Raw genomic sequence first — 479,660 nt, 5'->3', positions numbered from 1 at the left:
AATAATGGAAAGAATCCAAATGTCCATCAACTGATGAATAGGTAAGGAAGATGTGGTATATATATTCAATGGAATACTACTCAACCATCAAAAAAATGAAACTTTTCCATTTGCAATGATGTGGATGGAACTAGAGAGTATTATGCTAAGCAAAATGAGTCAGTCAGAGAAAGACAAATACCATATGATTTTACTCATATGAGGACTTAAAGAAACAAAAGAGCAAATGGGGAAAAGAAGAGAGAGAGAAGCACACCAAGAAACAGATTCTTGACTATAGAGAACAAACTGATGGTTACCATAGGGGAGGGGGTTGGGGAGATGGGTTAAATAGATGAGAATTAAGGAGTGCACTTGTGATGAACACTGGGTGTTGTATGGAAGTGTTGAATTACTATATTGTATACCTGAAACTAATGTTACACTATATGTTAACTAACAGGAATTTAAATAAAAACTTTAAAAAAGTTTATTCCTAGGTATTTTATTCTTTTTGGTATAATCATAAAAGAGATTGTTTTCTTAATTTCTCTTTCTGCTACTTCATTATTAGTATAAAGGAATGCAATAGATTTTTGTGTATTGATTTTTGTATCCTACAACTTCACTGAATTTATTAGTTCTAACAGTTTTTTAATGGAGTCTTAAGGGTTTTCTATATATAGTATCATGTCATCTGCAAATAGTGACAGTTTTGTTTCTTTTCCAGTTTGGATGACCTTTATTTATTTTTTATCAAATTTCTCTGGCTAGGACTTCCAATACTATGCTGAATAAAAGTAGTGAGAATGGACATCTTTGTCTTGTTTCTGATTTTAGAGGAAAAACTTTCAGCTTTTCACTACTGAGTATGAGGTTAGTTGTGGCCTGTCATATACGGCCTTTATTATGTTAAGGTATGTTCCTGCCTATACCCACTTTCCTTTTATCACAAATGGATGCTGAATTTTGTCAACTAGTTTTTCTATATCTGTTGAGATGATCATATGATTTTTATCCTTAATTGTGTCAATGTGGTGTATTACATTGACTGATATGCTGATGTTGAACCATCCTTACATCCCTGGAATAAATCTCACTTGATCATGGTGTAAGATCCTTTTAATGTATTGCTAAAATTCAGTTTGCTGATATTTTGTTGAAGATTTTTTCATCTATGTTCATTAGGGATATTGACCTATAATTTTGTTTGTAGTATCCTTGTCTGGTCTTGGTATTAGGGTTGGCCTAATGCTGGCCTCATAAAATGTGTTTGGAAGAGTTTCCCCCTCTTGCATTTTTTTTGAAGAGTTTGAAAATGAGTGGTATTAATTCTTTTTTGAATGCATTCTAGAATTTACCAGTGATGCTATCTGGTCCTGAATTTTACTTGTTGCACAGTTTTGGGTTTTTTAAAGATTTTATTTATTTATTTGACCGAGAGAGAAACAGAGAGAGGGAACACAAGCAGGGGAGTGGGAGAGAGAGAAGCAGGCTTCCCGCTGAGGAGGGAGCCTGATGTTGGGCTCAATCCCAGGACCCTGGGATCATGACCTGAGCCGAAGGCAGACGCTTAATGACTGAGCCACCCAGGCACCCTATTGAGCAGTTTTTGACTACTGATCAATCTCCTTTCTAGTTCAGATTTTCTATTTCATTATGATTCATTTTTGGTAGGCTATATGTTTCTAGGAATTTTTCCACTTCTAGGTTGTCCACCTTGTTGGCATATAATTGTTCATAGAAGTCTCTTAGGAGTCTTTGTATTTCTATGGTATCAGTTGTAGCATCTCTTTCATTTCTGATTATATTTATTTGAGTGCTCTCTTTTTTTTCTTGGTGAATGTAGCTAAAGGTTTGTTACCTTTGTTTATCTTTTCAAAGAATCAGCTCTTAGGTTCATCTGAAGGATTCAAGATGGTGACATAGAAAATCCTGAATTCATGTCCTCCCACAGACACACTGGGTCTAAAGCTACATATGGAACAATTTCCTCTCAAAATATCTAAAGTGGCTTAGTGGTGACTACACATTGGGCAAATGAGAAGAAAACCACATCAAAGCAGGTAAGGGAGCCTGGGATAAAATTTCACCATAAACCAGACCCTGGCACAACAACCCACAACTGGGCGTGTACTCAAAACCCAGAGCTTCTCCCTGAGGCATGAAGGGTTCAAACCTCACATCAGTCACTCCAACTTTTAAGACATACACTTGAGAGACAAGCCCACAAAACGTCTAATTCTGAAGGCCAATAGAGCTCACATCCTGAGACCCACAAGAAGGTAGTGATCTGAGAAATAGCTCTTATAGGGCCCATGCACTCAGACTCACCCACTCCAGGGCCTTGCTGAGGCATACAATTGTGTCCAGACTTAAAGTGAAGGGGGCTCATTGCTTACACTAAAACCTCGCTGGAGGGGCAGACATCTGATTTAACACACACACACACAGGAGCCTGCTAGAACACACTCCAGGCACAGAATTGGCAGGCATCATCTTCACACTTTCCCCTTGCCATACTCCAAAGCACCAGTATCTTCCAGAAGGGAGCCTTTATGTATGTCTGCTGCTCCGATTTTTGCAGCTTCACCTAAAAGATGCCTCTCGATGCCTGGCTCTGGAGGCTGGGGGGGCTTATGCTTGTGGCCCCTCAGGACTGTATATATTTTCATACTTTTAAAAGCTTCTACCTGGATATCTGGTTTCCAGCCGGCCTGAATCTAGGTGCTGAGATTCTCCCCTTCGGGATACTGACAGGTCTTGGTACATCCTCATCTACTGGGAACTATTAAAAATATAATAGGTTGGGGTGCCTGCATGGCTCAGATGGTTAAGCATCTGCCTTCAGCTCAGGTCATGATCCGAGGGTCCTGGGATCGAGCCCCACATCAGGCTCCTGGCTCAGCAGGGAGCCTACTTCTCCTTCTCCCTCTGCCTCTCCCCTTGCTCCTGCTTTCTCTCTCTGTATCTCTGTGTCTCAAATGAATAAATAAAATCTTTAAAAAATATATAATAGGTTGCTTGACAAGCACAAAGTTTTGAGAGATGACTAAGACCTGGAGTAGTGTTGAATTACAAATTTCATCTCTTACAGGAGGCCACTCCTTCAAGATTGGGAGAAGTGGTGGTTTCGTCTACTGTATAGAAACCAACACAGAGAATCAAACAAAATGAAAAAACAGAGGGATATGTTCTAACTGAAAGAACTAGATAAAACTTCAGAAAATAATGAAATGAAGATATCTTGCCTGATAATGAGTTCAAAATAATGGTCATAAATATGTTCACCAGACTGGCAAGAAGAATAGATGAATATAGTGAGGATTCAACAAAGGGATGGAAACTATAAGAAATATGAAATAGAAGTCACAGAAATGAAGAATATAATAATTAAACTGAAAAGTACACTGGAGGGGTTCAACAACAGCTTAGATGAAGCAGAAGAAAGGATCAGTCAACTATAAGCAAGGCAGTGGAACTCAACCAATCAGAGTAGTAAAAAGAAAAAATATGAAAAAAATGTGAAAATAGCTTAAGGGATTTATAGGATAACATCAAACAGATGAACATTCATATTATAGGGGTTCTAGCAGGAGAAGACAGAGAAAAGGGGGGCAGAAATCTTATTTGAAGAAATAATGGCTTAAAATCTCCCTAACCTGGGGAAAGAAACACACATACAGATACAAGAATTCCAGAGAGTTTCTAGTAAGAGGAACTCAAAAAGACTCACGTCAAGACACATTATAATTAAAATGTCAGAGTTAAGGACAAAGAGAGAATATCAAAAGAGTAAACAAGAGTAAAACAACTTGTTACAGACAGGAGGACCCCATAAGACCATGGCAGATTTTTTAGCAGAAACTTTGCAGGCCAGAGAGACTGGCATGATATATTCAAACTGCTGAAAGAGAAAACTTCCAACCAAGAATACTCTACCCAGCCAAGTTATCATTCAGAATTGAAGGAGAGATAAAGAGTTTTCCAGACACGCAAAAGCTAAAGAAGTTCATCACCACTAAATTGATCTTTTAAGAAATGTTAAAGGGACTTCTTCAAGCTGAAAGGAGAAAGGGTGCTAATTATTAGCAAGAACACTTATGAATGAATAAGTCTCTCAGGAAAAGTAAATATATAGTAAAGGTAGTGACTTAATTACTTATGAAGCTAGGATGGGGGCTCCTGTGTGGCTCAGTTTGTTGAGAGCTCAGACTCTTGATTTCAGCTCAGGTTATGGTCTCAGGATCGTGAGATCGAGCCCCACATCAGGCTTGAGATACTCTCTCCCTCTGGCCCTCCTTACCCCCTCGCACTCTCTCTCTCTCTCTCTCAAAAATAAATAATAAATAAATAATTTTAAAAATAAAGCTAGGATGAAGATTTAAAGACAAAGTAGTAAAAATAACTATGATTACAATAATTAGTTAAGAGATACACAAGATAAAAAGATGTACAATGTCACATCAAATACACAAAATGAGGGAGGGGAGACTAAAAATGTTTAGCTTTAGAATGGAATCAAACTTAAGTTGTTATCAACCTAAAATAGACTGTTACAGATATAAGTTGTTATATGTAAGCCTCATAGTAACCATGAAGCAAAAATCTAAATACACAAAAGATACCACTAAAGAGAGTCATGAAATCACAAATGAAGAGAGCAAGAGAAGAAAGGAACAGAGAGGAACTACAAAACAGCTAGAAAAACAATTAACAAAATGGCAATAAGCACATACCTATTGATAATTACTTTAAATATAAATGTAAATGGACCAATTCTCCAATCAAAAGACACAGATGGCTGAGTTGATTAAAAAAACAAACCCATCTATATGCTGCCTACAGGAGACACACTTTGGACACACACACATGGACTGAAAGTGAAGGGTTAAAGAAAGATACTCCATGCAAATGGAAACCAAAAGAAAGCTGGGGTAGCTATATTTCTATCAGACAAAAATGGATGTTAAAACAAAGACTGTATTGGGGGCTCCTGCGTGGCTCAGTGGTTAAGTGTCTGACTTCAGCTCAGGTCTTGATCCCAAGGTCCTGGGATTGAGCCCCTTGGGCTCCATGCTCAGTGGGGAGTCTGCTTGAGATTCTCTCTCTCCCTCTGTCCCTTCCCTCACTCGTGTTCTCTCTCTCTCTAATAAATAAATAAAATCTTAAAAAAAAGACAATTAAGAGACAAAGAAGTGATCAATCTAACAAGAGGATATAACATTTGTAAATATCTATGCCCCAAAGGAGCACCCAAGTACATAAAGCAAATATTAACAGATGTAAAGGAAGAAACAGACAGTAGTATAATAATAGGAGACCTTAACAGTCCACCTATATCAATGAATGGATCATCCAGGCAGAAAATCAATAAGGACACAATAGCCTTAAATAACACAGACCATATGGACTTAACAGATACATATAGAATATTCCACCCAAAAGCAACAGAACACATATTTTCCTCAAGTGCATATGGAACATTTTTTGATCATGTTAGGCCACAAAATGAGTTTTAATAAATTTAAGAGCACTGAAATCATATCAAGCATCTTTTCTGACCACCATGGTATAAAACGTACACAAAGAAAACTGGAAAATTCACAAATATGTGGAGATTAAACAACATGCTACTGAATAACCAGTGAATCAAAGAATAAATCCAAAGGGAAATCAAAAAATACCTCAAGACAAATGAAAACAGAAATGGAACATACCCAAATCAATGGGATGCAGCAAAATCAGATCTAAAAGGGAAATTCATAGCAGTAAATGTCTACCTCAAGAGACAAGAAAAGTCTCAAATAAACAACCTACCTTTACAGCTCAAGAAACTAGAAAAAGAAGAGCCAAGTTGACAGTTGGTGGAAGGAAGGAAATAACAAGACCAGAAGGGAAATAAGTGAAATAGAGACTAAAAGACCAAAAAAGATCAGTGAAACTAAGCTGGTTCTTGGATTGGTTTTGAAAGCAATCGACCTGAGCAGCAGAGATAACTAATGCGAAGTGATGGTGATATCTCAGAACAAAGCAAATGTCTTACAATTCATCTGCAATTCAAAGTTTGGTGTATAATACAGATAAAAGACAGTACTTAAAAACTGCAGTACATCAAAACCCACAAAGATTGCATTACATCTAGAGTTCAAATGAAAGGTGCCCGTAGGCCTTTTATGCTGTGAACCCTTCAGGACTGATTTAAGAAAATTACCCAAACTCCCTCTTGATGTTAGTAGGAGCGTTTAAAATGTAACCCCTCACAAGTTCTGTGTGGCCTCCGACCCAATTATGAAGAACTGATCTCCAGGAGAATTGACTATGCGTTAAGAATTTCTTTAATGTCATTAACAGCTCGTGTGGTCCTTATTAATGTCAAATAAAGCAGGAAGAAGAACAATTACACAGCCATTTACATGTACACATACACACACACACACACTAGTAAAAAAAAACCCTGTTCTTTATTTGTGACATGAAGGATGATCCACATTCGAACCTCAGGGTGCCCAAAGGGGAGAGCACACCCTGAGGGGACGGGCAAAGCTGGCTTGCCTTCTCCACACTCACCATATTAAAGTACATCCCCAAAGGTTATTTGGGTCTTACTTAGGACATTAGCCAGTGGCCACTGCTCCCTCTCTTTAATGAAGTGGGAAAGTTCTATCAAAGACCAGAAATGCCGCTTCCGCGGGGCTGCACGCCGCAGCCATTACCGTGCGGTGCCGTCCTCATCTTGGCAGCACCACCGGGGGCTCTGAGGACCGGAGGCCGAACTGCTGCTCCGTGCGCATGGCTCAACATAGTCCGTCCGTCCTGTTCCGAGCACCGCTGCCCCAGAGCTCCCTCTGCAGTCAGAATTCTGAAGTTCTAGGGAGGTCTCATCTTCACTGAACATCTTTGTTTTTCTGCATTATTCCAAAGCTCTGACCCTCTCTTTCAGAGTACATGGGTTTAGAGACATGCAGATGTGTAACTGAGCCAAACTAAACGTACTTAATTCTCACTAAGTCTTTCTTTATAAATGCCAGCTCCCACGTATGTAATTAGATTTGTGGCTCAGCTCTGAACCTTCTCCACCAGGGTTGGATCTTCCAAGTGCCAGGCTCCCCGAAACACGGCTGAGGGCCTGTGCCGCTGTTGTTGGCAGGCACTTACTATACCAAAAAATGGAGACCCATGCCTCCTCTCTTAACGCAGCAATTTGTATGGAGCTGGATCCACAGTAAATATACAATACTGTAGGGTTGTTGTTTTTTTTCACTTAATGCTACCTCATTTAACTTTTCCCATGCATGTAGGCAGTTGTTGAATTTACTATGTGATTGTTTGCATAATACTTCCTCAAGTAAACCATCAAGCTTTATGCTCTATTACACTTAGATATATAACATGTTTCTAGGGATTTTTTTTCTATTACAAATTATGTTGCCAGAAACAATTTTAACATATATTCCTTCTTTGAAGTTATTTACTTGGGCTAAATCTCCAGTCTAGAGGACTGTCTCAGTCTAATATATTTCATTAATATATTTCAAGGATAAAATGGAGCAGATGGGACATTGTTGTAAGGAAAATGATTATAGATATATTTATATTACCAGACTGATAAGGTAAAAGTTGTACTTAGAAAGTATTAGAACCATTAATTCCAAAATTCCAAGTTGGAAAGTCAAGTGTGATACACTTTTTACAAAATCTATATACATTAAAGAGATAATCTCACAAACCTGATAGCAAAAACAAAAACAAAAACAAAAAACACCAAAAAACCAAACAAAAACCCCAATCTAATTAAAAAAATAGGCAGAGGGGGGCACCTGGCTGGCTCAGTCGGTAGAGTATGCAACTCTTGATCTTGGGTTCATGAGTTGGATGTAGAGATTACTTTCAGAAAAAATCTAAAACCCCCAAAGAACAACATCCTCAGTAAAAAAATTAAAATTAAAAAAAATAGAGGATCTGAACAGATATTTTTCCAAAGAAGACACACAGATAGCCAACAGGTACATGAAAAGGTGCCCAACATCACTAATCATCAGGGAAATTCAGATCAAAGCCACCATGAGACATCACCTCACACCTGTTAGAATGGCAGCAAGTTAGGTTCCCCCTATGTTTATGCCCTGGGGACTGGGGGGTGGGCAGCAGTCCCAGTAGCTGTCCTGGAAGCCTGCTAGCGACTTCATTTCATCACCAGGGTGAGTCACCAGCCATCCTAACAGCAAGGCAATTTGGGAAGCTGAGTCTTTTAAGTAAACCATCACCCTCAATCAACTCAGAATTTTCTTGGGAAGGCAGAACAGGAGAGTGGGTATGGGCTAATGGTAGCTGTGTTCACTGAATTCCTCTACCCCGAGCTGGCTATTCATCAGAAATCCATCTCCACTTAACCTTTCAATTTAGAAAACCCGATGGGGAACAGCCTACATAGGACACAAAGTCATAATCCTCACTCAGAACATTTTCCCCAAGAAAACAGGACAGTTGTCCATACAAAATGCAGTTAGACAACTGTTCAAAATTTCTGATGTGTACACGTCACCTCTCATTATTCAGTTGGAAAACAAGACATCTAAATAAAGAAAAACTGCTTGAGGAGCCATAAAGTTTTGTTCTTTATATGAGATTTAAAGCCTACTTGTTGAAAACATATGTAACACTTTAACAGCAATTTCTTAGCAGTAATTTTGAAAAATGCATTTGGTTCCCAAACAATAAAATGTCGGAGCACAACTTCATCTTCAGGAGTCAAGCACCGGTGGAGTGAACAGGGAGAAAGCCTGGAGGCCTGAGCTGCCATCAGATTCCACAGGAAGTAGACACTGATGAGTAAACTACACCCGCAAAATCATAATCCTGCTTCTCTCGCCACCAGTCCTCTGCAGAGGTTTTTGTTGGCAGTATTCCGATTAGCTGCTTGGGAAGGAATGTTGGTGTAGCTGTTCTCATTCTACAGACAGGGAAATTCCAGAAGCGTCTGCTGACAGGGAGTGGGGAGGTGCTGAAACACCTGGCCATGGAGCAAAGGTTTTTCAAATGAGGGAGTTTGGCTTGGCAGGCACACCTTCCATTTCTGTGCCTGCACCCAGGGGTGGCATGCCTGGACTCACGGCTGCCTGGCTTTTGAAAGAAAGAAAAAGGCCAAGTGGCCCTCCCCAGCTTGAAGACCTCCGCAGCAGCTGAGGCGAGTTCTAGCTGGCCAGGGCCGGGAGATGCCTTCTGGCACACACTCGCCCTGAGGGGACCCGCTAGGACAGCTGTGGCATGTTTACCTTGCTTCTCAGCCAAGACCATCACCTTGGATGCAACAGGCCTCAACTTTCCGACGTTTTCATTTTGTGTAGCTTTACCATAGGGTCCTAAGGAAAGAAGCTTTTTATTTATTTTATTTTTATTTTTTTTTAATTTTATTATGTTATGTTAGTCACCATACAATACATCATTAGTTTTTGATGTGGTGATCCACGATCCATTGTTTTCGTATAACACCCAGTGCTCCATGCAGTACGTGCCCTCCTTAATACCCATCACCGGGCTAACCAATCCCCCCTCCCCGCTCCCCTCTAAAACCCTCAGTTTGTTTCTCAGAGTCCATAGTCTCTCATGGTTCATCTCTCCCTCCGATTCCCCCCCTTCATTTTTCCCTTTCTTCACCTAATGTCCTCCATGCTATCCCTTATGTTCCACAAATAAGTGAAACCATATGATAATTGACTTTCTCTGCTTGACTTATTTCACTTAGCATAATCTCCTCCAGTCCCATCCATGTTGATGCAAATGGTGGGTATTCATCCTTTCTGATGGCTAATATTCCATTGTATATATGGACCACATCTTCTTTATCCATTCATCTGTTGAAGGGCATCTTGGCTCTTTCCACAGTTCAACTATTGCAGACATTGCTGCTATGAACATTGGGGTGCATATGGCCCTTCTTTTCACTATATCTGTGTCTTTGGGGTAAATACCCAGGAGTGCAATTGCTGGGTCATAGGGTAGCTCTATTTTTAACTTTTTGAGGAACCTCCACAGTGTTAGACCAATGGAACAGAATAGAGAACCCAGATATGGACCCTCAACTCTATGGTCAAATAATCTTTGACAAAGCAGGAAAAAATATGCAATGGAAAAAAGACAGTCTCTTCAATAAATGGTGCTGGGAAAATTGGACAGCCACATGCAGAAGAATGAAACTCGACCATTCTCTAACACCATTCACAAAGATAAACTCAAAGTGGATGAAAGACCTCAATGTGAGACAGGAATCCATCAAAATCCTAGAGAACATAGGCAGTAACCTCTTTGACATCGCCCACAGCAACTTCTTTCAAGATACATCTCCAAAAGCTAGTGAAACAAAAGCAAAAATGAACTTTTGGGACTTCATCAAGATAAAAAGCTTCTGCACAGCAAAGGAAACAGTTAACAAAACAAAGAGGCAACCCACAGAATGGGAGAAGATATTTGCAAATGACACTACAGATAAAGGGCTGGTATCCAAGATCTATAAAGAAGTTCTCAAACTCAACACCCAAGAAACAAATAATCAAGTCAAAAAGTGGGCAGAAGATATGAAAAGACACTTTTCTGAAGAAGACATACAAATGGCTAACAGACACATGAAAAAATGTTCATCATCATTAGCCATCAGGGAAATTCAAATCAAAACCACATTGAGATACCACCTTACACCACTTAGAATGGCAAAAATGGACAGGGAAAGAAACAACAAATGTTGGAGAGGTTGTGGAGAAAGGGGAACCCTCTTACACTGTTGGTGGGAATGCAAGTTGGTGCAGCCACTTTAGAAAGAAGCTTTTTAAATACAACAGCACTGCCACCAAAGAAAACAAAAAACAAAACAAAGATCTCCTTTACTCTTGTTCTCTTCCGCAATAGTCTTTCCTCTATTTTGCTTTTATCGGGCTCTTCAGAATAGAAACGTACTCAGCATCTCAGAGGCTCATTTTTTTCTCACAAAAGATGTTCTAATTCAAGTCAGGTTATGTATTAAATGCCCATTATGTGCCTTGCAGAATTTCATTGCTAGCACACATCATTTATGTTTTCCAAAGTGCCTTTCCACCTGTTATTTTCTTCAACATTCACAGCAAGGGAGGCCAGGCATCATCATCCCTGTTAGGCCCAGGCAACTTAAGTGGCTTGCAACTTCACATGATTTCAGAGTGAAGCTGGTGAATTGACGGCAGGAAGCAGATGCCACGCTCAAGGTGGGTGATTGATGAAGGACTCGCTTACAAAGAGAGGAATGGGATCTAAGGAAACCAGAAGGGGCAGGGGAGGCAGCCGTTACCAGATCCTGGAGCCAGAGTGCACTGGCACAGGAGCAGCCAGACAGGGATTCCCCCGGCCTCAGGGACTCTGCAGGAAGGAGGGCAGCGATAAAGGCCCTCCCACCTCCTGAGGATGCTCCCTGCTGACCAAACTCAGCAGGAAGCCCACACTGCCCAGCCTCCCAGGCCCAGGGGAGGAGGCGTTAGCAGGGGCCAGGGCCCATCCAAGCCCTGCCACTACTGGCTGTGTGACCTTAGGGAGAGGTTAGATTTAACCTCTCTGTATCTTCATCTCTTCATCTATGTGGTAGGGATGGTACAAGGACTGAACTTGGACACTGTGCTCAAGATTGGAAAGGTCGTATCTGAAAAGGACTTGGCCCAGTTCCAGGTAAGGGCTCAGTAAACAGTGGATGTTCTGGTGGCTGATGTCCACCTCACCTCACGGACCCATAATGCAGTCACTGGCACTTCTTCCAGTTTGGTCTCCTCTCAGCTAGGGGCTACAGATTTGCTATGAGATGCTTCTAGAGCTTTGAAAAAATACATGTAGACCTTGTGATATGAACTATTATTTGGGCAAATTTCATGGATTTAAAGCTATCTCCTAACTTCCTCTACATACATCTAAAGCCTTCAGATTTGTGAAATGGAAGGGATTGGTTGAATCCACACTGAAATTAAATACAGGTTAGGGGTGCCTGTGTGGCTCAGTTGGTTGAGCATCCAACTCGGTTTCGGCTCAGGTCGTGATCTCAGGGTCACGAGATTCTCTCCCTCTGCCCCCTCCCTCTCTGAAAATAATTAATAAATCTTAAAAAAATACAGGTAAAAATAAAGAATGGAACTGAGCACAACTGAATTCAGTAACGAGTTCTAGCTTGATAAAGGCTCTTTCTTAGCCAAGTTCCAACTGCACCACCCTTGAACCCCAACCTCACATCTTTCAGCTCTCCAGGTCTGCACATGACTTGACTGCAGGGGACTGACATTCCTTTAGAGGCTCACATCACGGTGCCTGGCCAGGTCAGCTTAGGCATTCAAGAACTGAGGGAATAAGGAGGTTAGAAAGAGATGGCGAGAGGGGAAAGGAGGCCCGAGAAGAGAGGAACGTCATGTGGCATGTGGCATCAGAGGGGTAAGGAGGATGGCATGAGATGGAGGATGCGAGGGGACAGAGGAGGTTGGAGGAAGAGGTTCGGGGTTTCATCTCTGCTGACACAGCAGATGGGTCCACAATGGGGGGAAGGTTTGAATAGGTAAAGATAAGAGAGAGAGAAATAAAGCACATGGCTTTGACCAGCAACACCTTTCCAGGAGCTTCGCTTCTGAAGAATTCCCAACCCTGACAACACTTCACTGGCACAGGAAAGGATCTGAAATCAGTGTACATCCATCAGAGGGATGCCAACTCTGCATCTTGCACACATTCTGCTGCTATCCCGTGGGCCTGTGATGTCTCTGGGCACCAGTTACAGTGGTGAAAGTGACGGGCTCACTCTCATGCACTGTGCCACCTGCACGGCACTGCTTCCTGCCCACCCGGGGCTTTCCTTGCTTTTAATTTTCACAACAATCTTGTGAAATACCATCATTTCTCTCATTTTCTTTATTTAAACAAAACCTTTTGTGTGAATATAACACATGCACAAAAGTGCCCACCATGTAAATGCACAGGTTCATACATTATTATCAAGTGAATATCTGCATAACTGCCTCCCGTCATGAGATTGAACACTGCCCACCCCCAGAAGGCCTCCAATCACAAACCTCTCCCCAGCTGAGCAACCCACCCTCTATTTTCTAGACAAATAAACTGTGACTCAGAAATGATTGCTTGGGTGGCACCTGGGTGGCTGAGCATCCAACTCTTGGTTTCAGCTCAGGTCATGATCTCGGGGTCATGAGATCAATCCCAGAGTTGGGCTCTGTGCTCAGTCCTCTTGAGATTCTCTCTCTCCCTCTCCTCCCTCTCTGCCCCTCCCCTTGCTCACACTTGCCTTCTCTCTGTCAAATAAATGAATAAAATCTTTTAAAAAAAGAAATGATGCACTGGAACACTGAATGAGCCCTGAAGAGAAAACTTGTAAAGCTCTCCAAGAACAGAGAAGAAAAGGATAAAGAGAGGACAAAGATGAGAGGGAAAAAAAAGTTATGAAAAAATAGAGATCAGACCTAAAATATATAAATATTTCAAAACAAAAACAAACTAGAAAAACTGGAACAAGGGCGCCTGCATGGCTCAGTTGGTTAAGCATCTGCCTTCAACTCAGGTCATGATCCCGGGGTCCTGGGATGGAGCCCCACCTCAGGCTCTCTGTGCAGCGGGAGCCTGCTTCTCTCTCTTCCTGCTGCTCCCCCAGCCTGTACTCTCTCTCTGTCAAATAAATAAATAAAATCTTAAAAAAAAAAAGGAAAGAAAAACTGGAACAGAATAAAATAATCCAACATGATTAAGTATTCTGAGATAAAGTGGTAAAGAAAGATACAAATTTAAGTAATTACCATGTTTCAAACAAAATAAAGGGGCCCTGGATACACCATGAGTAAATTTCTAGGCTTAAATGCACGTGTACTACATTTTTCCACTACCTAAAGGAGCAAAATTCAAGCTGGCCATAACTTCCTACTACTTTTCACTACTAATATGAGACTTTGTGTTGTCTCTTTCTTGTTGATGACCAATCTTGTCAGAGATTTATTTTAGTCTTTCAAAACACCAGCTTTCAGTGTTGATCCTGTTTTATGGGCCCAGCACGCTTCCGCTGCGCAACTCTGATCCTGTTTTATATCCTTATTTTGTTATGTTGCTTTTTTATCTTTTCAATATTCCTTCCTTCCACTTTATTTATATTCACTTTTTGTTCTTGTTCTATCATCTCTTGATGTTTGGTTCACATATTTTCAGCCTTTTCTTTCTGATAATTCAATCCCACATTTCTGTGTAAAAATTACTTTAGTTAGCTGCATAAGGTTTGGTTAAGTGTCATATATATTAATTGTTTAAAGTATTTTCTAATTTGTGGTATGGTTTTGTCTTTGATCCTGTTATTTAAAAGAATGCTGTAAATGTATGAGTTTTTACATTATCTTTTTGTAACTGGCCTCTAATGATTGTACTGTGGTCAGAAAATGTGCTTTTTTAATACTGATCTCATTGAAACTTGACTTGATTTATGCCCTAATACATGGTTAATTGTTGGAAATGTTCTGTGTGCATGTAAAGAATGTGTATTGTTCAGTCAACATTCTATATATATTAGCTTATTGCCTTGTTCAAATTTTTCATATGCTTAGTACTTTTCATGACATGATTTATTGATTACTGAAAGAGATGTATGAAAGTCTCCACTTACGATAATGGACTTGTCTTATCTGTCTTTAAAAATTTTTACTATGTTTATGTTTTAAGCATGTATGTATACAACTGTGATATTCTCCTGGTGAACTAAAATTTTTATCACTAGATAATGACCTATTTCTGATTTTTAAAAATTATTTACACTTTGTATTTTAGAGTTGTACCATGTTTTTTTGGATAGGTCTTGTCCATATATCTTTTTTCTCCCACTGTTTTCACTCTTTCTGTGTCCTTATATTTTTAGAATGGCTCTTGAAAACAATTTATAGCTGGATTTTTTTAATCCACTCCAGTAATCATGGTGAGTTTAATCCATTTATATTGATTGTGACTACTGATATAATGGATTAACTTCTATCTTATTTGGTATATATTTCCCTTTTTTCCCTGCTAATTTTTTTCTTGCCTTCATTGGCAGAGTCCTCTACCTCTTTTATTAGTTTAGAAATTATTCTGTATTTAATCTTTTGGTGGTTTTTCTAGAAATTTTAACATCATGTTTAATTTAAAAGTCTGAATTACCCCACTAAGCAATATAGTACCTTAAAATATTTTAGCTCTAATTCTAACCACCTCATTCCTGAGTTCTTGTCCTGGATTTTAGTTCTTTTATAACCAAATTAAATATGGCTATTTCATAGAGTTGTTTTATTCACATATTTACCATTCTCTTTGCTATGTCATCTCACCTCTTCAATTTCCTAAGACCATTTTTGCTTCTTCCTAAAGTACATCCTTTAGAAATTCCCTTAAATGTAGTTTATTGGTAGTAAATATTTAATTTGCTTTCTCTGAAATATTTTTATCTTGCCCCTGTTCTTGAAAGATATTTTGATGACTAGGAAAACTCTAATTTGACAGCCTTGTTTTTCAGTACATTGAAAATATTCCACCATTTAATGGACCAGTTGTTGAAAGTCATTTTCAATCTATATTGCTCCTTTGAAATTAATGTCTTATCTCTGGTTGCTTTCAAATTTCTACTGTTTTTGGTGTTCTTGGTGTTCTTTCATCTTCTATCAATATGATGTTTTTAGATATGGATGTCTTTTTTTTTAAGATTTTATTTATTCATTTGACAGAGAGTGAGTACAAGCACGGGGAGCAGCAGAGGGAGGAGAAGCAGTCTCCCCACTGAGCAGGGAGCCCGATGTAGGGCTTGATCTCAGGACCCCGGGATCATGACCTGAGCTGAAGTCAGATGCTTAACAGACTGAGCCACCCAGGCACCCCAATATGGGTATCTTTTTATTTACCTTGCTTTTAATTCATTTGGATTCTTGAACCAGGGCACATATTTTTCATCAGTTCTCAATAATTTATTCTCAGTCATTATTTTTTCACATGCTATCTCTCCCCCATTCCCTCCTGGAACACATTTAATGTGTATATTAGATCTCCTTATGCTTTATCCTTCATGTAATATAATCTTTTAGATTTTTTCTTTTTTCTCTATGGGCATTCTGTGTAATTTCTACAGCCAATTTTCTTTTACATTTTTTAAATTTTTTATTGTTATGTTAATCACCATATATTACATCATTAGTTTTTGCAGCCAATTTTCTTTTAAACCATATCTTTTCTAATTTCGATATTTTCACTTCTAGAAATTACTCTTCAAAACTTGTCAATTATTAGTCTTGTTTCATTATATTTCTAATTACCTTATTTTTTTAAAACCACTGAACATAATTTATGTTGTATTATGGTATCTCAATTGTGAGATACCATAATTTTTGTTGTTTACAATTTTTGCTCTCACTTTGTGTGTGTGTGTGTGTGTGTGTTCATTGTGAACTCATGTTCCTTGGCACCTTATCTGAGGAAACTTCTAAGGTCTGGGATGCTTCTATCAGGCACCTGAAGGTAACCAGTCTGGAACTCATTTCAACCAGATTCTCTACTTAACTGTTTTGACTGTCAACATAGTGTGAATTCAAGTCCCATGTCCATGCACATGTGGACCAGTAGTTAGGAAATCCAGGAGAGATTTCTCCCCCAGAATCAAAGCTGAAACAGGCATTCCCACTTTCTCCCTCTGCAGAGTAGGGTTTTCCCTAATTCTATCACACAAGCATCCTGCAGGAGTCCTAACTTTGTGCAAGGATTAGTGTTCAATCTACCATCTTGATTGTTGCAAGGCTTTGCCTTCTGCCCCGTATGCCTACCCTGGCTACTAGGGATCAGCAGGTAACTGAGGGAAAACTACTGGGCTCCAGTCCTCAATTACCCTTCTGAGTTTATGTTTATCATTTCTGGCCTCCAAAGTTTTTAATTTTGCCTTCTGCTCAGGGTGTGTGTGTGGGTAATACACTCAATGTTCTTAGCTGTACTGCACCTGGAGGATAAGTGTAGTACACTACACCACTGAAAACAAAAATTTTTTATTTAACTTTACTTACTAGAAGTAATTACTTCTCTTAATCCAATAGATTTGGGTATTGAGAGAGAAGGAAAATGCATGGACTTGAGCCACAAGTATAATATGGGTAAAAATCTAGTACTGCAAATTCATTCTTATCCCCCTTCATGTAGCAGATTAAGCTCCAGTCACAGCAGTGATAGTGGCTTGATTCAGCTACTCAGGTCTCCCTGAGCCTGTTTCTTTTCCAATCTGTAAAATGGCAATGATTTTAACCCCTCTCAAAGTTCTTAGAAGGATTAAAAAAAAAGTTCTTAAAAGGATTAAATCATACATGTAAAAACTCAGCTCAGTGTCCAGTACTTAAAACACTTAACAAATACCAGCTATGGCTATTTTCAAAAGCTTCTCTCTCTGATCTTGCCTGGTTAATTGTCCAAATTAGCTTTAGAATGATTTTTTCAATTTCTAAAGAGAATTCTTTTGGAATTCTGACTGAAAATAATTTTGGTTGAAATAATGAATAATTTGGGGAGATCTGACATCCCAACAAAATCAAGTTTTTTCAGCCAGCAACATGATGTGTGTCTCCATTAAGTCTTCTTTGAGACCCTCAGCAAAGTTTGACAGTCCCTCGTTTAGGTTCTGAACATTTCTGTTATGTTTGTTTCTTATTTTATATAAGTTTAAGTTTATTATATATACTATTAAATATGTTAAGTAAAAATAATTTCTAATTAGTTATTGCTGGAATATGTAAAAGCTTTTGCTTTTTATATGTTTATTTTACAATTGGATATCTTGCTTAAGTTTTGTAAAAATCCTACAGTTTCTAGGTAAACACATCATCTGCACATGATCTTTTTTTTCTCCTTTCCCAAAGTTACACTTCCTCAGTGGACTCCTTTATTCCTCACCTTAAGCATGTATATAGTGCTTCATAGTAAATTTGTTATTGATTTCATATTCCTTTAAGCATACTGTAATAAGTTTTATCAGAGATGTAAATTGAATTATACCATTTTTAGGCATTTATTAAGATGACTGCATGGCTTTCCTCCTTTAACTCTAAAAATACAGTAAAATATATTTTTCTTTTTAAAAATTTTTTATTTAACATATACTGTATTATTAGTTTCAGAGGTAGAATTTAGTGATTAAATATATTTTTTCTACCAGAAAGCTAAACTTGTATTTCTAGAATGCATGCTAGCCTATGTGGTCATGGATTGTTCTGATGATGAATGGTTGGCATTGATTTGCCCAGAATTCTTTAGACTTTTCAATCTATTTAATTCTTTCTGACTTCCTTTGACAATTTTTGGTCCTGGGTTCACGCTAATTGTATAAAATGAGTTAGGATGATTTTTCTACATTCCGAGACAATTTACATGGCTTTAAATATTTCCTCCTTGAAATGGAAATTACAATTTGCCTGAAAAACACCTGGACTTGATGTCATTTTTAAAAAGAATTCATCCATAATTCATCAAAGACTTCAATGATTTTCTATTGCAGATTTCTTGGTAAGTTGTTTTCTAGAAAATAGTTCATTTCATCCAGATTTTCAAATTTATCAGCAGAGGGTAATACAGAATTTATAATTTAAAAACATACATTTATTTATTCTAATAAATATTTTTGTTCTTTACAAGTTTCTGGCTTTTATTTTTTGCTATGACTATATATTTTTTCTTCTTCAGTGTTCTGAGAATATTTATCCTGCCTTTAATTTTAATAGTGACCTTGACATTTTCCAAAAGCATTCCTTTATCCTTCATTTCTCTAATCGTCAAAGTTAATTTTGAAATGGAACATTTTGACTCTATTTCTGATGAAAATATACAAAATTTTACCTACTTGCTCCTCCATCTGTACCTCAATCTCAGGGCCCCATTCTCAGTTTTTAACATCAGTTAATACAGTTTACCCAAATACCACTAAATTATTGCTGTTCCCATTATTTATCCTTTTGAAGAATTTAACATTTCACTCCATTTTAGAGAGAGATTTACAACAATTATTTAAATTTATTTATGTTTAAGTGGTTTCAGTTTCACTACAGTCTTTCGGTATGAGGTGGATTTAATAAACCCAATTTCCTTTCATGTCTAAATTGGTCAGAATGATCTAAGTAGATTCTTTTCTCAAGAAGTGGTATAATTTCGGAACACTTACATATCTGAAAATGTCTTTCTTCCATTGTCTTCACCTGTGAAGGCATCTTCACTAGGTATAAATCTTGGATTAAAAATTTCCCTCTCCAAAATGCGAAGGGATGGTTTCCTATCAACTCTTGGCACGGCATGAGGCTGGCTTGTTTTTTCTTCTCTTGCAGGTTACTGGCTTTTGTTTGTTCTTGCCTTTATCCTCATAATTTAATACTTTAAATTATAATTTGTGTCTAAATTACAGGATGAGTCTAATTATAAGAATGCTTTTCTCAGTGATTTTTCTGGAACATGATGAGTTCTTTGAATCTCTACATGCAGATCTTTCTTTGGTCCCCCCAAATCTTTATTCAACTCTATCTTTGAACAATGCTTCTGCTCTACCTGTTCTGTTCCCTTTCACAAACATCAAACACCCCATGTTAAAGTGCCAACCTTTGTCCTACCATTGACTGTCCACTTGCTTGCTGGTACCATCTCTAGGCGCTCTGCATTCTGAGAGCTGCTTTGTGTGTGTGTGTGACACTGATTCTGTTTTCTGAAGTGTCTGATGTGCACTTTTGCTTCTGCATTCTTTAGTTCCTATAAGCGTGACCATACTCACCTTAGTCTGTTCTCTCTTTACAGTTTTCTGTTTCCGCTTCACAAATAGCATATTTTCTTATATTCTTTTGAAGAGACCAAAAGTTTCCTGAAAATTTCTCCCAGTTTCTGGAAATGAGATTATATACTGACAGAGCATAATTTTATAAGTGTTTAGGACAATGCTCCTTCTCTTTGTTTTGCAGTATTCTGCCCAAAGTCCCACCACCTCTACCTCACCCAGACTTGTGGCTACTTCACTCATCTTTGGCTGTAGCAAGAGATATCCCTGGGTGTTGGGACTAAGATATTTTTGCCTATTTTTCAGTTTTTTTTAAACTTTTGTTGTACATATATACTTTGGTGGTAATTATTTTGGAAAAAAATAAAAATAGAAAAAAATTCTTTCTTTAAAGTACTCTGTGAACAGCACAATAAAAAAATCAGTTTTTGTGAATCTAGGATCGATACAAAAGTTATGATATGAAGATGGCAAGTTAAAAGTTATGTACTTTTGCTTCTGAAAGGGGAAATTGCTAATATATTAAGAAAGAATGACAACATGAACTAATCCTCTCTCCCACACAAACACCAATTTTATTCCAAATAATCACATAATTTAAAAAATTTCCCTAAAAAACTCTTACAAAAAGTAACCCCACTGTCATTAATTCTGGAAATTTCATTTTGTACATTAGTAAGTACTACCTTAGTTGAACTGAAACAGTCCAAAAATTCCACAGCTTCTATAGATTTCATCTTAAAAGTTAAAAAAAAATCTACTTTTCATGATAAATGATGCTACTGATAACTTTACTTGGTGGATTTTTAGTTACTTTGGTAATTTTTACATCTTACAAATAAGCAACACACATTATTATTATAAAATAATAATAAGCCAGTCTAATGGCTTGCATTGGAGGTCAAGGAGTTGCATTTTGTCAAACCCAAATTGAACAGAGTTGAATTTAGATTAATACAGAGAAAGGCATGCTCTGGATGTGTTGTCCTTTGTAATTCTTGAAGCATCAGATGAATAGTAAAAAGTTCAAAGAGCTTCTTATTACTCCTGTAAGAGAACAAGTACATTAACTTAGTTGCACACTCTCAGGGAGTTTATCTGAAATGACAAGGAGAGATCATTTACTTGTAAATGTGGGCAAATGGCACCTGGTTTCAACATAGTGCAGAACATAGGTTAACTAAAGGATTAATATGCCAAGACAAACAAAACAGGCTTTAGGAGATAAGCTTAGCAGGAGGGGAAGAATGAAGGGGGGGAAATTGGAGGGGGAGATGAACCGTAAGAGACGATGGACTCTGAAAAACAAACTGAGGGTTCTAGAGGGGAGGGGGGTAGGCGGATGGGTTAGCCTGGTGATGGGTAATAAAGAGGGCACGTTCTACATGGAGCACTGGGTGTTATACGCAAACAATGAACCATGGAACACTACATCAAAAACTAATGATGTGATTTATGGTGATTAACATAACATAATAAAAAAATTAAAATTAAAATAAAGTGGAAAAGTATTCAAGGAAGACGAGAATATGCAGAATATGCTTTATAATATGAAAACTGCACCCTAGTCACCATTAAAATGCTTAAGAATATTTTTTTTCCTCACAGCTAGAAAAAAAAATACTTGCTCATCTTAAGTAGCAGAGGTTACCTTTGACTTAGCTCCAAAATACCTTTTCAGCCATCCTCCTTGTAATAATCAGTCAGTAATTTCATTTTCAATCATTTAGAATAATATCTGAAATATGTTTCTTATTTCCTTGTCTCCATGTATTTACCTCTTGAAAGAGATTATCGAATAACCTATGTAACCACCCACTTAATACAAAACGATTCATTCACATCTCTGTGGTTTTAAAGCTTTACTTTAAGACCTTCTTGCACATCAGCTATTCCCAGCCCCCCTGCTGGAGCTTTGTTCTAGCTCTCCATCTGAAATGAACGTAAGCTATAACACACATCAAGAATAGTAAAATGCTTTGGCTCAAGGGAGTACATAAAAAAAATCCCACAAATTAAGGGCTAAGACCCAATTAAACCTAAATAATGTTACTGCAGCTTTGTGGTACCACAGGTAAACTGGAATAGGTCTTCCCGAGAATTTACCGGATACAAATCAAGACAACCATGGTACAGTCTGCAAGTGAAGGAAGACAATGAATTGATAAGCTTAACTGATGCCAGTCCAAAACTCGCTGAGATGAGTATGAGGTTACAATTTGACAATAATTTACTGTGGTGTGGTATTGTGTGCTAGGCAGCAAGGAGAACATATGGACCCACTGTCACACACCTACAAACAATTTTAAGAGGTACTGATTATATTTACTATTCAAGTACACCGAGGTCTGGTAAAATACCTAAGTTCACTACCATGCAAATCACAGGTGAGGGGAAAGGGAAGGGGCAGAGGAGCTAAACCAAAACCAAAATTTTACTTTTATAAACATGAGATGAGACAGGTGTTTAATTTGTCTCAAAAGAAAACACTAGACACTACCAGAATCAGGAAAATAAAGCTTAAAAATCTATGTCCTTTATAATTTAATAACTGGTTATATCAATGTTTGCGTCAGCCGGAATGAAGAAGAAATGCAAAAGGAAAGCCCTTAGTTCTTACAATAAAATCCAAATTAGTGGCATAACAAGCCCATAATTATTTCCTAAAATAAACCAGTTAACAGTTATCATTTTAAATCTCTTCTGCCTGCTTCATTCTCAGTTCCTAAATTCATTTCAATACATCAACAGGATCTGCAGATAAACTTTTAATATCTTTTATTATTTTCACTTGTGGTATTACAGAGTATCAGTGTGCAGTAATTCACTCTAATACTACCACTTGGTTGCTAAAAACTGCTTTTAGTTTTGCATACTCTGTGGTACCTAAGGTTCATTTAGCAGAAATGAACTACGGAAACAAGACATTCCTAGATGAACGCTCTAATTCTCATCTGTCACTGAGTATGTATCTTAGACATGCATTAATACTTCATGAATCTCAAGATTCTACATTTATTGGAATCTGTGATTTAACAAAGTTGAACGAGTACAGGATTCAGAAAGGCCTAAATGATCACAATAAGAGATCTTTCAATAAAAAAATCTTAGAAATAAAAAAAATTCTTACTTGATTTTGGAAAGTTTCTGCAGAATAATACTGAGCTTTTCTAGTATTTGAAGATCAAGCTTAGGGGTTCGAAGCAGCACAGAGCAAGTACGAAAAAATAAAGTGTTGCTACAGGCTTCCAGGAAAGGCTGCAAGGATTCTGCAAAACAAATCACCAGTGCTTTACTGTTAGGGTATAGCTAAAAAGGAAATTAATAACAATTCATAAATATTAATTTGGATTTTCATTCTTTTCATACTTAAACTTTGGAGCAAAAATACCATCATTTGAAAAATTAAAATCTCCACTGGCTCTTGTTGAACAACACAAACCAAAGATAAGACTATTTTCCCTAATATCCAACTTCCACTAGGCAGTATTTAGCAGAAATCCCATGTTTGGAAGAATGGGGGAAGATCAGTTCTTCAAAAAGTTCATAGCAGTAGGCTGAGTTTAAATAATTAGCAATAAGAAATATTTTGGGGATAGCAAATTTTTAAAAAACCTACATTTAAGAATTTCGTTTGAGTGTTATGACAATTAACATAATCAATGGCTAGGGAATAACTTTTTAAGCACAAAAGTCGAAGGGTGAAAAGATTCATAAAAGTGAAAAATTTTACAAAATACAAAATTTTAATGTCTATGTAAAAAACAATTACAAAACTTAAAAGGCAAAAGCTCTGAAAGACAAAAGCAAAACAAAAGGGAAATGTCAAACTTGAAGCAGAGGCATTGGGAGGAAATCCCCTTGTAATATATTTGCTAGAAGACTGATACTGTTAAAAATAAAAGCTCTTATAATTCAGTAAGAAAAAGATGGACCTAATATTTTTAGTAATGAACAAAGGGCAAAGGAAATCACGATGGAATAAATATAATAAAATAAAAATAAATTAAAAATATTCATGAATAATAAATAAATATTCATTAAAAATATTCAACCTCAGTAGGAATAAAATAATTGGAATTTGGCAAATTTGTATCAAAAAACCTTATAAGTGGGTATATCCTTCGATTCAGCAATTCTGCCTCTAAAAAATGTGTCTCAATCAAATGTATGCAAAGGTTTGAGAATAAGGGCCACAGTAAAGTTTGCAATAGTGAAAACTAAAAGATCTGTTAAAGTGGTTATGAGTTGAACACAATAATGCATAAAAATGTTTTATAAGGTGTAAATCACTAGTATAGGTCATTAGGAAAGCCTGAAAAGAAACAAAAGTCATAGAAAAATAATAAATTATGGCTTTTAAAGTAGTTAAATTCCTATGTAAAAAGTCTCTGTAAAATTCGGAGGCTCCCACAGTGAATACAGGACTTTATTTCACACAGATAAGTAAGTCAGTAACTACAAAGGACACAGAAATATGATAGCTTTGTATTCATCACTCTTTCTGAATCCATAAGCACAGCTTAAAAGATTGTCTTTACTGGGTAAAATAAACTATTCAATAACGAAACCAACAAAATCCACACTAGAAAAGTCAGAGCAATGTTGTGATAACAGAAAGTGAAAGGTGCTACATGATAGCAGTGGACCACAAGGACAGTGGTCACTTGTCCTCTGCACATTACCACGTAGTAAAAAGTAGGAGGAAAAAACGTAATACTTTCCCCAGAGCAGTCTAACCCAAGTACAGACTACACTTAGTTCACCAAAAGTCATGTGCATGTTCGGGTGTCTATGTGCGTGTGCATGTGTGTGTGTGTGCGTGCACATGTATGTATCTCAGTTACAGGATCTTCTTAAAGAATGAAAATGTAGGTTACAAATATAGCACACATAATCTACAAAAAACATTTTTATTATTATTTTTTTAAGTAGGGTAGGCTCCATACCCTGCATGGAGCCCAACACAGGGCTTGAACTCACGACCCCGAGATCAAGACCTAAACTGAAATCAAGATTCAGAGGCTTAACCGACAGAGCCACCCAGGTGCCCCAATCTACAAATCATTAAAAATGCACTGACTGAAATTTCAAGCAGCTTCACTAAAAAACTGCACAGTTTTCTTATTTCAGATCCTGAGACATATGATTTATGTCAACTCTGAACAAGAAAGGTAACTATATTACATGGCTAACAAATTTTAAATCAATGGATAAAGAACAATCATGTAAGTCACTACCAGAAAGTCCACTGAGGTTTCTTAACCCCCCTACAGTCTACAATACCATCTACGACATGTTCTCAATTTAAAGCCTAAAAACCACATAAAAAAGTTATAATGGTTTTTTGTACAGTTGACCCTTGAAGAGCTCGAGTTTGAACTACACAGGGCCACATATACACAAATTTTTTTCAATAAATACAGTACAGTACCGGAAATGTATTTTCTCTTCCTTATGATGTTCTTTAGCTTACTCTGTTGTAAGAGTACAACATATAATACATATAACATACAAAATATGTGTTAATCTGGGGCGCCTGGGTGGCTCAGTCGTTAAGCATCTGCCTTCGGCTCAGGTCATGATCCCAGGGTCCTGGGATAGAGCCCCGCATCGGGCTCCCTGCTCCGCGGGAAGCCTGCTTCTCTCTCTCCCACTCCCCCAGCTTGTGTTCCATCTTTCACTGTGTCTCTCTCTGTCAAATAAATAAAATAAAATCTTAAAAAAAAAAAACAGAAAACCCCAAATGTGTTAATCAACGGTTCATGTTATCAGAAAGGCTTCAACAGCAGGCTGTCAGTAGTTGTTTTTGGGGAGTCAAAGGTTATATGCAGATTTTCCACTGCATGGGGGATGGGTGCCTGTATAAAGTGGCATGAAAGAGTGTATCTTCCTTTATTTTACTATAGTTTATATGTAAATCAAGTCTTGGAATGAACAAAGCACACACATTTAAGGGTTATTACCAAAAGCCCCAAGTAAGCATTGCCAAATAAAAGTGAACTTCCTTGTATGACCTCTATAATGGAAAAAAGCCAAGACCATCCAAAAACTTTAATATATCAGCATATTTAAAATGTGAAGCTTGTAAAGGTCTTTTAGAAGTAAAAGAAGTTCACTGGTTTGATTTCCAACCATTCTTTTAAATCTATGAGAAAGACATAAAAAGAAAGGAAATTCTGATATTCTTATATGCATTGCATTAGGTTTAACTCTAAGACTGAAACACTGCAGTTTTAACGTTTTTTCATTACTCCAGTGTTCAAATTCATTACATTTTTTAAGCTTAGAAGAACTTCAATTTGAATAAAAGTGGCTAGTACAAAAGTGGGGGAAAAAATTGAAGGCCCAATAAGCTAGGTGACTTGTCTTCTAAAATTCATGTAACACTGGATAAATTACTTAGCATGTCTTCACTGATTTATCTACATTAAAATGGAAAGATAAAAATGCTTGAGAGAATTTCTCTCCCCTAATACCTAGTCATAAGGATCAAAAATTTTAAGACAACCCCCCCCAAAACCTTTACCTACAACAACCAAAAAATGGGCAGAAGTCAAAGTCACAAAACTTAAAAAATGTTCTAGGATATAAACGTAAAATTCTGGAGTGGAGAAGAGTTAGAAGTGTGGCCAGGGTCCTAGCCCACCTTAACCACCCTTCTTCCATATCATATACTGGGGTTGACAAAACCTTGGGAATTCTTACTAATAACCCCCAGACCTGAGGAAGAACAAACAAAACAGCTGTTGTTACCTTTTCAATCTTCTGACTGGAAAACAGAGAAATGGATTGCAAGGGGGAGCGATCTGAAAATAACGTTCCTGAATACACACTGCACTGGGAAGCCAGTCTAAAGCCAAAAGAATTTCTCTATGGGAACAGGATACTCATCCCCCACTTCCCTAATTAGGTGAAATGAACCCAAACAAGATATTCAGTCAAATCTCAGAAGTAAGAACAGTCCTGAGAATCTAACAGAATGTTATCACTACACCCATGGGGCACAGAAAAAACATATATTAAGGACAATGGCTTTTAAACTGTAGCTCAGAAGGGAGAAGAGAAAACCGGACTTGGCTATAGTGGTAAGAAGAGGGTGCCCCATGCCTTCTATGAGGACACACAAAGTGTGGACAAGGAGGTCCAACTAAGAACAAGATTAGAAACAGCATGGCAACCTGGCATACGTATTACATCAATCAATCAATCAATCAATCAATCAATAAGGATTATAGCAATGTACAAGACAGTCAAATGTAAAAGAAAACACAATTCAAAAAACAAAACAGATTTCCATAAGAGTTTTGAAGTATATATTAACCTAGCAAAAACATGGCTAGTCAATAAAATAAGAAAAGATGATAAACAATAGGATTTTAAGAAGAGAGAATTTAAAAACCACTATTAAAAAACATATTTAGGGGGGCCTAGGTGGCTCAGTTGATTAAGTGTCCAATTTGATCTCAGGGTCATGAGTTCAAGCCCCACATTGGCTCCACACTGGGTATGGAGCCTACTTAAAAAAACAAACAAAAAAACCCTGATAAGTCACAAAACTGAAATGATATAGCTGAAAATTAGATTACTATCATAAAAATTTGAGATAATCATAAACAATACAAATGAAAATGATGCAAAGAAATAATTAGAAAAAAAAGAAATAATTAGAAAGAAATCAAGATATGGAAGACTACCAAAAAAAGATCCAAAATAAAGATAATTTGTATTCTTCATATCAGGTTAATAAAATAATATATATTATAGTTTACACTTGAACAACATAGGGTTTACAGGTGCTGACCCCCCGAACCCCATACAATCAAAAATCTGTGTATAGCTTCTGACTCTCCAGAACTTAACTACTAATGGCCTACTACTGAGCTGAAGTCTTACTAAAAACAAATAGCTGATTACCATATACTTTGTATGCTATATGTATCATATACTGTATTCTTACAATAAAGTAAGCTAGAGAAAAAAAGTTTAAGAAAATCATAAGGAATTAAAAGAATTATTCACCACAATCAAGTGGGATTTATTCCTGGGTTGCAGGGGTGGTCCAATATTCACAAATCAATGTGATACACTACATTAATAAAAAAAAGGGATAAGGACCATATGATCCTCTCAATAGATGCAGAAAAAGCATTTGATAAAATACAGCATCCATTCTTAATAAAAATCCTCAACAAAGTAGTTACAGATGGAACATACTTCAACATCATAAAGGCCACCTATGAAAGACCCACACCTAATATCATCCTCAATGGGGAAAAACAGAGCTTTTCCACTACAGTCAGGAACAAGACAGGGATGTCCACTCTCACCATTACCATTTAACTTGGTATTGGAAGTTTTAGCCTCAGCAATCAGACAACAAAAAGAAACAAAAGGCAACCAAATTGGCAAGAAGGAAGTCTTTCACTATTTGCAGACAACATGATACTCTATGTAGAAAACCCAAAAGACTCCACCAAAATATTGCTACAACTAATACACGAATTCACCAAAGCCACAGGATATAAAATCAATGTACAGAAATCTGTTGCCATTTCTATACAATAACGAAGCAGGAGAAAATGAAATCAAGAAATCAATCCCATTTACAATTGCACCAAAAACCATACGATACCTAGGAATAAACCTAACCAAAGAGATAAAAGATCTGTACTTTGAAAACTATAGAACACTTATGAAAGAAGCTGAAGAGGACACAAAGAAGTGGGAAAAAATTTCATGCTCCTGGATTGGAAGAACATTGTTAAAATGTCTATACAACCCAAAGCAATCCAGACATTTAATGCAATCCCTACCAAATACCACCAGCATTTTTTCACAGAGCTAGAACAAACAATCCTAAAATTTGTATGGAACCACAAAAGACCCTGAATAACCAAAGCAATCTTGAAAAAGAAAACCAAAGCTGGAGGCATCACGATTCCTGACTTCAAGCTGTATTGAAAAGCTGTTGTCATCAAGACGGTATGGTACTGGCACAAAAACAGGCACATAGATTAATGAAACAGAATACAGAACCCAGAAATGGGCCCACAACTATATGGCCAACTAATGTTCAGCAAAACAGGAAAGAATATCCAATGGAAAAAAGACAGTCTCTTCAACAAATGATGTTGAGAAAACTGGACAGCCACATGCAGAAGAATGAAACTGGACCACTTTCTTATACCATACACAAAAATAAATACAAAATGGATGAAAAACCTAAATGTGAGATAGGAAACCATCAAAATCCTAGAGGAGAACACAGGCAGCAACCTCTTTGACCTTGGCCCCAGGAACTTCTTACTAGACACGTCACTGTAGGCAAGGGAAACAAAAGCAAAAATGAACTATTGGGACTTTATCAAGATAAAAACCTTTTGCACAGTGAAGGAAACAATCAACAAAACTAAAAGGCAGCCTACGAATGGGAGAAGATATTTGCAGATGATATATCAGGTAAAGGGTTAGTATCCAAGATCTATAAAGAACTTATCAAACTCAATACCCCAAACACAAATAATCCAGTTAAGAAATGAGCAGAAGACATGAATAGACATTTTCCCAAAGAAGACATACAGATGGGCTAACAGACACATGAAAAGATGCTCAACATCACTCATCATCAGAGAAATAAAAATCAAAACCACAATGAGATACCTCACACCTGTCAGAATGGCTAAAATCAGCAACACAGGAAACAACAGATATTGGTGAGGATATGGAGAAAGGGGAACCCTCCTACACTGTTGGTGGAATGCAAACTGGTACAGCCACTCTGGAAAACAGTATGGAGGTTCCTCAAAAAGTTAAAAATAGAGCTACCCTATAACCCAGCAATTGCACTACTAGGTATTTACCCAAAGGATACAAAAATACAGATTCGAGGGGTACATGCACCCCAATGTTTATAGCAGCATTATCAATAACAGCCTATATATACATATAGGCTATATGTGCATATATCTATATCTATATATAGATATATATCTATCACAATGGAATATTACTCAGCCATCAACAAGAATGAATTCTTGCCATTTCCAATGATGTGGATGGAGCTAGCATGTATTATGCTAAGTGAAATCAGTCAGTCAGAGAAAGACAAATACCATATGATTTCACTCATATGTGGAATTTAAGAACAAAACAGATGAACATATGGGGGGTGAAGAGGGAGGGAAACAAACCATAAGAGACTCTTAATGAAAAATAACAAACTGAGGGTTGATGGAGGGGAGGTAGGTGGAGAATAGGCTAAACAGTGATGGATATTAAGGAGGGCACTTGTTGTGATGAGTACTGGGTGTTGTATGTAAGTGACGAATCACTAAATTCTACTCCTGAAACCAACATGTTAACTAACTAGAATTTAAATAAAAATCTGGAAAAAAAAAGAAAATCATAAGAAGAGAAAATACATCTACAGTACTATATTATATTTATCGAACAGAAATCCACATAGAAGTAGACAGGCACTGTTCAAACCTCTGTTGTTCAAAGGGTCAATTGTATATGTGAAATGCTAAATGAACAAAGAAGTGGGTCTGCAGATTGAAAAAGCACAACAGTGACCCAGGAAAACTTGCTTCAGAACATTCAACAACAAGACCTACCCTAAACTTCAAAGATAAAATAGTCATTAGCTCCCTAAGCAAAAGAATACGTTAACACTAACAGGGAAAAAATCAGATTGTCCTTTCACTTCTCTGCCACAGTAAAAGCACAGTTTACAAAGTTCTGAACAAAAGGGAAGGGAGCAATCAAGAGATTATTCAAAAATAAGAACACAGAAATGTAGAAGTTACAGTATAAGAACTATTCTTGAGCACTGAATATAACTGAATGTAAAACTAATATAAAGCAAAGTAGTAAGAAACCCAACATGAAGCACAATGTGCAAATTATGGTCACAAAACAGAATGAAAAATATAAACTGCAATAATGTAAAAAAAAATAACTAAAAAAGTCAGGAAGTGGAGGAAGGGGAGTTGAAAGTGCACTAGTGCTGCTATCTTCATCTTTCCTAGCTGGGAGCAAATACATTTCTAAAACTGAAAACAGTATTTAAGAGATAGGATACACTAAAATGACTAATATAGTAGGGATGCCTGGGTGGCCCAGATGGTTGAACGTCTGACTTGTGCTTTGGCTCAGGTCATGATCTCTTGGGTCATGGGATCAAGCCTCGCATCAGGCTCCATGCTCTGCATGGCGTCTGCTTGGGATTCTCTGCCTCTCTCTCCCTCTGCCCCTCCCCCCTGCTTGCTCACTCTCTAAATTAACTAATTTACTAGTTAATTAATTTTCAAAAATGACTAAGGTAAATTTTGTTATATTATTTTACAATTAAAAAAAAGAAAAAGAGGGGCGCCTGGGCGGCTCAGTTGGTTAAGTGTCTGCCTTTGGCTCAGGTCATGATCCCAGGGTCCTGGGATCAAGCCCTGCATCAGGCTCCTTACTCGGTGGGGAGCCTGTTTCTCCCTCTCCCTCTGCCTGTGCTCCTTCTCTTTCTCTGTCAAATAAATAAATAAAAATGTTTTTAAAAGAGAGACTCAATGTGTTTTACCTTTTCTTAACAGAAGGAATTTGTGATATAAAATACTTATAACTCAAATCCACTTCATTTTTCCTGTTAAATAGATTTCAGTATGCTAACTGAAATTTAAATAAACTTGAAAAAATAGATTTCATTAAGTACATGTATAACAAAACCCATTTCTATAAAAGTATTTTCATCTGTTTATCCATTCATCAATATTCTCATATGTACACAACTACAGAAAGGTATCTGAAATAACATTTAATGATGGTCATTTCTAAATGATAAAGTTTATGGTGATGTTTTAAAAAAAAACACGTTTTCTACATTTCTCCTTAGCCTCATGTTATTTAATTTCTAAGTTGTGGTTAAATATGCAAAAAACTTACATTTTAGCCATTTTTAAGTACACAGTTTGTTAGTATTAAGTACATTCACATTATTGTGCAACCATCCAACTCCAGAAATTTTCCATCTTCCCTAAAAAAAACTGTACCCATTAAACACTAACACCCACTTCCATCTGTCCCCCCAGCTCCAGGAAACCAACATTCTACTTTCTCTCTTTATAGATTTGACTATTCTAGGTATCTCATGTAAGTGGAATCATATAAAATTTGTCTTTTTGTGTCTGGCTTATTTCACTTAGCATAATGTCCTCCAGGTTCATCCGAGTTGTAGCAGGTGTCAAAATTTTCTTCCTTTTTATGGCTGAATAATATTCCATTTTATGTATATACCACATTTTCCCTTGCTGCTTTCAAGATTCTCTCTTTGATTTCTGACAGTTTAATTATCATGTGTCTTCACTGTGGGCTCTTTGGATTTTTCCTGAAGTTCAAGTTCACTGAGTTTTGGAATTCAGTGAGTTTCTTAGATTTGTAAAACTACATGTTTCCTCACATTTGATAAGTTTTCAGCTATTATTTCTTCCAACAGATTACTGAAGGGGCAGATTATTCTGCGCTTTTCCCTCTCTTCTTCTGGGACTACCATGATATGTATATTGATCGGTTTGATGATGTCCCATAAGTCCTTTAGGCTCTGCTCTGTTTCCCTTTTCTTCATTCTCTCTTCTTTTTGCTCCTCAGTCTCTATAACTTCAAATGCCCTGTCTTTAAGTTCACTGATTCTTTCTTGGGCTTGTTTAAATTCGTTGTTGAAACTCTCTAGTGTTTTTTCAGTTCAGTCACTGTATTTTTCAGCTCCAGAATTTCTATTTGGTTCCTTTTTATAAACTCTGGCTCTTTGTTGAAATTCTCACTTTTTCATACACAGTTTTCCTGATTTCATTTGGTTCTTTGTTGTTTTCTTTTAGCTCTTTGAGTATATTTAAGACAGTTGCTTTAAAGTCTTTCCTGAGTGAGTTTCTTTGCATGTTTCTTTGGGGATGTTTTCTCAAGATTTATTTTTTTTTGAGTAGGCTGTGTTCCCTGTTTCTTTGTATGCCTTGTGATTTTTTTGCTGAAAACTCACCATTTGAAAAACAGTCACCTTTCCTAGTCTTTGAAGACTAGTATGGAAGATCTTCTTCATTAATTAGCAGTCCCCTGGGCCCTTGGGAACAGTGCAGAGTATAGGCCTAAGGTCTTCTCGGGTCTTTTTTAGGCATCTGGGCCTATGAGTGTGCTTTTTCTTTTTTTAAAAGACTTTTATTTATTTGAGAACAAGAGAGAGAGTGAATGAGCATGAGTGGGGGGTGAAGCAGAGGGAAAAGGGAGAAGTAGATGCCACGCTGAGCATAGAGCCCAATGTGGGGTTCAATCCCAGGACCATGAGATCATGACCTGAGCCCAAATCAAGAGTCTGACATTTAACTGACTGAGCCACCCAGGCACCCTGAGTGAGCTTTTTCTTTTTCCAATTTCCCCTGGCTGCTTTTAAATGTCTTAATTTCCCAGTGTCTCATCCCAGCTTATTCTCAAAACCTTAGATGTTATACTGTACTCCTCTGTCCATAATTTCTTTTCCCGGCATTTACATGTCTACAGTCCCCTGTAGCTTTCAAGTGCCATGGTGCTTACCACTGCCTTTCTTAGCCTTCAGTCTGAGATCCAAGCTATTTGCAAATGTCCTTGTCCATGCTCTGAGTCAGGAAAGAGAGAACCCAATCCTTTGGACCACCCAGATAGGCCAAAATATTGCAAACTAGTTCACTCTGTCTTTTCTGTCTGAGGGAAAGAGCAACAAATTGAGCCACTTCCTCCCATCTGCCCGGTACCACACCCGGGGTGGGGTGGTGTAAAGGCAATAAAAAGGTAACAAAATTTCCTAATGTTTTGAATATGGCTTTTCTTGAATTTGCATTAGGTTGACTGCTACAGATCTTTGACTAGTTTTCAGAGCTCCTATAAAGTTAATTTAGTCAGTCTGTAGTTGTTAATTTGATGTTTTTGTAAAGGAAGGAGAGCCTGGAGCTTCCTACTCTACCATCTTGCTGATGTCTGTCTCTACTTGAATTTTAAAATGATAAACCTATACAATTTTACCTTCCAAAAAAAGACTTAAAAAAAAAAAACCCAGAAGCTTTAGAGGGTAAAATAAAACTGAAACAAAGTACATGGTGGTTCAGTTGGGTATGTAATAAAAAGTCCAACATATAGTAGCTTAATCAAACAGATTATTGTTTCTCTCTTAAGAGGTAGGCACTTTCTGGAACTGGTTTAGGTGCAGGACAATGCCATCAGAAACCCAAATTCTTCATTTCAGACTCTCTTTCTTCATGTGTAATTCATGGTCAAAAGGCTCTAGACAACAGGCAAAAAAAAGGTGTAGAGTAGAACAGTGCCAATCATCTGCTCCCTCTTACCAGCAAATCAAAACATAGTTTCCTAGAAACTCTCAGTGGACTTCTAACTTCCCCCTCACTGGCCACACGTGTGTCATGCAAGTGGCCATTCCTGCCAATGAGAGGGCTGAGAATAGGTGAAAGAGAAAGGGATGAGAATGGTGATGGGGCAGCCAGCCCATAATGTTTGCTGCAAAGGGCTAAATTACCTCTTGAAAACAAATTTTTTCAATGCTTTCTTGACTCACAATATTTTATGTAAATTTGTAGTTCATAAGCTTGGTGGAAGGTATTTAAATCTTCAGATTGAGAAAGGATTACCTGAAGACACAATCAATCTCAGGTTACTTTCAGTAGTAAGGGGAAAGTGGCATAAGAACTCCCTGTATCAACATTATACTAATATCTGACAAAATACTGTATTAGTGGGCAACTTAAGAAAATAAACATTCTTATTAATTTAAAAGTCAATCACTGAAATCTCACAAGAGAATTATTTATCTAAGATCTGCCATTTCAAAAGTGGTGGTTTGTTTCTAAAGAGTATGTGCTGTCAGCAATTCAGTACATTCTTTGGTAATGATTATGTTGTCTATGTTAGACATCAACCTTTTGGAAACCGACTAGAGTACTTTACGTAGGTTTTATGCTAAGAATCTAAGTCCCTATTTTCCAAATAGCAGCTATCTTAATCTTTCCAGAATTCTAAGGCAAAGCAGTAATCATAATAAAATTATTTTAAAAGCGAATTCCCAACTCTCAGATATACATATTAACATGCTATTACATGGGACAAAATATATAATTTTTGGTTAGTAAGGCTTTCTTATTTCTAGTTCTGAGAGTTCAAAAGTTATAACATGGCTGGGGCGCCTGGGTGGGTCAGCTGGTTAAGCATCCAGCTCTTGATTTTGGCTCAGGTCATGATCTCAGGGTCCTGAGATCGAGCCCTGCATGAGGCTCCATGCTCAGTGTGGAGTCTGCTTGGGATTCTTTCCCTCTTCCTCTCCCTCCCACTCTACTCCTCCCCCTACTTGCATACTCTCTCTCTAAAGTAAATAAATCAATCTTAAAAAAGTTATAACATGACAACATTCAATGTCAACCAAAAAACATCAGCTGCCCATCCTAGCACTGAATAAAGGTCAATTAATTCTTAAAAAGGAAACAAAAGCAACAGTAAGAAGGATATCCACAGGTAATCTTTTGAAAACACCCAACTTTACATAAATTCCCCTCTTTAGTTTTTTCCAAGTCTACCTTCATTCCTTTAGGGAACAAGGCAGGTTGTAAAACACACTGAAGATTTCCCATTTCTTGAAAGATGAGTGGGAGTTTGTCACGGGCCTGAGGTGGGAGAAGTGCTAGTCCAGGGACAAAGGCTCTCTTTGGAGCAGGACAAACCCAAAAAGTTCCTAGTCTGCTCAAATCCCTGTTCTTCCCTCTACTTCTTCATTCCTGAGAGAATTCTAAAGCTTCCCCCCACCATCCCCACCTTCCTTTATTAATCCCTGGGACACAGTAAGTGCTGCCACTACTTTCTACTCTGGAATCCCTCAATTCTGGGGTCCTAAGTCCAAGGGAATCTTCTCCCTTGTCTCTACCTTCTCTTTTTCTGAAAGACTAATTTATTCCTCATCACCACCCTGGCCATAGCCATGTGACATTAAACAAGTCACTTAATTTCTCAGAGTGCCAGGTAGCCATTTATCTACAGGCATACCATGTTTTATTCACTTCATTTATTTCACTGATATTGTGGGGGTTTTGGGTTTTGTTGTTGTTTTTTAGTAATTTAAGGTTTGCGGCAACCCTGTGTCAAGCAAGTCTATCGGTGCATCTTTCCAACAGCATTTGTTCACTTCATGTGTCTGTGTCCCATTTTGATAATTCTTGCAGTATTTCATTATGATTTTTGATGATTATTACATTTGTTATGTGATCAGTGATCTTTGATGTCACTATTTTAATTGTTTTGGGTGCCACAAACCACACCCATATATAAAGATGGTGAACTTAACTGATAAATGTTGTGTGTGCTCTGACTGCTCCACCAACCAGCCATTCCCCCTCTGTGTCCTCTCCTCAGGCCTTCCTAATCCCTCACACACAACACTACTGAAATTAAGCCAATTAATAACCCTACAATGCCCTCTACAGGCCCAAGTAAAAGAAGAGCTCGTTGAGAAGACATGTCGAAAGCCAAGATATGCCAAAAGCTAAGCATCTTGCACCAAACAGCTAAGCTGTGAATACAAAGGAAAAGTTCTTGAAGGAAATTAAAAGTGCTACTCCAGTGAGTACATGAATGATAAGAAAGCAAAACAGCCTTATTGTTGATATGGAGAAATACTGGTCTGGATAGAAGATCAAACCAGCCACAACATTCCCTTAAGTCAAAGTCTAAATCAGAGCAAGGACCTACCTCTTTTCAATTATATGCAGGCTAAGAGAGGTGAGGAAGCTGTAGAAGAAAAGTTTGAAGCTAGCAGAGGATGGTTTATGAGATTTAAGGAAAGAAACCATCTCCATAACATAAAAGTGCAAGATGAAGCAGCAGATGCTGATGTAGAAGCTGCAACAAATTATCCAGAAGGTCTAACTAAGATAATGAAGGTGGTTACACTAAATAAAAGATTTTCAATGTAGATGAAACGTCTTCTATTGGAAGAAGATGCCATCCAGGACTTTATAGCTAGAGAGAAGTCAATGCATGGCTTCAAAGCTTCAAAGGACAGGCTGACTGTCTTGTTAGGGGCTGATACAGCTGGTGACTTTAAGTTGAAGCCAATGCTCATTTAACATTCTGAAAATCCTAAGGCCTTTAAGAATTAAGCTAAATCTGGGCGCCTGGGTGGCTCAGATGGTTAAGCGTCTGCCTTCGGCTCAGGTCATGATCCCAGGGTCCTGGGATCGAGTCCCACATCAGGCTCCCTGCTCTTGGGAGCCTGCTTCTCCCTCTGCCTCTCTCTCTCTCTGTCTCTCATGAATAAATAAATAAAATCTTTTAAGAAAAAAAGAATTAAGCTAAATCTACTCTGCCTGTGCTCTGTCAGTGGAACAAAGCCTGGATGACAGCACATCTGTTGACAACGTGGTTCACTGAATATTTTAAGCCCACTATTGAGACCTACTGCTCGGAAAATTCCCTTCAAAATATTACTGGTCATTGACAATGCACCCGGTCACCCAACAGCTCTGATGGGAATATATAACAAGATTAATGCTATTTTCGTGCCTGCTAACACAACACCCATTCAGCAGCCATGTATCAAAGAGTAATTTTGACTTTCAAGTCTTATTACTTAAGAAATACATTTTGTAAGGCTATAGCTGCCACAGATGGTGATTCCTCTGATGGATCTGAGCAAAGTCAACTGAAAACCTTCTGGAAAGGATTCAGCATTCTAGATGCCATTAAGACCATTCATGATTCAAGGTAAGAGATCATGATACCACCATTAACAGGAATTTGGAAGTTGATTCCAATCCTCTTGGATGACTTTCAGGGAAGGGGTTCAGGATTTCAGTGGATGATATAACTGCAGATGTGGTGGAAATAGCAAGAGAACTAGAATTAGAAGTGGAATCTGAAGATGTGACTGAATTGCTGCGATCTCATGATAAAACTTGAACAGATGAGAAGTTGCTTCTTATGGATGAGCATAGAAGGTGGTTTCTTGATGGAATCTAGTCCTGGTGAAGATGCTGTAAAGACTGTTGAAATGACAACAAAAGATTTAGAGTATCACATAAACTTAGTTGACAAAGCAGCAGGGTTTGAGAGGATTGACTCCAATTTTGAAAGAAGTTCTACTGTGGTTAAAATGCTATCAAACAGTATCAAATGCTACAAAAGAAATTGTTCATGAAGGGAAGAGTCAATCGATGTAGCAAACTTGTCTTAAGACATCTGCCTCAGCCACCTCAACCTTCAGCAACTACCACTCTGATCAGTCAGCAGCCATCATCAACATGGAGCAAGACTCCTCCACCAGCAAAAATATTATAACCTACTGAAAGCTTAGATGATGGTTAGCATTTTTTAGCAACAAAGTATTTTTAATTAAGGTATGTACATTGGGCTTTTAAAGATATAATGCTATTGCACACTTAATAGATTACAGTATAGTGCAAACATAACTTTTATATGCACTGGGAAACCAAAAAATTCTTATGACTCTATTGCGATATTCACTTTACTGCAGTAGTCTGGAAGCCAGCCTACAATCTCTCTGAGGTATGCCTATATATGTAAAATAAGTAGCTGAACTAGAGGAGCAGTTCCTAACTCAATGACTCATGCCATCTTTTTATAAGAAAATATTTTATAAAATATTTTCAACATTTCCTTAAAACACAAAGAAAAAGAAAAAAGAAAATTAATTTATAATGAAGTATACTATTTCAATATGTCAGTGCTTGAAACTGTATTGGAAGACATAATAAAGTGGTCAGATGGTTGTATCTGTACAATGAATCACCATGAATGAAACAAGTATACATGCAAACTGGTACCAACCAAAGTCTCAAATTAATGACAGAAAAAAGGAAAGAACTACATGGCAGGCTGAATAACAGACCTTCAAAAGATGTCCACATCCTAACCACTAGCACTTGCAAATGTTATCTCATGGCAAAGGCTTTGCAGATGTGACTAAACTAAGGATCTTGAGATGGAGAGATTATCCTGGATCATCCAGGTGGGCCTAAACACAATCACAAGTGTCCTTATAAAAGGGAGACAGAAGGAGATTTCAGACAGCAGAAGAAAAGGCAGTGTTGTGTTAACCATGTGTTTTTGATGCTTTGATATCTGGGGCCTTGCTGACCCTGAAGGGATGGCCCCTCCCCAAGTTAGTCAATTCCTATAAATAGTAAATGATCTGCCTGTGCCAACCAACCAATCTAGAGCCTACGCCCCCCAATCACCTCTTGTGTGGTGCTCTCACACTCCAAGCTACTATCCAACTGCTCTAATCACTCCTGGGTCAGGTATAAGCCCCTGTGCCCCAATACCCACTGAAATGTTTCAAATTAGCCAAACCTAAGCCTGTTTATCTTGCCTTTCCCATACCTTCCCAAGGGAATCACAATAAAGGTTCCTGCTCTCAGTTCCCCCATTTCTCTCTGCCTGCTGACTGACTCTGGTGCTTCCCCCTGTGTGGCCCTGCAGCATGGCATGCCCCTTGCAGTTACAAACTGTAAGAATAAAGGATTTTTTGGAGCCCCTGGGTGGCTCAGTCATTAGCCATCTGCCTTTGGCTCAGGTCATGATCCCAGAGTCCTGGGATCGAGCCCTGCATCGGGCTCCCTGCTCAGTGGGAGGCCTGCTTCTCCTTCTCTCACACCCCCTGCTTGTGTTCCCTCTCTCTGTGTGTCTCTCTCTGTCAGATAAATAAATAAAATATTTTTTAAAAAAAGAATAAAGGATTTTTAATGGTAGTTACCTCCCGATCTGTTTGTTGGCCTCACCATACTTGAATAATAAAACCTACATTTTCAAAGTGACCTAGAAGGCAGAGATTAGAGTGATGTAGCCACAAGCCAAGGAATGCCAACAGCTATCAGAAGATGGAAGAGGCAAGGAGCAAACTGTCCCCTAGAGGTTCTGGAAGAAGCATGGCCCTGTCAGTGCCTTGATTCTGGCCCAGAGAAACTGATGTCAAACTTCTGGCTTTCAGAACTATAAGAGAACAAATTTCTGTTGTTTCAAACACCAGGTTTCTGGTAATTTGTTATAGCAGCTATAGAAAACTGATACAAATAGCAACATGTCCACATCCCAGGAAATATGTTAAGTTAATGGCACACATAAAGTCAAATGGAAAGGAATAAAACTGAGTATTTCAATTGTTACAGTAAGTGTAAATGCTAATATTCAGTCTAAGATTTTGAATGGGTAATCATAAGTGAGACTGGTTTATTATTTTCCTTCATGATGCAAACAAAAAAAATCAGCAGTACATTATAAGAAAAACATCCCCAGAGAGGAGGCAAGATGGCAGAAGAACAAGGGACCTCATTTATATGGTCCCTTGAATTTAGCTAGATAACTATCAAATCATTCTAAACACCTATGAATTCAACCTGAGATGTAAGAAAAGAATTGCTGGAATTCTACAAATAGAAAAGCAACCACATTTTGCAAGGTAGGAGTTGTGGAGAAGTCAATCTGAGGGGAGATACTGGAAGATAAACGGTGTGGGGAGCAAGCCTCTAAAAGCTGGCTACCAGAAAGTGATAAAAGCCCAGAAGGCAAAACCAGAACCTTTAGAAGTCTGCTCTAGTGAGAGATGCCCCTGACTGAAAGGTGGTCAGGTGGTGAAGCAGGGCAGAATCCTAGGTGGGACAGTGTGGTCTCAGGATCCCCGGGGTCATAGAAAGAAAGGGGATGCCTGAGCTGGCAGAGTTCCCAAGCACTGGAGGGGGGAAACCGGTTATGATCAGCGAGCCTGGAAGTGGGCTCTCAGCTCGGTTCACCATAAACCTCAAACCATGGCACAATCCGGCAACAGCTCTCTGTGAGGGCTCCCTGCAAAGGGCAAAAACACAGTGACCCTCCGTCTTCCTCTGGGAGGATCAGTGTGGGCACGCACCACAGAAATCTGCAGAGTTTGGCACACACAAAAGTGAAGATTGCTTATCCCTGAGGATTTACTGAAGAGAGGGGACCACGACCTTTCAGCTCTGGGGCTGGAGATGAGGCTCGGCCATTTCTATTTTCATCCTCTATAGAGGCACGGAAAGCCTTCAGGGAACAAAGGACACATAGAGCAACCAGTAGCAGCTCACACTGAACCCGGCCCCCTGGCAAGGGGCAGTACAACTCCACCCCAGCAAAGATACCTGAGAATCAGTGCAGCAGGCCCCACCCCTGTTCCAGAAGACCAGCTGGAACAACAGGTAAACACCAAGTTTACAGAGCACTAGGGGAAAATTGTATATAGAAGTTGAGATTTTTTTTCTCATGATTCGTTTATCTTTGTTTAAAATTTTCCTTTTTCTTTTGTCCTTTTCAACTAGTTTCTTATTTTATCAACTCTTTGTTTTTAAGTCTTTTTTTAACTTTCATTTTTTACATTTACATTTTTAGATACATTCTTAATTTTTGGCTTCCTTTCACTGTATTCAATTTTATCTTTTGTATATATGTAAGCTTTATTTTCTTTACAATATTGGGATTCAGTGCCTTCTAACAAAAAGACCAAAATACACCCAGGACCAAGTCATCACCCTGTTTGTTTTGTCCACTTGGGAGATTATAGTCTCTCCCCTCTCTTTTTCCTTTTTCTTTTCTTTTTTACTTTCTGACCTCTTTGGATTTGTCTACTGTGTATTTCACTTGGGTCATAGTTATTTTTGATTTTCTTCTCTCGTTCATCTATTCTTCTCTGGGCAAAATTACTAGAAGGAAGAATTCACACCAAAAGAAAGAACCAGAGATAATACTCTCTGCCACAGATGTAATCGATATGGATATAAGTAAAATGTCAGAGCTAGAATTCAGGATAACGATTAAAAAGTTACTAGCTGGGCTTAAAAAAAAGCATAAAAGATAGTAGAGAATCTCTCAGTGCAGAAATAAAATCTAACCAGGCTGAAGTTAAAAATGCTTTAACTGAGATGCAGTCTAAATTGAATGCTCTAACAGCTAGGACAAATGAGGCAAAAGAGAGAGTAAGTGACATAGATGACAACTTGATGGAAAGGACAAAATCTGAGGAAAAGACAGAAAAACAACTAATGGACCTTGAGGGGAGGCTTTGAGAAATCAGCAGTATCATAAAGCGAAACAATATTAGAATTACTGGGGTCCCTGAGAAAGAAGAAAGAGAGAGAGGGATAGAAAGTATACAAATCATAGCTGAGAGTTTGCCTAACCTGGGGAAGGAAACAGGCATTTAAATCAAAGAGGTAGAGAGAATGCCCTCCCAAAATCAATAAAAATAGATCAACATCATCAACAGATGGAAGGATAAAGATATGGACATATATACACAATGGAATATTACTCAGCCATCAGAAAGGATGAATACTTACCATTTACACTGATGTGAATGGAACTGGAGGGTATTATGCTGAGCGAAATAAGTCAATCAGAGAAAGACATATGGTTTTACTCATATGTGGAATATAAGAAACAGCACAAAGAATCATAGGGGAAGGGAGGGAAAACTGAATGGGAAGTCATCAGAGAGGGAGAAAAACCATGAGACTCTTAACTATAGGAAACAAACTGAGGGCTGCTGGAGGGGAGGTGGGTGGGGGGATGTGGGAACTGGGTGATGGGCATTAAGGAGGGCCCATGATGTGATGAGCACTGGGTGTTATATGCAACTGATGAATTATTAAACACTACATCTGAAACTAATGTTGTACTATATGTTGGCTAATTGTATTTAAATTAAAAAAAAGAAAAGCATGCCATGACCAAATGTAGTTTATTTTAGTAATCTAAAGATTATTATTCTTATTCCCTATATTAATCACATGATCCTTTTTTGGTATATCAAACTTCATAGATACAAAAAGTTCACTGACAAAATTCAACATCCACCTCTAAACATAACTGTATGGAATAGATGAATATTTTCTTAAAATGGTAAGACATATGTATCTCAACCCAAGCCAGCAACATTTTGCTTAATGAAACATTACAAGCATTCTCATTAAAATGAGGACTAGATGAAAATGTTTACTATCATTGCTATTATTTAGCATTGTACTAAAGGCGACACCCAAGTTTAATGAGATAAGGCAAAATAAAATTATAAAGATTGTTAAGGAAGAAATAATATTTACAGATAATATGATTGTGTATCTGGAAAACCCAAGAAAATGAAATGAAAAACCATTACAATCAATAAGAGAATGGAGAAAAACTTCAAATACTACCAAAAAAGAATTTCTAAACAAAGGGGGAAAGATAGTTTATTGAATAAAGGAAGGTAGCCATCTAGGAAAAGTTTAATCCATAACCTCACACCTTTCAGCAAGATAAACTGCAAATAAATCAGAGATCAATACATATGTATGTATCATGTAAGCATTGGAGGATAAAATGAGCAGAGTAAGGGGTATAAGGAGAGTGGATGGGGCTCAATTACACAGGATGGACAAAGAAGGACTCTCTAAGGATGTGATATTGGAGCAGGGACCCAAAGGAATGGAGGGAGCAAGCCTTGCTCACTATCTGGGAGAAAAGTATTACGGGTGGAAGGATCCAGTGCAAAGACCATGAGGCAGGACCAAGTTTGACATTTGGTGAAAACGCTAAGATGTGAGCTGAAAAAGGCAGCCAGAGGCCAGACCTTATAGGGCCTTGTGGGCCATTTTAAGAATATCACCTTCCACTCTGCAACAGAAAACCACTTTGGGAGTTCTGAGCAAGGGAGTGATGCACACTTTGGCGGAAGCACTGAGAATATAGTAGTAAGAGTGGCAAGGAGGGAAGCAAGGAAACCAGTAAAAAACTACTGCAAAAATACACATAAGATATGATAGTTTGGCCTTGGATATAGTAGTAAGAATCAGAAAAGTACCAGAAAAAAGCAAAAACACACAGGAGTTCATTCTAACTGCAGAACACAGAAAGCTTAGCCAAAATCTATAAAAGAACCGAAAACGTGACATGATTAATCAAGATTCAAAATAAGACTAACCTTTTTCCTTTCTTAATAATTTATCTTAAAAGATATAAAAGCAATCTCCAACTTTGACTTCCTAACAACAGGGACAAACACTGAAATGGTATTTCTGTTTCACATATCCAGGAATTAATCACCCTTTTCTCGATGATCAGCAGACTCAAATATCAAGTCTCTGAGGAGTGATAGACAAGGATACAAGGGGTGCTACTAGTACCATTTTGGACTCCTCAAGCAACTAAACTATGGTTTCTATAAAATTATGTTCTCTGGGTTTAAGTTAAGCTTATAAACAACTATTTTAAACTACAACAAATTCAGATGTTGAAAATACCTTGCATATTGCTTTGGTAGCTGAAACTGCTTTGGGGATAACCTAAACCAAGTTTTGATTGCTTTTTTCTTAGTGTTGTCTTAATCTCAGTACAATTTTTTTTCTCTTTAAATTTTTTCTTGTTATGTTAACCACCATACATTACATCATTAGTTTTTGATGTAGTGTTCCATGATTCATTGTTTGTGCATAACACCCAGTGCTCCATGCAGAACGTGCCCTCTTTAATACCCATCACCAGGCTAACCCATCCCCCCACCTCCCTCCCCTCTAGAACCCTCAGTTTGTTTTTCAGAGTCCATCGTCTCTCATGGTTCGTCTCCCCCTCCAGTTTCCCCCCCTTCATTCTTGTAATCTCAGTACAATTTCAAACACTGTTGTTCACGCTGATGAAAGACATACTATTTTAAAGACTCCCCTAAAAAATTTAAAACGGGCTCAAACAGGTATTTGTACACCCATGTTCATGACAGCATTATTCACAATAGCCAAAAGTGGAAGCAACCCAAATGTCCATCAATGGATAAGCTGATAAACAAAATGTAGTATATCCATACAATGGAATATTATTCAGTCTTTAAAAAGGAAGGAAATTCCGACACATGAGGACATTAAGCTTAAGTGAAATTAAGTCAATCACAAAAAGAAAAATACTGTATGACTCTACCTACATGGGGTACCTACAATAGTCAAATTCATACAGACAGAAAGTAAAATGGTGGGTGACCAGGGCTAGGGGGAGGGGTATCAGTAAAGATTATCAGTTGGGGTAGATGAAACAATTCTGAAGATGGATGGAGACGGATGGCTGCACAACAATGTGAATGTACTTAACACTATAAACTGTACACTTAAAAATGGTTATGATGGGGGCGCCTGGGTGGCTCAGTTGGTTAAGCAACTGCCTTCAGCTCAGTTCATGATCTCAGGGTCCTGGGATCGAGCCCCACATCAGGCTCCCTCTTCAGCGGGAAGCCTGCTTCTCTCTTTCCCACTCCCCCTGCTTGTGTTCCCTCTCTCGCTGTCTCTCTCTCTGTCAAATAAATAAAATCTTTTTAAAAAAATGGTTATGATGGTAAATTTTGTTGTATGTATTTTACCACAATGAAAAAAACTATTTCAAAGAAAATGAATAAAAACTAAAACTGACATGTAAATGGCATTTTGAAAATGCTTTAAAAAACAAACAAAATCTGCTTCTTACCTGTCCATGATTAAACTTCAAATAAGATGTCTACATAGGCAGTCTTCCACCTCCAAACATTACATCTAGAAGCCTCTGAACCACCTCTTGCACTTAGCCTGCTGTGCAACAACCACCAAGAAGCTCAGGCAGCAAAAGTTTCCATGTCAGCAGTGCTGCTGTCTTAGCTGGGCAACACATCTGTTCAATATACCATATACTGAGTACCAGGGAGATGGATTTAGGAGTGGGGAAAAGAGGAGCAAAGAGCTGGGTGGGAGGGAGGATGTAGTCACATACAGAAAAGGGTATGGGATGTTAAGAGCTGCCTGAATTATCCACATCACTATACCTGTCTATACTAGACTCAATTCCTGAGTCTCTGAACTATGAGCTATCAGAAAAAAGCATTTTGTAACACATAAACAAGGTAAACAATGAATTTTATAACCGTCTCTTTGCTCTGTGTGCTTTTCCTTTTGTTATTTTACCTAATTTTTACTCCATGTCATTCTCATAATCTGAGAATTTTTCTTTTGATCCAACAATTCTACTTCCTAGGTATCTATTCTTCCTTCTAGGTATCTATTCTACCAAATAAGCTCCTACATGTGCAAATTTGCTTTTGTGTAAGTTAGTTTGTATACAGAAGCACTGTTTGCCTTAGCAAAAGACTAGAAACAACCCAAATATCTGTGAAAATTAATAAAAGGAAATCTCATTTAGAAAGGAGTCAGAAAAGGACGCCTGGGTGGCTCAGTCGGTTAAGCAGGTGCCTTCGGCTCGGGTCATGATCCCAGGATGCTGGGATCGAGTCCCACAACGGGCTCCTTGCTCAGCGGGGAGCCTGCTTCTCCCTCTCTCTCCCTCTGCTTGTGCTCTGTCAAATAAATAAAATCTTAAAAAAAAAAAAAAAAAGAATGGAGTCAGAAGAAGGAGAGCCTGGGTGGCTCAGTCAGTTGAGCGTCCAACTCTTGATTTTAGCTAGGGTCGTGATCTCAGGGTGGTGGGATCAGGCCCCAAGTCGGGCTCCAAGCTCAGCAGGGAGTCTGCTTCTCTCCTTCTCTCTCTCCCCCTCTCCCTGCTCTCTCTCTCTCTCCCCGCTCTCTCTCTCCCTCTAAAATTAAGGCATTAAGGAGGGCATGTGATATAATGAGCACTAGGTGTTATATACAACTAATGAATCACTGAACTCTACCTCTGAAACTAATAATACACTATATGTTAACAAATTGAATTTAAATAAAATAAAATAAAAATTTTAAAAATAAATAAAATAAAATAAAAATAAAATAAATGGATAAATAAATCTTAAGAAAAAGAAAAAAAAGAATGGAGTCAGAAGGCCAGCATGGGGAACGTTCATGGCCTACCACTTGTGGTCAGTTGCAAACCCAACAGGAAGTGATGCACCCTGCACATGGATACTACTTTACTAAGCCAGCAGGAGGAAGAAAGGTTTTCTTCTTCCAGCAAAGCCCCACCCAATGAGAAATGGTCAAAACTCAGCCAATGAAAAGCCACTATACTTCCAACTCCCAGTTTACTCCAATGGGCTTTTTGTTTATAACAGCCCTCCCACCCATCCACCTTCCCAATACCCCAACCACCACTACCACTTTTGTATAAAAAGGCATTCCTCTCCTTTGTTCTCTGGTCTTGTCTGTGATTTTGTTGTAGCTTGCTTGTCCTGAATCGCAATCTCTGCTATATTGAATAAGCCCAGTTTCGAATACCTGGCAGTTTTACCGTTTAAGGTTAGCATATCCATCAATAGTCATCTTAAATGAATAAATTTTTGAAGAAACTATGTACTAATACAAGATCTCTAAGATCTATTTTTCATAACACATATAGCATGCTAACATTCTTTTGATAAAAATGAAAAAATAAGAATATGTGTGTGTACACAAACACAGTACACGTAGCAAAAGAACATGGAAAAAAAAAACTAGTGAAATTGCTTTCTCCGGGGAAGGGGAAACAGTGACTGAAAGAAGACTTTTTTTTTTTTTTGAATTTTCACTTTTGTATCTTTGAAATGATTAGCTATATGAACATGTTATCTTTTAAACAATAAACACAATTTAAAAAATTCAAGTTAAATACTCAGAGAACTCTTATTTTAAAAAAAATAGTATATTCATTATCTATACACTTAATTATTTGATTCCTCAGCTTTCTCTATCACACTAATTGGCAGGTGGGATTTTACTCCCTAACATACACCATGGTTTGTTTTGTTGTCAAAAAATACTGAAACAAGTTTCCTCAAGATAGACTATATAACACAAACCTAAAGCTTGACCAAAAATGGGTTCATATCATCTTGTGTTAATTAGAAAAGCCAGGCTTATATCTCAAAAAAAAAAACTCTATTACAGTGTCAGACAAGGGAATGCAGGCATCATTAAAGCAATTATGCAACTTATAATATAGCTATAAATTTGACAGCATTCAGAGACCACTACCAAATGCACAGTTACATGTGCACATCAAATGGCTCTTAAGTAGACTTCAAGAGATCATGCAAAGGATTGCTAGGTTAGTTCCCTGTGCCCCATATCCCTCAAGGGACTGACCACAAACTATTTGAAAGCTCTTTTATGCTGGGATGGAAGGCCAATGAATTCATTTTATCAAATTTCATACACACTTCCCACAAGAAATGTCTCAATAAATGGTAATAATAAATATTACATAAACATATAGTAATAATATTACATAAACATATGCATACAATGAAATATTAAGTATTAAGCAACAATTAAAAATAAGGGCTATGCAGAAATATGCAAAAAAAAGGTTCATAATATGACATTCAACAAAGGAGAACAGAAAGGGAAAGCTCAAGGAATTTTATTGAATAAAAGTCCCCAAGTCTTACTGTTGGGCAACAAGGCCCTTCTGAATGAGTGGCAGGCCCCATCTTCTGATTCTTCTACTACTCTGCCCACTCACTCTGCCTCAGCTACACTGGCTTCCCTGCTATGTCTTGAAAATACCACACCTAACAATTAATACTTGCCCTAACATCTTTGCTCTAGCGGTTCCTGATCCCTACAATAGTCTCCCAGACCTCTGCATGGCTAACTCCCTTACCACGTTTATAATTCTATGATATTTTTATTATCATACTCACTATTACAATAATTTGACAAAAGTCAATTAGACCATAAGCTCCATGTTGACAGGGGACCTAATCATCTTGCTCTCTGCTGTACCCCTAGTGTCTCACTGAGTGCCAGGGATAAATGTACAGTCTATAGATAGATATTTGTTGAATGAAATAAAGTTGTATTTTCTAGTTTTTCAATAATGAATATGCATTTCTTATACAACAAAGTATGCATATTATGATTGCAACTATGTAAAAAAATAAATATATCAGCCAATACGCAAACTATGTCTTATTAAGGTGGTAGAATTAAGAGGGGTGTCAACTTCTTAGACTTAAAAAATATTATCATATATTCTTCAGTTATTAAAAATAAATCTTCCCATGGTGTTTCCTTAGAGAACATTCTTTCATTTGAAAGCTTTTAACTGAGAAAACAGGTTATACATATGTAGGATTCATGACTAGAAAAGAAACATGGGTGTGTACATACTACGTTGGTACATTTTTGGAAATATGGCATTTGTCATTTCATTGAAATTATCCTTGCTTTAGAAAGGGGAACCCTCCTACACTGTTGGTGGCAATGCAAGCTGGTGCAACCACTCTGGAAAACAGTATGGAGGTTCCTCAAACAGTTGAAAATAGAGCTACCATCCAATCCAGCAATTGCACTACTGGGTATTTACCCCAAAGATACAAATGTAGGGATCCGAAGGGGTACATGCACCCCAATGTTTATAGCAGCAATGTCCACAATAGCCAAACTGTGGAAAGAGCCGAGATGTCCATCGACAGATGAATGGATAAAGAAGATGTGGTATATATACCCGATGGAATATTATGCAGTCATCAAAAGGAATGAGATCTTGCCATTTGCAACGACGTGGATGGAACTGGAGGGTGTTATGCTGAGTGAAATAAGTCAATCAGAGAAAGACATGTATCATATGACCTCACTGATATGAGGAATTCTTAATCTCAGGAAACAAACTGAGGGTTGCTGGAGTGGTGGGGGGTGGGAGGGATGGGGTGGCTGGGTGATAGACATTGGGGAGGGTATGTGCTATGGTGAGCGCTGTGAATTGTACAAGACTGATGAATCACGGATCTGTACTTCTGAAACAAATAATGCAATATATGTTAAGAAAAAAAAAAGAAGAAGATAGCAGGAGGGGAAGAATGAAGGGGAGTAAGTCGGAGGGGGAGACGGACCATTAGAGACGATGGACTCTGAAAAACAAACTGAGGGTTCTAGAGGGGAGGGGGGTGGGGAGATGGGTTAGCCTGGTGATGGGTATTAAAGAGGGCACATTCTGTGTGGAGCACTGGGTGTTATGCACAAACAATGAATCATGGAACACTACATCAAAAACTAATGATGTAATGTATGGTGATTAACATAACAATAAAAATTATTTTAAAAAATTACCCTTGCTTTGATCTCCTTAATAATAAAAACATAATAGAATGACAGAAAAAATTAAATAGCAAGAAGGGAAGAAATAATGTTGCTCAAATCAAGAAAAATTAACTGCCAATGAAAAAGAGCACCAAACTAAGAAATACAAATATGTTCACAAATAACTTCTAGATCCATATAACAAATTTAATGCATGTAGCATAAAGCATTTGATAATTCTTTGCTAGCTTTAATTGTATTATAATGTATAATACATTTTACCCATATTCATAATTTAAAAAGAACTCAGGTATATATCTTTGCAAAGTATCCTAATATTTTCTTGTATTTTGATATTTTAGACAGATAAACATAGACTGATGCAACTACATGTACATTAAAACCTAACCATGTTAAACAACAACAAAAAAAGAAACACCCAACATCATGAAAATTATTCATGGAAAAAAGAGAGTAATGTACGTATGAAGTAAATATACATTATCTTTGGATAGTAAGACTTTTTTACAGTTTGTAGCTTTCCAAATTTCTATTATTTTTATAATACAAATAAAAAGTGTCTGCAAAATGTGCTCGAATACATTATTGCCATCAAGTGTTAAATGGCAGCATGTTACCTTAGACGGGCAGTTTTTAGGCTGCAAAATAGAATGAACTAAATAATACAAATACAAACTTAAATCCCTCTATTTAAACTAAGTCTAACAAGAAAAGGAAAGTACTATTTGAAATAAAATAAGACTCAAGTTCTTACACAGCTAAACCCAGATAAGTAAGTAATAGCTTTTAACCACTGACAGGAAAAAGAGAAAGAAACCACAAAATAATTTTCTAAAATCAACACTACTAAGTTATTATATGATATATACTCACACCCAAAAGAGGTATTATCAGAAGCCCTCAATCTAAAAAAAAATGTGCTCATAATATATATGTTGAGGTAAATCAATGTATAGATCTTAATTTACACTCAAAGAAATGCATTTTAAAGTAAAATATATCTAGATCATTTAAAAAAAAAGAAATGCATTTTAGCAGCTTTCAAAAAACAGTAAATACCTATGCAGCTAATAACATTTCTCATCTGAAAAGACGAATCTGGGGGAAGAGCACAAGAGGGACAAGAGAAAAACCACTCTGTAGCAGTACGAACTACAACACAGCTTAACATGAAGTATACAGTGGAGATGGAGTATCCTATTGCTCCTCAAACTACTGTAAGAACTGGTCTGAGATTTCCAATCCAGCATAGAGAATGCAACAGACTTTAACAAAATACTGTTTAAAATAGTTTAACAAAGAGGCTATTAGACTGGGGAGCTCTCATGCCTTCAGCAGGGTATCCTAACTAAACAAATCAAATTCTAAAGCAGTCAGTGCACTTGAATCTAAGAAAACAAAACTCAAGAAAAACTAATCATCAATAGCCAAGCAGATTTCCTTGAATTGGAGAAAATGAACCTCAAGTAAAACTATTATAACCACCAAATAACTAAATTTTCCCCAACAAGGCAAACATTTATGTTATAGCCAATTAAATAATTTCTTTGCTCTGCTTCCCTGTCTTTTCTATAAAAACCTCTGCCCTAGGACCCACCTACAGAGCCACCCCTAACCATTTTCAGATTTGGTGCTATCCCACTGGAATCGCTGTTTGTTCGAATAAACTTCTCAAAATTTATCATTTTACAATACCATTAAAAAACACTAGAAAATGGGGCCCCTGGGTGGCTCAGTTGGTTGCCTTCGGCTCAGGTCATGATCCCAAGGTCCTGGGATCAAGCCCCACATCGGGCTCCTTGCTCAGCAGGGAGCCTGCTTCTCCCCTGCCTGCCACTCCCCCTGCTTGTGCTTGCTCTCTCCTTCTCTGTGTGTCAAAAAAATAAAATCTTTTAAAAAAAATTAAAAAAAAAACACTGGAAATGAAATAAAACAAACATACAAAATACAAGTCCAAATGTTTTTAATTATTATTGAACTTGATAAAATTAGTAATTTGATGACTACTATACAAGTTTTAAACACTGTTTCTATACTGACTTGTGTTAGAGAACCAATAAGCAAGCATTTTGAGTACTCCCAGGCTAGAGTCTGGCCCACTGACACCTTCCTCTAGCCTCTTGCTCCAAAGCCCTAAATGGACATTCAGAGGAAGCCCCAAGGCTCAGGGAAGCACTGCAAACACAATGCTTGAAACATGTCACCTCATGCATGGCTGACCACCAAGGCCCATTAGTTGTGTGAGATAAGCCATCTGCAAATCCATTCTATCAAGATTTCTCTTCTACTAACTTTTTCCTATTAACTTAAAAAAAATGGCATGTGGAAATTATGTACTTGGTGAAATGAGTTTCTCATCTCAAATCTAGAAAAAACAGAACATAAAACCAACAGCTGGATAAGTATTTGCTACATTTTGATCTAGCATTCATTTAACCCCTTCAACATATTTCTTTGGTTAACATCAGGTACTGGATTTATATTAAAAGTAGAAAAATATATCAAGCAAATAAATATGCTTCAGTCAGAAATCATCAATGATTCACCCATTTCTAATCTTCCAAAAGTTTTCCATCACTAAAAATGATATGGCTTTCTAGGAATCCACATTAGAAATTGCTTTATTTACTCAATTTGAACAAGAAAGGATAACCTTGGATTTGAGCATAATCTGAACAAAGGTGAACAAGTGTGAAGGAACTGAACACCTGTTGACTTTATCTACTATTATTTCTCCAAATGTGAATGTTATGGTGCTACAAAGTCATTTCACCCAAGTAGGTCCACTATTTCATAAAATTATATTTAGTTTTCCTTTGGCTATAAGATTTCATCTCTGTCAGAAATATTCAGACAGATTTGTTTCTAATGAATAGACATTAGCATCTGGTAAAATTTCTGTTTTCCTCATTAAGAAAAATCCTGGGTGGTTCAGTCAGTTAATTGTCCAACTCTTGATTTCCACTCTCGGGGTTGTGAGATTGAGCCTTGCATCAGGCCCATGTGGGGCTCTGTATTCAGCAGAGAGTCTGCTTGAGATTCTCTTTCTCCCTCTCCCTCTGCCTCTCCCCCCAGCTCTCTCTCTCAAATAAATAGATAAATCTTTAAAAAGAAAGAGGGACGCCTGAAAGAAAGAAAGAAAGAAAGAGGGTGGCTCAGTTGGTTAAGCGTCTGTCTTGCCATGGACAAGTTACCGGATTTTTCTAGGCCTCAGTTTTTCTATTCAGGCCCTTCACAGGGATGTTGTAAAAGAAAAACGAGAAAGCATATAAAATGAATTAGAAATGTGAAGCCATACACTGAAGGTACCTGGTTAGAAATATAACTATGCTTTACACCCAGCTATTAGGGATTCACCCACAAGCAGCACCAAGTACCACAGATTGCTTACTACCACACTGAGAAATGACTTTCCAATTTTAGTTTCCATCTTCTGGAAGGCATAAACATTTCATTTTTAGAAGTGCCGTAGAAGGAAGAGGGAAGAGGGAAGAGGAAAAGCCACAAGTGAAAAAAAATTACTGAGGCAAAATGGTTGCCTGTTACAAGTCAAGGGGTTACTTGAGGTTCAAAGAGCAATACCAACCAAAACAAATGAAAATATTTATGTGCAACATCTCCATACATATCTGGGCTAAATTAGGAACCATCAATAGCAATTTAAAAGAACTTGCTAAAAAAAAAAAAAAAAAAAAAAAAAGAACTTGCTACACCAATATAAAAACCAAAAAGAAAAAATAAGGCCAGAGACTACAAAATATTACAAATATGCATGAAAAAAAGTAGCCACATATACACCTGAGTGCTCCTCCCACCCCCGAACCCTCCAACAAAACGGTAAGGTTGAGGAGGAAACAACAGGAATATGGCTTTGTCATATTCTCCCTTTAGATGGAGACACACTTGAACATCTCCTTCTAAGCAAGCAGGGAATACAGGATTAGATCTGTCAGAATGATGAGACGGAAGAACAGACAAAGAAGCTTGAAAACATGACTAAAAATGCAGAGTATATGCACATAACTGAGATGAGGTGAGTACTGGCAATTGTGCTACGTTAATGGACATTTAGACATACAACTTTTAATGATGTTATTAATGACTCTATTACACTGCTGTCAAAAATACATTTTAACCATTTCTATTATATAATACAATATGTCTGACATGTAGTTATACATTGAGAAAATAAAATCATCTACTGTCATTACTTTGTGTATCTAAAGACTTTAAAACTTACTAGATTCCACTGTCATCTGAAGCAAACTATCAATGACATTAGAGAGGAGTCCTTTACTGGATATTCGGAGATGATTTAGTATTACTGGAAGAGCTTGATACTCCAAAAACAAGACTTTTCCTTCATCTGCCTTCAAGTCCAAACAGAGAGAATCAAATGCCTGAGCCAGGTAGTCAGCTGAAAAACAGTACGTTAAATCAACTGCCATTATCAGTAATAGCTGGAAAGAAAAAAGGAAAGGAAAGGAAAAAGAAAGGAAAGGAAGAAAGAAAGAAAAAGAAAAAGAAATGAAAGGAAGGAAGGAAGGAAGGAAGGAAGGAAGGAAGAGAAAGAAGAAAGAAAGAAAGAAAGAGAAAGAAAGAAAGAAAGAAAGAAAGAAAGAAAGAAAGAAAGAAAGAAAGAAAGAAAGAAAGAAAGAGGGAGAGGGAGAGAGAGAGAGAGGGAGAGAGAGAGAGAGAGAGAGAGAAAGAAAGAAAGAAAGAAAGAAAGAAAGAAAGAAAGAAAGAAAGAAAGAAAAAAGAAAGAGAGAGGAAAGAAAGAAAGAAAGAAAGAAAGAAAGAAAGAAAGAAAGAAAGAAAGAAAGAAAGAAAGAAAGAAAAGAAAGAAAGAAAGAAAAGAAAGAGAGGGAGAGAGAGAGAAAGAAAGAAAGAAAGAGAGAAAGAAAGAAAGAAAAGGAAAGAAAGAACAAACCATCACTTAAATTTAAAAGGGAAACAAAAATTAAATGACCAGGGAGATCACTGGCTAAATTTAGAATCTGTTAGAACCCAAATGCTTGAAACGAGGAGAGAAGAGAAATTACACCATGATGGGGTAAATTTCGTTCATATTTTAACACCAAAATAACAATAAATTCCATTTCTTTTTTATTACAAGAAAACAGTTGATGTTTAATATAAAGACCATAGTAATATTTATTTTTCATATTTGATAACTACCATATGCTTCCAAAAGTGTTTTTATCTTTACCCAGCTTTTGAGATATTTTTTGTTACTAAGTGTTTACCTACTTCAAAATGTAACTTTATGCAAACTTTTAAAGGAGGATTTTTGTCTCTTAATAAAGATCAAACAGCCATTCAAAGACAACTTCAGAGGACTAGATGTGCTCTAGTGTTACCTTTTGTGATATATCTGCCATTAACACAGCATGGTTTTGCCAAGGCCAATGTTATGATGGCACTGACTAGATCAGAATCCCTGGAGCTTTTTGAGTTAGTGTTTTAGGTTCCTTTGGATAATACCCAGAAGTGGAATTGTTGTATCACCTGATAGTTTTATTTTTAATTTTTGTTGAACTCCACACTGTTTTCCATAGTGGCTCCATTTTCATTTCAATAGTTTTACCTTAGCCTAGACATGGAAACATGTATCTGTTACCTAAGTATATATTGATGGATGAATGGATAAATAAAATGTGGTATATATATTTAAAAAAAAGAATCCCTCGAACTTTCTTTTTTTTTTTCATATGGTAGTTCTATTTTTAATTTTTGGAAGAACCCCATCCTGTTTTCCATAGCAGCTATACCAATTTACATTCCCACCAATAGGGCATGAGGGTTCCCTTTTCTCCACATCTTTGCCTGGGACTTTCTTAAAGATGTTCCACAGATGACTGGAGAGCCTGTAAAACCAGGATTGAGAAGCACTAATTTAACCAGAATCAATGCAAATGAAATATTAAGATACTTATATCGTTACACTTCAATACACCAAACAACCCAAATCAGTACTCTTATAATTTTACATTGTGCTTTTAATTGTACAAGAATACTCCAGTTTCCTAAACTCTTTCAATATACTATTGAAAGGAATAAAAAAAAACTGTGCTGTTCAAACTAGTGAGTTAATTTTTCTTCTGAGATTTCTGTTTAAAGAAGGCTCGAAGGTACTTTGAAATACACTGAAAATATGACACAGAATCACCTCCATTAAAATTTACTATCTTCTGGCTGATGTGTTGCATTTCATCTTTGTTGTTTTAGCTTACATAAACTAAAGAAGTAATTTAAAAACTTAATTATTAAGAATAAGAAGCTGAGGATAACCTGTGTGAAATACCTATGAAAGAACTGAAATACATAAATATATATTAAAATATCTATGAAAGAATTTTGAGAAATTAAAATCTGTGCCTCAATCAATTTATAGTACATTCTATTCTTACTTTTGGTAGAATTTAGTTCAAAGAACACTGCCATTATTGTACTTAATATCTGTAATTAAATAAAACACTGCAAATAAATGTGTATTTAGGTTAAGCAAAGTTGCTAGATTCTGTTCAAGTTTGCCTTATTTGGAAACCCATGTTTATTTAGCAAACACTCAGTAGAAAAGTATAGATGAATCCTAAATTCAATTCTCCACAGAAACAAACGTTTTTATCAGTAGTGCCACCTACTGTATTTGGCACAGATTACTTCACTTCTCATTAATACATCATCTGAGATTAAACAGGCTAAATGCTACATGATACAGCAAATCTGTGAACTTAAAAAACTGTCCTTTATTAATTTGGGGAAGGGGAGATGGTATTTGGTGATTTTTAAGTTGCTTTACCTTTTAGGGAGAAATAAAAAAATTATATCATTATTTTAATTTCCCTAACAGTGAAGATTTTCTAAAATCAATACCAATTTAACTTCTAAGAGAATATTTTAAGAAATTTTAGTTATTAATTGTACCAAAACTGCTTGTTGTTTTAAGCAACAAGTGTTTGGTGGTTTATTATGAAGCAATACAAATCTAATGTATTTTTATGAGATCTAGCAGATCTCAATTCTTTTTTTTGCAGCTTCATGGTGGTTTTGGCCAAACTTCTTATTTAGTATTCCATAGTTGCTTAACACACACTTAAATGGTCTTATTGGGGGAGGGGAAAGAGGAGGTTCTTGTAGATTCCCAAGGAAATGTCAGAAAGGTAGCAGATCTCAATTCTGATCTCAAGTAAAACCAACTCTTAGAAGTTAAATAATACTAAATGTTTATGGTAATGTTAGCAGCTACCGCTTACTATAATGCCACACTCTTTGCTAAACCTTCACATTAATTCTCACTTAATCTTCAAAAAAAAATTGTGGTGAAACACAGAAAAGGGACCTGCCCAATGTCACATAGCTGGTGATGGGACTGAGACTCATCCTTAGTTATCTGACTGCAAAACTGAAGTTCTTAATCCTACATTGTTCCTGTTATTTGAGAATGGCAATAATTCCTACATTTCTTTAGGACTGAAGTATAAGTACATAATTTACAAAAATATATATCTGGATAAGTTGGGGGCCAAGTGTTGAGAGGGGCAGGACAACAGAACTAGCTCTGATGTACACAACTAAAAAGGAGAGAGAGTATATGTAATTAGACAAGAAATTTGTCCCTGAAACAATACTATCAGGGTAAGATTCTTACCTTTCAGTTCTCCTATCTTTACATAGATCAGACTAGTATGTACATACTGAAGGTTTTATTAATTAAAATGTTTTCACATTGACGGCCACATCTACATACTTAAAATTGTTAATGACATATAACATTCCATTGTCCTCATGATGATACTGTTAAAGGCCTGATTATTTAGGGTCAAGAAAAGATCTGAGTCCCTTACAAATGCCTGACCCTCAGTTTGCTCTTCTGTAAAAATGACAACACCATCTAAAGTTACTGTGGGGAATAAATTTGAAAAAAACAAATGAATGATTAGAAAAATGCCAACACTGCAAGAACTTATTTCCTTCTCTATTCCAATTGCAGGTCTGTCAATTATTTATCATTTATCATTAGACAGCACAAATCTTTTTTTTAAAGATTTTATTTATTTATTTGACAGAGAGTGAGACAGGAGAGAGGGAACATAAGCAGGGGGAGTGGGAGAGGGAGAAGCAGTTTTCCCCCTGAGCAGGGAGCTGGATGTGGGGCTCAATCCCAGGACCCTGGGATCATGACCTGAGCTGAAGGCAGACCCTTAACGACTGAACCACCCAGGCGCCCCAACATAATAAATCTTATTAAAGGTTATGATACATTTTGGTGTCTCCTGTAAGCAGAATGTATTTCAAAAATGGTAAGCTACAATAAAAATTGTACCCTTTTTGACTCTTAACTATAGAGAACAAAGTGACGGTTACCTGAGGGGAGGTGGGTGGGGATAAGAGTGAAATAGGTGATGGGGATTAAGGAGTGCAGTTGTCGAGATGAGCACTATCTATTCAATGGAAACCAAGTATTATATATATTTGGGTTATTAAGTATTTAGTATTATGTATATTACCTAACACATTTATCTATTTTCTCTTTACTTTTTATACTAAATTTATCAATCTTATAATGGATAACTTTCTTTTATAAAGAGGAAATATCTTCTTACCAGAGTTAAGGCAAGTCTGTTATTCTGATTTAAGATTTTTTCTTACGTGTAAATTTTTAGTTCTCCCAAATTTGCTACAGCACATAAGACAGTGTATCTTTTATTTTTCTCTATACTCATAATCATTTTTCCTAACTGTACTTAATGGATGTCTTTTTCCTTTTCTGGTTCTTTTACTTGGCTTACTTCGCTCTACCCCAAGATTATATAATGAGATCCACCACCTGCCTTTCAACCCTCAGCCTACTGAACCTCTAGGTACCTGATAATGAAGGAAGAAAACACAAGGCCAGGAAGGAATCAGTTCATCAGCTCTAGAATTTGATACCAATGTGAATTTCACCTTTTAGCCACTCACCTTTTTTAACATTAATTTTCTCTCCCTGAAAGTGTTCCTCAGGGTATTATGAACCTTCATAAGGTATTACAATGGCGCTTCATAAACTGTAAGATAGCATTTCCCAAATTGTTCTTCTCAGAAAATTAGTGCTATATATCACTCTTCTGAAAAGGATCTCAAGTTAAATAAGTTTGGGAAATGTTGCATATACTGTATTCTAGTTTTATAGATTCATAAAGCCCACTAGTAACGAAATTAAAGTATTGATGTTATTAAACTTTAGTTACTCCCAAATTTCTCAAATATTTTTAACTAAAGACCACAATAGTGAATTGAATGAAAACTAATCACAGATGTGTTTGTCATAAATGGAAAACTAGGGATGGTTTTACAACTTTAGAGAACCATATTGTTGCTTTATGTGCTTTGTTAATCAAAATTAGGAGAGGATCATGGGTGGTAATTTTTATACACCTTAAGACAATATGTAGCTTATTTTAAACACATTTTAATATTTTAAAAATGTATTGTTTAGATTTTTAATAACATAACATTAATCATACTCATTCTGCCTGTTTGGTAATGATTTAACTAATTTTTAAATTTTGATTCCAGCTCTCAAAGTTTGTCTGAGGTCAAATTAGACCTAAAAGATCATTTTCTTTTTTTAAAAAATTTATTTATTTATTTTTAGAGAGAGAGAAAGCAGGGTGAGGGGCAGAGAGAGAGGGAGAATCTCAGACTCCCTGCTGAGCTTGGAGCCTGAAACAGGGCTCCATCTCATGACCCTGATATCAGGACCTGAGCCAAAACCAAGAGTCAGACACTCAACTGAATTAGCCACCCAGGTGCCCCGAGACCTAAGAGATTATTTTCAATCACCAATTTATGCACAAATACCTCTGGAATCTCCTATAGGATTTTTAAAAATAGTTTTAAGATATATTTCTAAATGAATTCTGAGTGGTTTCTCAGTTATTTCTTTTAAAAACTTTTAAAATTATTTCACAATCAGAAAAAGCACCTAAACAAATAATTTTTTTAAAATTACAGGAAGAGCATCAATTATGTAGTCACGTATTTAGACAAAAGATAATAAACTTAAAGGTTTCTTAGAGTTTCTTAAAATAAATTAATGGGGAATATAGTCTAATTTTTCAACTTCCATTTTATGTACTAAAGTTATGATTCTACTTAAAAATATATACACTGTTCAGAAGTCATTTACTTCAGAAGTTATTTGCTTAGAAATTGGACAAAATTCATAACAAAAACAAATAAGACAGTTATGAAGTGACTAGGATGGGCAAGAGATACCACAATGTGAATTCTGGTTAGAAATTTTATTACCAATTATCACAAAGAGCTTAAAAATTCATTATTGTCAGTATAGAATGAATTGCAAACACACTATTAACTGACAACAGTTAAGTTGTAGAAAAACATGGTATGATGGGGGCACCTGGGTGGCTCAGAAGGTTAAGCATCTGACTCTTGATTTTGGCTCTGGTCATGATCTCAGGGTCATGGGATGGAGCCCTGTGTTAGGCTCCGAGCTCAGCAGGGAGTATGCTTGAGATTCTTCCTCTCCCTCTGCCCCTCTCCCTTGGCTTGCTCTCTTTTTCTCTCTAAAATAAAATAAATCTTTACCAAAAAAACGTTATAATTTGTATGTTTTTAAAAAAAGATCGAAAGTAATGCTGTCTTTTGAGAAGTTGATATAACACCATTTGAAGAGCAGCTGTGACCCCACCACATGTTTTCCTGTTGAATAACTCACTGGTCTTCTTGCATGCCATGCTCTTCCACAATTCCAAACTTTGGCTCATACTGTTCCCTCAGGAATGGCCTTCTTTATTTTCGCCTATGAAATCCTACACATTCCTGACAGTCCAGCTCACATGCTAACTCCTTATACTAAATCCTCTCCTGATCCCCTAAATCATAACCACCAGAACTAATTTATCATCTCTCTTAAACAGAAGCACATTATTTAAACTTCTGTGTGGATAATTATAAGATGAAGCAGAAAGAAATATTTACAGTCTACTTACCCACCAGACTCTAAGGACTTTAAAAGCAGGTACTGTCTTATAATTCTTTCTACTTTCTTAAAAAAGTGACTTGCACAAGGAAGCAACCAAATTTACTAATTCACTATGTATAAATGAAGTGCAAATTGGACATTTCTGGACTTACTAGTCCTATTGCCCTATTTGATGTTTTAAAATTACTCATTATTATTATTATATATCATGATTGTTTCATTTTAACTTTAAAATTTTATTTTTTATTTTTTTAAACTAAAATACAGTTGATGTATAATGTTACAATAGTTTCAGGTGTACAAAACAGTTATTTGACATTTAAATACACTACAAAATGCTCAAGACAATACATTTAGATACCATCTGTCACCATACAAAGTCATTACAATATTACGGACTGTATTCCCTATGCTGTACTTTACATATGACTGACTGACTCCATTCATTCATTCATTCATTCACTCACTCACTCATTCACTCATTCATTCATTCCAGTAGGCTCCACACCCAGGCCTAGCGTGTGGCTTGACTCATGACCCTGAGATCAAGACCTGACCTGAGATCAAGAGTAAGATACTTAACCGACTGAGTGACCCAGGTGCCCTAGATTTCATTGTTTTCTTTTTTTATGGCTGAGTGATATTCCTTTGTGTGTGTGTGTGCACCACATCTTTTTTAAAATTTTTTATTGTTATGTTAATCACCATACATTACATCATTAGTTCTTTTTTTTATTTTTTATTGTTATGTTAATCACCATATATTACATCATTAGTTTTTGGTGCAGTGCTCCATGATTCATTGTTTGTTCATAACACCCAGTGCTCCATGCAGAACGTGCCCTCCTCAATACCCATCACCAGGCTAACCCATCCCCCTACCCCCCTCCCCTCTAGAACCCTCAGTTTGTTTTTCAGAGTCCATCATCTCTCATGGTTCGTCTCCCCCTCTGACATACTCCCCTTTTCTTCCTCTCCTGTTATCTTCTTTTTCTTTTTTCTTAAAATATGTTGCGTTATTTGTTTCAGAAGTACAGAACTGTGATTCAACAGTCTTGCACAATTCACAGCGCTCACCGTAGCACATACCCTCCCCAATGTCTATCACCCAGCCACCCCATCCCTCCCACCCCCAACCACTCCAGTAACACTCAGTTTCTTTCCTGAGATTAAGAATTCCTCATATCAGTGAGGTCATGTGATACATGTCTTTCTCTGATTGACTTATTTCACTCAGCATAACACCCTCCAGTTCCATCCACGTCGTTGCAAATGGCAAGATCTCATTCCTTTTGATGGCTGCATAATATTCCATTGTGTATATATACCACCTCTTCTTTATCCATTCATCTGTCGATGGGCATCTTGGCTCTTTCCACAGTTTGGCTATGGTGGACATTGCTGCTATAAACATTGGGGTAGACGTACCCCTTCGGGTCCCTACATTTGTATCTTTGGGGTAAATACCCAGTAGTGCAATTGCTGGATCGAACGGTAGCTCTAATTTCAACTGTTTGAGGAACCTCCATACTGTTTTCCAGAGGGGTTGCACCAGCTTGCATTCCCACCAACAGTGTAGGAGGGTTCCCCTTTCTCCACATCCCCGCCAACATCTGTCGTTCCCTGACTTGTTAATTTTAGCCATTCTGACGGGTGTGAGGTGGTATCTCATTGAGGTTTTGATTTGGATTTCCCTGATGCCGAGCGATGTTGAGCACTTTTTCATGTGCCTGTTGGCCATTTGGATGTCTTCTTTGGAGAAATGTCTGTTCATGTCTTCTGCCCATTTCTTGATTGGATTATTTGTTCTCTGGGTGTTGAGTTTGATAAGTTCTTTATAGATTTTGGATACTAGCCCTTTATCTGATATGTCATTTGCAAATATTTTCTCCCATTCTGTCGGTTGTCTTTTGGTTTTGTGGACTGTTTCTTTTGCTGTGCAAAAGCTTTTGATCTTGATGAAATCCCAATAGTTCATTTTTGCCCTGGCTTCCCGTGCCTTTGGCGATGTTTCTAAGAAGAAGTTGCTGCGGCTAAGGTCGAAAAGGTTGCTACCTGTGTTCTCCTTTAGGATTTGGATGGACTCCTGTCTCACGTTTAGGTCTTTCAACCATTTGGAGTCTATTTTTGTGTGTGGTGTAAGGAAATGGTCCAGTTTCATTCTTCTGCATGTGGCTGTCCAATTTTCCCAACACCATTTGTTGAAGAGACTGTCTCTTTTCCATTAGACATTCTTTCCTGCTTTGTCAAAGATAAGTTGACCATAGAGTTGAGGGTCCATTTCTGGGCTCTCGATTCTGTTCCATTGATCGATGTGTCTGTTTTTGTGCCAGTACCATACTGTCTTGATGATGACAGCTTTGTAATAGAGCTGGAAGTCCGGAATTGTGATGCCGCCAGCTTTGCTTTTCTTTTTCAGTATTCCTCTGGCTATTCTGGGTCTCTTCTGGTTCCATACAAATTTTAGGATTATTGGTTCCATTTCTTTGAAAAAAGTGGATGGTATTTTGATGGGGATTGCATTGAATGTGTAGATTGCTCTAGGTAGCACTGACATCTTCACAATGTTGATTCTCCCAATCCATGAGCATGGAACGTTTTTCCATTTCTTTGTGTCTTCTTCAATTTCTTTCCTGAGTATTCTATAGTTTTCTGAGTACAGATCCTTTGCCTCTTTGGTTAGATTTATTCCTAGGTATCTAATGGTTTTGGGTGCAATTGTAAATGGGATCGACTCCTTGATTTGTCTCTCTTCTGTCTTGTTGTTGGTGTATAGGAATGCCACTGATTTCTGTGCATTGATTTTATACATCATTAGTTTTTGATGTAGTGTTCCATGATTCATTGCTTGTGCATAACACCCAGTGCTCCACGCAGAACGTGCCCTCTTTAATACCCATCACCAGGCTAACCCATCCCCCCAGCCCCCTCCCCTCTAGAACCCTCAGTTTGTTTTTCAGAGTCCATCGTCTCTCAAGGTTCGTCTCCCCCTCCGACTTACTCCCCTTCATTCTTCCCCTCCTGCTATCTTCTTTTTTTTTTCTCTTAACATATATTGCATTATTTGTTTCAGAAGTACAGATCTGTGATTCAACAGTCTTGCACAATTCACAGCGCTCACCATAGCACATACCCTCCCCAATGTCTATCACCCAGCCACCCAATCCCTCCCACCCCCCACCACTCCAGCAACCCTGTTTGTTTCCTGAGGTTAAAAATTCCTCATATCAGTGAGGTCATATGATACATGTCTTTCTCTGATTGACTTATTTCACTCAGCATAACACCCTCCAGTTCCATCCACATCGTTGCCAATGGCAAGATCTCATTCCTTTTCATGGCTGCATAATATTCCATTGTGTATATATACCACCTCTTCTTTATCCATTCATCTGTCGATGGACATCTTGGCTCTTTCCACAGTTTGGCTATTGTGGACATTGCTGCTATAAACATCGGGGTGCACGTACCCCTTGGGATCCCTACATTTGTATCTTTGGGGTAAATACCCAGTAGTGCAATTGCTGGATCGTATGGTAGCTCTATTTTCAACTGTTTGAGGAACCTCCATACTGTTTTCCAGAGTGGTTGCACCAGCTTGCATTGCCACCAACAGTGTAGGAGGGTTCCCCTAAAAATATGGAACGCTTCACGAATTTGCGTGTCATCCTTGCGCAGGGGCCATGCTAATCTTCTCTGTATCGTTCCAATTTTTGTATATGTGCTGCCGAAGCGAGCACGCGCACCACATCGTCTCTATCCACTCAGGTAACAATGGACACTTTATTCTTTATCTTGGTTACTGTAAATAATGCTGCAGTGAGTAAACAACAGGGGTGCATATATGTTTTCAAACTACTGTTTTTGTTTTTTCAAGTAAATACCTAGTAGTGGAATTACTGGATCATATGGTAATTCTATTTTTAATTTTTTGAGGAACCTCCATACTGTTTTCCACAGTGGCTGCACCAATTTACATCACACCAACAGCACACTGGGCTTGCCTTTTCTCCACATCCTTCCCAACACTTATTATTTCTTGTTTTTTTTTGGTAACAGACATTTTGATTGGTGTGAGGTGTTACCTCACTATGGTTTTTTCTTTTTAATTTAATTTTATTATGTAATGTTAGTCACCATACAACACATCATTAGTTTTTGAGGTAGTGATCCACAATTCATTGTTTTTCTATAATACCCAGTGCTCCATGCAGTACGTGCCCTCCTTAATATCCATCACTGGGCTAACTCATCCTCCCTCCCCACTGCCCTCTAAAACCCTGTTTGTTTCTCAGAGTCCACAGTCTCTCATGGTTCATCTCTCCCTCCGATTCCCCCCCCCGCTTCATTTTTCCATTCCTTCTCCTAGTGTCCTCCATGCTATCCCTTATGTTCCACAAATAAGTGAAACCATATGATAATTGACTTTCTCTGCTTGACTTATTTCACTTAGCATAATCTCCTCAGTCCCATCCATGTTGATGTAAAAGTTGGGTATTCGTCCTTTCTGATGGCTGAGTAATATTCTGTTGTATACATGGACCACATCTTCTTTATCCATTCATCTGTTGAAGGGCATCTCGACTCTTTCCACAGTTTGGCTATTGCAGACATTGCTGCTATGAACACTGCGGTGCATATGGCCCTTCTGTTCACTACATCTGTGTCTTTGGGGTAAATACCCAGAAGTGCAATTGTTGGGTCATAGGGTAGCTCTATTTTTAATTTTTTGAGGCACCTCCACACTGTTTTCCGAAGTGGCTGTAACAACTTTACATTCCCACCAACAGTGTAAGAGGGTTCCCCTTCTCCACAACCTCTCCAACATTTGTTGTTTCTTGCCTTGCCAATTTTTGCCATTCTCAAATATCTCAATGTGGTTTTGATTTGAATTTCCCTGATGGCTAATGATGATGAACATTTTTTTCATGTGTCTGTTAGCCATTTGTATGTCTTCTTCAGAGAAGCGTCTGTTCACATCTTCTGTCCATTTTTTGATTTGATTATTTGGTTTTTTTTGGGTGTTGAGTTTGAGAAGTTCTTTATAGATCTTGGATACCAGCCCTTTATCTGTAGTGTCATTTGCAAATATCTTCTCCCATTCTGTGGGCTGCCTCTTTCTTTTGTTGACTGTTTCCTTTGCTGTGCAGAAGCTTTCTATCTTGATGAAGTCCCAAAAGTTCATTTTTGCTTTTGTTTCACTAGCTTTTGGAGATGTATCTTGAAAGGAGTTGCTGTGGCCGATGTCAAAGAGGTTACTGCCTATGTTCTCTTCTAGGATTTTGATGGATTCCTGTCTCACATTGAGGTCTTTCATCCATTTTGAGTTTATCTCTGTGTATAGTGTTAGAGAATGGTCTAGTTCCATTTGCACATGGCTGTCCAATTTTCCCAGCACCATTTATTGAAGAGACTGTCTTTTTTCCATTGCATATTTTTTCTTGCTTTGTTGAAGATTATTTGATCATAGAGTTGAGGGTCCATATCTGGGTTCTCTATTCTGTTCCACTGGTCTATATGTCTGTTTATGTGCCAGTACCATGCTGTGTTGGTGATCACTGCTTTGTAATATAGCTTGAAACCGGGCAATGTGATGCCCCCAGCTTTTTCTTTTTCAACATTTCCTTGGCGATTTGGGGTGTTTTCTGATTCCATACAAATTTTAGGATCGTTTGTTCCAACACTTTGAAAAATGTCATTGGAATTTGGATCGGGATGGTGTTGAAGGTATAGATTGCTCTGGGTAGCACAGACATTTTAACAATGTTTATTCTTCTGATCTAAGAGCATGGAATATTTTTCATCTTTTTGTGTCTTATTCAATTTCTTTCATGAGTGTTCTCTAGTTCCTAGAATATAGATCCTTTACCTCTTTGGTTAGGTTTATTCCGAGGTTATCTTATGGTTTTTGGTGCTATAGCAAATGGAATCATTTTTTAATTTCTCTTTCTACAGTTGCATTGTTAGTGTATAAGAAGGCAATTTATTTCTGTACATTGATTTTTGTATCCTGCCACATTACTGAATTGTTGTATGAGTTCTAGTAATTTTGGGGTGGAGTCTTTTGGGTTTTCCACATAAAGTATCATGTCATCTGCAAAAAAAGAGAGTTTGACTTCTTCTTTGCCAATCTGAATACCTTTTATTTTTTTCTGTTGTCTGATTATTGTTGCTAGGACTTCTAGTACTATGGTGAACAATAAGGGCGAGAGTGGGCATCCTTGATGTGTTCCTGATCTTAAGGGAAAGGCTCTCAGCTTTTCCCCATTGAGGATGATATTCCCTGTGTGTTTTTCATAGATGAATTTTATGAACTTGAGGAATGTTCCCTCTATCCCTACACCCTGAAGAGTTTTAATCAGGAAAGGATGCTGTATTTTGTCAAATGCTTTGTCTGCATCAATTGAGAGGACCATATGGTTCTTCTCTCTCCTCTTATTAATGTACTCTATCACACTGATTGATTTGCGAATGTTGAACCACCCTTGCATCCCGGGGATAAGTCCCACTTGGTCGTGGTGGATGATCCTTTTAATGTATTGTTGGATCCTATTAGCTAGGATTTTGTTGAGCATTTTGGAATCCATATTCATCAGGGATATCGGTCTGAAATTCTCCTTTTTGATGGGGTCTTTGCCTGCTTTGGGGATTAAGATAATGCTGGCCTCACAGAATGAGTCTGGAAGCTTTCCTTCTGTTTCTATTTTTTGAAACAGCTTCAGTAGAATAGGTATTATTTCTTCTTTGAATGTGGCCCTCCAGGCTACACTGTCTCTGTTTCTGTCTGTGCTGCTATATACTGCAGCATCCTGGGTTGTGTGCCCCTCAGCAGCGCTCCCAGTCCTTGCCTCCAGGTGGGGGCACATCTCTACCCTTTGTGCTTCTAAAACCACCAGCCGCCCCCAGTTCGCACACATGGCCCTGCCGCTCAGAGTTTCAGTCCCAGGGGCTGCCCTAAAGTCCTTTTCCTGCCACTACGGGTCTGCGAATCTGTGCCCAGTCCTAGCGCTGGAGGCTATCGCTCATGGCAGTATAGGATCCCGATAGCCGGGCTCCCTCCCCCTTCTGTTTATCCTCTGATATCTGCCCACGGAATCACGGCTCCCCACTTCATACCTTGAAACCAACCACCTGCGCTATTCTGTTTGTAGATATCCAGATCTATCTTTTTACATCTCAGGCTGATATCGTGGGTGTTCAGAGTGGTCTGGTAGATATCCAGCTCAATTCTGGGGACCAGTTGGAATAGGGTCCCCTACTCCTCCGCCATCTTTTACCCTCTACCTCACTATGGTTTTGATTTGCATTTCCCTGATTAGTGATGTTGACCATCTATATGTCTTCTTTAGAGAAATGTCTGTTCACATTCTCTGTCCACTTTCTAATCAGATTTTCTTTTCAGTGTTTCACTGTATTAAGTCCTATATATATTTTAGAAATTAATCCCTTATCAGGTATATCATTTGCAAATATCTTCTCCAATTCAGTAGGTTGTCTTTTCATTGTGTGGATGTTTTCTTTCACTGTGCAAAGGCTTTTTAGTTTGATGTAGGCTCAATTGTTCATTTTTGCTTTTGCTGCCCTTGCCTGAGGAGGCAGACCCAAAAACATATTGCTCAGACCAATGTCCAGTTTACTGCCTATGTTCTCTTTTACTTTTATGATTTCAGGTCTTACATTTAGGTCTTTAATACATTCTAAGTTTATTTTTTATATGGTATAGTAAAGTGGTCCAGTTTTCCCAGCACCATTCATTAAAGAGACTCTTTTCCACCATTGTATATTCTTGCCTCCTTTGTCATAGATTAATTGACCAGGTAACGTGTGGGTTTATTTCTGGGATCTCTATTCTGTTCTACTGATCTGTGTGTCTATCTTTGTGCCAATACCACTGTGTTTTGATAATAGCTTCGTAGTCAGGTTTGAAATCTTTTCAGAGGACAAGACTTTCCCCTTTTTAAGTTTATTCCTAGTTTATTTGCACCAAAAAGGTGCAATTGCAAATAGGACTGTTTTCTTAATTTTACTTTCTGCTGCTTAACAGTGTTCTTGATCTCTGACTGGTTCATCTTTATCTTTGTGTTGAGTCTCACTGATGTCCTCCACTCTTCTTTCTTTTTGTTTTTACCTACACTCTTTTCTCAAGTTCAGTGAGTATCTTTATGAACAGTACTTTAAATTCTCTATCAGGCGTATAACTTACATCCATTTCACTTCGGTCTCTTGCTGCGGTTTAGTCCTGTTCTCTCATTTAGGACATATTATCTGACTCCTCATTTTGTCTAACTCTCTGTGCCTATTTCTTTGTGTTAGGACAGTCAGCTACTTCTCTTGCTCTTAATGATAATAGCCTTATAAAGAAGAGGTCCTACAGTGCCCTGCAGGGCCATGTCCCCTGGCACTCAGGGAGTGTTTCCTATGTGTGTTGCATGTGCTCTCTTGTTGAGTGTTAAGCTCTTTCCCGCCCTCCCCCTCAGTCCAGTTGTCTGCAAAGGTTCTCTGCCAATTGTGGGTAGTGTTTGGTCCCAGCAGGGGTGGGGAGCATTTTAACAAGGTGTGCAGTGGTCTGCTCAAGAAATGAGACTTGCCCCTGCCACCACTGGAACTGAGGTCCCCCAAATGTATGGGTTGGATGTGCTGGCAGGGTTTGCCCTAGTCCTTTGGGGGATGGGTCCTGCAATGCTGGAACTAAGGCAAGTGTGACTGGGAGGGGTGGATCTGCCGAAGCACAGGGTGAGAGGCTTGGTGTAAGCAAATTGGGTAATGGAGTGTCAGTGTCATGCTGGCTGTTGTTTATGCAGGGACAGGAGAGGGAAATGGTGCCTGCCAGCTCCTTTGCTCCTGGAGAGGTCTCCCCATGATCCCTGTCTTTCCAAGCCATGCTCTGAGATGAGCAAATCACTCTCCCTCCCATCTACCCCCAGAGTTTTTCAAACTGATGGTTCTATGCTATATATGTATGGGCTGTTTATCCTGCTGTCACTTTAAGGGTGGGGACTCTACTTCCAAACACCCTTGGAGCTCCCCCAGAGCCGAGCCTCCCAATTTTGAAAATTCCAGGCATTCTCACTGGTTATAAAAACTCATGAAGTTTGGCCCCTCTCGCTTTCAAAGGCAAATGTTATGGGGATTCATCCTTCCCATTCATGGGCTCCCCAGTGTGAAAGTCTGTTTTCACCCTTCTCTGCACCACTGGCTCTCTACCCAACATGGACAGCCATGGTCTGTTTCACTTCCAGACCCTGCCTTTGCCCTTCCTACCTTCCTTGATGTAGCCTCTTAACTACCTTTAGTTCGTGGAGTCTGTTCTGCCAGTCTTCTGATCATTTCATGGGTTATTTATGCTGCTATGAGTATATCTAGTTGTATCCATGGAACAAGGCAAGCTTACTCCCCCTACTCTACCACCATCTTCCTAGTCAATTCTCTAATTTTTGACATTTTAATTATTATGCTTCTTGGTGTGGACCTCTTTGGGTTCATCTTATTTGAGGTTCTCTGTATTTCCTGGATGTGTTTCCTGCCCCAGGTTAGGGAATTTTTTAGCTTATTTCTTCAACTAAGTTCTCTACCCCTTTCTCCTTCTCTCTTCTTCTTCTGAACCCCTATAATGCAATTATTAGTATGCTTCATGTTGTCCTAGAGGTCCACTATCTCACCTTTTTATAGTCTTTTTTCTTTTTGCCATTCAGCTTGGATGATTTCCACTACCCTGTCTTCCTAATTGCTGAGCTGTTCTGCATCCTCTCATCTATGGTTGACTCCTCTAGTGTTTCTCCTCCTAAGTTAAGGAATCATCGATCACTACTTTGAATCATATCAGGTAGACTATCTCTGTTTGGTTTAGATCTTTTTCTGAGATTTCTGTCTTGCTCTTTCATTTGAAACAGACTCCTCTGTCTCATTTTGTCTGACTTTCTCTGTTTCTATGTATTAGATAAGTTAGTACATGCCCTGGTCTTGAAAGTAGTGGCTTTATGTAGAAAACATCCAGTGGGGTCCAGAATCACAATGCACCCTGGTCACCAGAACCCAACCCCCAAGGGCTACATACACATTCCTATCGTGACGGCTGCAACTGCTATGCCAACTGGTGGGCTGAGGTGACTGCTGGACCAGCTGCCTCCAATGCCCAGCCACGAGTACTATGGGTGCACTGGTGGGAGGATCTGGCCCTGGCACAACTGGATGAGAGGCCCAGCTGCAACTGCTGCAGCTGGGCTGGTTGGTGGGGGTCAAACACCAGTGTGAAATGGCTGCTGATGCCTATCTTTGACTGTTGCAGGCATGGTGGACAGCGGGAGGTGCTTTAGAAATGTGCCTGCCAGGGCAAGTACTTTGGGAGGGAATGTCCACAGGGGAATGCTGATACAGGGAAAGCGGTGCCATCAAGATAGATGGAGAGTGTCAACTGGCATGGCAGCATCATGCCAGCTAGGCTGAAGGAGGGCAAGAAAAATTGCACCTGCCAGCACTCTGTTCCTAGAGAAAGTTCCTACAGATCCCTACCCTCCAGCACATGCCCTAAAATTAGTCAATAAATCTCCTTCACTTATGGCCCAGGTGCTTTTCAAAGAGCTGCCCTGTGCTGTCTGAGTGAGACTGTGCATGAGCCCTTTAAGAGGAGAGTCTCCATTTCCCTCTAGACCTCCCAGAGTTATGGCCTGCTATTTTTCAAATCCAGACATTATGTGGGCTTCTCTTCCTAGTGCAGATTTTTGGGGTGGGGGTGAAAAATGTAGGGTTTGAACTCCTCACTCCTCAGGCAGGTCTCTTCACCTGTGATGGCCTTCCTGATTCTCGATTACCACACCACGTGTCAGGTTCCTAACCAGACCATGTCTCTTCCCTTCCTACCCTTCTTGATGTGGCTTTTTCCTTGTATCTTTGGCTGGAACAGCTGTTCTCCTAGTCTTCAGGTCAACTGCACAAAGAGTTGCTCTATATGTAGTTGCATATATTTGCTGTATCCATGGGAGGAGGTGAGCTCAGGATCTTTCTAATTTGCCTTCTTCTTTGACTCTATACAGTTGTTTTAAAATCTGCTAAGGCAAGCCACTACCCATGTTGCTGTTTTACTTGTTTTAAGTTATTACATTCATTGCAAGTATTATTTCAAACTTTCCTACCACTTTCTCAACTTACATACACTTATACTTGAATTTTCATTGGTATTTTTACATGACGTGACTTGGAGTATCTTATAATTTTTAATATATTTGTTAGGAAGAATAAAAGTCCTTTATTTCTGGGGTACCTGGGTAGCTCAGTTGGTTAAGCATCTTACTCTTGATTTTGGCTCAGGTCATGATCTCAGGTTGTGAGATCAAGCCTTGCATGAGATTCTCTCTCTCCCTCTGCCCCTCCCCCACTCTAAAAGAAAAAGTCCTTTATTTCTGCCATTTAATGTCAGCAATAATCTTTTTTAAAATTTTTTTATTTATTCATTTGAGAAAGAGAGATCAAGAGACAGAGAACACGAGCAGGGGCGGGGGGAGGGGCAGAGCGAGAAGCAGACTCACCGCTGGCAGGCAGCCCAATGTGGGTCTCAATCCCAAGATCCTGGGATCGTGACCTGAGCCGAAGGCAGATGCTTAACCAACTGAGCCATCCAGGCACCCAGCAATAATCTTTATTATCCTGTCCACTCATCTATTACTTACCCATATCCTTTTTTAAAGATTTATTTTTAGAGAGAGTACGCATAGGCATGCAAGTGGGCATGCAAGTGGGGGGAGGCGCAGAGTGAGAGGGAGACTCTCAAGCAGACTCCCTCCTGAGCTCAGAGCCTGATTCAGGGCTTGATGCCACAACCCTGGGATCATAACCTGAGCGAAAACCAAGAGGCAGACGCTCAACGGACTGAGCCACCCAGGTGCCCCACCCATATCTTTATTATATTTCACAAAGGATGAAGTTTACAAACACCAAATTAGATTTATATCCAAATTTTATACTTTTTGGTTTTTTATATTCGCAAGATTTCTTTTTTATATGTTATTGCTGTTTGTTAGTGATATTCATAGTAGTCATACTGTACAGCCATAGATAGTCATAGATAGTAATGATAGTACTGAAAGTCAACAGACTTTGTGAATTTCCTCTGAAGCTCATTTTCTAAAACACGAATTCTATCAGACTGCTATAACAAACACCAGAGACTGTATAGTTTATACACAACAGGAATTTTACCGCTCACAGTTCTGGAGGTGGAGAAGTTGAAGACAAAGTTGCCAGTATAGTCGCCAGTATGGTGAAGGTTCACAACCTGAACCTTCATTCTCACTGTGTCCTCACAAGGTGTAAGGGCTAGAGATCTCAGTGGAGATTCTTTTATAAGGGCACTAATCCCATTTATGAGGGCTCCACACTCACTAAGCACCTCCTAAAGGCCCCAAATACTAATACCATCATCTCTAGGGGTTAGCATTTTACCACATGAATCTTGTGGGGTCACAAATATTCAGAACACAGCACATTATATTCAATAAATTTCTTAGCTAGTTTCATTGAATGTCCTCAATTTATACAGAGTATCCACGAATGAACAGTTTCCTTTCCAATATTCATCTTTCTTTTTTTTTAATGGCTCATTGAAAATGGTCAGCATGTCCAATACTATACTGCACAGAATGGTGAGAGAAAGCACCTAATTCTATCTTTTGTTTTATTTCTCTATTGCATTAGTTTTATCAGTAATGCATATTATATTTTATCAAATGATGTTATAATGCATGTTGATATGCGGTGAACCTTATTTTGGACTAATATACCCTTCTCATAAATGATGTTTCAAACAGTTATCACTCAATCTGTTTAACTATGAGAACGATAAACAGAAGGAAAAAACTAAGAAGGCAAGTTATAGTATCGTTTTTTGTTATTGTTGTTGTAAAATTCCATAATCAGGTGTAACTAAACAGTACACACTTCAGAGAAAGTGGTAAAATTAAATTATTGCCATCTCCCACTAAAAAAAATTCAACCACACTGAGTTATATAATTTAACAAACAGGAAAGATAAAAAGATTTCACTATTTTCGTATGACTTTAACAAAAATTCTATTTAGTGATCCAAAAACATAACTCGTTGTAGCTGTATATCAAAACTGTATTAAAAACGGTCAACTTTGATTGAAACATTTTTAATTCATTCATTCCCTTATTCACTATTGTAAATGTTAAACACTATGCTAGTTGCAGGGGGATACAACAGTAAAGAAGGCAATATTTTTCTTCAGTCAACTTACAAACTAGTGTAGGAACTGATAAAATTTTTCTGTAAAGGGCCACATCATAATATAGGCTTCTAGGAGGCCATATAGTCTCTGTTGCCAACTACTCAGCTCTGTCGTAAGGCAAAAACAGTTATTAGACAACAGGTAAAATATGAGCATGCAAGTGTTTAAATAAAACTTTATTTACAAAACAGGTGGTGGGCCAGATCTGGTCAGTGGGCTACAGGTTGCCAACATCTGCTCCAGTAAAAATTAACGAATTAGGAATTTCAACACTATATGGTAAATGTAATGATAGTGGGAAGCACAGGTTATTGTGGGAACATGATCTAAGGAATCAATAAAGCCTTCTGGGAGGAGACAACAATCCAACAGACTACTCCACTTTCTCACATTCAGCAAATAAAAGTAGTTTATTGTAATGTGTCACCATTATAAGATCTCATTCTAAAATGGAAAACATATTTGACTATGCAAGAATTATTTCACATTATAGTATTCTCTTCTGTTTATGAAAAAATATGCCATAAGCACAAGTAAAAGCTTACCTTGAGTGACTGTTTTGAGAACAATTAAAGTTGATAAAAATCTCAATGGTAAATTGGAGCTCTTAAAGAAAGCAGCTGTCTTTGGTTTACTGTCCACTGAATGTTCTAAAGAATTATCTTGAATTCCCTTTGTTACTACTCCTTTGAATATGTCTTCACCCAGTCTCCTCAATGTTGATGTCATGGTTGAATGCTGTTAAAAATATGTACCATCTTAGTATATTTATTTATGTCCATGATATATTTCAAATACTACAATCAAATACAGAAACTAAAAATAAGTCAATTTTTTTCTAATTAAAAAATGGGTTAGAAATATGTAAAATTAAAAAGAAGTAATTTTATAATCAACTTTTTAAAATTATTTATGACTTTTTCTAAAAGAAATGAGCAGTCTACTAAGAAAAAATTAGGAGAACCGAGACAAGATTCAATTTGAAAATGTTTAAGAACATCAGATCATGATATGTTTCTGGCACAGAGAAATCAAAGGAACAGAAAAGTAGACACTATAGGTTCTTCACTCCTTCACCATTACTGACAAATGGTTTCTTGGGTGTATCTTACAGTGTTAGCTTACAAAGTGATTATCTAGGGCCTCACTGCTTTACAGCTTACTATGATCATAACCATCACAGTGATTTTAATAACTTTTAACAACTGCAGAAGAATAAAATATTGGGTTAGATTCATGGATAATTCTGGAGCGCCTGGGTGGCTCAGCTGGTTAAGCATCTGCCTTCTGCTCAGGTCATGATTCCGGAGTCCTGGGATCGAGCCCCGCATTGGGCTCCCTGCTCCTCCCTCTCCCTCTTCCCTTCTCCTCCCTCTCCCTCTTCCCTTCTCCCTGCTTGTGCTCTCTCTCTCTCAAATAAATAAAATCTTAAAAAAAAATTTTAGAATCATGGATAATTCTCATGGTGAATAAACTAAAACAAGACAATGGGCAAAACAGAAATACTGACATGTAAATATTTCTAAAATAATATAAGCTTTTATGATATTCCACATATATTTTAAGAACCAAATAAAGGAAAACCATTTTACACTGCTACAGATGAGAGTGCATGAGCCAGACTTAGAAGTAACTTAAATATAGGTAACAAGTATTTGCCTTAGAATTTCAGCATATTAAAATTAGAGAGATATGGGTGCTTGGGTGTCTCAGTCAGTTAAGTGTCCAACTCTTGATCTCAGCTCAGGTCATGATCTCAGGGTTGTGAGATCAAGCCCTGCGTCAGGCTCCACTCTGGGTGTTGAGCCTGCCTGAGATTCTCTCTCACCCTCTGCCCCTCCCCCACTCTCTAAAAAAATAATTAAAAAAATAAAATTAGAGAGATATATTGAGATTTTATGGGGATCAAAAGGCACAATGATTGGGTGGTGAGTGGCATAACAAATGCAATCTAATTTAAATATATGGTCTATAAATCTTAAATCTGAAAAAGGAAGCCTCATACATTATTGGTAGGAATGTAAACTGGTATAGCCATTGTGGAAAACAGTATGGAGGTTTCTCAAAAAATTAAAAAAGAAATACAATACAATCCAGTAATTCCACTATTAGTTATTTACTCAAAGAAAACAAAAACATTAATTTAAAAAGATATATAGACTCATATGGTGATTAACACAATAAAAAATTATTAAAAAAAAGATATATAGACTCCTATGTTTATTGCAGCATTATTTACAATAACCATGATATGGAAGCAACCTAAATGTTCATCAACAGGTGACTGGATAAGGTGTGTGTGTGTGGGGTGTGTGTGTGTGTGTGTGTGTGTGTGTGTGTGTACACACACATACATACACAGTGGACTATTATGCAGCCAAAAAAACAGATGAGATTTTGCCATTTTTGACAACATGGATGGACCTAGAGGATATTATGTTAAGTGAAATACATCAGACTGAGAAAGATAAACACCATATGATTTCATTCATATATGGAATCTAAAAAAAAATGAATAAACAAACAAAAAGTGGAATCAACCTTTAAATACAAAGAACAAACTGATGGTTGCTAGAGGGAAGGGGGGGTGAGAAGAAGGGCAAGATGGGTGAAGGGGAGAGGGAGATACAAGCTTCCCGTCATGGAAGGAATAAGTCACAGGAATAAAGGCACAGCACAGGGAATATAGTCAATGATATTATAATAGTGCTATATGGTGACATTTGGTACCTACACTTGTAATGAGCAAAGCCTAAGTATAGAAAAGCTGAATCAGTATGTTGTATACTTGAAATTAATTTAACACTGTGTGTCAACTATACTCAAATAAAAATTTAAATAAGTTTTTAATATTAGGAAAAGATAATATGTATGTTTTTTTAAAACCATGGTATAAAAATAGGAGAAAATACTAGAAATTCTATAAGTTTCCTGATGCCTATTTCTCAGGCTTGAAGCTGAAAAGGCTGGCAACCTGGAAACTACAGACAAAAAAGCCCCAACAGTAGTCTGCTCTCTCTAGCCAAAAGTCTAAGAAAAGAGCAGCCTTGCAAGACAAAAAACTTCCATTTTTTAATTTTAGTTTTGGGGGGGCAGAGGGAAAAAGAGAATCTTAAGCTGGCTTCATGCCTAGCACAGAGCCTGATGTGGAGCTCGATCTCACAATGCTGAAATCATGACCTGATCTGAAGTCAAGAGTCAGGTACTTAACCAACTGAGCCACTGAGGTGCCCCAAGACAAAAAACTTTTAGACAAAACCACAATCCAACCAAACACCATAGAAAGATCTGTGGTCCAACATCTACCTAGATGAGCAAAATTCCAAGGACAGCCTACACTTGTACCCTCAACCAGGCAGTAACAAGGTGTCCATGAATGCAATGTGAGGGGTAATGAGGCACTCCCATCCCTCTCAGTTAGGGAGATATCAGTGGAGGCCTAGTGGGAAACCAGAACTCCCCCACCTCCCCCAGATAGCAATAGAAGCCTGGTGGGGAACCTGGACTTCTACATAACAAGGCAATAAAGAGAGCCATCCTGTATTTCCTCTGCAAGAGCAATGTCAAAAGAAAGCCAGATAAAAAAGATACCCAGAGCCTTATAATATCAAAATGTCCAGTTTTCAATAAAAAATCACTAATCACACAAAAACCTGGAAGATCTCAAACTGAACGAAAATCAGTAACTGCCAACACCAATGGCACAAAGATGTTAGAATTATCTGACAAAGATTTTAAAGCAGCCATGATAAAATTTATAATTATGCATTTTTTAAAAATGTAAAATAGAAAATTCAATCAAAGAAATAGAAAGTCTTACCAAAGAAAATATAAAGAACCAAATGGAAATTTTATAACTGAAAATAGAGTAACCAAAATTAAAAACAGATAGGTTCACTAGCTAACTGAATCCAACGGTACATTAAAGGGATTTTTCACCACAATCAAATGGGATTTATTCCTGGGCTGCAGGGTGATTCAATATCCGCAAAACAATCAACATGATATATCACATTAATAAAAGAAAGGATAAGAACCATATGATCCTCTCAATAGATGCAGAAAGCATTTGACAAAATACAGCATCCTTTCTTGATAAAAGGCCTCAAGAAAGAAGGGATAGAAGGAACATACCTCAACATCATAAAGGCCATATACAAAAGACCCACAGCAAATACCCTCAATAGGGAAAAACTGAGAGCTTTTCCCCTAATGTCAGGAATATGACAGGGATGCTCACTCTTACCATTATTGTTCAACACAGTACTGAAGTCCTAGCTTCAGCAATCAGACAACAAAAAGAAATAAAAGGCATCCAAGTCAGCAAGGAAAAAGTCTAACTTTCACTCTTCCCAGATGACCTGATACTTTATATAGAAAACCCAAAAGACTCCACCCCAAAATTGCTACCATACATGAATTCAGCAAATTTGCAGAATATAAAATCAATGCACAGAAATCTGTTGCATTTCTATTCACTGATAATGAAGCAGCAGAAAGAGAAATAAAGGAATCGATCCCATTTACAACTGCACCCAAAACCATAAGATACGTAGGAATAAACCTAACCAAAGAGATAACAGGATCTGTACTCTGAAGACTATAGAACACTGGTGAAAGAAACTGAAGACAACACAAACATTCCATGCTCATGGATCAGAAGAATATTGTTAAAATGTCTATACTACTCAAAGCAATCTACACATTCACAATGCAATCCCTATCAAAATAACACCAGTATTTTTCATGGGCCTAGAAAAAGAATTCTAAAATTTGTATGGAACCAGAAAGGACCCGAATAACCAAAACAATCCTGAAAAAGAAAACCAAAGTGGGAAGCATCACAGTCCCAGACTTCAAGCTGTATTACAAAGCTATAATCATCAGGGTAGTATGGTACTGGCACAGAAACAGACACATCGAATAATGAAACAGAATAAAGAACCCAGATTTGGACCCACAACTATATGGTCAACTAATCTTCAACAAAACAGGAAAGAATATCCAACGGAAAAAAGACAGTCTCTTCAACAAATGGTGTTGAGAAAACTGGACAGCCACATGCAGAAGAATGAAACGGGACTACTTTTTTTTTTTTAAAGATTTTATTTATTTATTTGACAGAGAGAGACACAGTGAGAGAGGGAACACAAGCAGGGGGAGTGGGAGAGGGAGAAGCAGGCCTCCCACAGAGCAGGGAGCCTGATGCAGGGCTCAATCCCAGGGATCCCAAACCTGGGATCATGACCCGAGCTGAAGGCAGACACTTAACGACTGAGCCACCCAGGTGCCCCGAAACTGGACTACTTTCTTATACCATAAACAAAAATAAATTCAAAATGGATGAAAAACCTAAATGTGAGACAGGAAGCCATCAAAATCCTAGAGGAGAACACAGGCAGCAACCTTTGTGACCTCAGCCCCAACAACTTATTACTAGACACATCGCTGGAGACAAGGGAAACAAAAGCAAAAATGAACTAGGACTTCATCAAAATAAAAAGCTTCTGCACAGCAAAGGAAACAGCTAACAAAACTAAAAGGCAGGGTGCCTGGTGGCTCAGTTGGTTGGGCGACTGCCTTCGGCTCAGGTCATGATCCCGGAGTCCTGGGATCAAGTCCCACATCGGGCTCCCAGCTCAGCGGGGAGCCTGCTTCTCCCTCTGACTTTCTCCCCTCTCATGCTGTTTCTCTCTCTCTCTCAAATAAATAAATAAAATCTTAAAAAAAAAAAAAACTAAAAGGCAGCCTACAGACTGGGAGAAGATATTTGCAAATGATATACTTGATAAAAGGACAGTATCCAGAATCTATAAAGAACTCATAAAATTAACACCCCAAAAATAAATAATCCAGTTAAGAAATGGGCAGAAGATATGAACAGACATTTCTCCAAAGAAGACATACAAATGGCCAACAGACACATGAAAAAATGCTCAACATCACTCATCATCAGGGAACTACAAATCAAAACCACGAGATACCACCTCACACCAGTCAGAATGGCTAAACTGAACAACATCGGAAACAACGACGTTGGTGAGGATGCAGAGAAAGGTGAATCCTTTTACACTGCTGGTGGGAATGCAAGCTGGTGCAGCCACTCTGGAAAATGGTATGGACATCCTCAAAAAGTTAAAAATATAACTAGCCTGGGGCGCCTGGGTGGCTCAGTCGTTAACTGTCTGCCTTCAGCTCAGGTCATGATCCCAGGGTCCTGGGATTGAGCCCTGCATCAGGCTCCCTGCTCCGCGGGAAGCCTACTTCTCCCTCTCCCACTCCCCTGCTTGTGTTCCCTCTCTCGCTGTGTCTCTGTCAAATAAATAAGTAAAATCTTTAAAAAAATAAAAATAAAATAAATAAAATAAAAATATAACTACCCTATGACCCAGCAATTGCACTACTAGACATTTATCCAAAGGATACAAAAGTGCTGAAACGAAAGGGGCTCATACACCCCAATGTTTATAACAGCCCTATTGACAATTGCCAAATTATGGAAAGAGCACAAGTGTCGACTGACTGATGAACAGATAAAGAAGATGTGGTGTATATATATGTGTATACACACACACACACACACACAAACACACACACACACACAATGGAATATTACTTGATCATCAAAAGGAATGAAATCTTGTAACAAGGTGGATGGAGCTAGAATGTATTATGCTAAGTGAAAAAAGTCAGTCAGAGAGATACATATCATATGATTTCACTCATTTGTGTAATTTAAGAAACAAAACTGATGAACATAGGGCACAGGAAGGAAAAATAAGATAAAAACAGAGGGAGGCAAACCATAAGAGACTGTTAGGAGAATTGAGGGTTGCTGGAGGGGAGGTAAGTGGGGGATGGGCTAAATGGCTGATAGGTATTAAAGAGGACACTTGTTGGGATGAGCACTAGGTGTTATACGTAAGTGATGAATCATTAAATTCTACTCCTGAAACCAATACTACACTATATGTTTACTAACCTGAATTTAAATTAAAAAAGAAAAACTACACAAACAAAAAAATGGATAGGTTCAACAGCAAAATGGAGGACACAAGGAAATAACTGGTTAACTGGAATTTAAAACAACAGAATTTACCCAATCTGAACATTGAACTGGAAAAAAACAAAACAAAACAAAAACCACGGAGGGGAAATTAGAGATTCCAGGAACTGAAGAACTATAACAAAAAATTTAGTAACCCTGTCAATCAGTATCCTGGAAGGAAAAGAAACATGAGGTAGCACTGAAAAAATACTTGAAGAAATAATGGCTGAAAGCTTCCCAGATTGGCTAAATAAATAAATCTAGAGACTGAAGAAATTGACCAAACCCCAGAAAGGATAAATCCAAAGTGATCAACAATATATATCATAACCAACTTATGAAACCTAAAGAAAAAAGAAAACAACTGAAAGCAGTAACAGAGAAATTAACATACATGAAGCAAGCAATTCAAGCAACAGTGGATTCCTTATCATAAGCCATGGAAGTTGTCTAGAAGAAATTAGTACAACATTTTTCAAGTATTTTAAGAAAAGAACTATCATCTCAGAATCCTATACTCAGTGAAATTATCCTTCAGGAATATAGAGGAAACTAGGACACTCGAAGATGAAGTGAAACTAAAACAGTTTGTCATCAGCAGACCTATTCCAAAAGGCTACCTAAGAGAAGTTCTCTATGTTTAAATGAAATAATAAAAGAAGGAACCTTGGAATATCTGGAAGGAAGGAAGAACTCAGTAAGCAAAATATAGGCAAATACAACAGACTTTCCTTCTCCTTCTGAGTTTTATGTTTGACAGTTATGCAAAAATTTTAACACTGTCTAATGTGATTCTAAATATATAGAGAAGATATTAATATTATATATATTAAGATATTAATATTCATTAATATTAATGAAGGGATAAAAAGGCAAGGTTTCTTTAAGATTTTTTATTTGTCAGAGAGAGAGACAGAGAGAGCACAAGCAGGGAGAGCAGCAGACAGAGGGAGAAGCAGGCTCCCCACTGAGCAAGGAGCCCGATGTGGGACTTTGATCCCAGGACCCTGGGATCATAACCTCAGCTGAAGGCAGCCACTTAACCGACTGAGCCACCCAGGTGTCCCAAAAGGCAAGGTGTCTATACTTCAGTTCAATTAGCAAAATAAAAACACCAGTAGACTGTGGTAAGTTATCTATATATAATCTGATACCTAGAAGGACTAATATAAAAACTATAAAAAGAGAAATAGTCAAAGCTATAAATAAACCAAAATGGAGTTTTAAAAAATGTTCAAGTAACCCACAGCAAAGCAGGGGAAAAGAAAACCCAGAGAAATGAAAAAGATACACAAAAACAAACAATAAACAAAAAATAAAATAATAAACTTAAGCCCTAACATATCAATAACTACATTAAATACAAATGGCCTAAATATACGAATTAAAACACAGAACTTGATAAAGTTGATTAAAAAACAAAATCTAGCTACATGCTATCTACAAAAACTCATTTCAAATATAACAATGCAAACAGGCCAAAATTAAAAGAATGGAAAAGGACATCATGAATCTAAGGACAGCAGAGTGCTTATATTAATATCAGAGATCTCAGAGCAAAGAAAATTACCAAGTATACTGAGAGATATTACATAATCATAAACAGTTAATCCACTAAAAACATATAACAATCCTAAGTTTATATGCACAAAGCAACAGAATTGCAAAACATAGGCAAAAATGATAAACAGGAGAAATATATAAATTCACAATTATAGCTAAAGACTTCTCTGAACACTAGATACAACTAGACAGAATAGTAACAAGGATATAAACTAACTAAAAAATGCCATCAATGAGCTGGATCTAATCCACATTTATAGAACACTCACACAAGAGCAGAATACACATCCTCAGCCAAATAATGTCAACAATACAACCAAACCAGAAAAACAGAAAGGTAGAAGAAAGATCTAAAACAAACTTATAAATAATTCATGGTCAAAGAGGAAGTCTCAAGGGAAATTTTTAAAATACATTAAATTGGGGCGCCTGGGTGGCTCAGTTGGTTAAGCGACTGCCTTCAGCTCAGGTCATGATCCTGGAGTCCCGGGATCGAGTCCCGCATCGGGCTCCCTGCTCGGCGAGGAGTCTGCTTCTCCCTCTGACCCTCCCCCCTCTCATGTGCTCTCTTTCATTCTGTCTCAAATAAATAAATAAAATCTTTAAAAAAAATACATTAAATTGGAAGAAATGAAAATGTAACATATCAAAATTTGTGGGACACAGTTAAAGAAGTGCTGACAGAAAAACAGCACCAAAAATAGCACTATGTTAGAAAAAAAGTAAGTCTCAAATGAATAATCTAAGTTTTTACCTAGTAACCTAAAAAAAGAACAAAATAAATCCAAAGCAAACAAAAGGAAGGAAATAATAAAGAGATAAAAATGAAAACTATAAAATAATGAAACAAAAAGATAGTTCTTTTTAAAAAATCAACAAAACAAACTTCTGGCAAGAAAGACAAAAAAAAATTACACAATTTATCAATACTAGGAATGAAGCAGAAGGTATTACTACAAACACTGAGGATATCAAAAGGATATTAAGAGAATACTATGAAAAAGTTTACACATATATATTGTATATATTGAACAGCTTAGACAAAATGGTTCATTCCATTCCCTGAAAAGCACAAACTTCTACAAATCACTTATATGAATTAATAATATCCCTATAACTATTAAAGAACTTGAATTCATAATTTAAAATCTCCCCAGGGCGCCTGGGTGGCTCAGTCAATTAAGTGTCTGCCTTTGGCTCAAATCATGATCCCAGAGTCCTGGGATCAAGCCCCACATCAGGCTCCCTGCTCAGTGGGGAGCCTGCTTCTCCCTCTGCCTGCTGCTCCTCCTGTTTGTGCTGTCTCTCTCTCTGTCAAATAAATACATACAATCTTTTTAAAAAAATTAAACAATTTAAAAAAAATCTCCCCAAAAGACATCTCTAGGCTGACAGTTTCATGGAAGAATTCTACCAAAAGTCTAAAGAAGAATTAACACTAAATCTAATTTCTTTCAGAAAAAAAGGATGGAAAACTTACCAATTAATTTGACAAACACAGTACTACCTTGATACAAAACCAGACAAAGATAGTATAAAAGAATAGAAAACTGCAGATCAATATCCCTAATGAATATATAGACTCTCTAACAAAATATTAGCAAACAGAATTCAGCAAATATAAAAAGAACTATACAACACGGCCAAGTGGGGTTTATTTCAGGAAAACATGGTTAATTCAGTATTTGAAAGCCAATCAGTAATGCACCACATTATCAGTTTAAAGAAAAAAAAATCACACGGTCATATCAATAAATGCAAAAAATTATTTTTGCTTCAACGTTCATTCATGATAAAAAAAATACTCAGAAAAATAGGAATAAAGGGGAACTAAACTTGATAAAAAGCATCTACAAAACTATAGCTAATACTATAATTAATAGCGAAGGACTCACTGTGTTCCCCCCTAAGATCAAGAACAAGCCAATGACGTCCATTATCATTCATATTTACCATAGTCCTAAATATTGTATCCAATGCAAAAGAAAAATTAAAGGCATACATGTCAAAAGAAAAAAAAGGAAAACAAAAAACTTTCCTTATTTGCAGATCCATGACTATGTAGAAAATTCCAAAGAATCTTGAAGACAAATCCTAAAACAAGTAAGAGCACGGTCAAAGGATACAGAATGAACAGAGTACCAACATGGACACCAAAATTTGAAAAATACCAACTGCAATCACTCAAAAACATTAAATATGCAGCTGAAAATCTAACAAGTAATGTACAGGAATTTTATGCTTAACACCACATATCATGGATGAAAGAAATCAAATTTCTAAATAAAATGGAGAAGCATATCATATTCCTGAACTGGAAGACTCAACACAGTAAAGATGTCAATTTTTCTCAAATTTATATACAGGTTAATGCAATTCCTATCAAAATCCCTGTAAGATATTTTGTGGATAGAGAAGATTATTCTAAAATTTATAAGGAAAGTCAAAGGAACTATTATAGTTAAAATATTTTTGAAAAATAGTAATAAAATGGGAGATCAATATACCCAACTTCAAAACATATTATAGAGGTACAGGAATCAACAGTATGGAACTGGCAAAGGAACAGACACACAGATACATGGAACATAACAGAGAACACAGAAAGAGACCCACAGAATTATTCCCAACTGACAAAGGTACAGAGGAAGGAAAGGCTTTACAATAAATGGTGCTGGAACAATTGGACATTTATTAACCTTGATCTAAATCTCATACGTTATACAAAACTAACTCAAACTGTACATGGACTTACATGTAAAATGCAAAAGTGTAAAACTTTAAGAAAAAAAAAAAAGAAAATCTTCACAATCTAGGATTAGGCAACAAATTCTTACACTTAACCCCAAAAGCAACATCCACAAAAGGAAAAACTGACTGGAAATCATTAAAATTTAAAAGCTCTGCAAAAGACCCTGTTAAGGGTGGGGGGATGGGTTAGCCTGATGATGGGTATTAAAGAGGGCACATTCTGCGTGGAGCACTGGGTGTTATGCACAAACAATGAATCATGGAACACTACATCAAAAACTAATGATGTAATGTATGGTGATTAACATAACAATAAAAAATTAAAAAAAAAAGACCCTGTTAAGAGGATGAAAATACAAGAAAGAAAAAAAATATTTCCAAATGACATACCCAACAAAGGACTAGTATCTAAAATATATAAAGAACTCTTAAAACTCAACAATGGAAAACAAAGAGTCCAATTAAATAATGGGCAAAAGACACAAATAGACTGAAGAAGATACACCTGTGGAAAGCAAACACATGGAAAGATATGTTTAGCCACTGGGAGACACAAATTAAAACTCCAATGAAAAAACAATACTATTAAGAATGGTGAAAATAAAAAAGAGTAACAACACTAAATGCTGGTGAGGCCATGGAGAAACTAGATCACTCAGATATTGCTAGTGAGAGGGTAAATTAATAAAATCACCCTTAAAATTTGGCAGTTTACTAAAAAATTAAACATGCAGCTACCATATAACAACCATATTCTTGGACATTTATCCCAGAAGAATAACACTTATTTATACACAAAAACCAGCACATCAATATGTACAGCATTTATAATAGCCAAAAATTAGTTTCCTTTAACCAATGAATGGTTAAAATGTGGTACATTCCTATCATGGAATCAATAAAAAATAATGCAGCAACTTAAATAGATCTCCAGCAAATTATGCTAAGTGGAAAAAAGCCAATTTCAAGGGGTTACACACTGCATAGTCCATTCAAATAACATTTGTGATTTGACAAAATTATAGAAATGGAAAAAAGAAGTTAGTGGTTAGAGGAGTTAAAGAAGGGGTAGGGCAGGAGGAAAGTGGGTACTGTTATAAAAGGTAACATGAGGACTTCTGATTTCCTGTCAGGTGGGTAAGGGGTTTGGAATTTGTCACTCCATCCTAACAACAAGTAAAAAACCGAACAACTGAAAAATTGACAGCTTTCTTAGATCTAATAGAAGTGAGATCACAGGGCAAAACCCACAATTTGGAGAGACAGGAGAATCCAGAGAATTACAACTTACTATGGCAGAGACCCATGAGCTGAAACCTCTGCAGGAACTGGTACCAGCACAGGAAAATCGGAGCTATAACTGAAAATTGCTGGGGGCCCAATGTGAACAAGTTTGAGAGTTAAAAATGCCAGCTGGGGCCAGTCACAAGTGAGTTCCCAAATTTTATTGGTTTTAGCTCCAGGAGCTCTCACAGTTCTCACAGTGAAGGCTAGAGAAAAAACCCCTCATGCTTCAGCTAGAGGGAGTGAAAAAGTGACACAATTTTGTTCTTGTTATAACAAGACTGGTCCTCAAGAAAACTACTTTACCAGAGCTTAATCTACTGGCGTTTTATCAGAGTCTAACAGATTTAGGGACTTAGGGGAAAGGAACCAGCAAAACCCAGCCTGCTCTAGCAATCCTGCCCCACTTCAGGGGTAGAAAAACTTATGAAGTTCACAGCCCAGGGACACAAGCTCACCAAAAGACTGAGATTGAATCATACAACTACAGAACTTCTTCCTGCACATCTTGGATGTATTAAAGGTCCATTTATATGGTACTTTTACATGGTACATCATGTCCAGAAAACAAGAAAAAAATCACAAGGCATGATAAAAGGCAAAAATCCACAGTTTGAAAAGACAGAGCAAGCATCAGATTCAGACTCAAATATGGTAGGAATGTTGGAATAATCAGACAGAATTTAAAACTATGATTAATATTCTAAGATTCTCATGAAAAAAGTACACAACACACAAGAACTGATGAGTAATGTAAGCAGAGAGATGGAAATTCTAAGAAAGAATCAAAAAGAAATACTAGAGATCAGAAACACTGTGAATGAAGAATGTCTTTGTTGGGCCCATTAGTAGACTAGACAGGGATGAAGAAATAATCTCTAAATCTAAAGGTACATCATTAGAAACTTCAAAAACTGGAATACAAAGAGAAAAACACAGACTGGATAAAGTGGAACAGAATATCCAAAAATTATGGGACAATTACAAAAGGTGTAATACAGGTAATAGAAATACCAGAAGGAAAAGAAAAGAAAGGAATAAAAGAAATATTTGAAACAGTAATGACAGAGTTTCCTCCAAATTAACATAGGAAACAAAACCAGGAAGCTCAGAGAACACCAAGAAGGATAAATACCAACCCCCCAAAAAACCTACACCAAAGCATATGCAGAAAATAAAAACTTTTTAAAAAAATCTTGATAGAAGCCAGAGGAATAAACAGCTTATTAACAGAGAAGCAAAGATAAGAATTATATCCAATTTCTCCTCAAAAACCATGTAGGCACAAAGAAAGTAGAATGAAATACTTAAAATGTTGAGAAAAAAACTCCACCGACCTAGAATTCTATATACTGTGAAATTATCCATCAAAGATAAATATTTTCTCAGATCAACAAAAATTGAAGGAATCTGTTACCAGTAGACCAGCCCTGAAAGTAATATTAATAAAAGTTCTTTAGAGAGAAGGAAAATCATATAGCTTAGAAACCTGGATGTGCATAAAGAAAGAAAGAGCATTAGAGAAGGAATAAGTGTACATAAAGACTTTTATCTTTTATTAACTGATCTAACAGATAAGTTTGTTGAAAACAATAGCAACAGTGTGTTTGATTATGAATGCCTGTGTGTGTGCATGTGCATGTGTGTACATATGCATGCTTATGTGTGCTTATGTGTAAGTGAAATGAAGGACAGGAATGATACCAGGGAATACAGGACAGGAGGAAGAAATCAGGAGCATTTTGTTACAGTAGTCTCCGCTTATCTGGGGGGCATGTGTTCCAAGACCCCCAGGGGGGATACCTGAAACAATTGACAGCACCAAATTTTATATACTATGTCTTTTCCTATACATACATACCTATGATAAAGTTTAATTTATAAGTTAGGCACAGTAAAAGATTAACAACAATAACAATAAAATAGATTATAACAATATAATAAAAGTTATGTGAATGTGGTCTCTCTCTCTCTCAAAATATCTTATTGCACTGTACTCATCCTTCTTATGATGATGATGTAAGATGGTAAAATGTCTACAGGATGAGATGAAGGGAGTGAATGAAACAGGCATTGTGACCTTATTTAGCGTTAGGCTAATAAGGACCTTCTGACAGTAGTTCAGAAGGAGGGTCATCTGCCTCCAGCCTGTGGTTAACTGTGGGTAACTGAAACCAGAGAAAGTGAAACCACAGATAAGGTGGGTGTACTGTATTATAAGATACACTACACATAAAGCTGTATAATTTGAAAATGGATTTAGTTGTAAATTCATATTGCAAACTGTAGGGCAACCACTAAAAAAATTAAAAAAGAAATACAACTGATATGCTAAGAAAGAAGGGAAAGTAGAAGCATATAAAATGTCCAATTAAAACCACAAAAGGCGGGGGGGCGGAGCAAGATGGCGGAGGAGTAGGAGACCTAGATTTCGTCTGGTCTCAGGAATTCAGCTGAATAGGGATCAAACCATTCTGAACACCTACGAACTCAACAGGAGATCGAACAGGAGAGCAGCAACAACTCTCTGAACAGAGAAGCGACCACTTACTGGAAGGTAGGACGTGCGGAGAAGTGAATCCGAGGCGATATTCGGGAGGATAGACGGCGGGGGAGGGGGCCTCCGTCGGCCGCTTCTGGCAAGTGATAGAGCCACGGAGCACAAAATCGGACCTTTTAGAAGTTGGCTCGGCAGAGGGACGTCGCTGCAGTGGCTAAGCGGGGGGGTGGAATCCTCCCGGGACAGTGTGGTCTCAAGACCCTTGGGGTCACAGAGAGACCGGGGGTGCCTGAGTGCGCCAGAGCTCCCAGGTATCAGAGCGGGGAAGCCGGCTGCAGATACGGAGCAGAGTCGCGGGCTCTCAGCTCGGGGTTGCCATAAACTGTGATCTGCGGCCCAGTCAGGGCATGGCTCCCCCAGCAGGGACCCAACAAGCAGCAGATCCGGGGAGACTCCCCTTCCTTCCCGGGGAGGAGCGGTGCGGGAACGCACTGGAAGGATCTGCTGGGTTTGGAGACTCCGCGCGGGGTCGGGTGCCAGAGATAGCAACGCTCGATCACAGGCCGGATGAGCACGGAGTGCGGCCGGAGACCGGGGACACGGGAGTGACTGCTTTTCTCTGGGGGCACACTGAGGAGCGGGGCCCCGAGTTCTCAGCTCCTCCGAGTGGAGATTGGGAGGCCACCATTTCTGCCCTGGTCCTCCAAAGCTGTACCGAGAGCTTGCAGGGAACAAAAGCTCCTGAGAGCAAACCGGAGCAGCTTGCTTAGCCCGGACCGACAAGGGTGGGGCAATTCCGCCTCCGGCAAAGACATTTGGAAACCACAGCAACAGGCCCCTCCCCCAGAAGATCAACACAAACAGCCACCAAGCCAAGACCAAGTTGATCGATCAAGGAGAATAGGAGAACTCCAGCGCTAGGGGAATACTGCACATAGATTCATGGCTTTTTTTTTTTTTTTTTTACCATGATTCATTATTTCATCAAAGTTAATTTTTGTTGACTGTTTTTTTTATTTTTCTTTTTCCCTTTTTCAACCAACATCTTATAAATCCCTTTTTAAAAAAAAAAAAAAAACATTTTTTATTTTTCATTTTTAGAGTCATATTTTATCCCTTCATAGTAGTTACCCTTATTTTTGGCATATATATATAAGTTGTTCTCTCTTTAAAATTTTGAGGTACAGTTTCTTCTAACAGATCAAAATATACCCTAAATCACTAGTGTATGGCTTTGTTCTAGTCTCCTGCCTGATCACATTCTCTCCCTTTTTCCTTTTTTTTTTTTCTTAAATCTTCTTTCTTTTTTCAAACAACTTATCTTACCAAGTCCTTTTATAAAATCTTTTATAATTTTCATCTTTACAGTCATCTTCCATCCCTTCATTGTATCAACCCTTATTTTGTACATATATGTCTTTCTTCCTTTAAAATTTTAGGAGGCACTTTATTCTAACAGACCAAAATACGCCCAAAATCTAGTGTGTGGCACTGATCTATGCACTAGCCTGATCATATTTGATCATATTCTGCCTTTTTTGTATTGTTTTGTTTTTGTTTTTATCTTTTTTTTTTTCTTTTTCTTTTTCTTTTTCTCTTTCTTTTTTCTTTCTTTCCCTTTCTTTTCCCCTGGTTTCAGGTCTTTTCTGATTTGCATACAGTATATTTGCTGGGGACGTTGTAAACCTGTTAGCATTTTGTTCTCTCATTCATCTATTCTCCTCTGGACAAAATGACAAGACGAAAGAAATCACCTCAGCAAAAAGAACAAGAGGTAGTACCGTCAGCCAGGGACCTACTCAATACGGACATTAGTACGATGTCGGACCTAGAGTTCAGAATCATGACTTTAAAGATACTAGCTGGGCTTGAAAAAAGCGTGGAAGTTATTAGAGAAACCCTTTCTGGAGAAATAAAACAACTAAAATCTAACCAAATCGAAATCAAAAAGGCTATTGATGAGGTGCAATCAAAAATGGGGGCACTAAATGCTAGGATAAATGAGGCAGAAGAGAGAATCAGCGATATAGAAGACCAAATGATGGAAAATAAAGAGGCTGAGAAAAAGAGAGAGAAACAACTACAGGATCACGAGGGCAGAATTCGAGAGATAAGTGATATGATAAGACGAAACAACATTAGAATAATTGGGATCCCAGAAGAAGAAGAGAGAGAGAGAGGGGCAGAAGGTATATTGGAGCAAATTATAGCAGAGAACTTCCCTAATGTGAGGAAGGAAACAGGCATTAAAATCCAGGAGGCACAGAGAACCCCTCTCAAAATCAATAATAATAGGTCAACACCCCGACATCTAATAGTAAAACTTACGAGTCTCAGAGACAAAGAGAAAATCCTGAAAGCAGCTCGGGAGAAGAGATATGTAACCTACAATGGTAGAAACATTAGATTGGCAACAGACCTATCCACAGAGACCTGGCAGGCCAGAAAGGACTGGCAAGATATCTTCAGAGCACTAAACGAGAAAAATATGCAGCCAAGAATACTATATCCAGCTAGGCTATCATTGAAAATAGAAGGAGAGATAAAAAGCTTCCAGAACAAACAAAAACTAAAGGAATTTGCAAACACAAAACCAGCCCTCCAAGAAATATTGAGAGGGGTCCTCTAAGCAAAGAGAGAACCTAAAAGCAGCAAAGAGCAGAAATGAACACAGACAACAGACAGTTAACAGTCACCTTACAGGTAATACAATGGCACTAAATTCATACCTTTCAATAGTTACCCTGAATGTAAATGGGCTAAATGCCCCAATCAAAAGACACAGGCTATCAGATTGGATTAAAAACAAGACCCATCAATATGCTGTCTGCAAGAGACTCATTTTAGACCCAAAGACACCCCCACATTGAAAGTGAGGGGGTGGAAAACCATTTACCATGCTAATGGACACCAAAAGAAAGCTGGGGTGGCAATCCTTATATCAGACAAAATAGATTTTAAAACAAAGACTGTAATAAGAGATGAGGAAGGCCACTATATCCTACTTAAAGGGTCTATCCAACAAGAAGATCTAACAATTGTAAATATCTATGCCCCGAACATGGGAGCAGCCAATTATATAAGGCAATTAATAACAAAAGTGAAGAAACACATTGACAACAATACAATAATAGTGGGGGACTTTAACACCCCCCTGACTGAAATGGACAGATCATCTAAGCAAAAGATCAACAAGGAAATAAAGACTTTAAATGAAACACTGGACCAAATGGACTTCACAGACATATTCAGAACATTCCATCCCAAAGCAAAGGAATACACATTCTTCTCTAGTGCCCATGGAACATTCTCCAGAATTGATCACATCCTAGGTCACAAATCAGGTCTCGAACGGTACCAAAAGATTGGGATCATTCCCTGCATATTTTCAGACCACAATGCTTTGAAACTAGAACTCAACCACAAGAGGAAAGTCAGAAAGAACTCAAATACATGGAGGCTAAAGACCATCCTACTAAAGAATGAATGGGTCAACCAGGAAATTAAAGAAGAATTAAAAAAATTCATGGAAACCAATGAAAATGAAAACACAACTGTTCAAAATCTTTGAGATACAGCAAAGGCAGTCCTGAGAGGAAAGTATATAGCAATACAAGCCTTTCTCAAGAAACAAGAAAGGTCTCAAATACACAACCTAACCCTACACCTAAAGGAGCTGGAGAAAGAACAGCAAATAAAGCCTAAACCCAGCAGGAGAAGAGAAATCATAGAGATCAGAGCAGAAATCAATGAACTAGAAACCAAAAGAACAGTAGAACAGATCAACGAAACTAGGAGCTGGTTCTTTGAAAGAATTAACAAGATTGATAAACCCCTGGCCAGACTGATCAAAAAGAAAAGAGAAATGACCCAAATCAACAAAATCATGAATGAAAGAGGAGAGATCACAACACCAAAGAAATACAAACAATTATAAGAACATATTATGAGCAACTCTATGCCAGCAAATTAGATAACCTGGAAGAAATGGGTGCATTCCTAGAGATGTATCAACTACCAAAATTGAACCAGGAAGAAATAGAAAACCTGAACAGACCTATAACCACTAAGGAAATTGAAACAGTCATCAAAAATCTCCCAAGAAACAAAAGCCCAGGGCCAGATGGCTTCCCAGGGGAATTCTATCACACATTTCAAGAAGAATTAATACCTATTCTCCTGAAACTGTTCCAAAAAATAGAAATGGAAGGGAAACTTCCAAACTCATTTTATGAGGCCAGCATTACCTTGATCCCAAAACCAGACAAAGACCCCACCAAAAAAGAGAATTACAGACCAATATCCTTGATGAACATGGATGCAAAAATTCTCACCAAAATACTAGCCAATAGGATCCAACAGTACATTAAAAGGATTATTCACCACGACCAAGTGGGATTTATCCCTGGGCTGCAAGGCTGGTTCAACATCCGCAAATCAATCAACGTGATACAATACATTAACAAAAGAAAGAGCAAGAATCATATGATCCTCTCAATAGATGCAGAAAAAGCATTTGACAAAGTACAGCATCCTTTCTTGATCAAAACTCTTCAGAGTATAGGGATAGAGGGTACATACCTCAATATCATAAAAGCCATCTATGAAAAACCTACAGCGAATATCATTCTCAATGGGGAAAGGCTGAGAGCTTTTCCCCTAAGGTCAGGAACGTGGCAGGGATGTCCACTCTCACCACTGCTATTTAACATAGTATTAGAAGTCCTAGCCACAGCAATCAGACAACAAAAAGAAATCAAAGGCATCCAAATCGGCAAAGAGGAAGTCAAACTCTCACTCTTTGCAGATGATATGATACTGTATGTGGAAAACCCAAAAGACTCCACCCCAAAACTGCTAGAACTCATACAGGAATTCAGTCAAGTAGCAGGATATAAAATCAATGCACAGAAATCAGTGGCATTCCTATACACCAACAACAAGACAGAAGAGAGACAAATCAAGGAGTCGATCCCATTTACAATTGCACCCAAAACCATTAGATACCTAGGAATAAATCTAACCAAAGAGGCAAAGGATCTGTACTCAGAAAACTATAAAATACTCATGAAAGAAATTGAAGAAGACACAAAGAAATGGAAAAACGTTCCATGCTCATGGATTGGGAGAATCAACATTGTGAAGATGTCAATGCTACCTAGAGCAATCTACACATTCAATGCAATCCCCATCAAAATACCATCCACTTTTTTCAAAGAAATGGAACCAATAATCCTAAAATTTGTATGGAACCAGAAGAGACCCAGAATAGCCAGAGGAATACTGAAAAAGAAAAGCAAAGCTGGCGGCATCACAATTCCAGACTTCCAGCTCTATTACAAAGCTGTCATCATCAAGACAGTATGGTACTGGCACAAAAACAGACACATCGATCAATGGAACAGAATCGAGAGCCCAGAAATGGACCCTCAACTCTATGGTCAACTTATCTTTGACAAAGCAGGAAAGAATGTCCAATGGAAAAGAGACAGTCTCTTCAACAAATGGTGTTGGGAAAATTGGACAGCCACATGCAGAAGAATGAAACTGGACCATTTCCTTACACCACACACAAAAATAGACTCCAAATGGTTGAAAGACCTAAACGTGAGACAGGAGTCCATCAAAATCCTAAAGGAGAACACAGGTAGCAACCTTTTCGACCTTAGCCGCAGCAACTTCTTCCTAGAAACATCGCCAAAGGCACGGGAAGCCAGGGCAAAAATGAACTATTGGGATTTCATCAAGATAAAAAGCTTTTGCACAGCAAAAGAAACAGTCCACAAAACCAAAAGACAACCGACAGAATGGGAGAAAATATTTGCAAATGACATATCAGATAAAGGGCTAGTATCCAAAATCTATAAAGAACTTATCAAACTCAACACCCAAAGAACAAATAATCCAATCAAGAAATGGGCAGAAGACATGAACAGACATTTCTCCAAAGAAGACATCCAAATGGCCAACAGGCACATGAAAAAGTGCTCAACATCGCTCGGCATCAGGGAAATCCAAATCAAAACCTCAATGAGATACCACCTCACACCCGTCAGAATGGCTAAAATTAACAAGTCAGGGAACGACAGATGTTGGCGGGGATGTGGAGAAAGGGGAACCCTCCTACACTGTTGGTGGGAATGCAAGCTGGTGCAACCCCTCTGGAAAACAGTATGGAGGTTCCTCAAACAGTTGAAATTAGAGCTACCGTTCGATCCAGCAATTGCACTACTGGGTATTTACCCCAAAGATACAAATGTAGGGACCCGAAGGGGTACGTCTACCCCAATGTTTATAGCAGCAATGTCCACCATAGCCAAACTGTGGAAAGAGCCAAGATGCCCATCGACAGATGAATGGATAAAGAAGAGGTGGTATATATACACAATGGAATATTATGCAGCCATCAAAAGGAATGAGATCTTGCCATTTGCAACGACGTGGATGGAACTGGAGGGTGTTATGCTGAGTGAAATAAGTCAATCAGAGAAAGACATGTATCACATGACCTCACTGATATGAGGAATTCTTAATCTCAGGAAAGAAACTGAGTGTTACTGGAGTGGTTGGGGGTGGGAGGGATGGGGTGGCTGGGTGATAGACATTGGGGAGGGTATGTGCTACGGTGAGCGCTGTGAATTGTGCAAGACTGTTGAATCACAGTTCTGTACTTCTGAAACAAATAACGCAACATATTTTAAGAAAAAAGAAAAAGAAGAAGATAACAGGAGAGGAAGAAAAGGGGAGTATGTCAGAGGGGGAGACGAACCATGAGAGATGATGGACTCTGAAAAACAAACTGAGGGTTCTAGAGGGGAGGGGGGTAGGGGGATGGGTTAGCCTGGTGATGGGTATTGAGGAGGGCACGTTCTGCATGGAGCACTGGGTGTTATGAACAAACAATGAATCATGGAACACTGCACCAAAAACTAATGATGTAATATATGGTGATTAACATAACAATAAAAAAAATAAAAAAAAAAACACAAAAGGCAGAAAAAGAACAAAACAGGAGCAAAGAATTGTCGATGAATAAAAAATAGTAAAAACTATGGTAGATATTAATCAAACAATACCAATAATCACTTTCAACATCAATAGTCAAAATACACCAATTAAAAGAGACTATTAGAGTGAATCAAAAGAAAAGACCCAATATACACTGTCTATAAGGAACCCATTTTAAATATAAACACAGATTAAAAGTAAATGGATAGAAACCCACTTTTTTTTTTTAAGATTTTATTTATTTATCTGACAGAGAGAGACAGTGAGAGAGGGAACACAAGCAGGGGGAGTGGGAGAGGGAGAAGCAGGCTTCCCACTGAGCGGAGAGCCTAATGTGGGGCTCAATCCTGGGATTCTGGGATCATGACCTGAGCCCAAGGCAGATGCCCAATGACTGAGCCACCCAGGTGCCCCAGAAACCCACTTTAAATATAAAGGCAAATACAGATTAAAAGTAAATGGATAGAAAGATATACTATGCTAACACTAATCAAAAGAAAGCCAGAATAACTTTATTAATTTCAGACAAAACAGACTTCAGAGCAAGGAAAGTTACCAGGGAAAGAGGGCACTACATAATGATAAAGAGTCAATTCTCCAAGAATATACAATACCTTGGATACAGTAAATAATTTTTAGATATAACACCAAAGGCATGATCCACAAAAAATAACTGAGAAGCTGGACTTCATTAAAATTAAAAACTACTCTGTCAAAGGAATGAGAAACCACAGATTGGGAGAAAATATTTACAAAGACACATTTGATAAAGAACTGTGATCCAAAATAGAGAAAGAATTCTAAAAACAACCCAATTAAAAAATGGGCAAAGAACCTGGAAACCTCACCAAAGAAAATATACAGATGGAAAATAGGCATATGAAAAGATGCTCAACGGTATGTCATTAGAGAATTACAAATTTAAACAACCAGATTTGACTATACACCAATAGAATAGCCAAAACACAAAACACTGACAACAAAAATGTTGATGAGGATGTGGAGCAACAGAAATTCTCATTTACTGCTGCTGAAAATGTAAAATGGTGTAGCCACTTTGGAAGGCAGCTTATAGTTTTTCAAAGAACTAAATGTACTCTTACCATATCTATCCAACAACTGTGCTCCTAGGTATTTACCCAAAGGAGTTGAGAACTAATGTCCATATAAAAACCTGCAGATGGATGTTTACATCATCTTTATTCATACTTGCCAAAACTTGGAAGCAATCAAAATGTCCTTCAGTAGGTGAATGGACAGATAAACTGTGGTACATCTAGACGATGGAAAATTATTCAGCACTGAAAAGAAATGAGCTATCAAGTCATGAAAAGACATGGAGGAATCTTAAATGCATATTGCTAAGTGAAAGAAGCCAATCTGAAAAGGCTAAATCTAAGCTATATGATACTCTGTAAAAAGAAAAGCTATCATATTATGTAAAAGGCAAAGAATAAAAGGATTAGTGGTTTGTGGGAGTTAGGGGTGAGGGAAGCATGACTAGGCAGGCACAGAGGATTTTTAGGGCAAACTATTTTTAATAACAAATTTTTCCATAAGATACTATATTTGGCCGTTACACACCATTATATTTTTGTCAAAACTCAGAGAATGTAAAACACCAAGAGTGAATCCTAATGTATGTAAACTATGGACTTGGAGTGAAATGACGTATCAATGTAGGTTCACCAATTGTAACAAACTGTAACAATTTATAACAAATTCTGGTGCAAGAAGCTGATAGCGTGGGAGGCAGTATATATGTGGGATCAGGGAGTATATGGGAAATCTCTGTGTTCAATTTTGTTGTGAACCTAAATTTGCTCTAAAAAATAAAAGTCTGTATACATAAAAAAAGCAACATGAGGCATCTGGGTGATTGAATTGTTATTTTGATTATATCAATGTCAATATTGTGGTTGTGATACTGTACTAGTTTTGTAAGATGTTACCACTGGGGGAAAGTGGGTTAGGGACACAAGTGATTTCTCTGTATTAGTTCTTATTACTACAAGCCAATTATCTCAAAATAAAAAGCTTAATTTTAAAAAGTACATGCAATCAGACAATTATTAAAACTAAAATACTGGGGCGCCTGGGTGGCTCAGTTGGTTAAGCGACTGCCTTCGGCTCAGGTCATGATCCTGGAGTTCCCGGATCGAGTCCCGCATCGGGCTCCCTGCTCAGCAGGGAGTCTGCTTCTCCCTCTGACCCTCCCCCTCTCATGTGCTCTCTTTCTCATTCTCTCTCTCTCAAATAAAAAAAAAAAAATCTTTAAAACTAAAATACTAAAATCCATCTATAAATGTTGCATAAACAAATGGGACAGTGGCAAGAATGCTACTTTTCAGTAGAAATGCAGATGCAGGCTGGCAGTACTGTCTAGAATAGCACACAGAGTAGGGTACAGAGTATATATTTATAGATAAAAATAAATGATAAATTATCTAAAGGAAAATGATAAGAATAGTTGGAAGGAAGATAGAAAATTTCGCTCAATTTCTGAGCCTAGCCTTTTGTGGCTGAGAGCAAGCATTCAGCCGACCATTTTCAGAAACCATAATACAAATAGCAAAATCAAATTGTAAAAAGAAGATAGCAACATTACAGGACCTAATAATCCATATAACTTTGTTTAGTGAAACACATAGTTAGGACCAATAAATTAAAAGTTACACTTGGGGGGGTACATGCACATGTGTGCATACATGCTCATGTACTTACTTATGCACCACAGAAGCAAAATACTTCAGATACAACCTAAGGAAATAAATTTTTCCTTAACCTTAACCATCACACTACATAATAATCACATGACTCAATTAATACTACTTAATCACATGACTCAGTTAATACTACTTAATCATCAGTAATTCACTAAGTGGTTTAGCTGTGTGCTTCCCAAATTCCACAGGACCAAGATTACACTACCCAAGCACAAATTTGTTTCTCTCAGTTAAGTAAATGAAAGCTATACCAGAATTATCAATATTAACTAGGGAAATAAAATTTTACAAAACTACTACAGCTCATAGCACAAATGATTACATATGCATGACATTAAATTTAAATTGAATGAACCTTATATGAATAGGTAACATGTATGGTTCACTTTATAAGATGCTGGAATAATTTTTCTGCTTTGATTAGGCTATTGTAAAAATCACTGTCTAATTTACCTTAGTGTACATTTACTGGCATTAACACAAGAAATCTTTAATTTCTATTATCTTCAGTAATATATGAAAAATTGTAAGTTAAATAAGGGGAGGGACAGTGGTTTTAACAATAACCTAACAGAGTGATACTTATATAATTTTGAAACTCAAAAAACAATGTTACATATTAAATCAAACCTAGGGTACAGAGAAATAATATTTATAAAAGGAGAAAGTAGTAAATAAAGCAAAGAAGGCAGGAAGTCCTGAAATATAAACAGAACAAAGAAAAAAAACCTGTAAAAGAACAAGATCAAGAGAAATAATACTAAACAGAGTATCACTTAAAGATAGACTCCTATTAATCAATTACCTGTGTTCCTGCATCTAGCTGTCTTAGAGACCAATATATAAATTTTACAAAAGGCTCATGAAGTTTCATATTCACAAATGGCATCCACTGTAGCTGCTCTGTCATCACAGGCAAAAGCTAAAGATAAAATGATGGAAGTTATAAATGCACAGTAGTGTTAGATGGCAAAACTCAATTACCACAATTTCCCAAAAATTTCTTTTTTCAAAAGAAAAAAGTTCTGTAACAAAAATCCTCACTTTGAAACCATATGCAACACAATACAGAAATAGGTATTTGAAATTTTAAATACATCCTTTAACCCAGCAGTAGCACATCTAAGATTTTAAGGAGATGAACCTGTATGAACATATTCTCTGGACTTCAAATGGTTAAATAAATTTATAATACATATATAACCATTAAAAATAATAGAATCTGTATTTAGATGATAAAAGCAGGTTACCAAAGAGCAAAGTGTAATCAGATCCCATTTATATAAAATATCTATATGAATTTATATTGAAAGAGATATACGAAAGAATGTTTATTAAAAATATTAACAGTAGGGGCACCTAGGTGGCTCAGTCAGTTAAGCATCTGATTCTTGGTTTTGGTTCAGGTTATGATGTCAGAGTCGTGAGACTGAGCCCCATGTGGGGCTCTGCCCTCAACTCAAAGTCTGCTTGAGAGTCTCTCTTCCTCTCCCTCTGCCCCTCCCCCCCACCCTCACCCCCACTCACAAAGGTAGGTGCACTTGCACTCTGTCTAAAATGAATAAAAAATAAAAATAAAAATATTAATAGTAAAATTTTAGCAATTAAGGTAATATTTTCCTCTTAATATGTCTGTCTTGCATAAATATCTTAAAGTCAATTTGTAAAAATAATCAACTGTTTAAAAAAGATGTCTATGAACACTGCTTCAAAAGTATATCATTTTGCTAGAAGGTTTCAAGACCATAAAGATATTCTAAGCCTTTGATGGAATAATACTACTTCTGGTATATTAGCCTAAGAAAAACACCTAAAATACACCCCTCCAAAAGCACATGTACAAAACTATTTATTGTTACACTGTTTGCAAGAACAAAAATGCAGAGGTAACTTAATTACCTAGCAATAGGGAAATCATTAAGTCAAGTATATATCCACTCAGGGAACTAAAGATTATGAACAAGAAAAATATTAATGATAAATTAAGTAAAAACAATAAAAGTTAGGATACAAAATCTATGTAATTAGACCACAGATTAAACGATAGGTATGGAAATAAACATACGAGTTTGGAAGGACATATTTGACCTTTCATAGAACCATCTACAGACTACTGACCACTTCCTCCTTTTGAAATACTGATTGGCTTCTGTGACAACAATTTCTCCTAGTTTTCCTTCTACTTCTCTAATCACTATCAGTCTCTTTGGTTGGTTCACTGTCACTCACCTGGTCATTAAATGTTGGGATTCCTCAAATTCAGTATTAGCCCATAGAGACTAATAATGACTCTCATATTTATATATCTCTATGCATATCTCTACATATCTCTTTACTTAATCTCTCTCTGCTGAGCTCTGGTCCCTTATATCAAAACCTAACAGACACATCCATTTTGGTATCTCAAACTCAGCTTGTCTAGAATTTATCAGATTAAGGAGGCTCAAACCCAGATCTACTCCAGTATTTCTTATTTTGAGTGAATGCTACTTACATTCATCCAGTTACAAAAGCCAAAAATCTGGGAGCCAAACTGGACACAACTTATATACTAGATCCATTACCAAGTCTCATCTATTTTACCTCAACAGTCTACTTCTAATTCCATAACCACAATTCTAACACAAATTACTATCTTATTTCACCTGAACTACTTAAGAGTTTAACTGTTCAGCATCTGCTCTGGCACCTTCAAACCTATTTCCATGTTGCAGCCAACAGGATCCTTTTAAAGCATAAACCTGATGCTATTTTCTCCTTAAAGGTCTTCACTGGTTTCCTGCTACTTAGTTATCATTTTCTGGAATGAAATTTCAAGCAAAATGGAAAAATTACAGGCACCTCAAGTTGAAAAATGTCTAAACTGTACTTTTGTGGGTGAGTGGAACTTAGTAACTACCTACTCTCTCTTAAGGCCGTAATTCCAGTAAAATCTTATATACTTAATCCCTCTCACCCTGTATTTTAATATGAGGTTCAAAACTGGTGAAGAGGGTGCCTGGGTGGCTCAGTCTGTTAAGCATCTGCCTTCAGCTCAGGTCATGATCCCAGGGTCTTGGGAGAAGGGGAGGAGGAGGAGGAGAGGGAGGAGGAGGAGAATTCTGTCATACAAGTTACATAACACTAAAGGGAAGCATGCAGAAAAATTAACAAAGTATATTCGGGGCGCCTGGGTGGCTCAGACGGTTAAGTGTCTGCCTTCAGCTCAGGTCATGATCCCAGGATCCTGGGATCGGGCCCCCTTATCGGGCTCCCTGCTGAGTGGGGAGCCTTCTTCTCCCTCTCCCTCTGCCTGCCACTCCACCTGCTTGTACTCTCTGTCACATAAAAAATCTTAAAAAAAAAAAAAAGAATGTGAGATACTCAATTGAGCTTGACTCTTCAACAAGTTATTAGCATAAAAAATGGGAGGCAAGGAGGATGGTGGAAGAAGTGAAGTATCCTAAGTTTAAAGAGACTTAGGAGACACTAAGACCAAGAGAACTACGAGGGGCTGGTTATATTTTCTGTTTCTGTTGTGGTGGTGGTGGTGAATTTTTTGTTAATAATTTTATAATTCACATATCATAAAATTCACCTATTTAAAGTGTACAATTACATGATTTTTAGTATATTCACACAGTTGTGAAATCATCACAATCAGAACATTTTCATCACCTACTCCCCAAAACCCCTAACATTAGCAGTAGCCTCAATATTTTGCCCCAACTACTCCAGCCTAAGGCAACCACTGATCTGCCTTCTCTTCTCTATACAGGTTTTCTGGATTTTTCTTATAAATGGAATCATACAATATGTGGTCTTTTGTGACTTGTTTCTTTCACTTTCAATATTTTCAAAGTTCATTCATGCTGTAGCATGCATCAAATACATCATTCCTTTTTACCACCAAATAATATTCCACTGTATATACACAGACCATTTTATTTATCCATTTGTCCATTGATAGACATTTGGGTTGTTTCCACTATTTGGCTATTATGAATCTGCTGCTATGAACATTCATATGTACAAATTTCTGTGTGCACATATGCCTTCATTTCTCCTACACATACCTAGGAGTGGAACTGCTGACTCACATAGTAAATTGGAAGTGCTAGACTATTTTCTAAAGGTGCTACATGGTTTTACATTTTCTGCATTTTTTACATTTTCACCAGCAGTGTATGAGTTTCAATTTCTTCATTCACATTTTGACCACAATTAAGATTATCTGTTTGTTTGTTTTTTTATCTTAGCCATCCTAGTTGGGTAGGATGTGATGTATCAACATGATTTTGATTTGCATTTCCCAAATTAGTAATGTTGAAAATAATTTCATGTGCTAATTAACCATTTGTATATGATTTTCAGAGAAATGTCTGATCAGATCCATAGTGCATTTTTAATTGGGCTTTCTTTTTATTACTGAGTTGTAAGGCTTTTTAAAAAAATATTTCAGATGGAAGTCCCTTATCAGATATATGATTTGAAAAATATTTTCTCCTTTTCAGTAGAGTTGTCTTTTGACTTTCATGATAGTAACCTCTGAAGCATAAAAGTTAAAAAAAAAAAAAGTGTCTCAGATTTCATTTTTTATTAGTTAGAATTTTCTCAACAATGGAGGTTTGTCTGTCTTCTGGTTTGGTCTCAATGACAATCAACATTTATTGGACATGTGTTTTTATCAAGGCACTGTAAGGGGCTAGGGCTGCAGAGGTGTAGAAGTCAAACTGGTTGGCAAGGCCCCCAAAGATCACCATGCTTCAACCCTGCTTTTTCCTCTCTGCCCATTTCTCTGTTCACATCTGGTACTCTAGCCATCCAGACCTTTTGTAAACAATTAAAATACACTGCTCTTTTCCCAATTCCATGGTTTCTCACATGTTATTCCCACACTCCCCCATTACTAAAATGACTGACAAAATTGAATATATCTAAGGTGTACAATGTGATTTCTTAATATACACATGCATCGTGAAATGACTACCAAAACCAAGCTAATTAACATATCCACACTTTCTTTTTTCCATTGTGTGGGGTTAAGAATACTTGAGATCTATTAGGTGTAAGGTGAGATCTCACAGTTTTGTTTTGATCTGTACTTCTTGGATTATCAGTGATACTGATTTTTTCATATACCTATTGGCCATGTATATGTCTTCTTTGGAAAAATGTCTATTCGTGGGGTACTGGGTGGCTCAGTCGGTTGAGCACCTGACTCCTGATTTCAGCTCACGGAATGATCTCAGGGTCATAGGATCAAGCCCTACATCAGGCTCCATGTTCAGCAGGGAGGCTGCTTGAGATTCTCTCTCTCCCTCTCCCCCTCCCCCATGTGCATGTGCTGTCTCTCTCTAAAATAAATAAATCTTTTTAAAAAATGTCTATTCAGGTCTTTTACCCATTTTTTAATCAGTTAAGTTTTAAATTTTGATAAAGTTCAATTTATCTTTTTTCTTTGATTCCTTGTGCTTTCTGTGTCATATTTAAGAAAACACTACCAAATCCAATGGCACAATTTACTTGTATGTTTTTTTCAAAAAGTTTTGTACTTTTTACCTCTTATGTGTAGGCCTTGGATGCACTGTGAGGGTTCATTTCTAGATTCTCAATTCTATTCCCTTGATCTGTGTATCTATCCTTATGCAAACATCACATTCTATTCATTACTGTATCTTTGCAGGAAAACTTAAAATCAGAAGTGTGTGTCTGACTCCAACTCTGTCCTTTTTCAACCTTGTTTTGGATAGTCCCCATCCCTGGCATTTCCATATGAATTTCAGGATGAGGTTATTAATTTCTGCCAAGAAGCCAGCTGGGATTTTATAATAAGGGTTGCACTGAATATGTAGATTGGTTTAGGAAGTATTAGCATGCTAAGTCTTCCAATCCGTGAATAAGGATGTCATTCGATTTTAATTAGACCTTTTAAACTTTTCAACAGTATTTTACAGTTTTCAGAGCATGAGTTTTACATTTCTTTTGAAAACCTGATTCCTAAGTATTTTATTCTTTTTGGTGTCACCAAAAATGGAATTGTTTTCTTAAATTCATTTTCAAATTGTTCATTGCTGGTGATTATTTATAATACTGATTATTTATATACTGATTTATTTATATTGATATAAACAACTGATTTTTTTGAATACTGAACTTGTATCCTTTAACCTTAATTTGTGTATTAGTTTTAGTAGTTTTTTAGTATATTTCTTAGGTTTTTATATAAACAAAATCATGTCATCTGCAAATAGTTTTACTTTCTTTCTACTCTGGATGCCTTTATTTCATTTTCTTGACTAACTGCCCTGGTTACAACCTCCAGCACAATGCTGAATAGAAGAGATGAGAGTAAGCATTCTCTTGTTCCTAATTTCAGAGAGAAAGCATACAGTTTTTCAGCATTAAGTAAGATGTTAGCTGTGAAGGTTTTATAGATATGTTTTATCAGGTTAAGGAAGTTCCCTTTTATCTCTAGCATTTCACTGCTTTTATCATAAAGTATATTGGATTGTCAAATGCTTTTTCTGTATCAACTGAGAAAATCATGTGATTTTTGTCTTTATTCTACTGATATCATGTATTACATGAGTTGATTTCTGGAGGTTAAGTCAACCTTACATTCCTGGGATAAAATACACTCGGTTGTGGTATATAATTCTTTTTATATGTGGCTGGATTCAATTTGCTTGTATTGGATTGAGGATTTTTGTGTCAGAAATCAAAAGAGATTGGTTTCTAGTGTTCTTGTGATGTATTTGCCTGGTTTTGGTATCATGGTAATACTGGCCTCATAAAATGAGTTGGTGAGTGTGGAACCCTTCTCTATTTTTGAGAAGAGTTTGTGAAGAATTTTTATTAATTTTTTAAATGTCTGGTACAATTCACCAGTGAAGCCATTTCACCAAAGAAGGCCTTTTCTTTGTAGGTAGTCTTTTGATTAATTTAATCTCCTTACTTGTTACAGATCAATTTAACATTTCTTTTTCTTCTTGAGTCATTTTTTTTAAAGATTTTATTTATTTATTTGACAGAGAAGGAGAGAGAGAGCACACAAGCAGAGGCAGAGGGAGAAGCAGACTCCCCACCGAGCAGGGAGCCTGATGTGGGACTCAATCCCAGGACCCTGGGATCATGACCTGAACTGAAGGCAGACACTTAATGACTGAGCCACCCCGGTGCCCCTTCTTGAGTCATTTTTGATAGTTTCTGTCTCTCTAGGAATCTGTTACTTATCTATATTTTATTAGCCTATGATTATTCATAGTATTTCCTTATAAACCTTTTTATAGGCTGATAATGTCTCCACTTTTATTCCCAATTTTAGTAATCTTGGTTTGGTCTCTCTTCACTTGGCCAATCTAGCTAAAGGTTTGTCAAGTTTCAAAACCTTTGCAAGGAACCAACTTTCAGTTCTGTTGATTTTCTCTACTGGTTTTCTGCTCTATATTTCACTAACTTCTGCTCTACTCTTTAGTACTTCTTTCCTGCTGGCTTTAGGATTAGTTTGTTCAACTATTCCAGTGTCTACTGGTAGAGATTACATTACTGAGAATGTTCATCTTTTCTAAGGTAAGCATTTGTAGCTACACATTTCCCTCAAAGTATTGTTCTAGCTGTATCCCACGCATTCTGGTACATGTGTTTTTTTTTTATTTTTTCATCTTGCTTTCTATTTCCCTTGTGATTACTTCATTGGCCAGTTGTTTATTAAGGCATATATTATATTTAGTTTCCATACATTTGTGATTTTCTCAAATTTTGTTCTGTTACTGATTTCTAATTTCATCCCACTGTGGTCAGAAAACATACTTTTTATAATTTATGAAGGTTTGTTTTATGGCCTGGCAAATGTGCTAGGCTGGAAAACGTTCCAGGTGCACTTGAGAGGAATGTATATATTCTGCAATTGCTGAATGGAGGGTTCTATGGATATCTGCCTTGTTAGATTCTAATTTGAAACTAAATATAAAAAAATATTTGGGGGCCACCTATGGAAATCTGTATATGGACCAGTTATTAAATATTTTAGTAAGACCTCTAAACTGCAATTTTTTGCTGATTATTGAATTCCAAATATTTACAACAGAAATTATTACTTCAAATTTTGTATTTTAATAGGCTAGAAATTCTAGGTTACTTTTCTTCTGGAATCAATACATAAAGGGAAACAGTAGTAAAAGCTTCATTTTGGGTCTCTAACAGCTTCCCAAAACATCAACGAACTTTAAAAGTATAGAATCAAGGGGCGCCTGGGTGGCTCGGTCAGTTGGGCATCTGCTTTCGGCTCAGGTCATGAACCCATGGGATTGAGTCTCCTGGGATTGAGTCCCGCATCGGGCTCCCTGTGGAGCGGGGAGCCTGCTTTTCCCTCTGCCTCTGCCTCTCTCTCTGTCTCTCATGAATAAATAAAATTTTAAAAAATTAAAGTATAGAATCAAGATGCAGTTATTTTTAAATATACAAGTCAATTAAGCATTCAAGAAATATGTAGAAATTAGATAATAGCTAGTGCACAGAAAATACATGGTAATGAAAGACCTGACAGGAAATCTATTGATACCAAATGTGTCATTCCTAAAGAGAGCTCAGTAATTCTTGTAATAATTTTTTTGCATGACAACCTTCAGCCTTTCAACATGGAGAAAATATCCACATTTATCGTATATTAAAAATAATAGGAATTTAATAGATATTTGTGAGGTAAAGTGAAAGTGATAAAATAGTTGACCCTCTAATGGACGGATGAATGAATGCATACAGATGGAGAGATATGCCTTTCCCAGGGACTTGTACTTATGACAATCTTGGCTACCATATAAGTTTCAAAGCTATTTTATCTTGTTTACATATTTCTAAAAGATTTTATTTATTTATTAGAGAGCAAAAGAGAGACAGAAAGAGAGTGAGAGAGAACACACGCACAAGCGAGGGAGGAACAGAAGGAGAGGGAGAAGCAGACTCCCCACTGAGCCGGAAGCCCTGACACGGGGCTAGATCCTGGGACCCCGGATCATGACCTGAGCCCAAGGCAGACACTTAACTGACTGAGCCACCTGGATGCCCCTTCAAAGCTATTTTAAACAATTATTTCATATTCTATTACTATTTTAACTGTGAAGTCTAGAATAGACTTTTGTACATCACTGAAACTTGAATTTTAATATTGAGTAAGGGACAGGTGGGGCTAGGTAAGGAGAGATAGATAGGGGGCTATGTGATCGGGCTCACAGAAATCCGAAAAATGTGGAGGTGTGGGAAAACCAGAGATAAGGGAACAAACTGGACCACGCTACCCTAGGATCACCCTGCCCTAGGCATGGGGGATGGGTGTCTTTTTCTTTTTTATGATAATCACCTGTGACCAACAAAGAATAACCAGACCCTAAAAATGAAGTAAGCCATTGAAGGTGTTATCACTAGTCCTTGTCAATGGTTATCAATAGAGATGTTTAAAGGATTTAAGTTCCCTGGTTAGCTTTCTATAAAAGAGCAACCCTAAAGGCCCTTGTTGGCAACCCTATCAGGACCCCCTCTCACTCTTGAGAGCTTTTTGTGTATCTCACTTAATAAACTATTGCTTTACTCACTCTCCATTGGCCACGAGATTCATTCTTCGACTCTGTGAGACAAGAACCTAGCTCTCCCACTTCAATATCTTAGTAGATAAGTTCTATCAACTTTAAAGAAAATTCTGATTGACAAAGGCAATAAAGGATGAGTAGCTAACTACTCATGGAAAACTACTGATGCTTATACCCTTTATAAAGACTTATTTCAATTTTGTTTTTCATCATGGATTATTAGAGACAAGATAGTAAAAAGTATATATGCACTAAATTCTAAATCTGCCATTTCCTCCTAGCCATGTAAAATAATAAAATCTCAAAACTCTCTTAATACTGCTTGTGAAACTGGCATTATAGCTGCACTGATTATCTCACAACAACTGCTTTGAGGTTTACACGAAAAAATATATGTGGAAGGATTTTTAAAACTATGAATAAGTAGGTAATCCATTGGAAGATGGTAGAGTAGGAGCATCCTGAGCTTACCTTGTCCCACCCACACCAAAGTAACAGCTGTACCTATGCAACTCACTATGCAAACAGCCTGAAAACTGGAAGAATAGACCTTCCACAGTTAACTGTACAGGTAACTTCAAAACTGGTAGGAGAGGCAGGGATGTGGTTGGAAACCAAACCCCTAGTAAGACTAACCACAAATGGGAGGGACACCACAAGCACGGAGAAGCGAGATGATCAGACTCCAGAGCAGGCACCCCAGGCACTGGGGACTCACACTGGGAAGACTGGGAAGAGGAGTCCCTGTAACATCTGGCTTTTGAAAACCAATGGGGCTTAACTTTGGGAGCTTTTGAAATCAGCAGGCTTAACTCCAGGTATTTTAAAAAATCAGCAGGCCAGGCTTAACTCTGGGAGAGCCAGCAGGCAACAGAAAACTGAGTCCCCACCCTTAAAGAGCCAGCATAATAAATAATTCCAGCTCCAAGACACAGCACAGAAGCAGCAATTTGAAAAGCACCTGGGGCTTATGTAAAGATTTATTTACTTATGTCACAAGGTGTAGTGAAGAGGCAGGGATCTTCAGATTCCTCTAAGAACAGAAGTGCCAGCAGGCACCATTCTTCTTTCCCTCCCCCAGACTAGATAGCCATACACTTGCAGGAGCCAGGGCTAAAACTCTCCATCTATCTTGCTAACATTGCATGCCTCATGCCAGCCCAGTGATCCCCTACAAACCTACCCCATCCAACACACCCTCCTCACCAGGCATCTATCCAAAGCTGCTCCAGCCCTACCACACCCGGCAAGCAGCCCTGGCAGGGATGGGCACCATTCCAAAATGACTCTTGCCCTGGGGAGGAGAGATAACCCCACACACCAGCTCGCCCACAGTTCCAGCAGCTGAGTCTTTTAGTTGGTTGCACGGGGAGAAAGTCCTGCCATTGGGTGCCCTGGCATCTATGGTAGAGAGGCTTAAGTGCAGAATCTAGTCTAACTGCCAGCTCCACACACCAAGGAAAGCCTCTTAGTTAGCCCTGCTGGGACAAAGTAATACTGCTCAGTGCCCTGCAAGTGCAGCTGAGTGGCTAACTGTAGACAGCTAGCCTGACTGCTGGCACCACCCACCTACAAGCCCATAGCCTGAATGGCATAAAAACCAAATCCTGCCCAGTATGCCAACAGCAGGCAAAGCAGGATCACTGCAGCCAAATGGGCTGAAGGCTCAGACACAACAGAAGGGCACAAGCAGCCCACATAGGAGACACACCTGGAGCACCTGGTTCTGGCGACCGGGGGCACAGTGCTACAGGGCACCACAGGACCTCTTCTACACAAGGCCACCATTTTCAAGATAAAGTGACAGTGCTGACCTACCTAATACATAGAAAAAACACAGGGAGTTAGATGAAATGAGGAGACAAAGAAATACATCCCAACAGAAAGAATAGGACAAAGCCACAGCAAAAGAGCAAAGGGGAACTGAGATAAATAATTCAAAGTAATGACCAAAAAGATACTCATTGCACTTGAGAAAAGAGTGTATAAGTCCGTGAGAACTTCAACATACATAGAAGATATTAAAAAAAAAAAAAACAGTTTAAGAGATGAAGAATTCAATAACTGAAATAAAAAATACATGAGAGATAATCAGTAGTAGGTTACAGGAGGCAGAAAAGATCACTAATCTAAAAGAGTAATGGGGGCGCCTGGGTGGCTCAGTCGTTGGGCGTCTGCCTTCGGCTCCCGGGGTCCTGGCATCGGGCCCCGCATCAGGCTCCCTGCTCCAGGGGAAGCTTGCTTCTCCCTCTCCCCCTGCTTGTGTTCCCTCTCTCGCTGTCTCTCTCTCTGTCAAATAAATAAAAATTCTAAAAAATCTTTAAAAAAAATAAGAGTAATGAAAAGCAACCAGACTGAACAGCAAATAATAATAATAAATGAGAAGAGATTTAGAAAACCAGTGATATCAAGCATATTAATATTTGCATTACAGGGATCCCAGAAGGAGAAGGGGGGGGGGCAGAAAACTTCTTTGAAGAAATAATAACTGAAGACTTCCCGAATGTGGGGAAGAAAACAGACATCCAAATCCAGGAAGCAAGGAGAGCCCCTATCAAGATTAAGACAAAAAGATCCACACCAAGGGGCACCTGGGTGGCTCAGTCGTTGGGCGTCTGCCTTCGGCTCAGGTCATGGTCTCGGGGTCCTGGGACTGAGCCCCGCATCGGGCTCCTTGCTCTGCAGGGAAGCCTGTTTCTCCCTCTCCCACTCCCCCCTGCTTGTGTTCCCTCTCTCACTCTGTCTCTCTCTGTTAAATAAATAAAATCTTAAAAAAAAAAAAAGATCTACACCAAGACACATATTAAAGTGGCAAAATGTGGTGATAGAGAGAAATCTTTCAAAAGCAGCAAGAGAAAAGAGTTACATACTCAGGAAGCCCCATAAGTCTATCAGTGGATTTTTCAGCAGAAACTCTGTAGGCCAGAGAAGAGTGGCATGCTATATTCAAAGCATTGAAAGGAAAAAACCTGCAATCAAGAATACTCAGGGAAAGATAAAGAGTTTCCCAGGCAAACAAAAGCAAAAGGAGCTCATCACCATGAAATCAACCTTACAAGAAATACTAAAAGGAATTCTTTAGTGTAAAGAAAAGGCCACAGAAGAAAATTATGAAAGTAAAAAATTTCACAGATAACAGCAAACATTTAGTAGAGATAGTAAATTAATCACTTGTAAAGCCAATATGGAGGTTAAAACACAAATTAGTAAAATCAATTATATCTATAAAAATCAGTGAAAGGATACATAAAATAGAAAGTTGTAAAATATAATTATCATATACATAAAACGTGGAGAGGAGGTAAAAATTTAGTGCTTTCAGGATGTGTTTGAACTTAACCAACTACCAACTTAATATAGACTACAAACACTTAAGATGTTATATATAAACCTAACAGTAACCACAAATCAAAAGCCTGTAATAGATACACAAAAAAATAAAGAGAAAGGAATCCCAGCATAATACTAAAGAAAGCCATCAAGTTACAAAGGAAGAGATCAAGAGAAGAAAAAAAGGAAAAGAAAAGAACTACAAAACAACCAGAAAACAATTTAAAAAATGCCAAATTAAGTACATACCTATCAGTAATTACTTTAAATGTAAATGAACTCAATGCTCCAATAAAAAGACATAGGGTGTCTGAATGGATAAAGAAACAAGACTCAGCCTGCCTACAAGAGACTCACTTCAAACCTAAAGATACGTATAGAGTAAAAGTGAAGGGCTAGAGAAACCATGCAAATAGAAGAGAAAGAAAAGCTGGAGTAGCAATATTTGTATCAAACAAAATAGGCATTAAAACAAAGACTGTAACAAAAGGCAAAGGAGGGTACTACATAATGATAAAAGGAACAATCCAACAAGGAGGATATAAAATTGCACATATCAATATACCCAACATAGGAGCAACCAAATAGAGGAAGCAATTATTAACAGACATAAAGGGAGAAATTGACAGTAATAAAATAATAGCAGGAAAATTTAACAGCCAACTTAGAAAATGGACAGATCAACCACACAGAAAATCAACAAGTAAACAGTGGCTTTGAATCACACGTTAGACAGATGGACCTAATATATATAGACAGATAACATTCCATTCAAAAACAGCAGAATATACATTCTTTTCAAGTACATATATAACAATCTCCAGGGCAGATCACATGTTGGGCCATAAAACAAGTCTCAATAAATTTAAGAAGACTGAAATTATATCAAGCATCTTTTCTAACCACAATGGTAGGAAACTAGAAATCAATTACAAGAAAAAATCTGGAAGGAACACAAAAACAGGCAGGCAAAATAACATGCTAATAAACAATAAATGAGTGAACCAAGAAATCAAAGAGGAAATAAAAACTACATGGAGACAAATAAAAATGAGAACACAACAGTCAAAAATCTTTAGAATGCAGCAAAAGTGGTTCTAAGAGGGAAGTTAATACCAATACAGGCTTACCTCGAAAAGAAAAAAAAAATCCCCAATAAACAACTTAACTTTAGACCTAAAAGAGCTAGAAAGAAAAGTAACAAACCCAAAGCTAGTAGGAGGGAGGAAATGATAAAAATCAGAGCAAAAATAAATAAAATAGACACTAAAACAAATTAAAAAGATCAATGAAACCAGGAGCTGGTTTTTTGAAAAAATAAACAGAATTGATAAACCTTTAGCCAGACTCATCAAGAAAAAGTTCAGAGAACTCAAATAACAGAACAAAAAAGTAGAAATAAAACAAACATGACAGGATTATAAGAGATTATGAAAAATTATATGCCAACAAATTAGACAATCTACAAGAAATGGATAAATTCCCAGAAATATATAACTTTCCAAATCTGAATCAGGAAGAAATAGAAAATTTGAACAGATGGATTACAAGTAATAAAATTGAATCAGGAATCAAAAAACTACCAACAAACAAAAGTCCAGAACCAGATAATTTCACAGGCAAATTCTACCAAACATTTAAAGAAGTTAATACCTATTCTTCTCAAACGATTACAAAAAAAAAAAAAGAGGAAAAACTTCATTCCACAAGACCAGCATTATCCTGATACAAAAACTGGACAAAAACACTACACAAAAAAAGTACAGGTCAATATCTTTGATAAATATAGATGCAAATATCCTCAATAAAATACTAGCAAACCGGGATGCCTAGGTGGCTCAGTCGGTTAAGCATCTGCCTTCGGCTCAGGTCATGATCCCAGGGTCCTAGGGATTGAGGCCCGCATTGGGCTCCTTGCTAAGCAGGGAGCCCGCTTCTCCCTCTGCCTGCCGCTCTCCCTGCTTATGCACACGCTCTCTTTCTCTCTCTAATAAATAAAATCTTTAAAAAAAGAATACTAGAGCAAACCAAATTCAGCAATGCAATAGATCATTTACCACAATTAAGTAGGATTTATTCCAGGAATGCAAAAGTTGTTCAATATTTGCAAACCAATCAATGTGATACACCACACTAACAAGAGGAAGGATAAAAAACATATGACTGTCTCCACAGACTCAGAAAAGACATTTGACAAAATCTAACATACATTCATGATAAAACCTCTCAACACAGTGAGTTTATAGGAACATGCCTCCCAACATAATAAAGGCAATATATGACAAATCCAAAGCTAACATGCTCAATGTGAAAAACTGAAAGCCTTTCCTTTAAGATCAGGAACAAAAATAGGATGTACTCTCACCACTTTTATTCAACATAGTACTAGAAATGCTACTTGCAATAATCAAACAAGAAACAGAGGGCATCCAAATTGGTCAGGAAGAAATTAAACTGCCACTAAAGGTTCCATCAAAACCTATTACAACTGATAAATGAATTCAGTAAAGTGGCAGGATACAAAATTAATATATAGAAATCAACTGCATTTCTATAAACTAATAATGAAGAAGTGGAAAGAGAGATTAAGAAAATAATCCCATTTAAAATTGAACCAAAAAGAAAAAATACCTAGGAATAAACTTAATCAAGGAGGTTAAAGACCTGTACTCTGAAAATTATAAAACAAGATGAAAGAAACTGAAGACTACACAAATGGAAAGATATTCTGTGCTCATTTACTGTTAGAATTAAATATTGTTAAAATGTCCATACAATCCAAGGCAATCTAAACATTTAATGCAATCCCTATCAAAATACCAACAGCACTTTTCACAGAACTAGAACAAATAATCCTAAAATTTGTATGGAACCACAAAAGACTCCAAATAGCAAAAACAATCTTGAGAAAGAACAAAACTGAAGGTATCACAAACCCAGATTTTAAGATATACTATGAAGTTGTAGTAATCAAAACCGTATGATAGAGCCACAAAAATAGACATAAAGATCAATTCAACAGACTAGAGAGCCCAGAACCCATGCTTATGTGATCAAAATAATCTATAAAAATGGAGGAAAGAATATACAATGGGGAAAAGACAGTCTTTTCAATTAATGGTGTTGGGAAAACTGGACAGCTACATGCAAAAGAATGAAACTGGACCACATCGTTACACCATACGCAAAAATTAACTCAAAATGGATCGAAGACCTAAATGTGAAATTGAAGACCTGAAATCATAAAATTCCTAGAAGAAAACAATGGCAATACTCCCTTGGACATCAGTCTTAGCAACATTTTTCTAGATATGTCTCCTCAGGCAAGGGCAGCAAAAGCAAAAATAAACTATTGGGACGACGCCAAAATAAAAAGCTTTTGTATAACAAAGGAAACCATCCACAAAACAAAAGGCAACCTAATGAAAGGAAGAAGATATGTTTAAATGATATATCTGATAAAGGGTTAATATCCACAATATACGTAGAACTTACATAACCCAACACCAAAAAAACCCAAATAATCTGATTAAAATGGGAAGTGAACTTCAAGAGATATTTTTCCAAAGAAGACATACTGATGGCCAACAGAAGACAACAGGCCAACTGATGAAAAAATGCTCTACTTCATTAATCATCAGGGAAATGCAAATTAAAACCACAATGAGGTAATAACCTCATACCTGTTAGGATGGCTATTATCAAAGACAAGAAATAAGTGTTGGCAAGGTGTGAAGAAGAGGGAAACTTCATATACTGTTGACAGGGATGTACAGTCACTATGGAAAACAGTATGGAGGTTCCTCAAAAACTCAAAAATAGAATTACCATATGATCCAATAATTCCACTACTAGGTGTTTCCCAAAGAAAATAAAGCATACACTCAAAAGATAGGTGCACCCTGTGTTTACTGCAGCATTATCTATCATAGCCAACATATGGAAGAAACCCAAGTGCCCATCGATAGAGGAATGAATAAAGAACAACATATGGTTATGTTAATATACAATGGAATATTACCCAGCCAAAAAAAAGAATGAGATCTTGTTATTTGCAGCAACATGGATGGACCCTGAGGTGTCCATTTCTTTTTTATGATTTCATTTGTATGTGGAATCCAAAAAATAAACTAATAAAGGAATAAACGAATGAACGAATGGACAGACACTTATATACAGACAACAAACTGGTGATTGCCAGAAAGGAGGCGGGTTGGGGAATGGGTGAAATAAATAAAAGTGATTAAGTAGTATAAACTTTCACTTAGAAAATAAGTAAGTCACAGAGATGAAAACACAGTTTAGGGAATATAGTCAATAATATTGTAATAAAATATGGTGACAGAGGGTGACTACGCTAAATGGTGAGCCTGAGTAATGTATAGAACTGTTTGGTCAATATGCTGCACACCTAAAACTAATAACATTGTATGTTAGTTATACTTTAAAAATATGAGCATCTATATAATCTATTTTAACACAAAAAAGAATTTTCTATACACAAAAAAGAATTTTCAAAACCCCCCCTAAATGTTCAATTCACAGAAAAGTTATTTGAGCTCCTAAAACCTACAAAGGAAAACTGAGGTCATGGAGAGGGAGTTAAGATAATATCCCCTGTCTCTGAGAATCTTCCAGCTTAGTACAAAGAGGAAAAAAACGAAAGGAACAGGGGCGCCTGGGTGGCTCAGTCGTTAAGCGTCTGCCTTCAGCTCAGGTCATGATCCCAGGGTCCTGGGATCGAGCCCCACATCGGGCTCCCTACTCAGGGGGAAGCCTGCTTCTCCCTCTCTCACTCCCCCTGCTTGTGTTCCCTCTCTCGCTGTGTCTCTCTCAGTCAAATAAATAAATAAGATCTTAAAAAAAAAAAGAAAGGAACATAGAGAACTATTACCTAGAGTCTAATTTTGTATAAGAAAAAACCCTGATTTATAAAAAACCAATCATATTTTATTGTGAAACCCTTCAAAAGTGGAGCTATTAGAGGCAGGTCAAGACAGGGATGCTATCTACTATCACCTCTATTATTTACCTTATTCTGGAAGGACTATGTAAAGCAAACAGAAAAATCCTGTCTTTTATATAGATCAACTTGCAAAATTGATGAGAAATGGAATAAAATATTTAACATTTCAGCAGACAATATTTTCATTAATTCTAAATAATGTGATCACTTAACTAGAAAACACAAGAAAAACATTTTTTTTTAACTATCAGAACACTAATGATTTCTGTCCAGTTGCTAAAAATATAAAAATCTTCCAAATACTATCAAATATCCAATTTTAGAGAATGGAAAAAAATCATATTCATAATACCAAAAAAATTTCCAAAACTGTAAAATAAATGAAAAAGGAAACATGCAAAATACACATGCATAAAATTAAAAACTTCATTTAAGAACATAAAAAACTAATTATATAAAAGGAAGGATGGGAAAACTTATTATAAAGATATCAATTCTTAATCAATCCAGAAATTAAGTGTAGTAACAATAAAACATAAAAAGCCTTTAAAAATTATATTAAAATGAGTATTTTAGACAATTAAAAACTTCTTGTAAGAGTAACAGAAAATTCCTGGCTGTGTATAATCATATATTAAAGTCTGAATTAATCAGAACACTGCAGTAGTATTACAGGAACATACAGATCAATGGAACAGAGTAGTGACTATAAAAATAGACCCCACCTCATAAATACATTTCATATACAATATATATTTCACATACATTTCAAATCAATGGATAAAATAGGAGTTACTCCACAAGGACAACTTGTTTACCATTTAAAAAATGAAAGTGTATCTCTACTGTATTATTTACATCAAAATATATCATAGATGAATTAAATATTTTGAAGTTAACCATGAAAAAATAAAAAGCCTGGAAACAAAAAATACAAAGTTAAAGATTTCCAAATGTTGGGGCAAGAGAAGTCTATTTTAACACTGATGCAGTGGTAGAAATAAAAGGATATGAGTTTAACTACATAAAAATGTAAAACTTTTATATAACATAGAATACTACTATGGACTCTACAGGCACAGTGAATGGACCAAAAAAAAAAAAAATCTTGAAAACGAACAAAGTTGAAAGTCTCACACTTCCTGATTTCAAACTTGTTACAAAGCTACCATATTTAAAATATTATGGTATTCGCATAAAGAGAGGTATATAGACCAATGGGATAGAAAGCTCAGAAATAAGATGTCACATACATGGTGAAATGATGTTTGTCAAGGGTGCCAGTTATAGCTCAATGGGGAAAAAGATGGTCTCTTCAAAAAATGGTGCTGGGAAAACCGGCATATCCACATGTGAAAAATGAAGTTAGACCCTTACCCTGTACCAGAGACAAAAAAACTGAAAACTAAAATGAAGCAAAGACTTAAATATAACTAAAACTAAAGTAATTTCTAGAAGCATGACTTGGCTTATGGACCTTTTTCTCCATCTTCAAAGCCAGCAAGCATGGGCTGAGTCTCTGACCTGCTTTTCTGCTCCTCTGTCTGGTTAAAAGCTCACAGGATTACTGGGCCTACCCAGACAATCCCGGTCAATCTCTAGTGGAAGGTCACTTCTACCATGGAACATAACATATGGGCATTAGGATATGAAAATCTGGAAGGCCATTATTCTGCCAAGCAGAAAAGGCATTTAGAAGAAATATTTTAGGTAAGGATGAAAACTGGAAATAATTTTCTAAAATGGAACCCTGGCCAATATTCAACAATTATGAAATTACTTCTGAAAACATTAAACCAAACAACTTTAAATGTCTACTCTTCAAAGTTTTAAATATATTTCTTATAGAATATAATTGTCAACCTCTAATGACCACATATACTAACTAGAAATCATGAATACCAATATCCAAATTAACGTCTGTAACTTAAGAAAATGGTCACTTATTTTTGTTAATGAGAAGCCCCTTACAAATAGACTTTTTATCCCTTCATGACAAAAAAAATTATTTTAGTGGAATTTGAATCCAAAATGATGTGTTTTCAGGACTTATTCATATCACTGATCATTTACGTAACTAGTATAAAATTTTGCCATTTTTAGAGTAAGTTCTTAATTTGTAGTCTCTATTTTTAAAAAGAAATTCCCATATGTTAAGAAAAGTAAAAGTATGAATTAATTTTAATTAAGTCGGGAATGAATCTTTTTAGAACTACTGGTATGGTCAATTTTCTATCAAAAATAGTTTCAATCTTTTTTTCTCTTGTAACACATACCACAGGCTTCCCAGTTTTAACCTTCATGAGTCATATATATCAAACCAAAAAACAAACCTTTATACACTTCCCCTGAATATCATTTCTATGAGAAGCAAATTTGAGTAGCGGCTTTTCACCATGCATTCCAGATTCTTCACTTTTTATTTTACTAAGGTGATGATCTGAAATCCAGTCCATGAAGACAGTTAAAAGTTCATATACTTGTGTATTAAGTGGTACCTATAGATAAAAAATTAAATCATTTATTTCCATTCACAGTCTCATAAAATTTCAAGAGCAAGCTTTAAATTGGGGGATTATAGAATAATTTACCTAAAGGTCACTAAAATATGTACAAATGAAAAAGCTTCCCCAAAGGAAATTTTAAGTCAAACATCACCAATTAACATAAGAAACATGTTAAATGATGGCTAAGAGAAGGAGAGAAAACCCATCTTAAGAAGGAAATTGAGGAATGACTGGGTGGCTCAGTCGGTTAGGCATCCGACTCTTGGTATCATCTCAGGTCTTGATCCTCAGATTCGTGAGTTCAAGCCCCACACTGCACTCCATCCAGAGCGTGGAGGCTACTTAAAAAAAAAAAAAAAAAAAGGAAACTGAGGGATGCTTGGGTGGCTGAGTCCATTAAGCGTCTGCCTTCAGCTCAGGTCATGATCCCCAGGGTCTTGGGATCAAGCCCCACACTGGGCTCCCTGCTCAGCGGAGAGCCTGCTTCTCCCTCTGTCTGCCACACCCCCTGCTTGTGCTCTACCTAACAAAAAAATAAAATTAAAAAAAAAAAGAGGAAATTCAAAAAACTGAGCCTTATTACCAAAAAAAAATTTTTTTTCATAAAAATTTTTTATCCAAGTTTGATTACATAGAAAAGTAAAATTGGCCTTAACTCAGGAGCATAAACCACCATAACTAAAAGATTTTAACAAGTTTAAAGGTTTAGAAAGTTAAACAATTTCTACCATGGAACTTCGTATTTTCTTCTTCCCAAAAAAAGTTTTTCTTTCTTTTTCTTTATAACATTCTATAAACAGAATATGAAACTTTTCCCAGAAATCCTGTTCTCACAGTCTATCAAAAAATGGGAGGTGAAGAATAAGAAAAAATGCCATAAAAATGTATAAATTCAATTACACTGATTTTAGTATTCCTTCAAATAACTTTTAGTCAATTTCATTCTACATTTATCACACATCTATCTTAAACCGGGAACTATGCTAGACTTAGTTTCTAAGAAATCTGAAGACAGAACTATAAAAGCAAATAAACAAAAGGTAACATTAGGCAGACAGCAATCCACAAAATCACAATCAAATGATTAAAAACACAGTTGCATTATTCTGAACAAAGGATAATTTTTTAAATTTATAATTTAACTTCAATTTAATGAATATATACTATATTATTAGTTTCAGAGGTAGAATTCAGGGATTCATCAGTTGTTTACATGACCTAGCTGTAAACACCCAGTTACTTCAAGTGCCCTCCTTTAATGCCTATCACCCAGTCACCCCAACCCACCACCCACCTCCTCTCCAGCAACCCTCAGTTTGTTCTCTATACTTACGAGTCTTTTATGGTTTGCCTCCCTCTGTTTTCTTATTTTACTTTCCTTCCCTTCGCCTATGTTTATCTGTTTTGTCTCTTAAATTCCACCTATGAGTGAAAGTGTACGGTGTTTGTCTTCCTCCGACTTGACTTATTTTGCTTAGCATACTACCCTCTAGTTCCATCCATGTAATTGCACAAGGCAAGATTTCATTCTTTTTGATGTCTGAGTAATACTCCATTGTGTGTATATACATATATACACGCACACCATATATACCACATCTTCTTTATCCGTTCATCTATTGATGGACATCTAGACTCTTTCCCTAGTTTGGCTTTGTGGACATTGCTGCTATAAACATTGGGGAGCATGATATCACTAATTTTTCATCCTTTAGATAAATACCTAACAGTGCAACTGCTGGGTCATAGGGTAGCTCTATTTTTAACTTTATGAGGAACCTCCATACTGTTTTCCAGAGTGGCTGCACCAGCTTGCATTCCCACCAATAGTGCAAGAGGGTTCCCCTTTCTCTGCATCCTCACCAACATCCGTTGTTTCCTGACTTGTCCATTTTAGCCATCGTGATTGGCGTGAGGTTGAATTTCATTGTGGTTTTGATTTGTATTTCCCTGATGCCGAGTAATGTTGAGCCATTTTTCATGTGTCCGATGGCCATTTCTATGTCATCTTTGGAGAAATATCAGTTCATGTCTTCTGCCCATTTCTTTTTTTTTTTTAAGATTTTATTTATTTGACAGAGAGAGACACAGCGAGAGAGGGAACACAAGCAGGGGGAGTGGGAGAGAGAGAAGCAGGCTTCCCGCAGAGCAGGGAGCCTGATGCGGGGCTCAATCCCAGGACCCTGGGATCATGACCTGAGCTGAAAGCAGACGCTTAATGACTGAGCCACCCAGGCGCCCCTCTTCTGTCCATTTCTTGACTGGATTATTTGTGTTTTGGGTGTTGAAATTCATAAGTTCTTTATAGATTTTAGACACCAGCCCTTTATCTGATATGCCATTTGCAAATATCTTCTCCCATTCCGTAGACTGACTTTTAGTTTTGTTGACTGTTTCCTTTGCTGTGGAGAAGCTTTTTATCTTGATAAAGTCCCAATAGCTCATTTTTTATTTTCATTCTCTTGCCTTTGGAGACGTGTGTAGCAAGAAGTTGCTGCAGCAAAGGTCGAAGAGGTTACTGCCTGTGTTCTCCTCTAGGATTTTGATGGATTCCTATCTCACATTTAGGTCTTTCATCCATTTTGAGTTTATTTTTGTGTATGGTGTAAGAAAGTGGGGCAGTTTCATTCTTCTGCAAGTGGCTGTCCAATTTTCCCAAGACCATTTGTTGAAGAGACTGTCTTTTCTCCACTGGATATTCTTTCCTGCTTTGTGATGATTTGCTGACCATAGAGTTGAGGGTCCATTTCTGGGTTCTCTATTCTGTTCCACTGATCTATGTCTCTGTTTTTATGCCAGTACCATACTGTCTTGATGATTACACCTTTGTAATACAGCTTGAAGTCTGGAATTGTGATGCCTCCAGCTTTGGTTTTCTTTTTCCACATTCCTTTGGCCATTCAGGTTTTCTGGTTCCATACAAATTTTAGGACTGTTCTGCACAGGAGTAATTTTAATGTATTCTTTTAAATAGAAAACCCATTTTTTGACTTGTTTTTTTGGGTGGTGAGTTTGAGAATTTCTTTATAGATCTTGGATACCAGCCCTTTATCTGTAGGGTCATTTGCAAATATCTTCTCCCGTTCTGTGGGTTGCCTCTTTGTTTTATTGACTGTTTCCTTTGCTGTGCAGAAGCTTTTTATCTTGATGAAGTCCCAAAAATTCATTTTTGCTTTTGTTTCACTTGCTTTTGGAGATGTATCTTAAAAGAAGTTGCTGTGGCCAATGTCAAAGAGGTTACTGCCCATGTTCTCTTCTAGGATTTTGATGGATTCCTGTCTCACATTGAGGTCTTTCATCCATTTTGTTCATGGTGTTAGAGAATGGTCGAGTTTCTTTCTTCTGTATATAGCTGTCCAACTTTCCCAGCACCATTTATTGAAGGGACTGTTTTTCTTCCCTTGCATGTTTTTTCCTGCTTTGTCAAAGATTATTTGACCATAGAGTTGAGGGTCCATGTCTGGGCTCTCTATTCTGTTCCATTGGTCTATATGTCTCTTTATGTGCCAGTACCATGCTGTGTTGGTGATCACCGCTTTGTAATATAGCTTGAAATTGGGCAATGTGATGCCCCCAGCTTTGTTTTTCTTTTTCAACATTTCCTTGGCGATTTGGGGTGTTTTCTGATTCCATACAAATTTTAGAATCGTTTGTTCCAGCACTTTGAAAAATGTCATTGGAATTTGGATCGGGATGGTGTTGAAGGTATAGATTGCTCTCGGTAGCACAGACATTTTAACAATGTTTATTCTTCCAATCCATGAGCATGGAATGTTTTTCCATCTCTTTGTGTCTTCTTCAATTTCTTTCATGAGTGTTCTGTAGTTCCTAGAGTATAGATCCTTTACCTCTTTGGTTACGTTCATTCCGAGGTTATCTTATGGTTTTTGGTGCTATAGTAAATGGAATCGTTTCTCTAATTTCTCTTTCTACAGTTGCATTGTTAGTGTATAAGAAAGCAACTGATTTCTGCACATTGATTTTGTATCCTGCCACATAACTGAATTGCTGTATGAGTTCTAGTAATTTGGGGGTGGAGTCTTTTGGATTTTCCACATAAAGTATCATGCCATCTGTGAAGAGAGAGAGTTTGACTTCTTCTTTGCCAATTTGAATACCTTTTATTTCTTTTTGTTTTCTGATTGCTGTTGCTAGGACTATTAGTACTATGTTGAACAACAATGGCAAGAGTGGGCATCCTTGTCATGTTCCTGATCTTAAGGGAAAAGCTTTTCCCCACTGAGGATGATAGTTGCTGTGGGTTTTTCATAGATGGATTTTGTGAACTGGAGGAATGTTCCCTCTATCCCTATACTCTGAAGAGTTTTAATCAGGAAAGGATGCTGTATTTTGTCAAATGCTTTGTCTGCATCAATTGAGAGGACCATATGGTTCTTCTCTCTCCTCTTATTAATGTACTCTATCACACTGATTGATTTGCGAATGTTGAACCACCCTTGCATCCCGGGGAAAAAACCCATTTGGTTGTGGTGGATGATCCTTTTAATGTATTGTTGGATCCTATTAGCTAGGATTTTGTTGAGCATTTTGGAATCCATATTCATCAGGGATATCAGTCTGAAATTCTTTTTGTTGGGGTCTTTGCCTGGTTTGGGGATTAAGATAATGCTGGCCTCACAGAATGAGTCTGGAAGCTTTCCTTCTGTTTCTATTTTTTGAAACAGCTTCAGTAGAATAGGTATTATTTCTTCTTTGAATGTTTGGTAGAATTCCCCAGGGAATCCATCAGGCCCTGGACTCTTGTTTCTTGGGAGGTTTTTGATCACTGCTTCAATCTTGTTACTCGTTACCGGCCTATTCAGGTTGTTAATTTCTTATTGTATCAGTTTTGGGAGTTTATTATAGATTTCCAGGAAGGCATCCATATCTCCCAGGTTGCTTAATTTATTGGCATATAGTTGTTGATAATAATTTCTATTAATTGTTTCTATTTCCTTGGTGTTAGTCATGGTATCTCCCCTTTCATTCATAATTTTATTAATTTGGGTCCTTTCTCTTTTCTTTTGGGTAAGTCTGGCCAGTGGTTTATTGACCTTATTAATTCTTTCAAAGAACCAGCTTCCAGTTTCGTTGATATGATCTACTGTGTTTCTGGTTTCTAATTCATTGATCTCTGCTCTAATCTTAATTATTTCTCTTCTAATGCATGGCTCAGGCATCGTTTGTTGCTTTTTCTCTAGTTCTTTAAGGTGTAGAGTTAGTTGGTGAATTTGGAATTTTTCTATTTTTTTGAGTGAGGCTTGGATGGCTATGTATTTCCCCCTTAGGACCTGCCTTTGCAATATCCCATAGGTTTTGGACTGATGTGCTTTCATTCTCACTGGTTTCCATGAATTGTTTAAGTTCTTCTTTGATTTCCTGGTTGACCCAAACATTCTTGAGCAGAGTGGTCTTTAGCTTCCAAGTGTTTGAATTTCTGCCAATTTTTTTCTTGTGATTGAGTTCCAGTTTAAAAGCATTATGGTCTTTTATGGTCTGAGGAGTAGGGGACCCTATTCCAACCAGTCCCTGGAATTGAGCTGGATATCTACCGGACCACCTGAACACCCACGAAATCAGCCTGAGATGAACAAAGATAGATCTGGATCTCTATAAACAGAATATCGCAGGTGTGTGGTTTCAAGGTATGAAGCGGGGAGTTGTGATTCTGCGGGAAGATATCAGAGGATAAACGGATGGGGGAGGGAGCCGAGCTGTCGGGATCCTACACCGCTGGTGAGCGATAGCCTCCCACGTTGGGGACAGGGCACAGACTCACAGATCGGTAGCGGCGGGGAAAGGACTTTAGGGAGCCCCCTGGACTGAAACCAGTGGGGTCCCACATGCGAACTGGGGGCAGCTAGCGGTTTTAGAAGCACAAAGGGCAGAGACATGCCCCAATCTGAAGCGAGGACTGGGAGCGCTGCTGAGGGGCACACAACCCAGCACCTGAAGTTTAAAGCAGCACAGACAGAAACAGAGATAGTGTGGCCTGGAGAGCTCACTGAAGAACAGACTATGATCTCTCCGTTCTGAGGCAGAGGGTTGGAAACGATCTCTTCTGGTCTGACTCTCAGAAGAGATGCGGAAAGCCACCAAGGAAGCCACCAGAGAACAAAAGCCCCCAAAAAACTGGTTTTCACTGAGCCCATCCCCCACCACAGGGGGCAGGGCAACTCTGCCCAAACAGGGATCCCTGAGTAACAGCGCGGCAGGCCCCTCCCTCAGAAGGCAGGCTGGGCGAACAAGAGGCCAGCAACCCTAACGTCCCTATAAAACAGGTGCATTTTGCTTGGGTTATGGTCAATAATTTGGACTCTATACATTCCCTCAACCACCCATCAACAGAATGACTAGGAGGAGGAACCCCAAAATAGGAAAGACTCAGAGATTATGATTTATGCCACAGATTTACAAATGGATACAGATATAACCAAGATGTTGGAGATGGAATTCAGGCTAGCAATTGTGAAGACAATAGCTAGAATGGAGAAATCAATTAATGGCAACATAAGAGTCTCTAAGGGCAGAAATGAAAGCTGAATTGGCAGAATTTAAAAATGCTATCAAGATCCAATCTAACCGCTATGGTAAGTGAGGCAGAAGAACAGATTAGTGATCTAGAAGACCAATTAACAGACAAGAAGGAAAAAGAGGAGGCCAGGGAAAAATAACTCAGAATCCATGAAAATAGAATCAGAGAAATAAGTGACATCATGAAATGTTCCAATGTCAGAATTTTTGGGATCCCTCAGGGGGTGGAGAAAGAAAGGACTAGAAGATATATTTGGGCAAATCATAGCAGAGAACTTCCCTAATCTGGGGAATGAAACAAACATTCGTGTCCTAGAGGCAGAGAGGACTCCTCCCAAGATCAAGGAAAACAGGCCAACACCCTGGCATGTAAGAGTAAAACTCGCAAATCTTAGAACCAAGGAAATCATCTTAAGGGCAGTTAGGGGGAAGAGATTCCTTACGTACAGAGGGAGAAACATCAGAATAACGTCAGACCTATCCACAGAGACCTGGCAAGCCAGAAAGGCCTGGCAAGACATATTCAGGGTACTAAACGAGAAGAACATGCAGCCAAGAATACTTTATCAGGCAAAGCTGTCATTTAGAATGGATGGAGAGATGTAGAGGTCCCAAGACCGGCAGAAACTGAAAGAATCACTAAGCTGGCCCTGCAAGAAATATTAAGGGGGGGGTTCTATAAAAGGAGAAAGACCCCAAGAGTGATATAGCACAGAAATTTACAGAGGCAATCTATAGAAACAAGGACTTCACAGGCAACAGGATGACAATAAATTCATATCTTTCAATAATCACTCTCAACGCGAACGGCCTAAATGCTCCCATAAAATGGAACAGGGTTGCAGATTGGATTAAAAGACAGGATCCAACCATATGCTGTCTACAAGAGACTCATTCTGAACCTAAAGATACATCCAGACTCAAAGTGAAGGAATGGCAATCCATCTTCCATGCCAATGAACCTCAAAAGAAAGCTGGGGTAGCAATTCTTTTATCAGACAAATTAGATTTTAAGCTAAAGGATGTGGTTAGAGACACAGAAGGACACTATATCATTCTTAAAGGGTCTATCCAACAAGAAGATCTAACAATTGTAAATATCTACACCCCCAACCTGGGAGCAGCCATCTACATAAGCCACCTGTTAACCAAAATAAAGAGTCATATTGATAACAATAAGTTAATTGTAGGAGACCTCAATACTCCACTCTCAGCAACAGACAGATCATCTAAGCAGAAAATCAACAAAGAAACAAGAGCTTTGAATGACACACTGGACCAAATGGACCTCATAGATATATACAGAACATTCCACCCTAAAACAACAGAATACTCATTCTTCTCAAGCACACACGGAACTTTCTCCAGAATAGACCACATACTTGATCACGAATCAGGTCTCAATCGATACCAAAAGACTGAGATTATTCCCTGCATATTCTCTGCACAGCAATCTTTTGTTGAATTTGGTCCTGCTGATCCATGATATCTTCATCACAGGCCAGCCAGACAGTTAACACCTTCAGATTCACACTGCCCATTGGTGGCTTCTGATTTTGTAACTGAGATTCCTCCACAGCTATCTTTAAATGATGTTGTATTCCCACTTTATGAAAAGAACGAGAGGATTTATCAAAATTATTAACAGCCCACAGTGAAATATCACTAGCCACCCACTGAAAAGGTCAAAATGAAAAAGTGTGAAAACCCCAAATGCTGGCATAGTCTGGAGTAACCACAACATTCAAACCTTGCTAGTAGGAGTATAAAATGGTATAACTGCTTCGGAAAACTGGCAGTTTCACAAAAAGTCAAATATCTATGACCCAGAAATTCCAGTCTTGCTTGTATTTCCAAGGGGAATGAAAACATCTGTCCACTAAAAGCCTTGTACACAAACATTCTTAGCAGCTTTATTCATAATAGACAAAAAGTAGAAATCGCCCAAGTGTCTATTAAAAGAAGAATGGATAAACAAATTGTGATATATTCATACAGTAGAATACTACTGAGCAATACAATACAGAGGAACAAACTATTGATACACTCAATGTTATGATAAGCAAAATAAGCCTTACCCAGATGAGAGCATACTATACAACCCCACTGACTGAAGTTCTAAAATAGGCAAAATTAATTCATGGTGATAGAAATCAGATTAACAGCTACTTCTTGCAGGGACGAACTGAGAAGGGACATAAGGGAACTTTCTAGGATGATGGAAATGTTCTATATCTAGTTGCAGGTTACATGAGTATAGGCATTTGTCAAAACTACTAAGCTATATACTTAACGATCTCTGCATTACATTACTGTATGTAATTTACACCTCAAAGTAAAAAATTCCTTAGGAAAAAATAAATAAATAAAGCCCTTTCAGGCATGGATTGCAGTCTTGACAGAAAACACTGAAAGCTTGTGGAATCTTAAAACACAATGAATAATAAAGCTCTTATTAAGCTTAAGGTCTGTGCCTGAAACACTGCTGAAATATTTTGTTTTGCTTTTGTAAATAAAAGCATATTAGAAATATTATACAGATATTTCTCTGTAAAGGAATTATTATAGTGAATACTTTCATACCAAAATGACATTTGCCAAAAACAGATTCAAGAACAAAGAAAAAATGTCTTTATTTTCTATTGGAGAAATTTTCAATCATATCATACCTTGTGAGTTTTTGAGACTGGTACTTTATCCTGTTTTAAACTTTTCATTTCATTAGCAGCATGCGAATTTCCTTTCAATCTCTGTATTGTCATAAACTCATACTTCCTCTGCAACAGTACATATCCATGAATTAAAATACAATTGCATTAAAGGTGGGAAAATCCAAAGGCAATCATTTAAAATTCACTTGTGTCATGGTGCCTGGGTGGCTCAGTCATTAGGCATCTGCCTTCAGCTCAGGTCATGATCCCAGGGTCCTGGGATCCAGTCCTACATCAGGCTCCCTGCTCAGCGGGAGGCCTGCTTCTCCCTCTCCCACTCCCTCTGCTTGTGTTCCCTCTCTCGTGTTCTCTCTGTCAAATAAATAAATAAAATCTTTAAAAAAAAAAATCCCTTGTGTCAAAAGAGCAGACAACTTACCTGTAAATTATCTAAACGAGCTTGAACTCTCTTAGCCTGAATCTCCATCTTCTTGTTTTCTTCACTTACTTCATTTAACTAAAATCAGAAAACATTAAATATTTCAATATAAAACTTAAGCTGATTTCATACTAAAGATTTTGTAAAGACCTTATCTAGTCTGTATAACCAATGTAACAAAACAGAGGTAGCATTCATAATTAAAGAAGATCATCGCTTATGGTAATTAGACTTACCATGGAAATCATTTTGAAATGTATAAAAATAGTGAATCACTATGATATACACCTGAAACTAATAGGATATTGTACGTCAATTATACTTCAATAAAAAAATAAAAAATTTAATTAAAAAAAATCATAGCTAAAATCATTTGTCCCTAAAGTACTAATAGTATCTAAGTTTACTTCAGTCTATAAAAAATTTGCAAGTCTCCTGAGATCTTACAAGTATATGCTTTAATGGAAAATGTCTTTTAATCGAACTTTTTATGTATGTACATGAAAGTGTACAAATCATTAAGGATGCAGTGTAATGAATTATTGAAATTGGATTAAATATATAAATTTGGGAAGAACTGACATGTTTACAAATATTGAGTCTTCATATCTATGAACATAACATAGCCTTCAAATTATTTAGGTCTTATTTATTTTCTTTTAATAATGTTTTGTACTTTTCAGTGTATGTGTTATATACATCTTTCTTTTAAATTTATTCCTGGATAGCTAATGCTTTTTGATGCTATTATCTGTGGGATCTTTCAATAAATAACACTATTTGATTACAGCTGGTATATAAAAATACACTTGATTTTTGTATATTGAACTTACATCCAAGGATTTGCCTACATTTGCTTTATTCTACTAACTTGTCTGTATATCCATTTGGATACCTGTATATACAGTTACATAATCATGTTATCAGTAGATAATTCTTATTTCTTCCTTTCCAATCCTTATTTTCTATTTTTTTTCCCTATCGCACTGACTAGGACTCTCAGTACAGAGTTCAAGAGAAACAGTTAAGAGTGAGCACCCTTCTTTCTTCTGATTTCAGAGGGAAAACAATAACCTAAATATGATTTTGTTGTTGGGTTATTTTTGTAGATACCTTATCAAAATTAAGTTCTCTTTTATTACTACTATCATAAGTTAGTGCTGAATTTTATTAACAATAGAAATAATATGATTTTTCTCCATTTATCAGATGTTTTCAAATGATAAACCATAATTTTCAAATGATAAACCATAACTTCCAAATGATAAACTTTGTAATTCCTGTACTAAATCCACTTAGCTATATTATTTTTATGTATTGCTAGATTCAATTTATTAATATTTAAATTTTTTGCACCTATATTCATGCAACTGATTTGAATTTTTCTTTTCTTATAAAAATCTTGACACTTTTAGTTTCAAGGTTATGCTGGCTTCATACAACAAGAAGGAGGGTTTTTTTCACTTTTTCTATTTATATTTAAGGTACATGATGTTTCCTCCTTAAAAGATAGTCATAAGTCTTACTGCTCCTTCTTTGAAAGTAAAGTGTCTTATTTTTCTCTGATCACTTTAAAAATTTTATCTTTATCTAATGTTTTCAGCAGTCTTAAAACAATGTTCCTATGTTTGGTTTTCCTTAACATTTATCATGTTTAGGCTTAACATAGTTTCTTGAATCTATAAGTTGGCATACTGTTTTTACAAGTTTTGGATAATACGTGGCCATTTCTCTTCAAATATTTTGTTTTTGCCCTATGATCTCTTTTTGAACTCCCATGTTAAAAATTTTAACGAAACGTATCTCTTTCATAAATTTGTTTATTCTTTCTCTACTCAATGTTTTTATCTCAAAACCTTTTAGGAAATCATCTTCCAGTTCATTAATCCTGTCTTCTGCTGCATCTCATCTGCTATTAAACCCATTCACTGGAGTTCTGAAATTCAATTCGTGTATTTTTTAGTTTCAGAATTTCATTTTAATTCCTTTTTATAAATTTTGCTTCTCTAATGAAGTTCTCAATCTTTTTTTCTACTTTTTTGAACACATTAATCATTATTTTAAAATCACTGCCTACTAGCTCCAATATCTGGATCACTGCCAGGTATATTCACACTGTCTGGGGCATTTTTGTTCTCTTTATATTAAGTTATATGATTCTGTCTTTTTATAATTTTTATTTAAATTCTAGTTAATTAACATACAGTGCAATATTGGTTTCATGAGTAGAATTCAGTGATCCATGTGATTCTGTCTTTTAATATAATGATTAATTTTGTATAGAATGACAAAGAAAATGTATAAATTTTATACACATTTTCTTTCAGAGAGGGCTCATTCTTTCCTTTGCTAGATACTCAAAATGGAGACTGATCGCCTTATTCTAAACAGGAACTAATATCAGTTAAGACCACATTTCAGTTTGAGGAGGATTTCATATATCTCTAATTTGCCTCCTCCTAGGGTGCAACCCTGATCCTTTCAAATGAGAGCCTACGGTATTCACAGGGACTCTCTAGCCTGATGAATCCTGAATATTAATCCTTGACTCCTCAGGATGGCAAGACTTAGTGGGAATTGTTTTATTATTATAATAATATTGCAGACTTATTTATATCCAATGCTACCATAAATTACCATGCCAGTCAGTCACAGAAATAAGTTACCTTTTTATTTACCAATTTTGAAACACAGTTGAGCTTTGAACCATGCAGGGGTGATAGTCACCAACCCCTGGGTAATAAAAAATCCACAAAGAACTTTTGATTCCCCAAAACACATTACTAGTAGCTTACTGTTGACAAGGAGCCTTAATGATAATATAAACAGCCAATTAATACATATTTTTTAATGTTGTATGTATCATACACAACGTTCTTATAATAAAGTAGGCTAGAGAAAACAAAATGTTATTAGGAAAGTTGTAAGGACAGACACTCCAAGATGGGAGAGGAATAGGAGACCATAGTTTTGTCTGGTCCCAGGAATTCAGCTAGAGAGCTATCAAACCATTCTGAACTTCTGTGAACTGAACCAGAGCTCTAAGAAAGAATTGCTGCAATTCTACAAATAGAAAAGCAAGCACTCTCTGCAAGGTAGGAGGTGTGAACTGAATCCTAAGCAACATATTGGAAGATAAGCCATGAGAGTAGGGAGCCACAGAAAGCCGGCTACCAGAAAGTAATATAGTAGTAGAGCGAAAAATCAGAACTTCTAGAAGTCTGCTCTGGTATGGGATGTCCCTGCCTGAAAGGTACTCAGGTGGCCAAGCAGGGAAGAATCCTAGGTGGGACAGTGTGCTCTCAAGATCCCAGGGGTCACGGAAAGAACAGGGGTACCTGAGTGCATGAGAGTTCCCAGGCATTGGAGCAGGAAAGCCGGCTGCCATCAGCAAGCCCAGGAGTGGGCTTTCAGAACAGTGTTGCCGTAAAACACAAACCGCAGAAGGGATGGGCAACCACTTTCTGAGCAGGGAACCAGCAAATGGCAAAACCGCGGTCAAACAACCCTCCCTCCTGGGAAGGAACGGTGCGGGTGCGCACCACAGGAGTCTGCAGGCTTTGGAGACTCCAAGCAGGGTCACATGACTGAATAGAAATGCTCAGTCATGGGCTAGGTGAGCACAGAGTTCAGATGGAGACCACGGACACAGGAATGACTGACTGCTTTTCCCCAAGGGCACAATGAGGAGTGGGGGCGGGGTGGGGCACAGGCTTTTAGTTCCAGGGCTGGAGATTGGGAGGCCGCCATTGCCATTCTCAATCTCTAAAGCCGCGTGGAAAGCCTTCAGGGAACAAAAGCCATATAGAGCAATCTGGGACCAATTACATAGCCTGACCCCTGCCATGGGGTGGTGCAGTTCCTCCTGGGGCAAAGACACCTGAGAATCAGTGCAACAGTCCCCTCCCCAAGAAGATCAGCAAGAACATCCAACTAAGACCAACTTTACCAACCACAAAGAACTGCAAAACTCCAGCACTAGAGAAAACAGTATATAGAATTCATGTTTTTTTCCTCATGATTAGTCTTCCAAATTTACTATTTCTTTTCTCTTTCCTTTTCAACCAATTTCTTATTTTATCAACTCTTTAAGTCTTTTTTAATTTTCATTTTTACAGTTACATTCTATCCTTTCATTGTATTTAATTTTACTTTTGTATATACATAAGTTTTCCTTTTTTTACAATTTTGGGCCCTAGTTTTTTTTTTTTTTAAGACTTTACTTATTTATTTGTCAGAGAGGGAGAGAGAGGGAAAGAAGGAGAGAAAGAAGACAAGCAGGGGGAGCAGCAAGCAGAGAAGCAGCAGGATCCTCGCTGAACAAGGAGCCCGATGGGGGACTTGATCCCAGGACTCTGGGATCATGACCTGAGCCAAAGGCAGATGCTTAACCAACTAAGACACCCAGGTGTTCCAGGATCTAGTCTTCCAACAAACAGACCAAAATACACACAGGATCCAATGAATTGCCCTGTTCTGTTCACCTGTCTGATTATATTCTCTCTCATTTTTTTTATTTTTTATTTTTTCTTAAATTTTTTTGTTTTTTCGGTTCTGGGGCTATTCTCATTTGCTTAGTGTATATTTATCTGGGGTCACTGTTAACATTTTAGTATTTTGTTCTCTCATTCATCTATTCTTCTCTGGACAAAATAAGAAGACGGAAAAACTCAACTCAAAAGAACAAGAGGAAGTTCTGACTGCCAGCGACCTAATCAGTATGGATATATGATACTGGAACTAGAGTTCAGAATAACGATTATAAATATACTAGCTGACCTTGAAAAAAGCATAGAAAAGACGAGAAAATCCCTGTCAGGAGAAATAAAAGAACTAAAATCTAAACAAGTTGAAATCAAAAAGGCTATTAATGAGATGTAATCAAAAATGGAGTCTTTAGGGATACCTGGATGGCTCAGTCTGTTAGCATCTGCCTTCAGCTCAGGTCATGATCCCAGGATCCTGGGATCGAGCCCCAAATTGGGTTCCTTGCTCAGAGGGGAGACTGCTTCTCCCTCTGACTGCTGTTCCCCCTGCTTGTACTGTTGTTCTATCTCTCGGTCTCTGACAAATAAATAAATAAAATCTTTAAAAAAAAATGGAGGCTCTAACTGCTAGGATGAATGACTCAGAAGAGAGAATTAGTAATATAGAAGACAAAATGATGGAGAATAAAGAAGCTGAGAAAAAGAGGGACAAACAACTACTGGATCACCAGGGGAGAATTCAAGAGATCAGTGATACCATAGCACAAAACAATATTAGAATTGAAATCACAGAAAAAGGAAAGGGGAAGGGGAAGAAGATATACTTGAGCAAATTATGCCTGAGAACTACCCTAATCTGGGAAAGGAAACAGGCAATCAAGTCCAGGAGGCACAGAGAACCCCCCTCAAAATCATGAAAAATAGGTCAGCACCTCAAAATAATAGTGAAGCTTGCAAATTCAGAGACAAAGAGAAAATCCTGAAAGCAGCTCAGGACAAGAGGTCAGTAACCTACAAGGGTAGAAACATTAGATTGATAGCAGACCTATCCACAGAGACCTGGCAAGCCAAAAAGGACTGGCAAGACATATTCAGGGTGCTAAATGAGAAAAATATGCAGCCAAGAATAGTTTACTAGCAAGGCTGTCATTCAAAAGAGAAGAGATAAAAAGCTTTCAGGACAAACAGAAACTAAAAGAATTTGTGATCACTAAACCAGCTCTGCAAGAAATATTAAAGGGGATCCTTGAAGCAAAGAGAGAGCCCAAAAGTAACAGACCAGAAAGGACCAAGACAATATACAGAAACAGGTGACTTTATAGGTAATAAAATAGAACTAAATCCAAATCTTTCAGTAGTTACTCTGAATGTAAATGGGCTAAATGTCCCAATCAAAAGACATAAGGTGTCAGATTGGATAAAAAAGCAAGACCAGGGAGCCTGGGTGGCTCAGTTGGGTGAGCATCTGCCTTCAGCTCAGGTCATCATCCTGGGACCCTGAGATCAAGCCCTGCATCAGGCTCCCCGCTCAGTGGGGAGCCTGCTTCTCTTTCTCCTGCCTGCCACTCCCCCTGCTTGTGTTGTCACATAAATATAAAATCTTTTTCTAAAAAATATTTTTTTATTTATTTATTTGAGAGAGAGAATGAGATAGAGAGAGCCTGAGAAGGGGGAGGTTCAGAGGGAGAAGCAGACTCCCTGCTCAGCAGGGAGCCCGACACGGGACTCGATCCCAGGACTCCAGGATCATGACCTGAGTCGAAGACAGTCGCTTAACCAACTGAGCCACCCAGGCACCCTGTCAAATAAATATAAAATCTTAAAAAAAAAATCTTTAAAAAGCAAGACCCATCGATATGCTATCTGCAAGAGACTCATTTCAGATCCAAGGACACCTCCAGATTGAAAATGAGGGGGTGAAGAACCATTTATTATGCTAATGGATCAAAAGAAAGCTGGGGTAGCAATCTTTATATCAGACAAATTAGAATTTAAAACAAAGACTGTAATAAAAGGTTAAGAGGGACACTATATCAAAATTAAAGGGTCTATCCAACAAGAAGATCTAACAACTGTAAATACTTATGCTGCTAACTTGGGAACAGCCAAATATATAAACCAGTTAATAACAAAATTAAAGAAACAAATTGATAATAATACAATAATAGTTGGGGACGTTAGCACTTCCCTCATTGCAATGGACAGATCATAAAAGCAGAAGATCAACAAGGAAACAAGGGCTTTGAATGACACACTGGACCAGATGGACTTAACAGATATATTCAGATCATTCCATCCTAAAGCAACAGAATACATATTCTTCTCTCTAGTGCACATGGAACATTCCCCAGAAGAGATCACATTTGGAGTCACAAATCAGGTCTCAACCAGTATGAAAAGACTGGGATTATTCCCTGCATATTTTTAGACCACAATGCTTTGAAACTTGAACTCAATCACGAGAGAAAATTTGGAAAAAATTCAAATACATGGAGGTTAAAGAGCATCCTACTAAAGAATGAATGGGTCAACCAGGAAATTAAAGAATTAAAATTCATGGAAACAAATGAAATGAAAACACAACTGTTCAAAACGTTTGGGAGGCAGCAAAGGTAGTCCTAAGAAGTGGTCCTAAGAGGGAAGTACATAGCAATACAAGCCATTCTCAAGAAACGAAAAGTCTCAAATACACAACCTAACCTTACACCTAAGGAACAGAAGAAAGAAAAGCAAAGAAAGCCTAAATGCAGCAGGAGAAGTGAATTAATAATGATTAGAGGGGAAATCAATGAAATAGAAACCAAAAGAACACTAGAACAGAGCAATGAAACTAGGAACTGGTTCTTCAAAAGAATTAATAAGATCAATAAACCCCTGGTCAGATTCATCAAAAAGAAAAGTAAAGGACCCAAATAAGTAAAATAATGAATGAAAGGAAAGATCACAACCAACACCAAAGAAACACAAAAAATTATAAGAACATAGTATGAGCAACTATATGCCAACAAATTAGACAATCTGGAAGAAATGGATGCATTCCTAGAAATGTATAAACTACCAAAACTGAAACAGGAAGAAATAGAAAACCTGAACAGACCCATAACCAGCAAGGAAATTGAGGCAGTAATCAAAAATCTCCCAAAACACAAGCATCCAGGGCCAGATGGCTTTCCAGGGGAATTCTACCAAACATTTAAAGAAGAATTTATATCTATGCTTCTGAAGCTGTTTCAAAAAATAGAAACGGAAGGAATACTTCCAAGCTCGTTCTGAGACCAGCATTACCCTGATCTCAAAACCAGACAAAGACCCCACCAAAAAGAATTACAGGCCAATATCCCTGATGAACATGGATGCCAAAATTCCCCCAAGATAACAGCCAACAAGGTCCAACAGTACATTAAAAGGATTATTCACCATCCAGGTGGGATTTATTCCTGGGCTACAAGGGTGGTTGTTCAATGTCTGCAAATCAATGTGATACACGATATTAATAAAAGAAAGGACAACAACCATATGATCCTCTCAACAGATGGAGAAAAAGCATTTGAAAAAGTACAGCATCCTCTCTTGATTAAAACTCTCCACAGTGTACTGACAGAAGGAACATACCTCAATATCATAAAAGCCATCTACAAAAAGCCCACAGCCAATATCATTCTCAATGGGGAAAAACAGAGAGCTTTTCCCCTCAGGTCAGGAACACAGTAGGGATGTCCACCACTGTTGTTCAACATAGTACTTGAAGTCCTAGCCTCAGCAATCAAACAAAAAGAAATAAAAGGCATCCAAATCGGCAAAGAAGTCAAACTCTCACTCTTCACAGATGATGTTATACTCTACGTGGAAAAGCCAAAAGAGTCCACCCAAGATTGTTAGAACTCATACAAGAATTCAAAAATGTGGCAGGTATAAAATCAATGTACAGAAGTCAGTTGCATTTCTATAAACTAACATTGAGACAGAAGAAAGAGAAATTAAGGAGTCAATCCCACTTACAATTGCACCAAAAACCGTAAGATACCTAGGAATAAATCTAACCAAAGAGGAAAAGGATCTGTACTCAGAAAACTATAGAACACTTATGAAAGAAATTGAGGCCAACATAAAGAAATGGAAAAATGTTCCATGCTCATGGATTGGAAGAACAAATATTGTTAAAATGTCTATGATACCTATAGAAATCTACACATTCAATGCAATCCCTATCAAAATACCATCAACTTTTTTCACAGAGGTGAAACAAAAAATCCTACAATTTGTATGGAACCAGAAAAGACCCCAAACAGCCAAAGGAATAATGAAAAAGAAAACCAAAGCTGGTGGCATCCCAATTCCAGACCTCAAGCTACATTACAAAGTTGCAATTATCATCAGTATGATACTGGCATAAAAACAGACACACAAATCAATGGAACAGAATAGAGAACCCAGAAATGGACCCTCAACTCGTAGTCAACTAATTTTTGACAAAGCAGGAAGGAATATCCAATGGAGAAGACAGCCCCTTCAACAAATGAATGACACACTGGACCAGTGTGTTGGGAAAATTGGACAGCCACATACAGAAGAATGAAACTGAACCACTTTCTTACAGCATACACAAAAATAAACTCAAAATGGATGAAAGACCTAAAAATGTAAGACAGGAATCCATCAAAATCCTAGGGGAGAACACAGGCAATAACCTTTTTGACCTTGGCCACAGCAACTTCTTGCTAGACACATCTCCAAAGGCAAGGGAAACAAAGGAAAAATGAACTCCTGGAATTTCATAAAGATAAAAAAGCCTTTGCATAGCAAAGGAAATAGTCAACAAAACCAAAAGACAACTGACAGAATGGGAGAAGACATTTGCAAATGGCATTATCAGATAAAGGGCTAGTATCCAAGATCTAGAAAGAACTTACCAAACTCAACACCCAAAAAACAAATAATCCAGTCAAAAATGGGCAGAAGACATGAACCGACATTTCTCCAAAGACGACATATAAATGGCCATCAGACACATGAAAAAATGGCTCAACATTACTCGGCATCAGGGAAATACAAATCAAAACCACAATGAGATACCAACCCATGCCAGTCAGAATGGCTAAAAAGAACAAGTCAGGAAACAACGGATATTGGTGAGGATGCAGAGAAAGGGGACCCCTCTTCACTGCTGGTGGGAATGCAAGCTAGTGCAGCCACTCTGGAAAACAGTATGGAGGTTCCTCAAAAAGTTAAAAATAGAGCTACCCTACCACCCAGCAATTGCACCACCAACTATTTACCCCAAAGATACAAAATGTAGTGATCTGAAGGGGCACCTGCACCCCAATGTTTATAGCAGCAGTGTCCACAATAGGCAAACTATGGAAATAGCCCAGATGTCCACTGACAGATGAATGGATAGAGAAGATGTGGTATAATGGAATATTATGCAGCCATCGGAAAGGATGAAATCTTATCATTTACATTGACGTGGATGGAACTGGAGGGTATTATGCTGAGTGAATAAGTTAATCAGAAAAAGACAATTATCATATGATCTCACTCATATGTAATTTTTTTTTTAAAGTAGAGAGTTCTTTTTTTTTTTAAGATTTTATTTATTTATTTCAGAGAGAGAGAGAATGAGAGATAGAAAGCACGAGAGGGAAGAGGGTCAGAGGGAGAAGCAGACTCCCTGCTGAGCAGGAAGCCCGATGTGGGACTCGATCCCGGGACTCCAGGATCATGACCTGAGCCGAAGGCAGTGGCTTAACCAACTGAGCCACCCAGGCACCCTCACTCATACGTAATTTAAGAAACAAAACAGAGGATCATAGCAGAAGAAGGGAAAAATAAACCAAGATGAAACCTGAGAGGGAGACAAACGATGAGACTCTTAATCATAGGAAACTGAGGGTTGCTGGAAGGGGAGGGGTGGGGCAATGAGGTAACTGGGTGATAGACATTAAAGAAGGTACATGATATAATGAGCACTGGGTATTATATGAGACTGATTAATCACTGAACTCTACCTCTGAAACTAATAATGTGAATTAAATGAATTTAAATCTAAAAAGAGAGAGAGAGAGGAAAGAAAAAAAAAAAATGAACTCCAGAAAAGAAAAACAATGAAGAGGGGTGGATGCCGAGGAGGGGAGGAGGAAGGGTACAAAGTGACCCAGATCAGCAGAAAATACTCTTGAGAAGCGATGGGAAAATTTAATTCCCAGCTGGATCTTTGTCATATCCAGGATTACTATAGGAGAATAATTTTCCTGAATATATGAGAAAAAAATATAAAAGATGATAGACTCTGACATGAAAAAGAAAATCGTAAGAGAGAATACCTTTATAACATGGTACCACATCTAACGAAAAAAAAAATCTTCATATAAGTGGAACACAGTTCAAACCCATGGTGTTTAAGAGTCAACTGTATATATACATCATTCATCATGCCAAAAGTTGGCCAACTATAGCCCATGGACCAAATCTGAACACTGTTTACTGCTATAAATAACATCTTATTAGAATACAGCCATGCTCATTCACTTACTTATTGCCTGTAGCTACTTTTGCATTATGTCCGAGTTGAGTCATGACAGACTGCATGGCTCACAGAGCCCAAAATATTTACTATTTCATCCTTAAAGAAAAAAATTGCTGACTCCTCATCTACACTAAACAGAGTAACCATAAAAAAGCATTCTCCCAACTGGTACCAAAGGATTTCTCCCAAGCTCTTTCAGTTTGGTCACACTAGATCAAAAATCCAATTATCAATAGGTCAATCACTTAATAATTCACATATCCACTCCACTCACCATACACCCATACAAACACATACAAAATAATTAAGAAATACATAACCTTAAGAGATAGGTATGGGCAACAGTGTTCTTTGGCTAGCAGTTAAAGAAACCCTTCTCAAAAAAAGAGTGCTACAGGGCACCTGGGTGGCTTAGTCATTAAGCATCTGTCTTTGGCTTAGGTTGTGATCCCGGGTTCCTAGGACTGAGCCCCGCATCAGGCTCCCCGCTTGGCAGGAGGCCTGCTTCTTCCTCTCCTATTCCCCCTGTTTGTGTTCCTTCTCTCGCTGTGTCTCTCTCTGTCAAATAAAATCTTTAAAAAAAAAAAAAGAGTGCTAGAGTTGTATGGTGACAGATAGTACCTACACTTGTGCTGAGCACAGTATACCATATAACATTGTCAAATCATTATCGTACATCTGAAACTAGTATGTTTTGTGTCAACCAACTATACTTCAGTTAAAAAGAGAGAGGGGGCGTCTGGTGGCTCAGTGGGTTAAGCGGCTGCCTTCAGCTCAGGTCATGATCCCAGGGTCCTGGGATCGAGTTCCACATCGGGCTCCCTGCTCAGTGGGGAGTCTGCTCCTCCTTCTCCCTCTGTCCCTCCCCTGGCTTGTGCTCTCTCCTCTCTTGATCACTCTCTCTCTCAAATAAATAAAATCTTAAAAAAGAGGAGAGAGCGAGAGCACACTAGATTGAGAGTGTGATGGGAAAAAGTAATCTCTCCAGGGATAAAGCAGGCTTCCAGACAACAGTAAGTGAAGGCCATCCATACTCCTACTGTGGGAGGCCATAAATGAATTAATTCAGGGAAGCCAAAGAACTTAGATCAAATGAGAAATGTTTTAGCTAGTTGTCACTGCCAATGAGAAAGGTTGTAACAAGCAGTGACTACAGAACATCAAAAACAGAAACTGAAGACATATAGCTAGCTAAAGAATTCCAGGATGCATATTATCTCTGAGAGTCTGAGCTTAGTTACATTTTAGAATCCATGAAGTCTTCCAGCCCAAAGCTTTCATTTTTGAAGTGACTGGGTTTACCCCAATTTCTGCTCATCTACTTCTCCTTACACAAATACAAACATAATCATTCTCCTGTCTCTCTTGAACTATTCTTTCTCATCTTTCAGTCAAAAACTGGCAAAAGTTAAAAAAAAAAGATACACAACTCAAAAATATTTGCTTTACAACTTCAGTATTATTAAGCAGTAACCTAGATTACATCACTTATGTAATCACAGTACAATATGATAGCCCTCTGTATGATAGCACTCTATATTCACGCTAGTACAGTGCCTAGCATATAATAGATGTCCAGAAAATAAATGAATGTTAAATAAGCAGTGGTGTAAAACAGCAGTTAAAAGAAGTATTAGCTAAAATCAATGCGTAAAAATCTCCACATTATCATGTGGTGTTTCTTTTTTTGCTCATTTAAATCTAGTAATTGCTCTTATATTTTAAAAATTCTAAACTGCAAAAACATATTCTCAGCTGGATGCTAAAACAGATGATGAGAGATCAAAAGCTTAAGAATACCATATTTATATTTGGAAGTATTATAGGAAATCAAGTTAATCAAAATTTTCTCTAGCTAGAATATATTCTAAGACTTCGATATATAATTTGTTAAATATAGATGATATGTTTTAAAAATCTTATAATCTAGTATTTATTAAAATAGGTCTTACCTGCTTTTTTAAGTTATCATTCAATTCTTTCAATGCATCGAAAGAGGACCTTAGCCTCTTGCTTTCTTTATTTTTTTCCTTAAGAACTTCAGTTAAGTGTTCAATTTCTGCATTGTGTTGCTAGAAGGGAAAAAAGATCTGATCTAAAAATTAGGTAAGGATTCCATCCTTGAATCAGGACTTTAGCCAGTGCATTTAAGCATACATGACTAATACTGCAAATAGTTTATAAAAACTGTATCATCAACCAACATAATAACTAAGCATTAAAAGCATTTGTTAAGTTCCTATTAAAACAACTATTTTCTGCTTCAAAAAGATCCACTGAATGCACTGAAATAATTTCTTTCATATCATGGAATGATAAAACAATGAAGGGTTTCTGATCTTCTTCAAGAGACTAGTTAGTTATTCACAGCTTTATAAATTAAAATTTAAGATTTAAGTTACCCTTGAAAAGAAATAGCCATAGATAGAACTAATTTCTTGTTCTCATTAAGTAGCTAAAATTGTTTACATCTCAAAAAATTTAAAAACATAACAAAATTTCTGAGTCTCAAACTATTTGACTCTCCTTAATCAGTTTTATAAATAATTCAAATCATTTAACTCTCTGATTACATTTAAATGAGATAACACATTTTGATTTAAAGTGCAAATATGTATAGTTTACTTCACATTTTATTCTCAATTTATTTATAATGTATTAAAACAAGCAAGTTTCTATAGGAAATCAAGAAACTGAATTAATTTCTTTCTTCCAAGTAATCATATAGGTACCATTAAAATAAGGCTGTTATCTTTACAGTTAGTAAGAATAACAGACAGACAAATCTCAAGAGAAAAAAATTCAAGAATAAATCAAGGAGGGAAACCTCTTGAGAATCCAAGCATTTCTTTTTCTGCCCTTTTAAAAATCCAATCGTGAAAACATTAGCTTTATGTAATTTTATTATTACATTAAATGATTGTTTAAATAACTTAGTATATAGTCACAAATATAGTTATTTCAAACCTTAGGTTAATATTCTCATTCTCCAAATTTTTCCAAATCCTAAAAATATAGGATATGAGTTCCATTTCCAGAATGGCAAAATTAGCCCACTACACTCTAGTTCTGTTACTGATTACAACTAAAAATCTTAGACAAAACACAAAAAGTGACTACCCTAAAGGACTGTAAAAAATAAAGAGAAGCAGGGAATTGTAGAGTGAAAATGTGGAGAAGCAACCCTCAAGAGGGTGAAGTTTCCAGGGTTTTTGTTTTTCCTTTTCTCTAGTAGTCTTGCCCCAACACAGGCCTCTGGCTACTGAAGTGCAGCTGAAGTATAGGCTGCTAAAACTCTGAGAGAAACTCCACCTTTCCACCCAGGGAAGCCAGGAAAACGCCCCTGTGAGCCAAGGAATGTGGGGAGTATCTCAGAGAAGAGAGAATAGACTCAGAAAGAACATGTTTTCATTCTGGTGTACATAAACTCATAGAAATCTGGCTAAATCCTAAACCGCCTAAGCACAGCAGACAAAAGCAGCAGAGCAAACATGGAGAGATCAGAGCTCAGTTTAAAAATACTACCCAAGTCTCAGACTAACCCCCCAATTCTGTAAGTACGGGAAAGACAGAGAGCACCATAATACAGGTCTTGAGAACTGAACTAAGATTTATGTCACTGCCTGAGTATCAGACTAACCTAAGTGGCACATGCACAAGACATCTATGAAGCAACATCATAAAAGCTCTGAAAACTGAACTGAGAAGGTGAGAAAGAATTTTAGCCTATACCTAATTAGGATGGAGTAGGGAAAATGGAGTAGGAAGGTCCTGACCTCACCTCTTCCTGTGAACACACCAAGGCTGCAACTAATGGAGAACAATCCCCTCTGAGAATAACCTGAAGGCTAGCAGAACAGCTCTTCCACAGGTAAAGATACAAAGAAACAGGGACATCAAGAAGGATGGGAGAGGCAGAAATACAATCTGGTCAGGAAACAAACCCTGGTACAGCAACCCACAAGCAGGAGGGATAGCACAGATATGGAGGTCCTAAGGAGTGTTGGGGTTCAAGCCCCATATGAGGCATACTCCCACCCTTGCCCTGGGGATCTGCACTAGGAAGACAAGTCCCCATAACATCTGGCTTTGAAAATCAGCAGGGCATAAATCCAGGAGCATTGAAAAATCAGTATGACTTAATTCCTGGAGAGCTGCAAGCTAGTAAGAAACCAAAACTCCACACTGAAAGGGTCTGTACACAATCTCACTCACTTCAAGACCCACCATACAGGCAGCAGTGTGAAAAGTGCCTGCACCATATATAAGGGATATCTACTAATTTTAGCATATGTGCCAGAGGAGCAGGGATCTACAGGAAATTTCTCTAGGAGAAAAAGCCATGGGGTGCCATTTTCGGGCCCTCCTTCAGCCTAGCTGTTCCAACGCCAGTGGATGCCAGTTTCAACACCCTGTCTACCTTGCTAGCACTGCTCACCTCACGCTGGCATTCCCCTTTAGATCCACCCCACCCTTCCCACCCAACCAAGCAGGCAACTCTCCTGACCCACTACACCTGGCAGGCAATCTCAGCAGCACCCACCCCGACACACCCAGTGGGCATCCTTAGTCAGGATGGGCAACCGTTCAAAGAAACTCTTGTCCCAGGGAGGGGGAGCTAGGGTCACAAGTCACCCCCACAGGCAGCAATCATAGGAGGGACTCTCAGCCAGCACGCTGACCACCCCCAACCACCAATGCAACTGCAGTAGTCATGGCCAGGCACTGTAGCCAGATGCTGGCCCAGGGCACAGCCCCGTCCTCAACTGTACCAGCAGGAATTGTACCCCAATCACAAGTGGAGGGCACACACACAGGGGACAGCCCTGGAGTACTTGGCTTTGGTGACCAGGGGATTGTACTTCTGGGCCCCACATATCACCTTCTACTGAAGGCCCATACTTTCAATGCAAGGAGACGTAGCTGTTTTACCTAATACACAAAAACAGAAAGTCATACAAAATGAGAAGACAGAGGAGTATGTTATGAACAAAAGAACGAGAAAAAAATCTCAGGAAAAGAACTAAATGAAACAGAAATAAACAATCAACCTGATAAAGAATTCAAAGTAATGGTCATAAAGTTATTCTACTTTGGGGAGAAAAATGGATGAACTCAGTGAGAACCTCAACAGAGACAGAAAATATAAAAAAGAACCAATAAAGGATGAAGAATATAATAACTGAACTAAAAAATACACTAAAGATAATCAACAGCAGATTAGAGGATGCAGAAGAACAGAGATCAGCAATCTGGAAGACAGGATAGTGGAAATCATCCAAATTTAACAGCAAAGAATATGAAAATAGGTTAAGGGACCTCTAGAACAACATCAAGTATACTAACAACTGCATTATAAGGGTACATAAGGAGAAGAGAGAAAGAAATAGGTAGAAAAATTATTTGAAGAACAGTTAAAAACTACTCTAACCTAGGGAAGGAAACAGACATCCAGGTCCAGGAAGTAGAGAGAGCCCAAAACAAGATGAACCCAAAGAGGTCCATAGCAAGAATCATAATAATTAAAATATCAAAAATTAAAGTTAAAAAGATAATCTTAAAAGAAGCAAGAAAAAAGCAACTAGTTATATGAAAGGGAACACTTAGGGGCACCTGGGTGGCTCAGTGAGTTGGGCGTCCGACTCTTGATTTCAGCCCAGGTCATGAATTCAGGGTCGTGGGATCAAGCCCCATGTTGGGCTCTGGACTCAGCAGGGAGTCTGCTTGAGATTCTCTCTTCCTCTCCCTCCACTCCTCCCCCAACACATATGCGTGCACATTCTCTCTTAAATAAATAAATAAATAAATAAATAAATAAATAAATAAGAAAGGGAACACTTATAAGACTATCAGCTGATTTTTCACAGGCTGGAAGGGAGGGACATGATATATTCAAAGTGCTTAAATTAAAAAAACCTTCATGGTTGTAAACAAGAATACCCTACCCCACAAGGTTATTACTAAGGTTAATATTATAAGACTATTACTCAGAACTGAAGAAGAGATAGGGTTTCCAAAACAAACAAAAGTTAAAGGAGTTCATCACCACTAAACAAACCCCACAAGAAATGTTAAAGCAATTTCCTTAAATGGAAATAAAGGAGCCATAACTAGAAGTAAAAAAAATTATTAAAACATTTCATTGGAAAAAGGAAACATATAGTAAAGGTAGTATATCAGTTATAAAGCTAGTATGAAGGTAAAAAACAAAAGTATTAAAATCAACTATAGTTACAGTATTTAGTTAAAGGATACACAAAATTAAAACATCAAATACATACAATGTGGATGGGAGGGAGTAAAATGTATTGCTTTTAGAATGTGTTCAAATCTAAGTGACTGTCAATTTAAAATAGAGTGCTATATACATAGGGTGTTATATTTGAACCTCATGATAACTACCAAAAAAAACCTGTAATAGATATACAAAAAATAAAGAGAAAGGAAGCCAAATATAACACTAAGGAAAGTTATCCAACTACAAAGGAAGAGAACAAGAGAATAAAGGTAGAGAGAAACACTATAAAAACAAACAGAAAACAACAAAACTGCAATAAGTACATACCTGTAAATGTACTCAATGCTCCAATAAAAAGACAAGGTGAGTGAATGGATTAAAAAACAAAACCCAGTCAAGAGACTAACTTCAGAACTAAAGACACATACAGACAAAGTGAAGAGATGTAAGAAGATATTCCATATGAATGGAAATGAAAAAAAAAAGCTGGGGTAGTAATACTACATCAGACAAAACAGACTTTAAAACAAAGACTGTAACAGACAAAAAAGGGCACTACATAGTGATAAAGGGATCAATCCAACTCGAGGAAATAACAATTGTAAATACCTATTCCCCCAACATAGGAGTACCTAAAGACATTAAGGGAATTTGACAGAAATATAATAACAGCTGGGGACTTTGTCACCCCACTTACATCAATGGATAGATCATTGAGACAGAACGTCAGTAAGAAAACAGTGATTCTGAACAACACATTAGATCAGATGGACTTAACAGATATATACAGAGCACTCTATCCAAAAACAGCAGAAGACACATTCTTTTCAGGTGCACATGGAAACATACTTTTGCAACCATAGTGGCATGAAACTAGAGATCAATTACAAGAAAAATGGAAAAAACACAAACACATGGAGGTTTAACAACATATTACTAAATAACCAGTGGATCAACAAAGAAACAGAGGAAATCAAAAAATACCTGAGACAAACGAATATGGAAACACATCATTCCAAAATCTTTGGGACACAGCAAAAGAAGTTTTAAGAGGGAGATTTACAGTATTACAGGCCGACCTCAAGAAACAAGAAAAATCTCAAACAATCTAACCTCACTCCTAAAGGAACTAGAAAAAGAACAACAAACAAAGCCTAAGGTCACAGAAGGAAAGAACAAATAAATATCAGAGCAGAAATAAATGAAACAGACTTTAAAAACCGGTAGAAAATAGAATTAGAATAGAAAAAATGAACAAAATTATGAGGTTATTTAAAAAGAACAAAAACCTACAGCCAAGTACACCAAGAAAAAAAGTGAGGACTCAAAAAAATAAAGTCCAAAATTAAAGAGAAGTTTCAACTGACACAACAGAAATACAAAGACTCATAAGAGACTATTAGTAAAAATTATATGCTAAAAACTTGTATGACCTAGAAGAAATGGATAAATTCCTAGAAATATACACTCTTCCAAGACTGAATCAGGAAGAAACAGAAAATCTGAACAGATCAAATACTAGAAATGAAATTGAATTAGTAATCAAAAATGCCCAACAAACAGATGTCTTCAGAGGTGAATTCTACCAAACATTCAAAGAAGAGTTCATACCTATCCTTCTCCCAACTATTACAAAATTATTTAAGAGGAAGGACAAATGGGGCACCTGGGTGGCTCAGTTGGTTAAGCGACTGCCTTTGGCTCAGGGCATGATCCTGGAGTCCCACGATCGAGTCCCACATCAGGCTCCCTGCTCAGCGGGAGTCTGCTTCTCCCACTGACACTCCCCCCTCTCATGCTCTCTCTGTCTCATTCTTTCTCTCTCAAATAAATAAAATCTTTAAAAAAAAAAAAAAAAGAGGAAGGACAAATTCATTCTGTGAGGTGAGGCCAGCATGACCCTGATATATTCCAGGGATGCAAGAATGGTTCAATATTCGCAAATCAATGTGATACGGCACATTAACAAAATGAAGGATAAAAATCATATGACCATCTCAACAGATGCAGAAAAAACGTTTGTCAAAAGGCAACATCCATTCATGATTAAAACTATTAACAAAGTGAGTATAGAGGGAACATACTTCAACATAAGAAAGGCCATATATGAGAAAGCTACAGCTAACATCATATTCAATGGTGAAATGCTGAAAGCTTTTATTCTAAGATTAGAAACAAGACTAGAATGCCTACTTTCACCACTTTTATTCAACATAGCATTGGAAGACCTAACCAAAGCAGGTTAGAGAGGAAAAAGAAAAGGCATCCAAGTTGGGAAGGAAGAAGTAAAACTTGTCACTATTTGCAAATGACAACATATTATATATAGTCAACCCTAAAGAATTCACCAAAAACTATTAGAACTAATACATGAATTCGTAAAGTTACAGGATACAAAATTAATATACAGAAATCAGTTGTTTCTATACTAACACCAAAGTAGCAGAAAGAGAAATTAAGAAAACAATCTCATTTACAATTGCATTAAAACCAATAAAAATACCTAGGAAGTAATTTAACCATGGAGGTGAAACACCTGTATTCTGAAAACTATAAAGCATTAATGAAAGAAATTGAAGATGTCACAAATAAATGGGAAGATATACCATGCTCATGGATTAGAACAAATAATACTGTTAAAATTTCCATACTACCTGAAGTAATCTACAGATTCAATGCAATCCTTACCAAAAATGCCAACAGCATTTTTCACTTAATTAGAACAAATAATACTAAAATTTGTTTGAACCACAAAAGACCCCAAATAGCCAAAGCAACCTTGAGAAAGAAGAACAAACCTGGAGGTATTATACTCCCAGATTTCCAACTTAACCACAAAGCTATAGTTATCAAAACAGTATAGTGCTGGCACAAAAACTGACATGGAGATCAACAGAACAGAACAGAGAGCCCAGAAATAAACTCATGCTTATACGGTAAAGTAATCTACTACAAAGGGGGAAACAATATACAATGGGGAAAAGACAGTCTCTTTAATAAACGGTGCTAAAAAAACTGAACAGCTACATACTAAAGAAACTGGACCACTTTCTCATACTATATACAAAAATAAACTCAGAATGAATTAAATACCTAAATGTAAGACCTAAAACCATAAAACTCCTAAAATAAAACAATGGTAAAAAACTCCTGGACATCAGTCTTAGAAATATATTTTTGGACTGTCTCTTCAGGAAGGACAACAAAACCAAAAATAAACAATTGGAGAAAGAAACCACAATTCGATCTACATCAAACTAAAAAGTTTTTGCACAGTGAAGGAAACCATCAATAAAGCAAAAAAGCAGCCTACTGAATAGGAGAAAATATTTGCAAATGATATATCCAAAATATATTTGGATACCAGTTAATATTCAAAATATATAAAGAACTCATACAACCAACAACAAAATAAACAATCCAATTAAAAAATGGGAAGTGCACCGGAACAGATATTTTTCCAAGGAAGATATACGGATGGCCAAAAGGTACATGAAAAATTGCTCAACTTCACTAATCATCAGGGAAATGCAAATCAAAACCACGAGCTATCACTTTACAACAGTCAGAATGGCTTGTATCAAAAACACAAGAAATAACAAGTGTTGGCAAGGATGTGGAGAAAGGGAAACCTCATGCACTGTTGGTGGGAATATAAATTGGTGCAGCCACTCTGGAAAACACATGGAGGTTTCTCAAAAAATTAAAAATAGAACTACCATATGATCCTGCAATTCCACTTCTGGGTATTTACCTAAAGAAAATGAAAACACAAATTCCAAAAGATATATGCACACCTATGTTCACTGTAGCATTATTCACAACACCCAAGATATGGAGGAAACCGAGGTGTCCACTGACAGATAAATGGATAAAGATGTGGTACGAACACACAGTGAAATATTACTCAGACATAAAAGAGAATGAAATTTTGCCATTTGTGACAACATGAAGGAATATTGAGGGTATTATGCTAAGTGAAATAAGTCAGAGAAAGACAATCACTGCTGACTTCACTTTTACGGGAAATCTAAAAACAAAACAAATGAACACACAAAACAGAAACAGACTCATAAAAGAAAGAACTGGTGTAGCTGCCACCATGGGAGGGAGGTGGGTGGTGGTGGGCAGAACAGGTGAAGGTGGTCAAAAGGTACAAATTTCCAGTTAAAAAATAAGTCAGGGATGTAAAGTATAGCACAGAGAACATAGTCAATAATATTGTAATAGCAGGGCGCCTGGGTGGCTCAGTCGGTTAAGCGTCTGCCTTTGGCTCAGGTCATGATCCCAGGGTCCTGGGATGGAGCCTCACGTCGGGCTCCCTGCTCGGTGGGAAGCCTGCTTCTCCCTCTCCCACTCCCCCTGCTTGTGTTCCCTCTCTCGCTGTGTCTCTCTCTGTCAAATAAATAAAAAAATCTTTAAAAAAAAAATATTGTAATAGCATTATACAGTGACAGATGGTAACTAGTTTAACATGGTGAGCATTTCATAATGCATATAAATGTCAAATCACTATGTTGTACATCTGAAACTAACATAATATATGTCAACTATAATTTATAAGTAAACAACTCAACTGGGCTGACTACTTAAAAAAATAGTCTCCAGAGGATTATAACCAGATCCAGAATCTGTACAATATCCAAAAGGTCCCAAATACAATCCAAAAGTCACTGAATATACAAAGAACCAGAAAAATGTGACTAAGTCTCAAGAGAAATGCCAATCCTTACATGATCCAGATGCTGAATTTTTATGTATGTTCCCTGAGGTAAATACAAATGAATGCAAACGGAAAGATAAAATTCTCATAAGGAAAATTAAACATAATTTTTAAAAGAATATAATTAGCAATTTTAGAACATTAAAATATGAGAAATAAAAAATTCACTAGATGATCCCAGTAGCAACATGGAAATGAAAGAAGAAACAATGAACGTAATGGTAGATAATAGACATTATCAGATCTGAAGAACACAGAAGAAACAGATAAGGAAAAAGGAGCAAAGCCTCAGCAGTCTGTGGTATAACAGCAAAAGACCTAACATATGAATCACTGGAGACACAGTAGGAGGAGAAAGCACTGAAACATAAAAAATAAGTGAAGAAATATTAGTTGAAAACTTCCCAAATTTGGTGAAAGACATTATTTTACAAAGCCAAGATGTTCAGTGAACCCCAAACAGGATAAACTCAAAGAAAAGCATGTGGAGATACCTCATAATTAAATGGCTACTGAAAATCACAGACAAAAAAAAAAATCATGATTCTATTTACATGACATTCTGGGAAAAGGCAGAAGTACAGGGACAGAAAATAGGTCAGTGGTTACTAGCAGCGGGCGGGGGTACTAGGGGCAAGGAGGGATAACTACAAATGAGTATAAGGTAACTTTTGGGGTGCTAAAATTATTCTTTATTGGGATCATGGTGATGATTATAAGACTATATGCGTTTTTCAAAACAGAATGAAATTTACTCTATGTAAGTTACACATATAGTAATGTATCTGTTGATATGAAACAAAGTATACCCTACCACCTAGATAATGTCCTTGATAAAAATATTCAACCTGAAAAAATCCTTAGGAAACAATCAAGCAAATCCAGAACATGACATACTCCATAAAACTGCTGGCCTGGAATCTTCAAAGAAAAGTCTCACAAAAAATGGCTGACTGCACTAGATTCAAAGAAACCAAAAAGATATAAAAATCAAGTACAATGCATGAATTCTATCTAGTTACTTGATCAGAAAATAAAACAAGCAATAAAAGATTTCAGGACAATGGGGCACCTGGGTGGCTCAGTCGGTTAAGAATCTGACTCTCAGTTTCAGCTCAATTGCTACAGCGGGCTCCATGCTCAGCGGAGAGTCAGCTTGAGAGTCTCTGCCTCTCCCTCGCCCACTCACACTTGCACGCACACTTTCTCTCTCTCAAATAAATAAATAAAATCTTAAAATCTTAAGACCCAATTGGGAAAGTGAATGCAGACAGTATATTAAGTTAAATTATTCAATTAGCATTAATTTCCTAATATGATAATGATGTGGCAAATATCCTTATGCTTAGGAGACACAAAGTCCTAAACTTAAGCATTGATAATACTAAAGAAGTATTTAGGGGTGCTGAGTCATGATTTTTGCCAAGTTAGTTTCAAATGGTCCAGGTAAAACTATGTGGGGGGAAAGGGGAGTAGAGAAGAAGAAAAGCAAGTGTGGCAAAATGCTAATAACTAGTTAATCTAAATTAAGAAAAACAGAAATCACATTACTCTGAAATCAAAAGCTATATAGTTACCTCCTTTATAATCTGAAATCTTGTAAGAACCTCTTCTTCGACACCTTTAATTTTACTCAAAGCAGTTTCATGTCTGAAAAGTAGTTGTTCTCTTTCAACTAAAAAACGTTCCCGCTTTTGAAGTTCTTCAGCAAACTCCTGTTGTGCTGCAGTTTCACACTGTATTAAAATGTCAGATTCAAGTGTTTTTAGAAAGTACATTCACAAATTCTACAAATTACATTTAATTTACTGAGGTTATAGCTTAATCAAACGGTGTTTAGGACTACATGTGTATCAGTAAAACCTGGATTACAGTAACAGCTAGACTACCACAGCAAGTATGCTTGCACAGAAATTCTATCTTGTTGCAAAATGACGTCACACCATAGTGAGATTCCACTACGAGGACTCTAGAGAATTTGGGGTCCGAAATGCATCTGTACTATATGGAATAATCTCCTATCCAGTTTCAATTCCATGCTCCACTTCAACTTCACCGTCTGTTCTTTTCCCTATACTCTCCCCCCACCCTTCTTGTCCTTCACTTGGGCTAAAAGACCCTAGCCCTGCATTATTAGCACTAACCCCAATGCCACACTGCTTGATACCAATGGAGAAAACACACACCAGAAGAAGTTGTACTATTGTAAATTCAGGGAACCTCTACCAGATTCTCAGTGCAGTCCAGAAAGTGTTTTTTATTTTCATGGTTGGTTCTATCTCCTACTCTCCACAGTGCCTATATTTCAAACCTTCCCCATTCTTTATTTTGAACACCTCACCTCCTACATGATTCTGTGCAGACAGACTCATCTCTAACTTCACAGGAAAAATAGAAGACAGCAGAAGGAAACACCAACCTCCTGCCCTCAAGACACACAGGTTTCTCCTTCCCTCCCATTACAAAGGCAGACTCAGGATCTCATTGCCTTCTGCCTTCTTTGGACACTGCTGTGCTGAAATCCCTCTAATATTTTTAAAATCTCCAATCGCATCTGAAATGGAGTTGCTCTTGACCACACCCACTAAGTGCCTCCCTTTCGTAAAATTCTTTTAACACTTTGTCTACATCTGCTGAGCCCTCTTTATTTCCCAATCACTCCTCAATTTACTTCTATCTGGCCTCCGCCAGCATTCCCCTACTACATCTGAAAGTCACTTTCAGTCCTAATTTTATTGAGTCTCTCAACAGCATTTTATACGATAGGCCCTTTCTTCCAACTTAAAATAATCTTTCATTGGACTCCATGACACCACATTCTTTTGGTTTTCCACCTCACTCTCTGGCCACAGCTTCTCAGCATCCTTTGCGGGCTCTGCTTCCTTTACTGTCATTTAACTACTAATGTTCCTCAGGATTTGGGCTTAAGTCACGTCCCTTCACATCTTCTCATTCTCTCTGCTTACTTCCCTCCACTCAACGGCTAAATTACCATGTATATGCTAACTCCTCCCAACCTACAATTGCTCAGCTCTTTCTCCTAAGCTCCAAACTCAAGTCCAAACTTACTACTGAATATCCTCACCTGTATGCTTTCAGCTAGCACAAAATAAACATGTCCAAACAATTCAACTAGCCATCAGGGACATGCAAGTCAAAACCACAATGAGGTGTCACTTCACACCCACTAGGATGGCAAGAATCAAAAAGACAGACAACAAATGTTGTCAGTGATGTGAAGGAACTGGAACCCTTGTACACTATTGGTGGGAATGTAAAATGGTGCAGTCATATTGGAAAATGGTCTTAAAAATTTCTCAAAGTTAAACAAAGAGCTACCATATGACCCAGCAATTCCACTCCTTCATATACACCAAAAAGAAAGTATATATCCAAACAAAATTAAACATGAGTGTTCATAGCAGCATTAGTCATAATAGCCAAAAAGTGGAAAACCACATGTCCATCAACTGATGGAAAAAAAGGAAAATGTGGTATATCTATATAATGGAGTATTCAGTTATAAAAAGGAATAAAATTCTGATACATGCTGCAACATGGATGAACCTTGAAAATATCATGCTAAGTGAGAGAAGCCAGACACTTCACACACACTACATATGATTCTATTTATATGAAAAGTCCAGAATAAGCTAATCTATAGCCAGAAAATAGACTGATAGTTGCCTAGGGCTGAGGGGAGATAGGTGGGGTGGGAGGTTAATGAGGAGAGGTATCTAATGAGTAGGGGTTTCTTATTGGGATAATGAAAATACTCTAAAATTGGCTGTGATGATGGTAGCATCACTCTTCAAATATTCTAAAAATAATTGTACACTTTAAAAAAATTAAAAAGAGGCCCTTCCAACATTGAGGACACAGTTCTGTCTATGAACCAGAAAGAACCTCTTCTTGTAAGAACCTCTTCTTCCCAATAGACAATGAATCTGCCAGAGCCTTGATCCTGCACCCAATAGACAATGAATCTGCCAGAGCCTTGATCCTGCACTTCCCTTTTTTGGAGATGGTTCAAGATGTATGAAAGTGTTGAATCACTATATTGTACACCTGAAACTAATATAACACGATGTTAACTAACTGGAATTAAAATAAAAACCTAAAAAAAAAGAAAAGATTCAGCAGACCTTTCTTCTGACCATCATTTCTGAATGTGGAAGCTTTCTGTATGAGACCAAACCTCTACTCTGAAAAAGCAGCAAGACACCTGCCTTCACTGGTCTCAGTGCCAGCAGTTCCTGAGGCAGATATACTAGCCTTGAAAGAAATGAATTCTAATGCAATCATTAACAGATTCCCCACCACTGGTCAACTGTTAACAAAAACTTGCTGGAATTCTCTTATCTCAGCATATATAATGAAAGCCAGAAAGTTCTACTATCATGCTTATATTGTTTAACAAAGAACCCTAGAATTCTAGAGAATTGAAACTTAACTCCTGGACACAGGGTTGTCATCTCATATACTTTCAACATTCAGATTTGATATAAAAGAAACTGGTCTGTTTGCTCAAAGTCTTGGGTATGCACCTATAGATTACTATCCTGGTTCGCTTAAAAATATGGTCTTATCATTACTGTCTAAACTCAGAATCATCTTAATGGATTTAACATTCAAAGGCAAAAAATGCAAACTACAACATCAGTGAGATAGCTATCATATTATGGGGGAAAGACAACTCCAGGATGTTGCTGATGGGAACATAAATAGACACAGTAACTCTGGACAATAATTTGGTAGCAACCTGCTACTACTACTTCTTATAGGTTAAGGACACTTAAACAGAGCTGTTTGTAAAATATAAACTCCATCTTGTATATTTATATAGAAATAAATAAATAAGGATGCCTGGGTGGCTCAGTCAGTTAAGAGTCTGCTTTCAGCTCAAGTCATGATCCCAGGGTCCTGGGATCAAGCCCTGTATCAGGCTCCCTGCTGAGGGAGAATGCTTCTCCCTCCCCCTCTGCCCTCCCACCCCTGTCATGCACTCTCTCTCTCTCAAATAAATAAATAAAATCCAAAAAAAGAGAAAGAAATGGTGGTTTATTTAGAGGTTAGAATGCTACATGGAAGTAAAAATGAATGAACTAGAACTACATTTTCCAAACACATAAATCTCAAAAATATAACAATGAAGCAAGGAAGTTGCAAAAAGAAATTCACAGTATGTCATTACTTATGTAACATTTTAAAACATTCAAAACAATACATATATATCAATATATAAAAGTGTTAAAACAGGACATAATGGATCCACACTAATTTCAAGGGAGTGCTGAATCCTTGGAAAAAGGAAGAGGTTATGGGATGGAGAAAGGCTGTTTCAACTCTAACTGAAACATTTCCTTTAAAAATATCAAACAGAATTACTAATAAAATGTTAGCATTACAAAATATTGGCAATGGGTATATAGTTGATATTATAATATTACCTATGTTTTTCCGTATGTCATAAATATTTTATAAACTTTTAAAAACCAAAACAGTGTTGCCTAGAAAAATACTGCAAATGAAAAGATAATATTCATGATAAAGGAATTATTTCCTACACAAAAATTAAAGTTATAAATTTCAAAAAAACAATCTTCTCTCCCTCCAGTTTTGTTCCCTATCTCAGCAAAAAGTAGAATCATTTATCCAACAGCCAAAAGAATAAACCTGCATTTCATCTTTGAGTAAAACCCTACTGTACACCTCCCACATCAAAACAATCTCCAAGACCTACTGGATCCATTTCTTAAAAATGTTTAGAATCCATCCACTTCTCTTTATCCCTAAGGCCCTTATCCTAACCCAAGACACCATCAGGATACCACATCTCTTCACACTCTGCCCTCTCTCTAGATCTCACCTACTGGTGACAGCTTTAAATATCTATATGTAAATGATTCCCAATTTAGATGCCCATCCAAGACGTATGTTCTAAATGCCAAGCTGATACATTTACTTACATTAGGTCTCCATTAAAGTTCTCAAACCTAATCCATTCCAAACTAAAATCTTGATCTTTCTCCCCTATATTCATTCTTCCAAGTTGTACAAACCAGAAATGTGGAAATTATCCTAGACACCTATTCTCCTTATACCACATCGAACTCATCACACCAAGCCTAGCCCATTTTACCTCCAAAAGCAATCTCAAATCTATTCAATTCCACTTCTCTGCCACCACCCAGTCCAAGTTACCATCACCTCTCACCTGCACTATTACAGTAGGATATCCTACCCGGTCTCCCAACTTCCACACCTATGTCCCTCCAACCCACTGATTTAAACATACATTAGATTGGGGCACCTGGATGGCTCAGTCTGCCTTCGGCTCAGTCATGATCCCAGGGTCCTGGGATTGAGCCCCACACATCAGGCTCCCTGCTGCACGGGAAGCCTGCTTTTCCCTCTCCCATTCCCCCTCTGCTTGTGTTCCTGCTCTTGCTGTCTGTCAAATAAATAAATAAATGAATAAATAAATAAATAAAATCTTAAAAAAAAAAAAAAAGGCATACATTAGATTAAGCAACTCCCCTGCTCTAAAAATCCTCATTTACTTACTACATTTTCCTTGAATGAATATATCATCATGCTTCTGGGGCTTCTCTAACTAGACCATCACAGTCTAGTAGGGCTAATCCCCTACTCTTCCTCCAGGGTATAAGTTAAATGATACTTTCTCAGAAAACCTTACCAATCTATCCTAATCAGGTTTCATATTATACCTGAATTATTCACTTAAATTTATAAAATTGTAACTATATGGGTACTCACAATTGATTCTAATAAGCTATGTGTGGCAAGAACCACATATATTTTATCTACTTCTATATATTCAACATTAAGCATGCAAAGGCATATTAACAAGTGTTCAAACATATGCTGAATGAAATTGCAAAATTTGACAAAATGTATATACTTAATGATGACCAACACAATAGAAGACTGAAAAAAATTTTTTTAAGTTAGATTTGACTACAGATTAAACAAGATTAATCCACTGCACTTCATTTTCAAAAAAATATTTGTCTTTATTGTGTTTGCAGTAAATGATATATCTTTACAACTTTGCTTATTCTTTTTTATCTCATAAAGTATTAGCAAAGAAATCTTCCCAATGCACTATTACTTTTCACTCATTTGCTTAAAAACCTGTAGTAGCCAGCCTGAGTGTTCTTTCCCCAGGCTGGTTAAGTTCAGTCTGACAAATCACTCCTTTCCAAAGACCTCCCACCCCCAACTCTTGCCACCTGGAATGCCCTTCCACTCCTCTTCTCTTTAAATTTTACCCCAGTCAAGTACCAAGTTATGTCTCTTCCTGAACTGTTCTCCAGTGATTTTAGGCCAAAATAATCTTTTTCTGAAATGCTATGGTAATTATAATCTGAATTATTCAGACAAAATGAGATATTGGAGGTTTTTTTAAGATATTGGTTTTTAAAAAATGTTTATTTCCTAGTACAAATATAGCAGAATTCCAACTAGAACAATTTTGGTCTGGAACTGGGTATTACACATACCTTTGCTCCCTTCTGTACTCCCACTTAGTGGACACTTGATAAATACATGAAGTACATCCTTTAGAAACAAAAAAATCCCAAAGAAGATAAAGACCAATGTTCTGAATCAAACTTTGGTGATAATTGACAAGAGAACATCTTACGTATACGTATTTAAAACAATGAATCAGGAACACTACTTCAAAAAGCACAATTTAAGGGCACTTGGCTGGCTGAGTTGGAGGAGAATGTGACTCAGAGTTGTGAGTTTGAGCCCCATGTTGGGCGAAGAGATTACTAAAAAAACAAACTTAAAAAAAAAAAAGTACACTTTACCAGCAGATTGTTTTAGTTCTTAAGCAAGGATGGGATAGAAATAAACACAAAACACAAAACAGTCTGAAATCTAAGAAATATGCCTGTACCTAAAAATACCATTTATTTTTTCCATCAGCTATAAATTTTTCCCTTCAATAACTGTAATAAATTTGTGTTTGTTCCCTTTTGACTTTATCTCGACATGCTTAGCTAAAATAATTAAAATGAAATACTCTGTATTCAAATTTTATATATGTTTGGTGCTTAGAACATAAATATATCTGAATTCTCAATTCAGTTTTTAGTTCTTACCCGCAGTTTCTGATGTATTTGAAACAATTCATCATAGATCTGATTAATCTGATGTGGAAGTATTCTCTGCTTGTTTGGTGCTTTAGATGTCGAACAGCGGACACATCTCAGAGGGGAGTCACTTGCATTACTACAACATTCAGTCCAATTTCTTGAATTTGATGTCACATTAGTTGGCTGGGCAACTGCTACAAAAGAAATTTAATTATAAATGATTACAGTTTTAAGTATTCTCAGACAGAGTACTCTTCAGGAAGTTACTTTAAATATGAATTAAAAGTATTGTTAAAAGTATCCAGTATTAAAAACAGTATGGAGGTTCCTCAAAAAGTTAAAAATAGAATTACCCTATGACCCAGCAACTGCACTACTAGGTATTTATCCAAAGGATACAAAAATAGTGATTCAAAGGGACACATATACCTCAATGTTTACAGGCGCAATGTCCACAATAGCGAAAATGTGGAAAGAGCCCAGATGTCCATCTACAGATGAGTGGATAAAGAAGATGTGGTATATAAATACAGTGGAATATTACTCAGCCAACAAAAAGAATGAAATCTTGCCATTTGCAATGAAATGGATGGAACTATAGGGTATTATGCTAAGTGAAATAAGCCAGTCAAAAACAAATACCATATGATTTCACTCTTATGTGGAATTTAAGAAACAAAACAGGTGAACATATGGGAAGGAAAGGAAAAATAAAGATAAAAACAGAGGGAGGCAAACCATAAGAGACTCTTAACTCTAGGTAACAAACTGAGGGTTGCTGGAGGGGATGTGGGTGAGGGAAAGGGATAACTGAATGATGAGCATTAAGGAGGGCACTTGATGTATTGAGCATTGGGTGTTACAGGCAACCAATGAATCACTAAATTCTACCCCTGAAACTAGTAATACACTATATGTTAACTAAACTGAATTTAAATAAAAAATTTTTTAAAAAGTCATCAGTATTATATGCAGAAACAATTACATAGCAAATGTGGTAAAATGTTAAAATTTAGAAAATCTGTGTGAAGGCCTTACAGAAATTCTCTATGCTCTTACGGCAATTCTTCTGTAAGTCTGAAATTATTTCAAAATGGATTTTAAAGATTTTTATTTTTATTTATTTGACAGAGAGACAGTGAGAGAGGGAACACAAGCAGGGGCAGAAGGAGAGGGAGAAGCAGGCTTCCCGCTGAGCAGGGAGCCCAACGCGAGGCTCGATCCCAGGACCCTGGGATCACGACCTGAGCCGAAGGCAGACGCTTAACAACTGAGCCACACAGGTGCTCCTCAAAATGGATTTAAAAGTGCATGAAAACACTCATGTATTAACTGCCTAGACCAAGAAATAAATGTAAAGTTACCTCAGAAACCCGATTAGATTCCCTTCTCTCCTCTAAACCAAATTAACCACTAACCCAAATATAGCATTAATCATTGCTTTATTTTTTTAAAGTTTTTAGTATCTGGGTAAAAAAAAAAAATTTAAGACCTTGTTTTGCCTGGTTTTAAACCTTATATAATGTCTGTAATTTATATAATGATGTAATTATGTAATTTCTATAACCTCCTTTAAATATGTTCCTGTATTAATGACAGAATCAGGTTCATAGATCTTCACTACTTTATCCTATTTTATATTTTTATAAGCCAACATTCTACTACAGGTGGGTATTTGAGCTCTTTGTCTACACAGGTGCTCCACAGTCTTGCATGTGGCTGCTGGTACACATGTTCAAGAGTTTCTCCAGGGTATATGACTAACAGCAACATTGCTGGATCATAAGGGACATGTGCAGGTTCAACTGTGCCAGTGATATCAAACTGCTTGCCCAAGTGGTCATATTAATTTACTCTCCCAAAAGCAATGGATGAGCAAGTTCCTCTTGCTTCACTATATTACCAGAATTTATTTTCTGTTGGTACTGAAAGTGGTTTTAACTTGCATTAACCTTCCTGGGAACCCTAGCTTTAAGAAAAGGGTCTCCTATTGTATTCCCCATCTTGGACAGACCTTAGGGAGCCGAAATAAAAAATAACACGAATTTTTAACAAAGAAGAAAGTTTTAGGGTGCCTGGGTGGCTCAGTCTGTTAAGCAACAACTCTTTATTTCAGCATAGATCATGATCTCAGAGTAGTGAGATCAAGCCCCATGTGCGGCTCTGCACTCCACAGGGAGTCAACTTCGGATTCTTTCTCCCTCTCCCTCTGTTTCCCCTTCCCCAAATGTGCATGCAAGCAGGCGCACTCTCTCTCTAATAAACGAATAAATCTTTAAAAAAAAAAAAATTTCACTTCACTCAGTTCAGCAAATCCCCTTAAAGTGAAAGACAGTTTCATTTTTTAGAAAATTTTATTTCTTTATTTCTTTATTTAATTTATTGTGTGCAGGAGGGGGAGGAGGGGCAGAGGGAGAGGGAGAGGGAGAGGGAGAAAGAATCCCAGGTGACTCCAGTGGAGCACAGAGCCCTATACTGGGCTTAATCCCAGGACCCTGAGATCATAACCCTAGCTAAAATTAAAAGTCAGATGCCCAATGGACTGAGCCACCCAGGTGCCCCTAAAGTGAAAGACACTTTCACTGCTTTGCTTGCCTCTCTAGGTTCCCATCTCACAATCCGTAGCTTAAATATTCCTTAATTATGTCAACTCTTAAATACATTCAACTTTTTTTTTTTACATTATCCTGTATTTTCAATTGTTTTTCAGTGGGAAAATCCACCATGTAGCCAGAAACACAAGTCCAGGAAGAATTTCTTTTCACTTTCCTCAAATGCTGAGATGACTAGGAAAAGGATGAAGGAGAGTGGGAAGGGAGAAATGAGCGTGTGTTGTGTGTGGACAATGTATGCCCAGAAGAGATGCACAAAGGCTATCCAAGGGGCAACACTGTTCTCAAAGTCTTGCAGCCAAGAGGAAGCCATTTCTGGTTGCCTCTTTCCTTGAAATGCTGACAAAACTATGACATGCAGCCACACGCAAAGAAAGTAATTAAAGAAGTGCCTGAAGAAGCTACACCTTAAGTAATCTGGAGTACTGTCTTAAAATATTAAAGGATTACTCAAATCTACCACAGTATTTAGTGACTTGCTAAACAAATACTGATATGAAAAAATATGCAGAAATTATAAAAAGTATTCAATTGATTACTAACTTATTTTGATAATTTTGAGAGCACAGGAATACTACTGGAAAATAATGAAGTCTATTTTCTCTTCTCCTTTAGTCAATAATAAGCACAGTTACTCTCTCATGGCTCACAAAAATGCAGAACACAGAAATACACAGACACCTGAGGGCCAGTGTTATTACTATAGGATAAGCTTTATGTGCTCTACTTGACAAAGCTACTTAAAAAAAAAAAGATTTTATTTTTAAGTAATCTCTACACCCAATGTGGGGCTCAAACTTATAACCCTGAGATCAAGAGTCATGTGCTCTACCTACTGAGCCAGCCAGATGCCCTGAAACAAAGCATCTTTTTAAGTAACTATTCTAAAATGATTCTCTTTTACCTTTTTCTATGTCTTTAAAAGACTGTTTGGTTATTTTGGAGGTACTAATTCTATGATCATTCTCAATTAACTCTTCTTGTTTTTCTTGTTGCTTCAAATCTTGAAAAGAATCCAGTTCATCATCTAGGCTTTAAAAAAAAAAAAAAAACCTATCACAGCATTCTGGAAGTTTTCTACAGCATTTTAAAAAGATAAAACTGCTTTTCAAATATTAACAGCATAACAATTGAAAAAAATTTAACAAGTAAACATTTTAGAAAATGGAAAACAAAATGTGAAAAGTAAGTCACTGATCATAAAAAGTCACCACAGGTACCTTTCTACATAATCCAATGGTCTTAATTTAAAATGACATATACCTGTATAATGCTCTACAACTGCCAAACTCTTTCTTTTGATTCCTAATACTTCTGTGAGGTAGATATAACAGGTCCTGTTAGCTATAATTTTAGTTAAAAGAACTAACATTTAACAGGAAGAAAGTGAAACCTAAAGAATTTAAATAACTGACACATGACATTAACTAGTAAAAAGTAAAGCAGAACTAGAATCTCAGGTGTTCTCTCCAAAAAGATGATCTCAAAGTTGAAATTTCTAGAGCAGTGCTGCTCAAAGGAATATAATTCAAGAGACATAAGGCAATTTAAAATTCTCTAGTAGCTGTATTAAAAACATAAAGACACAAAATTTTAACGTTAAATATTTTAACAATATTTAACCCAGTATATCTAAAAGATTACTTTAATATATAATCAGCATTAAAAAATTAAGATATTTTGCATTCTTTTATCCATCTTTGAAATCCAGCATATTATTTCTTACTTATATTTCACGTACTCAATAGCCTCCTGTGCCCTGTGGCTACTATGCCGGACTAGATCATTAACTAGAGATCATGAAAAAAACTGCCTAATGTTACAAAAACTTTCATAGTTCAAAAGCTTCAAGTTATAATTTGAAATTATACCCCGATCATTTATAACAAAAAATGATAAAACTATTAGTTAAATATAAGAAAATAATTTCCAGAAATTCATAATTATCTCAAAACAACTTTTACTTTCCTTACTCTATATTCAAACTACCTCATGTCCAAATCTTAAATCCATATCAACAAAGCTACTTTGTGAATGCCAAATGAAATAGTATAACAATGATAATAGCACATTTGAATGCTTTTCTATGTATTAAGCACTGTTCTAAGTGCTTACATGAATTAAATCATTTAAGTAGAAAATGAAGCAATTATATAAAAAATTCAAGCTCCCACATATCAATTACATTAATAATTTACATATATTTTTGGCACAGTTATCTTTTCTTCTCCCCATGATTATCTCAACATTTCATTTTGTATATGTATACATCTTTATCGTTTAACATTATTTCAAAACGTTTACCCTTCTTGATACCCATAGCACCTCCTTCTGCCACATATTTATGGCATTTAATTGTATCTAATTCAGAACTTTATTTCACCTTAGCTTCCACTGTTTTTATATTGGTTTCACCCACTCACAGCCCAGCACTCTGCACATTTGTAGTTAGCATCTCCCTAGACTGATTTCTTCAATCTCTCTCTCTCTGCCTAAAATATAGCTTACCACACTCGGAGACACACAATGGATACTGAGTTAAATATCACTGTCTAACAAACCTGCATTCATTTGTATCCTAGCTCCTTAAAAAAAAGGGGGGGGGAGCAGGGTCTTCATTTGGGTCCTGGATGAATAACCATAAAAATAACTGTTCATCTTTCATACTGTGAAAATAACTTTCCATTATACGACCAAACATAATGCTAGGTTTATGCTTTTATCACAGAGAGTCTCAGTAAAAATTAATAAATCAGTCTCTTCAACCATTCAGCAGGCTCCAGACTGCTTGTACTTTGTCTCAGAAAAAAGCAGACATAAACAATCCACCCTTTAATCTCAGTTTTTGTAGATACCCAAGGGAGAGCAATACTAAGGATTCAAGGTACTTTACCAATTCACATTTAAGTGTTTGAATGAACTACAAAGTGGTGTTGTGCAATGCTTTCTTTCATCAGAATAACATCTTAATGATGAACCCACTTTATCTCCAGATGAGAAGATATCCAAATCATCTGTTAACAAAAAAGAAAATAGCAGATTACTAAAATCAGATACTAATTTCATTCTAGGCTTCTAAAGGTAAGGCAGCAAAGTTACCTAATGATTTCTTATCTGTCTCTGTAATGCAAACTTCAAAAACAGGCATCAAATCTTGTATTTATATACCACTTTACTGATTTCAAAATGCTCTTTCATTTATTTCCTTATTTAATCTTAGCAACAACTAGCTTACTATGAAGTAAGTAGAATAGGTGCCTTTAACCCTATTCTAATGATGTGAAGTCTAAGGACCAGAGAAGTTATATGAAGTTATCCAAGTAACAGAACCAGCAAATGGAAAGATTAAAATTCAGAATCCAGGCTTATTCCTACCTAATCATTATATTTCATCAGTCCACATTTATTTTATAATTTTAAACACTAAACTTTTTTTTATTAGATAGAGAGAGAGAGCACAAATGGGAGGGGCAGAGAGAAAGGGAGAGAGAGAATCTCAAGCAGACTCTGCACTAAGCATGGGAGCCCAACACAGGGCTTGATCTCACAACCCTGAGATCCCGACCTGAACCCAGACACTTAACTGAATGCAACACCCAGGCGACCCTAAACACTAAACATTTAACAGACTATTAGCCTATATCTAAATTGAATAAAAGGCAGAGAGCTTCTCTGATAAGAAATTTAGAAATATTTTTTAAAACTTTTTTGGAATTATCTGATTTTTTAAAAATTAGTTTCAGAGGTAGAATTTAGTGATTTGTCAGTTGCATATAACACTCAGTGCTCATTACATCAAGTGCCCTCCTTAATGCCCATCACCAAATTATACCTTCCCCCCATTCACCTCCCCTCCAGCAACCCTCAGTTTGTTCCCCAGAACTAAGAGTCTCTGGTTTGTCTCCCTCTCTGATTTCATCTTATTTTTCCTTTCTTTCTCCTATGTTCATTTGTTTTGTTTCTTAAATTCCACATATGAGTGAAATCATATGGTATTTGTTTTTGACTGGCTTATTTCGCTTAGCATAATACCCTATAGTTCCATCCATGTCATTGAAATGTACGCACCCTTGTCTAACATGCATTTTTACCCCATCAGAAATTAAATGAGCTATACTTTTTAGTTATATTTTAAAAAGTTGGAAATTTTAGGGCAAATTTCAAAACTAAAATATAATTTTAAGATATTTTTAAGATACCAGACTCAGTAATAACTGGGTTTTTTTTCATACTGAAGGAATGTTTCGGAAGAGTGTTTACAAAATTTCAAAATGAAATAAACTTGGAAAAGAAATGAAATTCCCTAATCTACCATCTGATAAACTTTTAAAGATACGGTTTCTGCTGTCACCCCAAAATCCGATGAGTATACTTACTAGTAAAAACATCACTAAAGAAGTACCAACAAATCAAAAGACTAATGGTTAATTAGCTATATATGTTAGTTCCAGATTACCACATAATGTTCCTACCCACCCAAACTCACAATATAATTATCTTTACCAAGTACATTTGATAAATTCTTCCAGTGCAACAATTTATTACCCCTGTAACTTGGAAAAGTTTATGCCTTAAAAAAATAGCAGTTTTCCTTACCTCATATACTGTTTAATTTTTAACATTTTTAAAGGCAAAAATGCTCTAACTGAAACACCAAAAAATTCAATCTGATTTTAAAGACATCTTACACATTTACTGCCCCCAAAATCTTGATTACTATTAGTTCATTACCCAAATGAAAAAAGCTTAGTATCACAAGATATATGCACTTAGTCTTAAGCCTAACATTTTTTTAAAATGTTTTTTCTCAAATTAAATTTGTTAAAACCCCCAAATATAGAAAATACTCCATCAGCTTACCTGGGGAGGTTAGCAATCTTCTCTTCCATTTAGCCTGATCAAAACTTGAAAAATCATACTTAAAAAAAAAAGACATATTTAATTTATATATTAATAATCAACCTAGTCTCAAAAGAGTTCCCCACAAATTATGTATTAAGTACAAGGGATAATTACAAAGTTTAGAGTGGACAAATCTGACAGACACTACCTTAACCAAGTAGTCAAAAGTTAAAAGCACCAATAATGGGACAAAGCAACATCACAGGTCTCCTAATGAACAGGAGCAACGCATACATCACTCCTGCCAAAAATGGAAAAAACCAGTACCGATCTAATCATGAGGTGTATTCACCAGAGAAACTCAGCTGTTCCTATAGTCTTCAAAAATATCAACATTATAGAAGGCAAAGACTTAAGAACCTGTTCCAGAAAAAACAGAAGCGAAAACCAAATGCAATGCTCATTTTTAGATTGTATCTGCACCAGGAAAAAAAATTTTACAAAGGACATTATTGAGATAATTGGTGAAATTTGAAAATGAACTATACATTACATATTATTGTATAAATGGTAAGTCTCCTTAATTTATTACTGGGGGTATATAAGAGAATATGCTTATTCCTAGAAAATACACTAAAGTATTTATATTTGGGGGTAGTATCACAGTGCCTGCAAGTTACCCTTCAATAGTTCAGGGGGACAATGTGTGTATGGAAAGTCAAAACTAGGAAGATAATAGTAACGCAAATGTGGCAAAATGTTAACAACTGGTGAGTCCAAACGAACTATTCAAGAGTTTTGTATTATTCTTGCAACTTTAAGTTTGGAATTGTTTCCAAATAGGAAGGTTTTTAAAGGAATTAAAATTGCTTTTTGAACTCCACACGAGTCACTGTAAATTAAAGTACCATACCACCATGTCTGATACATCATAAACCTTCAAAGAGTTTATGGTGAAGGAATTTTTCTGATAGAAAATTTGTTTTTCCCACATAGGGAGCATCTGCGGCCACAAATGACTTCTCCTCCGGCTACCTTTCACTAACCCTGTTGCCGGCCGAGCGGCTCGAGGCCCAGAGAGCGGCTCCCCGCCCGAGTGCCCTGCGCACCCCGGCTCCGAGGGTTTGGGCGCAGCTGCCGGGCGGGCTGCTTCACACCTGCAGGAACCCGCCCGCGGACACAGGGACGGGTCGAGGTGAAGGGCGAGGCCTCACCTCGGCGAAGCGGCTACCCCCTAGTCCGTAGCGGCTTTTGAGACGTTCCACTACCAAATCCTGCCCGGGAGGCTTCACTAGCCTCGGCTCCATAGCGCGCCGAGGCCACCGTTGTCACCCTGTGAACAGCTTTCAAACACACGGCGACGGGGACGCAGGAGCGGAGCTCGCACAACGGAACGGCGACGTGACGCACGGCACGCCCCGTCCCGCCCCTCGGGGTCGAGAGCGACACCGAAGCGCAAGGAGGCCGAGCCTAACCGGGAGGCGGGGGCGGGGCCGCTTAAGTGGAGCCCGGGAGCAGCCAGAGGCGGAGGCAAGGGAGAAGCGCGCCAAGGTGCGAGTCCCTCAGTTTCCCATTCTCTCTACTGTTAAAAACTTCGTGTTACAAACGTTTTTCCTGCCGAACGATTTAATGACTAATTCCTTTACTACTGTGTTATTTGGACTGATAAATGGCGTTTTATCTTTGTCTTAAAAAATTTTTGCTACTTGTTTCCCTCAGTCGTGTCCAAGGCGCCGAAAAGTACAATCGTCCACAGCAGTTACACCTTGGCAGGCGTGGCCCCTCACGGGAGGACGCTCAGCCGTAGCCTCAGGCACCCCCACCGCTTCACGGGAAAACACCACCTTCACCGTAACCTGTGTGCCTCACCGGCAAGTGGGAATGCGCACACGCTACGTCCACAAACATGGTCACGAGGATGGTCCAAACTGGTGGCAACCCCCCCTTGCCTCTAATACAGCTTACGTGTATTATATACACGTAAAATACAGTGCTCTTTAATCGGAATGGTCTTTGCTAACTGTAAAAACAGGCAAAAATCAAGAATATATCGTACTGCAAAGCACAGTATTCTCGAAAAGGATTACTCCACTTCCCCTGCCATTAGCCTGGGTTCCGTATGTATATTAAAAAGCAGTATTAGAATGTAAGTTCCCTATACGAATGTAATGAATGTAAAAGCATGTACTTTTTAATAGCTTTTCCCAATACCTAGAAAAGGGCCAGGCATTTGTAGTTGCTCAATATTTACTGGGATGGTATACCAACCTAAATCCACTATTAAACCAAGACTAATTGAAAGGAATAACTTAATAACCACTTAGTTTCTCCCATTTAGACAATTACACTGGTGTAATCCTTTACTTTTCTAAATTGTGAATGTTCAACAGCATGTCTGAATAAATCCTAGATTGTCTGGAATATCTTTCAAATTCTTCAAATACCAGTTTTAGAAGATCATTTTAATAAAGTAGTTATCTGAAAATTATAGCAATATTCTTTGCCATCAAATATTAGTGTACGAATAATTCTTTATACTCTAAACAGATTTCTAATTAGACAATATAAAGTGGAGTCAGTTGGGGGGGAAAGTACACGTCATTGTGGATTTATACTACATTAACAAATAACAAAGAGAAATCACAAAGTCCTTTCCTGAAATGTGACACAAAGTCTTCGTCACTAACGCCCCAAGCCATCTCTTAAGCATCTTTGGAATACTAATACTGGAAAAGTTTACATGTCATTTAATCAAATTTTTGGTCCAAGCATTAGCTTTTTTTTTTCTTAATGCTTTAGGACAGCATAGAAGACAGTGTAAACTGATTTCTCTAAAAAATATAAGGCACACTTGCCTTTACTTGGAATTTATTCTAAAATTATGACAAAGGCATCAGTTAGTTGTCCCAGCTGAAAAACTACAGCACACTTTATATCAACTTATATTACATAGGTCTCCAAAGAAGCCAATTCTTAATATTAAATGTGCATATATGTAGTCCATGGTTCTCTCTGTAAGGTTCAGGTAATTTCAAATGAGACACTGCAATAGGCTTATTTCAGTTACCTGGCTTTGTGGCCAAGTGGATTTAGTGATAGTATTCCACCACTCATTACTCACACACCCCACACATGACATCCCTCTATCTGGTGGTTGAACAGGTACTACATGATAACCTATTTCCAAATCCCCAAACAACGGAATAAACGCCACTGCCTTTCACTAAACAAAATGAGATGATTTCATTGGGAAGAACACAGGAGGGTAGAAGGCAGTCACTGTTGGTAACGAGAATACACAAAAATTTGTGCTCTAGATTCTTTGTAGTTGTACTGAATAGGCTGATGAGAACATCTCCCCTCTCTCCCCCACTCTGCCGCCTTTTTAGCACTTTGCCTAACTTTTGATACTAGTCATTTCCAAATAAATGTTCAGTGTGTATGTATCAAACTTGAAAAGAAGTCACTTTCTGGGAGCTTTGGAAATTATGTGGCAGTCTGATTTACAGAACTTTAATTGTCCTTACTTTGGCTCTAGAATGAACAAAAAACTAGATGCACAAGTAATAAATTTTTAAATGTCATGGCTGTTAACAATTGTCACTTTATTTTTGCTACAAAATTCACCAGAAAAAGGTACTGCAACAATCTAGTATAAAGCAAATCTTTAACCAAAGAACATGGTATAGACCTTTTTAAAATAGTCATACTTTATCACAATAACTGCAAGGAAAAATTCAAGTTCCATCAGAACCAAGCTGCAGTTTGAGGTAGTAGAAACAGATGACAGAAAAGTTAAAACAAAAACAAAAACAAAACTAAGGAAATACTTGTTTAAAATGTAAAAATTAATTTAATACCTTTGAAAGGGCACAGGAAACTACATATCATTTTAAGAAAAGAAAGGTACTCTACTTAAAAGTTAATTTAACCATACAGGAGGTGCAAGGATTATAGAAGAGCACTTTGGTTAAGTCTCTACCCTCTGTGGCTCTACCCATTCATAAGTGAGTCTCTATGCATAAATGAGCACACCAATAGTTAAAATTACCAAATATATTTCAAATGTAAAATAAAAATTATCCAAGTTGTGGTCCCTTTATTCAAATGGTAAGTTTATCCATGCAGGAAGTCCAATATCTTAAAAGGTAAAATTAAATTGCATATATCATATTCCTTCAATAGTTTGAGAAGGTCTATTGCTTTTAACAAGATTAGTATTATTCCATTTTAATACAGATATGTCAGGAGTACATAAACACAAGTACACCTGATTTACACCAGTGTTTAAACTTTTATTTCATACCATGCAAGGTCAATTATAACACATTAAAAAGTGACAACAGCTATAAGCTGCAATTTTACATTTATACACTGGAAACGTCCATTTTCAAAAGCTGAACATAATTACCATATTGTCACAATAGCTAAGCTTCAATTCAACTGTTTATACAAGGTAAAATTTACTATGAAAAACAATGATTTTATATCTGTCCACATTCTGTGATACTAATTCTTCGACTAACAGACCCTTTAGGAGAGCCAAATGATTCAATCTTTTTCACAGTATCCATGCCATCCTTAACAAACCCAAATACTACATGCTTAAAGTCCAAACATTCTGCTTTTTTCAGTGTTATAAAAAACTGAGAATTATTGGTATCCCGGCCTCGATTGGCCATTGATAATAAGCCAGGACCAGTATGTTTCACATCAAAATTTTCATCTTCAAATTTATCTCCATAGATAGACTGTCCTCCTGTTCCATCATGTTTGGTGACATCTCCCCCCTGAAAGAAGATTTCAATTAATAGGAATTCTGAATAAAATAATAAAATACACACAGATCTACCACTACACATTAAGTCCTAAAAACTCAGCTTCCTTGAGAATGTGGTTTGAAAACTAAGAAATACCCATTTCTGAAAGACAAAAATGAAAAGGTCTTTTCCCCCTCAATTTCTAGTAGGTTTCAAGGTATTAGAAATTTAAACCATTTTTAGGTTAAAAGTTTTTTGTGGGGACAAGAAGGAAGTTGGGTGCTGACACCAACTAATATACAGAAAAGCTAAAGAAATCTTAAGAAAATTCCAGGCAAAGAGAAACACTCAAATTTCTCAAGTTAGCGTGGTTCACTTTTCTAGACTTCAACTGTGATATACAATTAAATACTTACTTGGCAAACAAAATCTGGAATTACTCTGTGAAAAATGGAGTTCTTGAAGCCAAAGCCTTTCTCTCCAGTGCAGAGTGCTCTGAAGTTCTCGGCAGTCAGAGGAACAATGTTTGAAAATAATTCCATGGTTATACGTCCTAGAGGTTCATCATCTGCGCAAACATCAAAAAACACCACAGGATTTGTCTCCTTCGATAACTCTGCTGTCAGTGATACTTGTCCTTTCTGGAGTTTCAATAAATTCTGTTGACATTCTTCAAATTTTTTTTTAAAACAATCAGCCATTTCTTTGGTTTTAAACCTCACTGCAAGCTGTTCCACTTTGGCTTCTCCATCTGTTAAACAACAAAACAACACAGGGACGGACCTTAATATTAAAATAAATGTTATAAACTGTCATATATTTGTTATGGATTTTAGAAAAGTCCAAAAAAGTGAAAAGTAGCATCTGAATGTAGAACTCACCAGCATAATCTGAGGCAGTCCAAACTAAAGCATTGTTCGAAACATTCAAGGGTTTTAATTCCATTGTTTTAGTGATAACATGGTTTGCACACACTTTAAAAACCTGGTCTCTTCTCATTAGGATCCGGTAGTAATTCTTCATTGTATGCCAAAGAATCTTTATGTCTCCTACACCACGCTCCTTCCACTGACTGACCTCTCGATCCCATCTATAGAGTTTGGCTCTCTCTTTAAATAAAATTTCTTCATCTTCTTCTCCAGATTTTACTTCTACCTATGACAGTAGATAAAATTGTAAGCTGCTGCTTTTAACATGACAAATTCCAAAGATCCAAATTCCTCGTATTGTTTTGCAATGACAATAACAGAATTTCAACTATAGTATCAAGATAAATGGTAATATCCAAGGGCTAGAAATACATCCGATTTGGATGAAGCAGTAAAGACCTGGTTTGTCTTGAAATATTTCTCTTATGTAGTATTCTGCCTCCTTTTGGAATGTAAATACATTCCTTTTTTTATATTATTTGTATTTATAAATACAATCTACTATTGATTGTAGTTGAAAAGTGACAAAGTAATTTGCCTAAAATAACATTCTTGTCCAGAAAATGTAGTTTACTTTTTATTGAAAGGATTTCAGTAAGTATGAGATTGGATACTTTTTTACTCCCAGAATTACGTTATGAAAACAAGATATTCTAAAAACATGAAAAAACTTAGTTCTTCCCAATAAGTTCACGTAGAATTTATATACATATAAAATAATAAAAAGCTTCCATTTGAAAGGGTAAATATTCTGAAAGAAATGCAAACGAAGTCCTGCAAGTCAAGCCTATGTCAAGTTTTAAACTTAAAATGTGAAGTTATTAAGAGTTCCATTCTTTAATAGTTACCTCAGGTAATGACACTATTGGCTCAAAATGGATATCTTCATTGTGAACTACTTCTTCATCACTACCATCTTCATCTTCACCAACTTTACTGGTTGACTGTGTTCCAAACACAGCTGCTCCAGTATTTGCCCACTGGAAATTTTTATCTGATGAATAAATTGGGATATTTAAACAGTGGTATCTAATTTTATATGCTTTTAATCCCCCTGTTACTTTCTTTAGGCCTGTAATTTCCAATGATATATACTTTTAGTAAAAATGCTTAAAATTATATTACTCTGACAAGTTGAACTCATATAGTGAGCACACAGTACATTTAATATTGTTTATGCTCTGAGCTACAAAGATCAGATCATCTGAGCCTTAGGCAAATTTCATGATACTAAACTACCCAAGAACTTCCAGTAATGAAGCACGTTCTTAAAAATACATACCCTGGAACTCTGAACAATTAGCTCAGCTCCAAAGGTAATTTACTTTATTTTATCATGTGTGAAAAATAACTTATGAACCTAAAAATGTCCTCTCAAAGAGGCCACACCTGCTACTTCCAAAGTAGTCAAAGCAGCCTAAACACATGTAGATTTTCTACCTCTACTTCTTCCTGAAGTAACTAGCATTACAGCTTAGATTTCTTGGCCAGCTGGGAGATAGTAGCGCTGGGAGCTCACTGACTCCCAACTATCCTCAAGGGATACTAGGCTCTTGGAACTGAAGACTCCCTGTTCCCATGCAGAGAAACAAAGAACTTACACCTTGGAGAAGATGAAAATTAGTTCCTTCTTCATCCCCATCTCAAATGAGATGGCCCAGCCTGCTAATAATACATTCCTCACTATCTTAGAGGAAAGAAACGCCTCTTAACTTTTCATCACTTGTTAATGAATCACTACCTTAGAAAATTCTACATCCAGTGCTAAAAACTCTTAAGAAGGCAAAAATATCACAGATCATTTAAAAAGTAACTCAGCACCTTGAAGAAAGCACAAAATGAGTTATCTATTAACAGTAACTCCCTCTAACCCAGATTTAGTGGTGAGGAAAAAAAAGAACTTTAAAAAGAGAAGACAAAAATTCTTAGGAAGATATTGCAAAAGAGGGGTGCCTGGTGGCTCAGTTAGTTAAGCAACCGACTCTTGATTTTGGCTCAGGTCATGATCTTAGCGTTGTGAGATGGCGCCCCACAACGGATTCGGCACTGGGCGTGAAGCCTGCTTAAGATTCTCCCCCTCTCACTCTGTCATTTACCAATGCTCTTGCATGTACAGGCACGCTCTCTCTCTCTCCCTCTCCTGTCTCTCTTAAAAACAAAAAACAGGGAGCCTGGGTGGCTCAGTTGGTTGAGCAACTGCCTTCGGCTCAGGTCATGATCCTGGAGTCCCAGGAGCCAGTCCTGCATCGGGCTCCCTGCTTGGTGGGGAGTCTGCTTCTCCCTCTGACCCTCCCTCCTCTCATTCTCTTTCTCTCAAATAAATCTTTAAATCAAAATAAAACAAAAAAACAGAAAACAAAACTGGTTCAGGAACTCCCAAGCAGAGAAAAATTTTTAATTACCCCCAAAGACCCTTGAGAGGTATGGCAGAAAATTCCAAAATGTCTCAGTGGTTCTTAATGCTGGGTGAATTATTAGAATCACACAGGAACTTTTGTAAGATATCAATGCCTGGGCTACCATGCCCAGAGAGCCCAATATAATAGGTGTTTAAAAAAAAAAAAAAAACAACAAAAAACCTCCCAGGAAATTCTAATATGAAGCCAAGGGTTTTTTGAAAGCCACTGATTTGAAGGGACCAGGAGGAAGAATTTTACAGTAAAAATGTAAAGATACACATGTCAATAATCAATATCCATTTCACAGTAAGAGTTCTACGTAATAGTACATAAGGAGACTTCCAATATGTGTCCAGGTTTAATGAAAAGATTACAAAATCTGAAGAAAATATGATAAAATAGTGATTACTGACAAAGGCAGGTGATCTCTGAACAGGAATTCCCTTATTATTCTCTTAGTTTCTATATTAAATATTACACAACAGATGTGGAAAGATTGACAGACCTATATGAATAGAACTTACGAAGAAAATGAATTTTTTAAAGAAACAAAATCACAACAAAAAATGAACAGATTTTAAAAAAAAGAATCACCACAGAATATGCAAATAAGAGAAAAAAAAGATTCCTCTGAACATAAAAAAAACCAACAAAACAGAAAGTTTAAAATCAGAAAGGTCCATGCAATGCCAGAAACAAGTTATAAAAAAATAAAGGAAAGAAAAAAAAAAGAAGAAAGAAAGATACCCAAATTCTGGTGAAATTTATGACCTCTTAAAAAAAAAACTAAAGAAAAGCAATGAAAAAATCTAAAAATAAATCAAAACACAAACAAAAGAACTGAAAAAAACCAAAAAAGGTATTTCTTTGAAAAGACAGCACAAATTCCTGTCAGATCTAAGAACAAAACAAAGTGAGAAATGTAGTTGAACAAAGAGCTTGGTGAATCATCTCACTGAAAAATGACCAGTGGTGGTGAGGAGTAAATTATCATGAGGTTTGAGTCTAGCCTATTTTACACTTTACTGCACAGTACGGATAGAGTACTTTGAAAAGGTTACACTGAGTAACAAGCAACCTAACTCAACTTTTATTTGGTAATTTTTTGTTTTGTGTGGGTAACTATATCCACTATAGGGCTTTTATTATCCTCTGACTTCAGGCTACTATACATTAAAACGAAAATAAGCAACTTGGGCGCCTGGGTGGCATAGTCGGTTAAGCGGCTGCTTTCGCCTCAGGTCGTGATCCCCGGGTCCTGGGATCGAGTCCCACATCCGGCTCCCTGCTCAGCAGGGAGTCTGCTTCTCCCTCTGATCCTCCTCCCTCTCATGCTCTAATAAATAAATAAAATCTTTATTAAAAAAATAAAGCAACTTGACATCAATGAAGTTATGAATTCCAGCATAACAAAAAATACCTGAAGGTAATTTCTGAAAGTTTTACATGTGCTTCTGGAAGAGGCAGGTGCTGTGAAAGAAGTGTAAGCATATGGGAGGGAATAACACTATTCGGATTTAATTCGGAATTAGATAAATCATGTAAGTATGTATCTTCAATAAAATTTATTCCATAAATCAAGCAACTTAGGTGCTTTCATATATCAGATATATGAAAGTCATTATAAGAATGAGAAAGTAATATGCCAATAAACTTGAAACAATCAAGTAATGTATTATTTTCTACAAATGATACAAAATGCACTAAAAACAGAAAACCACTAAAAAAGATGGGAAACCTCACCAACCATAAATTTATCATGATAAATTAGCACAACCCTTATGTTCAAACTCGATCAAGGAAACTAGAAAAATAGAAAACTATAAAATCCCCTTAAAAAATGCAGATGCACAAATCTTGAAATATTAACAAAAACCAAATCCAAAAACATAATTAAAAGAACAATGCACCAAAATCAAGGTAATTCCAAAACTGGAAAGGTGGTTCTATATTTCAGGATGAGGAAGACTACCAACAGGATTTATAGTGAATTAAGAGAAAATTCTTATGGTTTATATTAATAAATGTCAAAAATAATAGTAAAATATAGAAGCCCTTCCTTATTAAAACCCTAAACAAAATGGAAGGTGGAGATGAGGAAAGAAATGTCCAACTTAGTTCAATACTGTGGCAAAGGACTAATTCTTTCAGTTGTGCTTCATTCTGTAACATCATTAAACTCTCTCCTCCTGATCTTACCTTTAGAACCAAAAGCAAAATCCCCAGAATTTCTGCAAGCCAAGTCTGCAAATGACAGTCCTGTGCTACTTCCAAATCCAAATGAAACTGTTTTGCTTTCCACTGGCAAAAGGAAAAGAGTAATTTAATATTTCATTTAATATATACTGAACATCAAAGGACCCAGAGAGAATGGGGGTGGGACATTCTATACTATACCAAAGGGGTTGGGTGTGTGGTGTGCATTATTTGTCTCCTGGTTATTTCTCTAAAGAAAAGTTACAAAATACACCCAATTTTGAACTTCTTCAGTATTAAGTGTACAGGTACTATTCTCATGGAAAACTACACCAAAAGATTACCAAAAATCTTTTTTAAAAATGAGATATAGATCTATACTGAGCCTGATAATAGAGCTATACACTTTCTGCTTTACAGAGTCTTCTATAATCTAAAACTATCACTCATTTACAGGTAGGGTTTTAGGAAAGATCTGCATAAAGAATTTTTCTATTCTCTATTCTAAATAAGCTCACAAAAAATGAACGTCTTACTTATCTTTGGTCACCAGGTGTTTGGGGGTCTTAATTCTGACAATGTGTAGCTACATGATCTCTTAGAGTCCTAAGCCTTACTTTCATCATCTGAAAACATATGAGATTTTAGGTCTGAAATTACTTCCTCTTCTAACATATGAAGACTCTCAAGTACCTATAAATGATGTAGTAATTGTGCATCATTCAAGACTACTTCTGAAACAAATTAGGTAATACAGACAAGCAATTATAAAGGAATATAATTATAAAAGATTCCCCCTCTTCTAATATCAACTGAAATGAAAAAACAAGGAGGAAAGCATATCAGATCTTACTGTAACTGATTAATTTAATGAAGCAGGTAGAGAAAAAGACATTGTAGTATCATAAAAATTTAACCACCTTATTGTAATATCTATAATTACTTCATATACAAATTTTAATATACTTCAATGATAATTCAAATATGCAAATGGCACCATTTTCACAAAGAAAATCTCCGCATAAGCAAAACTACTGTCATTTATTCTCAGGTAAAAAGGTCAGAGTCACAATGCTTCATATTCCTTAATAACTACAATTCTAACAATAAAAATACATGTTTAATTATCTTTGTTGACAAGGCAGTATGATTTTCTGGTTATTACAAATATCTCATGCCCCTTTATAAATTTCAAAATGTGTTTTAAAGGGAAAGGAGTTTTTAAAATTCACATTTGAGTCTATTTTCTCAAACATACAAGTAGGTATACCTTATGTAATGTATGCCTAGAAGGTTTTTGGAAAGATATCAAGTTTTACCTTGGCTCGTAGAATCTGCATCATCTTCCTTCCTAGTAGACAAATCTACAGGTTTGTCCACAGTTCCAGAAGAAATAGGTGGTGAACTAATAGATTTGGTAATAAAATCAGGTTCTTCAGATTTACATAAAAATGGTACAGTCACTTTAGTCCCACCTGTATACACACTGTCAGTCGTGTTAGTTATTTCCTCATTCTGGGATTTCTGCAAAGAGGAAGTAACATATAACTATGCTATTAAATACTGATTGACAAAAAGGATCACATACCCTATTTTAAAAGAAATTGAGGACTTGGGCATTCTGGACAAAATGCAATAAGCACACTTCACCCTCTCTCTCCCATTCCACGCTCCATCCTATCTTGCCCAATACCTACAACTCAACTGGACTGAAACAGAAAAAACAAGTATAAAAAGCCTTTGAAAGGTAGATGAAAGCAGGAGGATTAAGAACCCCAAGACTTAAGGTATAATTTGGTGTTAAGAACCTTCCAGGGTTTTTCCTTCCCTGCCAACCTATATTCCAGCCTGGGTGCTAGAGCAGCTCCAAAACTGAAGCTGCCAATGACAAAGATGGAACAAAGTCCCAAGAAAAGCCACTCTCCTTGACCAAGGGATGGGGGATGTCATGAAATGATCCATGTGTTGAATGATCAGAAAAAAACTTTAAGGAAGCGATTCTAGCAATGTTCCAGGATATAAGGACACATATTCTTTAAAACAAAAGAAAAGTTCTCAGCAAAAAAATTTAAGGTAGGGACGCCTGGGTGGCTCAGTCGTAAGCGTCTGCCTTCCACTCAGGTCATGATCCCATCCCAGGGTCCTGGGATCGAGCCCCGCATTGGACTCCCTGCTCCACGGGAAGCCTGCTTCTCCCTCTCCCACTCCCCCTGCTTGTGTTCCCTCTCTCGCTGTGTCTCTGTCAAATAAAGAAATAAAATCTTTAAAAAAAAAAAAAAAAGGTATAAAAAGAGTCAAGTGGGAATTTTACAACTGAAAAATACAATAACAGAAAGCTCACATGAACATTTACCCCAAAAAGACCACATTCTGGCCCATAAAACGCACCTCAACAAATTCTAAAGAACAGAAATCATACAAAGTGTATACTCAGTCCACAAAGGAATTAAACTAGAAATCATTACCAGAAAGATAGCTGGAGAAATCCCAAATATTTAGAGATTAAATAACACACTGTTTTTAAAATAATACATGTTTCCGAAGGTCTCTAGATAAGCTAAAAATATATTTAAATAAATATGAAACTACAACTTATCAAAACTTATAAAATGCAACAAAAGCGAGGAAGGGAAACCTCTATAGTGCTGAATGCATATATTAAGAAGAAGATCAATGGGGCGCCTGGGTGGCTCAGTCGGTTAAGCAGACCGAGCCTTTGGCTCGGGTCATGATCACAGGGATCCTAGATCGAAATCTGCTTCTCTCTCTCCCTCTCTTTCTCAAATAAAATCTTCAAGAAAAAAAAAAAAGATCTAAAGTCAATAAACTTCCACCTTAAACTAGAGAAAGAAAAGCAATATACAGTTAAAAATATTTATTTTCTGGAGATATTCTTTTGATAAATGCATTAGATAATATGCTGCTCCCAAATATTTGGTGATATTCCAAATATTGTTACTGATTTCTAGTTTGATTCCGCTATTGTCTGTGAACATATTTTGAGTAATTTTTCTTATAGGCTTAATGAAGGCTGTCTTGGTAAAGCAAGAAGAGAAGAAAAAATGAAAAGTATAGCAGAAATCAATAAAGCAGGAAATTAGGGGCGCCTGGTAGCTCAGTCATTAAGCATCTGCCTTCGGCTCAGGTCATGGTCCCACGGTCCTGGGATCGAGCCCCACATCGGGCTCTCTGCTTGGCGGGAAGCCTGCTTCTCCCTCTCCCCCTGCTTGTGTTCCCTCTCTCGCTGTGTCTCTCTCTGTCAAATAAATAAAATCTTTAAAACATAAAAAATAAATCAAATATAAAGCAGGAAATAGAGAAAAAAATCAAAATCAAAAGCTGATTTTTTGAAAAGGTCAATAAAAACTGATAAACCTCTAGCAGCAAAAACAAGAAAGAAGATGCAAATTATTAATATTAGAAATGAAACAAGGGGCGCCTGAGTGGCTCAGTCGGTTAAGCGTCTGCCTTTGGTTCAGGTCATGATCCTGGGGTCCTGGAATTGAGCCCCTCTTGCAGCTCCCTGCTCAGTGGGGAGTCTGTTTCTCCCTCTCCCTCTGCCCCCCCCGCCCCCATTCATGATCTCTCTCTCAAATAAATAAAAGAAATGAAACAAGAGCCATCACTATTACTTTTAATTGATGGATATTAAAAGGGTAATAAATTTTAATGAATTTCATGAACACAGTTATACCCACAAATTTGGTAACATAGATGAAATGGACCAATTCCTTGAAAGACACACCTACCAAAACTCAAAGAAGAAGAAATAGATAATCTGAATAGGCCTACATCTATTAAAGAAAATATATCATCAATCAATTAATATCCTTCCAGGACCAAATGGTTTCAGTAGTGAGTTCAGTGGAGGTTTCAGTAGAAAACAGAAGCGGAGGGAATACTTTCTAACTAAGTACATTAACCAAAAATTAATAGGAGAAACAGACAAATCTACAATTATGCCTAGCAACAGTCTTCTCAGTAATAAAAAGAACAAGGAAACAAAAAATTAGTCAAAGATATATTGAGATTTGGACAACGCAGCATCAACTAGTTTGACCTAAATAACAGAACACTACCCCAAAAGAGCAGACTACACATTCCTCTCAAGTGCACAACAATCACCAAGACAGCTTTCATTAAGCCTGTAAGAACTGAAATTACTCAAAATATGTTCACAGACAATAACAGAATCAAACTAGAAATCAATTAACAGAATATTTTGGAATATCACCAAATATTTGGGAACAACATACTATCTAATGCATGTATCAAAAGAATACCTGAAGAAAATAAATATTTTTAACTGAATGAAAATGAAAAATAGAACATAGTAAAAGTTTTGGGATGGAGCTGAACAGTTCCTAGAAAGAAACTTACAGCATTAAATATACCAGAAATGAAGAATGGTCTTAAATCAGTAATTTAAGGTTCCACTTTAACTAGAAAAAGAGCAAAATAAATTGAAAACGACCTTCCACGGATCAATGAACAAACTGAAGTATATCCACACAATGGAATACTACTTAGGGATAGACAGGAACAAACTATTACTACACACAATAACTTGGGACAAATCTCAAGGGCATTATGCTAAGTGAAAAATGCCATGTTCAAAGATTATATACTGTAGAATTTCATTTATATGTTAGTCTGGAAAAGGCAAAAATACAGAAACAGAAAACAGATCAGCAGTTGCTAAAAGATATGGGTAGGGGAGGATCTGAATACAAAAGGACAATATGAAGGAAATCTGGGGGGGTTGGAATTATTCTATATCCTGTCTGTCGTGGGAATTACAAGAATTCAGGCATGTGTAAGAACTCAGAGAAAGCAGAGACACATACACATACACAAAAAAAGTGAATTTTATTTCTATAAATAAAAAAAATTAGTACAAATGAAACAAGTCCTTAACATACCTGAAACACAAGGAAAAGAAAATTCACTCTATGTTTGTGTCAAATGTTTTATGCTATCATAGCAGTATTATTCCTAATAGCCAAAAAGTAAAACCAACCCAAATGGCCATCAACAGATGAATGGATAAATAAAATGTGGTATATCCATACAAATGAATATTATTTAGCCATAAAAACCAATAAATGCATATATGCTACAATGTAGATATACTTGAAAACATTAAGTTAAAGAAGCCAGACACAAAAGGCCATATTCATCTTGAGTTATTTATATGAAATGTCCACAACAGGCAAACTTATAGAGATAGTCCATCAGTGGTTTCTAGGGCTGGAGGAGCTGGGGGGAAATGGGGAAGGGTGGTGACTGTTAAGAGATTTTCTTGGGGTGATGAAACTGTTCAAAATTGACTGTGTAACGGCTGCACAACCATGTGAATATACTGAAAACGACTGAATTGTATACTTTAAAATGGGTGAATTGTATGGTATGTGAATTATATCACAATAAATGTTACCCCCAAAAAGTAGGCAGATTGCTTGGGTGAGGGGAAGGGTTTCAATTCAGCTCCTAACGTATCCTCGCCTTAGAGTCCTTGAATGGAAAACTCAATACAGACATATCAAATTACTTCCATTTTGTTCAATACTATATCCCCCCCCAATTGTCAGCATAGCGCTAGCTCACAGTAAACACTTATAAACAGAGTACACTTACGCATTTTATGCAACGGATATCATATTCAAAATTAATTAAACTGAGTGTAGAGCAGGAACAACGCATTCAGAGAGAGTGTAAATCTACATCTCTTAGAGCATATTTTAGCTTTAATGGTTTTTGGTTTTCTATTTCATCTCTGTGTATCAAAGGGTACTTGCTCTCCTGCAAAATGTATACTTTACTGTGGCATTTTTTTCCAACCTTTATAGAGATTTATCATATTTAACTTTGGTACCAAAAGTATTTTTGGATAGCCACTACTACCACTATTTAATGAACACTGTCATACTGTTACAGGATATTTTAATTTATAACAATGACAAATATTTTAAAATAACACAATTGTCACCTCAAATAAGATATTTCAACTCCTGTAAACAGCGTGGTTCACAAAATACTGACAAAATATACCAAGTCCTTGTGTGACAGCTAAAGTGGCACCACGAGGTAGAAAAAGAATGATGTATAATTCAATCTGTGCATCAGTACCAAAAGTGTTTTTCAGTTTTAAAGTTTTAAAGTAAGTAAATTTTAAATCAATAACTAATAAGTGTTGCACATAAGAGGCCATTTTTAAATCACTGTTTAAATTTGTATAGTTCAAATTTTTATTAATAAGACTATACTGTACTTGTTGAATGAATAGCTACATGATAAAGCCTCTAGCAGCTAGGAATCAGAGTAACAGCCATTAAATACTTCCAATGAGTCCAGGGAAACTGTTAAGTGATTTAAAATACACTTCAGATTGAACATAGGCCATTGCTGCAAAAACTTCCGATTTCCACAAATAAATCTATTTGGTTATAAATGAGAAAGTGGTATCGTTACATCAGCTGAGGGCCATTAATTGTATGTGTACTGATGAATTAAGTTTAAACCTACACATTCTAGGTGACCAGCTAGACTCCTCAGACTATGAAGGACAATAAATTTCTTAAGAGTCAGACCATGTGTTACACCACATCTCTTTCTAGCCACATGTCCTTTAAATAAACCACTACATTTGTAACTAATTCTAGAACTCTATTTCATTTTAACCATCTCTCAAACAAACAAACAAACAAACAGTATTACTTGAGGGGGCAGGAACATTCTGAATACATGCCAATATTAGATTGTAAACAATTACTAGACAGGGACCTTGTCTTCTATTTTCTGTGGAATACAAACTAAGATAACCAAGGTGTTGATAGCTATTAAAAATATCACCATAGTTGAGCTAAGAATCAAATCATGAAATTGACAAAGCAAGGTATAAGCCAAAGGAACTAGGTCTCAAATGTTACTTCCTATCCACTCTGCCCACCACAGAATAAACTAACTTGTATGAAAAATGAATTACTTAATATCATTCTTAGTTGTGAAGTAAACACTCCTAGGGATATCTGCTCAGTCCATCTCTCCAATCCCTACAAAAATCCAACATACACATAGGGGTGAACTTTCACAGTCCTCGACGTAGAACAAAATTCCTCCTCCTCTGGTCAAAGCTGATTGGTAGATGCCTAATCCATTTTCTCGCCACATTATTACCATTTGGTAAGAACATTCTAGTCCACTGCATCAACAAAGGCAACTGAACCAGAAAAAAAATAATGCAGATTCTCTTACTTGAGAGTCCTGAACTTTTTGAAATTCTGACTGAAAGTCTTCCCCATTTCCATTGTCCTCATCAGTATCACTGCAGACTCCACAAAAAAATGTAGGTGGAAGCTTTAATGTATCTGCTTTTGCCTTCTCTTCAGTTGTTGGTTTCTTTTCCCAAACAATAACACATTCTTTTTCATTATCTGAAAAGCCCACAGAACCCAAGCAAAAGAAAGTTACAAGAAGTCCAACTACTCTCCAAGAATGGTTCTCAATATAATATACAGATTACAGACCAGGATAGCAATACTTATGAGGGGTAATGGAGAACAAGAATCACCAAGAAAACAATGTTTTACACTTCATATTATTTTCAAATATTTTAAACACGAGAGGAATAGTACATAGGTAAAACTGATAATTATAAAAATGATCAGATTAAAAGATTCCTTTTAAATAGAAGATTTTTTAAAAACACTGTAACTAGTGGGGCACCTGAGTGGCTCAGTTAAGTGTCTGATTCTTGATTTCAGTTCAGGTCATGATCTCAGAGTTCTGAGATTGAGACCCGCATCAGGCTCCGCATTGGGCATGGAGCCTGCTTAAAATTTTCTCTCTCCCTCTGCTCCTCCCCCTCCCTATCTCTCTCCCCCGCGAATGAACGAATGAATAAAATTTATAAAAGCATTATAATTAGTAATTTTAACATACCTGTTAGCTTTTCTTCTAATGGTCTATATTTTTCTGAGTCATCCAGATATAGTTTTCCATTAAGTTTCTTGACAGCTGTTTCGAAATCTTCATCTTAAAGTATAATTGATTTTATTAAACAAAAGGAATTTCTAGTAAGTTTCAGGAAGTTTTCTAGCCAGAAATCTAGGAATTATCCTTCAACTTCATACTTTCCCTTACTCCCCACATTGAAAGAACATCCAGTTTTGCCAATTCCATATTCCTAATGCCTCTCCTGTCATTACAGAAATTTCATTCAGGCTCTCCTCTTGTTTGAGCTACTGTACTGTATCATTTTAGTTCATCTTCCTATCTCCATGTTCCACAACCCAATCCTCTACTCCACTAAACTCAACTGGTCCTACTAAAACTTTTCTGAGCATGGAACACCCCTGCTAAAAGACTCTGATCTGGCTCACCAAGTTTTCCATCATCAAACACCCATCTGCCTCATTACTCTCCCATCCCTCTAAGTCAACAGGGAAATTAGGATCGCTTTCAATTCTCAAAATGCCTGTTCAACTTTTAGTAGCCATCCACAAAATCCTCACTTAATAAATGCAGTTGTTTCAATCATTACATCCACTGACTATGTGCAACACATACATTGAGGAAAAACATCTTACCTACAAGGACAGCAGTGATGGGTTCCAAGAGGCAGGCTTAAAATAATTTAACCATACCCCCCGCGCCCCCCCCCCCCGCCAATTACTAAGATTAGCATAAAAAGAATGTGTTTAAAATAACAAAAGATTTACCATCCTCTTCTTCTTCACTAATATAATCCGGATTATTCTTATAGCAGAAGAAAGTTGGAGGAAGTTTAAGTTTGCTTGCAAGAGCTTTTTGCTCAGGGGTGGGTGTTAACTCATATACAATGAGAACTTCATCATCTGAGGGAGGATCTTCAGGTTTTTCCTTCTCTTTTGCTATAAAGCAAGTCCAAAAAATTATAAAGATATTAAATAGGTATTAACATCAATATCCTAGCTGAAAATAAAACCGTAGAACTTATCTTTAGGTTAAAATAGCATAGTGATGAAAACACAAACTTTGATGTGGACAGAGCTCTGTAAATAATTAGAAACCTGGTTTAACGTTCTGTCAAAACCTTAGTGAACAGAGAATCTATTTAAAACCAAAAAAATATTGCATTTACTCAATGATCATTGAAAAAAACTACAATTAATGGCTATAATTGTAAAAGGTATTTAAATAGTGCTGCCGTAACGATATTTGGCATACTAAACAATAGTTTAGCAAAATATCCATGCATTTGCAACTGAAAAAACTTACAGAAATTATGAGCAAAGATTAGTATAAATATAAAACTAATGCAAAGCTAACCTTGATTAGTTCCTACAAGGAAAGTTAACAATTGCCAAGGATGGTGGGTGATGAGAGTTACATCCAGTTTTGCCTATTTCCAAGCATGGTAACATATAAAACTAAATTAAAACCACTGTTATCCTAGGGGTAAGTAATGCTGTAAGAATCTAAGATGATTTTTATAGCTGAAAAACAGCAACAGAAAAAGCAAAACACAAAGAAAAAAGGGACTCTTCATACAATACACTGCGGTCTATAAAGAGGAGTATCTGGCAAAAGGAACAGATAAAACAAATCATGTACCAACTGGTGCTGTCCAAGATGGTATTTAGCCACATGTGGCTATTAAGCACTTGAAATGTGGCTAGTCCAAACTGAGTCCTGCTCCAAGTATAAAAATACACACTGGGGGCACCTGAGTGGCTCAGCTGGTTAACTGCCCAACTCTTGATTTGGGCTCAGGTCTTGATCTTGGGATCATGAGATTGAACCCTGTGTCGGGCTCCACACTCAGTGAGGAGCCAGCTGAGATTCTCACTCTTTCCGCCTCTCTCTCTCTGCCGCTCCCATTTGTGAGCACATTCTTGCTGGCTCTCTCTCCCCCCTCTTAAAAAAAAAATACAGTGGACTTTGAAGACTTTGTATAAAAAAAAAAAAACCACCCAGAATATGAAGTTTCTCATTATTTTTTATACTGATTAGAACTTGAAATGGTATTTCAGATATAATGTAACAGAATAGATTAAAATTAATTTCATCTGCTTTTTTTCACCTGTTTCTTTTTATTCTATTTTTTAATGTGGCTATTAGAAAATTCTAAATTATATACACAGGTCATATTTGATGTGATCTAGAGAACTAGAGCCCTTTTACAATGTTAAACTTGCCTTTTACTCTCCTTAATCAGAAAACCATAGTATCAATTGCAATACTGAAAGATATAGACACTTATTCCAATTCTGCTATTAGCTGGTAAAGACAACTTGGGCATTTCAGATAGCCTGGCCAAGCCTCAGTTTCCTCATGTCTGAAACCTCCATCTCTAAGGTCCTTTGGGACCACGACATTCTTGGACTTGAAACAGAATAAAGCTCTTTGTCCTACAGTAGTATACTGATAAATCTGCTCTTAGGCTAGGGATTCTTAAGCTAGGGTCCCAGAATGTACATGCAAGTGTATGTCATTTACAGGAAAAAGTCCACACTTTTCACATAATTTCCCAAAGAATACATCCTTAAGAATGAGGGTTAAAGGCTTCTTTAGCAATCAAGGATTGTCATTTTATCATTGAACATAGCTCAAGATACGTTATTAAATACTAATAGTTTTATTTCCCTAACCTTGATCTTGAAGGTCCTCAACAGAACCCCCACTTCCTATTATTCCACTCTAATACCAATTTACTTTTATAACATACCAAGTATATAATGGTGGCTGTTAAAAATGGCATCGACTTTCAAATAGGATATCTTTCTAAACCCTGTCCAAAAGGATAACCTTAAAGGGAAACTCTGTTCCATGTGTATACATGCTAGCAGACATTACTGGCTAAAGACAAATGTTAGAAAAAACACAGGTCAAAAAAAGAAAAAAGAAAAAACACAGGTCTTCATTAAGCAGAGTTGAAAATAATAGAATAATGAAGTACAAAGCAGCGAAAGGTAAAGACCACATGGATCTACCTCAAAATAATGTACAATAGTGAGAAAACATGTCATCCAATTAAAAAAAAAAAACAGCATTAAAGGGTGTTATACACCACCAATCAAAAAAAGTACCTGTTTAAACAGACATTCTTTTAACATGCACACTTTAGTGTTAAGTACTTAATTTCATACAGCCAGTTACTTTGCTAAGTACTACCAGCTGCTAAAAAAAAAAAACTGACGTCATCTCATACTGAGAATACTAGCTCTATACCTTTGTTCTCAGGCTGTGAGGAAGGGATGTTCGTCCAAAAAGCCATTGGATTAGATTTAAAAAGGCTAAAATTAAATCCTAGAAAATAAAGAGTATTTAATTTTTGAACATTTTGAGAATCAAAGTGAATGTGATTTTAAAATATAAAAAGCCAGAGTCCTTCAATTTATACCAATTTGGCTGTCTTACATCTTCATTTATCCTGGAAGTTTCATTCTTTGCTCATTTAATAAATAGTGGCAAGACTACCTTATATAACATACAAACACCTCAGTACCATGTTTTTTGAGTGACAAGAGAATAATACATTGAAGAATGAACACTTAAAAAAAAATCAAACGAGCTAACGCTCATGATTCAATCAAGTACTACATGAGGCACTAAACTTTGGTACTGTATTAGGTTCTTGTTCTCTGCAAGAAACATGATACAATATCTTCGTTAGTCAGATCTCCTAAATAACTTACACACACATTATCTGTTGCTGTTTTAAACAGTGACAGGGAAACAGATTTAGGGAGAAAAACAATCTGTACCATTATTTTTTTTACTGTTGACAAAGCACTGTTTATGACCCAACCTCTACTAAAACATTAGTATCCTACAAAGAATATATGCATTAAGCAAAATATTTACAAATCAATGGACGAAAAATTCTGCTTATACTAAAAACTAAGTGCTTACCCTTTTCCGGTGTTTTGAATGTGTAATTAGTTGAGGACTCTTCCTTTGGAAAAGCAAAAAGATTTTTGACTTTGCCATCTGAAGATTGTTGGCTATTGGAATTCTTCGACTCTTCACAATTAGGTTCCACTCTTCTTTCAGATCCACTCTTGACTACTGAACTAATTTCACTACTATTTTTCAAAGGTGCATTAAAACTAAATCCAAACAAAGACCCAGTGGCTGAACTGTTGCCAAATGCAAATGGTTTTGATTTTTCACTACTAAAAATACTTTTAACGGACTCTGAACCAAATACAAACTTTGGAGGAGAAACCACTGCTTTTGTTGTTGCTTCAGATGTGCTAGATGCTTCTCCAACTTCTGAAGTTGCATCTGCTGTGTCATCACCCTGAATTAAATCGGTCCTCTCTCTTGTGGTTTCTTCTAATACAGCTACAGCAATTTTGCCACATGGTGACTCTCTGGGAGTGGTTGAATGAGAAACCTGAGGTGTTATCAAAGAATCTTTTTCTTGGGCAATTTTTGCTTCATCAAATATTTTCTTAAATGAGTCTGCAACATCCTGTAGTTTAAAACGGACAGCTAAATGTTCTACTTTTCTTTCTCCATCTGCAAAATCACAAGCAGTCCACACCCACACTCGTTCTGTCCCTTTCATATTTTGCAAAGTCATGTCTGGAGTTATTCTGTGATTGGCACAAAGTTTTAATACCTGGTCCCTTCTCATCACTATGCGAACTTGCTTATTATCATAATTCTGTAAAATCTTTATATCACCAATGCCTCTTTCTTTCCACTGACCAACATCTTTATCATACCTATAGAGTTTTGCTCTGTGACTAAAAACAACTTGTTCATTTTCCTCACCACTGGACACTTCCACTAGATCAGGTAAAGGTACAACAGGTTCAAAGTACTGTCCATCTCTCTCTTCTTCCTGAGTAACATCAGATTCTTCATCAGTGCCAACTGAGGTCCCACTCTGATTCAACTTGGCAGGAGACTTAGATGGACTCAGAGCAGATTTAAAACTGAAGTTAAATCCTGTTGTTGACTCACCAAAGCGGAAGAGATTTTTCCTCACAGGGCTACTTGCCAATGGAGAAGCATGTACTGAGCTACTACTCACACTATCATCCAAAGCATCTTCCCTTAAGTCATAGTTGTCCCACTCCAGTGTGGGCCCCGTGTTTTCAGGGTTTGGCTTGCTGGTTGTATCAGAGGCACTGGCAGCACCTGCATCAGAGCTTTCACTCTCTCCATCAGTGACTTTTGTTTGATCATTTGTCAAAAACGTTTTGAAATCTTTTAATCCACTCTTCATTTCTTCCGCTCTCTGGATTAACTTGGCAGCTCTGCCAGTGTCTACAAGTTTATGAGGAGTCTGAAGTGGTATATCTAATAGAAGTCGCTGGCATTCCTCAAATTTCTGCTTGAATTCTTCAGCCAGCTCTGGTGTTTTAAATTTTGCTGCCAGCTGCTCTAGTTTGGCATCACCATCAGAAAAATCACTCGCTAACCACATCCATGCTCTATCGGACCCAGAGAGAGGCTTCAGGTTCATCGTAGTTGTTATCCAATGATTAGCACACACTTTTAGTACCTGTTCTCTTCGCATCAGCATTCGCAGTTTGCCATTGACTTCATTCTTGAGAATTTTTAAGTTCCCCAGACCCCTTTCTTTCCACTGACTTATCTCAGCATCAAATCTAAATAATTTTACCCGCTGTGAATAAAGAACTTTTTCATCTTCTTCTCCTGTTACAAGTTCCACTTTTTCAGGCATCTGAACTACTGGTTCAAAATGTATGTCATCACTGTCCTCAGTCCGATAGGCGTCATCATCTTTCTCAAGGTCAGCAGAAATGTCGGCTTTATCAGCCATTTTACCACTTTGTGATGAGAATAATTTTTCTCCCGCACCTGAAAATCCCTTGAAATTAGGGTCTTTTTTGCCAAACTGAAATCCTTCTCCTGAAGTTGATTTTGCAAGATCTGCAAAGGTAAAAGTGCTACCACTTTGACCAAAAATCACACCACTACCATTCTTCTGACCACTGATATCCTGAGCCTGAACACTAGTGTCATTTTCTAGGGGCTTTTCACTTTTCTTCTCTTGATGTCCAGGCTCCTGAATGCCAAATTTAAATCCATCAGCAGACACAGGGACAGAAAAACTAAATCCTTCTTTTGTTGACTTAGAATCTGTATTAGAAGAACCCTGAAACGTAAATGAAGGTGTACTTTCTTGATCCACATGCCCAAATTTAAACCCTTGTTCTGCTGTACCAAATTTAAAAGCTTTTTCAGAAAAGTTACTTTTAAATCCTGTTCCAACCTGACTTCCAGAAGAGTCATTTAACTTAGTTTTTGAGCCCAATGTGAAAGCTGAAGGAGCTTCTGCACTAGGTTTATGAGTTGGTTTAGAGGCACCACAAGCCACACATTTTAAGGAAGAACTCTCATTTTGCACAAGACAAATGCTACAATCCCACTGCCCTTCCTTCTTGGTGAACATTCCTTCAAATCCACCCTTTGGGGCCTTGCATGTATCTGAGGCCGGAGGTAGAACAGCAGAAGTAGGCTGACTTTGTTTACTTGGATTCTGGCAAGCAACACAGGTGGCAGCACTTGCTTCATTTCGCACTAAGCAAATACTACAGTCCCACTGTCCTTCCTTCTTGGTGAACATGCCTTCGAATCCACTCTTTGGAGTTTTGCTTGTCTCTGAAGTACTAAACTTAAAAGAGGCAGATGCTGGAACAGCAGAGGTGGGTAGACTCAGTTTACCTGGATTCTGACAAGCAACACATATTGTAGCACCTGCTTCATTTCGTAACGAGCAGCAACTGCAATCCCACTGTCCTTCCTTCTTAGCAAACATGTCCTCAAATCCACTCTTTGGGGTTTTACTTATGTCTGAAGTACCAAACTTAAAAGAAGCAGGTGCTGAAACAGAAGAAGTAGGTAAATTCTGTTTTCTTGGATTCTGACAAGCAGCACACTTTGTAGAACTTCCTTCATTTTGTACAAGGCATTCACTGCAATCCCACTGTTCTTCCTTCGTAGAAAAAACAGATCTGAAATCACTGTTAACAGACTTAGGAAGATCTCCCTGGCCAAATTTAAAGGAAGCTTGCTGAACAAATGAAGATCCACTTTTGTTAGTAGCCTTTGCATTCTGGCATGCACTGCACCTAGATACAGTAGGTTCATTTCTTACTAAGCAAATACTACAATCCCAGTGACCTTCTTTCTTTGGAGTCACTGACGCAAATCTATCTGGAGTATTTTCTGGGCCAGTTTTAAGAGCAGACACAGTTTCAACTAATGGTGGGCCAAGGAGTTCTTTCTTGTTTGGGTTTAGATTCTGGCATGATACACACTTCTTAGCAGTTGCAGCATTCTTTAATGAGCAGCTGCTACAATGCCACCAAGACCCTTCTTTCTTTGCAATTTGAAATTCAAAATTGATGTTTCCAGCATCAGATTTGCAAGTATCTTTGTTATCATGACTTGTGGGTTCTTTTACAATTCTCATAGCCTGATTTGTTGTTGTGGCTACATTTGCTCCTAAGGCTTTTAAAATGTTCTGGGCCTCTTCAAACTTGCACTTAAAAAGTGCTGCTTCCTCGGGAGTTTTGAATCTAATAGCAAGTTGTTCTGGTTTGGGCAACTCATCTGCATAATCAAGAGCATGCCATACAAAAGATCTGTCAGAGCCAGCGTTTGGTGTCAATTTCATATCTGGACTGATGTAATGATTTGCACAGATTTTCAATACTTGCTCTCGTCTCATGAGAAGGCGAATTTTACCAGATGTTTTATGCCTTAGGATTTTTACATTGCCAATTCCACGTTCCTTCCATTCTTTGGATTCTGCATCAAAACGAAACAATTTTGCACGATTGCAAAAGAATTCTTCTTCATCTTCCTCACCAGTTTTTACTTCAATCTTATCAGGAAGAGGTACCACAGGCTCAAAGTGAGGGCCGTCATCATCGTCATCACCATGGGCACTGCCTCCATCTGTTTCATGACTCTTGCTGGCCAGCTCTGGTGTGGGTATTCCAAATACTGATTTCCCTGGACCGTGGAAAGTAAACATGTCATCACTTCGACGAAAACCAGAATTCTTTTGCTGATTTGGACCCATGTTTTCAGTAAATGAAATTCCAGGCACATTTTTGCTTCCAAAACTGAATGTATTTCGAGGTCCAATGGTTTGACTAGCTTTTGGTCCACTGTAGCCATCTCCCTGCAAAGGTTTATCTGAAGTTAAGAGACCTAAAAGGCTTTCATTATTATTGTAAGCTGTAGAAGGGGGCTGTGCCACAATCTGCGGTGAAGAAAAGGTAAAGTCACCATCATTTGACTTGAAATTTGAATTAAATTTAAAAGGAGTTGGCTGCGTTGTATGTGCAGGTGCTGTCAAAGATGGTCTTATTCCTTCACCTGGCACAGGCTGAACAAAATTAGTTTTTCCAAATTCAATAACCTTAGATTCTGCAGATCTTGAAGCATGAGTTGCAACTGGGGGTTTTGTGAAATAACCTGGCTCTGGCAAAGGTGGATTTGTGCTTGTCTGTTGAACATTGTAATTAAAGTAATCATCACCCCTGGGTGATAGAATTCCTGTTGCAGGAGACTCAAAACGCAATGGAGGACCATACATCTCTTGAGAGAACATACAAGCAGATGAGCTTTGGACTGGTGGTGTGTGCATCTGTTGGGAATAGGCATATATATGTTGTTGAGGTGGAAGCCTATTCATGCCATAAACTGGACCCTAAAAGAAAAAAAAAGTTAAAATTTTTGGTAGGTTGTCTACAAAACTGCAGATAACTAGATACAAACCAATTCTCACAAACCACAAATATGAGCATTATAAGGTAAAGATATCATTAAGGTATGTACCACAGCATTAAGAGAAGACATTACTTAAAAAGATACTTACAGTTATACTCCTTTCTTGGCATATAACGAAAACTGCCTTAACTAATAACAGTTAAAAATCCAATTCTACAATAAACGCATAGAAAAAATTTCTTCTTCATTCCTAAATAACGTGTCAAATGATGTTAACAATAATGATGATGATGATGGAGACTAACATTTATCGAGCATTTACTAATGTGCCAACCGGGCACTGTTCTAAGCACTTTACATAATATCTCATTTTAATATCCTCAAAAACCCTATGAATTAAAGGATTATTATCCTCATTTTACATATGAGGCAACTAATGCATAGAGAGATTAAGAAACTTGCCCAAGGTCATAGCGAGCAGAAGAGCCAGGGTCTAAATTCACCCAAGCCATCTGTCTTCAAAGCTTCATAATTCAACTATGGTTGTGATTAATGGTTGTTAATAGACTCCTACATAGCCACTTTGGCCTGAAGTACTTACCACATAGTGGTTCAGCAAGGCCATTCTAGTCCTATTTCGCCAAAACAAAATGATGAAGGACCCATCACCACCACCACCACCCCCCATTTAGAAAACATTCTAAATGTTCACACTTATTTTAACATAAAAATAAGATGAATAAGAAGCATAACTTCTTTATCTGGAAAGAAATTTAAAATATCTGTATCTTATGGGACATAAAAGTTTAATGCTGAACTACTACTTGAATTTCTTTGAAGGAAGCCTGAACAATTAAAAAGGAGATATTTATAAAGGTATAAATTATTCCTTTGTTACCTTTGTGGGAGTAACATTAGCTGCTGGTCTGAGAAGATACTGGGAATTATATGCTGGTGACTGACTATAATATACTGAAGGGCCAGTAGTTGCAACTAAAAAAAAAAAAAAAGAAAAAAAAAGAAAAGAAAGAAAACAGTTAAAAAAGTCTATACTACAGTTAAGACTATCTAGGCAAGAACTATAAATTACAAAAGCAATAGAAATCAAAGAAAGATTTAACTATAGATTTTTTTTTTAATTTCTATACATCAAATATACCATAAAGAAGATTATCAAATGACAAACTAGGAAAAACCCCTAAATATGACACATGAGGAATAAGAGAGCAGCACCACAGTGGTCAACAAGAACAAGCGCCTCACAACAAGTATCAAAAAAGGAGCCAAGAAGAAAGCGTTTGGTCCATTCTCTAAGAAAGATTGGTATGATATGAAAGCACAGTCTATGTTCAACATCAGAAATACTGGGAATACACTAGTCACAGGAAGGACTTAAAGAACCAACAAAATGCATCTGATTGGCCTCAGGGTAATGTTTTTAAAATGAGCCTTAAAAATCTGCGGAAAGGCTGCATTTTATAAACTCAAGCTGAAAATGTTCCATTCAAAAATCACCTGGTAAATTCATGCAAAGAATCTCACGGGTAACACAAAATGTGTTCCTTGGCTTTTAAAAAAAAAGGGCACATCATGACTGACACTCAATGTTGATGTCCAAACTATTTGTTCCATCAGTTTTGTATGAGTTTCACCAGGAAACTAACAACTAGAAGACACTCATGTTCATGGCAAAGCTTAATTTGTTTTCTGAAAGTTTTATCAGAAAACAAAACAACTTAAAGACCATTTATGCCGTGACATGGAAGAAATGGAAATTGTGACCCAAGAGGTGCTAAACAATTGATTCTAGAAAGCCCTGAAAAAGACCTAGAAAAGACTAGTCAGTCTATTTATGTTCTCTTTACAGTGACTAGAAAAGTAAAAATTGCTAAAGAAGCCCAAGTTTGAATTTGGAAAACTAATGGAACTGCCTGGTAAAGATGGTTATTTTGGAAACATTCTGGGGAGAAAAAAGGAACAGAACACAGAACAAGCTGATGGATATGAGCCAAGAATCATAAAGTCTGAAAATTTAACTAGTGACTTTATCATGACTAGTGACTCTTAATGGTGAAAAAAAATTAAAGAGTTCTTATAAACCTATTAAAAATAATCTACTAGGAAAAAAGTACCAAATAAACAGATAACTCAGGAAATATAAAAGATTATAAAGTGTTGAACACGCCCAGTATAAAAAATAAAAACTGATACCATTTTTGTTTTTAAAAATTGGTGAAGGTTTTTAGAAACCGATAATCGGTAACACTAAGCAAGAATGCAATGAGATGGGCACTATCAGATAATGGTGGTAAAAAAGTGTAAACTGGCATAGCTTTTCTGGAAAGCAATTTTCCAGCCTAAAAGAATTTTTTAAATACCCTAACAATCCTAAGAATGTGTCCACAGCATTATTTATAACAGCAAACTGGAAATAATAAGGAAATAAAATTTGCAGTACTTCTACATGATGCAAAAACCTGTATTCATTAACCGTGTTTTTTAAAAATATTTAAGAAAAATGCTCAGAACTCTAATATTTAAAAAACAGACTACTCATCTATATACAACATAACAATGATAAAAATCTCACTAAAAATTCTTTACATATACAAAGGGAAAGGACCAGAAGGAAATGCTCCAAAAATGTTAATAGCACTCTATGTGGTACAGTTTTTAGTTTACTAGTACTTCTGAATATTTCCTGTAAGCTTATTAATCATTGTTTTTAATCATCTTCTTTTAAAAAGACAAGGAACATCTTGGTATACTTTTACTTTCATTAAGAAAAATAAATCTGTGAGCACAGGAATGCAAAACAGGGGACTTGAGCTCTCTATCTTTCAGGGCCACAAAGCTGCTTTGCGACCTTGTCAATCAGCTGTTTGGGGTCTCCGTTTTTCTCAATTGTAAAATGAGGATGTGCTGCTTCTATACATTTCATAGGGTAATTGCAAGAATAAAATGAGACAATGTGAATGTTATATGTTTAACAACCAGAAGACCTTTTATGTCTATACACAGAAGAAATGGAAATTGTGACTCAAAAGGTGCCAAATGATCAATTCCACACAGCACTCAAAAAGCCCTAGAAAAGGCTAGCCAGTTTACTTATCTTCTCTATGCCAGGCTCTATATAGTGCACAGGGTTTTTTTTAAGTGAGCAATGTGTGAACTCTTGACACATCTCATATATTTATCCATGACTCATGACATTTAATAAGTCTGACTTTACGAAGATTTCCTATTATTTTGCCTACATTAGAAGACACTGTCAAAAGAGGATAGTGAGGCTGCTTTCAGTACAGCCCGATGGACCATCACATAAATGCACTCATCTAAACTGGAACATACTACTCTAAATCTTCCCCGGGTTAAAACCAGTTAGAAAAAAAAAAGCATATTACTACCATTTCTGGAATCTATCTCATGTCAAGGAAACCTGTTTGTATCATCACTTCTGGCTGCCTGTGGGCAATATATCGTAAGACCACTGAAGTCTGAACCCCGGCTCTACCAATAATTAGCTATACAATAATGGATAAATTACATAACTTTTCTAAACCCATTTCCTCATCTATAAAAACAGAACTCATGGGGCACCTGGGTGGTGCAGTTGGTTAAGCGTCTGCCTTCAGCTCAGGTCAGGATCCCAGGGTCCTGGGATCAGGCCCTGTGTTTAGGCTCCCTGTTCAGTGAAGAGTCTGCTTGTTTCTCCCTCTCCCTCTCCCCTCCCTGCTCATGCTCTCCTCTCAAATAAATAAAAAATCTTAAAAAAAAAAAATTCATAATGGTATCTACCATTCTGGGTTACCATGATTAAAGAAAATTACATGCACAAAGTACTTTTGCACACAGACAACCCACAGGACACCCTTGGTTCATTAAGTGTTTACTACACACTCTAACACACCTACACATACACAAATGCTCACAATAATGAGAGGCAAGTTTTATCTCATTTCAAACACACAAACTGACTCAAGAGGTCACTATGTACTAGAAAGCACAACTTCAAATTCCAATATGGCCCAGCTCCAACTCCTTCCTTCTTTGTATGACCATGGTATTTCAAAATGAATGTCATACCTTAAGTATATCATCAAAATAAATCCTGAGAAGGTTTTATTTAGCCATCTCTTAATGCACAACAATATCAGGTAACATTTTCAAAAGTCAGGAATAGTTCTACCTCAGCCTCAGCTTCTCTGACATATGTATTAAAGGATCAGATAAAGCTTGTTTTGTTTCTGCTTAGAGCTATAAAAATCTCAGTAATACCAAGCACAGCTTAAGAAACATATAAGCAGACATGTATAAACATGTATATAAACAAATATATATAGACAAGGTGAGTTCACAAGTTATCTGTGTAAAGGAGGAGGAAGTACAGTGATTTTACTAAAATCTGGAATTATCTAGTTTCAAACTAACCTGTTAGTGGAGCCCCATGAAAAGTCTGTGATCCCTGATATCCATCAGGCACTGAATCTGGTCCATAATTCTCTGCAGGCCAACGATGAGGGGACCCCGAGTTACTACTATGTAGTTTCAACTCCTGCATTTCTTTCTGTTGGAAGGAAGAAAACAACTGTAAGCAACTGTACCATGCCAGAAACAGTGCCAGAGCAAACAAATATGTTAAATTTAAATACTTTAAATACTTGATGATGTGTTTTTAGAGATTCGGTATTCCAGTAAGATCTGTGTATCAGGTGCTCATTTAAGAAAATGATCCTTAGTTTGTTAAAACCAATTTATTTCCTCCCATTCTTTCATTCCTTAGTATATTACCTAATTCATTCTAGAGTTAGCTATCACCTAAACTGATAACCTCCTAGATGGCTTCATCTCCATTTCCACTCCATACTTGCCTAAATTAATCTTCCCAAAGTTGAGGGTTTTTTTTTTTTTTAAGATTTTATGTATTTATTTATTTATTTGAGAAAGGGGGGAGCGAGAGACAGCAAGTGAAGGGGCAGAGGAAGAGGGAGAAGCAGACTCCTCACTGAGCAGGAAGCCCGGGGGGGGGGGGGACCTCGATCCCAGGACCCTGGGATTCTGACCTGAGCCAAAGGCAGACACTTAACCAAATGAACCACCCAGGTGCCCCTAAAGCTGAGTTCTAGCCAAGACACCTCCCTGTTCAAAAACACAAGTACCTACAAATTAAACTTCTCTGATATTCTTGGTCCTCAGAAGTATTGCCCCAAACACCCTTTGGGCACCTCCTTTCATCACTGCTTTCCTCTCCAGTCCATCTAGGCTACTCAATGTTCCAAATTACCTCCCAATACTAGCCTTCCACCTACACACAACTGATGTAACAAAACACTACAAATCCTTCAATGCTCTAATGATCCACTAGGAAAGGGAAAATAACTGATACCTCAGAATATATTATGTATATAATAATATAGTCCAGGCATTTTACTTAAATTCTCAATCCTTACACACATAAGCAGTATTAACTCACATTTTAAGGGAAAAAAAAGATGCAGGAAATAGCACAGCTGGAATTCAAACCAGATTTTACTCCAAATATGTTTTCATAATACCATTATGCCGCCAACACAGAGGACACACTGCTTTCTAATGGTAACTATGTGGCTACTTACCAGATCTCTGTTGTTTCACAGACAACTAAATGACAACACCCTCCCCAACCCCAGAAATTACAAAATGTCCCTTACAAAACAGGCACTTATCTTTTTCCAAAGAAACTACAGTGGTATCAGTCAACAGTCATTTTTGAAAACAGTATCAAATATCTGTATATGGGTCCAGGGACCCAATCAGCTATAAGTGACGTCACAGACACATACAGCATGTCTGCTTTCTCCTTCTAAAAGTGGTTCCAAATAGGTATTTCCCAAAAGCCATAAATACTGAGATCAAAGCTATCTTGAATTTTCAAGTTAAATAAATTATTCCCCATTCATCCATCTACCGTATTTAGCCCAGAGGCTACACATCCAAAAAAATAAGAAACTGATGGAATCACCTGGAAAAACTGAGTAGTCACTATAGTTCTAAACATGCAATTAATGCTATAACCATAATCTTAAAAATTCAAACAACTAGGGGCGCCTGGGTGGCTCAGTTGGTTAAGCAACTGCCTTCGGCTCAGGTCATGATCCTGGAGTCCCGGGATCGAGTCCCACATCGGGCTCCCTGCTCAGCAGGGAGTCTGCTTCTCCCTCTGACCCTCTTCCCTCTCGTGCTCTATCTCATTCTCTCTCTCAAATAAATAAATAAAATCTTAAAAAAAAAAAAATTCAAACAACTAGAAAATGTGTTCAGAACTGGTTTCAACAAGTCCCACATTTCAAATGAGAAGCCAAGTAAACAGAAAAGTAAAGAAGTGCCTGGCTCAAGAGCATTAATTAGTGACAGTTAGTACTAAAACCCAGTTTTTCAGAAACACAGAGTAATGTTCCACTACACTTCCAAAGAATACAACGCTGGGTGCCTAAACCCGTAAGGTAAGCCAAGATGATATGTAATATTAATAGGCCACGGTTATACAAAATTAACATACAATATCTTTGTACAAATTCAAAATTTTGTTCCCCTCCAAACAGCACTTTTGTTAAGTCTCACACATTGCTGATAACACTATAATAACTGCACACATCACGATATCCTTGCTGTAACTTCAAAAGTATAGGTGCTTTAGTTCTTGCCCAATGAGCATAAAACAACCTATATGTATTTCCAAATCCAAAGAAGTAAATAAAGCTCCCTTGAGCCTAACAGTTAAGATTACTTTCATACAGCTAAAATAAGCTCATGAATACATAACCGTTTCCTTACATATTAAGTTAAATTCTTATGAAAGTACTAAAAAAATAGACTTTTTGAAACTGAGACCACATATCAATACCTAGCTATAAAAAATGACACACACAACCAATCAGTCTGAGAAATGAACTCCTAGACCAACGTATGATTAGTTTTATTTCACTAGTTCAATTCAATCACTGGGGAACCACCTCTATGTCAGGAATGCTCCTATGTTTTGGATTAAAGAGTCTTTCCCTTTGAAGGATTCACACCTGGTAGAGGAAACAGAAACAAGTAATTTCAAAAATATGGTTAAGGCCTAAAGACACATGAAGATGCTCAACATCACAGAAATGCAATTCAAAACCACAATGAGATATCACCTCACATCTGTCAGAATGGCTGAAATCAAAAACACAGGAAACAGTTAAGTGTTGGCAAGGATGTGGAGAAAAAGGAATCTTCATACACTGTTGGTGGAAATGCAAACTGGTGCAGCCACTGTGGAAGACAGTTTGGAGGTTGCTCAAAAATTAAAAACAGAACTACCAGTAATCACACTACTGGGTATTTACCCAAAGAATACAAAAACACTAATTCGAAGAGATATATGCACCCCTATGTTTACTGCAGCACTACTTACAGTAGCCAAGATATGGAAGCAGCACAGTGTCCAATGATAGATGAATGGATTAAAAAAAAGACGTGGTACATATATACAATGGAATATTATTCAGTCATAAAAAGAACGAAATCCTACCATTTGCAACAATGTGGATGGATCTAGAGAGTATATACTAAGCGAAATAAGCCAGAGAAAAATACCATACGATTTCACTCGTATGTAGAATTTAAAGAAACAAGGGGGGGGAGGGGGGGACAAAAACACAGACTCAACTATAGAGAACAGATGGTTACCGAAGGGAAGGTGGGTGAAGGAATGGATGAAAGAGGTGACAGGGATTAAGACTACATTTATCTTGGTGGGTGGGAATGCAAACCAGTGCAGCCACTCTGAAAAATATTATGGAGGTTCCTCAAAAAGTTAAAAATATATCTACTCTACAACCCAGCAACTGTACTACTATGTAGTTACCCAAAGGATACAAACATAGTGATTCAAAGGGACACATGCACCCCAATGTTTACAGCAACGATGTCCACAATAGCCGAACTATGGAAAGAGCCCAGGTGTCTATCAATAAATGAATGGATAAAGAAGATATATGTGATAAGAACATATTATGAGCAACTCTATGCCAGCAAATTAGATAACCTGGAAGAAATGGGTGCATTCCTAGAGATGTATCAACTACCAAAACTGAACCAGGAAGAAATAGAAAACCTGAACAGACCTATAACCACTAAGGAAATTGAAGGAGTCATCAAAAATCTCCCAATAAACAAAAGCCCAGGGCCAGATGGCTTCCCAGGGGAATTCTATCAGACATTTAAAGAAGAATTAATACCTATTCTCCTGAAACTGTTCCAAAAAATAGAAACGGAAGGAAAACTTCCAAATTCATTTTATGAGGCCACCATTACCTTGATCCCAAAACCAGACAAAGATCCCATCAAAAAGGAGAATTACAGACCACTATCCTTGATGAACATGGATGCAAAAATTCTCACCAAAATACTAGCCAATAGGATCCAACAGTACATTAAAAGGATTATTCACCACGACCAAGTGGGATTTATCCCTGGGCTGCAAGGCTGGTTCAACATCCGCAAATCAATCAACGTGATACAATACATTAACAAAAGAAAGAACAAGAATCATATGATCCTGTCAATAGATGCAGAAAAAGCATTTGACAAAGTACAGCATCCTTTCTTGATCAAAACTCTTCAGAGTATAGGGATAGAGGGTACATACCTCAATATCATAAAAGCCATCTATGAAAAACCTACAGCGAATATCATTCTCAATGGGGAAAAGCTGAGAGCTTTTCCCCTAAGGTCAGGAACGCGGCAGGGATGTCCACTCTCACCACTGCTATTCAACATAGTATTAGAAGTCCTAGCCACAGCAATCAGACAACAAAAAGAAATCAAAGGCATCCAAATCGGCAAAGAGGAAGTCAAACTCTCACTCTTTGCAGATGATATGATACTTTATGTGGAAAACCCAAAAGACTCCACCCCAAAACTGCTAGAACTCATACAGGAATTCAGTCAAGTAGCAGGCTATAAAATCAATGCACAGAAATCAGTGGCATTCCTATACACCAACAACAAGACAGAAGAGAGACAAATCAAGGAGTCGATCCCATTCACAACTGCATCCAAAACCATAAGATACCCAGGAATAAATTTAACCAAAGAGGCAAAGGAACTGTACTCAGAAAACTATAAAATACTCAGGAAAGAAATTGAAGAAGACACAAATGGAAAAACGTTCCATGCTCATGGATTGGAAGAACCAACATTGTGAAGATGTCAATGCTACCTAGAGCAATCTACACATTCAATGCAATCCCCATCAAAATACCATCCACTTTTTTCAAAGAAATGGAACAAATCATCCTAAAATTTGTATGGAACCAGAAGAGACCCCGAATAGCCAGAGGAATGTGGAAAAAGAAAAGCAAAGCTGGCGGCATCACAATTCCAGACTTCCAGCTCTATTACAAAGCTGTCATCATCAAGACAGTACGGTACTGGCACAAAAACAGACACATCGATCAATGGAACAGAATCGAGAGCCCAGAAATGGACCCTCAACTCTATGGTCAACTTATCTTTGACAAAGCAGGAAAGAATGTCCAGTGGAAAAAAGACAGTCTCTTCAACAAATGGTGTTGGGAAAATTGGACAGCCACATGCAGAAGAATGAAACTGGACCATTTCCTTATGCCACACACAAAAAGAGACTCCAAATGGTTGAAAGACCTAAACATGAGACAGGAGTCCATCCAAATCCTAAAGGAGAACACAGGTAGCAACCTCTTCGACCTCAGCCGCAGCAACTTCTTCCTAGAAACATCACCAAAGGCACGGGAAGCCAAGGCAAAAATGAACTATTGGGATTTCATCAAGATAAAAAGCTTTTGCACAGCAAAAGAAACAGTCCACAAAACCAAAAGACAACCGAGAGAATGGGAGAAAATATTTGCAAATGACGTATCAGATAAAGGGCTAGTATCCAAAATCTATAAAGAACTTATCCAACTCAACACCCAAAGAACAAATAATCCAATCAAGAAATGGGCAGAAGACATGAACAGACATTTCTCCAAGAAGACATCCAACTGGCCAACAGGCACATGAAAAAGTGCTCAACATCGCTCGGCATCAGGGAAATCCAAATCAAAACCTCAATGAGATACCACCTCACACCAGTCAGAATGGCTAAAATTAACAAGTCAGGGAACGACAGATGATGGCGGGGATGTGGAGAAAGGGGAACCCTCCTACACTGTTGGTGGGAATGCAAGCTGGTGCAACCCCTCTGGAAAACAGTATGGAGGTTCCTCAAACAGTTGAAATTAGAGCTACCATTCGATCCAGCAATTGCACTACTGGGTATTTACCCCAAAGATACAAATGTAGGGACCCGAAGGGGTACGTGCACCCCAATGTTTATAGCAGCAATGTCCACCATAGCCAAACTGTGGAAAGAGCCAAGATGTCCATCGACAGATGAATGGATAAAGAAGATGTGGTATATATACACAATGGAATATTATGCAGCCATCAAAAGGAATGAGATCTTGCCATTTGCAACGACGTGGATGTATCTGGAGGGTGTTATGCTGAGTGAAATAAGTCAATCAGAGAAAGACATGTATCATATGACCTCACTGATATGAGGAATTCTTAATCTCAGGAACAAACTGAGGGCTGCTGGAGTGGTCGGGGGTGGGAGGGATGGGGTGGCTGGGTGATGGACATTGGGGAAGATAAGTGCTACGGTGAGCGCTGTGAATTGTGTAAGACTGCTGAATCACAGATCTGTACTTCTGAAACAAATAACACAACATATTTTAAGAAAAAAGAAAAAGAAGAAGATAGCAGGAGAGGAAGAATGAAGGGGAGTAACTCAGAGGGGGAGACGAACCAGGAGAGATGATGGACTCTGAAAAACAAACAGGTTTCTGGAGGGGAGGAGGGTGGGGGGATGGGTTAGCCTGGTGATGGGTATTGAGGAGGGCACATTCTGCATGGAGCACTGGGTGTTATGAACAAACAATGAATCATGGAACACTACACCAAAACAAATTATGTAATATATGGTGATTAATATAATAAAAAAATTAGAAAGAAAAAGAAGATATATGCGGTATATAATAATGAAATATTACTGAGCCATCGAAAAGAATGAAATCTTCCCATGTACAATGACGTGGATGGAACTAGAGGGTATTATGCTAAGTGAAATATAAGTCAAAGACAAATACATGATTTCACTCTTGTGAAATTTAAGAAACAAAACAGATGAACATATGGGAAGGAAAGTAAAAATAAAACGGGGGGAGGCAAACCATTAGAGATTCTTAACTACAGGGAACAAACTAAGGGTTGCTGGGGGGGTGGGGAGGGACAACTGAGTGATGGGCATTAAGAAGGGCACTTGATGTAATGAGCACTGGGTATTATATGCAACCGATGAATCCCTAAATTCTACCCCTAAAACTAATAATATACTATATGGTAACTGAATTCAAATAAAAAATTGAAAAAAATAAAAAATACATTTATCTTCAGAAGCACTGAGGAACATACAGAATTGCTGAGTCACTATATTGTACACCTGAAACTAATGTAACGCTATGTTAACTACACTGGAATTAAAGTTTAAAAAATTGAAATTAAAAAATGGGAGAAATAATATGGTTAAGTGTCAAGGTAAACTATACAAAACAGTTTGACTCTATGGTAGCATGGCAAAGGGACATTTTGAACAGCTTTACAAGGAAGTGAGGGCGTGGTCAAGGAAGAAATCTTGGAATAAGAGGCAGTTTAGAGATATTAAGTGATTTACCATTGGGAGAAATAATATGGTTAAGTGTCAAGGCAAGCTATACAAAACAGTTTGACTCTGTGGTAGCATGGCAAAGGGACATTTTGAACAGCTTTACAAGGAAGTGAGGGAGTGGTCAAGGAAGAAATCTTGGAAAAAGAGAGGCAGTTTAGAGATATTAAGTGACTTACCTTAATGGCCTCTACTTGTTGGCAGATCATTTTCAATAAAGAATTTTGATCTTCTGCCCATCGAGGTGGTGTTTTGGGAGAATACTAAAAAAAAATAACAAAAAAAAGTATTTAAAACATTTAGAACAGAAACATTCTGCACTGGACTGATTCATTTTCTTTCTACTTACCTTGTAACTTTTACTTGGTGACAGAGAATATATGCTGGGAGATGGTGTAGAATGTTTTATTTCTGAATCTGCATTTCGCAAAGAACCATTTTTATAAAGAAGACCTTCACTATAGTCCTCAAGTTCCTGCATGACCAAATTAAGCATCTCTTTTACAGACTCCAGTGGCACAGGCAACTAAAAACAAAAGGCATGAATCAAAGGCTTTAGTTTTGCAAAAATAAACTAACAACTCAAATAAATACAAAGACTTTATCTTATTAATTTACTTTTATGTTCTCACTTTTGTCTAATAAGCACTTTATACTTTACATAGGAACACACATGAAACTGTTGTGTAATCTAAAGTCTTCTAACGCTAAAGTCTTTGATGTTCCTGTCCCTTCTGTTAACCATAATAATGGTAGAGGAATGTTAACTTGGGAAGTTTTTCCACATGAACAAAATAAGCTACTGATTTTTATTAATTTTGAGTGGGAGAGAAACATAGATGCTAGAATGTACCAGATAATAACAATCCTAACATAAGAGCAGCAACATGACTTAATCAACAAAATACTTGGAAGGTTGAACATAACTAAAGTTAATACCATCATGACAGTCTCGAACTGCTGACAGTTAGAAAAAAGATAACCCATTACCAAATAGTAAAGATGAGAAGAAACTCGGTGTCAGCAACTACTTTCAATTTCAGTGAAATGTTTAACTGCCAAATTCATTAACAACCAGTCCTTAGGCTGCAATATTTGCTTTGATTGCATTGCCAAGATAACAAAAATAAATATTCTGCTTAGAAACCTTTTCTAAATTCCCTAACAAGTATTTTTACAGAAAAGTTAGATTCCCAAGTTTAAGAAAAGAAACACCAAACCTAAGATACAATGCAATGCTAATATTTATACACCGTTTCTGTGCAATAAGTATTACTGTTTTTGAAATTATCAAAATATAAAACCAAAGTAAAAATACTTACCATCCAGTCAGCAATAGTAAGAAAGTACAAAGAGCCTGTAGCTTACCTTCTTGGCCACTGAAAGATTGGAATCACTGTCATCTAAAATCTTTATTAGGTAGTCCCTGGCCTTTCTCAGGTAATTTTTGCACTCTTCTTGTTCTTCAGGAGAAAGGGCATCATTTTCAATGTCTTCTGCTTTCCTGTGAAAAATCTATACAAAGAATGCTTTTATGAAACAGTTAGGTTTTTAAAATAAAAAACTTTTAATTCACGTACAACATCTACTTACCAGTGCAAGATTCCAGTAAGAAACAACGTTTTTTATAGATTCAAAAGCAGTCATAGCATCTTCTATATTTCCATTAACTACATCCAATATAGCAAATGTTATGTGTGCTTCCTCCTCGTATTCACCAACTTCAGATGCCTAAACACATTTAGTAATTTTTAGTCCAACTGCCTCTCCCCAGAATATCAAACCCAAGTGATTTCCCAAAGATTTCACATGATCTAATTAACAGCTCTGTCTTCTTTTCTGCCATGTTTTGTGACAGCTAGTGGATTTTGAAAACAAGACAAGGGTCAAAGAGCCAGGCAATTAATTTAAGCAGTTTATACTTCTATTTCTTTGTTTATAAACTGGAAATCCACATCTCCAGTTCATTCACAAAGGGATCCTCCATTACCTGAATGTCTGCACTATGAAAATGTTTAAACAGAGGGTCCGTAGGTTCAGGAATACTGCTCTTCTTTTTGATTGTCTTCAACATTGGCAAAACTTTTTTCCAATAATGAACACTTCTGCCTATGTATTCCCGTTGATCATAAAAAGAATTAAGACCGCTGCCCTAAAATAGAAAGTTAGAAGCACACAACCTAAGGAACACAAATAAAAGAATCTAAAAATTCCTTTATAAATGGTCTGAACTGGTTAAAATTTCAAATCAAGGCAAAACAGAATCTCAAAAGTCACAGATCTCACTTTCCAAATGTTGGAATAAACAACCACCTTAATACCAGTGATCATTCTAGACCCAACTTTTAAAACACTTTCAATGATACTACCTAATGAGGCAGCCCTGTTTTTTAAATGTTGCCATTTAACATAGCCCAAACCTGCCACTTTCTAAGTGTCACAGTTTGGTGGCAGAGTTAAACATCCACACCTAACCTTGCCATAGAATAGACCTCAAATATTTATAAAGATCTATAATGCCCTTAACCTACAGGACCTTCTGCTATCGACATGTAAGAAAAATTTTGAGGCTGGATAATAATTATCATAACTTAGTTATTAAGTAATAATAACAGCTAATACTTATGTAACATTTACTGTGCTAGGCACTGTTCTAAATGCTTATATATTAACTATTAACTATTTTGTGGCAAGATTAAAAAAATACATTTCACCTGGCATAATGCAAATAAGCTGATACTACTTGAACTAAAAGGCTCAGTGAAAAGTCTGATTTTTAAAAGTTAGGTAATGTTCTTAAAAATTCCTATGCTTTAATGAACTCACCGTTTTCTGAAGGCATTTTGCCCAATGTACAAGCAGGGCAGGGTGAAGGCCATGTTTTTCCTGGCTCCTTAGTGTGTTTATGTCATGCTGAACTAGAAGTCGCAATTTTGCTGTGGTTCCAGGTCTAAAAAAAAGTTGAATAAAACTGATGTATAAACACACAGTTCAAAACTTACATGTATGTTAATCATCACATGACAAACTCAATCTTCACATGAGAGTTAGATACCTAGGCAGTAAGTTTTTAAATAGGTTTTTAAGTTAAAAACTTAGGCAATAAGTTAAAGGAATATTTTTATTTTACTACTTACACTGTTTTTCTGTGAATTAGATTACAAACTGCATCCCACCAAGATTTCTGTCTTTCTGTACAAAGCTGTTTACACACAGGAAGTGGCAAGCATAGTGGCTGATAGAAGCTATAGTGAGAACTACATTTCTCCTTTAATTGTAAGTGGCTGGTATATATTACTCCAAGTAGAAATACCTATTTAAAGAAAAATCAATTTAAGTTAGAAAAAAATTAAACAAAATTCAAAATATTTAATTTGTTAAAATCCTCGCTTACTTCAAGATCTAAAATACATATTGATTCGGGTGCATTTGTTTCAAGTCTCGAGGTTTCCTGGGGCAAATGATGAAACAGCTGCTTTAGCCATTTTCGAATCGCAGGTAAGGCAGACAACGAATTCCACTGTAAGCCAAGCCAGGTAAGGTGCTGAAGACTACCATTATGTGCTCGAATGGCACCTGAAATAAAGAGCAAAAACTGGCTTGAGGTTTTGGAAATCTTGTTTGTGCCATCAGTTTTGCCAATTACTCACAATAAATGCATCTTAATTTTATAATTGCTTTTCTGTATCAGAGCTGGGCAAGTTTTATGCTAAGCAGTCTCATGTTCTTACTAAAGGTAGTCACACTTCATGCTTAGGAATTTTAATAACAACAGTTATGATGAAAAAAGCTCCTTTCAAGTCCATCTAAGAAAAAAAAGGTTATCACCAGAGCTCAATAAAACACTGTAGTGACAGAAGCCACCCAGTATGAAATCCTGAAACAATGGATTTTCCTTTCAGTAGAGTGTCATTAAAACAATGGAATACCACTACATTAATCCCTTGGGATAGTAAACAGATCTTTTCTTCCACAAGAAATTTAATACCGAAAAGGTTATGGGCTTTTGAAAGCATAGAGGTACAACCTTTCTGGCAATATGACAATTTGCAAGAGACTTAAAGGTGTTCATCAACTTTACTTCAGTAATTCTGGTTTTAGAAAACTCTATGGAAAAATCTGAAATAGAGCTACTTTATTTTTCACAGTGAAAAAACTGAAAACATCTTAGATGCCAAACAGCAAAAAGTGGCAAGCAAATTATGGCTAATTCATATAACAAATTATACTGCCAATAAAGTATTTACAGAAACAGATAAACAGGGAGAGAATTCATGAAAGAAGACAATCACATGTACAGTATAAACAACTATTTAGAGAAAAACATTCCACCACTACCATCCTAACCCCTCACACCACCCTACCCACCCCCATAAAAATACCTCAAAGGAATACAGGTAAATATTAAGTCATTATTTCTGGGTAATAAGATTATGAGATTATTTCTCTTTTTGCTTTTATTCTCCTAAAACAAAAGGATTAAGATACAAAATGTTTACTTTAGAAGATACAACTTACCAACATCGTATCTAGCCAAATCATCAGGCTCTGGTGCTTGTACATCAATGTTTCCAATATCATCATTACCAAGAAAAGATCTATCCTTAGGTGACTGACTAGAAAACAGAGCATCATACAAAGCAGACTGCCCACTTTTATTGGCGAAGGATTCTACAACCTCTTTTAAAAAATCTTGCTTGTCACGACTTAAGTTTAGCAGCATGTGTCCTGAAAAACAAATTATTTCCATCATTTAAAAACCAGATTATTTTTACTCACATCTCTCAATAGTTTCATTCATATACCCTAAGGAGAAAAAACATGATTAGCTCAGAGCTAACCCTCCAACCCAGCAACCACAACTGAACAAAAAGGGTGCTTATGCAAAAAATGAACACAGACTACAGGTTTAACAGTTATCTTTTATCTACATGCGAGAGTGAAAGGAAGGAGAAGACCAAAGTATGTCTGAAAAATGCCAAAAGTACTTAAGGTATTTACATTTTAGATGGAAAGTGTGTCATTTAAGTGGCCACAGGAGAGCAGAGCCAAGCTCAAATTCTCTAATCTGATAAACTGATTTTTAAACCTAGCTGGGAAGAATCATCCTTGAAAAAGCTCTTAAAAAAAAAATAATTATTTTCATGCTGCACTTCCTAGAGATTGATTCCACAGGTTTGGGGTGAGGAATCTATTTTTAAAACACTCCTTTGGGGGCACCTGGGTGGCTCAGTCGTTAAGCATCTGCCTTCGGCTCAGGTCATGATCCCAGGGTCCTGGGATCAAGTCCCACGTCGGGCTCCCTGCTCAGTAGGAAGCCTGCTTCTCCCTCTCCCGCTCCCCCTGCCTGTGTTCCCTTTCTCACTGTCTCTCTCAAATAAATAAAAAAATCTTTAAGAAAATAAATAAAAATAAAAAATCTTTACAACCTTTAAAAAAATAAATTAAAAAAAATACTCCCTTGGATGAAGTTCTACATGCTAGAACATGGCTGCACCCTGAAAACACTATGGTTAAGTAGAAGTGTCAGTCACAAAAGGAAAGACCACGTGTCATGCAATTCAATTTATATAAGATGTCCAGAATAAGGAAATCAAAAGAGATAAGAGTATTAGTGGTTGCCTAGGACTAGAGGGTTTGGGGGAAAATGGGGAGTGACTGCTAATGGCTATGAGGTTTCATTAGGTGATGAAAATGTTCTAAAATTCATTGCAGTGATGGTTGCACAATTCTGTGAACACACTAAAAACCACTGAGTTGCACACTTATATAAATTATATGATGAATTATATACAGTATGAATTTCATCTCAATTAAGCTGTTTAAGGAAAAAAAACGCTCTTTGGAATAATTCTGCTGGTCAGTCAGATCACACTTAGCTCTCCGAAAATTTGCAGACAAGTTTAGGAACGTCCAGATCAAAGACATTAAAACACAGTTCATTTTACTGACACTATGCAAAAACATTTATGACAGCCTTGAAAAGGAAGACTAGACACATAAGGAAAAAAAATGCAGTCACTTCTACAAGGACTGGAAGTCCACCTCCCACAAAAAAACAAGCTGTGGGATAGAGGAGCAATATATGCTCTGATCAGTAGCCTAACTACAGACAGAGCTTAGAGTAAATTTACTACTACTTGCTCTATACAAAGTTCATTCAATTTTATATCAACACTGTTTCTTACATACAGCATTATGTTTCTTTGGTTCATTGCTTGATTTGCTAGCTACACAATGAAGTTTCTGCCTCAGCAAAACCAGATTATATGCAATAGACCTTTAGGATCCATCTCAAATAGTTAAAACTGGGAATAAATTTACAAATTCCAAAAGCCTAACACTATGTAAGTATATATCTTCCATCTTCTTTACTATGTTGTCAGTTTCACAAGAAATCCATGACTTCTTCCTCTTTATATCCCCCATAGCAGTTATCTTATAAGTTACTGATGCTAAATGGCTGGCAATCAGTTGATTATTCTTAGTTCATGAAGTGCTTTAAAATATTGAGGAGGAGGCTCTAGCATAGATAAAGGAGAGGTTAAAGAGTTTCTCCTTCCAGGAGCAAAAAGTATCAAACATCTGTTACCTTCTGGAGACATTTCTTCTAATTCTATTATCTCTTGCCCTCATCCAATATGGTAAAGAGAAATAAGTGATTATGACAAATTATCTACTGAACAGACAGATTATCATAAGAAGTGCTCTAACAGAAATTTTCCTTTTTTCTTTTTAAAATAAAACATTACTATTACCTGATTGGCTCAGACGATCATAGGCCATCATTTCCACCAGATTTTGTCCAACTTCTCCTTTTATTAATTTAATCTTTGGTCTTGGAACCTGGTAATTTTAGAACCAAAAGTCTTAATTTAGTGATACCCACATTTCCAATAGTAAGATGTTCCTTCCTACTACACTGTGCTTTTTTGATGAACAGTTAGCCAATGGTTAAAGTGAGTTGGGATTGCAGTTTTCCAAGTGGAAAAAACTGGGAATCAAGGAATTCAGATAATATGTAAAAGGTGCCTACAAAAACTAACTTCTGAGAAATTACTTTCTACTATAAAAGCACCTTCAAATGCCATACTTTAGACAGCCCATTTTCAAAGAGTATGGATAATGTGGGATACCACTAGGATAAAGTGGGACAGCGAAGAGTGCAAAAGGACTCCAAGCCAAATCTTATGAAGAACTGGAAAAATGATGAATGAATAGAATGGTGAAGAGAAAACAAAATAGCTTCCTTCAGATATTAAGAAAATTCTCATAAAAAGACGAGTTCAGTGTTTTAAATAGCACCAAAAAACCCCCCAAAAACAAAACAAAAAAAACACCAATAGGTAGCAAGCTGAAAAATGCTATTTTACTCCACATAAAGAAGCATAAAGACCCAAACTATCAAAAATGTAATAGGCTATCTTGAAACGTAGTGAAAGTTCATCACTGAAAATAGTCACAGGCAAGGGTCACTTGCTGGAGATATCCTAAAAGTAATGCAGAGTTGGCTGGAGTAAGTGCTATTAAATTTCAATGACTTTCTTAATTGGTAGTGGGAGAGTAGTTTGGTACAATTTCTGTGAGGTTGGAAAATTAGCAAAAATTCTAGATTATAAATGCACAGATACACTATGATTCTTCTTTCAAGAATTTATTTTACCCATAAATTTAAACATGTGAAATGTCACAAGTTATTCATTAAAGAATTATCTGAAGGGCACGTGAGTGGCTCAGTCAGTTAAGCGTCTGCCTTAGGCTGAGGTCATACCGGGGTCCTGGGATCAAACCCCATGTTAGGCTCCCTGCTCCACGGGGAGCCCGCTTCTCCCTCTCCCCTCTGCCAACTCTCTCTGCTTGCGCTCTCTCTCTCAAATAAATAAAATCTTAAAAAAAAAAAAAAGATTTGAGGTAGCATATCAAAAAAAGTAAAAGTAACCTAATGTCTTGGCTTCAGGAAACTGGTTAAAAACAAAACAAAAACAAAAACAAAAACTATGGTATATCCATACACTGGAATGATACGAAACCATCAAAATAAATGAGGATACAATACTCATGCTATCCTTTCTATACTGACATGAAAATATCACCAACATTTATTTCATGAAAATAAGCAAAGGAAATAGAATGTACAGAATGTTTCTATCTGGATCTTTTTAAGGGAAATGGGAGGACAGTGTGTGCTTATCTATTTGCTTGTATATGCATAATATTTACACTCCCTTGAAGAACTCACAAGAAATTAATATCATTAATTCCTCCAGGAAAGAGAAGTAAATGACTGAAAGAACAGAAGTAGGAAAGAGTTTTCACAGTATACTCTTACACACTACTGAAAGTTTAAACCATGATACACTTTTTCAAAGACATTGATTTTTCAAAGGAAATATATTGAATCTAAAAATTTCCGATTTTGAATTTTAGAAACATTAGTTTGACCTATGCTTTTATCCACATTTTCTAAACATGATGGCAAACTCTGTCTCTGAAGATGCTGAAGAGCACACAAAATGAGAAACAAAATGTGACATTATTTTGATTTCAAACTGACCTCCATTCATAAAACTGGCCCCTTTTACAGCTCTCATTTGTGACTAATTAGTTATAAATCCACTCAGTCACATCATCCCAAGTCAACATTTCCTCAACAGAATTAAACGGTTTCAAGACAAACTTTAATGCCTAGCTGAAACGCAGATACACTAATACCACAGCATTCCCTTGAGCAAGAGTCTGAAAATCCATTAAAGAAGCTGGCCTAACATGTTTTTTTTAGGACCTCTATGCCAGTCCATGCTTCCCCTGTAAGCTTATAATCATTTGATAATTAAGCTTTACAAACACATAATATAAAATTCAAGCATCCTAGAGATTTCCATTATTTATCCATTCAATGGAAATGTGTGGTAAGTAAAAGAATGAGGTAGATGTCTATATGCTGAAACGGGACAATGGAAAAAACAATGAAAAAAGATATTAGCAGATAAAGCATACCTTCACTCAGGTAAAAGAGTTTTTAAAAGTAAAGAAAGGGTGTATTTTATGCTTGCATATGCAGAAAAACTTCTAAATAGTCAAAAAAACTGGTGACAGTCACTGTTAGAAAAGATATGAGTGAATGGTAGAAAAGATATGAGTGAATGGTTTAAGAAGGAAATTTAGTTTTTACTATTAAAAAGGGCCAAAGTTTAAAATAGTTGTATTAACTTTAAAAATCATACATATTTAAAAAAATTTTATAGATTCCAGTTTCCATTAAAAATAACTCACCTACTTGAAGATTCTTTAAAATATTAATCATAAGAATCTTTTAGTGCCTACATAAATTAGCAAACGTCATTAACTTCACTAATTTTCACTAATACATATATTTTTCATGAACCTAAATGCTTCTGCTGAGCAAATAGGAACACTTAACATTGTGAGCTGAATATCAAATGTTTTTAAAAAGATCAATATGAACTAGAAGGAGGAGCCTTCTCTAAAAGTAATTCTACAGTGAATTCTTTCTTCTTTCCCTCAAGCAAAAGACAGTTCTCTGAAACTACCAATAATTTTTATAAGCCAGGGTGTTGGCAGACTGTTTATTTCTTCTCATTTCACAATTAACACAAGCTCACTAAAGAAAATATTAAAACTACAAAAATGGATTGGGAAGGGATAATAGCCAGCATCTCAACATCTAAAACTAATCGTTCACATTTTGGCATATTTCCTTCATGTCATGTTCTATGTATATAGAATGGAATCATGTTTTCAAAGATAAATATATTATTATGTTATATATATCGTTAATGTTATATACATATTAACATACGTATTTCAATTAACATATTGAAGTGCCTGTGGTAAACACATTCTTCTATCATAGCTTATGTAAACCATCTCCCAAAATTTACTTACTTAGGTTTCCATCCAAGTCATGCATGCGCATCTTTTGAATCAAATTTTACCCATATTTGAGATCATTTCCTTATTACAGATTTCCAGAAATGGCACAGCAAAAAGATCAAACTCTTCAAAGCGGTCTTCCAGTGAAGTCATAGCAATACAGACTGCTACCAACAATGCATCAACGTTATCTATTTCACCTCACCAATACTGTATATATCTTATTTTTCAGCTATCAAATTATTTCATTTTGATTTCAAGTCTACAGATTTATTCATATTTTTACTATTTATCAGGACACACCTCCATGTGAAATACAACAATCTCAGTGAAATGTCAACTGCACCCAAAACTAGAAAAAGCTTACCTGAAATGCTATAAGATAGCACAATGTAGCCAGCTCAGAGAGAGCTCGCCATTGCACTTCACTATGCTGACCCATCTTCAGAAGCAGAGAACCAGCATGCATGTAGAAATGTCCTTTTACTTCTAAGAAAGTAGTTGAGAGTTCATCATTTCCACCCACACAAGATTTCACAGACTGAAGAACACTATCAAAACTGCAATATTAAATTGTTAAACAGGTATTAAACCTATTGCATTCTGAATAATCATGGTTTCATGTGTTAATTAAAAATTAAATCAACAAAGGAATTTATTCCAAACTTCATTTTCCACAAACTAATAATCCTTATTCTCTACTTTATAAATTATGAATCTAATGTTTATTTTTATTCCACATACTTCCTATACTTCAAGCTTAATTAACCTCTAGAAGGTCTTATTCCAGTTATTTCCAGCCCTCCAGTCACAAAAAAGATACAAATCAAATGACAAGATTACAGACTATAATTTTTCATAACTGACCAAAAACTTGAAAACTAAAATATTTTCTAGTTTCTTCTTGATCACATGGTTGTTATTTAATTCAAAGTTGGAATTTCTCAAATTAGACACGTCATTTTCAAATTATAAGTAAATAACTGATAAGATATTAAGGTTATCAATAACATAACTGCTCTTCTTACTATATAGATAACTACAGGCCTAAATTGTATTCCTCACTATTATTTGTAAATGTACTAATTAGTGCTTCTAAATCTAAATGGTACTCAAAACTTCATTTTGTAAGAAAAGCAACATTTAATAGAAATGTGAAGCATGATTTCTATCTAAGTAGGTTTATAGGAGGTGAGTTCCAGGAACTCCTAGAGTTTCTCAAGACCCCTTCAGGGGATCCATGATGTTTAAATTATTTTTATAGTACTACTAAGAAATTGTCTGTTCCACCCTCATTTGCTCATGTAACCAAAAATGTTTGCGTATATAAGTCATACAAAAGAAAACATCCTAAATATTTTCTAAAATCATCTGAAAGTTAAAATGGTTCTGGGTGCTACCCTTACCCTACTATCTTTGGACGCTAAGAAATTCTTCAAGAAAACTACCCTACCCCCAACACCAGATGGGGAACAAGAATTACTTTTCAAACAAATGGACAGTCTAAACCAGGGATTGATAAACTATTTCTATAGGGCCACATACTAATCTGGCTGCAGGCACACAACATCACAGCTGCTCAACTCCACCATTGTAGTATATGAGCAGCTATAGATAATACAAAACAAGAGGCACAGCTGTGTTCCACTGAAAGTGTATTTACAAAATCAGGCAGTGAGCCATATCTGGCCTACAAGCTCTAGTCAACCCCTGCTCTAAACTAACATTCTTATACAAATCCAAATGATGTTTCTGTTCAATGAAATTTATCTTAATAAAGTGGAAGATATAGTCCTCGAAATCAAAATTTAGGAAAACAGAAAAATCATACATTATAGTTATCTTGTTTCTAAGCTAAAACATCGAGTTTTCTGAAATACTAGGGATGCTAACTACTTCTACTACAACACCTGACAGATGGAAGTCTATTTTGATTTTCACTCAAGATAGTTTTTGAAATAAAAAATGAAATAGTAGTTAGAACATTTTCAGGATTGACTTTATTAAGCATGCCAAAATTGGATACATAACTATAATAATTTAATCAAGTCTGAATAACAGTTTTCTAAAAATCAAAGTCATACAAAACCAATTATAATATCCCCACAAAAGAAATAAGATTCAAGTGGTTTATCGTATTAACTATTACCCCTGGGTATGTTACAGAAATAGCGATACAGTAAAGATGTTTACACCAATGAACTGAATCACTACAAAAAGAAAATCTATAACTGACACTGAAATACTCTCCTTAAGTCAACATACCTTTCCAATAATTCTCTACTTTCTTGCACATCTCTAGTGGAGAGCGTAAGATGCATAAGGTTAGCATAAGCCAGAAGTAAGTCTTTATTGGTAGTTTGCCAGTTACTTTTATCAGACTCCAAACACTGGAAAGATGCCAGATATTCCTATTTTGTAGAAAAAACAATTATAAAATTTTATCAAGCATTACCAAGTTAGTTTTATGCCTATAAACTTTGCCCATCCCTATACTTGTAAAACTCTATTAATGTTTACATCAGCCTACGAAAACACCAAAAGTGTATTAGTTTAATTTCTCTCTAACCTACCCATCATAAAACTGAGAACATCCTAGTAAAAAGTTCATTTCACAGTTGCTATACATAAATGAAAGAAATTTAAGTCTTAGAAAGCACTGCTTAAATACAAAGGGATGTATATTATCTATATAGAAGTGTAGAGATCGAAGAGTTTTAACTGTCTATATAGAAGTGTAGAGATCCAAGAGTTTTTACCTACCTTAAGGGTCTGTACAACACATGAATTCCATTCTAAACTTGAACGCAGAGCTATGTTCTTCTCTGCCTCATGGCAGTGGCCCACAGCATCCTTCAATCTTTTATTTGAGCGATACAGTTCTACTAGTCGGATGTTCACATAGACATCATCAGGTCTTGCATAAAGTTCTGACTGAATCAAGTCAAAAAGCTTATTCCATCCATCTTCACCTTTGCAATCTAAAAGCTGTTCCTATTAAAAAAGCATCATTCAGAGAAATACCAGTGCAAGTTTAAACACATCATGGTTCCTATGAGCACCATTCCACCATGTCTACCTTTAGTAAATTACCACCAGAAGTACCATCTTATATACCCCAACTCTCATAAAAGAGAGCAGCTCCCAGCCCAGAAACTAAACCTCAAGAAATTTATGTGGAGAGAAACATCTGGGATTATATAGTAGCAACAGTTACCCATATACACCTCACAGACTGCAAGGACTATTGCCACACATTCCTGTACACCCCAGTCACCACCAAAAGCCTAGGCCTCCCCAGTCAATCCTCATACTAGGGTCCTTCTGCACCTCCTAAATTTGACTCAATCCCCTACCCCCTCTGCTTGCACTTTAAAGCTTCCACTGTTTTTGCTATCTTAAGAGTCTTCACCATCCAGCCTTAACTAAATGGAGTATTATCTTGAGATAAGCCCCGTTACTTCTCTGCCACAGTGGTCTTTTCTCTGCTAGCCTATATACAAGTAGAGAAGTGGGGTTAGTAAACTGCTCACCTCCAAATCATATGTCCCCACACACACCTACTTATAATCCTTATAATTCCAAAGGACATGCTATCCAGCTTTTCCATTCATTCCTCATGAGCAAATGGAATAAAACACTCCCTTCCTAACAGCCCTCGCTAGTATTAGCAATTGAAAGATGTACAAAGATAGGGGCGCCTGGGTGGCTCAGTTGGTTAAGCGACTGCCTTCGGCTCAGGTCATGATCCTGGAGTCCCAGGATCGAGTCCCATATCGGGCTCCCTGCTCAGCGGGGAGTCTGCTTCTCCCTCTGACCCTCTTCCCTCTCATGCTCTCTATCTCTCATTCTCTCTCTCTCAAATAAATAAAATCTTTAAAAAAAAAAAAAAGATGTACAAAGATATACAATAGCCTGGCTACTCGGTTTGTTAATTACCTCATCTTCATGGCTTTGCTCTATACTCCAGTCTCAGCCATCCATTTAGCATTGACTTGGGTCTTCAAAATCTGTCTTTTGGTCATACTACTTAGATCATTATACCTCTCTTATTCTTTCACCTCACTGTGGGCACACATGCCCTCACTGCCACATATATTTGTCTCTACCACATGGAAAGAAAGCTTCTGTCAAGGGGCGCCTGTGTGGCTCAGTCGTTAAGCATCTGCTTTCAGCTCGGGTTATGGTCCCAGGGTCCTGGGATCAAGCCTCACATCGGGCTCCCTGCTCAGCGGGAAGCCAGCTTCTCCCTCTCCCACTCCCCCTGCTTGTGTTCCCTCTCTCTCTCTCTCTCTCTCTCTCTGTCAAATAAATAAATAAATAAATCTTTAAAAAAAAAGCTGCTGTCAATATACTGATATCAGCAGGTTTTAATTTTCCATAAAACACATATTTTCCTTCGCTGTCAAGCTAAAATATCCTAATTCCTAATATCCACAATTACTGCTTGCTTACTAATCCCCTCAATTAATTCCCTCTACCTTACCTTAGAAAAACCCTACCAACTGCTTTCTCTGTGGCTATCTATACACTAACAGTTGAGCAATAGGGGGTAGGGCAATCGGGAATTTGGGGAGATCACAACCAGGCTAACTAACTTTCATAATCTCAAGTCTCCAAACTGGTAATGCCTAGAACAAAATTATACATGATCTCTATCTATATAGATTCAAATTCTCCATTCCCTGAAAAGGTTACTTCATACTCCTCCTCTTTCCTCACATTTCCCACTTCAACACTTTCAACTTATAATCACAATTCACTCTTCACTGAGAAAAATGAAGCCATCATTCCACTTTACCTTATCAACTTGTACTCACCTTTTCACTGCTCCCTCCCCACAGCAAAGACCAAGCTCTCCATTAGTGCTGTTTCACTGCCCTCTCCTTCACCAATCTCTCTCCTTCTTTTACATCATTTCCATAAACTTACACTTGGCCTTTCTAGATCTTCAAAAAAACTTAAGACTTTACTTGTAAGTTTAAAAATTTGTGGGTCGCCTAGGTGGCTCAGTTGGTTGAGCATCTGACTCTTGGTTTCAGATCAGGTCAAGATCTCAAGAGTCATGAGACTGAGGCCCGTGACAGGCTCCGCACTCAGCAGGGAGTCTGCTGGAGTCTCTCTCTCTCCCTCCCTCTGCCCCTACCCTTACTGGCACACTCATGCTTTCTCTAAAACAAATATTCCAAAAAAATTTGTACATAAAAGAGCAACACCTTCATGGGTGCTTTTCAAAAACTCTACTCTCATATTTAAGGGAAAAGCCCTCTCACCAATATTTCCATTCATTAAAACAAATACCAAAAAACTATTTACCTTAAGTAAGTCTTAACTTTAGGAGAAATAGAATTATTCTACTTAACAGTTATGAGTCTCATGCATTTCAATTTCAAGAAATGGGGGCAAAATCTAATATAAGGAAGGTTTAGCTTTAGACAACAGTGTATTTTTTTTTTAAGTTTTTATTTAAGTAATCTCTACACCCAACACTGGGTTCAAACTCGCAACCCCAAGATCAAGAGTTGCAGGCTCCGAATGAGCCAGCTAGGCACTCCTAGACACCAGTGTCTTTAAAGTTACCAAAGAGGGGCGCCTAGGTGGCTCAGTTAAGCGTCTGCCTTCAGCTAGGGTTATGATCCCGGAGTCCCAGGATGGAGCCCTGCATCTAGCTCCCTGCTCAGCAGGAAGTCTGCTTCTCCCTCTGCCACTCCCTCTGCTCATGCTCTCAGGCGTGCACGTTCTCTCTCAAATAAACAAATAAAATCTTTAAAAATAAATAATAAACTTACTAAAGAAAATCAACATCCTTCAGAAGCAGCTATTTTACAAGAAAAATAAACTCCTATCAATATATATGTTCCTTAATGTCCCTGTCATCAAATGAATTGGATTGTCGAGGCCAGTAATGAAATTATGTCTGAGGCTAACACAAATCTATATACTTAGACCTGACATTTTAGATTAATATTTAAAACCCAGCTGCTTATTACAGAAACAAGAAAACTTGATGTTACTGGTATTTATCTCTAGGGTTTTTAAAAATATTTCAGATTTTAAAATCTGTGCACAATTGTTCATATGAGATTTATAACAGCCAAAAACAACCAAAATGGAAACAACCAAAACGTCCATCAAAAGTAAACGGTTAAACTGTGGAAATACTACTCAGCAATAAAAGGAATAAACTACTGATACACCCAACTTGGATTGATCTCAAAGGCATTACGCTGAATGAAAAAAAGCTAACATCAAAAGGCCACATATTGCATGATTCCATTTATATAACATTTTGAAATTACAAAATTGTAAATATGGAGAATTAGTAGTTCCTAGAGGTTAAGAATGATGGGAAGAAGGGTAGGTAGGACTATAAAAGAGGTAGCATGAAGGGAGATATTTGTGATGCTGGAACAGTTTTGTACTTCAATTGCAGTGGTGGTTACACCAATCTATACATACGATAAAATGAAAAATTATACACACACATTATACCAATGTCAAATTACTGACTTTGATATTGTACTATAGTTATGTAACATGCAGCCACTGGGGAAAGCTGGGTGACATATACACAGAACTTCTCTGTACAATCTTTGCAAATTCTTGTGAAAACAAGAATTGAAAAATTATTTCAAAATAAATTTTACTGTGGTGCCTGGGTGGCTCAGTCGGTTAAATGTCTAACTTCAGCTCAGGTCATGATCTCGGGGTCCTGGGATTGAACCCTAAATCAGGCTCCACACTGAGAAGCTGAGTCGGCTTGCCTCTCTCCCTCTGCCCCTCCCCCACTCATGCTCACTCACTCTATCTCAAATAAAATTTAAAACAAAATAAAAAATTCTTATATGTATATGTACACAAACATGTATAATGGGGGTGGGGGAGTCATTTTAAAAAACAATATACAGTTGACCCTTGAACAATATAGGTTTGAAATGCAGTTCTACATTTTTGTAGAATTTTTTTCAACAAATATAGTACAGTACTGTAAATATATTTTCTCTTCATAATTTTAACATGTTTTCTCTAATTTAAGTGTAGAAATACAGTCTATAATACATACAGCATACAAAACAAGTGTTGACTGTTTATGTTATCAGTAAGGCTTCCAGTCAACAGCAGATTATTAATGAAGTTCTTGGGGAGTTAAAACTTCTATGCAGGGGCTCCTGGCGCTCAGTCCGTAGAGTACATGACTCTTGATCTTGGGATTTTGAGTTTGGGCCCCACACTGAGTGTAGAGATTACTTAAAAAAATAAAGTCTTAAAAAAAATTATATGAGTATTTTCAACCGCACAGGGGGTCATGGCGCCAGACCCCAAGGGTCAACTACACACTTAAAATTGTTTGCTTAGAAAATTTGGAAAAGACTTTCTCCAAAAGAGTTACTTAAGTAAACTGTATTTTACTCAGTAAAAAATAACCATTAGAATTAGTCATTGGTCAAAAATTAGCAAAAACTTCCTATTATTTAGTAATTATCTATAACATACTGGACAAACTATTATCTTTTACTTGAAAACTTCACTGTCCCCTAACACAATACTTTCCATATTTTTTCTTAGAATGATTTTATTTTTAAGTAATCTCTACACCCAACGTGGGGCTCAAACTCACAACCTGGAGATCAAGAGTCACATGCTCTACAGACTGAGCCAGCAAGGCATCCCAATGCTTTTTTAGATAACAGTTCTTAAAAACCTGTATAATAACCCTAAATTGTCATCCTTTTCATCCAATGAAGCAAAAATTTTGTATCAGACAGAGCTCAATTTAAATCCTAACTCTAGGGGCACCTGGGTGGCTCAGGTCATAATCCTGGGGTCCTGGAATCAAGCCCGGCATCGGGCTCCTTGCTCTGTGGGAAGCCTGATTCTCCCCTCTCCCACTCCCCCTGCTTGTGTTCTTTCTCTCACTGGGTCTCTCTCTGTTAAATAAATAAATAAAATCTTAAATAAATAATAAATAAATCCTAATTCTACCATCTAGCTACAAAACTGTAAAATCCCTATATTAATCATTTCATAAGGGTAAATGCGATACTATATATAAAACATAATAGTGCCTAATAAAACGGCATATGCTCAGAAAGGTTCTGAGGAAAAAATTTTGTTCTGCCATTTTTTATAGATAAAATTGACATATAACATTGTGTTATTTAAGGCATACAACATAATGATTTAAGATATGTATATAGTGACATGATTTCCACAGTAAGTTTAATATCCATCATTTCACATGGTTATAAATTATTCTTTTCTTGGGGTGCCTGGGTGACTTAGCTGGTTAAGTGTCTGCCTTCGGCTCAGGTCATGATCCCAGGGTCCTGGGATCAAGCCCCACGTCAGGGTCCCTGCTCAGAGGGTAGCCTGCTTCTCCCTCTCCCTCTGCCCTCAGCAGGGAGTCTGCTTGTCCCTCTGCCTCTGCCCCTCCCCCCAACTCATGAGTGAGCACAGACACACACTGTCTCGAATAAAATCTTCAAAAAAATTTTTTTTCTTGTGATAAGAACTTTTAAGATCTACTTGTTCTCTCCACAACTTTCAAATATACAACACAGTACGGTTAACAAGTCACTATACATCATATCCCCAGAATTTATTTTATACACAGAAGTTTGTACCTTTTGACCACCTTCACCCATTTCCCACCAACTCCCAAACATACTGGTTTAAGGTTTGCTAGTGAAAAGTCATTTAAATTCCAAATATTAGAAATGGTTGTGTCTTAAGTTTTCCTGTTTTTGCTATGCTTTGTTCTGTTTTTACCTTTAGTTTATAAATTGCAGGACTTCCTGGGAAAAGTTTAGCTGCTCTTTCAACCCAATATTTTGCTCTTCCATCAGTAACATCATTTTTACAAAGCAATTCTGCAATCTTCAAAACAAGATCTTTTTGTGTTGGGTTTAATTCCACTGAACGCTGAAACCAGAAAATAATAAATTAGGATTCCTAAAGTACCTATGCTCACATATAAATAAAAGTTAAAAATTCATCACTGTCCACATTAAAAACTTTTCCAAATGACAACATGGTATTTCAAAGTTGTTTAAATCAAAGTGTCTCGGAATTTTTTTTTGCCGATTAAATAAAAATTGTTTTTATTAGGTAAGTGCTCCCTAAAAAGAAAACCACTTATAAGAAAGCATTTCAAACCATGTTAGTCTTAGAATTTATAGGTGTTAATCTTCTTTTACAAGTGCTAACTTAATGATTAAATTACAGTGTACTTTGGGCCAAATAAAGATCTATTCTAATCCATGTTGCTTAATAGTATCATACCAAGGCTTATTTTTATGACATTAATAAAATATATTTAAATTATTTATTATATAAATTACTCTGGGCATCATATGTGTGGCTATGCAAAGGCTATATTTTAATCTTAAACAGTTTACCTTGTAACATTCAACAGCTCTGTCTGTATTTTCCTCCACTTCATGAAGAAGACCAAGAAATCTGTGAGCTTTAGGATCTCTTTCTTGCACATTAATATATGCAGATATGTATCTTAAAAATAATACAAAAATAATCTTTAAATTATCACATTCAGAACCGTATTTAATCCCAACCTGAAGAGTACATCTTAAACCAAAGCAACCACTAAACTAATCCATACTGTTATTCTAAGTACTGACTACCACTGTTTAAACTAGAAGATGCAGAAAACTAAAAAGCATCCATAAAAGAATAAACACATACATACAAAATTGACAATATACTTATTTTACCATTAAATACTACTTACCAAATGTTTTTCTAATGCTACCCATACATAAGAAATGAACGCATAAATTACTTTTTCCTGATTATATTTTGATAAAGCACTAGCGTTTTACATAGAAATTAAAAAAAGGGTATAGTAAATATTTACCTTTTTTATTGTACTATTCACTTTTTAAACAAGAAAATAATTATTTAATAATAGTACTGTTCCCAGCTAAAACAGAGGAAAAATTACTAAAAAACTAACAAATGTAGGTAATTTCCACTTCTTAAATCAAGTTAACAGCTAGAAAGTAAGCACCTCCTAGGCTCAATAAATATTATAAATAAACATGTAAATATATATTTCAACCAAAGACCAAACTGGAAGAAAAGGGGTCATATTACAAAGGAACAAGGTTGTTGGCACGCCTGGGTGGTGGAGATGGTTAAGCTTCTGCCTTCGGCTCAGGTCATCCCAGGGTCCTGGGATCGAGCCCCACATCGGGCTCCTGGCTCGACAGGGAGCCTGTTTCTCCCTCTCCCTCTCTTCCCTGCTCGTGCTCTATCTCTGTGTCTCAAATGAATAAATAAAAATCTTAAAAAAAATAAGGAACAAGATTGACAGCCCCACTGCTGCTAGTTAAATAAAGGTGTTACAATTTCCTTGCCTATCAGCATTTCCATCTTCCCATAAATGCCTTTAACCTACCTGCCTGCCTGCCTGCCTGCCTCCCTCCCTCCTAATATCCTACTTTAAGCCACTCTAAATCAGGAAATCAGACCACCAACCTTCTTGGCCTTAGAGGTGTTACCTATTGAGTCAGTTAAAGATCTTTTACACAAGCTATTCTCCTGCCCAGAAATCACAGTTTAATTTTGTATTCATTGGTATTTTTCCAGCTGATTAAAGTACCAGGTATCTAACCAGGAAGAAATTAAAAATAAGCATGGTTCTCTCTTATTCCTTAGAAGTGTTTTAAGCCAAATGATTTCTTGCCCTAAGTATAAACAAGCAGCAGGCAGGCAGAAAATACTCATTCTAGGCTCAACCTCCATGGAATTGAGGCTAGTCTTTATATCAGTCTGAAGTGATATAATACCTTATTTCCAGGACATACTTAGGAAGAACTGCTAAAAAACATAATATTTTCTCACCCATTTCAAGTAAGAATATGAGGGGGGGGAATGAGTTTAGAAAACTAAAGCATGTTTACAGTTTGGTACTTACTTTTTAGCAAGATCATATTCTTTAACTTCATAGTATAGCTTTGCAAAATAGAATCCTTTCATTGACTTCTAAAAAAAAAATTAGAGTTCTTTTAACTTTTCATATTTTGAATTCTGTAAAATTTTCACAGAACTAAAAATTTGCCCTAATAAGGTTAGTATTAACATACTTGATTTTTGTTCACCTAAAAGGTAGGAAAAAAACTGCCTGCAGAAATGCATGTATGTTGTAAAAGTCATGATTCCATGTTTTATAATTCTCATCATAAAACTAAAAATAAATTTAAGAACAGCAAGACATCAAAAATTAAAAAATTTGTATCAGCAGATCATGACAGACTACGAACTCTGAGAAACAAACTGAGGGTTTTAGAGGGAAGGGGGGTTGGGGGGATAGGTTAGCCCGGTGATGGGTATTAAGCAGGGCACGTATTGCATGAAGCACTGGGTGTTCTATGCAAACAATGAATCATGGAACACTAATCGAAAACTAATGATGTAATGTATGGTGACTAACATAATAAAATTAATTTAAAAAAAAATTAGGGGCGCCTAGGTGGCTCAGTCGGTTAAGCATCTGCCTTTGGCACAGGTCATGATCTCAGGGTCCTGGGATCGAGCCCCACATCAGGCTCCCTGCTCAGCGGGAAGCCTGCTTCTCCCTCTCCCACTCCCCCTGCTTGTGTTCCCTCTCTCGCTGTCTCTCTGTCAAATAAATAAATAAAATCTTCAAAAAAAAAAAGAATTTGTATCAGCGGCACGCCTGGGTGGCTCAGTCAGTTAAGCATCTGCCTTCAGCTCAGGTCATGATCTTAGGATCCTGGGATCGAGTCCCGCGTCGGACTCCCTGCTCAGCGGGGAGCCTGCTTCTCCCTCGCCCTCTGCCCTGCTCATGCTCTCCCTAAGTAAAATCTTACAAAAAAAAAATTTATTATCAGCATAAAAGCTGAAAAAACACATAGTGCCACTCTCTCACTTTACAGATAACTAAACAGACAGAAACCTGCTTTCTTAGGGGAGGTGAGGTATACTAAAAATTTCTCTTCTCTTGCCATATTCAAGTCTTTATGGGCAAGTACTTCCAACCCATTAAAGCATGGGGGACTCTCTGGTCCAGGTACAGTTTGCTGTTCTCTCTACAGATCAGTATTTTACACTCAAGGAATTAAAAAGGCAGAAATAAAAGTTGAATTCTTCCAGTAATAAACCAAGTCCACACCCTGGCCTTTTATTTCCGTGAGTTCCAAAGTTTAAGATTCTGGGACACATCAGATGTTATACACACATGGTAAGAGTACACAGCCATCAAACATCTAATTTTTGAAAACTATACAAGGACACAGAAAAAAAACAACATATTAAGTGAAAAAAGAAGTCTACAAAGCAGTATGTTTTCATTTATTCATTTTATTTCTAAAAAAATGCAGATTTAGGATTTGTTCATTGTGCCTACAATAGGCAGTGGGAAACCAGTACACACAAAAAAATGTCTTCAAGAAGCCTGTATAGAGGAGCAGAAAAGAGTGCTACTTTATAGTATTTCGTCAATTATTTACAGTACACATTTTAACAAAGCTAAAATCTGTATTCATCTCACAAATCAGAGGAATCCTAACATTGTTGCCTGTTTAGTTGGCAGTGTTTCTTCTTTCTTAGCTGGTAATAGTGTGGTAGGGCACAAACAATGGCATCATGTTTTATAAAATAAGAGTTGTCAGGAAAGCTCTTACTACTAAGGGGATATTTGATCAGATACCTAATAAGGTGAAGAAGTAATTATCTAGGGTAGACTAGACAGCAGATAGACTATAATAATTTAATCCCCACTGTTTAGTGTTTCAATTTTTCCTTTTTAATCAAACCTACAGAAAATACTCTTAATCACACTTCAGAGATAACTATGCTCTCTAGTTTAACTTCTACCTTAGTGGCCATTCCTTCTCAGGCTCTTCCTCACACTGAATTCCCCAGGAGTCAGTTCTAATTCCTCTCCTCTCTCAGAAGTCCTCTGTGACAAATACTCTATCTCATGTATGACTACTGACAGTACTTTGACTCTCAAATATGTATTTTTGGCTCTAATTTTTCCTATGTTCTAAACTTATGTGCAAAATATCATCACCAAAATCTGTCAGTTCTACCTTCTACCTTCTCAGTCCACCCATTTTTCTACATCTCTGTTACTATTACCAAAGTCCAAGCCTGCTATGATCTCCCTCTAGGACTTCTGAAAAGGCTAATTCCTTCCTGTTTCCCTCTATATATTTTTCCTCTTTTTAATTTGGTGTAGCATTTAAAACATAACACAAACCATGTTATGCCTTTGCTTAAAATTTAAAATCCTTCCATGGCTTCCACTATGCATTGAAAATACCCAAATTTCCCACCAAAGACTAGCATGACATGGGACCTGCCTAGCTCTCCAACTTTACTTCATCTGGCCCCTGCATGCTATAGTTTAGCCAGTGACTAAAACCAGAATGCATTTCTCCAACTGGGGCAGCCCGGAGGAATCTGTTCTAAACAAAGTCCAACAGCCGGTATTGATATGCTATTTCTATCCAGCGCTTTCAATGTCAGAGTGAGAAATTCAATGAATGTACGTAAATGAAAGAGAAACTACGGTTCCCTTAAACAAATGCCTCATCATCTAGAGACACACGTGAATGAACGAACAAGATTCTCACTATCCTAGTGAAACCACAACTAAGGGGCAATCAGTTTGAGAGAATCACCTGACCAAAACAAAACAAAAAAACCCTTACTGAGCAAGACTCTAGTCTGGCACAATGAAACAGTTAAGTGTAGAATAAGTGGAAGGCTCCCATGCCCCTCAACTCCCTCTCACCTCCCCTCCACACCTTGGGGAGGCAGGGTTGGGTCCAGTATATCTGTTAAAAACATAACACAGGTATTCTAAGTGAGTAAAGAGAGAAAACTCCAGTGAAGCAAAAGGGGGGAAAAATCTACGTTTTCAGTAGGAATACAGACCCAGAAAAATTGGGGTCTCCCAATCCTATTTTTAAGTTTTGAGCAGATGTCAGAAAGTTACCATACTGACTTTGGGCAGTCAAGTCCTCAGAAACCTCACTTTTTGGTCTTTGATGTCACTTCATCCCATCTTTGTGAAGCAGAATTCATCTATCACTGAATTTGTTCACACACTAATAGAGCTAGGTTTACTTAGATCTTTACCCCATATGAGCTGGGTTTAGACCTTCATGAGACAAGCGGATTTTACTTTGATAATGGGTTGATCTCCATAATAATCCTGCTCAGTACAGGAGAAACCACAGTTCAAACATCGACTGCCTATGTGAGTTTGCCTGATGAGCAATTAAGTCAAAGCTAACATCAGGGATGTTCTAACCACTTAAAGAATCCCATCTAGGCAGGACAATGCAATAGCACAGTGGTGTTTCAGATGGTTCTGAATAGCATTCTCCCGCTACCTTCCCTGACTGAAGTACACCTTCATTATTTCTCACAAAATCCTATTTCCTTCACTGAATTTATACAGGTCATAAGTATTTTTGTTTGTATAGATGTCTATCCCTCGAAACCCTATGGCCCCCTAGGGTAAGTCCCCTGTGGCTTGTCCACCATGATGGAACCAGGAACATTAACTGGCAGATGTTACATATTCACTGTTTATTGAAATACACATAAATTTGTGTACCACTGATTATTTCCTAATAAATTCCTAGAAACTAAATAACTAGTTCAAAGAATATAAATATCTGAACCGTTTGCTATATTGCCAATTCTCCATAAAGTTTATAGCAATCTACTTCCCCACTCAGTATTTTAATGACCAAGTCAGAGTATATTCTTCAAAATTAATTTTTCCCATTTCTTCAATCATTGCTAATTTGGTAAGCAGAAGATCCATGATCACTAAGTCATCCTGGCATTTCTCTGATTGATAACACCAGTTTTTAATATTCACACTGAAATATTTATCATATAAATTCTCTACTAGTATACTATCGCCATTCCCAACTTTGAAAGGGCACTGAAAAGATTCTCTTGCTAGTTTTTAAGGGTTCTTAACCATACTGACACTTGAGAGCTTTTTTTTTTTCCTAAGATTTTTATCCATTTATGCGGGGGGAGGAGAACAGGAGCATACACAGAGGAGGAGCAGAGGGAGAGACTCTAAAGCAGGCTCCCTGCTGAGCACAGAGCTCCATGCGGGGTTCGATCCCAGGACCCATGAGATCATAACCTGAGGTGAAACCAAGAATCAGATGCCCAACCACCTGCACCACCCAGGCGCCGCTGAGGGCTTTCTGCAGCTTTCCCTAATTGTCAGTTATCTGTGTTTGATGTGTTTGTGAGATAAAGCTCCAATTTTTATGCAGTAGAAACTATCTTTACTGTTTTTTTTTTCAGATTATATAGTAAAAAAAGGTCTTTTTCATTTGAGATGAATACTCATCTATATTCTCTTTCAGTTTCTCTAAAATTACCTTTTAAGTATGAAACTTATTTTGGTAAATAATGTAGGCTAGAGCCCTATTTTTAAAAATCATTAAACCAAAAAAATTAAACAAATGTCAATTGTTCAATCAACATCTACTGAATAATCCGTATTTTCTCCATTGCTTTGGAATGTCACTTTGCAATGCCACCACATAAATCTATGTTATGGCATCTTAACTTAAAACCCCTTTCTCCTACTACACTTCTTACTCCTCACCAAAGAAAATGTTAAATAAGCAGATATGTTTTAAGTCATAAAAGTCCGGGGCACCTGGGTGGCTCAGATGGTTAAGCGTCTGCCTTCAGCTCAGGTCATGATCCCGGGGTCCTGGTATCAAGTCCTGCATCGGGCTCCCTGCTCCTTGGGAGCCTGCTTCTCCCTCTGCCTCTCTCTCTTTCTCTCTCGCTCTCTCATGAATAAATAAATAAAATGTTTAAAAAAAAAAAAAGTCCGTATGAAGATTAAAAACTTTAATTTAAAATTATAGAAAAGTTGGGGCACCTGAGTGGCTCAGTTGTTAAGCAGCTGCCTTCAGCTCAGGTCATGATCCCAGGGTCCTGGGATCAAGTCCCCTGTCAGGCTCCCTGCTCTGCAGGGAGCCTGCTTCTCCCTCTCCCTCTGCCTGCCACTCCCCTTGCTTGTGTGCTCTTTCTTTCAAATAAATAAATAAAATCTTAAAAAAATAAAAATAAAATTATAGAAAAGTTGGGGCACCTGGGTGGCTCGGTCATTAAGCAGCTGCCTTCGGCTCAGGTCATGATCCCAGGGTCCTGAGATCAAGCTCCACATCAGACTTCCTGCTCAGCAGGGAATCTGCTTCACCCTCCCACTCCCCCTGCTTGTGTTCCCTCTCTCGCTGTGTCTCAAATAAATAAATAAAATCCTTAAAAAAATAATAAGTTATAGAAAAGCATAAAGTTGACAAGACACACACACAAATCTTCTGTTTGTATATCACACCATTTCCTCTCTTAAGGAACCAATACTGCTAAATAATTTTCACAAGTCCTGATTCACAAAGTGAGGGAAGAAATAGGGCAATGATGGGACATGGATGTGGACAGTTATTGAGGCCAAACAAGAGCATGACTGTGTTTTTAGGCTAAGGAAAAACAGCCAGTTGAGGAGAATCTGAAAGAAAAGGGGGAAATAAGGGCTCAGGAAACTGAAAGGGATGAGAACAAGAAAAGATGTCAGCCAGGTACCTTGAAAAGGAAATATACAGATGACAAAAGAATGAATAGGGCCTGGTGGTTCACTGCCAACAGTCCAGTTTACCAATGAAGAAGTGAGGTAGTTTGCTGAGTAAACGTGAAAAATTTGAGGTGGACAGTGAAGTTCTAAAACAGCGACTGAAGTGATCAAGGGCAGGTGCATGGCCCACAAATAAATGCTCACATATATGGTCACATAATCTCCAACAAGAGTGCTAACAACACTCAATAGAGAAAAAAAAAGTTTACAACAAATGGTGCTGTGAAACCTGGACATCCACATGCAAAAGAGTAAAGCTGGAGCCTTACTCTATACCATCTACAAAAATTAACCCCAAATGAATTAAAGATGTAAAACTAAGATCCAAAACTATAAAACTCCTAGAAGAAAACATAGGGGAAAAGCTGTATGACATTTAATTAAGCAATGGATTTCTTGGGATTGACACCAAACACATGGGAAACAAAAGTAAAAATAGACAAAAAGGAGTACATCAAACTTAAAAACTTTTGTGTATCAAAGGACACAATCAACAGGATAAAAAGTCAACCTACAGAACGGGAGAAAATATGTGCAAACCATACAGGTGATAAAGAATTAATATCTAGGAAATATACACACACAAAAAAAAACTCCCACAATTCAATAAAAAATCAAATAACCCAACTAGAAAATAACCAAAAAAAATTATAATTGATATTACTCCAAAAATGATATATGAATGTCCTAAAAACACATAAAAAGATGCTCAGCATCACCAATCAAGGAAATGGAAATCAAAATCACCATGGGATACACCACTTTATATCCATCAGAATGGCTACTATCCAAAAAGAAAAAAAGTGAAAACAAGTGTTGGTGGTGATATGAAAAACTTGGAACCCCTGTGTACTGTTAGTGGAAATGTAAAATGGTGCAATCGTTATGGAAACAATATGGTGGTTCGTCACAAAATTAAAATTTAAACTACTGTATGATCCAGCAATCCAACTTCTGAGTATATAACCATAAGAAGTGAAAGCAAGGTCTTGAAAAGAAATCTGCATACTCACATTCATAATAGCACTATGCACAACAGCCAAGGGTTGTAAGCAACCCTTGTCCATCAAAAGATGAATGAATAAAATGTAGTATATACAATATAAACGACAGAATGTTATTCAGCCTTAAAAAGGAAGTAAATTCTATGACAACCTACAACAGGGATGAACTTTGACAACATTATACTAAGTGAAATAAACCAGTCAGAAAAACAAAAACTTTATGAACTCACTTATACAAGGTATCTAAAGTAGTAAATTCATAGAAACAAAGTCAAATGGAGGTGGCTAGGGGAAGGGAAAAATGGTTTCAGTTGTTCAATGGGTGCAGAGCTTCAGTTTGGCAAGATGGAAAAATTCCACAGCTCTATTGCACGATAATGTGCACTAACACTAATGAACTGCACAATTAAAAATGGTTAAGATGGCAAATTGTACATATTTTTTGCCACAATTTATGGGAGGTGGGGAAAAGGACAGGCAAATGGACTGCAGAATACTGAAGACCCAGGTGAAGTTGGAAATCTGAGATTTATAGTGACACCAATCTAGAAATGCAATTTAGAAGAGCAAAGATAAAACCAGTCACCCAAAAAGAGCTTTAGAAGCAGTATTTTCATTTTTATATCACAAAAGCTAATAGGAAAAAACTTAACTAGATAAAAGAATAGCTATTTAAATAGTCATATCACAATAAAAAAAAAAAAGAAAAACACTAAAATTGACTCTAGACATCCAGCTTCCAGTCTGGCATGTAAGGAGCTTAGAAGTAGCCACTCTGTCCTAACAAAAGTAAAAATTTGAACAAACTAAAAAAAAAAATACAACTCATTTTAGATCCATGAGAGAAGTTAAGGTCACTAACTGCCCCTCAAAACTGGAGACAAATTCAGAGAATCAAACCTCACCAGAGGAGAAACCTCCACAGGAGCCAGTGCCAGGGTAGGAAAACCTAAACTGTAACTGACAATTGTTGGAAACTCAGGGTGGACAAGTCTGATATAAAAACCCCATCACGTTACTCAAATTCTACCAAGCACATCATGCCCATCTGTAAGAAAAAAAAATGACAAGGCTACTAAAAGGCAAAAAACAGTTTAAAGAGAGAGAGCAAGAAGCACCTGTGTGGCTCAGTCAGTTAAGCGTCCAACTCTTGATTTCGGCTCAGGTCATGATCTCAGGGTCATGGGATTGAGCCCTGCATCCCACTCCACGCTCGGTGAGGAGTCTGCTTCTCCTCCCTCTCTCTCCCTCTATCCCTCGCCCTGCTCACACGTGCGCTCTAAAATAAATAAATCTTTAAAAATAAATAAAAATTAAAATATAGAGCAAGCATCAGAATGAGACTCAGATATGCAAGAGATGCTGGAATTATCAAACTAAGAATTAAAATATGTTTAATACACTAAGGACTCCAATGGATAAAGTAGAACAAATGAGCAATGTAAGCAGAGAGAAAAATTGTAAGCACAAAAAGAAATGCTAGAGAAAAAACATTAGCATAGAAATGAAGAAAAGCCTTTTGATGGACTTACTAATAACCTGAACATGGCTAAGAATCTCCAAACTTAAGGCTCTCTCCAAAAAAATCTACAAAACTGAAAAGCAAAGAGGAAAAAAAAAAAAAAGACAAACAAAATATCCAAAAATTGTGGAACTACAAAAGGAATAACATCCATGAAATAAGACTACAGGAAAGAAAAAAGATGAAAAACAGAAGAAATATCTGAAACAATAATTACTATGGAATTCCCCCAACTTAATGTTACACAAAAAAAACGCACAAATCCAGAAAGCTCAAATCCAGCATGCTCAGAGAACATCAAGCAGAATAAATGCCAATAATAGTAATAAAACCTATGCGTATCATATTCAAACTACTGAAAATAAAAGACAAATGACATTTAAGCTAGAGAAGACCTCACCTATGAAAGGAGCAAAAGAAAGAATGACATTTAACTTCTCAAAAACTATGCAAGGAAGAAGAGTGGAGTGAAATATTTCAAGTTGAGAGAAAAAACAACCAACCTAGAGTACAGTACTCCATGAAATTTTTCTTCATAAGAAATGGAAGAAATATTTCCTCACACAAAATTGAAGGAATTTGTTACCAGTACATCAGCCTTACAAAAGATGCTGGTAACACTTATTTAGAGGGAAAAAAAATGATACAGCTAAAAAATTCACATCTACATTAAAAAAAATAGGAAAAGTGAAGATAAAATAAAAACTTCTATTTTTCTTTTTTTAATTGATCTAACATATACCAGCTGTTCAAAACAATACCAACATGTATTTCCATTATGTAGGAAAAATGTATATAAAATTTGTGTTTATATATATGCTCACGTATTTTATAAAAAAGTAAAATATATGATGGCAATGACAAAAAGAAAAGGAAAATTTAAGATTATTTTGTTATTATGAGGTACTCACATTACCCATGAAATAATGTAGTGTTATTTGAAAGTAGACTTGGATTAGTTGTATATGTATACTGCAAACTCTAAGGCAGCTACCAAACAAGTAAAAAAAAGTTTAACTGACATGCTAAAAAAGGAGCAAAATTGGAGTCACAAAAAATGCTAAGTGAAAACAACAAAACGCAGATTAAGAAAGGAAGACAAAAAAATAAGAACAAAGAACAAGGACAACAAACAGAAAATAGCAATAAATATGATAGCTCTTAACCCAACCATATCAATATTAATTAGAACGTCAATGGTCTAAGTCTACCAATAGAAAGATAATTTTTAATCCACTCTGACAATGTCTAAGATTCAACTATATGTTGTCTACAAGAAATCCCAATTAAATATAAAAACCCATATAGATTAAAGGTAAATGGCTGAAGAAAAAAAAAAAAAACACTAACTCACAAAGATATATGCATCCCCATGTTCACTGTAGCATTACTTACAATTGCCAAGACATGAAAACAACCTAAGTGTCCAATGACAGATGAATAAAGAAAATGTGGTACATATATACAATGGAATATATTCTAACCATAAAAAAATGAAATCTTGCCATTTGCAATAAGATGAATGGATTTCAAGGGCATTATGCTAAGTGAAGTAAGTCAGAGAATGACAAATACAATATGATTTCACTTATATATGTGGAATTTCAAAAACCAAAACAAAGACTCAAGATCATAGGTACAGAGAAAAGACTGGTGGTTGCCAGAGTTGGCAGGGTGGGCAAAATGGGTTAAGGGAGTCAAAATGTACAAACTTCCAGTTACAAAATAAATGAGCCAAAGGGGATATAATATACAGCATGGTGAATATAGTTAATAACACTGTATTGCTTATTTGAAATTTACTAACAGAGTAAATCTTTAAAGTTCTCATCACAAGAAAAAAATTCTGCGACCATATACACTGACAGATGCTAACTACACTTATTGTGGTGACCATTTCACTATATGAGTATCAAATCGTTACGTTGTATGCCTGAAACTAATACAATAAATACATAAACAAGTAAAAGTAAGTGGTCTGAAAAAGATACACCAATCTCACATTAATCAAAAGAAAGCAAGAGTAGCTATATTGATTCTAAGCAGAAGACTTCAGGGCAAAATTATCCAGGATCAAGAGGAAGCATTACATTTTGATAAGGAGGTCAATTCCCCTACAAGACAAAGAAGTTCTTAACATGGTATGTCCTTAAACACAGCAAAATACATAAGGCAAAAACTGACAGAACTGCAAGGAGAAATAGATGAATCCACTTTTACATATAGTTGAGCTATTTCACTTTCCCTCTATCAGAAATAGATCCAGCAGGCAGAATCAGTAAGGACAATAAATGAACTAAACAATATCATCTATCAACTAGACATAATTGACATCTATAGAATACACATCCAACAACAGAATACACATTCTTCTCAAGCTCACATCATTCACCAAAACATTATGAGCCATGAAACACACCTGAGCAAATTTAAAATAGAAAACCTACAATGTATGTTCTCAAACCACAATATGAGTAGAGTAACAGAAAAATAGCTGAATAATCCCCAAATACTAAGAAATTAAGCAACAAACTATTAAATAATACATGGCTCAAAAAAGATATCTCAAGAGAAATTTTTTAATATTTTGAATAAAAAAATACTTATCAAAATTTGTGGGATACAGCAAAAACATCAGAGACTTTTTCTTTTTTTAAACATAATACAGCCCCCTCAGTGCTCACAGCACCCCAGTGAGGAAGCTGGGCAATGGTTTGGGGCTGCATGCTCCTCTAGCACAGGTATACTATGAGAGCCCCACAGAGAAGGGCCTGCCATCAATCCATTATCATGCACTAAAGAGAAATTTATAGCAATGAATGCATATATTAGAAAAGATCTAGAATCAATTATCTAAGCCTCCACCTTAGGAAACTATTAAAAAACCAAACAAAATAGGCAAAAAGTAAAAATTAAAAAATAATATGAAACACAATTAAGAAATACAACCAAAAAACCAATGGCTGATTTTTTGAAAATATCAACAAAAATCAATAAACATCTCATCAAGGTAACTTAAGAAAAAAGAGAACACAAATTACTAATACCAGAAATAAAAGAAGGGGGACGCCTGGGTGGCTTAGTCAGTTAACTGCTTTCAGCTCAGGTCACGATCCCAAAGTCCTGAGATCGAGCCTTGCATTGGTCTCCTTGATCAGGAGGGAGCCTGTTTCTCCCTCTGCCTGCCACTCCTCCTGCTTCTGCTCTCTTGCGCACACTCTCTCTGCCAAATAAATAAATATAATCTTAAAATAAAAAAAAAACTCAGACAAGGAATAGATTACCTAAATAGGCATATATCTATTAAAAAAATTGAATAAATAATAATCTTCCAAAACAAAAAGCACCAGGTTCACTGGTGAAGTCCACCAAACATTTAATAAAAAAGATTATATCAATTCTCTACAATCTTTCAGAAAATAAAAACAAAGAAAGTAACTCTTAATTCATCTTATGAGACCAGCATTACCTTAATACCAAAACCAGAGAAAAACATTACAAGGAACTACAGACCAACATCACTCACAATCCACAGCTACAAAAGAATATTAGCAAACCAAGTCCAACAATGTATAAAAAGAATTATATGCCACGACCAAGTGGGATTTATCCCAGGTATGCAAGGCTGGTTCAACTTACAAAAATCAATTAATGTAATCCATCACATCAACAAGCTACAGGAAAAAAAAATCTCATGATCACATCAATACATGTAGAAAAACATCTAACAAAACTCCACACCCATTTCCAATAAAAAAAAAAAAAAAAAAAACCAATGCTCAGTACACCAGGAGCAGAGGCAAATTCCTCAACTTAATAAAGAATATCTACAAAAATGAACATCATACTTAATGGTAAGGAACTCAAAGTTTTCTCGCTGAGATCAGGAACAAGGCAAGGATGTCCCCTCTCACCACTCCTTCACATCATCATACTGGAAGTCCTAACTAATACAGAAACACAAGAAAAGAAAAGATACACAGGTTGGAAAGGAAAAAATAAAATTATATTTGCAAAGAAAATCCAAAACTGATGAAAAAATCCTGGAAATAATAAGTTTGAAGGATACAAGCATAATACAAAAAAGTCAATCACTTTCCTATATACCAGCAACGAACAAGAGAAATTTGAAATATAAAACACAATACCATCTTACATTAGCACCCCCAAAAACGAAATGCAGGTGATCCTTGAACAATGTGGGAGTTGGGGTGCCAACCTTCTGCACAGCTGAAAATCCATATATAACTTTTGACTCCCCCAAAAACTTAACTACTAAAAGCTTGCTATTAAAACCCTTACCAAAAACATAAGGCAATTAACAGTCTGTACATATTATACGTTGCATTCTTACAATAAAACTAGAGAAAACATTAAGAAAATCATAAGGAAGGAAAAAAATCGCAAGGAAGAGAATTTACATAACTCTATATTGTATTTATAAAAAAAATTCACATAAAAGTGGACACGTGCAGTTTAAACCATGTTGTTCATGGGTCAACTGTAGTTATAAATCTAACAAAATATGTATAAGATCAATAAGAGGATAACTACAAAACTCTGATGAATGAAATCAAAGAACTAAATAACTGGAGACATTCCATGTTCATGGACAGGAAGATTTGATCTTAACAAGATGTCAATTTTTCCCAACTTCATCTACAGATTCAATGCAATCCCAATCAGAATCCCAAGAAGCTATTTTGTGGATATCAACAAAGTGATTCTAAAGTTTATACAGAGAGGCAAAAAACCCAGAGTTGCACAATATTGAAGAAAAAAATCGGAAGGACTGACACTACCTGACTTCAATACTTACCATAAAGCTAGACTAATCAAAACAATGTGGTATTAGGTGGTCCCTTCCAAAGAGCTGATAATGTAGCAGAAGTGGAGCAGAAGACGCACACCTTCCACAAGTTCACATACCGTGGCATGGACCTCAACCAGCTGCTGGACGTGTCCTAGGAGCAGTTGATGCAGCTGTACAGCGCCTGGCAGCAGTGGAGGCTCAACCGGGGTTTGTGGAAGAAACAACGCTCACTGCTGAAGCGCTTGTGCAAGGCCAAGGAGGAGGCTCCCCTGATGGAAAAGCCCAATGTGGTTAAGATGCACCCGTGGGACACAATCATCCTGCCTGAGATGGTGGACAGCATGGTGGGTGTCTACAATGGCAAGACCTTCGAACAGGGGGAAACCAAGCCCAAGATGATTGCCCACTATCTGGGTGAGTTCTCCATTACCTACAAGGCTGTGAAGTACAGCAGGCCTGGTACTGGAGCCACCCACTCCTCTACTTCATCCCTCTTAAGTAGCCTGTTCAGCCAATAAAGGCACAGACTTTTGGGAAAAAAAAAAAAAAAGAATGTGTATTAGCAAAAATATAAACAAAATGGGACAGAACAGACAGCTCAGAAATAGACCCAAATAAATACAGTTAACTGATTTCTGACAAAGAAGAAAAGGCAATATAATGGAGGCAAATAGTCTTTCAACAAAGGGTGTTGGAACAATTGACATCCACAGGCAAAACCACAATAAAATAATAACACAGATCTCACACTCTTTACAAAATTTAACTCAAAATGAATCACAAAACTAAATGGAAACATAAAACTATAAAATTTCTAGAAGATAATGGGAGAAAATCTAAATGACCTCAGGTTTGGTGATGACTTTTTAGTACACAACACCAAAGGCACAATCCATGAAAGAACTGATATGCTGTATTCATTAAAATTAAAAATTTGTTCTGAAAAAAAGTTTGTTCTGCAAAAGACACTGTCAAGAGAATGAAGACAAGCTACAAAATGGAAAAAATATTTGCAAGAGATACATTTGAGAAAGGACTATTACCCAAAATACACTAATAATAAGAAAACGAGATTTAAAAATGAATCAATGATCTGGACACATCACCAAAAACTATATACAGAAATTAAGTATATAAAAAGATCCACATCAATTTGTTTTACTGCAAATTAAAATGAGATACCATTACATATGTATCCAAAAAGCCAATATCCACAACACTTAAATCACCAAATGATGGCAAGGCTGTGGTGCTAAGTAACTCTCATTCATCGCTGGTAGAAATGCAAAATGGTACAGACACTGTGGAACACAGTTTGGCAGTTTCTTACAAAACTAAACACACACACACACCCCAAAAACCTAAACATATGATCTAGCAATAGTGCTTGGTATTTACTCAGAGGAGTTGAGAACTTAAGCCACCCAAAATCCTGCACACAAATGTTTTATAGTCAAATCTTCAAAGCAACCAAAATGTTTTTCAGTAGGTGAATGGATAAACTGTGGTACATGCAAACAAAAGATTATTATTCAGCACTTTAAAACAAATGAGCTATCAAGCCATGAACAGACATGGAGGAGACTTAGGTACACATTACTGAATGGAAAAAGCCAATCTGAAAAGGCACATACTGTATGATTCCAACCATATGATATTTCTGGAAAAGGCAAAACCATGAGGATACTAAAAAGATTAGTGGTTGCCAGGGACTAGGGGGAAGGATGAATAAGCAGAGCACAGAGGATTTTTAGTGCAATAAAACTACTCTGTGTGACACAATAATGGTAGATACATATCATTATACATTTATCAAAACCCACAGATCTTACAACACCGTGAGTGAACCCTAAGGTAAACTACAGACTTTGGGTGACAAGGATGTGTCAAAACAGGTTCAACTGTTAACAAGTATACCACTCTGTGGGAAATACTGATAATGGGTGAGGCCAAGCACTGTGTGCAGGCAGGAGTATGTGGGGAATATCTGTACCTTCTGCACAATATTGCTGTGAAACTGTAACTGCTCTAAAAAATAATTTTAAGGGGTGCCTGGGTGGCTCAGTTAAGCATCTGCCTTCCACTCAGGTCATGATCCTGGAGTCCTGGACTGAGCCCTATGTCAGGTTCTGTGCTCTGCGTGAAGCCTGCTTCTCCCTCTGCCCCTCCCCACTCATGCTCTCTTTCTCTCTCTCTCAAAATAAAATCTTAAAAACAAAAAATAGTTTTAAAAAATTTAACTCTAATTCTCAACAAAGCGCCCTCATCAAAATGAATCCAACAGCATATTAAAAGTATTATACACCCAATATATGACCAAATGGGAATTATCCCAGGAATGCAAGATGGTTCAATTAAAAAAAAAAATCGAGAATACATTTTAATAGAAAAAAATGATTTCAACTGCTGCCAAAAGAAAAATTTCACAATATTCAACATCTGTTCCTAAAAACTCTCAGAAAACAAGAATACAAGAATTCTCTCAGAAAACTAAGTATAACTTCAATATGATAAAGGCCATAAATGAAAAACTCACAGCTAACATCATACTCAATGGTAAAAGACTTAAGGCTTTCCCCCTAAGATCAGGAACAGCTTTTACACACTTCTACTCAACATTGTATTGGAAGTTCTTGTCAGAGCAATTAGAGAAGAAAAAGAGATAAGCTTCCAAATTTCAAACAAAAAGAAGATGTAAAACTATCTCTCTTCACAGATGACACGATCCTAGATAGAGAAAATCCTGAAGAATCCGTAAGAAAACCACTAGAGCTAAGAAACTAATTCAGTAACATTCCAGGGTACAAGATCACCACACAAAAGTCAGCTGTGATTCTATGCACCAACAATGAAATGAATAATCCAAAAAAGGAATTAAGAAAGCAATTCCATTTACAACAGCATCTAAAAAAGTAAAATACCTGGGTGACAAATTTAACCAAGGAGAACACTGTGCACTGAAAATTACAAAACACTGTTGAAACAAATTAAAGTCTTAAACAAATGAGAAGATGTGTTGATGGATAGAATGACCTAACAGTCAAGAAGGCTCCACTACCCAAAGCAATCTATAAATTCAACACAATCCCAATAAAAATTCCAACAGCCTTTTCTGCAGAAATGGAAAAGCTAATCCTCAAAATTCATATGGAACTGCATGGATTCCCCAAACAGACTAACACTCTTGAAACTGACAAAGTTGGAGGACTCACCACTTTCCAATTTCAAAACTTACTACAAAGATAAAGCAATCAAAACAGTGATCCTAACATTAAAGACAGACATATAGTCCAAAGGAACAGAACTGAGAGTTCAGAAATAAACCCATACATCTATAGCCAATGGATTTCTGGCAATTCAATGGGAAAAGAACATTCAATGGGAAAAGTTTCTTCAATAGATGGTGATGGCACAACTGATTTTCCACATGCAAAAGAATGAAACTGGAACTTTTTTTTTTTTAAGATTTTATTTATTTGCCAGAGAGAGACACAGCGAGAGAGGGAACACAAGCAGGGGGAGTGAGAGAGGGAGAAGCAGGCTTCCTGCGGAGCAGGGAGCCCGACATGGGGCTCGATCCCAGGACCCTGGAATCGTGACCTGAGCTGAAGGCAGACGCTTAACGACTGAGCCACCCAGGCGCTCCGAAACTGGAACCGTTTGCAAAAATTAACTCAAAATGTGTCAACAACTTAAATATAAAAGCCACAAAAATTTCAGAAGAAAACCCTGGGATTAAGTCTTCATGACCTTGGATTTAATAATGTATTCTAAGACATGACACCAAAAAGCATAAGAAACAAACAGGTAAAATGAAATTCATCAAAATTAAAAACTTCTGTGCATCAAATTACATTTTAAAGAAAGTAAAAAGGCAACATACAGAATGAGAGAAAATACGTGAAAATTATATCCAATATATAATTTCTGCAACTCAAGAAGAAAACATATTCTATTATAATAGCCCAAGGCAGGTGCTTGGGTGGCTCAGACGGTTAAGCGTCTGTCTGCCTCTGGCCCAGGTCATGATCTCAGGGTCCTGGGATCGAGGCCCTCATTGGGCTCCCTGCTCAGCGGTGAGTCTATTTCTCCCTCTCCCTCTGCCCCTGCTTGTCCTCGCACACACGTACTCTATTTCGCATGTGTGCACGCGTTCTCTCTCAAATAAATCTTTTAAAAACAAATAAAATAAAAGCCCAAAGCAAATAACTTGACTACGCATTTCTCTATTTAAGACCACTTCAGGGGCACCTGGGTGACTCAGTCATTGGGCGTCTGCCTTCAGCTCGGGTCATGGTCCCGGCGTCCTGGAATCGAGCCCCGCATCAGGCTCCCTGGTCCACAGAAAGCCTGCTTCTCCCTCTCCCACTCCCCCTGCTTGTGTTTCCTCTCTTCTGTGTCTCTGTCAAATAAATAAATAAAATCTTTAAAAAAAAAAAAAAGACCACTTCATGTTGATCTGGATGGCTACATTTTAAAAAGAAAGATAAAGAAAATAAGTTTTGGCAATGATGTGGAGAACCTGGAACCCCCTTACACTGCTGGTGGGGATGTAAAATGATGCAGCCACTATGTAAAAGAGTTTGGGATTCCTCGAAAGTTAGAAAGAGTATGATCAGCAATTCTACTACTGGATATATACCCACAAGAATTGAAAACAAGGTCACAAATAGATATCCCTACACCCATGTCCACAGCGGTATCACTCACAACAGCAAAAAGGTTAGATATCCCTACACCCATGTCCACAGCGGTATCACTCACAACAGCAAAAAGGTAGAAACAACCCAAGTGTCCTTCAACAGATGAATAAACAATGTGACATATATACAATGTATTATTATTCAACCAAAACAAAAAAAAATTGAGGCTCTGATACATGCTACAACATGGATGAACCCTTAAAACACCCTAAGTAAAATAACCCAGATACAAAAGGACCAATATTGTATGTTCCTGCTTATATGAAATATCAAAAATTGGCGCCTGGGTGGCTCAGGCATTAAGCGTCTGCCTTTGGCTCGGGTCATGATCCCAGGGTCCTAGGATCGAGCCACGCATCGGGTTCCCTGCTCTGAGGGAGGCCTACTTCTCCCTCTCCCACACCCCCCTGCTTGTGTTTCCTCTCTCGCTGTGTCTGTCAGATAAATAAAATCTTAAAAAAAAAAAAAATAGGCAAATTCATAGAGAAAGTAGATTAACAGTAACCAGAGGCTAGGAGAAAGGGAAACCTGAGGAGTTACTACTTAATGGTTACAGCTTCTACATGGGGTAATGAAAAGTTTCTGAAAACAGACAGTGGTGGTAGCTGAACGTTATTAATGTAACTAATACAACTGAACTGTACACTTAAAAGTGGTTCATGAAGGCTGGGAAGATGGCAGAGTAGGAGGACCCTAAGCTCGCCTCATCCCACAGGAACATGCACATCACTGTAAATATCCCAGAAAATGATCGAGACACTGGCAGAACTCCAAAACTAAAGGTTGAGAAGAGGCCACAGGAAAGAAGGTAGGAAAGATGGAGGAGACCTGGTCTTGGAGCAAAACGGACTGTGGCCATCCACGGTTAGGAGGGAGCCAGTAGCACAGTGGAGGGCAAGAAACAGATTATCACACCACGGAGCCCACACGGGGGAGATGAATCCCCCTTGCTTTGAATGCAAGAGGAGTCAAGCAATTTAAAAATCAGGGAGATCTGGCTCTGAGAGCCCAGAAGGCATAGACAAAGCACAACTAACAGCCTACAGAGATACAACATAGAAGCAGCAACTTGAAAAATGTCTGCGACATACGGGAGGAAGAGTTATTTACTCATCTCACAGTGTGTCCCCAAGAGGCAGGATTAACAGGGAGTCCCCTCCAGGAACAAAGGAGCTAGCAGGGGCCATTTCCTTCCAATGACCCCAGCATAAACACATGATCACCTCCAGGAAACAGACTGGTATCACATTTGCTACTTAACCTGCTTACACCAACCACCCTCCCCATGCCACCCCATGCTTCTCTGGACCTATCCTTCCCCCTATCACACTTCCCTCAGTCTCAGCCCTGTGGGCACCTGCCCCAGAAGATCAGTGCAAACCCTGCCCATACCACATCTCTGACCCACACGTTTTCACCAGTTCAGCAGCAGTGGCAGATCTCATTTCACAAGGAGACCAGCAGGTACCTTGCTAAAACAAGCCCACCCCAGCAGGGAACAAACACTGCCCACAACAGGCAAAAAGAACCTCTGCAGATGACTGGATTAAAGAAAAAAGTAGCCAGAACACAATAGCAGACCACATCCAACACACAGACAGAAGCGATACTCCCTGAAGCGCCAGGTCCTGGGAAACGGGACACTGCAAAAGCATTACATCCTCCTCTTCATAAGACATTACCTTCAAGAGTGGGAGATGTAGCTGACTTTCCGAACACAAACAGACACAAAATAAGAGACAGAGGACTATGACCCAAATGAAAGAGCAGGACAAAAACCACAGGAAAAGACCTAAGCAAAACAGATTTAAGTAATACGCGTGATAGAAAATTTAAAGTAACAGTCAGGGCGCCTGCGTGGCTCAGTTGGTTAAGCGACTGCCTTCGGCTCAGGTCATGATCCTGGAGTCCCAGGATCGAGTCCCACACCTGGCTCCCTGCTCAGCGGGGAGTCTGCTTCTCCCTCTGACCCTCTTCCCTCTCGTGCTCTCTCTCTCTCATTCTCTCTCTCTCGAATAAATAAATAAAATCTTTAAAAAAAAAAAGTAACAGTCATACAGATACTCCCTGGACTTGAGAAAAGAGGGAAAGACATCAGTGAGACCCTTAACAAAGAGATAAAAAACAAAAAAAAAACCAGAGATGAAGAATAAATGAAATAAAAAAAACACACACACTTAATGAAATAAATAGGCTAGAAGAAAATCAAACTGAGCAAGTGAGACAAAAAATTATGCAAACTGAGAATAAACTTGGGAAACTCAGTTACTCCACCAAACGTAGTAACATCCACGTTATAGGGATCCCTGGGGAAAAAAAAAAAAAAAGAGAGAAAAGAAGGCAGAAAATTTGTTTGAAGAATTAATAGCTGAGAACTTCCCTAATCTGGGGAAGGAAACAGATACCCAGATCCAGGAGGCACAGGGATCCCCTGAAAAATATCAACCTAAGAATATCTACACCAAGACACAAAGTAATTAAAATAGCAAGAAATACTAACAAAGAAAGAAATTTTAAAGCAGCAACGGAAAAGAACAAGGGTAACTCCATAAAGCTATCAGTGGATTTTATTTCAGCAGAAACTCTGCAGGCCAGAAGAGAGTGGCATGACATACTCAAAATGCTGAAAGGGAAAAATCTGCAGCCAAAAATACGTTATCCAGCAAGGCTATCATTCAGAATAGAAAAAGAGATAAAGAATTTCTCAGACAAATGGAAACTAAAGGAGTTCATGACCACTAGACCAGCCCTACAAGAAATTTTTTTAAGGTTTTATTTATTCGACAGAGAGATTAATTAATTAAAGGGGGCTCTGAGTGGAAAGGAAAGAATATAAGTAAAAGTATGAAAAGGAAGAATCACAAAAGTAACTTTTATACTTATAAAAATAAGTGTATCTGTAAAAAACAGTCAAAGGACTCACAAAATAAGAGGATGTTAATGAATGACACCATATACCTAAAACATGGAGGGGGGGGAGAAGAATGGGTTCAAACATAAACAAACATTAAATCATACAGAGTGCTAAATGCAGATGTTACATACAAACCTAATGGTAACCACAAATCAAAAACCAGTAACAGATATGCAAAGAATAAAAAGAAACCCAAGTATATCACTAAAGCCAGCAAATCATGAAAAACAGCAAGGATAAGAGCGAAACTACATGAACAAAAACAAGTAACAAAATGGCAATACATATCAACAATTACTTTGAATGTAAATGGACTAAATGCTCCAATCAAAAGACATAAGGTGACAAACTGGATTAAAAAAAGAAAGACCCATCTATATACTGCCTACAAGAGACTCATTTCAGACCTAATGACACTGCAGATTCAAAGTGAGGGGAAAGGCGAAAGATTTATCATGCAAATGGCTGTCAAAAGAAAGCTGGAGTAGCAATACTGAGATCAGACAAGAGAGACTTTAAAGACTGTAACAAGAGACAAGAAAGGACATTTTATCATTGTAAAGGGTACAATCCAACCGGAAGACATAACAATTGTAAATATTTATGCACTCAACATAGGAGCACTCAAATACACAAAACAGTTAATAACAAACATAAAGCAACTAATCAATAGTAATAAAATAACAGTAGGTACTTTAACAACACTCCACTTATATCAATGGACAAATCATCCAAACAGAAAAACAAGGAAACAGTGGCTTTGAATGACACAGTGGAACACATGGATTCAACAGATACATTCAGAACATTCCATCCTAAAACAGCACAATACACATTCTTTTCAAGTGTACATGGAACACTGTCCAGAAGAGATCATATATTAGGCCACAAAACTCATCAAATTCAAAAAGATCAAAGTTATACCATGCATCTTTTCTGACCACAAGATTAAACATCAACCCCAAGAAAAAATTTGAAAATACCACAAATACATGGAGGTTAAATAACATGGTACTACCAAGAAATCAAAACCAGGAGATAATTCTTTGAAATAAACATTGAAAAACAATGAATGGGTCAACCAAGAAATCAAAAAAGAAATCAAAAAGTACATGGAAACAAACACAACAGTCCAAAAATCTTTGGGATGTAGCAAAAGAGGTTCTAAGAAGTTTAGGAGTTCCTGGGTGGCTGAGTCGGTTCAGCGTCTGCCTTCAGTTCAGGTCATGATCCTAGGGTGCTAGGATCCAGCCCCATGTTGGGCTCCCTGCTCATCCGGGAGCCTGCTTCTCCCTCTCTTCCCTACTCACGCTCTCTCTGTTCTCTCTCAAAAAATAAAATCTTAAAAAAAAAAAGAGAAGTTTATAGCAGTGCAGGTGTACCTCAAGAAACAAGAAAAACCTCAAACAATGTAACCTTGTATCTAAAAGACCTAGAAAAAGAAGAATAAACAAAACCCAAAACTAGCAAAAGAAAATAATAAAGATTAGAAGAGAAACGTTATATGGAGCACCTGGGCGGCTACGGCATGGTCCCAGGGTCCTGGGATTGAGCCCCACATCAGGCTCCCTGTTCCGCGGGAAGTCTGCTTCTCCCTCTCCCACTCCCCCTGCTTGTGTTCCCTCTCTCACTGTCTGTCAAATAAATAAAATCTTTAAAAACTAACAACAAATCAATGAAACCAGGAGGTGATTCTTTGAAATGATCAACAAAACTGATAAACCTCTAGCCAAACTCATCAAACAAACAAAAACATATGGGGGCGGGGCTTAAACATCACAAATAAAAGAGAAACCACCACCACCACAGAAATACAAACAATTGTAACAGAATATTGTGAAAAATTGCAAGCCAACAAAATGGACAATCTAGAAGAAATGGATAAATTCCTAGAAACATGTAACCTACCAAAACTGAAGCAAGAAGAAACAGAAAACATGAACAGATTGATTACCAGCAATGAAATTGAATCAGTAATCAAAAACTCCCAGTGAAAGTCCATGGTCAGATGGCTTCAGAAGAAAATTCTACCAAACATTTAAAGAAGAGTTAATACCTATTCTTCTCATACTATTCCAAAAAATAGAAGAGGAAGAAAAACTTCCAAATTCAAATTCATTCTACGGGCCAGCATTACCCTGATAGTAAAATTGAAAATGACAGAAAAAAATGAAAAGATATTCCATGCTCATGAATCAGAAGAACAAATATTGTTAAGATGTCAATACCACCCAAAGCTATCTCTACACATTTAACGCAATCTCTATCAAAATACCAAGAGCATCTTTCACAAAGCTAAAACAAACAATCCTAAAATTTATATAAGGAAGATCCTGAATAGCCAAAACAATCTTGGAAAAGAAAAAAAAAAAAACTGTAGGTATCACAATTCTGGACTTCAAGTTATATTACAAAGCTGTAGTAATCAAAAACAGTTTAGTACTGGCACAAAGACACATAGATCAATAGAACAGAACAGAAAGCGCAAAAATAAACACACAATTACATGGTTAATCTCCAATGAAGGAGGAAAGAATATGCAATGGGAAAGACGGTCTCTTCAACAAATGGTGCTGGGAAAACTGAACGGCTACATGCAAAAGGAGGAAATTGGACTTTCTTACACCATACATAAAAATAAATTCAAAATGGATTAAGGGGGGCGCCTGGGTGGCTCAGTCGTTAAGCGTCTGCCTTCAGCTCAGGTCATGATCCCAGGGTCCTGGGATCGAGCCCTGCATCAGGCTCCCTGCTCAGCGGGAGGCCTGCTTCTCCTTCTCCCACTCCCCCTGCTTGTGTTCCCTCTCACTGTCTGTCAAATAAATAAATAAAATCTTTAAAAAAAAAATGGATTAAGGATCTAAACGTGAAACCTGAAAACATAAAAATCCTAGAAGAGAACTCACGAAGTAATTTCTCTGACATTTCTCGAAGAAGAGAACTCACGAAGTAAAACCATAGCAGCCTTTTTCTAGACAGGTCTCCTGAAACAAGGGAAATAAAAGCAAAAATAAACTATTGGGACTGCATCAAACTAAAAAGCTTCTGCAATGAAGGAAACAAAAAACTAAAAGGCAACCTACTGAATAGAAGGTGACATATCCAAATGACATGAAGACTTTATACAACACCCAAAAAATACAATTTAAAAAAGGACAGAAGACATGTACAGACATTTCTCCAAAGAAGACACAGAGATGGCCAAAGACACATAAAAAGATGTTCACTATCACTCATTATCAGGGAAATGCAACTCAAAACTACAATGACAGATCACCTCATACCTATCAGAATGGCTAAAATTTCCATCCTTGTTGGCAAGGATTTGGAGAAAAAGAAACCCTCTTGCACTATTGGGGGGAATGCAAACTGATGAACCCACTATGGTAAACAGCACAGAGGTTCCTCAAAAAGTTAAAATAGAGCTATGATATAATCATAACTACTGGTTTTTTACTCAAAAAATGAAAAACACTAATTCAAGGGCACCTGGGTGGCTCAGTCAGCTGAGTGTCTGCCTTCAGCTCAGGCTGTGATCTTGGGGTCCTGGGATCAAGCCCCACTTGGGACTGTCGGGCTCCCTCTGCTTCTCCCTCTCCGTTTTCCTCTGCCCCTCCCCCTTATTTGTGCACACAAGCTCTCTCTCCCTCAAATGAATAAAATCTTTAAAAAAAAAGAAAGTTAAAAACAAAAACACTAATTCAAGGGGATACACACATCCCTTTATTTATTGCTGCATTATTTACAAAAGGTAAATTATGGAAGCAGCCCAAGTTGTCTATCAAGAGTTAAATGGATAAACATGTGGTACATATATACACAATGGAATATTACTTAGCCATAAAAAAAATGAAATCTTGCCATTTGCAACATGGATGGAGCTAGAGTATAATTCGAAATGAAATAAGTCAAAGAAAGACATACCATCTGATTTCACTCATATGGAATTTAAGTAACAAAACAAATGAGCAAAGGAAAAAAAAAAGAGAGACAAACCAAGAAACAGACTCTTACAGAGAACAAACTGATGGTTACCAGAGGTGAAGTGGAAGCGGGGATGGGTGAAATAGGTGATGGGGATTAAAGACATACACTTATCAGGATGAGCACTGTATAATCACTATAATATAATCACTATATTGTACACCTGCAACTAATAGAACAGTGTTAACAATAATGGAATTAAAATTAAAAACTTTAAAAAAGGCATTAAAATGGCAGATTACATATATTTTACAACTTAAAACATCAATAATGTAACATACCAAAACTCATTACACTGTACACTTTAAATGGTGAACTGTATGGCATGTGAACTGTATCTCAATAAAGCTGTATAAAATACACTCATTTTATGTCAAAATAGTGACATATTCTCAGAAAATTATTCCAAGTGACCTCAGTATGACAGTATTGAGTATACATCCTTAACAGGATATATTTTAAAAGTAAAGAATGATAGGAGTGCCTGGGTGGCTCAGTTGGTTAAGCGTCTGACTCTTGATTTCAGCTCAGGTCATGATCTTGTGGTCATGGGATCGAGCCCCACGCCGGGCTCTGCACTCAGTGTGGAGTCTGCTTCAGATTCTCTCTCTCTCTCAAATAAATATTTTTAAAAATAAATATAAAAGTAAAAAACTATAAGCAATCTTAAACTTCATTATTAATAAAACACCTGCAAAAAACAAGGAGGCCAGAACTAGAATTGTAACAGAGCCTCCCTTTCTCTCCCCAAATCCATAAATTTAAGAGCTTTGAAGTTTATTATAATACACAACAGTCAAGATGGGCATTAAAATGAACAGAAAATGAATAGATTCCCACAAGTTACCATGTCAACACAATAGAAAAATCAACTCCACTGTCTATTTTGCCTTGAAATATCTCATTAAAGTCTATCTCAGGATTGGGGTGCCTGGGTGGCTCAGTCGTTAAGCATCTGCCTTCGGCTCAGGTCATTCATTATCTCAGGGTCCTGGGATCGAGCCCCACATTGGGCTCCCTGATCAGTGGGAAGCCTGCTTCTCCCTCTCCCACCCCCCCTGTTTGTATCCCCCCTCTCACTGTGTCTCTGTCAAATAAATAAATAATCTTAAAAAAAAAACAAAAAACTATCTCAGGATAACTGAACAGCAATTATTAAAGAATAATATATAGAACCATAAAATTGGGGGAAATTTGATAGTCTTCTGTCTTCATTCTGCTCATTTTATAAAGGAACTGAATCCTAAGGGGGTAAAGTGCCTTATTTAAGGATACATAGGTAGGAAGGAAAAGAGCCAATGTTATCCATAATTCAGTCAGTCCATGATTCAGGACATCCATGATTCGGTCACTGCTTCTTTCCATGACACTTTATGCCACTGTAAGCAAAAACTTAAATTCATTTACACTATCAAAACTGATATGGGGCTGAAAACAGGAACATTCAGACCTGGAGAGTTGTCACATTAACCCTCCTCTTGCACAGCCAAATGACTCTCCATCACCCCAGGTCTTCAACACCCCTGCAAAAAGCTTACGCAAATGGATTTTTTCTCAGTATAAACCAAGGGGCTCCAAACTTAAGGAGTCCTGACAAGGGTGAGGGCAGGGGTTATAGAAGCAGATAAGCAAAGTCTAGATACTGAATGGTGAGTTCCCCAATCTCCTTCCCCTGGAAGAGAAGGTTAAAAATAGAACAAAAAGACACAAGTAAGAAAGATATGGAGGATCAAATCAGAACCAACTTTCAGTTCACAAAAACATAACATTGGGGCAAGGGGAAAGGGGAGCTTGGGATGGGGCAAGAAATGCTCAAAGAAATAACACCATGTCCCAGAACTGAAAGAAATGAGTTTTCCAACTGAAAGGAAACTTCCAGAAAACCTACAAGCTATCAATAACAAGAATCACATCAGATTTCTAACAATACAAATGATGAGAAAATGAAGCAATACTTTCAAAATTGAAGGAAAAAAATATTTCAAACCTAGACTCTGATAATCAAACTATAAATCAGGTGAAACTTTTTCAGGCATACCATGTTAAAAAAAAAAAAAAAATCCCATCCATTCCTTCTCAAAGCAAACTGGAGACTGTGCTACACCAAAACAGAGAAAGTCAAGAGGACATGAACTGCAAGAAATCAAGAGTCTAAAAAAGTGAAGGTAATTCTCAAGATGATAAGCCAAATCCCAGAGCTAGAACTGTGTAGCAAAGAGGAGCCAATCCAGACTGCAGCAGTAAGACAAGAGTGCTCCACAAGAAAGACCCTTAAAAAAAATTTTAAGCTGAAATCAATGGATGTGACCTCTTTGATCACACTTGAGAGTTAAACTGAGTTTGGGTAAAGAATTAGTAATACATCCTAGATAACTCAACAAACCAAAAAAATAAACTATTAACTTCAGGAAAAATAAAACTACGCAATAAAGGTGGCTCAAATGCAAAAATATGTACCTTAACATAATTACATAAACACAAACTATTCATTTAACCAAAAATTACAACAACGAAACTGGAAGAATGAGGGGGAGAAAGATCTGTGGACAGAGATCTGAAGGACAGATCATAAAGTATCTATAATGTGGAAAAGGAGACAGAGAAATAAAAGTGTGTATTGTTATTCACAAGTCTAAAGTATATGGTAAACAAACAACTAAGAGCTGTCTGGTTGTGTCTGAGCAGTAGGAATTAGGGGTGTGAGACCCATAATTGGGAGACCAACTCAACAGAAATCTAGGAAAACTAAATAGAAGCAACTAGAGAAAGAAAAATTAAAGAAACACAAGTGATATTTTCAAAAAGGACAAAAGCAGGCCTGAAGGAATGACAAAACAAAAGAGACAAACAAATGAAAGCATAATGGAAGCCTGGGAAGGTAAGACTATGGACCCATCATTGCATTCCAGAACCTGGGACATCCCAGAAAGCATCGCCAGTTCACACATGGCCGATCTTTACCAAACTGGGAGCCAAGTAAATACTAACCCTTCTACTCTTAAAAAGCCACTGTCTCTGCCTCCACCACCCTCCCCCTTCGATGCTATCCAAAGCACCCTGTTTTGTCCTTTCACTTAGACCTAATTTATAGAATACCATCACCTGTTACAAAGTTACTCACTTGCTAATTGAAATCCCCAAGTTCTAAAGTAAATGATTTCTCCTGTTTGAAGAAAAACATCTGATTAAAATAATACTCTTTAAATGTAAAACAGAGGTAGCCATAATAACCAGTCCTTAAAATTCTGACTCCACCCGTCCCCTTTATTTGATGGAAAAGTTAGGTAGTTCGAAGAACATTCTAAATTCTGTCTACAGAATTAAGATCTTAATCTTTTGGGAGCCAGGGTCCCCACTAAAAATCTCATGAAATCTCTAAACTTGGCTTTTTAAAAAGTATGTCAATGTCAGCGTACAGAAACCCTTAATGAAGTTCTGTTTTAGACTCTGGCACCGCATGTGTTGTTTATGACTATGCCAGCAGTTTAAAATTACAATCTGTATGTAGGTACCTATTCCTCTCCTCTGATGGAACCGGCTGTAACCTACTCCGTTATTCCTAAAAGAAACCAAATCCGACCCATTACCAAAATCCTACAAAGACATATGCCTACTATGTGATTAAAGATACAATTATGCAGCTATTATAATCATGTTCATCCCTGGGTTTCTTTTCATTTCCTCACACTTTATTCTCATAGGCCCTTACCCAGAAGAGACCTTGAATGACTGTCCTTTTAACATCAACGTTTAGTGCTTACTATGTGCCAGGCATTGCCCTAAATGTTTACCATGAGTCATCCTATATACTCCTACCAATACCATTACTCCAACATACTAAGTTTAACTTGCCTCAAATCACACAGCTTATAAGTGGCAGTGCTGTGATTCAACTCCCAAGCAAACTGATTCAAGATCCTGTGCACACCACCCACCCTTAGCCTTTTTCCTCACCCTCCATATCCAATCACTAAAATTCTGATGAACCCAAAATATATCTACCACACTATCTTAAAAGAGAAAAAATACGCTGAGCATGTTGTCAAAAAGGTTAAAAATTTTAAGCCATAGTAAGAAGGCCTGTAAGAAATTCAGAATACCCAAGATTGCGTTTTAAAAAAATAAAGGCAAATAAATTAAGCCTCTTAAGATCCCAGAGTGCTGGGAACGGGAGAGTGGAGTGTGAAGAGGAGGAACAGAATCCTTATAAATGCAGGACAGATGCCTCAAAATAGGGGGGGAGGGTCTACCAGTGTCATTTGCGCGGTCTTTCAGGGAGTTTTAAGTGTAGCTACCCCTGCACGGGTCCGCTGGATGCCTACGATGGTTGCCCGTCACCGCCACCGCAGTAAAAGCCCACCCCGGAGCTGCGTCAGTCCCCCGCTGGGTTCCATCGACCTCCAAAGCCTGGAAGGTGCCGCTCCGCCGCAGCGGGAAACTGTCCGAGAGACGAGAAGAAACCCCGCCGCAAATGGCAGGCTCCGGAGTCTGGGTGACGAGGCCGCGCGGACGCAGCCGAGAAACCCCCGGACGGGATGGGCCCGCAAGTAAGGACCGTCAGGAGCAGGCCAGGAGGAAGAGGAAGAGCTGGCGCCAACGGCAGCCCGCCGCGGCCTCCCCCTCAGGCTCCCCCCCCTGCCCCCGAGCTCGCGAGCGCCACGCCGCCCACCGGACCGCGGGAGCCAGCCGGCGCCTAAAGGCGCCAGGGAGCGGCGGCCGCCGGGAGCCATGACGCCGGCGCTGCGCGGGGCCGCGGCAAGGCCAGGGCGGAGGCCGCTCGGCTCTCCAAGACCCGCTCACCTCTCGGGGCGACGGGACGGAACCCTGCACCGAGGCGATGTACCGCTCCACGTCGGCCTTGCTGCGCCTCATCGCGCCGAGACCTCACTCCCAGGGCGCGGGAGGCCAGAGCCGAGGCCCACACCGGTCGCCGTCTCCAGGAGCAAAGCGCCGGAAAGCCCGTGACGCAGCGCCGTCGCCGGCCGACAAGCGGCCCGCCCCGCCCCGCCCCGCGTGCGTGTTGCATCAGCACTGTGCGCCACGCCGACGTCGGCGTCTCTCCCGCCGCGCGTAGCCCTCTAGCCGACCCCGCCCCAGGCTCTGCGTCATCCTGCAGCGGCCAGGTCGGATGTGCTCTGTGAGAGCGTCAACTGTGAGAGGCAGGAAGGGAAAGTTCAAGACCGCGCTCGGACCAAGGGCAAGTAACTAGATCAGCGGGACGATGTTTTACCGGATGGATTCCCAAAACTTAGGGCCGTTTCTTCTTAATTTTAATTACGTGATGCTGTGGAAGGGAAAAGCACTCAGGCCATTTTGGTGAGCGTGTAAATTGGAAACACCTTTCTGGAGGCTGTTGGTTAAATATATGTCGGACACATGTGAATACAGAAGCATACATGTTAAAATTCATGTATATTAAAAGAATATTATGTGAGAAAATTAAAAGTGCATAATTAAAAGGTAGGCCACAGATACTGTTTTTGGACGATTATAATTGTATAATTTGAAGAGCCCCCCAGATTTTTATATATAAATATATATATTTCAATAGCAGAACAGTATATACCAAAATATAGTAATCGTGTCAGCATGAGTCATCTGCATTTTCCAAATCTTCAAAATTATTTACTTCCTCCCAACCCGCACCCCGATACTACGTTTATTGAATGGCTTTCACAGAACAGAAATAAATCAACATTAAAGAAGTCAAATATTCTGATAACTTAAAAACAAAGCCTGGGTGGCTCAGTCGGTTAAGCATCTGCCTTCGGCTCAGGTCATGATCCCAGTCTTTTGGGATCCAGCCCAGGCATTGGGCTCTGTGCTCAGCAGGGAGCCTGCTTGCCTACTTGTGATCTCTCTCTCTCTCTGTCAAATAAATAAAATCTTTTAAAAAATAAAAACAAAGTCAAATTGGCGATACGTCTGAACTTACATCAGGTCTGGAAAATACTTCTTTGAATTCAAATTATATTTCAACAAAAAATACAATTTACCATTTTTAAAAACTGTTTTGATTAAATTATCCGATTTAATGCAATATATGTTAAAAAAAAAAAAAGAAGATAGCAGGAGGGGAAGAATGAAGGGGAGTAGTCGGAGGGGGAGACGAACCATGAGAGATGATGGACTCAACAACAAACAGGGTTCTAGAGGGGAGGGGGGGTGGGGGGATGGGTTAGCCTGGTGATGGGTATTAAAGAGGGCACATTCTGCGTGGAGCACTGGGTGTTATGCACAAACAATGAATCATGGAACACTACATCAAAAACGAATGATGTATGGTGATTAACATAATAAAAAATTTAAAAATAATCTGATTTATGAAATTACACAGTTTAATTTGAAAAGGAGGTTTAGAGTTCTTTGTATGTTTGCGGTCAGACATATCTTCCACACCTGTTCTTTTTTGTAAGAAAAACACTTCTGGGGCGCCTGCTTCTCCCTCTCCCTTTCCCACTCCCCCTGCTGTGTTCCCTCTCTCACTGTGTCTCTCTCTGTCAAATAAATAAAATCTTTTTAAAAAGAAAAAAACACTTCTGTTTTATAATCATCTTGTTCTTGAGAGCAATTTAAAACGAGCAAAATTCTATTAATGTACAACAGAATAATTTTCTTTCCTACAAAATCATTTTGGGCTAGGACCCCAGAAGCAGTACAAATGAAGTGAGCCATAACACCTACTAACAATTTATGTTCACATAAGTGGGCCTTCCTCAATTGTTCTACCATGGATGAAGGCAGAGAACTCTATACTCACCTACACAGCCCCTTCATTCATCTTTTCATTGCAGGAAACAAGGTACCGGCAGGCTTTTTAGAATATCCAGTGTAATAACCAGCTTAGAACAGGTACCGGAGGAAGCAAAACAAAGAGCAGAAGAAAACTTGTAAGAATTGAATTATTATCCTCAGGAATATCTGAGTATATACTGCAGCCCTAAAACAAAAACAAGTCATTAAAGTTTACTTTGGAAATTTGAATTTTAAAATCTTAGTTTAAAATGTTTTAGAAAATTTCAGTGGTGAAGACATTAGGTATAAAAAGATCGTATCCCTGTGTACATACAGTAAGGTCTTAATTACCTGAGAAAATATCAAACAAATGAAATATGTTGAAATTTTTAACTGGAAGTTTAAAATGTTATGGAAAGTTTTTGTCTTTTTTTAAAGATTCTATCTATTCTAGAGAGCGTCCATGTGCACAAGTGGGAATGGGGTGTGGGGTGGGTGGTGTGCAGAGGGGGAGAGAAAGAGAGAATCTTAAGCAGACTCCAAGCCCAGTGTGGAGCCCTACCTGGGGCCCAATCCCAAGACCCAGAGATCATGACCTCAGCCAAAACCAAGAATCTGGCGTTTAACTGACTTAACCACCCTTATTTTTATCATTTTTTAATATAGACAAAATATAATTTAATCCAATCACTTAGAATTAACCTGGCCTCTTACAGGCCATCTCCCCAGTCTCTCCTTTCTGATTTTTCCATATTTTCCAAATTTTTTACAATCAGCAAGTATTTATAAAGGGACAGAGCATTTTCCTTTATCTCAATCATGCTGGATGTGAATAAAAGGAAATGATTCTGAGATTAGTAGTGTGACATATATTAGAAATAAAACTTAAAGAGAATGTGGTTTGGGATAGAAGATCCTATTTTAGATAGCTGATTTATTTTGCTTTAGGTGCCATTTATATATATCCAAGTGGAGATGCCTAGTATATAGATGGAATAGTAGGATGAAGATCTGTGATGGATTGGAAGTCATAAACCTTAGGTGACAGTTGAAGCCATGAGTTTGCCTTGGAAAGAATGTTAGTAATAACAGCCATAGCTAACAAGTAAGCACTTGTTCTGTTCCATGTCCTTTTCTTAACATTTCATGTATTAGCTCATTTAATTCTCAACAGCTTCAGCAGGGTACTATTATTTTTGTTATCCTTTTATAGATAGGAAACCAAGGGAGGGAACAGTAAAGAACTTTCCCAAGCACACTTAGCTAGTAAAATCACTACCATTAATCTGTTTAAGTCAAATAAACTGAAAAGGAGTGGGCCAAAAGGAGAATCTTCTTGAGGAACTCAGATGACTTAAGTACATTTATTACGCCTCAAAACATAAATTTTGGGGGCACCTGGGTGGCTCAGTATGTTAAGCGTCCAACTCTTGATTTCGGCTCAGGCCATGATCTTGGGGGTTTTGGGATTGAGCCCTCGCTTTGGGCTCAACAGGAAGTCTGCTAGAGATTTTCTCTCCCTCTTCCCCTTCACCGCCTCGCTAATATTAATTAAATCTAAAAAAAAAAAACAAAAAAACTCAGTTTTCACCAAATGGGAAGATGAGTCTGACCTTCTGGGCTTTCAAAATAGACATTCTCCATGATGATGTCCATTCTAGCCTGCATCTTTTCCCGGCATAAACCAGTTACATCCGAATTTCTCACAAGTAATTACCCACCCCCCAAATCACACATCTAACTATAATGTTCTCTACAAGGAACTCCTTAGCAGAGGGATGAATTCCTCTCTAATGGCTCCATTACTCATGTTGATGCATTGCAAATTCAATTCAAATGAGGGTTGAATCCATAGAAATATTTGGCTTATGACATTTTTCATTAGCAGCAGTTTTACCTGATTAATCTGAGTCCTCAACTTCTGAACTAACTGAACTAGCAGGCATTTAACGTTGATGCTGATCAAACAAGTTTCTCTCATCTCAAACACCTGTAGCCTCTATTGCTAATTACCATCAACTGCAGACACAGCTTTCATATATCACTTGATTCCTTTTTTCTTCAGAACCATTCATACTGCCAGTTCATCCCATCATTTTCTCAGTGTTCCCAATTTGTATGATTCTACAGTAATCCTAAACTGTTTTGTAGACAGCATTTTGAATATTCTCATGGCTCTTGAACTTAATAGACATGATGAGATTTAAAATGTTCATAAAGAACCTCAGAAACAAAAGGAACCAACATGACTACGCACTGCCATTTTTTAGTTCTTGGACATAAGTTATTTTCATTTTAAAACTTTTGCTTTGATTTCATCTCTGAAAATAGAGGCTTTTGCACATGCTGCTCTCGACATCCATACAACCTAAACTGTCTTTCATATGCAGGAATGGATCTTCCACCCATCAACTGAGAAAGGATTTGGAGCTATCACATGACAGCACAACCCTGCCTGGAATTATGTGAGGCAGAGCTTGTACAAATAATAAATTAAGGAATACACGCACACACGTATGTATATGCATTTGCATGTATATATCTATATGTATGTGTATATGTGTGTATATATAGACACATACATATGTGTGTATGTATGTATCTATGGGAACTGAATCCCCTAAGTCACTGCTGTCTAATATAATGTGACCCAACATGTAACTTAAAATAATCTAGAAGTCACACTTTAAAAAGTAAAAAGGAACAGGAGAAATCAATTTTAATAATCTTTTATTCAATCCAATATACTTAAAATATTATAATTTCAACATGCAATTAATATAAACGAATTGTTAATAAGCTATCTTACATTCTTTTTTGTAATAAGCATTTAAAAATTGGTGTATATTTTACATTTACATCTTAATTCAGATGCCAAGGTTTCATCAAAAATACTCGATCTGTATTTAGATTTAGATTAGATTTAGGGTTGAAAAAAATAGGTTAATATACCCAAGTTGTTCCAGACATACTTAGAAGTTTTCAGTAATTGAATTGAATATCGAGTTTGTTTGTTTATATATTTGTTTATTTTTAAATATGGAATGCTTCACAAATTTGCATGTCATCCATGCCTGGGAGCCATGCTAATTAATCTTCTGTGTATCATTCCAATTTTAGCATATGTGCTGCAGAAGTGAGCACCGGATATCAAGTTTTTAAATTTAAATTAATTAAAATTAAATCAAATTTAAAACTTCATTTCTCAGTAGCAGTAGTTATATTTCAAGTGCTCAAGTGCCATATGTGTCTAGTGTGTTGGACAGCACAGTTCTATATAATTCTGTCACTTGTTGTTCAGACATTAAACATAAAAAGGAAGAGGTTATGTAACTGTAGCACTCAATGTGGCTGAAGGAAAATCCAAAAAGTACAGCATCCCAGAAGCCAAAAAGCAGAGCTTTAAGGAGAGAATAATCAACAGCATAAAATGCTACAAAAAGATAGGAACAGGGGAGCCAGGGTGGCACAGTGGGTTAAGCATCAGATTCTTGGTTTTGGCTCAGGTCCTGATCTCAAGGTGGTGAGGTTGAGCCCCATGTCAGGCTGAGGACCTTATTAAAAAAACAGAGCTCGGGGCTCCTGTGTGGCACAGTCAGGTGTCCAACTCTTGGTTTCGGCTCAGGTCATGATCTCGGGATCATGAGATCGAGCCCCATGTCGGGCTCTGTGCTCAGTGCAGAATGTGTTTGAGATTCTCTCTGCCTCTCCCTCTGCCCCTCCTGCTCCTGCTTTCACACACACACACTCTCTCTCTCTCTAAAATAAATAAATCTTTAAAAAAAAATACAGGAATGATGACTGAGAAAAACTCTTTAGAACTTACTTCCTAAAAGTTGATTTTTGAAAGAAATGGTGCAGACAAGAAAGAGCATGCAAATGGCTAAGAAGGAATTAGGTGGTAAGGAAATGAAGGCACAAAATGATGATTACTCTCTTTTTAATAAGGAGAATTGATGTTGGTATTAATGGTAAATAATAATCTCAAAAAACTGCCCTTTTGGGGGGTGTATAGGTTTATAACTTTTGAGATGTATAGATGGATGTAATCACTTCCACAATCAGGATACAAAACAATTCCATCATCCGCCAAGATTCATTTCCATTATTACTGTCAAGTCACACCCCACATTCAACCCTTAACTTGATCATTTCTTTATACTCTAGTTTTGTCTCTTCAAGAATATCATATGAATGGAATCATACAGTATGTAACCTTTTGATGCTAGTTTATGTCACTCAGATAATGCCTTTGAAATTAATCCAAGTCCTTGCATGTATCAATAGGTTATTCTCCCTCATTGCTGAGTAGTAGTCCGTGTATGAATGTACCAGAGGTTTATCCATTTACCATATGTAGGGCATTCGGGTTGTTACCAATTTCTGCTAATTATGAATAGAGCTGCTATAAACATTTGTATACATGTTTTTCAATGAACACAGTTTTCATTTCTCTAGGCCAACAGGTGGCAAACTATGGCCTGTGGACTGGCTGCCTATTTCTGCAAATAAAATATTACTGTTACGCAGCTTCACGCATTCATTTACATACTGTCTTCTAGCTCCTTTTGCACTACTGTGACACTGTTGAGTTGTTGTGACAGAGACCTATGTCCTTAAGCCTATTTACTTTTCTGACCCTTTAAGGAAAACTTCACTTACACCTACTATAAAGACTCAGGAGTGGGATTGGTGGGTCCGATGGTGGGTGTTAGGTTTAACGTTATAAAAAACTGCCGGAGTAGAGCGAGATGGCGGAGGAGTAGGAGACCTGGATTTCATCTGGTCTCAGGAATTCAGGTGAATAGGGATCAAACCATTCTGAACACCTACGAACTCAACAGGAGATCGAAGATAAGAATAGTAACAACACTCTGAACAGAAAAGCGACCACTTTCTGGAAGGTAGGACGAGCGGAGAAGTGAATCCGAGGTGATATTCGGGAGGATAGACGGCGGGGGAGGGGGCCTCCGTCGGCCGCTTCTGGCAAGTGATAGAGCCGTGGAGCACAAAATCGGAACTTTTAGAAGCCGCCTCCACTGAGGGACGTTGCTCCAGTGGCTAAGCGGGGGGTGGAACCCTCGCGGGACAGTGTGGTCTCACGACCCTCGGGGTCACAGAAAGACCGGGGGTGCCTGAGTGCGGCAGAGCTCCCAGGTATCGGAGCAGGGAAGCCGGCTGCAGAGACCGAGCCGAGGCGCGGGCTCTCAGCTCGGGGTGGCCATAAACTGTGATCCGGGGCACAGTTGGGCTACTGCTCCTCCAGCAGGGACCCAACAAGTGGCAGAGCCAGGGAGACTCCCCTTCCTCCCCTGGAGGAGTGGCGCGGAAGCGCACCGCAAGGATCTGCTGGGTTTGGAGATTCCACACGGGGTCGGGTGCCAGAGATAGCAACGCTCGGTCATAGGCAGGGTGAGCACGGAGTGCAGCCGGAGACCGGGGAGATGGGAGTGACTGCTTTTCTCTGGGGGCACACTGAGGAGCCGGGCCCCGAGTTCTCAGCTCCTCCGGGCGGAGATTGGGAGGCCACCATTTTCACCCTGGTCCTCCAAAGCTGTACCGAGAGCTTGCAGGGAATAAAAGCTCCCGAGAGCAAACCAGAGCAGCTTGCTTAGCCCAAACTCACAAGGCCGGGGCAATTCCGCCTCCGGCAAAGACATTTGGGAACCACTGCAACAGGCCCCTCCCCCAGAAGATCAGCACGAACAGCCAGCAAGCCAAGACCAAGTTTACCGATCAAGGAGAACGGGAGAACTCCAGCGCTAGGGGAATACTGTACATAGAATTCATGGCTTTTTTTTACCATAATTCATTAGTTTTTCAAAGTTAATTTTTTTAACTGTTTTTTTTTTAATTTTTCTTTTTCCCGTTTTCAAACAACATCTTATCAATCCCTTTTTTAAAAAACATTTTTTATTTTTCATTTTTAGAGTCATATTTTTATCCCTTCATCGTAGTTACCCTTATTTTTGGCATATATATATAAGTTCTCTCTTTAAAATTTTGAGATACAATTTCTTCTAACAGATCAAAATATACCCTAAATCACTAGTGTATGGCTTTCTTCTAGTATCCTGCCTAATCACATTCTCTCCCTTTTTTTTTTCTTTTTAAATCTTCTTTCTTTTTAAAAACAACTTCTTATCTTATCAAGTCCTTTTATAAAATCTTTGATAATTTTCATTTTTACAGTCATCTGCCATCCCTTCATTGTATCAACCCTTATTTTGTAAATATATAAGTCTTTCTTCCTTTAAAATTTTAGCAGGCACTTTCTTCTAACAGACCAAAATATGCCCAAAAGCTAATGTGTGGCATGGATCTATGCACTAACCTGATCATATTTGATCATATTCTTTTTTTTTGTTGTTTTGTTCTGTTTTTGTTTGTTTTTATATTTTCTTTTTCCTTTTTTTTTTCTCTTCTTTCTTTCCCTGTCTTGTCCCCTGGTTTGAGGTCTTTTCTGATTTGTATAGAGTACATTTGCTGGGGACGATGTTAACCTGTTAGCATTCTGTTCTCTCATTCATCTATTCTCCTCAGGACAAAATGACAAGACGAAAAAATCACCTCAGCAAAAAGAACAAGAGGTAGTACCGTCAGCCAAGGACCTACTCAATACTGACATTAGTACGATGTCGGACCTAGAGTTCAGAAACATGACTTTAAAGATACTAGCTGGGCTTGAAAAAAGCGTGGAAGTTATTAGAGAAACCCTTTCTGGAAAAATAAAAGAACTAAAATCTAACCAAGTCAAAATCAAAAAGGCTATTAATGAGGTGCAATCAAAAATGGGGGCACTAACTGCTAGGATAAATGAGGCAGAAGAGAGAATCAGTGATATAGAAGACCAAATGATGGAAAATAAAGAGGCTGAGAAAAAGAGAGATAAACTACAGGATCATGAGGACAGCATTCGAGAGATAAGCGATACGATAAGATGAAACAATATTAGAATGATTGGGATCCCAGAAAAAGAAGAAAGAGAAAGAGGGGCAGAAGGTATATTGGAGCAAATTATAGCAGAGAACTTCCCTAATGTGGGGAAGGAAACAGGCATCAGAGAACCCCTCTCAAAATCAATAAAAATAGGTCAACACCCCGACATCTAATACTAAAACTTACGAGTCTCAGAGACAAAGAGAAAATCCTGAAAGCAGCTCGGGAGAAGAGATATGTAACCTACAATGGTAGAAACATTAGATTGGCAACAGACCTATCCACAGAGACCTGGCAGGCCAGAAAGTACTGGCATGATAACTTCAGAGCACTAAACGAGAAAAATATGCAGCCAAGAATACTATATCCAGCTAGGCTATCATTGAAAATAGAAGGAGAGATAAAAAGCTTCCAGGACAAACAAAAACTAAAGGAATTTGCAAACACAAAACCAGCCCTACAAGAAATATTGAAAGAGGTCCTCTAAGCAAAAAAAGAGCCTAAAAGCAGCATAGATCAGAAAGGAACACAGACAATATACAGTAACAGTCACCTTACAGGCCATACAATGGCACTAAATTCATACCTTTCAATAGTTACCCTGAATGTAAATGGGCTAAATGCCCCAATCAAAAGACACAGGCTATCAGATTGGATTAAAAAACAAGACCCATCGATATGCTGTCTGCAAGAGACTCATTTTAGACCCAAAGACACCCCCATATGGAAAGTGAGGGGGTGGAAAACCATTTACCATGCTAATGGACACCAAAAGAAAGCTGGGGTGGCAATCCTTATATCAGACAAAATAGATTTTAAAACAAAGACTGTAATAAGAGATGAAGAAGGACACTATATCCTACTTAAAGGGTCTATCCAACAAGAAGATGTAACAATTGTAAATATCTATGCCCCTAACGTGGGAGCAGCCAATTATATAAGGCAATTAATAACAAAAGCAAAGAAACACATTGACAACAATACAATAATAGTGGGGGACTGTAACACCCCCCTCACTGAAATGGACAGATCATCTAAGCAAAAGATCAACAAGGAAATAAAGACTTTAAATGAAACACTGGACCCAGTGGACTTCACAGACATATTCAGAACATTCCATCCCAAAGCAACGGAATACACATTCTTCTCTAGTGCCCATGGAACATTCTCCAGAATTGATCACGTCCTAGATAACAAATCAGGTCTCAACCGGTACCAAAAGATTGGGATTATTCCCTGCATATTTTCAGACCACAATGCTTTGAAACTAGAACTCAATCACAAGAGGAAAGTCGGAAAGAACTCAAATACATGGAGGCTAAAGACCATCCTACTAAAGAATGAATGGGTCAACCAGGAAATTAAAGAGAATTTAAAAAATTCATGGAAACCAATGAAAATGAAAACACAACCGTTAAAAATCTTTGGGATACAGCAAAGGCAGTCCTGAGAGGAAAGTATATAGCAATACAAGCTTTTCTCAAGAAACAAGAAAGGTCTCAAATACACAACCTAACCCTACACCTAAAGGAGCTGCAGAAAAAACAGCAAATAAAGCCTAAACCGAGGAGGAGAAGAAAAATAATAAAGATCAGAGCAGAAATCAATGAAATAGAAACCAAAAGAACAGTAGAACAGATCAACGAAACTAGGAGCTGGTTCTTTGAAAGAATTCACAAGATTGATAAACCCCTGGCCAGACTTATCAAAAAGAAAAGAGAAATGACCCAAATCAAAAAAATCATGAATGAAAGAGGAGAGATCACAACCAACACCAAAGAAATAAAAACAATTATAGGAACATATTATGAGCAACTCTATGCCAGCAAATTAGATAACCTGGAAGAAATGGGTGCATTCCTAGAGATGTATCAACTACCAAAATTGAACCAGGAAGAAATAGAAAATCTGAACAGAACTATAACCACAAAGGAAATTGAAACAGTCATCAAAAATCTCCCAACAAACAAAAGCCCAGGGCCAGACGGCTTCCCAGGGGAATTCTATCAGACATTTAAAGAAGAATTAATACCTATTCTCCTGAAACTCTTCCAAAAAATAGAAATGGAAGGAAAACTTCCAAACTCATTTTATGAGGCCACCATTACCTTGATCCCCAAACCAGACAAAGACCCCATCAAAAAGGAGAATTACAGACCAATATCCTTGATGAACATGGATGCAAAAATTCTCACCAAAGTACTGGTGGGACTCACCACCAGTCTCACCAAAGGACCAAGTGGGATTTATCCCTGGGCTGCAAGGCTGGTTCAACATCCACAAATCAATCAATGTGATACAATACATTAACAAAAGAAAGAACAAGAACCATATGATCCTCTCAAGAGATGCAGAAAAAGCATTTGACAAAGTACAGCATGCTTTCTTGATCAAAACTCTTCAGAGTATAGGGATAGAGGGTACATACCTCAATATCATAAAAGCCATCTACGAAATACCTACAGCGAATATCATTCTCAATGGGGAAAAGCTGAGAGCTTTTCCCCTAAGGTCAGGAACACGGCAGGGATGTCCACTCTCACCACTGCTATTCAACATAGTATTAGAAGTCCTAGCCACAGCAATCAGACAACAAAAAAATCAAGGGCATCGAAATCGGCAAAGAGGAAGTCAAACTCTCACTCTTTGCAGATGATAGGATACTGTATGTGGAAAACCCAAAAGACTCCACCCCAAAACTGCTAGAACTCATACAGGAATTCAGTCAAGTAGCAGGATATAAAATCAATGCACAGAAATCAGTGGCATTCCTATATACCAACAACAAGACAGAAGAGAGACAAATCAAGGAGTCGATCCCATTTACAATTGCACCCAAAACCATAAGATACCTAGGAATAAATTTAACCGAAGAGGCAAAGGATCTGTACTCAGAAAACTATAAAATACTCATGAAAGAAATTGAAGAAGACACAAAGAAATGGAAAAACGTTCCATGCTCATGGATTGGAAGAGCAAACATTGTGAAGATGTCAGTGCTACCTAGAGCAATCTACACATTCAATGCAATCCCCATCAAAATACCATCCACTTTTTTCAAAGAAATGGAACAAATAATCCTAAAATTTGTATGGAACCAGAAGAGACCCCGAATAGCCAGAGGAATATTGAAAAAGAAAAGCAAAGCTGGCAGCTTCACAATTCCGGACTTCCAGCTCTATTACAAAGCTGTCATCATCAAGACAGTACGGTACTGGCACAAAAACAGACACATAGATTAATGGAACAGAATAGAGAGCCCAGAAATGGACCCTCAACTCTATGGTCAACTCATCTTTGGCAAAGCAGGAAAGAATGTCCAATGGAAAAAAGACAGTCTCTTCAACAAATGGTGTTGGGAAAACTGGACAGCCACATGCAGAAGAATGAAACTGGACCATTTCCTTACGCCACACACAAAAATAGACTCCAAATGGTTGAAAGACCTAAACGTGAGACAGGAGTCCATCAAAATCCTAAAGGAGAACACAGGCAGCAACCTCTTCGACCTCAGCCGCAGCAACTTCTTCCTAGAAACATCGCCAAAGGCAAGGGAAGCCAGGGCAAAAATGAACCACTGGGATTTCATCAAGATAAAAAGCTTTTGCACAGCAAAAGAAACAGTCCACAAAACCAAAAGACAACCGAGAGAATGGGAGAAAATATTTGCAAATGACATATCAGATAAAGGGCTAGTATCCAAAATCTGTAAAGAACTTCTCAAACTCAACCCCCAAAGAACAAATAATCCAATCAAGAAATGGGCAGAAAACATGAACAGACGTTTTTCCAAAGAAGACATCCAAATGGCCAACAGACACATGAAAAAGTGCTCAACATCGCTCGGCATCAGGGAAATCCAAATCAAAACCTCAATGAGATACCACCTCACACCCGTCAGAATGGCTAAAATTAACAAGTCAGGAAACGACAGATGTTGGCGGGGATGTGGAGAAAGGGGAACCCTCCTACACTCTGGGTGGAAATGCAAGCTGGTGCAACCACTCTGGAAAACAGTATGGAGGTTCCTCAAACAGTTGAAAATAGAGCTACCATACGATCCAGCAATTGCACTACTGGGTATTTACCCCAAAGATACAAATGTAGGGATCCGAAGGGGTACATGCACCCCAATGTTTATAGCAGCAATGTCCACCATAGCCAAACTGTGGAAAGAGCCAAGATGTCCATCGACAGATGAATGGAATAAGAAGAAGTAGTATATATACCCGATGGAATATTATGCAGCCATCAAAAGGAATGAGATCTTGCCATTTGCAACGACGTGAATGGAACTGGAGGGTGTTATGCTGAGTGAAATACGTCAATCAGAGAAAGACGTGTATCATATAACCTCAGTGATATGAGAAATTCTTAATCTCAGGAAACAAACTGAGGGTTGCTGGAGTGGTGGGGGTGGGATGGATGGGGTGGCTGGTTGATAGACATTGGGGAAGGTATGTGCTATGGTGATAGCTGTGAATTGTACAAGACTGATGAATCACAGATCTGTACTTCTGAAACAAATAATGCAATATATGTTAAGAAAGAAAAAAAAAAGGGCGCCTGGGTGGCTCAGTTGGTTAAGCAACTGCCTTCGGCTCAGGTCATGATCCTGGAGTCCCAGGATCGAGTCCCACATCGGGCTCCCTGCTCAGCAGGGAGTCTGCTTCTCCCTCTGACCCTCTTCCCTCTCGTGCTCTCTCTCTCTCATTCTCTCTCTCTCAAATAAATAATAAAAATAAAATCTTTAAGAAAAAAACGAAAAAAAAGAAGAAGGTAGCAGGAGGGGAAGAATGAAGGTGAGTAAGTCGGAGGTGGAGACGAACCATGTGAGACGATGGACTCTGAAAAACAAACTGAGGGTTTAGAGGGGAGGGGTGTGGGGGGAGGGGTTAGCCTGGTGATGGGTATTAAAGAGGGCACATTCTTCGTGGAGCACTGGGTGTTATGCACAAACAATGAATCATGGAACACTATATCAAAAACTAATGACGTAATGTATGATGATTAACATAACAATAAAAAATTTAAAGAAATTAATCAATGTAATCATATTAGCAGCTTAAAGAATGTCCATTCATGATAAAAACTGTTAGCAAATTAGGAATAGAAGGAAATTTCCTTAACCTGATAAGGGCATCTAGCTAAACCTGTAGATAACATGACACTTAATGGTGAAAGTCTTTCCCCTTAAGATCGAAAACAAGGAAAGAATGTTCTCTCTCACAGGTCTTATTCAATATTGTACTAATAGTCCTAGACCATGAAATAAGGCAAGATAAAGAAATAAAAGGCATACAGATTGAATAACATGATTGTCAGTGTGTAGAACCTCAAGTAACCTACAAAATACTTCCTACAACTAAAAGGTACATTTTTTTTTAAAGATTTTATTTATTTGACAGAGAGAGAGAGACAGCTAGGGAGGGAACACAAGCAGGGGGAGTCGGGAGAGGGAAAAGCAGGCTCCCCGCTGAGCAAGGAGCCCGACGTGGGGCTTGATCCCAGGACCCCGACGCAGGGCTCGATCCCAGGACCCCAGGATCATGACCTGAGCCGAAGGCAGACGCCCAATGACTGAGCCACCCAGGCTCCCTCCTTAATGCCCATCGCCCCCTAAAAGGTACATTTAACAATGTCACAGGATACAAGTTCAACATAAAAAATCAACTGTATTTCTCTATACTATCAATGAGCAATTGAAAGCCAAAATCTAAATAATAATATCTTTTACACTCTACGAAAAATGAAATAGCTGTAATCCAACAAAATATGTACAGGATGTATATGCTTAAAACCACAAAATATTGGTTTGAAATGTAGAAGAAATTCTGACAAAGAGTCATACTACTTGAGGAATTACACTACTTGATTTTTAAGACTTATATATAGCTAGGAGTGCCTGGGTGGCTCAGTTGGTTGAACATTCGACTCTTGATTTTAGCTCAAGTCATGATCTCAGGGTCCTGGGATGGAGCCCCATGTCATGCTCCACACTCATCAGGGCGTCGGCTCAAGGATTCTCTCTCTCCCTCTCCCTTTGCCAACTCCTGCCCCACTCTCATGTGTGTTCTCTCTCTCTCTCAAATAAATAAATCTTAAAAAAAAGACATATATAGCTAGCATAATCATAATGATGTATCTGCAAAAAGATACATAAATCAGGGGCATCTGGGTGGCTCAGTCAGTTAAAACACCAACTCTTGATTTTGGCTCATGATCTCAGGTCATGATCTCAGGGTCATGAGTTTGAGACTTTCATGGAGCCTGCTTAAGATTCTCTCTCTCCCTCTGCCCCTTCCAGCTCATGCCCTCTCTCTCTCTCTCTAAAAAAAAAGAAAGAAAGATACACAAATAAGTGAAACAAAACAGAGTCCAGATATAGACTCCAGCTAATATGGTCATCTAATTTCTACAAAGGGGCAATAATAATTTAATGGAGAAAGGATAGTCCTGGAATATTTGTACATCCATATGCAAAAAACCCCCCAAATTATTGACAAAAATTAACTCAAAGTGGATTATATATATCAATAAAAGGGTAAGATGTGGAAGAAAATCTTTGTGACTGGAGGTTACGCTGAGAGTTCTTAGATATGACATCAAAAGCATGATTCATAAAAGAAAAAAACTGAAAGTTGAACTTTACCAAAATAAAAAATGTTTGCTCTGTGAAAGACACTGTTTAGAAAACGAAATAAACTATAGACTGAGAGAAAGATGGTTGCCCATCACATATCTGATAGAGAACTTGCCATCAGAATAAATAAATCCTCTCAAGCCTCAACACTAAGATTACAAACAACCTGATTAAAATATGGGCAACAAATAAAACACAGTTTACCAAACAAGATATATGGATGGCAAATATGTCTGTGAAATAATGTGCAACAATACTGCCTACTAAGGGATAAAATAAAACCATGATGACATCTGCTACATACTTTTTAGAATGGCTTAAACAAAAAATCACTGAAAATACCAAGTGATGACAATGATGCAGAGCACCTAGATCTCCTATATTTCTGATGGGAAAGCAAAAATGATACAACTGCTCTACAAAACAGTTTGGCAGGTTTTTTTTAAACAATTTTTTTATTGTTATGTTAATCACCATACATTACATCATTAGTTTTTGATGTAGTGTTCCATGATTCATTGTTTGTGCATAACACCCAGGACTCCACGCAGAATGTGCCCTCTTTAATACCCATCACCAGGCTAACCCATCTCCCCACCCCCCCTCCCCTCTAGAACCCTCAGTTTGCTTTTCAAAGTCTATCGTCTCTAATGGTCCGTCTCCCCTTCCGACTTACTCCCCTTCATTCTTCCCCTCCTGCTATCTTCTTTTTTTTTTCTTAACATATATTGCATTATTTGTTTCAGAAGTACAGATCCGTGATTCATCAGTCTTGTACAATTCACAGTGCTCACCATAGCACATACCCTCCCCAGTGTCTATCACCCAGCCACCCAATCCCTCCCACCCCCCAACACTCCAGTAACCCTCAGTTTGTTTCCTGAGATTAAGAATTTCTCATATCACTGAGGTCATATGATACACGTCTTTCTCTGATTGACGTATTTCACTCAGCATAACACCCTCCAGTTCCATCCACGTCGTTGCAAATGGCAAGATCTCATTCCTTTTGATGGCTGCATAATATTCCATCGGGTATATATACTACTTCTTCTTATTCCATTCATCTGTCGATGGACATCTTGGCTCTTTCCACAGTTTGGCTATGGTGGACATTGCTGCTATAAACATTGGGGTGCATGTACCCCTTCGGATCCCTACATTTGTATCTTTGGGGTAAATACCCAGTAGTGCAATTGCTGGATCGTATGGTAGCTCTATTTTCAACTGTTTGAGGAACCTCCATACTGTTTTCCAGAGTGGTTGCACCAGCTTGCATTTCCACCCAGAGTGTAGGAGGGTTCCCCTTTCTCCACATCCCCGCCAACATCTGTCGTTTCCTGACTTGTTAATTTTAGCCATTCTGACGGGTGTGAGGTGGTATCTCATTGAGGTTTTGATTTGGATTTCCCTGATGCCGAGCGATGTTGAGCACTTTTTCATGTGTCTGTTGGCCATTTGGATGTCTTCTTTGGAAAAACGTCTGTTCATGTTTTCTGCCCATTTCTTGATTGGATTATTTGTTCTTTGGGGGTTGAGTTTGAGAAGTTCTTTACAGATTTTGGATACTAGCCCTTTATCTGATATGTCATTTGCAAATATTTTCTCCCATTCTCTCGGTTGTCTTTTGGTTTTGTGGACTGTTTCTTTTGCTGTGCAAAAGCTTTTTATCTTGATGAAATCCCAGTGGTTCATTTTTGCCCTGGCTTCCCTTGCCTTTGGCGATGTTTCTAGGAAGAAGTTGCTGCGGCTGAGGTCGAAGAGGTTGCTGCCTGTGTTCTCCTTTAGGATTTTGATGGACTCCTGTCTCACGTTTAGGTCTTTCAACCATTTGGAGTCTATTTTTGTGTGTGGCGTAAGGAAATGGTCCAGTTTCATTCTTCTGCATGTGGCTGTCCAGTTTTCCCAACACCATTTGTTGAAGAGACTGTCTTTTTTCCATTGGACATTCTTTCCTGCTTTGCCAAAGATGAGTTGACCATAGAGTTGAGGGTCCATTTCTGGGCTCTCTATTCTGTTCCATTAATCTATGTGTCTGTTTTTGTGCCAGTACCGTACTGTCTTGATGATGACAGCTTTGTAATAGAGCTGGAAGTCCGGAATTGTGAAGCTGCCAGCTTTGCTTTTCTTTTTCAATATTCCTCTGGCTATTCGGGGTCTCTTCTGGTTCCATACAAATTTTAGGATTATTTGTTCCATTTCTTTGAAAAAAGTGGATGGTATTTTGATGGGGATTGCATTGAATGTGTAGATTGCTCTAGGTAGCACTGACATCTTCACAATGTTTGCTCTTCCAATCCATGAGCATGGAACGTTTTTCCATTTCTTTGTGTCTTCTTCAATTTCTTTCATGAGTATTTTATAGTTTTCTGAGTACAGATCCTTTGCCTCTTCGGTTAAATTTATTCCTAGGTATCTTATGGTTTTGGGTGCAATTGTAAATGGGATCGACTCCTTGATTTGTCTCTCTTCTGTCTTGTTGTTGGTATATAGGAATGCCACTGATTTCTGTGCATTGATTTTATATCCTGCTACTTGACTGAATTCCTGTATGAGTTCTAGCAGTTTTGGGGTGGAGTCTTTTGGGTTTTCCACATACAGTATCCTATCATCTGCAAAGAGTGAGAGTTTGACTTCCTCTTTGCCGATTTCGATGCCCTTGATTTTTTTGTTGTCTGATTGCTGTGGCTAGGACTTCTAATACTATGTTGAATAGCAGTGGTGAGAGTGGACATCCCTGCCGTGTTCCTGACCTTAGGGGAAAAGCTCTCAGCTTTTCCCCATTGAGAATGATATTCGCTGTAGGTATTTCGTAGATGGCTTTTATGATATTGAGGTATGTACCCTCTATCCCTATACTCTGAAGAGTTTTGATCAAGAAAGCATGCTGTACTTTGTCAAATGCTTTTTCTGCATCTCTTGAGAGGATCATATGGTTCTTGTTCTTTCTTTTGTTAATGTATTGTATCACATTGATTGATTTGTGGATGTTGAACCAGCCTTGCAGCCCAGGGATAAATCCCACTTGGTCCTGGTGAATAATCCTTTTAATGTACTGTTGGATCCTATTGGCTAGTACTTTGGTGAGAATTTTTGCATCCATGTTCATCAAGGATATTGGTCTGTAATTCTCCTTTTTGATGGGGTCTTTGTCTGGTTTGGGGATCAAGGTAATGGTGGCCTCATAAAATGAGTTTGGAAGTTTTCCTTCCATTTCTATTTTTTGGAAGAGTTTCAGGAGAATAGGTATTAATTCTTCTTTAAATGTCTGATAGAATTCCCCCGGGGAAGCCGTCTGGCCCTGGGCTTTTGTTTGTTGGGAGATTTTTGATGACTGTTTCAATTTCCTTTGTGGTTATAGTTCTGTTCAGATTTTCTATTTCTTCCTGGTTCAATTTTGGTAGTTGATACATCTCTAGGAATGCACCCATTTCTTCCAGGTTATCTAATTTGCTGGCATAGAGTTGCTCATAATATGTTCCTATAATTGTTTTTATTTCTTTGGTGTTGGTTGTGATCTCTCCTCTTTCATTCATGATTTTGTTGATTTGGGTCATTTCTCTTTTCTTTTTGATAAGTCTGGCCAGGGGTTTATCAATCTTGTGAATTCTTTCAAAGAACCAGCTCCTAGTTTCGTTGATCTGTTCTACTGTTCTTTTGGTTTCTATTTCATTGATTTCTGCTCTGATCTTTATTATTTCTCTTCTCCTCCTCGGTTTAGGCTTTATTTGCTGTTTTTTCTGCAGCTCCTTTAGGTGTAGGGTTAGGTTGTGTATTTGAGACCTTTCTTGTTTCTTGAGAAAAGCTTGTATTGCTATATACTTTCCTCTCAGGACTGCCTTTGCTGTATCCCAAAGATTTTTAACGGTTGTGTTTTCATTTTCATTGGTTTCCATGAATTTTTTAAATTCTCTTTAATTTCCTGGTTGACCCATTCATTCTTTAGTAGGATGGTCTTTAGCCTCCATGTATTTGAGTTCTTTCCGACTTTCCTCTTGTGATTGAGTTCTAGTTTCAAAGCATTGTGGTCTGAAAATATGCAGGGAATAATCCCAATCTTTTGGTACCAGTTGAGACCTGATTTGTGATCTAGGATGTGATCAATTCTGGAGAATGTTCCATGGGCACTAGAGAAGAATGTGTATTCCGTTGCTTTGGGATGGAATGTTCTGAATATGTCTGTGAAGTCCACTGGGTCCAGTGTTTCATTTAAAGTCTTTATTTCCTTGTTGATCTTTTGCTTAGATGATCTGTCCATTTCAGTGAGGGGGGTGTTACAGTCCCCCACTATTATTGTATTGTTGTCAATGTGTTTCTTTGCTTTTGTTATTAATTGCCTTATATAATTGGCTGCTCCCACGTTAGGGGCATAGATATTTACAATTGTTACATCTTCTTGTTGGATAGACCCTTTAAGTAGGATATAGTGTCCTTCTTCATCTCTTATTACAGTCTTTGTTTTAAAATCTATTTTGTCTGATATAAGGATTGCCACCCCAGCTTTCTTTTGGTGTCCATTAGCATGGTAAATGGTTTTCCACCCCCTCACTTTCCATATGGGGGTGTCTTTGGGTCTAAAATGAGTCTCTTGCAGACAGCATATCGATGGGTCTTGTTTTTTAATCCAATCTGATAGCCTGTGTCTTTTGATTGGGGCATTTAGCCCATTTACATTCAGGGTAACTATTGAAAGGTATGAATTTAGTGCCATTGTATGGCCTGTAAGGTGACTGTTACTGTATATTGTCTGTGTTCCTTTCTGATCTATGCTGCTTTTAGGCTCTTTTTTTGCTTAGAGGACCTCTTTCAATATTTCTTGTAGGGCTGGTTTTGTGTTTGCAAATTCCTTTAGTTTTTGTTTGTCCTGGAAGCTTTTTATCTCTCCTTCTATTTTCAATGATAGCCTAGCTGGATATAGTATTCTTGGCTGCATATTTTTCTCGTTTAGTGCTCTGAAGTTATCATGCCAGTACTTTCTGGCCTGCCAGGTCTCTGTGGATAGGTCTGTTGCCAATCTAATGTTTCTACCATTGTAGGTTACATATCTCTTCTCCCGAGCTGCTTTCAGGATTTTCTCTTTGTCTCTGAGACTCGTAAGTTTTAGTATTAGATGTCGGGGTGTTGACCTATTTTTATTGATTTTGAGAGGGGTTCTCTGATGCCTGTTTCCTTCCCCACATTAGGGAAGTTCTCTGCTATAATTTGCTCCAATATACCTTCTGCCCCTCTTTCTCTTTCTTCTTTTTCTGGGATCCCAATCATTCTAATATTGTTTCATCTTATCGTATCGCTTATCTCTTGAATGCTGTCCTCATGATCCTGTAGTTTATCTCTCTTTTTCTCAGCCTCTTTATTTTCCATCATTTGGTCTTCTATATCACTGATTCTCTCTTCTGCCTCATTTATCCTAGCAGTTAGTGCCCCCATTTTTGATTGCACCTCATTAATAGCCTTTTTGATTTTGACTTGGTTAGATTTTAGTTCTTTTATTTTTCCAGAAAGGGTTTCTCTAATAACTTCCACGCTTTTTTCAAGCCCAGCTAGTATCTTTAAAGTCATGATTCTGAACTCTAGGTCTGACATCGTACTTATGTCCGTACTGAGTAGGTCCCTGGCAGACAGTACTACCTCTTGTTCTTTGTGCTGAGGTGATTTTTTCGTCTTGTCATTTTGTCCAGAGGAGAATAGATGAATGAGAGAACAAAATGCTAACAGGTTGACAACGTCCCCAGAAAATATACTCTCAATAAATCAGAAAAGACCTGAAACCAGGGGAAAAGAAAGGGAAAGAAATAAAAAAAAAAGAGGAAAAAAAAAGAAAGAAAAAGATAAAAATAAACAAAAGCAGAACAAAACAAAACAAAAAACAGTATATGAACAAATATGATCAGGCTAGTGCATAGATCGGTGCCACACACTAGATTTTGTGCATATTTTCGTGTGTTAGAAGAAAGTGCCTCCTAAAATTTAAAGGAAGGCTTATATATGTACAAAATAAGGGTTTATAGAATGAAGGGATGGAAGATGACTGTAACAATGAAAATTATAAAAGATTTTATAAAAGGAATTGATAAGATAAGAAGGTGTTTGAAAAAAGAAAGAGGGAAATTTAAAAAAAAAGAAAAAGAAAAAGGGAGAGTATGTGATCAGGCAGGAGACTAGAACAAAGCCATACAGTAGTGATTTAGGGTATATTTTGATCTGTTAGAAGAAACTGTATCTCTAAATTTTAAAGAGAGAACAACTTAAATATATATGCCAAAAATAAGGGTAACTACTATGAAGGGATAAAATATGACTCTAAAAATGAAAAATAAAGAATGTTTTTTCTAAAAAGGGATTGATAAGATGTTGGTTGAAAAAGGGAAAAAGAAAAATTAAAAAAAACAGTTAAAAAAATTAACTTTGAAAAACTATTGAATCATGGTAAAAAAGCCATGAATCCTATGTGCAGTATTCCCCTAGCGCTGGAGTTCTCCCGTTCTCCTTGATCGGTAAACCTGGTCTTGGCTTGCTGGCTGTCCGTGCTGATCTTCTGGGGGAGGGGCCTGTTGCCCTGGTTACCAAACGTCTTTGCTGGAGGCGGAATTGCCCTGCCCTTGTGGGTCTGGGCTAAGCAATCTGCTCGGGTTTGCTCTTGGGAGCTTTTGTTCCCTGCAAGCTCTCGGTACAGCTTTGGAGGACCAGGGTGAAAATGGTGGCCTCCCAATCTCCGCCTGGATGAGCTGAGAACTCGGGGCCCCACTCCTCAGTGTGCCCCCAGAGAAAAGCAGTCACTCCCTTGTCCCCGGTCTCCGGCCGCACTCCGTGCTCACCCGGCCTGTGACCAAGCATTTCTATCTCTGGCACCCGACCCCGTGTGGAGTCTCCAAACCCAGCAGATCCCTGCGGTGCGCTCCCGCGCCGCTCCTCCCAGGGGAGGAAGGGGAGTCTCCCCGGCTCTGCTGCTTGTTGGGTCCCTGCTGGAGGAGCAGTGGCCCGACTGGACCGCGGATCACAGTTTATGGCAACCCTGAGCTGAGAGCCCGCGCCTCGGCTCTGTCTCTGCAGCCAGCTTCCCTGCTCCGATACCTGGGAGCTCTGCTGCACTCAGGCACCCCCGGTCTTTCTGTGACCCCAAGGGTCCTGATACCACACTGTCCCGCGAGGGTTCCACCCCCCGCTTAGCCATTGGAGCGACGTCCCTCAGTGGAGCTGACTTCTAAAAGGTCCGATTTTGTGCTCCGCGGCTCTATCACTTGCCAGAAGCGGCTGACGGAGGCCCCCTCCCCCGCCGTCTATCCTCCTGAATATCGCCTCGGATTCACTTCTCCGCACGTCCTACCTTCCAGTTAGTGGTCGCTTTTCTGTTCAGAGAGTTGTTGCTACTCTCTTCTTCGATCTCCTGTTGAGTTCGTAGGTGTTCAGAATGGTTTGATCCCTATTCAGCTGAATTCCTGAGACCAGACGAAATCCAGGTCTCCTACTCCTCCGCCATCTTGCTCCGCCTCCTCCTACATTGATTAATTTTTAAATATTAGACCATCCTCAAATTCCCAGGATAAATCCCGCATGGTTGTGATGTGTTTTGCTTGTTTGCTTATTGTGGTAAAATACACATAACATAAAATTTACCATTTTAACCATTTTTAAATGTACAATTCATTGGAAATAAGTACATTCATGATCTTGTGAACCATCACCACTATCCATTTCCAAAAGTTGTTTTATTGTCCCAAATAGAAACTCTGTACCCATTAAACAATCAACTTCCCATTCCCCCCAGGCCCTGGTAACCTCTATTCTACTGTATGTCTCTATGAATTTGCCCATTACCTCATATACCTGGAACTATACAGTAATTGTCCTTTTTTTAAGCTTATTTGGCTTAGTACAATGTTTTTAAGGTCCATTCATGGTATAGCATTTTCCAGAATTTTATGACTTTCTGTGGCTGAATGTGTATTAACCTTTTATATACTACTTGATTCAATTTGCCAATTTTTGTTGAGGATTTTGCATCTAAACTAAGGGATACTGATATTTTCTTTTATTATCCTTTCTAATTTAAATTCAGTTTAATTAACATAGACTGTATTATTAGTTTCAGGGGTAGTATTTAGTGATTCATTGGTTACATATAGTACCCAGTGCTCGGTACATCAAGTTCCCTCCTTAATGCCCATCGCCTGATTACCCCATCCCCCACCGACTTCTCCACAGCAACCCTCAGCTTGTTTCCTGGAGTTAAAAGTCTCTTATGGTTTGTCTCCTTGTCTGTTTTCATCCTATTTTATTTTTCCTCTCCTTCCCCTATGTTCATCTGTTTTGTTTCTTAAATTCCACATATGAGTGAAAGTATATGGTATTTGTCTTTCTCTGACTGACTTATTTTTCTTAGCATAATACCTTCTAGCTCTATCCACATTGTTGCAAATGGCAAGATTTCATTCTTTTTGATGGCTGAGTAGTATTCCATTATATATATATCACATCTTTATTCATTCATCTGTTGATGGACATCTGGGCTTTTCCCACAGTTTGGCTATTGTGGACATTGCTGCTATAACGGGGTGCAGGTGCCTCTTCAGATCACTACTTTTTTTATCTTTGAGGTAAATACTTAGTAGTTCAATTACTGGGTTGTAGGGTAACTCTATTTTTAACTGTTTGAGGAACCTCCATACTGTTTTCCAGAGTGGTTGCACCAACTTGCATTCCCACCAACAGTGTAGGAGGGTTCCCCTTTCTCCACATCCCCGCCAACATCTGTCGTTCCCTGACTTGTTAATTTTAGCCATTCTGACTGGTGTGAGGTGGCATCTCACTGAGGTTTTGATTTGGATTTCCCTGATGCCGAGCGATGTTGAGCACTTTTTCATGTGTCTGTTGGCCATTTGGATGTCTTCTTTGGAGAAATGTCTGTTCATGTCTTCTGCCCATTTCTTGATTGGATTATTTGGTTTTTTGGGTGTTGAGTTTGATAAGTTCTTTCTAGATCTTGGAGACTAGCCCTTTATCTGATAAGACATTTGCAAATATTTTCTCCCATTCTGTCAATTGTCTTGGTTTTGTCAACTATTCCTTTGCTATACAGAAGATTTTTCTCTTGATGAAGTCCCAATAGTTCATTTTTGCCCTTGCTTCCCTTGCCTTTGGCGATATTTCTAGGAAGAAGTTGCTGTGGCTGAGGTCAAAGAGGTTGCTGCCTCTGTTCTCCTCTAGGATTTTGATGGATTCCTGTCTCATATTTAGGTCTTTCATCCATTTTGAGTCTATTTTTGTGTATGGTGTAAACAAATGGTCCAGTTTCATTCTTCTGCATGTGGCTGTCCAGTTTTCCCAACACCATTCGTTGAAGAGACTGTCTTTTTTCCCGTGGATATTCTTTCCTGCTCTGTCGAATATTAGTTGACCATAAAGTTAAGGGTCCATTTCTGGGTTTTCTATCTGTTCCATTGATCTATGTGTCTGTTTTTGTGTGTTTTAAAAAAGATTTTATTTATTTATTTGACATAGAGAGACACAGTGAGAGAGGGAACACAGCAGGGGGAGTGGGAGAGGGAGAAGCAGGCTTCCCGCTGAGCAGGGAGACCCATGTGGGGCCGATCCCAGGACCCTGGGATCGTGACCTGAAGCCGAAGGCAGACGATTAATGACTGAGCCACTCAGGCACCCCTATGTGTCTCTTTTTGTGCCAGTACCATATTGTCTTGATGATTACAGCTTTGTAATACAGCTTGAAGTCCAGAATTGTGATGCCTCCAGTTTTGGTTCTCTTTTTCAACATTCCTTTGGTTATTTGGGGTCTTTCTGGTTCCATTCAAATTTTAAGATTGTTTGTTCCAGCTCTGTGAAAAATGCTTATGTTATTTTGATAGGGATTGCAGTAAATGTGTAGATTGCTTTGGGTAGCATAGACATTTTAACAATATTTGTTCTTTCAATTCATGAACATGGAATGTTATTCCATTTCTTTATGTTGGTCTCAATTTTTTTCTTAAGTGTTCTATAGTTTTCAGAGTACAGATCCTTTACCTCCTTGGTTAGATTTATTCCTAGGTATCTTATGGTTTTGAGTACAATTGTAAATGGGATCCACTCCTTGATTTCTTTTTCTTCTGCCTCATTGTTAGTGTATAGAAATGCAACTGACTTCTGTACATTGATTTTATATCCTGCAATTTTGCGGAATTCCTGTATCAGTTCTAGCAATTTTTGGGTGGAATCTTTTGGGTTTTCTGCATAGAGTATAATGTCATCTGCAAAGACTGAGAGTTTGACTTCTTTGCCGATTTGGATGCATTTTATTTTTCTGTTGTCTGATTGCTGAGGCAAGGACTTCTAGTACTATGATGAACAGCAATGGTGAGACTGGGCATCCCAGCTGGGTTCCTGATATTAGGGGAAAAGCTCTCAGGTTTTCCCCATTGAGGATGCTATTCACTGTGTGTTTTTCATATATGGCTTTTATGATATTGAGATGTGTTCCCTCTATGAGGGATACTGATATTTTCTAATTTCCTTTGAGATTTTCTCTTTGATCTATCAATTATTTAGAAGTCTGTTGTTTAATTTCCAAATGTTTAGAGATTCTCCTGTTTCATTTGTTTTTTTAATTCCTAGTTTACTTCCATTAAGGTCAGAGGACATACTTTGCCTGATTTCAATTCTTTTAAAATTGTTAACGTTTGCTTTTTTTATTTTTTAAGGTTTGCTTCTGATCCAAGATATAGTCTGTTTTGGTGAATCTTCCATGTGTACTTGAAAAGAATGTGTATTCTGCTGTTGAGTGTTCTACAAATGTCAGTTAGATCCAATTTGTTATGGTCCTGTTCCATTCTCAGTATCTTTATTGATTTTCTATCTACTAGTTATATCAATTATTGAGAGAGGAGTATTTAAGTCCCAAACTATAATTTTGGATTTGTCTATTCTTTCTTTTAGTTCTGTCAGTTTTGGCTTCCAGAATTTTGAGGCTCTGGTGTTAGATGCAAACACATTTAGGATTATTGTGTCTTGTTAGTGAATTGACACTTTTACCATTATGTAATGTCCTTCTTTATCCCTGATGATTTTCTTTGCTCTGAAGTCTACTTTGCCTGATACTAATATGTCTACTCTAGCTCTTCTGATTAATGTTCCTATGGTATTTCTTTTCCCATCTTTTTATTTTTAAACTACCTATATCATTATATTTAAAGTAGGTTTCTTAAACAGCATATAGTTAGGTATTGTTTTATCCACTCTGACAATATATATCTTTTAGTTGTTATGTTTAATCCATTTTACTTAATGTAATTTTTGATATGTTTGGATTTATGTCTACCTAATTAAACCAAATAAATGGTTTTTGTTTGTTCCATTTTTCACTTCTCTGTTTACTCTTTTCTGCCTTTTTGGTTATTTGAATATTTTGAATAATATTCTCATTTTGTTTTAATTTATTTATTGTCTTTGAATATATCACTTTGCATAGTTTTTTTTTTTAATGGTGGCTCTAGGGATTACAATATACTTGTAGACTACTTAGAATGAATACTGTATCATTTCAAGTAGACTGTAGAAACCTAATGACCATATAGATATCTTTACCTTCCCCTCTTTATGTTATAGATGTCTCAAAGTACATTTACATACATTGTAAACTGCGCTGAACAATCTTACAATTTTTTCTTTCAATCATCAAATATATTTTAAAGAACGGTAAAAGTAGATCCACTAGACAGAGATCACTAAGGAATAGAAGACTTTAACAACATTATAAACAAATTAGATCTAAAAGACATCTACAGAAAATTCTACCCAACAACAGCAGATTGCATGTTACTCTCAAGTGCACATGGAAGATTCTCCAGTGTATACCATATGCCAGGGCATAAAATAAAACTGAATACATTTAAAAGAATTGAAGTAATAAAAAATATGTTTTCCTACAACAATGGAATGAAGGCAGAAATCAATTACAGAAAGAAATCTTAGAAATTCACAAATATGTGCATATTAAACAACATACTTTTTTTATTTTATTTTTTTTAAGTAGGCTCCATCCCCAGCATGGCAACACAGGGCTTGAACTCACCACCCTGAGATCACACTCGAGCTGAGATCAAGAGTCAGATACTCCATATGACCTCACTGATAAGAGGAATTCTTAATCTCAGGAAAAAACTGAGGGTTGCTGGAGTGGTGGGGGGGTGGGAGGGATGGGGTGGCTGGGTGATAGACATGGGGGAGGGTATGTGCTATGGCGAGTGCTGTGAATTGTGCAAGACTGTTGAATCACAGATCTGTACCTCTGAAACAAATAACGCAATATATGTTAAGAAAAAAAAAGAAGAAGAAGATAGCAGGAGGGGAAGAATGAAGGGGGGGAAATCGGAGGGGGAGACCAACCATGAGAGATGATGGACTCTGAAAAACAAACTGAGGGTTCTAGAGGGGAGGGGGGTGGGGGGATGGGTTAGCCTGGTGATGGGTATTAAAGAGAGCACGTTCTGCATGGAGCACTGGGTGTTATGCACAATGAATCATGGAACACTACATCCAAAACTAATGATGTAATGTATGGTGATTAACATAACAATAAAATTTTTTAAAAAAAAGAGTCAGATACTCAACCAACAGAACCAACCAGGTGCCCCTAAAACAACATACTTATAAATAATCAGTGAGTCAAAAAAGAAATCATAAGGGAAATTAGAAAATATCTTGAGGTGAATGAAAATAAATATACAACATATCAAAACTTATGGGATGAAGTTAAAGTGGTACTTAGAGGGAAATTTATAGCTGAAAATTCCTATATTTATTTTTAAAATATTTTATTTATTTATTTGACAGAGAGAGACACAGCAAGAGAAGGAACACAACTAGGGGGAGTAGGGGAGGGAGAAGCAGGCTTCTGGCTGAGTAGGGAGCCTGATGTGAGGCTCCATCCCAGGACCCTGGGACCATAACCCGAGCTGAAGGCAGATGCTTAACAACTGAGCCACCCAGGTGCCCCTTAAAATTCCTTTATTGAAAAAGAATGATCTCAAATGAATAACCTAAACCTGTGCCATAAGACATAGAAAAAGAAGGGGCACCTGGGTGGCTCAGTTGATTAGATGTCGCACTCTTGATATTGGCTTGGGTCTTGATCTCAGGGTCGTGAGTTCAGGCCCCAAGCTGGGCTCCATGCTGGCCATGGAGCCTACTTAAAAAAAAGGGGGGGTGCATCTGGGTGGCTCAGTCATTTAAGTGTCTGCCTTTAGATCAGGTAATGATCCCAGGGTTCTGGGATTGAGCCCCACATTGTCGGGCTCTCTGCTCAGCAGGAGCCTGCTTCTCCCTTTCCCTCTGCCTGCCGTTCCCCCTGCTTCTGCTCTCTCTCTCTCTCTCTGTGTCATATAAAGAAAATCTTAAAAAAAAAGAAGACATAGAAAAGAAGAACAAACTAAACATAAAGCAAGCTGAAGAAAGGAAATAACAAAGATTAGAGCTGAAATTGGTGAAATAGAGACTAGAAAAATAATAGAGAAAACTAAAAAAAAAAAAAAATCCAAGGGAAAAAATGGGTAGAAAACTTGGGTATTTCTCCAAAGATGGTATACAAATGGCTAACAGTCATATGAAAAGATGCTAAATGTCACTAATTTTTAGAGAAATGAAAATCAAAATCACAATAGGATCATCTTACACCCAATTAAGATGGCTACTATCCAAAAAAAAAAAATCAGGAAATGACAAGTGTTGGTGCAATTGGAGTCCTTGTGGACTGTTGGTAGGAGTATACAATAGTGCAACCACTATGGAAAACAGTATGACAGTTTCTCAAAAAATTAAAACTAGAGTTATCATATGATCCAGCAATCCCATTTATGTGTGTATATACAAAAGAAATGAAAGCAGGATCTTGAATTGATACTTGCACACATATCTTCCTAAAAGCTTTATTCACAATAGCCAAGAGGCAGAAGCAATCCATATGTCCATTGACAGATTAATGGATAAAAAATGTGGTTATATATACAATGGAATTTTATTCAACCTTAAAAAGAGGAAATCCTGTCACATGCTGTCCCATGGATGAAGCTTGAGGACAATGTACTAAGGGAAGTAAGCCAGTCACCAAAAGGCAAATACTGTATGATTCCACTTGTATGAGGTATCTAAAGTGGTCAGATTCAAAGAGACAGCGAATTGAATGGCAGTCACCAAGGGAGGGTGACTTCCACAGAGAGCTGTTTAATGTGTGTAGAGTTTCAGTTTAACAACAATGCAAATATACTCAACACTACTGAAATGTACACTTAAAAATGGTTAGGATGATAAATTTTATGTTATACATTTTTTACTACAATTAAATTTTTAAAAATTATTTTAAAAAATCATAGAGAAAATCAACAAAACCAAAAGTTGGTTTTTGAAAAGATTTTGAAAAATGACAAAATTTTAGTTGATTGACCAAGAAGAATAGGCTCAAATTACTAAAACTGAGAATGAAAGAAGGGATATTAATACTGACTTACAGAAAGAAAAAGGATTGTAAGGGAATACTATGAACAATCATATGTTTGTGAATTAGGTAATTTAGATGAAGTGGAATAATTCATAGACAAAAACTACCAAAATGACTCAAGAAGAAATAGAAAATGTGAATAGACCTATACAAGAGATTGAATTGAAATTAGAAAACATCTAGGGGCACCTGGGTGGCTCAGTCGTTTGAGCTACTGACTCTTGGTTTCAGCTTGGGTTGTGATCTCAGGGTCGTGGGATCGAGCCCTGTGTGGGGCTCTGTGCTCAGTGTGGGTTCTCTCTCTCCCTCTCCCTCGGCCCCTTCCTCCATTCTCTATCTCTCAAATAAATGAATAGATAAAATCTTTAAAAATAATAATAGAAATAAGGGGCGCCTGGGTGGCTTGTCCATTAAGCAACTGCTTTGCCTCAGGTGGTGATCTTCAGGTCCTGAGATCGAGCCCCGCCCCAGGCTTCCTGCTCATAGGGGAGTCTGCTTCTCCCTCTTCCTCTGCCCCTCCCTCCTGCTTGTGCGCGCTCTCTCTCAAACAAATAAATAAAAATCTTTAAAAAATAATAAAAATAAAAATAAAAAACACCCAACAATGACAAGCCCCAGAACCAAATGGCTTCACTGATGAATTCTACTAAACTTTTAAAGAAGAATAGATGCCAATCCTTCTTAAACTCTTCAAAAAACTAGAAGAGAATGGAACACTCTCTGATGTAATCCCTGACAAAAGTATTACTCTGATTCCAAAGTCAGGAAAAAACAACACAAGAAAAGTACAGACCAATATTCTTTATGAATATGCATGCAAAAATCCTCAGCAAAATGTAAGCAAACTGAATCCAGCAGCTTCTAAAATGGATTACACCAAGTAGGACTTATCCCAGGAATGTGAAGTTGGTTCACATACAAAAATCAACCCATGTATTACAAAATGTTAATAGAATTAAATGACAAAACCACACGATCATCTCAACAGGTTCAGAATAAAGCATTTAATAAACCCCAATCCCTTTCATGAGAGAAATAATCAACCAAGTAGGAACAGAAGAGAATTTCCTCACCTTAAAGGGTATCTACAAAAAACCCCACAGTCGACATCATATTTAATGGCAAGAGATAGAAAGTTTTCCTTCTAAGATAAGGAACAAGACAAAGATGTCCTCTTTCACTATTTCTGTTTAACATTATACTGGAGGTTCTAGCCAGGGCAATTAGGGAAGGAAAACATATAAAAGGCATTCATATAGGAATGGAAGACATAAAAATACCTCTTTCACAAATGACATAATCTTATATATGGAAAACTCTTAAGAGTTCTTTTTTTTTTAAGATTTTTATTTATTTTTTGACAGAGAGAGAGAGACAGCGAGAGAGGGAACACAAGCAGGGGGAGTGGGAGAGGGAGAAGCAGGCTTCCTGCCGAGGAGGGAGCCTGATGTGGGGCTCGATCCCAGGACCCTGGGATCATGACCTGAGCCAAAGGCACACGCTTAATGACTGAGCCACCCAGGCGCCCCAAGAGTTCTCAAAAAAAACAAAACAAAACAAAACAAAAACTAGAGCCAATAAGCAAGTTCAACAAGGTTGCATGATACAAGATCAATTAAAAATCAGTTGTCTTCTGTAAAATAGCAATGAACAATGGAAATGAAATTAAGAAAACAATTCCATATAGAATAGCATCAAAAAGAATGAAATACTTATGAATAAATTTAACCAAAGAAATGTAAGATTTGTAGACTGAAAAGTACACATTTTTAAAAGGAATTAAAGGAGATCCAAATAAATGGAAAGATATCCCATGTTGGGGTGCCTGGGTGGCTCAGTTGGTTAAGCGACTGCCTTCAGCTCAGGTCATGATCCCGGGGTCCTGGGATCGAGCCCTGCATCGGGCTCCCTGCTCAGCCAGAAGCCTGCTTCTCCCTCTCCCACTCCCCCTGCTTGTGTTCCTTCTCATGCTCTCTCTCTCTATTAAATAAATAAATAAAATCTTAAAAAAAAAGATACCCCATGTTCATGAATTGGATGAAAATATGTGTCCACAAAAAACTTGTATGCAAATGTTTACAGCAGCACGATTCATAACAGCCAAAGGTGGAAACAACCCAAATGTCCATCAACTATAAATTTATAAACAAAATGTGGTATGCCCATATAACAATATTATCTGGTAAAAAAGGAATGAAGAACTGATGTATCCTTCAATGTGGATAAACCTTGACAACATTATGCTAATTGAAAGAAACCAGTCACAAAGACAACATATTATATAATTCAATTTTTAACAAAGATTTTATTTATTTATTTGTCAGAGAGACAGTACAAGCAGGGGGAGCAACAGGCAGAGGGATAAGTAGGCTCCCCTCTGAGTAAGGAGCCATATGGGGGGCTTGATCCCAGGACCCTGAGATCATGACCTGAGCCAAAGGCAGACGCTTAACTGACTGAGCCACCCAGGTGTCCCTATATAAATCAATTTATATGAAATGTCCAGAGTATGCAAATTCATAAACACATAAATAACAGAAAGTTGGCCATTGGTTGCTAAGGGATGAGAGGGGGGATTGGGAGTGACTGCTGACATGTATGGGGTCTCTTGTTAGGGTGATGGAATCATCCTATAATTAAATCATGGGGATGGCTGACTCACATTGTGAATATACTAAAAAAAAAAAATCACTGAATTAAGTTAAATCCTCTGGAGAATGTAGATATTTTTGTTGAGGCAGATAATCCACCTGGTTAGATTCAAACCACAACTTCCAACTCCCCTTCTGTGGTCTGTGATTCCAAAGTCAGTTCAGTTCCCAGTGTGGATGGGGCTATTCAAGTTCTGTCCCACTTGTGTGCCACCTAGTGGTCGGTTGAGGACCACGGGCGGTAGTCTGTCAGTTGAGCCTCAGTCTTTGGTGTATTGAGCAGGGCCAGGTCCGTGCAGGGGAGCAGCTCAGAAAGGAGCCCCGATTTCGTAAACAACTTTGTGGGTTCAGTTCACTAAGCAGCTCTCTCGGCAATTTCCCTGTTACTTTTGTTTCCTGCAGCTTCTAGTTTTTAGTCTTCTGATCAGACACCTGAGGCTTGACCTACACAGCTCTGCCATGTATTTCTGCATCTGGGGCCAAGCAGCAGGAGGACAGAGTTGGAACAAAAGCAACTTCACCCTCTTAGTTTCACCCTCTTGGGACTACAGCTGCACCAGTTGAAATTTCTCCCCTTCAGAGTTTTGGTTCTTGGGTCCCAGGTAAACGGGAATTCTCACAGGCTGTTTTCCAGGCTCTTGGCTTGGAAAGCCCCCTTCCCCGTTCTCCCTCTACAAAGCTCTTTGCCGTGTCTCTCAAAGCCCTGTTCAGCGGTCACCACCTTTGAGAAATCTTTCTAGAGTCCCTAGAATGAACCTCTGTCCTCTGAGCAATCTCTGTATCCTACCCCTATTTCTACTATCAGTTCTTACTTCACGATGTTCTGAGGCATTTTTTATGGCCCGTGGTACACTGTGAGATTTCCAAGGCTGGAACATTTATTGCTGCTTCACTGTCTTGTAGTGCAGTGGCTGACAAAAGTTTACATTCAAAGTTTCTTGAATTTGTTTACTTTTTGATTTACCCTCTCCCCAGCTCTAATTTGTGTCCCTTTATCTGGCTTTGGAAACTCATTAAGCTCATTAGAATTGTGTATGAACTAAGCAGCTGACAAGCAAGGGCCTAGGGGATTTTTCTGAGTGACATGAACGTTAGTGCATGGACTTTAATAACCTTTGGTCTTTTTAAGGCTCTTGTTTCCTCATTTTTGCCTGTATTCTGGTAGAAGTTGGCAGAAAGCTTAGTTCCAGATAGTTTAGGACTCATCACTGTACACAAAATTAGAAGGCCCTAGCTGTCCTCTGAAGGAATCTACAATTTGAAAGAGAGAAATAGCCATGTAAAGTTTTCAAAAATAGAGAATAACTTTTAAGAACAATACCTCCTGATTAAATGTGGGGTTTGGGGGGATTAACTGGAAAGCAGTATGAATAATTTTCAAAATGCTGATATGTTGACCCCCAACATAATCCCTCTTATGGGATTTAACATGGTGCTAAAGGTATGTGGCGAACAAATATCCTTTTAGTAAGCTGCTCCTTTCATGCTTGTCTCTAATATTTTGGGGATTGAGATCTTCTTCTTGGGCTGTAAAAACACAACTGAGATTTCTAGTAGGGAATACAAGCCCAGTCGCCTGCTGGTAAAATTTTAGATTTAAGAAGCCATTTTTGACCTTTGCTCCAATTAGTGACAGTCATCAAGTTGCGATCTCCTACTTGATCTTGTGACATCAAAAATTCTAATATGACAGTAGGATTAGAAAGCGAAGAAGGAAATCCCAAGGTTTTAGAAGGGAGAAGAAATTACATTTTTTCCTTCCCAGACACGGGTCTCCCCAGTGAAGTCAAGTCAGGTGAGGCAATCAGCACACTTGTGCAATCCCCGGCTGACTGGAGATTCTAGAAGGTGAGGGGGTGAATCTGAGGCACCGAACTCAGGATCCCCCCAGTAAGGTCTTAAGGTTTGGGTGATCACAGCACAGTTTAGGGAGCACAGCTGGAACTGAGCTGAAAGTAAATTTCAACTCTGCTAAGTTAGAATTCCTGAGAATTTATATAGGAGCTTGCTTTAAAAAGCTCACCAGTGCTCCACGGATGGAGGAAAATTTGCCAACAACAACAAAGATGCAAACAATATTGCAGATACATATTTAACCCATTTAAAAAAACACATTCAAAAAATAAAGTTAGCATTTCCATTACTGTAGCATAATACTAATTTTGGCAAACCGGAAGCACTACCTGAATTGAATACGGTCCCCCTTCTTCCCTGCCAAAAAACTCCAAACAAAACACTTCAGAACCATTTTAATAACATTTTCTGAAGATTTATTTTAGAGAGACAGAGAGCGAGCGAGCACCGGGGCCCCCACCCCTGGCCTCTTCCCCTGCGGGGGGCTGACCGTGTTCGCCTCTGGAGATCCAGCTCCTCCAGGAGCCTTCCCTCCCCCTCTGCTGCTGTGATATGGCAAAACCCTACGTTCACCCTCGCAACACTTCCTACGTGGCGCTGTGATTACCCATCTCTCCCACTTGGGCGGGAGGAAATCAAAGCTCTGCACCCGCGCCGGGGAGGAAAAGGAGTCCGAGACTCAAATCACAGAGACCCTGAATCTCTACGTTCAAGGAGGACGAAGGGCAAGGAAAGGAGGGTGAACGGGAAGAGGAATGCCCCTCGAAAGCGCCACACAGTCTCCGGCCTTGCTGAGGGATGTAGTAAGATATGTTAACATACATATATAAGGAGATGTAAGATATCGCCTTTGCTTAGAAATGAAAAATATCGGAATTATGGTGAATAGTGGGAAGACTCCACCACTATTCTGTATGGTCCTGGGATTTGGCTCACACAGTAACCAGATCATTTTCTTTTATTCATACACATGAATATTTCTACTTTATATTCAAGAACACTTTAATTTTCTCTCTTGCGCGCGCACACACCACAAGTAACAGAGTAGAAACATTTATACATTTGGAATCACAGGAATACTTGGGTTCAAATTCTGAAGATGCCACTTTTAAGTTGTGCAACCTCAAAGGACCTACTTAATGTCAGTTTGCAGCTCCTCTGCTATAGTGTGGAAAGAATTTTAAGTAACCCATATAATTTTAAGGATTAAATAAGATAGTATTTGTGGAACCCACCTTGTGAACTTTATATAGAGAATGTTTGATATTCTTACATGGATGTAGATATGACTACTTTAATTATGTTCCAAAAAAACTATAGTAAAAAATTTTAAAATGACTTTTAAGAGAAACCTTTAAAAAATTGATATGTAATTGACCTATAACATTCTATATCAGATGTACATGATTCAATACCTGTATTTGTGAAATGATCACAGTAAGTCTAGTTATCCATCACCATATGTAATTACAAAATTTTTTATTCGTAAGTTTTCAGATATACAATACAGTATAATTAACGATAGTCACCATGCTGTATAGTACATCTCCATGACTTTATAACTGGAAGTTTGCACCTTCTGATCCCCTTCACCCACTTCACCCACCCCAACACCCAGCTTCTGGCAATCACTGATCTGTTCTCTGTATTGATGAGTTGGGTTGTTTTTTCTTTTAAGTTTCCATGAAATCATATGGTATTTGTTTTTGTCTGATTTATTTCACTTAGCATAAAGCCCTCAAGTTCCACCCATGTTGTTGCAAATAGCAAGATTTCCTTTTTTATGGCTGAATATTCCTGTGTGTGTGTGTGCGTGTGTGTGTGTGCGCGCGTGCGCACACACACGCCTGTATACATACAATTTCTTTATTCATTCATCTGTGGATGGACACTGAGGTTGTTTCCAAAACAGTTTTGTTTTTAAAAAAGATTTTATTTTTTAAAAAAGATTTATTTATTTTAGAGAGAGAGAGAGAGAGAGAGTGTTGGGGGAGGGCAGAGGGAGAGCACCTTCAAGCCGACTCCTTGCTGAGTGCAGAGTCTGATGCCGGGCTCGATCCCACGAGCCATGAGACCACGACCTGAGCCGAAACCAAGAGTCAGATGTTTAACTGACTGAGCAACCCAGGTGCCCCATAAAGATTTTATTTTGGGGGGCGCCTGGGTGCCTCAAATGGTTGTTTGCCTTCAGCTCAGGTCATGATCTCCAGGTCCTGGGATCGAGCCCCGCATTGGGCTCCCAACTCAGCAGGGAGTCTGCTTCTCCCTCTCTCTGCCTCTCTCCCTGCTTGTGCTCTCTCGGTCTCTCTCAAATGAATAAATAAAAAAATCTTAAAAGATTTTTTAAAGTAATCTCTACACCCAACATGGGGCTCAAACTCACAACCCGAGATCAAGAGTTGCACACTCCACTGATTGAGCTAGCCAGGCACCCCACGAAAACAGTTTTCTTAAGCATTAGTCCTATCTTCTCATAGTTCCATGTCTCAAAGTCATTCAAATGAAACAATGCACAATAGGATTATTCTTAATTATGAACATTTATTAAACACCAAGAGCATACTGCAATGGTTGCTATGTAAAAACACAATTAACAACATAGTGTCCCTGCCATCGAGCTTACGATCGAAAATGAAATGCAAGAATGCTGTAAGCATACCTCAAACTTTTCTTAACTTAGAAATGGCTATTTTGGCAAGTAAGTGAGGCAAAATGGCCTATCATTTTAGATACAATGTTAATAAGGCTTTGAACATGATCCAAAGAATATTTTACTTGTACCCAGACATTTCCCCCGATTATAATAGGCTTGGTAAGAAAAAGAGCACTTAGAAATTGGGTGAGAACAATGAATTATTTCAAATTGCCTTGTAGGACTTTAAAAAGAGAGAAATGCTTACTAGCCTGAGTTTTTCCACAGCCAGGGAAAACCCCATGAAAAATATCATGAATTCGACCAAGCCTGTCTTCTATTCCACTTGCAACTTTTCAACTTCCTCCTCCTTTCCCACAGGTAAGGACTCCAGTGACGCCCCTAGCAGGAAAGAAGTACTGTATCTAGACAAAATATCCTAAAGTTGTAGAGGGTTGCCAAATCTAACTTCCAGGAAATATTAATTCCTATTTTAAAAGAGGAGTGAGCAAAGACAGCAGTGCGCATCTGGCTGCAGGAGAAGCTGGGCTATGTAAGATACGTTAAGCAAAGCAGCTGAGCTCAGTTCATGCATCTTCAATGTGATTAAGAATACGGGTAAGTAATTGCTTTCTGTCCCTTATTTCTGGTGTAGGGGGATTTGACAATTTAGCATCAAGATCCCAAACTGCAAAGCCTGTACTATTTTGCCTATATCCATAGTATAATATTTAATAAATACTTCCAAAGTTTTCCTTGCTGGTCACGTATTAGCTGACAAAGGCATTCTGAAGGGATTCTGATTCTTACTGTCAGATGCAAAGTCTTAAACTATATATTGATTATTTTCAACCACTGATAATTCTTTGAACTCTAAAAGAACACTAAAAAGTAACTGGTTATAAGTTATCTGAAAACTGAAATAGAATTTACTCTGTAAAGTGCATGCACAAATTTTTAAAAAAATACATGCATACAAATATTTTAATGGCAGATTGGTAGCATCCTGAGATTTTCTTTTAATGGCAAAACGGTATTTCAACAATTTTTTTAAAAACCAGTAATTTCCTCCTTAAAAGTCCATCTTGGGAACTTTCTTTTAAATGATAACACAGCAGCAGCAACATTTAAAAAATGTTCACAAAATTTGCTTTGCATACAAGTTTATCGAGAAAGAATGGTCCAGAAACTTCAGGATAAACTTTCTAAAAACACTTTTTATAAAGTAGAATAATACACTACTTTTGACCTAAAATTGACATTTAAACATCCTCCTCCCAATTTAAAAGTGTCATTTTTACCTCCTCCTTATAGTAAATAAAATCCAATTACAACATCGGAAATGAAAAACTTGAAACACCTATCAATATCATTCTTCTAACAAGATGACAAAAATTAATTTCCATTAATTAAATTCAATTTTTTCTCCCCCAAAAAGGAGAGAAAAATAAAAAATCAAGTATCACCATAGCTGTGGCAGAGGAATTTGGGTTTACAAATCTCAATCAATGCACTTATTTTTGGTATTGCATGAAACAGCTACAATTCCTGAATAACATATGTTTTTCTAAGGCAAGGCAAGGTTGGTTACGTATACAGCATAGACATTAGCATGGTTATAAAGGTAGGAGGACCAATACATATACATTCACTTGTTTTAAGTGATACATTCCAAGCTACATAAAATTTCATTTCATGTCCTATTCTAAGACTACATCTTTGATCTTAAGCTTAGAAGCATAACTGCTGTAAATACGTTAAAAAATACTTCATTTTTTCCAATATTGTAAAGTATACTGAATTTTCAAATGCCTAGTACAAATTTTTTTTGCACAAAATTTAAAAAGGCATACTATTAGCTAGCTATAACTACTGTGTTAAGTAATTGTACTAAGGAAGTTCACAAGAACAAAATACAAAACTAAGCATAATTATTGCATTTAACAAAAAATGAAATCAAGTAGTTCTGAATGCACTTGTTTTTTGTCTTAGTAATGTGTATATTCATTTTATAGCCACTAGCTACTAGTTTGATAAACATACTCAGATTCTGTAAGATTTGTTTTTCTTGGCTGGTTATTTTTTTTCCTTCTATTCTCTCCAACAGCAGTTGGAATTATTTTTCTTTCAAATATGAAGTAAAATAATGTTTCTATTTTTTATCTGAGCCATGTGAAAGCTGACTCCCTACTTTCATTTTGAGAAGTTAAATTAATTTTTTTGGACCTTAGTTAAAATCTAACATCTAAGCCATGTGTTTTTTGCTGTTAAGGACAATCTACATTTTGACAAATTGATAAGGGTTATTAACAAAAGCAAATCTTGACTTCATCTGTGTTTTAAATGATTACACAGGCTTTTTTTCTTTTTTAATGAGAAGAAGGAGATGAAGAAAACCATTCATACAGGCCCTCTTCACTCTCAACTATTTTGAGATACAGTTCTAAATAGAGTGGATCAAGTCAAGTAACGTTGGTAATCTCTTTTCTTTGCGTAGAAGAGAAAAAACAAAGGAAGTTATTTCCTTCCTAAGGTCTCAGCTAGTTTCTTAAGTCTTTTCTTCAGCTCCAACGGAAATTTCTCATAGCACTTCTTACAGACTGGCTTCATGTCAAACTCCACAAATTTATTCCTAAAGAGAGAAACAATAATAAATTAGTAGAAATGTATTTGACACAGATATATAAATAATGTGAGGTAATTTTACTGAAGTAAATGAAGACACTATATGATGACATTGATATTCATAGCAAAAACCTATAATTCTAATCTCAACTTTTGTTATGGTGGTAGATGTAAAAAATTACTGTATCATTTGAAAAAAACTGTCCTTATAACCTGATCTTATATATCTATTTGTGTTATACAGAATGTACATTACATTTTAGTCTGTGCTATGTACACAGAAAATCTAATGTCAATATAATTAGGTAAGTAAATCAAATCAATCACACATTAAAGTACCATGAAAACACTTCAAAGAACAGTTATTTAAAGCCCAGAGTTGTATTTCTGTAATTTGAACGACCTTCTCTTTGTTGAAAGCAAATTAATCTTCATTAATATTTTAAATTAGGTATCTATGAGGTTTCATCTTTCCTTACATAAAATGGTTGCTCCAACAACAAAAAAAATCATTTTCAAAGAAATCTTAAATTGTAATGGGTTATTTTGGTTAGTTGTCTGACAGAAAGGTTGGTAGGGGAGATATAAGAAAGTTTTTAATCACCCTTAAGAAACAGAAATGAAACAGATTGCCTGTGGTTCCATTTTGTGAATGGTCAGCTATATGGAGAACTCAATTCTTTCTTTTTAAAGCTGGAGCAATACACACATTATCAATTTATTTGTAAAACAGTTCTGGAGAGGCCAGGTTTTTAGACAGCTTCCTAACTATCTGTTATGCATTTCCAAATGGTAATTACAATTGCTTATTGCTGTTGGAATCCACGGTCCTAAACGGTGAACTGAGGAAATACGCAACTTTATAATTTGTACATTTTCCTCACTTGTTTTTAGGTGGCATTTCTGGAACAAGTCTAGTGGTACATTGTTATCTATGGCAAACGATTAAATCAGGTGATACAATTTTAAAGAACAAATAACAAAGTTAGTTCCTAATCATATATTTAATAAAATGAAAACTCTTATTTTCAAGCATTACATGGAATTTATTCCCTGGCTGTTTTTCACAGAGATCTTAATGCTGACAGAAATTCAAATGATTTTATTTTTCCAATGACAGTTTGATTTAAATAGTACTCCTGAGTTACAATTTTCTCCCAAAGACTTCTAGCATGAAAGCTATGAAAACTGCCATTTTTTGGATGAAGGAAATAAATTATCACTACTTTGAGAGATACTGTTAAGCAAACTTCAATGATTTTAATTTTATATTTGAATTTTAATTCCTTTTTATGGAAGGAAACATGAAAACTGGAACAATAATAAACTTTCGGAGCTCAGAACACAATGGTAACTGTGAGGGAACAATGGGACAATCATGCTAGTAATTCAACAGAATTTCAAAGATTGAAGTATTTCCCACAAAAATCAGGAATAAAGTAGGGCTTGAAAACATCAAGAAAATGAATTCATAAACAGCAGCAATGAGCACTCTATGAAAGTGCATACAAACACCAAAGACAGTAGATCTCTTACTAGGTATGGTAGGTGGTCTTTGCTTAGATACAAAACATGCTGAAAGGATTTAATACAGAGCTCAGAACATGTGACACTTGGAATTTATCAAATAAGTCATTTTAGGCAAAGACCAAAAACCCGGATTTTAGAAGCTGTAATTAGCAGAGAAAAATAATTTTCCCAATATCTATTAAATAGAGATTGGAAATCTTCCCTTTGAATCCATTTAAAAAAAAAGAAATCGATATACCATATTGTGATATAAACAGAGAGATGAGGGAGTCGACAGATTAAGGGAAATAAGTTAAGTACAAGCCGGTATTAGGTGGGGATTTTATTAGTGTAGCTTTAATAATTTTAATAAGTAGGCAGAAGAACCAGCTCTACACGGGACAAGTCCTTGGACTTCAAGCTCTGACAGCTACAAATACATGCCAAAAGAAACAAAAAAGCAGAAGGCCCAACAGAGCAAAGCACACTCCAAAGGACTAACCGAAGAAGCAAGCAGGGAGCATGCTGGCAGAGGGACAGAGAAGGTCACAGCCACACTGGCTTTCTCTTTTTCTGCTTGTCCTTATCCTTCGCTTCTCTCTCCCGTTTGGCAAGTCGCCTCTTAAATTCTTCTGGCATTTTTTCGTAACAGTGTTTGCAGACTGGTTTTAGATCAATTTCAACAAACTTATCCCTTGGAGCAGGACAAAGAAGGAATAGAAGAAAGAACATAAGACAATTAAAGGGAGAACCCTCACTCTTGGAAGGCCTACACAGAAAGAACAAGGAATAAATTCTCTCTTTTAAAACTCCGTATTTTATAAAATGTTCCCCCAAAGTGTTCAGTCTTCGGATTCACCCCGGACTAAACTGCAGACTTACTTGAGCGTTAATTTAGTGTTGCAGGTGGAACAGGCAAAACAGCTCACACACCAGGCCTTATTAAGAGCGGAGACCACTAGAGAAAGAGGAAAGACATCGGGTCACACACACTGGTGTGGAAGGTGGTGAAGCTGACGTTTTCAACCCAAACAGAGCTAAGGTGACTTCCACGACACTTGGAAGAGGTTCTCAAGACGTTTTCTTGCAAAACGATCACATGACTAAAAATCTCAGTGCCATTAATGTTTACAGAATCAAATTAATTAATTTAAGGCTATTTTTTCATGTTACTAAAAAACTGAGCACTTATGTCCTCCATGACTGTAGGTTGGTTTCACCTTAGGGAAGATTACCACTGGCTTTTTCAACCTTTATTTATAGTTAAAATTTTCCTTCTTTCCTTTGAGTATCCTGTGAAGCATATAAATAGTATGTAGCATGTCTTCCCACCAAAGCTTGTCCTCTCACTCCCGTGGATGTTGGGGTGTGTATTTAACATGCACTACGTCACTCAGATGAGCTTTTCTGGCACAGGGCCTGCCTACAAGCACACCTGCCGCCACCTTTCCGTGCCTACCGCCACGGGCCCAACAAAGAAATATGGACTAGATAAGTAATTTAAAAAAATCCAGACATTACATTATTTGCCTGTAGAAGTCTTTTCCAAAGCTGACGAACTGAGCTTCCTCTGACAGCTTCTCTCACCTGACAACTATCTCACGTAGGAAGGAGTTAAGTTTTATTTTCTATGGCACTGAAGGCTGCTCTCCTGAACTACTCCTTTTGCAAACTGCATCATGGGCAGCGTTTTGTGAAGTATTTCCCGAGTTGGGTTCTCTGACAAGAACCATGAAGCACGCTGAAAACAGGAATGTTTAAATTTTGCCAGGAAGTTTCTAGCAGAATTGTGCTAGCGACTATTAGCAAACACAGCTGCTTCCTTTCTGTCCCAGTTAATCAGCCCCGCTTAATTACCACAATACAAGGCTGGTAAGCCTAGAAATGTCTACAGAAAACTGCCAGGTTTTAGCATCTGCAGGGTTAAAGGGACTCTCGCCGACTGCCATGGCAGATTAAGCTGTTCCTAATAAACACTGCTCTACAGCTTCCAAGTTATATAATTCCAGGGGATGGAAATAGAAACAGACCTCAAGGTTGGCCATGAATGTTCCCACAATATCTACCATAACAACCCTGTGGCAATGCCCTGAAGTATTATCATAAAAGAGTAACAAATCCATCTCTTAGGATACTATCATTTCTGCTATGGATTACTTGAGAAATATGCCAAAGGAAAAAAAAAGGTAACTGATAATCATATTCCAAACAACAGCAGTCATTGACCTCTTTCGATTTTCACATTACCCAAGTGTTTTTGTGTCAAAACGATGCCATGTAAAATCCCTGCAGATACTTACCATCACCTTCTATAACACGGTTGCAATGGAAGCAAACATCACCAAAGAGCTGAAAGTGAAAAAAAAAAGTGGTAAAAATTCAAGATGTGTTAGAACTAAGTTTTAGAACACCAAATATTTAATATAATTTCAGTTCTTTCTACCACTTAAGACAAATAGCTGGCTACCTAGATCCAGAATTTACCATTCATTACTACAGAAAATCAGTAAAGTTCACGGACTAGTTTTTACTTTTTACAATGAAAATAATTTACTTTTCATCACTATCAGAAACAAAAAAGGCTTTGGAAATGTTCCAGATTTAAGGAAGCTAAAGGAAAAAACCCTAGCTAGGGTCCAGTACTGGAATGGAAAAAAATGATACAAGGACATTACTGGTACAAGTGACAAAACTCGAATAAATACACTGATTATATATCAATATGATTAACTGATTATGTAAGAGCACTCCATATTATTGGGAAATATAAGTTGAAGTATTTAGGGGTAAAGGACCATGATGAATTAACTTATCATCAAATGCTTCAGAAAAAATAAGTGCCTCTATATGAATACATATATGTATATAAAGATATGTGCATTTATTAAGTGTATGTTTTTATACAGAGAAACACATGCAAATGATGAAAAGACAGGTAGGTATTCTTCATATTTTTATTTTATAACCTTTTGGTGAGTCTGAAATTATTTCCCAAATAAGAAGTTAAAAAGAGATCTCTATAGTCTGATGTACATTTTCCAAGAGATTTCCTTGTAGCTAAGATATTAAGCTCAAATTCATCTAAGTATATATGTAGTATCCAAGGAGTACAATCAATACCTGGTTATAGTGGGTTTCACAATATGCAAGGCCCTTCCTTTCATAATGGCGATGTCCAAGAAATGGCTTTTCACACTTGGCACAAACAAAATGCTGAAAAAAATTGCTAGAGGTCATTTTTGAATTGCCGTATTTTATTTATTTAATGAAGTAAAACTCCAAAGTTAAACTATCCTCAGAGAAGACACATGAAAGTTTGAGGTAGTTATTCCATTTGGCCAGGGCTAACCCTGTGACACTTTCAGTCTTACTTAATTCAGGTGTCTTGAGCTTTTGACAGGTTACTCTAAGACACAGCCTATTTAAACAATGCAGAATGAGAAAAGAGGTCAACATGTTAGTAGCATTGATAAGGGAGGGGGGCTACTGCTGCATATGGACCATGACACTTCCAGCTTCAAGAAGGATTTAAGAACTAAAGAGCATATCCTGTGTCATTATGGAGAGATCACAAAAGCAGTGTACAGTCTATATTTTCTACAAAGTCATTTGTCTTGAAAATGTCCATACTTATCTTTAGAATCCCTTACTCTTTTTTTTTTTTTTTAAAGATTTTATTTATTTATTTGGCAGAGAGATACGGAGAGAGAACAAGTAGGCAGAGAGGCAGGCAGAGGGAGAGGGAGAAGCAGGCTTCCCGCTGAGCAGGGAGCCCGATGCGGGGCTCGATCCCGGGACCCTGGGATTATGACCCGAGCCGAAGGCAGCCGCTTAACCGACTGAGCCACCCAGGCGCCCCTACTCTTGCCAGCACATCTGATTGAAAAGTACTGGTTACCCCTCCACCACCGATGGCTCACCTCCACATGCCACTGTTTGCCCATGGCATTCACCACGCGCCCTTCAATGGGCCGTCGGCAAGCACCACAGATGGGGACCCCCATCTTATCGTGGCATGGCAGGCAGTACAGCTCTCCTTTCAGCTCCCGGGCGTCAGCCGTCAGCTCCTTCCTGTCCACGAGAGAGATACCCCACTGAATATTACTACTGAGAGAGGAAAAACAGGCAACCAGTGTGGCTAACTGAAGATGTCACTGTAACACTCCCTGTAACCCTCTTTTTTCCCCTCTTAGTGTTGCTTGTGAGTAACCTAAATTAATAGGCTTGAATGGGTTTCCGATTCCTATCAAAACATCAGTATCATACAATAATGATAAAATGTACAAATAAGTCAGATCACACTGATCATATTTATCACTTTTTTTTTTTTTTAAGATTTTTACTTATTTGAGAGAAAGAGAGAGACAGCACGAGCAGGGTAAGGGGCAGAGGGAGAAGCAGACTCCCGGCCGAGCAGGAAGCCTGATGCAGGGCCTGATCCCGGGACTCCGGGATCATGACCCAAGCCGAAGGCAGACACCCAACCGACTGAGCCACCCAGGCGCCCCCATATTCATCACTTCTTTGTCTATTATCACATTACAATCCCTTTGTCTTCCTTAAAAAGCTAGAAGAGAATCATCACAATGCCCAGGATGGACTCGGTGATAACATTATCTATATTATCCAAAATAACTGAGGTCTAAAGTTAGAGACTAGTTCCATTTACTAACAATTAAATTGTCACAAGTTATTAAGAGTTATAGGTTAATAGAAAATAAACAAATGAAATGCCCAGAACTTTCCTCCCCCAAATGCTTAAGTTCAGTATGATTTTCAGTCTCCTGCATCAATAAACATTTAGCCAGAGACGGCCCCCATCAGCGAAATGGACTTGTTTAACATTTCATCTGTTTTAGAAGTGCTAATGACAAATGAACAGAGAAAATGCTAATGACAAATGAACAGAGAAAGTGCTAATGACAAATGAACAGAGAAAAATTCCACAGAGTGGAACAGGCAAGAAAATGAGATAAGATACAAACTGATAATCACAAAAAAGATGAGGTGGCCGTACTTATAGCACACAGCTGTTTTCTTGATTTTTAGCTTATCTTATTTCTCTTCACCCCACAATAATTTAGCATGTACGTTCATACTGATTAAAGTAACTTTTTCCATTAAATTTTTATATAGTAAATTTAGAAAACCACAGTCTAGTAATTTATCATGAGTTTCGGAAGAAAAAAAATCCCTTTAGAAGTAAATAAAGCAAAATTAAATAATTGTAATTCAAGATATTTTAAGATAACATTCTAATTATTACAACTGTAAAAATTACGTATGAACAAACAGAAGACTTCTTAAAGTTTTTTTTTTTTGATCCTGTATTCAAGAAACAGTGATCAAAATCAGTTTTGGGGACAACTGAGGATATCTTACTATCAACTGAATATTTAGAGGTATGTGTGTGTGTACGTGTGTGTATGTACACACACACGTACACACACACGGGGCGAAAGTATGCTGCACACACTCAAAAGTGGCAAAACGTTAAGTGATGAAACTCAACGATGGGTATTCTTTCTATTATTCTCTTGATTTCTTACAGGTTTTAAATTTTCTAGGTTACAAGTTGGAGAAAAGCAATCCGGTGTGCTGGAGTAACAGAAATATAGAAAAATGTGACCTTTTATTTTATTTCCACTATTTGTGCAATCAAAGGGAGGGGATGGCAATACCCGCAGTTGGCACAGTTGAAATGGTCTGGATGGTAAGGGTCATTCTTGAATATCAGCGGCTGCTCATCAATGATGGCATGGCATTTCTGGCAGATGTATTTTCCAAGGCCTCTGGCTTTCTCACGATTATGACAGGGACGACACAGATGTCTAAATAGAGCCAAAACTTTTTTAGAAACTTCAGTTGAAAATCTGAGGTTCTAATAATTAGAAAGAACTATGCTTCTCATATCTTTGAAAAGAAGTTAAAGAAGTCATTTTTAAAAAAAATCACTCCTGGCTTACCAGAGCAGAATCAAGCCACTACTTGAAAATTTATTCCAACCCAGGTAACCCGACTCCATCTTAAGTACCTATCCCCCTTCTGCTGGCCCAGGGACACGTGCCAGCAGCAAGGCTGCTACCCAGAAATTCTAAGGTCCTCTCCTGATAGACACCAGATGAGCCAATACACTGCAGGCTTGAGTCCCCTGTACCTTCAACTCAGTGCCCTAAAGAACCGCCTCACAGTCCCAGGGGAAAACAGGCATGACCTTGTAGCAGTTACTTCTCCACCCACACCTGGCAAGGATGGAAAACTCCTACCTCCCAGCATTCTTGACAAACCCAATATCCGCCAGAACTTCCTGGCAGAGGTCACAGCGGAAGCACTCAGGATGCCAGCTGTTATTCATGGCTTTGATCACTCGGCCAATGATGAATTCACCTGTGGGAAAGTAACACACCCAGGACGTCCAGTGTGCTCCTACTGCTGAAAGTAGTGAGACAAAGGACACGAAGCAAACACTGTTTAAACGGTTCTCCACAACTAGGGACTCTCTATGTATGTGTTGACCACAGTAAGCACTGCATTAGGAAGAAACTCTGTCTCATCAGAGTCCTTGGTTTTGATTCTGTAGTCATATTTTCACGTTGTCTTATCACATCTCTGAATGTGGTCTTCCTTTTGTTTATTTCTGGTAATCGTTGACACAGAAAACTGAAATCCACAGCACATTTTCTTGAAACCTATACATAATTTCTTTTTTCACTGAACTTTAGAACATTCTACTCATTTTTTCCAATCTCTGGAGACCTTCTCGAAGAAGTGTTAGCAACCAGTGAGGTGGTTAAAATGTAAGCAAGTTAAACACTTGTGTAACACACAGCAATCCTGAAGCAACTGAAGCACCCCTCCAATGTCTTCCCTGTCTCTCTCCTGGCAACCCCCAAAGTGAGTATAAAGACTTTTAACAAGGGGCAAGAACATTCCAAAAGATCATCTGATAAAAGTCTTAATCAGTCCCCAATTTTACAGTAGATGTCCTTAAAAATCATTTCTCTCTGGGTTTTGATACTCTTCCAGCTTGTTATCTATTAACGATAAGGAAAAGGACCAATAAGATGCTATTTATAATGAGCACCAAACACCATTTTCACCACTGACATAATTTTGAGACTCACTTTTTACTTTGCCATTCAGCAGTAAAACTTACCACACTGATGACAGCAAGGAGCAAAGAGCATCTGAAAGTCATGTTCACAGTACTTCCTTCCTTCAAACTGAAATAGAAAATACCATCAACTTGTATAGATGAAACAATCACAGGATGAATATAATTATTCTGTGGAGACATGTAGGAAAGATGTTTCTGGATGAAGAGCTCTGCCCTAAGAATTTATAATTCTACTAAGATTTTTAAAAGCAGATGTACTTTTGTACCTTCCCTAAAGACACACCAAACAACTGAGGCGAGACCTGGTACTACGGCTCCGGAGTACAGTGACCTCCCTCCAGCAATGCTAACTCTTCTCCGGCTTACAGACTCACCTTGAAGAGTCTAATGAATGCGCAGACCCCTCTCTCCAGAAAATAGGCATATACACACAAACCCCGTCCCACTTCTTTTTTAGGTTGATATCTGAGATGTTGTACCATAAGCTTAAATATTTCCAAAGAGTAGATATTCTAGTATATTTTAGATTTACACATTTCAAACTGGGACCAAAACCCATTAAAAAAAAACAAAACACATTCTACTTTAACAGTTGGAAAAATTTATACCTTCCACTTTTCTCCTTGAACTATTTCCATTTCATTTCCCCCAGAGTTTTACCCTGGTGTGATATTTTTTTCTGAAACTCTATATTAAAGTCTTTAACAGATCACCCTACCATACTTCTCAGCAATTAAAATGTATATAATGAAACTTTAAAATCTGTTTTACTTTCTGAACCCATAAGGCTCTAAAACATTCTTTTTCTTCTGGATTAAGTTATCATTACAATGATTATTAATACACAAATGGTCAAAACATGAATACGTCAAAATGTCAAATTTTACTTTCCACTACTTGTTTACTTGAAAAGCCTATCTTAATGAGATGAGCAGGGCTCCTCTTCCTCTCACAATTATTCCATGTAGCCACGGATAAATATGACTTACCATTGGAAGAGTCAGGGTTCAACATTAATTTCTATTTTGGGGGCTGCTTTTACCCTCTTCACATAAGTCATGAGAATTATATCATGTCTCCCTTTGAATCTTTGAGCTCCTTGCAAATTATATGTCACATATATCACATAACTATCAAAATCCATTTTTATTTATTTATTTTTAAAGACTTTATTTGTCAGAGAGAGAGAGAGAGAGAGAGACAGCACAAACAGGGGGAGCAGCAGGCAGAGGGAGAAGCAGACTCCTCACTAAGCAAGGAGCCTGACTCGGGACTGATCCAGGGATCCCAGGATCATGACCTGAGCCAAAGGCAGATGCTTAAACGACTGAACCACCCAGGCGTCCCTCAGAACCCATTTTTAATGATATATCAGTAGTCAACTCAATTTGCTCAATTTATTGAACATTATCAACTACACCTTAATTGGCAGACCAGCCAAAGCAGATTTATCTTATGCCGGAAAAGGCTTACTTCATTTTGAAATTCAAATGAATAAGTTCTAATACATTTAATGAATCTGTTTTTAAAAAGCTACAGATACACTGATATGTTACATTAACCCAGCCCTATCATAATGCACTGTGTGTAGCCCCAAGCAGAAGTTATTTATGAAGTAGATATATTCCCTTATTGGATGTATATTACGTATATATATAGAAATCTGATGTTTAGCTTTTAGCAATAATTAAAAAAAATTAAATATAAAGACTCAGAACCAGCTCCATTGATTTAGTTGGAAATGATAATTTGTTTACCATCCACCCCAGTCTTAATCGGTGGTGAAAGACCAGGCTCAGAACTGTGTGTGTCAACTGGTCACTTACATTCAAGAGTAAAAGACTGATTGATTAACGATAACAATGCATCACTAATGAATCAATGAATACTACATCAAAAACTAATGATGTGGGGCGCCATGATCAAGCCCCACATCGGGCTCCCTGCTCGGCGGAAAGTCTGCTTCTCCCTCTCCCACTCCCCCTGCTTGTGTTCCCTCTCTTGTTCTGTCTCTCTCTCTCTCTCTCTGTCAAACAACTAAATAAAATCTTTAAAAAAAACCCAAAACTAATGATGTACTATATGCTGGCTAACTGAACATAATAATAAAAAAAATGCATCACATCTTCAGAAGGAAAGGAGAATGTTTTGTGCACTATTGTGTGTGTGTGTGTGTGTGTGTGTGTGTGTGTGTGTGTGTGTGTATGCATGCATGACGGTTTTATTATAGTCTTTAAAATCAGTACTTTTTAATGGAAACAACTTGACCAAAAAATCTGTCACAGAATTTGGAGACCCATTAAAACAAAGTTTAATTAAAAAAAGAAAAGAAACACTCAACTTTTAGTTTGTATTTAATGAAAGAGAAAGATGTATATTGTTTAAAACAAAAACAAAATGAGTCCAGCAGTTGGCATATATACTGTATCCGCTAGCGGAAGGTAGAAATTAGGATCGGTTGTAATTTGAATAAGTTTTTTTTTAAGATTTATTTATTTAGAAAGAGAGACTGTGTGCAGGGGAGGGGCGGGGGGGGGGGAGGAAGAGAATCCCAAGCAGACACTCTGCTGAGCGTGAAGCCCAAAATGAAATGGGGCTCAAACCCACAACCCTGAGATCATGACCTGAGCCGAAACCAAGAGTCAGATGCTTAACCAACCGAGCCACCCAGGCGCCCCTCAAATAAGTTTTTAAAGATATAATTCAAATAGGTATCACAGCGTAGCAGTTAAGAACACTGACTGTGGATCCAAAAGGCCTGAAGTCTAAATTCTGGCTGAACCGCTGACCGACTGTGTGACTTTGGTCACGTTGTTTAACCTCTTGGTGTCTCGTGAGAGTCACAAGCCTCTTCTGTTTTGGCTGTTTCTTCTGGCTCTTAACACATACTCATCATGTTCACCATTTCTTACCACTGCTCTCTTTGTTTTGCTCTCACCAGGACTCTCCCTTTAAAAGGATCAGTTCTGTGGTATAAATATACAGTGGAATACCATTCAGCTATAAAAAACAAAATCCTGCTATTTGCAACAACGTGGACAGAGGCATTACGCTAAAAGAAGTAAGTCAGGCAGAGAAAGAAAGATACTGTGTGATCTCATTTATGTGTGGAATCTAAAAATGCCAAACTCACAGAAACAGAGAGTAGACTGGTAGTTACTGGGGCCTGGGGATGGGGGAAATGGGGAGATGTAGGTCTAGGGGTACAAACTTCCAGTTATGAAATGAGTAAGTTCTTGGGATCTGATGTATAGTTATAGTCAACAATATTGTATGGGAGACTTGAAGTCCGCTAAGAGAGCAGGTCTAAATGTCCTCACCACACACACACACACACACACACACACACACACACACAATTACATGAGGTGATGGATGTGTTGACTAACCCACAGTAACCTTACTGTGGTTATCATTTCACAATAGACATATCAAATCATCACGTTGTACACCTTAAACTTACACAATGTTGTCTGTCGATCATATTTCAACAAAACTGAAGAAAAAGGATGAGTCCTTTTGAAATTAGGGATGAAAAAGGCAAAGTCTTAAAAGAAAGTTGTCATGATTACTCCCATTTCCAAATCTGCCACAAATCTGAATATAGAACATCCAACACAGTTCCTAAAGCCAAGCTTCATTCTTTTTCTTTAAATTTTTATTGTTGTTAATCACCATACATTATATCATTAATTTTTGATGTAGTGTTCCATGATTCATTGTTTGTGCATAACACCCAGTGCTCCACGCAGAACGTGCCCTCTTTAATACCCATCACCAGGCTAACCCATCCCCCTACCCTCCTCCCCTCTAGAACCCTGTTTGTTTCTCAGAGTCCATCGTCTCTCATGGTTCGTCTCCCCCTCCGATTTACTCCCCTTCATTCTTCCCCTTCTGCTATCTTCTTCTTTTTTTTTTTTTCGTAACATACATTAAGCCAAGCTTCATTCTTAACAAGAAAATGCCTTATGGGTTTGAGGACCTGTGGCTAATGTCTTTTGACTGGTGTCCTGGAGCAATTAATCATAGAAAGATTTGAGATTCCTTTCTCTTGTGAAGTGGGAGCAGTGCTACTGTGGATACAAATATATTATCAGACAAATCAACTTTTGGACGACGAATTCAGAAATTTAGTTCCCTGAAACCAAAATACAAGGATCCAGAAACGGATTCCCTTGAAATCGTTCATACTGCAAACCCCTTGCATACTCTGGGTGTGCTTACTCCATATAAGGACTAATGCAAGAGATAATTTCTTTTGCTAGAACGAGCTGCCTCTTTTTCACAGTGTGTAGAAATGCTCAAACACAGTTATGGCTTGATTTCCAAGGCTAGGAGAAAGGCCAGAAGTTGATCCAAAGTGAAACTCTGGGATGAAAATGAAGAAAAATCAGAAATCATAAATTTGAAAAATCAAACTTTCAGAAATACTGCCTTTCTAGGTAACCGCATGTTATAACCCAAAACGGGTTTAAAATACCATCAGCCTATAAGAAATATTAATGCTCCAGACAGTGTTAAAACAGAATGTCCAAGAACCCTGGTTGTTGCCACCTGCAAGGAACAGGGATTGTTCAGTATGGGGGAGGATGAACTCCAACCAAAAATAGCTCTGCTTTGAAGTGTTTTAAGTTTTGAGTTGTGTGAAGATTCTCTTTGCAGGGGGGAGGAGGTAGGGAGAAATTCTGCTGCTTTAAAGAAAGCTCAGAATTAGAAACTTAGCCGACAGTCTCATTTCAAGGCAAGTGCAAACGTTAACGATCTTCACTTGGTGACTTGTACTGGTTTGTTGTAAACTGCTTTGAAGTGAGTGGGTCAGCAGATACGCACCTCCCCTAGTTGGAAAGTTTCCTCCCAAACAGACCTCCCTTCTCAGAGTTCAGCCTTCCTGAGTAATCAGGATTCTGTATAAGAGGAAATGAGTGAAGAAATCTCTTTGTAAACCCTCTTTCCACTAAATCACTCATCATAAATTGGTCTTTCCTGTTATGCATTCTGTGACAGGGAAAAAAGGACACATTTGGGAAATTCAAACTAAAGAGAAAGAAAGAAATCTGAAGTATTAACAAAGAACCTATCCTGTATTATGCCAAACTGAAAAAGGCTTCACACCACGTTCATAGTCCTTGGTTCAGTGCATCGTGATTTGTAATGTTTCTGGAATTACATCTCTCTTTAACTGTCAGTTACATTTTACTTTCAAAAGTATCTTCTTAGGGGAAATATAAGATAATCTTTTTACTGGAGATACTCCAAGATATCACAAAGTTAGATTTAGGAACCATTACAGTGGCTATATATAGTCGGTAACGTTAGGGCCTCTAGTCTGAATAGTTAATACCCCCACCTCCTGAAATGACATTTAAACAGCCTTCTCATGCCACCAATGACTTGGTCATTTTACAAATATTTCTTCATATGTATTGGAAGATGATTGGAGATAGATTGGTAACTCATGAAAACCAGCACTGATGGAAACAGATTTCCCTTCGAAGCCACAATGCCAAATTCAAAGATCACTAATCATATACTCATACATTTATCCAACCTCTCTAAATTTTCCTGATCTGAAAGTGAGGAAAAGTACCATGGAAGCCATCCTCAAGTCCTACCCAGATCACTGTGAAAACTGTATTCACTCCCAGGACTAGGGCACAGTGTGGCCTACACAGTCCACCACACATTGCATTTATAAGTTTTCCACAACTATTTCCTGAATGAACAAAAAAGCAGTGATGGCCATATACAAGACAGCATTATCTCTCAGACTGATAAAACATCAGTCCTAGGAAACCACTTCAGTTTTGGTGAGAGTCAGGGCATCTTTGTGCAGGTGAGCAGGCATGAGATAAAATCTCCACTAGTTAACTGTGGGCAAGGCCTCTGAGCCTCATCAGGGCCACATGTAAGTTAGGAATAAAAATACCTAATTCACAGGGTTCATGTGAGAATCAAAGGAATGAAGAACAACAACAAGAACAGTCTGTAAAACACCTAGTACAGTGCCTGGCTCATAACAGAGGTTTAGTTATTTCGGAAATAAAAATATTAATGTAAAACTCAAGTCTTCTAAAATTAGCACATATAGGGCATTAATTCACACATAAAGTACTACATTCCAGGCAAGGTGAAGGACTGTGAAGAACACGAACTAGGTAACCCTACCCTCGAGAGACTCACATGAAACCAGAAACAGCACCTCAATGCTTGGTGGTGCTGGTGGTGAAAAGCAACACCACCATGACTGTTTTAGTGTGTTCCTTGTTTTTATTAGTACCCTGAGCACTACCTTCTGATACAGACACAATTAAAAGACAAATCATTTTTAGAATCACTAATGTTTAAAAGGTGTTTAAAATTAAAATGCAGAAGTAGGGTATTTGAAAAAAGAAAAACAAATTTCAGTTTGTGGAACCAGTTCGAATCACCACACAGATAGTGCATCTTGCCTTCTGCTAAACGAGGAGGACACTTTCATCATGATGACTATCCAAGAATGGTGTACTTATCTTTCCTTGTGCCAATTTAAGCCAGAAAAATAGGCTTTCTTAAGGGTCTTTCTTAAGTGAAATCTGTCTGGAAATACTTTCTAATTAAATTTATGGTACTTAACTCTAAGTGCAGTCAAATTCTTAGAAACAGAAAAAGGGTTTTGTTTTATGAGGCTATTGTCTAAACAACCTGGGGAACATGCCCACTTAGAATGGACTTACTATTACCATAGTGAAGCTCATAACCTATTCAAAGGGATGCCCTCATTCTGTGTAGTGGTTCTCAACTGAGGGTTATTTTTATTTTTATTTTTAAAGATTTTATCTGTCTGAAAGAGAGAGTACGTGCACAAGCAGGGGGAGCAGAGGCAGAGGGAGAAGCAGGCTCCCCACTGAGCAAGGAGCCTGACATGGGACTTGATTCCGGGGCCCTGGGACCACGCATGACCTGAGCCGAAGGCAGACGCTTAACCTACTGAGCCACCCAGGCGTCCCTCAACTGGGGTGATTTAGCTCCCCAAGGGATATCTGGCAATGTATAGAGATACCTTTGGTTGTCAAAACTGGGGATCTAGTGGGTAGAGTGGTAGAAATATTACTAAACAGCCTACAATGCACAGGAGTGCCTCCAAAACAAAGAATTATCGAGTTCAAAATGTCAACAGTGCTGAGGATGAGGAACCCTGGTTTAGTGTGTGCAAGCATTACTTATCAGAGCAGTACCCACTGGGAAGTGGTACTAGGGAGTGAACTAATTTACTAGGTACTGTACATGTACAGTACCTTGGTTCAAACTCACAACCCTTTGAGACCCGTGTGATCATCCCCTTGTTAGAGAAAACTGAAATTCAAAAATACTAAATAACTTGAACCAAAGCCAGTAGAGCTGGGATTCAATCCAAGGCTGTAAAAGACCCTAAAATCTGTCCTGCTTCTTCTGTATCCACCACCTCTCTTAGGCAGACCAATAGAGAATATAACCTAGAATTCTTAAATTATCTTGTGGGTTTCTCTAAGAACTTAAAAATCATGATTGAAAGATCCCCTGGCTTCTCTGCCAACACACAATCTGAACTTGAGAACTGGCCATCTGAACACAGATGAAGAGGTAATTCTACTGAATGTGGAACAGTAACATTAAAGCCTTGAACTACTGGGTTCCTTTTTGACCATGTACCAATAAAGTGAATCTATCCTCTGTTTCCACTGCACAAATCTGAGAAAAATGCTGAGGTCCTGAAACATTCTAATTATGGATACATGCTTCCTAAAAAAGAATGAATAAACAACACTCCTGGAAAATCTTATGGAAGTTAGACCAATCGAGGCTCTTTGGTCACCTCCAATCTGCGACAGTTCCTCAGTCCTGCCCTGTCTTACATGACATTGACAATTTTGAAGGGTACCGGTCAGCTATTTTTTAATCATCTTGGGTTTGTCTCATGATTAGACTGAGGTCATAGATTTGGGGCAAGGTAAAGTACCATGGAGGTAATAATGTGCTCTATTTCTTGCATCTTATTGGGGAGTACATGAGCCCAATATTATTGACTTCTTACTGGTCAAGTTAACCTTGTTCACTTGGTTAAGATGGTGTCTGCCAGGTTTTGCCACTGCAAAGTTACTGCTTTACTCATTTCTATATCCCTGTTAGAAGTGAATCATTAAGTCCAGCCCATATGCAGAGAATTGTGCTCTTTCTTTTCCTTTTAATGAATGCTCTTGGAGACAGTTTAAAGTCATTTGAATCATTTAAACAAACTGGGGGGAGGGGAGCTTTTAATTCAAGAAATAGCGCTCCAAGTACCAGAAGTGATTATATTAAAATCCAACTAGATACAACATGTCACTCAAAAACAGAACATTTTGGTAAGGCCAGTATCCCAAAAATCATCTCTTAACTATGACCCTTTCATTGTACCTCCCCTACAAAAACCACAAAAATTAAAAGTAACTTCATTTAGTGTTCTATGTCTGCAAATTACTTCCAAATAATTTGGCAGAAAATGGGTGTGGTGGGTGTGTGTGTGAGATGCATAAGCGTGCATGATATTCATTGTACTATTCTTTCAACTTTTCTGTAGGTTTTGAATCAAAAGTAAGTTTATTCAACAACACCACATTGACCTGAACTAACATCTCAAGTCAGCGGTCCACATATGGTACTGAAAACATAGCATGGCTCAGGCATTTACTCAGGGTTCTATCCAAAACTGAAATCTCCTCTGCTTCTACTTAAGAATACATTTCTTTCATCCACCACTCTGGACAATAAACCTTGGACAATGTTCATGAGATGAACAACAGGTAAATGAGTAAAGCGTACCAAGATTTCGAAGTATAGCCTGCAAATGTTTATGTTAGAAAATGTTTGCCCTGGTTCCTAGTGGGTATAGTAGCATTTTATCTTGCCATCTATATTATCCAAGTACTGTATATACATCACTGTATTTATTAAGCACCTAGTAGTCATCAAATACTGTATAACAAGTGATAGAGATACCAATTAATGAGGACAGTCCTGACACCAAGGTATTTAAAGTTAGAGGGGAAGAAGATAAGCATATAAACTTGTGAAATGCTCTCCATACTAAAGGTATAAACAAAGTGCTGTGTGTACTAGAGAAGATAACGGAAATGAGACAGATGGGAGTGGCCTGAAAACACGACTCATGTGGTTCTGTAATAAGAACACGCCGGGGAAAGCAGTCATTGACGACAGAAGCTACGGAGCCCAAGAATCATTGAGCCCGACCTTTTATTCTTCAGGGTTGATGTATTCCAGTCTAATGGCAAACTTTAAGTTCACTAGCTGAACCACATGATCTGGTGGGATTGAAGTTCACCTTGAGAGAGGAGCCCATGCAGGTAATAATCCTGGTTCCTGCTAACTCACTCTTAAGAGGAGCTGCAGATGAGCCAGAAATAGCTGAGCTCAATCAGCTCACCTCCAGACAAACATCCTTGTGAGTGGGTAGGAAACAGTAGTGTAATGCTAAACTCGCCTTTGGGGCCAAAGGGAGGAGCATCCTGGCCATCTGACCCAAAATATCAGAAGTTCCACAGTAAAAGTGAATCCCATTTTCTTTCTTTCTTTTTTTTTTTTAAGATTTTTATTTATTTATTAGAGAGAGACAGGGAGCACAAGTAGGGGGAGCAGCAGGGGCAGAGGGAGAAGCAGGCTCCCCGCTGGTCAGGGAGCCCGATGCAGGGCTCGATCCCAGGACCCTGGGATCATGACCTGAGCAAAGGCAGACATTTAACGGACTGAGCCACCTAGGCGCCCTGAATCCCATTTTCAAGGGGAAGTGAGTGCAGAAAACCCACCTCTAAGCCTTCAGAACTAATCCTATGGAGAAAAGAGTAGATACTGTAGAAATAAGGGAAGGATGATGTTTTAATCATAAGACAAAAGCAATATCAAAGCTGTAGAGTGGAAAGTCCCGGACACATTTGCTGTTATTTTTTTAAAAAAGATTTTATTTCTTTATTTGAGAGCGAGCGAGTGAGCACGGGGAGGAGCAGAGGAAGAGGGACAAGCAGACTCCATGCTCAGCATGGAGCCCGACACGAGCCTGATCTCAGGATGCTGAGATCATGACCTAGGTCGAAATCAACTGTCGGTTGTTTAACCAACTGAGCGTCCCAGGTGCCCCACATTTGCTTTTATTACATACAGCAAGACTGGAGTACATACGTTGTATCTCAAATGGAAAGCAAGCCAGGTAAATTTTTGGGCTTCCTTTCCAATAACTGAGAATACGTATTATTTCTTGGAAGATTTGGATAGCTTTTTCTCAGTATCATTCAACCAAAAGGAAAAGCCAGATTTTCCACATGTAGGTTTACAAATCCCTGGCCTTGGGAAAGGGGTTTTAATTGTAAGTGTAGCTAAAATAGCAATCTTCCTCAGGACCCAAGGGACCTTAAGCTGGGCAATAGCCCATTAATAGACCAGTTCTGGGTATTCGTAACATTCTGGAATAATAACAGACCCAGGGAGCATATGTTTTTTTAAAAAGATTCTATTTATTTATTTGTCAGAGAGAGAGAGAGAACGCACAAGCAGCACACAGAGGGAGAAGCAGACTTCCCATCAAACAGGGAGCCCGATGCGGGACTCGATCCAAGATCATGACCTGAGCTAAAGGCAGATGTCCAACCAACTAAGCCACCCAGGCATCCCCCAGGGAGCATATTTATAGTCCAGAAGTAAAAAGGAGTGAGCGGTGGGCAGGAGGACAAGTGTGAGTCATGCTTTATTCTGTCCTACTGGAAGCTCTCACAGAGCCTTCCCTCTGACTAAGCACAAGTGGCCTGGCAGCTGAAAGCGTGCAGATGCAGAACCAGGTGATCGTGCTTGACAACATTATTACTTCCAAAGTGCCAGGCAAACGGACCATATAATATGGAATTAATGTTTGGAGAAACTGACCCGGCCTTTCTCTTTTGGGTCCTTCTCTTGCTCTTCCGGACTCTCTCCTAAGGCTTCTGCCATAACTACCCACTTCAATAAAAATATCTTAGATTTGAAAAGAATATGCAAGGGAAAGAATACCATATTGGGCATTAGGAGACCAAACTAGGCTCTAATCCCATTCATGTCACAGATCTGCTGTGTTATAGGGACATTTCAACCTCTTTGGGCCTCGAGGGGGAGAAAAAGTAGGGGTAGGTTGGGATTGGCAGAGTATGTAGACTCATGTTTCCTCAGGAGGCAGACTCCTGATGCTCTTAAGTGACCTCCTGCCTTGCCACAGTCCTGGCACGCCTCCACCGTGCTGACCTGAGAACCCGAATGGTTTCATCAAGGACCCACGGAAGCAGGGCTTTGTCCTCTACTCCAGTTGAGGACCATCCTCCATTCTGCCCCCACTCCCTTTCTCTCCCTGCTGCCCAGATCCCTAGGGATTTCCTTTTCTTCTTCCGGAATCTAGCTGCCACCCTCCTCATTACCACAGGCAGCCTCCCACACAGCCTCCGGGGGCACCGTGATGTCAAGCAGCACAGCCCCTGCTCCAGCTGCCTCCCCGTCTTCCCTCCTACTGTGACTCTCCTATCACTTGCTATTCCCAGCCCAAAGCCATTACCTTTGACAGAAAAAGAGATTCCCACTGCCCAGGGAAAGGGTTAGGAAGAAATGAAAGAAAAGAGAATAAGAGTTCCTGTTCCTATTGCTAGGGTTTTTATTGTGAGGAATGCGGTTTCTAGGATATAGCAGGAGCTCAAAAATGTGTTCTGGTGAATAAAACAGTGGTCCCTAATCAAATCTCTTAAAGCTATTCTCAGAGTTATGTTACTATATACAGGGCAGTTCTGTTTGTTCTGTGTGTATGATGGACTAAATAGCTTTTCTGCAGGCTGGCCTGGAAACCTCCCTCTCAGGAGGCATTGTTTCTGTGGGAAACTGCGGTCTGAGTGGCAAACAATTGACTTACTAATGACCATTAGAAACTACCTTTCCTTCCTTAGGAATGGCTTTTAAAACAGGGAAATTAAAAAATGTGGTAGGCAAAGAAGAAATCAAAGAGCAGCCATCTCTGGCTATAACATAATTCGATGTACACACATTATCATAGACACACATATGAGTAACACACATACAGATATGTAGAAATTGATAAAAATACACTATATAATTGGACACACACACACTACTTATCTTCATTAACAGCATGGGTTCAGCCTCCACAGACTAGTCCCAAAAGCCGACATATTCTGTGAGAAGGGGGTTTCAGTGATCATAAGAAATACAAAGGATGTGTAGACACCACAGGGTAACGCAGGAGAATCAAGAACAAGAAATTGGAGGACACCTGGCTGGCTCAGTTGGTGGAGCATGTGACTCTTGATCTTGGGGTTGTGAGTCTGAGCCCCACACTGGGTAAGGAGATTACATAACAAAAATAAAATCTTAAAAAAAAAAGACAGAAAAAGAATTTGGAAAAGAAGATATATAAAAGAGCTTAATATGGACAGGATATCCCTCCAAAGTATCTGAACAAGATCCTCCTTAGAAAATAAATGCATGGAAGCTCCCACTCATTGCACGAAAGGTAGGTAACTGATACTTGGCATTAGAGAGGATATTTCATGGTGCTCTGAGTCGGGGAAAGAGACAGAGGCAGGAATCAGTAAGGCATGTGTACAGGGCAAGCAAGTGGGGACCTGAGTGGAAAAGCCAGAAAGCCTGTGGCTAACATTTATGAAAGGACTCTGTCTGCTGAGCTGAAGTGCACAGGTCTGACAGGTCAAGTAACAAGGTACCAAGGGTTCTTTTTTTTTTTTTAAAGATTTTATTTATTTATTTGACAGAGACACAGCGAGAGAGGGAACACAAGCAGGGGGAGTGGGAGAGGGAGAAGCAGGCTTCCCGTGGAGCAGGGAGCCCAATGCGGGGCTCGATCCCAGGACCCTGGGACCATGACCTGAGCTGAAGGCAGACACTTAGCGACTGAGCCACGCAGGCGCCCTGGTATTAAGGGTTCAGAAACAGGACGGTGAAATGAACAATACCAGTGTGGGGCGGGGTCTGGAAGGGCATTCTGCACATAAACCATCACTGACCTGACGGGTACCAAAGACCAGGCACGTCAATACAATCTTCATACTGAAATTCAAAACAAAGAAGGATGCCTCAAAACGGTGCCCCCGTGCTTCTGTCCAGGCTGACTCACCTCATAGAAGAGCCCCTCTGGGAACTGCTGGAAGCACTGAGCACACACAAAGCACTGCTCGTGGTACAGCTCCCCGTTACTGTTCACTATCTTCTCGGCGGGCGCAAAGCCCCCCTTGCAGCGCTCACAGGTGGCGTTGGCCAGGGCATTGGCCATGTTGCTGTAACACATAAAGCACAGGAAGTCACAGACTGTCTACCTTTTCTTAGACTTAAGACCAAACGACACGAAGAACTGAGGAGAAAATTCTATCTGATCACAAAAATCATACTGTAGCCCTAAAGCCCAATTTCTTGTGTCTTAAGAACTCAAACTGCTCCCATCTCTTTGCCCTTGCATCTCAGGTGCTGAAAGGGCCTCCTGCTTGGAATCTGTTTTTAACATTTCTTTTTTTTTTAAAGATTTTATTTATTTATTTATTTGAGAGAGAGAGAATGAGAGAGAGAGCACATGACAGGGGGGAGGGTCAGAGAGAGAAGCAGACTCCCTGCCGAGCAGGGAGCCCGATGATCATGACCTGAGCCGAAGGCAGTCGCTTAACCAACTGAGCCACCCAGGCGCCCTTCTTTAACATTTCTGACATTCCTCTTGCTAAATATCCTATAAGTGAGTGCCCACTACCTGTGAGGAACTAGGCATAGAGACAGAAGTTCAAGAGCTGCCCTCCAGGAGCTTGAGGTTACAGCTTAATAAGCTTAATTAAAATATCCACAGGTCACCATCTCAAAGCCCATTTCTCTTCCTTCTGAGAACAGAATCTAAACTGCATGTCAACTGAACACCATGTCCCGACACAGGTTATCCCTTTGGTTAGATCCTGCTGAAGGCAACTGCTGCAAGTAGCTCCTAAAACCTGCCAGAATGCCTTAGTCCTGTAATCTCATTGTTAAGACAAGCATTGAGCACCAACATTATAAGCTGTATCTTAATCAGAGGATTGTACATTGTGAAAATCATTTTATAGATATGACACGGGGAAGTTCAGGGAGTTGGAGTGACCAGCCCAACATCACAAACCTCAGTAGTTAATGGAAGACATTGGAGCAGAATCCAGAGTCCCTGTTCATAAAATCACAACCAGATCACAGTATCAATTTCAAACACCCAAGAAGACATGCTAGGGACACCTATCACCTATCAAATGACCACCGATGAACCCAATGACCTGGTCTTTCCCTGCCGTCATTCCACTATACCCTGAAACATACAGGAGGCACTCAATAAATGGACCCACATCCTAACTAACCACTGTGTAGTTTGCAAGAAGAAAAGCATATACTCAGATAATTAGTTAGCTCTAACAAGCCCTGGTTTCACATAAAACTGCTTTGTTCTAAAAGGCCTTGAAGTGGGGAGGGTCCCCTAACCAGAGCAGTCATTGGCCAAGCCGTCCTTCACAATTTGGCAAGTTTATTTTCAGATGCCCACTCAGAGCACAAGTTCTACCTGTGTGTCTAGTTGCCTGGTGCAACCTGTAACCACCTACTAGATATTGAGTCAATCGACCTTGTAAAGTTACCGCCAACATTCTCTAGAATCAACCACCCTGTGAGGCAGGTGAGGAGCCTTCATTTTACAGACAGATTAATTGCCTTGTCTCCATCCCACCCCAATGGAAGACAATTTTGCCTTCTTGCCCTAAATGTTTCAAAGAACAGTATTCCTATTTTGTAGCCTTGCCATAACTAACCCCACGTAGAAGTACCACGTTCATAACCACATACCAAATCACAACTCAACTTTACTTAATAGGCTTAAATATAGAATTAAAACATCACAAAAAAAGGGAAAAAAGGGAAGAGAGGCAGCCTCATTGCTTGGCAAAACTAGCCTAAGTCTCATATTAAATTTTCTACTTTGTCATTTCAAAATTACTGTAGGTTATGGAGAAAAATGCATCACATTCCCTTCTTCATTTGGCTTTGCCATAAGCCAGATGAACCGTAGCAGTTTTAGCAAAGCTCTTGGAAAGGCTTGTGCTTCCCCTTTCTCCTGACCAAAACCCACAGGTGTTTCTAGTTGAAGTATGGTAAAATTGCCCCAGTAATTCCTAATTTCTCTTGGAGGATAAAATAAGAAAACGTATATAACTTTGGAAGCCAGAAGATGCTACTCAAATATAAAGCATTATTAATTTTGAACCCTCTCAAAAGATTCACCAGATGCTTATAATTTTAATAGAACTCCCAAAAGGCAGGAAGAGAAGAACATTCTGGAATGTCTAGATTCATTATCTAGATCAAGTGGTTCTCAAAGTATAGGGGCCACCGTGAACCTTTTAGGGGTTCAAAAGTTCCTCCCTTTTCCAACTACATCTCTGTGGGAGGCATATTTTCTTTATATACATTATCTAAAGCAACATATTGCACTAGGATAAATGCAGAAGCAGAACTGAGAAACTGTCTTATTTAGACAGTCACTAATGAGATTTGCAAAAATGTAATTCAATGCCACTTTTTCCACCAAGCTTTTGTCATTTTGGAAATAGTTATTTTTCATAAAAATTCATTAATATTAATACTTACTAATATTAACATGTAATGAGTTTATTGTTATTTTAAATCAATGCATATTTAATTTTGCTCTCAGTGTTTATTTTCTAAGACAGTAAATACTGATAAGCAAAAGCTCTTTGGGGACTTCAGTAATTTTTAAGAGTGCAAAGCGGTCCTAAGATCAAAAGCATTTATCACCTGCTTCCTACTCATTATACTAAACACTGGTTATATTCAAATTTAAATACTCAAATAGTTAGAAAATAGGCAGACACATTATAAAAACATATAGTTTCCCAACACACAGGAAAAATAAGCTAGCTTTAGAAATAATGTAATGCATATTTTTGAAGAAGTATTCCTTTTAATAACAAGCAGGATAAGAAAAGAAACTACATTAGAGGAAACTTTCAGAAAGAACCCCTAATAATCTCACCAACCTACTTAATTGTTTACATTTCCTTTTCCTCTCTTGTCTTTGACCCTCTGGCACTGTGAATTTTTTTAATGGACTGTTTTTTAGAGCAGTTTTAGGTTTACAGCGAAACAGAGAAAGGCAGAGTTCCTCTTCACCCCCACATGCAAGCCTCCCCTGCTACCATCATCCTCCACCAGAGACGTACTTGGTTACAACTAATGAACCCACAGTGACCTGTGTATTTTTTTACAGTTGTTTTTTATATTTAACACTACCTATGATAGAAATTACATCTTAAAAGTAATGAATGATAGTTTTAACTGTCATCCGGCTAGTTATAATTAGTTGGCTAATTTTTCAAAAAAGGATTTTTGCTAAGAAGTGGTGTTGATGACAAAGAATATATATGTTGGGAAATACGTATGCAAAAGCCTTTAATACAGAATCTTCACATTTGGCCAGTCGTAACTGATTTACCTGACCCACTTCCACAAATCAACCACACACAGAAAACTTGGTATCATTGAGCTTTTTGTTTTTCAAGTGCCTCATTGATGAAAGTATGTGAAACAAACTTTCTGGCATCAAAATGAAAAAATGTGTAAATCCAAAAAGCATCTTGAGAGTCCACAAAGCATTCCGGCTACAGTATAATTATAATTGCCCAATTACACTTAAACAGAACTCGTTATAAGTTGTGAAAATAAATGACATCTGTTACAATACCACACAGAATGGATTAATGGAAATAGAGAATCAGGTCAGTTAAATTCTCCTTAACTCTTAATTGACAAACTGGGTATTTGCAATAATTCCAAGCTTACGACTTTGCAGGAGGTCAACAATCTTAAATGAGTTGGTCTAAATACTACTCTGCACTACTTTAACTGTTTGCTAAAACCCATTTAATAACATGAATTAGACATTTTAGACCTAACAGCATATATATATATAAATATATGTATATTTGCTAGTTACACAGCATCCTTATTTATTCATTCAATCCCCTCAAGACAGTATTAAGAAACCCAGTTAGCCTACTTCAAACTGCTATTAAACCTAACAAAAATGTGTATCTTTATCAACAGTCTGTAATTCAGTTTTTACTGCTTCCCTCAACCAACCCCTCATCTGTGGGAAGTTTTAGAGCATGCAATTTTTCTGTTATAAATCCTGACAGCAAAAACTCTAAACCTCCCTCTTGGACTACATAATGAAAACGTACTATTGTCAGGAACCTATTGAACATAAAGACATTACTACTATTACTGTAAAGGTAGTATTTTCTTTCACTTCTGCATTTCATCTGGTGTATTCCTGCCTGCTGGAATGTGCCCCCCTCCCCCTCCATCACCCTGGAATGCCCCTCTTGAAAGTCGAGGAAATAAAACCATCAATGGCTAATGAACTCAAAGCCCAAGAAGGCTAGATCTGGAAGACAGAAGCACCTCTTCCAGGAGAGGAGACACTTACAATTTCGCATAAAAGTCACAAAACTCCTTGTAGACCTTTACGTCACTGTGCCTGCGCTGCAGTTTGGACACAGCCCTCTCGTCTTCACTGCCATTAGCCTGGTGGACACTGTTAAGGGCTGCCTGGGGGATTTCTTCATTCTCTGGGATAACATAGGGGCGCGCCCTGCCGGGGAACGCCATCCTCGGGTGCTTGACAGCTCTGAGCCCAGGGCAGAGAGCAGCAGGACAGGGGACAGAGAAACAATATCCAGGCCTCCCCCGCTTCCCTGCCAGGGTCACTCCCACTGTTCCCACACACGTCAGCCCTGCGTTTGCCAGGGTCGCTCCTGGCCCTTCATGTTAAGAGCTCTAGCAGCAAAGTAGTCACTTGGTGTGCCAGTCCTGACTTACTGAGGCATTTCTGGAAGCTCTAGAAAACATTCCCCAAAGCAGTGACACAGTCTTTGCCGGAGCAGCCTTCCTGGTAGACTGGGTCTGTAAACACTGCCACACGAATAGAGGATTGCTTGGCAGGGTCCAAGAGAAACAAACATCCACGTGCCCTGGGGAATCTGTCACCAAGCATCATCCACACGAACACTGTGCTTCTTGTAAAGCACCCCCAGATATTCTGTTTCTAACAAGCTCCCCCCTGAGGCTAATGCGGTTGGCATACTCTGGGGCATATCCTAATGCACAGGGCATGCTTGCCAGCTATGCCCCTGGCTGCCTTCCCCCAAGGGTCTGTGAGTCCCTGAGATTTGGAGCTACTTTTGACTTTTATTGATCCTAGCAGTTGGCACATAGCAAGAGTTGAATGATGTGTTCAATGAATGGACACAAGAGGAAATAGGAAAGGGTTGGAGTCTAGTTAGAAACCCCCAGCTGATCGTGGTCTTTATTATGCCAAGGATGCCCCTGGCATTCCTGCTGGAGTCAGTCCACACTGCTGTCATCTTGTAGCAGTGCCACAGATGAGGAGGGTGATTATGAAGGCCATGGGCAATATAGGGGCTCAGAACCTTTTTCCAAAAACAAATGAGTAAGTCAGAGGGATAAAAAGTACAGCACGGGGAATATCGTGACTGGTATTACAGTAACACTGTATGGTGACAAATGGTAGCCACGTTTGTAGTGAGCATAGCATAGGTTATATAGAGTTGTCAAATCACAAGGTTGTACACCTGAAACTAATATAACAGTGTCAACTATACTTTAATAAAAAAAAAATACACACACAACAAACCCAAAATACTTCTAAGCAAAAACTATAGAACCTCATGGATAAAATATAGTAGAGTAGTTATTAAATTGTATGCAAAAAAAATTTTGAAGATTTATTCATTTTAGAGAGCAAGCAAGAGAGAGAGCATGCATGCACGTGCACATGCACATGGGGGGAGGGGCTGAGGGAGAGACACTTCAAGCACTCTCCCTGCTGAGCACAGAGCCTGGAGTGGGGCTCCATCTCATGGCCCAGGAGATCATGACCTGAGCCGAAACCAAGAGTCAGACACTCAACCAACTGAAGCACCCAGGCTCTCCTAAAAATTTTTCTAATAAATAAAATAAAATAAGATAAAATAAAAAATAAAATAAAATAAAATAAAATAAAATCCATCTTGTATGGGTGTTTCCAGCAACTGATACATTTGTTCATGCCTAAGTAAAGAAGCTATCAGGCTCTATTTGTTTGTTTTCCTTATGATATTCTTACAGTTCTTAATCCATACTAGGTAGAGTGATTGCAAATCATGTTCATTCTCCTGCCAGAAACATCATTAGATGCAAAATATTCTGCCCACAGTGATGTAATACTACTTGGAGACACCAACCAGAGGGCAGATGCTGAAGGAGGTCCTGGAGACTTCCTTTTCCTTCAGTTCAAATAGTTTCCAGGGGATCTGGGGATACATTTTCTATGTTCTTTTAGCCTCACTTCACATGTCAGAAATGTAACCTCCAGGAAGGTAGGAACTTTGTCTTGTTCATGCCTGTACTCCAGCATCAGGAATACAGTCCACCACTTAGCAGGTGTGTGGTAATTATTTGTTGATGATTGAACCCAGATTAATAATCCATCTACTTGATCTAGGAAACCATGAAAACAGTGAAAGAGCAATTTAGCTACCAGTCTGCTAAGCATTTGGAGTCAGCAGATCTAAAAATATAAACTAATTATCTTAACTTCATAACAACTAGTCTTATTTCTACTAGACAGAAAAGCAGAACTATGAAAAAAGCTAACTGTGTATGAACAGATACAATGAAGACTCTTATCTGGCAAGGAATTAAAAATAATGTGAAAGATCTACAATCAAATTTTAACTTTTTATTTTGAAATAATTGTAGTCACAGGAAGTTACAAAGACTGTACAGAGAAGTCCTTCAGACCCTTCACATAGTTTCTTCAATGGTTACACCTTATGTAATTATAGTTCGATGTCAAAACCAGGAATCTGACACTGGAACAATGTGTGTATATACATTATGTGTATGTCATTTCATCACATGGGTAGATTCATGTAACCACTGCCCCCGATCAAGAGACAGCACTATTCCATCACCACAAAGATCTCTCTCATATTATCTCTGATTGTCACGCCCTCCTCCACACCTTGCCATCCTGTGATCTCTTGCAACCACTAACCTGTTTTTCATCCATGGAATTGTAATTTAGAGAATGTTACCGCTATGGACTGAATGTCTATGTCCCTCCAAAATTCCTATGTCGAAAGCCTAATCCCAAATCTGACGGTATCTAGAGGTAGGACTTTGGGAGGTAATTAAGTTGGATTAGGTCATGAGAGTGGCGCATTAATCCCTCATTATGGGATTAACATCCTCATAAGAAGAGGAAGAGACACAGATCATTCTCTGTCAGCCATGTGAGGATATAGCCAAAGGCGGCTGTCTACAAGCCAAAATGTGGATCCTCACCAGACACGGGATCTGCTGTACCTTGATCTTGAACTGCCCAGCCTCCAGAGCCTTGAGAAATAATTACTTGTTGTTTAAGCAAACTGACTAAGACAGCTACATGGAATCTTAAAGTATGTGTTCCTTTAAAGGCTGGCTTTTTGTATTCAGCATAATGCCCTCGAGATCCATCCAAGTTGTTAATATATATCAACAGTGTGTTCCTTTTTTATTGCTAAGTAGTATTTCATGGTAACCATTCACCCACTGAAGGGCATTTAAGTAGTTTCTAGTTTTGGGCCATTGCAAATAGAGCTGTGTATTGGTTCCTATGTGCATATAACTTTTAATATCTCTGGGATAAATGTCCAAGAGTGAAATTGCTGAGTTGTATGATAAATATATATTCAGTTTATTTAAGAAAGTGCCAAACAATTTTCTTAAGAGTGGTTATAGCATTTTACATTGCCACCAGTAATGTATGAGAGATTCAATTTCTCCACATCTTCACCAGCATTTGGTGCTACCATTATCTTTAATTTTAGCTGTTCCAATAGGTGTGAGGTCACAACTTTCACTATGTATATATATTAAGTTTATGTATATGTAGGTAAGTATAAAAAATAAATCAGAAATTTCAGTCGACCAGATAACTGTACTGACTAGAAGGGAAAAAGTAATACATATATTTGGGAAAAAAGTCAAACACTAAAGAGAGATATAAAATGAAAAATAAAATCTCTTAATAACGTATCTACACCTTCAACTAAGTTAGTTCCATGGTGTCCTTCTGCTAAATCAGATTAGTGCTGGAAATTTAGTAAAAATTCTCTTATCTCTTCAAATTATGCTATTTAAAAAATGCTGTGTTAAGGTGAAGCAGGTAGGAGACCTTCCATTTTTTCTGGTTTCCTCTACTTCCTGTTGGGACCATGTTAATGAGTGTGTGCTTGGCACACAGTACGTCCAAACAGAATTCTTCGATTGAAGTCACCTCAACAGGAGTCAGTTTTATGATTGAAGTTTATTTACGAAGTTAATATTTTTAAACTAATCAATCAGTGTGTCTATTATATGGATGTTGAGACAGATTTGTGGCTCTCTTTGTTTACAGTTTTGCCAGATCTCATTCTTTCCTCCTTTTCTTTCTTTTTTATCACCAAGGAATATCATAACTGGCAGCAGGGAGGGAGAAGGGAGGCTGAGGATCTAAAGAAAGAAAAGATGGGACAGGACAGAGCCCGATCATCTATCCCACATCTCCTTCCTATGAGCCACCCCCTCACCCCAGGAGCAAAAGACCCTGGCCAGTAGACTCTTGCAGAGAAATTCCCTGAACCTTATATATACCGAAACAACAAAGGCACAAGTGAGGGTTAAGGCCAACCAGGAAGGCTTAGCTCCTGCAATTGTGAATGAGCTCTGCTATTCAGGAGCTAGTGGCAATGGGCTGCCCTTCCTTGAGCAGCTTTTCCATTAAGGTTTATAGCTTCTTAAAAAGTAATTGCTCCCAATAGGGGCACCTGGGTGGCTTGGCCGGTTAAGTGTCCAACTCTTGATCTCAGCTCAGGTCTTGATCTCAGGGTTGTGAGTTCAAGCTCCACATTCGGCTCCACATTGGGCGTGGAGCCTACTTTAAAAAAAAAAGAAAAAAGTAACTACTCACATTATTCCACTGTTTGCTTATTTGCATTATTTTACATCATTTCTGAACATATGGAATTTTTATTATGAGCTCACAATGCAACAGGCCTAAGGGGTACCTGAGAAGTGCCTGCTGAATGAATAAACAAGTGAATACAAGTCACAGCCTGTTTCTAGGAGTATACAATGTACTTAGGGAAATAATATATGGATATACATTTTTTTCCCCATCATTCAAGCCTATGCAGATTTCTATTTCAGTGCCAGGTGCTGAGTGAAGAGGGCTGTCTGTTGTGTGTCCTAGTACCTGAGTAAAGGTCAGTAACCACATGGCTACTGCAAGGTTAGGTGGCACTATTTGCCCAAAAAACTGCATAGGGGCGTCGGTTGGTCAATCACTTCTTACCCAGGCACCATAGAAGAGAGCTAAAACAAATGTGTGGTTGTTTTTCCAAGAGGACATGGGGGGTCATTTCAGGCCAAATAAACACCACTGCTTAAGTTTTATATCCAGACAGTTTGCTACTTTCAAACCATTTTTGACACAATAATGTCACTCTAAGAAATGTAAACAATCCTTTTAGACTGTGACTGCAGCCATGAGAAAAATATTTATCTGAACACCTCTGATGAAAATTACTACTGCCACTATAGTGGCATCAAAATAGTCCTTGAAGTAGGGTAGGAGGCTGTTTTTATAAAATACTCCCCAAAGCCAGTTTTGTCTGAATAGTGGGCCTGTTAGGTGGCTTTTGCTGAAGAACTAGGGTTTCCCGAGGCCCATGATTCCTTAAGGGTTCTTCCCAAGAGGTTCTATAATCTGATCACCATGGTTGATTCGGGTCCTTGAGAGGCCCCACAGGACAGGCCTGAATCCCAAACATCCTTTAAATCCATCCACAGAAGACAGACTTGTATTTCGTAAACTCAACATTTTTTGATTATCTACTGTGTGCCAAACTCCACCACTCATTGAGCGACCTATTGTGCTGTGTCTTTGTCCATTTGGGCCGCTGTAACAAAATACCGCAGACTACAAATGGCAGAAATTTATTTCTTACAGTTATAGAGGCTCAAAGTTCAAGATCAAGGTGCCAGCATGCTTGGCTTCTGGTAAGAGCCCCCCTCCCCTCTTCCTGGCTCATACCCTCTCATTGTGTCCTTACATGGTAGACAGTGCTGGGAAGCTCTGTGGGACCTCTTTTTTAAGGGCACTAATCCCATTCATGAAGGCTCCACCCTCATGACCGAAGCACCTCCCAAAGGCCTCACCTCCCAATACCATCACCTTTGGGGGTTAGGACTTTGGTATATGAATTTTGGGAGGACACAAACATTCAGACCCCAGCAGGCAGGATCTGGGGACCTGGTGGACTGCATCTAACAGCCTGTTAGATGCTAAACCACACACAGCATATCTGATGCTAAGCTGGCCATTCCAGTGTCCTGTAAAGAATGCTGCAGGGCTTCAGATTCCACCAGTCCAGCTAACTCCATGATTTCAGCCAAAACAAATCCCACCCAACATATTACCTAGCCAAAGATAAATAACCTACTTAGAGATATCACACAAAAATATTGTAGCTATTTCCAGGAGTTCAAACACTTAAAGCCTGGATATAATCATGAGCATGGCCACCAAAATTAATAATCAACTTATTATAATAACTGGTATTTTAAAATTAAAATTCTCTCAAATAGCAACAACTGAACTATGTGTATCACTACCAAATAGTTCATCTATGTGGTTTTTAAAATCCAAGCTGAACATTTTGACCAACTGCTTCTAAAACACAGGACTCTCATGCAGAAAAAAAGGCAGTGCTATTATGTTTTATACCATTCCACAGACAGATGTTCATATGCGGATGGCTAAGCCAAGCACTTGGCAATAACAACTACTAGAATGTAGCTTCTCCAACTTCAATGAAAGGCTTCCATGAATACTTGGGGTATTCAAATTGTTGAGACAGCATGGTTAAATTAACATATGCAAAATGAATTTTCACTATGATGCCCTATGCTACTCAAATGGAAAATACAATCTGATTTCCCCCCTACTATTAAAAACACAACAATCATGACATGCAAGTAAAATAATGGAGCTGGAAAGTTCTTTCTCATTTCCCATTGACCAGGACAAATGCACTGTGTTTTCTTTCAACAGACAGTGAGGAAAGAGACAAAGGTTGGCTGGCCAGAGAGGACAGAGTTGCAATTAACATGCCATTTTGCTTTGTCTGTTAAAATTGTTTCCTAATTCTGGATTGCACAAGCAAAAAGAAAGTATTTATTACAACAGAGACAAGAGAGTGAGAAAGAGATAAGACGCACATCTTAAACTAACTTCAAAGAAAGGCACATTTGTTACCTGCCTGTATGGGCGCTGCTTATGGATCATGAGCAAAGCAGGGAATAACCTCTCTAGCTTTGTTACTGTACGTTGGAAATAACTGAAGAGAATAAGTGAAAAACATTATCACCTAACAATAAGGAAAGAACAGACTTAAAGAACCCCCGTATATACCAGTAACTGCCTTCCCAGGGCCTCCCACTCATCCCAAATACTCAGACCAGACCAGCAGTGACTCAGAGGCTGGGACTCCAGAAGGTTCTTTGAATCTGATTCTAAAACCTTCTTACACGAAACTCACCTAAAAGTTAGAGATTCTCTGGTGTTGAAGACAGAAGCACCCCAAACCTTGTGCTATTTTAAGAAGTGTGTTCATATTCCTCATAAGGAAAATGAGGGAAACACAACTCAATCTCAAGATGATAATTTTCAAGAAGTAAACTGCAGGCACGCTTTCCACCCGAAAATCAACAATTAAAATATAATGTTTCTAGTGAAAGCCGGTGAGGTAAAAATTCCTCATCTGGTGTCTGAAACCATCCTGGTTTTATTCTTGATGCCCGTAGTAGAAGGGTCCCTATTCAGAAGCCATCGGGTGAGAGCTGCTACCCGCTCTCCTCAGTGCCCTGAGGGTTCTGTGAAACAAGACAGGTCCCGAAGGTGCTCTGCAGCTCAGGAATACTTTGCCCACAACAGGCACAGATTATTGCAAATTATAGTTCAGTTTCTCAATCTTAACAAATTTAACAAGTACTGACAACCTACTTAGCGGCCTACTTCTCAGGAAGTACAGCTTTCTGGACAATCTCTAGAAATTTTCCATCATTACTCAACCAGCGAATACCCATCCACAGACTTCAGCGTATAGAGGACACAGAGCCTAGGGAAGGTGCAGGAATGAGACTGAAATAAAGCTCCTTAGAGTATCTCCCCCTCCTCCATGACACTCTTGACAGGTCTACTTTATTAAGAGACATTCTGAACCACGTGCAGAGAGAAACCAACAGAGTTCAAGACTTAGGGCACCTTTCTCTCCCTGGCACAAGCACAAGAGCATTGACTTGCTGCCTGCAACTAGCCACCCTGTCTCTGCAATAATGATGACACTCTCATCCCACAAGGCAACCCACTACAGAAGGAAAGAGACAAAATTAGATCGGGAAAGTAGCAGAATGTGTGGCAACAAGGCAAAGTCAGTAATAACAGAAAATTAACGAAGGACATGAACAGCCTCGGTTTCTGGAAGCCCTATGTATATGGAAGTGTGAGCACTCTGAGACAGGATCACTGGGCTGCACTGTTGTTTGGCAAGTTGAATTTCTCCACCCCCATCAACCCCAAAGCAACACAGCTTGTTACAGAGCATTTATAAAAGGCAGAGAAGACTCACTCATATTCTTGCCATCCAGAGATAAGCACTGCAACATGTTGATCTCTATTCCTTGTGAAATACATATACAAATGTATACAAAAATGTAAATAAAAGCAGGATTGTTGCAAGGTGATTGTTCAGAATTATCTTTATTCCTAGTACTGGACATAAAAGGACATAAAGTTCTTTGGATGAATACCACTGCCCCCTTTTCCCTGAACTTTCTGCCTATCTGAAGCTTGCCCAATCCTCAAATTTCTATTCAAGGTCTTCTCTAAGAAGCCCCCTCTGAGCATTCCAGCCTGTACTAATCTGTTTAGCATCTACAGAGCTCACTGGGTATCCTGCTCAGTGAGTGGGTAAGATTTTAGTCGATTCCACATTGTGTTCTGTATTGCAGAGGTGCTCTTCTCAAGAATACCATGAGCCCTTTGGTGTGAAAACTTCTAGAGTCTTTGCATCAAACACCCTTTTCGTAGGCAACTGATCAAACTGGCCCTTTTGTGAAAAGTTGCTGCACAACAGAGTTGGGGAGGTGCTGGTAAGCTGCCACCCTCCCCAGAAATTCAAGACAACTCAGAGTAGCTTTAGTATGTACTTCAGCATGATGTTCTCTTATCAGTAAAGAGAACTCTCTTAACTATCATCAGTGCAGTCTGAAATCTATAAGCTTTCTAACATACTTTCTCTTACTAGATCCCCATGGTTGCTCAAATAAGTGGAGTGTTTGGTCAACTGAAAAAACATTCTTAGAATTCTCTTTCATAGGCTGGGCAATTTTTCTCTGATTTTTCAAACAACCCCACCGGAAAATGTTTCTGTAGCAGATCCTCCATTATCCAAATCATTTCTCCCTATAATTCATACTGTGACCCACTAACACATATTCTCACCCCTAAACATCTTTTTAAAAAGATATCTTGTATCCTGACCAAAATAGATGAATTTGAGAAAGCCTGTATTTCAAATATAGAACAGTATTTTTAGCTAAGAGTGTTGACTTAAGAGAATGCCCCGCTTACCAGGGAAATCCTTCAGTGAATCCACAGGCTCCTTATATGGCTGGGATGGCCATCAGCCGCAAACTTTCCGGCTCTAAATGACATTCTTATTTTATTTCTGACTCAGCCAGGGATATCTCACTGAACACTGACCTTCAGCTAAGTTGGGAGAGGAAATCAATGGGAGTTTTTATTTTGTCAATAAGATTAACATGAGGTCTACTTTCCTCAATGATAAGGTAAAAGAAAACCACGAGAGTTTCAGTATGGAGGGGTAGAAAAAACCCCGCTGTAGTCAAGTCAAGTGAAAACAACCCTTTTAAATTTCAATCTATGTATCTTTCATCTCCACTTGTTTTATTTTTAACATAGAACATATTTTTCATTTATATTTTATTGCATTAAACATTTGAAAATACTGGATAGGATTAAGCAGAAGAACTGAAAAAATTTTTTTTGCAAACTTTAAAAAGGCTTCTTCTCTTTCACTAACTTCAAGTTTTGTGACGTGCATATAGAAAGACAAGGAACTGTTTTAACTACCAGGACTGAGAGTTACTATTAATGTGATCAAAAGATGTGGAAATGATTTAAGGTCACAGGAGGCCTGAGCACCTAGTGATGTCAGTATAAGGCTATCTACACATAGCTAGAGCTTCAGTTTCTCCCAGATATCTTTTGCATATTCCTCCTCTTCTTCTGGATCCTGTCTTCAGCTCTTTTCTCTCCGCATACAGCTCACTATCCTCTGTCACAGAATGAAGTCTGGGTTTTTGAAAGTAGTTTACAGGGTTAGGCAGGAAGCTCTTTGTTCAGATCCTCTAGCTCTTTTCAAAGAGACAAAGTCTATGAATCCAGCAATAATATGTAAGACGATCATGATGACTACAAACAGACCCCCTCATTTCCTGATGGAAGATTACTAGAATATTTTTGGCGTGCTGGGAAAGTGGTCTTTTCCCTCTGCCTGCTGGCCCAAGGGCCCTTCACAGCAGAGGGCGCTGGAGAGACCGACCGAAGGAAAGGGTTTTGCACGCTGGTCCTTGCATACTCTCTTGGCAAGCTCCTGGGGGGCAGAGCTTTCTCGGGTCTAGCCTCCAGCAGCACACACAGCTTCTTCAGCGTCCAGCTCGTGTGGGCATAGCAGCCAAAAGCAGCCAGTTGGCAAGCAGCTTGCCTGGTGGTTCTGCAGCAGGGGGCCTCTGGCTCCTGCAGTGAGTGGCAGCCCACAGCACGCTGACTGAGCTGCCTGGCCTCTCCAACCACCACACTGCCCACCTCCCCCACTCTCAGCAGTTCTGGAATGGAGCACCCTGTGGCCCCCTGTAGGGAGGCTCTCCTACAAGTGCAGTCTTCTAGCATGTTTCACTGGTGCAGCCCCACAGCAACCTCTCTGCTGTCCCCACGAGCAGTGAGTCCTGGGTGGGGAGGAGGGCCCCTCCCTGCTAGCTCTTTTTAGCCCTGGAGTGGTAGCTGCCACGTACAGCTGCTATTCCTATAGTATCAGCCTTCTCTCAACTTCTTACTAGCCAGTCCCTTACTACTGCAAACCCCTGTTGGAGTTAATAACTTTTTAAATCTTTTTATTAAACTTTCCTCCTTCAAATTACTGTGTGGTTTTTCTCTCCTGATTGAATCCTGATTGAACCTCGGCCAATATGAGAGGCCAAAGTCAGGACTCTTAACTGACTGTTCTTAGACTGCATCTGGTCCTTTATCTAATATGAGGTATCTGTCTCACTTAAAACAACGAAATCTGCATTTGAAACTAGAAAGGGACGGGAGGAGGAGGACCCAGGAAACATGAGAAATGGAGGCTGAGGATTTAAGTGGCAGAGAATTGACAACTGATTCCGTAATGAACAAAGTGAGAGATATTAAAAATAAATTTAAAAATGAAGACCTTACTGATGAGCTAAGCTTGCATAAAGTCCCTGCTGATACTACAGATGACTTGGGAACTGTTAACCAAATTATGATGATGGCAAACAACCCAGAGGACTGGCTGAATTTGTTGTTCAAACCCCCTAAATGATGCTCTTTCAAATAAATTGATTGGTCGTTACAGTCAAGCAATTGAAGCCCTTCCTCCAGGTAAATATGGCCAAAATGAGAGTTTTGCTTAAATTCAAGTGAGATCTGCTGAATTAAAAGCTATTCAGGAGCTGGATGATGCCCATTACTGCTTTCAGATGGCCAGAGCAACGTGCAAGAAATTTGTTTTTGTGCATATACCTTTTGTACAATTTGAGCTATTGCAAGGTAATTTCAAAAAAAGTAAACAACTTCTTCATAAAGCTGTAGAATGTGGAGCAGTACCACTGGAAATGCCGGAAATTGCCATTCAGAATTTAAACCTTCAAAAGAAGCAGCTGCTCTCAGAGGAGGAAAAGAAGAGTTTATTAGCATCTACAGTACTGACTGCTCAAGAATCATTCCCCAGTTCACTTGGACATTTATAGAATAGGAACATCAGTTGTGACTTCAGAGGAGAGACTAGGAAAGCCAGGTTTTTGTATGGAGAGAACATGCCCCCTCAAGATGCAGAGATAGGTCATCGAAATCCCTTGAAACAAACAAAGCTAAACGGTTGTGCCCATTTGGAAGAGTCCCAGTTAACCTTCTAAGTAGACTGGATTACGGGAAGACAGATGGTTCAGTTGTACCAAGTCTTATAAAAAGACAGATGTCTGGATCAGAACGCTGAGATATGATTGTGCTTGGATGTAAATCAAGTGAAAATGATTCCAGTGAATTGAGAAATTTAAAGTCTATTCAAAATATCCATTCCAAGGAACCTCTGATATCAGATGAGAAGAGTTCTGAACTTATTACTGAAACTGAATCAAGCCTTCTAACAAAATTAGAAGAAACTAAGGAACATCAAGAACCAAAAGTTCCAGAGAGTAACCAGAAAGAGTGGCAGTCTATGAGAAACCCAGAATGTGTAAACCTGAATCCTGCTACATCTTCTAATCAGTGGTAGATTCCAGAGATATCCCGAGAAGTTGATACAGAGCAGAAACAAACCACTTTTGAGCAGCCTGCCTTTTCGGTTTCAAAGCAGTCACCACCAATATCAGCCCCTAAGTGGACTGATCTAAAATCTATTTGTAAAACACCCAGTAGCAGTGCCTTGGATGATTACATAAGCTGTTTTAGAACTCCAGTTGAAAAGAACCACCTTCCACCTGCTTGTCAGTTGTCTACACCTTATAGCCAACTTGCCTATTTCCAGCAACAACGGCAGCAAATACCTGCTAACCCCACTTCAGACTTTACAGATTTCCGCACCCTCTTCAACAAATGAATGCATTTCGGTTAAAGGAAGAATGCATTCTATACTGAAGCAGATAGGAAGTGGAGGCTCAAATAAGGTATTCCAGGTATTGAATGAAAAGAAAAACAGATACATGCCATAAAATATGTGAACTTAGAAGAAGCAGATAATCAAACAACTAAGAGTTACCGGAATGAAATTGCTTACTTGAATAAACTACAACAACACAATGATAAGATCATCTGACTTTATGATTATGAAATCACAGACCAGTACATTTACATGGTAATGGAGTGTGGAAATACAGACCTAAATAGTTGGCTTAAAAAGAAAAAATCCATCAATCCATGAGAACGCAAAAGTTACTGGAAAAGTATGTTGGAGGCAGTTTACACAATTCATCAACATGGCATCGTTCACAGTGATCTGAAACCTGCTTTCTTTTTTTTTTTTTAAAGATTTTATTTATTTATTTGACAGAGAGAGAGACAGCAAGAGCAGGAACACAAGCAGGGGGAGCAGGAGAGGGAGAAAGCAGGCTTCCCGCTGAGCAGGGAGCCCGATGTGGGACTCGATCCCAGGACCCCGGGATCATGACCTGAGCCGAAGGCAGATGCTTAACGACTGAGCCACCCAGGCGCCCCCTGCTAACTTTCTGATAGTTGATGGAATGCTAAAGCTAATTGACTTTGGGATTGCAAACCAAATGCAACCAGATACAACAAGAATTGTTAAAGACTCTCAGATTGGTACAGTTAATTATATGCCAACAGAAGCAATCAAAGATATATCTTCCTAGGGGTGCTTGGATGGCTCAGTTGGTTAAGTGACTGCCTTTGGCTCAGGTTGTGATCCCAGGGTTCTGGGATCGAGCCCCGCATCGGGCTCCTTGCTCGGCGGGGAGCCTGCTTCTCCCTCTCCTGCCTGTCGCTCCCCACTGCTTGTGCTCGCTTGCTCTCTCTTTCTCTGTCAAATAAATAAATAAAATCTTAAAAAAATACATATATATGTCTATCTCAAGAGAGAACGGGAAATCCAAGTAAAAGATAAGTCCCAAAAGTGATGTTTGGTCCTTAGGCTGCATTTTGTACTATATGACTTATGGGAAGACACCATTTCAGCATATAATTAATCAGATTTCTACATTACCTGCCATAATTAACCCTAATCATGAAATCAAATTTCCTGATATTACAGAGAAAGATCTTCAAGATGTGTTTAAGTGTTGTTTGATAAGGGACCCTAAACAGAGGATATCCATTCCTGAGCTTCTGGCACATCCATATGTTCAAATTCAAACTCATCCAGGTAACCAGATGGCCAAGGGCACCACTGAAGAAATGAAATATGTTCTGAGCCAACTTGTTGGTTTGAATTCTCCATTTTGAAAGCTGCTAAAACTTCATATGACCACTATAGTAGTGGTGAAAGTCATGATTCCTCTTCATCCAAGACTTTTGGGAAAAAATGGGAGAAAAAATGATTTGCAGCTACTCATAAATTGTCAGATATAACTTGTAAAATATATCGAACTGTTGTACTCTTGATTCTCTGTGGAAATCTGCTCTTAAAGACAACTTCACCCTGAAATGTCAATGGCAGAAAAATTCAGTGGATTATCCTCAAAAGAAAACTGTAAAAATAATAACCGCTAATGATACTGTATATATTAAATTGTAGAATTGTTTTCTCTCTTTTATGCTTTCCTGTAAATCTCCTCTATTTGATGCCATTTCACACTTAGAATAGTGGGTGAACAACTGAAATATATTCTGAAGAACTATGTAAATAAAGCTTTGTAGCATAAAATGAAAAAAGAAAAAATAGAAAGGGATGGGAGGAGTGGATTATAACATAAAAAAGTCCAGCATAATAAAATGGTCAGTTAGAAGGGAGTTCAAGCCAGTTGACCTCTCTCTGCTTCTCCAAGAATAGACTTATCATTCAACTCGGGGCAAGAGGATAAGGCAGCCCCCACTCTCCCTCACCTCCCCAGTACAGAGCAGGCATCCCTTCCAATGAGCACTCTCTGGTACAAGGGGCATGTCTGGGGACCAATTTGGGTTCTTCTAATATTTTCACACTAGGTATTAGCCCAGGAAAGAGGCAAACAAGGGGACATACCTCCGTTTCAGTCCTCAAGAAACCAAAGAGGAGAATAGAGGAACCTATGTTAACCTTCAGTAAGCTCTCACTCATCTTCAAGACTGTAAGGAGGCTGATGATAAGAACTGCAAGCTTCCTGAGCATGTACTATGTACCCGCTCACGTGGCTGTGGGGTATTCTGTGCTACCTGCTGTGAGTGCTATACAGGTTTCCTTGGTCACCGCTATTCCTGTTTTCCTCACTGTCATGACAGTCTTGCTGTTAATACCTAAGCAGCAGCCTGGAAAGGACCTGAAAAGGGCCATGTGCACTGCTTAACACTGACTCGTGTGCAGCTCTGCAGGGGTGGTCACACAAAGAGCCCATCTGTGGCTACAGCCAGCACAGTTCCAGGAGGGCCTGCAAGGCAGCCCTGTGAGGTCTCCAAGGCCTGTCCCACATTTCTGAGCTTCCACGTTTTCTGAGGGGATTGGGCAAAATCTAAAATGTAATACAATAATATTCAAAACAACTTCTGTCATAAAATGTGCTTTTAAGAGATGATACATTACCTTATTATCTCTTCTATCTCATCATCTACCTTGCTTTCACTCCCCATATATACGAAAGCTGAACTGAATGGTGGGCACAAAGAATGAACGGGAGTCACTGAACTGTGAGTGCGTGTGAAACATGGCAGCAGCCACGACAGGGAGCGGAACGGCCCTGAGGTCCTTCTTTCCCTTCCCTTTACAGACATCCTGGTAGCAGCTTTCTGCAACCCTCAACAGGCTAGTGTTGGACCATCTTCACAAGAGCTGTCTTTGTTCAGCCTGCTTTGCCCCCTCCCCATTCTTGCAGGACTCCCTGAGGACACTGCTCCCTCCTCTTCTATCTGCCACAAAGAGGCTAGACCCATCACCCAGTTTCCACCCCAACCACAAACCTTCCAGAAATACTATTTGTAAAGAACAATGTGTAAGAGAAAAATCAAGAAAAAGGCTTGGGAGAGAAACAATACCATCAAGCTCACAAAGACTATTTCAGTTGCTTTTATAATTGGGGTTTACACATGTGCATGTGCACCCATGAGTGTGTGTTGTCTTTTAATATTTAATTACTTAAATCATGTTAAATAAAACTTAAACCTTCCTGGCCGTGGACATGGAGACTCTTGCTCTAATCCTTTTACAAACAGAACTGACGCCAAAGGTTTCAGTTTAGGACAGCAAACGTGTACTTGGATGACTGTGTCTATCCAAACCTTTAACTGAGCACAGCAACACGTAAAACAGAACAATCTCTTTTCATGGCATAAATAAGGAAGCAAAATGTCATCGAAACTAACTTGGTACCAGGTCAAATTCTAAGCTGGGACAACAGAGCAAAATAATTGAGTTCTCAAACAGCCTGGAATCTAAGTAGGAAAGCAAATCAAATGATGAAATGCTGAGAAGGGTTCACATAAACTAATAAAACCATATAGTCTGAATGTAAGTAAGTGAGCTGTCTAGCCCTCAAATGATCGTATCTGTGATAGCTGCGTCAAAAGTCAATGATCTGCCTCTATTAAAAGGGGGAGTAATTTCTACTCTTCCACAGATAGCCATATTCCAAACTAGTAGAGACAAATGACCACATGGTTATTTCAAGCAACAGTTTTATCCTTTCAGATAAAACTGCTCTGAAGTAAAGGAAATAATTCTGTGTTAAAAGGATAAATGAAAAACAAAGAAACACCAAATCAATCACTAAGGGTTAAGATGCTGGCAAAAGTGAAGGGACGGAACAGTTAACATTTTAAAAGGGCAAAACCCAAATTCTACACTGCTGTCATGATAAACATTTAAGTCATAAGGGATGCATGAATGCTTTCAGGGACAGAGGGGGAAGGGATGAGGGGGAAAATAATGTGGTACAGTTTATTACCCTGAGCACAAATATAATCAGTGCTCAATATCATAATGGCTCATAAAGTAATGTGTTTTCTCATCCAGAAATCAATTTGTATACTTGCTATGCAGGTGCAGATTGCCTCTAGGCAAACTGCTTAAACACATATGAACAAGCCAGTTTACCTTTCCTTTTATTTAATGTTTCCATGTAAATGGAGACAGGCTGAGTCATTATTACAGAGCCCAGAGGCCATAACCCAAGGGGCTCACTTTTAGCTCTGTAAAGCAGTTTCAGACAGTCAGACCGTGATTCACATTTTGGTTCTTTAGTAACATTTGCATTCCCTCTTATATTTTCAAGACTGAAGAGGCAGAGAAAGAAGCCGGAGGTTTTTCTGCAGCTCATTTACCATTCATTTGACCCTAAACATCATTTCGTGCCATAAGGTCTGGCACTGCCTGGCAAAGAACAAACTGTCCCAAACCGTGAGAATTCTGAGTACATGCGCCCTTGGGTATTCTTTCTTGATTTCATTATACTTTCTGAGAATCTTGCACTTTAAAAAAAAAAATTTTTATTTATTTATTTATTTGAGAAAGAGAGAAAGAGAGGAGGGGCAGAGGCAGAGGGAGACTCTCAAGCGGACTCCACTCTAAGTACAGAGCCCCAGGTGGGGCTTAATCCCAGGACCCTAAGATCATGACCTGAGGCAAAATCAAGAGTCAGATGCCCAACTGACTGAGCCACCCAGGCACCCTGAGAATCTTGCACATTTTAAGTGGCTCCAGCACTTAACTTTTAACAAGGTGTCTTTTTTTTTTTTAAGATTTTATTTATTTATTTGACAGAGAGAGAGACACAGCGAGAGAGGGAACACAAGCAGGGGGAGTGGGAGAGGGATAAGCAGGCTTCCCGCGGAGCAGGGAGCCTGATGCGTAGCTCAATCCCAGGACCCTGGGATCATGACCTGAGCTGAAGGCAGATGCTTAACGACTGAGCTACCCAGGCGCCCCAACAAGGTGTCTTTCAAGGGAGAGAAGTTAGGTGAATTCCAACAAATTCCTAATACCAGGTACTCAGGAAGCAAAGCAGAACGTTTGTTTCTCTTTACAAATGTTTCTGCTTTGCAAACAGATGTGTCTTCCCAAACAGTACAAATGGATTTGATATCCAAAATGAAATACAATAAACCTTCCTTGAATAACTCTAAATCTGTTAATATTATTCAGTAGGTAAATGGAGAAACTCAAGCTCCTAAAAATAAGTGACTTGCAAAAGTCAATTACTAAGTGGTGATACCAGATACTGGACCCAGTCTCTGCTAACCCAGGCTCAAAAAGCTATCTTAAATGGCCTACATTCCACTGGCCAAGTTTTTATTTTCAACATAAACTGTTCTACAAATGAAACAAATCCATCTCTGCCATGGAGGTAAGAGCAGTAAATGAGATGCTCAATCCAATCTCTTTTGATACAAATTGTAAAAGGCTTAATAATTACCATAGGTATAGACATCCTAGTTAAGGTAAGGGTCTCATATCTCTTTCCACCCTCCTCCTCCCACCAAACTTCCAAATTACACATGCCAGAGCCACAGATGCTGATATCCTGGTTGGGTTTATATGTCACTGACAGGCAAGTAGCTGACAGACTATTGTTATAGATGCTGAGTAGGCACAACCACTGATAAGCCCAGCAAGTGATAAATTCTAATGTGATAATTACATGTGAGGAGGGAAAAGTTAAAACTGTGTCACTTGGGGTTCCTGGGTGGCTCAGTAGGTTAAGCTTCTGCCTTCGGCTTGGGTCATGATCACAGAGTCCTGGGATGGAGCCCTGCATCAGGCTCCCTGCTCGGCAGGGGAGTCTGCTTCTCCCTCTCCCTCTACCCCTCCCCTCCCCCCTGGCTCGTGCTCTTTCTCTCAAGTAAATAGATAAAATCTTAAAAAAAAGGGAAAGAATGCTTAAAAAAATAAAATTGTGTCACTTATCATGATACATATCAATTATAAACTTAATTACTGAAGATTTCAAGCATATATTAAACTAGTGAGAATAGTGAAATGAATCCCATTAAATCCAACTTAATGCAAAAAGTTCTCAAACCATGACCAATTTATCTATCCTTCAAACATAAAATATTTTGAGGCAAATTCCACACATCATATCACTTATCCATAAATTCTTTAGCATGTAACCATAATATATATTTAAGCTCTTATTTCCTACCAGGATGTAATGTAGCACAGTAAATTTTGAAGGAGGCTCAGTACAAAGATACTTGACTTCCACTGTTTCAAAATGACAGACTCTTAAGTGCAAGCAGGCTGTCCTCCACTAGTTTTCACAACATGCTGAGATGCCTCAGCAGCTGCCACAGGACCAGGGGAAGGTTCAGGCAAAGAATCCGGTCTAGCCATCCCGCCCCTTTCCTTCTCATCACTTCCACAGAGCATCACTGCTTTTGTTCTGTATACCACAGTGCCCAGGGAAATTCTGTCTGGAAAAGAGTCTTTTAAAAGCTTCTGACTGGACCTTCTACTCCTTTCCTGAGATTCTCAGATACCTGTTTTTTGTTTTTGTTTTCTGTCTGTTCCTGTAAAAATCGGAAGCTCAAAACATGGACTGGTTTTCTGAAACAGTCTGATACTTTACCACTTCTATTATGAGTGAAAGTTAACTCATTGGTATATACCAGTTTTAGCTGGTAATTGAGTTGATCAATCTCAGTTGCTATTTCTCTATATACAGCTCAGAAGATCACCCTACGCTCATTCATAGAGAAGCATCTTGCCTGGAAACAGTCCTGCAAGTCCTTCTTTTCCCCCTCAAACACGGCTGAAACATTACAAATGAGTGGCCCACACATAGGCTGTGGCCCAGTTCTAGTTCCATGCATATTCATGCTTCTTCCTTATAGTACTGTCATTTTTTCATTCCCACTACACCCCTAAGCAATCAGAATTTTGATAATAAAACATACCATTTCATCTCAGTATCATTCAACAATGCCTTCTTTAAGTAGTTATAATAGCAGATGGCAATATAAAGATGTACAGAGGTTGACAGTAGTAAGTTTACCATAATCATGGTGGCCACAAAACTTATCAGTATCAAATAGACATTTTTCCAAAGAAGGCAAACCGGTGGCCAAAAAACACATGAAAAGATGCTCAACCTTATTAAACATCGGGGGAAATCAAAACCACAATGTGGTATCACTTTACACCAATCTGAATGGCTGTTATCAAAAAGACAAGAAATAATAATTGTTGGTAAGGATGTGGAGAAAAGAGAACCCTCGTGCACTGTTAGTGGGAATGTAAACTGGTGCGGTCATTCTAGGCAACAGTATGGAGGTTCCTCAAAAAATTAAAAAATGGAACTACCATATGACCCACTAATTCCACTTCTGGGTATCTACCCAAAGAAAGCAAAAACACTAGTTTAAAAAATATATGAAAGGATAAAGAAGATGCGCTATGTATATTTTATATTGGAATATTACTCAGCCATAAAAAGAATGAAATCTTGCCATTTGTGACAGCATGGACGGACCTACAGGATATTATGCTAAGTGAAATTAAGTCAGACAGAAATAGACATACCATATAATTTCACTTACATGTGGAATCTAAAAAACAAATGAATAAAAAACAGAAACAGACTACATAAATATAGAGAACAAAATGATCGTTGCTGGGGGAGAGGGTGATGGCCAAAAAGGTTGAGGGGGATTAAGAGGTACAAACTTACAGTGGTAAAATAAATCACAGGGATGAAAAGTATAGCAGAGGGGATATAATCATTAATACTGTAATAGCATCCCCCCTTAACCTGTGATGTTTAATTCTCCATCCACTGACCCCTACTCTGTTCTCTATAAATCCCACTTTTCCTCACTGTAGTTGGAGTTGAGCCCCATCTCTCTCCCACAGTGGGAAACCCCACTGCAGTGGTCCCTGTACTTAATCTCAACGCTGAATATCTGCCTTACTGTTGTTTAACAAGTGTCACTGGATATTGTTTTTCTTTAACAATATTAACCCCTTTGTGGAGCCCCCTCATCTGCAGTGTAGTAGGCTGGACTTCCTGACCTCCTTCTAATGAAAGCGGTAAGTCATTTCTGAGATTTGGTTATAAAAAGACTGTGGCTGCCCTCTTGAGCCCTCTCCCTCTTCTGGATCACCCCCCCTCCCCTTGAGCCTTGGGCCTTGAGAAGACTACAGCCCTGATTGAAAGCTCAACAGCAGTATCACAAAAGACCCTGAGTCAAAGTCACTGAATGAAGACCTGGATTCCTCACTCACAGAAAGTGTGAGATAACAAATGCTCATCGTTTTAAGCCTGCTGTCAGTAAATGAGTACCCACAGGCCAAATGTGGCTCACTGTCTGCTTCTGTAAATAAAGTTTTATTGGAACACACACAGCTACACTCATTCACTTCACACATTTTCTACAGCTGTGTTCACACTACAACAGCAGAGTTAAGTAGTTGTGACACAGAACATGTGGTATGCAAAACCTAAAATATTTATTATTTGGCCCTTTACAAATAAATGTGTCACCTCCAGTTGCCCCTAAGTTTGGGGGTAATTTGTTATTCAGTAATAGGTAACTAATGCACTCTGATCTTACAGCATCATAGCTATTCCTCTAGATATATAATACCTTTTAATTATCTCTGTATGTCTGTTTTTTCCACCATATACAAGGTTCCATGTTAGTAGATAATGTTTTCATCAACTTCATAACCCCATTTCCCTGGCACACAGTAGGGCCTTAATCAATGTAGACTGAGCCAAGAATGCCATTTTACCTACAATATGGGAAACTCACGACCTAGCAATATATCCTTTAAATAAAGTACATTATATTGAGAAAAGCCAAAATTACAAGTGGTGCTGAATAGCTATTACTTCCAGTTGAATCCATTTTAAAGGTGTTTGTTGATTGCCACAGAAACAATGATTCTAGATCTGGGAAAACTGTTATCTTTTAAACTGGCTGTACTTTTATAAAACCTCATTGTTTAAAATACCTGTACATCAGTTTATATCAGATACTTCCAAGATTATTGCCATGAAACAAAGAATATATTTTCCAGCACCTGGAAATGTTACTGAAATTTTCCAAAACACTGCAGAATCTCAGTTTTGTCCCAACAAACTCTGCATATCAGAATTAAAAACTAAAGTTGGCAGCAGCAGCTGTCAAACATAAGTCAACATCCTACATGCAATGATTCATTGTAGCTTTCTATCTCAGTCTGGTTCCCTTTGCCTTCTGTTTGCCAGGGGCAGGAGAACAATACTGTTGGCAAAAATAAAAACTTGGATATTCTTGTAATGTTCAATTTTAAGGAATATATTCATTATGACATATAAATGTAATATTTTTAGTTTTTTAAACTTGGATATTTTCTCTGGCAAATGTCTACAAAGAAGAGGCAGAAAAATTCCATTTTTGTTTCAATCTTATTACCTACACGCAAGCACAGGAGGTTAACCTTCACTTTTATGTTCAGTGGTAAATTTTTAACTTTTAAGATATGATCAAATATATTCAAAACTTCCACGTAAGAAAACTTACTCTAAAACCTAAGTGAAGCCTAAGTTTTGTGGTTAAGAGCTCGGACTTTGAACACAAGACACAAATGGGTGTGGCCTTGGGTTCGAATCCCAACTGCCCAAATTACCAACCACCTGTCTCTAGAAGTCCTTTCCCATCTCTGTGAGAAGGGGGAAATACACAGCACCTCACAGCATTACTGTGAGGATTCACTGAGGCTGTGAACCACTTACCATATAGCCAGAAAAGCACTAAATGGTATGAAAGGCCAAGATGATTTCTAAAAATAATTAATGAGTTTATATTTATATGGGACATATGTATTAATAATCTGTGGGTTTGGGAAAGACTTTAAATAGGACACAAAAAGGACAAACTTTATACACAGAAAAAAATAAAGTATCAAAATAAAAAAACCCTCTGCTTTTCAAAAGATACTTATAAAAATGAGAAGATAAGCCACAGACTGGGAAGAGACATTTGCAAAATATTTATCTAACAAAAGACTTATACATAGAATATAGCAAACACTGTTAAAACTTAGGAACATCCCAATAAGAGATGGGCAAAAAAATTGAACATTTTGCCAAAGATACACAGATTGCAAATAAGCACATGAACTGATGCTCAATTACATAAGTCATTAAGAAAATGCAAATTAAAACCACAATGAGACACTACTACCCACCCTCAAAATGGTTAAGATTGAAAAAAAATTTACCAAACCAAGTGTTGGTGAGAATGGGGAGAAACCTCAAACACTGCTGGTGGGCATATAAATGGTACAACCTCTTTGGAAAGGAGTTCAGACATTTTTTTTTTAATACTTATAAAAAAAGGACTTATTTATTTGGGAGAGAGAGAGAAAGAGCACGCGTGGGCAGGGAGGGACAGAGGGAGAGGGAAAGTGAGAATCTTGAGACAGACTCCCTGCTGAGCATGGAGCCAGAGGACCCTGAGATCATGACCTAAGCTGAAATCAAGAGTTGGCCACTTAATCTACTGAGCCCCTAGACATTACTCAAAAAATTTAATATACATAAGCTACCCAACAACCAGTCATTCCATCCAAGAGAAATGAAAGCACATGTCCCTGCAAGGACTTGTACAAGAATGTTCATAGCAGCTTTATTTGTAATAGCCAAAAACTGGAACCAACTCAAATGTCAACCAACAAGTGACTGGCTAAACAGACTATAACATATCCCTAAAATGGAACATCATTCAAGGATACAATGGAATGGACTGCTGATATAGGCAACAACATGGACGGATCTCAAAATAAGTATGCTTAGTTAAAAAGCCAGTTCAAACAAAGAAAACATTATTGTATGATTCTATTTATATGAAAGTCTAAAAAATACAAAATAATCTAGAGTGACAAGAAGCAGATCAAAGTCCCTAGGGATGCAGGGAAGGATTATAAATGGGCATGAGGAAACTTTGGGGATGACGAGCATGCTTATTATCTTGATTGGGGTGAGGATATCACTGTGTATACTTGTCAAAATTGATCAAACTGTACATTAAAATTGTGCACTTCACTGAGATTCATTAGTTCAACCTCAATAAAGCTGTTTCTTAAAAAACTGCACACCAGAATGATTTTTAATGTTTATACACTACTGTATGAACAGACCACTACTTATGGGTTCAATTCTGTCCCCCAAAAAGATATGTTGATGTCCTAACCCCTGGTACCCATGAATAGGGTCTTATTTGGAAACAGAATCTTTGCAGATATAATTAAGATGACTGGTGTACTATTACAAAGAGGAGAGGAGACCAGAGATAAGACGCACCCACAGGGGAGAATATCACGTGAAGAAACGGACACATATGGAGGAGACAGTCATAAAAGAGACAGAGGATGGAACGATACATCTATAAGCCAAACAGTAAATAAGCATTGCTGGCAGAAGCTAGAAGAGGCAAGGAAGGATTTTTTCCTTCAGGTTTCAGAGGAAGCATGGCCCTGCTGACACAATGATTTCTCACTTTTAGCCTTCAGAACTGTTACACAGTAAATTTGCTGTGTGAAGCCACCCAGTTTACGGTACTTTGTGACAGCAGCTTTATGAAACTAACATAACAATTAAAAAGACTTAAGGAGTTGGGGTGTACCTGGCTGGCTCAGTCAGTAGAGCATGTGAACCTTAAGTTCGAGCCCCACACTGGGTGTAGAAATTACTTAAAAATACAATCTTAAAAAACCTTGAAGGGCACTGGGGTGGCTCAGAGGGTTAGGTGTCCGACTTTTGGTTTCAGCTCAGGTCATGATCTCAGGGTAGTGGGACAGAGCCTTGCATCCAGCTCTGCGCTTAGTGTGGAGACGGCTGGAGATTATCTCCCTCTCCCTCTGCTCCTCCCCATGCTCGTGCTCTAATAAATAAATAAAATCTTTAAAAAAAAACAAAACTTAAGGAATTATGTATTTATGTGAAAACACATTTAATGTTTATTTCTAAAAGTAGATATTCTATAGGAGAACACTTGTGTCCAAAGCTGGTTTTAATCACAGAATGGTCACTGGGTCTCACAGATATACAATAAATGGCTGTTTCCAAAATACATATTTTTATACATAAATATATAAAAAATAATAGTTTCATTTTAACAGCATCTATCCAAATAATATAGGTAAGGTATAAATTTTAATCAACTGTTGTTTTTTAAAATAAGTGATTTATAACTGATACTTTAACATTTTTTTTTTAAAGATTTTACTTTTTATTTGAGATAGAATGAGAGATAGAGAGCATGAGAGGGAAGAGGGTCAGACGGAGAAGCAGACTCCCTGCTGAGCAGGGAGCCCAATGTGGGACTCAATCCCGGGACTCCAGGATCATGACCTGAGCCGAAGGCAGTCGCTCAACCAACTGAGCCACCCAGGCGCCCAGATTTGTTGTGTGTTTTAAACCAATAGGAAAGCAATTATAATGGTTAAAATCTTGATACTTAATTGTCATGGTAAATCATTTAGAAAATTTTATGTGTATTGACAACAAATTCACAAATTGATTCTGAAGTTGAGGTTCATTCCAAAATGTCTTCAGCTGTACAGAAAAACAGAAAAGGGATCTTTATCTAAAGAATTTTCACTCCTTTTAATAATTCCTTTCATACAGCTAATTTTTAAGCATTAACATTGCTATTTTTAATTTCAGCATATACTTTCTAAACTATAAAGAAATATTTTTTATATTTCTTTGGTAACAAAGAAACTATAGTCCCCTTCAGAAGTTTCCCAAAACTAATGAAAAACAAAATGACCATGATCTTTTGATCATGATACTTCGGTAGATATAAAAGAGGTACTGCTGAGCCACTTTAGTTTCTCATTTCTTCACTCATTCAATGAGGAATAGATACTGGACAGTGATGACCTACCAGGTACTATGGTAGATGCTAGAGATACAGGAGAAGTAAGGCAAGGCCTCTGGGCTTGGAGAATCCTCTCTATCAATGGGGAGGGGCATAGGAGAGGGACCGGTAAGTGAGAAGGTTGAGGAGGGGTATGCCTATAAAACCAATTATTACAATATAAATACTTGTGGATTTTAGTCTTTTAAAAACATCTGTGTAGGGCACCTGGGTGGCTCAGTCGTTAAGCATCTGCCTTCAGCTCGGGTTATGATCCCAGGGTCCTGGGATCGAGCCCCGCATTGGGCTCCCTGCTCCGCGGGAAGCCTGCTTCTCCCTCTCCCACTCCCCCTGCTTGTGTTCTCTCTCTCACTGTGTCTCTCTCCGTCAGATAAATAAATAAAATCTTAAAAAAAAAAATCTGTGTAATTGAGATATGACTGACATTATTTAAGTCTGAGGTAGCCAACCCAACCTGTTGGTTTGATACATTTATATATTGCGATATCATTGCTACAGTAGCTTTAGCTAACATCTTTACCATGTCACATAATTATCACTTCCTTTATGTACTGAGAACAGTTGAGATCTAGTCTCTTAGCAACTTTGAAGTGTTTAATACAGTAGTGCTGACTATAATCACTATGTTGGGCATTAGATCTCCAGAACTTATTTAACTACTAGTTGCAAGTCTACACCTTTAAAACAACATCTCTTCAATTCACCCACCCCTTCGGTGCTGGTAACGACCATTTTACTCTGTTTTCACAAGCTGAGTTTTTTTTAGATTCCACATAAAAGAGAGATCATACAGTATCTGTCTTTCTCTGACTTATCTCAGCATAACGCCCTCAAGGTCCATCCATGTTGTGGCAGGATTTCCTTCTTTTTCACGGCTGAATAATATTCTAGCATGTGTGTTTGTCTGTATTACACTCTTAAACACATGTAAGAAAGCACGACTTACCACCTTTTAAAAAGCAACCCTGGCAAACTGATAACTCTGTGTACCACAGAGAAAAAAAAACTGTTATTAATTGTATGATGTATTCATTGTTAGGAAGATTAAATGTGCTCTCAATTGTTCATTTAATGAACCATTAAATAATAAGAATAGACAAAAATGGCAAACCTGCAATTTTATCCCAATTGTCTACTATATTTCTAAAATTAAAATATGTACATTCGTTTTTCATCCAAAAGACAGGTAAAGAAATGATAAACTACAAAACAGTTATGCAAGGAAATGCACATCCTGAACTGACCTACTCCAACCTCAACTGACTCAGAGCACTAACATATGTCAATCAAGGTCAGGAACTGGTTAATAAGGATGATCACCTCTTCTAACTTCAGGTTCTTCTTCCTCCTTATTGAATTGTGAGTTAAAAAACAAATGCCCCCCACCCCACCCCAAACTCTCAAACATGAGAATTCTTAATAGAATGCCTGACCCATACAAGGGCTCAATCAATGTATTATTCGGGAACACATGATATGAGTTTTCTGCTCTGAAGCCAAGTCAAGGACATATCCACTACTTAAAAATGATTATATCCTATATCTAGAAAGATAAGAGCTCAGAATGTTTACTTAATAACCAGAAAGTAAAGGTTACTTTTCTTTGTACTTCCTCCTATTCCTGGTTGTCCAGTTACACCAGAAAAAGGGCAGGAAAGGACAGCATAAAGAGGTTCTAACAAGTAAGTAACTTCTCACTGCTGCATCCAGTCAATTTCACGTACGGATACAAACTTCAAAGTATTTTTTCTTTTCTTCATACTCATTTCAAGATTGACAAAGCCCTGACTTTATCCAGGTAAATTTAACTGGGACGTGGAAGAGTGGGAAGGGTAGATGCATAACTTAAAGGAACAACAGGGAAAGATCAAGGTTTTTTTTTAAAGATTTTATTTATTTGTCAGAGAGAGAGAGAGAGAGAGAGAGAGAGAGTAGAAACAGGGGGAGCGGCAGGCAGAGGGAGAAGCAGGCTCCTTGCTAAGCAAGGAGCCTGCCTCAGGACTGATCCCGGATCATGACCTCAGCCGAAGGCAGACACTTAAAACGGTGGAACCACCCAGGCGTCCCAAGGGTTCTTTATCTTAGCACTAGATCAAGGATGTAATGTCACTGTAGCAAGAAACTACCAGAGACAACACATGTAAATAAGCTTGGCTGTGTTCCAATAAAACTTCATTTATGGATGGTGAAATTTGAATTTCATGTAATTTTTATTATGTCATGAAACATGCTTCTTTTAATTTTTTTCCAACCACCGAAAAATGTACAATCCATCCTAAGCTCGTGGGCCATACAAAAACAGGCAGTGGGCCAGATCTGGCCAACGTTTCTATGTAAACTATGTTTGGGACCTAGCCAGCAAAGACTTGAATTTTGAGGTGTCGCCAATCAGTTATTTACAGGTCCTTTACATCTAAGGCAGAACAAAAGTGACTGAGAATTTTAAGGGTATGTGTGTGTGTGTATGTATTGTTTAGGTGTGTTTTTCATTCATGTTTCCTCAAAAAACAAACAGGATGCAACATAGTTTGAGAGATGGAATAAATAGCTAAGAATTAAGTATATATGAGTGTGTGTGTGTGTGTGTGTGTGTGTGTGTGTGTGTATCTATCTTAGATGTGATTTTTGAGTATCAAAAATTCCAAGGAAAAAAAGGTGAATGCTTTGTAGAGGTGTAGGGCTCAGAGTTCTGAGCCCACTGACATAAAAGTGTGAGCTACTCTTTGCTAAGGAGCCCACTGTTTAAATTCGAAAGTTAAACCAGTTCTATCCGGGTCATGAGAGATGGCCCTAAAGACAATCTATGTGTATACAGTGCCTTTATACAGAGTCTTTGAGTATAAATGAATAACCATGCTTTATCTAAATCCTTAACATTGAGCTTCATAAGGGAAAATAATTTCCAATTATTTCTTAGGCATGTTAGAATCTAGCCAAAATTAAGGACATGCTCTAGAACTCAAGACAAAGGTCCACAGGACGCTTTTTCTACTAGGAGTGACAACTACTATTTAAATAACATAAATTGCCATAGCATAACCCTCCAATGTAGAGAGTAATGTTCTATTGTACAAAGTATGCAAGTGTAGTAAGTTTTGGGTTATATTTTGTGCTTTAAAATAAAAATCTATAAAGTCAGTGTTTTTCATGCTGACCTTCACAAGTCTGAAGCCAGAGTTGTTTGTTTTCATGTCTTTCACGATGCTCCTTAAACACTTGTGTTTTGTTTCAGAGCACAATCTTTTTAACTTACAAGAAAAACGTTTTTTGGCAATGAGCACAGCTCTTTTAGTCTCTGATAGTTCTGTTTGAGTCCATAAACATGTCAAGAAAGTGAACAAAGAGTGAGAAGGAATGCAGCAGGAATGGGTCTTGTGCAATATGGAGACGGTGTGAAAGATGTTTGATATTTTACGCATTCAAAGTCAAACAACTGCTCACAGGAAAAGCACCTGTTGGTCATGTTCATGTGCCAAAACCTTGGTGTGCCTTGAGGGGAAGAACTGTGTCTAATTCATCACTGCATCTTTATTTAGCACAGAGTAGGCACCCAATAAAAATTAGTTAAATAATGCACAAAAGCCATTAACCTTACAGCACTACACATGATAATAATGCCCCTGCCTCAGTAGGTTGGGGGTGAGGATTTTGAGATAGTAAATGATGTTGAATAAGGGCAGTTATTTTTAACCTCATTCCTCCCCCCACCCCCAGGAGGAACAAACTGAAGTTCAACAAGCTTACATAACTTGTCCAAATGAGTGGTGCTGAAATGGGTGCACCTACCCTCCCTGATTCCTGTTAGCTAAGAAACCTGAGGCTTCCTATAAAATTAGAAAAACAAACAACCTGACTGCCTAAATTAACAAAAAGTCCACGGAAAAACAGACAATTGCCTACTTTTCCTAGCTAAGCGCTGCACTTCTAAAATAAGGAATGATGGTCGTTCTCTCTGCATTAGAGGCCAGAGAAATGGCAGAAACATGAGTCCCTTATTATCACCAGGGAACTACATGACCAGAATGGATGGAAAAATATTTCTCCTTACCTCAGTGTAACAAGCAATACTTCTTAAGAATTATTCTTCCTCCTCTGATTTCAAGTCAAGACAAAAGAAAAGTATCTAGTTGTTTCAAAGGTCATTATAATTATATAAATAACTACCTCCCTGGGCATACAAGCAATTTTATTCACTTTGTTACTGTCTGAAAATAAGTAAAATATGGTTGGTCTCAAATCTTGTTTTACATATCTCAATTTTTTAAAAAAGGACCCCAAATCTGAAATCAAAACTGTTTCTGGTAACTTTTCCCTCTTGGATCAAGAGTAGATTGGAGTCTACAAGTAAATGTTGACTTCAGAGGCTACTTCCCAAAGCCTTACCTGGTTAACAAGAGAGAACTCAGTATTTTCACTAAACCTTATAAAATTTGTAACAAGTCAAACTCTGAAGGTTTTAAATTCCGTCTAATACAATCAATTCAAAATTAATACATCAAATGTACCTAAGAGACACCTGATATAGTATGAAATAAATTCTAATAATGTTAGTATCAATCATAGTTCTTTAATGCTACTATTCTCTTCAAAAGGTAATGAAAGAGCCGATAATTTTCAAGTAAATGTTTCCCTCCCAAACTACAGCTCTCATAGTATATGTAGTGGATATAAGACAAATACAAACTAAGCTAACAGAAGTTTAAAAAAGTTTCCTTGACAATTTCTTCCCTGTCAAATGTCAAATATAAAATTTAAAAGAAACTCTAAAAATGAAGCTATTTATGGAAAGAAAACAGTACACAGCATATAAATATCCCTCCATTTAGTTGAAATATTCAAATACTTAAATCAAGAGTCCATAAACAAATTTAAGAACTATACAGTAAATGTAATAAAAAGAAAAGGAAGTCTCTCTTTACTGCAGCCTCCTGTCAGCAGTAAAACAGGAACATTACATCTCAGAAGCAGAAAATCTAAACATAGTATTTTAAATATGGGTTAATGTTGCAGGGATTTTTTAGAACCTAAAATCCAAAAAGAATTCTCAATAACTGTAACAAACACTAAAACTGTATTGTTAGAGGCAAATTAACTTTGAAAACAAGCAACCCCCCCCTCAACCTTTTAGTTAAGATGGTGTCCAGATTTTTGATGTCCTTCCTTCCTAGGTTACATTCAGTAGTTTCTGCATTCCTTTGCTGAATTCATTTCAATAACAAAGAATCCTCTATGAAACCCACCCAACCCCCACCCAAAACACCACAAACTAATCTCACCACCAAAATTCAAAGAAAAATTCCACACAGAAACTATGTTCTAATAGGCCAAAGCAATCTATCTTTAAACTAAAGGGTAAAAAAATCAATTGTTTCCAATTTTAAATATTACTTTGATGATTATATAATTTTTTAAAGACATAGCACAGCAGGTTGGGGGGAAAGCTAAAACCACTTACAGGATTTGTGAAGAAATGGAAAAATGAGTTCTAGTTTTGCACAGTTCCAATCCAGCACAATCTTGCGACTGTGTTCAGTCTTTAATTACAGACTGAGAGGTTCCAGTGGAACCTCTTCAACGTGTATTCCCCACTACTGCATCCACTTAGGCATGAATCTTGCCGCAATCACTAGGTGCCTTGACCTCCAGCCAACCATGACTTTGCACTCACCTTAGCTCTTCCTCCGGTAACCCATTTAGTCTCACACTATCAGGGCGATCTCGTCTTCTCCGGTAGAGACCTGAGTGTGACAGCTCTTTAAGCTGTAATGCAGTCATACTTCTCTCTACACATCAGTTAACTGACAGTATGAAGCATTTATGCTGAGCAACGTGGCTGCCAGGGTTCAGAAAGAGTATATCTCTTGCCGGGACCTCAGCACACCTGACCAGAGTTGGAAACCTCCAGGCAAGCCTGGCTAAGCACAGCTTCCTGTTTCTCTGCTGGTACACACCCTCGTCAGCAAGGCCTGGCCCGCCTTATCTCTGGGCCTTGCACCTTGGGGGGGGGGGGGGGGAGTCCGTGACCAGGGTGCTCACATGTTTACTAATAAGCAAAGTTTAATTGTTATGAATAATCACACCAATTCCTTTATAAATCTTTCCAGCATCATTTTGAATTAAAATTGGGCTAAAAAGCTCCAGTAAGGTAATGACTAAAGAAGGGTCCTGCCCTATTTTATTTGCCAGGAAATCCACTAACACTGCACAAGCATTTGTCAGTTTAAAGAAGTGCCTGGTCATCATGAGCTCTTTGGGATATTTTCCTTAAAAAGAAAAAAAAAGGGCAGAACTGTGAGGCTTCCCTCGCAGTACAATTCCTCTCTCCCCACTCTACTTTAAATCCTCTTTAGAAAGGAAGGAAATGTCTTTTCTTTTCCCCTGAATATTATTCAAAAATTCCTAACTGAAAGGAACTGAAAGTGGTTTCTTCTATCAACCTCCACTCAATGATTTTCTAAATGTAACTACCTATTCTAAAAATTCCCTCTTACCAAATGTGCACCTCAGTATAATCAACTCATCTGCCTAAAGGTGTTTTGGGTGCCTGTGCTGCCCTGGTAGTTGGCTGCATATTTGATCCTAGATGGTAAAGTTAGAATGGCGTTTTGTTTTGGTGTGTGTGGGGTGTAGGTTGAGTTTCTGCAAGAGGGGTTTGCAGATAATGGAGGACAGAGAACTGTCGAGCAAATCCTCTATTGTTATGGCTCCAAATGATGTTGGTGCAACAGCATGCAAGGTTCTAGCCTCCAATTCTGATTCAATCCCACTCAATACACATCACCATCTCACAGATACAGGTTAGATCCTTGGAAAGTTCTTAGCTAATAATTTGACTTCATGGTTCTAATAATTTCTCCTTGAGTAATCTGTATTAGCTTCTTTCCCTTCTAGAATCCATTCAGTAAGAACACAGAGAGGTGTCTCTGAAACTGCTTTTTGCACCAAGGGTTAAAGAGTTAACGTATCCCCTGAGAGTATCTATATTATAAATACCAGGTTAAGGCCCCACAAGGAAAGGGGAGCCTATATCTTACTCCTTCACTCGGGACCTGCAGATGTCAGCTCCCCTCAGGGCTACAATCTGTCACCCTGCTTCCGACACCCCAGTGAAAAACAGCTTCTTAAAGCTGCCATCAGGATGTAACGTGCGTTTTTAAAGATGCAAGAAGTTACTAATTTTGTTATAACACTAGACTTAAATAGTCACGAAACACACAAAAAAATCAAGTGACAAATGTATCTGTTTCTCTTCCTGGAAGGGTACACACATAAAAAGGGGTGGTACTGGGGGGCCTCTGGGCAACATGGGGACAGGAGCAGAAGAAAACTTTCTGTTACAAAGTTCTGCTCTGAACTTTGAATATTCTGCCTATTTAAAAATAAATAAAAAAATTTAGATGATTTACATATGTCTTTTGTACAAAGCCCTAGGATCCTACTGAGACCTAAAATACAGAAAAATTTAAAGTTCACAGTAACAGAAACCTATAAAATTAAGAATCCTAAAGTGTCTAATTCTCACATTTTTGTCAAGACAGGTGTGAAAAACAAATGAAGAGAAATAACCACCAATCTTCAGTTTCTTTTTACTCAAGGCATCAGGACAGAACAGATGCCTGATGAATAAAACACACATTAATTTGTATTTACTACAAACACAGAGACCTCAACATTATTTTTTTTCCTGTTTCAAGTATTTATTTAAATCCCAGTTAGTTAACATACAGTGTAATATCAGTTTCAAGAAACCTCAACATTGTACTTGGTTCTACAAAAGATATAAATAAGAGAGCTTGATTTTTAAAAGAGCTTTAAAAGAAGTAATGCAGCATGCTGACAAGGAAAAAGTGCTTGGCAACTACTAAAGGTTAATAAGACAGGAAACACCTCTCTGTGTAGGACGAATCCTGTATTTGATGAGTCTAAGGTTAAAAGGATGTGACCAGAAAAAAAAAAAAGTTCCAAGCTATATAACAAACAAACTGAAACAATTCTTGCCCTCTGACTTTTAAAATGGCTGTAATGACGAATGGGAATTTCAGTAAATCAATGCTTACAGTCTAACGAAATTGTCGCAACTGAGTAAAACTAAATTCTGAGGCTTAGGGCAAAGCTCTTCTCACAATGTCTTTTCACTGAGGAGAGGCTTCCTCTTTGTCCCTAGCACTCTTTCAGGTGTGCTCTGAGATTTTGCTGAGCTGTAAGTAGAACCAGGGGAAGGATACACGGGCACAGCTACGCACCTGCACAATTTCTGCAAGGGAAATTCATAAATGCCACAAAACACACCACTGAACGACCAGTTCACGAAGCAGCCAGATCATCAAGTCCTCTCCTCACAACAGTGTTCCTGAACTTCAGCACCAAGGGAGGGAGAGAACACCTCTGGAACACACAACAGGGCAGTAACTGGCAAAGGTGGTCTCATATCTTTTTTTTTTTTTAAACTTTCATACTTTTCCATAGAAACAGAGCTATGAATGGTGCCTTCTGTTGACAGTACAGAGGGAGGTCTATGCAAGTGCATTTTCTCTGGTCTCTAATACAGGGAAACACTTCATTTTAGCACTCCAAACGTCTCTGAAAGCCAGTCTAGCCTCCCACTCAATGCAGAATTCCCTACTTTCATTCTCCACATGACCTCCCTCCTATACAGTTATCATTTGCCTGGGATTCTGCCTCTTAGAGGCTTCCAGGGATGAGGTGCTCACTACTACATAGAACTCCTGGGGCTTTCCCTAGCCCCCATGCCCAATGGTTGTTAAGGAACAACAGCTCACAAAAGTTATTAAGGTGAGCATCTTTTATCCCACTTCCACTATAGTGCAGCTGGTCTGTGAACCTAATTATACAACTTTTTGTTCACGTCTATCCAAACTGTTGGGTTCTCTCTGAATCTGTACTTTGACATAATTAGATACCTGGCATAATTAGATATCTGTTCCAGCTTAACCTCATCAGAATAGCTGATAATTTCTTTTATGAGTTTAAGCCCTTGACTGATATGACTAAATACAAAGTTCTTTGGAGCATCCACCACACAGGTCTTGTTCTTCCAGGCTAATATCTAACCCAGTGGTTTTTGACCTTTCAGAGGGTCAGGGACCTTTTACGAATCTGATGAAAGTAAATGACTCTCAGAAAATGCATGTGAGCACAGAGTTTTATAATCGTTTCAGGGAACTGATTGTTTTTTCAGAAGCCAAGAGATGGACTTTTCCTTGGATCTTCTGATTTGCACTGCTCTCCCCCTTCTCTGAAAACCAGCAGCACTTCAGAGCAGGACTTTGGATCTCATTTGTTCATTTAGTATGTATTTACTCAGTGCTCTGCACTGGGCCAGACAATTTCAAAAGAATTCCTTTGTCTCCCCTTCATTTCTCCTAACCAATCTTTCTGCCACTGAGCTTACCCTCTTCCAGTCTATCCTCCAAACTTCAAAGTGCTCTTTCAAAATAAACTGATCATGTATTGATCCTGCTGAAAAACTCTTGAATGGCTCATTGTCATGGGTCACCAACCAAACCCTGCTGAGCCTGCGCCCTCCTCACACCTGTACTGAACTCCAGGTGGTTCCCAGGACAGACTTCACTTCCTCTCACCTCCTGGCCTTTCCACATGCAGCTTCATAAGACTAGAAGATGGACCAGCTCCTAATCATCCCACTGGGACTCATCTCTTACAAGAAGCATTTCTAGACCCTACGTACCCACAGTTCCCTTTCTGTTGCTCCCAGAGTGTCTCCACCCCCACCACCGCCCTCACAACTGTGCTTGCTTCCTTCTGTCATCGTAATCACACAGCCTCATGATAGGTTGTTTCTCTACCCACCTCTCCCCTTAGGATAACAGGTCTGCGAGGGTAGCAATATATCTAATTTACAACCATGTCCATAGGCCAGATACATGGTAGACATTAGTTAAATAAGTTCTTTGATTTAGTGGTTCAACCAATTGATTTTGAGAGCCTAATCACTTTACAACGCTACTTGTGAAATTCAAGCTCCAGATTTCTGAAACTTTTTTTTTTGCATTTAACACTCAACATTACCTAAAGGAGATTTTTAAAAAAGATTTTATTTATTTATTTGCGAGAGACAGAGTGAGAGAGAGCAGGAGCAGTGGGGGAGGGGCAGAGGGAGATGGAGAAGTAGGCTCCCAGCCAGGCCCAACGCCAGGACCCTAGGATCATGACCTGAGCCGAAGGCAGAAGCTCAGAAAACTGAACCACCCAGTCACCCCCTAAATGAGATTTTAAAAGGCACATCTATTCCACAGTTTAGCAAAAATTTACTTTCTTGGTGAGACTGTAAAAACTCAGAAGCTTTTCATATTTGTAGAGTTGAACAGTACCTCCCACAGTATAAACATTCTATTTGGGATAAAAATAAAAAATTTAGCCTAGATTTTTGCATATACTTGACATGGTCCAGTTTTTTTAAGTTGAAGTATAATTAATATATTAACTAATATTAGTTGTGAGTGTACAATATGACTCAACAATTCTATACATGACTCAGTGTTCATCACAATAAGTGTACTCTTATGACATAGTCCAGTTTTCAGTGTACTTTTAGTGTCCAAGTACTCCTTCAGGCATGACAGGGTAAAGAAATCTAGTTAAACATCAAACCTCTAAAACTGATCATTAGTGTTACTGAACATTGTCAGTCTTCTTCCTATACAGAAATAAGACAGCAGCAAACTGGCTTCCGTGGCAGAGTTAGAGTTAACTGGGCCTCATTAGCAGTACCTTTTGTACTAGCTACTAAGAGAGCCTGTAAACTGGTCGAACAGCTGTACATTTCGGGCTATTCATTTCCTTGTGTGACATATAGTAAGAGAAGAATTTTATGTTTTGCAATTAACTCTGAACTTAATGGAAATGAATCTTTTTTGGTTTAAATTTTATCTTCTGAATAATCATTTACAGGGGAAAGCAAACTTTCTCTAGTCAAGCAAGAATATCATCCTTTCTCACACATTCATCTCCTAAACATTTGTTTATCAGCCATGCTATCTCCCTAAATGAGACTTCTCAAGAGTGTTCTGGGCTATCAATAGGAAGGAAGGAACCAGCGTTGAAAACAAATCTGAGGCAGAAGAGTTCAAACTCCGACATGCCACGTTCAGATTAACCAGAGCAAAGAATATGAGAAGGCAGAATAAACTCTGCAAAAAACCCAGCCCAGAATCAGAAAAAAAAAATCACCTAAAAACATGGTCTCATTCATAAGCAGATGACACTGCAACTGTCTACAAGTCCCTCTGAATTTTTTCTTTATCAGCTTTTCTGTAACTCACTCAAGATAGACACATCCAAGTGGACAGGCTGACCTGTCATCAGAAGCTTGTGAGAAGCTCGCTGAAACATTCTGAGCCAGAGACAGACTGAAGTTTCTCTCACAACCAGCAGCCTGAGGTCATCTGCAGTACTTTGTTAGACAATAAAAGAATGTTCTCAGATGCTGCTGTCAAAATATGGCAAGTTTTCCTAGCATATTTCAAAGGAATTTGGAATAAAATTTTAAGTAACCTATCCCATCCACATTTTTAAAGGGCTAAGTACAAGGGAAGCTGGTGTAAGCATACAAGAAGGAAACCAGAAGACATTCCACGTTTGGCAGCTTACTTGCTGTGGTTGGCATATAAGTACAGGAAGTCATTTTACTATCAAAGTCCTCAATTTTTCCATTCAGAGACAGAATCAACCGAATCAGATGGTATCAATGGTCTTTTCCCTAGATTAAAATGACTTGATTTTAAGAAAGGGCCTGAGTAACATGATGGGCCAATGTTGATGGAAACTCTGACAGCACACTTTACCCCTAATCACTGTGTTAGTGAGAAATCCCAAATCTGAGTAAATCAGGAACACAAGATCAGTATTTATACATCAGCTTTTCAACAAACATTGCCCAGAGCCTAACATATGCCAGGTCCTCAGAGTGTAGAAGAAGGAGCAGAGGAGAAAGATACTAAGCATCTCTGAACTTTTCTTGATTGTTGCTCTCCCGTTCACTTACTCTTTGGGTCAAAAGAGCTGTTCCAAAGATAAGCTCTAACAAGGATATAAAATACCACGAAAAGGCATACTGATCATCCCAGCTCCAACACACACCTGCTGCAAAAACAGAGACTCTTCCTCAACAGAGCCCTGAAATCACAGGGAAGGGACAAGGAAGTAAATGTCTGCAGGAAGATTGTACTTTTCCTCCAGAAAGGAGGAAATTGTAATGTACCTCATTTGATGTACTAAACATGTTTTTGGAAAACTGAATATAAGATTAAACTTTTGTAAACAGAATAATTTTTAATTCTCCAAGGAAACTTGTTTTAAAAAGAAATTCTACCAGTAATATTTCAACAAAAGACAGCTTTCCTGATTATCCAGATTTTCACATAATTCAACTTATATAAAATATTTTGATACAATTTTTTATAATATTGCTATATTGTTTCTACTCTTTCTACCTGTCCACCTTATAGGGCATCGATATCTGCTGAGCATATTTCTAAACTAAACTCTCATTTGGAAAAACACAGTAAGTGAAGTAATTGTGTGTGAGAGGATGAAAAAAAGTTATTTCCACATTCCAAAGCAGGCAAAGTCACAAGCCAGCAACTGTGGTCTTCTGAAGACCTGGAAGAACAAACACGGTTCTGCTCCCTACCCTGGAATTTCAGAGGTATGTCTTAAAAACTAAATGGCAATACCTGCCCTACCCCACTATAGGACTCATTACTACAGGTAGCACTGTCAACACATCAACTTCACAGCAAAACTATTTTCACCAAGTTCTCAAAATATTTCCAAGTTCTGTATGAGGTCTCACCTTAAAGGCAACAACGTAAAAAAAAAAATTGTGTTGCCTCATTTCTTTTTTTTTAATTTAATTTTATTATGTTATGTTAGTCACCATACATTACATCATTAGTTTTTGATGTAGTGTTCCATGATTCATTGTTTGCGTATAACACCCAGTGCTCCATGCAGTATGTGCCCTCTTCAATACCCATCACCAGGCTAACCCATCCCCCCACTCCTTCCCCTCTAGAACCCTCAGTTTGTTTCTCAAAGTCCATAGTCTCTCATGGTTCGTCTCCCCCTCTGACTTCCCCCCCCTTCATTTTTTCCTTCCTACTATCTTTTTCTTTTTTTTAAACATATAATGTATTATTTGTTTCAGAGGTACAGATCTGTGATTCGTCAGTCTTACACAATTCACAGCACTCACCATAGCACATACCCTCTCCCCAATGTCTATCACCCAGCCACCCCACCCTCCTACCCCACCCCCACTCCAGCAACTGTCAGTTTGTTTCCTGAGATTAAGAATTCCTCATATCAGGGCGCCTGGGTGGCTCAGTTGGTTAAGCGACTGCCTTCAGCTCAGGTCATGATCCTGGAGTCCCAGGATCGAGTCCCGCATCGGGCTCCCTGCTCGGCAGGGAGTCTGCTTCTCCCTCTGACCCTCTTCCCTCTCGTGCTCTCTCTCTCTCACTCTTTCTCTCAAATAAATAAATAAAATCTTAAAAAAAAAAAGAATTGCTCATATCAGTGAGATCATATGATATATATCTTTCTTTACCGGATATTTACCAAATAAGATTGACTTATTTCGCTTAGCATAATACCCTCTAGTTCCATCCACGTCATTGCAAATAGCAAGATTTCGTTTTTTTTTTTTTTTTTTTGATGGCTGCATAATATTCCATTGTGTGTGTGTGTGTGTGTGTGTGTGTGTGTGTATACATATATATATACACACACACCACACCTTCTTTAGCCATTCATCTGTCGATGGAGATCTTGGCTCTTTCCATAGTTTGGCTATTGTGGACATTGCTGCTATAAACATCAAGGTGCATGTACCCCTTCGGATACCTACATTTGTATCTTTGGGGTAAATACCCAGTAGGGGAATTGCTGGGTCGTAGGGTAGCTCTATTTTCAACTTTTTGAGAAACCTCCATACTGTTTTCCAGAGTGGCTGCACCAGCTTGCATTCCCACCAACAGTGTAGGAGGGTTCCCCTTTCTCCGCATCCCCGCCAACATCTGTTGTTTCCTGACTTGTTAATTTTAGCCATTCTGACTGGTGTGAGGTGGCATCTCATTGAGGTTTTGATTTGGATTTCCCTGATGCCGAGCGATGTTGAGCACTTTTTCATGTGTCTCTTGGCCGTTTGGATGTCTTCTTTGGGAAAAATGTCTGTTCACGTCTTCTGCCCATTTCCTGATTGGATCATTTGTTCTTTGGGTGTTGAGTTTGATAAGTTCTTTATAGATTTTGGATACTAGCCCTTTATCTGATATGTCATTTGCAAATATCTTCTCCCATTCTGTCGGTTCTCTTTTGGTTTTGTTGACTGTTTCTTTTGCTGTGCAAAAGCTTTTTATCTTGATGAGGTCCCAATAGTTCATTTTTGCCCTTGCTTCCCTTGCCTTTGGCGATGTTTCTAGAAGTTGCTGCGGCTGAGGTCGAAGAGGTTGCTGCCTATGTTCTCCTCTAGGATTTTGATGGACTCCTATCTCACATTTAGGTCTTTCATCCATTTTGAGTTTATTTTTCGTGTGTGGTGTAAGGAAGTGGTCCAGTTTCATTCTTCTGCATATGGCTGTCCAATTTTCCCAACACCATTTGTTGAAGAGACTTTTTTCCATTGGACACTCTTTCCTGCTTTGTCGAAGATTAGTTGACCATGTGTTGACTCATTTCTAATGTTAGCATCATCTCTTCACTTACTGTTATTTTTTTCTCGCTAACTCAGATAAAAGTTCAATTTCATGATAAAAACAGGATTTTAAAGAAAGCTCTAAAGACATCATTATTTCAATAAGGAAAATATTTCCTGTAGAGTTTTATGTTCTACAGTGATCGGCGGCCAATTATTTGGCACGAAAAGGTATTCATGATATAGTGCTGTGTGAAACAGAGATTACAGGATACTGCACACTCTTGGCTTTTTGCGTGCAAAGACCACATATGTATACACCATGTATGTGTGCACATCTACACATCCACACACACCACAGAGTCAGGAAGAGTATACACCAAAATATCTCTGGTTGGTAGGATTTGAGAAAATTCGAAATTGTTTTTCTTAACGGATTATCTATATTTTCTGAGTTTTCTAAAATGGACAAATATAGTTCTCTAATAAGGAACCAAAATTTAAAATGCTTAAAATAATGAAGAAAACAAAAAAATTAAATGACGATATACTATTCCATCTTCCAAGGGATTTGTAATCAAATCAGGAAGAAAGGACACCTCATAAATCTCAGTAGATATAATCAAATACTGATGCATCCCCTAAAGCGGGTTGGCTTTGAGTGGGAGCTGAGGTACAGGAAAGGATTTGGGGAGAGGGAAGTGGAAGGCACTCCAGGTGGAGGAAACAGAAACATCCTCCCATGTGACTGGCAGAGATATGTCAAAGGGACAATGAGATTGGCAGAGCAGCGGACCTTCTAAGGCAGGATCACAGCTTTCAAGATGGTATGAAAAAAATGGAAAGTCATGTGCAGAGGGTCTCATCGCCCAAGTATAAGATGAGGGTCCAGGTGAGGCTCTCATGAGAAAGGGAAGGGGGACAGACAACATTACAACAGGCCTGACAGACAAGGCTCAATAAAAGCGTATAGAAGAGTGTGCTAAGACCTCCTCATGCCAATCAATACACTCATACACGTTTAGTGAGTACCTAACATGTGGCAAGTTCTGCTCTAAGCACTAGGGACCCAGTGTCCTTGTGGAGCTTGCAGTCTACTGGTGGTACTAGTACTAACCATATAATCATACAAATATATTTAAAAACATGTCAAATGACAGAATAGGCTGCCATGAGAATGCTTACAACAAGGAGCAGGGGAGGGATGGCAGGGAAACGTTTCCTGAAACAGAAACATTAGATCTGATACCCCCAAAACCCAAAAGATGCGGAGTCACTAAAGGTTAAAGGGTGCGGGGAGCACTTGTGGAAGCAGGACCAATTGGTACAAAGACCCAGAGGAAGGAGGAAAGGAAATCCGACTGTGTGGCTAAGGGGAAGGACTGGCAGGTGAGATTAGAGACAGGCAGTGGCACGTTTCAAACGGCCTTGCATTTTTTACCCTAAGAACAACGGGAAACCACTGTACTGTTAACCAAGGGACTGACATGATCAAATTTGTTCCACAAAGATTCCTCTCACGGTGGCATGTGGGGAGGGTGGGTTTTAAGGGGCAAGTGGGGATGAGCATGGAGGCAGTCCAGGAAACAGATTACAGCCTGAGCTACAGTGGTATGAGAGGAATTCCGGAGGTAATAGAGAAGCAGGGGCCACAGACTAGACACAGGGGCAGGAGAGACAGTGAGCACTGATGCTATTAGCATTTCCCCACATTGTTAGTGATGTAGCAACAACACCGACCTGGTGAAATACAGCCTGAGCTGTACTTCATGTTTCTTTAATCTTGTCCACGGGCAGGCATTTTAAACCTACTCTGAATCTAATAAAATAGTTTTTAAAGAGTGTTTACAAAAGAAAAAGCTGGAACACAAAAATGTTTACCTCCCTTACTACAAAGTTCAAAGTCTCCTGACTCTCTAATGTGGTTGGTCAATACTAACAACAGCAGGGTTTTGAGTGCCTACCAAGCATGCTATGCATGCCATCTAATTTAATTTTCATCTCGGTCCTATGAGGTACGTATCATTACTTTTTCCCATTTTGTGGGTGAAGTAATTAAGTGCTAAAACAGTTAAATGTCTTGACCAAACAACATAACCAATAAGGGAGGTAGTGTGGATCCCAAGTCAGGTCTACCTGATTCAAATGTTCCTGTTTTAGCCACTGACTACACTGTCTCTGGGCCCCCAAACACTCCCTCCACAGATCATCAAAAGGTCCACTCTGAACTAGAACTGCCTCTCAACACTGACAAACCTAACCCAGGAAGCTTCTGGAACTTGACAGGCACAGGAGCCCTGAGGACAAGTCCCAGACTGTAAACACAGATGAGAGACTGCCAAGCTCACCACAGCCAGCCCACACTTTCCGTCCCTGAAAATGAAAAGTAGTCTAGTTATGCTCTAGATGAGTATCGTGAATGGGCAGTCTGAGGGTTTGGGACGAGACCTGTGGTGTGTGCCCCTCTACAATCCCCACTAATACACATCTTCCTCCTTGGCTAATTTTCTCCTACCAGTCTGGAAGCAAAGGCCAATGAAAGAAAGGAGTCAAATTGCTAATCTCCAATTTAACTAAATTCCGGGATTCCTTAGAGTTCTGCAGGTCAAAATTACCAATGCTGCCTTATTCCCTTGCAGAGTACATGTGATGACTCAATGTTTCCAAGAGTTCTGGAAAAAAGGGCAAAGATTCTAATGAAAACAGGTTTCCTGTATCAGAGCAACTCTGCTGAAACCATGCGCACTGTTACACAGCAACAAGGGAGGTTCTGGAAGCAACCGAGACAACACAGAGATGTTAGGAGGGTGTGGGTGCAGGAAGAGGCAATGAGAATGATCAAACCCATTTCAATTCCTCTGAGAGCACTTTGCACCACAAACAAATGTTAGCGTTTAAGCCATACAAACAGCCACCTTATAAAGGAGGTGATTCTAAAACACAAAAGAATCACTATGTGAGACTGATCAAGAAAAAAAAGAAAAGCATGCAGTTTCATTTCCTGATCATGATCTTAAGAAATCCCTGTCAAGGGAAAAAAGGTAACTCCTGAAGCCCGTATTTGATTGATCTACACATACTAGAGAAATATGTTCTATTGAATAAAAATTCTTTAGAGGTGAAATACTTAAAACCAAATGAGATCCTTGTCACAGAACCAAAGCAAAGGAACTCATTTTCTAAGCAAATGGTCCCCCCAACCCCTGCCATGGGAACCAGCTTCTTCTCTGACATTCACTATGATTTAGGAAATATTACTGAGTGCTTACCATGTCCCAGGAACTCTTCTGAGCAACCGTGCATGCATTTATCAAATTTATTTTTTCCAATGATCGAATAAAGTAATATTATTTACATTTTAAAGATGATGAAACTGATGTAGCAGTATAAGTAATCTAAGATCACACAGTTTTTATGTGATTAAGAATTTGAAACCTTATGCTTGATTTTAATCATGCTTTTAACCATTATAGGGTACTGCCTCCTAGCCAGAAAAGGAGAAAAGGGCTATTTTTCTCAACAGTAGAAGAGAGCTTACGATCAGAAATTATTTTAAAATTCAACCAAGGCTAAATTCAATGTAGCATCCTGGACTGGATGCTATGAAGGTAATGTAAGATGTTAACGAAAGGGGAAACTGGGTGAGGGGTATAGAAGGATTCTCTGAACTTTCTATCTTTGCAACTTTCCCATAAATCTAACATTATTCCAAAATATAAATTTTAAAGATTCAAAACTATAATTCAACATGACAAGAGAGCTGATATCTCCAAAAAGTAGTTACAGGAGAGAAAAATGGGGAAGGAGTTTTCCTCCAAATTAAAAGAGATTTAAGAGATGTAACAATCAAATGTATTATTGAAGTATGGCCTTTGTTTAGATCCTGGTTCAAACAAGCCAACTGTAAAGGAATATTCTTAGGATAGGTGAAAAATTTGATCAGGGACTGGGTATTGGATGATGCCAAAGAATTATCACTCATTCGATCAGATGTGATACAAGCATGTGTTTATATAAGAAAATGTCCATATTATCAGAGACTAATGCTGAAGTATATTGGGATGAAATGACCTAATGTCTGGGATTTGCTTTTAAATACTTAAGTAAGTTAAGAGAGGGGAAAAAAAAAAAGGCCCCAATAACCAAAACAATCTTGAGAAAGAAGAATAAAGCTGATTTCAAACTATATTACAAAGCTACAGTAATCAAAACAGTATGGTATTGGCATAAAACACACACATAGTTCAATGGAACAGAACAGAGAGCCCGGGAAATAAACCCGTGAATTTATGGTCAGTTAATTTATAACAAAGGAGCCAAGAACATACAATGGGGAAAGGACCGTCTCCTTAAGAAATGGTGCTGTGTAAATGGTGCTGGGAAAACTGAACAGTAACATGCAAAGAATGGCACTGGACCACTCTCTTAAACCACACACAAATACTAACTCAGAAGGGATTAAAGACTTAAACATAAGACCTGAAACCGTAAAACTCCTAGAAGTAAACACAGACAGTAAGCTCCCTCACATCATCTTCACAATGAGTTTTTTTATTTGAAACCAAAGGCAAAGGCATGGGAAACAAAAAATAAACATGTGGGACTACAACAAACTAAAAAGCTTCTGCACAGCAAAGAAAACCATCAACAAAATGAAAGGGCAACCTACCAAATGGGAGAAAATATTTGGAAACCATATATATGGTGAAGTTAATATCGAAAATATACAAAGAACTCATACAACTCAATAGCAAAAAAAAAAAAAAAAAAAAAGATTAAAAAACAGGCGGAGGATCTACACATTTTTCCAAAGAAGACATACAGATGGTCCAACAGTGCTCAATATCACTCATCATCAGGGAAATGCAAATCAAAACCATAGTGAAATACTACATCACACCACTTAGAGTGGTTATTAACAAAAAGACAAGAAGTAACAAGTACTGGCGAGGATGTGGAGAAAAGGGAACCCTTGTGCACTGTTGGTGGGAATGTAAATTGGTGCAGCCACTGTGGAAAAAATATGGAGATTCCTCAAAAAATTAAAAACAAAACTACCATATGATCTAGCATTTCCACTTGTGGGTACTTATCTGAAAGAAACACAAACACTAACTTGAGAAGATATTGCACCCCCATGTCCATTCCATCATTATTTACAATAGTCAAGACATGGAACCAACCTAAGTGTTCAGTGATGGAAGAATGGATAAAGAAAATGTGACATACGGGGGTGTCTAGGTGGCTCAGTCAGTTAAGTGTCTGCCTTCAGCTTGGGTCATGATTCCGGGGTCCTGGGATCGAGCCCCGCATTGGGCTCCCTGCTCAGCAGGGAGTCTACCTCTCCCTCTCCCCCTGTACCTCCCTCAGCTCTCTCTCAAAAAATAAATTAAAAAAAATCTAAAAAAAAAAAAAAAGAAAATGTGATACACACACACAATGGAATGTTACACAATGGAGTATTATTCACCCACAAAAAAGAATGAAATTTTGCCATTTGCAGCAATATGGAGGGACCTTGAGGGCATTATGCTAAGTGAAATAAGTCAGACAAAGACAAATACTGTGTGATCTCACTTATATATGGAGTCTTAAAAAAAAAAAGGACTCATAGAGAGAACAGATTGTGAGTTGCCAGAGGTAGGAGCTGGAGTAGTAGGCAAAATTTGTGAAGGTGGTCAAAATGTAAACTTCCAGTTATAAGATAAATAAGTCATGGGGATGTAACATACAGTGTGGTGACTACGGTTCATAATACTGCACTGTATATCTGAAAGTTGCTAAGAGTAGATCTTAAATGTCCTCATTACAAGAAAAAAATTTTGTAACTATCATAACGGATGTTTAGACTTATTGTGATAATCATTTCACAATCTATAAATATCAAATCATTATGTTGTATACCTGAAACCAATGTATGTCAATTATATCTCAATTAAAAAGAGAGACAACAAGGATATATGAAGCAAATATGATAATATAGTAAGTATGTCAAGATAATAAGTATATGGAGATTCATTTCTTCCAATTTTATATTAGAAAATTGTCAAAATAGAATTATTTTAACTTAAAACAAAATTCAACCAATGGGAATGAAAGCAAGCATGACTACCTTGAAGTCAGAACATAATACCCTGACTGCAGTATAAAAATAGCCCCAAATGCCATGACTGGACAATAGAAAGTCTGGGGCAGGATTCCCAGGTTCACTGCGTGCTTTTTGTAATGAGGTATCTGAGGATGTCACATCTGAGAGATGTTTAAGTAATTCCATCACACAAAATACAGTAAAGGATATGTTAAATTTCAAAAGAAGGGCACGGGCAGAGAGGAGGAGATAATATTCTAGGCAGAGAAAAAAGAAATAGAACAAAGGCACGGAAAGGTGGAGAGCTGACTCAGAAGAGTGGGTAGCCTCATCCTGTGGCAACAAGTGGGAGCAGAAGAATGTGGGAGGTAAGGCATCAAGGCAGTCAGAGCCATATTGTGAAGACCTGTCAATGCCAGGCTAGGAAATTTATGTGACACGTGATAAAAGGCCATAGATGGTTTGGATCCAGGGTGGAGAGGGCTACAGGCCTGGAGACATCTAGCTGTGGAATACAGTCTAGGCGGCAAGATGTGCCGTGGGAGGAGGGAAAGAAAACTCCAGAGTGGTGGTAGAGCCTTCGTGATTTGTCAGGTGAAAAGTTGCTGAGAAAAAACAAAACAAACAAGAAAAGCATATAGACCTAAACAGGAAATTCTTTTGCAAGCACGTAGCCAGATCATGGCCCAAATAAGGCCACTTCAAACCCTCAGCACTCTCAAATCACTAACCCACCCTCCTTTCCCATCACTCTTGTGGATAACCTCGCCTACTTTAGAGAAAGCAGAAGTCATCTGAAAGGAGCCACCTCAACTGTCTACAAGTCCTCATTTTCAGTGTGCTCCCACCTTCTTTCAGATGACTTCCAGTTTCAACAGAATTTAATAAATGGCACAAAATAATGCTAATTCTACATTACTGTTACCTTGTTGTAGTGGTGATAATAATACTTATGGTGTTAATGCTCTAGATACTATTTCATTTAAAGGTCACAACACCCTGTAAAACAAGTACTACCCCTATTTTGCAGAAATAGAAACCAAGCTCTCTACTTAGTAAGTGACAGCAATGGGATCTGAAAGGATATACCAGGTCCCCAGCTCCCCAGTCTATAATCACTCTACTATACTGTCTCTCTAAACATCTATCCTTAAGAAAAAAAGATGTAAAAAGTTGGGATCTCTTCAATGGAACACTATATAGCTACAAAAGAAAAATCATTCACTACAACTACATAAATCCACGTGAATAAATCTAAAAAATGTTAAGCAAAAACCCAAAGTTTCATAGTAACACAAACAGTGTAACACTATATAAAATCTAAAGCAAAAGAAACAATCTCATGCACTGTTAAGAATATATAAATGTGTAACAAAACTATAAAGATATATAGAGAAGTAATACAAATTTAGGAAAATGGTTTCCTAACAGAGGAAAAGCAGGGGTGGCGGATACCTGGAACAGGAAAGTGTGCCGAGAGAGTTCAACTACACTTGTATGTTTTCTTTCTCAAGATACATGATAGATATTTGAAGGCTTCTTCTACTAAATTCTACACCTTCTTCTTTTTGTCATTTTTTTAAATAAAAAAAGGATGAAGAAACAGAGCAGACACTCTTTGAGCATGTTTGTAAGTCCACAAGTTTCAAAGCACTGTTTCTGCCATCATGTGGTTCCTAAAGATATTACATGCACACACTTTTCAGAAAATCAAAGTTTAAAAAGGGGCACTGTTAGTTTTCAGGTACAATGTCACATGACGGTAACCCACAGTGAAAGCCTGAGTAGCCACCCCTTGATATATAACGATTATTAAAAACATCTTACCACTTCTAAATAATACTTAATAAAACAGAAGACATAAAATATTATGCTGGTACAAAAGAATAACACTGGACCCCTATCTTACACCACTCACAAAAATTAACTTGAAGTGCATTAGGGACTTACATGTAAGACCTGAAACTGTAAAACTCCTAGAAGAAAAGCAACTGACATCAGTCTTGATAGTGACTTTTTGGATAAGACAGCAATAGCACAAGTGACAAAAGCAAAAATCAGCAAGCAGGACTACATCAAATTAAAAAGCTTCTGCACAGCATAAGAAACAATCAACAAAATGAAAAGGCAACCTAACAATGGAAGAAAATATTTCCAAACCACGTATCTAACAGGGGCTAACATCCAAAATATAGGAGGATTCATACAACTCAATAGCCGAAACACACACAACCTGACTAAAAAAAAGGGCTGAGGCCACGAACAGATTGTCCAAAGATATACAAATGGCCAGTAAGTTCATGAAAAAGTGCTCAACATCACTAATCATTAGGGAAATGCAAATCAAAACCACAAGGAAATATCACCTCATACCTGCTGGAACAGCTATTATCAAAAAAATAAGAGTTAAGTGTTGGTGAGGATGTGGAGAGACAAAGGAAACCCTCGTGCACTGTTGGGTGGAAATGCAAACTGGTACAGCCACTGTGGAAAACAGTATGGAAGTCCCTCAAAAAACTGAAAAGAGAACTAGTGCCATTTATGCCTCAATAAAGGTGGAAAAATAAAAATAAAAAAAAAACATTTTGCTAGGAAGCATACTCAGAAGAAGATGATAATGAGAGTTACTGGATAAAAACTTTAAGAGAAAAGGATCAACGTAAGATGCATTAGAGACAGTAAGATTAAACAGTCAAGACTAGGAAAAACAGATACAAAGGGCTAGCTTTCAGATGTAATTCCCTTAAGAGGTAAATGAAGACCTAGACACACACTTCAAAACCCAAAAGTAAATAAGCAGAAAGAACACAGTAAAAAGAAACCCTAGCCATAGTATTAAGTTTCACCTAATTTCGTACTTTGGAATTTAGTACCTTTAATAGCAAATTTTATGAGAGATCAACGTCTGTCTCTTTTCTGAGTATTTAGGTTAGAGAGAAATCAACCTAAAATTTATATCACAGTGAATCTTAACTAGATAGAAACATGTCCTTGTGTAAAAATAATTGCATACGAGCACTACCGATATGGTAAAGGTATTAGACAAATGGCATGCTTCATTACGTTCTATTTATCACCAGCAGGGGAGTGGGGAAACTGAATATTGTACAGCAGTGCCCACTAAGTCCTTTATCTTGATCAAAGGCATCCCTGGTCACCTAGCTGCCAAGCTAAAATCTCAAAGTCTTCCTCAGCAACTTCTTTCTCACCAACCCAGTCACTAAAACCAGTTGATTTAATGTATGAAATGTCATCTCCATTCCTCTCTTCATTGACATTTACGTGCCTAATACCCTCCCCATACCGTACTGCGTACCCAGCTGATGTTCCCCATCCTCACTCTCCCTTCCATAAGAGGCTGGGTTCAGAGTCAACCAGCCTTGAACTCAGATCCCAGCTTTGGTTCTTACAAGCTATTTTTCTTTTATTTCTAAAAAGGGGATGGTTATAACCATAGCCCATATAGCTCCTATGAAAATCACATGGGTTAATGGAAGGGGTAAGGGAAACCTCACTGAAAATGGACTCAGGAAGCCCTGAAGGGGGAGCTCTCAACAACGCACCACTCGCCACGGCCTGCATAACCTGCAGCAAGAAGGAAGGTAATTCTTTATCTTGACAAAGAAAGGGCACTTTTCCCACAGGAATGTTATCTCCGGCTTTTGAGAAAAAGAGGGACATCTCTCCCCACTCCAGAAAACTCTAGCCTCAAACTCTTGTTCTTTTCCAGCAAACTTTTGTTCACAACAATCTTCCCCAATTTCCCCCTAACACCTAATAAAAACAACCTTCCCTTTGTCTCTCTGGACTTACCTGTGGTTTGCCAGAGTATGCTTGTCCCAGATTGCAATCCCTCTGCTATTCCTGAATAAACTCATTTGACAAGTGACACATAATAAATGTTAAATACAAAATACATATCACCATTATCATCAATATTTCTTTTTCTCACTGCAAAGATTTTTTTTTTAATGCAACTCTGATCATACTATGTTTCAGTTTAAAATATTTCCATGGATGTCTATTTTATACAGGATACAGTTCAAAGACCTTGGCATAACACATGAGACATATGTAGGAGTGCTGACAATACTGACCCCATCTTTGGCCCTCTATCATGTTTGTGTTCAATTGATGACCTCTTTGGGGGCTTTATGTTCCAGGTCCCTTGGAGATTAACATACATACCTTAGAAATGCCTGCCAAGGCCAGGATGGGGGGAGGCTTGTTTCGGCCTGTGTTAGAGATAACACAGTCTTCCCCCTTCCTAATGCACAGGTGGTGCCGCAAGATCTAATTAAAGGTTAGCTGTTGATCAGGTGCATGCAAGTCCTCTGAGGTGTGTGCAAACCCTCTGATCTCACTACAGTGCCCTTCTGCATGTCCTGTTGCTCTATAAAATCTGTGGACTAAGGTTCGGACTTTACGGAAAATAACTATGCAGCTGCCATGGGTCATTTTCTCGTCTTCTGCAAGATTCCCCTCACCACCGCTGCCCCTGCCACCACCCCCACCCCTCACCGCTGTCAGTAAATTACCCTGAATAAAACTCTAAACTGTATGGAGTCACCTGCTTCCTCTTCAAGTGTCAAAATGCCTTCTCAGTTTGGAGGACACTTTACTGTCCCTTCCTCCCCTTCTAACAACATAACCCTTTACAGTGTACTTACTTACCTGTCTGGCCTCATTTCCAGCCATTTTTCCCCTTCCAACCGTGAATCCCCTTCCCCAACCACTGTTCCCCCAACTCAGCACAATCTTTTGTGTGCCCATAACGACAGACAGGGAGAGTCAAAGGAGCCAATGGGTTACACTAGAGGGCTCCCATAAAGCCTCCACCACTACAAGGAGTGATCATATCCTTGCCCTGCAACTACGGTGCCCAACTGCCTGGCAGAAAGCTGCACCAGGCTCCTGAGGCCACCCTCTGGTTTTTCTGTCATTCTAGCTATTGCATGGCCACCCACAGGTTTTCTGCAAAGCCTTTACTTTCCTTGCTTATAAATCAAAGACAGCATATGTTTGTTTACCCCACAATCTTTTTGTAAGACTTAAATAGAGTATTCATTAGAAATGAACTGGGAAAGATAATAAAGTACTATAGCAATGTTGGTCACTGAATGGCGTGACCTCAGTATACCACTACTGGGTCACAGGGAAGTCAAAAGAGTATTAGCTCTTAGTGTGTCTGCAGCAGAGAATAAAGATCCCCTACAGGATTCCTTAAGCATGTTTTAAGGCACTACTACAAGTACATGCCAGGAAATCATTCCTTGTTCCTAATCTTTGCTCTAAGGGAACTATTCCAGCATGTGCCTCCTACCAACCATAGATGCCTAAGACCATCCCCAAGCCTCAGGCCTTAACATTTCTATAGGTAGAAACTTCTGCCTTGAATTAAATCACTGGGTAAAAATATCACCCTTGCTTTACAGAATTCAAAAATGAGGCTTTGATCCTTATCAAAATCTCAGTAATGTTTTTTGCAGAAATAGAAAAATCCATCCTAAAATTCATATGAAATTCTGAGACCCCAAAAAGCCAAATCAATCTTGAAAGAAGCAAAGTTGGAGGTCTCACACTTCCTGATTTCAAAACTTACTACAAAGTTCCAGTATCAAAACAGTGTGGTAGTGGCATAAAGACAAACACACAGATCAATGGAATAGAACTGAGACCTAGAAATAAACCCTCAAAAACACGGTTAAATGATTTTAGACAAGGGTGTCAAGACCATTCAATGGAAAAGGAGTCTTTCAACAAATGGGAAAATTTAATTTTTTAAAAAGCTTTTATTTATTTGAGAGAGAGAGAGAGAGAGAGAGAGAGAGAGAGACAGTGTGTGTGAGTGGGGGGAGGGGCAGTTGGGAGAGGGAGAGAGAAAGATTCTCAAGTGAGGATCAATCTCAGGCCCTAAGATCATGATGTAACAAGAGTCAGATGCTCAACAGACTGAGCCACCCAGGTAGCCCAAAATAGGAAATATATCCCCATACAAAAGAATGGAGTTGAACTCTTACCTCGCACCATATACAGAAATTAACTCCAAATGGATCAAATAAAACTCCTAGAAGACAACATATGGGAAAAGCTTCATGACATTGAATTTGGCAATGTTTTCTTGCATAGGACACAAAAGGAAGAGGCAACAAAAGTAATAATAGAGAATTGGGACTACATCAACATTAAAAACTTCTGTGCATCAAAGGACATAATCAAAAGAGTTAAAAAACAACTCATGGAATGGGAGAAAATATTTGCAAATTATATATTTGATAAGGAGTTAATATCCAGACTCTATAAAGAACTCATACAATTCAACTACAACAAAAAACCAACCAGATTAAAAAAAATGGGCAAAAGACTTGAATAGATTTTTCTCCAAAGAAGAAACACAAATGGCCAATAAGTACATGAAAAGATGTTCAATATCATTAGTGATTAGAGAAATGCAAATCAAAATCAAAATGAGATACTACCTCATACAAATTAGGATGGCTACTATTTAAAAAAAAAAGAAAAGAAAAAAAGGGAAAATAACAGATGTTGGGGATGTGGAGAAATTGGAACCCTTCTGCAATGTTGGTGGGAATATATAAAATGGTGCAGTATGGAAAACAGTACGGCCATGCTCAAAAAATAAAAAATAGAGTTACCATCTGACCCAACAATTCTACTTCTGGATATATCTAAAATAATTCAAAACAGGGACTCCAAGAGATATCTGTATACTCATATTCACAGCAGCATTGTTCACAACAGCCAAAAGGTGGAAGCAACACAAATATCTGCTGACAAATGAATTAAAAAAATGTGATAAATGTGATACATACACACAATGGAATATTATTCAGCCTTAAAAAGGAAGGCAATTCTGAGACCTACAACATGAATGAGCCTTAAGGACATTACACTAAGTGAAATAAGCCAGTCACAAAAAGACAAATACTATATGACTAAACTTCATATGAGGTATCTGAAATCTCCAGATCCATAGGGACAGAAAGTAAAATGGTGGGTGCCCAGGGCTGGGGGCAGAGGAGAATGTGAAATTAAGAATTTCAGTTTTACAAGATGAAAAGAGTTCTGGAGATGGTGGCACAACAATGTTAATGTAAAAGTGAGGCTCCAAGCTGCAAAGTGAGGGACCCTGAATGACTGTGAAGGACTCTAATTCATCCTTTTCATTTTTTGGGTGTAGGAATGGAATTAAAGTCCCACAGCTGTAAGAGACCAGAGAGCAGGACCCTAAAACACAGCTTACTATCAAAACAAGACAAAACAAAAAGAAAGAAAAAAGAAAAAGAAAAGAAAAAAGCATAGTGAGAAAAGACTGAAAGAGAAGTGACAGAAGTGGGACAAAGACAACAAAGTAGGCAGCACAATCACAGGAAGAGGATGAAGGGGAAATGCCAAGAATTTTTTAAAGTAATTCCTGTTTTGCTGCAATAGAAGCCTGCAACTATCCTTTATCTTGCTCTGGATAGAGCTGAAGTCTGTGGAAATTCCCATATGAGGTAGTTTGTTCATGGTTATTTCTTCAAGTAGACATTATAGCTTCCATCTGAAAAAGGCATTAGGCGTTTGGAAGAACTGAGTCTTTTGTCAATACTGTGCGTATATACATTAAAAGCTGCGGTTCCCCTGTGCCTCTGAAACAAATAATACATTATATGTTAAAAAAAAAAAAAAAGAAGATAGTAGGAAGGGAAAAATGAAGGGGGGGAAATCGGAGGGGGAGACGAACCATGAGAGACGATGGACTCTGAGAAGCAAACTGAGGGTTCTAGAGGGGAGGGGGTGGGGGGATGGGTTAGCCTGGTGATGGGTATTAAAGAGGGCACGTTCTGCGTGGAGCACTGGGTGTTATGCACAAACAATGAATCATGGAACACTACATCAAAAACTAATGGTGTAATGTATGGTGATTAACATAACATAATAAAATAAAATAAAATAGAAAAGCTGTGGTTCCATTCTTAATGGTTAGTAGATTTGCCAAGACATGTCATTCCCCTGACTAAATATGGTTCAGCATCTAGCACTTAATGCCGTAGTTTTCCTGTGGTCGTTACTGGCAGTAGTGATAAAGACTGGTATGACTTTACCGCTCTCCATAAATGGCCCTTTGGTCAGTAATATGCCTTACACCATACAGTAATGACTTACTTTCTTTTTTTTTTAAGATTTTATTTTTATGTAATCTCTATATCCTTTGTGGGGCTTGAACTTACAACCCAGAGATCAAGAGTCACATGCTCCACCAACTGAGCCAGCCAGGTGCCCCACATCTTTACTTTCTTAATTTTATTTTTTACTTTTTAATTTTTAGAAAAGATTTTATTTGAGACAGAAAGAGAGAGAGCGCACAAGCAGGAGGAGGGACAGAGGGAGCAAGAGAAGCAGACTCCCTGCTGAGCGGGACTCGATCCCAGGACCCTGAGATCATGACCTGAGCTGAAGGCAGACGCTTAACCCCCCAACTGAGCCACCCAGGTGCTCCGTTTACTTTCTTAATTTTAATTTCATTTTTTATTTAAGCATAGTTGACACACAGTGTTTACATTAGTTTCAGGTATACAACACAGTGACTCGACAACTCCAAATGTTATACTCTATGTTTTTATTTGCTTTTAAAGAGCAGTCCTGCCTTTCATGTGTGGTACTTTTCTTCTATAGTTTTCTATCTTAAGAGAAGCTGCTCTCTTGTCCCATCTTATTTCCTCCCACTGACTTCAAGGCAGAGCCTCCACCCTCGATTTTTTAGGATGAGTCTCAATACCTTTCTTGGACCCACACTAATTGGGTAGCCACTACCCACATGCAGCAACTTAAAATGTGGCTAGCCCAAATCAAGATGTGCTATAAGTATAAAATGGACTTGGGATTTCAAAGATTTAGCTCACAAAAATGTAAAATATCTCAATAGTTTTAATATATTGCATGATATGTATACAGTTTGGACATGACAACTGCTTGGTGTATGTAGTTTTTTTTTTTAAGTTTCTTTTTTTTTAAAGATTTTATTTATTTATTTATTTGAGAGAGCGAGAATGAGAGAGAGAGAGAGAGAGCGCACATGAGAGGGGGGAGGGTCAGAGGGAGAAGCAGACTCCCCACTGAGCAGGGAGCCCGATGTGGGACTCGATCCCGGGACTCCAGGATCATGACCTGAGCTGAAGGCAGTCGCTCAACCAACTGAGCCACCCAGGTGCCCGTTGTATGTAGTTAAATAAAATATATTATGAAAATTAATTTTTCACCTGGGTGCCTGGATGGCTCAGTTGGTTAAGCGTCTTCTGCCTTGGGCTCAGGTCAAGATCCCAGGGTCCTGGAATCAAGCCTCAAGTCAGGCTCCCTGCTCAGTGGGGAGTCTGCTTCTCCCTCTCCCTCTGCCCCTCCCCGCTGCTTGTGCACGCTCGTGCTCTCTCTCTCAAATAAACAAACAAGATCCTTTAAAAAAATTAATTTCACCTGTTTCTTTTTGTACATGGCTACTAGAAAATTTTAACCTATACACGTGATGTGGCTCATGTTATGTGTTTACTGGATAACATCAATTTAGATAATATAATAAGCCTTGTTATGGAGTAAAGAAATGTAGCCCAGAAAACAAGGGGGAGTGGCAGCCTAGACTCCATCTCTTACTAGCCAAGGTAAATTTCCTCACCTGCAGGATAGATTCTTCATCTATAAATGCGGGCATAATAAACCCCCTCACAGGCTCAAGCACTAACGAACAGAAGGAAAGCATTTAGCATTTACCAGCACAAAGTGTATTCTCAGTAAATGTTACTTCCCTTTCTTTGAAGGTCTTAGAAACCCTGTGGACATGATGAGTTGCTGATGTAGTCATCTTGGGGTTAGTCATGGGAAGTCTGGATCACAATTCTCTTTTTTCCTTCCTTTCCACTCTAATTACTTCCATAGAATCACCCTGCTGTGGGGTGCCTTCTAGGCAAAATCTATTCCCTTCCCCACAGCTGCATTATCTATTCCCATCGTCCATTTACCTGTCATATTCTTCCCTTCACCTCTCTACTGGTCCATGTGTTAATAAATCATTAAAATGAAGGTCAAAATTCTGGCTGGGGCTCATTTTCTCCTTAGGACCATTATCAATAGCTCATTACTACTGACTAAATTTAAATGTAGCTTAGTTCTAACTTTAGCTACTTCATGTGTGTACACTCCATTCTCCTAAGATGCATGGATACATCCTTTTTTCCCACTAGTGTCTCATCAGATACACAATGAATGAAGACCTTTATAACGGTCTGAGATACAAGTAAAGTCAAACTGAATACTCACTTCCAATTATTGACCAGGCCAATCAGGATTACAGGGTATGTAAAGCAGTTTCTTTGACTAAGAAATCACATCTGATTTGGCAGTCTGGGATAAGTTTATTTCTGGCTGATTCGTCTGTGAAAATTTCTTTTATGATTTCCTTCAAGCTGTTGCTAAGAGTGTGCTGAGCTGGCAACCCTGAAAACGATTCCTCTCTTGGATGATGCTATTTTCTTATTTTTTACCCAACTTTCCCCAAATACTTGCCATTATTTATTATAAATGCCAATCCTTCTGAAAGTCTGGTGTAGAGAAGTTTATTATGCATCAATGTGATCTAGCCTCTTGATCGCATCTCACCTCTAGGACACCTTCCATAAGGAGGACAATAACTCCAGGTCCGAGTGAGGCTGGGGGATGGAGAAGAAGAACAAGCTCCTGACAGATTCCCTCCCTTTAGAAAAATGGGAGATAGTGACAGAATCAGAGGGGGAGAGGGAAAGAAAGCATAAGAGAAGGGGAGCAGATTAAAGAAAGAAAAGAACAAAAGAGAGAGAAGAAAATCTCCAGTGGTAGTCAGGCAATAGGAGAGTTTGAAGAGGTTCACATTTGTTTAGAAAGAGAGAAAAATAATGAAGATCACTGACTACTTGATAGAATTTGGTTTCTTTCAACCTCGAGCTCTAGTAGTTCTGGATCTTAAAGGAGACATGGATGAATGATGCAGAGTAAAATAAAAAACAAAGAGGGGAAACAGTTTGGTGGTCCCTCAAAAAGTTAAACATAGAATTACCATATGGCTCAGCAATTCCAATTCTGGGCATATACCCCAAAGAACTGAAAATTGGGATTCAAACATATACCTGTACTCTTGTGTTCACAACAGCATTATTCATAATAGCTGAAAGGTGGGAACAACCCAAGTGTCCTTCCACAGATGAATGGATAAACAAAATGTGGTATACTCATAGAACGCAATAATAGTCATCCATAAAAAGGAAAGAAGTTCTGGCACATGCTACAATATGGATGAACCTCAAAAACATTATACTAAGTGAAAGAAGCCAGACACAGAAGGTCTTATGTTATGTAAGTCCACTTGTATAAATATACAGGAGGCAAATTCATAAAGACAGAAAGTGTATTAAAAGTTATCATGGCCTAGGAGGAAAGAATGGGGAGTTAATGCTTAATGGGATATGGAGTATCTGACTGGGATGATGAAAAGTTTTAAAATAGATAGTGGTAGGGGCGGCCTGGGTGGCTCAGTCGTTAAGCGTCTGCCTTCGGCTCAGGTCATGATCCCAGGGTCCTGGATCGAGCCCCACATCAGGCTCCCTGCTCCACAGGGAGTCTGCTTCTCCCTCTCTCACTCCCCCTGCTTGTGTTCCTTCTCTTGCTGTTTCTCTCTGTCAAATAAATAAATAAAATCTTTAAAAAAATAAAAATAAAAAAATAAAATAGATAGTGGCGATAGTTCCACAACACCATGAATGTAATTAATGCCATTGATTTTTACACTTAAAAATGGTTAAAATGGCACATTCTATGGTATATGTATTTTACCACACACACACACAAAAAGAGGAAGGAACGTTTCTTGACCACCTAAATCCCACCAAATATCAAGCTAGGATCCTTGTACATGTCAATTAATCATTACGACCTACAGATTAGGAATTACTGCCATTTACAGATGAGGAATCTTATGACTCAGATATTTTATAATTTATTAAGAATCATACAAGTGGGGGCACCTGGGTGGCTCAGTTGGTTAGACATTTGCCTTTGGCTCAGGTCATGATCCTGCAGTCCTGGGATTGAGCCCCATATCAGGCTCCCTGCTCTGCAGGGGGCCTGCTTCTCCCTCTTCCTCTGCCTGCTGCTCCCCCTGCTTGTGCCCTGTCAAATAAATAAATAAAATCTTAAAAAAAAAAAAGAATCATACAAGTGGCAGAAGGAAGATCTGAACACACGTCTGGTAGCTCTAAAACCCAGTCTTTCAACTATACCAAAGTGTTTGAAGGATAAACAGACTCAGTGAATAAATACATGAATGAGAAAGGCAGTTTCTTCTTACAGGTGTGAAACTGTCAAATTAGTGACAAGAAAGATCATGAATGGCTGAACACAAAGAACTAGGTGTCCAAATAGTTCCTCAGGCTGCAAACTTCCTCTTGCATAATTTTTAAGCCCCATAAATATGTTACTAAGAGAATATCTGCCTCTTCTTTCCCCCAACCCAGAATATTTGGTAAAACTCATTTTTCAATTTCTCCATGTTCTATATATCCTATCGCAAACTCTCATCTGGGGTGGGAGAGTACCCATCCTCACCCCCAACAATACCACCATATACCTGTAGCAAAGTTTGGTATATAAGATACTTTCCTATACATCACCTCATTTAATTCAATTAGCCACTCTGTAGGACATCATCTCCATTCTGTGGACTGGTAAACTATGCCCCAAAAGTGATGCACTCCCATGGAGCTAAAATCTGACCTACTATAGACACTGGGTAGAGGCAGTTATAGAGGCGCTGTTCCTATATACATCTTTCTTCTAGAGAATGAATGGGCCAATCAAGGTATTGATAAGAACTTCCAGGCAAGATGTAATTCAAAATCACAGTAATGTCTCTGCATTAAAATACACACACACACACACACACACACACACACACACACAGACTAAAGACACTTTTTGAAGTTCCCTTAACAGCTTTTTTTTCTCTGGGAACTCCTGGAGCTGCTGACATCAAGAAACAGTCAATGAGACTTAATACTCCTTGCTACCCACGGTAAAGCCCTGGTTCAAGTGCCCATCACATCACTTCATTGAGATCTCTACTGCAGGATGTTCACACATCTGCTCCTACCAACTGGAACTATTTCTCAGTCATCTTTGTATCCCCAGAACTGAACACAGTGCTTAGCATGGAGCAAATGAGTCAAATGTCAACTGTGTCAACTGTGTGAACTATTGTCCATACAACCTTTCATATGGTGTTACAATCTCCATTCTCTGATTCTCCAAGTCCATCCTCCACACTGCAATGTTATCATATCCCTTCCCTGCAAAATCACCCCAAAACTTTATAATGCATTCAAGACTAGTACTCCATGTGCACTCCCTATCACTCTTATCCCACAAATACAGCTTTTTTTAAAAAGATTTTATTTATTTATTTGACAGAGACACCGTGAGAGAGGGAACACAAGCAGGGGGAGTGGGAGAGGGAGAGAAGCAGGCTTCCCGTGGAGCAGGGAGCCCGATGCGGGGCTCGATCCCAGGACCCTGGGATCATGACCCGAGCTGAAGGCAGACACTTAATGACTGAGCCACCTAGGTGCCCCCCACAAACACATCTTACGTCCTACCACATTAGATGCCTCTGAATTTCTTGGATTCATTCTATACTCGTTTACTGAGCATTTAGAGCTCTAGGCACGGGGGATACAGGAGGGAACATGAAAGACAAAGCCCCTGCTTCATGGATCTTAGAGGCTAGCGGAAAAGGGTAGGAAAGACATGGTATCTGAAAGAAAGAGGAACCAAGGGCAGGGCGCACATCAAGTATGCTCTTGCAAACCAGAATAAGGACTCCAGGCTCCATTCTAGGTGAGATGGAAAGGCAATGGAAAATTGTGAACAGAGAAGTAAAAATGACCTACAAACCTTTGCTCAAGATGTCACCAACTCTGGCTAGAAGAACACCCTTTCCCATCATTTTTTAAATGCTGAAATTTACTCATTCTTCAAAGCCCAATTTAATAATCAACTAAATGGTGCTGTCCCTGAGAATTACAGGTCACTTCTCCTTTTGGTTATCCCCCAAAACTTGACAGTACTCATGCTGATCTGATTATGCCTGGTTATTTGTATGTAATTTTTTTTACACTACTGGGTGTAGGTTTATCCAATGTATCTTATTCATGTTTTTATTTTATAAGCTATGTACAGTACCTTGTTGTTGCAAACTAAAGTATGTACCCTTTCTATTAATTTGCAAGACCAAAGCAAAGTGATCATCCTTTTTTTAACTTTTTCTTCCTTATCCTTGAAAAAAATAATTTTTTCCTAATGCTATAACTATCCCATATTTCACGACTATGTATTTATATATAAGAAACATATATCTACAAATATATAATCTATATAAAATAAGAAAGTCCCTTATACATCACCCCATTCTCTATCACAGCTATGTTCCTCTCAAGATTACAATGCTCCTGGAGATTGCCTGAGAAATAGATGTTTTCATAAATACCTTTAAATCTCTAAGGAAGTTCACTGTGTAAGGCAGATCATGTGTAAGGCACAAGATCCTTTTAGGGTGAATAATCACCTCTCAATAAATGTTTCACAAATGTAGATTTGGTGCATTAAGGTTGCTTTTAAAATGGCCTGCTAGTTTTTTAAATGATTTTTTCAAAAGATTTTTATTCATTTAGTTGAGAGAGGGAGAGTGAGAGAGAGAGAGAGAGCACACAAGCAAGGAGAGGGCCTGAGGGAGAGGGAGAAGCAGACTCCCCCGCTGAGCAGGGAGCCTGACTCCGGACTTGATCCCAGAACTCTGGGATCATGACCTGAGCCGAAGGCAGACGCTTAACTGACTGAGCCACCCATGTGCCCCTGGCCTGCTAGTTTTACAAAGACTTACACAGGTTAATGAATAAGTAACTCAAATAGTTCTAGTTGCTTTTTCCACACATGGCAAGACACATATTCACTAACCATAATGTTAAACAGTATATGATTGTTTGTTTAAGACCCTACACAGAATTTCAGTTAAAAATATTTAATGTAATAAAATGACAAGAAGCATTACTATAAAAATACTCTATGTCTCTGCAGGACCATAAACTATATGGTACTAAACACTATCAAGGTTATTAATGTTCAGCAGGAAGCCTGCTTCTCCCTCTCCCACTCCCCCTGCTTGTGTTCCCTCTCTCGCTGTGTCTCTCTCTGTCAAATAAATAAATAACAATCTTTTTTTTAAAAAAAGGTTGTTAATGTTTTCTCTGCAAATATAAGTCTCCCTTCCTCACCCTCTTTGAAACCAATAAAACATAAGGTTGCTTTTACATATACTCAGTAATTAAATATGCACCGGCAGGAAGTAAGAACCACAACCATTACACTTTGTAGCAGCAAAAGGAAAATTTAATTAGTATGGCTAAAAGCTACTACAACTTACCCAAGACTGCTCCTTTTACTGGATATGCAAGTTTAGACAAGTATCTTTTCGATGAATGTCTTCTCTCAAACCTCCACTCCTCTGTCTTAATCACTTTGTACACACAGCCCCACCTCTGCAAAAGCAAGTCGATATTCCCAGCACTTTACCCGATGTGCCTCCAGGCTCCCTTGCTCTCACCTCAAGAATAAAGCATCTCGTTTCTGGTACTTCTGCTCTAGTTTTCACTCATTTACCAGGTATCAGGGCCTGGGCAACCGCTCCAGACCAGTGAATTACCTCTAAAGCCCCGTCTCCAATGCCGTAGAGAACTTCCTCATCTTAGCTTCATGTCCGTGGCCTTGAGCTATGTCTAAGCCAATGAAACCAAGTTGAGCGCTTTTTTTTCCCCCTGCATTCAGTCAAATCATGTGACATGGCATGTTACACGATAACCCCAAAGTTCTGAAGCAATAAGGCAACACCCCTAAATGTCATAACTCATATCCTGTTGAGTTGTTTTATGTACCTTACTAAGTTAAGAAATTCATCCATAAACTTATTGAAAGCATTTGTAATGTGCAGAAAATATTTAGGAAAAAAACCAATAATCAATCAGCATAGAAACATGTTTGAATTATTAGAGCTTCTTTTACTTCTCTAATGCTTTACCACTTCAGTGTTGAGCGGCTAGTCTTTATTTTCACTTCCTAGTGGCTCAGCCCAAGTTTAAAGACAGGCAGGCCAAACTCCAGCAGACTGAGCAGGGGAAACAGCTCCTTCTGCCCCAGATATCCTTGACAAATACAGTGCAGAGAAGGAGCAGGGCCAATGCTAATGAGGCCTCACACACCCGACTGAGTCACCTCCCACGACTCCTGGGTGCCAAGTTTCCATTGGAAAATAATAAAGGGATCTTTGGTTGAGATGGAGGAACTCAGGAACACTATTTACAGCCTTCTGCTTCCAGAAATGATGACTTCCTTGCCCTGACTCATTGAGAATACTACAAGGAAGTTCCCTAAGCAATTTCTTTATTATAATGCAGTCATTTCTAGAATGTTAGTAATAGCATTTCTCAGTTATAGGTGAATCTTTCAAAACAAGAAGACCACTCCTCACCTTTGCTTGTTATGCCAACACTAGAGACTGGGTGCTGGCAGCACTACGAGATGGTGACTGTCAGTAGAAGGGCAGAAGTGAAAGGCACCCTGAAGGGCCATCTACTCCACAGGGAAGCAGTCTGCTGTCTAGAGAGGTGAAAGAGCTCACTTAAGACAAGCTAGAGGCAGAGTGAGCTCTAAACTTTAGGGCTCTGGCCAGCACCCCTGGGGGCATGTCACAGGCTCCACCTTCATGGCTCATTCTAAAGCCCCACCATCAGAGCTGGGTTTGGACTTCACACGCAATACTCAACACTGTACAATTCCAGCCAGAGGACTTTCCTGGCCTTGATTTACTTACTTTCTTTTGGGGGGTGTGAGTGGGATGTAGAAGGAAGCTGCAAGTACAAAAGCTGTTTCTGGGTGAGAAGCAGCCTCCCCCCTTATTCCCACCAGGGACAGACTATACTGCAGATAGAAACCCTGGAAAGCAGCCACAATCACTCCTGGGAGGAGGAAAACAGAACAGAAGTCTTCCAAGCAAGACTCCCAGCATATGGAATTTTCTTCAAGAAAGTAACCTATGTTATAGCAATTAAAATCCAGAAGAGGCAAACATCTGCCATTTCTTTGTGTCCCAATTCTTTACTGATCACCATGTACCGTGAAGGAAACAGGGCAGTGTGATGCACAAAGGGGCATGCACGCTTAGGTCAGCAGAAGTCTATCTTGAGTCCTTCTAGCTACCATCTCACCCCCCCTCCTCTCTTTGGACAAATATTTCTAGGCAAGAGCAAATCCAGAAGACATTTTTCAATCTTTATCTTACTACTGACACTTCAAAACAATGTTCTCCTGGAAATTTTCCAATCAGTACCCTTGTTCTCCAGGCCATTACCCTTGTCTTTCTCATCATCCCGTCACTGTCTCCTCTGCAGGATCCTCTTCCTCTGCCTGCCTTTTAGGTGTCGCAACTTCCCGAATTCGAACCATGGCTCTCTGCTGGTCTCACTATGCATATTCTCTGTGATGACTTCACCAGCTCTCCACTACTTTCTCCATGTTAGCAACACTGGCCAGACCTTCCTCTTGAACTCACAGTCATGCATCAAATTGTCTGCTGGCTGCTTTCACAGAAACGTCCTAACTCAAAATGACTACATAAACCAGTCACCCCCTCCATGCCAGTCCCACAGCCAGCTCTTCCTTTGACATGCCCTCTCTCAGGTACGGCAGCATTACCAAACTGGTCACCCAAGCTAGGAATTGCCTGGTCACCCTTGACTTATCTTCAAGCCACCTACTTCTGCTAATTTTAACTCCTAACTCATTTTCAAATTTGTCCCTCTGCCCCACATCACTCTCATTTTTAACCCTGTCACTGTTCCAGCCCTCATGATTATTCACTTGGTCTGTGGCTGCAGCCTCTTAACTAGGTTCTCTACTTTCAACCAAATCCAGAAGACCCAACCAGCACCTCATCTAAAGAACCAGGGGTCTCTCTATGGAACTTGCTTAAACTCCACAATGGCTCTCCAGTGCCCTGAGCACAAAGGTAAGCCCCTTAAAGAAGCAAACAAACCCTAAATCTCCTGGCCTGCCAATCCTCATCTCTGGGCACTCCCTGCCACTCCCTTTATGCAACCCAGCAGTGACACATGCCATGCAGGCCCTCATCTCAATGCTGCTGCTTATGCCGGCCCCTCAGCCTGGAAGATCTTTCCATCTTTCCCTCGCTGACTCTAATATCTTTGTACAACTGAAGTGAAGCATCAGGTGTTTAAAAAACCTGTCCCCACCCTTCTCCAGGCCTGTTGTCCAGTTCGCATCAGGCACCCCTCGTCAGGGCTCCTGTGAGGCCCTCACTTCTACTGTAAGAGCTTCTTCTTCTAACCCGCGTGAGAGCAAGAACTGCGCTCCTACTTCTCTTATGTCCTTTGTGCCTGTGTCTGCCGTATACACAAGGCACTTGATAAAAGTTTAAACTGAGCCTGTAGGAGAGGCAGTGGTTCTTATCCTACAGATAAGGAAAAGGATGCTGAGAGGTTACATGACTTCTTAAAAGTCATCCACGGAGAAGTCTAGGAAGGGAACTTAGAATGCAAAAATGTACTAGCTAAGTTGAAGTCTTTTTCTTAAAAGCAGAAAGCCTCTCAGAGCTAAGCATGGTGAGAGCAGGGAATGTGTCTAAATTTTTCTTACTGTTACCCTAGAGCCTGACAAGGCGTTATTTTGCACACCGGGAATAGTTAATAAATACTGGGTGGCTTGCTAAGACTATACAGAGTCACTTTAACTTATAAACTGTGCAAGAGTGGGTCTGCTTCTTTCCAGCAGATGGAGCTACAGTTCCGTATGAACACCAGCTACAGTTTGGGTGATTGGTAAAAGAATAAACCTCTTTCATTGATCCATTGCCATACTTCCTTTTTCCTTTATAAGTCTCACACAGATAAAAAGAAATCAGCAGACATGTTTTCCACAGAATACTCTCTGAATGGACACAGATCTATTTTGTGACTTTTTCAATGCCTTTGCATATCTTTTCCTCTCTGGCCTTTTAAAAAATCTGGGGTAATCTCACACAATTTGATTTACCCAATCTATCAAGTGCTACTGAATGTCTACATCTTTCTACATGCCTCTTAGCTCCTTCTTTATGAAACACATTTATAACCCAGCAAGTTCATCGTGTTCATCCCTAGACATACACTTTCCCTGATGTGTCTGCTCTATTTCACTTTAGAAGACATTAGTTTACCAATAATCTCTCATTTAAAAACAAAACACAAAACAAAAACCTCTTCAATATATATTTTTAGAAGATTTATTTGAGAGACAGAGAGAGCGGGGTGGAAGGGGAGAGGGAGAGAAAGTCTTAAGCAGACTCTGTGCTGAACCCCCATGCAGGGCTCGATCTCACGACCCTGAAATCACGAACTGAGCCAAAACCAAGAATCAGATGCTTAACTGACTGCACCACCCAGGCACCCCTCAATATATCCTAATTGCTATCTTAAAGGCTTGAGGTTCTAAACAGGATAAGGAAATTCATACTACCTATGAGAGTACAGCTTACAGTAAAATCCCGAGCAAACTTCATTTTTCACTCAACTTATAAATTTCATGACATTCCTGAAAAACTTAGTGTTTACTGAAACTGTGTAAAGGTAATCCATGATTGTATCTAAAATAGAATTGGGGGGGGGGTGCCTGGGTAGCTCGGTCGGTTAAGTGTCTGCCTTCAGCTCAGGTCATGATCTCCAGGTCCTGGGATCGAGCCCGAATCAGGCTCCCTACTCAGTGGGGAGTCTACTTCTCTCTCTCTCTCTCCCCCCTCCCTCCCCACAACTCATTCTCTAATAAATAAAATATTTTAAAAAATAAAACAGAATTAGGTGCTATGCTCAGATAACTGTAAAAGTTTTTTCTTTAACCTGCACCAAAGTCCTATGGATGCAAACTCCATGACATCTAGCATCCCCGGCCCTAGCCAACTCAATTCTATGTGCCCTGTGTCCAAACCATAGAGGTAACAAAAAATACCCCAAAAGTTCCCAGTTGCTCTGTAGGGAACAGTTCTAGCCCTACTGAGAACTACTGACCCAGAGGATTTCTGAGGCCATTAAGCTACCTAGTGGCAAAAGCACTGATTAAAAGTATCTGAAGGAACCACCTGTCAGGGTTTGACTTGAACCACAACACTGAATACTATTAAAATTAAAACACTGTAACTTAGGGGCGCCTGGGTGGCTCAGTCATTAAGCGTCTGCCTTCAGTCAGGTCATGATCCCAGGGTCCTGGGATGGAGCCCCACATCCGGCTCCCTGCTCTGTGGAAAGCCTGCTTCTCCCTCTCCCCCTCCCCCTGCTTGTGTTCCCTCTCTCGCTGTGTCTCTCTCTGTCAAATAAATAAATAAAATCTTTAAAAAAACAAAACACTGTAACTTAAAAACTTGCAATTATAATTTAAACTTTTTAATCAAGTAAGTCCCCAATTTTCAAGTATTTTCAAACTCAGATGAAATTATGTCCAAAAAACAGTGTCATAGAAAAGCAAGCCTTGTCTAACCACAATAATATTCAAGAAGACCCTAAACAGTAATACTTGGTCCTAAATGCTCCTATCTCTGGGAGTCTTTTTGAGTTTGAGCAATATATCCTCTCAGACCTGAAAGTGTCCAAAGTATAGGAGCGTAAGGGGAGGATGCAGCTTGTAAGTTTCCATGGCAATATTGTGGGAAGACTCTAGTTGCCCAAGGACATGACAGGAAAGGGATAATCCTAGGATATGTCCCTATATCAGATGTCCCTATATCTGATATGTCCCTATATCAGACCCTGATGGCAGAACTGGAATCCCGGAAGTAACCAAGTGTGCTTAAGTTAAACATGGTCTGCTTAGGTGTGTCAACTGAACAAACACTTCAAAACTGAATGAAAGCCCTGTTCCCTACCATTCAATCACTCAGTGGCCGAAGCCAGAAACACAGGACTCATACTCAACTCCTCAAACATCCCCCACAAACCTCCCAATGTCCAAATGCAAAGTTCTTTCTTTTCTACCTTTTAAATATCTGAGTCTATTCACTTCTTTTTATCCCCGCAGACAGTACCTAACTCTGGCACTATCACTTCTCCCTTGGATTACCGTAACATTGTCTAACAGGTCTCTGGACTTCCACTCTTTCCTGATCACCATCTGCAACCCACCCCCTTTCCATACAGTTACAACATTGCCTTTGAGGCAGCACACCTCCCTCCCTCCACTCTGTTTCAGATCTAGCTCTCCTGATCACCGAACAGGCAACTGATTAGACAGTGTTTGTTCTTATCCCTGGCCACGGTGACTGGTTCTGGTTTGGGTACTGGACCTGAACTAAGCTAATCAGATTCTATTTCTTGAAAATTAGAAATCTGAGTAGAGACTAATCCTCAACAGGTAGAATAAGTCAACTAATGGTATTACCCTACAGAGAAAGTCCACAGGTTCTTCTGCTGAGATGCCAGGAGTTGCTCTAGTTGTTTATTTCTCTCAGAGACCTGAATGTTTGGCTTTTCTTTAGTCCCCTGAGCCACCCTGCTAATCCTTCCAATAAATTCCTTTTAGCTCATGTTTGCCAGAGTCAATTCCTGTTATCCATAACCAAGGAAACTTAAGTAAGAATAAAAGCAGTATCAATCTGATACAAGACCCTTCCTGATTTAGATGTCCCCACTCCCACTTCCATTGCCAAGGTCTGCTTTCCACTTCACACACTCTGAGCCAACTATGGGGATCTGCCACACCTTAACATCCTACGCTCTCATCCCTTCTGCTCTTCCTGCCTAGAATGGCATCTCTGGATGATTCTCATCATCAGGTGGGACTCAGCCTAGATGTCATTTCCTCTGGGAAAATTTTACTTAAGCCCCTCAGGCTCCCATAGGGCCTGGTACTTAGTACTCTTGAAATAAAGCTTAAGACCCCAAAATTTGTTGCCCGATTCCTTATTAGTCTAAACCCAAATGGAAGTTTATTACAAGTGGTGATTCTTATACACAAGTGTATCCGCACACCTAAGTGCATGCCTGCCAGAGAGCAGATTCTCAGTCTCAAAGAAATGAACTAGGAAATTAGAAGTCCACTTAAACAAATACAAATTAGTATTGAGGAAAGTGTAATAGAAGTTTAAAAAGAAATATTTTTGGGGCGCCTGGGTGGTGCCTGACTCTTGGTTTTGACTCAGGTCATGATCTCGGGGTTGTGAGATCAAGCCCTGCACTGGGCTCTGCACTGAGCATGGAGTCTGCTTGAGGTTCTCTCTCCCTCTCCCTCTGCCCCCCTGCTCATGTTCTCTCTCTCCCTCTCTCTAAAATAAATACATCTTTAAAAATAAATAAATTTCTTTGGAATCAAGAGGTCCTGCACATTCCATGTTAAATTCATTTTAATATTAATTCACATTCAAAATAATTTAACGTGTTCACTTTGTGAAAATTCATCAACCCGTGCACTTAAGATTTGTGTACTCTTGTATGTGTATTAAACATTAACAAAAAATTTTAAATGCATTTAACATAGCTGAAAACCACAGCTTTAGACTAGTAATAAGTTCAATATGCATGGAAACACCATATAACGGTGGAAGGTGCCCTGTTTACAAGTAAAAGTCCCTGGGTTACTTTCTTAACTGTACTACTTATTAGCTGTGACATCTTGTCAAAATATTTGATATTCAGCTTTAGCAACTACAAAATGGGATAATAACCATTCTGTCTAAATCTCAGGCTACACAAAGATTAAAAAATGAAATCATAAACATAGAAAGTCAAACAAGCTATTTTTGTTACAAAATTCTGTATCATCCCAAAGTGAGTTTTAGCTGAAAAATAAAAATCAGAACTATAAAAATACTACAATTTTGGCATGAAAATGCCTGCAAAATCCCATGAATCCATACCAAAAAAGGTGATATGGGAATAATGAATCCAGGGCACTAACCTGAAATTTAAGATTAAATTTATTCTTGAAGAAGAAAGAAAGGATACCCCTATATCAATCATGTTTCTTGGGAACTGGATTAAAAAATTATTTACATTTCAAGAACTAAAACAAACATTTCTCATATGACAGCTAAGATGCTTTTGAGAGTTCAACCAAAGTGTTAAGTCTTCTAGTTAAAGGAACCTCTGTGAATGGGGGTGCAGGAAAGTAGAGATATTTCATACTCCATATGGTCAAGATCTTATCATACCACAAAGTTATACTGTTAACTTTAATACTGTAAAATTATTTCAGAATAAAAGTGCTTCTATTTAAAGAGAGTATATGACAAAATAGGATCGGGTATATGGTTAGAAATACACGAAAAAAGGTTTACAAACTCAAGTGCAAAGGATGTGCTCTGTTAAAAACTGAAGATGGAAGATGAATTGAGTCATAATTAGAAATTATTGATGACTAACTGGCAATTTATTATATACTTCCCTACAGTGTCAAAATATGTAGAAGCTCATAAGTGCATTCAACAGTCACTTGGTAAGAAGGAAGAACAGATAATTTTATTTCCCAGGAAAAAAAGCTTTTCATTTTTTAACTGCTGCATTGTAAGTTCCCAGAATTGCTAAACAGTAGTTTAAAAAACACATGAAGCACCATTTTCCTCCTACTTAAGAAGTATTATAATACAGAGAAATTGGTATTTGTTTAGAATGTAAATGGGTAGGGAGCACCTGGGTGGCTCCGTCAGTTAAGTGTCTGCCTTTGGCTCAGGTCATGATCCCGGGGTCCTGGGATCGAGTCCCATGTTGGGCTCCCTGCTCAGCCAGAGAGCCTGCTTCTCCCTCTCCCTGCTCGTGCTCTCTCTCACTACCTCTCTCTCTCAAATAAATAAATAAAATCTTAAAAAAAAGAATGTAAATGGGTAAAAACAGTAAAAATTAACTTTTGAGCCAATGCAAGTGTTAACTTATCATTACTCACTTTGTACTACTAAGACAGAGGGGTGAGTTGCAAACAAATACCTGTAAATTGAAAACTACCCTTCATTTCCATTTCAACAAATATGTACCCAATGACTACCACGTAACAACTTTTGAGAGCACAGGGCACTATGGATGAATAAGGCACAGCTCCTGGCCCTGAGTAGCTTCCTAGACTATGAGATACATACACAGCACATCACGGTGTTCTGAGAAATAGATGAGGCCGAGTTGGCAAGGAGCTGTAGCACAGAGAAGCAGCAGGAGAGGCTTTAGAGAGTAAGTGACTGGAAGGAGTCTCTACTGGCTGTGCTCACAAAGCGGAAGAGGAGGGAAGGGAATAACAAAAAAGCACCACCTGCTAGTACATGTCAGGCACTGTGCTAAGCCCCAGGGAACAAGAAGGAGACTGTTTCACTGCTTTTAATGAGTTTACAGTTTAAGGGAGACAAGTAATGGTCACCGATTATACAACAATATGCTCAGTAGACGGACAATTCTGAGAAATTATATTGTATTCTGAGAGGTTCAAACTCATTTTCAAGGAATTTGGACATACGAGTCAAGATCAAACCACGGTGTCAGGAAGTGCGAAGCAGTAACAGAAATGAGTGTCCTTAGTTGGGGTGGTCAAAAACCCCTGTTAGAGAGCACTTTTCTTCCTATGTAAAGGGAGTGCTCTCTGTCCTTTGAGTACTGATCACTCTCTCTCTCTAGAACATTTACCACATGCTGCCATATATCAAGATAAATCCAGACACATGTTAACTAGACTTACTGTGGTGATCACTTTGCAATATATACAAATATTGAATTATTATGTTATACATCTGAAACTAATATATCAATTATAACTCAATATAAATAAATAGATAAATAGAGAAAGGAAGGGAGAAAGAGAGGGAGCAAGGAAGTAAAGAAAGAAAGGAAAAAAGAAAGAGGAGAGGGGAGGGGAGAGGAGGGGAGGGGAGGAGAGGAGAGGAGAGGAGAGGAGAGGAAGCAAGTGAGCGAACTTATTTTACCTCTCCCTACTAGATTATAACCAGGAGCTTTGTTCCTCACCTTAAGCTGAATGATAATTGGGACTGACCTGTGATCAAAAGTTCTAATCCAACCTCCTCATAGGATGAATAAAACCTGGTACCCAATAGCTCTTGTTCATGTATGTAAATTCTAAAACCTTATTAAAAAACAGAGCTAGGGGCGCCTGGGTGGCACAGTTGGTTAGGGGTCCAACTCTTGGTTTCAGCTCAGGTGATGATCTTGGGGTCGTGAGATCGAGCCCCACCTGAGCATAGAGTCTGCTTGATATTCTCTCTGTGTTTCCCTGTCCTTCCCGCTCGTGCTCTCTCTCTTTAAAATACATTAATAAATCTTAAAATGAAAAAAAAAAGCTAAAATGATTAGGGAAAACCAGTAATGGATAATGACCCTCTGTTACTGCTGTAATTCTAACATAAACATCAAGACCAGGCCTCTCCCCCATTCCCAAGCCCTCTGCTCATGTTACATCTCATCTACCACTGAATGTAGAAAAACTGAATCCTGGCCTCAGCTGCTCCTGGTTCCTAATGCAGGTACAGAGCACATGTGCCTATTTGCATTGTCTTGTTTTTTGTGTCCTGCTGGTAACCTCTTTTGAGTTGGTTTTGGCTACAGAATCAAGACTGCTATATCCTATGCTATCCAAATATCCAAAATGAATACCACTGCACTGACACACACATGCACACAAGACGACAGACTAAATAACCCTGATGACTCAGGACTGCATTTCTGGAATAGTCATTATAAACAAAACCATGAAATTCTTTAAAGAAAAAAAAATAAACAATGCCTAAAGGAAGATGGGGAAAGGAGAGCTGTAGCTAAAGCTGCACCTCTAAAAGTCAGTGTTCAGTCCAGTCCAGACCCACTCAGCCCAGCAGCCTGATGACAATAAAATATTATCAAATATAGGAATAAGAAGTCAGGGAAGAGATGGTATGGAGAACTGCTTCAGACCAAAAGGCCCCCAGAAGACTTCAAGGAGAAATGTTTTCTGGTGAAAAAGAAAGGAAAGAGCCAAAAACATCTGGATTGCTAACACAACTTTAAACAAAGAAGTAATTGTCAGTGCCTGCTACATTTGGGCTCTCTGATTCGTAAGGGCAGTAAAACAATTCAGTATATTAAGCTAACTTTGGGAGGACTCAGGTTTTATCCATCATCAAGGCCAAGCTTGCTGATTTCTGTTTTTCCTTGTTTGAAGAATGGTTAGCTCACCAAAAGCGTATGACTATGTTTGGAAAGAAAAAATACACTACTCCAGGTTTAAAAATGCCACCTCCATTCTCACAACCTTGGATGGGAAGTTATAAACAATAAAGCAAACTAATGGAGGAAAATAATAGGAGAAATTATTTTACATGATAGATCACTCCATGGGTGTTAGGCTTGTTACCAAGGGAATGTTATATACAAGAGATAATATATATTCCAAGAGTAATAATAGTATCCCCTATCAAATGTGGAAGTACACTTACAAATTATTAAATTTCAATATAAAAATCAGCAAGACATGGGAGGGGGGAAAGGGGGATGAACAGGCAAAACAAGAAGATTTTTAGGGCAGTGAAAATAATCTGTGTAATACCATAATGATGGATACATGTCATTATAAAATTTGTCCAAACCCATAAGTCATGAATGACAATATACCACTCCTCCTCCTCCCCAACCCAATCTGGGGTTGGTAGAGGAAGTGACAGGGCAGAGAGGAGTCCAAGGTTCAGTAGCTAGGACTGTAAGCAGGGTGCAGGGGTACAAGAGCACGTGGTGTGGGGGGTCCCAAACAGACCATGCTCAGTCACTCACCGCTGCAGAGAGAGGAATGGTGGTGAAACAAGAAAGGAATTTATTTCAGTGAGGCCAACACCAGGAAGACAGCTGACTAATAATGTCTTAAAGACTGTCTCCAAAGTGCTAAAAATACATCCAGGTATATGCAAGGAAAATGTGGAACAAAATTGATGGGTACATGCAGGTGGGAAGTAAAGGTCAGTTCGATCACTGTCGTGGGGTCAGTCATGAGGATCTTGCTGGCTCAGGGCAGTCCTTATTGCTTGAGGGGGGAGTTTCAGTTCCTATCAGGGGGGGCTTTGCTCGCAGGATCTTTTGCCTGAGTTAAGAGATAAGCTGGAAAGAAGAACTTAATCAATTGGAAAGTAAAGACTGAGGTCAAAAGGGAGGTAGCTGAAGTCCTTCAGGATCAAAGGTAAAGGGTCTGGGGCAGAGCTGTTGGCAAGTGCAGAAGGGAAGTTGTGGGCAGGCGAGAGCAACCAGACAAGAAAAGCGTCCCAACAAAGGCTCTTGTCAATGCCAAGGAGAGCTGTCTGTTAAGCATCAGGTCATTTGTAGTAAGGAAGGACTTACACAATCCTTAACTTCAAAGTGCCTAAACAAAAGCAATGCCTTCTTTCCAAAGCTTTAATCATCTGTTCTCCTTTGAAAATTCTTTCCCTGATTTTGTCTGGCTTTCTATGTCCCCTAAAGAAATTTCATCCACTTAAAAAATGGAAACTCAACTCTACAAAACTCATCTATTTTGTAGACTTAGGAATAAGATACTCAAAGATTTGGAAAATATCCAGACCTAATCAAAAGCAAGATTCACATAGAGAGCAGACTTTCAGTCTAACTCTCTAACACACATAAATTGCACTCCACTCCCAAATGGATTTCCACTTTATTTGAATTCAGGCATCTTTAAACCAGGAGCATGGATAGTGAATAAAAACTGTAAAGCATACGGAAAAGGCCAAATGTGAGTTTAAGCCCAGATGAGCCATTTACTAGGTGGGAAAAAGGTGTTTTATGTCAGTGAGCATCTCAAAAAACTCCAGGACCTTTACCATTGCTACTAGCTTTGAATGGTTCTCTCTCCATCAGTCCCTTCAGATCTCTGCCCAAATGTCCTGGCAGTAAAGACTTCTCCAACCACCCTACTTAAATGTGCAATCCCCACCTCCCATTCCTTATTCCCTTCTCTAGTTTATTTCATTCTGCATCACTTATCACCATCTAATAGGTTTCATTTATTTGTTTATGATGTCTCCCCGTAAAAAAGATGTGAGCCCCATGAGGAGAGAGTATTATCTGCTCTACTTCCTGTTGCCTCCCCAGAGCCTAGGACAAACTTGACCCACAGCAAGGATTCAGAAACATTTAGCTGAATATGTAAATATAAATGAGTTAATTCAACCCTCCACTGGGCTAATATCACCTACACTTCAGGGTTATTTTTAGAAATGAAAAATAAAAATGTTTTTCCGACACTGAATTATGAAGAAATAGACAGTCTGAACAGACCAATTACTAATAAGGAGATGGAATCAGTCATCAAAAACCTCCCAACAAACAAAAGTCCAGGACAGATGGCTTCACTGTGAATTCTACATTTAAAGAAGAATTAATATCAACCCTTCTCAAACTCTTCCAAAAAAAAGAAGAGGAAGGAACACTTCCAAAATGTAAGAGGCCAGCATTACACTGACACCAAAACCAGACAATGCCACCACAAGAAAAGAAAACTACAGGCAATATCCCTGATGAGCACAGGTGCAAAAATCCTCCACTAAATATTAGTGAACTGAATGCAACAGTACATTAAAAGGACTATACAGCATGATCAAAGTTGGATTTGTTCCAGCGGTGCAAGGATGGGTCAACATCTATAATCAAAGCGAAACACAACATTACCAATATGAAAAATAAAAATTTAATGATTCTCTCGACAGAAAAAGCATTTGACAAGATTCAACATCAAGACAAAAAAAAAAAAAAACCTCAACAAAGTGAGTAAATAGGGAGTGTATGTCAACATAATAAAGGCCAAAGATGACAAGCCCACAACTAACCTCATAAAAGAACACTTCACATGCTGGCTGTCATACAGTGAGTACTCAACAACTGTTAGTTTTCTTTCATTTCTTAAGTCAAAGTAATTGCCAAAAGTTTCAGAACATTCCAGGTGGGAAACTCCAGAAGCATGCCTGCGAGATCTCTGTACCCAGTGAAACACACAGGAGGAAAAGCAGGGTTGCCTAACACAGTGCCACTCAGTGTAGCCTATGATCATGAGATTCTGCTATCAATCTGCATTGAAATCAGTGCAGAAATTAAGAACAAGTACTTAGAAACTTAAAATTTGACAGAGAAATTTTATATCTGCTGAAGCTAAAGAAAAAAATTGAGACTTGTATTCATAGGACTTTTTTTTTTAAGATTTTATTTATTTATTTGACAGAGAGAGGGTGCACACAAGCAGGGGGAGTGGCAGGCAGAGGGAGAGGGAGAAGCAGGCTCCCCGCTGAGCAGAAAGCTGGATGCAGGCTCCATCCCAGGACCCTGGGATCATGACCTGTGCCAAAGGCAGAGTATGCGTCTAACCCCTTAACTGACTGAGCCACCCAGATGCCCCAATAGGACTTCTTTTTCATTTCATTTTTCTAGTAACCATTTTATTGTCTTTTACAGAAGCATCAGACAGCAATGGACTGAAAGGTTTTGTTTTTTGTTTTTTTTTTAAAGAAAAGCCTCAAGCTTCACTACAGTTTGGAAACACCGGCCAGCAGTGCTTGCTGTGGCCCAGGAAGGTGCAGAGCACCAGCAAAGCTAACGTGTACTACATGTTCCGCGCTGTAATTTTAGGCAGGGTTCCAGGCCAGAAGCGGCAGGTAGGGAGACAGGCTCAAAGGCCAGTAGTTGCCTCAGGGATCCAGGCCAGTTTTAGAATTTAAGAGAATTCTCTAAGACAGTATTTCTCACAACTTTTTTCTATACACTCCGATGGCAAAAGAGTCCCACAGACCCAGAGAAAAGAGATGGACAAAGGGGCATAATGCAAGGTGAGGATGACATTTTCTTGATTGTGGTGATGATGTCATGAGTCAAAACTTACAGGAGTGCCTGGCTGGCTTAGTTGGTGGAGTGTGAGACTCTTGATCTCGGGGTTGTGAGTTTGAGTCCCACGCTGGGTGTAGAGATTACTTAAAAATAAAATATTAAAAAAAACCCTACAGCATAAAAGTCAAATATGAACGGCTTATTGCCTGCTAATTATACCTCAATAAAGGGAAATTCATGGAAGGCAAAGGAGAACAATAAGACATGAAGAATGTAAGTATACAGTCAGAGTTAAGCTATAAGTCCCATGATAAAAAAAAGTACAGTTACTCAAATCCTCCTTCACAATAACTTTTCTAGTGGCTTTGTAATAGGCCATCTGTAAAGCAATCAGTTAAATACTGACATAAGCTCAACATGTATTCATTGTGTGTGTTTTATTATAGTTTTGCAACTGATGAACTAAATTGACATTTTCTGGCAGAACTTTACCCTTTACCCACCTACTTTAAAATTTAAGGGTCAGTGGTTCTTAGCCTGGAGGCAGAATGTTAATCAAATCTGGCTGAACTCCAGAAGAACAGATGATGCCGAATGAGATATTCTACCTCAGCAAATTTCAAGAATCTCTGTTGCTGTCTACACATTGAACAGCTCTCCTATGTCTTTTAGTCCAAGCCTATCTATTTTTTTTTTAGCATTTGGATTATGTGCTAAATTCTCGAAAACTAAAGAGTCTTGAAAGAAAGAAAAGATTAAATGTTTAAGATGCACACGCTTTGTATAATATTATGTGACACTGCGGTGTTCCAGAGAATGCTATTCCAATTTAAGGAATTACATTTCTGTAACAGTATCTATTGTAGTCAAATGATGTGGATAACAAGTAATTATATATTTCCCTGAAAATATATTTATTTTCAGAGCTATTTACACTGTAAATAGCTCAAAGAGAATATCTAGTATAGTGGGAGAGCAGTAGAATCAAACATTCCACAATTACTATTCATACTAATATGACCTACAGAATCACTGTTTTTGAAGTCTCTTGTTATTTCCATAAGATGTAATGTGACCCATAAGTCAATCAGAGAAAGACATGTATCCTATGACCTCACTGATATGAGGAATTCTTAATCTCAGGAAACAAAATGAGGGTTGCTGGAGTGGAGGGGGGTGGGAGGGATGGGGTGGCTGGGTGATAGACATTGGGGAGGGTATGTGCTATGATGAGCACTGTGAATTGTGCAAGACTGTTGAATCACAGATCTGTACCTGTGAAACAAATAATGCAATATATGTTAAGAAAAAAAAAAGAAGATAGCTGGAGGGGAAGAATGAAGGGGAGTAAATTGGAGGGGGAGACCAACCATGAGAGACGATGAACTCTGAAAAACAAACTGAGGGTTCTAGAGGGGAGGGGGTGGGGGGATGGGTTAGCCTGGTGATGGGTATTAAAGAGGACACGTTCTGCGTGGAGCACTGGGTGTTATGCACAAACAATGAATCATAGAACACTACATCAAAAACTAATGATGTAACATATGGTGATTAACATAACAATAAAAAATTTAAAGAAAAAAAAGATGTAATGTGACCCAGACCTATAAACTTTACATAATATTCAGCTCTCAGTTTCTCCATCCTTCAAAAGACCTTTCTCTTCCTTTAGATAACCTCAAGAGGTTATCGAAAATGACAATCTTTTGTCTTATTACCATTATTACTGTTATTTATAAACATTTTGTCTTCTCTACTGCATTATAATTCTGACAGAAGGATGCATAACATTAACATCGCTCACAATAAATAATACACAGATACTTAATACTTACTGAAAAAAGGAAAGGAAAAAAAAGAGACAAATAAGGTTTCTATAACCCTATTTATAGCCCAGAGATTTTTAACAAGAGAATGAGACATTTGAAATGTTTTAGCAACTCTGAGAAATGTTACCACATTATTCAAAAAGCTATATACACACATATATTTCCACTCCCAGTTAGCTATTCAGAGTTCCTACGGACTGAATTTTTCTGGAGAGTCCATTTTTTTAGCTAGTTGAAGGCTAACACTTCAGGTGAAGGGGGAATGGCTCTGTGTTCCCCCCTTTCCCCTCCACCACGAGGCCACAATGCTGGGTACCTTCAGTCTGGTCCCTCTTCCTCAAGGTCTGCGGCTTATGCCAGTGCTGCTGACTTCCATGCCTCTCCCTTCTGGCTCTTCCATGCTCATTTACCCTGTTCATCTCCACCGCCTCTGAGGATGGCCACATTCCTTCTGAGATCTTGCTGCCCCCACTGCGAATCACACCATCAGAGTGTACCCAATACAGCCTCTTTGAGTCCTTGGCTCTTTTTCTCCTCCATGTCTGTTTGCTTCTGGGAGCTCAGGGCCTCATTAATTTGCCATTAAAAAGATTTCCTCCCCCACCACCAACCTGCCAGCAACTTCTGGATTCCAGAGACCCTGGATTTCTGCAACGTTGGCTCTTCAGAGCCAAAGAGAATACTGTATTACTGTAATGCCTTGATTTTTTTCTTCACATGAATAAATATTCAACTCTGTCTAAATCAAGGAACAAATTCTCCATAATTTTTTTTTAAGATTTTATTTATTTATTTGACAGAGAGAGAGAGAGAGAGAGACTGAAGACGAGCAGGGGGAGCAGCAGAGGGAGAGGGAGAAGCAGGCTCCCCGCTGAGCAGGGAGCCTGATGCAGGGCTCGATCCCAGGACCCTGGGATCAGGACCTGAGCCGAAGGCAGACGCTTAACCATTTGAGCCACCCAGGTGCCCCCAAATTCCCCATAATTCTTGTTTAAAACATATCGTATAAGCAAAGATTTACAGATACCTTTCTCCATCTACGTAGCAGTAAACAAGAAAAAAAATTAGCATTATTTCTGTCCCAAATAATTATCTGTCCCTTGTCTTATCACTCTCCTTAAAACAACTGCATGGTGGGAAAGAAGTCTTTTCAACAACTGATGCTGGGAAAATTCCATACTCCTATGCAAAAGGATGAAACTGGATCCTTAACTTAAACTACACACAAATATTAACTCAAAGTGGATTTCAGACCTAAATGTTTAAGACCCCAAACTATAAAACTCCTAGAAGACAACATAAGGAAAAAGCTGCATGACCTTGGACTGGGCAATGATTTTGTATATATGACACCCAAAGCACAAGAAACAAAAGCAAAAATAGATAAATGGGGCTACATTAAACCTCAAAATTTTTGTGCATCAAAAGATAAAATCAAAAGGGTAAAAAAAATCAACCTGTAGAATGGGAGAAAATATTTGCAAATCATATATGTAAGAAGAGGTTAATATATAAAAAACTATAACTCTAAAACAAAAAATCAACCGACTAAAAATTTGGGCGAAGGACTTGGAACATTTTTCCAAAGATGATATACCAATGACCAACAAGCATATGAAAAGATACTCAACATCACTAACCATCAAGGAAATGCAAATCAAAACCATAATGACGTATCACCTAAAGGCCATTATGACTACTATTATGAACTAAACAAACAACCCAAAAGACTAGAAAACAGATTAACAAGTGTTGGTAGGGATATGGAGAAGTTGGAACCTTGTGCGTTATTGGTGGGATTGAAAATGGTGCAACTGCTATAAAAAAAAGTATCACAGTTCCTTAAAAAATTAAAAATGGAACTATCATATGACACAGCAACCCCACTTCTGGGTATATATCCGAGAAAATTGAAACCAAGGTCTCAAAGAGATATTGCACACCCATGTACACATCACTATTTATAGTAGCCAAGAAGTAAAAGCAACCCAAATATCTATTAATGCATACATAGATAAATGAAAGGTGGTATATACATGTAGTGGAATATTATACAGCCTTAAAAAGAAGGAAATTCTGTCACATGCTACAACATGGATGAAATTGGAGGACATTATGCTAGGTGAAATAAGCCAGTCAGGACAGGACAAATACTGCATTATTTCACTCACATGGGGTATCTAATGAATTAATGACTAATGAAATTCATATGGAAAGAATGATGATCACCAGTGGCTGGGAAGATCAGGAAATGGGGAGTTGTTTAATGGGTACAGAGTTTCAGTTCTACAAGATGAAAAAGTTCTGGAGATCTGCTTCACAACATGCAAACACACTTAACACTAACTATACTATACACTTAAAAATGGTTAAGAGGGTAAATTTTGTTTTTTTTTTTCTTTACCACAATAAAAACAAAACAAAACAAAACAAAAATCAGCACAATATATTTGAAAGAGCCTGGGTGTGAGTCTTACAGACCCGAGTTTGAAATGTGGTCAGTTCTGCCACATACTGTGTGGCTGTGGGCAAGTTAACCATTCAGAGTTCCTTTCCTCATCTATATAAATGAGAGTATAAATAATACAGATCTTTAAAAAGTTGACCTGCAGCTGAGAAGAGAACTGCTGACACAGAAGACACTCACAGTTGGATTCCTTAATTCTACCCCCAGGGCCAGTATCAATGCATCACCATCATCAAAGCAGCTAATGCAAATTAAAGGCTTATTGGGTCTTGTACTGCCCTGATGATTCCCCAGGAATTCATACCTTAGGGGAAGGAAAGCAGGCAGGATTAGAGTCCCCACTTTGCTGGTGAGGAAAGTGAAGCAGAGAAGTGGTCTGAATTGCCAAGGCCCCAGCATAAGTGATGGTGCCTGGTAAACCCTGAAACGCTTCATTTTATTGCACACAGACATGAGACAGGGCTAGTAATGCAGAAAATAAAATCGTCAGCATCAAAACAGAAGGGGGAATAACAAAAAGAGACAGCAAAGACAGGATTAAGAAAAATAATTTTACGTTTACAATTTACATTTCCAAGGATTGGTTTAAAAGGTCATTTACTTTCTCTGCCTATCTTTTAAACAAGTTCATTCCCTCCCTAAGCATTTATTTTAATAGTCAGCTGTCTTCCAAGACAGAATTTTAATTCTACATCATGATGCAGTGTAAATCAATTTACTTCTTACTTTTTTCTCCGGCTAAGGCAGGAAGGAGCTGGTTAACATCCTCTATGATTACTAAATGACTCAATTATGTGCCAGCCATATTTTTTGGAGACCTTTGTTCCTACCAAATTTTAACTATCCACTTTAGCAACCTTGCCAGAAATCATATCACCTTGGCTAAGCCCTAACATGACAACATCGCTGTAGCAACCTTACATGCGATCCCACTTCGATCCCCCTCCCTTGTGGAATGTAGACAGGGTATCCAGGACAGAAAAAAAGTTACCCCCTGGCTTTTAACAGTACCCAGTGAGCAAGGCTGAGTTGAAAGAATCAAGGATTTCAAAGGTCAATTTGGTTACGGAACGATTCTGGGTTTAGACAGAAATGGACTTGGACAAAGCTCAGAGATCTCAGCCAGCACACATCCTTCCTGAAACTACAAGTTTCTCTGAAAGAACTGGGGCAGAGTTCTGGCCCTGTCTGATCTCGTAACCCTGGGCTAGAATGACTGCAGTTCAATATGCCCATTTTGGATAACTGCAACAGATGGGTTCCTTCAGGCTGTGCTGTTATCCACACCCTTATTTCTTTTACAGTGTTGTCATCTCTCACATCTTTTAGACCTCACTTTCAGCTTCAGCCCAAACTTTAATGACAACATAGCTGTAGCAACCTTATATACATTCCACTTGAACCATCCCTGTGGAACGTAATTGTATGCTCAGTCTCAGTATGTGCCAAGCCCTAAACCAGCAGGTTTATCTGAGAAGAGGCAGAGCATAATGGTGAAAGTAAGACTGGGTTTGAATTCTGTCAGCAGACAGCCTTTGGACTTGAACTACAACACTGGCTCTTCCCTGGGTCTCCAACTGCCAGCCCAGCCTGCAGATTTCATAATCGTGCAAGCCAATTCCTGAAGATCAATCAATCAATCTCTCTCCATACAGGCACACTCACACACCCTATTGGTTTTGCCTCTGTGGAGAACCATAAGACAGATTATTTATTATTAATTTACTATGTGATCTTGATCATGCTCCTTAACCTCTTCAAACCTGTTTCCCCATCTGTAAAATGGCTAATAACAGTACTTACTTCATAGTACTTACTTTCCTATCTTTTATGAAGATAAAATATGTAAAATATGTTAAACTGGGATTCAAAGAGATTAAGCAACTTGCAAAAGGTCTAATCAACTCCAAATTCCATGCCCCCAATCACTACTCTGCTCCTTATATCTAATCAAAAGGATTCCACACATCTAAAACCAGCAAACTGACTGTTAAAATCTCTTTCATCTAAAGATTAGAAAGTATGGAACTCTTCTATTCTGGACCTTTCCATTCCCCCTCAATTGATAAGTACCTCCGAGAATAAAATGCAATGAAACCTCTCCTTAGGGAGACCCCAACCCAAGAGTTGGGAAATGCTTAGAATATTTCAAGCAGGTGAAAAAGATGAGAGGGAATGGCTGAGAGTGCCTTTATGATCTGATACCACATTAGTCTTGAGAGCAAACATTCAGCACATGTCATTCTGGATGTGAGCCACGTCCTTCAATTTGCATCAGTTAAAAACAATATCAACAGAGGGACAGATTCTGATAGAAGGCAAGTGACAAATATCAACACCACAGACAGTAAGATGTGTACTTAATTGTGTTTGCAGTATGCAGCCAAAAGACAAATATAGCTGACTTTTTTCATTGAGCTACAACATTTATTAGGGAAGGCTTGGAATCAACCTTTCTGTTGTCCAACTGGAACTAGAATCAGACCAATTGGCCTTGAGCCACAGTACTGGCAAAACCAATGGTCATTTAGTCAAAGCACACACAGACATACAAAGGCATCATTCTGGCTCTACTAAAAGTGTATTTCAGGGGCGCCAGGGTGGCTCAGTCGGTTCAGGTCTGCCTTTGACTCAGGTCATGATCTCAGGGTCCTGGGATGGAGCCCCGCATCAGGCTCTCTGCTAAGCAGGGAGTCTGCTTCTCCCTCTCCCTCTGTGCTCGCTCTCCCTCTCTCTTGCTCTTGCTCTCTCTCTCAAATAAAATCTTTTAAAAAAAAAGTAACTTTAAAAAAGTTTAAAACCTTAAAAAAGTTTCAGACAGAAACACTGGTTAAAAGTTTTTTTACTAATTCAACAAATACTGAGTCACTAACAGGTACTCTTACAATGTTGCAGATATGTCAATGAACAAAATTGAAAAATCTTTGCCTTGGTCGTCCTTAGTAGTATGGAGAGACAAAGAACAACAAAATTAAAATTCATCTACCCATCCAAGGGGTGTATGTATGTGTTTTAGAGAGCACTAGGAAAAAAGTAAGGGAAGGGAGATCAGGAGTCTCAGGGAAAGGAGACTTCCAATTTTTGATAGGGTAGCTGGGGAAGGCCTTACTAAGGAAGCCACATTTGAGAAAAGACCTACAGAAAGTGAGGGAGTGAGCCCAGTGGCCACCTATGGACAGAACATTTTGGACAGAGAATAGGTGATGAAAGGTTCAGGGATGGGAGCCTGACTGGGAAGTTTGGAAGCAAGAAAGAAGCAGGTGTGGCTGAAGGGGAATGAATGAGGGGAAGACCAGTAGGGGGTGGTGAGGCCAGAAGGCAGGAGGAGGCCGGATACTGTGGGGCCTTGTAGGTCACTGTAAAGGCTGTGGGTATAATGGAGATCCACTGGAAACCTCTGAACAAGATTGACAGGATCTGACTTAGCTTTTTTTTAACAAGATCACCTTGGTTTCTGTTTCAAGAACAGCCTGGGGGATGAGGAGGGGAAGCAAGGAGGAAAGCAAGACTAGCTAGGAAACTAATGCAATAATCCAAATGAGAAAGTGATAGAGACCTCATTATTACTCATTTATTCACTCAGCAAATGTTCATGGGACACCCACTCAATGCCAGGCTCTCCGCTGGCCCCAGGAATACAGAGTTGAACAACTCCACTCAGGAAGGGCTTTAGAGAGGCATTCTCAAGGGTCAAAAGACTCTCCAAACTGTATACTCCTGGCGGTAAAAGTTGGGGGTGGGCCTCTATTTGTTTATTGCTAAATCCCCAGCACCTAGAACAGCTTCCAGTGTAAGTATCTGCAGAATAAATGACTATCAAATAATGGTTTTCAAGGCTAATTTGGTGCCAAACCACTTTCTTAATGGTTGCCTATTTGTTTAAATGTTAATCAACTCAATGAAAATATTATACACATACACACACACACCCACTGCTCACACTGCATGTGTTGAAGGAGATTTTTCAGATTCCACAGCAACCATATCACAGAATATGTTCAATTTCACACAGGGTTTCACCTGAGGGTAGGGAGTAGGATGTTAAGAGTCAAGAAGAATGTCCTCTAAATATGAACAATGTGATCCCTATTAAGAAATTAGAGTTTTATCATGCCCTTTCATAATTCTGAAGTAGTGTCTAATGTAATACAAAACTAATGGTGTGCTGCAAAATAATAGTTTCTTAAGTAAAGATAGTAGATTATAAAACCACAGAAAGTAATATTTTCAAACTCCTGATGGAACATAAGTAATTCTAAATCACAGGCAGTTAAAATCAATGCATATTTACAGAGTAGGAAATAAACAAAAAAAAACCTTTTCAATTACATTTAATGTGAGTTACTTGAGGTGAAGTTAGAATTACTTTCAAATGTTTTAAAAATTTAAAACACAGTGGAGGACATTTCAGACTAGCATTTCCAACAACCACATAAGTCAAGTATTATTACAATTACCTACCTCCACAGCTTTCTTACATGGATTTTACATGCAAGCTAAACTAAAGCCAACCTGGAAAGACATATAAATTATTCCACACAGAGTAACTTCTGGGAAGAGATGCAACTCCCTGATCAATCAATCCCGACAGTGGGAATCTAGTGCTGCATCAGTCCCCTTGGCAGGGTTTCTGCAGTTTTATTTTCCTAACTTTAAATACGTCTTAAAAGTTTTCTCACAGTGGATGTAAAATGATATTTGTCACCACTACATTCTTCAGACTAAGCCAGTCTGTCTAAGTCACATTAAAAAAGGATGAGAACTGCCAGATCAGCAAAGGCATTTTCAGTATTATAGAAACGCAAACATGCTCTGGTGGGCTGACAGAACCCATTTTACAATTTCAAGGAAAGAAAGGGTAATCAATTTTAAATCTATGATTACCTTCTAGTGTATTTCAGAGGTATTGCAACAAGAGCTCCCACAATGACTTTCTTCCTAATTCTGTACTTATAATTTTTAGGCATCTAATAATCCAATGTTATTTCTGTTTGATAGAAAGTGTTAACAGAACAGCAAGATCTTGTATTTTATACTCATATTTTCTTCATTATACATTCAGCTGTTTATTTTTCACAGGTCATAAAGATGCTATTGTGTTTACAAGTAGAAGTAAATCAACTCATTCTCAACACACACAAAGGAGGGTACTTTGACAACAATCTCATGAATCATTATACACTTAAATCTTTGAAACTTTAACTTAGAGAACCAACTATTCTCTTATTTGATTAAGGAAGAGAATATACATAAATCTGATAGTATGTATATTCAATGTGTTATAAAAGGGCCAGTTCATGAGTCCCATGTTAAACTACTAAGTTCTCTCAATTAATGAAAAAACTATAGAACCAAAAGAAAAAACATAGATCCATCTTACAATCTATTTCTAAATATATGATAACAACCCATTTTTTTAAGAGTCAACTTTTCAGCAATTTGGTGATTCCCCAAAAAGTTAAACATAGAATTATCATATGATCTTATCATGATTTTGAGGTATATACTCAAAAGAATTAAAAGCAGCATTACTCACAATAACCAATGTGAGCCCAGGTTGATGGAAATAACCATAAACAGGTAAAACAGATAGACAAAATGTAGTATATACATACAGTGGAATATCATTCAGCTATAAAAGGAACGCAATTCTGACACATGCTACAACATGGATGAACCTTGAGGACATTATGCTAAGTGAAATAAACCAGACACAAAAAGACAAATTCTGTGTAATTCTACTTATATAAGCTATCTAGACTAGTTAAAAAGATAGAGACAGAAAGTAGAATAGAAGTTCCTAGGTGCTGGGGGCAGGGAAGAACGAGGAGATATTATTTAATGGGGACAGAGTTTCTGTTTCGGATGACAGAAAGGTTCTAGAAATAGTGGTGATGGTTGCATACACTGTTAATGCGAACTTAACATCACTGAATCATACACTTAAAAATGGTTAAAATGGTAAATTTTATGTTATATATGTTTTGACGCAATAAATAAGAAAAAAAAATTAGAAATGAGAAATAAATGGGCGCCTGGGTGGCTCCAGTCAGTTAAGTGTCTGCCTTCGGCTCAGGTCATGATCCCAGGGTCCTGGGATCTAGCCCCACATTGGGCTCCTTGCTCAGCAGGGAGCCTGCTTCTCCCTCTGCCTGCTGCTCCCCCTGCTTGTGCTCTCTCTCACCCTCTCTCTCTGACAAATAAAATCTTAAAAAAAAAAAAAAAAAGAAAGAAATGAGAAATAGGCTGGGGAAAAAAGAGTCCAGTTTTCAAAGCATTTCTACCTCCACTATTTCCTTATTATTTTCATTTTACAAATGAGGAAACTAGTTAGTCCAAATACTAACTAAGGGGCAAAGCATGGATCAGCACAACAGCCAGTGGGCTCCACCATCTAGTGGGCTCACAGTCTAGGGGGCTCCACAGTCTTGTGAGCTCTACAGTCTAGCATACAACACCTTTGAGTGCAAGTGTGCCCTTTCTCAGGACAGTCGTCCCATTCTTCGTACATCTAGCTTTCCTTTCCCCACACCAACCTTCAATCTGAGCAATTAAATGATCACCACATGGTAAACAGATTATTCAAAATACTAAAAGAAAAATCTAAAACCAGCTGAAAAAGTGGATATTTTACAGAAGAATCAGCATATACAATACTTTGGGCATCTAGCATACACTTCTGTGTAAGAATGCATTAGGATGCTTTCAGCTGCAAGTAATAAAAAATACCTAAAAACAAACTGGCATAAACCATGAGAAAAATTTATTATTACACATAATTGAGAGACTGGAGGCAAGGAGAGATGCAAGCATAGGATAGATCAACAGCTCAATGACAGAGTCAGAAAGCCAGGTTCTTTCTAACTCTCTGCTTTAAGAACTTCAGTGTCAGATTCATCTCAAGACAAATCTCCTCATGGCACAGGATTACTATATCAGTGGAAATAAGGGTTACATTTCCATTATCTGAAGACTGAGATGATGATGATGAAGAGCATGCTTATTTTTTTCTCTCCTGCTGGATGAGAGAGAAAACGCTTACTCAAAACAAAGAATCAAGTCTTTCCTCATGACTGAGCCAAACTATCACATGACTATCCCTGACCATCAACAGTCACTAAGCAGGGAAAACCATGCTGTGACCAGCTGAGACAAAGGACAGATTCACATGGCTGTCTACAGGTGAGGGGGAAATAACTGAAAAAAAAAAAAAAAATCTGCATTTTGTTATCAAGAAAAACAAGGGAAATGTGTGCTGATCAGCAACCAACAATGCTCATTATACTAGTGCATCTTAAACTTTAATATGCACAAAAACCCTCTTTAGGATCACACTAAAAGAGAAGCAGGCCCCCCACTGAGCAAGGCGCCCCATACGGGACTTGATCCCAGGATCCTGGGATCATGACCTGAACCGAAGGCAGATGCTTAACTGAGCCACCCAGGCATCCCAAGGGAGAGAATCTTCAAGTAGACTCCCCGATGAGGGAGGAGCCCAACATGGGGCTCCATCTCATGACCCTGAGATCATGATCTAAGTGAAACCAAGAGTCAGTTGCTCAACTGACAGAGCCACCCAGGTGCCCCTAATTTCTGTATTTCTTAGCTAAAGAACTCACCTCCTCTAATCAGCAAAGTTGCTGAAGTCATCGTGCCACGTACTTGGGCAGGCTGGCTACCAACGGGGCCCTGGACTTTACAATCCAGGATGCTCCTCTCAGCTACAATGGCAGTGGGTGTTGAGTACTGTAGGTGACAAATCATCCTGAAGCATCCAGAAGCTAAGAAACTTTATACACAAAACATTTGGCAAAATAATCAATGGTGATGAATAAACAATGTACTCCAGCTCTAATGGCAAGCCATTATGATTTTATGACCTCATCTGCATCATAGTTTCTACCTCTAGAATAAACGAAAATACATTTCTTCAGAGAAAGGCTGTCCTCCAGAGCACTAATCAAAGAACTCCATACTAAAAACTGAAGGGAGGGGTGACAGGTCCTTGAGAATCAGGGTAGGCATGCCTTGGTCTGACTCATTCCAAAGAAGTAAAGAGTAGTAAGTGGCAAGTGAATACACAGGACATGGGCAGCAACACGTCTTAGACTTTTCCTGGCATCTCCATAACCATCTGACCCCATCAGTAGCTGTCACTCTCCACCCCTTCCTTTGTAGCTAGATAGGTGAAACCCTATAAAACATCCAGCAGTTTCCTCTGTTTCAGAACAAAGAGGTCAAAGTTTTTGTTCCTCACTACTGAATGAATTACCCAGAAGCCATTTAATGCTATAGGAAATGCATGGGATTTGAAATTCCAGGATCCAGGTCCTAATTTTAGCTCTGCTACTCTACTAACCAGCTATATGACCAGACAAGTATTTTCTGAGTCTCAGTTTGCTCATCTGAAAAAAGAGGATGATGCTAATTAAGCCTATCTGCAAAAGTTGTGGGGATTAAATAAAATAGCATAAGACAAAAGTCCTTTGTAAACCATAAAATACTACACAAATGTCTGTCACTATCATTGCATCATATGGAGAGTGAGCAATCTCAGGTTTGCCCATTTGCCAGAGACCTCCATAACTCTGATGAATTCTTGTACATTCAGGTTGAAAATGATTTGGCCCCTGACTCCTCCATATACAATAAATGTCCACTGGAGTCCACGGTGGCAGTCCTGGTGTTGCATGCCCCAGAGATTCTGGGACAGCTGGGGTGGGTTTGCACTAGCCTGCAATTTGGAATTTCCTGTTTCTTAGTGGTTTATGACACTGATCAGGACAGTTTACAAAATGAGAGGTTCTTTCTGAGCAGAGAGAATACCACAAAATTGTAACCTTGATGCAAACTGTCATTACTTCTAATGAAAGAGGACTGATTAGTTCTTTGAAGTCTCTTCCAGCTCTGCCATTTTGGGGGTTCTGTGATCCTGAGCCTTGCCTCAGAGAAAGCTTAAGCTTAGCCCAGATTCAATAGCTATCAAAGCCTCTATTATCATGAATCCCACTTAATCCTGCCAAGTATCAGCCACTGTCCTCAACTGGACCTCTACACTTATATAATAAGTTAACACTGGCCATTTGTTCAATCATGGAACAATGGTTTTTAAAAGAACTAAAAGTTAAAAGCCCTCTTTTAAATGGCAGAGGGCCCCAGAAGGGTACTCATTCTCTCTCTCAGAAGGAATTTACTTGCATTGAGCCAGGCTGAATCTGGGCAGGGAGACAGGAATCATGTCAACCATGTCAACCCATGCTAATCCAGCACCTCCTAGAATCAGCAAGCTTGGAAATATTTTTTGTGAGGATCTGGTTCTTAAGATATTATTTATTATATGAACTAGAACATCCTTACTACTCCCCTCCGTTTTTTCAGAGTAATAAAGTGTTCTCTACCTCTCCTACCTTCTCAGAGTCCTATTACAGCTCTATTCGGTATCAGATTGCAGAAATTTTCTTTCTGTCTGTTGGTCAGTGTCTAACACCCTTAAAAAATACATACTGGAAATTCTTTGAAGAAAATCTATCTTAGCTGACTTTGCATACCTGATTGGGCAAAATGAGTTTTGAATTACCTTTTTTGTTTCTGTTGTTTTTATGATTGGAGAGAGAGAGAATGTGTGACTGCACAAGCAGGAGGGGCAGAGGGAGAGGGAGAGAGAATCTCAAGCAGACTCTGTGCTCAGTGCAGAGCCCGATACGGGGCTTGATCTCACAACACTGAGATCATGACCTGAGCCGAAACCAAGAGTTGGATGTTTAACCAACTGTGACACCCAGGCGCCCCTGAATTACCTTTGTTTTTAAAAGAAATGAACCACAAATTAGGTGGTACCCTCATGGTGGCGTTTGCTGTTTTGCCCTGATCCATTCCCCTTTTTCTAGTACTAACACCTCCGTTCTCCTCTGGTGAGACCAAGTAAGAAATCCCTGACTTCCACTGGTGAAGGGTGGGCACATGCCCAAATCAGGCCAGGCAGACTCTCTACTCCAGATATGGAAATCTTGAGCCAAATGATATAAGCATGAAAACCAGCTGGAAAGACTCATCCCAAGACAATTTGAAGAGACTGTGACTAATCCCTCTGTTCTTTCCAAGACCTGAATAATCAGTTTTCCTTTTATCTATTTCATAGTCTTTTAAAAACTCCCTTTTTCGGTTAGCAAGAATTACTTTCTGTTGTTTGCAAGCAAAAGAGCCCAATGGATAGACAGAGTGATTAAAGAGAATGCTGAACTATTCATTTCCCTGCACAGCATATGTATGTCAGTTTGTAAAACTACAATAGAGACCTTTCAGTGAAACTGCCATCATCCAGTATTTTACTTAAATGACTAACGCAAGGGGAAAGATTCCATCCAGCATATGTACTAGCCCCTTTTGCAAACATGGGCTGATTCCTTTAATATTTTATGGCCAAGAAAAGGTGGCACTTTAGACAGCAAAGGAATGGGTACTTTCAAAAAAGAATGCCCAAATTTTATTTTATTATGGCAAATTTCATTTTGGCAAAACTGGAAGTGTCTACAATGTTGCATTGCACACTGCATGCTATTGTAAACAATCAAGGCAAGATTGCCATGAGAGTTAGTATGCAATTTGAGTACATTATACACTCTAAAAACAGAATGATCTTGAACTGTGCAAAGGAAAATGATCAGAAAAAGGAGCAAGCCACAGAAAGAGACACTTGAATTTACCAGAAACTCGAGCCTACTCCATTTAGAGAGATGCACACTTCTTAAAAACTAACAATAAGGAGAATGAGCTATGGAAGCTCTATCTGGTGAATTCATGGCACAATCTGTACAAAGGAAAGCTCTTGAACACTTACCAACTCATTCTGTGAGACCAATATTACCCCGACACCAAAAACCAGACAAAAGTAAGAAAACTACAGAATATAATGATTATGAACATAGATTTTAAAATCCTCAAAAAAAAAAAAAGGATTAGAAAACCTAAAACAAAACAGCAAACATCTAAAAACACATTGTACACCATGATCAAATGTGATTTATCCCAGGAATGCAAGTTTGTTTGGTTTAATATCCAAAAATCAATCAATGTAATATACCATATTAAGAGCACGAAAAATAAAACCCCAATTCTTTCATTGGGCATAGAAAAAGCATCTGACAAAATAGAGCACCCTTTTATGATAAAAACACTAAGAAAAAATAGCAATAAAAGAGATATACTTAATGGTAAAAAAACTGAATGCTTTCCCCAAAAGGTCAGAAACATGACAAGAAAGCCACTTCTATACAACATTGTACTTGGTGGGTCTAGCCTGGGCACTTAGGCAAGAAAAAGAAATAAAAGCATTTATGTTGAACAGAACAAAGCAAAACTATCTCTACCCATAGAAAACATGACTTGTACATCCTAAGGAATATCTTATAAATCCTAAGGAATCCACATAACACACACAGGAAAACTACTAGAACTAATGAATGGTTTCAGCAAGGCAGGATACAAGAACAGCATACAAACATTCAATCGTATCTCTATACTCTTAACAATGAACAACCCCAAAATAAAATTAAGAAAATAACTCTATTCACAAATAGCAAAAAATAAAATAAATAAAATAAAATAAAATAAAATAAAATAAAATAAAATATAAAATACTTAAACATACATTTACATTGTTGAAAGAAATTAAAGAAGACCTACATAAATGGAAAGACATCCATGTTCATGGTTTGGAAGCAGGGGCTAGCCCGGGGAAGACCAAGGCATGATTAGAACCTTGAAAATTTTACCCCACCCTCCATTCTCTAGAAAGGAGAGAGAGGCTAGAAATGGAATAATCGATTATGCCTATGTGAGGCCTCCCTAAAAAAACCCCAAAACTACAGGGTTGGGAGAGCTTCCAGTTTGGTGAATACATCACCATACCACTAGGGTGACACACCCCAACTGCACAGGGACAGAAGCTTCTGAGCTTGGATCTCTTCCAGACCTCACCCTATGTATCACTTTATCTGGCTGTTGATCTGTACCTTTATCATATCCCTTATTATACAGTAAATTGGTAAACGCAGTATTTCCCCAAGTTCTGTGAGCTGATCTAGCAAATAATCGACTCTAAGCAGAGAAGGTTCTGGGAACCTCTGATTGGTAGCCATATCGGACAGAAACTGTGGAGACCTACTACTTGCAACTGGCACCTGAAGTGGGGGGAGAGCAGTCTTGTGGGACTGAGCTCTTAACCTGTGGGATCTGACATGCAGCTGGTGTCAGACAGTTGGTTGGTGCAGGGAAATCCCACAGTCCTGGCATCGGAAATGTTGGGAGTGTAGAAGTGATGAGAGTGAAGGAGACACACAGGAGGAGAACTCAGCTTCTCCTAATCAAATCTCAAAAACACCCCAAGTGAAAAAAGCCACATGTTAAAGACTACAAAATATATATTTAAATTTAAATGAAATGTCCAGAAGAGGCAGATTTACAGAGACAAAAAGCAAGTCACTGTTTGCCTAGGCCTGGGGGGGCAAGAATGAGAGGCATGAATGAGGGATCTCTTGGGGGTGACAGAAATGTTCTCAAACAGGCTTGTGGGGATGGCTGCACAACTCTTTAAGTACATGAAAACCTCATACTTTACAATGGGTGAATTTTATGGAATGTAAACTGTACGTCAATAAAGTTATTTTTTTAAAAAAGGACTTTTTATTTTCTAGCCAGTTTGTGCTTTATTATAAAGTTGTAATTATACCATGTTCTAATTTCACATACAGCTTTTTTATTAACTAGAAATAGTGATCATGATATAGTGATATTATGAAACTTTAATAACTATCATTTTAAATACCTACATAATTTCACTAAACAGGTATCATCAGACATTTTAAACAATCCTCTATCATTATTTATGTATTTTCAAACTTTCCACTAGTATAAATAACGCTGCCAAAACCTTTTCATACATCATATTCTCTCTACTTTTGGAATAACTTCCTTAGGTGTATTACAAGTTACAAATCATCTCAGACTTGACACATTCTACTGAATTATTTTACTAACAAATTTTATCAATTATCCCTCACACCAGCAACACAGAATAGATATATTTTTTAGCAAGCTCTGCTAATATTGTAGGCAACTGACAATATCTATTTTAATATATACTTTTTTGGTGAGTCACTAATGTTGAACATTTATTATGCTTTTGTACATAAGTTATATTTTCTCTTTTGTTTCTATTTTTAAAATATTTTCTCTATTTCTCTTCTTTTCCCTACATATGTACTAGATTTTGCAGTATTCTGATCAACACATAATATTAATGCTTTCTATATTGTTTTTGTTGCAAATGTTTTTCCCAATCTGTTTTTAATTTACAGTTTATTTATTCTTATTCAAATATATCTTTTTATAATTTGTTTCTAAAATTTCTTTAAAAAGTACTTATTCTAGGAATCTGATAAACATTTGTTTTTATTTTATTTCACTGTTTATCTGGCTTGATTTTATAAGTAACTACCAAATATTACCCTCTGGAATTTCTTCTGATGTCACATAAAGCTCTGAACTTTTTTCCCCTAACTGCTAACAAATGATCTCACCATTCGTGGAACGTTATGGAATAATCTGCCTCTTCTCCACTGCAAACCCTTGTTTATCACATTGCTAATATTACAAAGTCTCTCCCTGGCCCACTGACCTATCTAATCCTACCTGAGACACACATTGCATGACCTGTACCAACCATGTGTTTAAACAGCTAACACAGCTAATGTCCTCGCCCTCACCACCTTTCTTCCTTCCAATAACTAGCTTTTTGCTAGCCTTGCCTGTTTATTCCTCTTAAGAAACTTCAGGATATTCCATCAATTTTACCAAAAGAGTTCCACCTGGAATTCTGATGAATAATACTAAAAATATATATTAATATGGAAAACTGAAGGAGTTCACAAGAAAAAATGTTAATGTTTGATCTAAAAGATTTCACCCATTCACCTGGAAGCTTCACTGATCTATAATATAGCATCTTCCCATGGCAAATAACTGTTCCTGCACTAAGTCCTAAGGAAGGAAAGCAATATGTACACAGTATTGTACAAATACTTGTACTTGCACAGTATTACTGCAATTATGAAAAGCTGAAATAACCCTTCAAGTCTAATTTACTGTTTCCTGAAAGATATTTTATTAGCATTTACTCACATATTATTTCATGCAGTGTTTAAATAAATATACTTCACTAAACTAAAAAAACATATATATCAAATAAAACATACCGCATTGTTATTCATTCATTTGACAAGTATTTACTGAGTGACTATTATGTGCTATACATTGTTATATGAGCTTGGGATACACAGGTATCCCAAAAAGCCTAAATAGCTTTTAGTAGGACAATGCTACATTCTTAGAACTTAACCTCTTTATCAAAATATACCTAAAAAACCAACTTCATATTTCAACTTGTATACCATTTGTTCAGCTAATCCCTAGCAATGCTTCCTCCTGGAAAGCATGAGTAACACTAACTGAGCATAAGAGAATTTCATCTCTAAAAAGTTCCCAAGTACTGTATCCTTGGAGTTCCCATCACCCTCTTAATCACTCTCACTTGCTGCAGGCCTCACATTCCAGAACCTATCACCACAACTTCCTTCATAGAAAGCACTCTAAATGACCAAATATATTATCAGAAAGAGATGTGGTGTTTATTTAAAATCAAAAGGGCTCAAGTTCAGAAAACTCTTCTTTTAAAGTCTGGTCTCACGGTCCCAAAATGACCTTTGTGGGGGGAAAAAAAAAGACCTCTGAAATTCTGAGGAATCATTGGAACTTTTATCTTTTTTCAAATTCAAGATATTAAGCATCACTTTTAACACTTTACCAACATCTTTTGTCATCATTAGTAACATTCCCAAAGGGAAAGCACCTGAAAGTACTGGAAATCCCAGGTCTAAAATATAGTAGCAAAAATAAAGTAGCTTTCGTACAACTATATAAGTACTCATGGTTAAAACATTCTATTAGAAAGCATCAAGAAATTGCCTTAAACAGACATCTGCAGATATTTCATGCTTTGTACAGATCTGGAAAATGTCCAAAAGACAGAAAATGCTCTCATTTTAAGATGTAAGCCAACATTAAAAAAAAAAATTAGGTCCAAAAATGCCATTAAATTATTTCAGACATTAGTCTTCTACCCACTTCAAAGTTACAGCACTGTAAATCTGCTTTATCTTATAAAACAGATAACCTATGTCCTATACATATATCTTTAAAACATTTTGTAAAATTTTATTTTATTTTATTCTGTAATGTTAGTCACCAAACAGTACATTATTAGTTTTTGATGTAGTGTTCCATGATTCATTGTTTGCATATAATACCCAGTGCTCCATGCAGTACTTACCCTCTTTAATACCCATCACCAGGCTAACCCATCCCCCCACCCCCTCCCCTCTAGAACCCTCAGTTTGTTTCTCAGAGTCCATAGTCTCTCATGGTTCATCTCACCCTCTGATTTCCCCCCTTTCATTTTTCCCTTCCTTCTCCTAGTGTCCTCCATGCTGTTCCTTATGTTCCCCAAATAAGTGAAACCATATGATAATTGACTTTCTCTGCTTGACTTATTTCACTTAGCATAATCTCCTCCAGTCCCATCCATGTTGATGTAAAAGTTGGGTATTCATCCTTTCTGATGGCTGAGTAATATTCTGTTGTATACATGGACCACATCTTCTTTATCCATTCATCTGTTAAAGGGCATCTCGGCTCTTTCCACAGTTTGGCTATTGCGGACATTGCTGCTATGAAAATTGGGGTGCATATGGCCCTTCTTTTCACTACATCTGTATCTTTGGGGTAAATACCCAGTAGTACAATTGCTGGGTCATAGAGTAGCTCTATTTTTAATTTTTTGAGGAACTTCCACACTGTTTTCCAAAGTGGCTGTACCCACTTGCATTCCCACCAAGAGGGTAAGAGGGTTCCCCTTTCTCCACAACCTCTCCAACATTTGTTGTTTCTTGCCTTGTCAATTTTTGCCACTCTTAACTGGTGTAAGGTGGTATCCCAATGTGGTTTTGGTTTGAATTTCCCTGATGGCTAATGATGATGAACATTTCTTCATGTGTCTGTTAGCCATTTGTATGTCGTCTTTTGAGAAGTGTCTCTTCATGTCTTCTACCCATTTTTTGACTTGATTATTTGTTTTTTTGGGTATTGAGTTTGAGAAGTTCTTTATAGATCTTAGATCAGCCCTTTGTCTGTAGTGTCATTTATAAATATCTACACCCCCAACATGGGAGAAGCCAACTACATAAGCCAACTGTTAACTAAAATAAAGAGTCATATTGATTATAATACGTCAATTGTAGGAGATCTTAACACTGCACTCTCAGCAACAGACAGATCATTGAAGCAGAAAATCAACAAGGAAACAAGAGCTTTGAATGACACACTGGACCAGAAGGACCTCATAGATATATACAGAACATTCCACCCTAAAACAACAGAATACTCATTCTTCTCGAGTACACATGGAACTTTCTCCAGAACAGACCATATACTGGGTCATAAATCAGGTCTCTACCGATACCAAATTGAGATTTTTCCCTGCATATTCTCAGACCATAATGCTTTAAAACTGGAACTCAATCACAAGAAAAAGTTTGTAAGAAATTCCAACACTTGGAAGCTGAAGACCACTCTGCTGAAGAATGTTTGGGTCAACCACGAAATCAAAGAACTTAAACAATTCATGGAAACCAATGAGAACGAAAACACATCGGTCCAAAACCTATGGGATACTACAGACGCAGTCCTAAAGGGGAAATACATAGCCATCCAAGCCTCACTCAACAAAATAGAAAAATCCCGAATTCACCAACTAACTCCACACCTTAAAGAACTAGAGAAAAAGCAACAAACGATGCCTAAGCCATGCATTAGAAGAGAAATAATTAAGATTAGAACAAAGATCAGTGAATTAGAAACCAGAAACACAGTAGATCAGATCAAAGAAACTAGAAGCTGGTTCTTTGAAAGAATTAATAAGATCGATAAAACACTGGCCAGACTTATCCAAAAGAAAAGAGAAAGGAGGGGCACCTGGGTGGCTCAGTTGTTAGGCGTCTGCCTTTGGCTCAGGTCATGATCCCAGGGTCCTGGGATAGAGCCCTGCACTGGGCTCCCTGCTCCGTGGGAAGCCTGCTTCTCCCTCTCCCACTCCCTCCGCTTGTGTTCCCTCTCTCACTGTGTCTCTCTGTCAAATAAATAAAATCTTTAAAAAAAGAAAAGAGGGGGCGGAGCAAGATGGCAGAGGAGTAGGAGACCTGGATTTCATCTGGTCTCAGGAATTGAGCTGAATAGGGATCAAACCATTCTGAACACCTACGAACTCAACAGGAGATCGAAGAGAAGAATAGCAACAACTCTCTGAACAAAAAAGCGACCACTTTCTGGAAGGTCGGATGTGCAGAGAAGTGAATCGGAGGCGATATTCTGGAGGATAGATGGCGGGGAAGGGGGCCTCCTTCTGTCGCTTCTGGCAAGTGATAGAGCTGCGGAGCACAAAATCGGAACTTTCAGAAGTCGGCTGCGCTGAGGGACGTCGCTCCAATGGCTAAGTGTGGGGGTGGAACCCTCGCGGGACAGTGTGGTCTCAGGACCCTTGGGGTCACAGAAAGACTGGGGGTGCCTGAGCGTGGCAGAGCTCCCAGGTATCGGACCAGGGAAGCCGGCTGCAGAGACGGAGCCAAGGGGCGGGCTCTCAGCTCAGGGTTGCCATAAACCGGGATCCGTGACACAGTCGGGCCACTGCTCCTCCAGCAGGGACCCAACAAGCGGCAGATCTGGGGAGACTCCCCTTCCACCACCCGGAGGAGCGGCACAGGAGCACACCGCAGGGATCTGCTGGGTTTGGACACTCCACACGGGGTCGGGTGCCAGAGATAGAAACGCTGGGTCACAGGCCAGGTGAGCACGGAGCACGGCTGGAGACCGGGGAGATGGGAGTGACTGACTGCTTTTCTCTGGGGGTGCACTGAGGAGCAGGGCCCGAGTTCTCGGCTCCCCCGGGGCAGAGATTGGGAGGCTGCCATTTTCACTCTTGTCCTCCAAAGCTGTACGGGAAGCTTGCAGGGAACAAAAGCTCCCTAGAGCAAACCGGAACAGATTGCTTAGCCCGGACCGACAAGGGCAGGACAATTCCGCCTCCGGCAAGGACATTTGTAAACCACGGCAACAGTCCCCTCCCCCAGAAGATGAGCACGAAAAGCCTGCCAAGACCAAGTTTACCGATCAATGAGAATGGCAGAACTCCAGCGCTAGGGGAATACTGCACATAGAATTCATGGCTTTTTTACCATGATTCATTAGTCTTTCAAAGTTAATTTTTTTTGAATTTTTCTTTTTCCCTTTTTTAACCAACATCTTATTAATACCTTTTTTAAAAAAAATTTTGTTTTTCATTTTTTGTCATATTCTATCCCTTCATAGTAGTTACCCTTATTTTTGGCATATATATACAAGTTGTTCTCTCTAAAATTCTGAGATAGAGTTTCCTCTAACATATCAAAATATACCCTAAATCTGTAGTGTACGGCTTTGATCTAGTCTCCTGCCTGATCACATTCTCTCCCCTCTTTTTTTCTTTCTTTTTTTTAAATCCTCTTCTTTCTTTTTTCAAGCACCTTATCAATTCCTTTTTTAAAATTTTTTATAATTTTCATCTTTACAGTCATATTCCATCCCTTCACTGTATCAATCCTTATTTTGTACATATATAAGTCTTTCTTTAAAATTTTAGGAGGCGCTTTCTTCTAACAGACCAAAATACACCCAGAATCTAGTGTGTGGCACTGATCTATGTACTAGCCTTATCATATTTGATCATATTCTGTTTTTGTTTTTTATGTTTTTGTTTGTTTTTATCTTTATCTTTTTCTTTTTTTTCTTTCTTTTTTCTTTCTTTCCCTTTCTTTCCCCCTGGTTTCAGGTCTTTCCTGATTTGCTGAGAGTATATTTTCTGGGGACGTTGTTAACCTGTTAGCATTTTGCTCTCTCATTCATCTATTCTCTTCTGGACAAAACAAGACGAAAAAAATCACCTCAACAAAAAGAACACGAGGTAGTACTGTCTGCCAGGGACCTACCAAATAAGGACATTAGTACGATATCGGACCTAGAGTTCAGAATCATGATTTTAAAGACACTAGCTAGGCTTAAAAAAGGCATGGAAGTTATTAGAGAAATGCTTCCTGGAGAAATAAAAGAACTAAAATCTAACCAAGTTGAAATCAAAAAGGCTATTAATGAGGTGCAATAAAAAATGGGGGCACTAACTGCTAGGATAAATGAGGGAGAAGAGAGAATCAGCGATATAGAAGACCAAATGATGGAATATAAAGAAGCTGAGAAAAAAAGAGATAAATAACTACTGGATCACGAGGGCAGAATTCGAGAGATAACTGATACGATAAAATGAAACATTAGAATAATTGGGATCCCAGAAGAAGAAGAAAGAGAGAGAGGGGGCAGAAGGTATATTGGAGCAAATAATAGCAGAGAACTTCCCTAAAGTGGGGAAGGAAACAGGCATCAAAATCCAGGAGGCACAGAGAACCTCAATAAAAATAGGTCAACACCCCGACATCTAATAGTAAAACTTACGAGTCTCAGAGACAAAGAGAAAATCTTGAAAGCAACTCGGGAGAAGAGATATGTAAACTATAATGGTAGAAAGATTAGACTGGAAACAGACCTATCCACAGAGACCTGGCAGGCCAGAAAGGACTGGCATGATATCTTCAGACAACTAAATGAGAAAAATATGCAGCCAAGAATACTATAATCCAGCTAGGCTGTCATTGAAAATAGAAGGAGAGATAAAAAGCTTCCAGGACAAACAAAAACTAAAGGAATTTGCAAACACGAAACCAACCCTCCAAGAAATATTGAAAGGGGTCCTCTAAGCAAAGAGAGAGCCTAAAAGCAGCATAGACCAGAAAGGAACACAGACAATATACAGTAACAGTCACCTTACAAGCAATACAATGGCACTAAATTCCTATCTTTCAATAGTTACCCTGAATGTAAATGGGCTAAATGCCCCAATCAAAAGACACAGGCTATCAGATTGGATTAAGAAACAAGACCCATCAATATGCTGTCTGCAAGAGACTCATTTTAGACCCAAAGACACCCCAACATTAAAAGTGAGGGGGTGGAAAACCATTTACCATGCTAATGGACACCAAAAGAAAGCTGGGGTGGCAATCCTTATATCAGACAAATTAGATTTTAAAACAAAGACTGTAATAAGAGATGAGGACGAACACTCTATCCTACTTAAAGGGTCTATCCAACAAGAAGATCTAACAATTGTACATATCTATGCCCCTAACATGGGAGCAGCCAGTTACATAAGGCAAGTAATAACAAAAGCAAAGAAACACATTGACAACAATACAATAAGAGTGGGGGACATTAACACCCCCCTCACTGAAATGGACAGATCATCAAAGCAAAAGATCAACAAGGAAATAAAGACTTTAAATGACACACTGGACCAAATGGACTTCACAGACATATTCAGAACATTCCATCCCCAAACAACGTAATAAACATTTTTCTCTAGTGCCCATGGAACATTGTCCAGAATAGATCACATCCTAGGTCACAAATCAAGTCTCAACCGGTACCAAAAGACTGGGATTACTCCCTGCATATTTTCAGACCACAATGCTTTGAAACTAGAACTCAGTCACAAGAGGAAAGTCGGAAAGAACTCAAATACATGGAGGCTAAAAAGCATCCTACTAAAGAATGAATGGGTCAACCAGGAAATTAAAGAAGAATTTAAAAAATTCATGGAAACCAATGAAAATGAAAACACAATGGTTCAAAATCTTTGGGCTGCAGCAAAGGCAGTCCTAAGAGAAAAGTATATAGCAATACAAGCCTTTCTCAAGAAACAAGAAAGGTCTCAAATACACAACCTAACCCTACACCTAAAGGAGCTGGAGAAAAAACAGCAAATAAAGCCTAAACCGAGCAGGAGAAGAGAAATAATAAAGATCAGAGCAGAAATCAATGAACTAGAAACCACAAGAACAGTAGAACAGATCAACGAAACTAGGAGCTGGTTCTTTGAAAGAATTACCAAGATTGAAAACCCTTGGCCAGACATCAAAAAGAAAAGAGAAATGACCCAAATCAACAAAATCATGAATGAAAGAGGAGAGATCACAACCAACACCAAAGTAATACAAATTACTTTGTACAATTTGTACAATACAAAATACAATTATAAGAACATATTATGACTCTGAAAAACAAACAGGTTTCTGGAGGGGAGGAGGGTGGGGGGATGGGTTAGCCTGGTGATGGGTATTGAGGAGGGCACATTCTGCATGGAGCACTGGGTGTTATGAACAAACAATGAATCATGGAACAGTACACCAAAACAAATTATGTAATATATGGTGATTAACATAACAATAAAAAAATAAAAAAAAAAACATATTATGAGCAATTATATGCCAGCAAATTAGATAACCTGGAAGAAATGGATGCATTACTAGAGATGTATCAACTACCAAAACTGAACCAGGAAGAAACAGAAAACCTGAACAGACCTATCATCACTAAGGAAATTGAAGCAGTCATCAAAAATCTCCCAACAAACAAAAAAGCCCAGGGCCAGATGGCTTCCCAGGGGAATTCTACCAAACATTTAAAGAAGAATTAATATCTATTCTCCTGAAACTGTTCCAAAAAACAGAAATGGAAGGAAAACTTCCAAACTCATTTTATGAGGCCACCATTACCTTGATCCCCAAACCAGACAAAGACCCCATCAAAAAGGAGAATGACAGACCAATATCCTTGATGAACATGGATGCAAAAATTCTCACCAAAATACTAGCCAATAGGATCCAACAGTACATTAAAAGGATTATTCACCATGACCAAGTGGGATTTATCCCTGGGCTGCAAGGTGGGTTCAACATCCGCAAATCAATCCACGTGATACAATATATTAACAAAAGAAAGAAAAGAATCATATGATCCTCTCAAGAGATGCAGAAAAAGCATGTGACAAAGTACAGCATCCTTTCTTGATCAAAACTCTTCAGAGTATAGGGATAGAGGGTACATACCTCAATATCATAAAAGCCATCTATGAAAAACCTACAGCAAATACCATTCTCAATGGGGAAAAGCTGAGAGCTTTCCCCTAAGGTCAGGAACACGGCAGGGATGTCCACTCTCACCACTGCTATTCAACATAGTATTAGAAGTCCTAGCCACAGCAATCAGACAACAAAAAGAAGTCACAGGCATCCAAATCGGCAAAAAGGAAGTCAAACTCTCAGTCTTTGCAGATATATGATACTTTATGTGGAAAACCCAAAAGACTCTACCCCAAAACTGCTAGAACTCATACAGGAATTCAGTAAAGTGGCAGGATATAAAATCAATGCACAGAAATTAGTGGCATTTCTATACACCAACAACAAGACAGAAAAGAGACAAATTAAGGAGTCGATCCCATTTACAATTGCACCCAAAACCATAAAATACCTAGGAATAAATCTAACCAAAGAGGCAAAGGATCTGTACTCAGAAAACTATAAAATACTCATGAAAGAAATTGAGGAAGACACAAAGAAATGGCAAAACGTTCCATGCTCATGGATTGGAAGAACATTGTGAAGATGTTAATGCTACCTAGAGCAATCTACACATTCAATGCAATCCCCATCAAAATACCATCCACTTTTTTCAAAGAAATGGAACAAATAATCCTAAAATTTGTATGGAACCAGAAGAGACCCTTAATAGCCAGAGGAGTGTTGAAAAAGAAAAGCAAAGCTGGCGGCATCACCATTCCGGACTTCCAGCTCTATTACAAAGCTGTCATCATCAAGACAGTATGGTACTGGCACAAAAACAGACACATAGATCAATGGAACAGAATAGAGAGCCCAGAAATGGACCCTCAACTCTATGGTCAACTCATCTTCGACAAAGCAGGAAAGAATGCCCAATGGAGAAAAGACAGTCTCTTCAACAAATGGTGTTGGGCAAATTGGACAGCCACATGCAGAGGAATGAAACTGGACCATTTCCTTACACCACACACAAAAATAGACTCCAAATGGTTGAAAGACCTAAACGTGAGACAGAAGTCCATCAAAATCCTAAAGGAGAACACAGGCAGCAACCTCTTCGACCTCAGCCGCAGCAACTTCTTCCTAGAAACATCGCCAAAGCTAAGGGAAGCAAGGGCAAAAATGAACTATTGGGACCTCAACAAGATAAAAAGCTTTTGCACAGTAAAAGAAACAGTCAACAAAACCAAAAGACAACCGACAGAATGGGAGAAAATATTTGCAAATGATGTATCAGATAAAGGGCTAGTATCCAAAATCTATAAAGAACTTATCAAACTCAACACCCAAAGAACATTAATCCAATCAAGAAATGGGCAGAAGACAGGAACATTTTTCCAAACAAGACATCCAAATGGCCAACAGACACATGAAAAAGTGCTCAAAATCACTCGGCATCAGGGAAATCCAAATCAAAACCTCAATGAGATACCACCTCACACCAGTCAGAATGGCTAAAATTAACAAGTCAGGAAACGACAGATGTTGGTGGGGATGCGGAGAAAGGGGAACCCTCCTATACTGTTGGTGGGAATGCAAGCTGGTGCAACCACTCTGGAAAACAGTATGGAGGTTCCTCAAACAGTTGAAAATAGAGCTACCATACGATCCAGCAATTGCACTATTGGGTATTTACCCCAAAGAAACAAATGTAGGGATCCAAAGGGGTATGTGCACACCAATGTTTACAGCAGCAATGTCCACAATAGTCAAACTGTGGAAAGAGCTAAGATGTCCATCGACAAATGAATAGATAAAGAAGATGTGGTATATATACACAATGCAATATTATGCAGCCATCAAAAGGAATGAGATCTTGCCATTTGCAACGACATGGATGGAACTGGAGGGTGTTATGCTGAGTGAAATAAGTCAATCAGAGAAAGACATGTATCATATGACCTCACTGATATGAGGAATTCTTAATCTCAGGAAACAAACTGAGGGTTGCTGGAGTGGTGGTGGGGTGGGAGGGATGGGGTGGCTGGGTGATAGACATTGGGGAGGGTATGTGCTACAGTGAGCGCTGTGAATTGTGCAAGACTGTTGAATCACTGATCTGTACTTCTGAAACAAATAATGCAATATATGTTAAAAAGAAGAAGAAGAAGAAGATAGCAGAGGGCAATAATGAAGGGGAGTAAATCGGAGGGGGAGATGAACCATGAGAGACGATGGACTCTGAAAAACACACTGAGGGTTCTAGAGGGGAGGGGGGTGTGGGGATGGGTTAGCCTGGTGATGGGTATTAAAGAGGGCACGTTCTGCGTGGAGCACTGGGTGTTATGCACAATGAATCATGGAACGCTACATCAAAAACTAATGATGTAATGTATGGTGATTAACATAACAATAAAAAATTTGGAAATATTAAAAAAAAGAGAAAGAACCCAAATTAATAAAATTATGAATGAAAGGGGAAAGATCACAACACCAAGGAAATAGAAACAATTATTAGAAATTATTATCAACAACTATATGCCAAGAAACTGAGCAATCTGGATGAAATAGATGCCTTCCTTGAAGCCTATAACCTCTCAAGACTGAAACAGGAAGACACTGACAACCTGAAGAGGCCAATAACCAGGTACAAGATTGAAGCAGTGATCAAAAACCTCCCAAAAAACAAGTGTCCAGGGCCTGATGGATTCCCTGGGGAATTCTACCGAACATTCGAAAAAGAAATGACCTATTCTCCTGAAGCTGTTTCAAAAAACAGAAACAGAAGGAAAGCTTCCAGACTCATTTTATGAGGCCAGCATTACCTTAATCCCCAAACCAGGCAAGACCCCATCAAAAAGGAGAATTTCAGACCAATATCCCTGATGAATATGGATTCCAAAATTCTCAACAAAATCCTAGCTAACAGGATCCAACAATATATTAAAAAGATTATCCACCACGACCAAGTGGGATTTATCCCCGGGATGCAAGGGTGGTTCAACATTTGCAAATGAATCAATGTGATATAATACATTAATAAGAGGAAAGAGAAGAACCATATGGGCCTCTCAATTGATGCAGAAAAAACACTTGACAAAATACAGCATCCTTTCCTGATTAAAACTCTTCAGAGTATAGGGACAAGAGGGAACATTCCTCAAGTTCATAAAATGCATCTGTGAAAACCCCACAGTGAATATCATGCTCAATGGGGAAAAGATGAGAGCCTCTCCCTTAAGATCTTCAAACTATTTTTAAACATAGTGTTTTGTTTTGTTTTGTTTTTTATCATTACCCTCAGTTGTGTAAATATATTCAATCACCTGAAATGGGCTAAGTGCTAACAGAACTTTCCAGAAATCAATGGACTAGTCACAAAACTCTTACTTTCTTGGACTCATTTTAAAACAGAAAACTAGTTTTTAGCCATGTTTACAAAGGATTCATGACTATTACAAAAATATCACTACCCACACTCCTAAAACAAAAGGCTGCTCATTTGATGGATGAATTACTCCATTTTAAGATTCTAAAGAAGACTACATGATATTCCCTAAAACGTGCTTTACTGCGACAAAATTTACACTGTATTCCAAAGAAAGACCTATTCTGACAGCAATTCCCTAAAACCCAAGGGAATCCATAGATGTATTTTAATGTGGGCAATGACCCTAAACTGTGATATTTTGTACATCATTTTCCCACACACACTTTAAATGAGAAAATTTGAATGTAGTGAATGAATATTTATTTTGTTCTAAACTTTCCCATTAGAATAAGAGACAGGCATTCAAGTCAAGCCTGAGGAATCATGCTAAATTTTAACCTATATTTATATGCTTTAGCTGGGCAGAAGGCCTAAGTCAAAATGCCAAAGGTCCCTTCTTTAATTACGGGCTTAGCACATGTCATTTTAATATGACTACTTCTGTTTTTATCTGTTTTTATGTGACTGTTTCTGTCTCTGGGAGCCCAAGACCAAAATCTGAACCACTACCTCAGAGGGTGTCCAGCCACTTGGAGCCAGCAGTTGGCAAGCCTGTGCTGAAGATTCTCTCACCACCATGTTCTAAGAGCTTGAACAGACATTCTCAAGCTCACCAAATTCCACCTTTCCCCCACATTGTCCTTCAGTGATGACATGGAGGATGCTGGTAATTCTCAACCAAGTCCTGCCTGGTTGTCTAGCACCCTGGAATATGACTGGTCTCCTTCCCAGCAACTTCAAGTTCAAACCCATGATCACTAAGTGTGGAAGCACACCAGCTGCATGGGAAGTCAGAGTCTAACTGCCATTTGTAATCCAAGAGTGAGGAAAAAGCTTTACTCAAAATGTGTATATATTTTAAAGGTTTTATTTATTTATTTATTTATTTGAGAGAGAGAATGTGCATGAGGTTGGGGGAGAAGGGCCGACGGGGAGGGAGAGGAAGAGGTAAAGAATCCCAAGCAGACTCCCTGCTGACTGCAGAGCCCCATGCGGTGCTCCATCTTAGGACCCTGAGGTCATTATCTGAGCCGAAACCAAGAGTTGGTCGCTTAACCCTGAGCCACCCAGGCACCCCTCAAAATGTATATTATATTTAACTTCAAACACAACTCTACCTGATGAAGTCCACCATTCTTTCTTCTTATCATGTAATGAAATCAGAACTCTAAATCAGTCCTTTAATCTCCTCAGTTGCACATTAGTCACAATTACAGTCAGAAAAGGCATCTATTGAAAAGAAGCAAGTTTTGGGGCACCTGGGTGGCTCAGGTGGTTAAGCAACTAACTCTGGATTTTGGCTCAGGTCATGATCTCAGGGTCGTGAGCTCAAGCCTGGTTAGGGCTCCATGCTCGGTGGGGAGTCTGCCTCTCTCTCCCTCTCTCTCCCTTTGCCCCTCCCTCCTGCTTGCACTCTCTTTCTCAAATAAATAAAAAATCTTAAAAAAAAAAAAGAGAGGGGGCACCTGGGTGGCTCAGTTGGTTAAGCCTTTGGCTCAGGTCATGATCCCAGGAGTCCAGCCCCTCTCTGTAGGGAGTCTGCTTCTCCCTCTGCCCCTCCCACTGCTGGTGCAAGCTCGCTCTCTCAAATAAATAAATAAATAAATAAAATCTTAAAAAAAACTGGAGAAAATTTTAATTAAAACACAAGCATCATTCAGGAAATGTTGCTTTCCATTAAAAAAATGGACATAATTATCATTCAAATGATTTGCAAGTGCTTTTAAAAAGTCTTCATAAGCAACTTATTTTGCCCTTTACAGATTTTTTTTCATATCTCTCATTGGACATTCTAAACTCTACATTATATTCAACATGAAACTATTTCTACCACTGCCTTTTTTTTTTAAAGATTTTATTTATTTATTTGACAGAGAGAGAGAGACAGTGAGAGAGGGAACACAAGCAGGTGGAGTGGGAGAGGGAGAAGTGGGTTTCCTGCTGAGCAGGGAGCCAATATGGGGCTCGATCCCAGGACCCTGGGATCATGACCTGAGCTGAAGGCAGACGCTTAATGACTGAGCCACCCAGGCTCCCCTCTACCACTGCCTTAAAAAGGGTCACCCAATTTAGAGACAGGTTTGCTAAGTAATGAACAGCTAGGCTTTGCTAGTTCAGCTATAAACGACACAAACATTAACTACATCCTTCAATGGTGTGGCAATTGGCCAATAAACAGGGATCACTAGGTGTGAGCAGGAAGTTATCCACACTCCAATGGGCTTCCAGATACCACCTTAACCAGAGGGGCTCACACTGCAAGAGCAACATACTCTTAAAGAGTAGAGAGGCAGCCTGAGAATGAGGTAAAAACGTGCTAAGCACTGTTCTAAATGTTTTACACATGGTAACTTGTTTAATGATGACAATCACAGGAGATGAGTACTATTACCCTCATTTTACACATGAGGCAGAGAGAAGTCAGGCAATTACCAACAGGTAAGAAGCTGGGATATGAGCACAGACAGTTTAGCTCCAGAATCAATGCTCTTACTCTCCATGTGTGCCATTTCCCATTTGTAATGTCTAATTGGCACAGATTAGTGAAAACATATGGCTCTTTTCATTTCAGTAAGGTGGAAGGTATACTAATGTCAATGGGCCAGACACCCCAGATAGAAAAACCATTATTCTTTAAGTCAGTTACTAGATCCAAGCTCCAGTTCCTCCCAGGTCAGCCTTGTACTCTGAATACATATTTTAAATTTCCAAACCTCCAGTTTTTAGTGTGAAAATAAGAATGTTCATATTTCTCTAACTCATTTACTTATTGAGCACCTAATGTCAGGCACTCTTGCTAGATCTTGGAACACAAAGGTGAATGGAGAAAAATTATTTCCCGGAAGGAAATCAGAGTCTAAAGTGGAAAATAGCCCCTTATCTGCTATATGCCAGGTTTCACACCATAGCAGTTACTGTATGTTAAGAATAAACAAGGTAGTGGAAGAAAGACATGTGTAACATTTCCCTGGGTAAGGAAGAGGGAAATGTATTATCAGGGATAATATCATGGAAAAGATGATTTTTGAAATGAATTTTGAAAGATTAGGAATGCCTCTAAGGACACAAAATGTTGGGGAAACAGGGTATGTAAAAACATGAAGAAACAAAAGAAAAAGATAAGTCCTAATTTCAAACAGCTCTGGAAGTGTAGAACACACATCTCCAGGGCAGTTGGGGGTAGGGGTGGATGAATCTCAAGTGGAGCTAGAAAGGTAAGGATTGGGGAACAAGACTAAATATGTAATCAATTCCAAAGCACTGAAGAACCAGCCAATGGTTCTTAACATATTATTAAGTACACAAGTCATGATTGACAGTCTGATGTCTCAGTTGATGCAATGCCACCAATGTACAGCTCCAGACAATCTTACAATGTGGGAGCCTTTCCAAACACGTCAGAAGCTCTGAAAAGATTATTACTGAGTTCTGCTGCAGAAGCACCTGAGATGGAATTATAACTTTCCATGCAAAATGTCAAATTTTAAACACTCTAATTCTCAATTAGATATTCAGCATCTGGAGAAGCCAACCTGTGTTTCTGACAGAAACAGAGAAATGTGAAAAAAAGACCTTTCAACCATTCCCTTTTGAAGACATGAGGGTCCAACACAGGGAGTCTGGATTACCCAGATAACCACTTCAATGTCCTATATCTCTCTGCTTTTGGTAAGTGAGGCAGGAAATGAACAGCTCAATAATTTAATCCAGGTGTCCTCAAAACACATTTATTTTCCCTACCCTAACTGACTCTCCATTTTACTTTTAGAGAATTTCCATGAAAATTAAGAATAGGCATGGTCTGGGAAAATAGCAGTATAGTAAGTCTATAAAAGTTTCAGTGGGCAACAGATGGAAAAATGTTAACTGTTGCCCATTTAGGCAAACATGCATTTTTTTAAAAATTAAATGTTCTGGGGCACCTGGGTGGCTCAGTCGGTTAAGCATCTGCCTTCGGCTCAGGTCATGATCCCAGAGTCCTGGGATCGAGCCCCGCATTGGGCTCCCTACTCAGCGGGGAGCCTGTTTCTCCCTCTCCTGCTCCCCCTGCTTGTGCTCTGTCTCTCTCTGTCAAATAATAAAATCTTTTTAAAAAATTAAATGTTTTAAGATCATTGTAGATTCACATGCAGTTCTAAGAAATTATACATACACTTTACCCAGTTTCTTCAAATGGTAACATCTTACAAAAATGTAGCACACTAAAATCACAACAATGATACTAGTATTAGTAGAGTGAAGATACAAAACATTCCATCACCACAAGGATCCCCCATGTTGCCCTTTCATACCCATACCCTACTTCCCTCCAACCTCTGTCCCCATCCCCATCTCCTCCTAATCCCTGGCCACCACTAATGTTTTCCATCTCTATAATTCTGATATTTAGAAAATGTTATATAAATTGAACCACACAGTATGTGACCTTTTGAGATTGGCTTTTTATTTCATTCAGTATAATGCCCTCAAGGATCTCAAGATCCATCCAAACTTGTACAAAAATAGCCTATTCTTTTTTATTGCTGAATAGTATTTCATGAGACAGAGGAACTACACTTCATTTAAGCATTTACCTGCTGAAGGACATCTGAGGTGTTTCTAGTATTTGGGCATTATGAATAAAGTTGTTTCCTGGATGTTAAACCAATCTTGCATACCTAGGATAATCCCATTTGGTCATGATGTGTAATTCTTTTTATACTTTTTTGGATTCAATTTGCTAATATTTTGTTGATAACTTTTACATCTATGTTCATAAGAGATACTGGTCTGAAGTTTCCTTTTCTTGTAATGCCTTTGTCTGACTTTGGTGTTAGGATAGTACAAGCTTCACAGAAAGTGTTGGGAAGTATTCCTTCTAGTTTTATCCTCTGAAAAACTGTAGAAAAATGGCATAATAGAATTCACCAGTAAACCCATATGGGACTGGAGTTGTTTTGGAAGATTATTATATATTGATTCCGTTTCTTTCAATAGATACAGGCCTATTCAGATCATCTATTTTTTCTTGTGTGAGTTTTAGCAGATTGTGTCTTTCATGGAATTGGTCCATTTCTAGTAAATTATCAAATGTGTGGGCATTGTTCATTGTATTCCTTTATTATCCTTTTGATTTCATTGGGATCTGTAGTGATATCCCCTCTTTCATTTCTGATATTAGTAATTTATGTCTTCTCTTTTTTTCTTAGCCTGGATATAGCCTTATCACTTTTGTTGAACTTTTCCAAGAACCAGCTTTTGGTTTTATTGATTTTCTCTATTCATTTCCTGTTTTCAATTTCACAGATTTCTGCTTTTTTTTTTAATATTTATTTATTTATTTTAGAGTGAGCATGAGCAGGGGAGGGGCCGAGGGAGAGAAAGAATCCAGAAGCAGACTCCCTGATGAGCTTGGAGCCCAATGAGGGGCTCGATCCCAGGACCCTGAGATCATGACCTGGGCTAAAACCAAGAGTTGGATATTTTGTATAAAGACAAAATGTCATTTTTTTCCTACTTTCAAGGTTTTTTTTATGTCTTTAGTTTTCAGAAGTTTAATCATGTGTCTTGGCCGGAATTTCTTTGGGTTTATCCTGTTTGTGGTTTATGCAGCTTCTTGAGTTGGTGCATTTACATTTCTTGCCAATTTGGGGAAATTTTCAGCCATTATTTCCTCTAGTATTTTTCTACCCCACTGTCTTTCCCTCTCCTTTCAGGATTCAAATGACACAAATATTAGCTCTTTTTTTTTATAGTTCCACAAGTCCCTGAGGCTTTGTTCCGTGGCCTCCCCCCATTGCCCCCCCCAGGTCTATTTTCTCTCTGTTGTTCACACTGGGTAATTTCTAGTATTTTATTCTTCTAGTTCACTGATTCTTTCTTCAGTCCCGTTCAGTTGAAACTATCCACTGCTGAGCCCTCCACTGAACTTTTTATTTTCATTATTCTATTTTTCAGTGGCAGAATTTCCATTTGAATCTTCTTTATATTTTATCTTCTATTTCTTTGCTGAGGCTTTCTACTTCTTCATTTGTTTCAAGCATCTTCACTATTGCTTACTGAAACATTTTTATTATGACTGCTTTAAAATCTTTGTCAGATAATTTTAACATCTCTGTCATCTTGGTGCTGAGATCTGTTTATTGTCTTTTTTTCTTCACTTTAAGATTTTCTTGGTTCTTGATATGACAAAAGTTTTCCTAATAAAACATGAATATTTTTATTGTGTTATGAAACTGGCTTTTTCTGAAATCTCTCTAGCAAAGGAGCTCCCTCATTACTGCCAGACAGAGGGAGAAATATGGGCTCCTCATCTGGCCTCTGTTGACACACAAGACGGGAACTCTTCATTAATGGTGGGCAAGGATGAGAGTTTTAGTTCCCTACATTGTCTGCACTGACACCGATAATGGAGTGGGGGGATGGTAATTACCAGTGAGGATGAAAGTCCTGATTCCCTAGTTGGCCTCTTCCTGACCCCACCATGACAGGGGTGGTGGGAGTGTCAGGTTCCAGCCTGGTGAGGACGCAAGTCTAGGCTCCCCACTTGGACTTCACCGGCATGAGTAGGGATGTGACCACAGTTTTTCATGGGTGTTTGGCTGGAGTAGAGCACATACTATCTAAATGTTTTATGTCTTGTTAGACTTTCTCTCTCTTGGTCCTTGCCTAGAGAGAGCGGTCCTTTGTTGTGGCTTTTTGGTTTGCATCTGGTGGCATTTCCAGACTGCCAGATTCTTTAGCTCTAAGATTGGAATATATAAGGTAAAAAGAAAACCCAGAGAATTGACCATGCTGCTGGGTCTGATGAACAACAGAGACTAACAGATTTATCAATCTATCAAACATGTAAACCTTTCTTAGATCCCAATTCAGAAAAACTATAAAATAAAATGGATGCTTGAGATAAATGGAAAGTTGAACACTAACTGGGTAGTTGATGATATCAAGGAATTGTTAGTAATCTTTTTCAGGTGTGATAATGATGTTGTAGTTACATTTCGAAGTTTTTTTTAGAAGTGCCTTTATTTTTTAAGGATACATATTAAAATCTTTATGATATGACATAGGAAAGAGAGGAATGAAAAAAGAGGAATGAGTCAAAGATTTACCATCAGGCAATAATTATTGAAGCTGAGTGGTAGCACATGGGGATATATTAGTCTATTTTTTATATATATCTGAAATTCTCCATAACAAAAAATTTTAAAGTACAGATATCATGACATTGCCCCCCCCGCAAGAAGTATGAGAATAGGATGAATAATCTGCAGTTAGTATGAACCCCATGTCGATGGTCTGCAGCCCATGTTCTGAGAGTACTGCTATACTGGATTCAACGTTCCAAATAAACCAGCCTCAGGTTGAACACTGCCATGACTGATACGTCTCTACCTCCTGGGAGAGCTCAACAAATATTTGACTGATCCTCACATATTAAGTAAATAACAATAAATCTACAATAACTGGTGACAAATGATCATTTCCTCCTTTAAATTTCTAAAAGGCTTTTAAAACTCCTCCTATGCTACTTGTATATACAAAGTGTGATCCCTCACTATATTATAATGATATGCTTCAGAGCCCACAGCACAGTATACACAATGAATGCACAGTGAATTGGAACTATGTCTTCAAATTTGTAAAAACTATTTTAGTACATGCAAGCAGAGCCAAGAGTTCTAAATTAAAATAGCAGACATTTGTGTGTTGCACACAGTACCTACACACTAAATTTAAGTAAAGAGTTTAATCTTATCCAATATGTTCTCTAGGACGCCAAGAAAGAAAAGACTAATAAGAGGTAGAAGCAGCCAGGGAAGTCATCTTCGGGACAGAAGAGCTTAGGCTGGGCCTTGAGCACAAGCTTTGGAACTCTCTACACTACAAAAAAGGAAAAACCAAGTTCAAAAAGAAGTACTGTGGTATGTCTGGCAATAAGATGATGAAAAGAAAGAGTAGTGGGGAATAAAACTGAATAGGCTGGTTGGCATGCTAAGGTAAAAGAAAAACCTTCAAATCTCAGCAAAGAACTACAGAGAGCTCTGACCAACTGAACAGTGAAGTGAATGGAGGAGCCACAGGCCTCTGGGGGGACGACAGTGTGAACGCCAGTGCTGTCACTCATGTGTGACCTGGTGAGCTCTTTGCCTCTTGAACTTAATACCCTCGTCTGTAAAATGGGCATTAAACACTCTACTTCGTGGTGTGGCTGTGAAGGTAAGATCTGTTACATAGATGTTCAACACCTTTAAAGTACCTTTTGTCAAAGTAGGTAATTAATAAAAAGTGGTTATCACTAAGAAAGCTTTCAAATGAGTGGCCTGGCAGTGAAATGAAATCATCTAAGCAGGGATGACTAAACACCATTTGAATTTCTTCCCAATGTTCTGTGGGTGCTGGGTCTCTGCCACTAGTATACATTACACTGTAGAATTAAGTTAAACCAAATGTGAAAGTTATCTTGTCTTACTCAAAGTTCGGTGGCTTTATTCAAACGATGTCAGAGGCACTAAGCAGAACCAACTCTGAACTTTTCAGTTCACTGACAAATGAAGGAATAAAAGGAGAAATAAAGTTCATTTAAATCTAGTTTGTTTTTCTTTGGACATTTAACGAATTTTGATTAAGACATTCCTTTACTTTCAGAGATAACAATTTGGCCAAAAAGATTAGACATATATATACCAACAACGATAACACAAAACAAAAGCTGGTAACTACCAAAAATGAAGTCAAAATGCTCTGGGAGAGCAGATACAAGCTCCGAATCCCTAACTCCCTAACCATACAACAAGGGCTCAATAAGTGTTCCAGAAACTCATTATTTCATGGGAGAAGTGGCAATTCTGTCCCAAGTTCCAAGAAGACACAGGAGAAGATGATTTTCTGGCCCAAAAGAACAGCATGAGCAAAGACACAGAGATGGGAAACACTAGATGTTTTCAGAAAATGGCAAACAAGTGAGAGTTTAGTGAAATAAAGACTAAGGGAACAGTGGGTGACAAAGCTATCAGACAGGCTGGGGCCAGACCACAAAGAGCATTAAACTTTAGGCTCTAGACTTTGGACTTTATTTGGCAGGCAATTAAGAAGTCCTCTTAATATTTTGAAAGGTGGAGTAATATGACCAAAGTGGTGCTTTAGGAAAATCTGGAGCCAACATGAATGACAGACTAGTTAAACAAAGATACTCGAGAGCTGGGACCATGTCTTCTCTGCCTTTTTGGTCTCTACAGTTCCACCTGCACTGCACCTTGCATATTAAAAACTCTGTGGAATATGCTGCATTGAGAAGGAGGAGCAACAAGCTATGGGAGAGGCAGCAACTGCCCACCCTCTCTCCCGTACTGTATTAGTAAAGCAGATTCCATAAGGGGTAGCAATGTGCCCAGCTTTCACAAAACAAAACCAACAACTACAACATTTGCCAATGAGAAATAATTTACAATCTGTTCAAGCAGCTGGTGTATTTGTCGCTTAACTGATGCATCAGTAAAGAAGTCTGTCAATAGGAAAGAATCTCTCAGACTGTGCCATGTGGGGGCAGTGGACATGGGTGGGCAAGAAGACCCAAGTTTCTGGGAACGACGAAATACAATTACCATCATGTATGCCTACGAATCCCATGTCCCCAAGAACACATTTCACAAAAGGAATCCACTTGAAAGAGGGGGACATCCAGGACCTTTGCAATAGAACAATCTAAGGCAACATTTAGTAATTCATTCAGACATTTCCAGAACCACTATGTTAATGGGGCTCAGAAATATCAAAGTCTCAGCCCTCAAGGCACTTACAATCTAGATAGGAAGATAAAATATATATGTAACAAACCATAACAATGCGCTTTGAATGAAGTAACAGAACAAACTAGTGTAGTACAGCAGAGAGGACTCCACACTACCTTCAAAATTTGGGCTCTAGTCCTGACCCTACTATTAACTCACTTTGTGGCCTTGAAGAGAGGTAAATAAAATTACCTCCCTATGCAACTCCAGACCTAAAAAATAAAGGAAGAGTTGAGTGGACTACTGTAGTAGACGCACAAAAGTGTTGAGTATATTAGTAGATTCTAACTTTTTCACATATGAAGCCATTTTTTAAATGCTAGGCAAATTTCTTAATCTTCATGTTACTGTAATTGTCTTTTCAGTACATGCTAACAAAGAGCATATACTACAAAAATGCTACCACAAATCCTCTAACACCTTTAAAAGAATCTGTACTTTATCAACATTTAAATGACAAACAGGAACGCACACAGAATTGTGTGTTCCACCTCAAATGTTTAATATGCATATGTATTTTATTTTGTATTCTCTAAAGTCTTTCCCAGCCTTATTGTTATCTCACATTCACTTGAAAGAGAATCAGAATGAGGGTGGAAAAGAAGTAAGAAAGGAGTGAGAAAGAGCAGTATGGACTCAAAGAAAATTCTACGGTAGGAACTCGGCAAGAATGTGGGTACAGAGAGTGAAAAAACGGAAGAAATTGCAAGTGACTGTATCAGTGCCATTAACAGTGAAGTCAGAAGTTGTAAGCTTGGAAAAAAGAACCAGGATGATAGAAAAAATCAACATCAACAGCTATAGTTACCATTAACTGAGCATCTACTATGTTCCTGGCATGATGTCAGATTCCATGCACATGGTTAAAAAAATCAAAACAGTACAAAAAGGTATACAGTAAAAAAATTTCCCTCTCATTCTAGATTCCTAAACTCCTTAGATTCCTAGACACCCTCTCCAGAGGCAACAATTACTAACAGTTTCATTTGTATCTTTCAGAAATGTTTATATTGGCCTTCATATTTAATTCTCACAACAACTCTCTGAGATAGATGGTATTACTTTATAAATTAAGAAAATAAGCCTTGGAGTGCCTGGGTGGCTCAGTCGTTAAGCGTCTGCCTTTGGCTCGAGTCATGATCCCAGGGTCCTGGGATCAAGCCCCGCATTGGGCTCCCTGTTCAGCGGGAAGTCTGCTTGTCCCTCTCCCATTCCCCTTGTGTTCCCTCTCTCACTGTCTCTCTCTCTGTCAAATAAATAAAATCTTGAAAGAAAAAAGAAAATAAGCCTTAAGGAGGCTGACTTGGGTAGGGCCATAGAGCCATGAAGGGACAGAGCTGGGATTAGAACATGGGCCCAACCATCCATGCACACCCACTCAGGGATCTCCTACAGAAACACTGGCACGGATGTTTAACGGACTTGAAATAACAAAAACCTGGAACCAAAATGTCCATCAAGGGCTGGTTATATAAATCTATCACACGTATACTGTGAACTACTATACAGTCATTAAATCTAAAGTTAAAAAATTATGGTAGATCTAGATATGCTACACAGGAAAACCTGTAAGACAGCTTATTAAATTAAAAAAAATTGCCAGAAATGAGGAAACACTGTTTAATCACCTGGAGTTTCAGTGTGGGATGATGAGAAAGTTCTGGAGATGGCTAATGGCAATGGCAGCACACCAGTGTGAATGTATTTAATGCCACTGAATGCACACTGAAAAATTATTAAGATGGTACATTTTGTTATATGTATTTTACATTTTTTAAAAATCCTAAAAAAAAGTAATTGCAGAACAGTATGAGTATGATTCCATATTTGTACACAGAGACTGTGTGTGTATGTAAACATTTTTTATAAACATCTTTAATCCTTTCTCTCACTTTATCATACCTACCCCTCAGACATCCTGGTAAGACTCCAGACTTCAGGTGTCTCCCACCCCCAACACATCCGTCAGCATTCAAACTCAATTTCTAGCACCCTTTTTCCTACCCCACACAGAACACACTATTCAGAGCCTGATTTATCTATAACTTCCCAACCCCTATCTATGTTAAATTTTCTTGTGGACTCCTCAAACTCCAAAATATGCTCCAACATGAAAAAAATAAAGAAATATGCAGGAAAATGCTTCCTCCTCTCCCCCGGTGAACTCCAGTGTGGAAATGTCTGATGAGATCAAATAAAAGAGAAGAGATGATGTTGGTATGGGGGGGGTAAAACCACTGTGGGGCAGAATGCACAGTGTGTGCAGCAGGAAGAACAGCCCTTGCTTCTCAAGTATCTTAAAATTGAAATTTTTAGAAGGTAACATGGCAACAGTCCAGCATGTAATGTAGATGATATTCCTGTGGGTGGGAAACCACAGCTTAAAGCATAATTACAAGAAATGTAAAATCGACAAACAGCCTGAGATGTTTTGCCTTCTATTTAAGTGCAACCTTAACTAAGAACACGACCTACACTGGGGTTTATTTAAATGATTATCTGAAGAACAAACATAACACTATTAAAAATAGAGACTCTAGGGGGCGCCTGGTTGGCTCAGTTGGTTAAGCGACTGCGTTCGGCTCAGGTCATGATCCTGGAGTCCTGGGATCGAGTCCCACATCGGGCTCCCTGCTCTGCGGGGAGTCTGCTTCTCCCTCTGACCCTCCCCCCTCTCATGCTCTCTCTCTCTCTCTCTCTCATTCTCTCTCTCAAATAAATAAATAAAATCTTTAAAAAAAAAAATAGAGACTCTAAGAGCAAAGCTTTGCTCTCCCATTATAGATCTGCTTTAGCTGTTGAAGGTTCTCTGACCCAATGAAGGGGCAGAAAGGCCCTCTCTAGGAAGAAAAGAAAGCTCAAGTGCTGTACCCACATTTGCCAAGAGAAAGAGCTGTCCAGAAGATGGTTCCAGGGGTCACCACAGAGGAAAGGGATGGGAATGATAATATGTGGAATCCAAATATAAAAAGTGAACAAACCAAACAGAAACAGACTCATAAATACAGAGAACAAACTGGTGGTTGGTTGTGTGTGTGTTGGGGGGGGGTGGTGTCAGGGTGGAGGACTGGGAACAAGGGCAAAACAGGAGAAGGGGATTTAGAGGTACAAACTTCCAGTTCTAAAATAAGTCAAGGGGATGAAAAGCTCAACAGAGGGAATATAATCAATAATATTTTAATAACATTGTATGGTGACAGATGATAATTGCATTTATTATTGTGGTATTTTGCAATGTATGGAACTGTCTAATCACTATGCTGTATATTTGTACATCTGAAACTAATATAACGTTGTATGTCAATGATAAAACTTTTTTAAAAAATTCAAAGACAACAGTCCTGATCAGTTGTTTTCTCTAAGCTTGTAGGGCATGGAACAACCAGAACTGATGGTTATCTTTCCACCACCTAATTTTCACTGGTTTTCTTAAAAATGAAGAGCCCAACTTCCTCACCCATACAAAAAGGCACAGAGCACTGAAGTTTTAGTACTCACTGCCATGACATTTTTCCTTTTCATAACAACACTGGCTATCTTGTCAGGAAAATCCTTAAGAGCAGAAAACTGCTTTTTTTGTAGTGGTTCTTCAAGTCTTAGTAAGTCCCACTAAAACTCCCCCAAACTAGAGAGCACACAGAACAACAAGCCTTTAATATATATTTTAAGAAAAATCTTTCTATATAGTCTTTTAAAAATATACCAAATATCCACCTCCCTCATCATTTAGGATTATGTCATTATCAGCGGTTCTCCAAATGTGGTCTCAAAACCCTGGAGGAGGTAGAGGTGGTGGAGATATCTCCAAGACTTTTACAAGAGGTCTGGGAGATCAAATCTCTTTTCATAATACTACTAAGAAGTTCTGAAAAAGTTGCTGTAGTCTTTTGCACTGCAGTGACACTTTCACTAATAATGCAAAAGCAAAGGTGGGTATAAGTGCTGGTTGCTAAGTGGTGCAACTGAATTCTTTACCTCCATGGACTTGCAGGAAAAGAATGCCAACTTCCCTTTTAAACATCCTTGATGAAAATGGTACAGCCACAGAGTGCCTGGGTGGCTCAGTCGTTAAGCGTCTGACTTCGGCTCAGGTCATGATCCCAGGCTCCTGGGATCGAGCCCTGCATGGGGCTCCCTACTCAGCGGGAAGCCTGCTTCTATTCCTTTCCAGCTCCCCCACTGCCTGTGTTCCCTCTCTCGCTGTCCCTCTCTCTGTCAAATAAATAAATAAAATCTTAAAGAAAGAAAGAAAAAGAAAGAAAGAGAAAAGCAAGCAAGCAAGCAAGCAAGCAAGAAAAAGAAAGAAAGAAAGAAAGAGAAAGAGAAAGAAAAAGAAAGAAAGAAAGAAAGAAAGAAAGAAAGAAAGAAAGAAAGAAAGAAAGAAAGAAAGAAAGAAAAGAAAGAAAAAATGCTACAGCCACTTCGGAATAGTCCAGCAGTTTCTTAGAAAGTGAAACACGAAATTACCATACAACCCAGAAATTGCACTCTTGGATATTTATCCCAGAGAAAGGAAAACTTGCATCTACATAAAAACCTGTCCACAAACGTTCACGGCAGTTTTATTACTAAGAGCCCAAACCTGGAAACAGACTAAATGTCCTTCAACTGGCGAAAGACTGTTCCATACTTGTAGCATGGAGTACTATTCAGCCATGATGAGGAACTATGATATGCACAACTTGGAGGCATGTCCAGGGAATTAAGCTGAATTTTAAAAAAGGCAACCCCAAAAGGTTATATGAATCTACTTATATAAATTTTGAAATGACAACATTTTAGAAATGTTGAACAGATGAGTGGTTTCCAGGCTTTAAGAAGGAGGAAGAAAACATGGAGGTGGGTGTGGGTATAACATGGCAACATGAGGGATCCTTGTGATGCTAGAACTCACTGTTCTGTATTTTGACTGTGGTGATAAGACACATGCACCAACACTTGTGGTAAAATTACACAGAACTAAATACACATACACACACCCAGATGACTACAACTGGGAAATCTGAATAAGACTGATGGATTGTATTACTACCAACATGGTTGTGATACTATACTACTTCTTTGCAAAATATTATTATTGGGGAAACTGGGTAAAGGATACACTGGATCTCTCTGAATTACTTCTTATAACTGCATCGGAATCTATAAAAATTTCAATTAAAGAATGCATACCCATGTTCATAGAAGCATTATTCACAATAGCTAAAACACAGAAGCAACCCAAGTAACCATCAAAGGATGAATAAATAAAACAAATGAATGCACACATACAATGGAATATTATTCAGTTCTAAGAAGTCAGGAAATTCTGACATGCTACAACATGGTTGAACCCTGAGCACATTATGCTAAGTGAATGAAATAAGCCAATCACAGAGAGACAAATACTGTGTGATTGATTCCATTTATATGAATTACCTGGAACAGTCAAAATCAGAGACAGAAAACATAATAGGAGTTACCAGGGGCTGGCAGGAGGGAGCAACAGAAAGTTGTTATTTAATGGGTATAGAATTTCAGTTTTGCAGGGGGAAAAGAATTCCAGAGATAGATGGCTGGTGGTAATGGTCATCCAACATGAATGTACTTAATACAAAAAAAAAAAAAAAGAATGAAAGAAAATAAAAGAAAAAAAGGAAAGGATTGCTAACAGCAAATTCAGGATGGGACCAGGATGAGATCAAGGAGGGACACTAGATCAGTTCAAGGGTCTTAAAAGGAAACAATTTATATTCTTTATTCATACTGTGTAGCCACTGTAACATTATTCTTTATATCTTATATCTTAAATTTTGTATCGACTTAATATTCAGTAAATTTTTCAAAAACAAAAAAATGTCCTGGATGAAGTGGTACAAATTATTAACATTATTAAATCTTGACCCTTGACCTTCTTGTTACTTGTGATGAAAAGGGAGGTATGCATAAAGCAGTTCTGCTGCATACCAAAGTAAGATGGTTGTCTCCAGGAAAAGCATGTGTCACTGAGTGATGAGGTGAATCGAATGCTTTCTTCATGGTATACCATTTTTACTTGAAATAATAAGTGATAAACTATGGTTTTTAGACTTGTATTTGGTAGACATTTCTTGGAACTCAAAAAAGTGAGCCTGTCACTTTGAGGAAAACAACTGACAGTAGTTTCCTGCCAATAATAAAAATCAAACTTTCGAGTGAAATTCAGAATGAGAGGAAACTTGTTCCCACCGCCTAGAGTGTGACAGGTTCTCAATACTTCAAAACTTTTCTAATGAAATCAGTGGTGATATTGACAAATATTATCTAGTGGTATTGTATGATGAAATGTGTCAGCATTTGGAAGATCTGCCTAACTCTATGAACCAATATTTTCCAAATGACAAACATATGATGTTACAATGGGTAACAAGTCCATTCACACTGCAAATCAGACCAGTGAATTTTTATGTAGGAGTGAAAAGTTCACTGGTAAGGCTTCAGATTCCACATCCAAACTAATCTTTAAGAAACTACCATTTATCTAGTTTGAATGTAGTAGCAAAGAATATCCACAATTATCTGCAAAAGCTATTAAAACACTCCTCCCTTTCCAACTAGGTAGGTATTTGTGTTAAGACCAGATTTTCTTCACACAGTGCAGTCAAAAAACACATCGCAACAGACTGAATGCAAAGCATTTAGGAAACTCTGGTTGTCCTTCTACTATGCTAGACATTTAAGAGATTTGCAAAATGTAAAAACACCATTCGTTGCACTGATTTTTTGTTTAGGAAAATACTATTTTCATAAAAATGTTATGTCTGTTAACATATCACGGATTTCCTGTTTCTTTAATGAATTAAATATTTTAAATGTCTCAGTTTTCACTTCTAATCCAGTAAATATCTATTGGCATAACATCACAAGCAAAAATTTCTTTTATTTTTTAAAATGGGTGCTAAGACCAAGACGTTTGTGAGCCGCTGGTCTATATAACGTGTTCCAACGGCTAGAACATGAATTATTCGCTCAACAAACATCTGTTGTCGGGTGCTGTGCTAAGCCCTCGAAGTGTTTAGGCGACAGTGGACACGTCACCAATAACTAGTGGAACCTCTCACCAGGGGCCGCCAGCCCGGGTCGGAGCGCGCCGCGGGGGTACTGCGGAAGCGTGGCTGCGGGCGGCTGGGCCTGGGGGGACACGGCCCAGCTCTGCGCCCGGCTCCGCGGCCGCCGAGGGGCTCGGACGGAGGCCGGAGCACTGGGAGAGAGGCCGCCCACCCACGACCGGCACCCAGGCCCGCGGGAAGGCCGGGGAATTGGTTCGCCGCCGACGTGGCGGGTGCCGAGCGCAGCGCAGTTGCGACGGCGCCCGGCCCTTACCTGTTGGTCATTCCTGCCGCCACGCCCAGCATCTCTCCGCAGTCGGCTTTCGTCCCTCCGCACCTCCGCTGCCCGCGCCACTCCGACCGCCGTCTCCTCCCTCGCGCAGCGGCCGGCTACGGGCGGGCTGGCGGGCGGGCCGGCGGCAGGAAGGAGAGGCGGGCAAGGGGCGGGGAAGCCGCCACCGCCCCCCGCCCTCAACCGGCAAATGGTTGGGCGCGCCGCGCGGGGGCGCGCGCGGGGCAGGGGCGAGGAGAGGTAGGCGCGGGGGCGGAGCCCCCGGCGCGGGAACCCCTGCCCCCTTCCCGCCCCACCTCCGGCCTTCCCTCGGCCGGGTTCCCGGCCTGGTTCCGCCACGGCCCCGCCCCCGTCTGGCTCCGCCTCAAACCCGCCCCTTCCCCGAGCATCGTCCCACCTCCGGCCGGTCCTCGGCCCCGCTCCTTCCCTAGCCTCCGCTCCTTCCCTAGCCTCCGCACCGTCCCTGGCACCGCCCCGCCCTGCCCCCCAGCACCTCTCCCCTTATCCCTGTCTGGCCCTGCTCCTACCCGCCCCCGCGTCTCGGCCCCGCCCCGCCTCCAGTTCGTCTTCGGCCTCGCCCGCTCCTGACTTCGCCCCGCCCCGCTCCGCCCCCGCCCGGCACGCTACAAAGACCGTACTCGTGGGGCGGGGACAAAAAGCTCCATTGAGAGTACTCCGGAACCCCAGGGTTGTAGGGGGTGTATCGCCACTGGCCTCCACTGCTCCTCTCGGGTGACTGCACTGCACGCCGTAAGCGGAAGGAACAGCCAGTGTTTTCCTTCTTCGAGACACCTCTGATTCGGCAAGGCTGACGGACCGCCTGGCTCTGCCAGAAGACTTTGGGCCCAAAGTGTGGGGATTCCACTCTGGGTGAGGGGTCCTGAGAAGACTTCAGAAGATGGAGTCAGTTCACCGGACTCTCGGGAGGGATCCTTGTCTGCACTGGCCAGGACTGAATCACTGTATATAAAGCCTGGCACGTTCTGGGGAGCTCTCTAGGATTTCACAGTGCTTACAGATTGTGAATTTGGAAAAGTTAACCTTTCTTTGAGACACTCCGGTCTTGTCTCCACATTGTTTCTTCCCTTACTGGTTCTCATCCTCTTCCCCCATTACCTCTACCCAAACCTGGAATCTGCCAAGGATGAATGTAGGTTATTTATACTGAGCATAAATATAAATGATCTCTTAAAGGTATCAGATTTTGTAACTAAATTTATTTCTAATTATAGAAAGAAAACTGTTTCCCACTGTCTATGTATACGCGGGGTGGGCACTGATGCCTTTGATATCCTTATACCAAAATTAATTCTAAACAGAGCAAATGTTTACATGTTAAAAAAAGGCATATAAAAATATTAGAAGAAAACAACGGGAGAAAAAAATTAAGATTGCTGTGGAGAGATACTTTCCAAATAGGATATAAACCCTAGAAATCATAAAATTAAAGATTAATAAATGTAACCAAATAGGAATATTAAAAATTCTGCATAGCAAACAAATAGCAACTACAAAAGGTCTAATTTCCTTATTACAAAAGGAGTCAGTAAGAAGTTCAACCATTCAGAAAAATAGACAAGGTATATACACAGGTTTCCACAGAAAAAGAAAAATAGGAATGAGTTTTAAAAGTACAAGAAGGTGTCCAATATCATAAATAAAATTTTAAAACACCATTTTTCACATAAAGGCAAAGATTAGTTTGGCAATATGCTATTTTGATGAGAATATAGGGAACACAGACAGGTACTTTGATTTACTGTTGATGGGAGAGTAAATCTACACAATTTTTACTGAGGACAGAGAGGACTAGCTATCATAATGTAAAATTCAGCTCCACTTGACCCAGAAAATCCACATTTTGGAATTTATCTTACAGATGTGTTACATGTACGTAAAAACGATGTACAAGTTTTAAAGATATCTGGGAAACTAATTATAAACTAAATGATATAATGACTCGGATTTTCTTTAAAATAAAATGTGGGGGGTGGGGGAATGTAGGTAGGAGTGTCAGTGAAACAAAATTGGCCAGAAATTGATAACTGTTCAGGTGGCTCATTGGTACATGGAGGTCTTCATATTAGTTTGCCTACTTTATTGTATATTTGAAATTCCATAATGAAAAGGTTTTTTTAAATGCAAACCAGAAAATTGTAAAATGAGAGTCTGCAGTTTTGTTTTTAGGAGCGACTGAGACAGTTTATTTAATCAGGATATTAATTAAATAAATTATAGTTTCCATATATAATACTACACAGCTGTTAAAAAAATAAGAATGGCTAACAAGTATATGAAAAGATGCTTAACATCACTAATCATTAAGGAAATGCTAATCAAAACCAAAATGAGATACCACTTCACCCCCAGTAGAATGGCTACTATCAACAAGTTTTGGTGGGGGTATGGAGAAGTTAGAAACTTGTGCACTGTTGCTAGGAATGTAAAATGGTGTAGCCACTGCAGAAAACAGTATGGTGGTTCATCAAAAAATTAAAAATAGAATTATCCCATGATCCAGCAATCTCACTTCTGGGTATATGTATCCAAGAGATATATATAGCAGAATTTAAAGCAGGATCTCAAAGGGATATCTGTACACCCATGTTCATAGCATTATTCACAATAGTCAAAAGTGGAAACAACCCAGGCGTCCATTGCAGGATGAATGGATAAACGAAATGGGTATATACACACAATGAAGTATTAGTTATAAAAAGGAAGAAAGTTCTGACACATGATACAACACGAATGAACCTTGAAGACATTATGCTAAGGGATATAAGCAGACACAAAAAGATACTGTATGAGTCCACTTATATGGGGTAACTAGAGTGGTCAAATTTATGGAAACAGAGAATAGAATGGTGGGCGTCAGGTGTTGGGAGAGGGGATTGGGGAGTTATTGACTAATGGGTGTAGCATTTCAATTTTGTAAGATGAAAAATTCTGGAGGTTGGTTGCACAACAATGTGAATCTACTTAACACCACTGAACTTCACACTTTAGACTGATTAAACTGGTAAATTTTATGCCATGTATATTTTCCACAATTTAAAAAATAAAGATAAGGCAGATGATATGCAGTAATAAAGAATGATCTCTGTGACATATTTTAATTAAGGAAATAAAGCAAGGGAGAAAAATGTGTTTAGTATGCTATCACAACACACACCCACTTGTATATGTAGAAATATCTGGAATGATAAGATATACAAGAAACATAACAGGAATTGAATCTGTAGAAGGACTAAGGATTAAGAGAGGGGAACATGCACACAGTGTGTATTTCCTTAATGGAGTATTAAATATCCAACAAAAATTTGTTATAAGACTGTAGCAATATGAGAAAATACGCAATGTGATTAATTGTATGGGGTAAGTTAAAAATTTTATATATAATGTGTGACTTATAAGTAGATTAAAATGCTTAGAAGTTGTGTTTTGCTTGAAAACAGTCTATGTGATGTTTTTCTACATTTCTGTTTTTCAGAAAATCATGTGTATTAGTTTTTGGAGGAAAAATCAACATCAAAAAATTTAGAGGCTTTATTTTGTCTTGATTTCTCATCTCCTGACAACTTTCATCTCCCACTTCCCTTGGAACAAGCACTTATTTTTTGCATGTATATGATCAATAATTAATCTTTTACTTCATCTTCCAAAAGGGACTCAGTGTCTTGTTTAATCGTTGTTATGCTTGTATTTCATAAAGCAGATTTCTTTATACAGTACCTTGCTTCCAACATGCTGTACTTTGTGATCAGTTAATCTTGCTCTCATGTCAGGATACTTGGCTGAAAACTGTGGCTTCTTCGTGGTTTCTCATTAGTGGATTTAAAGTAGTAGCTCATCTTTGTCATAGTCATCCTGTCTCTGGGGGAATGTACTGTCTGGGGGAGACTACTTCCATGGTTGACCAGTGTCTGTCACAAAGACATGGAAAAAATATTGTCTGTAGGTCTTGAATGGGAAATTAAATTTCTTATTGCTCCTATTTCTACAGTTTCCCAGGATGAAAACACGGATGTCCCCATGACTATTTCATTCATTTTTGTTGACTCTCATTACCAGCTTTCAAAAATGAAATTTGGTATTTGTAAGTTTGTGTGTTATATGTAGGTGTATACACACACACACACACATCATGGTTTTGCAAGCATTTTGAAGGTTGTGTTCACAATAAACACTTATTTAATATGGTTTTTCTTTTTTTCCAACTTCATTAATTTCCAACAGATAACTATATAAGAAGAGGGCAGGAGAAGGGCGTTTATTTGTCCCCAAAGAGTGGAGCATCAACCACCATACTGCTTCCTGTGCCTATGAATTTGGTCATTCTAGGTACTTCGTATAAATACAATCATACGGTGTTCTTCCTTCTTTCTTTCCTTCCTTCCTTCCTTCCTTCCTTCCTTCCTTCCTTCCTTCCTTCCTTCCTTCCTTCCTTCCTTCCTTCTGTTTCCTTTCCTTTCCTTCCTTCCTTCCTTCCATGTAAGCTCTATGCCCAACATGGGTCTTGAACTCACAACCCTGAGATCAAGCGTTGCATGCTCTACTGACTAAGCCAGCCAGGTGCCCCAGTATCTGTCCTTTTGTGACTGGCTTATTTCACTTAACATCATAACATCCTTAAGGTCCATCCACATTGTGGCATGTGTTAGCACTTCTTTCCTTGTTAAGGCTAAATAATAGTCTACTGTATAGCATATATCATAGTTTTAGAACTGGTATTTATGTACACTGTGAAATACCAAAGTTACATATATATGTGGGACTCATTATATTCTGGGCTCATTATCCTAGTCTGTTAGTCAATTTGTCTATCTTTGCGACCTCTCTTAACTATTATGGTGTTGTATAATTGTTGATATTTGTTAGGGAAAGTTCCTGGTTCTTGATTTTCTTTTTCAGACGTCCCCTGGCTATTGCCCTTTCCTGTTCTATGTACATTCTGCAATCATTTTATCAAGTGCCAGAAAAATCCTATTGCATTTTGGTTGAAATTGCTTTGAATCTACAGATTAATTTGGAAAGAACTGACATCTTTGTGATATTGAGTTTCTCTACTCAAAAATCTGGTCTTTCTATTTACTTAAATCTTTAAAATATATTCTAGTAACTTTTGTGACTTTCTTTCTAAGGGTGTTTCATTTGTTACATTTATTCCTAGTACTTGGTATTCTCTGATTCACAATGGTGTCTTCCAGTTGTTTGCTGATAGTACAATGAAAATACAACTGACTTTTAAAATATATTAATCTTGTAATCAGCCCACTTGTCAGGCGCTTCTATTTTTTCTAATAATTGATCCATAGTTTGTGTGTTTTAAATGTTAACCATCATATCAGCTGCAAATAATAAATTTTATTTTTTCTTTTACAGATCTTATGCCTGTAATTTCTCTTATTTTCTTGCACTATATAGGGCTTTCAATGCCACAGGAAATCAAAGTAATTAAAGTGAGCATCATGATATCATTTCTGATTTTAAAATGAATTCTAACAGTGTCCAGTTAGGATGGTGTTTATTCCTCATTTTTCATACATAGTCTTTCTTTGTAGAAGAATTTTTTCTCCATTTGTAATTTACTAAGAATTTATATTAATATATTTTTAATTTGGTCAAATGCCTTTTCTCTTTTTATCTGTTAATGTCATAAATTATACTTATGGATTTTCTAATATTAAACTATCTTGCATACCTAGCATAAACCCAACTTAATGGTGTATCATCTTCTTTATATATAGTTGGAATCAATTTGTTAACTGAATTTTGTTTCAGAATTTTTAGAACTACTGTTGACCCTTGAACAATGCTGGGTTTAGGGGCACAGACCACCCACATAGGTGAAAATCTGCACTTTTGACACCCCAAAACTTAACTACTAATAGCCTACTGTTGAACAGAAGCCTTACCAATAACATAACATAGCAATAAAATAACATAAACATAAAATCGATTAACACATATGTTGTATGTTATATGTATTCTATACTGTATTCTTACCATAAAGTAAGCTAAAGAAAAGACAATGTCATTAAGAAAATAATAAAGAAGAGAAAATAACACAGTACTGTACTGTATTTATTTATAAATGCACATATAAGTGGACCTGTACAGTTCAAACCTGTGTTTTTCAAGGGTCAACTGTATAAACAACCATCATAACTTTATTACATGGTTTCTAGGGTTTTAGATCAAAAACATCGATATTGTAGATTGTGGGTGTGTTAAGAACCCTCAGTGGTCTTTCTGGTAGTGACTTAAGATTGTTTTTTACCCATCAATTTCAATTCTGTTAACCAAACAATAGTTAACTTTCTTGTTCAGAGTTGACATGAATCATATGTCTCAGGATCTGAATAAGAAACCCGTGGACAGTTAGTTGTTTAATGAAACTGCTTCAAATTTCAATCAATGCATTTTAATGCTATTTGTAGATTATGTGTGCTCTATTTGTTTTTTTTAATACTAACAAAATTTTTCAGTTTATCAGTATTTGTTTCAATGTTATATATCAAATATATAAAGGAAATGTTATGTTTTATAGCATAGCCATGAATACTTAATACATATACAATGGTGTATACTTAATAATAAATCAAACAAGGTTAGGCCTCAAATTTTTTAATAATGAGATGCATATAAATATAAGAGAACATAAACTATATGAAAGCATAATTTCATAGAACATTATAAATTCTCCAGGATATGGAAATATATATTTTACTAGAAATGAAAATGCATGTTTGTACCATTTTCAAATAAGATACATTTAGAATGTTTGTGTTTTGGTCTTCTGAAAAGGTCTTTTTAAAAAAATTTTTTATTGTTATGTTAATCACCATATATTACATCATTAGTTTTTGATGTAGTGTTCCATGATTCATTGTTTGCGTATAACACCCAGTGCTCCATGCAGAGCGTGCCCTCTTTAATACCCATCACCAGGCTAACCCATCCCCCCACCCCCCTCCCCTCTAGAACCTTCAGTTTGAAAAGGTCTTTTTATTTACTTGTTTTTATTTTTAAAAACATAAAAGAATTCTAATATTTTTATTTTATTTTATTATGTTATGTGTGCTATATTTGTAACCTACATTTTCATTCTTTAAGAAGATCCTGTAACTGAGATACATACATGTGCACGCACACACACACATGCACACGCACACAGACACCCGAATATGCACATGACTTTTGGTGAACAAAGTGTAGTCTGTACTTGGGTTAGACTGCTCTGGGGAAAGTATTACGTTTTTTTCCTCCTACTTTTTACTACGTGGTAATGTGCAGAGGACAAGTGACCACTGTCCTTGTGGTCCACTGCTAGCATGCAGCACCTTTCACTTTCTGTTATCACAACATTGCTCTGATTTTACTAGTGTGGATTTTGTTGGTTTCGTTAATGAATAGTTTATTTTACCCAGTAAAGACAATCTTTTAAGCTGTGCTTATGGATTCAGAAAGAATGATGAATACAAAGCTATCATATTTATAATATATGACAAGGGAATTTCCTCACCATCACCCTGCCCCGAGTTTGGCATTTCCCATTTGTTTTGCTTCTTTTGTTTTTTAGAGCTTTTGCCTTTTAAGTTTAAAATTTTTGCTTATGTAGACATTTAAAAATTTTATTTTGTAAAATTCTTTAATCTTTTCTTTTATGAATCTCTTCCCCTTTTGCTTTTATGAGTAGAAAAATATTCCCTATCCATTGATTATGTAAATTGTCATTAACACTCAAATGATATATTTTTAAATTTTTTTATTTCACTATAATTAACAGTGTTGTATTAGTTTCAGGTGGACAACATAATGGTCCAACAATTCTACACATTACTCAGTGCTAAGTGTATGATAAGTACAGTATGATAAGTGTAGTCACCATCTGTCACCAAACATTATAATCTTATTGACTATTCCTTATGCTGTACTTTTCATCTCTGTGACTTATTTATTTTGTAACTAGAAATTTGTACCTCTTTATTCCCTTTATCTATCTCACCACTCCTCATATGCCTCCCCTCTGGCATCCACCTGTTCTCTGAATTTGAGTCTGTTTTTTGTTTGTGCCTTTTTTCTTTGTTTTGTTTCTTAAAGCCACATATGAGGGAAATCATATGGTATACTCTTTAGGTCCATCCAGGTTGTCACAAATGGCAATATCCCATTGTGTTTTTATGGCTGAGTAATATTCCATTGTGCATATATGTACACACACACATACAATTCCCTGTGCTATATATATACCACGTCTTTATTTACCCATTCATCTATTGATGGCTACTTGGGTTGCTTTCATATCTTGGCTATTGTACATAATGCTGCAATAAACATAGGGGTACATATATCTTTTTGAATTAGTGTTTTTATTTCCTTTGGGTAAATGCCCAGTAGTGGAATTACTAGATCATATGGTAGTTCTATTTTTAATTTTTTGAGAAACCTCCATACTGTTTTCCACAGTGGCTGCACCAATTTGCATTCCCACCAATAATACAAGAGGGTTCCTTTTTCTCCACATCCTTGCTAACACTTGTTATTTTAAAATAAAATTCTTATATTTAGTGTTAAAAAATTGCTACCCCAACAAAATTTCTTATTGCTAATTATTTAAACTCAGCCCACTGTTACGAACCTGTTGAAGAAATGACCTTCCCCCATTATTTCAAACATGGGATTTCTGCTAAATACTACCTAGTGGAAGTTGGATATTAGGAAAAATAGTCTTATCTTTGGTTTGCATTGTTCAACAAAAGCCAATGGACATTTTAATTTTCAAATGATGATATTTTTGTCCTAAAGTTTAAGTATGAAAAGAATGAAAATCCAAATCAATATTTATGAATATACCACATAGTTCTAGTTTTGTTTTATTTTTTTAATTTCCTTTTTAGCTACTCCCTAACAGTAAAGCACTGGTGACTTGTTTTGCAGAATCCTTGCAGGTTTCCTGGAAGCCTGTAGCAACACTTTATCTTTTCGTACTTGCTCTGTGCTGCTTCAAATCCCTAAGCTTGATCTTTAAACACTGGAAAAGTTCAGTACTATTTTGCAGAAGCTTTCCAAAGTCAAGCACAAATTTTTTATATTTAAGATTTTTTTTATTGAAAGTCATCTTATTGTGATGATTTAGGGCTTTTAAAAAAATTTTATTTTATTACGTTATGTTAGTCACTATACAATACATCACCTGTTTTCGATGCAGTGATCCATGATTCACTGTTTTCGTACAACCCCCAGTGCTCCAAGCAGTGCCCTCCTTAATACCCATCAGCGGGCTAACCCATCCCCCCACCCCCCTCCCCTCTACAACCCTCAGATTGTTTCTCAGAGTCCTATACTGGCTCAACTTTATTAAGTTACAATTCCCAATAAACGTAGAAAAGTGAAATTCATGAATTATTACCACATGCCTATGATACATACTCAGTGACAGACGAGACTCACAGTGTCCATCTAGGAATGTCCTGGTTCTATAGTTCATTTTTGCTAAACGAAATTTAACTACCACAGAGTATGCAAAACTAAGAACAATTTAAAGTGGTAGAATCAGAGTGAATTACTGCACAACTGATACTCTGTAATACCACAGGTGAAAATAAAAAAGATACTGAAAGTATATCTGCAGATCCTTATTGATGTACTGAAATGAATTTAGGGAATGAGAATGAAGCAGGCAGAAGAGATTTAAAATAATGTCAGTAATTGGTTTTATTTTAGGAAATAATTATGGGCTTGTTGTGCCACTAATTTGGATTTTATTGTAAGAACCAAGGGCATTCTTTTTATATTTCCTCTTCTTTCCCCTGATGCAGACATTGATATAACGTTATTGAATTATAAATAAAGGACATAGATTTTAAGCTTTATTTTCCTAATTTTGGTAGCGTCTAGTGTTTTCTTTTGAGACAAATTAAACACCTGTCTCATCTCATGTTTATAAAAGTAAAATTTTGGTTTTGGTTTAGCTCCTCTGCCCCTTCCCTTTCCCCTTACCTGTGATTTACATGGTAGTGAACTTAGGTATTTTACCAGACCTCGGTGTACTTGAATAGTAAATATAATCAATACCTCTTGAAATTATTTGTAGGTGTGTGACAGTGGGTCCATATGTTCTCCTTGCTGCCTAGCACACAATGCCACACCACAGTAAATTATTGTCAAATTGTAACCTCATACTCATCTCAGCGAGTTTTGGACTGGCATCAGTTAAGCTTATCAATTCATTGTCTTCCTTCACTTGCAGACTGTACCATGGTTGTCTTGATTTGTATCCGGTAAATTCTCGGGAAGACCTGTTACAGTTTACCTGTGGTACCACAAAGCTGCAGTAACATTATTTAGATTTAATTGGGTCTTAGCCCTTAATTTGTGGGATGTTTTCTTTGTACTCCCTTGAGCCAAACATTTTACTATTCTTGATGTGTGTTATAGCTTACGTTCATTTCAGATGGAGAGCTAGAACAAAGCTCCAGCAGGAGGGCTGGGAATAGCTGATGTGCAAGAAGGTCTTAAACTAAAGCTTTAAAACCACAGAGATGTGAATCGTTTTGTAATAAGTGGGTGGTTACATAGGTTATTTGATAATCTCTTTCAAGAGGTAAATATATGCAGACAAGGAAATAAATATATTTCAGATATTATTCTAACTGATTGAAAATGAAATTACTGACTGATTATTAGAGGGAAGAAGGCTGAAAAGGTATTTTGGAGCTAAGTCAAAAGGTAATCCAGTACCTTTTGGTACTCTGCTACTTACTTAAAATGATCAAGTATTGTTTTTTTCTAGCTGTGAGGAAAAAAAAATATTCTCAAGCATTTTAACAGTGACTAGAGTGCAGTTTTCAGGATTATAAAGCATATTCTCGTCTTCCTTGAATACTTTTCCACTTTAAGCTTATCTCCTAAAGCCCGTTTTGTTTGTCTTGGCATTTTAATCCTTTAGTTAACCTATGTTCTGCACTATGTCAAAACCAGGGGCCAATTGCCCGCATTTACAAGTAAATGATCTCTCCTTGTCATTTCAGATAAACTCCCTGAGAGTGTGCAACTAAGTTAATGTACTTGTTCTCTTACAGGAGTAATAAGAAGCTCTTTGAGCTTTTTTCCTATTCATCTGATGCTTCAAGAATTACAACGGACAACACATCCAGAGCGTGCCTTTCTCTGTATTAACCTAAATTCAACTCTTTTCAATTTGGGTTTGACAAAATGCAACTCCTTGGCCTCCAATGCAAGCCATTAGACTGGCTTATTATTACTTTATATATATTATATGTGTGTTGCTTATTTGTAAGATTGTAAAAATTACCAAAGTAACTAAAAGTCCACCAAATAAAGTTATCAGTAGCGTCATTTATCATGAAAAGTAGCTTTTTTTAACTTTTAAGATGAAATCTATAGAAGCTGTGGAATTTTTGGACTTTTGGTCCAACTAAGATAGTACTTACTAATGTACAAAACGAAATTTCCAGAATTAATGACAGTGGGCTTACTTTTTGTAAGAGTGTTTCAGGGAAATTTTTAAAATTATGTGATTATTTGGAATAAAATTGGTGTTTGTGTGGGAGAGAGGATTAGTTCATGTTGTCATTCTTTCTTAATATATTAGCAATTTCCCCTTTCAGAAGCAAAAGTACATAACTTTTAAGTTGCCATCTTCATATCATAACTTTTGTATCGATCCTAGATTCACAAAAACTGTTTTTTTTTATTGTGCTGTTCACAGAGTACTTTAAAGAAAGAATTTTTTTCTGTTTTTATTTTTTCCAAAATAATTATCACCAAAGTATAAATGTACAATAGAGGTTTAAAAAAAACTGAAAAATAAGCAAAAATATCTTAGTTCCAACACCCAGGGATATCTCTTTCTACAGCCAAAGATGAGTGAAGTAGCCACAAGTCTGGGTGAGGTAGAGGTGGTGGGACTTTGGGCAGAATACTGCAAAACAAAGAGAAGGAGCATTGTCCTAAACACTTATAAAATTATGCTCTGTCAGTATATAATCTCATTTCCAGAAACTGGGAGAAATTTTCAGGAAACTTTTGGTCTCTTCCAAAGAATATAAGAAAATATGCCATTTGTGAAGCCGAAACAGAAAACTGTAAAGAGAGAACAGACTAAGGTGAGTATGGTCACGCTTATAGGAACTAAAGAATGCAGAAGCAAAAGTGCACATCAGACACTTCAGAAAACAGAATCAGTGTCACACACACACAGAAAGCAGCTCTCAGAATGCAGAGCACCTAGAGATGGTACCAGCAAGCAAGTGGACAGTCAATGGTAGGACAAAGGTTGGCACTTTAACATGGGGTGTTTGATGTTTGTGAAAGGGAACAGAACAGGTAGAGCAGAAGCATTGTTCAAAGATAGAGTTGAATAAAGAGTTGGGGGGACCAAAGAAAGATCTGCATGTAGAGATTCAAAGAACTCATCATGTTCCAGAAAAATCACTGAGAAAAGCATTCTATAATTAGACACATCCTGTAATTTAGACACAAATTATAATTTAAAGTATTAAATTATGAGGATAAAAGCAAGAACAAACAAAAGCCAGTAAACTGCAAGAGAAGAAAAAACAAGCCAGCCTCATGCCGTGCCAAGAGTCGATAGGAAACCATCCCTTCGCATTTTGGAGAGGGAAATTTTTAATCCAAGATTTATACCTAGTGAAGATGCCTTCACAGGTGAAAACAATGAAAGAAAGACATTTTCAGATATGTAAGTGTTCCGAAATTATACCACTTCTTGAGAAAAGAATCTACTTAGATTATTCCGACCAATTCAGACATGAAAGAAAATTGGGTTTATTAAATCCACCTCATACCAAAAGACTGCAGTGAAACTGAAACCACTTAAACATAAATAAATTTAAATAATTGTTGTAAATCTCTTTCTAAAATAGAGTGAAATGTTAAATTCTTCAAAAGGATAAATAATGGGAACAGCAATAATTTAGTGGTATTTGGATAAACTGTATTAACTGATGTTAAAACAGAATTACTGGGACCCTGAGATTGAGGTATAGATGGAGGAGCTGGTAAGTGAAGTCTAGGTGTTTTACAGGAGAATTGTTTTGTTTTATTTTGTTTTTAAGATTTTATTTATTTAAGAGAGAGAGAGAGCACAGAGGGAGAGGGAGAAGCAGACCCTTGCTGAGCAGGGAGTCCAACACAGGGCTCGATTCCAGGACCCTGGGTTCATTACCTGAGCTGAAGGCAGACACTTAACCAACTGAGCCACCCAGGGACTGCCAGGAGAATTGTTTTAACATTTCAAGGAGGAAATATGTAAAGCCATGTAAACTGTCTCGGAATGTAGAAAAAGCATCCTAATTCATTTTACACAGTTAGCGTGAACCCAGGACCAAAAATTGTCAAAGGAAGTAGGAAAGAATTAAGTAGATCAAAAAATCTTAAAGAATTATGAATAAATCAATACCACATGCATATCACAGGAATATTAATCCATGACCAAGTAGGCTAACATGCATTCTAGAAATACAAGTTTGGCTTTCTGGTAAGAAAAATATATTTTACTCTATTTGTAAAGGAGGAGAGCTGCACAATCATCTTAATAAATGTCTAAAATGCTATAATTCAACTTACATCCCTTATAAAACATTACAGTATTGGGGCGCCTGGGTGGCTCAGTCGTTAAGCATCTGCCTTCTGCTCAGGTCATGATCCCAGGGTCCCTGCTCGGCGGGAAACCTGCTTCTCCCTCTCCCACTCCCCCTGCTTGTGTTCCCTCTCTCACATTCTCTCTCTCTGTCAAATAAATAAAATAAACATCTTAAAAAAATAAAACATTACAGTTTGCTTAAAGGAATATGAAATCAATAACAAATTTACTATGATGCACTACATACATGCTTAAGGTGAGGAATAAAATAAAGGAGTCCACCGAGGAAGTGTGACTTTGGGAAAGGAGAAAAAAATATAACCACTTATAGATGATGTGATTTATTGGAAAACTAGCATTCTTACAAAACTTCAGCAAGATACCCAATTGTAAAATAAACATATAAAAAGCAAAGCTTTTATATATCCCAATAATAGCTAGAGATTGTTTTACTTACAATAATAAACTTAATAGTTTATATAATAAATTTAATAAACTTTTCCTAAATAAGTTGCCTACGGTAACCCTCAAACTGTTCTCTATCTATGAGCTTGGTTTGTTTGTTTTTAATTCCAAATATAAGTGAGATCATACAGTATTTGTCTTCTATTATCTGTCTTATTTCACTTACTACATCATGCCCTCAGTTCTGTCCATATTGTCACAAAAGACAAGATTTCATTCTTTTCTATGGCTAAATAATATTCCCTTGTGTGTGTAAATATATATATATATATTTTAATCTCTTCATCCTTTGATGGGCACTTAGGTTGGTTCCATATCTTGGCTATTGTAAATAATGCTGCAGTGAACATGAGGGTGCACATACCATTGGGTTAGTGTTTTCATTTTCTTCAGCTAAATGCTCAGAAGTGGAATTGCTGGATCATATGGGAGTTCTATTTTTAAGTTTTTGAGGAACTTCCCATAGTGTTTTCCACAGTGGCTGCACCAATTTGCATTCCCACCAACAGTGCACTAGGGATGCCTTTTCTACACATCGTCCCTAACACTTGTTTCTTATCTGTTTGGTAATAGCCATTCTAAGTGGTGTGAGGTGATAGCTCATTGTGGTTTTTGATTTGCATCTCTCTGATGATTAGTGATGTTGTACATCTTTTCCTGTACCTGTTGTCAATCTGTATGTCTTCTTTGGAAAAATGCCTATTTAGATCTTTTGCCCATTTTATAATTGGGTTTCTTGTTTATTTGGTATTGAGTAGTCTCTATACACACATATATATATATATCTTTATATGTTTTGGATATTAGCCCTTTATCAGAAGTATGATTTGCAAATACTTTTTCTCATTTAGTAGGTTGCCTTTTGTTCTGTTGATGGTTTTCCCTTGCTGTGATATAGTCCCACCTGTTTATTTTTGCTTTTGTTTTCTTTGCTTTTGGTGTCAGATTTAAAAAAAAATCATCACTAAGACTGATGATGTCAAGGAGCTTACTGCCTATATTTTCTTCTGGGAATCTAATGTGTTCTAATCTATGAGCATGGAATGTCTTTGTGTTTCTTTATGTCTTCTTCAATTTCTTTCATCAATGTCTTATAGTTTTAAGTGACAAGTCTATCATTTCTTTGGTTAAATGTATTCCTAGGTATTTTATTCTTTATGATGTAATTCTAAATAGGATTTTTTCCTGAATTTCTCTTTCTGATAGTTTGCTATTAGTGAATAAAAACAAAATAGATTTTTCTATATTGATTTTGTATCCTGCAATTTCACTGAATTTGTACATTAGTTTTAATAGGTTTTTGATGGAGTCTTTAGGGTTTTCTATATATAATACCATGTCATTTACAAATAGTGACAGTTTTACTTCTTTCTTTCCAATTTGGATGTGTTTTATTTCTATTTATTGCCTAATTCTTGTGGCTAGGACTTTCAGTACTATGTTGAATAAAACTGCTAAGAGCAGGCATTCTTGTCTTGTTCCTGATCTTAGAGGAAATGCTCTTAGCTTTTCACCATTGAGTATGATGTTAGCTGAGGGATTGTCATATACAGTCTTTATCATGTTGAAGTATGTTCCCTGTATACCTATTTTGTTTAGAGTTTTTATCATAAATGGTGTTGAATTTTGTCAAATGTCTTTCCAGCATCTGTTAAGATTACCATATGATTTTTTAAAAAGATTTTATTTTTAGGGGGCACCTGGATGGCTCAGTCTAAGTGTCTGCCTTTGGCTCAGGTCATAATCCCAGGGTCCTGGGATCGAGCCCCGCATGGGGCTCCCTGCTCAGGGGGGAGCCTGCTTCTCCCTCTCCCTGACTGCTCATGCTCTCTCTTTCTCTCGCTATTTCTCTCTCTCTCACTCTCAAGTAAAAAAAAAAATCTTAAAAAGAAAAGATTTCATTTTTGAGTAATCTCTACACCTGGGATGCCTGGGTGGCTCAATTGCTTAAGCATCCAATTCTTGTTTTTGGCTCACATCATGATCTTGTGGTCATGGGATCAAGTCCCATGTCAGGCTCTGTGCTCAGCATGGAGTCTGCCTCAGATTCTCTCTCCCTCTCCCTCCTGCTTTCTCTTCCTCTCTCTCTCAAATAAATACATAAATAAAATCTAAAAAAAAAAAAATCTCTACACCCAATGTGGAGCTGGAACCTACAGCACTGAGAACAAGTCACATGCTCTAGTGACTGAGCCAGTCAGGTGCCCCAAGATTACCATATGATTTGTATCCTTTGTTTTGTTACTGTGATATATCACATTCATTGATTTGCGTATGTTGAACCATCTTTGTATCCCTGGAATAAATCCCACTTGATCATGGTGTGTGATTTTTTAATGTATTGTTGAATTCAATTTGCTGATGTTTTGTTGAGGATTTTTGCATCTATGCTTATCAGAGATATTGACCTGTAATTTTCTTTTCTTGTGGTATCTTTGTCTGATTTTGGTATTAGGGTAATCCTGGCTTTGTAAAATGAGTTTGAAAGAGTTCTCTCTTTTATTTTCAGAAGAGTTTGAGAAGGTTGGTGATTTTTTCTTTTTAATGTTTGATAGAATTCACCAGTGAACTTGTCTGGTCCGGAAGTTTTGTTTGTTGGAAATTTTATTATTATTGATTCAATCTCCTTACTAGTAATTGCTCTATTCAGATTTTCTTTTTCCTTATCATTCAGTCTTGGTAGGTTGTATATTTCTAGGAATTTATCTATTTTTCCTAGGTTGTCCAGTTTGTTGTTGTATTTGTCTTATTCTTTATTTCTAATCTGAGTAATAGATATCTAGCTTTGAATAATGCTTATTCTTTAAAATTTGTTGAGTTTTTTATAGACATGATCAATTTTTGTAAATGTTCCAAAATTATGTCCTCTATTTCTTGAGAAAAAAAAGGTATTTTCTCGTTATTTGATGCAGTCCTTCATATATGTCCCTTAGGTCAAATTTATTAATTCAGATCTTCTATATCCTCAATGAAGTTTTTGTCTGAGAAGCATGCCCCATAGTTCTTGAACGTAGAAGATGAATGTAGAAAGGGAGCTGGGACAGCTGCTGGAGGCACACAGTTACAGAAATCCAAGTGAGGTGTACTGATGCACAGGAGTAGGGGTGACACTGGGGAGAGCGGTTTGCAAGATATTGATGGGATGGAATGGACATGAGTATGGAATTCAGTGAAAGAGAGGAGGAATGTTGAATGACTTTTGGGCTTCTGACTAGTCCAAATAGTGCATGGTGTAGACATAATGTGAAAAAGAGCAGTCGAGAAGGTGGAGAGGAAGTAGTAGGCCGATGATACACTCAGTATCATACTTGCCACATTTGAGGAGTTTGTGGGGCATCCAATATGCAGTAAAATAGATGGATGTACATATAAGAAACTTGAAAGTTTATGAGTCAAAGATCTGATAATTGGGGCACCTGGCTGACTCAGTCAGTAGAGCATGCAACCCTTGATCTCAAGGTTGTGAGTTCAAGCCTCATACTGGGCGTATAGCTTAGTGGGAATGCACGCTGGAGCAGCCACTCTGGAAAACAGTATGGAGCTTCCTCAAAAAGTTGAAAATAGAGCTATCATACGACCCAGCAATTGCACTACTGGGTATTTACCCCAAAGATACAAATGTAGGGATCCGAAGGGGTACATGTATCCTGATGTTTATAGCAGCAATGTCCACAATAGCCAAACTGTGGAAAGAGCCAAGATGTTCATCGACAGATGAATGGATAAAGAAGATGTGGTGTGTGTGTACACACACACACACACACACACACACACACACACACACACACACACACAGGAATATTATGCAGCCATCAAAAAGAACGAAATCTTCCCATTTGCAATGATGTGGATGGAACTGGAGGGTGTTATGCTGAGCGAAATAAGTCAATCAGAGAAAGACATGTATCATATAACCTCACTGATATGAGGAATTCTTAATCTCAGGAAGCAAACTGAGGGTTGCTGGAGTGGTGGGGTTGGGAGGGATGGGGTGGCTGGGTGATAGACATTCGGGAGGGTATGTGGTATGGTGAGTGCTGTGAATTGTGCAAGACTGTTGAATCACAGATCTGTACCTCTGAAACAAATAATATATTATATGTTAATAAAAAAAGAAGATAGTAGGAAGGGAAAAATGAAGGGGGGGATATCTGAGGGGGGGACAAACCATGAGAGACTATGGACTCTGAGAAGCAAACTGAGGGTTCTAGAGGGGAGGGGGGTGGAGGGATGGCTTAGCCTGGTGATGGGTATTAAGAGGGCACGTTCTGTGTTGAGCACTGGGTGTTATGCACAAACAATGAATCATGGAACACTACATCAAAAACTAATGACGTAATGTATGGTGATTAACATAACATAATAAAACTAAAAATAATAAATAAATAAATAAATAAATGTTTACTTATAAACATTTCAAAAAATATCTAATAATCCAATTGGGGAGAGAGATAAGTGAGATAATCAGAGTAATACACAAAGCAATTACTTAAGGGTCTAAAATGTTTGGAAAAGTCAGAAAAGTTGTTGGGGGAGCAAAAGCAAATGAAATAAGGTTAGGTGGGGTTATCAGGGCTGGCTCTCTCGAAGTCCAGGATCTGGTTTAAAAGTTGAGAAGGGAGAATTTTAAAAATACTGAAATTCTATGATTCCACTTACCTGAGGTCCCTAAAGTAGGTCAAATTCATAGAGACAGAAAATGGAATGGTGGTTGCCAGGGACTGTGGGGATGGAGGGGTGTAGAGGAAGTGTTGATGGGGACAGTTTCCATTTTGCAAGATAAAAGAATTCTCAAAGTGGACAGTGGTGATGGTTGCACCACAACATTAATGTACCTAAACCCACTGAACTGCACTTTTTTTAAAAAAAGATTTTATTTATTTATTTGACAGAGACACAGTGAGAGAGGGAACACAAGCAGGGGGAGTGGGAGAGGGAGAAGCAGGCTTCCCACTGAGCAGGGAGCCTGATGTGGGGCTTGATCCAAGAACCCTGGGATCATGACCTGAGCCAAAGGGAGACGCTTAATGACTGAGTCACCCAGGTGCCCCGAACTGTAGTCTTAATAGTTAGGATGGTAAATTTTATTTTATGCGTATTTTATCTTAATTAAAAAAAAGCTGAGCACGTAGAAAGACAGTGGCATATTCTGGATACAAACAGCCAAAGAAAAGGGTATGAAATTAAATGAGCCAGGTTGAGTCCAGAATATTAGAGAATGCTAGATTTTCTGTGAAAAAAAAAGTGCAGATATAAAATATAATGTAGAAATGGATGATTTTAAATAGAGAAAAAGTCAAAAGCATTATTTATATGTATGTAGTTTGAGAGAAGGAAATCTAGGGTCAAGGAGAGAAGGTAGGAGTCTGTTTTAATAATTCAGCAAGTGATGTTAACGGGAATGGGGGAGAGAGTGTAGAGAACATCTTGGGGGGCGTCTACCCAACTCTTGCTGGTTTGTTTAATTTATTTTTTAAGTAATTTGCTTTAAAATTTTCACCCCTAAATTCTTCAGAATGTATCTTTTTGAAAAAGAAAATTATTTGACCATATTACCACAATGCAGTTCTCACACCTCACAAATTGACAGTGCTTTCTTGATGTCACCTAAAAGCCAGACGACATTCAAATTTTCTTTATTGACCCCAGGATGCCTTTTAGAGCTAGTTTGTTTGAATTGGGATCTAATTAAGGAGGATGCTTTGCATTTCATTGTTTTGTTTCTAAACATTTTTAAAAACCAAGCACAGTACTTGCTCCCATTTTCTTTTTTTTTAAATTTTTTATTGTTATGTTAATCACTATACATTACATCATTTGATTTTGATGTAGTGTTCCATGATTCCTTGTTTGTGCATAACACCCAGTGCTCCACGCAGAATGTGCCCTCTTTAATACCCATCACCAGGCTAACCCATCCCCCCACCACCCTCCCCTCTAGAACCCTCAGTTTGTTTTTCAGAGTCCATCGTCTCTCATGGTTCGTCTCCCCCTCCGACTTACTCCACTTCATTCTTCCCTTCCTGCTATCTTCCTCTTTTTTTTTTTCTTAACATATATTGCATTATTTGTTTCAGAGGTACAGAACTGTGATTCAACAGTCTTGCACAATTCACAGCACTCACCATAGCACATACCCTCCCCAATGTCTATCACCCAGCCACCCCCTCCCTCCCACCCGCCACCACTCCAGCAACCCTCAGTTTGTTTCCTGAGGTTAAGAATTCCTCATATCAGTGAGGTCATATGATACATGTCTTTTCTGATTGACTTATTTCACTCAGCATAACACCCTCCAGTTCCATCCACGTCATTGCAAATGGCAAGATCTCATTCCTTTTGATGGCTGCATAATATTCCATTGCATAATATACCACATATTCTTTATCCATTCATCTGTCGATGGACATCTTGACTCTTTCCACAGTTTGGCTATTGTGGACATTGCTGCTATAAACATTGGGGTGCACGTACCCCTTCGGATACCTACATTTGTATCTTTGGGGCAAATACCCAGTAGTGCAATTGCTGGATCATATGGTAGCTCTATTTTCAACTGTTTGAGGAACCTCCATGCTGTTTTCCAGAGTGGCTGAACCAGCTTGCATTCCCACCAAGAGTGTAGGAGGGTTCCCCTTTCTCTGCATCCCCGCCAACATTTCTTGTTTCCTGACTTGTTAATTTTAGCCATTCTGACGGGTGTGAGGTGGTATCTCATTGAGGTTTTGATTTGGATTTCCCTGATGCCGAGCGATGTTGAGCACTTTTTCATGTGTCTGTTGGCCATTTGGATGTCTTCTTTGGAAAAATGTCTGTTCATGTCTTCTGCCCATTTCTTGATTGGATTATTTGTTCTTTGGGTGTTGAGTTGGATAAGTTCTTTCTAGATTTTGGATACTAGCCCTTTATCTGATATGTCATTTGCAAATATTTTCTCCCATTCTGTCGGTTGTCTTTTGGTTTAGTGGACTGTTTCTTTTGCTGTGCAAAAGCTTTTTATCTTGAGAAAATCCCAATAGTTCATTTTTGCCCTTGCTTCCCTTCCCTTTGGCGATGTTTCTAGGAAGAAGTTGCTGCGGCTGAGGTCAAAGAGGTTGCTGCCTGTGTTCTCCTTTAGGATTTTGATGGACTCCTGTCTCACATTTAAGTCTTTCAACCATTTGGAGTCTATTTTTGTGTGTGGTGTAAGGAAATGGTCCAGTTTCATTCTTCTGCATGTGGCTGTCCAATTTGCCCAACACCATTTGTTGAAGAGACTGTCTTTTTTCCATTGGATATTCTTTCCTGCTTTGTCAAACATGAGTTGACCATAGATTTGAGGGTCCATTTCTGGGCTCTCGATTCTGTTCCATTGATCGATGTGTCTGTTTTTGTGCCAGTACCATACTGTCTTGATGATGACAGCTTTGTAATAGAGCTGGAAGTCCGGAATTGTGATGCTGCCAGCATTGCTTTTCTTTTTCAAGATTCCTCTGGGTATTCGGGGTCTCTTCTGGTTCCATACAAATTTTAGGATTATTTGTTCCATTTCTTTGAAAAAAGTGGATGGTATTTTGATGGGGATTGCATTGAATGTGTAGATTGCTCTAGGTAGCATTGACATCTTCACATTGTTTGTTCTTCCAATCCATGAGCATGGAATGTCTTTCCATTTCTTTGTGTCTTCTTCAATTTCTTTCATGAGTATTTTATAGTTTTCTGAGTACAGATCCTTTGCCTCTTTGGTTAGATTTATTCCTAGGTATTTTATGGTTTTGGGTGCAATTGTGAATGGGATCGACTCCTTGATGTGTCTCTCTTCTGTCTTGTTGTTGGTGTATAGGAATGTCACTGATTTCTGTGCATTGATTTTATATCCTGCTACTTGACTGAATTCCTGTATGAGTTCTAGCAGTTTTGGGGTGGAGTCTTTTGGGTTTTCCACATACAGTATCCTATCATCTGCAAAGAGTGAGAGTTTGACTTCCTCTTTGCCGATTTCGATGCCCTTGATTTTTTTTGCTGTCTGATTGCTGTGGCTAGGACTTCTAATACTATGTTGAATAGCAGTGGTGAGAGTGGACATCCCTGCCGTGTTCCTGACCTTAGGGGAAAAGCTCTTAGCTTTTCCCCATTGAGAATGATATTCGCTGTAGGTATTTCGTAGATGGCTTTTATGATATTGAGGTATGTACCCTCTATCCCTATACTCTGAAGAGTTTTGATCAAGAAAGCATGCTGTACTTTGTCAAATGCTTTTTCTGCATCTCTTGAGAGGATCATATGATTCTTGTTCTTTCTTTTGTTAATGTATTGTATCACATTGATTGATTTGTGGATGTTGAACCAGCCTTGCAGCCCAGGGATAAATCCCAATTGGTCATGGTGAATAATCCTTTTAATGTACTGTTGGATCCTATTGGCTAGTACTTTGGTGAGAATTTTTGCATCCATGTTCATCAAGGATATTGGTCTGTAATTCTCCTTTTTGATGGGGTCTTTGTCTGGTTTGGGGATCAAGGTAATGGTGGCCTCATAAAATGAGTTTGGAAGTTTTCCTTCCATTTCTATTTTTTGGAAGAGTTTCAGGAGAATAGGTATTAATTCTTCTTTAAATGTCTGATAGAATTCCCTGGGAAGCCATCTGGCCCTGGGCTTTTGTTTGTTGGGAGATTTTTGATGACTGCTTCAATTTCCTTGGTGGTTACAGGTCTGTTCAGATTTTCTATTTCTTCCTGGTTCAGTTTTGGTAGTTGATACATCTCTAGGAATGCATCCGTTTCTTCCAGGTTATCTAATTTGCTGACATAGAATTGCTCATAATATGTTCTTATAATTGTTTTTATTTCTTTGGTGTTGGTTGTGATCTCTCCTCTTTCATTCATGTTTTTGTTGATTTCGGTCATTTTTCTTTTTGATAAGTCTGGCCAGGGGTTTATCAATCTTGTGAATTCTTTCAAAGAACCAGCTCCTAGTTTCGTTGATCTGTTCTACTGTTCTTTTGGTTTCTATTTCATTGATTTCTGCTCTGATCTTTATTATTTCTCTTCTCCTGCTCGGTTTAGGCTTTATTTTCTGTTTTTTCTCCAGCTCCTTTAGGTGTAGGGTTAGGTTGTGTATTTGAGACCTTTCTTGTTTCTTGAGAAAGGCTTGTATTGCTATGTACTTTCCTCTTAGGACTGCCTTTGCTGTATCCCAAAGATTTTGAACTGTTGTGTTTTCATTTTCATTGGTTTCCATGAATTTTTTTAAGTCTTCTTTAATTTCCTGGTTGACCCATCATTCTTTAGTAGGATGCTTTTTAGCCGCCATGTTTTTGAGTTCTTTTCGACTTTCCTCTTGTGATTGAGTTCTAGTTTCAAAGCATTGTGGTCTGAAAATATGCAGGGAATAATCTCAATCTTTTGGTACCATTGAGACCTGATTCTGTGAGCTAGGATGTGATCTATTCTGGAGAATGTTCCATGGGCACTAGAGAAGAATGTGTATTCTGTTGCTTTGGAATGGAATGTTCTGAATATGTCTGTGAAGTCCATTTGGTCCAGTGTGTCATTTAAAGTCTTTATTTCCTTGTTGATCTTTTGCTTTGATGATCTGTCCATTTCAGTCAGGGGGCTGTTAAAGTCCCCCACTATTATTGTATTGTTGTCAATGTGTTTCTTTGCTTTTGTTATTAATTTCCTTATATAATTGGCTGCTCCCGTGTTAGGGGCATAGATATTTACAATTGTTACATCTTCTTGTTGGGTAGACCCTTTAAGTAGGATATAGTGTCCTTCTTCATTTCTTTTTACAGTCTTTGTTTTAAAATCTAATTCGTCTGATGTAAGGAATCCCACCCCCGCTTTCTTTTGGTGTCCATTAGCATGGTAAATGGTTTTCCACCCCCTCACTTTCAATGTGGGGGTGTCTTTGGGTCTAAAATAAGTCTCTTGCAGACAGCACATTGATGGGTCTTGTTTTTTAATCGAATCTGATAGCCTGTGTCTTTTGATTGGGGCATTTAGCCCATTTACATTCTGGGTAATTATTGAAAGGTATGAATTTAGTGCCATTGTATGGCCTGTAAGGTGACTGTTACTGTATATTGTCTGTATTCCTTTCTGATCTATGCTGCTTTTAGGTTCTCTCTTTGCTTAGAGGACCCCTTTCAATATTTCTTGGAGGGCTGGTTTTGTGTTTGCAAATTCCTTTAGTTTTTGTTTTTCCTGGAAGCTTTTTACCTCTCCTTCTATTTTCATTGATAGCCTAGCTGGATATAGTATTCTTGGCTGCATATTTTTCTCGTTTAGTGCTCTGAAGATATCATGCCAGTCCTTTCTGGCCTGCCAGGTCTCTGTGGATAGTTCTGTTGCCAATCTAATATTTCTACCATTGTAGGTTACATATCTCTTCTCCCGAGCTGCTTTCAGGATTTTCTCTTTGTCTCTGAGACTCGTAAGTTTTACTATTAGATGTCGGGGTGTTGACCTATTTTTATTGATTCTGAAAGGGGTTCTCTGTGCCTTCTGGATTTTGATGCCTGTTTCCTTCCCCACATTAGGGAAGTTTTCTGCTATAATTTGCTCCAATATACCTTCTGCCCCTCTCTCTCTTTCTTCTTCTTCTGGGATCCCAATTATTCTAATGTTGTTTCATCTTATCGTATCGCTTATCTCTCGAATTCTGCTCTCGTGATCCTGTAGTTGTTTATCTCTCTTTTTCTCAGCCTCTTTATTTTCCATCATTTGGTCCTCTATATCACTGATTCTCTCTTCTGCCTCATTTATCCCAGCAGTTGGTGCCCCCATTTTTGATTGCACCTCATTAATAGCCTTTTTGATTTCGACTTGGTTAGATTTTAGTTCTTTTATTTCTCCAGAAGGGGTATCTCTAATAACTTCCACGCTTTTTTCAAGCCCAGCTAGTATCTTTAAAGTCATGATTCTGAACTCTAGGTCCGACATCGTACTACTATCCATACTGAGTAGGTCCCTGGCAGACGGTACTACCTCTTTTTCTTTTTGCTGAGGTGATTTTTTCGTCTTGTCATTTTGTCCAGAGGAGAATAGATGAATGAGAGAACAAAATGCTAACAGATTAACAACGTCCCCAGAAAATATACTCTATACAAATCAGAAAAGACCTGAAACTATTGGAAAAGAAAGGGAAAGAAAGAAAAAAGAAATAGGAAAAAAAAAGAAAAAGATAAAAACAAACAAAAACAGAAGAAAACAAAAAAAAAAACAGAATATGATCAAATATGATCAGGCTAGTGCGTAGATCAGTGCCACACACTAGATTTTGGGCATATTTTGGTCTGTTAGAAGAAAGTGCCTCCTAAAATTTTAGAGGAAGAATGATTTATATATGTACAAAATAAGGGTTGATACAATGAAGGGATGGAAGATGACTGTAAAATGAAAATTATAAAAGATTTTATAAAAGGAATTGATAAGAAGTTGTTTGAACAAAGAAAGCAGATTTAAAAAAAAGAGGAAGAAAAAGGGAGAGAATGTGATCAGGCAGGAGACTAGAACAAAGCCATACACTAGTGATTTAGGGTATATTTTGATGTGTTAGAAGAAACTGTAGCTCAAAATTTTAAAGAGAGAAGAACTTATATATATATGCCAAAAATAAGGGTAACTACTACGAAAGGATAAAATATGACTCTAAAAATTGAAAATAAAAAGTGTTTTTTAAAAAAGGGGATTGACAAGATGTTGGTTGAATAAGGGAAAAAGAAAAATTAAAAAAAAACAGTTAAAAAAATTAACTTTGAAAAACTAATGAATCATGGTAAAAAAGCCATGAATTCTATGTGCAATATTCCCCTAGCGCTGGAATTCTCCCATTCTCCTTGATTGGTAAACTTGGTCTTGGCTTGCTGGCTGTTTGTGCTGATCTTCTGGAGGAGGGGCCTGTTGCCGTGGTTCCCAAATGTCTTTGCCGGAGGCAGAATTGCCCTGCCCTTGTCGGTCCGAGCTAAGCAATTGGCTCGGGTTTGCTCTCAGGAGCTTTTGTTCCCTGCAAGCTCTCGATACAGCTTTGGAGGACCAGAGTGAAAATGGTGGCCTCCCAATCTCCGCCCAGAGGAGCTGAGAACTCGGGGCCCCGCTTCTCAGTGCGCCCCCAGAGAAAAGCAGTCACTCCCTTCTCCCCGTTCTCCGGCCGCACTCCGTGCTCACCTGACCTGTGACCGAGCGTTTCTATCTCTGGCTCCCGACCCCGTGTGGAGTCTCCAAACCCAGCGGACCCCTGCAGTGCGCTCCCGCGCCACTCCTCCCTGGGGAGGAAGGGGAGTCTCCCCAGCTCTGCCGCTTGTTGGGTCCCTGCTGGAGGAGCAGTGGCCCGACTGGGCTGCGGATCACAGTTTATGGCCACCCCGAGCTGAGAGCCCGCACCTCGGCTCTGTCTCTGCAGCCTGCTTCCCTGCTCGATACTTGGGAGCTCTGCCGCACTCAGGCACCCCCGGTCTTTCTGTGACCCCGAGGGTCCTGAGACCACACTGTCCCACGAGGTTTCCACCCCCCGCTTAGCCACTGGAGCAACGTTCCTCCGCAGACCCGACTTCTAAAAGGCCCGATTTTGTGCTCCGCGGCTCTATCACTTGCCAGAAGCAGCCCACGGAGGTCCCCTCCCCCGCCGTCTATCCTCCCGAATATCGCCTCCGATTCACTTCTCCGCACGTCCTACCTTCCAGTAAGTGGTCGCTTCTCTGTTCAGAGAGTTGTTGCTACTCTCTTCTTCGATCTCCTGTTGAGTTCGTAGGTGTTCAGGATGGTTTGATCCTTATTCAGCTGAATTCCTGAGAGCAGACGAAATCCAGGTCTCCTACTCCTCAGCCATCTTGCTCCGCCCCCCTTGCTCCCATTTTCTATCTTGACCTTGAACTTGTTGGAGAGATTCAGCCAGTTGTCTAAGGCCAATTTTCTCAATTTCTGTTTATTTGATTCTTTCCTGGTAGTATCCTCTCTTTAACTGTTCTTTTATTTCCAGTAAACTGGAATTTTAATCTAAAGGTTTGAATATACTTATATCAAACATTTTTGGCAAGGATTCTTCGCAGTTAATACTATTTTCTTCAGGCATGTAATGTCTAGAGCACCACTATTAGAGGGGCTTAGATCACAGTATAAAGATATCCCTCCATTGGAAGGTTATATTCATTTTTGCAACCAGGAGATATTCTTTTTTCTCTTTATTTATTTATTTTAAAGGTTTTATTTATTTATTTGACAGAAAGAGACACAGCTAGAGAGGGAACACAAGCAGGGGGAGTGGGAGAGGGAGAAGCAGGCTCAATCCCAGGACCCTGGGATCATGACCTGAGCCTAAGGCAGATGCTTAATGACTGAGCCACCCAAGCGCCCCTCTTTTTTCTTTTTAAAGATTTATTATTTGTTTATTTATTTTAAAGATATTATTTATCCATTTATTTAAGAGAGCAGGGGGAGAGGGACAAACAGACTCCACCTGTGTGCAGACCCTGATGTGGGGCTCAGTCCCCCAACCCAGAGACCTCAGCCTGAGCCAAAATCAAGAGTCGACAGTCAACCGACTGAGCCACCCAGGCACCCCAAAGATTTATTTATTTATTTGAGAGAGAGAGAGAGAGCACGCACACATGAAGGGGAGGGGCAGACAGGGAGAGAGAGAGAATCTCAAGGAGACTCCACACCAAGCATAGAGCAGGGCTTGATCTCACAACCCTGAGATCATGACCCCACCCCAGACAAAACCAAGAGTCCAGTGCCTAACTGAGTGCACCACCCAGGTAGCCCTGTAACCAGGACGTATTCTAAAAGATATGTCAGCTTTGACCTTAATCAGGTTTCACCAGCCTTTCCTCCAGTATCCTGTCTATTTCAGGATTCAGTTCATGATCCTTGGCACTCATTACTTTGTCAAATGTCCCTCAATTTGGGTTGGATATTTTCTCATGGTTAAATAGAGTTCATGGATTTTGGGGAAGAATACTACGGAGGTGCAGTGCCCTCCCCAGAGCATCCAATCAGGGGTACTGAGCACTGTTCTGTCTCATGACTAGTGATACCAGCCTTGGCTCCCTGGCCATGGTGGTTCCTGGAAGGTTTCTCCACTATCATTCCTTGCTGTCAACAAATATTCTTGGGGGAGACATTTTCAGCTATGCAATATCCTGTTCTTTCTTAAACTTTTGTACACTAATTTTCATATTCATCATTTGATTTTGCCGACAACAATTATTAGCTTTGGTGTTCTAGCAGTGATTCTTACTTCCCCCACTCCTAACAAAGGCATTAACTGGAATTCTTCTGTATGGAAGAGTCATCCCTTCTCCCCCATTTTTGAGTTTATGCATGGAACTCATGGGTATCTATTTATTTTAACAATAGGATTATAATCTAATACTATTGTTATTTATTTAGTTGCTCCAATTGTTCCAGTTTGGCCATTGGGAGCTCATCCAGGTTGGTTCCTGTGTCCCTTCAATTTGTCCCCATACTTTTGTTTTTTTAGCACATCCTCACTTTTTGACACTACAAGATGCTCCAGGCTGAGTTTGTATTTTCCTTACCCAGACCTGGCATCAACCATTTCACCATGGAATGCTGGTTCTTTCTATTGGAGGATAATATTTTAAATTTTAAAACCAAGTGCTGGGCACTAGGTGTGTTCATCTATGCCCTCTTAACCAACAAAGCTAAAAAGAATATATGTATGTATACCAACTCATGTATATACACTTATCTATATTTCTTCTTTTTAAAAGGTTTTATTTATTTATTTGCCAGAGAAAGAGAGAGAGTGTCCCCACTTATCTGTATTTCTATCTCTGTGTGTGTAGCAAAATAAACAAACAAGATTTAACTGACATTTCTGATTCCAGCCCAGTATCATGAGATTCATTCTAGCCTTTTCCTTTTGCTCATTTGTAATTTCTATCTGACAGCAAGAAACCTGGCTTTCATTATTTTATGCAGTTTTCAAAGTCAGTTTTAAATTTTGTTTTGTAAAATGCAATGATTTTATACCCTGCACTTATTTCAAGTCTTACAAATTTTTAGTTATTCTAAGGGCTAACAGAACATTCACACATGTTCTACTCTTTAAGAGGAGAGATTTTAATTTAGTTTGTAATTCATGAATCATATGACAAAAAAGTCTTGTAGTTCTCTGAAGGTTCATTAATCTTTCCCAGGTCTTAGAGAAAAAGCAAGCTAATTATCTGATTATATAATTGATAACAAGATGGGAATGACCTTGGCCTAATCTTCTTCAATTCACATTTTAAAAGAGGAGCTTAATAGCCCCCAAGTAATATGTAATTGGAGATGAAGAATGAATATTTTTCAAGGGAGAAGGTGTATTTATCATGCTTGCTGGCTTTTAGGAATTGAAGTTCAAGGAAGTACCTTACTTGGCACTTTATTCCTGAAGGCATTTGGAGTTAATTTAAGACTTAACAGAATGTCTCTTTAGAGCTGCACAGAGTAATAAAAATGTAATATAAGCCATAAATATGATCCTTCCAAGTAATTAAAAAAATCTTCGAGTGGCCACATTATAAAAAATAAATAGAAATAGGTGAAATTAGGGACGCCTGGGTGGCTTAGTCAGTTAAGTGTCTGCCTTTGGCTCAGGTCATGATCCAAGGATCCTGAGATTGAGTCCCACATCGGGCTCCCTGCTCAGTGGGGAACCTGCTTCCTCCTCTGCCTGCTGCTCCCTGTGCTTGTGTGTGTGCTTTCTCTCTCTCTGACAAATAAAGAAATAAAATCTTAAAAAAAGAAAAAGAAATGGGTGAAATTAATTTTCAGAATATATTTTATCAACAATATATTTTACTTAAGCCAATATGTTCACAATTTTGAAATTTCAGCATGTAATCATTATAAAAAGTTTTAATGAGATGTGTTATTGTATTTTTTTCATATGTCTTTAGAATCTGGTGTGTATTTAATATGTATAGTATATCTGAATTTGAAATAACCACATTTCAATCTTTCAAAAATCCACATATGACTAGTGGCTACTGTATTAGAGCAGTTTTAGAATAAATGAGTTCCATTTAAAATATTTCAGTCATTGTCTATAAGGCAGTTTGAAAACTGATCTGAATGATTTCCCCTTTTCCAGGAAAGGAAGCAGAAATAGTGCAGTCATGAAATTAAGTTAGCTGCATATTTTATGGGTCCCAGGAGAAATAGGCAAGGCCAGAGAGAATGATCTTAGTCAGAAACTCAGAATGAATCATGTGAATTAAACACTGGACAATGTCCAATACTCAAGATGAGTTTTTAGTTTACAATAAGATCACATTATACCACCATATGTAGAGATGTTCTAATTATGCTGAGTGCAGGAGGTATATTGATATTGTTCTATAAACTACCTCAGATACAAACTTTGTGAAAAATTATATTTCATTCTTTGGGAACTGAATCATACTGTAATCTTAAGCTGCACTAAAATATATACTGTCTGTTAAATTCCTCAGAGCGGCTCTGAATCTGGCCCCTACTTTGGTTATAAGAGAAGAAGTGGGGCACCTGGGTGGCCCAGTTGGTTAAGCCTCCATCTCTTGATTTCGGCTCTGGTCATGATCTTAGGATCGTGAGATCGGGCCCCACGCCAGCTCTGCACTGAGCATGGAGCCTGCTTAAGATTCTCTCTCTCCCTCTGACTCTCCCTCCTCCCCACCCCCACACATGCACATGCGTGTTCTTTCTCTCTCTAAAAAAAGAAAAGAAAAAGAAAGAGAGAAGTAGTAAAAGTCATGCTTTTGTGTATAAACAAGACACTGGAAAAAATCAGTGGTGATTAACAAGTAGTGCTCTTACAAAAGGGTGATTCTAGAACCTGGTATACCATTTGATATCAGTATAGCCATAAGGTCGGCTTATTCATTGTTTTCCATGTCTATAAGTTTTCTAAGCAGTTAAAAAGAATCTTTTTCACTGAAAGACAGTCTGTGGAGGGACTTGTAGTTGTCCTCAATCTTTTTTTTTTTTAAAGATTTTATTTATTTATTTGTCAGATAGAGAGCGCAAGCAGGAGAGCAGCAGGCAGAGGGAGAAGCAGGCTCCCCGCGGAGCAGGGAGACCGATGTGGGACTCAATCCAGGCATTCCAGGATCATGACCTGAGCCGAAGGCAGCAGCTTAACTGACTGAGCCACCCAGGCATCCCTGTCCTCAATCTTTATTCCACTAGACTTATATCACCACCCAGCTGTGCGATGGGTAACATCGTACCTACACTCATACAAAGTAACCGGAATAATACATCACTGAGTGCTACAGATATACACTGAATAATAAATATTCTGATGTTAGGCAGCTCAGCCTTCATGAACAGATCCCTTTCCTTGGGGAAGTTAATGACAGTAAAGACTGAAGGAGAAACGGAAGGGTCTCTCAAGGGAGTGTGACCTGGTAATCCAGTGGGGTGAGAAAAAAGAGCCAAGAAGGGATAGTCAGTTCTCAAAAGAGGCGCCCAAAGGCAAGCATACTCTGTGTCTAGCCAATAGCAGCACTGTTGAGCATAATGTTTAGAAGAGTTGATCAAAATACAAACAAAAAACCAAACACCTATTTTCTCCTTAGTTATCAAAAAGGATTCAAGGGACACAACTAACAGAAATTGCAATATTCTGGATGAACTACATTTTATTTTATTTTATTATTTTATTTTATTTTTTTAAAGATTTTATTTATTTATTTGAGAGAGAGAGAATGAGAGAGAGCACATGAGAGGGGTTAGGGTCAGAGGGAGAAGCAGACTCCCTGCCAAGCAGGGAGCCCAATGTGGGACTTGATCCCGGGACTCCAGGATCATGACCTGAGCCGAAGGCAGTTGCTTAACCAGCTGAGCCACCCAGGCGCCCTGGATAAACTACATTTTAAATTGCTTTCACTAATTAGGAAAGCAGCAACAGAAATGATCCAGATATCATTATATTAGCTTTAAAAATATTAATTTTCTATCTAGAATTTAATATATCTCACAGAAAAGATTTGTAGCCACAATTGTTGGACTGGGTGACATCGATGTTAATCTTCTTGGTAGTGACAATAAGAAGAGTGTGATTTTGGAAGTAGTTTGTAGTTACACATTTGAAGTGGAAAAAATATCTAATATTTGTCATATGTGTCCTATGTACCAGACACTGTGCTGAGTCAGCCTCTTACCTGTATCATTTGATTTAATTTTATGAGGTTACTATTTTTACTTGAAAACTAGGGACGAGTCAGTTGCATGTAACCAAAATTATGCAAATAAGGGTTTCTTTCTCTCATATAACAAGAAATCTGAGATAAATCAGGGATAGTTTATTAAAAAGAATTAACTCATTTTCTTCTGTTTTCAAATCTACCATTCTTAGCGTAACTGTTGCCTCTTGCCACCATTCCAGGCAACACATGTAATTTCCAGGCTGTTAGAAGGAGGAAAGTGGTCTAAGCAGGTTCTCTTTTCTTTTTCTTAAAATTCATAAGCCTTCTCAGGTGGCCTCCAGCAGACTTACTTGTCTTATTCTTCATTGACCAGACATGAGGTACTTGGTCACGCCTAGCTATTAGGAAGTTTGGCAAGGTATCTGGCCTTCAAACATCTGGAATGGGAGGAGCAGGAGAGAAAAAAGTGGAATGGCTGATGGGTTAGCCAACTTACCGTGTTCCCACACCATTTAATAGATGTGGACACTGATGCACAGCAGGGATAATTAACTTGCCCAGAGTCATATAGTTAGTAAGTAGTGTAGGAACTCTTGAAACCTGGCACTTTGCCTCCAAACCCTGTGCTCCTATTCACCACATTGCCTTCTCAGACAGAGTGAAGTTAACTGCAGAAATCATGAGATTTTTGCATAGAATAATGTTTGCTTATATAATTTACTACCTTGAAATATAAGGTTAGTAGTTTATCATTTTCCTAAAATGTATTTTTAACTAATGTAGTTATACCCAACCAATGAAATTAGGTTAATGTTAGTCAAAAAATGTGGATTAAATGGGTGAATTAAGAATTTATTTATTTTTTTAGATCCACAAATTTTTATTTTATTTTATTATGTTATGTTAATCACCATACATTACATCATTAGTTTATTCTAATCATACCACACGACATATACAGTAAGGCAGGTTGGGAGAGAGAAAAATCAAGTTAAAGCAATGTTGAGTGGCTTGCTTTCAGTTTATCCAGACTTACCCCATGAAATATAGGATATGGAAGTATTTGGGTGTTTTGACTAGAGCTGTTAAGTTCACAAAAGCTATTTTATTTATTTATTTATTTATTTATTTATTTATTTATTTATTTATTTATTTTAAATTTTATTATGTTAGTCACCATACAATACATCATTAGTTTTTGATGTAGTGATCCACGATCCACTGTTTTCATATAACACCCAGTGCTCCATGCAGTATGTGCCCTCTTTAATACCCAACACTGGGCTAACCCATCCCCCCCCCCCTAGGACCCTCAGTTTGTTTCTCAGAGTCCATAGTCTCTCGAAAGCTATTTTTACATATAGTAATTGTGAAGGTTAATGTTATGTTAACTTGACCGAGACACAGGTGCCTGTATATCTGGTTAAACATTATTCTGGGTGTGTCTGCAGAGGTGTTTCTAGATGAGAGTAACATTTGAATTGGAGGACAGAGTGAAGCAGATGGCCCTCCCCAGTGCAGGTGGGCCCCGTCCAGGCCACTGGAGGCCCAAGTAGAACAAAGGGCAGGGTAAGGGAGAACTCACTTTCTCTGCCTATCTTTGAGCTGGTGCATTGTTCTTCTCCCTTTGGGCTGGAACTTACACCACTGGGTCTCCTGATTCTTTGGTTTGCAGAAAGCAGATCATGGGACTTCTTAGTTCTGTTTCTCTGGGGAACCCTAACTAGTATGGTACTATATAATGAAATAGGAGGAAAAATAGTCACAAAAATCCATTCACTTACTGTATTGAGAAATGAGTCTTACTAATCCATCAATTATTGATGTTTTCTATTGATATTTGTTATCCAAGATCAGATTTAGTAAACACAACAAAAAATGGACATTAGTTATAGATCCTAAAAGTATAACTTTAACATATGTACCGTGTTGACGTGTATTAGTCAGCTCTGGCTGCCATAACAAAACAGCACAGCCCGAGTGGCTTAAACAATGGAAATCTATTTTCTCACAGTTCTGGAGGCCAGAAATCCAAACTCAAGGTTCTAGCTGATTTGGTTTCTGGTGAGGGCATTCCTCCTGGCTTGCAGACAGCCATCTTTTCACTATATTCTCACCTGGTCTTTCCTTGGTGCATGCATGTAGAGAGAGGGAGAGCGAGCTCTGGTCTCTTCCTCTTCTTATAAGGACACCAGTCCTCCTGGGTTAGGGTTCCAACTTTATGAACTCATTTAACCTTACTTCCTTATAGGCCTCATCTCCAAATACAGTCATATTGTGGGGGAAGGCTTCCACATATGAATTTGGAGGGCATGATTCAGTCCATAACTACATGTGTTAGAGCAGTATCTCTAGTATCTTTGGATTCCTGTTCATTATATAAATGTATCACTTATTTGTTTTATTTTTAAAAGATTGTAAAAGAAAAACACAAATCCCTTGCTCTACTTTTCTGACCCTAGGCCCTCTCTCCAAAGGCAATGACTTTCAACTCTTTTACTTTTTTCTTCTGGTATTTACCTTCATATTTCTAAATAATATGTTGACTTGTCAAGTCCATTTTTTAAAAAGATTTTATTTCTTTATTTGAGAGAGAGAGAGTACATGAGCCGGGGGGAAGGAGGGGCAGAGGGAGAGGGAGAAGTAGACTCCCCACTGAGCACCGATGCATCCTGAGTTCATGATCTGAGCTGAAGACAGATGCTTAACCAAGTGAGTCACCCAGGTACCCCTGTTAAATCCATTTTTTATCTTTTTAATTTACTTTTATATTA

The 479,660-nt window shown here is 38.2% G+C and overlaps 4 protein-coding genes, 3 non-coding genes and 1 pseudogene across 18 annotated transcripts; 2 read left to right on the top strand and 6 right to left on the bottom strand.

The window, feature by feature from the left end:
• Nucleotides 1-20,379: 20,379 nt before the first annotated feature.
• Nucleotides 20,380-167,825, bottom strand: CCDC138 (coiled-coil domain containing 138). The gene is made up of 15 exons (XM_028091277.2): nucleotides 167,691-167,825; nucleotides 166,495-166,552; nucleotides 164,528-164,648; nucleotides 162,539-162,666; nucleotides 159,029-159,216; nucleotides 152,471-152,629; nucleotides 141,885-142,004; nucleotides 128,920-128,997; nucleotides 128,499-128,606; nucleotides 119,122-119,286; nucleotides 99,735-99,851; nucleotides 74,595-74,787; nucleotides 54,056-54,232; nucleotides 22,905-23,043; nucleotides 20,380-20,821 (listed from the first exon to the last, which is right to left on the bottom strand). The coding sequence occupies exons 1-15, from the start codon at nucleotides 167,781-167,783 to the stop codon at nucleotides 20,656-20,658; spliced, it is 2,010 nt and encodes a 669-aa protein (XP_027947078.1). The 5' UTR covers nucleotides 167,784-167,825; the 3' UTR covers nucleotides 20,380-20,655.
• On the bottom strand, nucleotides 64,442-64,548 carry LOC114199401 (U6 spliceosomal RNA). The gene has a single exon (XR_003607284.1). It is a non-coding gene; the product is annotated as a U6 spliceosomal RNA (small nuclear RNA).
• Nucleotides 167,826-170,043: 2,218 nt separating the features above from the next.
• Nucleotides 170,044-255,679, bottom strand: LOC114199377 (E3 SUMO-protein ligase RanBP2). Of its 2 annotated transcripts, none has more exons than XM_028091260.2 (29): nucleotides 255,538-255,679; nucleotides 226,059-226,126; nucleotides 224,521-224,632; nucleotides 223,892-224,044; nucleotides 217,886-218,116; nucleotides 217,388-217,533; nucleotides 215,490-215,682; nucleotides 211,987-212,074; nucleotides 209,747-209,956; nucleotides 208,623-208,804; nucleotides 208,366-208,541; nucleotides 208,055-208,178; nucleotides 207,219-207,380; nucleotides 206,822-206,959; nucleotides 206,597-206,743; nucleotides 205,578-205,754; nucleotides 205,408-205,491; nucleotides 197,899-198,034; nucleotides 194,366-194,460; nucleotides 188,656-193,447; nucleotides 185,481-185,651; nucleotides 184,702-184,794; nucleotides 184,015-184,193; nucleotides 178,080-178,284; nucleotides 176,764-176,865; nucleotides 173,014-173,159; nucleotides 172,118-172,391; nucleotides 171,653-171,987; nucleotides 170,044-171,266 (listed from the first exon to the last, which is right to left on the bottom strand). In XM_028091260.2, exons 1-29 carry the CDS (start codon nucleotides 255,607-255,609, stop codon nucleotides 170,961-170,963), a joined length of 9,297 nt encoding a protein of 3,098 aa, XP_027947061.2. In that variant the 5' UTR covers nucleotides 255,610-255,679; the 3' UTR covers nucleotides 170,044-170,960. The 2 variants fall into 2 exon arrangements, with proteins under 2 accessions (XP_027947061.2, XP_027947063.2); XM_028091262.2 differs by lacking the exon at nucleotides 255,538-255,679 and adding an exon at nucleotides 239,253-239,330.
• Nucleotides 236,982-237,117, bottom strand: LOC114199400 (small nucleolar RNA SNORA42/SNORA80 family). Its single transcript, XR_003607283.1, has one exon. It is a non-coding gene; the product is annotated as a small nucleolar RNA SNORA42/SNORA80 family (small nucleolar RNA).
• On the top strand, nucleotides 238,159-239,654 carry LOC114199382 (small ribosomal subunit protein uS19-like). Its single transcript, XM_088026236.1, is given in 2 exon segments — nucleotides 238,159-238,177; nucleotides 239,179-239,654. Coding segments are annotated over 2 exon segments (495 nt in total).
• Nucleotides 255,680-260,505: 4,826 nt separating the features above from the next.
• Nucleotides 260,506-260,616, bottom strand: LOC114199403 (U6 spliceosomal RNA). Its single transcript, XR_003607286.1, has one exon. It is a non-coding gene; the product is annotated as a U6 spliceosomal RNA (small nuclear RNA).
• Nucleotides 260,617-292,562: 31,946 nt separating this feature from the next.
• Nucleotides 292,563-444,768, bottom strand: LIMS1 (LIM zinc finger domain containing 1). Of its 11 annotated transcripts, none has more exons than XM_028091271.2 (12): nucleotides 383,507-383,611; nucleotides 383,228-383,342; nucleotides 317,093-317,252; nucleotides 303,964-304,030; nucleotides 303,074-303,194; nucleotides 302,489-302,638; nucleotides 300,728-300,878; nucleotides 299,928-300,020; nucleotides 299,108-299,156; nucleotides 297,690-297,765; nucleotides 297,310-297,501; nucleotides 295,218-295,305 (listed from the first exon to the last, which is right to left on the bottom strand). In XM_028091271.2, the coding sequence occupies exons 3-11, from the start codon at nucleotides 317,246-317,248 to the stop codon at nucleotides 297,354-297,356; spliced, it is 1,011 nt and encodes a 336-aa protein (XP_027947072.1). In that variant the 5' UTR covers nucleotides 317,249-317,252; nucleotides 383,228-383,342; nucleotides 383,507-383,611; the 3' UTR covers nucleotides 295,218-295,305; nucleotides 297,310-297,353. The 11 variants fall into 11 exon arrangements, with proteins under 11 accessions (XP_027947067.1, XP_027947065.1, XP_027947072.1 ...); XM_088026666.1 differs by lacking the exon at nucleotides 383,228-383,342 and adding an exon at nucleotides 355,210-355,351; XM_028091268.2 differs by lacking the exons at nucleotides 383,228-383,342; nucleotides 383,507-383,611 and adding an exon at nucleotides 444,650-444,768.
• On the top strand, nucleotides 332,559-335,511 carry LOC114199378 (dual specificity protein kinase TTK-like; annotated as a pseudogene).
• Nucleotides 444,769-479,660: the final 34,892 nt, after the last annotated feature.

This window comes from Eumetopias jubatus, unplaced genomic scaffold (assembly GCF_037043125.1).
Source record: "Eumetopias jubatus isolate StellerSeaLion01/CBP00866 unplaced genomic scaffold, mEumJub1_p1.0 scaffold_9, whole genome shotgun sequence".
Taxonomy (NCBI): Eukaryota; Metazoa; Chordata; class Mammalia; order Carnivora; family Otariidae; genus Eumetopias; species Eumetopias jubatus.
Note: the sequence above shows the minus strand (reverse complement) of the source record. Positions and strands in the feature narration are given on the sequence as shown.

Coding starts and splice junctions, on each gene's coding strand:
- CCDC138 (XM_028091277.2), bottom strand. CDS start 167,783: ATGGAGCCGAGGCTAGTGAAGCCTCCCGGGCAGGATTTGGTAGTGGAA. Junction 164,649..166,494: donor AAGATTGCTAACCTCCCCAG/GTAAGCTGATGG, acceptor TTTTGTTAACAG/ATGATTTGGATATCTTCTCA. Junction 128,607..128,919: donor CTCGTTTAGATAATTTACAG/GTAAGTTGTCTG, acceptor GTACTGTTGCAG/AGGAAGTATGAGTTTATGAC.
- LOC114199377 (XM_028091260.2), bottom strand. CDS start 255,609: ATGAGGCGCAGCAAGGCCGACGTGGAGCGGTACATCGCCTCGGTGCAG. Junction 224,633..226,058: donor GAATATGATCTTGCTAAAAA/GTAAGTACCAAA, acceptor ATTATTTTTAAG/ATACATATCTGCATATATTA. Junction 184,795..185,480: donor TAGTGAAGAAGAAGAGGATG/GTAAATCTTTTG, acceptor TTATACTTTAAG/ATGAAGATTTCGAAACAGCT.
- LIMS1 (XM_028091263.2), bottom strand. CDS start 321,660: ATGGCGTTCCCCGGCAGGGCGCGCCCCTATGTTATCCCAGAGAATGAA. Junction 317,253..321,478: donor TGTGACTTTTATGCGAAATT/GTAAGTGTCTCC, acceptor TATGTGTTACAG/CAACATGGCCAATGCCCTGG. Junction 300,879..302,488: donor TTCAACTGTGCCAACTGCGG/GTATTGCCATCC, acceptor TCTCGTGGACAG/GAAGGAGCTGACGGCTGACG.